This window comes from Melanotaenia boesemani, chromosome 7 (genome assembly GCF_017639745.1).
Source record: "Melanotaenia boesemani isolate fMelBoe1 chromosome 7, fMelBoe1.pri, whole genome shotgun sequence".
Taxonomy (NCBI): Eukaryota; Metazoa; Chordata; class Actinopteri; order Atheriniformes; family Melanotaeniidae; genus Melanotaenia; species Melanotaenia boesemani.
In genome coordinates this window covers 27,688,513-28,247,838 of record NC_055688.1, presented here as the reverse complement: position 1 = coordinate 28,247,838, position 559,326 = coordinate 27,688,513, and the positions used below count along the sequence as shown (strand labels likewise).

The following is a 559,326-nucleotide window of genomic DNA, read 5'->3' as shown; positions in this document are numbered from 1 at the left end:
CTCCATAGTAACAGAAAGGATATCTGCGTTTCTTAAAATACCTCTTCGACTTCCATCATCATTACAGATGTTTTTAAGAAAGAGTCAAATTAGCTTTCAGCTTTTCTCAGCACTACAAGTTAATAACACTTTCAAGCTGGAATAATTAAGTTTTTTTCAAGACTTTACTGTAAACAAAGAATTTAATATGTGACAGTCTCTTAAGCAATGCAAGTTCACTAGGAATGTATGTTCATTATCTTGGAAAGGTTGAATTAGAGAACCAGTCAGGGAAGATGGTTAGCATACAGCTTCTGTGAAATATGAGAAATTTGGTTTTGGATAATTCAGGTTAAAAGATTTCTCTTAACTTGTTTGTTTGTTGTTTTATTTATTTCTTTTTTGCATGAGATGTACAAAATAATACATGTTTTCTAACCTTCTGAGTTGTCTGTAACAGACTGGTTACCTCATGGCAGCATTGGGTTGTCTGTCTGATGATACTATAAATATAAGATGGACTTAGTATTTCATGAACAAAGATTAAGTTTTTTGCATGAAATCCTATTGGAGCCCAAGAGGGGGGTTGAATTCAGCATCTAATGCACTTTAAGATACGTCAACAATAACTTCACTTGTGAAAATCAAGTGATTACGTTAATATTTAATAATAAAGGGCTGCATTAGCACTATTCAATAAAACAACTGTGTCCCTAAAAGCAAAAGCTCCCTTTAAATTAAAATAACCATCTTCAAACGCAGAACAACACAAAATGAATAAAAAAAAATACAAATAATAATAATAATAATGTGCCATATATAGGCTACTAATGTAATTTAAATAAGGTATAAAGGTATAACAGTTTGTATTTCCATATTTTTTGAGGCTGCTTCAGTGTTGAGTTTTCATAAAGCAGAACACAAACAGCTGTCCATCACAGCTGGAAGTGCTCCAGGTTCAAATTCCTTTTACACAGATGCAAATTTGATTTATTATACAGTTTGCATTTCTGTGGTTTAATATGAGTTATGAGTGTGAGGATATGATTTTCATATGCTCATTGTTCCTCCTTTACTTCTTCATTGTAACTCAGTAGTTCTCATCAGCGTAAACACATACAGGAAATAAACTCAGTGGGTGTACTCAACCAGGTTCCTTTCCCGCCTTGAATCTTTTGTTAAATGCATTTGATGTAAGTACCAATTCTATTTCTTTATTATTATTTATGTGTTAATTGCTTTGACACCGCAAAAAGCCATTGAACTGAGCTGCAGTTTTGTGGTGTAGGTACAACTGTGACACAAACAAAAACTGATGAGCAGTTAATGCCAAGGTGAGGGTACTACATTAACAATATACTTCATTTCTAGTGAATGGTAGGTGCATTATTGGTAGTATTTAAATGTTCACATCACAGTCTTGGATCAAAATTTCCACAAAATTGAAGATGAAATCCACGGAAGCTAACTCTGGGGTTCAATCTATGGCTGTATTACAGCAGGAGCAGAATGTAAAATAGAGGAGTTATCGACTTTGACACTCAGTGGGTCTGACAGTCAGTGTGAAACTTCCAACAAGATTGTGGCAGTTGTAACCTGCATGAATTCATCCTTGTATTAACATCATTGTGCCTGACCAAACAGGCTGAAATTAGGTCATTTGGTCTGATATGTCAGCTCTGTGTGAGATAGATTGAGTTTGATTTAAATTATAGACCTGAACTACACATGGTAAGTTCACATGAAATCCAATTTAAAGTCTTGAAAACAAATGAATGACTGTGCACAGCCAGAGGGAGCATGTGTAGCAGGTACAGAATTTGCTTGGGATTTGGCTTTATTCACCAAATTCAGATTTAGATCTACCGTTTATTGAGAGGCTACCTGAATAAAATCTCTCCAAAATCAGAATGGAATAATCTGTACATCACTGAATTATTTAGTTTTTTGTTTAAACCAAAACTAGACTAATGACAACATATCAAATGCTGAAACTAATCTTTTCTTTTTTTTAAACTTTTTTTTCTATATTTTAACATTTGTACAATTTAATTTCGATGCCTGCAACACATTAAAGCTTGCAAATGGGCAAGGAAAGACCACAAAGGGAAAGAAATTCTTTGTGCACAAGAGTCTAAAAATTAATCATGAATTGGAATGATTTTTCTGTATTAGTTCTGCAGTGAAACCCAACCAAGATCCAGAAGCTCTGCCACTTTGTCTGTGCCTGAACTTGTTTGACATGGACTGAGATCAAGTCTTGGATTGTTAAGGCCCAAGCTGACAAATCCAACACCTTTTGGAATTTGTGGACATTGCAGCCAAAGAGGAGAAGAATATCCAGCTTGTTATCAGCTCACAGTTCAAAAGTCAGCTTCAAAGGTGGTGTGGAGGTACATTAGTAAAGTGCACCTCTGTGAACTCACCATTACTGGAAAACAATATTTGTAGATTTTGGAAAACATATACCACCATCCAGAATGCATCTTTTTCAGGGAAAGTTTTGCTTATTTCAGCACAGCAATGGAAAAAAGAAACATTTCAACATCATGACTCTATAGTGGTGCTGAACTCATTGACTGTAGTCAAGATCTATCATCCTTTTACAACATTTTGCACATCATAAAACACAAATATTTTCTATTATGACTATATCAATTTGTTGACTATGTCAAAGAGAGTGGCAAAGCTTCTCTGTCACATTTAAAGAAAAAAAATCTGGTGGTATCAAATTTGACATAAGGCTTCATGTTGCAAAACATGAGGGAAAAAAAGAAATCTCAATTACAGCCTCCAATCTGTTTTCTACACTTTCTACAAAATAACTCCATTGAACTGTTTACAGGTAACAGCATTCAGTCAACAAAGACCTTTTAGACATTACCTGAACTTTTTACAAAAAGAGAGAACTTTGTAGTATTGAACAAGCACTGATGATAATGTCATCCAGACCCAAACCCCTGAGATGCTGTAAAGATAGTGAGTAATGGAACAACTCCTGTGGGACTCTTTGACAGTAGCTGTACTCATTTTACTGGGACATTGGGATGCTCACTGATTCACAACCAGGAGAATTACACTGAAATTATCTGCAGATCCAGTCATTAATTTAGTGACAGTCAGTCTGATAACCTTCTAAACAATCCTTTAATACAGGAAATAATTCCTGTTGTAAAATCTCAAATTTTAGAGTAAGAAGGGACTGGTACGTGTAAATTAAACTTCTTTTTAAAATCCTACCATTTTTGTGTAGTTAACTATTTAAAGTACAATTTATTTGTTAAATATATTTACTTATTTATTTTACCGTTGATTTTCTATTGTACTTTGAACACTGGTATGAGCCCTTTTGAACCCTGAAAACCAGCCTTGCCCTTTCTCTTTTTCAGTCTGACAGCTGTGAAGGCTGGACACCTGAGCAACGCTCTTGTCAGCTAGCCATGACCACCCACTTGAAATGTTTTGCAAGGCATGTGCAACAGCTTTAGCTTGCAAAGCTGTGTGATGTATCAAAAGATTTGTTGAAAATGAACAAAGAACAAAATACAGCTTTAATGAGCCTGTGAAGTCCAATAAGTTACTTTCAAAAACAGAAATTATTTCACTTTGCTCAATTGGATATGTGAAAAAAACCTTTCTGATTAAAACGGCTGAAGACTTTGTTTATGAGGGTAAAACCCACTAAAATTCACAAACTCTGCTGTGAGTTTTTATGTTGCAAATGTGTGACCTGGATCATTAGGATGCTGCTCAGAGGTTGCATCAACTGCAGCATATTGAATGCAGAGATGGTAAGTCAGTTTTTTTTCCCCCATTTCTTTCTTATTCCTTTTTTTTTTTTTTTTCTTTTTTTTTTTTTGTCTATTGACTTTTCAAAGGACCAGCTGTGTTTGTGCAAGTGCATGCATGTGTGAATATTCATTCTTGTTTTGACCAGGAGCACTGCTAGCTATAGTACACAGGGATTACGTACATAAATTTACACTCCCACACAAAACGGTGGAAATAACTACATCTTCTCTGAGGCGCCGATGCATATTTATCAAGGCGTAGACGCCCTTGGCCACATGCTAGCTCCATTGTAGTGGGATGGAAGTGAGCTGACTGTCTGTTGCAGAAGGATCGCCCCGAGTCTCAGCCTGCTCTGCCTGTTATCATGATGAAAATAGGCACAGAGGACTTCAGCAACAGGCCAAGGAGAGGTCAGCAGGGATTTGACGTGTGTGGTTGAATCCCTCTTATCACCTGTGCACTCTTAACAGCTGTCATGGGACCAGAGATGCAGCTCTTTGGGCATGTTTGGGGCATCTACATATTAAATCCAGCACTGAATCACCATGCAAGATAATATGATACAGCCAAGTGCAGCCATGGAGAGTGGGTGCGACGAGACAACATTATCCCGTCTGTATATCTGCAACATGTTCTTTGAAACACTCTCCTTCAGCAGAAGGTCGTGATGCTGCTGCAGTCCATATTAAAGACATTATTAAAGGCCTTTGTGTCTAGCCTTTATTTTACGCTTGTAGACTGCTGCATGGTAAACAAGGGAATGGCTTCCTCATTACCTCCTCCAAACATGCAGACAGCCCACAACAGCACTAATCACATGCATGCCACACAGAACAATTAAGAGTCGATGAACAACAGATTTTGTGACTCAGTTTTAAACATAAATGGCCAGAAAGCAAAAAACCCTCCTTTGCAAACTGCTTAGTAACTTCAATACTTGCATGTTATGTCCTTGACACGCACAAATAGAAAAAGCAACATAGAAAAACAAGTGCTCTGTGTAATATGCAAGGCTCTTTCACAGAACCGGGGCAGATCATAGTGAGTTATGTTCACCGAATAATTAGCGAATAACCTGTTAGGGGCAACAGCCCAACGTTGCTGGGAGTCGCTAATGAATAGTGTTATAATCGCTTTCTAGGTTAGATTAGAAGAACGTCATTAACACCAGCTCATCTGCCTGGACATCTGACGCATGAAAGGAGACCCATCCAACCATAATCATCTTGTGGGTTTCTTTTTGAGCAGGGTTTTATCAAAGTCTACTTTCATCTATAATGTGTGACTTCCTCAGGAGGTGGTGGAAGGCTGCACAATGCAGCGCAGCAGGGCTTGGTCTGTCACGTTGTGTGAATGTTTTTGTTATTGTCGGTTTCAATTATAATCCCGCCAAAAGGCCTCACAAAAAGTGTTGTATGATGTCTTTGGTCCCAGAGGATCCAGAGAGCTGCAGGGGTTCTTGAAGGAGATCTAATGTCATTCTGTCCACCAGACAATGAACACAAAGACAGCGCGTTGGAGACACAGTTGTGTTAATAGCTTGATCGTTTCAGCCACTATGACAGATCTTATCCACATGTATTCAGTAGAAGAAAGATCAATAATCTGTTAAATACAAAGTCTCTAACAGTCTCTTTAACTGCTCTCATGGGTGACACTGAGTAAGCATCTAATGTTCAGTTAATAGCTAATCAAGAGATACACATGTCCTTGTGACAGTATTTCAGCACACTTAAAAAAAAGGAATCTGTGAATGTCACACAGCTGGCTATTAACTTTAAGAGTGTGCTGATAGTAGTACAGTTTAAATTAGTATTGCATTGCCATCTGATACACCCAAAAATAAATAAATAAAACAACAATGGCTCAGCCAAAGAAAATTGAAGTAAACTGTCACATGTAATATTTTAGCATTGACTTAATGTAAATCATTTAGTTCAACCTGAGTTTTTTAACTTCATGTAAACTCACTCAGTTTCTTTTTATTAAAGAATATGAATCACTGAGTCAGTTTCATGGAAAGTCTACTTAAAACATGTATGTTGTTCCAAATGAAATATTTGATTCATCCAAAAAATAATTTGATGTTATTAAAGTTTGAATATGAAATAATTTTTTGGATGAATCATTTGCGTCATGTTGCAGCAGATAACGCTGAAACATGATGGCAAAATTACACAAAATTCTGTCTTTGTTTCTACCAATTATACAACTCAAGGCCTGTAGTATTGATGGTGGAGGTGGGTGTGTCTCTCCCTACCATCCTTGCCAGCTTTAACATTCAAATAGAACAGAATATTCCAACAACATTGTTGAAATGAAAACATATCTCAGGTTTATAGGCTAGGCTAACTATCACAAAAGGTCCAATTTTCTGCTGAATATGAATTTTCTATGACTCTTTAGGGTCTTTGCACAACTTAAATCTTTTAAGGTAACATTTCACTAAACTGAGTCAGGGTGATTCGGACTCTTTGTCTGAAAGAAACAAAATCATTTGAATAAGTCTGACCGTCGAGTTGAACGAACTTCATAAATGAACTTGGATAAATTTAATTCAATCACATGTTACAAATGGAAGCAATTAGCTGAATCTGGTTCTGCAATTCTCTTGATTTAATTTAAAATTCAACAAAAAGTTATCACCGACCTCTGTGCAAAGCCTTACACCACTCAAAAGGGTTAATACACAGGTTCAAAGGACTGCATGTTTCTCTCTCTTGTGAAGTAATCACAGCTCTTTCAGTCATAGAGACACTCTGTGCTTCTGCTCTTCAGAAACTTCTTTCTCTTAACTTTTCATCCATCCAAAGAGCTGGTATTATGTTGTGATTATTAGACTTTAAAGATGGGTTCCTGAGAACTTACAATAGCAGCCTCAGGGTGAGTGTGAAGGGGAATATCCACATCATTTTATTGTGATAATGTGTTCTCAGGCTGAGACAGTCATGTTCAGATATTACTGACATACATTCAGTTATTGTTTTGTCCCAATTTGACTTTCGTCTGGTAACCTAAAACCATCAACCTCTTTGTGAAGTTCTGAGAAAACATCACTTCTCCCACGAAAAGACACTCCTCAAATAATTTCCAGCTCTAAACAAGATAATTATGCTGCTAGTTTTTTTTATAGAACTCTCAATCCAGCTATACTACTGAAGGTAAAAATGGACAGTTGTTTTTAAATTCCATTTTTCTATCTTACCTAAACCAGGTAATTATATGTGTCCCATTTGCACTCCAGTTTCAAAGCAGTCTGGTGTCTCTGAAAGTAGTTATTTTCTTAAGCACGACTGAATAAAACAAAACCTGAAACCACCTAGACTATAAAGAAATACACTCTTGGATTTGTGCTTGGTTTAAATTAGTTTTAGGACAGTCAGCTTAATAAAAAGAATGTTAATTAAGTTTTCTTTGGTTATAGATGCATAAGTTCTGTTCTACATCAGGGCTATTCAGTTTGGTCCTATGAGGGCCACAGTCCTGCAAGGTTTTCAATGTTTCCCTGCTCCAACACACCTAACTCAAATTAAATGGATCCAACAGCCTATGAAGTTCTGCACAATGATTCAGTGTTGGGTAGTAACGTGTTACTGAACACTATTACTTTTGTCAGTAACTCATACCCTAGTGGATTATTCTTTAAATAAAGTAACTCAGTTACTGCTACCGTATGGTACGTTTGTCCATTAGGGGCCAAATTAATACATTTTGGCCACCGGCTGTGTTAACAGCTGGGATGCAGCACAAACGGTGTTGCAAAGTCTGCTTGTTGGACTTGTTTTTCTGTGAAGCCGCTTGTAAATATCATCTATCGTGAGTTTTTGGGATTGTTTTCTTAAGGGTAGTTGCTTAATTTAGTTTCCTCTGCTCCCTTTGTACAGGACTCCTGATTCTCTCACAGCTGTCCACAGTTAAGCAATAACCCCTGGATGATGAACAGGAAACTTGGTTCCCACAAGCACCCGAAATGCCTCCACTCAAACACGTGCGCACAACTTTTCTTGACAGAGAGACAGTGACAATAATAAATAAATATAAATAAATATGTAAATAAAATAAATATAATAAAGAGTAGGAAAAAGATGCATTGGAGAGCTCAACACGCAGCATAGATTTCATTGTTTAAGCAGCTGTTATATTACAGCTTTCATATTTCGTGCAACACTGTAATTAAGTTATAAGGATATTAATGGAACATTTTTAAGCATGTTCTTTTACAAAAGTAACTAAGAAGTTACTTTTAATAGTAACACATTACATTTTACTTTTTGAATTAAGTAACCTGTAACTGTAACTAGTTACTTTTTTCAGTAACAACACTGGTTGGAGGTGCTAACGTGTTCATGTACATCACTTTTGGGCAGAACCACATACACGTCTGTAATGGGCTGCAATGTGCAAAAGATAAACATCACTTGTGCTGATTGTAATCAGACTCTTAAAGCAATTTCTTTTATAAAATTCTAATAAATCATTTTTACAGTCTCTTTATAACATCCTTATGATCAGTGTGCTGGTTTTTAGAGCAAGTAGATCCTCATGCAATTTACAAAATTGTGATCAGGAGCAACAAACCATCTGGTTGTCAGGTTAGTGTGTGAGTGGTCATTCTGAAAAAAATAAGAAAAGTAGTGAAATGAGTTTTTGGATCACAGGTTTTATTGACTACACTATGAAGGTTAGTGGATCTGATGTGACACACAAAGAGACCACCACTCTTTCTGATGTCCACTAAGCTTTTGGTTGTATTGCTTCGTTCATCATTTATTTACTGTTAGCAGATTTTTTTTTTTTTTTTTTTTTTTTGCCACAGCGTTTAATGTGACACAACCACAGCACATGTACTTTGCTCTGTTTTGTGAACAACAGTGTTGTGGGCACACAACATTTTATTTAGTGCACATGATCAGGTAGGTCACATGATCTAGCAAATTCTTTGAATAGCCAGATCAAAATACCAGATCATAAAGAGATGAACTGGCTGTAAATAAACATTTGTGTTTGGTTTCCAGTTTTAATATAGATTCAATACTGTCTCAAGTAAAACATGAAGGTCGACAAAGCAAACCAAAATTTTTCCCCTAGCATCCGAGCTGACATCACAGCTAGTCTGATAACCTTTGCTAACCAAACTAGCTAGGTAATGCTAGTCTTAGCAGATAAACTAACACCCTGAAGTAAGCCAGTAGATAGGCTACAGAATAAATGAAAAAAATAAACCTACCTCCTGTATCACGTCACAGATACAGAAAAACTAGTTGTTTCTTTAGCTGGCAATTGCTGCCATGCATTCTTTCTCTCTCTCTCTCTCTCTCTCTCCTTCTCTCTCTTTCTTAACTTTGTCCTGTCCAGCATTTTGGCCGGCAGAATGATGGTCTGGCTGCCATCTTGTGCGAAAGAAATTCACTTTGGCAAGGAGGAGCTTTGAAGGTATAAGGAAAATTAAGCTTAGCTGATATAAGACCTCCTTGATACTTAAGGATTACTTATTTATTTTTGGTTATTGCTTAATTACATATTAAGCAATAACAATTAGAGCAAAAAAAAAGGGGGGGGGGGTGAACAGAAAAGGAGAGAGTGAGAAAGCTGACAAAAGACAAAAAAATAGAAAACAATAGCAACAAATGTACAAAATGTACAAAAACCCAAAAAGAAAACGGAAAATTAACTACTACACCTACAGCTTAACAGAAAACATCCTCTGGCCCCTGTAAGGAAACAAACCAGATAATTATCAGGAGCACCTATAGGAAGACAAACTGATAAAAACATGAAAAACAACAACCACAACATCACCAACAAGTACATTAAAATATACCTGTAGCTACTGGTGATTAATCCTGCAGGTTAACACAGTAACTGTGGAAGCAAGTGTTAGTGAATAAGAGTGTGTATGTGAGTATGAGTGCAACATATCTGGAGTCATGTTTAATTAATTTCTACAATTGCAACCCCACTTCCTTCAAGGATCAGGAGCAGACTAAAGAGGGCCCCAAGACCTGGACGGCCAGTAGCCACAACAAAGCATGGAAGCCCACTGCAAGAGACAACCGTGCACCCCAGATGATGGCAGAGAAAGGTCCCAGCGAGAACCCCCATGGACATGAAGCATGGGTCCCCAGGGATCAGGCATCAGCCACCCAAATATGAGTTCATTACAGGACCCAGGACCTTGTGTATCTGGGAAACACTCACCACAGGCCACCTTGAACAACTACCCACTGTTAGCGCTGGCCTACAGTGGTCCATTCCTGACACCTGGGAGGAACGAGCCTCCCTGAACAGACACCTATGGGTCAGCGCCTGGCCCAGTGCCCCCCTAAACCGAGATGCCTCCAACCCAGACAAGCACCTGACCCCACCCATCAATCCCTTCACCCACTTTCCAAATTCAACTACCAACTTAACTCCCTTTTACCAAAATTGATAATATATTTTCCTTCTTTTTTTTTCTAAATGTGACTAATAAGAAATAATGATTTCTACTTTTTTAACTAATATGATACACCTGGGAAATAGCCACAGCTCCATTTGGGTTCCGCTCTGTTAATGTTCATTTTGCCTCTGAGTTCCTCTAAAAAAGGTTGAATTCTTACCACCTGGTAGCTTGATTATGTATTAATAGAATAAATTAACTCTGGCAAAAAGGAGAACACTCAGTTACTTCATCCAAACACCCCAAGACACATTTAATAATTCCACTTCTGCCAGCTGGACCAGTGCCATTAGTCTAAGGAAACATGCTCACATACATGTTTATATCTTTATTTTTATCTCAGTTGTTGCTGTTAGGAAGGTTAAGGTTTGGCGTAGAGGTGTCCAGATTAGACATATGTATGATATATGCTGGTTTTATAGATTTACATTAATTAACAGTGTTTGACCAAGGGCATCTAATATCAAACAATAACTTATGTAGTAGTAACCATTCCTATAGCTAGAAGCACATAGCAGTTTTCAGCATAACTTACCTTGGCTCTACTGCTCTGCAACATTATACAAGTTCTTCTGCTCCCAGAACACCTGACTTAAATAAATGGGCCAATTTGTTCACTTTTTAATGGGCTTTGATAAAACCCACATAATTTACCGAGTTGTGTTGGAGCGTGGAAATGTAAAGTATGCAAGTTTAGGGGTCTGACAACTAGAATCTAATAGGCGTTGAGAGAAACGCATCATGATACCACACATTGGTTTGTGATCTTTGAGCCCTTCAGTTTGGTAAAAATGCAGAGATCGGGGTTGAGACAACCCGCTGGAAAGAAGTCATGGTCTAATGCAGCAATGGAGAAATATGACCTGAATGAATGGTGTAAAAAATAGATATTGTAGGGTATTTATACCAATATTGTACAACCTTATTCAGAAAAGCAGTGTAGTCAAAAACCCACATTTATTAAACTGTCAGAAGTGAACTCACACGTCAACATAGTCCAGAATTACATGGCTTTAGTGTTTTTACAGCCGATATTTACTTTTCCATTTTAGATACAATAACATGGCAAAATTCCTAAGAAAATGTGCATATCACAGTCAAAATAGCCCTCAGAAAATTAGGACATACATGTGTTTACACATTTACATGCAAACTCCATATTTTGGTCATACAATCTAAAAAGCTGTCTAACTGCTGTTAAAACTTTTCAGATTAGTTTTAAAAAGACCAAGAAAGCAAACCAAGGCTTGATGTGTTTCAAAAGAAAAAAAGCAAATGCTTTAAGATGAGGTTCCTACTGTGGTGAGAACCATTCATGATTTATAAGGGTTCCTATATATTGTGTTTATTTTTATAATGCAAAATTGTGACATTGCGGTGTATGTCCAGTAAACACAGATCCAAACATTGCGATTCGTCTCTGATTTGAGTATCTATCCAAGGTTAGTAGGATAAAAACACAGACCATGGACACGACCAGTGTGTATTATAACTAAACTTCACAGGAGCATCTACTTGCTAAACCCATTGTGATCATCCTGTCAAACAGTTTCGTAATCCCCAATTTTAACTCTGATCCCCTAACTGCAGAATAAACGATATGTACACATCTTTAATTAAAAACGCAAACTATAGATCAGTTTATTTTTGGAATAATTTAAAAAAAATTAAGTTATAGTAAATTTTGTGTCAACATCAAGGCATATGTAAGTCATTACATGTTTAGAGTGCAATGGCAGATGTCAATAAACCCGATGCCAAAAATAAGGAAGAGGGGACAACCATGTTGACTAACAGATGTCTTAAACACACATATGTGATATACAAGGTCTCTTATGCTTTGCTTCAGCTGAGACAACTGGCATATAAGCTCTATCTCTGGCCACCAGCCAGTGCTAAATACACTTGCTCCCTGTTCTGCTCCTCCTCCTTCATTTTGGCGAGCACTGGCCTTTATTCACATGAGGAAGAGAGACAGTCACACTAATCGGGGGTTCGGCTGGAGTGGGTACTGGGGTTGTAACAACCCCTCCCTCCCCTCTCCGGTGCCGCACGGACCAGGGCTTCCAGCGTTGGCCATCTGTGAGGGATGAAGAAACATGGCGAAGGCAGCTTTTCTCAACAGGAGCAGTTCCCACAGCCCTTCACGCTGTTTAGGATCTCCTCCTGCAATTTTTTCCTCTCCTCCTCCTTTTGGGACAGCCGCTCAGCCGGCGGCTCAGTCGAGTTCTTGCTGTTGTTCAGGATTTTGCTGTTCTGAGCGTTCCACAGTTCTGCATATAAGCTGCCTGGGGTTTGGAGGAGGGTGTAGTGGTTGCCTCTCTCTGCCACTTTGCCCTGGCAGGGAAAAACAAAAAGGAAGGAGAAAATACACATTAGAACAAAAAAATAAAAAAAGAGAGGCTGAACATAACATAAAAATAAAGGGGCAATGAACATGGAGTCCTATAGTTAGCATCTCTTCATGACGACACCACACTGACCACACTCTGTGGAGAGTCAGCTCCCCCCCTTGAATCCTTGCCGCCTCCCCAACAACTGTTGCATTCCTCTCACACAAACACGGACTCGCAGACACACATGCTCATCTACACACAACATAACACACATCCCTCCTACGCAGTAAAACACAAATGAAGGCACCCCCTTCCCCCACCTCCCATGAGCATGCAGAGGTGTTGGCATCATCTTTATTGCACCCAGGATAAGCATGTGACTGCATCCGCTCATTATTTTAATGAGCACCCCAGGCAGTCCTCTGCTGGTTACACTAGCAAACGCTATGGTGGCATCACTCACAAACGTGCCTCCTCGCCACGACCCTCTGATCCCTGCCATCTGACACTAGAAACATGGAAGGAAGCATGTTCAACTCACCACAGTTCAAAGAACCCTCTTTTCATATTATCCTCTCACTCAAGCACTACTGGAATATGTCACCTCACCTGCTTCAAATTCTATATTAACTCTTACTTTCTAGATAATAACTGAATTTCCTTTTGTCTCCTTTGTGCTTTATAGTATTGCCAAGTCCAACCCATTACATTCTGTGGCTTTTTTTAAATTTGGATATTTCTGTAACACAGAAAACATTCACTTCTACCACAGTTAAGAAAAAAGCATGCCGTTTCCAGCTCACCTTTATTCTGACCAAAAAATGAAATAAATACACATAAATTCCCACTTAACATGTATAGTCTTGGATAAGGCCTCATCAGTGTCTGGGAAACCGGCCCATACATTATTAGTCACCAAGACAAACAAGACACGCCATCTGACCAAAACAGCTAGTCGAGTCTGACTGCTTTAATGAGCCCTTATGGAGAAAATAATACATTCTCTTCTACCAGCACAGTCCTGTTGTTGTTGAAGTTAATGAGAAAAGCTAAACAAAGAATGGTTTTCTCACATACATCGAGGAAAGGTGACTGAAAATAAATGAGAGCTAAAATAAGGCAACTTGCTAACCTCTCGTTTGTGGCAGATGTAGTGCACTGAAGGTTACAGAGTGCTGGCCATTGTTCATCCCTTCAATGGAAATTTATCTAATTGGACTTTCAATTAAAACTGTCCATTTTTACACTTGAAAACTCTAAACTGTGATTCAATGTGCTTTTCATAAAACTGACAACTGAAAGTAATGATAAGTGAAGGCATGTGATCGTGTTATAAACCAGTGCATGGGCTCTTACCTCATGAAGCACTAAAATCTCATCTGCATCTACGATTGTGGAAAGCCTGTGGGCAATGAACAATGAAGTCCTGTCTTTCACCATCTCCTTCATTGAATTCAGGATGTTCTACAAGCACACAAAGAGAAATATTATTTTCTTTTAAGGCTAACCAGAGAATCTCCTAATCTCACGCAATAATGACGGTGTGAGGATGGAAAAAAAAAGAGAGCATCACATGAATGACAGGATATATATGAAATATATTCTCAAACTTTGATTTGACAGAGAAATTAAATAAATACGTTGCTCAGCAACATCCACCTTCATATGCTTTTCTTTCCAGTGTTTGCATATAATAATTTAAAAACATTGTGTTGAGAAGCAAGAGAAAATCTCAGTTAACAACCACATCTATTGCCCTATTCTTTTCTTAAGTTCAGAGAGGGCGTGCTGAACTTTCTCATTAAATATAACATTTACAAAGACTGTGGTGTAAGCTGAGCTGGAGATTAAGTAGGAGAAAACAGTGGCAGGTGGCAAGGGAGAGCAATGAGTTGGTGTGTGTGCATGTGTGTGTGTGTGTGTGTGTGTGTGTGGGGAGAGTGTCACAGCAGGTATGTGACGCAGGAGTGACCTGAATTATTGTGTACCTACAGCAGGTGACTGAGTAGGTGTTTGTTCTGCTAAAATGAGTATGCAGACGTGATGAGGTGCCACCCTGTACACGCAGCACCGAGCAGGCATTTGTGGGTACATTATGCATGCATGCCGATGTCTGTCAGTGTGAATGTGTTCACGCGCTGTCAGACCAACCTCTTCAGTGATAGAGTCGAGGGACGATGTTGCTTCATCATACAGGAGGATGGGTGGATTCTTAAGTATAGCACGGGCAATGGCAACACGTTGCTTCTCTCCTCCTGAAACAAATTACAAGAGGAGGTTATGAATGTTAGACTGCAGCCAGTTTTTAAAATATGGGTAGTTACAGCAAGTTTTTTTCCTGGTCTTTCTAATCACATAACAGAAATGTGGGGGGATCATAAGGCAGGGTTCAATTAAGTTAAAAAAAAAAAAAAAGAAAGAAAGAAAGAAATCTTCTATTTAATTGTAAATAAAAGTCAGTTTGGCTCAAAGATTTCTCCTGCTGTGTGTGGTTTGGCCTGTATTACATATGAGCGGTGTGTGGCCTCTTGAAAGCAAGCGGCTTTCAGCGAGTGTAAACATTGCTGGCAGCACTGAAGCGAGATAGGAGCCTTGGAGCCCAGACTGCCCCCTTCCCCATCCCCGCCTTCTCCTCTCACTGGCAGCTGTCACGTATAGCAGTGGTAAAATTAATGAGAAGTTACTCGTGTCTTTATTTGTCCGTCCTCTCACTTGCTCAGTCACTCTACATAAAGAAATCTGTGCTGCTGGTAATTGCGTCTTGAATGCTGAGTGAAACAGCTCACAGTATTTATCTGGGCTAAATGAGTTGCAGTGATGCTAGGAAGCTAATTGTACAGACTTGTGCAGATCAAATGAGAATCTCTAACTCTAAGATATAATGCCATTAAACAAGCTCCTGCAATAAACTGAAGAAAATGATAAAAATGTTAATGCAGCAGAAGATTAAACAGTTTTAAGATGACTTAAAATATCATGTTTATGCAGAAACTGGTGTAATTTCCAGATGTACAAAGTCTTCAAAGTACTACTGTATGTGAATGCTTCAGACAATTTAATTGCAAACAATAATGAAATACAATCTTCAATGTGCTGAAGCTTGCAAGTGTAAGTTACCCTTAAAATAACCAAACCAAAATAATACAACAACCTAGTACTATTCACCAATAGGTTAAAAAAAACAGCTGTTTTAAAACAAAAAATGGCTGAAATATGACATAAATAATATATACTTGAATCAGGAAACAACATCATGTTCGTTAACAACATGGTCCATATTGTAATGAAAAAAATGTTCTTAAAGTATGGCTGATCAACGGCTAAAATATAAATATATCTTACATTTTATTAAATAATCCTTTTTCAATAGTTTAAATAATCAGATCACTGCTTATCCAACAGCAACTAAGTTTTACTTCTTTGTTGTACAGTTTTAAAGCATGCAAATCACTGGTTTGTACAATACATTTAAACAGAAGCAGCAAACCTGACAGCTTGAGGCCCCGCTCTCCAACCTGAGTGTCATAGCCATGGGGCATCCTGAGGATAGCATCATGAAGGCCTGCTAAACGTGCCACTTGGTACACCTCCTCTGGTGTAGCATTGATGTTTCCATATTTTAGGTTGTAGTAGATGGTGTTGTGAAACAGAACGGCATCCTGACAACAACACAGTTTGAGAGAAAAATGAGGATGCATAAGTGTTTTTACTGCAGCAGAGAGAGAAATAGAAGACAGCAGTTAGAAACGCCAGATAGGAGGGAGAAAGAGGAGGAGAGCAAATGACAAAAATATGTTCATATACCATCTGTTCCGATAAGCCTCTGAGCTCAATGAAATGAAAACTTAATCGTGTTCACCTTAGTTCTGAAGCAGCTGATAACAGTTAATCTTGCATTGTTCGGTGTTGCTCACTGTTGTGTATAATCACCAATAATAAGTAAAATATATAACATTTGCTATTCAAAGAAAGGTGAATTAAGATTCATTTGTGGTGGAGGAGGCCACGATGCATTTATGTCATAAAATAACATTGTTTTATTATGTTGGTGATTGTCATACCTGAGGTACAACACCCAAAGCCTTCCTCAGGCTGTCCAAGCTGACATCTCGGATATTCTGCCCCGATATGGAGATGTTTCCCTGCTGGGGCTCATAGAAGCGGAACAACAGCCGCACAATGGTGCTCTTCCTGCAAACAGATGTGGAACCAATCCTTAGCATCTCTTTCTCTATAAGCAGCTGACAGCCACAGCTCCCACTGTTGACTGTTGATACTGTGACTGCATGCAAATGGATGACACACCTGGCTGAATGCTTGACATTGAGTGAACTTAAAAGGTGCCCTACCCTGAGCCACTGCCACCGACTACAGCCACCTTCTTCCCAGCAGGCACTTCAAAAGACACTCCTTTTAAGACTTTCTGGCCCTCCAGGTATTCAAAATACACATCTTCAAAGCGGATGGTGGCATCCTGTGGTGTGATGGTTAGTGCTGGGGCAAGATCCTTCTCCTGGGTTAGATTAATAAAATGGGACTAAAAAAGGGGGACAGTGCAAACAACAGCCACCACAAAGACCAGCTGACACTGGTACAACATAACTCCAGCAACTTGAAAGTAGGCAGAATGCTGGAGCTTGTAGCTTGCATGAACTGCATTAAGCAGAGACATTCACAGCATATTTGAAATTCAGTTTAAAAAAAGACCATCTGATTATTTAATCTGTCCTTCATGGTGACTGACTGATGGATCAATAGGCATGAAAACCTTCGGTATATCCTGAGCTTAGCTGTCGAGTGGTGGGATGCAGCCAAGGTCAAAAGTGAATAAAACACTGTCCTCAGCCTGAGAATGTAAATCTGTTCTCCTCAATGTCTATACTGCCTACTGTACTAGCAACATAATCACCCACAATCCACCTCAGTCAATTAATACAAATAACTCTCAGGCCATTAGTGTATGCAGATGATAATTTTACACTCTCCAACAGGGGAGCAAAAATATTTATCTTTTATTTTGTGGCCCGGTTTCAAGTGAGGGGGAGTTTTAAATAATTTTACATCTACATAATAGGCCCATGTTTTCTACATAAAAACACAAAGCATTCACACAGTAATGGCTTGCTGTGCAGTACTATTCCACGGGGAACCACAATATAGGAATATTACTGATGAGTGAAAAATAACTGGACAGATTAATTTCTCCTGCTATAATTACAGACTGGAGATGGGAATGGTCTTCTTATTGTTAGGCAGCATGCACACATTTGCACTTAAGTGCACTCATATGGTGCAAATAAATAAATAAAAGGATAGGTGTGTCTGTCTATACCTAAATATCCCACAAAAAGAAGTGATGGCTATTAGAAGGACAACAAATAGGGTTTGTTTTCTTTTTTAAATCTAAATGTTGGGACAATTTTATAATAGTGATAAGTAATTAATAGCTTTAAATCTGACCTAAAATTCGTACATGTATTTAAAAGGTCAATTAAGGATTAAAGAAAACTGCTTCATTATTACTAACTCAGACGAGGTACAATGACCTCAAATAGGTCAACTAGGGTTGTTTAGAACTAGAATTGGGGAAAAAAGATCAAATTATTAAGTTGTACACAAGCAATAATAATTTAATACTTATAAAATTATCTCAGTTATTATTTTTTTTCAAATCCTGGCACATAGAAACAAAACAACACGACTTAAAAAGCTTATTAGCAGCAATTATTTTTACCCAAATGAAAGAAAAATGACTAAAACACTTGAGTGAAATTGAGCCAATTAAAAAAGAAAAGCTCTTATATGAATCAGCACATTACATGTATTGAACTAATGACTCTACTTGTTAAAATGAGCACTGGGTTGAATGATTCAGTAACTAAAATAGCTTGAAAATAAACAAGAAGTAGCCAGAGACTGTTCTCATAATATCAACATACAAATCAAACTAATGCCGCCAGGAATGGCAGGCACTACAGGTGGTGACAGATGAGAAAGCACCTGTGTCACATCAAGCATGTAATTACCATGTTTTACTACAACCTATCATTTTTCCACCACACACAGATAGGTTATCTGTGTCATCCAATTACATGGACAACTCAGTTCTGTAGTAAAACCCTTATACAACTTGCTCTTTGTTATTGCTAGGTAACAGAAATAAAAAGGCTTTAATTTTTTTTCTATTTAATCTTTCCTTTCAATTTTCAGACTGGACTCTACGCTGGACTGAACTTTCTATTTACGTAAAAGCTCTCCTGCACTTTTCCTAAAAGGATAAAAGAAAAACATGTAAAAATACAAAGGTATTTGATTTTTCACTGCCATGTTTGTGTCAGCCTGACAAGTTACCTTGATTTTTGTGTCGACATTGAGCAGAGTGAATAGAGTGTTCATGTCTATTAGAGCCTGCCTGGTCTCTCTGTACACTGTACCCAGGAAGTTGAGAGGAAGGGAGAGCTGGAAGAGCAGGCCATTCACCATCACCAGGTCTCCCACAGTCATGGTACCTACACGGTGGCAACACATCAACTTAATCCACATAATCAAGCTCTATGCAAGACCTAAATACAAACAGACTATCCTTTTTCCAGGTTGTTGTGAAAAGAGACAAGAGCATTTCCACCACCCTGTGATATTACTGCCTGCATCAAGACCATTTTACTTCCAATTAATACTACTTTTTCATGCTTTCTGTGCTTAGCTCTCATTTGGTATCCATTATTGAGCTCAGTACGGTTTATTTGTCCGTTTCATCTGTTCAGTTTTTTGTAAGCTCTCTTATTTCCAAATGTAACGTTTTCCTTACTGCCGTTATTGAGAGTCATGGACAAGCCGAGGTGAAATTCATGTCTTATTAGGTGCTTTTCACCCTTACACATGAATGCTGTTAAATTTTGTGATGGCTTACATCTTGAAAGAATGTTTTTCCAGGATCACTGGAAAAAGGATCAGGCTTAACCCCCCATTTCCACATCATCACCCAACAGCCCAAACTTCCTCACCTGCTGTGATGCCTTTGCTGGCCAGACACATGATGGCGGTGAGGCCGACACTGAAGATTGCACTCTGGCCAAAGTTGAGCATGGCGAGCGTGGACGTGGTTTTTAAAGAGGATGACTCATAGAGCTTCAGATATCCATCATACCTTTCAGCTTCATACTTCTCATTGTTGAAGTACTGCAGAAGAGATGAAAAACATGAAGAGAGGAAAGAAGGGAGCACAGGCCAGAGAGATGACGGACAGATTTACAAAAGGAAGAAGAATCTAAGCTTAGTGAAAAAGACAGACAGACACAAATATGGTAAAGGTTAAAGGTTAAGGAAACATGGAGAGCAGTGTCAGGCTGAGAGACACTTCCGCTCAGCCTGCCTTTAGGGTACATTTGTTCTTAGTGACCGCTCTGAGCATAGTCTGGGGTGCAATTGGCCTCTAAAGCACTTTTCATGTCTCCATCTTCATACTCTCCCAACAGATTTTTAGGCAGGGTGTATATCCAAATTCTCTGGCAGAGAGGAATGTGGTAATTCAACAGTACAAATATACAGTTATAAGTGGAAGGAAAGCCTAATTATCAGTTGTAAGTTAAACAAGAACTGTTGCAAAGTGTTTATTACTAAAAGTGAGGTCTCTTTAGTTACATCTGTAGCAGCTTACACAGATGCATTCATTACACATAGAGCACAGATAGCTCTGTTAAGTGTTACACAACACAAGCAGCACAAATTCTGATTAAGACAGCTATCATTAAGAGAAAAAAAGGACTCATGAATCAGCCACATGCACATCTCCTACATTAGCACATGATACAACAGCACAGCCACAACATTCCTCAACTCTGCTGCCAGTTACTTAATACTGTTGTTCTACTGCTGTTAAGTTTGCAATATTGTTTTCCCTCTTTTGGTTAAGTGAGCTTCAGCTAATTGCAGCGCTGCGGTGCAACTGTAGACTTGTAATTGATTTGCATATAAGGAAATATAGCAAATCTACAAAAGAAAACGAGAAAGTAGCACATGGAGGGACAAACAGAAGTAGTGCGTGGCACCACGTTCAGGTTCTCATCCAACCCTTTGTGAAAGTGGAACGGATTTCTGAGTAGGCGGAGATCTAATTACATATGCACACTCACAGCTCAGAGTGATGCTAAATGTGGCCGCATTGACACAGATGACACAAAATAACACTAAACAAAATGATGAAAAAAATAAATACATTTTATAATATATATACATGTATAAATAAATATATATATATATATACACACACACACACACATATATACATATATATACACACACACACATATATACATATATATACATACATAAATATATATATACACAGACAGACAGACAGACAGACAGACAGACAGACAGACAGATAGACAGATAGACAGATAGATAGATAGATAGATAGATAGATAGATAGATAGATAGATAGATAGATAGATAGATAGAGGTTTATTAACGTCAACACATTATCTGAGATCTAAACTTTAAGAATACTTAGAGTGACTCAGCATAATGAAAAGGTCTTCTTCAGGACATTTAAAAAGTTCAGCTTTTTTCTTTCCAGATGTTTTGCAACACAGCATTTCAGTTGTTTATGGAAAATTACTATGATGAGGTTTAAAATATAACAAGATTTCACAGCTGAGTGTATCTGTCACATGATGCTTAAATTATTTGGTCATGTGTCATATTCCCTCAGTATTTGTAGGTTACTTGTTACAGCTACAGAGTTCATGAATACATGATTCAGCAGAGCTGATTTTAAAGTTGTTGAGGAGCTAAACGAAAAGGGAGTATTACAGTTGCGCATGAGCTGGAAGAAAGGCGCAGAATAAGTGTGAGTGGGGCTGACCTTAACTGTCTCATAGTTGAGGAGGGAGTCAATAGCTGCATTGCCTGCTTCATTGTCCGCTTTGTTCATCTCTATGCGGAAACGAGTTCTGTGTGCAGAGACATGTGAGCAATGACATGAATGCTTTCATTAGTACATTTCAGCCAATGACAGAGCACCGCTGCATTCACCAATCCAGAAAAGAAATGACAATCCTAAGCTACAGACAGGAAAGAAAATAAGAAATCTTCACTCCTACCTCCACTGAGTGACAAGAATCGTGAAAAAGGTATATGCTGATAAGGTACCCAAGGCCACTGCTGCAAACTGCCCACCACACTTGTAATACTGCAGAAGAGAATAGCAGAGTATCTTTTACATGCTGCAGTTCAACTGCTTTGTGACAAAAAGTCTAGTGACCACAGTGTACCACCAGACTTAATGCTGGCATTACGTTGGCAAGACTGCACTGTTTTTAACCATTCCACTGTAAAATAGGGTGTCACAAATGTAAAGGAAACTATAAGTAGTAAACATGTTGATTATTTAGCTAATTGCAAATTGAGTCTGCCCTCATTATGGGCAACGTGACATTGTGGTCTAAAAAAAAAAAAAAAAGCTACAGTGTCACTGTTTATTCTGTGGGAGTCAAGAAAGGGGGCATTTGTTCAGGGGCATACTCTGTAGAAAGACAATAAGCTGCTACAAAGCTTTGGGATTTATCAGTGACACAAATGGACTGTGATTTCACCAAAAGTTCACAGACAAACTTTTCCATTTAATATGTAAATGAGACAATATCTCAGAAATTAATTTCCAGAATGTCATGGTGATGGAGGGTCCTGAGCTATTAAGAACTGAAACTACAAAGTAAATGAGACATAAAAGCCACATACTGTCAGCTGTGTTTCTAGGTTTATGCTGCAATAATAAAGCCTGTGATCCCCATAAACTTTGCACTGGGACTCACCAAAATAGCACTAACAAGGCCCATCTCGAAGACTGTGGGTCCAAGATTGAAGACGAGAGCACTCAGAACAAAGGAGATACCCCGTGTGCCACGGTCAATGGCCTTGGACAACGCCCCTGTCTGTCTGCTGAGATGAAAACCCAGATCCAGATTATGTAAGTGGAGAAAAACATTCCTGGCAATGCGTCGGATGGAGTTCTGGGCCACTTTGCCAAACACTGTGTTCCTGAGCTCGTTGAAGGCGGCTGCACAAGCCCGTGAAACACCATCTGGGATTGCAAAGGAGACAGAGTTTTAGGACACCTGCTGTGAAAAGCATGGGGTTTCAAATGGTAGGGCTATTGTGTGAGAATCTATGTTCATCCAAAACACAAAATGTTTATGAAGTAACCAACACCTTACTCTTTTTAATGGAATAAATCATACTGCATTAGCTGACGGCAGATGAGCTTTAGGCTTTTTGACTGTAATGAAGCTGTAGCACTGCAACAACTGCAGTGCTACAGCAGCAGCCCCCAGTCTGCAATTACAGACCAGGATGCTCTCTTACACCTCACTAAACTGAAGGAAGCAAAGGTACTTGAGTGCACATGAAAGAGTGTGAGGAGTGGGCTACTTGTGTGAACAGAATACAAGAGGAGGGGATGGATTTATAGAGCGTCATGAAATGATGCAATTACAAATTTTCAATGGACTGGCTTAATTTCTCCACAGTGTCAGCATTTTATTTATTTACTTTTTGTTTATTTTAAAGGAAGAGGATGGATGCAAGCAGCGCAGTATTTTAAATATTGCATTATACAGGATGGATTTTACTCCCTCCCACTTACTTTAGCTGAATGAAGTCAAAAGCCAAAAACTTAAAAAGGAAATTATTAGAGCTCACACTGCTCATAGATCGTTATACAATTACATGGCTAGCAAAACTAGCACAAATTGATAAGAGTTTGTGTTTGAATGATACATGGTCCTCCTGTGGCAATTTCACTGACTTGTGTGAATACACGACTCGTCTGCTGAGACCAAAGTCAGGATGATAATCGCTCTGTCTGCCAGTCTTCACGGTATTGTAATGTGGCGTTAAATAGGAAAGCTCGTCTAATGAACAATGTGTCCACATCTGACAAGGTAGGATGAGAACTGTGCAACCTTTGCAGCCAAATTACACCAGTTACTGTAGGCTCCAAATGAAGGGCTCTAAGTGTCCAAAAGAAGGAATAAAAGGAATACCATTCCCTCCTTCAAGAACATTTTCCACATTCTTCTTAAACATGCTGTACTAGTGTGCAACACCTAAGTACGCTACTCAAAATAAGATGTTGCAGTGTTGAGTGCATATTGCATCCAAGCTGACCTTTGTCGAGGCCAGAGTGGGTATCAGGTTCATAAAATTTATTCATGCTTCTTTTACCTCATCAGCAGCTAAGCAAAAAACTACACTAATCAGGGAGGAATTTCATATACAGAAATATCTTCTATGGTCTCTGCACAACATTAACATATATAAAAAAGAACAAGCTATTTACTCATCCCTGCTTTAGAAAAGTAGCCACTTTTGTTTGCCTTGAGAGCAGACACTACATGCAAAAGGGTGCGAAGATTAAAAGAGGAAAACTCAAATGTAGAACAAATCTCATAATGTAAATAATGGGAAGGAGATGTTGTGGAGCAGCATTGATATGAATGTGGTGCGAAAGGTCAGCCTGTAGATAACAAAGTCCCACAGTCCCCTCTGATGAGCATGGCACCTGTCAGCGTATTACAAGTCTGGGACTTACAGCCAATCAGTACAGTCGTTGCCATGGTAGCCACAGTGCTTGGCGCGTCATTCAGGTTCAGCATGTGCCCTGACATCTGGTTAAGTTCATCCACTGCATACTTAAACATGAAGGGCACCATCACATTGGTGAGCTGGGAAGGAAGAGAGAGTGGAAACATTCAGGAGGAGGAGGAGAAGAAAAAAATGGAGGAAAAAAAATCTTTAATGGTCTATTACACAGACATATGCTCAATAAAAAATTAAACATGATGCATAAAAAGCATGATTTCTTTTCGCAGTTCTTTTACAGAGAGAAAAAAGTATTATACACCCTGTACAATGAGCACTCAGCACTCCCTTTTGGGGAGCATCACAGCTTCAAAATTCCTTGTATCCAGCTTATCCCTAGATTCCACTGAGTTCAACCACAACACAGCCTCCAGGGGTGATCACAGTCTTGTATGACAAAATCATGGATTCCACAAAAATTGCTGCAGCACATTTCAGAAAACCACTGTGCTACATTTGGCATGCCAGAAACCGGAATGACAATTAATCATATCAATAAAAAACAAAACAGCCTGTGCAGAAAAAATATAAATCACAGCACAACATCCACAGAACCGGTGCAACACGTCTGATGACATTATTTTTGTCTATGAAAAGGGGGCCCTGCAGAAAAAGTTTGGGAACTACTGCTGTGACAGATGGAGACTGATTGACCAGAATGATGAACTGGAGCAACCTTTCTGTGGGCCATTCCCTTCAGTTTTGACATTGTCTGCTGGAAATTTTACCACTTTGCTGGAACGCTTCAGCAATTGTCTGATTCGCAACATTCTGTCTTCCCTTCTTAGCTGGACAACATTTTACCCCAGAAACCTTGGCTGTGCACACATTTCAAGTTGCCATCTTCCTTTTTTGTTTCCAGATTAAAATATATCCAAATCAGTGACATGCTAAAGTACCAAAGGTAGCTCATTCCCCATCTGACTTGTAGGTGTATGGTAACAAACTCTAAATTATTATTTATATACACGAGTTCTAATGAAATTATTTCATGAACTGATTCTGCTTCTAACTTATTTTGTTACTCTTAAACCTGAATAATACTTATAATTTGTAAACACAGGACGACGAAAGGAAACCAGTAGAATTCAGCCCGATACCTGATTCCTGAATCATGTCAACATAGAAGCATAATGTCGAAGCTTTGTGAAACTCTTTGGATGGACTGCATGGGCTGCTCTTTCACAGATTTTCTTCATTATATTGTCTTTTATCATGACGTCAGCTATTGCCCTAAAAAAGTTACTCCAAGATGACTTGATAAAATGATCTCAGGCCTGAAATCTTTAGGGTTCCCCTACTAAGCTCATTCTACAAAAACTTGTACAACATACTTTCCAAGATTGTTTCATGTAATTGTTAATGTAAACTCTTATATCTCTTGGATATCAGTCCATCATATACTCATTCATCCATATATACTTAGACATTTTTAACAAGGATGGTCAAATGTTTCCATCCTACTCTACTGTCCAGTGCCTTTTCCTAGCCCTCCATGTTGATTCCCCATGTATGCATACTCTATGTGTCCATAAAATTAGTTTTTTTAGTTATAGAAAATTACAACATTACTTATTCAGGTACATTACTAATGTACGAAGGCTATGTTGTACAGTGGATATGGAAAGTATTCAGAAGACAATTATATTTTTCATATTTTAGCCATTTGCTAAAATCATTTTAGTTTTTTTTGCCCTCAAATGTACACACAGCACCCTATTTTGACAGAAAAAAAACACAGAAATGTAGACATTTTTTAACATTTATTAAAGAACAAAAATTGCAATATCACATGGCCATAAGTATTCAGACCCTTTGCTGTGACAGTCGTATGTTTAACTCAGGTCCTGTCCATTTGTAAGGATAATTTTTGAGATGGTTCTACGCCTTTGCTGCAGTTTAGCTGTGTGTAATTAAATTGATTGGACTTGATTAGGAAAGATACACACCTGTTTATATAAGACCTTACAGCCCACAGTGCACGTCAGAGCAAATGAGAATCATGAGATCAAATGAACTGCCTAAAGAGCTCAGAGACAGAATTCTGGCAAGGCACAGATCAGGTCAAGGTTACAAAAAAAATTTCTGCTGCACCTAAGGTTCCTAAGAGGACAGTGGCCTCCATAATCCTTTAATGGAAAAAGTATGGGATGGCCAGAATTCTTCCTACAGCTGGCCATCTGGCCAAACTGAGCAACTGAGGGATAAAAGTCTCAGTGAGAGAGCTAAAGAAAAACCCAAAGATCACTGTGGCTGAGTTCCAGAGATGCAGTGGGAGATGGGATGAAAGTTCTAGAAAGCCAACCATTACTCCAACTGGAACTTTAAGGCAGAGTGGCCTGACAGAAGCTTCTCCTCAATGCAAAACACATGAAAGCCTGTATAGAGTTTGCCAAGAAACAAGTGAAGGACTCTCAAAGACTATGAAAAATAAGATTCTCTGGCCTAATGAGACCAAGAATGAACTTTTTTTTAGCATTAATTCTAAGAGGTATGTGTGGAGAAAACCAGGCACACCTCATCACCTGCCCAATATAATCCCAACAGTGAAGCTTGGTGGTGGCAGCATCATGCTGTGGGTGTGTTTTTCAGCTGCAGGGACAAGACGACTGGTTGCAATGAAAGGAAAGATGAATGTGGTCAAGTACAGAGATATCCTGGGAGAAAACCTTTTCCAGAATGCTAAGGACCTCACACTTGGCCGAAGGTATACCTTCCAACAAGTCCAACCCCACTGAGCATCTCTGGAGAGCCCTGAAAATGGCTGTCCATCAACGTTCGCCATCCAACCTGACAGAACTGGAGAAGATCTGCAAGGACAAATGGCAGAGGATCCCTAAATTTGGGTGTGAAGAACGTGTTGCATCATTCCCATAAAGAATCATGGCTTTATAAAAGTGTGCTTCTACTCATTATTGAGCAAAGGGTCTGAATACTTACGGCCATGTGATATTTCAGGTTTTGTTCTTTAATACATTTGCAAAAATGTTGACAATTCTATGTTCTTTTTGTCAAAATGGGGTGGTGTGTGTACACTGGGGGAAAAAACAAATTAAATGATTTTAGCAAATGGCTGCAAATTAACAAAGAGTGAAATATTTAAAGGGGTCTGAATACTTTTCATACCCACTGTATAAGTGCATGTACATGTATTTTGCTTGACTTGCTCTGCTAGTGCAGGAAGGAAGGCTGGCACTTCCTGCTAATGGAATTGAAATGGTTATTAGGGCTAATTAAAAGCACAGGGACAGCTGTGTGACTCAGGCTGGGCGGTCCGCTGCACATTAGAACAGACTGGGAAAACTGCATAACACAGCAAAGCATTCTCATTTGAACCTGTCCACCCCTAACATGGAAGAAAGGTTTTTTTGTTCTTTGTTTTATTAAGTTTTTAATGCAAATTTAAATAAAACTGTAACAATTATGTTAAAACTGGGAATAAAACAAGCCCCATGTCCACCCAAATGTAAAAGAAAACCTTTAAAGCACCATTTATACTGCAAAAAGGATACATCTCCAGGGTACCTGCTTTATACACTTGGGTATTACAGTCAGACAATAGAGGTCCTCTGAATCCCTCAAGATAAAAAAAAAACTATATCTGACACTTTGCTACCAAGACAACGGAAAATAACACAAAAATAGCCTGAACCTATTATCGCAGAACCAAAACATTTCCTCAATTTTACCACTAATACATGATAAGGTTGGATGGGTTGTTTTAATCCATCAACGGCCACCACTGGAGATTAAATCAACACTGTGTCAATCTGTACCTGGCAATATGTCATTTAATAATAGAGATTCTGTGTCAAGTAGCAGGAAAAGGTTTCCGGCTATGAAGAATTAGCTATATCTTACAGTATCACATACAGACTGGCAGAGAGACAAAGGGCTTCATTTGAGGCCAACTTGAATATAATCATTTATTTGAAATGAAAATGTCACTGATAATGTGGCTTGCAGAGGTGAGATGCACTGTAACCACATAATTATCCAGTTGATTTAAAAATTGCATTCACACAGTTGGCGGTTTCAGTTCAAACAGACAAACTGGTGAAATGGAGGTTAACTCCAGCCAAGCAGCAAAAGGAGTGGATTGGATTGTATGCGAGTGCTCTCTGCTCACACACTAGAGGGAACCGTGCTGGGTGGCAGCAGGACACACTTACTTAGGAGCTTTGAATTTGTGATTGTTTTCCAGGGTGTAAATTAGACACTATCAACAAAGGAAGAGGAAATACATCAGACACTGATTGATGCGTGCAATTAATTATTTAAAAATCTGTTTTGAATATACATTGTTTTTAGTATCATGCAGGTTCCTCACCAAGTGCAATCACTTATGTTGAGTGCTCATGTTGTTTGAGTAAAGGGAAAAGGTTATTTGATTAAGTACGGTAGAACTGCAAAGAATACACATAAAATACAAATAAAATTAGTTGGAAACAGGCTGCAATATATTTAAAAAAAAATCCTTTCATTTAGCTGTTTACAAGGAGTGCTTTTAAAAGTTGTGCTTAGAAATAAAATTGCAAGAGTGATTCTGAAAGTAAGCTCACTTCCTCCCAATCAGATACTTCTGTGTGCAGGAAAAAGCCAAAATATACTATCATTTAGACCCTGACCAACATGGACGTTTTGAGGCTGATGCTGATTCCGATATTTGACAAAATTAATTTAGCTACCAGCTGTACCAATAAATTTATCTTTAGATTTAGACCATAGGTGTATGCTATATATAAGCAATATAATGAGTGATAATACTGGCTAAACATTGTTTTTGCAGCCCTCTGATTGCCTTTAACGTTAAATCACATTTTCTCTATTCCATTTTTTTTGGCCATGAAGTCATGACTCATCTGAACCAAAATAAAAACCAGACGCATTTCTCAGATGTCAAATCCTGTCATCTTCAGCAGAGTTGAATTTTAAACATATAATGGTCACAAACAGTCTGGCACTTACGTTACTCCCCAACAACACACACAGTGAGTTGCTGTTACAGCTTGAGTCACGTTGTAGTATTTCCTGATAAAGTAAAACTAAGAGTGACACAACAACATGACAGGCCAAATTCGACCGATCTAATCAGCCAGCCGAACTATCGGTCAGCCTCTACTATCCACGTGAAAATTATGTGCAAATACATACAGAAAACAAACATTCATAATTATATTATAAACTGCCAAACTTAAAAGTGATGCATTAGCTTATTTGGTTCAAATGTCATTGTTTGCTCACTTTCCCTAGATAAATATGTTATGAACGCAGCTGCTGGACTTCACAGCACCTTACCAGGGCACGAATATATAATCACATGACCATGCTTTTCATACCAAGCCTGTATTCCAACAGCAGTGCCAAACAACGACGTGCTGCTGACAAATAAAAGCAGACATTACGTTTGCATGTGCCAGTGTCCTGTTAGCCTGCGGTATCTTAACTAAAGCAGCAATTCTGAAGTGTTATGTAGCATATTAAGCTTTCCCAAACCCTTGTAGTTTGACAAGTAGTATTTGTTTAAGTGTCTCTGACACTTTTTCAAAGTGATGTCTAATTTTTTATTTATTTATTTTCCCTTAAAACTTACATCTGCTATAGTCTGCTTAAGGATTTCATTGTATGGTCCAGAAAAAAGTGTTTATTCAGTAACTACTGAAAGGATTTTCTGCACATTCTGACACCCGACCATAAGATATACATCATGAAAAATTAATAATTACTATTTTCTATTTACCTATTCTCTTTCTTCTTTATCCCACTTAAAAAGAGGAACACATTAATATAAGCAGCAACAAGCAAGAATCTCTGAAACTGTACAGACTGGTGAAAACATAAGAAATTGCTTTGCAAGCAACCACAAAGTGAGTGTGAAAGTGTGCAGGCTCAATTCTATTCCACAGTGGTTTTCAGCTGTGGTTGGACAATATGCTGCTTGCAAATTATATTCACCATAAGCTGAACAAAAACAAACAATAATGCAGACACTCCTAAAAAGGTTTTTTAAAAAAATATCCTCTATTCTAATAAATTAGCAAAATGTCTTTCTCTCACAAGTTTCAAGTTGTTAATTTGTCACATGACGCACATACAACATGGCAGTAAAATGTAGTCGTACATGCTACCAAGGCTTTATACACCCATTTAACACCCAATGAAAGACAACACAGGAATAAACTAAAAGATATAATAAAGCTATTATTTTGCAGCTTTGTTTTGCTGCTGACTGCAGTGCGTACTCTGTTCAACACTGCTACTCCTCTAGTACAGTGTCACACTGCAGAACGGATAGTCTGGTCATCATTTTTGCAAACAGTAATCAAACACATGATATGCATTGGCCTATAATCAGACTATAACACAGATTCCACTGTGTTATAGACAGAGACAGTAATGAAACTTCATGGTCAACAATCTAAAGCTAATATGAATTTATATTAGGCAAAGAAAAAAACTCTGATGCATTAATGGTCACTTTTCATAACCTTTCCCATTCTAATTTCAATGTTCCTTTCATCCCTCAATGGATCTACCAGCTTTGTACTCTACATGGTAGCGCATTACAATTCTCCACTGCCCTGATTTTTAAGAACATGTGTGTGCACACATGCAGGTGAGCGCACTCCAACCAGAAGACGGGTAGAGAGGATGTGTTGAAAACTATGTGGTGTAAATACCATAACCAGGCTTCACAAACATCTCTAAAACTGACGTGTCGCAGCCTACGTTTACAGCTGTTCGGCATCACTGCTCTATCATATCAGTTTGTGGTCTAGTGTAGATCTAAACTGCAGCTGGATCTTAAAAGCACACATTTTGCAAGGCCAACTCAACTTTTAATGTGTTTAATTGAGAGCAAACTGTGTTCCTCTCACACCACTGGTAGATGTACTCAACGTGATGCTAGTCCACTTAGCAAACACATCAAGTTATTAAACTGTCTCTCTTTACTTTTCTTCCGTAAAAACTGTGCACAAAGCCTCAATACTTTAAGCCCTGTATATGTGAGTCACCAGCCAAGAGTGACGAACCAAGCATCAAGTTCTTTGTTTTGGTGAATTAACATATTAATATACCATATAACACCAAAGCCAGAGTGTCTGCCACTATGCACATTTTGATGGCACACTGACATTCATTATGCAGCAGACACTTCACAACTTTTGTAGCCTAGAACATCATGTGACAGTTGTTTTAATTCATGACACCGTGTCACACACCAGCAGCTGGATGTCAACACACTAACCATTTTGAACGTGCACCACGGCAAAGAAAAGTAAGAGGACACTATCAAAGAAATAAAGGAAAAAAAGACAGAACTTGACAGAGCAAGAAATAAGCCAAGTGTTGACATCAGACTGACTTATTAGCTGGAGAAAGCTCAGAGAAGAGACAGGATGCGAGACAGATGCTATATCAGCCTTCGTTACGCAGCACCACAGTGTGAAAATCTGCATAAGTTCAGTAGTGCCCCTTTGAAGTGGAAAAGGAAATAATATAAGAGGGTAGCAAGGCTCTAGAAAGTCACCATTTTGGTTGGGCATGCAACTAACTTTTTTTTTTTTTTGGTCGCACCAGTTCACCAAACATTTTGTGGTCTAAGTGAAGGACTTTTATTTTCTCTGAATATCTATCTGCGAAGACAGATGCGAATCTGTCGAGTTCAGAAGAATAAAACCGTGTTTAAAAAGCTAACAGAAGGGGTGGGTCTTCACCTCTGATTAGCTGTGAACGACAGACATTCAGCGCATTGTGTGTTGGTTTGAAACGACACAGACGACAGAACTGGATCAGTTGCAATATAGTGGAATTTGCTTGTTTGTGGTTATCTATTATCCTCACTAATCTAAGAGTTTTTCACTGTGCCTGAGCAAAATGAACCAGAAAAGCTGGATGAGAGTTGAATTAGTTTTGACTGCCACAGCCCCCCCTTCTCTGTGCCATCACCTCCACTGACCGGGACCAAGTCAATACTGACTGACAAATCTTGCCAGAAAACAAAAGCAGCTTCCATCAAACTCACTCCAAATCTTTGAGCTACACCTAGAGGTTGTCCTGGAGTAAACGTAAACATAAATCCATGGGAGGGAAATTAGCCAGCGGCAGCACAACCTCATGAGCCATTTCGAAGTCTGAAATGTTTCTTTAAGTTTATTTTTATAAAGATTATTTTATAAGAGAAAGACATTTTCTTTAACCTCATTATTGTTTTATAATAACTTAAATAACCATCAAAGTTTGAGTGTAATGATCAAAAACAATCCTTTGAGGGTGACGTAAAAATTGGGGTGCACCTTCATTTTTGGCTGGTTCACTAGTGCAACCAATGCTGTTCAGTTTTCTATCCGAGATTGGCTCAATGGTACAATGTCTTCTTCTTCCTGGTGTCTACTACCAGCAACTTAGACTGGTTTGCCCTGATCCACTTCTACCATTCAAGCCTTGTGTCATTCACCATTAGGGATAGCAGTGGTGTTGTTTTCTTTCAATTCTCAAACTTTCCATCTAAAGGTCAACAGGTTTTTTGGAATTTCTGTCCCGCTCTGGTCATAATCAGACATTACATAGATGAAATTACTTCTTGTTTTCTTGACTGCTGTCCTTCACAAGACTGTGAAACGCAGAAAGTAGTTTATTATAAGCATTTTATTATTTCCTGTTTTGTGTTGTAAGTGATACATGTTTAATTAATATTGATAAAGGTGTGGTATTTTGCTCAACTGGTTTAACAGTCATCTCATGTACAGAGGCTACAGCTCTTTGACGAGCTGCATGTCTGACTCTGACCCCCTTTACTGCCCACTTACCGGAAAATAAAGACCAATAGTTCCAAGAAAATCTACAAAGTATGATTTCTTATTATATAGCAGTGCGGACGGTGTTTAATGGCTACAATTAGTGATGTTACATCTGACACAAAAGCCCCAAAGCCTGCATCGAGTAAAGGGGGCGTGTCCAAATGAGGCCTGAAGCGAAGTCTGTGTTATTTTCCTGAACGTCACGTGACCAAAGACAAATGAGGCCCCGTTTTCCCTGATTCACGCGAATGTCACATGTGATTTGGGCTGTAGAAAAAGCTGCAGAAAATGCAAGAAATGCTCTGCGTAATTCCAGGTGACAGTGAGGTGATACAACACATGCAGCACGCACGGACGGACAGACAGACAGACAGACAGACAGACAGACAGACAGACAGACAGATAGACAGATAGATAGATAGATAGATAGATAGATAGATAGATAGATAGATAGATAGATAGATAGATAGATAGATAGATAGATAGATAGATAGATAGATAGATAATTACTTTATTCATATATTTTAAGATATTCATAGATTTACAATACAGTTGCATCATCACTGTGTTTACATTCCACCAATATGTAGTTTACATACTGACATCAAATGACCAGCAGATGTCAGTGCTACTAAATGAGCTGTTAAATGGGGCCTCGAGTAATGACACTTCTGGCGATGAAATTGGCCAGAAAGACTCAACACAGTCACGGGGCTTCATTACACCATTTCTAGCTACAATGGCTAAACAGTTTTATTATGAATGCCAATAGCTCCTGGAAGTTCAAAACATTTGAAGATTCAATCGACCATATCTAAGTTATTGTTATGGCTTTTATGTTTTTATGTTTTATAAATAACAGGATATGATATTGTGCAATAGCAGATGCTTTTCTCCAAAAACAAGGGTTGTAAAACTGAAAAAGCACACTCTCCCTGCAACCCTCGCAATTAAGTTTATTTTATTTTCTATAATTACTCAATATATTATATATTTTTTAATCCAATTATTTTATATTAAAATAAATTATATCATTATTTTTCTTATTTTAGAAAGTTATTTAAGGTCCACTTTCCTCTTGAATGGGTTTATATTTTGTCATTTTATTATAAAAACTAACCAGCCTGATGTTATTTATCCTATTCTCATGTTGACATGTAATTATGTCACAGACCACATACACACACAGGTGAGCTCCAGTCCCACCAGCAGACAGAGAGCACACGCTGGAAATTGTTGCATTAACAACCTGTAAAAAATATCTGGTTTAATAATAAGATCTGCTCTTATTTAATAATAAGAGCAGCTGGAGTTGGAGAAGCAGGTGGAGGAGTTTTCCTGCTCCACTGTACTAAGAACTGCATGTCCATCTGGAAACACACAGTCTCCTCATCATTGTGGTCATTTCTAAGGCATATTACGGTTTTAAACGGACATCTCACATTCATCTTCCATCTCTTAATGCTCATGAACTAGCTTGCTAGCTAGCTGCATACTCCTTGTGTTCATGCTTCTTTCCTGTATCTCCTCAAACAAAACTGCACATGTGCAAAAGAGAGTTTTCTTGATGGGCAAGGGCCTGAATTGTCTGTCTGCTATGAGCGAAAGAAGCTAAAGTAAGAAGAAAATCACATGTCGACAGCTTAAAATGCTGCTGTGACAGTTTGTACTCACCCTAATCTGCAGTTTAAAATTTGGTATAGACACTACGAGGGAATTCTTGGCCTGAGTCAAAACTGACCCAGGCCATACTATGTAGGAACAAAGTATAAACAGTATGTAAGGGTTGACACTGTTACGTTTTACCTAGCTACCAAGAGAACTAAAAGAACAGAAGCCGCTGTGGAACAAACAGTAAATTATGTTTCATCTCTGATTTAGTGTTTGGCCTGTGATTGACTGCAGCATCATTTTTCATATATTAAACTCTGAAGTACATTCACTTGCAACAACGGGGATGAGAAGCCAAGTTTAAATGCAGCCTGTATAAGCATTGACTGCTTAGTAAACATTTAATAAGGAGGTAAATAAAGGGTATGACACTAGATTCAATAAGACGGTATCATCTAAAAACTTACCTTGGCTCCAGCAAGCAGGGTGAGAGAGACTGCAACACGAGCCCGGAGGTCTGGTCTATCCTTTGGCCACACGTAAGACAGCATTGCAGACAGGATCTTGGCAGAATTTACCTCCTTCAGCTGTGGATAAGAAATAAACATTTCTTATTGGATCTTTGTCCCTTTCTTTTCAGTAAGTCTTGTGAAATGCAGGCGATGCATAAAATAGTGTTAACTAGAATTTTAAACTTATAGCTGCCAATATTTCCAACTAATATGCATTTTGCATTCAGTGTGACAATCACAGTAACTTTAAGATGGCACTATAGGCAGACACGTGGAACATCAAATGTCAACAGGAGTCCCCTGGGAAATCTGGCAGCAGCAACAATAGCAGAGTCTCCGGGTGGACTTGGGGATCCAGTCTGACACTACAAGTCCCAGGAGACACCTGGGCTGTCATCCCAGCTGAGGCTGAGAGCTAGCTTGTGCCAGCATGGCTGTTTACCCACGCTCCAACACACATCTGCCATAGGGACTCTCTGCAGGCCAAAGAATATGCAGTAATTCCCCTAATCCACTCAATATGGTGGCACCATGTTAGACCATGGCAGCACCTTCTAACAAATTACAGATAAAGTGTGCCCAACACCTGTCTTTAATCTAATACAATCAAGCAATGTGTGACATTGCAAAGGGAGGACAAAAAGATTTTTACATAACTGCAGGAGCACTTTTTTTTTTTTTTAATACGAAAAATGTAATTCAGATGCAAGAGCTAAAATGTGGAGATTATGTTGTCTTTTCTATTTTACTGCAGGTTTGTTTTAAAGCACTTATCATAAGTTTATACACTTAAGATCTAAACGGTATCATTTTCCAAACAAAATGGCACAGAGATTCCCTCTTTGATGCTTAGATGGCTCAGCAATTAAGCAATTATGGCACTGAATGCAACTTTTTAAATTATTATTCTTTTAGATTCTGGTAATTAAACAGTCATTAATCAGGTCAGTTGAAGTAAGAAAATGATCAAATAATATTTAAAAAAAGGCATAGAAGGTGTGATTGATCAGCTTCTCTTTGAAAGGATGTGGTTTGACATAAGATAAAAACCATTACAAATCTTGAACAGCGCCATCAGTACAAAGCAACACTAAACAAGACCACACCCAAATAACACTGGATTATTAGGCACTGATAAGTACAGTTACAATATTTGACACCACTAGAACCACATTTGCCGCTATTAATATACTACGATATCAAATAATAATAAGTTAAATCAACACAATATTATCACCACTGTATTTACAAATGCTTTGTAATTGCTATGCAGACAAAATTGATCTTCAAACAGAGAAAAAAATGTTGTCAAATAATGTAAAAAACAAGGTATAATTACCTACCACATTTTTTGGATCTGCACTTAGACCTCCACCTGCATGTCCATGCCAACATGTCCGTTTGTCTGTCACCTGCAAATGCTGTGAAAACATCACAATTATTCCCTGATTAACACATGTTACGTAATGTTATTCTATTCAAATAAACTTACTTTTGCTGCCTCTAAAATCTGACGACTGTTTTCTGTTCTGTTTGTGCTCCATGTGGCTGTTCGTTGGTGTGATGGGGAGCTTAACTGAAATACATGAGATTCTTCAGAAAATTATATTTCCATTTTCATTGTTATGACATTCAAAATATTTAAAAACATTAAATGAAAAGATCAAACATAACAGCATATACATTTCAATCCCATCCAAATGAGCGCCCAATTGATTTTTCTCTAATTATTTCCAGATGCTCACAATTCATTAAGCTCTCAGAGTTCCAGGGCTGTGCCAGAGTTAGAGATTAAGTGTGCATATATGTAGACAAAGATATTGATTAGGTTACGGACTGGCTTGAGAAACTTCCTTTAATATTTTTAAATGAGTATTTGTTTTTTCAACAGTCTATTTAATCAACATAAAAATCAATAGGTCCAGTAAAAGTTCAGAACGCCATGCAGCGTGCTAACAGATCATTTCAAAGCCTGTGGCTGCATATCCCCTTTTGTGAGCCAGTGGAAAACAAAATCTCAATTTAAGCACACTCAGTTTTCATAGGATGAAAACTACTAACACGCCTACAGGGGCTGAGTGTCTGATAATGCAAGATATATTGTGGGTGGTTTAAGACAGAAACACTGGACTTCATGTGAACTTATCCTGTTCTGTAGCTACAGTTGTACTAACAAAAATACTTATTTTTATTGGGGAAGTGAGTGGGCAAGAACTGGATATATTTATGTACCTGAAGACACAACATTTTCTTTTCAGTGATTTCCTTACCAAATATGCACTTTAATGTGTAGAAGAAGAGAAACATTTCTGATATTACTTGCAGAGTCAAGCAAATTCTAACAATAAAATAAATTAATAGTAAACACAATTCTTCATGTGTTGCTTTGATTCTCTTTAAACTAACATTGTGTAATTTGGTCAATTTAGCTGAAACTAATACTAACATAAATGGCAAGCCTGATGGCAAAATACCACATCACTATTTATAATGCACTTTAAAAACAACAATGCTGAACAAAGTCCTGCACAGTGAAACAATAGAATTAAAAAGAGGACAGGGTAAAATATAGCAAAAAACACTAAATAAATAGAGGTGCAAGAAGCAACAAGACAATCAAAATGAACATCTCAGTCTAGGTTAAAGTTCAGGGAGTTAAAGTGTGTTTTTAAATTAGATTTAAAAACAGTAAGTGAAGATTATATATTATATAACATTGGAAACCTGTGAACCTCCAATGAGTTTATGTTAAACTGTTTCAGTTTAGCTTTGTGACAGTACTCTAGTAGCCTGGGCTCAGCGTAAAAATGAAAGATATGGAAGCCAACTTGAAGTTTGCAAAAAACAAAACAATCAGTCAGTTTTAAGTAGGAAACGTCATGGTGGCCGCTGCAGCATAACGTATAGTGTTTATGTATTTTATTATCTGACAACATAATTAGGAAGGTTGGTAAGGATTGACGGAATACTAACTAAGGCGTGTTGATATCTTTTATGAAAATACCACCTCAGTGCTAAAAATGTTCATGTTCCTAAAGGGCAACGACCAGCAGCACACATCCAAGACAATGCTGGTCCAGCTTAGGGGCAATGACCCTGACCGACCCTGTCTGAAACTAGCAAGAGTAGTTATGGAGAGCCCTTAAAATGGATGTTCACAACCATCCTTGGCTAAGCTTGAGGGGGAAAATAATAAATAAACTAAATAACCAAAATAAATACATACTTTCATATATATATATATATATATATATATATATATATATACACACACACACACACATATATATATATACATATACAGATGTGCAAAGCTTGTGGCAGAATGCTACAGGTGTATCTAATACTGAGACAAATAGCAAAAATATGTTTTATGTTTGTTTTATCTTTAATATCTTTTATTAAACTAATTTGGCCTTTCATATCAGGGCACTGCGTTAGGGGAAACATTCATTTAAGAGCCGTTGTTATAGGTCAGCAACTTAATATTGTAAAAGTGAAAGGGTAGGAGTAATTTCGAAACTGAATGTGATAATGTGACGACCGAATTTAGCTGAGCAGTGAATGGATAACATAATCGGTTAATCCTTTGACATCATATAAACACCAGCAGGAAAGTTTGTTATCCAGGGTGGGACAGTCATGTCTTATCTAACTTGTCATTCTGCACTGAAGACACGTGACTAAGATCCAGCTCACCACCCATTGCATACCCACTGCTTTTATGAAAACGCGTTATCTTGAGCAACAACCCTTCTCTAGACTTGTGGCTTAACTAAAAAAACAGTGTACCATTTTCGTAACCATTCGACGAGATAGTCAATGGTGTGACACGACTATTGACACAAGTAACTCAATTGATGTTAAATTAGCCAACTAGCTGGTCGTAGAGTTAAGCGAAAACTTCAGACGATTGATTAATTAACAACATTTCTGCATGACGGAAAACGGGCTTTCAAAATCTCCAGAAAGGCCGACCAAACAATGTTATTAAGTTTGCCTCTAAAAAACTTAGTTAGAAGCACTTTTATTGCTGTCCTTGCGTGGTGACTGCCCGTCCAAAAACACCGTGTCCCCTTTGACCAGCCGCCTTGTCACTCACCAAGTATGTACTTTGGCGTATATGGTTCTTTCCATCTTCAATGCGACTTTTATTCCAAAAGTGATATGAGCTTGTTTGCCGAATGAGTAGTGCTAATTTTCGTCTTTGAAAGTGTAAGCCGCATTTTAGTGGTACCAACATCGGCGCCATGTTGACTAGGAAGGAAGGCGGTTAGTCAACACGCCGGCTACGTAATTTCCGGCCTTCATTAACGGTTAGAGCGTAAGCGCTAGCAAGGAGACAGCCCAGTTGAAAGCCACGTTTTGGGAAATAACAGCTCTTAAACTGTCTGTAACGGAGCGTGGATACAGATTTTTGTTAACTTGGTCGTAATGGATGTTGTCTGTACAATAACTGCGTAAATCGTAAAAGAAAGTGTTGAAGCCAAAAGAAGAGCACGTTGTCTCCGTTGTCAGACAGTGGGTTAGTTAAGTGTAGCGGTCGGAGTTGAAAAGCTAACTGGCTTTAGCACAGAAACCTTTTCATCTCGTACTCAGGATGCCATGCCACAACCAGCAGCTGAACAATGTCAGCAGTGGCCAGGAACACCCAATGAAGCAAGTACGGTTTGCAAACAGCAGCAGCAGTGTGCCCGCAGTATTGACCAACTCTGAATCAAGTGATGTCTCCGCACAAGCTGTCAACCAAGATAACCTGGGATCTCAACTTAAACTGCTTCCTCTGAACGACCAGATCCGTGAATTACAGACAATAATCAGAGACAAGTGAGTCCCCAATTTTCCACATTGACCAGAGAAAGAGATGGCACATTATTTGTGACTCAGTACCTCTAGTTCAAGATAAAACCTATCTAACATTAGTGTGGCCTATAAAACAGAAAAATTATCAGTAAATTTATTTGCTGCCAAAAAAACGACTGAATATTTAGCAGTGGAACAGGAAATTATCATTTATTTTAAGGACAATTTGCCATTTTAGAAATAAGTTGTCTCATTTGAAAAGTTTGTACGTTTTCAGTAACAACACTAATACAGTCTTGAGTTTAATGCTGAACTCACTGCTTTCAGCGCCATTGAAGCTGATGTAAGATGCTCTGTATGCTATAAGTAATATTGTCAGTATAGGGAAATAAGATGATTAAAGTTACTTTAGGAGAAATTTTATTGGACTGAGTATCAATCAGTAACCTAGATTGTTTTATTTTCAGGACAACCAGCAGAGGAGATTTTGTTTTCTGCGCAGACCGATTGGTAAGATAACAATATTGCTGCATACTATAATCATATATGTACACATTTATAGAATATTGATTTTTCTTTTTCCAAAAAAAGATCCGACTAGTAGTTGAAGAAGGCTTGAATCAGCTTCCCTACTCGGAGTGCACCGTGACCACTCCAACAGGCAAGAGTCTCTTTATTCATGTTAATGATCAGAGTTTGAAAAAGACATCTGATCAGTGTATATGCTGGGTTCCCTTAGTGGGCTTGTTCTGAGCAGATGTGTTTGTGATTGTTTCTGCTTCTTGTTTTTCTTCAGGGTACAAGTATGATGGTGTTAAATTTGAAAGAGGCAACTGTGGGGTTAGCATTATGAGGAGTGGTAAGTTACACCTGCCAAGTTAGTCTTTGCTTTTTTAAGGGCATTTAATAAGGCTTAATAAGGATCTACACGTATTCACTTGGTCAGGAATCTCCAACTCCAGGCTTCTTTGGCCAATGCCCTGCAGTTTTTCAATGTTTCACTGCTGCAATACACCTGGTTCAAATTAAATGGTTCTCCAGCAGCTTGTTTTCAAGTTCTGCACAAGCCTCTTAATGACCAATTATTTTATTCACGTGTGTTGCAGCAGGGAAACATTGAAAATCTGCAGGTCACTGGCTCAAGAGCTGGTGATCCCTGGATTAGGTTAGGCTATGGTCAGTGAGTTTTATCTTTCAGCTGAATACCAAATAAATACACTCAGATGAGGAATTTGATATAGAAATAAAGTTATATTCAGCAGGACACACAAAGAGGACCGTGACTATTCTTTATCCTTTTCTGCTATTATATTCTTACATAAAACTATATTATCATTTTGTAACAGTGACACTTGTAAGAAACAGAAAAATGTAGGCCTGTTAAACACATTTGATTCTTACAGGATGCTGCTTATGTAATGCTCATGCATTACATAAGCATGTAACACAAATCTAAATATCTCCTCACCTTGTTCTCTATACATGAAACATCTTTACATTTTGGTTAGTTGGCGTTCATCAAGTAAAAGTATTTTGCTGTCCAGATTAATTTTTTTCATACTAACATTTTACTTTTACTTGAGAAAAATGTATATTTCAGAAGGATTGTAGTTAAATCACTACTGATGAGAAACACCAACTCAAAGCATATACTGTATGTACAAATATGGACAACCTTTCAATCCAAGTTGTTCTCCATGTGTCCTCACACAGGTGAGGCTATGGAGCAAGGTCTCAGGGATTGCTGCCGCTCTATCCGCATCGGAAAGATCCTCATCCAAAGCGATGAGGAGACACAGAAAGCAAAGGTCTACTATGCTAAGTTCCCCCCTGATGTGTACAGAAGAAAAGTGCTGCTCATGTACCCCATACTAAGTAAGTTACAGTGAGTTTCTGTTGACTCCAGTTTACCACTTGGTGCTGCACTTAAATGTCAAGAGATATCTGATTCTGTGTTTGGAAAAACAGTTTTATGTATTTATTCATTCCGAGTAATCTCACTTGAATTGACCTTCAACACCAAGTCTGCATTTCCACATCATACAGGCCCATTCACACTGCTCTGATAATTATAGCTCTCTTGGGCGAAATTATACACTGCCTAGGCTATAGCCACCAGGCTGCTGAATAGCATAATGAGGGCCAGCAAAAATAGTATCTTAATAGTCCCGTTTTCCCAATGTCACAAAGCAGTATCCTCTCAGAAAAATGCGATGATGACCAAGCTTGGCTGAAAGTACATTTTATAATGTCAGAGTGATGGAACATATTTGGTTTAATTGATGCATGCGAACTAGAGAAATTAAAGCCTGCCAAGACTCACAAGCTGGTCACTCAGATCTCATCTCAGCACTTCTGGTGATGTATTTTAATTAGAAAAATAGAATATAATTGTTATACAAACTCACTCTGTTGTGAACATGACTCAGCAAGATTTAGATGAATATGTTATCATTATTTCTCTAAATAAAGTGGCAGGTGTGTAACAATGAGGTGAAACACGTCTAACCTTACATTTCCTGTCTCTGCAGGTACAGGGAACACTGTAATTGAAGCGGTGAGGGTGCTGATAGAGCATGGAGTCCAGCCCAGACATATTATACTTCTCAGCCTGTTCTCCACACCTCATGGTATAAAAGCCATAGCTCATATTCAGTCCTTTGGTTTATGCATCAGATCGCACAATCCCCAGTTTCATCTCCTGTTTAAATTTAATATTGGGAGTTAGTTGACAATCTGTGGACCAGTTTCCCCCCATTAACTGACCAGATTCCCATGACATTTAATATGGATATGCACACCTCAGTTATTCAGACTTCATGACCTTTCCTCTCTTAATGCTGCTACGTTAAAATTGTAACTTAAACACAAGATATATTTAAGTCTTAAAGGCATGTTGCTATAAAGTGCATCATTGGTTTAAAGTGGGTTAATCTCTTTTTTCACATGACATTTTCTGAAGATTATTTGCTAATTATGTTGCATTTATTTTGGAGTAGCAGTGATGAGGAGACAGGAAATAGGCAGAAACAGAAGAAGGAAATGGGATGAAACAAAAGGGTCAATATGCCATGAATCAAAACAGGGACTTGTTGCTTAGGGTGTATGCTACATCTATATGTGCCTTAACCTCTCACTCATTACATTGTCCCTCGGTGACGCCCTCGGCTGCTATTTCTAGCTGTTTTGTTCTAATATGTAATGCCTTCAATATTTCCTAGAGGGCACTTTAGTCTTACATTGCACTGAATGTTCATAATTTCATTATATCATATCTTCTGCCTGTTGCCTTTATTTCTATCCTTACTTGCAAGTGGTGATGAGTCTGCAGCTGCCCTCAGTTTAAGTGAGCTACAACGTTTGGTTTGATTTCACTACGTAGTCGTTTCAGCCATGTTAAAAACTCATGAGATGCAAAGTAGAAGTTAACGGGGGCATTGTGGAACAGAGAGAAAGAGAGATGAGTTTCTGTCAGGGTTTGACAGAAATAAATCGTTGCTAAAAGTGGAAACTAAATGAGTAATAGACATTTTGTTTTAGCTCAGTATAAATTAAGCCACCACTTGCTGCTTCAGTTTAACTCAGCATTGCCTACTCAACCTGCCTGAAACACAAACGCCCCTGTGATAAGTTTTCTCTATTTGTCAAGTCTTAGTTGTAGCCTGACTCACAACAAACAACTTCGATAAGTGGGTATTTACTTGTTTTTAAGCACTTATTTTAAAAGAAATAAAATGGTCAGTAGCTACTTTTTAATGTCAACCTCAATAATGAATTTTGATATTTTGATACCTTTTGTAAATATAATGTTTACCTCTTCCAGGAGCAAAATCTATCATCCAGGAGTTTCCAGATATCACTATCTTGACAACAGAGGTTCATCCAGTGGCTCCAACGCATTTTGGACAAAGGTATTTTGGCACAGACTAAACCGAGGACAACCTGAGGAACATGATCAGCAAAATGCTTTGGGTATATGGTTTTTTTTTTTGTATACTTTGTCTTGTATTTCATGTTCTCCTTGTTGTGCCAAATACTGCTACTTAACAAATTTCCTAAACTGTCAAAATTATTAATGTGATTGTTTATATTTATCGCTTTTCTGCTGTGTATGCTCATGTTGTAGAACAGAAACTGCAGAGTTAGACATGGATAATTTTATTTTGCATGTTACAACAACTGATGGATCAATAAAGAATTTATATTTGTTTACAGACAAAACAACAAATCAAAGTGTGTCAGTATTTTTGGTAAAAAAAAAAGGGGAAAAAATGGAGGTGGTCAATTACTCCAAAGATGGTTCAAAAAGGACTGTGCAATACGACTTTTGTACTTGATTCTGAACTTGTCTGGAACTGCATGTAAGCTATAGCTTGAGAAAAGAACATTTAGTGTCACAGGAGGGAGCAAAATATACAGAGACTGTCTGCAGCAGATCAACTCAATATACATGAGGAAAAAAACGATGATTATATCAATAAATACACAAGACTCTTTGAAACATTCAACATACATTGTGTACACACTTTAAAACATCTCAGAAAAAAAACTGTTTTAATTAAAGGAGTTTTTCCTCAGACACAAGCAGTGTTGAAGCAAATTAAGGTGTCCAGATAGAACTGTTGAGGTTGAGTGAAGGGCTAACCTTTCAGTCAGAAGTAAATGGAATTAATAACTTATAACTGACTAAACGTACAAGTCCTTAAACAGTCTCAATGATGAAAATCTGTTTCCGTGGTAATAAAAAAATTTAATACATAAACACACATTTTAAAAAAATTAAAGAATTACATTGCTGAAGATCAGTCCTTTACCAGCCAGTGGATGAGGATCAGCTGCTATAAATACGTACATTTATAACTGTTTAAAAAGATAAAATAAGGAAATAAAAGAGTAAATGTCCTCTCCCATGTATGGGTCTGTACGTACGATAAAAGCTGTTTTCACTTCACTTTATTCCCCTAAAACCACACTAGAGTGTTAGCTTACTATGATTTGCTGATGTGACAAAAAAATGTATAAACAGTCATAATACGTCTAATAAGCATTTCTCAGACTTAATACTCAAACTGATAACTGCATTTTTCTTTTAATCAGCAAAGTATCCAACAACATTGAGTAATGATATACAGTAAATTCAGGATATTACTTTGCTGAAAAATCAAGTTTGCCATGATACTCATGTTAAATGCTGTGACTTTGAGCTGCAAACTGCTGGGTTAGTTTTTCTGGTTACTGTCTCTTGTTTTATCAGGTAGGTACATGACAAACTGCAACAGAGATGCTAAAATACTCTATAAAATCAGAAGTATGATATATTCTTGCATAAATTTGTGCTCAAAGTGTTGGCACTGTGTACACACAGACAGGATGATAAATAGGATACATTCTTAGGGAAAAAAAACTGACCCTCAACAAAGAGGAATATGTAAGTAAGTAAGGCGCAGGTCAAGTAACATGTTCTGATATACTTGGGTTCAATGTGGAGAAAAAAAAAAAAAAGTAAGCTCTTATGTTAATACAATGAAAACCCACCAAGACAACCGAGTCACCACAAGAGAGCTCTGAAGCTTTCATGGTGTAGGCTCAGTTTCAATACCTACCCAGCAAAGACAAAGCCCTGAGGTGCAAACTGTAAACTCAACCCACCTCTGAAACAGAGGCATGCTGAAAAGCAAAGTACCAGACAGAAGCTTCCCACTCCACCAGCAACATTACAAACAACCCCACAGAGGCTGATGCCCTCAACCATGATATGACCCATTTTAAAATAAACTTTGTGTGTGTGTGTGAGGTAATACTTCACAAAATTTCTCCAAATAAAACTGAGGCAGTTGTCTATCCATCTGTGCAGGAGAAGTAACACTGCCACTGGTTATCCAGTGAGTTCCTTTGTTCATCATTATGAAAAACATCAGGGGAAGATTGGCAAAGATCATCCAAATTCAGGTTGTAATCCACTCACTTGGCCCCTTTCAATGTGTCCCAACATGCACATGATTTGGAATGCAGGTACCTCCATGGTCCAGTGTGTGTTACAAGTCTACATCCTCTGTATCAGTGTAAATTATTCCTCCATCTCTATGGTGACAGAGGGGTCGACGTCTGCAACTGGAACAAAAGAAAATACCATTTCAGTGTGCAAAAATCATACTATTTTCAATGGTTTTGATTTTACTGATGGAGCTCAAAGTTTATGTGTTCTATATGAGCACCAGGTGGTAGCAGAATATTGTGGTGGAAATCCAAACACAACAGCAGATATTTTAGATGAGACTGACACCTCCAGATCATTAGATTTGAACAAATATCGTGCGTACCTGCAGGCTGGGGCTACTGACGCAAATAACACTGTAAGAGTAACTAAGTTTTTTTTAATCAAAACTTACAAGTGTGTCCTAACTGCATATGCAATGTAGAATTAGGTAACTTTCCATTAGATATTAACCTGTCTTATATTTTGTTTTGATATTTAACCTTCAATGTTTGGATAACTGAGTCATGAATAATTTAGGGTCTGAGGTTGTATCTAGATTAGCTGTATGTGTTGATGCATTAGAAAGTGTACTTTAGCAAATTGTTTTCATAGAACTACAGCCTAAGCTTGATAAAATGCATTGCCTGGCCCAAAAACATGAATCATGACCTGGTTTTAACTAAACAAATAGGTAAGAGTCTTTCGGGGGTAGCATTATGATCTGGGGTTGCTTCCACTGGTCCGAATCAGCAATGTTATGTGCTCACTAAATGAGGTCAGATGACTGGCTGAAAATAATGACTAGATTTTTCCATTACTAGATCACACCCCTCCCTCGAAAACATGGGAAACTGTCAAGATGACAATTCCATGATTCATCTGACTGAAGTTGTGAGAGAGTGGGGAACAAGACATAATTTTCACACATGAATTGGTGACCATAAAAATCAAGACTTTTACCCCCACTGAGAAAGTTAGGAATGTGTTGGAGAAAACTAAGTACACCGATCTTCAACACAAGATCATGGTAAAAAAAACTTAATGCAACTCTGGATGAAAATTAATGTTGCGACTTTGTATGAACTTATCAGAAATATGTCACAGATAACGTACCGTAGTCAAAGCTAAAGGGGACTTTTTTTTGTCAAGGCAGTGATAACTAAGGTATTAGACCATGTGATTAAAATCGGAATTTACCTAAATCTTTCAGAGGAGAAAAAAAAAAGCGTGCACGGATTACTCATAAGACATATACACAGCAGCATGAAGATTTTAAGAAATCAGTAAAGATTAAACCACTCCTGAAGGAAATGGTTGTGACACTATAATATATTTATGAGGATTTGGCTCTAAAGTCTATTCTACAGAGAAATTTTGACTCAATTCATCAGCAGGAGCATTCACTGGATAAAAAGACAAAAATCTGAGTTTTTTTTTTTAAGTCAAGATATCCAGTTTCTTTATGAAAATTTCAACTCTTCAAATTTTGCAGAACAAACATGACAAATGTAAGCCAACTCACCCAAGCTTCCTTCTTCAGACTCATCATCTGACTCATCCCACATGTCCTCATTAGCTAATAAGGGGTTACGAGACTCAGAGTTGTGACTCTTTAAGGGGAAGTAGTGGCCGTTCCCCTGGCTGACACAAGAAGGTACAAAAGGAAATGAAGGTTAGTTAAAGATTCAAGACTGTTACCAGATTCCAGTTCCCAGTGCAACATTTTGATCTTTAGTTTCAATGCTGGTACATTTAAAACCACTTCGTATCCTGCAATCAGCTTCTTAATACCCATCAACTACCTGTCCACACACCCTTGTATTTTGACTTGGTACAGAGTTCTAATGGAAACCTCACTTATGTCTCCATTTCTGTCTCTTGTCAGCAATCTCACCTTGTGAAGATAGGAATGAGCCATAGCTTCCTATCCTTTCCAAACACCTGCTCCAGGTTTTTGCGTATGCTGACATTAAACCCATTTCTGTCTGGTCCACCAACAAAAACTGGACCTGAGAAGGCCTCTGGAAAAAGAAAAGAAACTGTGGGTCACAGTGTGTTTCAGTGCCATGTTTCACCACGTCCGCTTTCATAAGTTTAGTTGTGAAAGACAAATCAAACATTAGATTTATGACAATAAAGAGGAGAAGCTTCATAAAGTGCATCTTAAGAGTTTTCCAGCCAATATGTAAACTCATACCTAAAGTGGATCTGTTCTTGGCCACTAACCAACAGTGGTAGCCAAAGAGGAACATGAGGCTGACAAAGAACATGATTGCCACAAACATAAGGAAGAGCACATGAAACTTTGCAGGCCCATTTGGTAAGTCGCCCTGAGAAAGAAAACAACAGAACTAATGAAGTAAGAAAAGTGGTAGGTTGAGTAAAAGAAAAAAAAGTTATAACCTATAACTTCACTAATATCAGTGCAAACATGCAATATGACTACATTTACAGATGTTTGAATGATATAAAGGAACAATGGCACTCACCACCCAGAACTTGAGGAAATACTTAAATACAGTTGCTGCAATAAATATGCAGTACAACATAGAGTATGCAAGAAAAAGAAGAAAAAACTTGTAGTTGGAAAACCCAACACAGTTGTTCACCCTGTAAGAAAAACACATGCTGATGTCAGAGCACAGACAACACACTGATGCATTCTAACATTAAAAACGTTAATAAGCTATAACATACCAGGGACAGTGATGATCCATCTTCAAGACACACCTTTAAGGAAAACCATTGATTTTACTACATGATTCTGAGCATACGGCAACAAAGAACACAATAACTGAATACCATTTCTCACAAAGTAAAAATATAAATTTAAGTTAAACTTTTCTTATTACTTTTACACATGAATTCAGCTATCTGGTTTCTCTTTTTTCCAAAGAACTGCACTGATTGACCATTAGGATCATATTTCACATGAGATAGGATGCCAACAAACCAACATTCTCTAATTATCACAACAGTCCATCCCTGGCCAGCAAATATCTCCTTGCCTTGGGCACTCCGGCTAGATGAACATATTGGGGAGGAAAGAAAGGCTTACGTTTCACAAACGGAGCAGTGGTGACAGCGGTCAGGCTTCAGTACCTGGCAGCGGTCACAGAACCTGATAGCTGGAGACAAGAGGATGGCTAGGTGAATGGGTGACATTTGAGCTGAGCATCCCCTTCATATATTTCCTGCAGCCTAGAACTTACTCTTAGCAATCAGCACTAATGAAAGCGATACACTGGCCGATTACTCTAGATGGGGATGCTCAGGAGAGTGCACAGAGCAAATTGCCCTCACCTACTTTCTTTCAACAAACACAGATTATGTGTGAGATGATGGGTGGAAGCAAAAGCACCTGGCTATGTACCCCAGTGGTTGTGATATGTTTGATTATCTGACCAAAAAAACTTACCTCCAGATTGAGATCGAGTGAAAATGGGTAGCTTCTTTGCAATCTCAACCAGGATTTGCTTCTGGGCATCTGGCCTCTCTTCCATCTCATAACGTTGCTTATCTGAGTATGACAGCTGAAACTAAACCAAAAATCACCAGTTGCTTAATTTATTAGTATTATTACAGATCACAAATTTAGTGTACACAGTCATCAGGTACTTTTCAGGATACCTTTTTGCATGGCGTAGCAGGAGGACTAAATATGGACTTCCAGTAGGTCCAAGAGAACATCACAAAGCAGGCATGAAATACCAGTAGATAAGCCACTGTAATCACAAAACCATCCACAATAAGATACAAAAGCACCTTGGCATCTATACATCTATAAATCTATACTTTGACAATGCACTGGACCTACAGCATTAACGTACGGAGTAGCTTACCTTTTTCCAAAGTACTGGTCAGTGTAACTGCCAAAACAATAATATTAAAGCCATTAAAACACAAGCTAAATTAAAAAGCCAGCAATGATACTTAGAGAAATAATTCCAGGCTAACCAAACTAGCGAGATTTATAATTAGCTAAAAACAACAAAATAATCGTTTTTGAATGAAATCAGAGTTAGTGCTGTCGTCTTGGAGGCAAACAAATAAAAACTTAATTAAAAATTATATTAAATTACACAAACGTTGTATTTATGGTACGTTAGCCAAATAAAAGCTCAAACCGGCAGCTACTTCCGCCTACTTTGCTAGCTCGAGCCCGATCAATAACGCTATTTTGTCAACAATGCTGTGCGGTAATCTGTGGTGTTTCTGAGAAAACGGTAAAAAACAAAAATAAATCTATCATACTTACAAAGACACAACTCAAAGACGTAGGCATAATATGACCACAACACAACGGCAGTTATAATAAGAACAGGAATCCAGGAGAAAACCCTTTGACAGCATCTCAAACCTCTGGAGAGAGCCATATTCCATCAAACATCCGCACTGATCTGCGCTCGACTACTATTCCTGCGGCTTATCAATCAGTACCGTCGGGCAGCGATTCATTTCACTGAAGCTAGTAGATCAGTATCTGGGTACGTATAACCATTACTTTAGGCGTCAGCGATTTATTTAGTTATTATTGATATAAAATATATTAAAGGAATTTATTGACAGAAAATAACTTGTGTTTTATTAGCCAACCAAAACGAAGCAAATCAAAGCTTTATTTACACACTGCTCACTAATTAAATATGTGTGTTTGACAGCTATATAGTAAAAATTAATTTAATCATTTAGTTGGTTTAATTTCAAAGTCTAGTCACTAGAATGATATCAAGAAGTTGAGTGTTAGTAACACCTGTGAAGGAAGTCCATTTGTAATAATAAAGTATAAGTACAAAGGTCATTCAGTATGCAGTCACCTCTCTGTGTGATGGTGCCATCAGGCAGTATTTACCAGAAGCGGTCATATTTCTTTAATTAGCATTTCTTTGTATGCCATACACCCGCATATAGAAAATTGGACAGATTTGGAACTACAGGAAGCCCGAGTAAAATTTTCTATATTTCTCTCTCTCTCTCTCTCTCACTCTCTCTTTTTTTTTTTTTTTTTTTTTTTTTTTTTTTTGGAGTGGAGATTGAAGGAAGATTGGCATGCAAACCCCGCTGGACATATCCCAAGGAAGTTGTTAATTAACTACTTTGTGTGGTTCATTCGTCAGATACATAAGAGCAGTTTCTCTCTCTCTCTCTCTCTCTCTCTCTCTCTTTCTCTCTCTCTCTCTCTCTCTCTCTTTCTCTTCTCACAGTGTGTGCAGGCTGCACGCCTGTAGGCCACAATCAAGAAATCGCCTAATTGTTTCTTCCCAAAATCAAAGCTATGTAAGTTATGTTTCAGGGATTAAGCTCTGAATAGCGTTGCAATTAATTAGTTTTTAACATAAAGACTATTACCCACTTCACTTAATCATACTCAGTGAATTACATCATTTTAGGCTGCTTCTAATTAGTATAAAAATTCTGGGCTGACTTTCAGTGTATAAATCTTGTCTTTTTAGTGCATAATAACCTGGAGGCCTTCATGCTGCATGTTGAATTAATGTCTAATAAACTAAGACTGAACTGAGAAAGAAGGAACACTAGGACCTTATTTTCAAGGTGAAATTGGAACAGAATTACAATGCTATGGATGGTACATGTTTTCACAGTTTTGTGTTTGTTTTTTATTCCATTTCATTAAAATGTACACAGTGCATGATCAGCCATGTCTTCACCTTGAGTCTCTACAGAGACATGCTTTTGTAAAATGTGCTAAACACAGTTTGGCTTTGCCCTGCTGTAAACAATGCAGCATTTATAGCATCAAAACTGTTATTTAACATTAAGGTTATCGTGGGATGAGAACTTATCCACTCCCATAACATCATAAATACCCACTATATGCACCGATGGATTGTTCCTTTATCTCATTTCTTGTTTTCTTTACACCTGTAATGGCTGCATCTAAAGACACACAAGTGTGGTAACCTACATAAAAACATCAAATTCACAAAATACCGTGTTATACATAACACTACACTTATTTTTGTTTTCTTTCAATATAGTATTTAATTTACAAAGCATCACAAAATTATTATATTGGTTTGGAGTTAGTATATTTACATAATGACAACACTATTCCAAAATAAGGCCAGCCAAGTTTATTTGTATGGCACAATTCAACTATGGAGTAACACAAACTGACCTATTTTGTTAGGTCAGTTTGTTGAGTTAGAGCAGGGGAGCCCAAGTCCTGTCTTCGCGAACCACTACCCTGCAATTTTTAGATGCAACCCTTTTCCAGTATTATCAGGCTTCTGTGCAGCTGAATGACACGCAGATGAAGGAATTTAGACATTAAATTCAGGTGTGTTGAAGAAGGGATCCATCTAAAAGTTGCAGGATAGTAGTTCTCGAGGATCAGACTTGGGGTCCCCTGAGTTATAGTCTTGTTTTGTCACTAGCTATTTTGAGTAGAGTTTGGTTACTTTGACCTCTTTTATAGCTCCATTTTCTTGTTAATTTTTGTAAACGTTGAATTTGATTCTTTTTGGGTTACATAAAAACCTTTTATTAACTTTAACCTCTGCCTCACTGTCCTTTCACTGCTCCGTCCTCACAATGCCATTTATAGTTTTGTTTTCTCAGCATGGTTTAAATTTTAAGTTTCAACTTACATTATTCATGATGGTCTTCAAAAATATTAATGAACATCTTGTGATTTCCACGGCAGAATCATGATAGTTTCTAATGCAGTGCTGCCCAAGGCCTTGAAGACTGTGACCACTCCATTTTGATTCAAATGAAGCAGATATTTCTGTGAGTCCTCTGAATCTTTAAAAGGCACCATGTGTCACATATATGGAAATTGAGAAACTCTTTAAATAATGCTGAGAAATAATATTCCTAATTATTGAAACTTTTGTAAAATGTAGTTTTTCAGAGTGGTAAACGCCAGTTTTTATTTTTCATATTTAGTCATGTTATCCATCTGCTTCCAAATGACATAATTAATTACAAACATATATTCTGCTCCTAACATGTGACCTGGCATTTACAGGGGAAATGCTTTTTATGAATAATTAGAGAATAATTCAGAATTTTTTTCTTTTCCACAATCATTTTATTGTTGCTGTCGGGCAAAAACCTCCTATGTCCAAAATTCGTGATTTTTGTTTTCCTTCATAAATCTGTACTGTTGGTCACCCTTTATGTCTGTCTGTTGTTTTACAAATATTTAACCAAAGATATATGATGTAAAACACAATACCAAGTTTGATGACATTATGTCCAGTTATTACAAAACCATAGTTCTTTTCATTTTTTGAAAAATGACAGTTTTTGATAGGAGGTTTTTACCCAACAGCAGCGATATGTAAAAAAATATCTGCGATGATCATTTACTGTGATGAAATCCACAGTTTAGTTTAGTTTGTACAAGCTGCTCCAGCTCCCCCTGGTTGTCACAGTACGAGGCCTCTTGTTTAGAAAGCATCTTCCTGTCTCACCTACTAGGTATAAGCTGAAAGTTGTAGGTGTTTAATGGATCAGTTCCTCACAGAGTAGGTAAAAAGGAGTATGTCTTCAGGGTGTCATATTCAGCCTGATGACAGCTTAGTTCACTTGTTTGCTTCTCTTGTGTTGATGCAAATTTCTCTGTAAAATCAGTGCTAGTTGTGTTCAGAAAACAGTTTTATATAATTTCTCTTGCAGAGTACCACTGTGTTATTATTTGTCATCATTACTGATGAACACAGGAGTGGCTTGCTTCCAGCTCCTCACTCTGAATGGTGACAGATGTCTTGCTTTGCTTGAAATTTGCAGACATCTTCTTTATTTTACTTCTGCAGGTGATCCTCCTTTCCCTGATTGAAATTCCCAGGCAGATTCCAGCAATCACCTGAAAACAGAGTTGCATATATATTCATGGTCAACAGAGCATACAGTTAAATTTTCAATAGTGGGAGCATAATTGAACAGTCTATCTGCAGCCAAATATACTGCTATGTTCAATTTCTTTTGGCATTTTGTGGTATTGATTGCTTGTCACAAGACTTTAAAAGACACAGGAGACATGAAAATAAATGTGTCCAATTTCTGACATGAATTTAGGCATTTAATAGAAAGAAAATAAAACAAACACATCATGTAATTTTCACTAGTAACCAATTGGAGGCACTGTGAGACTATTTTAAAATCATAGACTTTAGCTTCCAGCCACAGATGCAATAATTCAGTTTGTGACTTACAACACACCTCACTCATTGCTCTTCATGCTCTTTAGTTCAGTATGAATGTAGACATCCTGGTCAGCAAGTTTGAGGTTTGAATCTAAAGATGAGTGTGTGAACAACAGGGATTAAAATTATACAAACTTGTAAAAACATAGATTTTTTTGGCTTGCAGTCATCTTTTCAACACTAAATAAAAAAAAGATAGCTTATGCCACCATTGTCATGTCATGATCTGTGTTTAAAAATGTATGACTATCATCTTTAATAAACCCATATCCTCAGCCTCTTCAGAGAAATGCTGTTTACTCCTTTTGTTCTCAGGATTTATAGCCTGCCGTCATCTTCTGACATGGCCGACGGACACAATGCGTAACTACCAGTGTAACTGTCTCCCCATTACTGAATGCTTTGAAACTTTTCATCATGTTATGGGACCTCAGGATTACTGGAGCATTTAACCGTGGACTTGCAGGCTGTGCACAAGCAGTAACACCTGCCTTCCCCTTTTACGTAATGTAGACTCTTTCCCTCTCTTAGAGCCTTTTGGGAGATGGGTGTGAGGTGAGCTGCACCCAACACTAACCTCTCTTCCCTCACACATGTTCTCCCCTCTCTTTTTTAAGGTCTATATCTTCTCCCACTTCAACACATTGTCCTTAGCTGGCTCTCCATCCAGTCCCCCCCCCCCCTCCCATCCCTCTCTTTCCTCCACCGCCCCGCCTTTCCCTCTCTTCAGGCAATGGTGTCGGCAGCCGGGTGATGACAGGTCCTCTCTCATTCAACCGCTCACTGGAGGCAGGGAGCGGCCATCCATCCATCAGCACCGCAGCAAACCCCTCCACTACAAAGTCATTGTGACTAGCAAAATAGTAACGGCCTTTTAATCAAAACATTTACCCCTATGTAGAAGTAAAACACAAACAGCTCACATCTACAGGTTGAGGCAAACTCCTAGTCTTGGAGATTTGTGTGAGCAGATCTTGTTGGAAGTGCATTCCTTGCCGCCCTGGTGGTAGTCTACATAAACAGACAGTAGGGGCTGGAGAAGAGCCCGTTTGGGAAGAAGTCATGCGTGGCTGCAAAAGAGTGCAAAGGGACCCTGGTTTACAATGAACCACCATGCAGGTTTATTAACTGGCGAGAGGTGGACAATGGCAGACGTAGTACAGTGTCATACGAGTTTACTCTTAAGTTGCTCCTCACCGTTATGCCTTGAAGATCAAGTGGCACTTAGAGTGTACATTTCATTTGACCCCTGAGACCCCATGTCATGCAGTTGAGCTCTGCAGCCACGGCTGATTCAGAGAATGCTGATGATGCTAAGCACTTGGGACGGTGATGAATATGGGAGGTGTGCGAGTGCGAGTGTGTGTCTGCACAACAGGAAAAGAAGAGGAATAGTGGTATTGTTTGTTTTGTGTGTTTGTAGACTTTATGTCTGTCTCTGTTTTTCTGCAACACCACAAGATGATGCAGTATTGAGTTTGATAGGATTTCCATTTCATTCTCTGCATGCTTCAGCGTCTGGACAGGGAATTCATCATGTGTGCATCCGTTTGAAGTCAACAGGGAGCACATATTGGAAAGTCTGCATTCATCTTAGTGTATTGTCATTGGTGTGTGTCCAGGTGATCAAAGTGCTGCTGTTTTGAGTTGCCCACATTTAGACAAAAGGTATGTGTGCAAAAATCAGACATGAGCACAGGAGTAATTAAATAAGCAGACCTTTACAAGAAAGCACAGCAATGACTTCACAGAACATGGTCGCACAAGTCATTTGCAATTTAGTTTAACACAACACAGAATGAGACTAAATCCATTCTAAATTCAACCTATTAACACCAATGCACAGCAGGGAGACATGTCTTATTTTGATGCATTATGCATGTATGAGTAAGTCAGGTTGTAATTATGAAGCATAATGCATCCCATTTCTGTATTTTCACGTCATTCAGCCACATGTTCTGACTCCGAGGACGACTGCAGATTCTCAAGGTCTGGTTCTCACTCCACCGATGGACACAGCGGACTACAGACGTCTGGAAAGCAGTTGAGTTGCCGTGACATCAGCAAACAGCACTCAGTGGAGCAGGGGAAGCCCTTAAAAGGGCTATTTTTCTGCTAATATTCACACTTAGCAGCAGAATAAACAATGACAGGCCAGGGAAGAATTGCAGACACCTCACCCAACATGTGTGAAAATAAATCCGCTCAAGGGTGGAGATGTGTTTGTGTCTTCAACAATCATGGAAATTTCAGTGGCCACGCCACATAGGAGGACTGTGTGCATTTTTAATAAAGGAATTATAATGTCAGACACTCATAGGCAATTTCTGTGTTTCCTTGAAGACGTCCATGGAGCTCTTTTCTTTGCTCTGATGCCATCAGGATTTAAGTTGAAAATGTATTTCATCAGTATCATTGTTAAGGTTCTGCACTTGTCATCAAACTGATGAGCTGCACTTTGCCAAGTGATAAAGTAACACATTATGTAAAACCCCATGATAATATTTAGAGGAAAACATCAAAGGGAAATTGTAGCAGCTTTGTCACTGTCAAGAGCCTTTTTGAAAGCTGAAATACTGCCGGTCTCTGTCTAAACTTAACTACCTCGTTGCCACTGGAAATGACTTATGGAAAATCTGATCTGGAAATATCCTCTTTTTCTCAAACAGCGTGAGAACAAAAGGGAATCATCTTCCTTAGGCCTTCCTTTCATCACCCTTGGTTGACTTTCCATTAATACAATTGATTGTATCAATGTGTGATATTTGGATGAGTGTAGGGGACGTGGTTGTTAAGTGCCACAAGTAAGATACAAACAGAGAGAAAACAGTGCTGCACTAGACACAGAGGGCAGCTGGGAAATCTATTATGTCTAAAGTTTAGATGCTGTTTGTTTTTGTATTGTATATCTGCCTCCAGTCTCCCTGAAGACACTGACTGTATCTGTGGCAGAGGACTCTTCCTATTAATCACAAGCACAATATACAACCCTGTTTGCCTAAAAATAATAATAAATACTAGTGGCAATATATCAAATGATGACACTGGGGAGAAAATGTTACACTAAAAAAAATGCACTTCCCTAAAATACAACAAAAATTTAAATCTGCCATTTGAAAGGGTAAAAATCAACATAAAGCACTTCCAGCAGTGGTTTAAGCACTAAGATTTTCCTAGTTTCCTTGAATTTTTTCACAGTGTTGCATAATTTAGAGGTTGAAAGACAATTATTTGTAATTTTGTACTGATCATGTTTTCTAAGTTTTAAAAGTATCTTTCTCTTACAGAGTTTGGCATATAGTTGTAAGCCATGACCCAACCTTGTTTGAATAGACTTGGAAAAAGTAAAGCTTTGGTGTTTTGTTGTTTTTTTTTTGTTTGTTTGTTTTTTTCCTTTCTTTTTTGCCAGATATATTTCTTTATCACTTTTAGATATATTGCTTTTATACCCAACCTTGACACCCTAACCTTTTAACAATGAATCCTATGATTGTAAAAGCAAGCAGAGCAGTGTAACTTGCACATTCTATAAAATGTTCTCTCCTTGCTCATCTTCCAACTCTCCTGGAGTGTGCTGCTAGCATCAAATTCCAGGAAATTATATCCTTGTGTCTGTTGAATGAAAAAATTAAGCATAGTATCAAATTATATTTTAGATATTGCATTTTAGAAAGCTTCCAGATTTTCTTTGTGATTTGCTGTTTTATACCAGTGAAAATTTTCTTTAAAATGGGCTGGAACACTATACTACCTGCACAGAAGAATAGATTACAACTCTCTGAATGTTTTGCATCTGCTATCAAATTCGGAGCAAGCAGTGGCAGCACATAACAGCAATTAACCAGAATAAATAACCATTATTTTTTTTTCCATGCTGCCTCAGAAAACAGATTAGTCATTGATGGTCCAGGAGGGAATAGACTGAGGTAGATGGTGGAAAGCCTCATTGGGTTCTGATTATCCAGTCTTGTTGACGTAAACATATGTCAGGTTCACTTGGGACCAAACCAGTCTTCTTCCACCAGTGGTATCTGTCACTCATCCTTATGAATAAACACTGCTCTGCCTATATACACATACAGAATTACCTCTATCATTCACTGTTGCTTTCAGGATAAATTATATGGAACTATTTGAGTGTAAACAAACTTTTTGGCCACTGTATGAAAAGCATTAATCAAGAATTAATCAAGAATCAAGGTTGTCAGTAATTAAAAAAATCTCATTTTTCACCTGCCATGTTGCAGAGTCCACACTTACCTAAAGGCCTGGCTGCAAGATGACGAAAAGAATAACTCAGCTATTAGCAGTCTAGTTCCAGATGTGCACGACTCTATCAGAGCTTGATCATGCAGCGAACTGAGAACTGACAGAGCAGTAATGTAGCATAAAGAAAATCTGGGTGACAACAGCTCATCTGTCTCCTGTAATAGCAGTGAACAAGTATTCATGAGCACCCCGTTTTGAACCACACACAAATGAATGCTCCAAGTTTACTTGCTCATAAATATTCAGATAAATGCCTTGAGTAAAGGGGTGAACCCGTTTACATTAGTAATTTACATTTTAAATAGATTGTTTTTCCCTTTCCTTGCTGAAAATTTGAGTTGGGGATGACAGTTTTCCCAGGTTTGCATGGAAAGGGTCTGGAGTTATCATTGTGTACAAGATTCCTGAGCAGGTACTTATGGGAATCTGTTTCCATGCAGCAATTTAACACACAGCAGCAGAGATGCAGAGCTCAAGAGTGGAAGGAACAGAAGAGAGATATGAATGTGGGAGGGAGAGAAAGATGGGGAAAAAGATGACTGGGAAGTAATGAGAGTGAAGAGCAGACAGGAGGGTAAACAAAGCATAGGTAAAAGAAGATTAAGAGGATGCATGAATGTGGGGGTGTTCACAAAGAAAGATCCAGGTACATGGAGCAAATCGAAAGCATATGGGGGTGGAAAGGGATTTATTGGTTTAGCAGTGCAGTCAGAGCTCCGAGCTACACGAGAGAAGGCAGCCAAAGGTGCCACATTTTCTGAGTTGTAAACGACATTAAGTAATCCTAATCTTTGCATTTTAAGGCCTCTCAATGTAGAGGCTAATATGTTTCATGCTTTAGGTTACCAAAACAAACAGGGTGACCGTGTTTTGCTCCTTTTTGTGAGGAATGTAACAGATGCAGTCTGGAGCCGCAGGGGGCTGGTAAGTAGTCATAGCACATGTTGTTGACCTTGTCTGCACCCCCAAGAAACCTGGACCAGTTCGCTGTATCTGATACATATATGCCTTTGAAGTGCAGACAGACAGACAGACAGACAGACAGACAGAAACGTGCACAATCAGGACACGTTTGCCATTTTAAATCACTGCCTGTGCCAACACGAACACTTCATTTGCTGACATTGCTTTTAAAAATAGAATTGATACATAAACCATGTGTCTTGCAAGTTGCTACTCATATTGCAAAGAAATTTGCTGTCAGTTTCTGCAATAGCACCTCATGAGGATTCATGCAGTGCAGTTATGAGGATAAAAATTTACACCAACTCAAGTTGCATATTGTAGAATGTATTTTGGGCATCCCCCTCTTAAAAAAAAGTGCACTCAGGCAAATTTAAATGTTTGACAGAAAGAAAGATGGAGAAAATAGACTGAGCTTTCAGCCAAGGTTGCAACCCTGTTAGATGACTGAAATGTATAAAGATGTGCATTTTTATTCTGGGTAAAGCAGTGCTTGAGATAAATGCTAATAAGTAATGCTGTGAACTAAACCTTATAAATAACCAAGCCATTAAGACATTCTGTGTGCCATGAATGTCTTTGCAAAACTAGTTGTCAATCCTATACCTGAGACACTTAAGTGTAAATAAAAGTAAAACATAAGCTACCATTCTTGAAGCCACACTGCCAATATAAATAAATTACTATTAGGTCTTGTATAAGACAGCTGCAATAAACATAAAAATAAGTTGATGAATCAATGCAACCTGAGTAAGAATTTCATTTTCATTGACTGTAACTGGGCAATTTGTATTTTGAAAACTTTGTGGGTTGCCCTCTGCCTCACTGTTATGTTGAACTGGCATTTTATACAGTAGCCCAGTAAGGAACAAACTAGGTACTGGCTCTAGATTGATGGCACCCATTCCAAATGTATGTTTACATTCACACTTGGAAAGAAGGTGAAATGCTACCACATCTTACACCAGCAAAGTCTCACAGAAGTTTGTGGAACTGGGACAAACTTTAATTTAGTGATTGGATTTCCCTTGTGGACATGAAAACAGCCTCATAGATTAAAAGGGTGTGAGTATTTTGATTCTACTATTGACAACAATATTTAACAGGTGCATTTGGGGTTCTGAGGGGTTTGGTGGTGAAAAATTGTGAGTGTCAAACAGGAGCTCTGGGTTAGTTTCCATTTGGATGCAGTACTTTCTAAACTAACGTTATTTTAAAATAAAACTTTTTTTCATTCACTTTTTATTTCTACTTTCAGCTATTGCTGGATTAGCTTAGAAAAACATTACACCATATACTAAAAAAGTACCCTTTTCTGGCGTACCACATGCAAAATCACAAACTCTTTGCAAAAGACACCAAATCTGCTGGACACACAAATAAAACCTTTCACTCTGAAATACATAACTGATACAAAAACAAACAAACAAACAAAAAAAAAAAAAAACAGCACAGTTTATGTGCATCAGGACAGATACATTGTGTGTACAGCTGCACAACCCAACTAAACATGAGAGATAACTGATGATGTACACTACGATGTAGCTTCTTTGTATATTTTCCATGTTACAACGTAGCATAATCCATTAAATATTGTTCAGCGTATGCAAGGATTCAAAACAATACATAGCGGTCATGATGCATGACTTACATCGTAGCTGTTTTCCGCTCAACAAAAAATTTTACACCCAAGCTTATCTCACCCCTACCCTGTCATAAATGTTTATTGACAGGAGTGTGAGTGTGTCATAGCTGTAAATATATATCATAAAATTTATTATACTTATAATTATAAAGGATATTTATGACTAGATAAACCAAATCAAACAGCAGTTGCACTGTAGCAGGTAACTCTTGGACACAGTTACTTCTTTTCTTTAATAAAAGATGATGCACGGTTTTTAAAGCTAAAGGAGATGATAAAGGAAGCTGAAACACTGAATTCTTACCTAAGCAGTGAGAATTTGAACAGCTCTCATCATGGATACTACTCATATTGTGATCATCTTACTCAATAAATGTCTTAAGCAAAAATAGGCCATCCAACGACTTTGTGTGACTTTTTGTTTCCTCAAATGATGTGAAAGCAAATCTCAATTAAGTATCTGGGACATAGGCTGATCTTTGATGATTGATGGGGAGAACTCCACGTGGTTCTATGGATACCATACAGGTGGCGTTGCTCCTGCTTGGCATGTCTATCTACCGCACCTCCAACGGTGCCCATTGGGTCAGCTGCAGAGTCATCAGCTGGAGCCACCATTCACAGATGTTTCACCCTCTACCCAGTACATCTCCTGGTGGGGGGGCAGTGACTGAAAGGTGATGTCTCCCCGCCACCCCCTGCAGCTGCCCTTACTGGGTGTTGGACCCCATACACTGTCCTTCCTCTGTAGCCACAGCCAATAAGTGGTTGTCTCTGCCTCCTCTGCCAGCACCTTGATGGCCTTCTGGTTTTCCCAGGTTGATCCAGCTACCTGGAGAAGCTGGACTGCTAATCTGCCGACGAACCCCTGTACCCTACCTCCACTGGATGGATGGTTGCAGCTCAATCTCGGTCCTTGCACTCTGCTGCCAAGTCAGAGTAGTTTGTCTGCTTGAGCTTGTGTGCTGCTGGCATCCCTTCCTCCCATGGGACAGTGAGCTCGATAATGAGGACCTTTTTGGCAGCTGTGGACCCCACCACCACATCCAGTCTTGACGGCCAGCTGTTTACCCAGGTCCACATGCATCCCCCATCCCTTCCCAAGAGCAAGCAGGGCTGCCGGTCTTCTAGCTGCTGGGTTGTGGCACTTTTCTCCTGGCCTTAGGAATGACACGGCCAGCCCAAGGGAATCTGCTGCCCTGTTAGCTTTCACTCGGCATCTCTCCAACAGCTCTGCTAGCTGTTGGAGAGATTATTGTGATTTCATGTAGTAGCATGAGGAGGCATTTTGTATAAGAAGTATATTTTTTTTTATATGAAATGATCAAATATGGTTCTTCACTCCATTAAAGGGTTAAACTTGCTTGCAGTGGTTCACCTTAAACACAATGTGATCATACAAACTTCCAGAAAAAACATCATGACTAATGATAGTTGAGAAATGAAGATAAGTTGGTTTTTATTCTATTATAAAATTGAAATAAATATAAATAAATCAAATTAAATTTGCAGGTTTAATGAGCTCAGTCAGCAATTTTTATGATTTTAAAAAGTTGATGACAGATCAATAAGGAATTTCATTTCTAAAGTTGTTATCTTTAAAGCTAATTTTGCTTTTGTCATTCAACCAGAGCTGACCCTAGAGTCTTTGAGGTTTACTAATGTAAGAAGTCACAGACAAGCTGGGTAGAGTATTTTGCAGTGGAAGATTACATTATTGGACATTTTTGGTATCTCTTTTCCAAATATTAAAAAAAAGTAATTAAACTGGTTAACCTGTTTACACTAAGTTTGTCATATTTCAAATATAAATTCGATATGCCTCACTCATACATTTCACTGCATATTTAAAAGTGCAGAATAGTGAATTAAAACAGATTTTTTCTATATTTGATACCCTATAAGGTCTAAAACAAAATGGACACTATGATGCCACTTCAAATAATCCAAATGAATGGGTGTGCTACATTTACAGTGTATGAAATGATGCATTACTAGTAAAAGTAAAGCACCGGTGGAGCTGCAATGGTAGCCCCACCACCCAAATCCACTTTTGCTAGAGGCCCCATTAAGGCTGGTGCATGTGAAGTGATAGCTCACCATGTTTAAAAAAATATTTGCCCTCATTGGCTGGAAGCATTCATCTTGTAGATTTTCATTTAATGCAAAAAATAATCAAGTGTTGCAGCTGCATTGCTGTCAGGAGCCACCATCCAGACCAACAGCTGCTTGAAGAGAGATTCTAGTAAGATGAAACATAACTTAGTTGTACTTCTTTTAGTCTCTGCATGAGTTCTCCTTCAGTTTCTGATGTCCAAAATATTACCATTGGAAACAAAGACATCCATTCCAGCAGACTGCATACTATGCCCACAGTAACCTCAATACCTACTTTGGCATGCCATTCCAAACTCTATTATAAATTTGACAACATAAGTAATTACTGTCAAAAGTGTGCAAACACAAATTCCTCGTCATGGGTATGTGTGATTCATTGATGGGAAACAGCAACTGAACGGGTAGAAACGTGTTTCTCTTGGATGGTCATGCAAGTTCAATATTATGAGCAAGTGTTGTACGTCTGGCTTGAACTGAATTCAGGCTACTAACAATGGCAATGCTGCTGTTATGATTCAATTAAACTTCAGTAACATTTTGTGTCGTGTTAAGGGACTGTATTAAATTCAATCTGTAAAATTTGTTTGGATATAAAATCAAGCTCCCAGTTAATATTGATGTTTCACAGCCAGAGATATGAATTGTACTGTATACATTGCAGTGTTTCCATCTCCATGGCAACAAATTCAACTTGCCCACATGTCATCAGGTGGCTGATAATGGACATGTAGTGATGATGTCACTACCTCCATTCAAAGGAGAGCCCCAGCATTAAATAGAGTGTGGAAGAGACTTCTCATTCGTAAAAGAGCTCTGTGTTGAGTTAGGGATTAGAGGGGAATTAGACTGCCAGTGTCACCTCCAAATAGTTCCCCCATCTTTTAAAGTCACATAAAAAGTTAAATCTATGCACTCGGGCAGCAGTGGGAATGATGTTACATTGTATTTTCCATTCAGGTTCAAAAGCCAAGAAAAATATGGCATAACCAGCAGTACTACATCAAAGTCAAGGATTGCAAAGGGTGCAGAGGGAAAGAGAAAGCGACTGAGAGAAAGGTGGGTTCAGTTTATGCTGGTTCTATTTAATTCTTCCAACTCTTTGGCAAGTTAACAGACATGCATTGCCTCAGTCCAGCAGTGATGAAGCTATGGGGACAGTAGACTGACTATGTTGCCTCTCCACACATAAACCTCTCAAACCTGACAAGTCTCCCTGCAGTCCATCAACGTATTAGCATAACAAACTTACTACTTGAAGAAGGTCTTATGTAACAAGTTCAGGATTTCTGAGGAATGGATTGACATAGTTGGGGCAACTTCTACAGCCCTTGTGCATCACAGGCAGGACAGTCAGTTTTATGGTCTTAAAGGGGTTAATAAAAATCCAGCCACTTTAGCAAATGCTTTTTCTAACCAGGTTCAGAACAGTGCTCAGTGAATCTTTTATTTTCATGCATTCTGTCTTTGTATACCAGCTTATTCCTTCTGGATTTATTTAACCAGAAAAATTACTGTTATTGTTTAAATTCATATTAAATCTGTTTTAAAGACACACATCAGAACTTTGGCACATTTTTTCCAGTGGCATGCCCCACAACAACAGCTTATTCGGCATCCATTCTACATCCTACCCGTGCTGCTGCTGCTCCAGAAATGTACATAATAAATGTCACTGTGCCATCAAACAAGTCAGGAATGAGTTTTAAGATCGTAAAGTTACATAGTGGATCTTTAACCAATATTCTGATATTTATTATGAATGACATGGCTTCTTGGATGTGACAAGAGTTGTTGTATGTAGAAATATTACAAAAATACACCTCCTTGATGCTTGGGTGCATCAATATGTTAGATTTTCAATATGTTATTTTCAATTTTCAACTGGGATTTTCTCTCTCTCGCTCTCTCTTTAAATCAGAGACAACAGTATACATTTAAACACACTTAGTAGTTTACTTCCCACATCTGCTCCTCAGACACAACCTTCTCCTCCTCTTTGAATCCTACTTCATGCACTGGGAACATTTGCAGTTCACTGAACATGACCTCCTCTCACCTACTCTTAAAGCTTTTAGTATCCCTGTTGTACCATCACTAGATACCCCATAAAGTATGTTTACTAACAACTCTGAACATCTTTAATGACTTCATGTACCTTGTACCTTAAGAAAATGTTTGAGAAAGCGTTAAAAAAAAATGGTTGTCCGCCAAGTGTTGAATGCCTGGAAAGATTGTTTTATAACATATAATGGGATTAGAACCATATTCATAATTCATAATATTCATAATAAAGAAAAATAAAAGCTCTAAGCTTCTGTTTAGTACTGTGGTTATGCTGACTGAGACTAATAGCACTATTCCATGGCTGTGATGACTCCATGGACTTTTCCCACAGATATAAGCTTGCCAGTTAAGAATAAAATCCTTTTTTTTTTTTTTTTTGTCAGCTGGCACAAATGTAATGTTTAAGGCTATGATATTAGTAAATGATGAAAGGCACTACTGGGACAGTTTTGCTACCATTAATCTTACTTAATTAATGTCAGCTGTCAGTGTGTCTAAATCATCAACATGCCTGTTAGACCTCTATCCAAACTAGACCACTTAAAGACGTTCTGCCTCTTTTCAACACCTCTATACTCAACCACATCAGCCTGTCATTATTAATTGGCTATGTACCAAAAGCCTTTAAGCTTGCTGTCATTAATCCACTGCTTAAAAAGCCCTCTCTTCATCCAAATGTTTTAGCCAATTACAGACCAATATACCTTCCTTTTGTCACTAGATGTTTTGTTGAAAACTTAATTTTAAAACAACTTTCCATCCATTTCTTTGAATAAAAAGTTTACTGTTTCAGACTGGTTTAAGTCATATTTGACTGATAAATTTAAATTTGTAGGTTCATAATAAGTCCTCTAAACATTTCAGAGTTGATAACGATGTTCCTCAGAGACCTAGACTTGGTCCTATTCTATTTTATTTGTGTTTGGTTCTGTTGCACTACTATTAGGAAATATGACACACATTTTCATTGTTATGTAGATGAAGCCAGTTCTCTTTGTTAATGAAGCTTGAGGAAGCTAATCAGTGGCTCTCAGGTTTCCTTGCCGATGGAACCAGCTCCAAGCTTGGCTAGAAAATGCTGACACGGTTTTTAAAACAAATCTTAAAGACAAATCTTTTAGGTTTTCTCACTTTTATTGCTATTTGAGTCATATTAGTGTTATATGCTAATTGCTTCTGTAAGTCTTTTTGTTGATCTTTCTTGAGGTTTTTGTAAGACGCTTTGTGTTTACTTGCAGGTTTAAAGATGCCACATAAATAAAGTGTTTCAGATTCTGGACATATGTTATCATTTTACATTAGAATTTTTAGTATAAGTTTACGTGTTCATGACACAGTAGAAACAAGTCTATATGTTAAGATTCTTGTGTTGGATTAAACTATTTTGTGTTTTACAAACATAACAATGTTCATTTAAACCAAAGGTTTTTCTGTTGCCTATCTAATTATTCTTTGTATATTCTTGGTGATGGACTTATTAGCTTATGTAAGTAAGGCCTGTAGTTATTAAAAACTTGGTCTTAATTTTATTGTGACTACACAATTACACAGTTTGCTCTTAAAGTGATCGTTGTTGATTAACCACTGTTTATTATGGTAACATTATGAATTTATATTAATATATTTGAATATATTTACACGTGTGAGCACATGGTATGCAAAATCAGCCTAATGAGCATGAGTGTTTTCTTCTGAATAATGGGAACACTCCTTTGATCTTGTCATCATACATTTCTAAATCTATGTATTGCAAAGAACAGCTTTTATGAGTCCCTGTTCAGTAAAATTAAACAGGAAATATACTTAGACCTGATTTAGCTCCCATTGATTGGACACATCTGGCTTAATCCTATAGTTTCCCACGCTATTCATACTTGCTAGTAGGTAATATCAGATCATGAAAATTTAATACTTTTTGTCCCCCTTTTTCTAAATTGAATTTTCTCCATGTACTTGTAGGACTTTTTTGAAGATGTGATTATGTTTTTAGAAATTTCAGAAAAAAAATATATGTTGATTGTGTATTTTAAATAAATAAATGCTGACATTGCTGTGTGTGTGCACGGATGTTTTCATGGAATGGCTGTCTGCAAACATGTCACCTTATCAAGCTAATGAGTCAAAATATGTTAGTGCATATCTCCATTTTACCCATATGGTCAAAAACATTAGTAAATGCAGGTTTTTGTGATGATATCCAAGTTCTTGTTGTGACTAAATGTCATCGCTTATCAAGTCCTGGCAGACATCAAATGAAAAAACAATGAAGAAAAAATGCAACACCCACAGCTGTCAGAACAGCCTTGCTCAGACACATGATTACTTGTGTTTAAAGTCTGATAGAAGCATATTTCATCACCTTTCAAAGCCTGAATTTCTGCTTTGTCAAAAACATCACACAACACACACACCTCCTTCTCATCCATATTACACGGAGCAGAGATTGCATGTTATGCCCCTTTGCCATGCAACTCCTCTCACTAACACCCTCAGCTATGCTGCTGCTGCACCTGCTGGTGTGTGTTGTGACATCTGTTACAACCTTGACAGATAGTGATGTGACTGTGGTTTTTGTGTCCTTATGGAGATGACGGTAGTTGCTGTGAACTCTGTTGCACACTCCACAGTGAACTTTCATGTTTGGTCATGCTGAGGACAGCTGGGGTCACAGCAAAGGCCAGATAATCCCCATCCCTGACGTCTGTATTCAGCCCGTAATAGAAAACAGACACCATTAATAGCAGATTCCTGTCTGTGATTAATGATATTGATTCAGTTTTCCAAGCCTGTGTTTTCTCCTTCACTCCCTCTGAAATATTTCATCAGTGTTGCCACGGCCAATTAGTATGATTGCTCTGCACTGGCATCAAAGCCAGCTGGGAGAACGAGCATGATGGGTCCTGGCCTTAGTATTCGACATGCACAAGGTCTGGAAAACAAGCCTTATGTCTCTTATTAGAATCTATCTCACATAATCAAACAAGACTGAGGCAAAATGTCAACTATTTCAGCTATGCCTTTACATCTGCTTGCATAAGTGATTATAAGGACTAAAATCTTCTCTAAATAGCCACTAGAGGGTTGAGATAGGTGAGGGCGCCATGAAGCAGAAACACGGAGTTACAGAGGTAGAAGAATAAGAGGATGACAGAACGGAGGCTGTCATGGACCTGACGCAAATTCAAATGTACTCTGGTTGACTGAGAGAGATTATCACAAAAGAGATTAAAGAAAAAAGCCGAAACCTTTTCATAAATAAATCTCTCATCAGGAAATGTCGCAGGGGATTTACAACTGCAGCACCCAAATGACAAGAGGAAACAATTTAAACTGAACCAGGAAAAGATAAAACATAAAAAAACCTACACTCCAGTGCTTCTTTTTCCGCCTTCCCATCCTGCTGAGCCACTGCCCTATTCAGGCCTGAGGACACCTGATAGAGGCAGACCCAGTTCAAAGTAAGTCAGAGACTCAAATGGAAAAATACTGATGTCTTGTGAGTTGGAAAGACACAAGAAAACTTGACAGTTGATTCAGTGCCTGACCATGAATTGGTTCAAACATTCTGCACTTGCTTGTGTAAAAGTAATTGTGTGACAATGCCGCTTTTTTTATACTCTGATGCCAAATGTACTATATCAACTCACTTGTAAAAATACTAGACCAATACCAGTTTAAATAATTCCCGTGGATCTAAGCAATTCCAGATAAACCTTGCCAATACAGAAAATGCAGCCAATAAGACGATAAGCAATAAAATAAATGTTGACAGTGGAATTTAACATTAGTAGAGGACCAAATTACTTCCAGTGGTGACAAGAGGTTGTTAGTGAACTACAGAGACTTATCTCAAGCTTTTGTCTTTGATGACAATTGTCATAATTTTATAAGCCAGTAGCCAAAGTAATGATGAAGTCTACATCTGGACATCAGCTGAGGGCATCTATCTTCGTGTCATGTGTGAAAGAACTGCATTGAAAGAATTCTCAGCCCAAATGTTGTCCCAAAACAAGTAAACTCATAGTTTAACCCTTTCACTACAGATGCCATTAGATTAGTTTTAGGCCGGTTGGAGCAATAAGATACTATAATACTGTCTCTGAAGTGTAAATAATTATCACTCCATCACTTTTGTCACCTGTATACACACCAAGACAGGACAGGGAGCAAGAGAGAGGGCGTCTACCACTAAAGTGAGATGTATTATACACACATTTTAGGAGTATTCAATGTTTAAGAAGAAAAAACATTAATTGGAATGATAAACATGCAAATAGATGCATATAAGCCAAATCAGCCTGACCCTCCCAAATCTGGGGTTTTAGTACTATAATAAAGTAATTTTATAGCTATAATGATGTTAACTTGTGCATTAGAGAAGGCACAGAGGTCCAGAGACAGTGAAGGGGAAGTAAATGTATTGTATCTAGAACGAGACCACCAGATCAATTAGAAGAAGCAAATTGCAAACAAGAACAGGAGCAAACAAAAACTGTTTACATCCCAGGAGAAGAGGTGGAGAGGGTAAGTAATACAAGTACCTCAGCGATCCGCTAGACAACAGACTGGACTGGAAATGCAACACAGAAGCCATCAAGCAGAAAGAACAGAGCAGATTCTACTTCTTAAGGAAGCTGAGATCATTTAATGTGAGCACTAAGATTTTGCATATTGTCTATAAGTACGGGGATCCATCTGTTGAGGCATCAGAGCCAAAGACATAAAAAGACTGAACAAACTGATCAGAAAGACTGGTTCTATGCTGGGGATAACTCTGGAGCTGCTAGAAATGATTGTCCAGGTCATTATGCTGCACAAGCTACTGAAAATAATGCATGGTTTTCCACATCCTCAACACAACACAGGGAAGAAACAACAGTGTTCAGTGTGAGGCTCCGTCAAGTCCACTGCAAGACAGAAAGATATCAGAGATCATTCCTGCCAGCAGCCGTCACCCCCCAGAACAAGGCAATATTTTCTTCTAATTAATTATTATTAAAAAAAATCCTTCTGGGAATAATAAAACTTTTTTTCATTTAAATAAATTTCTTTCATAAGTTTATATGAACAAATTTATAGAAAGTAAAACTACATAGAAAAATTGATGAGTCAATCTACAGTGCCGTGATGGGTGTAATTAACGTTCTTTAGAGCTGAAACAGGCTGCTCAGGGTTGTGGTGGTCAGCAACATATCCTCAGTGAAACAGGGTTCCTGGTTGAATCTTGCCTGGGTTCTTTTTATCTGGCCTTTGGGTGTTTTCCCTGTGCATGCATGATTTCCTCACAACATAAAAAGAGATGCGTAATTAGTCATTCGTTTTTTTTTATCCTAAAAGTGGGTATGAGTAATGTAGAGTAGGATAAAGCAGGTACAGAAAATGGATAGATGAATAGACCTGTGGTGGACAGGCAACCTCTCCTGGGTGTGCCCTGCTTCCTGCTTTATAGTTGCTGGGTTAGGCATGGATGGATGATGAATATACCTGCAATACAAACATACCTGTCAGGGACAGTGTAGTCATTCAAACCCCAATAAAAACATCGACAATTATGTATTTTTAATTTTGTGTAGTTGGAACTGTGTTAGTGGAATCTTAGTGCTATAAACACACAGACAGACTATACCAGTAGACTGATATGTTTTTTTGTGTGTTCCTGAAAGTGTTGGAGAGAAAAAGTAAGTGAGAGCCCTGTTAACTTGCAGCTTGGGTACATCTAGATTAACGCTGCACCCATTATACATAGCTGGACAAAAAATAGTTGCCACCTGGATTTAACTAAGCAACTAGGTACAAGCCTCCTATTGAATAATTACTGCATGGGCAATTATTTTTCAGCTGGCAACAAGTTATAACCCCCACTGATGCAATAAGTAGCTTCCTATTTTTTAAACAGCCATGTGGAAAGACACGTCCTGTGGTCGTGGAAAAGATGAGGTCAAATCATTGGCATGCATCAAGCAGAGACAACATCTAAGGAGATTGCAGAAACTACTAAAACTGGGTTAACGCATTATTGCCCAATGCATTATTAAAAACTGGAAGGATAGTGGGAAACCATCGTCTTCAAGAAAGAAATGTGGTGAGAAGAAATCCTGAATGATGGTGATCAGTGATCACTTAAATGTTTGGTGAAATCAAACAGAAGAAAAACAACAATAAAACTCAGGTTTATGTTTAATTGTGAAAGTGAGAACATTTTCGCACACACAAACACATGCGAAGGGAACTCAAGCGACTAGGACTGAGCAGCTGTGTTAAGAAAGAGAAACAGATTTTAATTTGCTAGGGAACATAAAGATTGGACTCTGGAGCAATGGAAGAAGGTTGTGTGGTCTGATGATTCCAGATTTACCCTCGAGTGATGGGTGCATCAGGGTAAGAAGAGAGGCAGATGAAGAGATGCAGCCATCATGCCTAGTGCTACTGTACAAGAGTGCAGGGGTAGTCTAGGATCTGGGGTTGCTGCAGTTGGTCAGGTCTAGGTTCAGCAACATTATGTGCCCAAAGAATAAGGTCTGCAACTTCCTGAATATACTGAAACAGCAGGTTATTCCATCAATGGATTTTTTTCTTCCCTGATGGCATGGGCAAGTTCCAAGATGACAATGCCAGGATTCTTGACATTGGCATTGAAAGAGTGATTCAGAGAGGATGAGACATCATTTTCACACATGGACTGGCCACCACAGAGTCCAGACCTGAAACCCAATGATAATCTTTGGGATGTGTTGTGCAGAGGTTGGACCCTCCCATCATCAGTGCAAGATGTTGGTGAAAAATTATGCAACACTGGATGGAAATAAATCTCGTGACATTGCAGAAGCTTACTGAAACAATGACACAGCAAATGCAAGGGAGAGTTTTCTCTTCCAGTTGGTCAAATTCCTGGAGGTTTATCGAGAAGGCAGGGAAGAGGAGGTTGGTGACTTATAAAAGTGCACTACTCCTATTGACAGTCAAGAAGGTAAAATTACACTTTTATGTCTCTGTTAGGTTAATGAACCCATTACTTGCAAAAGAACCTTACATATTATCATTCTTTGTTTCCTTATCAAAGATATACTTTTCTTTATCCTCCTATGTTAACAGGTAGATGATAATGCTCACATACTTCCCCACTTTTACCTGAGATTAAGTTGAAGATAGCTTTTCCTTGTACAAAATATGGCCACAGAGCAGTGAAGGTAAATGCAAATATAGGGTTCTTGTGTGCAGAAGTTTATGTTTCTCAGTAGCTGTAAAAGCAACAAATGGATATTCGGTTGTCCAGTGAACAGATGTGTTAATGCAAAGTATTGTTAGCACCCTTAGCTGTTTTTCTAACTCAGTGTACCCATAATGTTTCTACTAAAATGATCACCAGAGATATTCAGTAACTATGAAAATATACTGGTCATATTGCTAAAAAAATTAATAAATTCCTCAAACAGTGTGATATTTTCCACATACAAGTGCTTACACCATGTGTGAAGTTAGCATTGCTTTCGTACAGATGCTGGCCCTGTTGTCATTGAAAGTTGTCAATACAGCACAGTGTCACAAAAAGGAAAAATAAGTATTTGTACAACATACAAAAACAAGGCATCTGTTGTTTTCGATGATTTGAAGTGACCTCATAGAAACTTTCACCATAGATTTAGCTTCTGTAATGTGCAATCAATTAAAATGAATTACCTCAGAACACAATGTGCAGATCATTGCTCATGAGCTGTTTCTGTTGGCTTTGGTAAACGAGACACAAGACCATGTATGAACATATGAAGGAAAGGAAGGGAAAGGTTTATGCTCATGGTTCCTGAAGGCTTTTGCATCTCCATTTATTGTATTATATATTATTAACAGAACTTAAATATATTTGGTAACATGTTAAGCTTTCAAAGGAAAGTAAATGAAAACAAAGTTATTTTAAGGGGGTGGTCTCGCTTCTAAATCAGTACCAGTGAGGACCAAATCTTCTTTCTGCCAGTATGATCAATGCTTTATAGCCCAAATGGCAACTCAGAGCACTTTAATGATGCAAAAAATTTGTGCAACATGTGTTTCACAAGTTATACACTAGGAACAGGAGCGCAGAAGGGGGGGGAGGGGTAAAAAAATAAAGTAAAAACGGTGCACCGTCATGTTACAGTGGCTCAGTCTCAACATGGGAAATCCATCTCACATCTCTCAGAGAGCTGAGTGTTTGCTACACAACATGAGCTCTAGCATGCTAATTAAGCTTTATCGATTTTGTAATGACATTCTTGTCCACTCTATCTCCACAGGGTGCCCCACCCTAACTCGATCCAGATGAGCTCCATCATGTCATACTTGGAGAGGAACCAATCTTACATGACAGAAGTGGGTGGGTATTTCTATACTTCTGATAAAAATTGGGAGAGTAGGAAAAAGATTTCTTAAGGGACACTCTATTAAAGAAAAGGCATGAGGCCTTTTCCACAGCTGTTTTGCACATTGGCCTGAGTCAAAGAGCGCGGCTGGTAATGGAGTGATAGGCCATATGAAGGCTCGCTCCACTGAGGGCCATTTTTATTGTTTTCAGGGTGTTTAAGAAGAACACTAGCAGACCGCACACAATCATGGCTTTTCTTTTTGTTTCTCACACAAATGAAGACAAGCTCCAACCATAACACAATCAACTTAATGAACAAGAAATTAGGAGATCAAGTATCAAATTACAAACCATCAACAATATAAATGTTAAACCCAGATTAGCATTAGCTTAAAATTCATTCTTTAGATTAGGCAAACAGTAAATCACATTACTGGTGACTTCCTATTTCCCTTGATTGTTAAAAGGTCGTCTGCAATAAACACCCAGAATTTAACAGTATTGCGAGATTATGTTCAATTATCACATATTTTGTGTGATTTTTTTTTCTTTCATTTGTACCATGTTACATAGTCATGACCAGTTAGTATGGCATTGCTATACTAACGTGGCCAGACTGGTGACAAAAGCAAACTACCATTCACAAAACTCAATTAACGAAGTAAATAGCCAAATAAATAATGACGTGAAGAAACTTTAATTTACCATTAAAATAATGCACTCAGTCCTCAGAGAGCCAGTTATTGTGGGTATAATTTCACTTCAGAGATCAGAGACATTTTTCCATTGCTGTTGTAGCTCCAGTCTGTCCACACAGCAGCAGTTTGATCTGAATAGCAACAGATCTCAAACACCTCAGACTCTCTCTGTCCACCACTTCCCCCAATTTAACTGCCTGGCCTGTAAGAAAACTCATTCCACAACTGTGCACTTCAAAGTTCATTTGGATTTGCAAGCTTCACACGCACTGATTGCCTCACTCCTACATTAGAGTCAAGAGCAATACTAAAACAGGCTGTAAAATTACAATGTGACTGTAATGTTTAATGTAGTTTCTGGTGTTCGCTGTGCAGCACAAGACTTAATGTTTCCTTTCCCCACAGCCAAGACTTGTTTCAGTGCATGCTCTAGTAATCATTTTGCATTTACACTCAGCACCCCCTTAGGCACATAGTAAGGATCATCTGCATTGCATGTGGTTAGGAGCAGATGGAAACAAGACTATGCAAATTGTACCAAACGTAAAAGAAAAGAGAAAGGAGAGAATGGGAAAATCAGACAACAACAACATAAAAAGTGGTCTGGGTTAAAGAGGCAGAAAGTTGATGACTGCCCCCTGGATACCAGTAAACTTCTTCCTGGTACAAAGTTGGCAGCTTACACTACTCTAAATCAGTTAAAAGCTTTGCATGTCTCTATTTTACTATCTCTGTTCTTTCTTTTATTCAAAGGTTACTCTCTGCTTCTTTATTTCAACTAATCTTGTTTTCTTCAAAAGGATTAACAAGATATGTCAAATTGTTTGATGCAAAAAAAAAAGAAAAAAAAACACTTGGAAACCCAACAAAGGGCAACAGTCTCTAAAAATATTCAGTCGATGATTAGCTCAAACATCTGTTTCTCATCATTCATCACAAGCAAACTTAAACTGGTAAGGAGAGTACAAACTAGTTCATTAATTATAAAACGACAATTCATCACAAGTCATCTCTTTAACATAAACGAGTTCAACTGAAATCTGTTCAAATACAGTTCACCCCAACTCCACTAATCATAAAAAGCCATTTTACATGTATTCAAGCTAAAAAACACATCAACATATGACAAACAATTTTAAAAACTAAAACAATACAGAAAACACAGTGAGAAGCTATTAATACTACATGACAATTTAGGCTAAATAGCAGGAATAAAAAATATAAACAAAACATTAATAGTGAATAATAATATTAAAAGGCCCTACTTTTAGTTATAACTGCACCCACAAAGGAAGGATTTCATCCACATCTTGAAGATAGAGGAGTTCTCTGCAAAAACAAGCAGAAGAGTAGCTTAGTTGTTAATCTCACTGAAGCCAACATTTTTCTTCTGTGTCCATATGATAAATAACTATTTCTTTTCTACAGAACGTGATATTAATTTTGTCTCTGTGTTGGCCCTGTGTTGGACTGTTGACCTGTCCAAGGGTGTACTCTACCTCTTGTCTGATAGCTGCAGTGATGGGCTGCTGTGATGACCCTGCATTAGAATAAGTGGGTATAGATAATGGATGGATTATATTTATTCTACAAATTATGATCTTATCTATTTAATAAACAATAAAGCAGGGCATCCTTTGGAGTGTGGATACCTTGTGATTGACAGGTTGCTAGCACACTGTCATGTATAATTCCACAGTTCTTAATCAGAAGCTCATGTTATTTATCAGAGCTGCTAAAAAAAAAAGAAAGAAAACAAAGATGTGATATCAAAATGCTAAACATGAGGCAGTAAAAGAGTACTATACTGTCATGGTTCATGGCAGCAGCAGATGAGGAGTGGGGACCCAACCACAGACTCATGAGGACACAGGTGAATGCTGGTCTTTAGATATTTAATACAACAAAAGGTGCCGCAAAAGCAGGGAATTCCAGGACTAACCAAAAGGGATAAATTAAGACTGAAAGATAAATGGAGACTACTGGAAATGACAGGATGAACAGACTGAATGACTCAAGACTTACACAAGATAACATAAATACTGAGGGACTCACTACAAACGAGAATTATTTGTGACAATAAAGTACCAGAAAACAGTTAAGCAGGAAGTAAATTAGACAGAATACAAAAGGGGGTAGACTACAGAACAACAAGAAACACAGACAACCAAAAGACAAGACCAGAAACTAAAGGACAGCAGAAATCCACAAGAGTTGAACCAAAACCCACAGACCATGACACTCTATGTACTATGTGACTATGTGACTCTTAGGGAGCATTCACACCAGGACAGTCCAGGGGACTCTGTTCTATTTGGCATGGAATTCCAAAAAAATCTGCATCACCTGAACATCACCTGCTCGTTAGGGGTGATATTCCCCAAAATTACCACTGAACAAGAAGAAAGAAGAGGTAAATCTGGCTCATTGATTGACCAGGACAGAAAACAGTTCTTTCACTGCAAGTAAACAATGGAGCAGCAATAACTTTATGACGTTTTGGTGGTTTTTGTTTTTTTCTTTGGTGTTCAAACTTAATATGGTTGTCATTAGAATCTGTCCAGAATGAGTAGCAAAAGTATGTTGTGCTATGGCGTGCTTTCTCTTTTTGGATTTATTGGATGGTCTGTTTACATTTAAGCGTACTCACTACTCCAAATGAACCGCACTATCTGTGGCAGTGGACCAGGGTTTGTTTAAATCTCATCAAACAGAGCCAGTGTGAATGTGCCCTTACATTTACAATATGCTCTTAAATACCTGATGTTATGGCAGCATTACAAGCCTACACCTAAGACCCACCAGCAGGTGCTCGTAGGAGATCCTGAATGATCCCACCCAATGCTACATGGCCACAAGAGCAAAGTTAATAGTGTGATTGTTTTCTCATAAGACTGCAGTTGTCCCTCAAGGTTACACAACTTCACCAACACCTGGACTAAGAGATAAAACTCCTGTTCATGAACTCTTTATATTTCAAGTTTTGCAGCTTTGTCCTCTTACAAAGATCTATAAGGTTGGAAAAATACTAAAAGTCTCTAGTAAATCTGTGGCTATTATTCTATAAATCAGACTGTCAGACTTGAACATTTAAACTACATCCAGAGATCTGCCAACAGCTTAATTTTTCTGATACCATCCAGGCGTATTTCAGCAGTGACTGCACTGGCCATGTAAGTCTAATACAGCAACAAATCTATCTTTTTATCCAAATAAATTGGACTTACCTGGTGGGTATATTCAATGTTGAAAATGCTCCATGCCTCATTCTGATAAGAAGTCTTTTTATTAAATCTTTGCACATCATTTACTAAATGGAGAACATGGTTTATTTCTTTAAATAATTTCTACATTATTTCTCTCTTTCCCTGTCAGTAAAACAACCAGGCTCAAGCTCAGAAAAGTCCAGAAGGAAAGCAACTATCTGAGCTATTGCTGTCTTTGTATTTACCTTCTAATGGAGGACCAGTCCAGCTGTGGTTGCTTAATTTGACTTTATGGTAGCTGTGGGAGCACTTAAAGTCAATTAATATACTAAAGAATAAACAGCTTCACAGGTGAACTTAAAAGCCTCAGACAATATTCTTCATGTGTCCACCACTATAATATCTAAAGAATAAGTTTCATAAAGCAGTGCCTTCTAATGTGTAAAAGCAAAATAACTGTCAGTTAGCAGCCAAGGCTAAAATCCAAGGATTCACCTCCAGTTTTTTTTTTCTGCTGCCAAATACTAAGACTCTATTAGTTCACACCTTGTAGTGCTGTGAAACATGCTTGTGCTAGTTTTACAGGTTTTGGCCAGTGCTGCTCTGTGTCCACACTGACCAGTAAAAACATCAGAGAGCACAGTGGAAAGTCAAGGTAGTTGGCCTGTGTGTGCAATCAGACAAAGACAGTCAGGATGAGAGAGATACAGGCCCTCGCAGCACACACAATAATGTCACAGAGCGGAGCAATGAATCCATGGAAAAGACACATAATCCTCATTACAAAGGGTTTGGCGTCGCATTTTATGACACATGTGACTGGCGAACAATTATGCATTCTCTAATCCCATCAACCAGCCAGCAGTCGGCCTTTTGGAGGGTTTAACCTTTGAAGTTATAACAGATTCTCCCTGATCAAAACAAGAACATGTCAGTTTCCTCCTGCTCAAACTTACACACTTGATGTCATCATGATGTTACTTGACAAATTTGCTCAAACGTAGACCAATATGTCCTGATTGCACTTGAACAGGATAATAGTTGGGAAATACCTTGAAAGTGCTTGTTGTGCAGCTGCTTTTTATTATTTTCATGTTCCCATGGTTACAAATTATTTGATTTTTTTGCAAAAGGCACAAAGCTATCGAGCTTGGTTTTAGGGAAGAGAAGACACAGGAAACTGTTGTGTGAGTCTCTCTGCGCTAGATGCACCATCAAGTACAGTCGGCACTGCGATGCATGTGCTGGTGTGTGTTAGAATGGTAAGGGATGGGGTTCGCTCAGTGACCCCGTGTAGGGCTCCTCCAGCAGCTTGACAGGGTTGGCGGCTCCTTCCCTGGGACTACTGGCTCTCTTATCCAAATTGCAGTCAAGCTTCAAAAATAAAGAGCCCCTGAGACCCATTCGCCTGAGCAGGCAAACCCTGCACCGACAATGCGTCACAAACTCCACACTGACACTTTCATGGCTGATTCTTTTTTTCTTTGTACATTTTTCTCTCTCACACACACACACATGCACACACACACACATATATTTATATATATAAAAAAATATTCATATGAGTGCTTTGACCTTTAGAGTTTTCTCAATTGTTTCCTGCATCACTCCCTGTTTTCTTCTTTTACATTTCCCCCCATTATCATTTTTTCTCCTCCTTGTCTGTTGTGTTGTTTTTCTGTTTTTCACTCTTGATTTCTATGGTGACAGTGCACTTCCCAGGAATAATGGAGGCTGGGGGATTAGGAGGCGTGAAGGCGGATGGATGGCTTTCTCATAAATAGGTAGGAAACTCCAGGAGCTGGGTGGATGGGATCAGCAGATGTGTGACATAAGCTCAAGCTCTAATTGGAGACTTCTATCACTTTAAGGTACCAGGAGAACACTTGCATGGAAAAAAGACACCCACTTCATATTATCTCATTCAAACTGAAGGGGCTGCTCTGAATTACCACTTAACTCCAGTCTTAACTAAAAACAATGGAGAAAAAAAAAAACAGAAGAAAATGTGCACATGTGTAAAAAATACAGGTAATGACATCATCAGATATCACTTGTGGGTTTCATCACAGCAAGTCTCCATGCTTGACGTGACCCCATCCAGAACAGCCACACACACCACAAAAGCCTCAAGTCAAAACATATCAAACTGCTAAAGCACACAGGAGGGCAGCAGAACGGGAGGTCAAACAGAAACAAGCTCAGTATGTTTACAGTCTGATGTGACTTGTTTGGAACATGTGTGTGGGCTATTGGTGGGTTCATAACCATGTTTCACTGCATTTTGCAGTCATTCTTATACAGATTAATGAGGTAGTTGAATTTCGACAAGTGGTTATGTCAAAAGGAAATGCCATCCTCTGTGGTGCAGCATTCCTGGCCTTTAGAGGGCAGGAGAAAGAGAGTGTAGTTTCTGGCTCTGTCTGTATGTGTGTGTTTCTTTGAGAGCCTACAACATGCAGTGACTGCTGTACTCCATACTTTCCTGACCGCGGCGACCACAGGCGAGCCACAGCTAAGCCTCCAAAGCCAATTAAATTGTTATGAAGTGGAGTGTGCTTTATTTATTTATTTATTTATTTATTTGTTCTGGCTGGGAACAGCCACACAGTTATTGTAACTGCTTGAAACTGGCAGTGGGTGTCAAGTCTCCTCCTGCTGCTGAATGTGGGAAATCTGTGAGTGTTGGTCCCTCACAGACCTGGCAGGACAGACAAAACTTCCAGATTTTTGAGCAAGCCCTCTGACAGGCTGACAGCAAAGAGAAGAAGGCGTGTGAGTCTGGCTGCAAGATGCAGACATCAGACAGACTACAGGAGAGGTCCACTCTCTGCATACCGTAAATGTTGCACAGTGACGCACGCTGTTCTGACCACATGACCCTGTGTCGTCAGAGCGAAAGTCTGTAAACCCCTGCTTGTGTGTGTATTGTGCAGAAGGGGAATTGCCTCCCTTATAAAAACATCCTGCAGGCCCAGCTGAGCATACAATGCAGCCCCCAGCAGCCCTCGGCTCCATACATTGTGCCGCATGGCCAACACCCCACTTGTTTAAATCTCACACATCCCCAACCCTGACCCCATCTTTCACAAGGGAACTACAGCCATGCTTTTCCCAAAGTGTGCTTATATTTTGTGTCACGTGTGTTCTAGTACAAAAACAGCAGCAAAGCTTCAGAAATACTCCTTCTGCACATGCTGTTACAAGCGTGAGAGAACAAGCTTTATATTGCCTTGGCAACATGCTTATTTATTTGCTGTTTTATCCTCTGCCTCGACAAATTGCCTCTCCCTGTAGTTCACTGCATAAGTCCATGTACAACACCAACACCCTGCAGATGACAAGGCTTCACCTGAAGCAATACCCAAGTCCTGATGTAATCCACCTGGCCTCACTCTGCAGTACAAGTGTGTCCCTGCTCTTTTGTGTGTATTTGAGAAGGAAGTGCCATTCTTCTGGTATTGCCCTGTGGCTGATGTTGTGTGTGACAGTGTCTCCTGTCCTGCTATACGAGGGATTACAACTAATTGTGCCCACTGTCTTGTCTGGGGCAACTGCTGTGAAATGACTCCTTTGTCTTTCATGCACACACACACACAAACACACGCACAAACACACACACAAACGTGCGCACAAAATCCTTCAGGGCACTTCTGCCTCCTGATTGAGGAATGTTTTTCTCGCTCAGCCATCAGTATGAGGGGGAAATTGTTTGTGCATGCGCATGTACAGTCTCAACAGGGACAGTTTGTACTATATCTGTAAAGTTTGGTAAGGCAATATGTCATGTTGTAGCAGGGTGAGGAGACAAAGTACACAAGACAAGACAGCCCTTTCTGAGATCAGGTAGAAAGTTCTACTGCACACACATATATTTTTATAAATTTATCCCAATTTTGCCATGACAAAGGCTCAAATTTTTCATCTTTATATTCCCTTTGATAAGAAAGATGCATAGCATGGAAACATTATCTGCAAAACAAATGTCAGTTTAATGGAATTACACATAATAACAGGAAAATGAATGCTTCATCTGTTCAGTCACATATCAAATTGAGGTTTGTGGTAAACTAGGTTTTGCAGTTTTTTTAGGGTGGACAATTTGTCAAGATCAACAACAAAGGCGCCTGGATGAGGTTATGAGGAGGATGCTCTGAGAGGAATGAAGGAATTCAGATTGCATGCTCTAAAAGAGGGAGAAATCCAGTTTGAGCAAGATGCTCTGTCTGCTGCTGGATGAGGAATGATGTTAACGGAGCTCTTGTGGAATGATGAATATGTGAAGACTTGTGTCTTCAGAGTCCAAAAAGTGTGCAAGAAGTACTCTCCAGTGCTCTCTGCAGCACTTTCATATCATGACTTCCCTGCACCCTGGCAGGAACACTACCATTTAGCTTCCCCTTGTGAGGACTGAGGATATTTGTACCTGTCAGAATGTTTGAAAAATGAAAGCCACAAAGATTTTTTTTTCTTTCTCCCACAGATCTGAAATAAAGAACTAACATGAATAGTCTTTCAGGGGCTAAAACCATGGCATTGTGTGTCAATGAAGATGCAGCAATCCAAAAACAAACAACTCCTGATAAGTGTAAAAACATCTGGAAAGAGGGGAATATATTATTATGAGTTACATATAAAGCATGGTCATTTTCTTCAAATGCACCCATCAATGTGTTCTGGAGAAACTTTGTGCATAAATCATTCTGCTTGTCAATGGTCCTTTTTTAATTTAAAGTTCTTGGATATTTGCCCATTCATAAAGCAATGATATATACTGTAGGTGTCTGACATTAAAACTCTATGTTTATGAATGGTTTTGATGGCACACTGACATTCATTAAGCACATTCCCGGAGCCATTCTTGCCCTGAAGCCTCCCTAGGCTGAGAAACCACTCTTCACAACTTTGTGTTCCAGCCCAGAGCGTCACGTGACAGCTGTGTTTTGTTTTACAGCACTGTGTCACTCGCCAGCAACTGGATATCAACACATTGGTTTCTTTTGTGGCCACACCATGGCTGATTCATCAAAGACAAATGCAAGAGGATAATTTTAAGAGGAAGAAAGAACAAGAAAGAGAAAAAGTGACAGCACAAGACCCATCATCGTACTGTCTTTCACTGGCTGGAGAGAGCTCAGAGAAGGAAAAAGATGTAAGGCAGATGTCGAATTAACCTTCATTAGTGGGCAACAAAGTACAAAAAATTTGATAAGGTGAAATAATGTGCCTTTAAAAATGTAAATAGCTTTATAAAAAGATGTTATTAAAATCTTGCAGAATTTTGCATATATATTGGTTTAGCAATGATCTAAAAGCATAACATACATTTTCATATAGATACTAAATTGGACACAAATATTAAACATAATTATTTTAGATGATTTTAAAATACCTACATAGGTATAACAGATTACTTTCAGGTGCGGGTGTTGACCTGACCCGAGTTGAGGAACTTGACTTGGTCATTCTAAAAGATTAATTTTGTGTTTTTTTAACCATTCCTTTGAAGAACAGCCTGTGTGCTCATGGTGGCTGTTTTGCTGTGTGACTTACTGAGACTAGGGCATGGGCAGATATCAAGTCATAGCAGTGTTTCCCTCCAAATTCACAGGGATCATTCAGAATTCATAGTTACATCAATGATAGTAAGTCATCCTGAAGTTTGCAGCCACTTCATGCTGTTTTTCGTGATGGTAGCCTCATTAGCTGATGTGTACTTTAGTCATTAGTAACTGCATATTTGTGACACACCTTGTTGTTGGAGTGATCTTTCCTGGTCAACTACAGCTGTGGAAGTTAACAACAATCCCTAATTTTCAGCACTGATTTCCAAGCACTGCCCCATTTTGATGGCACCACCGAATCTACTCTACAAACCTGCATCTTTTTAGCCTGTAGCAAAGGCTACTGGTGGTAGATCCTTAGTGGCCTCTTTTCTCCCAAAATTTTTATTTAGCACAAGATGACAGCTAATGAGCAAGAAAGCTCAGAAGAGTACATTTTTTGTTTACCTTTGAAGCAATTCTGTAAGAATTGAACCCATGACGATAACAACCACAGTGTAAAGAGAGACACTGTAGCTCATTTTCTAACAAGGTAGTGACAAATATGGTTTAGTAAAATGTCATCAAATGTTACTCAAAAATGAAAAACCTGTTGTCATATGTTATTCTTGAATGAGTCATCAATATATGAATGACTGAAACTCTTTAAAAGCGAAATGTATGTTACAACAGTGGTTCCCAATCTGGGGTCTCTGATCCTCCAAGGGGGTCCCCCAAAGAGCACAGGGGGTCTTGGCAATAACTTTTGAAACCAGGTCCTAAAATTAATAATTAGGGGGTCCAAAATATGTTATACAACATTTTGAAGCATATATTGTTTGTCAAAAATTAAAAATAGAAAAAAAAAAAAAAAAAAAAACTGAGAAGGCCACCCCTTGTGCATCCAATCAGTTTTATTCTGTGTACTGTCTAATTTAGTGAGGTCAGTGAGCAAGTAGAGCGTTGTTACTGGAGTAATTCAGTAACTAATCTTTTAATTAAAAAACAAAAAGTAAGGCCATATGGTGGTAATTACCATAACTTTGGTTTTATCACAGGACTCAGCCAGAAAGAATCATAAATGAAAGCATAAACCCAAGCTGGGTTTCAGCATGGGTAAGGGGGTTCCATAGCTTTTTGGTAGCTGCATAAAGGGGGTCCTCAAGGAAAAGAGATAGGAACCACTGCTTTACAGGATGCCAATGTGGGTTGTATTTTGAGTATGAACAAATTTCCTATATTGTCATTTCAGTTGGAGGGTTTGTTAATACTTTTTTATCTATTTTATGTAAGTAAAGACAGATTCCCGTGTAAAGCACACAACAGTTTCTACTTCAAAAGGATTTTCCAATTGCAGGGGACAGGGATGGGTGTAATTTATTTCTCTGATGCATGCATACCATCTCATATCACATAACCTTTTCGATCTTCCTTTCTAAACATAGATTTTTTCCCCCTTTTCCTTTACCTGAAAAAACAAACAGTGGCATTCTTTCCAATCAAGTCTACTGTATGATCAGGCACGTATTTGTTTTCCTTTTTTGCTTCAATTCCAATCAACTCCTGATGGAATTACAACATTATTCCATGGAAACTGCCTAGCATGAGCAGGTGTTTTTGGCTCTCCAGCTGACTGCCAGACAGAGCAGACTGGGGTGCAGCTGACTGTTACAGTTAATGGGAAGTGACAGGACCTCTGAAGCTGGGAAAGAATAGAAGTTTATTCTACTTTCCAGAGCTGCTCTAAGAGTTATCAGGTTAGCCACAGGTTAAACACAAATCTGAGAAAATCTCCTGGATTCAACACTAATAATTTTTTTACTTGACAAGTTCAGCTGCAGTTGATTAAATGGCACAGTATCTCCTGCCTTATGCACCAATTTAACGCTTGATGATGAGGTAAATCAAACAAAGATAAAGGTTTAACATTCCTGGATGTTACTTCCATAATAAAGCAACAAGATGTATTAATATTTTCAGCTTTGACTACATTCAAGTGAATAATTTGTCAGGATAATACTTTTTAAAGGGCTTAAATTAACACTGAATGCTACAGTCTTCATGGCACACATTTATCTGCTTTATGAACATGAAAAAAAAAATCCATAAATCAAATGTCAAACAAAAGTCATCTTTCATTTTGCATGCTTTTCTTTTTCTTATTTTTCGGCTTGGCTTTCCTCTGCTCAGCAGTTTCACAGACATGAGAGCATCAGCTTTGATTTGACATCCACATCAATGCAGCAGGTGTTTTGAAAGGAGACACACATGCAATAAATCCTATGAAGAACATGTTCACAGGCAAACAAAATGTCATCAATCCAACCAACTACTAGGTTTTCAATCGAAAACAGAAACCAGCAGGAATCTTGCTCACATCTGTTTCTTGTGATACCGATGGACAAAAGTCATGAAATCACTCACTACAGCGAGGCCGGGAGGGAAAGAAGGAGGGAGAGAGTCGAGAGTCAATGTGTTTCCAATAAGAGAACTATAGATAAACCTTCATTTATCTGAGGCTTGGCCTTGAAGAACAAACGTTAAATTCACACCATTAGTGAACAGTCTTGTTTAATGAAAGCAGATTCCTCTATCAGTCCTGGACATCATCAGCTGCTGGCTGTTTTTACCCAGAAAACAACCATGCTGACACCATGAATGGTAAACACAGAGGAAGGCGCATGCAAGGCTCCAACCTGTACAGTCCAAGCTGAACCTCTGACACAATAACTGAACAACTGCCATAGCCATAGCAGCCTGGACAGGGAACAGAGAGAGCACCACATCTGTTAGGCTCATGACCAGACCGATCCACACTGGTTCTGAGCCCCTCTTCTGGAGTAGCAAACCAGAAGTCACAGCCACCTTCAGACTTCTTCCACACCTCGCCCCCTCATCCCTACACCGATTCCCAAAAACATGATATCCTCCAATAAAGAACATGCTGTATTTGAATCTCTGACCAATGGCACCTAATACTGTTCACAGAGCAGTCTGCTAAACGATAACAACACTGTTCAGTTTAACTTCTTGTTAGTGTTTTAATATTGCAAGGCAGAGGACATATGAGTGGAACCTTATGGGCCAGGTGCATCCGCAGAACAGTCATGAGAAGAGGCAGACAAAAGACGGGCATTGTGAGGACAATGAAAAAGCCATGTGTCTGTGGGTAGTTGCAGATCTCAAGGTCAGGGATGTAAAGTTTCATAATGCTGTGATCGCTCTGCAAAACCTAAACAAGCCTGCGATTTTAACGTTTCTGCTTTCCACCTTCTCTGGAAAATGGCTCATGTCTGGACCTCTGGAATGTGTTTATGGACAGCTGTCCACCTGACAAAACCATCGGCAGATATATGAACTACTGTCACAACTCACTTCAAAGATTATGCTCATATCTTCCGAAGAGGCTGCCGCTGTGTGTGTTCTGTCTCCACCATCCTGATATTAAATTTAACAGAAGGAAATGTATTTAGTACCACAAATAGAAACCACTAGACCCATTTCCTCTGTTTCACACAGCATTAGTACAAACAATTAGTACTTTGAACAAACCAAGACACAGTAGTTTATAAATGCTGCTGCACTTTACAATCACAAAGGATTCAGCTTCTTCAAGTGTCAATTCTTTGTAGTCTTTTTTCTTTAGTTAGGAGTCTTCTGGATATACCAGAGACAGCTCTAGCCTCACTGTTTTAACCATTGGTTAACTCATTGTAACTGGATATTTCAAAGATGGCACCTACTCAATTCATTTAAAATAGTTCACCTAATACACAAGCTATAATAGTTTCTATACCGTTAAGGTTGTGGGACCCACTGCACATGTGCTTAGTGTTTCCTCCCTTCATGCAGGTTCTCGTTTGGCCCCCAGACTTCACACTGGGATGATGTCATGAAAATAAAAGTCACTTTTCTAGGTGCCGGGGAGGCTTCACAAAACTGAAACCAACATATAAGCCACAAAAAATTATTCATGGTCTAAGTAGTGAAATACAACACTGTTTGAGGTTGGAGGTGTCCTGGCAACAATTTTATTGAGGTGTCTTTTACAGTTTTGGCCTATGGAGAAATTTTGGGACTTGTTACCCTAGTAAGCAACTTCAAGTTGAAAAGATTTTCACAATTAACTTAAAATTTACTTCATGTTGATAATAATTAGATACATTTCTTTGTGACATGTCAGTACAGGCGACCCATCCTGCTCCTCACCTGATAGCAGCTGGGATAGGCTCTAGCCTCCTTGGAACATTAAATGGAATGAGGTTTAGATATAGAAAATGGATGGATGAACATGTCACTGGTGTAAAAACTTTATAGATGGTCAAAAAGGAGGTGAAAATCTATTGTTACTGCAATTAAACTTTTATGTTTCAGACGTTACTAATTATTTATTGTGGTAACTGTTGCACAAACATAACACACACAGAGTGCAAACAAAAAGTTTTAAGCTCCTTGTTTGTTTCAGCCTTAAATTGATTATCTTTTTCACTCGACAGTTATGACACCCACAACTGTGCTTTGATGCTTCTTATTTCTACAGTATCAGTGATTCTTGAGATCCTGCTACTGCCTCCACCTCTGCACCAAATTAATTTATTAGACTTTTTCACACACCAGTCTATAGAAGGTCTCACAGCTGATATCGTATGTCTGAGGGAAGCCCACAAGGATGAGTGAATCGTCTGCACACCTTTCAAGGCATAGATCTGAAATTTCCACACTTTTTAAAGGGTAAGCTTTAGGGATTAAGTACAAAAAGACTTTGTGAATCTGGCTGCCCACCTAAATGAATGTTTTGCAATAAAGAGCCTTTGTTAGACAGAGAGAGGGTTAATGTACTCACTAAGGAATTAAGGTGTTGGAATGGTGAAAGCACCATAAACTGAAAATCTGTGCATTTTTGTATCCACTTGTCTGTAACTTTGAAACAACAATTCTGCTCTTCAAAAAAAAAAAAAAATAAATAAAACTCAGATATTCTGGTACAGAAATTTATCCACTGGAAGCAGTCCTCACAACAACAGTTAATTTGGAAACATCAGTTCACCAAACATGCATCTTTTGGAGTGTGGGAGGAAGCTGGATGACCTGAAGAAAGCTCATGTTGGCATTGGGATTACATGCACACAAAACAGCTTCGGCCAAGATTTGGTCTTGTTGCAAGGTGACAGTGAAAATAATCAAAAAATTGTGCAGCTCACATACCTATTAAGAATTGAACCTATTGGTCTGTGTATGCAGGTTATCAACACCTTACTTTTAAGTTATGAGTTGCTTACCTTTAAAATCAAGCAAAGGTTCAAAGTATTTACCTGAAGTGTAATTTCTGTACATGGTACTTTCCATAGAATGTGTAAACAGATCCACATTTGTGAGAATGGGGAAACCTTACAGAAGGAACCATCAGCGTAGCACTCCAATAATCAGCCCCTCATAGTGTAGCCAGACAGAAGCCATTCCTGATTAAGAAGTACTTGACAGAAGACTGAATTTGCAAGTGTGGCTGTTTTTTTCAGTGACAGAGACTGAGAGAATGGTCTGAGTAGGAAGAGAGACACATGCTAAAAGATATTAAGCAATACTGAGAGAAAACCCATTGCACAGTGCCCAGTGTCTAAGCTTGACCTGAAGCATGCACAGCTAAAACATGAGTCTGAAAACTTTCCATTTGTACTGTACCTATACATTGAGATTCATTTAGGCAATGTGCTATGTGTAATAAATCTTATAAGGATATATAGATATTATACAGATATTTAAAAAAAAAAACCCTATCAAATTTCATTTTGTACTTTTCTTTAGTCCCTTCAACTCTGATGAAAAGCCAGTTTGTGAAAACCACACCAGTATGAGGCACAAAGGTCTTTTCTGTTTGTCTTTTTATATGCAAGTCATTTATGAAATGCAGCTGCCTTAACAAGAGCTGAGAGACCATGATAATTAATAACCTCATTCCTCATTTGTGTTTCACATGCAAAAGGTGATACTAGCAAATACGAGAGTGTCAAAACACACACACAAACACACACGCACACACACACACACACACACACACACTGTCATGATAAAATAATCAATGGAGTTTATGTTTTTGTCTGCAAGCTCCAGCAGTCTATGTCTGGTGTGGTTGATTGTGAGTTATTTTTGCTGATGTCGTCTGTTCTTAATTGATCTTTTTAGTATATATATATATATATATATATATATATATATGTGTGTGTGTGTGTGTGTGTGTGTGTGTGTGTGGGCTATATGTTTTGCTAAGGGATTTTCCTGCTAAAAGCTGCACCTACTACCAGGGCTTTCAGAGGGCCCATTTATGATGCAGAAGACGAATGCGCAGATGGACAGTTTTGTCCATCTATGCGTTGGTGCATCAGTTACAGTCACGTGCATGCATTTATTAGTGCATGTAGCACAGTCAAAAATAGGGTTACTATCAAAACCCCTCTGCTACTACTTTATTAATCTTGTTTAATCAGAAACAGGGACAGAAAGTTCTTTTAGAAGCATACTTATTAGGTGGTTGCTGTATGGATGCTCACAGTGCACAACAAACACCGCTGCTGTCCACAGTGCTGAAGTAAACAGAACGGATTACTTGCTTCTTTCGAAAGACTTAATTAATTAAATTAAATAAACAAATAAACACACAATGCTGACAAATGAATGCTATTCTTTTCAGGAAACACCAGAAACCCTATTAAAAAATAAAGGTAAGCTGAAAGTGGACTATTTTTACAGCTCACCCTTAAAGTATCAGCTGAATGTCTTTAGGGGAGCTCCTTTGCCTTTCAGGGGAGCTGAGCTCCCCTTTGCTCCCCTGTAATTCAAACCCTGCCACCTTCTTTTGCAGCACTCCTCTACAAGCTCTGTATATTTTTCTTTCTTTTCTCTCTCCCCTTAATGTCCTCCTCTGTCTATTCCTTATGCAATTTGGAGTTGGGATGTTCACTGGCTCTCAAAAATATTATATTAAGCTAGGGAGGGTCATTTGCTTCAGTTGATGCTACAAATCATCTCAGTTATTACTTTTCAGCACTTGGTCATGTCATCAGTGGAAGCAGCCCACCCCAAGTGCTCTGGGGTAACCGCTCAGGGTATACTCTAGCGTATCTCTTCCTTGGTACAAAGAATATGAACATTCTTTAGCCTTGCTTCCACAGTAGAGGTTGGATTACCTGAGCAGAACAGTACACATGGACTAAATGAGGAATTTGATTTGGGTTTAACCTTCCACAACTCTGACCATGAGGGGCTACAGTCTAGCACTTACATTACAGTTATTTAGCAGATGCTTTTATCCAAAACAACTCACAGTGGTTAGGCAGTAGCATTAAGGGTCTTGCCTAAGGACCCAACTGGAAGGTGTTAATATTCATCCTCTGGGGGAATTGAACGCTGGTCTCCTGTATGGGAGACTGATGCTCTGGCAACTGAGCAACCCAGCTTCATCTTGTCCAAGCATCTTGATGTTGCATTCCCACCATCTGACTTACTGAATCCCTGCCCTCACCTGGTGCTGGATTTGGTCATTCTACTCATTGCCTTTAGCTTTGTATTAATGGGTTGATGGAAAACCTCTCCAGCACATACAAGCTCATGGACATGGAATCCACCAGTGCTCAGTGGAGCTGAATTTCCACCTGGTTCACTTCCTTAGAGTCCTGCAGCACCCGGTCTTGCCTGGGTGACCTTAAAGCACCTTGTATGTAATTATCTTCTCACTCAGACTGTCACATGAGAGCCTCATGTTTAACAGTACATTTTTTCCTTTCGAATAAGTGTGTAGCAAATGTGATGTCAAGGGACTTCTATTTCAGCATCAATGGGACTACTCCGAGTGTTGAAAACTGACACCAAAGTGTCCTGAGCAAGCATTTTTTGTGAGTAAAATTAGGCTGACCAGTATCTCATCATCAGTAAACATACTTTCTTTTAAATAATAATAAAGAAACATATTTATCTGGATTGTTTAACCTTGAAAGGGAGTGAATAAACTGAATAAACTATTCCTCACCTGGCTCCTTGTGTAACAGGCAGGTACTGATGTGTCAAAGCTGCATTAACTTTCAGATCATTATCTATGCAATCTTGTGATATTAAGTTCCCAAAATGAAGATTTCAACTGGAAAGAAAAAAGAAATAGGTTTGCAGAAGAAACTGTGATGATTGAAAAAATCACATTAAACACAAAAGTCCTTCTCAAGAAACCGTTTGTCCTCTCTGGGGTGCTGCTGTAGCAGCATGGCTATGTAACATGATTATATTACCAATCACCAAAACAAGAGATGCTGCATATCCTTTAAATTATGTCAAAAATGCACAACAATCTTTTAAATTTGCACACTGTTCGTCATTTTGCTTATTATTATTATTAAATTATGTAACTTTTTGTAAGGATTTTGTACATTAATGCACTGCATTACTTTTTTTTTTAATCTATTCAAATAGAATTAATTAACTCTTGAAAAATAAGAAAAACAGAGGATGTCAATAAGCTTAGTGACGTTTCACAGCTTGATCCCAAAATTCCATGAACAAATCTAACCTCCTTAACTACCGTCCAAACTGGAGGTGCCCCATAAAGACGCCGCTTAAAATGAAATGGAAAATCAGAACAAACCAAAGAGCCTTTGTTCCTCCACCGTGTGTCTGATAACTACTTTTATCTTTGCCCACATTTTTCCCCCTTCTAATCCCCTGCATGTCAACTCAAACAAGGAAATGAAAACTTCTATTTGATTCCATAAATCCATCTGGCACATAAACAAAGCCTCCTCTCAGTGTGTGATCCCAAGGAGAGGCAGCACCTCATCAAATTACCGCAGCTATTCATATCTGCCTCCGCTCTACTGGAAAGACTTAGGTAAAAACCAATCCCATCTTTCCTCAACAATTTTCAGCCTCTCTTAATTGTCCCCTGTTTAATGACTGGATTAAATAGCATCAGACATTTATCTCACAGTGAGACTGAGATGAGGCTCTCTTAATGTAAACTAACTTGACATAAATTGTAAAGATATTATAACAACTTACAGATTCATATTTCAACATTTTTACCACTTTGTCTTCATCACTCTGTGTTGCTTCTTAATTCTGCTAGCTGTTGTTGTATAAACGTGTTTACACCAGCTGTTTGGGAGGAGACTTTTTTTTTTTTTTACTGCAGTTCAATTGTTGATTAAAGCCTCCTTTTTATTTTACAAGATACCTGAAACTCACTGTTGCATTTGCAGTGTGCACGTGTGTCATTTATTTGAATCTAACTCAATCAAGCATGACTTCAATTTGTTCAGCCCAGAAATAAATATTTAATTATCAGCCTTCACATGCCAATAAAGTTCAGTAACCAGACCCCAAAATAGACATCCAGTCAGCCAGTGTTTACTGAAGATAATTAATCCAATTACTGCAAGTGTCTGCAACGGCAGCCAGAAAACATCCTCTCAACCTACCCTCTGACTCAAAAATAAATGCAGCACTTTGTCACAACTTCACAACAAAACATGAGGGGGAATGGTGATGTTCAATGCAAACAGAAGGGTTTGCTCAGTTCTGACACATTCCCAGCTCGTTCATCATGGACTACAAGGGCAGAGCAGCCTGAAAGTTTTCACAAAGCACATCCTGGTGTCCTGCAAGAACTCGTTTATTTATCAGCTTACTAAAGGCAGTTCATTGCTGCATCTTTTTCATGTCGCAACCAGACAGTTCATAGAAAATCAAATCCATCTAATAGCTTTACTTCAGGGCACAATGTTAAGAAATGTGCTTAATCAGTGTTTTGGTTTACAGATGCTTAAAATGGTCAAATGTTAAATATCTTTTTTTTTAATCAAGATTAATTTAAGAAATTTAATACAAGAGGGCATCTGTGTTTGTTTGGCTACAAACGCCTAGATTGATTAAGTCTTTGTGTGAGAGTCGAACAACAGGTGTCTTTGTGCGTACAAGGCTGCAGTGAGCAGTGAGCGTTCGGCGATTTGGGTTTCATTCTTTGAAAGTGATATGGGTGAGCTGCTTTTCTCAGGCCTAACCCCAGCTCTGCTGTTGATGGACAGACCACCCAACTCTCGGCTCTTACAGGCACACAGTGGGGCTGCTCGAACCAAAAGCAGTCCCCTTGTCATCCTCTTTTGGGAGGGAAATGGATGTCAGGGTCTCCTGCAAAATCAGACGCCCAGCATTACACAAATGGATACCACTGGAATACATTCATTGCTTTACAAACCCCTTTACATTACTCTCTGAAAAAGTGACAGCAGCAGTACCAGCAGGGAAAAAAAAACTTAATTCCTGCTTTTTGTTGACGTACAGAAAGATATCTCAAAGGGGAAAATAGGATAGTGTGATCAAGTCAACTCCCTAAAGATTAATGACATTTTTATTGTAATGTTTCCCCCTTCGCCTCTCCAGCACAACCCATAGTTTCTCTTTTTCACATTATTGTGGGACTTTATAGGAGGTTTCTGCCACGTATTCTGATCACAATAAAGATTCCCTCAAGACATCACCGTGCCAGAGCAGAGGATGCCAGAGCCATTGGTCAGAGGTGGAGAATAGGGTCTTAGCCTCTCTGAGCTGCTCAACTGTCAGCAAGTTGTGGCCAAAAGTGGACTAAGAATGAGGCTAAAGATTCACACCCATCTTGTCTCTCTGCAGAAAGATCTTCCTTTAAAACTGATCAGTCACTGTAGAGCAGAGAAAGCCAGCTAATGCATATTTTTACGTTTGGTTGCTAGCGTTTTTATTTTTTGGAACAAATTTTCCAAAAACAAAGAAATAAAAAGATGGAGATGCAAATCTAGCTCTTCTTTCCCCAACTAACAAGCATGAAAACATCCAAATGCTGCGTCAAATCTCGAGCTGCTCCACTTGTCCTGGCACATCAGACCTACTGTCATCTTGGACGCAGCTCCGCCATCTATCATCCGCCCAGACCTATTTATCTGTCAGAAGACATGTAGATAAATACATAGAAACACTACGCGCCCAGTTAGCAAAAGGATAAAAGTTGTGTTTGGCTGGTGAAGTGGGCAACCCTGCGAGTCCAAATCCTAAACATATGTTCCCCTCTTACTGGATGAGATCTGAGATACTGATAATTACTTTCATGGCTTTTTCTGGGGTGAGCTCTTATATGAAGGAGCCCTTTCCCAATTAAACTGGGGCCCCATGTGTCTCTCCAATGACTGGATTGAATAGTTCAGCCAACAAACAACACTATATGAGCCACACAAATTAAAACCTACCCTCACAAGGGAAAAAAATGACAGTTGGCCTCTGCTTAATGCGGTTTATGTCAACATAAGCATTTAATCCATATGCTTATGAAAGCGTGAAATGTTGACTTGAGCTTTGAATTAGTGTCTCTCCTGGAGTAATCCAGCATCCTCCCCTGATATAAATCAATCTATTGCCACATACATCATAATAGCATATTAAACAATGGGGCTGAGAAGAAATTAAGCCCGTGATTAATTTTTCTCTGGACATTTTTGTTAAAACGCTTACTTCATCCTGTACTTTACTCATTACTCAAACACATCTGGCTGACAGGTGCCCCATCTGCTAAATGTTGAGTAATTTCATTCCAGCAAAGAGGACCAAATGGAGAGCAGTGGAGGATAAGGTACTCTATCTTCTATCTGTGATGACATCAGGGCTCTGAGAGCTTGTTAGAGATGGAGCGCAACATCGGCGTTGCTTGGTTTCTATAGCCCACTGCTGTCAGTGCCCTTTCAAAGCGCTGATTACTCCATTTCCAAGGGCCTAATCTCTGTAAACAATCTCTGTTTTCATTATCTTTTAAACTGATTAGCCAGATGAATATAACTTTCCAGCACTGGGGCTCAGACAGAAAAAAGCCCTGCCATATTGATGCCAGCTGTAGCTGCGTGACCTTACAAGAGCGTCGATACAAACACAGATAGAGGCGTGGATTGCAGCGGAACATATGTGACTAAGACATGCTTAAGAACTTTGACAGACAGTTGATCAAAAGAAAAAATATATATATCTTTAACCTGTTTGTGGTTTTGCACAATTTGCAGCTGGATATTAAAGTCAAAATCTGGGAATAAACAGACTACCATTTTCTCTCAGACTAGACAGTTTTTTCCACAATCAATTCATGTCATCCTCAGACGTAATGCCTAGACATGCAAATTTAAAATTAAACAAGATTAATTACTCTCTTATCTATCGCCTTCCTCCTATCTTCGTGCCATTTAAAATTAAATCTCCCCTGTTTCTGGACAAAGTGAGGCAGCGTTTGCCAGCACTTGTCTCCATCTGTTAACAAACGCTTCCAATATGTTGAGAATAACATCTTGGCCCTCAGTCTCCTCCATCAGGATGTGATGATTGTGGTGCACCTGTCTCAGCCTCCAGCCTTGTTTCTGGCAGCAGAAAGGCTGTCTCAACCTAACAACTATTCATCCCGATAACATCAAAGACAGAGATGTTGAAGAACTTGGATGAGAACTGTGAGTTTCTCTGCTTTTGTTTCCATTTTAATTCCTAGATACAAATCGTCAACTCTGAACCTGCTGCCCATATTTGTTCTCTCTGTGTTTGCTCATTTGACCAAAATCAGTTTAGGTCAATTAAGAAAATCTCTGCTAAAGGAGCTGTTAAATGTCAATGAGTGGATCCTACTTATTATGCAGACTGTGCTTGTGCAGGAGCAGGCTCACACATTCGAGCCTAAACTGAAGAGTTACTTTAGCGGGTAAATTACCTCCACTAATAAACCAGATTATTGTGTTCACTTGAGTCAACAACCAACCCAACAACAGAAGGAAGAAAAACAAGAAAACTACGTCAAAAGCTGAAACAGCCTTGATTACAGAACCTGAGAAAGAATTCAACCAATCACGCCAGGAGAGTCAGAGTTGGACTCAGCTGTGCTTTTGCATCGTGACAGACAGGAATGTTTAAGAATAATTTTTATTTATTTTTTTTTTTTAGAGGGGGGATGACAACCTGCGTCACCCCGCTCTGAACTCCCCATTTTAATTAACTAATGTATCTCCATTTGTCATGGCGTGACATTGCATGATTCTGAGGCAATCTGAGATGTTGGCTGGGCTCTGAAAGGGGAAAACATCAGCACCCTCTACTGACGAGCCGGCCAGCTTCAGGGCCCCAACAGACTTTCATTTAATTTCCTTTCATTTACATGAAGTTGCTGGTCTAATTATAATCTTATGATAATGCTGCCACTGCGCTGCCTGCTAATGAGGACCTGATCCATCTGAGAGTGAGAAAACTTCTGCATCTCATTACTCACTGTGGTTGTTGCTTTAAAGATTATGAAGAGGACACTGATACAATTATATGTCACACAAGGGACACACACTTTGGAGTAAGTGTAAGTTATTGCTGTAGGGAGGGTAGTCTGATTTATGTTAACTTTCTCAACACAGATTTGTATTTTATTCTTTCCTTCACATCACAGCTGTCCCATTTTTTTTTTTTTTTTTTTTTTTTGAGGACTTAAACTGGTGTTAAGTCATATAGCAACACTCCTGTCAACAGATCTGGAACTGGGAGCAATCACAGGAAGTGATCTAAATCAGGGCTGACTGAATGTCATCACACTCTGTTTGGTTCTAACTGAAGACCTTATGTTGTGACCTCAGTTTGGGAAAGATAAAGACCTGCTTCAGTTGCAGCATCCAGTGCTCTTGGACTAATTTGAGGGTGTCATTCATAGTATTCAAGCTGAGTTATGTCTTCTGGCCTGCTGGATTTAGGCCAATTTGGGGCCAAACTACTTTGAGTATCAGAGGCAATATGTGATCATTCCTATTTTACTGATTGGCTTATAATTATGGTATTAATGCTAATGAGGCTCTTTCTTTTTTATAAAGACACAATAGTTGTTTTTGGTTTGTTTGTTTGTTTGTTTGCTTTTTGATTAATCACATAAGAGCTCTGAACTTAATAGATGAGTTTAATGAAATCAAAACTTACTTTATAAATTTTCTCTTGCTTTTCACACTTGATTGCCCACGCTGGCTAAACCCAAGGTGGAAGGCCTTTTATATCATCTCACAAGATTAGTGAGAAAGCAAATATAAACTCAAATTCCAGGAAAGGTTTTCATTATAAATCTTTCCCTCCCACATCTGCTTGGATTTGAGGGGACAATAAGTCAACGTAGCAGGTAGAGATTTTTGGAATATATTTGGATTTTCTGCAAAAAGGACTAAAAATAAAGAGTGCAGTGCAGGTTTGCGTCACCCTCGAGATATTCTGAGACATGGGATGCCTGGCCTTTTTCATCTCTGTGTAGCTGAACCTGTATCAGTATGTCACTGTCTCCCTGGCTAAACAAAATTAGTGTGTTTGATTGATCAAAGTTTACAAGAGAGCAGGGATTTGATTTCAAACGGTGAGGAGAGAAAACATATAGACACAGGCAAGAGGGAGAGGGCAGAAGCAAGGGAGGGGTGAAGGAAAGAGAGAGAAGAAGAAAAAGACTGAGCAGCTGGATTGCCATGTAAATAGCTGTGCAGATAGGTAGGGTTGGGCTCCATGCCAGAGGCTCTACAAAGGGCTTCTAACATCTGTTTGAGGGTAGATTCCTGCTTTGTGTTGTAGTAAGAATAATAGTCCCGCTCTGAGGGCCTGTTCCCTCATCAGACGGATCATGATCACGCATATACACTCTCAAACATCAGACCTGCAGAGCTGAGAAAAAGTCAAGCTGTCATTGCCATTGCCACACTAGTCAATCAGCTCAGCAGCGTGGACGGGCAGGTGGAACATCACTCAGATAACACATCAGTGAGGGATAAAGAGCAGACAAACTAGTGAGAATCATTAGTCAGAATCACTGCCAGCACAGGTCTTTTCACTGCTCAGTCTGTGGCTTTTACAGTGATGAAGTCAAGTAGTACTGAAGAACCATGAAGGGAAAGCTTTAAAAACCATGAAAGTAGAAAGTTTAAACCATGAAATACAGCTTGTAGTCTTCCATTCAGCTGTCTGATGAGAAGAGCAAAACCACAAGTTAGGAGTACGGATAATTAACTGCTAAACCAAAATGTTGGAGACAAAGTTAAAATATTCCAACCAAGGTTTTCTCTTCAAGTAGAAAAAGAAAATATAACAGGACATCTCTGTTGGTGTCATGACAAGGTTTTTTTTCCTCTCCTAAGAACATATGCAAGCAATTTGTACAACAAATGTTGGTTTTAGACTGTGTTCCTTGCATACTAGTGGCTTCTCTAAACCTGGAGGGCTCTATTCGTTAGTGCTTGAAAGCAAAGCAAACAAATTAATTAACACTATCTTTACATGGGGTGGCCAAGGAAAGCAGGCGCTGAAATGTTACACCATTACCTAAATTCACATGCATCTGTCTGTGTCTCCCCATGCACCCTCCCTCCCAACCCTGCCCCAGCGCACACAGCGCCCTTGAACAAGGCCGAAGGACCACCTGCGTGAAAGAGGAGACCCTCTCTGTTATGTCTCTGCTAGGGAATGAAATAACATGGAATCCAGCTCTGCAAATAACTCACAGTGGAGATCATTTTCCACATGCTGCTTGACAAAAGGTAAAATAAGAACAGATGATATCCTCTCTCTCTGACTGAGAGTTTGCAGCTCTGCTCTGCAGCTATCTGTCTTTACGCAAAGTCCTGCATCTCTACTAGCAGGCAGACATGGGTGGGGGGGCTCTGACCCCTTTAGTGGCCTTGTTAACCCGGTGGTAGCCACTGACACTAAGTCAGTCATTTTTTTTTATGCTTTCTTTTGGCTTAGGTTAAGAGGGGTTTGAGGAACCTGATCCCAGATCTGATGATCATGTGTGAGCCAACAGGAGAAGCAGGACCTTGTCTTCTTCTAAACTGCGCATCCATCACAGGAAAAACAGGCAGCAACTGATTCTGATAGCCAGTACAAGGATTGAAAATATGAAAAGCAACTGTGCCGCAGTCACTCAGGACTCCCCATCCGTTTTTTGTAAGTAAGTTTAAAATGAAATCAAAGTGGATTTTCCAAGATACTAAGGATAACTCCACCACTGGATTTACCTTATATAATATTAACCTTACTTTGTGTCTTTAAAGATTATTTTTTCAAAGATAAAAAAATGGCTGCTGTCCCAGCTAAACAGTAATAAGAGAAATGCACCTGTTGATGCATTCAATATTGCAGATCTGCCCCGTAAGAGGAATTAAGGGAATGACTGAATGTAAATTTCAGTTTTAAAGAAATAATAGTGACTAAAAACCTTTACGTGGACTTGCAGAGCTAAAATGAGGGCTGTAGCCCGTTCATCTTCCCATCTATTGGTTGGAAAGTATTGTTCCCAAACTGTTGAGGCCGTTTTTAAACTCAACAATGACTGGAAAATCCTGCATCATTGATAATTGAATCAAACTCAGTCTGTACTGGCTTTATTTGTCCAACTGGATCTTTGTTCACCCCTCTGAGGATGACACATATGAAGTTTGTCTAATCCAAATAAACAGGTGAGGCACTTATTAGCCTCCAGTTCCCAGTGCAAGTGTAACTTCATTTTCAATTTCGACTCACTCACAGTGACTCATAGGAGAATGACTTCAAAGCTGTGGCCATGCACTAGAGGTCATTATCTTCATTTCTATATCCTCTACAGGTTCTCAGCATATGGGAACATTTTAACTCTGGATTTTTTTTTTTTTTATCTGCAGCCATAAATCTGCCATGTCAACTGTAAAATATGACTGACCAGCAACAGATGTAGCTCTAATAGCTACCAAGATAACAAAGAAATCAAAATTTACCACCACTAGGTTTCTGCTCTAATGCTAGATGGATTTGAGTTTTGTTTAGAAGGGATGGACAGTGTGTGTGAAGGAAGAAAAGAGAACTGGGTGTTTCCTTTTATTTTCTGTTACTCTTTCACTTGCTCGATCCCTCTTTCCTCTCCTCTCTTTTCTTTAATCCTTCCACCCTTTAGCTGAGACGAATCCTCCTTTCATCCTCCTCAGCAGCGAGGGCCCTGGTGTCTTTTCGCACAAAGCCTGACCATCAGTGACTCCTCGTCAACCCCTTGGTCCAATTCATCAAGCAGAGGCCCATGGGCATTCATCACCCCCACCACCTTTCATATCCAGCACCAGCTGAAAGCCACCGTCCCTCCTCTGACTTCAATGCAGCCATGACACACCCATAAGATTTATAGTGGCATAATTAGTAGCAGTGAGAAAGGCCTGCATGCTTTAGAAGGTCCATCATGGCGTATTCCACTCTGAGGGACTCTCAAAGCCTTTAACATCTGCTTCAAAATAGATTGCACCACCACCACAAAAGTTGATAAATTAACCCCAAACAAGAAGTCAAGAAATTCATCAAAGCCTGACAGTGACATCAAAACAATCACATGTTTAAAGACACTATTTGTCACCATTCACTGGGAGCAAGATGCTGTCATAAATCCCATTTCTCTACAGGGAAGCAGCGGCAGCCTGCGATGAGCAGCTCTGAGGTGAGAACTCCCCCTCAGGAAGGGGGTTTCTGAAAACAGCTCGAAGGAGGTCTAAAATAACACACTTAATAGTTAAATGGTGTTATTGATGTAATCACGCCCTCCTTCCCCTCCCACACAACCCGCTGTCACTGATATCTCAGGAACAGTGAACTAATTAAAACACTCCTGGAGTTTGTTTTCATTTCGATCTTCACAGAAATAAAGTCCTCACTAAAACAGCTGTGTTTTCTTTCCTTTTTCTTTTTTTTCTGCACAGCCACAAGTTGGGACCTGTTGTCCCATTGTACACAGAAGAAGTGCAAAAATCCCCATTCAGTCATAAATTATTATTCAATAATCCTGTTGGGGGTTCCTCTGTGTTCTGTTTCATGTGCATGATGGCACAGATCAAATATTGTACTTTTCTCTACATGATTTATTTGACAGCTGCTCTATAGTTATTTGATACTTCTAGGATTTTTCATATTTAAAAAAATAGAAAAGGGAAATGAAAATGGGCACCATCACAACAGAAATATGCCATTTAGCACAAGCGCATGTACAGCAATACAGTTTTTCTTTTCCTGCAGGACCTGTAGTGTTTGTTAAAAAAATAATAATCTGGTTTTCCACCTCTGACCCTAATTCAGAAAGAACATATGCTCTGACTTTAGGTTTTGTGTTCCTTTTCCTCTGTGTGAGGTGCTTATCATCATGTTTCATTTGATTTTTTCTTAAGCTTATAGTCAATAATGGTTGAGTATTTAGAAAGTACTTACTTAAATGTATCTGTGATAACTCTAAATCTTCACATATCTGCATCAGATTAGGTCCTAAAGTAGACCCCCCCGCCCCCCCTCGCTAGTTGCAGGAGCTTAAGCTGCTGGTTTGCTGGAGCTCACTGCAGACGTTGTGCAGAAGGATAAGGAAGCACCTGCTTCCAACAAGGAGGTGGAGAAATGCTCTCATGAAAAGGTCCCAACTGCAGTGGTTGGCCCTGAATTTTGTGGAAGTTGGAGCACTGACAGTGTGCACAGGTTATTTTGATTGTTGGTGTAAATGTTGCTTCGCGGTTTTCCTTTCTTTTTCCTTCCAGGACTCTGCGGTGTGACCCAAAACCCAGTCAGTGTGCTGAATGGATTGCTTTTGTGTTTTTTTTATTTTATTTTTTTTAAGTAGTCAGAATTAGGGTTAGATAGCAACATTTTCTCGGCTTTGCGTGAGCTGCCATATGTGTTTTTAACAATGATGGTCTTTACTTCTGTATCTGTGCCGCTACCTGTTGCCTGCCACTGGATGGGCGATGCGGTTGTAACGGGCAGCCTCAAACCGCAAACAGAAGCAAAGCAGCTTTGCGAGGATACTTGTGGACTTGGATTCATGTGATCGGATGATAGATAACACTTTTCTAAGAGAGCAGTGACATACATTTTTACACAGCGGTACCGTCGGTGGTAAAAGTTGGATTGAAAGAGCGCATTAAGTAAAGCAAACTGATGCGCGTAAGAAGGGATGCCAGCCAGGCGTGGCTTGTGTCTGAACATCCAATGTGAGAATGCGTGGGGAGTATGTATATAATAGAGTCTTTCCATTTGATAAACACAGATATCAAACTCATGATTACAGCAAAGGACTATCAATAAACTGAGAGGACTCCGCTGATATTTGGAGGAGCACGGCGCGCTGGGGACGCAAGTTTTTGCGTGCATGGACCGGACTTGTGCAAACTTTTTTTTCTGTAACTCAATTTGTATACATCTTAAATGCCTTCGCTTAACTTGTCAGCCGTGCATACAATGGCAGAGGTCGGGAGTTTTCTGGGGTCGCTCGACTTGGATTTACAAAGCTTTCCTGCACTGGGGAATATGCCCTTGCCAGAGTCTCCAGCGGGGCTGAACGAGCAGCTGGGGCAGATAGAAGGCAGGCTGCAGGGGGGGTCACCGACAGATTTCGGGCACCTCAAAGGCATCCTGAGGCGGCGACAACTCTATTGCAGGACCGGCTTTCAGCTGGAGATATTCCCCAACGGCACTGTACACGGGACAAGACAGGACCACAGTCGATTTGGTGAGCTTTCTTTATACTTTAAATTGCGGGAAATCCTATATCGGTCGGATCTTTTAGAGTTTTATATAATTAGTGTCACAGCTGGCTAGTCTATATAAAAGCTCAGCCTATTCAATTCGTTTTATTTTCTCTGGGTGAAGTCTAAATGTTCAAAATTAAACAGCGGCCTGCTGAGATCCTGAGTCACGAGACGTTATCCATTTAATTCTATATTACAATTTTTTACTGAATGTGAGGACTTATGAGAATATTACTGATTCTAATAAACAAGTTAGAAACCTAAAGTTTGTTGCTATATACTCTAAAAACTGTGTAATAAGGCACTTTCTTGCTGCGCATCCCTGGTTAACAAGTGCGTGCGTCACAGTCACCTCGCTCACCTTTTTTTTTTTTTTTTTTTTTGCAATCCCCTGGAGCTGCGCGTGGGGCGCAGGTGTCGCTCCCGCCGCAAACAAGCGGCGCGTGCGCGTCCGGCGGCCAGCAAGGCAACAGGCTTGCACATGCGCGCGCGTCTCAGATTCTTTACTCAATCGGACGCCTTGCACAGATTAAGTTGTTTTTTAATGTTAGTGTTTAGCTACAGCTGTGCTTTTCGCTGTAAAAATGTCTTCAGTAAAAAAAATAAATAAATAAATTTAAAAAAGAAGAACAAACTCCGTGTCGTGGGGCGGGAGAGAATAAAGTTAAGCAAACGAGGTCAAAGGGCAAGTGTGCACATATCTCACGCTGCGTGCGCAGTCACGTCACAGGTGCAGACCGGGTCGCCTGCTACGGAGAGGAAAAAAAATAGAATAACTCAAAATTAAAGCGTGACCTCTGCGGAATTCAGAGGTTTAATGTTCACATATCTCAGCCAAAAACAAACCTGTTTACAGGCATGCGTGGTTCCGCTTGTTTGTCTCTGGCTTCACTTAACTTTAAAAATGCATGGTCTTTGTCAGGGCGGCAAAGAAAGACGGGACTTTGATTAGAGGGATATGAAACACGCTATTCACCCCACAAAAAATGAGAGGGATCGTCTCTGTCATTCTTTGGCATCTGATGAAGTCCGGGAGATGGGGACCAGGTGGCTGCAAGCTGGCCTCCACCAGTCAGCGCAGCCAGCTGGGTCCTCTCTGACTAACCTCTGCATCACAACAGCCAGTGGCTTTTAATTTTACCAGTTGTTTCCCTGCCTTTGAAGTAGATGTTCACTTTACTGTAACTTCCTGAAAGTTACCCACATCTCAACTTCATTAAAGTGTCTTTTCAAGCTGTGTTAGTAGCCAGTGGGGAACTCTGAGACTTTATGGACAACCACAAGCCATTATGGTAGACTAGAATGATGTTACTCATAGTGGGATTTAAAAACAAAGAGCGCACAGTCAGTGACAATATGAGTTATGTCATGGTTTTATGTCATTTTCAACTGAAGTATGGAGTATTTTTTCCAGAACTGAATCTGCTGTAAAGCAATAACTGAGGCCACCTGTATTTGTGCTGCAGGCTGATTCTCTCAGGGGTGTTTACAGTGTGTTTGCGAGCTTCCTTGACCAGTTTGTGTGCATTTGACCTCAGGTATCCTGGAGTTCATCAGCCTGGCTGTGGGTCTGGTCAGCATCAGGGGGGTGGACGCTGGACTTTACCTCGGCATGAATGAAAAAGGAGAGCTCTATGGGTCGGTGAGTCAAAAAACCCTCTTTTTGTTTGCAGCTCCGCCCCCACGGTGCAGGTCAAGGTCTTTTTCACAGCACGTCTGTCACTCCAGACATATTTGAAATGATCTTTTTGTAACTTCCTGAAAATTAAACATAGGTTGCTTTCATTTCTTTTTGCAATGATGGTAGTACTTGGCTGTAAAAGGAAAAAAAAAATGCTATCAAGGTTCTCTTATGTGGCAGGTGGGAAAACCACAGCAAGACAAAACAAGTGTGTTTCTTACTCTTCATACTTGTTTTCTTATTGGCAGGGATTCAGGAAAGGCAGCTATCAGACAGAAAGCCAACATTTTCATTTAGTTTATAGATGTGCAGATATTTACATATTTTCTCAAAGTGGAGACAGGAGGGGTTGGAGTCTCTTAGGATGTGAGCTGTGGCTGAATATTGTAAAACTTCTACTTTTCTGTCTGTTCAAGTTTGAACTACAAGCATTTTATGTCTTTTTAAAACATCTTGGCCAACTTTCTCACACGTGTGGTGGGTACTTGGAGACAGAAAGATAGGAAAGGGAAGAGATAAAGACAATGAAGGGGAAGTATGTAAGGGCAAACCTGTATCAGATGTCCCAGGGCATTACCTGTGGGCCTCTCGGGGGTTCAGGCTCAGAACATTTTGAACAGAGGCTACTTTTAGGCGGGCTATTATGTTAAAAGTGCAGATATTGTTACTGCATGCTATCAGACTCTGGCATCCTGAAGCTTTGACCCTGAGATGAGGGGGTGGGTGATGTGATGGTGGGAGGCAGTGATTTTGGGTTGTTGGGGAGGGGTAATTGCACACCTGACTGAGTCACCTGACTGACAGAGGGAGCGATGTAGACATGTCTGTCTGAATCTGAGAGGCCAGGAGGTGGGGAGGAAGGAGGATAACAGGTAAAGAGGTTGCTTCCGTCCCACAACCACCAGACCTTGACAAGCTTTTTGATCCAAGGAGGTTCATGTGTGTGTGTGTGTGTGTGTTAGGTTGGAGCTGGCTCAGTCATGTGCCCTCTGGGCTGTGTTTACAGAAAATAGCTTCCCTATACTGCCGCAGCCAAGCAGAGCCTGACAGCCAATCATCAAAATTTCTTCTGGAATCAAACAAAGCGCTCTTAAGTGTCTTCAAGGCAGAGACACATGCACATTTACTTTTTTTGTGGGTTTATGGCTGTTGTCTTTGACAAAGAAGTGAAATAGTGAGCAACAGGGAGGACAGCAGATGGGAACTGTATAGGACACCCCCTTGAAAGCATTTCAGGTTTTGGAAGATCAGTAGAGACTGAATACCATTGCAGGAAAGTTTTGCTGTCAGTAAATGCTGAGGCTTTAAGAGTGGCTCTGGTTCCTGTGTGAAGCAGAGGGAGGACTGTTGCATCACAGGAAGGGAAATAATTCTTCATGCACAACGAGAGGTCAGCAGGTCTGAGGAGTGAGTGTGGAGCGTAAAGTGTAAAGCCGCACGTAATGACTTCCCCCTTTTTTGTCATAATGAGCACCTGCCTAAATGAGTTTCTGCTGCTTCATTTCAGCTTTTCTGTACTGAGTGAAATAGTTAATGACAGACATAAACTCATCAGGAGGAGTGGGATCTGCATGCATCTCAGACTTAGCTGCATCTGAAGACTAACCCTCCTGCTCTGTCTTTTTTTCCCCCTGTTTTATTAACATAAAACATGTTGTTTTCTCTTGCAGAAGAAGCTGACAGCAGAATGCGTGTTCAGGGAGCAGTTTGAGGAGAACTGGTACAACACCTACGCTTCAACTCTGTACAAACATTCAGACACAGAACGTTTCTACTACGTGGCTTTAAACAAGGACGGCTCGCCCAGGGAGGGCGGCAGGACTAAAAAACACCAGAAACTCACCCACTTCTTACCCAGGCCAGTGGAGATTGAAAAGATCCCTCAGGCTTACAGGGACTTATTCCAGTACAGGTGACCATTGCTTACACTTGGGGAACTGGTTACATTCGGAGGCAGAGAAATAAACAAAGAGGAGCATCAGCAGCAGGAGCAGGGGGGGTGTTGTGGACATTCTGGACCTGGTGCAGAACTGTTTACCCTCAGCTCTCCTTGAGGTCACTGTGTGTGCCGTGTGACAGTGACAAACATTGTGCTTGTGCCTGGGTGTGTCTTTTTTGACACAGCGGTGGACTTGTGACCACAGCGAAGAGAGGCAGCTCTCTTGTTAAAACCACTGTGGACGAAGGAGGCCCTCATGACTGCCCAGCTGTGGGTCCATCAGGAAAATCTAATCAGATGCTATGTTTTTCTCATGTAGATACTGAAACAAAGGAGTACTGGTTCTTTGTGGGGGGTTTTTTAAGCAGCACTCTGATGAGGGAAACAATGACCATAAAGTGCCAGGAAGAGACACATTTCTGGTGACATGAAATGTAAAAGAGAGCACATTCCTCATTCGCAGTGATAGGTCAGGGTCAGAAATACACAATCTGTACTGACAGTTACAAGTCAAACTGGAGTGCAAGTTAAAGGGGTGTGGGGCAGGTAACATCTTTGTGATGACCGTTGGATCGATGAAGCACTTACTGCACATCCTGAGTCCTAGCTGCAGGCTGGTCTGACCCTAAACACCATAATTATCATGTTATAATATATCCAGCAGCATCTTGTGAGGGTTACATCTAAAAGAAGCCAATAAGCTCTGGATGAAAGCACTTCTCTGACTGTGGTCACAAAGAACAACTGGTAAGTTTTGTTCAAGGATGGTGACTTGTAATGTTCAGTGTTGGGAACATTATTAAAAAAAAAGCATCTGAGGTGTACATATGGTGTTCCTATTTATGAGATGTACAATATATTTATTTTCTACATACAAAGTATAAATGTAAATCTATATATTTATTTATTGCAAAGACTCTATTTTGTAATGAACTTGAAGTTATCTGGACTGCAGATTCTACTGAAATGAGGCCAAAAAAGCAAACAAAAAATGAAGAACTGCAACAAATATGACAATAAAATTGTCCTGCTATTAAGACTTTATTGTGAGAGACCATTTTGTTTGGATTTAAGTGTGATGTACCAATTAAAACCAGACATATATACATATATATACATAATGTAAGTGAATGGGTGCATGTGTTTCCTTCTATTTTTAATCCGTTATTATGCATTGCTGGTGGATGTGGCCATTCTCAGACCTTTTCTTTGTTACCAGTGAATGAGCAGGCCAACGTTAGCAGTTCCAAGTATAAAGAAATTTGTGATGCAACAGCACTGAAAGACATTTATTATGCAGTATGCTCAGTAAATTTAAAATACGTCAAAGAAAATGTCTTCAAAAGCCTCAAAGGTGTGGCGTTTTCTCAGGCGGTTAAAAAAAAAAGAAAACAAGGTAAAACCATGCAGTTGATTCTTTTCCAGAGGAGATCAGCCATACAATCTTCTTCCAATTTGCCCTCATAAACCCCTTAGCAAGTAAGGGTCACATTGTAAACTAGTGTGCACAGGCTCCCTCTGTCTCCATAAGGTCTTAGTCAGCCTACATCCACCGTACAAAATCAGATTCCTTATGCAATTGGATCCCAACAGGGTTTACTTAATTGGCTTTACACATCAGCATGGATTAAAAGCAGTGATTGGTTGTTCACTGCAGGGGCCCTGCAGACTCTATGGTGTAGGCTGCAGTGGGTCTTTTCAATGGACAGAAACAGCTGCCTGGTGCACCAAGAACCAGCGGGGATGTGCCACAGACCTGGAGTGGCGGTAATCTGGGGCTAAGAGGGGATGGGATCAACATTTCAACATCTGCAATAGTTGTAATGTTTCTCCACTGGCAGATATCTGTACACTGTGAGAGCAAGATCCCCTGGGGGGAGGGAATGGAAAAGTCAAAGACATGCAGGGGAAAACCCTGGCAGACTCAGAAATGAAAACAATACCGGGAGAGGGAAAAATAGATGAAGGATGGAAGGGAGGAGAGTGGGACAAAAGGCACTTAGAGCTGTGGGTGTGAAACACACAGATACGGTATCAGGACACATCAGCTGTTTTCCAATTAAAGAAACCATACTATGCTTATTCAGAGGTTCATGATTTCCCCCGAGTTCACACGCTTTAATATTCAACACACATAATCTTGTTTAGTGGCGCCTGCTGTCACCATCCAAAAACATCTAAGCTATCTCCTCCTTCAAGTCCCCCATTTGGCTCAGAATAATCAGCTAATATATAAAAAAAAAATGGCAGAGAGCAAAACAGCAGCTTACTCTGAGGTCTACATAGTAGATATCAGGCAGATGTTACATGTGCTGCATGGTGACATCTACAGGAAGCAAAGCCTGAACTACAAACAAGATATGTCTGACAGCTCAAGAAGTTTTCTGATGGAGCAAATGACTCATTAGCATGTTCATTAAAGCTATAATATCAAAAGAAAGTAAGAGGAAAAAAAGCATAATATGACCTCTGGAAGTGTGTTCTTCTACTTTCTTGCTAGAGATTAATGACACTTTCATATCACTTATATTAAGCTGAAACAAAGATGTAGTCAGTTTATCTCAGTTTAAAGGAAAAAATAAAAACAGTTAACTATTCAGCTAGCTCAGTATGAAGGGAAATTAAAACCTCTATCTGGAGGGAAAAAAAACCTCACTTTTTTATTTTAAATTGTGCAAAGATGCCAAGGCAGAGATGCACCACGCTGTGGTTTGGCATGGAGTTGTGTAGATTTTTGTCAGACTGGCTGCCTGGCAAACAATACAATAGTGTTTCCTTGTGAGAAAGACATGCAAACACTTTGTAATCATATAGCTGCTGGTCATTTTTTCATCTGAACAGAAGAGAGAATCCTTTCATTCGTGTCATGCCAAAGAGGGATTCAAAAGAAAATGGAGAACCAGCAGTCTGATCAGCGGTGAAAGAAAAATACAGATCCTAACACAAAGTCCTGTACAGAAAATGTCAGCAATGTAAAAGCAAAATGTACTTCATGTATGTAAATAAGTTCTGAAATGTTCCTGTTAGCTGATGTGAGAAATATGACTATCAGTGTGAATGTTCAGCATCTCACTGTTGAACCTGGATTGAACCACTTTGAACCAGGTTTATAGACATGAACACCAGACTAATCTGAAGGGAAGTACAAATATTAAAGAAGAAATATATTCTTTTAAAATAATTTTTTAAATATATTTTAGTGTTTTAAAAATATCCACTATTTCCTGTTGCCTGCCAAAGACAGAATGGATGTCTTATAGTTACATTCCTCCTTTATAAATCTGGAAATCACTGCTAAGAACTTCGTAAAAATGACTCACGCACACAAATGGATCATTCTTTTGGTCACTTTATTAAATGTTATATTAAATACTTATCAAGATAGTAGCAGGTCATAGTCATGGCAAAACATGTTGGTGTATTTACTAATGTAAGAACATTCTTAAAGAAGGGCAAAGAAACTTTCTCTACATTTATGAAATACACCTTGTGCAAACACAGGAGTCAACAGGCGGCTCTTTGTGAGAAATGTCCATATTCCTCTCATTTTAACAGCTACACCAGTTTAAGCATTTAGAAGCGAGAATGTGCCAAAGTAGAATACAAGTAGTCTGGGGGCCTGCCTGGTGAGACTACACTGTCCAGGAGAGCATTACTCACAAAGCACCGGACAAAAATCAGCCACGTATAATAACAATTCCAGTCTTTTACTCCTCCTGTCAACTCCATCTTGAAACTGATATTTCAAACTTTCAAGGACAGGTATGGAGTAAAAAGGTTTGGGCCTTGTGACACCCAGCTGGAGTGGCTGTACGTTGTGAGACTCAGTCACTCAGGCCTGGAAACAACACAAGTGAGACATAAACAATGAACAGGGCACACAGTGCTATGCTAGACAACACGTAACAATGAGAAGGATGTTACAAAAAAGTCTAGGAACCGGCAGGCAGTTTTGAACAACACAAGCATTCCAACTTCATGTTCAGCAACAGCTAATGTAAACACTTAAAACAATAATAGAAAAAGACTCAACAAATCTAAAATCTTTACAGATTATTTTTAAGGAAATTAAGATAAGGCCATAATCCATGAACTTTTTTTTTCCTTTTTATTTTTTATTTTTTTTATTTTTTCTGGGTAATCAGTTTCTTCTACCTCCCAATATGAACAGACTTTACAACACCAAGACCTGGCTACTTTGTTAGATAATTGATGGGGAATCTTGTGAGGCTTATACTAATGAAGAGTTTCACAGCATTGAGTCCTATCACCAATGATTCTGGTCCCACTCAGAAATTGTTAGGTATTTAAAAGAGTATAAAAAACTGATTAAATAATAAGACAACCCTTTTTGAAGAGGAAAATAATACAATGCTCAAAAGCATTGGGTTCAACTTGTCTTTAAATACATGAAAAGTGAAGATAGAGAACTTGAATGACATTAAGGCGATATTTACATTTTTTGTTGAAATTCTGAACAGATCTTTCACACAGTCATATATATACTATATTCCAACATCTCTTGGGGATCACAGACTACAGCCATAACAGTTTATCCAAAGTGAGACCCCAGTGGACAGCAATCTAATCTCAAAACTATTCCACCATCTGCTAAGTGCGATGGTTAGTTGTCAAGCTCCCAGAGTTCTCGCAGTGTGTTTGTTACAGAGAACCGTGGCCAGTGGGAGCCGACTAGTTGAGTTGGGAGGATTAGAGAGCATCCGTCTGACTTACAGGCCCTTCGAGGGGCCAGGATTCTTGCCCATGCCTTGATGTGTGCCCATGCCGTGGAGCTGCTGGTATAGGCCAATCAGGTCCATCTGGCTGAGCCCGCCACCTCCCATCATACCATTCTGCAGGGCTAGCTGGTTCAGGTATGTGGCCTGGTTAGCGAGGGCCATCTGCTGCTCCTGCACCTTCCTGTTCGTGATCAGCTTCTGCACGTACATCATTAGCTGGAGAGACAAAAACACAGAATATTTTTATGTCCTAGACATGATGTGAAGATGGGAGACAAGAAAACTGTATTCTGAGAAATCTAAATATTTTCAAGCAGCTAATACTTGAAAAGATTTCGGCTCTGTTCCCCACAGTATTCCTGAAACTAGGGCTGCTTGATTATGGGAAAAATGATAATCACGATTATTTTGATTGAAATTGAGATCTCGATTATTTAAGACAATCATAGATAAGAGGTTGGGGGGAGGGACATTTCGTTTTCAAGTTGAAATCAGCGTCAATAAAATGTGGCGTGACATTTCTGTACGGCTCTGGTGAGGCTTTACCACAGGTCCGTAGCTGTGGCGAAACATCGGACTGTCACCACGTCTTTCACACCACCCTCACTACACTTATCATACAGGGGAGAAAGAGACAGTCCACTAACATGGTGTTGAGATGGCAGTGATGCCGTTTGTCCAAAGTGTTGATGAGTTTCTTAAATCCCGGATTGTTCACTGTGTTAATTGAGAAAAAAGTTCAGTTTATAACGTTTGTCTCTCTGTGATTCTGGGAGCTGGTGGATTATTTAGTTGCGACTCACAAAAATTGAACATTTTTCTATTTTTTTGTGTTGCGTCGCAAGCCCCCGTGTGCACGTCTGCGTGCACAAACGCAACATTTTACATGCACGACTGTCGTCTGTCGCTTGGCTGGAGGAGGGCAGCGATTTTCGCTTCCTCGCGCAAGTTTACAGAGAAAATGATGGAGAAGGAGCGACGCCGCCTCCCGTGTGTCCAGGTGTCTGCAACTCGTTCTGAATAAAACTAAAGCGGTCGGGGCTGTGGGAGGAGTCTGCAGCAAAGCGCTGCAATGACAGCTGCGCTCGATTTGAAAACAGCACAAATCGAAGGACAAAAAATAATCGGACCATTTCATTTTTATGATCGTTGAAAATCCAGAGCGTAACTGCGATTAAAATTCGATTAATTGCCCAGCCCTACCTGAAACATGTCTTATATAAAATTAAGATCTAAAGGAATACTTCCTCTTATGTTTTTTCTCCTCTGTTTATCTGGATGCAGTTTCATGTCAACATTTATGGGTATACCTCCATATTCTAACCTCAATGCTGCCCCTGCACTGCAGGTGAGGTTTGCTGTGTCTCAGTGATAGAGTCACGGTTAAATCACAAGTGAAATCAGGTTTATTTATATGACACATTTAAAAACAAAGGGTGTTGACCAAAGCGCTTCACAAAATTTAAAAAATAAAGACAAAATAAACAGATAAAATATCTAAATGTAAAAAACATAAAAACAGGAACATATAAACCAGATCCATAGATCTCAGCTTGAGCTTCCTGATTTTACAACCTATAGGAAGAAAACACAGATATTGCTACTGCGCTTTGTAGCTTGGAATGGAGCTGGGTTAACATGAAATCATCATCTTGCCAAGGATCACGTTTTGTTTGTGACTGAAACACGTTTTTAAAAGGAGAACTATACATGGAGCTACAGTACAGATGCTGTTGGAAGAATCTGTTACTTCTGGATTATTGTTCTGATTAAAAGAACAGATTATTTTTTTTAAATGAATAAAAAATAAAGAGTTCTTTGGAAGCCAACTGGCTTTACTGGTACTACCGAAATGATCTGTTTGATTTTGATTCTCCAAACCGCTTGCTAAGTAAGTCTGTTTTTTTTTTTTAAAGTTATCACAAATGACTTCAGAGAAGCAGCAAACAAGCTGCAGTGTCAGCTTGTCACTCTTAAGCTTTTGTTTTAAACCAATCTGGCCCCCAATTTGAAGTTTACAACTTTGTGACTAATACTTTTAAACTGCTTATTTATCATTTTACACAAATGTTCCAGCGTATTCCTTTAACTGCTGCTGATAAAATACTAGAACTGCAAAGTACTGATATAACCAAAATGTACTAGTTTGGCCCAGTTCAAGCTGCAAAATGAAAGTTTTTAAAAACATGCATGTATGGTTAGAACAGATGTCTTATTTATCATGCACAGCGATCCGTTGACATAGAGCGCTCCTTACCGTCTGCTGCCTGGTGAGAACTTCCCTGTAGATGGCTTCTCTGCGTTTCAGCTCCATCTCTACGGCGGCTTGGCGTCCAGCGGCTAAAGACTGGACCTGGGTCTCTGTGAGCGCCGGGTTCTCCTTCCACTGCGGCGACAGTCCACGTGTTAACCATCATGAAAATGTTTACTTCTGATAAGTAGCATTTTGTGGTTTGGGAAGGTTCATCAAAAATTATTCTTAATAAAAAAGAATCATCAAAAAGCTGAGCTACCATTATCTGACACTTACCACAGTGGCAATTATATCTTCTAGTGACTCCCGAGGTAAAGTTTTCAAAGCATTTGTTGCTTCAATGACTTTCTGGCGTCCCTGGTTTATGAGGTCCTGAAAGAATTGTAAACAAGACATGAAACATTAACAAGAAAAAGGAGATTTTCCATAAATTCTCCAGCAGAAGTGAATACATGACTTTAGGTAAACATTGACATGGAGTAACATTTTAATCCATATTAATATTTTTTAAACTCAAGCTCTAGTAATGTCTGGGGGAAAAATGCATTTAATAGCATTTCAATTCAAAACAGTAAAAAACTGGCCAAAAATTAACAGACCTTAAGTTTAAGTGTCATTTTAAGCGCTTTACTTTTAACTTTTTAAATGCTTTCGTCCACTCTCTTCATTGATGGGCATTAATGTCTTCCTGTAAGCCAGGGCGGGATCAGCCAATGGCAACTTTGCTCGTTTCATTTTTAGTCTTATCATGGATCAGAGGTGAACATCTCCTGCAGTTGGGAGGTGGGAGTGCTTTTGGACAGCAGCAGCAGCAGCTGCTCATTGATTAGAGTAAACATGTGTGGTATCACGTCAGTCTTCAAAAGTCTCCAATAAAACCAGAAACCAGTCTCTAGATTTCTCACTTTTTTTTTTTTTTTTAATGAGTCGCTAGAGAGGTCTGAAAACTCGCTAAATATAGTGCCAGTGTGCCGCAGTTGATAAGTTGGTAATCCTGTGTTAGCCAAGCTCTGATGTGTGCATCAGTGTAATTGGTGTACTAGGAAATCATGCACTGATAAACGTTCCATGTCGTTTGGAACTAAAGATTTATTTGTCTGGCAAATGCAATGACTGCAAAAATTTAGGAAGGCATGCGTTATTTTTAAACTCCTAAATCTCTTATTAAAAAGCAAAAACAGCCCATTGGACCCTCTATCCCTCCCCTCAGTCACTGTGTATTAATAGCTGCTGCCCCAGACGTGCGGTATTATGAACCGTTAGGTGGAGGAGAGGGTAGAGCTCAGCTTGTCTGCTGCTAGGATGTTGTCACAATTAGCAATGGGGTCTGAGGAATGTGGGGATCTATGCCGTGGGGGACGGAGAGGGAGGAGTGTTAGGCAGGATGGGTGGGCATGTGAAGCTCATTACTTACCTCCAGCTGCTGGTTGGTCATGGAGGCCAGAGCTGCCATGTTGTACGAGACGTAGCTGGAGGTGCCCATGTCCATTTGAGCATATCCCGATGGGTAGTTGGTCCTCATGGACAGACCCTGAGAGATGAAAGACAATGAGAGCCAATTAGGCAGGTGTGAAGAACAACCAGGAACATGAGACAAATGGATTTAAAACACTAGTTGACCAGCGACAATGTTACCTTGCCATTTAATCTTCACAAAGTGTTTGGTCATTCATAAGATGTTTAGCCTAAAATCTGAACCGTTTTCTTTAACCTAATTATTTGCTACTAATCAGACTGGAATTGTGTGTCCAGACAAGATATCTACATGAGATGCTGGTAAAACAGAAGAGACATCGGGAACAGTCTATGTGAGGACTGTTCTTCATGGTGCTGGTAGCAGCATGATTGTTTTCAGCTCTGCTACTGCTCTGGATTTGACATTTATATTTGTCGCATTGTACATGGAGATTTTTATATTTGCCTCTGCAGAAATTTGATCTGAACTGCATTTCAAACAACCTCCACATAAAATTGTGATCTGATTTAGAAATATCAGATTTCAAGTAGTTTTTTTTTGAGCAGAGTTTTCTAAAATATGTGCACATAAAAAATAAATACAAATAAAGACAGATAGGAGCGTAGAATGAAAAAGATATAAGGTCTCTTGTATCAGTCAGGTCCTGTTGTTAAAATGTGTGTGCGTGAGCCTGGTGACCTGAAGTAAACAGTCTTCTCCCACTAAAGGCCAGCAGAATGCCGATGTTTGTATGTAATTGAGTCTCAGCTGCAGATGGTTTCTCCATGCCCTGTAATCTGGCCATCCGGTATGTAGGGGTGGGTGGGTGTGTGTGTGTTTGTGTGTGTGAGGGGCCAGCAGGGGTCTTTGGACCTGGTCAGAGACAGGTGTGCAAACCTAAACAGTACAAAACCTCAAAACAATCACAAGACTGCAACGCACGTCAGTCTACAGATACACACTCTTCACTTTTAACAAGCAGTCGCTCTCTCGGTTCAGCTGCATCCTCAGATGCTCTGCAGACCTCACATAACTTTAGAAAAACAGATCAAATGAAGACTTGACTTAATTCCTGAATTATAGTTTCTGATATTTAAATTCAAGGGAGCTCCTTGATAAGCTTTGTACCCAGCTGAAGTTGCTTCAGTGAGACAAAGGGCTTATAGGTTTGATTTCACTGAGGGAGCAGGATTACATTCTTAGTTTTTCCCATTTCTTCAAGTTCAAATCCGACATTCATACAAGTAGGTTTTATCTGGCCACCACCAGCCAAACTCTGAGGTTGTGAAGACATTAGTGGAGGTTGGGTTACACTCCAGTTGTTACTCCCACAAAGCCCAGAGTACACAACATAATACCGAGCAGCAAAAAAAAAAAAAAAAAAAAAAAAAAAAAAAGGGGGAGCATTTCAGCATCTTTACTGAAGGACAGATTGCAATCAAGTGTGCACAACTCAAATCCTCACATTTGACCTGGGTGTCACCGTTATTCTGGCAACTCAAACCCTCTGTTCTATTGAAAAGCAGAAGAGTTTGGAGGGAAAAGCTGCTTAAGACACGCAGGGCAGAGGAGGGAGAGTGTGTTGGAAAAATAATCATTAGGGTGAATTAGAATCTAGGATTACACAGGAGGAGAGGAGACTTGCTGCTGCTCCCTTACAAGATCACCTCCCCCCTCTAGACACCAAATAAACCCCACTAATTGCCCCACAACAAAAGAGAGGGACAAGGTGGGGAAAGTGTGTGGAGTCCCTAACCCTCTGTGAACCCACATACTTACGGTAAGTAGCATTGGCACTGCTTAGACAGCTGCAGTGATTTGTATAGCAGATCACTAGCTGAATGCTGGGCCAAAATGACCATCAGTGGAGAAAAGGGAGGTCTTGTCATCTGCTTACTCAAGGTGATGAAAGGATTATACAGATCTAACACTAACTGAGACAACAGGACAAACAAAAACGGGGCCCCACTCGGCTCACCTTGCACTTTGATGTCAATGTTTTGGAGATCGATGGACACAAGGGGCTATATGTCATTATGCCTATCTTTTGGTTCTGGAGCTGCCATTGCCTGGAAGTCAGGTCCTTCATGTGTGTTTTTCTCCTTGCCTACCTTTTTCTCTGCTTCATACTCGGCCCACGCAGCCTTACGGTCCTCCTCACTAAGGGCTTCCTCCTCTTTGTGGTCCAGCAGGGAGTCGTGTTCATGGTAACACACAATCTGGTCCTTACTGTTCTGCAGCATCTCTGCTAAGAAAGGATCCTGCAGGAGAGGACAAAAACAGAAAAGAGACCAGTGGGTTTCATGTCACAAGTAGTGAAGGAAAAATTGACTGTACAGGAACTGAAAGAGGATGTGATGACCTCATTTCCTTGATGAAATTTCATTGGTAGCTTTTTCAGTTAAGCTGATTCTCAAATTGTTCAATTTCCAGCCAAAAGTTCTGACACCCTCCTGTAAAATCAGAATGGGTCCAAACGTTTGACTGGTACTGCAACTGGAGACATGCGTCTCAATAATTTCTTGGGGACCATTGTCTTTATTGAATGGCCATCTGCAGAAATTATGGATCAAAATATGTACCTACAACCCCTGGCAAAAAGTATGGAATCACCAGTCTTGGAAGAGCGCTCATGCAGTTGTTTTGTTGTGTAGAACAAAATCAGAAGACAAAGCTGACACACAACTCTAGTCATTCCAAATGGCAACTTTCTGGCTTTAAGAAACAATAAAAGAAACAACGAAAAAACATTGTGGTACTCAGAAAAGGTTACTTTTACTGACCAAGCACAGGGAAAAAAATATGGAATCACTCAATTCTGAGGAAAAAAATATGGAATCAGTCTATTTTGGGAGGGGGGGGGAGGTGTTCACCCAGTCAATTTCCTTTCCCTAAATGAGCACTTGCTTCAGACTAGATCTGCTTGTTAGTCTGCAGTTAAAACCACACCTGTGGAGACCTGTTTCACCAAGGGGACTGGCATGAATCATGGCTCCCACACAGGAGATGTCGCTTGAAACAAAACAGAGGATAATAAAACTTCTGGAAGAAGGTAAATCTACATGCAATTTTGCCAAAGATGTGGGCTGTTCACAGTCAGCTGTGTCTAAGATATGGACCAAGTACAAGGAACATGGGAAGGTTGTTCAAGCTAAGTGCACTGGTAGACCAAGGAAGACATCCAAGCGTCAAGACAGAAAACTTAAGAAAATATGTCTTAAAAACAGAAAATGCACAACAAAACAAATGAAAAACAAATGGGAGGAAATTGGAGTCAATGTATGTGACCGCACTGTGAGGAATCGCCTAAAGGAAATGGGATTTTCATACAGGAAAGCAAAACGAAAACCATCATTGACACCTAAACAGAAAAGAACAAGACTACAATGGGCTATGGAGAAGCAGTCATGGACTGTGGAGGACTGGATAAAGGTTATCTTCAGTGATGAATCACGAATCTGCATTGGACAAGGTGATGATGCTGGAACTTTTGTTTGGTGCCGTTCCAATGAGATTTTTGAAGAGGACTGCTTGAAGAAAACATTAAAATTTCCACAGTCCTTGATGATATGGGGCTGCATGCCAGGTAAAGGCACCGGGAAATGACCGTTGTCACTTCCTCAATAAATGCACATGTTTACACTGACATTTTGGGCAGTTTTCTTATCCCATCAATTGAAAAGATGTTTGAGGATGATGATATCATTTTCCAGGATGACAATGCATCTTGCCATAGAGCAAAAACTGAAGGCATTCCTTGAAGAAAGACGCATAAAGTCAATGTCATGGCCTGCAAATAGTCCAGATCTCAATCCAATTGAGAATCTGTGGTGGAAGTTGAAAAAAATGGTCCATACCAAGGCTCCAACCTTCAAAGCTGATCTGACAGCAGCAATCAAAGAGAGTTGGAGCCAAATTGATGATGAATACTGTTTGTCACTCGTCAAATCCATGCCTCAGAGACTGAAAGCTGTTATCAAAGCCAGAGGTGGTGCAACTAAGTATTTATGGTGTTAGAATTTTGTTTTTGGTTGTGAAAATAGACTGATTCCATATTTTTTTCCTCAGAATTGAGTGATTCCATATTTTTTTTTCCCTGTGCTTGGTCAGTAAAAGTAACCTTTTCTGACTACCATAATGTTTTTCGTTGTTTCTTTTATTGTTTCTTAAAGCCAGAAAGTTGCCATTTGGAATGACTAGAGTTTTGGGTCATGTTTGTGATCTGATTTTGTTCTACACAACAAAACAACTGCATGAGCGCTCTTCCAAGACTGGTGATTCCATACTTTTTGCCAGGGGTTGTATTAGATCAACAAATGATCTTATAGGTCATTTTAAGCTTGTGTGTTTGCAACAAGCTGTCAAAGCGTCATTGAAACTATTTTTTGCTTCGTTTTTAACCAGCAATAGAAAAATACATCTTCAATCTACAGTTGTTTTACCTTTTCTGCATTCAAACTGGGAACCCATTAAAATATTAAATAACTCAAATTGGTTAATAATAAAGCTTAAACATGTGTAAAGTTAGTCCCAACAACAAAAACACCAAAAATAAATTACACTGTTTTTAAACTCTGGTTTCCATGCCTGCATTGTTACTGAAAACAATACCAGAGTAAAATTAAGAGCTGGGCCAGACATTCACAAACATGGTTTAAATTACTCTCTCTGCAGCACATTTGCTTTCCGTTGTCTCAACTCCGCTTTACATTAAACTGGAACTCTGCAATCTGGAAACACTGTCATATAGAAGTCGCCTCATTTACCTTAAAACTAGCCTGCCACAGAGGGGTTCTGCGTGCCCCCCTGCACTCTGTTTCACTGACCACTGACAATGTGTGTTAATGTAAAAAGATGCCACTGGCATTAAAAGGGGAAAAAATAAAACTGAAACATCAAACCATGAAATTAAGCAGTGATTGCAAACCTGTACTGAATAAACATAGAATAAACATCAGGCAAGATGGAGTGAAACTGGATCCATCAAGGGGAGGGGGAAAGTAATCTGTGTGGAAACTACACATGAGCTATCTTTTAGGGCTCCACAACTCTACAGTGTGATAGAAAAAATGAGACACAGCAGGTAGAAGCAGAGTTTCACACACACACACACACACACACACCACAGCCTCTTAGATTTTTGGATCCTGGACCTACTTGTGCTCCTCATTGACATATGTTTATGTTTCCTGGCCATCACTCTCAATCAGGACAAAACCAGGCCACCCCTGAACAACCAAACATTTTGAAACAGCGGCACAGCCAGCGATTTGACTGCTGCTTTACCCTCTAATTAGGACATAAAAGCACAGTGGAGTCTGCTGGCCTGACTTGGATAAAAGGCCCTCATCATGGTTTGTTCTACCAAAATAGGTGAGCACAAGGTCAAAAAAAAGCCAGGTTCAATGACAATACTGGGACTAAAGATGCCACAATATGTATGGTTTTAAAGATCTGGCTCAGTAGCCACAATAAAAACAGCTTGTGGTGTCGAGCAGCACTGTTGCAAAAGTGTTTGTATTTGTCTGCTATAATATCACAGAGTACCGTTTAATGAAAGAGGCCCAAGAGCTCCCTTTTTGGGGAGAGTGAACCAACACTAGAAGGGCATCAGTCTGAACCTCAAGTGCTAAGTGAAACTGTTTCAGATGTCTCTTGTGCTGGTATTAAGTGTATGAAAATAGTGCAAGCAGACCATATGCCTATATGCATGAAGTTACCTTCAAAATGCAAATCACTAACAACTGTTGCGCACTTGCATTACATTTACCAAACAAATACCCGCTATAATCTCTGTTGTGTTGCTCATCATGCTGTTCAGCTTTATATTCTAGCAAATACATGTACAGGTGGATGTGAAGGGTTATCATGCGGGAAAATGCGATCATATCAGGTCTACTTTAAAATGGGAACTTCTCTATATTCTCATCTGTAAGTCATTTTCACATTTTTGGTTACTAGTCCATTTCCCTTTACTACTGCAATTTCCACTGTTCATCATGTAGTGTGTTGTGTTTACAGCCAATGGTAAGAAAGATGAGTATTTTTGACAATCGGGAAGGTAATGGGTCAGCAGAGCTCCAGGTCAAATGATAGTACAGACACCCCCACCGGAAAACAGTGCAGTCTGGGATTCCCAAGTAATCCCCATCAGCGATGACTCTGGGGTGGTCCGGTCCATCTCCTTCCCTGGAGCCGTGTGTAAGAGTGTGTGTTCGTGTCCTGAGGCAGCACTAATGATTGTAGGTAACCTGACCTATGCTATTGTCATTCTTATGGATGTGCATGGTGAAGCCTATCAATCTACTGCTGGGGAAAAGACACTGGGTGGGCAGATGTTCAGAGAGAAGGCGCTAAATTATCCAAACTCAACGTGCATGGTTTTTCTCTTTAAGAAAAGGCGGGCGTGCATTTTTAAAAGATGACATTTGGCATCACAGAATGTGTGTTTGTCCAGACGTACTGATGCAGGTGGCAGACCAGGCCTGCAGACAGGACTGTCTACAGTTAAGAAAAGGATTTCAACAATCACATTACTTCATATATAGTATGTTTTGTGAGTAATAAAGAGAATGAAAGGCCTCAACTGGAGAGGTATAATTTAGTTAACTGTTGAAGAAAGCTAAGAAATGACCATTTTGGTGTTGAAATAAATACAATCCACACCACTGTATGAAAACCCCTCCATTCTTTCTGTAAAGAAAAAAATTTATGCCCTCTTTAAACCTAATTCTTGTACATGTACAGATCATGAACATGTCCATCATGCCAGTACCCCACAAAAGCAGTTTTCAAACACGGCAGCTCTCAAATCACAAAGATGAAAACTTGGGAGTAATCATAAATGGGCCTCATGTAGACTTTACTACTTGGCAAAAGTACCTACATGTAGATTTTAGGTGCCGCTTGACTGTAAAAGGTATGATGCAATAAAACACCCCTGGTAGGATTTTTAGTCCACATTATCAGATACTTTCACAAACTGAGAACAATCTAAACTACGCTAATCCAATTTCCTGCAGCCTAAATGACCATTTAATGTGTAGAGAATGCATTAATTTAATTTTATTTCTATCACTGCCACAACAGTAAACCTCCACTTATTAGAAAAAGCCCCACACAGCAGCCATTAAATAGGCATTATGAAAGTTCAGGTATGTAGAAAAACAGAAAGGGGAAAAACTGGCTATTAGATTCCAACATGAAAGACAAACACCGGAGTAAAGTAGGAAAAATAGACAAATTAAGAAGAAATCAACCTCAAGGCAGCAAAGTGGCAAATTCTCAGCTGTTCGAATAGAGCAACAATTTTTCTCAAGTTGCTTAGTAATGTTTGAATGTATTCAAATGGCTCCGTCTGCCAGAAACTGTTTTTGATGCACAGGTGCATTAACCATAGCAACTAAGGGGGCCAGGACAGGATCCGACAGCAGGAATGTGAGCGTCTGAGATATTTGTAATAGCTAAACATAGCCAGTCAAAACTCCCCATCCACCAGCTGCGCACCAATGATACACATAACTCTACTGACCTGCTATTAACAGTTTCTCAGCAGAAATGCACTGAAATACCAGCGCATTTCTCAGCATCAGAAGGGCACCCCTCCAGAACCACAATGTCTTTAGGGACTTTGTTCAAATCTGAGGGTTTACCTCGCAGTCAGTTAAAGAAACAAAATCATGCATGTCACAAATACTACATTCCTATACAAACAGGCAGCAGCTATTTCTGTAAGAGCTCACTCCCAAAACTTGGTGTAAAAGTGTCAAAAAAAAAGGAGGCGGCAACCATTTATCAGTTTTAGGTAGATAAAAGTGCATGGAGAGGGGGAAAGTTGCTCAGCTTAAACTCAGTCCATCATAAACCAGGTTTCAATCAGTGTCTTTGGATGCATATTATCAAGATGCACTTTAGAAAAACCTGATGGAAACTTATCAATTTAATACTTCCTCAGTATCTGAAGAAAATTTCTCCAATAATTTGCTTTTTTGTTTTTAAATAGATCTGAAGGACATAAGGGTACAGGGAAAAACTGATGGGTTCAAGCTTGGGCTTGGTGAGGATTACGTTCTGCACAATAGTTAAAAATGTCAAGTTCTGGCAGTCACAGGTACAGAAAGATAGACAAGAGCAGGAAAAAAAATGCTGTACAAACTAATTAGAGAAACAGTGCTGAAATTTTCTCATAAAAACATGAATAAAAAAAATCTGACAATTTAAATCCTGCTCCCTAGCCCCCTTAAAATAATTTATACTTTGTGATATATATATATATATATATATATATATACATATATATCATAAAGTGCAACTCAAATTACTTTAAAAGACTGCCAAAAATATTACATTTGTTTCGATATTTCTCTAAATTGGTGCCTCTTTTACAAAACCAGTTTTTCCTTCTAATGTGTTCAGAAAAAAGGCAAAAGCTCGTCATTTCTAAACATGTTACTTTAATACTTCAGTCCACTACGTTATCTGGTAGTGGATTTTATCATCATTAAATACCACCATAAAAATAAAAATTAATTAAGTTGTCTGTGTAAGTCACTCAGCAACAAATAGTCAAGGCTTCCCTGTGAAGTCATCAATCAGCGAGAGAAACACTTCCCATTAAAGTGGCAGCAACACCAGCATCTCCAGTGATAAATCTCTGGACCAGAACGCCACAAACAAGAGGTCAACAATGCCTCTTGCTTTTTCTCACCTGCAACAAGTCTGTTTCCCCCTGTTACTATCATTAGAGCTCCCTCCACCTGCAATCCAACAAGATCAGGCTTGTTTGCTGAGAGCTGGCAAAAGGCATTCAAGTATAAGAAACCATTTACCCATGTAGAAATCAACAGGACTAGTAGGGGGTGGGTACACTAAAGAAATAATTTACAATACTGCCATCACAAAATAACTCCTATAATCCACAGATCACTGACATATACTGCTTAAAGTGTATTTAAAGGAGGATTTTTCTTTAAGGTCAAAGTGACTTCCTACCCATAATGAGACAAGCATGGTGTGGTTTATTGCTCCAGTCTGCGCTGCTATTTGAGTGCACCCTGCCCAAAGCATTTAAGTGCTCCTGTCAGAGCCTAATGACCACTGCAGCCATCACCTGCTGAGAGCAAGTACACAGAAGCATGCTCTCAGCATACCAACATGACTGACAGTCTACAACACAGACATTCGCACAGAGCTTGACAAAGTTGTATAAAAATTCACCACCGTCTACCACTGGAACGTCTTGATGTGCATGTGGGAGCATGTCAGATGGTAAAGACAAGCATGACGAACAGGGTGTAGGTAAAAGTATCTCAGGGTAGGTGGGTAGGGATTGTCAAAATCTCAAGTCTGGGCTACATGGACCTTCTTTGTCATTAGGGGGAAGTGTGCCTGCTTCCTTTGTCTTCAATTAGATTTTCAGAAGAGCAGAGACATGTTTAAGAGGGGGGTTAAAATAATGACCCTTCATCATGTAGGGGAGGCCAGAGGGAGAGACAGAAAAAAAAAACCCTTACAAAGCTCACTTTGAACATTTTAAGGTAAAGTGCCGAGTCATAACAGATGCTGTTGAAGATGGCGGGAAAAGGATGCCGTGGGTAATGGCGTGGGCAAAAAAGAACATGTGTAAAGACGAGGAGGAAAGGTGTGTTAAAGTTTGGATATCAGGTGATTAAATAATCATAGAAGGAAAGCAGAGAAGAGGCTGGCATGAGAAAAAGATCAAGTGGGGATGTTTGAAAGAATTGTACCCTCTAGCAGAGAAAACTAAACTTCTCCAGTGTAAAGAGTTTAGAAAATAAGCACATAAGTCTGTCTGTTGTGGCTCAAATGCTTCTCTTCTTCTGTGCAGAGCTTTGTTGGCTAAATGTAATGGAGGGTGTCTGACTCATCTTCACATCATTCCAGACAGCAAATTCCTTCCATTATACTGCAGTCCTGCCGCCACATTATAGTTAACCCTCTGGCCTCAACAGGTCGGCCTGTTAAAAGGCTTGTCAGCTTCTACGTCTTTAATAACATGTCACATAAATGTCACTGGACTCACTAAAGATCATACACATCTCACAGGCCGCAGCTCAGTGAACACATCTTTCCTCTTCGAATCTCCAACTGTGTCCTCCTCCCTCAGTAGGCCACTCCCAGTTTAAAGAACGGGCAGGGACAGAAAATATATCAGTTTCTCATCAAGCAGATTCAGACAGTGATCATGATTTTCAGAATGGCTAACTTCAAACTTAAATAATTATTTTATGCATATTTGTGTTTATAATGTTTTCAAAATAATAATAGTTCTGGAGAACTCAAAGTATTTGCATGTGCTTCTATCCTATCTCTGCTCTTCTGATTGAATTCCTTGTAATCTCTGTGATATTAACATTTCTATATTCATAAGCAGATGCCATGGGACAGCCTTGCCTGGAACAATTTATTGCAATAAAGTTTACGTATTTTGTTATTTACAGAAAGTGTTTTTTTTTTTTTGTTTTTTTTTTTTGCTCTATCTTCAGAACATGATTGTGGTGAGTTTTAACAAAAAACTCATTGCTGGTATTGCTAGAGTCACCGAACATTACATTTTATGTAGATTAGGTTAATGGTTGCAAGAAACAGGGAGAACATGACACTTACATAGACATAAGTCCATCTAGTTCAGCTGAAGCATAAACAGCAACATCAAAATCTTCCAATAGGGTAAATTACCAGATTTCCCACAAAGGCGACTGGTCTTTCGTTGGACTGTCAAAAGAACTTTCAAACGGGCTGATATGGTGTTTCTTTTATCTATTTTGTTTACAGGTTTCCCTGTAAAGTAACCCAGGTTAAACCAAAACAAAAAAGTAAAACCATTTAGAAAACAGATCTCACTAAACTCAGAAGGGAAGTGAAGGAGAGGGACTGGATTGGAGTCATTCAAAGATCAACAGAGGTAGAAAACAGCAAGGAATGAATGAAGGAAGAAAAAAAAAGACTGCAGGTTTATAGCAGGGCAGCAGCAGTGTTGCAATGAGAACACTATTTAGTAAATAGCAGTAAACACACAGACCTACGCAGCTGTGTTGGGCTGAATGGCCCATGTAAGGGTTGTGTGTTCTCATTAAAACCCAGGGGGCCAAAATAGTGACACAGCACCTGCATTAAGACGAGAAGAGTCGAATGAAAGATTACGAAAGGAAACATAAAGAAACAAAGATCCCAGAAAGGCTGAGCAGGATACAAGCTGGCAGTGAGTCTGCATAACAGTTTACAACCTAAGTATAAAACTTCAAAAGAAGGAACAAGCTACTCGCTGCTAGTTTAGAAAAATAACCTCTGCATTTTGTATCATGTTTATTGATGTTTATTAATGAAGAAAAACAATTTTAAGTAAGGAAAAAAAGTCAAAGTTAATGGGTCATCAGAGCCAGATTACATGACTGATTTATTTCAAATGTGTTTTCCAAAGAGATGCTTGGCTCAGCAAATGTATGTGTGTTTACCTTTGGAAGCATGGGTGTGGCTCTCTTGCTCTTCTTTTCTGAGGGATCATCCAGCTGGTCTGGCTCAAAGGTGTAGAGTTCAGCCAGCTCGTTCATTGTAAAGTGCCTCTCAATCTGCTGCTGGTCCACAACACGGTATGACAGAGACTGCTTGGTGACCTGCCGTTCATAAATCTTCTCCTCCATTGTACCCTTAAAAAGGATAATAAAATTTAAGGAAAGGAAGACCGACAGAAGGTTTTTCTTTAACATGTGTCCTAGGATTTGACAATTACTTTTACATTTCGTATTTGAAAAATTGATCTGAATTTCAAATGCTTGGCACATTAAGAATTAATGAGAATTAATGAGGACTCAACTTTTTTGAGTTTCTTTCAATAAGTCGTTTCCAGACATCAAAGTTTTGCAACTCACATATATTAAATATTTACATGTTATTAGTGGAAACTCTTGGGGGGGCTTACCTGGGCGAGGAACCTGTACACATAGACAGGTTTGACCTGACCAAAGCGGTACACTCTGAAGATACTCTGGATGTCGTATGAAGGGTTCCAGGAGGCATCGAAGATGATGACCCTGTTGGCTGCTACCAAATTGATGCCAAGTGAACCCGCTCGTGTTGATATGAGAAACAAACGACCTCTGTGTAAGAACGTGGCAAAAGAAAACGTAAGTGTTATGCAGCTCAGGGTCCAGCTGCACCAAACATTTAAAGTTTTTGTCTTTAGTGGGACACAGGGGTGGGGACAGCATTTCCCTGGTACAAAACGTGATTCAAATGAAAAGGTTTTCCAATAACTTGTCAACTTCTGCACCAGCCTGTTAATGAGCCATTGATTTGAGTCAGGTGTGTTGCAGCAGGGAAACAGTAAAACCTGCAGGAAGGTAGATCTTGAGGACCAGAGTTGGTGATTGTTTGTCAGATTTGGTCTGGTAGTTCACCATTTTTTAAAGAGTGAAAGAACTGCACCTTATGTTGCTGGTGTCGTTAAAGTCCTCCGCCCACTTCTTCCTGTTGGTAGCGTTGGTGGAGCCATCCAGGCGATAATAATCAATGTTCCTGAACCACTTGCCTTCACCTTCACAAACACATTGGAGAGATAAAAATCCGCTTTGAAAACTCATCGCCATCTAAGCTCCATAAAATCTTTAAAAGCATGAGTCGACATCAACTCAGTCTTTTCCTTGTCAAAAGGACTTACGGGCATTAGCAGACAGCAGATAGATGGTTGTGTTGGTTAGAGGCCAGCCGTGTTTAGCCTTCAAGATGGCCAACTCCCCCACCAGCCTTCATAACCAACATTTGTGTATGTTTCCAATTACGGCACTGTGATCTTTTCATTACAAATTGCAAACCCTTGAGCAAACATTTTTTTGTAGAATAAAAAGTCAAGGTCTAATAATTTTCAAAATGAAAGCAAAAACAGCTGCTGAAGTTTAATTAGGAACATGACCTTACACCAGCGGCAATGTGTTTGTGCGCCTGTGTGTGTTTAAGGGTAATAAGCACACCAGCAAGAGGGAGAATATATGTTGTATGTGAGCAGTCTTCAAAGGTCTGAAACCTGCAACACAGAATTTCATTTCTTTTTTTAAATTACCTGTCTTCAAGGTTAGCATTAATGTTAATCTTTTATACAAGGCTTGGTGACCTTAAACAGTGCAGTTAAAATACTTGGCTCCTCAATCTCAGTGATGGGTTGGTTCATTATCCTAAATAATAGCTTTAGCCAATATTAACACAAATTGTTGACTTTGAAAGCATAACATTAATCTTTAGGGACGATCACTGAAGGTTAACAGGATTAACACATCATAAGACATAATTTGATTTAAAGACTTAAGATGGCAAAACATACCTTTGTATGGAGAGACTTTCTCTTCATCTTTTGCTCTACAAGAAAGCTCCAAGAAATCCTCGATCAGGTCAAGAGAAATGAGAGACTGACTGAACACCAACCTGTAGACAAAAAAACCCACAGTCCCTCAGCAACAGTTACATGTCAACAATTGTGACTAACCAAAAACCTTTCATAAGAAAGAAGTGTTTACTTGCACACAGTAGAAACACACTTACACTTTCTCTTCTACTTCCTCGGCCATGCGCAGGATCTCAAAGAGGAGTATCATCTTCCCAGAGTGGTCCAGGATCTCAGCGTCAGCCTCAGTGACAAACTCCTTATGCCAGTCTGCAGAGCAAGGACTCCCTGGTGCAGAGCTAGTGGCCCGAGCTGGTTGTGATACACACCATTAGAAATCAGTCTTCATGCAGCCAATACAGATTTCTCCAACATCAGGCTGACATGTTTGAAATACAGTCTTTTTAGAATGACTGATGAATACTGCGTATTTTTAAGCTACAAAATGATCTCATTTTTCAGTATAAATAAAGTAGTCAGTTTAGGTGAACTCTAATTTGGTATCCTAAATGTAGGAACCCCTAACAGGGTTAAACCTTATACAAAGCTACTATCATCTGGGATCAGTGAGATATATATATATATTGTTAAATATACATTTCAGGGTTTGTCTTAATAGAAAATCATGCGGAAACTATGGAGGACGCATGTTAGGCGAGCATGTGATAATTCTGCATCAGAAGAAATATTCTCATCAAGAGCTAATGGAAAGTGGTGAATGGTGTTTGTTCAGGCTCTCGTTTATGAGCCCACATACCACTGTCTATAAAATTCTTAAGTAGGCCTGTCACGATAACAAATTTAGCTGTACGATAAATTTTCTCAGAAATTATCGCGATAAACGATAATATTGCGCAAAGCGCTAATGTGTCATTTTGAGACCATTCTCAACTAATATAATAATAATAATGCAAGTACACATTTTCAAAGATCAATAAACTAAATAAATAAAAGCGCCTTTTTCACATAAGCCGGGACGCCGGCCCAAAAGTAATGCAGCCCACTGGGAATCCTCCCAAACCTCTCAATTAGCCGGCATTGCTCTTAATGTGTATTTTGTCAAATACGCTAGTGTTAACCATTCCCGCTTCTTATCCGCCGATAGTAGTCGGAGGACACGGGGGAGATCCGTCCTCTCCAGGGCCGAAGTGGAGTTGGCTTCGGGGTTAACTCCCAATTACTCTCTTCTCTCGCCGCTCACGGCGTGGAGCACCATAAAAAAAAGGAAACAGCGGTTGTGCTGAGAAACGGCTTTATTATAACGCACCGTTATTGTTTTTCCTGACTGTTCTGCCTAACCGCTCCGTCTCTTCTCTTCACACCTTTTCTTCTTCTGCTACTCTCGTTCCTCATAAGCTCTTCTTCTCCTCCCTCTGCGCTCACGCTCACTCTCACGCGCACTGAGCTGCTGGATCGCACACACAAAGTTAGACACATCGCACAACACTAGTATATAGGCTGACTCTATTTGCGTAATGTGCCTGCGGATTACAGGGGTTATTACGGTAGACCAGGAAGTGGGGGCTTTGTACTGACGTCGTAAGCTAGATGTGTGTGTTCTGCTTACATGTGGGGAGCAGCGAAATGATAAAAGAGGAGGTGCTTGCATCTATTATTTCTCCATTCGACTTATTTACATATTTCAGCATGAGAATCGGAGGTTTAGCGCGAGAGCGTGAGAAGCCACTTAAATGCGCAAGTCTCACGGCCATTGCGTGTTGGCAGCCCTGCAAAACAAATGCGGCTTACCGGCTCGTGCTGCAACATGCTGCAGTCAAGTATGACACCAGAGAGATCACTCCGCAAGAAACCAGAGCGTTGAGTCGAAATACGCCATAGTGAAACCTATTGTCATACACAGTTTATGGTAAAGGGGGGACTAATAAAAATTATCGCGGCCGGCAAACTTATCGTGCTCTTATTTTCTTATCGTTCAATTAATTGACTTATTGCTTATCGCGACAGGCCTATTCTTAAGTTTTTATAAAAGACATTTCGTGGGAACCCTCATCAAGATGGAGCTAGCTATTGAAATGCCCCTATAAGTATAAGAAACTTACGTTCTTCCACAGGCTCTGCTCTGTTTCGACCTTCTCCGTTCTTGCCACGAGAGCTGCTGTTCCACTCCTTAATAACTTCCACATCATCACTGTCCGAGTCATCCGAGTCCTTCTTTTTCCCTTTCCCTTGCTTCTTTTTCCTATCAGACGTGTAGAGTGTGGGAGAACAGAGGATTTAGGCAAAGTTTTAGATCAGGGAGAGAAGTGCTGTTAGATGCACCAATATCAGTATAACTGCATACAGAAAATCATGACGTGAATGTGACATTACTTTTTTGACTTCTCATCGTCAGATGTCAGACTCATTGAGGATTCTTCCGTTTCTGAAGCGATGAAGTCATCCATACTGTCTTCGTCAAAGAAACCCTGTAGGAGCACACAGCTGAGTGAGAATCATCTGTGTGCAGATAATAAAGCAACCAAACACAGGGCTGTAAAATGGGTGGTAAAAGTTCTGCTGCAGTGTAAATGTGCACAGTTCTCCCCGATGCTTGATCAGTCAGTGATACATTTTTATCATTTTCCTTCTTTCCTCCCTTAAACTCATGTAGTTCAATTTTTATATGAAGAGTTTAGTGTGGTTTAGTCTCTTCTTCCCAGCTGTACCCTGTTTTCTTTACTGATGTAGTCCAGCTGAAGGCACCAGGGATGGGTCCAGATTCTGCTGAGCATCTGGAAATCCTGGAAGAGTTTGGTTCCTGCACGACCTCGGCCCCCTTCCAAAGCATTCCCCACACCTGCATGCAACAGGAGTATAAGCAGGAAGATGGATGTGTGCTCAGATCATGTACAAAATGCACTCAGTTTATACACACAGATGATTTCTGGAAAATATGTTGTAACAAAACTTCGACCTCAGTGTGTAGGTCTAAAAGACAAGTGTGTCAGTCATTCTCACAGCAATGTGGAAACTAAATAAAAGCTATCAAGTAAACTATTGAATGTCTATTCTTTGTCTTTAAATCTGTTCAATCAGCAGCTTTCTAAAGTGAGTGGCAGTTGCCGAAATACTATGCTCAACAAATTGGCCCACACTGACCCTGGAAGGTCAAAAGTTGCTGTGGGTTTTACATAAGCAGCAGAAATAGAAGTAAACATTTATAGCCCATTCCCACTCTGCTGAATGAGTGGTCATCTTTGGTTTGAAGAAGCCACTGTGGAGGTCCACAGTCTGAGTGTCAAAATCAGCAGTGTGCACTGTGGACAACCCATCCTAATGAGCCACAGCACATACCACCAATCCCCCTACATACCAGCTCTCCTGTTCTTTGTTTTTGGTGTAAAACTTCTGGCCCCTACTCCCTCTAGATTTCTTTCCCTTTTCTTTATGCCCCCATATCTCCCTCCCTATTACCCCACACCCTCTGCTCCCTCTCCCAGAGCTCTTCATTAGGGAGAAACGTGGGAAACTGGGCTTAAAACCTGCCTGCGGCACAGTGCCAGCTGCCACTCTGACACACACACACACACACGTCATGGACCACATTCTGACAGGAAAGTCCACTAAACGACTTAACAAAGCACTTGAAAAAGTGAGATACCAGAAAGGCCTTCCATTTATCTGAAACCTCTGTCTGCATAAATGATATCCAGTAAAGAAACCAAACTTAAAAGAAAACTGATTTGGACTATTCTAGACTACTTTAACTTAAGACAAAGATAAACCTGTGCAATCAGATAATCATTGGAAAAGTTGTACTTAATGTCCCCAGAGTCCCAAAACACAAAAAGGAAAACCTTCTCACCTGTGAAATGCTCCAGGTAGTGTCTGTAAAGTTTACACTGGAGTGGAGTCACCCGGACAGACAACACATACTCATGTTTGGGAGGCAGAAACTTGGTGAGTGCTGAGTAATCTTTCCTCTGTGGAGGAGCAGAAATACATACTTATTTAAGGAGGCAAAAATTATGAGGTCAAAGGGAAGCTGAATGAGCAGTTTTACTAATCTTTTACCTGGACACAGCCAGCCAGCATCTCATAGAGAATGTGAGCCCTCTTCTTCATAATCCGGACATCTTGTAGAGTGGAGTCAGCGCACTGGCCGTTCTGAATGGGGTTAATGAAGCGATTCCTAAACTCCTTAACTGACCCAAGCAGGTTTTCCTTGATAAAATTCACCATGCAGTGGTCTATATGAAGGAGGAAAAGATCACATATTTTAATGCTGACACCCATACAAAATCTTAATGTATAACAGATAACAACCATCTGCATTTATCCAGAGCACTCAGAGTAACTGCAATATCTCACATTCAATAAGGTTGTTTTGTAGCGGTGTTCCAGTTAGCACAATCCTCCTCTTTGTCCTGATGGAGTTCATTGCTCTGGACACAGCAGATGCCTCATTCTTCAAGATATGTCCTTCATCACAGATCACCAAGTCTGGACCTAATATAAGTGAACAAGGACAATTTTACACAAGCAGCTTTAGAGAGGCAACGGCTAAAATATAACACCATCAATAACATCAGGTATCATCAACCACAAAATGTAAACATATCAGAGATTAGCATGACTTCAGGTGTCATTTGAGCAGGTCATTAGCAAAATATAAAAGTATACAGCAGAGGAGGTGTTTGCAAAATGCCAAGTAAAAACTATGCTTTTCTAACTTTTCCCCTTGATAATAGATTATTAAGTAAAAATCAGTAAAAATAATTTGTAAAAACCATTATTGTACAAAAGGGTGACAAAGTGAAACTCAAAAATACATGTGAAGCTTTTTGAAAAATTAAGCTTTAAGTATATTTGACCTCCTATATAACCTGACTAACCTATAAAACAAATCAATTCCATTTTTATAATATGGGAAAATTAGTCTTTGACAAACACAGTCCACTGGGTGATCAATAGATGTTTAATGCCCGTTGCTACTCCACTGGATACCTCCACAGTAGTGGCTGCATCTATCTTTTCAAAAGTCAAGCAATTTAAACATGTTGGGAACACAAAACTAAAATTCTAGTAGTCAAGGATTTTCAGCAACCACGGAAATACTGCCATTCCCTTCCTTTAAACTCTTTACCTGGATCTACAAGCGTCTTCTGAAAGGTCTCTTTGAGCTTCTTGCTCTTGATGTTCCTGCCCTGCGTCAGGTTTCTGTACATCTCGTAACCAATGATCATAACACCGCCCGACTCGTGCCATGTCTGCAGGGCGTATGCTCGCTCCTGTGGCTTCTTCACTGTGGCCAGCTCAGTCACCTGTTGAACGTCACAAGAAATGCTCAGCACCACTTTACTGTTAAAGCAAAAGGGCGTGAAAGATTATGATCTTACTTCTAAACTCTCATCATTTTTCAGTCCTTCTTGCCACTTCTCAAACTCATTAAGCCAGTTAAGGACAGTGTTCAGGGGGCAAACCACCAGTGCGGTGGTGAAATCAAGTTTCTCACAAAGCAGTAGCGTATGAATCAAGGTCACCACCTGCAGGGAGAAATTAGAACTACACTTAAACATGGTAAAATCATAGAACTTTTTCAGACCATTATTAGCTCATTGTGAGTACAAAAATTTACTGTACCTAGGAGAAAATTACCAAAAAAAAAAAAAAAAACTTACTTGCAAAGTTTTTCCAAGACCCATACAGTGGGCCAAAATGCAGCCAGAACCAGGAGACTTCTCAATCTTTTTCACAGACTCACAGCAGCAGTCCCACATAAATTGCACCCCTAAAACAAAATTCAAAGACAGACAGAGACCTCTCTTAGTCTGGAGTATATTAGGTTTGTTTGGCCCATTTTTTTGTTTTGGTTATAAATAAAGTGACTGATTTGACTTGCCATCAACCTGGTGAGGTTTGAGCTTTGTAACAAGGTTCTTGTGGACCTGGACCAGCGGCTCCTTTGTCTCTTCATTCTCATCTAATACCAGCTTGGTTGTGATGGGACAGACCACCTGGGAAGCCTCCTCCACAACAATAACCTGAGGGTGGATTTAAGGGGAGAAAAATATGTCAATTACATCTAAAAATTATTTTAATATTACTTAAAAATGCATAACTCATCATATACTGGAATGATCACGAATTAGCTTAACTCTTCTACTTGTTAGAAAGAGTTAGAACGATTTGTCCAGCTCTTTGGCACAACTCAGCACTGAATAAGCTGCGTGCACTTCCGCCCAAGATGATATTGTGTGAGGAAATTGTGATCTCGTAATTAAAGAAAAGCACTGTTGTAGGGAGGGGTAAAAAAAATATTGCACTGCCTCTATTACTACACGACAGCACCCGTGTCCAACTGGACTCACAGCAATCTGACTACAACTTAATTATGACGCCCCTCCTGTTTGATTTCTTACTTGTTATTCTTACTCCCAGATGTAAGTCGCTTTGGAGAAAAGCGTCTGCTAAATGACTGTAGAATAGAATATGAATGGTGATTAATAAAATTCTCCTCAATACTGTCATCAATTAGATAGCCTATTGTTTGCATTTATTTTATATTATTTTCATCATTAGCTGAGGTTTGCCAGGGACACAGCTGTAAAATCTGCAGGTCATATTACAGCCAGACGGATCAGGTTCAGATATCTTAAAACAAGATTAAACAAGGGGATGTCTTCTCTAAACCACTGGTGCTGAGCAGATGTTGGATAAGCAGGTTTACCATTTATGAATGTGACTAAAGAAATTGGTTGACAGGTAGTAGAAAGGATTTATACTTAACATATGCAGGGGCAGGTCTAGAAAACAACTCCCACCCCTACTAAGAACTAACAGTAAATACCTGCCATCTTATTTACTGGTGTTTAGTTCTGTTGATAGTTTTTATAAACAGCTAAACTCACAACAATATACCACAACTCATTAGGTCATATAATAAACTATTTCCTGGGGAAAATGGTTATCATGATGTTATCACAGAATAGAAAAAAGAAAAAAAAATCCTCCCGTGTGTCTAGTCAGCTCAGTCCATTTTCCAAAACCATTTCACACTTACCTCTCTGAGTTTCTCCCTGAGAGCCTCTCTCTCAGCGATACGTTTCCTCCTTTCTTCCTCTTCTTTCAGAGCATCTCTCGTTTCTGTGCGCAACTTGTCATCCTTCAAGATTTTGCGGATCTTCTTTCGGCCTTTACGTCCTTCTCCGTCTGAATCATCATCTTCCTCTCCACTCTGTGGAAATGAGTATTAAATTCAGCCCTCTGATCTGTAGCCTTTGGGTAAAAAAAAGCCACTTCCTGTGATGAGTAATAATCCTCAAAACAGACTTAAGGGTTAAGTTCAAATAACTTTTTTAGGCGTCATGCATGACTCGACTGGTAAATTTGATGGAGGTCCAACAACCTCCTGCACCAAGTAATCCAACCAAGAAATTAAAAAAAAAAAAGAAAAGCAACAGCTTTGGGACAGCTGGAGAGTGTGATGCATTTAAAACACCTTTTCATTGCTGGAGGAGCTATCCTGGACTTTGATCCTGCGTCGCTTCTTTTTCTGCTTGTAACTTCTCTTTTTCTCATCATCCTTCTTTTTAGAAGATCTATAGAGACAAAACAAAAGTTATTCATCTAAAAGCAGCACAGAATTTATCCCGATCTATCTGAAGAGAAATAAATTACTGCAATTGATGGGATGAAGCCCTTTCTCACCTTGTCTTTCGACGTTTATTGTCTTTATCTGATTCACTAACCTCCTCACTCATGTCTGACTCTGACCTGGACTGAGACTTTTCAAAGTCTGAGTCTTCAAAGTCATCACTGTCTACTGATGGACAAAAACAAGTCAATTAAAAGTCAAATCTGACAAATAAATAAATCCAGAAAGAGTAAAATAAATAAAATAATTTGCCTTTCTTCCCAGACTTCTTTTTGCCCCCCTTGTGCTTCTTTTCTTTAGAGTCAGTATTCTCCTCCCCTGATTCCCCCTCACTCAGAGAAAGTTTATGACGAAGCAGTTTGTGGCGTCTGCCACTTTTCTTCACTTCAATATCTGAACCGGAGTCTTCTGCTTCTTCTTCGTCTTAAAAGGAGAGGCACAAATAATCAGAGACTCTGAAACGTAAACTGGCTTATTTACACATATCTAATAGTTCTTTACCTTGTTCCTCCTCTGTCTGCTTTTTATTTTTAGATGTTTTGGAGGGCTTCTCTTCCTTCTCTGCTTCTTCATCATCAGAGGAGCTCTCTGCTCCCGAAGAGTAGCTGGATTTTATTTGGGCAAGAAGCATTTTCTTAGCGATCCTTTGGAAAACAAAAAACACAGGCAAAAATGGAGGGTTTCACATCAATCCCAAAGACGTAGTTAGTGAAAACAATTACGCTATTTTTAAATGGTACAAAACTTCACTACAAATATCAGCCTTTCAAACTTTACACACTACCATTTCTATTTGAACTAACAAAAACTACTTTGCACAACAGCTACAATAACTTCAAATCATCCATTTCAAACAGCAGATTAACAAAATTAAACGTTTCATTAAAAAAAAATTTATTGTTATGTAAATTTATTTTGATGTGTAAAAGCTTGTTTTATTTTTAATATGTATGAATTGAAAAATTCCTTTTTTTTTTAAATCATGAAACGCGCTTTGTTTGAAGTTTAAAGTTTTTGCGTAATCTTCCACTGTACACAGTTTTTCCTGATGTTATCCCACCACTGTTCATCCTGGGCCACCCAAGATCATGGCATTGTTTTGGTTTGAAGTGTATGAAAGTAGATGGCACTCCATGCCAATACCACTAATTTAAAAATTACCTGTTGAATAAAATTTAAGAAAAACTATAAATTATAATCGCTTGTGTAGTAATAATATATAACAGGTGAAACAAATTGCTCAAACACTATATTTATGATTTAGGGCCATCACTTTTCCTCTTTATTTTGTTTTAGGAGCAATTAATTTAATATAAAGGTACTTTCCTTTCAGTCAGCTGTTTTAATGCACATGTGCTGCTGATCTTTAATAAAAGTGTATTTAGCACTGAGGGCTGTAAATTAGAACTATCCCGTTGGTTACTTGACAAAATATATATATATATATATATATATATATATATATATATCTCGTATATAGCTGTGTAGTCAGACGCATCGCAACATTGAAAGTAGTGCACCCTATGATCCAGGATAAGATATTCTATTGCAACAACACATCATCAGTAGGGTAAAACTAACCTGTCTCACGACAGACTAAACCCATCTCATGTTCCCTATTAGTGGGTGGACAATCCAACGCTTGGTGTCACTAAGAAGCTTTTTACCAGCTCAGAAACATCAACAGAATTAAAAGTTTAGTCTCCCAGAAAGACCAAGAGAAACTCATCCATGCATTCATCTCCAGTAGACTGGATTACTGTAATGGTCTTTTAACAGGACTTCCTAAATAGAGCATTAAACATCTGCAGCTCATCCAGAACGCTGCTGCTAGAGTTTTAACCAGGACTAAGAGATCTGAACACATCACACCCGTTTTGAAATCTTTACACTGGCTTCCAGTCACAGAATAGATTTTAAAACCCTTCTGATTGTTTACAAACCCCAGAATGGTTTAAACCCAGAATACACCTGTGATATGTTCAGAGAATATAAACCTAGCAGAGCTCTTAGATCCAAAGACTCTGGTCAACTAGTCCAGACCAGAGTCCAGACTAAACATGGAGAAGCAGCATTTAGCTGTTATGCTGCAAACAAATGGAACAAACTGCCAGTGGAGATTAAACTTTCACCAAATGTAGACATTTTTAAATCCAGGTTAAAAACATTTCTTTTCTCATGCACCTATGCATGAAATCTACACGGTAACTTTTTAACTTATCTTCCTTTTAATCATTTTAATGTAATTTATTATTTTATTGTGATTATGTGTGTTACTATTTCTCCACACTGAAATTTTATTTCTTGCATTTTATTTCTTGCATTTTATCTGTTTTTATTTCATTAATTGCATTTCTTTTAATCTTTTTTTTTATTATTATTAATGCACTTGTATTGCTTTCTGCACCCTGTTGAAATGTTTTATGTAAAGCACTTTGAATTGTCTTGTACATGAAATTTGCTATACAAATAAATTTGCCTTGCCTTGCCTAGTGTCGGCTTGGATTAAGACATGCCCGTAACCTCGCTGTGAAAGAAGCTAATTTTCTATCTCTTCTACATTGTTTTTAAAACACCAAATAATTAGAAAGGTAGTCTTGAGAATTATTTCTTTCATTTTATAAATGGTAGCAATGAACAAAGATTAGAAGACTGGGTATAAAGCAGCTGTATTGGTTTATGAGGGGTGTCCAGCTCCGGTCCTGAAGGCCGCAATCCTGCAGGTTTTAGATGTCTGCCTGATCCAATCCCTCCTCAACAGCTTGTTGTCAAGTTCTGCAGATGCATGTTGACCCATCAATCTGATTCAGGTGTGCTGCAGCAGCAAACATTCAAAACCTGCAGGACAGCAGCCTTTAAGGACCGAATTTGGACACCCCTGGTCTATGATGACAAATTTATCTACTTGCTCCCTTGCTACCAACCCAAGTGAGGCAGTAGAGGTACCACATAACAAAGTAAGCATGCAACACAGTCAAATCAAATGTAGTAGAAAGTGGCAGCCCAACTCAGTAGTGCAGAAAAACATGACTGCATGTAGGGCTACTCTTCAGACCACTTACTAAAGGTTTTTAACATCTTTAAATTACTCAAAGGCTGCATGTAAAGTTCTTCACAATGACCAGTTATTTTCAGTATGGTGTGTACAAGCAGGGACCAGAATTAGTGATCCTGACTTAAAACAATGCTGTTCCTAGATGTTGCAAATGCAGACATGTTTTTTAAATGACAGCAAAGGTTACTTTAACATCGCAGAGCGGTCACAGGATAACGTTTGTAAATTTTCAATCAGCGCTGGAGACAGAAGGTCGGGATGGTTATCACAGACAAAAAGTCTGATTCAATTCAATTTTGATTAAATCCGATTTGATATTGATTCACTTACAGATAATAATGCAACACCAATTTCTCTTGAATATTAACGATATTCTCAAATAACTACTTTTATGAAACGATGAGTCTGTTAACATGACCATCAAAATGAGACATCTGGGAGTAATCAGATGATTGAAATAATCCGATAGGACACGTCTACATGCACTTCTGTAAAAACATTTAATAAAAAAAAAACACTTAGGACAGAAAAATTTTACTTTTTAAATGTCAGCAGAGCCGCTGTAAATATTCTGAAAGTTCAGATCTCTGCTAACATGCTGACATTAAAAAAAACTTACAAAAATTAATGGATCTATATTTAGCTCTAATACAGCTCAGAAATGACTACAAAGACGGTAGCTTCAGCCTGTTCAGCTGTGTGTGTTCCTGCAATGTACGTGACACTCTGCGTAACACCGGAGGAGGAGCAATACTCCGACTGCTCCGCACTGGAGCCAGAGCTTTTCCATCTTCACCTCCTTTGGAATTAAAAAAAAAAGAAGATATTTTTGTCTGATGTTCAGCTGGCTGACATGTATTCAGATGAGCGCGCTCTGTCCGCTGGTGTGTGCTCACCTGTGTGTGCAAGAACATGTCTATGTTTGTGGCATCAGGGCAGAACTGAGCCGTGTGCAGCTATGTCACACCGTCATGAAAAAAGGATAAATAACATCAGACTGTTTAGTTTTTTAAATAAAAGAACGAGGTGTAAATCTCTTTTAGAGGAAATGTGACTGACTACTGTGTGATTTGTGATTCAAATTAAATTTGAATCAAATGAAATCAATGGATATTTTTAAACAGCTCTAACAGGAGGCTCTGTTGATGTAGCTACTGTTTCACGTAAAAGATTCTCAGCGCTGCAGAAAGCCTTACTCGCTAACATGAGGTTACTTTTTTTTTTTTTACACGCCTGTGACTGATTTTAATCTAAATTCAATGGATGGACTGCTTACTAACTTTAGAAAGTGTGAAACCGTCTTCTCATTAACGATTTTGTAAAGAAAAAACTTTTTTACATTACATGAATTCAGGTAATGAATTCTGGCTTCTCCCAGAGATTTTTGATACTTGGTACCAATTTAAAATCAGTTCTTGACACTGATCACCAGATAGGAGCATCTTTGAAATTATGCCGTTTTCTAAATACCTATTTTCTGGATCGTCATCATCATCTTCAAAGACCCCACTGGCATTATCTTTATTGTCCACTTCATCTCCTGTGCAACAAAACAAGATGCATGCACACATTCAGTAAAACAAAGATCAATTGAGAACAATTCTACTGTACAGTGATTTCCAAACTGGGGTCCCAACCCACTCTCCCTTACGGTGCACACGACCGTTACCCCTTAGAGTTTTTAAAAATTAGATTTGCTTAAAATCATCTCCCATTAGATTATCAAAAGACTGTCAGGATAAAACACTGCTTCTCCACAATGAGGTGTGTTTTTGTTTCATGGAATAGCAAGAAATTATTTTTGATTAATGGATTTACAAATCAAACAGCTGATTGATGCCTTTTTGATTAGAAACTGTATGCATTGTAGTTTAAACGGAGGCACAGCTCTGAATTTGGGGGCATCTTTCCAAAGGCAGTGAGGTGCCTCCAGGAAAAAAGGTTGGAAACATCTACTCTAATAAAAACCTTCAGCTTACCAAGACATGTGAACTATCACACTAGCCTCCTTTCTTAACATGCAAAAATCATAAAATAGATTTTCTTCAGTGTTGAAGCTGATTGGATGCTGCCTCAAGAACTATGTGTGTGTAATTTTTCAATTTATTTATTTATCTACAGATCTGATCAATCTCACGACCTCATGAAACTTCTGATGAGCAGAAAAAAGCATGGATGTCCAAGTTAAACCACTTTACCTGAGGACTGATGGAAGGCTGTGCTGCCTCCCACTACATTTTCCTCCACAATGTGTTTGATCTTTTGCTCATCGCCGTCTTCTCCTGAGTCATCTTCAGCCTGCTGCTCCTCCTCGTCCTCACTTGAGGACTGCAGCTTGGAATCTCCTTTCATGCCCTTCCCCTTTCGTTTCTTTTCATAAGATCGTCTTCTGCTGGCGTTTTTTTCTGGTGAGCTTTTTCCCCCCTCTTTTGAGGCATCTAGTTTCTTCACACGGCTGGATCTCCTCTTTTCCGTACTTACTTTTCTCTTTGTTTCTTTCTCCTGATCATAGTCTGAGTCAGAAGAGTCTGAATCGTTCTGTTTATCATTTTTCTTCTTCTTTTTGGATGCCTTCTGGTTTTTAGTCTCCGCATCCGAGTCTGAGCTTTCAGACTTCCTTTTGCGTTTGACTAAACGCTTTTTGGCTGATGTGCTTTCCTGTTCCTCATCTGTGCTGTTGCCTTCTGCAGCTTTCTGCAGCAACGCGTGAGGAACTTCATCAGAGTCAGAGTCTTCAACTGTTTTGTCTGAAGCCTTAGTTTTTTTCTTGTCCCCTTTTTTGGTGTTCCTGGACTTTTTGGAGGATTTGGCCTTGTCCTTTTTGTCTTCCTCTGACTCTGACTCAGAGGACTCATTCTTGCTATTTTCTGTCTGCTTTCTCAAAGGAGTGGTTTTAACTCTACTAGAGCGACGGCTGGGAGGTGGACTTTCTGTCTTATTTACAGATTTTTTCTCATCCTTACATTCTCCCTTACCCTTTTTCTGCTGCTCTACAACTTTTTCTTTGTTTTGAGATCTAGATAACCTTGACCCACATGTTGTTACAACTGGTACAGGAGTCAGTTTGACTATCAGATTCTTAACTTTGGGATGGGGGTGCTGAGATTCTGTTGGGGGTTGGTTTGACTTTGTGTCAGCATCTGTAACTGAGTTGGTGTCCGTTTGTGAAAGCATAGACGAATCTGCCAGACTTTCAACCATCTGAAAAAGCTCCTCAGGAACTGAAGGAGGCACAGACATAATGTCATGATCTAAGGACATTTCACCAGTTGACACGGGCAGATCATCAGGGACTTCAGTTTTAATTATTTTTTTAGTCATTTCAGTCTCTGTTTGGTGGTCTATCATTGCAGTCTTACTGGGCATTTCATCATTGTCCATGTCCTCCTTGTTAGGCTGCTTCTCGTCCACCTCTTCAGTAGATTTAGCTTTGCAAACTGAATCTCTCTCATTTTCCAACTCTTTGTCCACTTTTTCAGTCGTCTCAGACTCACTACCAGAACCGTCTTCATTTTGCAACTCTTGGTCCGCTGTTGTCATTTTTTCGGTCTCACAAACTGAATCCATTTCATTTTGCAGCTCTTTGTCCTCTTCTTCAGCCATCTCAGACTCACCAACTGAGTCATCTTCATTTTGCAGCTCTTTGTCCTTATTTTTAGTCTCACAAGCCGAATCCTTTTCATTTTGCAGCTCTTTGTCCTTATTTTTAGTCTCACGAACCGAATCCTTTTCATTTTGCAGCTCTTTGTCCTCTTCTTCAGCCATCTCAGACTCACCAACAGAATCTTCATTTTGCAGCTCTTTGTCCATTTTTTCAGTCTCACAAACTGAATCGTCTTCATTTTGCAGCTCTTTGTCCATTTTTTCAGTCTCACAAACTGAATCATCTTCATTTTGCAGCTCCTTCTCTGACTCCTGCACTGTATCAGCCTCACACAATAAATCTGCAGAAGTATTCATGTGATCATTTTCTACAGGTTTCACAACATTAACGCTTTTTCTCTCAACAGGTTGCTCTTCATTACCATTCTGCAACTCCATGTTTCTGAACTCAGGCTCCAAAGCCTCCTCCAAAGCACTGTGAGCTTTTTTCAAATCAGAAAGCACCGCCTTGAAGGCTTTCAAATGTCGATACCTGATGGTCTTATCCCCCTGGTCTCCAGCTGCCTGCTGGATGAACTGGATGAATGTATTGTTCAGACCAGTTGTAGTCTCAACAAGCTTTTTAGTTTTCTTAATAAGTTCCTTGGGTACCTGGCGTTTTTTGGAGGCAAATGTAAAGGTCCCAGAGCCTTCACTGTGTTCTTTTCCATTGGCAACTGCTTTGTGCTCTTTGGCTGCTTTGCTCTTGTCCCGCTTGTTTTCACATACCTCCGTTTTATCAGGTTTTTTTTGTTTGAGTTCCGCGCATTCTTGTTTCTCCATGATGCGATGGCATTTGGAAACAAGATCCTGGAGGGGCTCTGGTCGGCACACATAGCAATGCCACTTTGAGTTCTCATCGGTAATGCCCGATAGCTCTTTCCTGCCCAGGTTGCGCAGAATACACTTCTTACAGAAGGCGTTGCTGCAGTAGTCACAGCAGATGAGCTTCCCACCTTCAGCGCACCACCTGGGGAGAGTTTTAAACAATGTTTGAGGGAAAACAGCCACAAAGTCTTGTCACTATTTATACAAAGATTTTGAAAATATTCACACAAATTTAAATATATAGAGAAAACTTTTTTTTTTTTTTAAACTACACTAAGAACGAGATATATGCAAAGGTCAGAGATTTGTTATTGCCTCTTAAAGTTATTAAAATGACTATTTTACAGAATATAATGTAAATTCCCAGACATTTAAACAACAATACCCAAGCTACAACGCTAAAAAGGATATCTTTGCAATGTTGCTGTACTTTCGTCATTTCAGTGTACCACATACACCAATTAGCCATAAAATTCTGAAAACAGACTAGAGAGTCACGCTGCCTAACAATTCAAAGGTCTGCTAAGGAAACTTCTGGTCTTAAGACGCACCTTTATTTCTCGGCTTTTAACATTGTGTGAGTTGTGTGGTCCTCAGTGTGTTATCTGTTTTTAAATTGTTTTGTGATGTGGTTTTATTTCATTTATTGTAGTATATTGATTTTATGTGCAGCACTTTGGAAACGTTTTGTTGTTTAAATGTGCTACTGATTGAGTGATTTATGGATTGACTGGATTGAATTGATTTTGTGTAAAATTGTTGTACCTGCATTGCTCATCCATCCCATCCGAATCCCTGCTGATGTCATCACTTGTGTAAAATTTGTAGCATGGCTAGAGGGAGAGGAAATAACATTGTCATCAATACGTAAAGAACTTTTTTTTTTAAACTGTAATTGTAAATTTTCACTGAGATACTAATAAAAATATGTGGGATGCGTAACTACGCTTTGCTACCTTGCAAATAAGTACTTTGAGCACTGGATGCTCGTACACAGAGTTGCGCTGAAACTGGTTTACTTGTTTTCCACAGGCAGTGCAACTGACCTTCTTCTGCAGGGCGTCATCTGGGTAAAAAAAAAAAAAAAACAAACATATTTTTATATATATATATATATATATATATATATATATATATATATATATATATATATATATATATATATATATATATATATATATATATATACACACATACATACACACACACACACAAAAAACATTCTGGTCAGTGCATGATTTCCGGTACACCTATTGGGAGACACGTCAGAGCTCGGCTAAATCAGTGTTGGCAATTTTTTTTTTTTTTTTCTGACCCATCTATTGACTATTTCATTGAAGTGATTAGCAAAATCTAGCCACTTTTTCTGGTGTTACTGGAGACTTTTTGAAACTGACGTGAAAGCATGTTTACTTCTCAATCAGCAGCATTTCCGCAGGCCCCTCCCCATCCGTTAGAACTCACAGCTGCAGTTACAGCTAACACAGCAGGAGGTGTTCGCCTCTGTTCCATAACCAGACAGAAAACCAAACACACAAAGCTGATACTGGGTGATCCCGTCCCGCCTTACCGTCAGATATTAATGTCTATTAATAAAACGTGTGGACAAAACATTTAAAAAGTATTGTAGGATGTTGTAGACTCCTTATTAGAAAACAATTCTACTTAAAATGACACTTCAACTTTAGGTCTGTTCATTTTGGGCTAGAGATATTTTCTATTTCTTTTTCTACTGTTTGGAATTGCAATTTCCAGACATTATTAGAGCTTGAGTTTACAATATTAATGTCTATCTTTTTATTCAGTCCTCCACTCAAATCCATTTAATTAAAAAATGTTGCTTTTTGGGGCAACAATTGTTATGCAATTAAAATGTGATTAATCAACATTAATTAATTACAAAGCTTGTATTATTTGTTTGTTTTTAATCATGTCCTACCCATAAACAAAATATATAATTATAGCTATCCATTAACTTTTTTCACACACATATTTATTATATTTATATATATATATATTTATTATATATATATATATATATATATATATATATATATATATATATATATATATATATATATATATATTTATTATATATATATATATATATATATATATATATATATATATATATATATATATATATATATATATTTATTATATATATATATATATATATATATATATATATATATTTATTATATATATATATATATATATATATATATATATATATAAGCAAGCTTACTTGTGAACATGTGTAATTTCTGAAGGAAAACATATGATTACCTGATTTTTTCTGTTTGAAATCCACTCTGAGTTTCATGGCGCCCTTATTTTCATTGCCACTTGCACTCATCACTAATGTGCCTAAAGGACAAAATAGCAGTAACAGAGATGTGCATACATTTCAGCAGCAGTAGTGTTTACATTAAATGCAACAAGAATTTTACAATTTATACCTTTAGCTCCATTGCCTGTATTACCATCAGAGGGATTGTCAGAAGCAGCACCATCATTTTCACTTTCAGCTGAAGAATCAGATTCCTTCTGTCCAGTGTGCTTAGGTGTAGAGGTGGGCTTCCTAAAACATGTTTTCATTTTAATATTTTGAACTGCATCTGTTTCAACATGTGACTACAGAATAAAACCAAAACTATAGACATTTAAGAACTCTGCTCCTCACCTCTTTTTGCGAGAAGACAAAGGCTTCATACTGTCTGTTGAGCTCCCAGGCTGGTAAGTGACCAAAATAAATTTTAAAAGCTTAGCATTTCAGAACAAATTTCAAACAAGGGTTGTCACCACATCAGCTGCCGATTAACTGGCACACTTACCTCCTCTTCTCTTTCTGACATTTGGTCTAGATGTGTTTCAGAAGCGGCCAGACTCATTTTACCTGAGAATGGATTTGACAGGTTTTACCTCCATGAAGTAAATATGTAAATATGTACATCTGCCAGAGTAATAAACTGCAATCAACAGCAAGATACCTGGCAAATCATTTGAAAATACTTTTTTTTTTGCTTGTTTGTTTTTCATGTACATCAGCTAAGACTATACGTGGCCCAATACCTACCATGACATCGGAGAAAAGAAATCAGAGCAGCTTAATTCTGTAACAGTGAGGAATAGTAGTAGTAATAAATAGTAATGTGTGATGTCCATGTGCTCTTGCATTGTATTGTAATGTTGTGAATTAATATTCCCAAGCATCAAAATGACCTACATCCTTATAATCCACGTGTATTACTACTTTGCAGCCTAATGCTCTTTCTTTCCCTCTGCAGATTGCTTATGGATGTCTGCTGATGGGAGTGACCTCCATTCAAAGAATAAAACATATAAAATGCATATATCATTTGGTGATCCAGGTCTCTATTTGCAGAATCCTGCCCACAGTGTTGTGTATGTAGTAACTGATAGGAAATTATCTCAACTTTGTTCATTGTGTAACTGTGTTATTGTAAATCTTTGGAAGTTGGTTAAGAAACGGCCTCCAGCATGATTAAATAAAACGTTAACAGCAGCCACATTTGTATAAACTGCGTTTACTGGTTAATACACGCAAAATATAAAATCGTTTTGTTATCATACAATCTATTTCTAACCTGGCTTCCCTTTTTGGAAGCACATGGTTGTCGAGACGCGGCAAATAGTGTTTATTTTGCGTCATCATAATGTGCTGATTAGATGGCTATGACCTGTGTTGAAGACACTCATTCCAGACATTACCAATAAATCGGATTAGAATTAAACTTCAGTCTAGCTCGCATTTCAGCACCGAGAGGTTTATTTATCCCCAATGAAGTCCGTCCGGGTTTTAGACAAGATCAGCTCATGACTTGCGGGGAAAGCTTGCTAATATTTCCAGGTTTTGGGGTTCGCTGACAGTCAACGCAGAAGTTAATTGTTTTAATGCTACCCTGACAACATTGCATCATTGACAATGCATACAAAATCCAGTTCATAGGCATGCACGGATGCATACACAGGCCTCCACACCTTTTTTCCCATTGCACAAACCCGCGAACTATCCGCAGCCTGGCACTGTCTTGTAGCACTGTAAGTAGCTATGCCATATTTGGCTAGGAACAATATTACATAAACACATGCATTTCCATTAATAATCCCTCTTTCGAATTTTTGCTGTGCTAACAAGCGGTTCCAAATGCTAAATGTGATGTGTAATGATTCGTTTATGTACACTTGGAAATTACCGGTTGCGCAGCTAATAGCTACCATTGAAGTAGCCTAACTTGCTAACTAGCATTAAGGCTCCCATGGCCCGGCTTGCGGCTAGCAAAGGTAGCACACTAATCAATGCAAAACTGACTTGTCTAAACAAACAGTATAAACAATGTTCCTACCTGCTTCCCGCCGTCGTCATTTCCTGACAGACAAAGAGGACCTTTGTTTTAGCTATAGAAAACTCCGTTCGACGCAAAGTGCAAATTTTCGATGGCGTGAAAGGAAAATTTAGGGATAAAACCTGAAACAACTCCGCTCAGGAGAGACAAAGCAAGGGACCATCTTGCTAGATGACTGTGGACGCAGTAAAATGGCGCATCCAGCATCAATGTTGTGTGTGTTCCTATTGGCTGGCCACGTCAGAGGATCTGCAGCTCTGATTGGTCAACGTGAATCGACGCGTATTTATTCGTCCGACTAAACGAGGGAAATATTTCCTATGGAAAGTAGAGCAGAGAGCGGCTTCTTATTCTAGTGGGTCTGCTCCATTTATTACCCATGAGACCGAGTGGCTTGCCGGATGGGCGGAGTTTTCACTCCAATTACAGTTTTTTTCCGTTATTTTGGCTAATTTCTTGAAACAGAAATTACATTTTTAAAACTATAAGCTCATTTGGCCAAACAGTCTTACAGTTCTGCTTAACATTACAGCTCACTATCAAAAGCTCATATCTCTCCCAAAACTGTTCATACATGCTTCAAAACTAGATCCCTTTCCCATATAAAGAGTCAGTACCATCATTATTGCAAAGATCCTTCTCAGTTGCTTTGGCTCATTTGCATTCACTTAGTGTTTTTGCCAAAATAATCTGGATGGTTCAGCACAACATCATGGATCACCTGCAAAAGCTCTTTCTTAAAACTGTTTACCCATATGTCAAAACTAAATTTTTTTCTCATATAAATAGTTAGTGCCCCCAAAACGCATCATCCCTTTGGCATTGTGTAAGCACTGCAAGTCAAAATGCCTGGAAGTTTTGTCACTATGCCAGAGGTCTAGCTAATAGAATTCAATTATGTATAAAAGTGGGAAAAAAACAAACAAACAAAGGATTTCACAGTAAGAGCAGCATCCAAAATTTGACATCACACACATTGCACTCATACTGCCAAGGAAATTGTAACCATTTTATTCACACACATAGAGTGTTTTTTATTTTGTGGAAGCAGGTGATGTGGAAAAATAGTTTGTTACTGCATTTTGTACTTTCTGTGATGAAGCAGGTGATGAGGTGACTCCATTGAGTTGTGACCCTCTTTCTGGGTTGTGATGCCATTTTGCTGTTTATTTTCCTTAACAACATTTTGTATTTTTGTGAAGCCGTCATATGGTTGACATCTTTTCCTATCTTCTTGGAACCATACTGTCATTTCCTCTTTTAGTGTCCTTGGTGTCTTAATAGTTGTTTCTGTGATATGATTACTTCATCATAGGAAGATCTTCTCCTCTGGATCATGCTATTTTGTAGTGAATAACATTAAGTGAGACAGACAGAAGTAACAGTGCCTGCCAAGGTCAGCAACCCGAGACACGTCCAAAACCAGCTTACCATCTGGTTTTTAGACCGGTGTCTGCGTCGCCAGAGCAACCAGCTTTATGAGAGAAAGATGTGGACAAACAAATATTCTAAAACACATCATTGGCGTTCACTCAAACCACAGGATAGTGTCACACATGCACATACCAACATAAACATATCAGATATTTATTATAAAATCTGCTTTTTCCTGTAATCTAGAAAAACAAATTATAAAATAACCAAATTGTACGACTGGATCCTGAAGTCGACTGCTCCGGTATCACCCCTGTGAAAGCAGTCATCATCAGCAGTATGGTAAGATGAATTAAACAGCACAAGCACATGTGTACACAGTGATAATTTTCTCCACCTGTAAAAGTTTATCCCAAAATGTCACAAGGGTCAATATCATGTTTGATTTTCAAAATGCACATACACATATTCAAAAGAGATTTAGTACAGACGTCTTTTCCTGTAGGCAGATCCACATCATCAGTCCTGCTTATCAAGAAAATAAAGGTGTTTCTGGTTAATGGCATTATAAAACACAGCAACCATCCCTGTGTGGAAGCAGAGTAGCGTCCTGGAGAAAATCCTGCTGGAAGGAAGAGGTCAAGCAAACGTCAGTCTGTTCGTTCAGGTCAGTCAGAGAACTTTGTCAGTAACGTCACTTGTTCTGCGCAGAAAAGCCAAATCAGAGCAGGTAGATTTTCCCTGCATGTAGGAGGATCCATAAAGGCCATTATGGCATCGTTTTGGAAAGACATGAAGTCTGCTGGAGTTTTCTTAATCAATTTATTAAACTCCAAGATGATATGGACATTAGGCCAATTTGAATTTCTGTTAATTATGTGTCCATCATCAGCCAAATTTTGCTCAAGCAGCTTATTCTCTTTTAGTCTTTTACAAATTCTTAATTTTTATTTTACAAGAGAATCAGTTAAAACATCCTTGGATATCAGATTATTATGAAATAGTTTGTATTTTCTCCCGGTACCTCTCTGTATTAATTCTTACAGTGCACTTTCCAGTGTTATTGCAAATAACAACAACAACCAAAAAAAAAAAAAACTATTTTATCTATGTTAATGTAGGTTTGTTGAACTAGTTTTTCAAGTTTCCTTTCTTTTATTTTAACTAATTTCCATCTGGTTATTTGCTGACCATTAAAAGAGGAGCTCCTTTAATTTGCTTTATTTTTTTTAACATTTATTAATCAACATTTTTTCTAAGTGCCAGGGATTTATTTTCCTCTAAGCAAACTGTTTATTAATCCATCCTCTTTTTTTTCTTCTTCTTCTTTCTGACAGATTTCAAATCCTTAGTTTGCTTGACTGAAATATAGATCAGGCCTTCAGTGTTGATTCTTAAAAGTAAAATAGCATGTATTTTTCTTCTTTTATATATGTTTGAGACCTTGATCTCAAAGAGCCATGTTATCCATTTTAATTTACCAATGAGCCATGACAGATCAATACCAAAGAAAATCATTCCAGTATATTTGGATGTGGCTGCTAATAACCCCTAAATGCAGCATGTTATGGTTCACACATGAGACCACTGGTCAAAGTTATTATGCAGCCTTTTTAAGAGCAAAATGGAAGCTGTTTCAGGTTTATTATAAATTATAGATACCAGGATATTCAAAACCTTAACTTAAACCAATTGTGAGCAAAAATAAAATAATCAGGACCCAGAGACACACAAGCAGTTTTTGTGCAAATCACGCACACACTTAAAGTTCTCAGCAAATCAGGGGACTTGCAGCTTGCATCACCACACAGAACCAAGCAGGGAAACTGCCGTTCGGTATTTATATAAATACACATAAGGATCAGTATGTTGGCATTTCCACCTCTGGCAGGAAGGTTTTACTCACTCTCACTGCTTCAGCTGTAAGAATGAAAGAGATACAATCTTATCAGATCCTGGGTCAGCGGTTAGACGGGTAATCTGGAGAAAATATAAATTCATGTGTCAGTGAGTCACCGTTAGGATGCATCTGGAGGGATCAAAAAAGAAAATATTATTTTCATCTCGTTTTACTCATTTCTCTTTCTTTTAAAAAAATGAGCCGATCAGTGTTTGATAACTGAGGAAAGGTTGTTGCCACCAGCTCGCTAAACATGTTCTCTGTTTTCAAAACAAGACAGGGTTAGTAGCTCATCGTGTCATGTGATGTTGTCATGTTGTCAGTAGCAAGCAGATACTTCATTGCAGTGAGTGTGCGTGTGTTTGTTCATCTAAATGTGTGTGTACATGTATGTGTCTCTTGTTCCAGCTGTGAACTCATCTTATGTGCAGACATACTCTAGAACTGAAGCTGTCTTTCATTTACTTTTAGCGTCTTCTCTTCATAAAAGATAAGATCTGTTAAACTTCAGTGTATTAACAGAGTTTTGTATTAAATCATGAACTATTTATGGTATGAAATCAGAACGGTCTCACCATCAGTGTCATGTGGTCACATGACTGCTTCCATCTCCGAGTCAGCTCTGCCGGGGATCAGATGACAAACCGCCTTTTGATTTTATGCCCAATGACCCTTCTCACCACATGGGTGTTCTCTCTCTGGTCAGCAGACCTGGATGGTTTTCCAACCTTTGGCCCCCACCACCCACCTCAGCCCAGTGGCCACGCCGCCACAGAACTGGGCCGGAAAGGTCACACAGTTTTCTTGTGACCTTTGGTCTTGTCTTCTGAATAAAACGCATGATCAGGAGCGTTGTGGAGGATGGTGTTCCACCATCCAAAAGCAAATGTTTACATGTCCATCAAACATCTGGTTTCAGTCTCTTTGAAACTCGAAGCAGAGGAACTCTCTGGTGGTAATTGCTGGAGATCTTGAATCCTATAGAGCATCAGGTGGAGCAGGTAGGGTTGGGTATCAGTCTCAGTTTGTAGGACATGGTGGTGATAGAATGTGTTTTTAGTTTTTGTTTTTTTATATCAATGGGTCTCTGCTGAAGGATCCCCTTACAGTCGTGAACATCTTCACGGACTCCGAGTAATAAGTTTACCCGGCCACTCTTACACGGTGGCCTTTTCCATCGGGGGACCTCTGCGGACACAGAGGGATTACCAGCTGCAGGCCTGTCTCCCGCAGCTAACACCACGTACGCCCACGGGGTCCAGACTCTCACAAGCCCAAACAGACCCCTCTGCCTTAATTAAACAAAGTACTTTTAACTTACCAGACTTATCTTTCAGACTATATTGTGAGTCCGTTGATTTCGGCGATGACTTCCAGAGAACCAAACGAGGGTCCCCCTTTCAAAAACAACGCCTGAAAATCAGGTTCAGGTAGGTCAGAGACCGTCGTTGGGTCCCCCTGGTCACTCGCGAAATCCTGCCCAACAACGCCAATTGTTGTAGAAAAATAACCAAGAGTCTGGAATGAGTAAAAGTATATAAGGTTTATTTACAGGAGAAGTATTGAATAAAGAATTACTTGCAAGTACAGAGAGTTGTCGTCCCGACTCGCATGAAGTCGAGAGAGAGTCTGAGGATTCATCAAAGAGAAACTGTTTTATTCAGCTGGTCCCCAGCTGAAGGTCAAACAGCAAAATAATAAATGAGGAATAGAAGACTGAGCAGCACCACTTTCTTCCAGTTTTCAGACAAAGCCCACATACCACAACAAGCTGATATCCCAAACAACTATTGCTATCTAGCAGGTCGAAAACCAGTCTCAACTCTGCCATATTAGAGCTCTGGGAAGAAAGTGGTCAGTCTGAGCTCACACACGCATACACAATAAAAACTGTATCTTCAGTACTCTGTACAATGAGAACACAACATGAAAATGTAAAAGTGAATGGATTAACAATATTAAATTAATAAAGAAAACGGAATATACATGTGATTATTATATGAGTATATATGAGTGATTACCATGTGCAGCTTAATGAGCCAAACCAACGGAGAAAAACTGTAAACTGGGCGATCAGCAGGATGTGTGTCCTTTATTTAAGTAGACAACCGCGTATTAAAATTATTCCTCAAAAAACTTGTGTCCATTATGATTTTTTTGCAGCTGCTCTAAAAGCTAAACGTATGTCCCAATCCAACTTCTTTATACTGCATTGTCCATATTTGTTCAGAGACCTCCAAAGGACACTGTTGCACTTCGCAGACTACAGTCTGAAACAAATGCACACAAGATGATCCTTTCAGGGTGGCTTTCTACCTGGAAACAGAAGTTGATATTTAAAACCAGAACCTGCTCTACCTGTTGGCCACTGATGCTGATGGGATGGGAAAGTGGTCTCTCCACCCACAGCACAGCTCCTTGGTCTTGGCAATTTTGAGCGCCAGAGAAATATCAAAGTTTGCACCAGAGTGCCAACTGTCTGATAGTATTCAAACGGAGCCTGTGTGTTGGTTAGGTGGGCCAACAGGGACATGTCATCTGCGCATTTAAAAAGTCTGTCTCCACCTCTGCTGCATGTCATGTTTTTGGTGTAGGCAGACAAGAGAGACAGAGACAAAACGGAGGGCTGAGGCAGTTTTGTGTTTAACCCATAGGAGCCTGATGACATATTTATTACATACAGTTTCTAAAACATTTTGCTTCAATTTATGGTATAAACTTTGCTCAAAATCCTGTTCAATACAATCTGATACTTGTCTTCTGTCCCCTAATAGATACCCAGAAGTAGACACCACATTCTAATAGTTTTATCGCATAGTAATAAATGTTAACTTTTTTGTTACATTTTGTTAAAGGGCCAAATAAAGACCTCATATTTAAAAAATGGACTTTTCTTGCCATTTTTTTCATGGGTCAGGCCTTAGAGGGTTAAAACTGATTTTCTGGATTTCAAAACCATTTAAAAGAACCTGTTCTTTAAAAAGCTCGCATTCCAAAATGGGTGGACATGTAAATCGGCCTCTAACAGTGTTAAAAGCGAAAGAGAAGTCCATAAATAAAATACTAGTGTGTGGATGTGCAGAGTCCAGTTGTTGGGTGACTCAGACTGAAAGTGTGAGACTAGAAGTCCCCAACGCTGGGGAAACACTTCTATTCTTAGTAAAGCAAAATACATTTTGGATCATAAATAACTTCATTTTCTCTGTTACTTACTGGTTTCTCTATACTTGAATTACAGTGACCATGAACAAGGAGAACCGTCTGTCTGTGGAATAAAGTTGTGGAATGGATTACGTGTCAGTGAGCAAGTATTTCATAGAACAGTACAAGAAATCAACTTTAGCAAAATACAAATTAGAAGAAGGAGCTTACACTGTACTATTCTTTTCTTTTTTATTTATTTGTTTGTTTATTTTATGTAATTATTTTTGGTTGTGCATATGTGATTACTTTTATGTCAATGTGGATATATCTGGAGGTTTTTTTTATATATGAGTTATGAGGTTGTATGCATATGATTGTAGATGTGAATTGTAAATAGGATCGGGTGTAAACAGGAAGCTAGTTTACAGATTAATTATTGGCTAATTGTGTAGAAATGGAGAAACTATAAGATTGAGTTCTTCATTTATACTAATCACAGAAAGAAAGAATGCAGATTTGTGAAGAAATATGTACACATTTGCTCTAATTTTAAGTGGCCTGTGATTGCCTATTCTTCATGTGCCATTATACCCCTTGACCATGCTCTGGGAAACTGAGAACATTATATTTTAGATTAACTGCATCTTTAAACTACTTGTTTTTATCTTAAAATGCAACTTTTTACTTCCCAAATAGCTCAGAGATTTTCATTCTGTTGTATGTGTGTTAATTGTTCCTGCACCGCAGCGAAAAGCATCCAGGAAATGATCAAACGGCCCTCATTTTTATATATTTTTATATACACAGTGCAGTGCTAAAGTCTTGAGTCCTCATTCATTTTGTTACACATTGTTATTTACTGAAGTGTGCAGACATAAGTGGAAACAAGGCAAAAACCAAATTTACGCAATTCTAACAAGCATAAAATTTGGAATTTGGAATGTGTACCTTTGTCCTTTAACATAGCCTGAAGCAAGCTTTCCTAAAAGACATCCCTCTTTGGATGTTGGTTGCCCATTGTTCTGTTGTCTTTCAAGATGAGGTCAGTCTGTGGGGAGGATTCATCACTTTGTTAGACCCATTGCCAGTGATTTCTAATCCAGTCCTTGTGAAATTTTTCATACAGCCTTTTCTCCTTATTTCCTTTCTTTTCTATTCTACTGCTTCCACTTCGGTTTTTGTCCTCCACTTTAACAGCTTCCTTAAACCTTTTAAAGACATAAACCATGTTGAGATATGCCAAGTTTTCAGCTTTATTTTATTTATTTATTTATTTATTTAATAGGCTCCAAGGAAGTGCTTAAAGATCCAAAGATTAAAAAGTATCCGTTGTCTGCTATGTGTAAACATAATCCTGGGTCATCCTTTGAGTTAGTTTTTTTTTTTTTTTTTTTCATAATAATGCACAGGTCACTGTTAAATGACTTAAGAAACAAATTAACCAATTTCTCTGAAAATGATCATTTACAAGGCCTGGACTGAATTGAGTGTCCAAAGGAAAGCTATGACTATTGGTCAATTTTAAAGGATTACAAAAGATAAACCAAGAGCAACAAGTCAGCAGATGGACTGTTAATGAATGTGTAAACTTCTATATATTTGCATAATTTCCATTGATCACGGTGTGTTTCCTTTATTTATTGAACAACTTAGAACAAATGAAGATGTAGCAGAATGAAACTCCTATTACTTATAAAATGCCGGGTCAAAAAAAGAAATTGTTACCTGGATAAAGGAAATAGATACGAGCCTCTTACTGAAGTTATTTAACCCCTAATGATGTATGAGTAGCTTCTAATGCCTTAAACAACCACATTGAAAGACACATCCTGTGGTCATGGAAAAGATGTTAGTCTGTTTAAGAAGGGTCAAATCATTGGCATGCATCAAGAAGCAGATCAAGTGATGCTGTGGGGCAGGGCTTTGATCTGGAGTTGTTGCAGTTGGTCAGGTCGAGGGTAAAGCAACATTATGTGCCTAAAGAAAGAGGTTAGTTGACTAGCTGATATAGCAAATGAGTAGGTTATTCCATCAATGGATTTTTTTCCCTTAATGGTACGGGCATATTCCAAGACAATGCCAGGATTCATCGGGCTCAAATTGTGAAAGATTGGTTCAGGGTGCTGGAAAATACTTTGCGCAGAGGTCAGACTCTCCCATCATCAATACAAGATCTGAAGATGGTAAAAAATTAATACCACTATGGATAGAAATAAATCTTGTGATATTGCAGAAGTTCAATCAAAACAATGTCACAGCAAATGCTGCCGACAATTTTTCTTTTTTCTTTTTTGGGCCAAGTGGTGTACATTTTAAGATAACATGTCAGCAGCATGTCCAGGGTGTACCCTGCCTCTCTCCTGCTAAACGCTGGGTTAGGCTCCAGCATTTTTTTTTAGAACAAGGTTAAGAGGAAAAACGTCACACATAATCGTCAGTCAACTATCACACATATCTGCCTAGATGGTTCACCTTGATAAAACTACAGCTGTGCAAATGGATCCATTTTTTCCTCCTAAAGTTTGCATTTAAACAGAAAACTTTGCCACAGTTGATATTGCATAGATTACTTGCTTTTTTTTTTTTACTCCAGAAATCAGCAGTTAGTAAAGTTTAGGGCATTAAATAAAACCCCTAAGTTGTGGGGGTATTTTACGTCCCCTAATCAAGAGCATCATTATTTGATTTTGAGAAAATACCAAGATTTGATTGAATTAGATAGAATTATGTGGAAACAAGAGCAAAAACATAGTCAGTTGTTAAATTTCATGAAAAAAAATGTCCAGTCTTGTGGGAGTAAAGAAAACTTAAAAAGCACCGGTAACCCCGGTACACCCACCAATCAACCACCCAACCAACCTATGTCATATTTATGTTTGTTTGGGTGATCAGTGTTGGCAAGTGATCTCCAGAAACCAGATGTTCAGGGAGCGAAGCAATACTTTTTAAAATGACAGGTTTGATGTGCAGCAGAACTTATTTACACACAAGCAGAGACTTTTTTGATTGAGAGTTGAGTTTTTTTAAGAAAACAATACAATATTTAAGCATGAAAAAATTCACACATACTCTTAAAAAAAAACAAAAAAACAATTAATCTCTTGATTAAAGACAGTAAAATTCCCTCATATAAAGCTGCATACAACCATGGAAAGTTTTCATATAAAGATCACAGGAAAATGTTTTTTGAGCTCTGTTGTAATTCCATGTCACAAGAGCAGGATGTCAGCAGTGAGTTTTCAGAAAACACTCACCTCTTTGAATGAGGTGGCGCAGTTTAACAAGTGGATTGCTGAATGTCTCAGTGACATTCAGCATTATGATCCCTTGTCCTCAGGTCCCGTTTCCTGAACTGATCATGTCCCTTCTAAGGACTTCTTTGTTTAAGCTTTGTCCTTGTTATAGAGCTCAGTGACATTCAGCAGTCCACCAGTGATGACAACACTTCTTCCCACTACGATCCAGTGGTTCAGTCCACACCACCAGTTGCTATAAAAAGAGCTATAAAATAATGGTTTAATAAAGAAGTGTTTCTTTGTTCTCTCTGAAATATTTTGACCAAAGCTTATCAAAGACATTTTCTCTCTCTCTCTCTCTCTCTATATATATATATATATCGCTCCTGTATCGCTCTATATATCGCTCCTTCAATCAGAAAATGTAGTCTAAAGCATGTTCCATAATTCAGGCTATTAATGAGATATTAATCAATCTTTCCATATAGTCAAACTATAAGGTTTGAACTTTTTGTGTATGTAAATTTGCTTAAGTGAGGATTTATGACCTAGACTAGGAAAAAAAGATCCCTTAAAATATCAGTAAGAGACTGGTTTTGATAGCAAAACTTTGCCTATTTTCTGTTAATAAAACATTTCACTTATATACATCACTATATTATGCTATAACTATTGTGAATAATTTCACAAATTCTTAATGTTTTCAACTCTGAAATTAATCTTTGTTGTTTCTTTGAAATATTAGTTTATTTTATGTCTCATGACTGTTTGATGGGAGGACTCAGGCAAAAAAAAAAAAAAAAAAAAAAAAAAGCTGCCTATTACAAAAGAGCTCTATAACAAGGGCAAAGCTTAAACAAGGAAGTCCTTAGAAAGGCACAAGGTCAGTTCAGAAAACGGGACCTGAGGACAAGAGATTATAATTAGATTTTGGTGCAAGAGAGGAATAACTCACACAACATGAGTGGGATTAATATCAACTCCCACCCATATCAATTCCACAAACTGTGGCTGGAGAAACCAGGCTTTAAGTTGGAAAGCTTGCGGTGGTGATAGACAGCAGCTGTGCAGCATCGGTTTGAGCCATTAGCACAGCTATGGATGGAGAGAGCGAACAGGGCGAGCGAGGCATCAAGAAAACAAAAAACTGCAGAAAGGAAGGAGTGTGTGGGCAAGGAATGAGGTGGCACTGTCCCATGACAAAACGCCTGTCACACACTTTTCTATAAATTTGTATTAACCTTTTTATATCTATAACTGCACTGATAAATTAACATGAATTCTTCACACATATCAGCATGTCCTTTAATAATGCTCAATAAATATTGATGCTCAATAGTTTGAATGCAAACCTGACCTCAAGATAGGACTCATCTTCCAAACTGAAGATTTTGTAAGGTGGTGGTGCAAATGTGCACGTATAGCCGATTACATAGGAAATTGTCACATCAGTGTAATAGATTATACAAAGATATAAGCTCTACTTCAACTCTGGCTTTCAATGTGTCAAAAAAAAAAAAAAAAACTTGAGTCAAACAGTCACTGCTCTGTTCTTCATGTCAGCCAATTCAGACCAAGCTTGATAAACAACATCTCAGAAAATTGAACAAGTAGCTGCAGTTACAGTTAAGTGTCTGATCTGCACTAAAACCACTGGCGCTGGTCATTAATATTTTTTTAGTTAATTTGAGATCATAAATTTATATTCATATGTATTACTTCTTAGCTTTCATAAGTTCTTTAAGAATAATCTACATTATCTGTACTTTCTAAGAACAGGAAGTGGGTGGGCAATTTATGAAATCAGCTGTTCAGGGGTCCACAATGAAGATAGCAGTAATTTTTCCTCTTTTGTCACATTTTCCACTTCTGTATGTGATATGGCACTAAAGCATGACTGCTAATATTTCCCCTGTGCCTACACACCACAGTAATTTTGACATGTCAGACTGGAAAGGCCTATGTGCTATTATAGTAGTCCAAATTCTAATAATATCACTTACTTTAGCTAAGGTGCTAACTGGGTTTTTTCATAGTTTAATTTGATCAGTTTTTATTGTGTGCATTTTGGCTTTGATAAGTCAGCCAGTGTTATTAAAAAAAAGGAGGGTGGAGAGGGGTTTTGCTGATTCTTAATAATGTAACTAAAAGTCTTTCTATAGTGGAAATTGTGATGATAAAAAAAGATAAGACTACACTCATCCTGTCTTAATTTGGTGATTTCCACTACTGACGTATGCATTGTGGCTAGGGTGAAAGTGATGCCTATATAAGAGGCAACATTAGAAGACCGTGTAGTAAACTCAACTTTTCTGCTCAACCTGACAGCGCCCGTTCAAGCTCTGTTTCAGACATGAAGGTTTTTTTTTTTCAGCATTTTACACTGATGATCATGTTCGTGTTTGCGTATGGAGCGGCAATACATGGTCAAGATGGGATTAAAAAACACTTCTTAAAGAACATTCAAGAAGAAGCCAAAAGTGTGCATGTGGTGAGAAAATTACAATATTACATGTTGTTTTCTTTGTTTATTTGAAAATATATTAACTTATTTGTCATTTTAGAACTCTTCTGTGCTGGTGCCAAAGATATGGCCAAATCACAAAAATTGTGTGGTAAGTTGGAGAAGTTGCATATTTTACTGTGAGCTTCGACAGCTGTCAGATTAATCCATTCAAACTTGATGCAATGTGTGCATGTTGTTGCCTTTTAAGCCTATGACAAAAACTTTGAAAACATATAGTTAAATACAAAAACCAAAGTCACTCATCACAATATAAGTGGTGTGCTCAAGCCCTAAAAACATTAGGTCTCCAATCTCGTAAAAGGCTGAGAAATTTGGAAGAAAACTCCTGTATTTCAGAAGCTATTTTTGAAGGATGCCTGAAGTCTGAATGGGTTAAAAGATGTTTCCAATAAGATTTCTGTCTGTTAAACTTTAGTTCTAAGTTATTACATATTGGATGCACTTTTAACCTTGCTTTTCCCCTCACAGTTGAAATTCTTCTGTTTGGCTGAGAAGGCTCTGAAGGACTTCAAAGGGCTATCAAAACTCACCCGTGTTTTGACGCAATACAACAACGAAGTAAGTACAATTTACTTGTATTTTGACAAGCCATTACTCATCCATAATCAAATTTATCAAAGGGCTTGCAGTTACTCAAAAAGTCATTTGTCATAACAATCAATGACATCTTTTCTTTATAATGTTTTTGTTTTTTTTATGTTTGTTAAGTGTAGCGAGGAATTAAAATATAATTGTCAAACTAATTTTGTTTCAGACTGGGGACACCAATTGCCACTTGCCCATCAACGGCAGTAGGATTACACTACAAAGGCTTCTGAAAGCTGTGGTGGAATGTGCGAACCTAACCATGAATAATTAAGCCTAATAAAAATGCCAAAGGACTGGCCTTAAATACATCAAATACATTCTATTTATTATAATATTTATATGTTCAGCAGCTTTTGTATTTATAAATAAATAAATCTATTTAAGTAATCTGTTTCTAGTCTTTCTTTCCCCCTAGTGTTAGCCTCTAATCTAACAACAGCCATTTATCTTTATTTCATTAAAGCTGACATTTACTCTGAAGAAGTCCTAAATGTGTGGCGCTGGTGGGACAGCTCTGGGCCACAATTATCATCTGCAGCAAACAGAAAAAACAAGCAACATTATAGATTTATTTCATGAGATAAAGAAGAAAAACAAACCAAGATAACACATTTAAAATAATTTAATAAATAAAATCCAGGGTTTTGTTGGTGTAAACATTTGACAAACATGATTAAAAAAATTAAAAGTCAGTGTGCGTCCACTACAGAATATCAGAAAAGTAAAGTCAAATAAACTTCACAAAAACTTTTCTACTAGTGTTTTATACTAAGCAGTACAGTATGTAAGGTGTAAAGTGTCATATAACATCCTGAAATAAAAAGACGACTCGTTTAGGCTAGCAAATGGCACAAACATAAGAGCTGGTTGGCATGCATGCCCCTATGCTTCTGACCTAAAGGAAAGCATATTACACACACTTTTCATTTGCTAAGTTAACTGACATACTTTATTTGTTTCATATTGAACTCAGCTGGACAATAAGGCTTTAGTATGTTTTAAGAACAGAATAATTTGCTTTTGATTAGAATTTAATTACATTGTCAAATCCATTGGTTACATTGCAGGAAATCAGCAAAGCATTAGTTAAGACTTAACCTTTGAGGCGCTACAGAGTCAGAATACACACAGCAAACTTCAATATAAACTCTTTGAAGTTTGTAGGCCATGACCACAATAAACTTTTTACATCCTGACTAATGACTTCCTACAGATCGTTGGTTGCTGTGAAGATGTCACAATCTGTTGCTTTTCAAATAATCATTAAGATATTATACCGCAGGCATCTTCCTCAAAGTGTGCTCGCTCCTTTGTACACAAGTGGTATTTTTCTTGCCACAGATGCAGCGCTTTCACATTTAAAACTTCACCAACTATACAGTGTATGCAGAAAATGTTATACTGTTCACCTATAGCAACTTCTTAGTAATATGAAAGTTGCAGTGAAATGTTGACCTTCTCTACGCCATCATCACTGCAGAAGGGATTCGATCACAGCGTCTGGCTTTGCAGATCTTTTCCTGTAAAGAGATGGCTTTGTGGTTAATGTTATCAACTTAAGGGAGATAACAACATTTCTCAGAACAGCAGCATATCACAAAAAGAGCAAATGCTATCATTCCGAGTGTCAGCATGTTTCAATCAAAAGTTGATTAGAAAATGCTGCTAATTACTGTGCATGAACAACAATACTTATTTATTTGCATTTACTATTATTATTATTATGCAGCAGGAGAGTCATTTTAAAACTAATTTAAAACTTAAGTTGCACAGGTTATAATCTATGTAGCTTATGTGCAGAACAGATGAATCCAGACTAATTTTTTATCTTTTCAGAAAACCCTTGACTAAAGTCAAAATTGGTGTGTGTGCGTGTGTGTGATTTGTGTTTTGTACAAATCAGATAAAGATCCAGTATTAAAAATTGTATTTCAGTAGAATTGCAACTAAGAATTATCAGAGACAGAATGGACTTTTGTAACCACCTACTAAAGAAAAAATGTATCCTTGAGAAGACGAAAGTAAGGATTACTCGAGTGTAAATAAGCCTAAGTCGGGAAATAAAGAGGAAGAAGACATTTTTATACATTTTATTTTTATTAGATTATTCAACATGATCATGGCAGATAAACTGAAACTAGCCATCTGAAAATTATTACAGGATGTCAATATTTTGTTTAAATATAGCACTCGGTGTAATTTTATATTATATTAGGATATTACATAAATATTACATGTAATCAAGGTGTAATCCACATGTGCCTTTATTCACTTTATTGCTATTAGCTACAATGCCACACTGTGTCAGCTGCAGTCTCTCTGCTGTGTTTTAAAAGTACTTACCTTCGTCCGGTCTTGGGTCGGCCACTTTTGCTACTTTTGGAAGTTTTGGGCCTCTCTAGTTTCATCAGTGACTGGCGCATACTCTCCTCTGTATATGCAAGGTACACATGAGATAAATCCACCTCGAATGGCTACAGGAATAAAAAAAGGAAGAAAGAAAGGGGACAATTTTACACTTTGAATCAAGTAAAATAATTAGGCATCAAGAAAGTCGGTCACTAAGCAAAAACAATTTTCTACAACTCACATCTTTTTCCTTTTTATCTGGAGCAGGGGTTTGCTTTCTCATGTTGTTGCCTGTGTAAGCCACACATTTCTGAAAGACACAAATTAAGTCAATGCAGACTTGTAGCTATCGAGTGCACAATAATGTGTAGATCAGCTGTGAGCTCACCAGCTGCCACTCTCCAATGTCTTCATTCCAGTGCACATAATTTTCTATCATCTCCTGCAAAGAAAACATGAAAAAATTAAGGACAGGCAGTCAGCCTGTTTTTCGCTCCATACAATGAGTGCACTGCACATGCTATGTGTGCTTTTGAATCAACAATTTTTATCATTTCAGATGCATGCACAAGTGTGTTATTATCACATAATATCCAGAGTCTAATTGCCAGATAGACATGCATTACCACGATAATTCATCAACAATGTGTTTTGATACAATTGCGTGACAAAAATATTAAAATAATTTAAAATATATATCGCATATTAACAAAATCTTCCAAATTGGGCATATGGTGTGTTGCTATATGCCGTCTTCTTTTTTAAGTGTCCAGTGGTGTTTGCACAATATCTGTGGTGCAATTTTTTGGAAATGCTAGATATGAGATTATGAGAGATGTACAAGCCTGATCATTTGGGTTCTTTATCAGACACTAACAAGATCTAGAAATTGATATTAGAACATAACACCTCCTTTACACTAACTGTTGAGAAACCAGCTGCTAGTGTTACATTATTATTGCTAGTGTCATTATTCCACTGAGTAAATACCACAGATGTGTCACCCAAACACCAAAACTGAGAAAAAAAAAATTAGATTATCATCAAAGTACTTCCTTATTTAGCCAGCATGCAAAATGTGGGGAAAAAATAATTGCTATTATGTAGAGAAAAAAAAATCTGTAAAGCAACAGAATGGAGATATAACAGGCCAATACCAAAAGTCAGTCAGTGTTTCTGGGTCTATATCAGTGGATTGCTTTTGGCTAAAATGAAGCTGTTTTAAAAATCAACAATTCCCTCAGATTTCTCATTTTGCTGTCCTGCTCTCCTCAGCAACAGCTAGATTCTACAATGCAACCAATTTAATGAACAGCTGAAAATCAGAGAAAATGTGAAAAACTTTTTAGCTACAACAAGATCAGCGCTACCACTGAGGCAGCAGTTAGTCATTCTAATCAGTAGGGATGTAAATCACCAGTTGGCTCACAATATGATATTATAGTGATTTGAAGTTTGCCAATATCTGAAATTCATTCACAATCTGATTTTGATTTGATTTAGGATCTACCGACTGATTTGAAAAGACATCACAGGTAATTAAACACAGTCATTTCCATTCATATCAAAATCACAAAAAGCAACTAGAGAATCATTTAACATTTTTATTCCTGAGCTCAGGTATTTAAATAACCAATTAAAATAAAAAAACAAAAACTATCTATTCTTATTACAAAAATAGACTAGTAATAAATGGAAAACAATGTGCCAGAAGAACTCAGAATACAGCCATTTTCAAAATAAAAGTGCATTTGATAAATGGTTATTGAATCAACTTTTGAAGGATGGTTGCATTTTGGACTGATGTCATTGGTTCACTGACCATGTGATCGATGTATCAATGTAGATCAATGTATTGTTACACCCCTACTAATCAGGGCTGCTAGTCACCTTTAGAGTAGAGACCTGCACGGGACGCCTCCCTGTGCGTTCCTGCCCACTTCCTTCTCCTGACTGCACAAGAGATACCCACATGTCACACCAGGTCCCAAGATTTTTAATGCAAGTTCTGAAGACGATCTTCTCATAACAATTTATGGGGGATTTTTCCAGAGCGTAGAGTACTGAGTGAGGTTTTGGTTGACGGCCCACACACAAGCCACCCTGGGTCATGTGACCTGTGCTACTAGTAACATCGGGCTGACATGCATACAGCACAGAAGTTTAAGAAGAAGGCTTTTTGCCACCTTCGTCAACAATTTGGAAGCACCTTTAAATGTCTGACTCCCACTTTAGTTAGCTTGCACTTTGTATGTGCAATCTCTTATTTTACTTTCAACCGACTTGACCTTGCCCTCCAACTCTTCCTTACCACTCATCATCTGCTTCTCTCTGACTCACACACTGTTGTCTGAGAGTCAATCAGGACATGTGTAGGAGGTGGGACGCGACCCGTTTTGGTCTGACCGCCCGCTTCCGCCCAAGTGTGTGTAAATCCAGCCTGATTCGGGAGAACTGTGGTGGGTCCTGTGGGACCCGCAGGCATTCCCGTTCATTGCAGGTCTCTACTTTAGAGTTAATAATCACGAATTAAGTCAGAAACAGGTCAAATCAGATGTTATGTAATGGTCATTTCATATGTCACAGAAGTACAATTAAGAATCAGATCAAACTTGAAATGAGGGTTAGAGGACTTAAACTATGATAGAAAACACAGACAGACCTGGTATTCCTGAGGAATGAAGTTATCTATGATGAGCATCTGAAGCCGGAGCTCTCGGCTCAGTTGGCGGATGTTCTCCAGGAGGCCCTCGATTTCTCGGTTGTGCTCTTGTTGTAGGTCTGCCATCTAACAAATCAAACACAAGTACATCAATAAGTGGATATCTGGTAATTCCTGATCAGACAAATCTAAACTTAAACAGTGAATTTACTAATTTCAGTTCTAATTAAGGAAATTTTTAATTCAGTTCTACACAGAATACAGAATACATTGTGTTTTTAACTGGAACTTAAATCATTCAGCATAATATATGGAAAAGACATCTGGGCATCATTGAAACCATCTCACCGCTACGATCAATATAGCCACATGGGTACAGGAGTACATTGGAAAACTATTTTTTTTTCTGCATCCAGAAATGTAACTTGAAGCTGTATTATGCAAGGAGAAAACCATTTATCAACTGTGCAGAAATACCACATAGTTATCTGAGCACAAGGTCACCTAAGATGGCAAGACAGTGGACATGTATTTAGTGGTCAGATGAGACTACTTTTCAGCAGCTGTTGGTGAAAAAACTGAGGCCTGGTTTTACATGCCAAGGATGAAAAAGACCTCAGGCTGGGGGAACATCAGTGTCCATGGCAATAGTAACTTACATAAATGTGAAGATACCGTTGCTACAGAGGTGTTTATTGGAATTTTGGAGACAAATAGTACCATAAGACAACATTTTTTCCCAGCGATCTTTAGTTATTTTAGAAAGACAGTGCCAAACCTCACTCTGCATGTGGCTTCAGGGACACAGTGTCTATGTGACTGATTATCTGTTCCCTATGAAAAATCCATGGCCCATCATGAGAAGGAGAATCAACAACCACCGACTGTTGAGCAGAAGAAATCTTATATACAGCAAGAATGGACACAAGATTCCTCTTAAAAATCTGCAACTTTCATTATTCTCAGGTCCCATATGATTAAAACGTGCAATCAAAAGTGAAGGTGATGTAACACAATTGTAAACATACCTCTTTCCCAACACTGTCTTGAATGTGTTGTTGGTAGGAAAGGGCCGATACCGATACTAGCATTGGAAACACTCTCCGATCCTAACAAAAGTAAGGGGATTGGTATCGGCGAGTATTTCTGCCTAAACACCATCCGATACCATGGAAACGGAATTATAATTCTTTGTTTGCTGCCCAACACAACCACACACAGACACAGGATGTCACGCAGTCTTGCGTGACTGTTGTTTTGAGTTGGTAGGTGGAGAAGCAGCTGCACATGAGTCACAGTTGTGCTAACATTTAGCATTAATAGTATGTTAGTAATTTGGAGTCATTACTCATTAGAAAATCCTGTTAGCAAACCAGCAACATGCCTAATATGCAGGACTGAAGTTTCCAGGGGCAACATGAATGCTGCCAAATTTACCACCAGCAACCTTATAAAGCATTTTGGTTGAAATCACATGAAAGAGTATGAGTTTGTTGCCTTAAAGGAAATGCACAACGAACCACAGCAACAACAAACAAATGGCAAATGCTTAATTAAAAAAACATGAGGAATTTGCATTAGAAAGGCACCGTAATAACCGACGTCTTAGAATTTATTGTCCTGGATTAACAGCCCCTGTTCTTTGTGGAAAACGTTTACTGTATGTCCAATTTCAAGATAGTTTTTAATAGAAATTATTTGATCCGAGTTTATTTACTCAATAATTAAAACAGTTCTGTGACCATCATGGATTTCACATGTTAATAAAATATGAATTATACAAATAAATTTTAAGGCTGTCAAAAATGTTCTACACCTCCTCTCTTTCCTGTTGTTGCGTGACTGGCTGTCGGTGATCAGCTGATCGGCTTCTCTGGTGCTAGCTGTCTTGTTGCGCTTGTTTATTATTCATCTGACAAGGAGGAAACTATTGGTTTATTGTTCATCTTATATTTAACCCAAAGTATTGTTAGTGGACCCACTAGCAATAGCAAAAATTTATCAGTCTCGTGTCAAGCAGATCCATGTCACTATCACGTGAAGATGAAGAATGAAATACAATTTATAGACCTTTTTAAAATATAACCCTGGTATCGTATCTCGGTATCGGCAGATACCTAAACCCCAGGTTTTGGAATCAGTATCGGACAGAAATAAATGGCATTGGAACATCCCTAGTTGCACCAAATTCAATAGTATTTTTCTATTCATAACATTTTCTAAACACAATGGTCAATAAAAAATAAATAAATAAAAACTTAAACAATTCATTTGGACTTCTGTCCTTTAAAGGTTAAAACAAATTAACAACGACAGATTTAACTGTTTACTGGATTTTAGTAAACTTCCCAACTTTTCACATAATGAGGTTTGTACCAGCTTACAGGGACACTCAAACATGTCAGTAATCAGTCAGTTATGCTTACTTCTGATTTGGCAGCCATTAGCATGGTCCAAACTTTCTTCAGCTTCTTGGTCTTTCCTTGAGCCTCCTCCTGAAGGCTAGTGTACTTTTCTTCTATGTCTAGACGCTCTTGCTGTTTTAAGAGGAAAAAGGTAATTGGTTATAACATAAATAATAATTATATATATCATCATCATCAACAACAAAAATAATAACAATAATAATAATAAAAAGAAGAAGAAGAAAAAGAAGAATGAAATAAGGACATCATTTTAAACTTGAACATCTTTCAGTGATGAGTAGACAAAGTAAGAGGACTATGAGACTTTAACCATAATTCCAACCACAATGACTTATAGTAGCAGCTTTTACTGATTTGAGCAATTTGGTCTTTAGCAGCAGGTTCCCCTGTCATCGACCCTACCAATCTGACTCAGTCACAGACAGCTGACGTCTGATAGAGTATGGCAATATTTTAAAATCAGGAAAGGACTTTTGCCTATACAAATTAATCTTTTTTTTTTTTTTTGGACTTTAAATGTAGCATTAACTCGAGGAATATTGGTACTTTATTTCATTACAAGGTTCCTTTAAGCTACAGCATGACAAAAGTTCATACATATTTCACTCATTAATTAATGTCATCATTCACTTTGTTTAACAGGTGAATAAATAGCATTAGGGGCTAATTAGTTAGCACACTCGGTGGAGGCAGTAAGAGCTGGATTGTTAGCTAGTCTTTATCTTCATACCTCTTTCTCCTCAAGCTCCTTACGCAGCTGCTCTGCTCTCCTGCGACGTTCTTCAAGTTCATTGTTCGACTCCTCTAAGAGCTTCTCTTGCTCCTCAGCTTTGGCCAGGAGATCCACCCCACCCACAATCACCTTCTTCTCCAAGGCTGACAATTTCTCCAGTAGGAGGTGATGCTCCTGTCTAGGAGGACAAGGTTACTTTGGTTATCTAATGACTAGTTGCACATTTTGATATAACTAAAATCAATTACAATATTTTAAAAGTGATCAGATTTTTTGTTCTTCCTTTTTACATGAACTCACTGGGCTTTAAGAAGGTCCTTCTCCCTCCTCTCCAGCTCTGCTCTCGCCTTATTCCTCTCCTCTTCCTCCATGTCCAGCTTGGCCTCCAAAGCCTTTCTTTCTTCTTCAATCTTTGCCTGCATCTCCACCATCTTGTCTGGCGAAACCTTCTTCCTTCCTTAAAAATAGAGACACAGGATACCGAAATGTCAGAAACATGTTTCTCATCATATTTTCAAGTACAGATATATTCATATTTTACTAAAGCTGTAATATTGTTTAATATATGCATCTTCAATTAATAAATTTCATAAAAAATTTAATACATCTAAATGAGCAACTGTGTCTTTTAAGGAGCTTCAGTTCTTAACAATGAAAACCAATGAGATCCAACTGCCGTTATGTCCTAATTCAAAACTTCTTGTTGGTGTAAGAGAAACTATATTAAATGCAAACTCTAAACATAATGAATGACAATGACCTTTTAAAATGTATATAACTGTTTGTCAGTCTGACACTGACAAACAAAGCAATGCTAACAGCAATGATCTGCAAATATGACAGACAGCAATAGCTACAAAACAGGCTGTGACCATCATGATAGTTTATGCGATCAGACACCGCTGTACATGATACCAAGATCATGTATTTTCTTACACCAACCTCTTTCTTCTTCAATTAAGAGGTGTATAGCAAGTCAGACAGGCATCATTTGCACCATGAGGATGAAGAGAGAGAGAAAGAGCAACACATTACAGAGTAATCTCAAAAGTCTATCAACTTTACACAGTGGAACACCAAGTACAGGAGTGGGAGTGGGAAAAAGAAAATGACTTTCATGTTTTCAGTAGAACTAACTTGAGGCAAAGAAAAAGAAAGTACATGGTTTTATTTAATAACTATGCTGTGGGTGGATGTCTGTGGTTAAGAGTTTATAAACACCACAATATAGAAGATCAGAGTTGCAGGCTGACCTGTGTGAAATTGTCATGCTGAAACAGTTTGTTATGTTAAAGTGGGATAAATTAGCTAAAATTTGAAAACAATATACTCCTCAGACAGTAACAATGCTTCAAAAAGGATCAGTTCAATAGGGAAGATACACTGAACTTAGGTACTACTGCACAATCTGAGGAATCTTAATTAAACCTAAAATAAATAAATAAATAAATAAATAAAAATAAATAAATAAACTGGAATAATTTTCATGTAAATCTTTGATATTTTAGCCATGAAAATACCAGAGGGTGGTCAATAGCAATAGAGGGAATTGTGCTGTGAGGCTACAGGAGTGACCAAGACACAAGGAAAGCAGAGCCCCTTTCACACATGAATTCAAACCCTGAATAATCTGGAAAAAAAGAATCACTCAGCCAAATTGTCTTCTCAGGATCTTTGACAGTTTACACAAGCTGTAACCTAGACATCATCAAGAACTAGACATCAAATAATTAGGAAACCCCCTCTATGAAACCACTGACATACACAACACAAAAAACAGAGCTGTTGAAAGAATATGAATAAAAACTTTACCAAACAGTTTAAGGAACTGATACTACTATGATATGATGTCATCCTATATTTCTCAATCGAGCATTGACCACCATGAGATTAATAAAGCAACAGACAACAATGACTCAGCTCCCATATTATTAATTGAAGGAAAGGTCATAATGAACTGAAAAAAAATATATTATATTGGATCAATTGGATTTAAATGTCTGAAATTTGTAGCTTCCATGTGTGAAAAGGGCCAAAATTGTTAGGCAGTTGGGCTGGTAAGCAGGGTGCTGCTCCAACTCACTATCCTGAGGTTTGTCCTCAGTGGGGTTTGGCACTGAAGAAATGCAGGTAAACTCTGAACTATTAGTGCTGCTGTTACTGCCACTATCTGGAAAAGAAGCAAAGGAAGCACCGATACTGACAAAGACCACATATAGGAATGACAAAAGTGAAATGTTCAGAGTAAGATGGCTTTAAGTTTAGCATAATATATAGATGCTAACCATGAATCTGACTAACGGTTGTGTGGTTGCAGACAAGCAAACTATAAATACTCACAAAGTCTGGCTGATTTTAGAATAGAAATAGAATAGAAATACTTTATTAATCCCTTCAGAGAGCCCTCAGGGAAATTTGGGTATATAAATTTGTTATCATTAAAGCAGATTAGGCTAATACTATAGTGAAATAACATCAATGACAAGTGAAAGAGGGAAAGATGTCATTTTAAAACTCCAAAAAAACGTAGGCCCTGTGGAGAATATGTCAGTGCTGCAAGAAATGTAATGACTAATGAATAATTTGCATTCAGCTTCGAAACTTTCCATATTAGTTAAGAATAAAAGGTGTGAAAAGGGGAATTCTTAAAGCTTTAGAGAACAACCCAGATAGTTACATTAAATAACTTCAGATAGGTAAAAGTCCAAAGAACTGAATTTGACAGTATTATAATCTATAAACACATAAATAATTCAAATTAGATAATTATTCATTAATTATTATATATTAGATAGCAAGCAAATTATACAGATGGTTATCGGGCTTTAAACCAAAGCGGTAAACTGAGCTGCAATAAATATCAAAGTCATGAAAATCACTTCACACAATCTCTGCAAATTAGCACTAATTCTTACCCCTCCTTCTCCTGCGGCCTTCCCCTGCCTCTCCTGCTTCATCATCACCTTCATCCATCTCCTCCGATCCACTACCCTCTGAGCCGGAGATCTCTTCACCTTGAATTGCAAACAAAAGCAGAAATTTTAAGAAAGAACGAACAAAGTAACTTGCAAGTGTTATGGTTACTTGTTTGTTTGGCTTCTTACCCTCTTCTAATTTCTTTTTCAGCTCCTCAATCTCTTTCTGAAACTGGCGAAGCAGGGCATCCTTGGGATCCTCATTGATTCTGGCTTTGTTCTTGATGTTTTTAGCCCTATTAGCGTAGCGCAGGGTACTGATGGTCTCATCATAGTTGTAGTCTGCTGGGCCTATATTTGCACACTGGAGGGGAGAAACACATTCATTTAAATATGAGTAAAAACAGCAGCATGAACCTTATGTATGTCAAAATGTCAGTCTTTGCCCTTCAGAACAGTTTTATGTCATTCAACTTAACTTTGATCAGTCCATTTGTGACAATGAACCAGTTTAAACCCAATCAAACAAACCAAATGCAATACATTTTGAGAGTAGATCTAATATTTTAGCAACAATTCAGAGCTGAGCTATGAATAAATCTGCTTTTATTAGCAGCTCAGGCAACAGTCTTGTAAACAATCAATGTTAAGGTCTGTACTGCACAATGAAAAATGCTTCTGGTGCTTCTTCCAAACTTCCACTGTACCATCATGGTCTTGGAGTTTCCTCCGAGCGAATCTTGCAGCAGACGGGTCAGTTTTGAATTCCTGTAGGGAACATGCGTGCTCTTGCCATCCACCAGTGCAGAAATGACGTTACCCAGTGTGGAGAGAGAGAGGTTGATCTTTGTTGCTTCCTTCAAACGCTGACCTGTGGCTCCAGTCTTACCCTGTCTTTCTGAACCCTGTGGCATTGAGAGTTGCAGAATAATTAACAAAGACCAGATACATACTAATTGCATCAGTGTCATCTTATTTTCAAGGAAGTAGCTTCTTCTTCCAAATCTTGAAAAACAAAAGTACACACATTAGAATAGATGCTCCACAGTATATCTAATGAATTGCCACCTCACATTCATCATGATGTCCCAGGTAGAAATAATCCAAGTGGTATGACTCATGCAGAGTTTTGTCCAGAAAGTGGACTTTATACTAAGGATTTGCATGCTTTTTAAAATAACATTCTGGTGCTTTATTTTTACTCATACATACTGCCAGATCAACAAGATGCAGTTTTCCCATCCGGACATGCTGGTTTCCGTCCACACCCTTTTCACTGCACTCGATGGTAATAGTGAAGATAGCATGAGAACGGGAGCTGTGCTCATTCATGTTTGTAGCACCGACAGACCCTAAACATAACAAAATGACATTATTAGACAATATTATTGATTTTGTTGACTTTAATTTAGAATGCTAAATCTTTAAGACTCCCTAAAATTAAAAGTTTTGTTATTGTCAATATAAGTTTTATCTTTATTTATTGATTTATTTGTATTTCATTCTGTATTCTGTCTGGTGTTGTGCTTACGGTTTTTGTGTCCTAGTGTCATAATTCTGTCCATATCATCAGCATTGTTCACGACGTAACCAGAAAGATCTTTGATGTATACTCCTACATCTGGTCTTTCTTTCACCTGTCCCCCAAAAAAAGTGAGATATTTATCAAAGAGAACTGCAAGTCATAGGGAACATATGACAATGTTCACACCAGACCTTATGTTAGATTTCCAGCTAACAAAAGTGACTAAATACTTTAAAGTTGACTCATCACAGACAGTTTTATTTGTCACTAACAAAAACAAAGTATCCTGTTACCTCTAGCCTTTGCATCTGGTCCTTGCCTAATAAGTCCCGCACTTCTTCATTGTAAATTTCCAGATATGAAACACGAACTAAGAATCTGTTGAAAATGAATGTGCAGATTAAATTACATGGGTGGTGAGATATGGGATTTCAGACTGCAAATCTTTTATTCATGACATTTGTACCCCTTGCAAGAGCTTTTACTCTTGTACTCTTATGTGCTCTAACACAAAAAATAACTGTTTTATGAGAGCTATCTAACCAGAATAAAAATTATATGCAAGAAATTACATTCCCTAATTTGCCTCTGCAGAAGTTTAAGAAAATCTTTGGTTTTCTGAAAAACCTAACAGGACTTGACTAGTACATGAATATAACAGTTAACCTGTAAGATGTAGCTCTTACAATTTTTAGTAGCCTTACAGTATGTATGGTGCGTACTCCTGGAGTAGTTATGGTCCTGTCAAATAACCCAGTGTTAAAGTGTAAAGCAAAACCACAGAATGTATTTTTTGTTTTCACTGGTAATTTTTGTGATTGTGGCATTGGTCAATAATGTGTTGCATGTGTCAGTGTACCTGTACTACTTCCCATGACAGTGCTTGTTGACTAATGTATTAACATGTTACCTGGTATCACCCTCTGCCTTGGCAATGTGACCAAAAATATGAGCAAAGGAATTTGGGATAATCCCTCTGAGTTCCGGCACTGCTCTCACACCTTCCATGGTGAATGTTTTTCCTGTGCCGGTTTGCCCGTATGCAAAAATTGTGCCTATATTAAAAACAGCAAACAAAGCCCCATCAACAGTAACATGGGTCATGAAGACAGAAAAAGACAAGCTAGAATTAAATACAAGCTAACTTTAAGAGTGCAACTAAGCGCATTGTAAATTTCTTAATGGCAATGTCTGAAGCAGTTAATATAGTCATTAATTTGGTAAAGCACATTTTCTGTTGATGGCTTATTAATTAAAAAGGTCACACAAATTGTACCATTGTATCCTTCCAATACTGAGTCAATAATAGGGCGAGCTGTGAGATTGTAAACATCGAGTTGTTTGCTGTCAGGTCCAAACACAGTGTCAAACGTGAAGGTTTTAGGGGGCTCCTGGGGTGTCTCCAGCTTGTTGACCGTTATTGTGCCACGAATCTCGTCCACTATGACGGCCTGTTTGTGGCCCATCATTTTCTCTTTCTGGTTGAGGGGACGACATCTCACCACAACCTTGACGTTGTCGCTGACCTCATGTTTGTCAACCTTATTGCTCTGAAACAAATAAAATGCATAAACAAATAGTTATAATAATTCTAATAAGAGATCATTATGGCGACATTATTGTCGTGTAAGCAGACTTGTCCTGATCACCAAATATAATAATAATAATAATAATAATAATAATAATAATAATAACAATATAAGAACTTAAGATTTTTAAAGATAATTCCACAGGGCAAAACGTTTCAGAGGTTAGTCAATGTTATGTTCTTAGTTGTCCACCGCATTTTGTTGGGTTGTTGCTAGGCAGGCATGACGATAGCGTTGAGTGACAGGAAACCACAGGCGGAAAGTTAACTATGATGACAGATAAAGCCTAGCTTTGAGTATGGTTACAATTCACTTCTACGAAACCGATAAGCAGTAAGCTATTAGTGCTAACCGGCGGTTAGCATCACAGCCAACGAAGGGAGGAACCCTTCTTCCACACAAAATAAAAACGCTTGCAGACGTCGCGACTTACCGGCATAATGAGAACACAGAAAGCCGATGATAGAGTATGTATTATCACAATTAAATGTTTGAAAAGCGTTGTTCATTTGACTAAAGGTTATACGATTAAATAATACACCAGCGCTATGTATTCCATCAACGGTTCACATCCGATAGCTTGTTGTTAGGGCTGTCTGTGTGCGCATGCGCACGGGCAGAAGGCGTGACGACGCAGTAAACAGCATAATCGGTTTTATAAATTAAATACAGTATAAAGGTAAACATCTATGAACATGCGTTTACTGTAGCTGATTCATTGCAGTGCAGTAGGCTTACATGGAAAGAACACAATTTACCAATTTACCTATAATAACAAAAAAGAAGAATAAAAATACAGAAATATTGTGTTTGGTTTAATTTTTCTGTTTTCTTGGGAGAAGGGAGGGGAGTGTGTACATTTTTTTTATTGTGAAGTATGAAATTTGAGTTGTGAAATAGAGTTAGAGTGTTAGTGTATTGTAGAAATGGGGTAGGGCATTATAAGTTTATACTTCTGCCTACTCCTTTTCAGACATGAAATGGAAAAATGTTGATATTGTAAATGAAAGAGCATGTTTAAAATAAACCTTGAAACTTGAACTTGAAAAATAAGAATAAGAACAAATTGCAAAGCTGACTGCCATAATCTGCTCAAGCTGCAAATAAGTTACTGAGAAATATTTACAGGGCCTCTAATTTTAATGCCTCTCACACTGTACATTGTGTGCAACATTCCTATTAAAGAGCAATTGCACTTTGGATTTGATGCATGCTAGTTTCATTCGAGATCTTACATTGTTTTTGGAACAGCCTAAAAAGTCAGCAATATATTCATTGCTATGTTGTATCACCATTGTGTAAGCATTTGGGACCCAAGTAGGCCAAACATGAGGATTTGAAAATGGATTGTTATTTTATTCGAGCTCGACATGATTTTAGTTGCTCAACACTGATGGGCCTATAGTTGCATTATATGTATCATTTGTTGAATGTTTGCACAGCATGAAATACCTAGTCTGCAGGCAGTCTAGTAGCGCACTCTTGACTGTGTTAATTATGAAACCATGTTGTTGTAATACACGAAGACTGTGGTTTGTAAATGCCCAGATGAAATGAGTAAAGCATTTCTTCCTTCTTTCTTATTGTGTCACACTTGTTGTATTTTATGTAAAAAAATGCTGCAATGTGTAATAATAATAATAGTAACTTTTATCAAGGTCACACACCGTACATGATTTCCAAGAAGTAGATAATTATAGCACAGGAGTTTTCCACTTCCACCTTAGTTCATATGAAATGAGTTATGGCTCATAGGAAGTGGTGGTGTTTCCAGATCTTATTAGCATATGTATTGTTTTTTCTTTGCATAGTGGAGTTTTAATTTACATTTGTCTTTGTAGCGATGGTTATGTTACGAGCCTATGCAGTGATTTCCAGATTAAGATATTTTTTTATGCCATGGGGGCCAAAAGATAACACCCATTACCTAATGGTTTTCAGCCTTGTCCTGTGCAAGCAAATTAGATTTTACATTTTCTAAGTTTAATTATTTTTGTCCCTTGCAGGCTGTCACAGTGAGGGGTACTCTGTGATTACTTAATGCTACGGCTCCTTTACTAGTTAACCAAATTAGTTATAATATTCCTATTCCTAAAAGTTCCTATTTTTTTTCTTTTTTTTAACTTAAATTTCTTTTGCCATAAATTTGAATATGTGTATAGATTTGTAAATAAAAAGTTAAAGATGGGGTTTCAGTAATTTTATTAACATTGGTTGTAAAATAATAAAAACTCCTACTGGATTCTTTTTTTATGACTCTCAGTTTTAATTTTTTTTATTGTGTTTTATTTACTTGACTTTTATTTTTTGTTTTAAGTTGTTATACTCATTGTATGTTTTATTATTGTGAAACATTTGCTCTAGAAAAGTGCTACAGTAAATACAACTATTTACTTAACTGCTAAAAATTGGTAAGATAATTTCATTTAACACACATTTAACTTACGTGTCCCAAGAGCATTGTAGATAATCTTCAGTCTTTCAAAAGGTGTAGTCACATGTTACAAAGTGAGGCTAACATGTTTTTGTTAGTTAGAAGGAAGACATCAAACTACCCATGATGTGGAAGTATGTATTCTTTAACACTTAAGCAGCACAGATATATTAGCTTATAATTTCTCTAAATATACTCAAATATATGAATTTATATTTTTGGTGGATTTTCACAAAGGCACTCACCATTACATGTATCATGGGTATGAACAAGGAACAGTCATGACATTAGTTTTAGTGCAAAAATCTTACAACAGTTAAGTGTCACAAACATGCGCACACATCAAAGAACTAAGTATATCTCCAGGAATCACACTCTCATATGCACTCAGGACCTAAATTAACAACTTTCATTGGATTGTCATCTAGCTAAATTAAACTTTGGACCTTAAAATGCCTCTTTTTATATTTCATTTGGCAGTTTAAACACACAGAATATAGAAATATAATTACAATAGAAATACACAGTCAGCTGAGCCTCTCAAGGGCTTGAAGGACATTGCTGTGGAATAAGCCTGTCTGCCCACTGTTTTCCTGAGTAACAAGAACCCGTCCATCAGGTCGAGGTCTGTGGACGAGGACCAACTCCCCTTGAAGCAGACTGAGCTCTGAGTCTGTCTGGGCTAAATGTGTTGTAGTCACTCTGTGTCTGAAAGAAAGTAAAGGAAATGATTTCAGTCTGTCAAACAAATAGTTTTTCAGGTCTTTTATCTGACAACCAATCGCTGCTCAATATACACAAGAGAAAACACATAAACTCTGCATACCTGCTGGGGCTGAACTGAGCTGAAAGGGCTGACAGTGATGGCTGTGAAGGTGGGGGTTTCTGTGGGTAAGAATTTAGATCTGAAGTGGCTGTTTCAAGACCCTTTCTGAGAACAGGACCTCTTCCTTCTTTGAGAACGATCCCAGGGCCATCTCTGCCTAGGGTGAGTGAAGGGGCCCACACTTCTAAAGGAAGGGGTCCAGGACGATAGATAGGGGTAACCTGAGTTCCTGATGACCAGGAAGAGGTTCGATGTCTTAAAGGAGGAGATTCTTCACTTGTGAGGAACCGAACTGATTTTGGAGGCTGCAGGATTGCAACATTTACTGTTAATCATGTGAACAGTTTCAGAACACAGGATACTGAACAATGCTCAAAACAAAACAGATTTATGACTCTCACAAGTCTGACATTACCTTGTCTGTGCTGTTCTTGTGTGCATCAGGTTTGACCAGAATTGATTGAGGTGCGCTTGTGAGATGTCTGTGATGCTGAAATAATGCTTCATGTGAGGCAGCGAAGTCCCTGTCCTTCAGGGCTGCAGCAGCAGAGGGCGCTGCTGGCTCAGTCATCCAGCCGGGTAGTTTGGTAGAGTTGGACCGAACATTAATGTTTTTCTTCCTCTGCAGAGCTGGTGAGTAGCCTGATGCCTGAACTTGTGCAAAGTGTTGCGAGCTGGACGGGATGTTGTAAGTGGACATATGGGAGGAGCGGTTTGAGCCTGAAAAAGGATTTTTATTCTTTTTTAAACCCATTCATTAAATCTGTAATGGAATAGGTAATGAGACAAAAAGTTGATTCATACTGACCTCGATGTGGGTTAAAAATACGCCTAACAGTGTCCCAACCTTGAGAACTCCCATAGAAGGATGGCTTTGCAGTGCCAGTGGATGACACTGCATGCTGTGCTCCATTTGGCACAGACGGCACTTTTCCTGTTGAGTATGGCATTCCATCACCATTCACCTTATCAAGGACCACAGCAGGATTCTTTGCAGATGTGGGTTTCCTTCCAGCAACTGTGCTGTGCTGTGAGGATGCATTTGCTGCTTTGGTCTCCAAAAGTCTGGCTGAGGTTCTGTAGTTTAATAAACAGACGTGTAAATGTAAATCAAACATGTACCAGCTACATAACACCAAGAACCTAAAAGAACATTTTTGCCCTATTTTTGTTTCTAATTATCTTAAACTGAAAGCCATTGATATTTATTCATGCATCTTTAAATTCTGTGCATGACCCCATGCCACCTTGCCCCCATCGGATTGCAAATGTATTTCCCTCCCACTTTGTACACCCAACGATCACAGCCTCTTACCTAAGCACAGGTGTGATGTAGTTGCTGGGAAGTATTCCCACTTTGCCCGTTCTAAGTGACAACCCACGCAGCCAGCCCTCTTTGAACTTTCCATACACTCCTACCATCTCTCCTTTCCTTAGCTCTAGTTCCTCTGGTCGTCGAGGTTTGTAGGAGTAGAGAACAGCACAGCTGAGGAGTCACATAGCAAGTCATTACCAAATTTCTATAATGCATTACCAGATTATCAGCACCTTATAATGGGTATATAATTGTACGTTTCTTATATGACATGTAGGACATATGATCCTACATTATCATACCACTAATACTGTATAATGTTTAAGACTGTGACTCACACACTGATGGAGAGCTGCTGAGTGGAGGAGTTCCTACTGTCTGAAGCTGCAGAGGGCATCTGGGGGTTCACCAGAGCCATAGAAATGGTGGGTGGAGGCTCACTGGTCATCTCCTTCTCACTCTAAGAGGCAACAGATTATTTTTCAGTTATTAGCTGCAACTCACAGGATGATGCATGGAATATTATGTAAGCATAACTGTAAAAAAAAAGACATACATCCAGCCTGGTGATCACATTTGTTTTTGAGGTCTTAAGTCAAGATGCAATACTGACCAGATAATGGGTGAAAATTATGTCATTGGCATTCATCCTACAAGCATAGTGGCCCACACAAAGTTTAAACGTGGTATAATTTATTTGTATAAATATTTCTTGAAATAGAAATTATCATATCTGTTATCTCATTCGACACAAACCATTTTTCTATTGGTTATGAGGGGGGAATTTCGTTTTTGAGCATGTACTGCATTCTGAATGAGCTTTATGACCAGTTAAATGAGTCATTGTTAAAAGTTCAGAAAAACTAATTACAAGGCACAAATATTATACTGTGGAAACCATCAAGTAAACAGAACAAACACCCTATTGAGAACCTCAGTGTCCTAAGACCCTCAACGAAAGTCTCTGGTTAGGATTGAATTCATTCACAATGAGATGGAAGAAAGGACTTCCACATTTTACAAAAAATGATCAATCTTGGAGTGTGTTGCACAGGTTAGAAAGCCCAGAAGGATGTGTTTCACTATTATCCTGTACTGTCAGATACTTTTAGGGCTTTAATAGAAATCCAGCAGAGGAATATATTGTATATTGAGCATACGTCAGAACATTTAAGTCTTCAGGAGCGTAGATCACTCATGCCTTTTTCAATATTTTCTGTAACACAGAGTGGGCCGTAAGCTGTATGTAAGACTACCAGTATTTATTTTTGCACTGAACACATACTTAAGATCTCGCAATCTTAAACTTGGAAAGACAGGTTAGGTGAAAAATGGCCTCAGAAAGTTTTTGTTGAAATGCCATAGTGGCGTCAAATAGTTTTTCTTAAAAAATCTTTCCCAAATGTTTGTCCACATTTCTTAGAAAAAAAAAAAAAAAACATTTCAGAGTATCAGACAGCACTAATGAGTAAAAAAATAAAATAGAGATTTTTTTTGATCACAGAGACCTCAAAATCAGTTAGTTGTTTTTTTTTGTTTGTTTGTTTTTTTTTTCGATCTTACATCTCCTCTCTCGCTCTCTTTCTTTTTTCTTTCTTTTTTTTTTTTTTTTTTTTTATATTTTGGCAATATAATTCCTAATCTGAAATAAGTGGTCCACCAAACATTACCTTTTGAATTCCAAATAGAAAGCATTGATCTAAAATGCCTAATATAAAATCAGGATAGCTAATTAACAGATAGCTAAGACAAACCTCTGTTTATTGCTACTGCAATAAGTTTTAGCTGATTTCATGCTCTCTAAAATATGAATAAAAAATAAATTTAATAGAGACTATTCAGACAGCGATGCGTAATATCAAGGCTGATGGAGGATGCATTGTTTTTAGCCCAATCACTAACACAAAACAGCACTAAGCTGATATTTTCTGAGATTAGGGAGGTCCGGTCTCCCCTCATACCTGATACAAATGATGTCTCCCTTCTCATAAAGATGCAAGGTTAACGTCCTAATGTCTTCCAGACAAAAGAGTTAAACAAACCCTCCCCTTTCCTAATCTGGTTTTGAGTAAATTAGACTGCTCTAAATTATTTGTAACATAAGTCTCAGCTCTTTCTGCTCCACCTCGTTGCCTTTAGCAGTGACAGTGACATACTAACAACTTGCATGTCTGGCTTTGTCTGTCAGAAAAATATTTAGTTGAAAACAATGGATGTTACTTTGCTTCCACCCCCATAACTATACTGTTGTGTAAAAGGATTGCTTTACTCTCCTGGGGTCTCATTTATAAAACATTGCACAGAATCTATACTAAAAGTGTGCGTATGCTGAAAAGCTGAAAATGGCGTATATCAAATAAAAATCCAGACTTATAAAACCATATGTTCACACACCTGCAAGCAGTGTCCCCTTTATAAATCACAGACTACTTGGAAATGTGCTCACCTGAATCTGCTTCATAACTCGCCCTGAACGAGCCCAAAACAAGCCCAAAACAGCTATACATGGTCAGTGCAAAGAAGGACATGAATATTGTTGAAAAAAATAAGAAAAGAAACTTTTTCGACACAGTAATTGAAGTGCTCGTTGGTGAGGTGGAGGCAAGAAAATAAATTTTGTTTGGTAGCCACAGCAACGAAGTCACAATTAAAAGAAAACGCGTTGATGTGTAGGGCAGTCTGTCGGTGTGACTGACAGAACTTTGGCAGAAATAAACTAGAAGCACCCAGAGTGTGCAGACCTCTGCCAAAACATTGTGATCATCTTTATTCTTTTTTGTTTTGTCAAATGATTGTGGGTAATATTTTTGAGTTAGAAGCTGTAATGGGTAAATTATCCCCACCTCCCCATAGTAAAGAATCCTTTAAAAAATCTGTGGATCCAGAGGGTGATCCTGATCGCCCCCAAAATCTCAATGTGAAGGCAAGAAAAATAAAAAAAAGAGACTTTCCTTCCACCATCAGAGTGTGTCTTCAAGCGGAGGGGGAAGATCACACCCAAGCTCAAACACTGGACCAGAAAATGGAGGAGGGAGACTGACTTGGGAGAGACAGATGAACCCAGTAAAGCTCTGTTACATGTTTTACAACATGGCTATGTAAACTATTTTATACACATGTAGAGAAAACATCAGTCTGATGTGCTGTATCCTTCAGTTCTTCCAGTTGGTGGTGAGGACGAAGAGGTCCCAACCCGACGAGAAAAATGTGGTTTCGGGGCTCCGGCTTTTTCTAGCACAAGTGTGTCTGGTGCGCATGGCGCATCTGGAAGATTTACTCCAAACACAAGGTTCACCACCATTAATGTCATAGCTGATTAACTTAAAGAAATTAGAGCTAAGATGTGCAAGACAGTGACAGTTATATGTGACATATCTAACACATTAAAAGATCTTTAAAAATTAACTTTTGAATTGTTATCTCAAACGCTGCATTACATCCTCACAGATTACAGTGCCATGAATATGTATTTGCCCCCTTCCTGATTTCTGTGTTTTTTGCATATTTATCACTCACAGAGGTTTCAGATCATCAAACCAATTTTAGTATCACACAGAGACAACCCAAGGAAACACAAAATGCAGTTTTGAAATGTTGATTCCATTTATTAAGGCACAAAAAAAAAACAAAACTTATCTAACACTATGTGAAAAAGTAATTGCCCCCTGAACCTAATAGGGAGTTGGGCCACCTTTGGCAGCGATAACTGAAATCAAACGTTTGCGATAATTTGTGATGAGTCTTTCACAACGCTGTGGAGGGATTTTGGCCCACTCCTCTTTGCAAAATCTTTTCAAGTCAGCCATATTGGAGGGTCGTCTTGCATGAACCGCGCGCTTAAGGTCAGACCACAGCATTTCAATTGGATTTAAATCTGGACTCTGACTTGGCCACTCCAAAACCTTCATTTTGTTTTTCTTGAGCCATTCAGAGGTGGACTTGCTGGTGTGCTTTGGATCGTTGTCCTGCTGCATGATCCAAGAGCGCTTGAGCTTGAGGGCACGAACTGATGGCCTGACATTGTCCTTCAGAATTTCCTGGTAAACACCAGAATTCATTATGCCATCAATCACAGTAAGTTGTCCTGGTCCTGAGGCAGCAAAGCAACCCCAGACCATCACACTGCCACCACCATGCTTTACTGTGGGCATAATGTTCTTTTTGTCAAATGCTGTGCCATTTGTGCGCCAGATGTAGCGGGCTGTGCATCTTCCAAAAAGGTCAATTTTTGACTCATCAGTCCATAAAATGTTTCTCCAAAAGTCTTGAGGATAATCGAGATACCTTTTGGCAAATGTGAGACGGTCCTTTGTGTTCTTTTTTGACAGCAGTGGTTTTCGCCTGGGTACTCTGCCATGGATGCCACCTTTGGCCAGTACCTTTCTTATGGTGGAGTCATGCACACTGACCTTAACTGAGGCCAGCGAGGCCTGCAGTTCCTTTGATGTTTTGTGAGGGTCTTTTGTAACCTCCTGGATTACCCGCCGTCGCACTCTTGGAGTAATTTTAGGTGGTCGACCACTCCTGGGAAGGTTTGCCACTGTTCCCAGCTTTCTCCATTTGTGGATAATGGCTCTGACAGTGGTTCGCTGGATCCCCACAGCCTTGGAAATGGCTTTGTAGCCTTTTCCAGACTGATGGATCTCGATTACTTTTTTTCTTAATTCTTCTGGAATTTCTTTGGATCGTGGCATGTTCTTGAGATCTTGTAGCCTACTTCACTTTGTCTAACAGATCCAATTTAAGTGATTTCTTGATTTGAACCCAGGTGGTGGCAATCAGGTTTGGGTGTGGCTTGTAGAATTGAACTCAGCTTTCCCAAAAACTGTTGTTAATCACAGTTACTTTGAGTTTTAGCAAGGGGGGCAATTACTTTTTCACATAGGGCCAGATACGTTTTGATTTTTTTTTGTGCCCTAATACATGGAATCAACATTTCAAAACTACATTTTGTATTTCCTTGGGTTGTCTCTGTGTGATATTAAAATTGGTTTGATGATCTGAAACCTCCGTGAGTGATAAATATGCAAAAAACACAGAAATCAGGAAGGGGGCAAATACATATTCATGGCACTGTAGATCCTCTTGCTCCTGTGTGAAGCCTCTTTGTCGGGGAGGGGGCTGTGGGTAGCGGTCCTCATACTAGGTGGGGGTAGGCCAAGGTGAAGACTGTTTGCTTCTCATCTTGGCAAAATGATTGAGTCAACCAGTGGTTTAAGCTACAATCATGATGATAACTTTACCTGTTAGCTGCCACACAAACTGGCCCTTTTCTCTGCTCCAGAGTTTGAGATTTGATTTGTTTTATATATTTTTATATTCAAAGATGTTTATGGAATGATTATGGCACACTACAGGCGCAGTACAGATAACATTGCTGGTTTGAATGTTTATGATGTGGAACTATTATTGATGTTTGGTGTGAAGTAAAATTTAAAATGTGTGAGATGACTAAGATGCAGTCTGACTGCAATTCACCACTTGCATCGTCGGTTTTCCCTGTCTCCAAAATGTCCATACTCATAGATCTGAGTTTACATACAGGTGTGCACATTTTCCCATCACGTTTGTTTCTATAAATCACAACTTGTGAAGTGGTGTACGCCACTTTCAGGCCTCATTTTGTGCGTATGCCACATTTATAAATGAGACCCTGGTCCGTTGCTGTCCCTCACTTACGCTTACATGACATGAAGAGAAATTACACTCCAACTCAGACTTAAAAGCTGCAGGAGCATGCACATGGAATTCTTGTTTGTTTAAGTTGTTTAAGGTATTTTTTTATTATTTAGCAACATTTATAAATCAGACTTTTTAGAAGTGAGCACAAGACTGAATGAGTTAAGCGATGGCAACAACATCTAAATGTTTGAGGTCTTAATGGGTTAATGCTGGTATGAGCAGAAGGACTGATTAAAAAAATAAAAATTTACTCGTAGTGCCAGAAAAATAAAATCTAACCATATATTTCCTATTTAAACCCTGTGATGGACTGGTGACCTATCTAGCTCCCTCACAATCCTGCACTGAATTAAGCTGGTATGGGAAATGAATAAATGGATGGATTCCTATATTTAGTGTTTTGATGATGGTAGTGTTATTATGTAGTTTATGTCACCTGGCAAAATCATATTTGTATGAGCACACAGTAATCTGTGCTCCTCAAAGGCTTTCATGTACTATTTTCTCAGTATTAAAAAGACAGAGATGTAACATTCCCATGCCCATTACTTTGTCACTGCCATTCATAGACATTTGCTGCTATTCATAGCACCACCACTCAAGGACTACTTCAAGCTTTAATGCAGGCCTGTGGGCACAGGGTTCCCTATAAGCAGCAAACGCCTGGATCCTGAAGCATTACGCTGCACTGCATTGACACTATAGTTTAAAAGCACAAAGACAGCAGTAATTTAGATATATCCAGTGATTTAACCATAGCATCACTTGTCAAATGCTGTACTGTGAAGATTAATATATGTCCAGCAGACAGATCACCAATTCATTATTCAGGAGAGTGGGAGGATGTGTATCACGGCCATGTTTTCTGTTCATGTCTTTACAGGCATACATCTAACTTTTATCCCAAAGCATAAAGTGTAAGATAGTAAGAGCACCTTACACTTTATGAGGTTTATATATCACTTCTAGAGTACAGAAACTACAGTGAAAAAAGGTAAAAATTTTACATTCAATCAATCATTTTTTAAAAAGCAAATTTCTGCCATTTCTCTGAAAATGTACTTCTTTATTTGTGTTCTGTTATTTTTATTTTTTTTTCAAACTCTGCATCCTTTCTCTTTTAAATCTTTGCAAATACAGAGAGCTTGTCATGTAGTGGCCAGGTGCTTTTACTCGGCAGTAGAAATGAAATTCTGATATCAGTCAGAGAGAATTCAAAGTATTTCTATGCTTGAATGGTCCTGTAATCGTAAAAAAACATAATCACAACTAACGGAATCACCTCACCCACATTTACACTTCACCAGGGAGCATGACATGGATGTCCACTCTCTCCATCACTATGTTAATAGAACCACTTGCACAAACAATAAGACGGAATAGCACAATCCAAGGAATATCTGTTAGTAATATACAAAATAAAATTAGTTTATATGGCGATTATATTTTATTACATTTACAGAACCCAAAAAACTAATTTCAGGAAACATTTGAACAGACTACAGCAAGAACTGGAACAAATCCACTGTCATCCTTCTCTCAGACAATGCCTAGGATTCTGCAGCACAAACCTCACTCCCCACACTAAGGATTGGTAATATTGATATATTGGTTAGTATTTGGAAATCAACATTTCTGTCAGAGGCATTTTCACTTAATTACTCTCCAATTTAAAAAGCGTGCAAGATAATCTTAAACTCTGATCAAATCTTCCACTTTCACTCATAGGACATATAGCAACAGTCAAATTGAACATTTTCCCCACAAATAACTATATTTTTTTTCAATACTACCAATCATACCAAGAGGAAAATGTTTTCAGATGCTCAACTATTCACTATCACAGTTTTATTTGAAAAATTAAAAAAACAAAAATCAAATACTCCACTTTACAAAGAAATAAATCTCAAGGCAGAATGGAAGCACCACATTTTCTCTTTTACTTCTTAGCGAATCAACAACAGAACTTATTCAAATGGATCAATCAAAGCAATAGCAATATCTCGTGTATACAGTTAGAACAAGCATACTGCAAAAATCTCAAATTATCAGATTAACTACAACTATTTTATTTCTTTCAAAACTCACAATTAGGGAAGTGCATGACTAATTGACTAATCAATGAGTTGAAATGACGCACAAAGCTGACAGCTGTTTATAAAAGTCTATTTATGTTTGGGTGAGAGTTATGTTTCATTGTGCAGAGACGTGGTGCTGCGTTAAAAGAACAGCATGCCGCCTCTAAGGTCGAGCTAGAGAGGGGGAGAGAGAAAGAGAAAGACGCACAACACCTAGTACAGCAGCCGCCATATAAAGCCAGCCCAGGTTCAATCCCAACGTCTCCCTGACCAGCTGAACAATAAAGAACAATAGAGCCCATAGAATGTTAAAAATAGCACAAAAAACAAACAAACAAACAAGTCATTGATGGAACACACACATTAAACAAGTAACACATTTTTTACAATTTCCCTTTGGAGACTGTATTTTTTAAATTTCATTATTATTAATCAACTAACTGATTTTGAAAGGCTTGACTAGTCGACTTCAAAAATCACCTAAAATGCCCAATTCCTAATATATATGTATGTATTAGATTAGCATAAGTATAATCATGAGCTTAAATAAACTAATTCACCCAAAATTAATGTCAATGTTTTCATGCCCTGTTGCAGTGCTGGAAAAGACATAGAGCCGCACGTGTCTGCTAACTGCTAACATTAGTCCTGTTAAAAATGAGCCAGTGGCACATCGAGTCAAGTGTGTGACATTTTGACTTCTGTCAAGCTTGATTTGGACTCAATTTGACATCACGCTGACATCATCAACAATAAACTCACGGTGGCTGCAGTTTTCTGCTGTTGTTAACAGCTGTCTGCAAGCCATCAAGGCATGATGGGAAAGTGCCCAGCTGTCCCCTGATCTAGTTACTCATTGGTAGAGATGAGTCAGCTAGGCAATTAGGTAATTTAGACAGTTCTTATATGCTTTTCAATTGTAAATAATTTGAAGATTTATGTTTATGAGTCGAATTAGTCTGAATAAAAATAATAACAAAAATATCCCACGGGTATCATGTGGACAGGTTGAAACACCGGCTTTGAGTCAAAGGGGGATCAGACTGTAGGAAGTATGGACAGAACTAATGAGCTGAACATGTTCCTCAAAAGGTCCAGGTCAACTTCTGCCTCCAGCCCAACATACCACACACCCTCCATGAGCCTACAGCTCGTCACACCTTCTTGTCACACCTTTACACTGTCACCCTGCAGCTCAGTCATGGACCTTAAAACAGCCTCATCTCCCTCAAAACCAGGACATAGTGAGACCTCCTCTGCCTCCACCTCTAGCCCATCTGTCTTCTGAAGTCAGGTGAAGAAACATCTGGAGAAACTGAATGGGAAAAAAGTTTTACGTCAAGACAGTGTCAGCCCCAACCTGCTCAGAACAACTATGTTGGATTCTTCAGCACCTTTTCTACACCAGCCTGAGTCAGCAAAGAGTTCTTGTACTGTGGAAATCATCCTGCCTTGTTCCAGTACTTAAAAAATCCCAACCATCTGAACCAAATGATTACAATTGCTCTAACGTCTCACCTCATGAAAGTCCTTGAGAGACTGTTATTGGTTCACCTTAATAAGCAAGTCTAAACCTTTCAGGACACATTACAGTTTGCATATCTTAATAGGCTTGGAGTTGAAGACGCCATCACCTACCTGCTTCAGAGAGCCCACTCTGATCTGAATAAGTCAGGCAGCACTTTGAGGATCATGTTCTTTGGTTTTTCAAGTGCTTTTAATACAATTTAGCCCTCTTCGTTATGTGAGAAGCTCCATAAATTCCAGGTGGATTCTTCCACAACCACCTGGATTTATGACTCGTAACAAATAGACTACAGTTTGTGAGACTGAAAAGTTGTGTCTGAAATGGTGGTCAGCAGCACTGGTGAACCACCAATTACTGTACTGTCACCATTTCTCTTCACAATGGACTCTTCAGACTTCCATTACAACTCTGAGCCCTGTTATCTGCATAAATAAGCTCATGACAGACACTGCAGTTGTGGGATCTATCAGAGATGGACAAGGAGCTGAGTACAGAGAACTGGTCAGTCCATTTGAAAGATGGTGTAGAAACGATTAGCTTATCTTGAACACAAACAAAAGAGATGATTCAGAAAGAACAGGAGTAAACAAAACAATATCTACTTCCTGGGAGAAGAGGTGGAGGTGGTGGATGAACACAAGTACGTTTGAGTTCAGGAGGACAACAGACTGGACTGGAGTTGCAGAAAATAACACAAAAGCCTAAATGTCAAAACTCTATCTGATTTAAAAGCCATGGAATTGAAATGGTCTTATAAATGAGTTTTGAAAATCTCCACTGTTGGTGAGATCCTGATGTGTTTGGGGCCAACAACTGAAAAAGATCTGTCACTCCAGTGTTTTAACCTGGACCTCGGGACAACCAAAAGCATCTAATGAGTAGATATCAACTTCTGGAAGGTGTGGGTAGTGTTTAAAGGTTGGAAAAATAAGATGGGGCTGGCCAAACAAATAAAAACAAAGAAAATCTTAAAATACACTCTAAAACGGACTGGGAGTCAGTGAACAGAAGCTAAAATTTGTGTGATATGATCATGTTTACATGTCCCTGTTAAAAGTCAAGCAGTTGTATTTTGAACAATCTGCAGGCAACTCCACAGTGACTGACTTGTACCTGAATAAAGACTATTACAGCAGTCTAGTCTCGAATATATAGAAGCATGTACCACTTTTTCAAGGTCAGAAAAAAAGGGCAATGGTTTGACTTTCAAAAGGATTCTTAACTAAAAGAAGCTGGCTCTGATTAATTTATCTGTTTATTAAATAAAAACATATTACCAAAAATCACCCCTAAGTTTTTAACTAATGTTCTTTTATATGGTACCAAGGGTCCAAAGTGGATGCACTGATTGGAACCTTTTTTGGCTTTTTAATAAAAAGCTAAACAACTGCAGATTTTGAATTAATATGGACAGTTCTAGACACAGGACAGGGGTTAATCATAGCCAGGACACTTGGACCAACAACAACATCAAAAATGTCTTTCAGCAGACAAGAGGAAACAGTGTCCAAACCACACCTTGAATGCTTCAGCTGGTGGACTATTAGATAGAAAGGAAAGGGGCACTGGTTCAAACTGATCGAAAACAGATGAGCACATAGAAGGATCAGAAGGATCAAAGGCAGAAAGCCTAATTTGTAATCTGATACGATCAATTTTTTCAATAAAAAAACTTAAGGAAGTTCTTACAGACTACTGGAGATCCTGCAGGACAAGAAGAAACAGATTGGTTGATCACCTCATTTATAGTATGACATAAAACACAAGGTCTCTGATAATTTACTGAGACAAGATTTAAAAAATATTTTGCTTTGGTTGTCTTAACAGCTTTCTAATAGGCCTGAGACAGAATCTCCCTGCCTGAACACTTCCAGGTAAGAGTGGGGGAGATTTCAGTCAGGCATGTACTGGGCAAACACAGGCGTAAAGATATGTATTTAATGGATGGATGTAAGACAAGCCTTAACAATATATCAAAGTTTGTGAAAAAGTCAAAAAGATTTTTCTGAGTTTTACAGAGGTTTGCTGAGTTTTCTTGTTTTATCTAACAACCTAGCACACCATTTGACCAGAAACACAGTTCATGGTGGAAAATGAAAGAATGAAAAGCCTATAGGAGCCAAAGATTTTACAGCAAAAGTAAAAGAAAAGCTTCACATGGTCAAATTTAGGAAGCTGCAACAAAGTTTTTTTTTAATTACTAAAAGCACACTTTGCTTTCCATCTCATATATTGTACCATAATTATTTCCCCTTTCCTCTCTAACAAAAGCTCCTTAATACTGCTGTTAAATTTTTGACCTGTTTCCCTAAAACCTATCATGTGTAACCAACCATGAGTTTATGGCTTCCCATAAAAATATGAATATAGTCAAGGGTTCTTGAAACAGTTTCAGAGTTTTTCATGGTCAAAAACAAGACAAACTAGATGCAACCATATTGTAAATATGTTAACTAAATAAGGTGTGAGGCTGTTGTTTCTATGGACGCATTAAACTGGTATAACTAAATCGAAAAAACTGGTTCAGCTCTTTTATGTGGTCGTTCTCGGGGTAAGTCTTTACTGATTAGTTGATGTCAGACATCAGCTGAAATGTTGAAGAATGGTCTGGGATTTAATTTGCTGTAACTTTTGATGCATTTCTATCCTAAATTTTGCCCTTGCATAACTATGCCAGTATTCACTCTAATACACATTATTTCATCAGGGTGGGAGGGAAGCTGCAGCTCGCTGTCAAACAGCCAGCAGTGCCAGAGGTGAGAGCCGATGGTTCGCAGCACTAAGAATAGCACACATGCTGACTTGGTCATCAGTGAGGTTCAGCCTTGGCTTTAGGGACACGGAGCCCCGTTCTTTTAAAAAGGGGAGTGCATGACTTGTCTGCCTTTACTGGCCCACTGATGTGAAAGTGTTACCTGCTTAGTGAAGAGGAAGGAGTTCGAAGGCTGGGAATGGCAGGGTCCGTTATGTAACCAACTTCACAAGTGACTCATCATCATAAGCATAAGAGAGATAAGCAGACACACTGAGGGACTCTTCAAGCCTCCCACTCTCTACATCTATCTCTCATTTGTCCTCCTCCTTCTTTCTCCCGCTTGTGCTTAGCCTTTTTGCAGTTTGCAAATTTTGTGTTATTTTTCTTTTCCCAGCTCATTTTTTCCCTCAGTATTTCCTCTCACATGTTTTCCTCTTTCCCACCTTATCACTAACATTTCCTCCTTTCTTATCAAACTGTTAGGTCCCCTTCGTCTCCCTTCCTCTCCTGATTTTTTGCCAGCCTGAATGAAGGTTTGCATTTTTATGTTTTGACATGTAGAACTACAGAGGAAACCTGAGAGATTTGAACTAAATCAAAGGAAATTATTATCTCAAGGGGCGGGGTAGCCTTGCATAAGAATTGGCTAAGAGTTAACGCCATGCTCATAATATTCTGTTACATTTTTTTCCCAGTTGAATCAATGTCAGCATGTCTTCCTTTGGACATGCAACTGTTAATTTGAAATCATCTGTATAACCAACTAAATCTTTAAGCTACTTATGATACTTAGTTATAATTATTTATTCACACAGTTTGGTCTGTCTTTTTGATTTTCATGACCACCAAAAATAAGGTGATGTAGTCTCACAATGCCCTTGTCTGCTTCAAGAAGATGGAAACTCTTTTCAAAATGCCCTGTCCTTGCCCTATTTTACAGTGATACATTTTCATTATAAAATATGCAGCACATATCACGTTGGTCAAATAAAAAGAATGTAGCAACACATCTAAAAAGATTAGATGTTCAAATTCCTAATAAGGCTTTGTGTAACTGAAATAACCTTGAGGTTGTGTTGTGGTGTTAAGGTAGTAATTCGTTTAACTAACATGATAACAGTAAAAATTTGAAGTTTTGGGGGGGGGGGGGGGGCATTTTCACTGCTTTACATTAAAAGAAGTACTTAAAAAGTCTCTATGTCTCTGTAAGTAAACATTTTCTCTCCTGATTTCTTGAATTTCTTTTTGAGAATAAGACACTGCTTGAGATGAAGACAGAAAAAGGACACACACCCTGTTGGACAATAATTCATCTCTGTAGAGAAACCCTGGCTTCTCTCCCAAGATTCAAGATTAAAAGACTTTTTCAAGGGTACAGTACAGTCATCTACAAGGCTCACATCCCCCTAGCCTAATTCTTTTCCACATCTGTGTTTTTTTAAATAACATACTCTTAATCACACCAACTGCTGCCAACACAAGATCCATCCCTCATTTTCAATCATTCCTTTAGAATAACATCATGACTCCTTTCCTCCAGGCTTGAAAGTGACTTTATTATTTATTACTTTACTATAACTATAACTATTGCCTTATTATTATTTTTATGAGTCCTTTATTTTACTAAAATCAGTATGCCATTTGCCAAGCACATGTTTTCTGTTAAACAAAAATTACTGCCAAGTAAACAAAGCAAAACATGTTTTAACTCAAAGTTGATGAGAAGAGAACAGAAAAGGACAGCTAGGATAAGGAGAAGAGCATGTGACTCACCTGTAACAGGTGTCTGTGAGCGTCAGAGTACCGGTTAATTCGACGGAAATTCACTCTGGAAGGGTAAGAATGGCTACGCACAGCAGAGGGCACAGAGAAACGCTTCGCCTGACCCTGACCGTTAAAACTGCCGGAGGTGTTGATGTTGGTGGATGCCTGATAAAAGTTACGGTTTCCAGCTGTAGGCTGTTTCCGCTGGTTGGAGAGAGGCAAAGCATTGATGACCGGAGTCGTTGCTGGGACTCCGTAATGGCTAGTCCTGTTGGATACGTCAGTGGCCTTGTCTGTGCCCCCGCTCCCTGCTTGGTGGTGAGATTCTGCTGAGTCACCCCGCTTCCGACTCTTTCCCTTAAGCAGTTTGGCAGCGATCGAGTTTGGCTGAAATAGATTAATACATAGAAAGAAGCAAAAGTGAAAATCAGGATATATCCAAACACACCATGCACAATCCTTAGCGAACTCCAACTTGCTCCTACCTGTTACCAGTGTCTGTCAACCTCAGCTCCTGCTGATCAGGAAAACAGCTGCCTAAACACACCCATTTACTGCTACCCAGCTCACCCCTACAACTTGTTGGACAAGCAGGCGTGTAGGCAGGAGCACCAGCCAATAAGCCAGAAAGGGTTGACTGGTTCTGAGAAAGGAGTTGCACAAACGGGCAGGAACACAGACAGGCATGGCAGGGTTAATGCTTTCACTCTGCAAAGTGATGTGCTGTTATGCCACCCAAGCAGAGAAAGCATTACTGTGTATTCACGCCTGGCTGCACGGCATGTGGAGAGACAGCCTTGGAAAGGAGAGGAGGAAAGTGGACAGAGAGAGAAAAGACTGCAGAGGTAGGGACAGATAAAGAGCATCACTGAGGCAAAGCATTAGGAAAAGACACAGAGACAAAAGCAGGTGCAAAAGGAGAAGATGGCTTATAAGAGGAGGTTATATTAAGAAAAACTACCAAACCGATGACAACTAGAGAAGTTAACAAGAACTGAATAAGGAAGCACAATGGCCCCTTTGTAGGAAAAAATACTTTTCTCTTCAGCATGGATGAAGTTAATTCCTTGAGGCAGAAAATACAGGGGAAAACAAATGACATCCAGCTAGCTAAGCAAACCCTGAAAACCTGAGTAAGCCACATAGTCACACACTAATGAGCAGCTGTGGACACAGCAGGGCTTCACAGATGAGCTCTCTGCCTCAGTGCTTTGCAGCATAGGAATGACTTTTAGTGATGAATCAAAGATTTGAATGAAAGTAAATGTAACTTCTAGGCGGGGACCTAGAATCAGTGACATGCAGCTACTACATCTACGGTTCAACTGTCTATTATGTTAGACGGAAGTGCTACAACAGAAGGTGTCAAAGTGCACAACCTATATTCAAACAATGAGGGGAGGAAGACATAAATAAAACAGTACAAACCTCTGTTAACTGTTGAGGACAAATTCCAACTTTTTCCCCTAACTTGGCTTCAATCCAGGTCTCATCTACCCGTCTGATGACAGTCAGGATGTCTCCCTGCAAAGCAGAAACAAGCAACAGATATACAGAAAACACCAACAATAAATGGACACCAGATGGTTTTAACAGAGTAGGCTCGCCTGAGAAACTGAGCACTCAGCTCAAAAGCTCTCCGAGTCCAGTGTTTCTGCTGTAGCATATGACATCAGCTCCCTTTGTATCTGCAGGCCCAGTGCTTTCTGCAGCCAGCCTCTAAAAACCATTTGACCACCTGCATTAAAAGAAAGGCAAGCTCAAGTGTGCGTGAATAGAGAGCACACATGAACTGAAGCCCTTATATAACAGCCTCAGAGATCCTTCAGGGTAAGTAACAACCACTGCAGCAGACGTTTGAGACTTCAGCTCCACAAGTCTCAGTTTTCACTCTGAAAACTGAACAAAAAGAAATGGCCACTTTGTATAAATATTACTGGGAATTATATGTGCTATACATCACTACAAAATACTACAACTTCACATCTGAAAAAGCTGAAGCAGTGATGCTGTATGGTGGGTTAGGCATCATTCCATCATTCAAAGTCTCTTATGTCACTATTTATGGAGCAGAGAAGCTAAATGGTGAATGCTGAAAAAACACAGAAAGAAACTATTATTTACACAGTTGTCAGGCTGTATCGTCTTTCAAGTAAAGCAATGCATTATTCATTATTCAGGTTACAGCTCTGATTTATGATGTATGTAAAGAGGCATGCAAGTCCCATCGATGTAAAAGAAAAAGATAAATAGAAGAAAAAATGGCCTCCAAAAGACTAAATTAAAATAAAAAGAGAAACTGTTTTAGAGGTATTTGGGGGGTTGTTCAGACAATTGCATTGTGTTTCTTTGCTTTCATAATTTTTAGAGTTGTTTTAAAGTTTTTAAATGAAAGAAATGCCATGCAACTTTTGTGACACCCCAAGGGATCTTTTACTAGTTTATTACCATCAAATAATCGTTTTATTCCAAAATTTAAAGCTTTATAAGAACCCTGTCTTCTAATTGTCCCTGCTATCAGCCGCTTGACCTCCTTTAAAATAACACTTGATATAACTGTGTGAATTCTACAAGTATGCGCTTCTGACTTGTTTTTGAAGTACACTTACATTTATTATTTACACTTCCAAGCCTGAAACTACCCTAGAGGGCCAGGAGGGCTGAGATGCTGCAGTTCATGGCTTTAGTTTTCAGCCTCGAGCCACATTGCTTCAGTCTACAATAATACATCACACATCTACAACTACTTAACATATTATGCCCTATATAAAGTTGGGGATAAATTGAAAACAGCATCCTTGTTGCTACTGGCAAATATTGATAAATTATCTCTTTTCTTCAGTGTTCTGTCCTATTTGGTTTGCTTGTATCTGTTGGTAAATTTACAAATGTGCAGGTTTGAAATCATGACATGAATACATCATGACCATTTCTGCCTTTGGTCTGCACTGACTGTAGATCAGATGTTTTCCTCTCACAAAACATTTTATATGTTATATAGTCCAGATATGTGTTATGGCTAACAAGAAATAAACATTACAACAGCAATGTGTTCATCAGTGCTTTATCAGACTGAAAAGTAAGACTTTATCGATATAATTTCTACCTCATAGATTAATCCTCAGATAGCCATCCCACTCCCGTTTTAGACTTGCATCCAATCAAGGTCTTCTCAAGTAAGAATACTGCAAGTCACATGCCAAAGCCAGACATTCGCAGCCTTTAAAAAGCTTCTCTGCTAACTTGTGATTTGTATTACTGTAACTATGGGAATTGTTTTGTACATTTATAGAGTTCACACACTCATTACATTCTAGTGCTTCCAAAATGTGACTCAGAAAAAGACCTTACTGTCACGATCATGGGCTGTGTGGGGGTCATGTTCGTCATTTTCTGGTTGTAGTTTTGGGTTGTGGTTCTGGTTTTTGTCAGTAGTTTCTGTTTTGAGATCATGGTTTGGGTTTTTGGTTTTTGTTAGTTTTTTCCTTGTGTGCTCTGTGGTTTCTGTTTCTGCCTCGTTAGAACACCTGGTCTAATTACTCATCCACTTCACCTGTTCCCCATTACTCCCTCTATGTATATATGTCCTTGGTTTTCGGTCACTCCTGGTCAGATCCTCTTATGTGGTCATATGTGGTACGTATTGTGTGGCTTATCCCTGTCTTGTGTGGTTCCCTGTCTTGAGTTTTGGGAAATAAACCTTTCACCTGCACCGATTCTGCCTCCCGGCTGCCTGCAATTGGGTCCTCACCTCCACCGCAATCCGTGACACTTACCCTTAATGAGACACGACCATTACCACATAAACAGCATTTTCTGACAGCTATATTCTAAATAGCATCCTGTTTTGAGTTTTACTCACATTATGTAGACATGTAAACACCTTGATCATGTTATTACACCTAAATTAAGTTTTTACAGCATCTGACAGCAGTCACTGCTTTATGCAACTCGTTTTTGTCTATACAGTTGCCAGGTCTGCTTGTTTTAAGTGATTTTAGGCTTCTATTTTAGGAACCAAGTTGTTTTCGTAGATTGGCTAGCTCACTTTCGTCACAGAAACACCAGTTCAGCGTTACAGAGTCAGTGCAGAACAGTAAAATTAGGGGTAAAAGGGAGACACACACTGCTATGGTGAGGAAGAAACCCAAAAAAATCTTAGTATTTGAAGAGATAAGTAAAAATATAACATGAATACACATCACAGCAGCATATAGCGAAATGTAATGTACACATATGAGATCCTAAACATGCAAGCAGGAATATAATTAAATTATCCAAAACATAGCTAATGCCAACACTATAATCCAAATGAGAGAAGGTAGGGTTTGAGATAAAGGGTGCAAAATCTTTAAAAAACAGAATCACCCATCGACTGTTCAATTATAGGGATGAACTGATTACATGGGCTTGTGTTGTCGTCAGTAACACTGGAAACATTTCTGTATCTGAGGGAGGAATAGTTTAGTGACAAAAACAGCTAAAGAAGAGGATTGTTGTTTTTTTTTACAGCAGAACAAAAGTCATTAACTTTAGCCATAGAAATGTAAAGAATTAATAGCCTCACCTTGTAAACAGTCCAATAAAGGTAAAATGTAGCATTGTCATAAAAGTAATTAAATTGTGCCAGTCTAAATATTTCTTAATGTATTAATTTTGTATGATGGTTGTGAGGCAGTTGATTTAGCCTTTTAAATGTATTAAAGAATAAAACGCTAAAAATGAGCTTTTCCTGCTGTTACCTTGCAAAAGCTGAGACAATATTTTCTGTCTTCAATATTCATCTCTTCTGGGTCAAAGTCGCACAGCGCCTTGCAGAGAGGTGGTGGCTGGGCCTGCTCGGGAGGTTGCAGCTGAGGCATCTGGCTGGCTGCCTGCAGAGTGCTGACAGATGTTCTGCTACTGTCACTGGTGTTTTCATGGTACCAGTTGTCTTCCACTTTGTGGTTTGGGGTGATGCTGTTAGCAGGTGCAAAGACCGGCTCTCCATACATATCACTTCGTTTGTTATACAATGAGGTTCTAAGAGCGCCCTGAGGAGCACAGAAGAGCAGATATATGTTGAAGACATTGAATTTGTTGTGCTTATACTCTATTCCACTACCTCATTTAAAAAGCAATATATCATCCATTAAAGCGCCACTAACAGAGCAGGATGACAGACTTTGCATGTTTTTAACAGTATTTGTGCTGCTCAGACACAGATGCTCTTATTTATATACGCTAAGTAGTACCTATAACACATTTTTTTCTTTAAAGATATCAGTTATCACCTCAGATTTTGGTGTAAATGCTTATTGTTTTCAGAAGCAACACAACACTGCCCAGAGATCCTACCCTTGTGAACCCGACTGAGCTTTTTGAACTCTGACTGAACTCAAGGCATGAATTTGGATTAAACTTTTGACCTCTCAAAAGAGTTCTCAAACACACAGTACTTCAGACAAGAGAGAGAATAAAACTTTAGTGAAAAATGTGTCACAATGTACAAAATGTGCAGTAACTCCACAGTCCTCACAGAATTACTGGTTTAAGTTAAGTGACAAGGCTAGATACTGTTTTTACTTACTATTAATCTGATCTCAGTCCTCTCATTTTTTGTAATTTGTTATGGATTCAAATAATTACATTTCTCGCTTCATATTTCATTCACCAAAATTATAGTACCTACAAACTCACTGCATACAAAATATAATTTATGCTGTAAGGAGAACCATAACATCATTTTAAACATCACAAGATTAAAAATTTAAAAACCTAACCAGGGCCAAAAAGGGACAAAATGATCAAATATATCATTTACAAACAGACATATTTGCCACAAATGTTTAAAATTTGCTTGAATTTGAATAGTGAAACTGGCTCTTCATGATTTGGATTATTTTGGCTGCTGAATCCAAGCACTGGGAGAAGCCTATTTTTTTCCTATTCAGCATGAGCATTGGGGATATAGGCGAGAAATAAGTCTTAAAAGAACCTTTAACCTTTAAAGTAGGCTTAAAGGAGTTCTCAATTAGATATCATGTCTAAAGGCATTACTCAGGAGGATTGGGGCTAAGTTCCTTATCCTGTTGGAAGCAAATCATCAGCTAACTTACACTTGTAGAACAATCTGTATAAATCTTTGAAACATCTTTAAGCCCACAGGAACACCGACTTACGTTCAATAAGTCAAATCACACACCCAGCTCCTCTGAGCAACTCTTCTTATTAGATGGCATATCCTAAAATCTTCTGTGAGCATACATTATAAGGAAAGTAGTTCTAGTCTATTATGTACAGTTCTTAAGATGCTCAAAAGATCTAGTGTCTATCATTAACAGATGATTGGGGTCTTAGTGTGACATTCAGAGGCCAGGGTCGTGCACTGACCTCACTGTGTTCTTGTTTTTCTCTGTGTTGACTCTCCTGCTGCTGATGTTCCTTAACTCTTAAGCTGCCTCTGGAGAATGGCACTGCATAGCGCGCTCTCTGCGTGTTTCTGTCGGGTACCGAGAGGCCATGGAGCCCCTCTAAAAGCCGCACCAGCAGCAAGTTCTCAGGAAGCACGTCCACCGTCCTGGCCGGTACAGAAGCGTGACACTCTGGGCAGAACAGCTGGGGGTGGGCTTCTTCTTGCTTCTGCAAGCAGGACACACAGAAAGTGTGCTGACAGGGCAGGACCTTGGCTGAGGCATCCAGCTGCTCCGAACACAGGGGGCATTCTAGCACGGCCATTAGAGCCAGTTCCTCCATTTTAAAAGGGCCGCTGGTCTTCGGGACAAGGATTCCTGGTACATCTGATATAATGCAATCCACCATGCTGAGAGAGAAAGTGGTGAAAGCTCATTCAGTGACAAACGTTACCACAATGGCTGAGTTCTGCTCACATTACTTACCAAAGTCTTGTCTATAACAGGGCTTAATGTTCGACTATATAAAAACATAAAAATTCGATAAAATGGGATCACTAGAACAAACACTTTACTGTAACTTCGTACAGTCTGTTTACAGGTATCCTGTCGGTTCACCTGTCTGCACAGGTAAGTAAACAACAGGAAATACCCGGATATATTTACCCGAACAACAATGTACAGTGTTTTATGACTACTTACACGTTTTTTCTGCTGCCTGTCAGAACGGGTTTCCATTAACTCCGAAGTTAGGACATGCGTAAGTAATTTGTCGTTGTCGCCATGACGCAGTGTGCCCCCGGAGGTGGATACGGGGACAGCGACCCCTTAGGGGCGCGTGAGCTTCACATTAACGCCAACCACTAAACTCGTGCCTAAATTTTATAACGACGCGAAACCCACCTGTGTAAGATTGTACTTGAAACAAAGCTGGCCAAAAGGTATCGACCACAGCTCCGTGGCTTATTCATCAGGAACTGTATCGGATTTCAGAGTCATGACGAACTTGTTTTAACCCTTAACTGCTCCACGGGTTGATTGCAACATCACTGTGTTAGCTACTAGCACTAAGTTATGAACATTTCTGTCATCCTGTAAGAATGTCTGAATTAAGATTTAGCCTATTCGAACAAGTTTGGCAGTATTTTATGCCCTTTGTTAATTTAGAAAATTATTTAAGTCCATTTTGATAATAGTTTTCGTTTTTATGCTATATTTATTAGGCTTTTTTATTTATCTATCTAAATACTTCTGTTTATCTTTCCAGATTTAAAGATGTAGACAGAAAAAAGGGAGAGAATCAATATTTTCAACGCAGACATGTAGCATGGTCTCCCCCTGCTGGTGCATTCACTGACCTGCTCTGCAGCTTTTTCCTATTGAAGCCCACATAGTTCACACCAACACTACTGGAAATCAAAACTGAGCTTTATAAGCACATTCTTGTCATCCATCTCATTGTTGCTTATTTCTGAGAGTAAGTTAGCATTTTTGGACATCAAAGCAATTATCAGAAAATAGTGTGGGCATAAGATGTAATCATTTGTCTTTATCCCGTGGCTTTAATAGTTTGAAATTTCAGCCGCACACCCATAACCCCAAATTCCCAGTCTTGCATCTCAAGGTTAAATAATTTAACTATACCAGCTATGCACTGTAAGTTCGGGACATCAGTCTGAATTTTTTAAACAAACATGAATCTTTCATGTCTTTCTTCACGTCAGCAGAACTAGGGGATTTTTAAAAATGTGCATATGGCTTTTACAGAGAGCAACAGCAAAGGCCATGACTTATTTAAATGTTCACATCAATGCTGATGTCGGCCTCTTCCCTCCAGCCTGTCACAGTGACTCTGGCAGCAGAGTGGTGTCTAAACAGGACTTGATTTTTTTGTTTAAGATGTTTTTTCCTGACTGACATTTAAACACCTGATAAGTGCCATGCTTTCATATGTAGGTGATTGATCCTCCATCATCCTTTCAAAGATAAAGAGTAGAGAAAGGAAGTCAGCACCTAAGTGGTTATCAGCGCCTCACAGACCAACAGTAAGTCTGGCTTCCATGACGGAGCCTCTGTGTTGTTGGGTGAGAGACCATGTTTGATGGTTCTGATATGCAGTCTATCTGATGCAAAGGGAAGGGCCTCCCCAGGGATGCCTCTGAGCTGGCTATGCAGTCTCTCAGAATATCATTGCTTGCCAAAAGTTTCTGTATATAGAGGAGCGCCTTCTTCTCCGGCTTTCATGTTTTATTTAAAGTGCTGTCTTATTGAGAATGCTGCTAACTCACTGAATGTGATCTGTCTCAGCATTGGCTTAGCATCTTTTTTGGGGGGGAATCTTTCTGCCCCCTCTGTCTGCTGCCTTGTTTGATCATTTGACTGTGGTATGTGTGCCTAAGTGCTTCATCGTGAATGAAGTAATGTTTCAGCAGTTTAATTTGAACAAGGTGTCAGTCAAAATGTTTAATCCTTGTGCTGCAGTTCGGCAAGGATTAGCTACAAATGGAACGGCACATTAGGTGCGTCAAAGCCGCATAATTAACTTCTCTCTTTCGGAGGGGACTAATCCTCCACCTAAAATTTAGTGGCTGTCACAGTTGCAGCAGTTCCCAGGTGACTCATTTATGTTGTTTTTCTTTCTTTTTATAGATATATTGAGTAGCTTCAATAGAAGATGGCTTTCTTTCACAAAGTAAATGTTTGAGAGGAGGCTAAAGCTTGTGTTTGAAGGAAAAACACAACACTCAAGTCTAACTGGCTCAACTGGAACATCTGCAGTTTCCTAAGACTACCCACACTAATTAAGTGTGTATATAGACACCTCACTTCATACTCAGGTGATTTTCCCACATTTACCATCCAACAAAGTCTGTCTGACAACAATGGGATATGCTAATGACCCACACCGTGCTGTCACGAAGTCCACTGACTCAGTCATGCCTGTAAGCCTAAAAATGTAATTTAGGACTAAAATATATACAGAGCAGAAGGAAGCCTTCATCAAATGCTTTCTTTTTACATCCACATGAAGCAACTTTACCATTTTTCCACCCACAGTTTGTTCTGCCTGGTCCTCGTCTGCCAGCAGATTGAATCCTGTAAATATTTTATATTTGATAAATAAATGAAAGAACCTCTTTTCTTAGATCTGGGTAGCTCACTAAGATACTCCCCTACCTACGTATGCCAGAACTTATTATCGCAGCTCTGACATTGTTTTGGCTGGAGACTAAATGAGGCTCTGCTCAGGGACATTTTCATTTATTTTTTAAAATAGCATCAAATGCATCCATTGTCCTGGAAGCACCAGAAATATATGTTTTTAAAAAGATGTTGCTACTGTTCAGTCTGGAGTCACAATGTAGTTGGATTTTTTTAAGATTTCCTTGAGCGCTTCATGAATTAAATATTTGATTACCATAAAAGAATTTTAAAAAATCATAGTGTTGATGTATAAAAGCAGTGAATCAACTGGTAATGAGGAAAGATGCATTGCATTCCTGCCCTTCCAGAGGATGCCACAGTGACATCTGAGCCCTGCATGTCATTAATGACCTACTTTGACTGCTCTCCCTTGCTGTCGTGCCCCCCTATACATTACTCACATAGGGCGGACATAGGCTATTTACAGCTATCTTGCTTGTCAGGCTGCAGGCTGTGTGCATCAGTCTGTGCCATGTGACTTGTGTTTGTGTTCATGTATAAAAGAGACTCAGCCTCAGTGAAAACACAACCTAAGAGGAACCTGGGCCGAGGGGTGGGACTTAAGCTTTAAGCCAATGACAGCTGAAGCACCTGGGTCTGACTGGAATTGAAGTTTTCCTGTTGCTTGGATTTTTGTCTGCAGAGTAAGTGGGCTGAAGTTTTTTTTATTTTTTATTTATTTATTTATTTTTTTTGGTGTTACAACTCTCCGGCAGCTGTTTGAGCTGTAGATGTGCATGAGGGAAACTAAAAATAGGGCACACACACCTCTGAGCCAGCTGCCTCTTCACTGCCTTTGGGACTGCCTTTGCATCTCCCTTCTCTCTGCTTTCTTTCTATCATCCTTCTTTATCCATTTTTTCTTATATATATTTTTTTTTAAATCACTGAATCAGACCTTTTGTGGCTGACCAGTCCCATGCTGACATTAAAGACCTGAAATGGGACACTGCTTCTCATCGGTGCGATTCATTATACAGACTGAAAAAAAACTAAAACACTATGACTGAAAATATAAAGTGTCTCTCACATTCTGGATCCAACTTTTTGAGAAGAACAAAGCAGCTTATATCTATCCAAAAAAAAGACACTTTGTAAGTAAAGCTTATTTTAGTATGTGTAACATCTTTGTTGCAGACTACACTGCTGATGGATCTAGATCTTTATAGTTTTTTCCTGTTTAAGGATGAGCACGCTTTTAATTCACAAACTTCTCAAATAAAGTAATCTTTAGTTCACATTTAAATTAACCAAGGTTGAACAAAGTGCTTCATAGATTTGATATAAAGAGGAAAGATAATTTAAGAACAGCCATCAGAAAAGCTTTTGATTTTTGCTTGCTTCTAGACTCATGGAGAAGCAGTTACTTCTATACTTACTAATGGTCTGTACGTATCTAGCTGGGTATGAGCATGCAAAAGGTTAACTAAGTAAATCCTGTTTTAATGCAGGACTTGTAAGTATAACAGAGTCCCCTTTTTTGCCCCTTGGGAGGCAAGTGGCTGCATTTTGAAATAATGGATGGATGATCTAAGCTCACACAAAAAGAGTTACAGTAATTAAGACAAGTAATTATAAAGGCATGAATTACCTTCTTCAAATCTTTAGGGTTAATAAAGTGATTTACCTTTGCTATAAATCTGAACATCTCATCAAATAACAATTTTTTTATATTTAATCATTTTTCTGTAAATTATATATATTTTTTATTTTAACTGTCAATTATTTTCCCCTTTCATGAGAATATTTCCAGTTTTCTACATATTCAGTTTAAAGTGTCATGTAGAAAATGAGGAACTCTCCACGTCCAAAGGTATTTTAAACCAGCTAAATTATTATCAAAGTAGTTGTGGCTGCAGTATGTTAAGGTTTGGGGATCCCCAGTCAATCATAATGTTTCTGCAGCCAGTTAAGAGTGTAGACAATTTACTGATACAATTATCTTCAAAAGAGAGAAACCCCTTTTTTTAAAGTTTACTTAAGATTAGTATATTATTGTAGTTTCAGTCATATTAAAGTGAAAAATGGAGGGAAGGAGTACCAAATAATTTGGTCAACCTGAGAAATCTGAGTTCTTATTTAACTTCTGTAAAGTCAAAACTTCGGTCTCAGACTGAAAAAAGCTTGCTAGGGGACTGACTTGCTCATTATAATTGTTTGGAAAGGTCAGGTGACAGATTTAATGGCCACTTAAAATCTCTGAGTCTTCAAACTTTATTCAGTCAGTAGCCATGGGCTTCTCTGAGCAGCACTCTGAGAAATCAAATGATTGTTGCCCATAAAGCATCTTCAGGTAGCCATTTCCTTAGATCATAATGTAATAATGAAGCAACAGTTAAAGCCAAGGTCTGGAATACTTTCTGAGAGAAACACTGAAATACCCAAAAAGTAAATGAGCCTGTGATAATGACTGAAGGTAAATATATATTTTTTATGAGCAATTAGTGAAAATATGTTTGGTGATTTAACTGTGCAGAATTTTATTTAAAAAAGATTTGCACCTATGTTACAGTCAGAGGCAACGGCACCACTTTATAGCAGAGAGAATTAATATCTGCAAATTCTGGAGGTCATCATCGGCTGAGTTTCCACCCAATAGAGAAGAGAATTTGAGCAAACCTTTAAAAATTTGGCTTAATAGAAAATAGAGTCTAACATGTTTCCATTATCTGGTCTGGAGTGAATAAAAAAAGGCTGTGTAGCATGTTAACAGATGAAGGTGTACATTACACATGGAAGCAACAAACAACGCAGTAGATTCAGACAAAAATCACTGATGGAGAAAAAAAAAGACTTCAGGAATATTTTAAAGTGGTCCATTCTTTCATGTCAGCGACTTTGGACCATGTTTATACTGTAGAAGCAAACACAGATGACTGCTCACTTGATCAGTCATGTGAGAAGCATTTTCATTATGTCACAACAGTCACGGTAGACTTTTCCATCGCCACTTATTCACATCAACTCTTTTTTAGAAAAAGGAAAATAAAGTAATTAATTAAAAATGTAAGAAATCTTGAAAATTGAGGATTTTTTAAAATTGCTGCAGTTTCCATTAACCTTTTAGTGGACAAGTGATTGATGACAGAAACCTGACTGTTTGTTAGGAAGCTAACATGTACCAGGATCCTAAGCATACCTAAAAAATCCACAACATACCACCTTGAGAAGAGCAAGAGCCGTCACACTTCCCCCACGTAAACTGTGAATAGTCATGAAGATAACAACTGTTTTTTATAACTCACATTTTCTTTTCTTTATAATCTCATTTTTGAAGATTGGCGACTTAAATGCTTGGCAGATCACAAATAACACTTTCCATCCATTCAGGCCATTATGACAGGAAGGGCAGACTGATAACTGCTTTGTTACTGAATGCAGATCTAATTTGCAGGAATACTACTTACGGTATGCTTTGATGTGCAATCTACTGTATATTTATCCAGACTAAGTGATGTCTGCTGAAAGCTGCAGTTCCCAGCTATTTTAGGGAATGGCATTTTACATCATCCACCTGAACTAATGGCTTCATCCTGAGACAATGAAGAAAAGTTGGAAGGTACTGAGACTGGGTTTTACCTCTTCATGGTATTTGTTGTGAATGATAAAACAGAACAGCAGTTTTATCCTTTAAGCAGAGCAGTACACCCAGAGGCTTTTGTGCTTGTACGCTATAGAGCAAAAGTGAAGCAACATGACACACAGATTTTGCTTTTCTCCATTAAGGACAAAAAATCCTGCTGGTCAGTGTGCATGTATGTTCCACTACCTATGAATAAGAAAAACAATGGCCTCTGTTTATCGTCCCGAGAACAGGAAAATTCTTTTTCGCAAAGTAAACCCAATAATATGATTATTATGGCCTGCTGTCTGTGTGTGGATGATGAAAGTAATTCACATCTGAAATGACTGGCTGAGTTTCTTTCACTCATCTCATGTGGAACAAACCGCCTCAATCACACCCTTTGATGTGCTTTTGTGTGTGTCTCATTCCCATTCAGTGGGCAGATACACATGTCATACAGTTTGCTTGGTATCAATTTTGGAGAAAGACTCAGAGCATTTAAAATAGGTTATGCAACCTCCTTCTCTTTCTCTTTTGGTACCTCATCATTATTCATGCAAATTCATTCCAAACATACATCTGTGTACAGAGCTCAAATTAAATTATTGTTCAGGAAATTACCAGTTGCACCAACAAGCAGTGCATGATAAGCAAAATAATGGTAGATGATTGCAGAAAAAGTGAGGTTGTGCCAAAAAAATGCTGAAAATCAGGTTAATAGCATTAACGTAGATATCAGAGCTCACTGTCCTGTGACATTCTTTGAAAAGTGCTGGATGTTGTTAAGTCAGTGATGAAAAGTGTGTCAGCAGTGATTAAGGTGACACTGAATCCCATCTACAGGCCAGATCATGAGTCTTGTTAAACCATGGATATAATTTGTGTGGTGCACAAAACCGAGAAATGTCACCAGTCCCCTAGAGGGGTTTCAGCAGTACTCAAGGCTCTCTCTCTCTTTGTCTGTCTCTCTCTTTCTTTCTCTGTCTTTCTCTCTCTCTTTTTCTCTCTATCACTCACTCACTCCCTCACACACACACACACACACACACACACAGACAAACACACACACTTAGCACCAGCTGAATACTGTTATGTCATACTCATTTTCTGTCACGGTTAGGGTGTTTTTCACCCTACTTTAGTGACAATCCTAAATAGTGTCTGTAACACAAAACTGAATCACAGATTTCTAAACACTCAAAGTGTTTTATTTTTTAAAGAAAAACACCAACATTTTACTGTTACTTCAGAGTACATGTGTCATGTATGAATATTACTGTAAGCTGGGTCACATATAATAGGATGAAAACTGTAGTTTTTGTGTTTTTTTCCCCTTTTCAAAGACCATGCTACCTTTTATTTGCAGTAGGTGATGTATGTTTGCTACCTTTGCACATTTTTTTCATAAATCCCCACAATGAACGCCACTAATCCAACCTGAACAGGAGGTGTCTAGCACAGCTAAATTCAGAACAAGAAGAAAGGAAGTTTAAATCAATTCTTCCCCTGAGCATCATGGGGAATATGAGATCCATGGCAAGAGGACAAGCTTGGACGGCTTGTGAGGACACGGTGAGAACATCAGTAATGCAGTATGATGGGTACCAGCAAGACAGGAGTGAAGGAGCATTTTCCAGACTCAAGCATCTCTCTTGAACTAGATGGCTAGAAAGAGATTGCAGACAGAGAAGTAAAAATAAAAGATGAGGTTAAGCAGTGCTTGTTAATGACAAATGGTGTAATCCAAGAAATGTTACTGTGTGGGATCATTTCTGCACTTAAAATATTGAACTCTTTGATGTAAGCAGAAAATCTACCTGTGTTACTTACTGATGCTGTATAATGTCATCAGCCCAGTTGTTGCCAGGATACCAGGATTTTCTTTTTTCTCTTTTTTTATTATTTTGTTTTTTTCCCCAGTAATGAATACTGCAATAATGTCATTTCCTTTTTGGGATTGTTAAAGTATTCATTTTACTTTTATTAATTACATTTTTATATTCAGTATCATTAAGTTATCGACAATGGCAATCATCCCTGAAGGCTACGTCATAAAGTCAATGTAAAGTAAATTCCCTTAGTTTTGGTCACACTCGGTTTCTGCTTCTCAGGTCAACGTTCTTCAGATACATTTGAGGAACACAACAATCATCTGTTTATCAGTATCATCACTGCTTTATCAGGAATTTAAAGCAGCCTCAGCAACTGAACTACATAATATAACAAAGTGCTCGGCATAAGTCTTAAGCCGAGCCATTATGCTCTTATATATTTCCAGGAAAACAGTGAAAAGGTACAAAGATTTACTATAACATGCAAACATAAATGGAAATACCATATGTATTAAAGAAAAAAAAAACAAAAACAAAAAAAAAACAATAGTTTGTTGCTTCTGACAAGATTAAAAAATATTTGGTATGAGCCAATAATCTACTGTTCAACCATCTTGCACAAGCTTTTTAGCAATGTATTTACTGTAAGTAGTGTTCAGGAATAGTTCTACAGGCCTCTTGGAAGACATTTTAAAGCTTTTCTTTAGATGATGGCTAGCTTTTGTTTTTAACTTTATCAAGATGGTCTGACACTGATCCTAAAATGTTATGGTCTGGGCTCTGAGGAAGATTTGTGACTTCATTCTTTGCTGTTTTTTTCTTTTCTTAAGCAAATCACTTAGATACTGTTAATTTGCTACAGCATTGTTTTCTTTTTAGTCCTGACATATTTTCTTTTGTCTGCTTATGTAATTTCTTCATATTTCTTAAAGTAGCACCATGTAACTTTCTGACCTGAAAAATATGTCTTTCTGACTCATTTTGCTGGCACATTGACATTTATTATACATTCGTGGAGCTGTCATGTCCCAGCACCATCAAAAAGGTAAGAAATCCCACTTTTTTTTCTGGAACACTTTACAGCTGAGTTTTGCTTTACTGCACTGCATCACCAGCAACTGGATATCAACACAACAGCCACTTGAATGTGCACTATGGCTGATTCAGCAAAGAAACACAAGAGGACATAATCAGAGGAAGAAAGAAAAAGAAAGGGAAAGAGCAAGAGATGAGAGAAAAGTCAACATCAGACTGACTTTGTCAAATTTGTCGTTGTTTAGGAGCGCCTCGTTGAGAAAATCTGTAGTGCTTCTTGAAGCCAAGTTTTTAGCTAACAGCTCTTGCAACTTGTTATTGCAAAAATATCATCCTATGTCTGTGAAACTATGTTATCTTGGGCATTATTTGTATATGTGATTAAAGAAATGGGAACAAATTGTGAGTCTTTGCAATGGACTGCCAGGAATAAAGTCCTAAAAGTAAAATTTATAATTGGGTGTTTGCAACATAATTTCAGCCCTTAAGCTAAATGTCTTTTTATGCTTAAATACTTTACTTGAGACTAATAATGACTCAAGAAACAAACACAGCAACACATTCTCCCTGAAAGGGGTCAGGTGTGGTGCCAGGACTGGCCTGGAAATGAGAGAAAAATCTAAAAGACCTTTAGAAAGTCTTGAGAACAATGGTTACAAACCATTTTAAAGGTTACAAGAAAGTCTGGCTCCCTGGAAACAAAAAACAAAGAAATGTGGGCGGGTTCAGGACTGGTGCACAGAAGTGCACCATAAGCTGTTTTTATTACAAAGATAAACTTCTCTCGATGGACTACTACAGAAAAACAGGTTTGTTGTTGGTTAACCCATCCCTCATCCCCCTCCATGTCCATGGGTGTGTGAGCTTCTAGACATAGAAAATGTAGTTTTATGCATAAATTACATTTTTTGCTGACTGGTTAACTTTTGTGCAAGTGACAACTGTTAAGCTGTAATTTACTGTTAATACAAATTACAGTGATATTATCTGAACTACTGTATAACTTTACATTAATTCATTGCTGTATTTGGTTTTCCTCATTTGTATGTACGTCTTATCTCTCTCTATTTCCCCAAGGAGGTCAGATCCTGCTTCAGCCAGGTCTGCACTTTGCTTTATCTCAAGTTAATCAAAGAGCAGACCTATCCAGCATGTAAACTGAGGACAAACACACACTCACACACAGTGTCACCCACAGCCTTCAGTCATCCTTTAACACGTGTATCTTTTTTCCCCTGTCCATATCACTTTTTCAAACTGGACTTTAATTTATAAGTTAAATACTGACATTTCAGTTACAAAAAACAAAGCAGATGATTGACAGCACTGTTGTTTGGATTTAATCAGCGTTCCTTTTGAGGCCAAGCCATGGTTCAGCTCTGTAAGAAGCTTGCAGGTTGAAACCAGCAGTAAGCTCTTTGATTGTGGACTTTGATAGTTTGCCGGCAGGCCATCTTCATGTGGGTGACTAATTATCTGCACCCTTGTTTGGAAATCAGTCATTCTTTGGAGCAGAAGCACGACTGCGATTTAAAACCACAATCAAAATCAGACCCAATTACCCAGGCTTTCAGATTCTGCAGGATTATTTTTCAGTTTGTTACCATGGCAATCAAGTTCATCCCACAGTGGTGTTTCCAGAGTGCGGTGAAGGATTAGATGGTGATGTCAGACATCTGTGTCAAATCCTTCTCCAGCTCGTTTGAGCCGTTTGTCATGAACTGGGATGACAGATGACAGCCTGAACTCAGAGGAAGTCAGTGCTCTGAAGCCCAATGATGAGCTTCAAACCCACGTCCATAACCCTCCTCTTTTTCCCATCCTAGGGCGTTCTTGCTTCTCATCCCTCCACAATGAGGTAATATGGCCTTTGAGGTAAATACCATTTATTTTGTGGCTTTCCTATGATGGCTGAATAATGGGCTGGAGTATGTGGCTAAATGAGAGTCTGAGGCCAGGGATGGGAGTAATCTCGCCTTTTTCTTTGCACTGACATAGGCCAATAGAGATTAATGAGAGTGTGAGGGTCTTAACACTTTCACTGCTTTAAGAGCAAAAGCATCTGCTCCGCTTTGTTGTGTTTACACTTTTACAGCCACCAGCAGCCATTTTCTGGGCCAGTACAGGAAATAACCAGGATTATAGGTTGAGATCACAAAGTTCTAGCTCCTCACTGAAGATGAAAATCAGAAACTTAAGTTAAATGCTTTTTTAAATATTCTTTTATGGTTAAGGTTGAGAAATCCAAAACCAGCTCTTTTTATGTGGATATTTTTTGTCCCTAAATGTAAATGTATTAAATCTAAAAGTGCAATCAGCCCATTATACCTAAGTGTTTCACGTCTGGAAATTTCCTAAAAAAGAAAACAAAAGATATTTCATCATTCCTGTCAAGGTCATTCATTAACAAACTGTAGACGTTACTGTACAAGGTCAAAGATTTAGAACTATAGTGTGTTGCCACTTAAAGAGTTGATGTAATTAGCCCTGAAACAGCTCTTATAATGATATGACGCTTCAAAAAGAAATTTGAATTGAGCTGAATTTATCAGATTTTGCTAACTATCACTCTTTTGTTTACTGGTACATTTAAGTGTGAGCATCACTTTGAACTGGCCTATGAAGTAAAAATAATAGGATGGAGGTGAAAATCTTAGTAACAAATAAGTGTGATTTAATTACAGTGTTTCAATCAACACTGATGTCATTCAAATCAGTAATCCATCATTATATAGCAAACGTTCAAATTAAACAAATAAATATGCATTCTGCTCTATTTAATTTTAAATCAGATAGGTTAGAGTTCCTTTGGAGATGTGTTTCCATAGATTTTTTCAATATGGAATAGGATTCATATGCACCCTTTTCAGACATTAAATTAAATTAGATTAAATTAAATTAAATAAAAGAAAAAACTTTAAATATCATTTAAAGGTGTTTATTATTTTCTTGAAGGGAATTGATCAGCAAAAAGCTTGACAAGTAAACTGAGAGGCTAGTGCTTCATTATAGTTATACAATAATAATACATGTGGTGATTAATGCATTTCTATGCGTAGTAATGTCATATGAAAATATAGTTATATGACCCATAAAATGCAAGAAAAAAGAAAACTGAAACATGTTTTACTTTAAAAATGTTTAAAGTCGTTGCAATCAGAGGGGGAAACAACCTAGCTTTTTAACCAGGATTTATTGACATTTATGAATTTTCTAAAAAACATTTTTAAATATTTTTATTGTTACATCTACTTACTACTATGTTGGCATGAAGGGTGAAGTACCAAATATTTATGTAATAAACAGTGTGATTTTACAGCTCTGTCTGGAAATCTTCCACTCAGCTTTGAGCTAAGTTTTACTGCTAACCACAACAAATTGATCATTTGAGTTTAATGGTTTACTTTAGCATTTAAATTCACTGACTGTTTGCAGCAGTGTTAGTTTTTCATTTGAAACCAAAGGTATTATTTTCATCTTGAGAGGAGACACAAATGTTTCAATCAGATGAGCTATTTTTCATGAAGTGAGAAGTAGAAGTCAATACATTTGCTAGGATACATATGAGACCTCTGTCAACCTTGTATGGTTATTTACATTATATTCTCAAAGGTATTTCTTCTTATCCACTGGAACTGACAAATAAAAAGAGAACAAGTATTGCACTGCATCAGTACTGTTCATTTCCATTGTTATCTTTTCTCAGAGTTATTATCTGACCTCAATATCTATTTTAGCATAACAACATTAAAAAAAATTCATGTGAAAAATGCATTCCCTGAATTTCATATTTTCAAGCCTAATGTGCTTTGCAGTGATCTGTGCAGATACGTTTAGTGCGCTGTTGATAATCATAGAACAATTGTAGCAGGTCAGCTGATGTGGACGCAACATGCCCACCATCTGTGTGGAACGTTTAATCCATGGCAGGATTAATCTGGTACTCTGTGGGTAATATGAGTGGTTTCGTACATGCATAATACATTCCAATTTGGAGAAATGGTGCATAATACTAACCCACATCCCCAAAAAACAACAACAAAACAAAAAGAAATACACATGCTGCAGGCCTCCAATGAAAAGTTGAAATGAGATAACAATTGTTCTAATGAAAATGGTGCAAAGTAATTAATACAGGATTGAAATAGTTGTTAAAAAAAAAAAAACATTTCTCACGGTCGGTTGGGTTCCCACATAATTTCTACTTTCTAGCTCTGATTATTTATCATATGTGTATGTATTATATGTAAATTTGCTCAAATATAAAACTAAATTTTTGAATTACTTAGACATTTAGCTGATTCTGCATAATGATCAGTTGACCAACTTTTTTTGTTTTTATCTCATAAGCCATGCAAAGGATTTGCTTTAATTAAAACTGAACCCTTTCCATCACCTTAGAGTGAAATACTGATTTTTTTCTTTCTTATAGGGTAATAGCTTTGTAATGAATTCAGAGAGGAGCTTCTCCCTAGGCCCTCGTTAAAAAGCATTATCATGCTTGATACACTAAAAAGGGGAACACATCAGGAAAAGTGCTCTGAAGCTATTTGAGGGTGTTTTATAAAGCAACAACACCTCAAGATATGGTTGGGGTATGCAATTTTAATTGCATAGTACTGGGAAAATGCTGGTTGGAATGAAGACAATGTTCCCACCGCTGATTATTTAATTGGCTGATACTTAAGCTGAGTGCAGCACATTTTGACTGTGCAAAATCTGGTTAAAAAGATAAGCGTTTCATAACCTCCTGCCAAAACAGTATGAAAATGTCCTGCCATTTTATTTAATGATTCCTAACAGATTTGCTCTATATGTAAGGAGAGTAAGTCCTTCTCTATTCCCTCATAACATCATAACTGTTTATCTGTCCTGCTGTGTTCATTGTCTGACATCACACCTTGCAGCCAATTGGGGATTTTCTAGATTTATGATACCATGTGCCCTATGGTATTTTATCCCCTGCAATGCACCCTCTTTTGCTTTATAATAACCCCTGCCTTGCAGCACACACCACGGTTTGCTGCTCTGCACTGTGATACGGTAGCAGTGCTGATCAGTAGCCCTTGGAGGTAATTTATGAGCAATAGCATTTCCGGTCAGAACATCTTAATTGAGCCTGTATATTCTCCAGGGCAGTCCTTGAGAAAGGGATAAGTTAATGAGGGGGAAAAATGACAAGTAGAAGACACTTTGGCTGTAAATCAGCCTCCTTGTATCTGCCAACAGGAGATGTTTTTAAAAAAAACACCTTGTGCACCTTCGCCAACGCTGTGGAGCTTCAAGAGCATTTGACTGACCTCATAACCAGCAGTGAGGTGGCTTCTCTTTTTGTTTTTTCTGCCATTCCTTACACACTGGTGAATTCTTTGATACAGACAGAGAAAATTCTGAGTACTTGGATTGCTCTTTGCTCTGCTACCTTTCACCTAGGACCACTGGATATTTAGCCTGATTAGGACCTTTGCAGCTGGACTCAGAACATCGTTTTCTGCAGTGCAAGGCACTGACTGGATCCCACAGGGCAGGAGTGGAAAAAATATCAAGTCTGTAGAGCTACACGGATAATATAGATAACAGCTGTAATGCTGACAGCAGGTGTCTAAAGAGGTGAATGATCATGTGTACGCTGTTAGACCTTCTTCCTGGCGCCACAGCAAAGAGCCTTGGGAGGAAACAAGGCGCCAAAGTAGTGCACAACCAGACTCACTGTGGCTGCTGAAGTCAGCACTATTGACTGACACCTGTCACTGCAGCATATGTGCATGCAGCACTGATGGCAACACATACCAGCTCAAAGGCCTAATCTGACAAGACCCTGAAATGTGCATCCACCAAAAGAGTAACACACCAAACTGCCACATTTGCACTAAATCTTGCCTTCCTGAATGTCATTTTATTGTTTCTTACACTTAATTTACCCTAACTCATATAGATGGTGGACACAGTTTTAAAGAGTATATGATGCTCATTTGTCAGGTCACTCAGGATTGATCTTTTCATGGAAAAAAATAATGAAAGAAAGGGAAAATAACAATAATAATAATGATAATAATAATAATAACAATAATAATAATAATAATAATGATAATAATAATAATAATAATAATAATAATAATAATAATAATAATAATAATAAATTATTGATGCACTTCTTGTCCTCGTGTAATAACTCTGTTTCAGCTCCTACCTCTTTAAGACTCCCTTCCCTACTGGGAGGCATAGTCTGCTCTGATTGGTTATGCAGTGTAATTAGTACTGACTGAGTGTGAAGCAGCTGCTCATCATTTGACATTATGCAAACATTATGCACATGTATGTTATGATGAGTTCATAAAGTAAAGGATAAAAAGCCTTCACTGCAAATGAGATCTTCCTGCAAGCGCAGCACTTTCCTGTTAGAAAGCGTATAGCTCCACCTGTTGTGATGTGTGAGCTTTGTTATACATGCACAAAAATATATATTCTCTAATGTTAGAAAACACAAGAATCTTTGTATTTCTGCCTCAAAGACAGCTTTCAAACTAAAAACATATGTCCATGTATTTAATTAGTCAAAAGTTTGACCACACCTACTTTTTCTGAATTAACTTTGAGTCTGTTCAGACTTTTCTCTTGTAGTTAAATCAAGACCTTTCTCTATCAGTTTAATTTTAAAACCTTAATTACAGATTTTATTGCAGATTTTGCAGTGATTTAAATGGGTCATCTGTTTTTTGTTTTTGTTTTCTTTTACAAATAATGGGGTCATACTTACTGTCTTATCTGCAGTCGACAGCGATCAGAGCGCTCAGTTGGAGTCTCAGGAAGGAATGCTGTCAGGAAATTAAACAGAGCCGATAAAGGATAATTCGTCCCCAAAAACACGAGCTATGTCAGGGATGTTGAATGTAGAGGGGTTTTCTGGGTTTTGTAATAATTTTTTTGTGTCTTGTAGCTGGTATTTTGGGATTACACCGCAAATTTGTCATTCACAGCTGTGGGATACACACAGAAACAGTGTATGCAATGACATGTTATGACATGGAATATATGTATGGAGAGGTGATTCAGTTGAGAAAACAGCCAACAACTGTAAATAACTGTCTGATACAAAAGTGACACAGAATTATAGCATTATAGTGCTAAAAACACTATAAAAACTGAGTGGATTCAAATGGTGAAAATGTGCTCTTCTGTAGCTCCACATCACAATTTGTCCCTGATCCAACAATTTGATAGCACTCTAACTGCTATTTAGCTACTGCAGGTACTGACAGTTCACATGCACTTCAAACAGCTCCACTAAAAACAAGAAGAAACATCCCTACATCCCTCTAATAACCTGGTAAGGGTAGTCTTAAATAGACTGTACTTATCACACTTTACCACATAACATTCACCCATTCACACAGCACATCTGAGTATATACTAGGGGTTTTATCTATCACACACACATTTAATGAGCCCTGATGAACACATCAGAGGCTAAATGGGATTCACTGTCTTGTGTAAAGACACTTCAGCTGGTGAATCAATTCACTCACCTGACACCTGCAAGATGACTGCTCTTTGTCCTGAGCTACAACACTTTCACACATATCTGTGTTGTTCTCTAGTTGCTATGATTACTTTACAAGTTTGAAGATGGCTGTTACCATTGTGGTACTTTAAAAGAGGCAACTGCAGTAAAAACAGTCTGTTATTAAAGTCATTCCTATCTTAATTAACATCTTGTTTAACAACAAGGTTTAAAAAAATCATGTTCACAACAGAGGTGATCTGGTAATCTGTTGGTTTTCCAGACTAATATATACATTGTCTATAGTCTGCATTTTTACACCATTTTCAAAGTGATTTGCCTCATATTCAAACAGACAGTGTAAAGGGAAGATAAATGGGCGTTAAACGTGGTTTGTTTGTGTCCCACTTTCTGTGTTTTCATTCTTGCACAGATGCACTACTGTTCAGAATTATCCCTCTCATGTTTTACTGGGGTGAAAACACAACACAGTCTCACTCTAGATGCAAAATAGTTACACAGATACATACGTCCACATGGCAAACAGTACACTCAAAATGGCCAAACTGGTACATTTTCTGGGCTTAAAGAATTGTTATGTGCTTACATTTGCCTTGCAACATTAGAACATACTCACATTTTGCAACACAACTAACATGAACGCAAAAATTCCGTGACTCCAAATCCCCTGTGTTGTGTTTGCAAAGTTTTTATTTAGGAAACTTTCACATAGTTGAAATTGCAGCTATTAGATGTTCTGCAGCACTAATAGAGAGTTAGAAGGGAATGGTTGCGGTACACTGAGAGCTGTCCTGTCACAGCACCAAGTTTGGGTCCTAGCTGATCCATTATTGTCTATCAACTTGTGTATTTATACATTTTTAACATGTGGACAAAAGGTTTCTTGTCAAAGTGAGCTGGTTATAGTGGTGAAACGAGCCTTCATTTTGTCACTTCTTCACCTGGATTAATTGAGATGTGCGCTAGTTGTGCTTCCACACGTTACTTGGCAGAATGAGGCCAGACTGATACTCCAAATATACTCCAAAGCTGTCAATCAGTGTGTATTTCTCTTATTATATTTCTCTTGGTTACCATAAATGTACACACTGTATAATGCTGCTTGAAAAGGTCTATTGATCATATTAACAGTAAAGTAACAAATAATAAATTCAATTACATAAATGGGAAAATGGGACTCCAGATTGATAATACTAGAATATTTAGAGCGGCAGAGACTGGAGTAATCTCTGTGTTTTAAAAATAGAGATTATTTATTACGTATCTTCTGGGCACAACAGTTTGAGCAGCTGCAAGATTTCCAGATAGAATAAGAGCATCTGATCATTATCTCTCTTTTCATGAAAGTTTATAGCTCTGTGGCACAATCTTGGGAATACCCTTCTCCTGCCATCATGGTGGAGAGATATGCAAATGACAAGGATATAAACTTTAGAATAAAGATCTGAAATACAGCAATCATATGGAAACATTTTCATCCTACTTTCCAAGTGTTTCTGAAACTCTGAGACGTCAATCATCTAAAAATAGATGAGTGAGCAGTCATGTTGGTCCTGGATATTTATGGAAATGCACAGCATGCAACAAGACCCCTCCCAGTGCTCAAGCACTTCAAAAGAAAGAGTTAAATTGCATAATTCATCTCTCTATTCTAGATGTCAGACCATCGTCCACCTGCCTTACTATATAGTTCAAGCCATCCTCCATGTTGCACCAATTCGATCACTTGTTTCTTTGGATTTACAGCATAACAGGAAAGTGAATTGTAGTCTCTTCCAAACCTCGTGCAATACAGAGCCTTAGCCATACTGTCATGGCATTAAAAATTAAATCCTGTTTCCCTGGTTTTACATCATGCTTCTAATATTTCTTGTCTGAATAACAGCCTTTTCGTGTTGCCTAATATCAGATAATTGGGGTAATTCTCTCACTCTTGAATCCACACAGGCTTTGCGTTAATTTTCTAATGCGAGGGCTGTAATCATAATGTCAGACCTGTCTTGTTCTAAAGAAAACCGCTGTGTGTAATGCAAGGCCTGCAAGCAACCCTGCCAGATAATTGAGGGCAGTGAAAAGTGGCAGTGATGCTTTCTGATTGAAGATTTAATGTTACTTTCCATCCTTAAGGAGGATGTCAGTTATCGACCATCTGTGAAGACTACAGGATCCGGGCCAGGATCCGAGGCTATTGATCTGAAAGTAAAGCAGAGCAGTAAAATGGACGTGTTCAGGTGCTACTGTGGAGTGGGTGAGCAAGGTCATCTGGGCAAGGCCATGCCAGGCCCAGTTGTGCTGTGGTTTTGCGTATATTTGATATGCAAAAACAGATTGATTGATTTTCAGCTGAGGTATTAGGATTCAGAGTGTGTGAGGCAAAATGTCATTCAAAGCGAATCTGGTTTTCAAAGACATGAGAAAGGGGGATTGGATTTCGAACTGAGAGTTTTCGTGCTGTATGGCAGTCGGATGGGGGCTGAAAGAAAGAGATATGTGCCCAGGTGCAGAGCGGAGAAGAGGCAGAAGGTCTTTGATATCCTTAACAAATTAATTTCCTTACAATCCATTCTTCTAGCTTTCAGTAATCTTATTCTTTGCTTGAGAATTAAGGAGATAATGTATTTTTTTATGACTCTGGTAGCCAATTCACATCCTTAAAAAATTATTCAGTAAACAGAAGTTTGAAAAGCCCTTAGATTTTCTTTTTGTTGTTGTTCTGTTTTTAATGTGTGGCAGATGTTCTTTTTGACCAGAATTGTAAGTTTCAGATTGCAGATATGCCATAGCTGACAAAAGAAGAGGAGCTAGAAGGGATGTACCATATGTCTTACACTTATAATCTTGTTAGTCTTACTTGCATTTCTGTGCATAGAAAAAAAATCACCAAGTTCTGACACAGCTTTTTCCTTGGAACTTATGCTGGAGGACACTTGCTGCCCCAAGAGAGAAGCAGGTCTTCATCTATCATCACATGAGCTGTTTTTGGGGTTGCAGTGATACAGTGCCCGATCGGAGCTCCTTACGGATGCAACATAGGAACACTGCAGAAATCTGTTAGCTAAAAATAGTGATCGCTGCGCTATGGTTCTCTTCCCCTTTCCTTGAGATCCTCTCAAGAGGATGTAGCACATATTAAAATGTCAACAAGAGGGGATCTATTTCACTTCTTAAAGAGGTTGAGGGGGTGGGTCGGTGATGGGTGCAGGCAACCAGGTTTAAATTAAAGCTCAGTCGAGCATCTGTGTGTGGAGTATGAGACACCTCCAATTCAAGAAGCATGGAAATATTGAACTGTCAGGAAATTTTGCATTAATGACTTTATCAAAAACTTATACTTTTTAGCATTAGACAAAAGTGAGAACTTTGTAAAAGGATGCTGTTTTGGACAGCTGCATATGTAGCATTTCCAGCTAAAGATATAGATTGTTTCATATTTTCAAACTTTTTTGCAGCTTTAAAATTATTTAACTCTGTACAGGCTTAAACAATTAAATTTAATCAAGAACTGAAGGGGGGGAAAACATACATAATAACACGTTGATCAAACAAAATCCCTCAGTGAAAAAGACACATTTGTGTAGAGGAAATAAAATTGAATGTGGGATAGTTACACAAAAAAGATTAGATTTTATCGACGGCAAGAGAAAGCATGGACGCCATGTGTTCATCTTCTATCACCCACAAAAAAAATGTGAGGCAGGCAGGTCCTCCTGAACACATTGTCAAAACAAAAAGAAAAGAAAACAAGTAAAACTGAAGACTAGAGGCATTGGACTGCCAAGGAAAGAGTCAACAGTTGACAAAAAACACACATTTTAATGTTATTATGTGAGCTAAGTCTCAGTAGCAGAGATGCTTTGAACTTATAAGCTGAAAATTACAACATTCAAACTTAAAAGAAGACATGTCGCAGCAGAGACGCAGGAGGATGGTAAAATGATTCAAGTGAATCAAGCTGGTCTCAGAAATGTGCAACTACTTGCTTTTCTTCAGGAAGTCTGTTCAGAACTAGCTGTCTTTTCAAAGCTGAGAAGCACAAGCAGATTCCTGTTAATTTACACTTGTTTGACAAGGACTCCAAACAGACAGCAGAAGAAGTCATTAAAGTCATCTTCGGACATAAAGAAGTGGTTGTGCAGCAGAAGATTTTGCCCCCACAGGGCCATGAAGGGCTCAACTTCACTAAGCTGACTTGAGATTAAAGAAAGCAACAGAAGAAACAGAGACGATTTAGGTGGTTTTCCACATGCTGATTTATTTGGAAATGTTTTACTCTTGTGTATACCAGTGAGATTAACATCCAAACTTTTTGTTGTTTTCTGACAAATTGTTCTTGTGCTATTTATCAAGTTTTCTCGTGGTGCTTATTTTTTCTATTCCAGTGTTTACAGTTTGGTTTTTCTTATTTTTAGTTTTTAATGTGTAGTTAATGTTTTTAAGACTGTCTCTGGATATTTCCCTTTTCTTATTGTTTGTTCTGCTGACTACTTCCTTGTGTTTTAGCCTTGCTTTTCATTGCAGGTTAAGGGTTATGGATCATTCTGAGTTCTCTGCATAGAACAACCTGAAAACTCAACACAGCGGGCAGCAAACAGAACCAACTAACTACCTTTTCCACATATAACATGTGAAGGTATTTGCACATGTAGCTGACTACTTGCTTTCAGTACTGCTTAGTTTTTTATTACAGCTGTAAGCTAAGCTAGATATGCTAACTTCTACATGATTGGAGATACTAAAAGCAAGAATCCCACCTTCAAGAGTATTATCTCAAAATCATTTCATATATTTTACCGTGAAGACTAATACATTTTAAATAACATGGAATTCAAATGTCAAACCTTGTTACCCAGCATAGCATATAATGGAACAGATCTTGAGACTGGAACCACTGGGAAACTAAACCTGCTTCAAAACAATAAATAAAACTGAATCAAGTATGTATGTCGTTCTCTTTTTACATGTTTTTGCTGTCATTTTGTTGTTTTGATTTCAATATATTCTGTGCCTTGTTATGGCCAGCTCACACCACCTTTCATATATAAAATTTAAATAACTTTGAGTGTTTAACAAATCCAAAAGAAACTAATTAATTTAAACAGAGGACACCAGGCCCTGCCTAGAAGGTAGATGGAGGGGCTCCACCCCAGAAGAGCTTAATCCTATATATTCCAGTACTCCAGTGCAGGTATTGGATGTTTCCTTACTGCAACACCTGATTTAAATAAAATGGATCTCAAACAGCTTATTGTCAAGTTGTGCACAAGTCTGTTAATTAACACATTCATTTGAATCAGGTATGTTTCTGCAGGGAAACACCCAAAACCTGCAGGAGGACTGGAGTTGGGGATTCCTACTGTGTAGACCAGGAATCCCCAGTCTTCAAGGCTCACTGTCCTACAGACATTTGATGTTCCCCTGAACACAACTGACTGAAATTAATGGCTTATTAACAGATTTGTGCATCTTGTCAGAGAACCAATTTGATTCAGGTGTGTTGCAGCAGGGAGACATCTAAGACCTACAGGCTAGTGGGCTTTGTGGACCACAGTTGGGGATAACTGATGAAGAATATGGAGAACGTGGCCAGCTGCCAAACTCAACATCAGCATTGTTCAATCTAAGACCTGCAACACAAAACACACATACACAACAAAAGAATCCAAAGAGGCCTGGGGCAGCTCGAGTTTTCTGTAAATGTTTCATGTTTTGTTCATTTTGCTTTTTGTTCTTCCAGTTTGCTAATTACCACACTTGTCCTGTGTTTGTCAAAACCTAAACCTCTATTTGGAGTTAATGCCACAAAGGCCTCCTTTTTGTGTTAATTTGTTAGCTCAGGCTTTCCACTTGTGGCTCTTTGCCGCTTGCAATAACGAAACATTTTACACATTGTTTGGCACTTATTCCCAAAAGATAACCTGAATCTTCATCCAGAGAAAGTGTAGGCTGAATGAATGAGGAGGAGAGAAAAATATAACACCATTATAGAAAAAAAAACACACAGTTACTGCAATTCAGGCAGGGATAATGTCAGCTGTGCAAATTAACTGTGATTTCTGCCTGCTGTTGAAGTCATGACTGTTGCACATAAGAAGTACTGCTCTGACAGTGATCCATAATACCATGTTATTTACATGAGTCATTGACTAAATCAAACACATTTTTATTGATGGAATTTTCTCTGTTTATATATGCCCAAAAAATGTTCTAATCAGGGATTTTTTAGATTGAAATTGGTGACAAATTAGGACAAGATATACACATATATATAAGCCTAAGCTTTGTTAGGCTGTGGCTGACAACTAACACTGTGAGTTGTTCATTTAACAATGAGTTTTGGTCACAAAGGCTGTGTTTTGTGTGTGTGTGTGTTTTTATATATATATATTGAAATCCACAGTCTGTCAAATATTCTATAGATTAATAGCTGAAAGGACAACTGAATTAATATTGTATGATGGTTAAATATGCTCATTTAAAATCCCAAAATTTGAGCAACATCTGAATGTACTACACATTTAATGATCTAACCAAACTGCAACAATACAATCTTCTCTGAGGCTCACTAAGTCAGTATTCCCACGTTAAAATACACCTCCTGTTCCCTTTGTTTATTTGTGTTTAAATTAAATCAAGCTTTTTCTGGCAATCTCTTATCATGAATTCCCTGCCTGTGCAGCACCTTTTGCTGTATATGATAAGGTTTATTGTTTTTTTTTCTTCCTTAACTGCCCACCTACCAAGGCTGAGCCTGTCCTTTCCACCACTTCTACACAGAAACAACCGACAATTTTAGCTACATGGAGAGCTAAACTATAGAGTACAGGCACTTTATGATGCCTGCCAGGAGACTCAACTTGGCGATACCTTAAAACCCAACAAAATAAAACCACTTTACCTGGATTTGAACCTAAATTTTATTTAAATTTTAGACTGTAGTTTTTGTACTTTATAAAAATTCCAGTTGGTTTACTTTCACATGGTCACTCGTTCAATCCCTACAAATAAATAATCTGTATCAGGTTTAGGGTGAATTCACATTGATTAGTCACTCCCTGTGAAATGGATCTTACTGTAGAGTAAGTCTTGGTTAAAAGTATGGTTAGTGTTAGGTGTTAGTTGTGTCAATCTTTTTGCATGTGTTCTGTGGTTTGTATCATTGCAGACACATCATTATTAGTCCAATGGCTTGTGCACCACAGTAAAAAAAAACCTGTTCTTGAAGCATTCACATCACTCCTGCCCTGACTTGCCAGTGGAGAGATGCTTGAGACATCAGTTTTAAATGTCACAAGAAGGTCAAAAGTCATTAATAGAATTCTAACCCTTTTATTTACTTTTTTCCCACACTTACAATCAAGAATTAGATCAATATCGATTGGCATTATATACTCTAGCTACACAAAATTGTCTAACCAACACATAATGACAACATTAGATGAAAAGTTCTACAATGGCAAACAGATTTAGGCAGTGCTTCACTCGATACATTTGTCTCACTCATGACATTTTTAGCCATCAGACCAGTGAATTAAAACTTTGTTTGATATTGCATAATTAGGCTAAGGGTGAAATGACATGCAGTGCTGTTTCCAAAGCATATTTAACATATATGTGTTTTCAGTGAATTGATATTTTGTAGTGATATTTTGTTGCTAACTTACAGCACCATCTGGGTATATCCATTTTAAAAACAGTTATTGTGGGCAACTGCACATACAGCATGTGAAAGGTTGGTGAACTAAAATGGTGGTTCCCCTGAGGTTGCTTTGTTGTCAGTGATGTTATAACCTGTAGTATGCCTGGCTAAGCTCTCCAAAGTGAGAGCAATGAAGGAGCCGTAAGCCTCAGCCTCATTTACACATGTGCATATTGTACACAACACTGTGCAAACTTTACAAATCACTACTGCTTTATACAGTGTGTGCTTCATTATTCATCCTGGCAGGACAGTTTTTTTTCTGGTACAGTATGTGTCCTAGAGGGTGCAGCTATATTCTTTACTGATTATGACAAGATACTACAGTACCATCTCTTTTTCTGCTATTTCTATATTCTCTTCTTCACATTAATACCTATAGACGATACTTTCGTAGGAGCTCTGATTGCCACATGTACTTCCTTTCTGGGAAGCGATCGGGAATCCTAATGCGCCGGAAGTCCTGGATACATTTCTCTAACTCCTGCTCTGGAGTCATCTTCTCCTTGTTTGCTTTCCTCTTTGCAGCCTCTCGGTCACGCACCCCGAAGGTTCTCACACGGAGCATGTCTGTCTTGCGACGCATCTCTGCCTGCTGCAGCATATGGACTGGCCCTTTGGGCACGGGACGGTCCAGGGTCTGGATGTTGGATCGTCGGCTCACAGGACCACAGATCACGGTTCCTTGAGGGGAACTGGCCTCTGACTGGGACTCAGAGCAGGAAGTAGAGAGGTCATTGAAGGAAGTGCCACTTTCTCCCTCACGCTCACTTTTGTGGCTTTTGCAGCAGCAGTCACAGTGAGAGGACGACCACCGGGAGGGCCCACCTAGAAACAACACACACAAATATATTTGTCAGCCCTCCATACGCAGCAAGATTTCAGTTACAGCACTTTCATGCAGAAAATTGCTGACATATAATGTCCCAGCTGTAACAGTGATAGATTACTGTGTTAATCAAAAGAAACAGTTCTAGTGATCAAGCAAATGCTGACAAATGCATCCATGGCAATTTCAATGTCATATAAGTACATTGTAATCAATATCAGATGTTTGCATATGTATTTAAAGGGTTCTGCTGTAAGAACATGTGAATCCTTTGACATTTAATTACTAATCCAAAAGATCTGATGGGCCGTGCATATTGCTTCCTCTTATAAAGTGAAGCCCAGAGCTCGATGAAGCTATACAGCTCACTGAAAGACCTTTCCCTTTTCCCAAGACACAACTCGTCTCAGACCCACAGCAATCTGCTTTGCTGTCACTGTTTCTAATTAAACCTGTAACCTGACTGCCAAGAGGGTGGTGTATTAGTTTTTTGTTTTGGATCAGCGAGTCGATTTAGCCAGGGAATATGCTTTATATATTTAGGGAGGCAACAAGAAAGCAGGTAAACCAAAAGCATTATTTACATTGGCTAGGGAGGGAACTGTATGAGTGAATGCGTGCACCTGCAGTCTTTGAGGGTGTCCTGTTTTCCTGTATTATAGTTTGAATGAGTACGTACCAGAAGATCTTTGCAGTCCTTTTTCACTACCCCTGCACCTTCTTCTTGTCTCATCTCACTTCCTCCTACACAGCTAATTATGGACTAGAAATGGTGAACAGTACTGCCTGCTGGCTTGTGAAGTGTTCAAGTAAAGATACATGTAGTGCCATTTCCAAAAATAGCTGTGATCTATGATCTCATTTAGATTTGCAAAGAGGTAGAAATATGCACTGTTAAAACAGCGGTCTTCGCTGTATGTAAACAGAAGTATTGAAGAAATAAAATGGACACAGACTCTAAAAACCCCATAATGTTTTTTTTTTCAAATGTGATGAGATGTCATACAGACACAATAGCATGGATGTTTCAAGAGGTGGGGGGCAATCATTTGTCCACTGCCACCCTCCAGCACATGCACCAATTTAAGCTGAACAAAGTTCAGCTGGGATTTTAACCTCTCTGTGCAGACTATAATAATGACCTTATCTCTGGTGTGATGATTGCATTGAGCTGATAGTGAGAGAGTGGCTAACAGCTTTTTAATGGCTAATCCATGAGTAAAGAGGCCAATCAGCACACCAATTTCCCCCACAGAAAATGAATCTCGCTGAATCCAACAGACAGCAATGGGCAAATGGATGCAGGCGTATTAGTGAGCAGCATCAAGAGGAAGGAGGCTGGGTATTGTTCCCAAATGGATGGATGCTGTAGTTCAGAGGGGCAACTTGATTAGAAAACTAGCCAATACCAACTAATAGCAATATAAATATATTATAGCATAGTATAAAGCAGATGACAAACTGAGAAGTACCTGAGTTTTTATTTAGTCTTAGCTGATCTTAACAGAGCAGAGATATATTTGTTTTGTTTTTTTTTGTTTTTTTTTTGTTTGTTTTGTTGTTGTTGTTGTTGTTGTTTTTTGTTTTTTTGCAGTTTCAGAAAAAAAGAAGTAAGAAGAATTATTCAAATGCTTTATTTCCCCGGGAGAACAATATTTTCTTTCTTTTTATAATAATTTTTAACTTTAATGAGCTTTTTAGGACTGTAAGTATCTTGATTAAGTAGTGATGAAGAAAGGCTATTTGAAGCTATCTTCAAACCTTGTTCAGTATTCTAATAACTCAAACTTCTTTCCAAATAATCAGCAGCTCAGGACAATGAAAATTAGAATAAATATTGCCCAGAAAGAATTAAAAATAATTTTGGAGGCTATTTTGAGTTCTGAACAACCAAGAATATTCTGAAAAAAATTGCTTGTACAATAAACTGTCACCTGCACCATAGAAGTCAGCTAAACTATACTGTGGACTGATGAAATTAATATTGAGCATCTCCACCTGGGAGGGATCAATCAGGCTTTGGCTAGGTCGACTGAAAGCCAAATCGACTGAGTTCTCTGACAAACTCCAATGGGTAGGGCGTATTTCATTAGCGGAAGGAAGAATGGCTTCAATTAAATACAAGAAAACTCTGAAAGCAAACATCAATCTGTTTGCAGAAGTGCTGAAGATGAAAAGAGAAAGGCTTTTACAGCAAGATAGTGATCTAAAGCACACACGCTTTTAAACTCACTAGACTCAAGAGGGACAAGCTGGAAATTCTGAGTTCTCCAAACTAAATACCATTAAAAAAATAATAAATAAATAAAGGCTGTTGAACTGGAAGAAAATCCACTAACAAGAACTGAAAGATTCTTAGTTTGCTTTGGAAAGAGTTTACACAAAGAAGTAGTCATGGTGCTGAGACTGAACAAAGGTGCCCAAATTTTTGCTATGCATAATGAATCTAATATTGTTAAGATTTGATGTCGCCTTCGGATCCAAGACTGGAAAAAAAAAAAAAAACCAAGAGCATGATCAGGAAGCACAGTCATTCTCTGCTACATTTAAACAAGTGGGTGTGATACACTTTAGTATCTTTTCAGGGAAGCTATTGATTGTAATGTGTTTTTCTCTGCTCTGTACAGCCTGTCTAAGAGATCATATTTCCTCCACATTAACAGACTAGGGCTGGTCCTCACTCCAAACTTAGGCTGTGTCTGCACTTCTCATAAATAACACAGAGTTGAGCTCTGCATGGAGGCATGCAAGCACGTCTCACGGGGTATTCTCAAACTCCTCTCCATCTCAAACTACAGCGGAAATGTTTGTCCTTGTGCCTGAGAGCAATCAGTTTGGTGGAGATTTGCTTGCAGATTTTAAAAACTCTAAATGGCAGGAAAAATAGGACATGATGGGGACTGAAGGCAGAGTTCTCTGGCAAGCTCAGATGTAAAATGTCAGTGAGTTTCTTACCCAACATTATTAGGGTTTTTCTTTTTCTTCTTTTTTGCTTCTAAACTGACTCATCAGAGGTGTCTGAGGACGACTGCTTTCACGGCAGAGCAGTACAGCACTGCGGTCATGCAATTCATGTAATTTCAGAAAGGCTCTGCACCATTATGTGCTAGAAGTTGAGCAGCAAGGAAAAAAATAAATCTTTCATTTCAAAATCAGACTTCAGTGACCCAAAGTTGTTTGCTTTTCACATCTGAAGCAGTTATATGAACCATGCCCTCAGTCGAAATAAATAAAAAATAACATTTGATCTCAAAACAGTCTGAGTATGACAAAAAAAAAGACTTGAATTTCTGAAATAAACATTTCTCATTTGTTCATTTTACCCAAATGCAACCTAACTCTGTGAGACTGAGCAGTTTGAATGATCTTGAAAGTGCTTCAGGTACAGTAACATTTTCTGGGCAAAGCTTTGGTTTTATAAAACAAACAAAAAAGGGAGAAACAGCTATATTATGTTTCAGACAGAAACAATAAAAAAAATCTGCCTGTATAGAGGAAAACAGGTTGATCGTTAATATTCGTGCAGACGATCAGGGAGGGAGAGCTCATATGAGTGTGGCAATGTTCGGATCTTAGACACTCTCCAGGTCGAATATCCAGCTACGCAAATATGTTTTAGTCTTTCACTGCCTCGGGAGCAGCATAGTTTACATGCTTGTTAGCTCACAAATTAGGCCAGTGTGTCCTTGCAGCAGAAAAGGGGCTTGTCTTGCAAAGGCAGGGACTGTCCTTATAGAGAGAGAGAAATCCATTTCAACAAGATGGTCTTATTTGCTGCAAAATTATTGCTTCAGCAGTTTGTTTCCGGCCGTGTAAAGTAACATCTGTAACATCTGCATATAGTTGAATTTGTCTATTGCAATTTTCTACACCCTGACACCTTGATCCGCTCTCCCAAAACAACTCTCATCAGACTCTCATCATCTCATTGATGAGAGTCTAAGAAAAATTTGTCATAGTAACATGTGGACTCGCAGCAAGAATTACATGACCTAGTTCAAGGTTACAGAGCACGTAGGCTCTCATAGACAGGCCTGGCCCACATTAGCTGCCATCCATGAGGAGAGTGACAGCTTCACTGACTGATTGTTAATGACAAGTGGGCGCAGTCCCCTCCCAAGTCAGAGGGTGGCTGTCCACTAAGTGTCACCCTGACAGAGAGACAAGCAAGCAACACAAACAGATTGAAATGTCTGTCAGCCTCTCCCCTGACCCAGAGCCACACCTTTCCTCTGCACAAGGCCTGATTAAGCAAGATGGAGCTGGGAATAGAAAACAAGGGTTCGGAAGTCTTTGAATAGTTCCTTGTCATCTCCAATGATGCCTCAAGAGACTGAAGAAGAAAAGAGAAGCAATTTGGATCCCTCGCCCCATTGTTAAACAGAGACTTATTAGTCCATGTAAGTGTAAGTATCAGATGCTATGTCTTAGAGACAAACTATTAACTCAATCACACATACACACAGTTCCATGCATCAAAACAAATCATTAAAAAAGTCATAATTTGCAATGGTCATGCCCTGCATTCCAACTCAGGGAATCCCCACATCCTCAGAAAACACTTAGCTGCCTGCAGAGTGAGGAAATTCACACCGAAGAAGCCATTAAGTGTCTCTGGAGGGATCATTAAGGTGTTAGATGTCAGACCCAAGAAGAGCTGTTGTACCTGCTCTCCAACAGCTTCAGGGTGCAGAAATAGCAGAACCAGGGACAAAAATAACTAGTGGTGTTTAATTAATGGCCAAACTGCTCCATTATTTTAATGTGTCTCCTATTTTCCGTAAGGAAAAAATTAGGTTTTCAATTAGTTTTTTGTTTAGACTTTGCTTTAACCTTCAGTTTTCTTTGATGTCAGTGTAAACCCTAAACAAACGCATTTTTACTGAAATTAAATCAAAGGAATTGTGTCTAGAAAGCTTGAATAAGCCAGAATGATGTTCAAAGAATGATTTTTTTCTGCCCAGGTACTCTTAAAGATATGAATGAGATATTCATGGAAACTACATCCGTCGCCAGTCCAAACTCCAACCAGGCTGTGTGGGAGCTCAGTGACAGCACAATCTCTGCCTCCATTGCTCCCGAACAATTGATTACTTTCCCTTGTCTCTCCCTGCTGCTTTGTGGTTATTGTTCAGAAGCTGTTATGGACACACATTATCTCATTCCTAGCTAAACTGATGGCTGTGCAGTTTTATTAACAGGCATAGCTGAAAAGTATTATCATTCTGTCTTTACTGTACACATTTTGACTGGACGCTGCTCTGACAGAGCAAAGATGTAATTGCCTCTGGTGTTTCCAGTCCCAGAGTTCAGTGTTGATTTCCTCTGCCAGTTTGATGTGGAAGCTTGTATATTTAAAGCAGGTTATTTCATCCAAGATGACAGCTAGTTGTAAACCAGTAAACCAAATTAAAGTTTTCTTGCTGTACAGTTTGACTTACAGCTTTAGACTGTCTTGAAAATAGATTGCAGTCTATGTGTCATGTCAGTGGATGCACAGAGACAAGGAGAATTTGGGAGTCTCAGATTGCAGTCAAATTAGCCAACATTATCCCCAGAAATAATTAGCAAAAAGGAGAGTGGCCCCTAGTAGCAACTGGAAGGTTGCAGTTGTTAATCACAAATAATGTTTTCACAGCCAACAAAATACCAACCATTGTGCTATTCTTACTGAATTCCTGATAAATAACTTACTATGACTTTTGGGTATCCTGGTTGTGTGCTGTGGAAGTGAACATCTTTATATTCTTTCAGTAAAGTATTGATTAGGAAAAACCTGGATTAACCACCTGAAATTTTCTAGTTGCAACAAGGATACTGTGACACACATGAAGATTTTCTCCTCGTTTAGATCATTTTGGCTGTAATAAAAGAAAATTGACACAAAGGCCTGGATACTTCAAATGGCTTCATATAGAAGGATATATGTAACCAAGGTGAATGTTACATGAAAGCGAGACCCAAAACATTTCAAATATGATCAAAGCTAGGATGAGACTTTACACCTGGATTCTAATGTTAATTCAAAGTTGAAATCAGATGTTTATTATGGAAATGAACTCCACAGCAATCGTTATTTTTCAGCTGTTTCTTCTCAGAGGGAAAGTTTGTACATCACAAACGCAAACGTTAAACTTAACTTGGAACTTGTATTGGGTTTGCTAAAATTTGTTGGATATTTTCACTTGACAGACTTGTAGAGTTAAATTAGATTTTGGGGGGGGACTCAGCATTTAAGTGCGTACATTGGGCAACTGTAGTTAAGATAATAGAGAGGTCATTCTTTAGTTGGGAGGTTGCTGGTTTGATTCCTGACTTCCCCAGGCTACATATGGAAGTATCCTTGGCTGAGGACATGAATATGGTGCCTTTGCTGCTGTTTAGCAAAATATGGAACAAATCAGCTCTGCATGTTAGGCAGGTTTCAACATGTCCTGTTTTTAGCTTCTATAAATACACTTTTATTCCTTGGCCTTTAATCCGCTCCACCAGGGCAGAGGTTATATTTTCAGTCTTCAACACTACTTTAAACCAGTAAAAATAAAAGGTTGCTAACGTGACAACATTGGATTTTCAGCACCAATCCTCATAGATTTTTGTTTGATTTTCATAGTAGTTCCTTTAAATATACTGAAAAGTTGTGGTTGGCTTCCATTAACATAGTTCACCACAGACAACAAGAGATTGTTCTTTGAACTACAGGAAAGACACAAAGGTCCAAAAAGATGTGATAACTGCCTACTGGCTATCAAGTGTGTTAATGCTGACAAACCTGGAGTCCTTTGAAATATTCAACAATTTGTTCAGATCATTTTGTGACTGGTGAGTAAAACATTTCTTATGATATTACTGTTTAAAACTTATGGTTGTTTTTGTATAGATGTCAGTAATACAATAAAATGGCTGGTTACAGTAACAATAACAAACGTCTGTTGGTGGTTTTTGTGAAGTTCCCATTATTTCTTTTTAGCAGCTCCTTCACAATGGGACCGCAGACTGACATAAGGGCATTTGTTCTGTCCTACTGCCGCTAACGTCGACTCGGTTATTTTTCTAGCCTTGACACTGAGGGTATCAATATAACTGTAGGACATTATCCATAATTTTCTATCAAAAATCAATGGAGAAAACATAAAAAGTTGCACACTTCAACACTGACACTGGTATGATGCAGGGTTTGGTTTCATCGGTAAGCTGATGAGGGAATGAATTTCCTGATATTTAGTGAGGATGATACCACAAAACAAAATATTATGACTATTCACTGTGAGCATTTTTGGAACTGTCCACAATGATGACAATAATCAGTGAAGCTGTAAAAAACAAGTGATGCATTTAAAAGGATAACTGTCATGACTGATGTTCAGGAACTGACAGGCTGGAAGAAAGTCACTCAGTTTGTTTACTGCTCTTTTTACACTCTCAACTAACCATTCTCATTCCATTGAGCTGGTGTTTTTTATGGGTAAATGGATTAAAAAGAAAGCAGTGAAATGTTCTGTTGAAGATGACAACAAGAAGGCACACCATCTGTCAACACACACTCTAAAACATCCATTTGTCTACCTGTTCTAGGCCAGCTGTCCCACATTCAGAACCAGGTTACAGTATTAGTTTTGAAGGTGGATTCCTGTGCTGCTGTGAAACAGGGGCTCTCGTGCCTGTCTGCTTTCAACGTGTCTATCCATCATCCTGACAAGACCTTCTCCCCTCATGTTTGGGATCTATACGGATCTCTTTTCATCCTTACATCATCTGCTCTAATGAAAAGCCAGTCTCTCCGTCTGCTTCCATGTCTTATCACCCCAAATCCACCCCCCTCCTTCGCTTCCTCATACTCATGAACTTCCCTGTCTGATCCTTACTTTAATCTATTTCTGCTCCTGCTCTCTTCTGCTTCTTTCTGCCTCAGTTCTTTCTCCCCATGGCCAGGTCTCATGTAACTTTTACTCCCCCATCCCCTTCTCCTCAGCAGCTCTCTCTCCTCCATCTGCTTGTCTTCATTTCTTTTCACTCTCTCTGTGCTCCTCACATGCATGCAGCTTCTTTTCCTTCATAATGAATACTTTACTATATAACTTCCTCATTTTCTCATCCACCTCCTATATTGTGCAGTGCCCCGGGGATGGGAATAGGGAAGGAGGTGAACACCTCCACCATATGCTGTGCTAAAGGAACATCCAACATAGCTAGGTGGTTTTTGGGGTCAAGGCAAACTTTTGTGATAATTATTCTTTTTTAATGACAATATTAGATAATCATTAGCAAACCATATGTTTTTTCTTCTCAGTCCATCTTATTGCAATTTCACTTTTCACCCACCAACTGGGCTCTCCTCAGCTTTTCTGATGGGGGCTATTAAGAATGATGAACAAAGTGCTTTAATTGGCCATATGGCCCAGATCCTCCTTCCCTCCCTCCCTCCTCCCTCTGCAAAGGAATGAGCCATATTTGCTGCTAATTAAGTTATTTTCTGATTAACCTTTTTGTCTTAAAGTGAAACTGAATCAAGGGAAGGCAGAAATTTCCCTATGATCTTTTAATTTATTTATTTTAACTGCCCACTGGTGTTATATTATTCATAACTCAACGACTGGCATAATCTGAGCAATAAGCCGTGTTTACGCATGACGCATGTGCACTTGAAGTGTAGCAGCATTGTGACTCAACTCCCCTGGGGCTTGTGGGCAAGTCTGCATCTCATCTCGGACCCTTAACATAGGTCTGAAGTCAGCCACTGAAAGGGATGAAAAGATTTAGAGGGAAGAGGCAGGGAGGGGGACTTGCTTCTTTCCCCTCCCTTTCCTTTCATTAGTTTGCATTATATGTTTGTGTTTATTGCTGTGTGAATTATATTTGCTCCTGAAATACCTCCTACTTGTATAGAGTGAGAAATATACTTCACTCACGGTAGAAGATGTACTGTGCGTAATTGGACCAGACCCTGTCATCCGTATAATGACCCATGGAGGACGCAGTCAGGGACGTATTGCAGGCCACAATGTGAAAACCGCACTCTGACAGCATATCGAAAGCTCTCTCCAGGTGTTTGAACTTGAGGTAAAACCTGCATGTGTATCGGTCCGGCGGTCTGTCCGTGTCCCTGTTCTCGTTCAGTGCGTCTCCAAATACTTCTTTGGCCAAGCCGATCCTGCTACTGATGAAAATTCTGGGTAACTTTTTGGCCTTGGAATCAGTGTGACTCTCTCTTCCTCCAGCAGCGCAAGCGCCTCTAAAAGTAACCGTGATATAGCCATATCTCCTGTCCATGGAGAATGACGGGTAAAATCTGTGGTCGCTGCCCTGCGACGCATCATCCAAATCGCTGTAAAACAAGTCATCTGGAAAGAGTTTTGACTCCTCTGCTGACAAAAGTTTGGACAGCTCTGGTAGTTGGAAGTATTCCGCCTCTCTTTTTAACCTTCCTCTCTCTGGAAAGTGGTCAGGCAGGACAACCTGCTTGTCTCTGAGGTAATCCAGCACATAACGAAACAAAAACCCATCTCTGTCAATAAAATAACGTCCTCTGAGGTCCCGGGACAAGTCGTTTGAAGACTCCTTCTTGTTAGAGAACAGCTTCCCAAGTAAGGAATTTGGAAAGCTTGTCAAGGTGGTATAACGAGTGTAATACACCTGCCCACCCACGTTTAACTCGACAACGTCCGATGGAGGATTTTGCACCGAGCCCTGCTCTTTAGCGGGTTGCGTTTTGCAGTTTTCGCTCAGTGCCATTGTTTTTCAAGCTCCTGTTCAAAATCTGAGTCTGCGATCACGGAGTGCAATCATCCCAGAAGTTCATGATGTGCGGCGAAGACACTGCATGGTGCTGATGCGCTCAGAGCCAAAGTGCAGTCTTGATTCAAGCAGAAGTGCTTGCATCCAGCGTCTCATGACAGAACAATCCCAAGGCGCGTCTACAATATCACCCTTAAATCCATGCATAAACAAGCCTGCCCACGATGTATCCTTTTTTAATTGAATCGATTATCAAAACCAGCATCATGTTACACACATTCACTGTAATGGGTCGTTTGTGTGACTTCGAAGAAGTAGGCTATATAATACTCATTTAATTCTGCCACTTCCCACAAAAAAAGAAGAAAAAAAAAACTACAGTTAAAAACAAGTTTGGAAAGATTTGCGCCCGTGCTCTAATTAGTCCACACAAGTCCAAGATAAACTAAAGAATAGTGAAAGTATCTTATCGTTCTGCTACTAAGCGTCGCTCCTGGCTGCTGGGATGCTGAAACATGCTCCGAGGATGCTCACAGGGAGGATGGAAACGGGACTCCGCTGCGCTCCCATTTCTCCAAACTGCTGAGTGCGGAAACGGCTAAACCGGCAGAAGGTTTAAGACAATATTGCTCCAAGCTGTGCCACAGAGAGAGAGGGAGAGAGAAAAACCATCCCGCGAAGTAATGTCTGACATCACCTTAAAGGAAAATGTCATTTTTGGCATACTGATGGGAAGTGCAACGATGCAATCTTTTCCATGATATTCTGCTCTGGCCACGGGCGGTGTACAGCTGGCGATGAGGATTCAGGGCTAATGGAGTTTTAACATTCTAGCGCCGCAGATTTTAATCCCTCCCTCTGATTCCTCGCAGAAGCTTTGCGCGTTCATATTTAACGCTTTTAGCTGACGCGCTTATCCCCCGAGACGGGTGAAAGGTTAGGAGTCAGTGTCTCGCTCAAAAAACTCATCTTCTTTGATAACACGCCACCACAGCTGGTGAACGCCTAAACTGCTCTTCCATCTAGTATCACATTAAAAAATCAATAAAGAAAGCAAAAATTAAACAGGCAGTTTAGCTCCTCTTGAACCTTGAGACACCAGTGACTTCTTTTACCCTGCAACTTGGATATGAAAAACGATCCCTTCCACATCGATTTTATTTAAACGAGTGGATTCTTATTTCAGCACTGCGGACATAAAACTGCTTCATTTACTCTGATAAAAACTTCAATATAAGACACTATTGGTTTACTCATTCTGCATCAAATGCATACTGACTATAGGTTTCTGTGCACTTTTATAATGAACTCACTCACTAGTGGATTATCTTATATGAATATATAGGGGGGAGCAGGGATTTGGGACTAATGTCTATAGGGCCTGCTCAGTAAATTTGTCATAGAGTCAGCAGCATAGACAAGTGTGAAACCAAGTGCAGTAAGGTGGAAAATCCACTTTGGATAAAGTGAGATGCAAGGCTGAAGTCAAGGAATGACAATCCCTGTCATCACTTGCAGTGTTGTGTATGCAGTTGTTGTGTATGCAGTTTTATGTGGTGCACAAACTAGGATATAATGTGATGTGGCAACAAAACTGAAGTTGGACTTATTTGTTCTATAATTCTACTTCCCACATCCCATGGAGCTGCCAGCTTGACACCTGTCCATGTTTCAAGTTCTCTTTTGTCAGCTGTGCAGTTGGTTTGATTTTTGTCTGTGTGTTTTGGAGATATTTTATAATAAATCAGGGCCTTTATTGCTATGTTGCTGAGAGAATTTGTCGATGAACGGAGAGTACCCTTGACTCATGGTTTTTTGAGGAGGCATCGGTCACGCTTTACCCTGTAAATTCAGAGTGTATTGTGTTGTAGAGGGGTTGCTAAGCAGCCGCAGGGGACTGAGTGGGATTCAAACAGTGGGGATTTAGTGCTACGGCTAGCTCACTGGTCTCTTCTTTTTCTGCATTGCAAGGTTTGTGCTGCTTACATTATGAATGGTAATGTTTTGTGGACTGTGTGACCATAACATGAAAGTGCATGAAAGTTACCTCCATTAAACCACACCACTAATCACAAATTCACATTCCCTTGTTGTTGGACTTGAATAACTGCAGGATTTGCTTGGGAATGATTCTCTTCACCAGAGTGCTATAAAGTCCATTTCTTATTCATCTCATTCGTCTTCCCATTAGAGACAATTTCCCTGCCTCCTGTCGTCACTTTATTTGCTGCTCATGCGCAACTCCCAGGTTAGTTTCTATCTTTTGGAAGGGGTTGAATTTCATGCAACTTCAGCATGAATAATGTAAGACAATATGACTCCCAGCTGAGCGTGAATGAAGAAATCTGTATGTGCTGGAACATTAAATTGTCTGCTGTGGTTTTGCAAGCTCTCGAATTATGACCTGTGGTATAGCTTGAGTAAAAGACATCTTGAAACTGCCCTTTTTAAATATTACATGCAAAATATATCTTTATTAGAAGCATAAAAATTAGTTTTTGGTAATCATGCTGATGAAATGTTCACCAGTGCTTTTACAAATCCATTATCCAAACATTTTTGTTTGTTTTTGGAAACATACAGTCAACTGAATGCATGTTTTTCACATCCAAAACTAAATAATGCAGCTGCTGTGCAGCACTGAAAAAAACAAATATGACAGACCTCTTTGCAGAGTGACTATCTCTACATGCAGCCTGCTTTGTCCTGTTTCTGCTTCTCCCACTCACTTTTCATGCATTCATATTTCCGGATAAATGAGGCAGAAATGTGAATTTCCATGTTTTGAGAAAAAGCTACTGTGTATTTTGCAGTTTTTGCCCAACAAGCTACAGTTTTGGTTGAATATCTAGATTTAGTTTATTTAAATTACTCATTGGAGATGTCCTATGATAACAGAAAACGGAATAATCCAATAACAATATGTTATTTATCAATATATTTATTTGTGGGACAGTGACTATTCTCTTGAGCTCCTGGGGAACAAGGCACTATGTAGATGAACAAGGAAATTGTTTCTCAACATATTAGTTATTCATTTTAATGAGTTTGTCTAGTAAGAAAATGCATATTTGATAAAATATGCTCAATAGAATTTCATTACATCAAACAAATAAAGAAATAATTTAATTAAATAACAGATTTTTTACTGAATAAAGCTGAATTTTAAAAATGCTTGAGTTTTGTGAAATGCAATATTTTCTGATTGTTGTGTTTCCGTTATTGCATGTGGTTTTTTTTATGTTTTCTATTTATGCAACGTCACCATATTTTCAGTTTTGTTTCTTTTTGTTTCATTTTTCGGTGCAGTCGAATTTAGCCAAATAGAATAATAATCTAAAAACACACACTCCCACACATACAAATACATACATACACACACCCCTTAGGAAAACGTGTAGTTACTAGGAGTGCCCAGCAGGCGGCAGCGCTGCTTGTTGTAAACAGGTCAGCCATGGGGCTACCTTGCCTTGATCTCCATTTTGTGTGTTTTCCTTGAGGTTAGTGTCTACTTTCCTAATGGCTAGCAACGTAGCTTCAGCAGTGTGACATTTTGCATTTCTACTGACAGCAAAGTCGAACTGGAAGACCGAAAAGAGATAGAACACACTCACAGTTATGTTTTCTTATTTTATTTCTTTTAATCTAGCCATGTAGCGACCACACGACAAAGGAGAAATAAGGTTAACAGGATCAGTCAGCGTGTTGTGAACTGCCACTTTCAACCAAAACAATGTTGAATGATGACCTGTGGACACATATCATCAGCCAGCCATTTCAAGGGTAAATATGCGAATTTATTTATACTTGTTATCTGGGGTCAGATGCATAAAATCACTGATGGCAAAATATGCATTTGCAATTGCTGTGTTAGCCAAGGGGCTAATGACAGTGTCAACGACATTCGAGCGAAACGTAGCTACTTTAACTCTTAGCTACATTGCCCCCTAGCATGCTAGCAGTTAGAAAAAAGCTAACGATAGGTTGCATAGGACATATTTAGACAACCTTTATTAATATTTGCGTGCGATTTGTGGTCAAATCAGTGTAATGTGTTTTGATTTTAATCTGTGTGTAACGTTTAAGCATGGCTGTCGGGAGCGCTGGTGTGGGTATTTTGCAAGCAAGCTAATGTCAGCTAGCCATGTTCAGCTTCGTTAACTGTCAAGCGTGCTGGGCGGGGGTTGTCTTTAATTCACTATTCAGCCATGGTCGTGGAGGGACCACTGAACGTGCTTAGCTAGTGGGCAGAAACCTGGGGTCCAAAAGGATCTAGAGGCCCCTGGCTTTGCGCCTGTTTCATAGGATTGTTAATACTATTCGCTGGAAAGTCAGTCAGAGAAACAAAAACAAAAGAGATGCATAACTTAAAGCTAACTTTAAAAATATACGAAATGGTTTGTGGATTGTGTCGAAGTAGCAAAATGAGTCACAATATTTTAAAGGAAAAATACTCTATAATCAAAACACAACTTTACCCCTTTAAAACCTGCCATAGAAAAATTCCGCCAGAGCATATTTTTTACATTTTGCATTTTTTAGTGTCGTTTTTGTTAGCATACATCAATACAACCCTTATATTCCATATCTGTATGAATTAAGTACATACTAACTAAATAAATTGCAGTAAACAAAAAAAAAGGCAGTTTATTTTACACAGTTTTCCAAAATGGAGAGGTGCCAAAGCTTTATCCCTCAAAATTGTAAGCATAAAAAAGTTGGACAGTCTTTACAAACCACACAAAATTTATTTTAAGTTTTTTCATGACCTAGTTTTTACAAACAGTATTATAAACAAAATAAAAAGCACAATTTGCAGCTCAACAGCTTGTACATCACAATAAGTTATTTACAGAAGTCTAATCAAATCTCTAAGTGATCCTTACTGACATATATATCTTTGTATAAGACTAAATTCATCCATAAAAAAAAAAAAAAAAAACAGTTGTTATGACTGTATTGAAACTTTAGAACAGATTGCCCCAAAATTTAAATTCTATATATGTATAAACTATTTTTAAAATAAATTACATATCAAATCAGCCATAAATAATACAGTAAGTAAATACAGAAAGACACAACTGGAAATGAGGTAAGTGGAAGAGGTCAGTTGTCAGGTTCATCTTTACCTTTCTGGCTGACATTACAATGCTGGAACTGTGGGACTCAATGCTGCAGCTTTTGTTTGATGGAAGCCAACTTCTTCTCCCTCTGCATTCCTCCAGGGTACAGGGGGCTTTAGGGAAGCAGGAGACCTCCATTTTCTCCTTAACAACATCTTCATCACTGCACACAGGAAAATGCACAAAATACCGCTAATTATTATCTTAATGTCATGCTGATGCTGTGTTAGATGTTGTCAGCATGACATTGAGATAATAATTAGTGGTATTTTTTGCATTTTCCTAGCTTTTCTGTAACTAAAAAACAAAATATTACTTGATGAATATATAGGCCTACAACAGATCAGATGAAGTCGTCTTTAACTCCACTGTTGGCAGAATTTGGATCCGATCAGACCCGGTCTTCATCCGACACTGTAATCAGCTGATAGCTCTGCACTAGGTGTAAGACTGTTTGGTGGGTCCAGGTATTTACTGGTGTGGAAGTGTGTAAAGAGTGTGTGGTAAGTGTCTGGTATGTATGGGCTGTGTGTTTTTGTAAAATAATTAAAAATCCAACAAGAGAGTGAATGCCAGGCCGACCTCAAACTAAAGTAACTTTTGCTATCCAAGGCTCTATCCATGAAGCCACTATATCGAAATCCTTCTGTTAGTTTAGGTGCCAGCACCCTGCATTGGTTCAACTTGAAACCCTTGTAAACTGGCTCACAGTTTGGTGTTCAGAGTCCTGCATGTCTGATTATCTACCTTTTAGTGTGTTTAAATAAGTCTTTCTTTAATCATTTTCTTTTCTCCCCAAAATAAAAAGATGGATCAAGGTGGAGTGAAGAAGATAACATACAGAAGAGATGACCATCTAAGCAAACTGGTCTACACCGAAAGTCCTGAAGAGGGAGGTCTGTTGAAAGTGGCTCCTCACATTGCCGTCTCTGTCACATCTGCCACTTCTACTGTTCTTCCATCCAGCCCATTAATGCAGCCCGGACAGGTGACTAACGGCCTCAGCAACAGCCCACTTCCAGAGGAGCTCACCTCGACTCCTGCCTTCGTAGGCTCTTTGGTAGACAGTTCAGAGCCCAGGGGTCCAACCAAAGATCAGCAGCAGCAGTTTCTTCAGACACAGACTTCCAGTGCTTTTGGGCGTCAAAATTTGCCACAGTTGGACGCCAGTATTGCAGACCTTACACAATCCTCCATGGATTCACTTATTGGGGGGTCAGATCCTAACTTCTTTGCCATGAAAACAGAGGATTTCTCCATGGATAAAGGAGAGCAGGACCCCATTGATCTTGGCTTTGAACATATTGGTAAAGATGTGGACATGAACCAGAAACTGTTTAATGACACCACTCTGGACCTGCTTCATGACTTTGACATTACTGGGTCCCCTTCAGATTTTTATGTAGGGGATGATGCTTTTCTGTCAACTCTGGCGGATGATTCTTTGCTTGTAGACGGGGACACGAGAGGGGCATCTGAGCGGGATATGAAATCTTCTGTGGTTGAGAGCAGTAACACCATTGGGGCAGTCTCTGTTGCTCCAAATGGCAGCAATGTGACAAGTCCAGATCAATCCAGCTCAAGCTCAGCCACAACAGCATCTTTAACACCTTCAACCACTTTGTCTACAGTGGTGAAAAAAGAGAAAGAAGATGGCTTCATTCAACTCTGCACTCCAGGTGTGATCAAACAGGAGAAGACATCTGCAGGTCACAGTTATTGCCAAATGAGTGGCACATCATCCTCAGACATGCCAGGCACACGCCCTATCTCCATCTGTGGTGTTGCCACTTCAGGAGGGCAGAGCTTCCACTTTGGGGTCAACCCCAGAAACAATGAAGCTCAGCAGCAGAAGGATCAGAAGCCAGTGTCCAGTCTGTACCTCCCAGTAGCAGCCATTGGTGGGGCCTGGAACAGAAGCCAGAGTGCTGGGGACAACTCTGCAATCCACAGGGCCAGTGACACCTTTTCGAGCTCTCCTTCCTACTCCATCAACTTTGCCAGGTGAGTAACTTAAGCAGTAGCCAGCTGGTGTGACCTTTCATTTCACTCACACTCACTTTAATGGATGGAATAAGTTGGTTGACATTTTTGACAACAGCTATTTTATAATCTCCTACATCATCAGGCATCTGTTGTCATATTGCTACTTCTAATTTTTGACAGATACATGTTGCCTCTAGAATATTTTAATTTATTCTTTTCTTGAGTTTGATACCCAGACATAAACTAATGTCTTAAAAGAAATAGTTATTTTTAAATCAGTGAGGTGTTTGGCAGAAGTTAATTTATTAAAAGATAAATGGTTGAGTTGATGCAATAGTCCTTTATATCTCTTGGTAAGATGAAGAAAAGTCATCTCAATAAAGTTTATTGCAATGTTGTTGCCCCAGATGAACTCCTGTTACTGGTAGTAAATTGAGAGATGTCACTGTGAAATGACAACCGCACTAGTCATTGGAGAGTGCTCACCAACAGTTGATGTATTTAAACTGTTGGCTGCTGTTTGTATAGCTTTATCGTTCAGCTTCTCATAACCTCATGCATGGAAATGTTTCAGCGTTAGAATTTAGGAGTCTTTAAATGCACATGTTGCCTGTTTGCAGTAAAATAAGAATCAGAAATGAAAGTTGTGAGCATCTTTTTTGTATTTTATTTTTTGTTTTGTTTTGTTTTTTTTTCTTTTCATTTTTTATTCACCAAATTATTATTCATTCCTGAAAATAATAGTTGGTTTCAGTTCAGTTTTTGTTTATAGTAAAGCTCAGACAGGCTTTGTTATCTTGTTTCATAAAAGGGACATTGGTGACTTTGGTTAACCGGTCTCACGAAGGTGGTTATCGGCTGTTGGCTGAATTTCCAGTTTATGAGTTCTTACAGAAACAGCCAGTCTCTTCTAGTGTCATCAGATAAAATACATGATAGCACATTGTTGAAATGTTGTGTATGTGTGCACATATCCCAGAGGCATTATGTTGGAGTAAAGAAAAGTGTGCGTGTCTGCGTTTTGGGGGTGGGGGGAATTCTGTGGGAACTGTGACAATCATGGTTGATGTTTTTTGTTTGTTTTTACACCTGTTTCTTGCAGCTTTGGCTTATGACCTTACAGCCTAGGGCAAAATAAAGCCATTCTAACGATAGAAAAATACCTGAGTTAACCATTAGTAAAGCAGCTTCATGAGACAGACGTACTGACTTCTAAGCACTAAGATCTAGTGAAAAGTTGTGCTGTTAAAAAGGGGATTTCCACCTGTATCCAAGTCCGTCAGATGACTTTGGCCTGAGCCCAAGGATTATCTGGAAGCTTATGGTATGCCCCTATTCCGTGATCAACAGCTTTCACTTTAATTTATTATTCCTATCCAGAGCAATTATCTCTCTTGCTTTTAAATTTAACAGTCTATTAGCACTGCTTTGCTTCTCAGTAGGGGTTTATGAAGTTGTCTTAGGCATATCATCCAGCTGTGCCATACCAAAAATAAAGCTGAGATCTGCACTGTTGTCCTTTTCAAGTAGTTGCATCCACAGGAAGCAGCAGATGCACATCATTCAACAACAAAAATAAATGAATTAAGGCTTTAACGCATTGCTCATTTCTGTACTGTAAGTTATCAGTTTTGGTGTTTGTGGGTTGGTGAAAATGTCTCATTGTTCTATTTCTCTTTTAGTAATTTGAATCTTAATTTCTGCCTTGAACTCTACTGAGTGTCACAGTGTTTACATGGCACATGGTCCAACAAAGTTTCTTTTGTATTGTTATTGCTTTGCTGTCTTGTGAAGTGTTATGCGCTCCGTTGTGAATGTGGCTCTAAGGCCCATTCATAAATGGTGGTATGACAGAATCAAACTTCATAGAGACACTCTTGTTTGTGTTTCACGCCTGTCTGATTTAGTATCTAATAGACAGTGATCAGCTCAGGGACTGGCACGCAGGAGTGCATCATGTCAACAAGGGCAATGTTTTGGTGGTGTTTGCATTGCTTGTGCAAATTATCTTCAGTTCCACCTTCTAAACCATCAGACATTTGTCCCTTTGCTTTGTGACCAGGAACAGATGGGTTGTGACACGAGATACACCTCATCTTCATTTCACACGCAGCTCTAATCACCCTGTCTTTGTGTTTTGAAGAGGTGTGTGTGTTTAAGCTTAGGATTATGTCTTTGCATTTGGTGTGAGGGCAAATTATTTTGCGTAGTTGTCTGGTTGTTTGGTCTGCCAAGCTTATCAGGGTGTAAGCTTAGCATTTCTCTGTGTGTATATGTGTGTACAACCAGAGGGAGTTTGTTTTCATGCAGTTCTTGTTCAGCTCATCCTGTGTGACATTTAGTGGCTTGAAATTGGCTCAGCACTGGGCTGTGGTTCTGTGGGCGTTAAACGGTTTCCATCAGGCCGTCTCTTCAATTTCTCACGCAACGGTGCCACTACAGCTTCCTGCTAATACTTTTGCACCGAGCACCTTGCATGGCACTGAATAGTTGACCTGCCATAACCCCAGAGTTTGCTGCAGGTATTTGTGCAGTGACCTCCACGATCTGCAAGGGCTAATGATCTTAGACCATGTGTGTTTTAAAGGTCCATAATGTACTAGTCATGGACATTTAAAACAGTCCGTTTTACAGTCACACCTGGTCTCACAGTCTGACTCGGATACAGCTTGTTGACACATAAAGAAAAATGCTTCACCTTCAGAAATGTCAGCCTTGTTGCTATTTTGGGAAATACACACCCTCATCTTGTGATAACTGGTTTGACCATGTGAGATGAGATGACCACCTAAGTATATTAGATAAAGGAAACTCACAGAATCATGCTTTTTATAAGGCATATTTGTTATTTTTATTTTATTTTTTTCTATTTTTATTGGAGCACTTGTTGGGATGTGTATGGAAAACCATGCAAAACTGTTAACCTGTGTAAGAGTAATTTGTACCAAATTTTAAGCTCCAGGACAAACTGTGGTGCAGGGAGTTTTTGCGTTACGCATATTCACTGTAATGACCCGCTGATGATAATGATGCTGCCAGTGTCAGCTGCCAATTTACATTCTGCTCTTCATTCATGATCCATCTCTCCGCAGTGAGGACTTGAGTCCCTTACCACTTTTAAGCTGCCGTTGCCCATTCACAAATGAAGCCACTTTATCCCTCACCGATGTGTCCTTTCACAAATCATTATGGCACTGTGGAATCAGAGGTGTGGCATTAACTCTGCATTGTTTGTGTGTAGTGACATATAAAATGTGTGTTATTTCCCTAACCAGTTAACTTAGCCATAAGTAGCACAGGGTGACATGCACAATGAGCACATGATGTAAAAATATTTAGACTTATTGCATTGTAGTGTGTACGATTCAGTGCTAATTGTTTGTGCTTTTAAATTCTCCTGCCTAGTAGTTGCATACATCATGTGTCATCATCACAACTTCACATTCTCATAGTGCTGCCTTCATGCATGAAAACACAAATGAGGTGGGCACGTTCTGCTCCTGTGCCAGATCAGAGATGGGTCAACATTGGAAATTATTCTGCAGATGTTGTAAGTTACCTAGCCGCTATACCCTTCTCACATATCCGACAGATATTTTTAATTAGTATCCATAGATAACTAGTCAAATTCATCACAGAGACTATATTACAAACTAGGAACAATAGCTTGGCGGGGTAACTTAAGGTTCAGCCCTGGGTTTCCAGTACCACAAAGCTGGCTCAGTTCTTAATGGATTTTGTCACCGTGGCAACTTATGCTGGAAAAATAACCAACTCTGTAGCAGGTTTAGTTCTAAGATAAGGGATGAATACAGGTGAAAGAACCCCTTTGTGACCAGTCTGTTCTCTTCGAAAATGGAAAAAAAAAAGCAGAAGTGCTTTGATAATGAGTTTTTTCAAACTCTGACTAGATTCAGAGGCCAACTGCACTGTTTGTCTTGCACTTATCTTGATCATTATGAGATATAGGTCATCAGAAGGGAATGATTGTCTCATAAAGTAGATGCTGATTACTATAAAGTTTGTTCCCGCAGACGTTTTAAGATCTGCAGATAACAATAATTTCGTTCAGCAGTCTCTGAGTTATACAAGATTTTCACCTGTGTTTTCCTGCAGTGTGTCTGTGGAGTGTAACAAACTCACCACATTGCATCAAAATACATGTTTTCAGAATTAGTTCAAATTACCGAACAGCTTCAATCCTTTTTATTTGATTTTCTTAAATAGTCTTAGTGGCAGAAACAAACTTGGAAATTTGCAATAAATCCACAGACTGGTTTGAATCACTTTTAAGTTTGTTGACAATGTGCAAAGATGATTTAAAACAGACAATGTTGCACCTGACAGAATTAAGCCTGATGAAACTTTGTCATGCTTTTCACACTCATTTAATAGTAACACATTACTGAAAGATTTTCATCTTATCTTCTTATCTCAATGATATGTTTTTTTCTTCTATTCAGACAATAGGATGTTTTAACATACCTAACTTGTTTTGGCTGTCACCTGCAGCCTTTCTCAGAAATGTCCGCTGATGCATTGCTGACGCGTTTACTGATGTGTTGCTGACGTGTTATCACGAGGGGCATACATGCTCTCACACACCTGAGACCACCACATGGTGGAGGGCGTGGCCTTCCCAGCAGATCTGACAGGTTGCTGGGACGGTCACACCGCTGGAAAATAGCTGAAAACGCATCAGCAACACGTCAGCATACATTTCAACCGAAACATGTCAGGTATGTTACAACATCCTACTATTATTGTCTGAATAGAAGAAAAATCCCTTATAACATTCAAAAAATTTTTGATTTACTCACTTTAATGATGTGACAGTGATATTGCAAAGTTTCCATATGTAAATGATTGTGGCGCACTGCACGGTCCATATGAACACAAAGTCTAAAGGTGTGTCCCAATTCTGGGTCTGCACACTTCGAAGTGCGGATTCGTCACCTACATACGTCATCGTGATGCTTCAAGCACTGTCCCAATTCAGAGTATTTATCGATTTGAATCAATTCAGATGAAATAAATTCAATAGTGATTCCTAAAACTTTGAGATCGTTTTTTGTTGTTGTTGTTGTTGTTTTTTTTTTGTTTGTTTGTTTGTTTGTTTTTTATGTCCTCATTTCAGTAATGTGACCCTACTGTCACGTGACTTACCGAGGCTTGTCGAGATGAATAGACCTGGTCTTCATATCTAGCAGGGCGGAGTTCGTGTCTTCAAATGCCAAACCTGATGTATATATTTTCATACTTTCTCAGCACCTTGATCAGCTGTTCATTAAATAAGTCTCATAAAAAGACTAGTGGGGGAGAGAAAAGTGAAGGCAGAGTAATAGAGTGTGGAAGGAGAGAGCAGCAGGGAAACTGTCCAACTTTCTGTTCAGCAAAACCTAGAGCTCTTCAGAGTCAGACGTACTTTATTAATCCCAGACTGGGAAATTTCAGTGTTGCAGTAGCATTTTTAAATGACAGAGGAAAAAAAACTAATAAAATTAAACTTTAAGATGCAAAAATACTCTAAACTTGAAACAATGTACAGATAGAAATAGAAAAGATAAGAGATGCAAAAGAAAAAAAATTATAAAAAGAACAGTGTTGAATGACGAAAAAAAAAAAACCAAACAAGAGATATCAAGTGCTCTCAGCCCTCTGCAAACTGTGCCATTTGATTAAACTACATTACATGTTTGCCTTAAATATCATGCCTGAAATAAGGCATCATATTTGATATTTTTAGAGAGAGAGGGGGGTGGGGGGCAAAGCCTGCCCCCACGGTTTAAAAATGTCCTGGTGGAAACTCTGTATTGATCAGCTTATTAATTCAGCAGACTATGTAAATAATTCATTTACATGGTCTTCGCTTTTTGTCTTCTTTCCCTTCTTTGATTGCAGCAGCTGTGGCTTTTCAGCCTTTCAGGAATATATGATTGTGATTGGCCATGCTTTCAGCTCCACCCGTTTTACATGAATGTGCACATACCCAGAGTCAGAAAACCTGAGTAGGTAACCAGCAGCATAGTACCTCTTAGTGAGATCTCCATTGTTTGGGTTTGTTAAGCCAGATCACTTAAAGTTACCCTCGACATGTTGAACCTGCTTCGTTGTATTTCCCCCAGGTCTGTTTGTCTGTGTGATTACAGTTACACCCTGCGTGTCTGTATTCTTAGCACAATAGAGGCTGGAGCTACAGATAGCGCTTACAAGCTGAGCATGTGAGGTTTTCAATTTGTGAGAACTGCTCAACTAATTGTCAGTTCACATGGTCAGAAAAGTGTTGTGATTAATGGCGTAAATGCAGATCTGAGGTCAGTACATTAAAACTGGTGATAACAGTGAATTAACATGGAGCGGCAAGTGTAGCTGAGATCATGCCAAGAAGTTCACAAGTACAGTGTGATCTGCTTTAGTAGTGCTGCACACGGTTTTTTATTTATTTATTTATTTATTTTTTGTTCTAATGTAATGAAATTATTGAGCAAATGACAAAATTTTATCAAAACAAATTGCAACCTGATTATAGTGGTTTATTACGGTATAAATTGTTCAATTATTTACACCATGTCTACGTAATTTCTTTTGAATTGTGGAGCTAGTTTAAGTATTGAAATAGATACGTGGCCTATGATACAGATAAAGATTGATACAGATAGGCAGTGTTGGGAAAGTTCAGATTGTACATGAACTAGTTCAAAGTTCAGTTCGCACATTTTCAAATGAACTAGTTTAGTTCATAGTTCATAATTCAAAATTTATAACTAAGTTCACAGTTCTAAAAATGAACTAGTTCATAGTTTTTTCCCCAATATGTTGCTGCGAGCTTTTACCCTCAGAATATTGGCATTTTCCTATTTTTGCCATGTGCATATTTGCAAGTAATGTCCAGGTTTTCACTCTAATAAATGATCATTCATTCAATTTTTAAGTCATTTTGACCAAGGTGGATTCCTTACCGCAGAGATTCAAGTTTTGAGGTGGATCTGGTTGGCTATCTTAGTAGAGGAAAAAAGAAGTATCTTATCCCAAAACAGAACAAACTGAGGCAGTTTCACAGATTTTTTTGTTATGCAAATTGGAGCTCTTCCAACAGTCTTCTTCAAAAACTGTCTTTCATGGATACTGCTTCTGTACCAAATCAAATCAAACTTTATTTATAAAGCACTTTTCATGCTGAAGGCAGCACAAAGTGCTTTGCATGATTAAAAAAAACAGCAGTTCATGCATATTAAAAATAAAACAAGCCTTTACACACATCAAAATAGATTACATAATAAAAAAAAAACACATTAATAACTTTGACACAGTCGCACGCACACACAAAGCAGACCACCCCCCATCCACCACCACCATTTTGCACAAACATGACTCCCTAATTTCTATCTCTAAACTGAATACAGGTATAAAATACTAAAAGTGATAAACATCTGGCTTGATGCTGCTGTAAGGAAACAATATCATGGGGATCCGTCCACACCAGGTGCCAGTCCACCCATGTCCACAGAGGCCGCCTCCACAGCAACCACCCCAATCAGGGCAGACTGGGGACCCACACCACAGCCATAAAGCTGCTGTGCAGGACCCCAGCCACCCAGACAAGGGCGATCACCGCAGCAACAACCCCCAGACCGAGCAGGCAAAACCCCCAGTGTGGAGGATCCTCATGAGGAAAACACTGGAGTTAAAACAAAGATTAAATAACCTTAAGTAACATTAAGAACAACTAAGAATGAATGAATAAATAAATAAATAAATAAAAGTAATACAGTTGAGTAAAATGAAAATAAAACACATTTAAAAAAAAATTATGTAAAATAAATTAATATCAAACAAAATAAAAATAAAATAAATGCTAAGCTAAAAAGGTAGATCTTAAGCCTCTTTTTAATTTGGTAAGGTACCAAATCATGATGACAGTCACGTCCTGAATGTTATAAAAACAAATGAAGTGGACAAGAAGTTATTTTGGGTTCATACTGTTAGCAATAAAATAAAAATTTAAGTACCTAATATTTTACAGCTTGCATTGTAGCAGCAAGAGATGGATTCAGAATCCCCATCCTAAACTGGTCCCAGGGCAAAATCGATAAAGCACCCAAGTATCATCTGGCTTGATCCTGGTTTTGCTTCCTGTACTGGTGAAATTGAAAACAGCCGTCCTCTGAATCATTTGCTAGATATTGTAACTCAGTTTCGCCTATGACATCAATCTTTGGGAGCATTGTTGTTACTCACTGGAGTTTATGATACAAATGCTTGCATGCACATTATTAATTCAACCTATGAAACTACATCATTTACTAGAGAAGTTTTCTTTGCCCAGCTCATGGTATGTTTGTTATGTATGCTAACAACCTACAGCCCATATAGACAAACATCAAATAATGATTAAAAGTAAATATTTAGTCAGCTGTTTGTTTAACTGTGAGTGCATTCCTAAATATGTTTTATAATAGTCAAGAGTATCATGTCAGCTGTTAATCCAAAACAAACAACTTTAGTTTCAGTGCAGGGAGAATTTAATAATATTGGGGCTGCAGGCTTATGTTGTTTTGCTTTATTTTTAACCTTCTGTCTAACTTAATGTAGGTCACAGTACTAGTAGATGTCATCCTTATAACCTTTGTCTTAAATAAAACTATAAATAACTACAAAGAGAAAAAAAATATCTAAAGAAAAAAACAGGTATTCTACATTACTGTATCCCAACAGTTGGAGAAATCAGATAGAAGGTATTTTAGTCATTTAGGTTTGCACTCTTTTACCAAACTTTACCACTTTGGACTGTTTTAAGACAGCTTTTTCTTTTTTTTTTCTTTTTTTTTTTTTGCTTTGTTTTGATCAGCTGTGACATTAGTAGCAGCAGAGCTGCTGGTGATCTTGCTGGGGCAGGCTTCCCTGATTCAGATTACTCAAACTTTCAGCTGTTAGGTAACGTTTTGTTAAAATTTCCTTTTAACAGGCTCATCTAAAATTGCAACCAATGGTTAAAGAGGTAGTGCACCCAAAATTTTTTGTTTTTTTTTTAAGCTGTAAACAATACAGGATTACTTAATTGTGATGAAAACCACCTATATGTTGATAAAAAAAAAATATTTATTTATTTAAAAACAGGATTTTGTGGTTAAAAAATGGCTCACAACTACAGGTTTTGTTTCTTGTGATTTCTATGTCACGATAAAATGTTAAAAACCTCACAGCCCTCTCCCTCCAGGTGCAGATAGGCAGGTCCTCAACTTGCAGGCATAGAAAACCATGCACACCAATGCATATGAATGGTGAAATGGTGGAGATTTGCTAGTCTCAGACTTCTATTTTTTCACAGAGTTTCTCTTTGAATATTCCTGCAATGGGACGGATTTGTGCTTTTGAGGGGTGTAAAAGTAACACTAGACTTTTTTTCTTTACCTCCTGATCCTCATCTGGCGACAGACAGCAGCTCAAATTGTAGCAGAGGCACATCCGACAGCTGCCACAACCTGCTCCGAGTAGTCACAGTTTTCAGGGCCTGCCAGAGCTGTTGACAGGCTAGCGCAGCGCCGCTAACAGCTCAGACTGATACAGTTCAGGACCACCAAGTCTTCCACCTCAAAGACCGCTCTGTGGGGAAGGTGCTTTGTGAATCTCACTTTCCATCTATCTAGTGGCTGCTGAGCTGCTGTCAATCATTTCTGCCTATGTAGCCCAACCCACCCACTCTCCACTGCCTGATCACCCCACATCTCCCACCACAACCCTTGCAGTTTCAGGCATTTTTTAAATTTGGCAGTGGGTGGAGTTACTCAAGAATTAGGGGGTGTGGTTATACTTTAATACATTACGATATCTATTCAACTTGTCAAATCTGAAGCAACTTACCAGCAGCTACCTGTACTCAACATGTAATAAGCTTGTCGGATGCTTTTGAAGTTTGTCTTGCCTGTAGGCTTAACTAATGAAGTTTAATTAGGCCCCACCTTTCTCCCTGTTGTCGCATGCTAACCGTATAGCTGTGGCGGCCCGCCATGGCTGGGTCAACGTAATGGAAACACTGCTTATGTTCCACAGTGTAATATTGCACCAGAATACAGAAGCCAAACTTATAGTGACACCTATTATTATTTAAGTATAAAATAGCAGCACAACCAACCAGATTACCAAGAGACTCATTCTATGTATAAGTTAAATTATTAAATTAATAAAGTGCTATGAAAATAAAGTTGGATTGGGTTGGCATATAAAATAGACTTTAAAAAACACATTTTTCATTTGTAAAAGTGGGGCTCCCAGCTACAGCACAAAAAGAATATTTTATTATTAGAAGTTTGCATCATTTTTAGCAAATTTTTGTTTTTTTTTTATAGTTTGTAGAGTTGTAGTAAAATAAACACTGAAATTGTTTTTAGACAAGCCTGTTTATTCATCAAAATTAAATTTAAATCAAGTCCCAGAGACAACTGAAGACAATTGTTTGTTGGTTATAATGCCCTTTTATTCTTAGTGCAAAGCTGCATTCCTAGTCTTAAAATCTATTTGTCCTTATAGTGGCCTTACTTCTTTTTATCATTCATGTTAGCACAGACTTACAATAAACTACATTGTTTACAAGACAAGGTAAATGGTTTATTGTTTTATCCAATTAAAACATTTTTTTCCTCTTAATTTTATGAGAGGATTAATTCTGCGTGACAGTAAATCAAATATTTTGTGCTGGTCATATAAAGCAACCAACTTAAAAATGTCCCTGCAGGCTTTAATAAATTATGCCATTTTCAAGTTATTTTTGACATTTTGTTGACCAAACAATAAAAAAAAAAGTAAAGGGCAAATTAATCACAAATGAAAACTAGTTAGTTTTAGCTATTAAATGAACTGACAGTAATGCAAGCGGCGTTCAGTAGTAACGCTGACCTGTTGACTTAGTGCCTGCTCTACAGTCTGTACTGGGCTGAGTGAAGCCTGCACAAGTCAGTGATCTCACTGGGGTGGGAAAATTTAAGGGAATTTCACATGTAGGAAAACTGAGTCTGCTTTGGAAACTGACTAACTCACTACTGAATAAATCTCAATGGAGAAACAACTCAAAACTCAAATCCAGCCCAGTGCTAAATTAAAACAGATTTGATAAATTGTGATAAAAGTAACTTTTTTTCAGCTTGAGAGCATATTTTCCAACAATCGATGTGACTGCCAACTCAAAAGACTCATGTAAAAAAAAAAAAATGCAGGGCAAATATCTTTCTGTGAACTGTCCAGATTTGCCGGGTTATGTCACAGTCCCAGCTAAGAGTAGACTCATCTAGCCTAATGTTTACAGCAACTTTTCTGCTTGCACCTATAACGGAAGCAACAGGCCCCAGCAGACAATAGCGAGAGCAACAAAACAAAGTGTGGCAGTATTATACTCAACTGAACATCGAGGTCATATGTGGGCTGAAGCTAGCTTACCATGGTTCTACCAGTGTGATGAGGACTCGCTCACTAAAACGTTACAAAAAATGTGGCACTTAAGGAGCAAAAAAGACTACACTGAAAGACAATAAAAATTAAAAATGTTTTGTTGCTAACATCTTGAGCAGTGCCTTTTAGCTCACTTGGTAAAGCAGCCACCCCAGGGAATTAAAAAAAAAAAAAAAAACACTAATCAATTTGGTTTTTGATAGTCTCAGCTCTGTTTGCAGTTGGTTTTATGTGAGCTCCTTAAAATAGGTTCCTTATCAGCTTCTATAAAATCTTAATATCTTTTAAGGGTTTGAATGGTCACACGGGCTTCACTAAAGATAAAAAAAAAAAACAAACAAAAAGACATATCCCAAGCCAAGTCTCAGCCTGTGCACTAAAACTGGATGTTATGAACAGAGGTGTAAAGATATAGCTAAAACAGGGAGCATTTTTTACTGTCTCTGTGGTATTTTGACCAAAGCAATGTCACAAGCATTTTATAAAGACCTCGAGAAATTGTGTCACCTTATTCAAAATAAAAGATGTATCTCCTTAAAGCTTTGTTTCCTTCTGTGCTATTTCTTCAAAAACTGCAGAAGGTAAACAAATAACATTCTAAAGAACCCACTTGCATAACTACCTGTGTGAACGTCTTAGACAGTACTCTTTTCCATCTGTTTTTGGTATGATTCTTTGCCTTGGGGCTCTATTTGGCAGCTTCAGTGGTAGCAGGATATTGTAGAGACTTGTTGAATGTGTGTGTGTTTTAATAACTAACTGAGCTTAAAAGTGACCGTTTTTTACTTGGTAATTATTCTGTCTCTGCCTAAAATATAGAGCAGCATCAAACTATTGCAGTGAATGATAGGCCTGAACTAAAAGCCTGATTTGAGCAGTGGAGTAAAAATTGAGCCAGATGTTTCAGTTGTATTTTGGTCCCCGGCTGGAATGGACTGTTTATGTCCTGTAGTCCATCTATATGTAGCTGTATGTAAAGTGTAGGTGTATTCAGAGGTCTTAGTCTCAGCTGTATGTATAGGTATAGGGAGTAATATTTGGTCAGCATATCAGTGTTGGCACACGCCTCACCTCACTCACCCTTGCACTTTCTTTCATTTGCTCTCCTACTCTATCCCTCTCTCCATCTGTCCTCTGTTTTGCTACTTGCAACCTTGATTGTCAGCAGAAGCTTTGAGCTGCTGTAAATCACCTTTGTGCTTCTGCTCGTGCACGTATCTGGCTTTGTTCATTATGTATTCATTAGTGTATAGGTGTGCAAATGTGTGTGCGTGTGTAGGTGTGTCATAAGTGTTGTTGCAGACAGGAAGGCGGACCACAGAGCACTGGCATGAAGCTCTCACTCTTCTGACCTACTTTCTCTCCCGCCTCCCCACATCTGGCGCCGAATGAATGCACCAGATCAAATGCCAGCCATTCCAGCCGCTTTCACATTATTGCTGCATTCCCCTGTAACCACAGTTTTGCTTTTTCTGTTTACTTTTTATTATTTTTTAACATCAACTAGGCTTATAGAAATTCCCTGTATTGAGGCTAAGAGGATACAGCTAAGCCTGCTCATTGTTGATGCTTTTCTTTCTTTTTAGTGTAGTTGTCAAGTCAGCAGAGTCAAACTTTGGGAGTGGGGTCCTCACAGATACAGCTAAATTAATTAAGGTTATGCACACAGTAGCAGCAGCTCAGCCTCCTATTCATTTTACAGTCCGGGAAGCAACCTCCCACTTACACAGTTACTAACAGCTCCCATTATGGAAAGTAATATGGAAACTCTAATCCTTTGGGGTTGTTTTTCATGTGCTCCGTCAACAGCTTGGTTTAGTTTCCTCATGTGGTTTTGAAGCCAAGCAGTAGCTACTGCTTTGGACTTCAAAATATCTTTATTTGTCAGTTAAACATAAAGAAATAGACAATGGCTCTTTACGGACAATGATGCTTTGGGACTGTCCTGGGTGTCACATGTATCTCGCTTAATGGCCTGTATAATTGACCAATGCAATGGTTGTAAAAAACATTTGACGTGGTAGGAATACTCCAAAGGGTGCTCTGTCTCTTTTGTGTTAATCTGCTGTCAATCTCTCCTGCTTTTGTGTGAACATCTTGCACAAATACGGAGTTTCTTTAGCCAGATTTTTTTTTATTGTTTGAGTGCACGCAAGGCATGTTTTTAGAGTCCAGACCAGTAAAACCCTGTCTCCTCACTACCCTTATAGAAGCTGTGTTGTTGTTCTGCATGTGAGAATAGTTCAGAGCTTGCAGACTAGTTCCCTTTTCTATTTTGGTTCCATTGACCTCGGGGAAGGAGCACATCATTATGCTCTTCTCCTGCTTTCCTCTTCTTGTTTGCAAGTTTTGAGGAAGAGATGCTTGTGCAGTTGTGGTATAGACAACCACTGCTGCAAAACATATCAGGTTTTAGGCCTGTGCTAGAGGCCGGTTGTCTTTGAACTAGGTCAAGTAGATCAATACAGGCTAATATGTAGAATAAAAGTGCAAACTGTTATATAACTTAAAAAGATTCGTTACTGGGTAACGATGGAGCATCTAAAATGACAAAGACTTGGGTATACACAGGAGGGGCCGGGCAAGTCACTCGTGATGTTCACAGCTCAAAGGGGATTATGAATTGTTAAGCAGGGCACTGGGACACGGGCATTATTGTTGGTGTGTGACACAGCTTTCCTCATTTAAAAGCTGGACTGATTGATAGCACTCCTAGAAACCTAAGTAGTCAAGTTCTCAACACAGTTCTTGTTGAAGTCGAGGCCCATCTCAGGGTGTCTGTGCTTTTGTGCTGTTGCTTAGCTCTGACCAATAGTAAACTCTCAGGGAATGTAAGAACTTCCTGTTGACAGCGAATACTCCCTTACACAGATGGGTTTCAGAAAGAGGAAATTTCATCCCCATGCTGCTGTGCAATTTTGAGTAGTTTTGTGTCTTACAGCCCACAAAGGCAGATTTGTTGCATGTCGTATGGTGTAGTAGGATATGATCAGCTGAATTTTAATTAGGTTGTTCAGGATCTGGACAGAAGGGACTTCATTTAATTCAAACTACTTGTTACTGGAGATCGTATTGTGGTTGCAGTAATAGGATTTGAACCAGCAGCCTAAAAGCCCCCAAGTAAAGCTCCTGACATCATGCCAGTGAGATAGAGAAGGACAAACTGGTTACCCCTTTTTTCTTGACATCAGCACTCTGGATACGTGAGCGTCCTCCTGGGCTGTCTGGGCTTTTGTGTTTCTGTTGCACTTGAGAGATTTTGATTCTCATCTGTCCTGTATGATCAGGCGTCTGTTTGATTTCATATTAATTTAATAGCATGATAGTAATTTCAGATAGTGTTAACAAGGACAGTGGCAGTAAAACTGCAAAGACTGTCATTGCCTGCCTCTACATGTTTGCATTGACCAAAGCAGAAGTGGGGCTGTGCGTGTGTGCTAATGACATGCCACTGATGTCTAGTGCTGCGTCTTTGTCAGCAAATGTTTCCTTGTACACAGATGTTGATTTAGCTCTAACTAACCAGAACCTTGATGCACAATGAAGGGGCAACAGTTGTGGCATAAACATGCCGTGTGAAATTGGCTTAAGGACTATTTTAAGCAGCAAAAAGAAAAAAGATTATTGTGAAAAAGATTGAGGTATAGGATTGTGTTTAATTGTAGGGCTGGTTTAAAAAAATCGGTTAATCGATTTTAATCGATTCAAATTAAATAAATCCAATATTGATTCATAAAACTTGGAGATCAATTCTTTAAAATGTCCTCATTTCTGCTGATGTGATCCTACTCTCTCGTGACTTACCGAGGCTCTTAGCTTATATACAGACAGCTGCTTTGCTCCGTCCAAAATCGGCATCTCTTGCCAAGATGTCAAGTTCAGGTGTTTTCATTCATCAGTGTGGATTACATTCACCTATAAAGTCTTTTGCAGTATATTATTGATCACATTAGCAACTAACACTAAGACTGCGGCATTCATTTTAGCAGCTAATGCTAACGGGTGTCGTCACGGTCAACAACAGGAAGTGATGTCACCACGCACGTAGTTTAAAATAAATCTGATATGGTCATTTAAAGTCAAATTTCCTTTAGAACAGGTTTACACTTCGTCCTTTTATTAAACACCAAACAGTCTGATGCTGTTTATCTGATTTACATGACGGCATGTCATAGATGCTCTCTGTGTCCACAGTTTCCGTCAGAGGACAGAGTGCACGCATCGGAAAACACGTCAACCAGCTGAAAATCCACACAAAAATATGAGAGTTTTCTAAATTCTCTTAGGCAGCTTAAGGTGGAAGCGTCTTGCTTGAGTAGATGGAGTATTTCTCCTGCTCAGTGCTACGCTGATGGCGACACTGTCGTCATGGCAACGCACAGAGCTGAACTAGCTGGATCTACCTCATTGTAGGAATTTCTGAGTCGTATTACGGCTTTAAATGGATCCAGTATTCTTTGTAGGTTTTATTAACATGAACACGTTATCTGAAATCTGAACTTTAAGAATATTTAGAGTGAAATTCTAAATGAATGAAACGGTTTCATCAGCACATTTAAAAAGTTTAACTTTTTTTCTGTCTTGTGGGATTTTTATTTTATTTTTTTTCTGGCTCTGAATCTGGGTAAACGCTGTATTGTCGAATTGAATCAGATTTAATCGAAATCTTATCGAAATCGGTTGTTGTAAATCAAATCAATTTAGGAAATTAGTATCGTTACATTTTTTTGGACAACTATTTCTGCCAGCCTTATTGTCACTGCTGAGCTGGGGGAGATGTGAGCCCAGTCAGTATAACATCATTCAACTCTCCTCTAGCTTTTCATGTTAGTTTGTCTCTGATACTGTAAAAAACTTTGGATGATGACAGATCACACCCACATATGAGCAAATTCCACTATATTCCATGTTTTACAGTTAATTCCAGTTTCGTGGTCAACCTCTGCTAACCCGTCCATGTTTCACACATTGCAGAAATCGTTGGCCTGGGTATCTCAGAGTCATGGCAACTATCATGACTGGAATCAGCAACATGTGGATTTGCCAGAAATGTTTGGTCTTAATGAAAAAACTTTCAATAGGCCAATTTTTTAATAATCTTTAAATGATATTTGACTCATCTGTCATTCTCAACCATACTAGATGTCTAATATGCACCATTCGCAATTACAATTACAATTCAATTACTTATTTTCTGGTAGTACTCTAAAGCCCAGATGCTACAAACAGCTAACATGTGCTGCTAGAAATAGTGAAAAGAGAAATCAGATTGTGACTAAAATATGCTTAAACATCAGTTGGACTGATGCGGTATCCTGGTCCTTATGTGAGTTATTACAAAACTCTTGCACTAAGGCTAGCTCATTTGTTTGATTTGAGTATGTGAATGTTAGTTTTTAATCTTTCCTGGTTCTGTTTATAAAAACATTTCAGTTAATTATTTTATTGCAAGTACAACTGTTTAGGTTGTTCTGGGCTCTTTGTCCATTTCAGTCATAAAATACTGCATTTTTATTATGCAGTTTGGCTGTTTACTATCTGTAAACAATATGACATTGTTCCTAAAACCTACATTTTTCAGCATAGTTTACTTATTATATGTTGGTTTACTGGATTAATTGCGTATTTATTCTCTGCATTTTTAGTTGCATCAATTCCAGGTTTAACCTTTTAAAGTTTCTACAGCAGTAAAATGTTTAATAAGCACCTCACTACCAAGCCAAACCGAGATTTTTATCATTTTAAGGTTTTAGTTGGAGCTGTACAAATAACGTAAAGAACAAATGCACTGCTTTGTCTTGAGAGCTTTTATATATTATGTGGCCAAGATTATTGGCCACATGTGCGTACAGTAGAGTTTAGAAAATTTATTTAGTTATTTATTCATCATCTGGCTGCTTCTGGACTCAGAGTTTTGCTTAGGTTTTGCTACACAAGCTGACGGCTGGAGCCCCTGCCTACTTTAATGCCAATAGTCATTCTGTATAACTTAAAGTTAACCTAGGTCCCAGGCTAAAATCTGCATAAGTGTGTTAGTGTGTACGGCTTGTTGAGAGCAGCACTTATCAGATAAAACTGTTTTCATTGCAGTGGCATTTGTGTACACACATGGACACACAGACACAGTTTTCTTTCATGTCTCAGGCTCAGTAGCCACTCAGTGTGGGCGTTGTTTTTGCTATGGCCACTGAGTTAGAAAGGGGGTGTGGACGTTTGGTGCATGGATGCAGCAAAGCCTGACAACATCTAGTGGTAGTTTTAAAAACTGCATCTATAACCAGTGCAGACTGGATCTGGGAATGCTTGTTTCCACTAAAGGAAGAAGCACTGTTTCATGAAAACCATTGACTCTACTGGGTGACCACATACCATTTTATATTTTAGGCCAAACAGATACAATGGAACATTCTCTGCCTTCATCTTGTTGGTATGGAAATGCACTAAAATTAGGATATTTAAAATGTTTTTTTTTTCTTTTTCTTTTTTTAAGTTTGTTTTTACAGAAACACAAGTTCTAAACTGTGTTTTCAAACAATTAATCTTGCTTCTTCTCTTTTCCTTCTAGTTCTACCTCCAGGCCGGAAGGAGGCACCGCTTCATCCACAGCACAGGGAAAGAGTGGGACTCATAAAATCTGCCTTGTGTGCTCTGATGAGGCTTCAGGCTGTCATTATGGAGTTCTCACATGTGGCAGCTGCAAGGTCTTCTTCAAGAGAGCAGTGGAAGGTGCAGAGACAAAAGACATCATTGTTGGCTCATTAATTATTAGTTGCACACATTGACTGAAATGCTGTAGTAAATAAAATTTAATGGTAAATAACAAATGGATCTTCCTTGTATGTGTGCTTCAGGCCAGCATAACTATCTGTGTGCTGGGAGGAATGACTGCATTATAGACAAGATCCGGCGGAAGAACTGTCCAGCCTGCCGCTTCCGGAAGTGTCTAATGGCAGGGATGAACCTGGAAGGTACAACATTGGAAATGCAATACAGCCCTGAGATGTTTCGATTAGCAGTCTCTTGTTTTTGTCTCTGTTGTATGATTGCCTCTGATTTTCATTCGTGTTTTCTCCTTTGAAGCTCGCAAAACCAAGAAGTTGAATCGCTTAAAGGGCGTCCAAAACAGTAACCCCCCTGAGCTGGTACCATCCCCGCCAATTGAGACCCGCTCCCTGGTACCCAAGTGCATGCCGCAACTCGTCCCCACTATGCTTTCCCTGCTGAAAGCCATAGAGCCAGACACCATCTATGCCGGTTATGACAGCACCCTGCCTGATACCTCCACTCGCCTCATGACCACCCTCAACAGGCTTGGAGGGCGGCAGGTCATCTCTGCTGTGAAGTGGGCCAAGAGTCTGCCAGGTTAGTGTTAAAAACTAATCATCTGATGGTGAGTGAGGAATATGTTGCAACACAGAGTTAATAGCAGCAAATGATTAGTAAAGTATTTAGATTGAAAACTTGTGTAAAAAACAGCTGCTGCATGTGCACACATTTAGGAAACCAAGTGGAATCTGACTTTGGTCCAAAATGTAAAAATGCACTCAAGTGTATCTGTGATGTTCTGCTCATACAGGATGCATGTTGTATTTTTAAAAAGCTTCATGCCATGCTACACATCTACTGAACTGTCACTTTGACCACCACACCTCTCACTCATACAGACTGAACTTGTGGTCTGTTGAGTTGTTAACCATTGTTGCTTCTCCTCAGGTTTCAGGAATCTACACCTGGATGATCAGATGACTCTGCTGCAGTGCTCCTGGCTTTTTCTCATGACCTTTGGTTTGGGCTGGAGATCTTACCAACAGTGCAATGGCAACATGCTCTGCTTCGCACCAGACCTTGTCATCAATGAGTATGCACTCTTCAGTTTATGGTCCTTCATTCATTCATTTTCTATACCACCCCTCTGCAGTATAGGGTCACAGGGGGCTGGAGCCTGTCCCAGCAATTAGCAGGCCAGAGGCATGGTACACCCTGGAGGGGTCACCAGTCTATCGCAGGGCCAACATAGAAAGACAAACATTTACACTCACTCTCACTCCTAGGGAGAATTTAAAGCGACCAATTAACCTAATGTCTTTGAATGGTGGGAGGAAGCCAGAGTACCCGGAGAAAACCCACAAATACGCGGGGAGAACATGCAAACTCCACACAAAAAGGCCACTGTTCGAACCTTCCCAGTGTCCCACCAGTGTATAGTCTCGCTCCTAATTTAATTTCATGCCAGGACCAGACAAGTTTGAGACTGGGTTAATTGAGCATTTATTTGATGGTTCCCAGTTTCTATGTTTTCCCCCACAATTTGCCAACATTTACAAAGAGCTCTATCAGCGCAGGTCTGTCAGCCGTCATCAGCGATCAGTGTTTTATCCTTCACATAAACTTGATTATTTCACTGAGAGTGCAGTGAGTTGCCAGCACAGAGTCTGCTTCCGGCTATAATAAACTCATAAATTGCTTTTTGCGTCTTTTTTCATTATCACAGCGGAAAGTTAACTAGATCATAATTAATATCTGATGTGAAGTTCTGTTCACTGTTTATCAGTCAGCCTTCAAGCAACAATCATTTCTTTTTTATCCAAGAGTTATTTGCAGTTAAGTATGTCAAATAGTTTGGAAAATGTTATTGCTCGTACTGTAAAGAGGGAGCAGGAAGCTTCCCCCTGTGGCTTTGTAATGTTAAATGGCTGTTTTTTTTTCTTCACTTTGACTCAAGAAAAAAGCCTGACTTAAACCATCTACCTTTTGAACCAGAAATGCTTAACTGTAACAAGCTTGTGTCTTTTGGATATTGTCTGTTTTGGCACAGCAGAGAGCGGATGAAGCTGCCAGACATGGCCGACCAGTTTGAGCAAATGCTGAAGATTTCCAGCGAGTTCGTCCGGCTACAGGTTTCCCATGATGAGTACCTGTGCATGAAGGTCCTGCTACTGCTCAGCACAGGTCAGACTTTTTGTTTACAGCATCTCGTCTGCCTCCATCTGAGCTCTGTGAGCCATTAAACAAACCTTGTACTGTCAACAGTTACTAGAAGCTAATGTGAATGGCTGCACAAGACAGTTCATCACATCACTTTTCCATCTCATTACTGGACATTGGTAGAAGTCATTTACAGATTAAAGACAGTACAGGAATCTGGTGCAGGAAAACAAGACTTCACATTTATATGTATCAGTTGCTGTTTTTGTTCCTCCTGTTTTGTTCTTGAGCGATACTTAATTTTGTCTTGGGTGTTTAAAATGCGTGTCTCCTCTCACACAGTGCCAAAGGACGGCCTGAAGAGCCAGGCGGTGTTTGATGAGATTCGGATGTCATACATTAAGGAGCTGGGGAAAGCCATAGTGAAGCGTCAGGAGAACTCCAGCCAGAACTGGCAGCGTTTCTACCAGCTCACCAAGTTGTTGGACTCCATGCATGAAGTACGTAGATCCATCAACTTGAACTACTTATATAACAATAATAAAAATGTCTTGAGTCATTCAGTCACCTTTCCTTTATTGTTCATCATAGCTGTGAAAGTGCAAGCAAGAATTTAGGTCAGTTTTCTCACAATATGTCACCATAAAGATTCATATTAGCATACCTAGCAAACAGCAACAGTGAATGAAAGCAGGGAAGATCTCACTTTTCTACATGTTCAGATTTATTCAACAGTGACTATTACATTCATCAGGGTTTAATTACAGCAACAAAAACACAAGAAAAATGTGTTTACACAGAAACGCATATGAAGCTAGTACATATAATTTGTATTAAAGCTGTGGATGGGAGCTGTTAAACACGTGGATTTAAAATCAGACGAGAAGAAGCTTCTGATGCAGCACAAATCTTTTTAACTGCAGTTTTCTTTTGTTCATGGGAATCGAATGCTGATAAAAAACTAGTCGCTTCTGCAGATAATTATAGCTGGAAGAACAGGGTAGGAGAGTTGTGACAAAGCTATTTATCGAATAGCAAGATCTGCTGGATTCCTCTGAACAGCTGATCATAATGTAAAATTAAATTAACCCATCCCTGCTGTGTGGATCTGTCTGGTAATGTGACTGCTTCAGTCCAGACATGGGCCACGTTAGAAGTAATGAGTATATTTTACTGATCTTATCAGAGTGGTTGCATTAGTATGACTGATGGATTTTAAGTTACAGTTGTGGATGATTATAGTTGAAAACCATGCAGCACTTTATAGGACATGCATGTTTCATGTTTAATGCGCTTTCCCTTTGTGTGTCTTGCAGATGGTCGGTGGATTGCTCAGCTTCTGCTTCTATACTTTTATGAATAAATCCCTAAGTGTGGAGTTCCCCGAGATGCTGGCAGAAATCATCAGCAACCAGTTACCAAAATTCAAGGCCGGAAGCGTAAAGCCTCTCCTCTTCCACCAGAGATGACTGTTTCCTGTATCAGACATAATGCCTTAAGATCCCACCACATCATCTCACCAGCCCAATGCAACGCACCCAAGCCCCACCACACACACACACACACACACACACACAAACACATACCCGCCCCAAGGAGCAACAATGAAAGGACTTACCATATAAAGCTAGGAGAGATAGAGCAACGTTTTCAGGAGCGAGAATCGACTTTGTGAAGTGGGCTTACGGGCCTGGTGAGCGAGATGTATGTCGAAACCAGACCGTGAGCACAAGAGGTTTTGTCTTGTTGAATTGAGATGTAGTGTCTAACCAAGAGTAGGAAATGTTTGTTTAAATGAGAAAAAAGAAAAAAAATCGCAAATAGAAAATAGGCTAACATCAATGTCGTCTCAGGTGTCTTACCTTCAGAGTCAGAACGATATCTAAAATAGATAGAACAAATATCTATGTACAGGTTCTGATAGTATTTTCTACATTTTCACATGATAACAGTTTATACAATTTTCCAGGTCACTGTTACCTGAGAGGGTAACCAAGCTTAATAACATGCTCTTAAGTAGGCTTTTATGTTCCACTTTTAGTTTTTATAGGTTGTAACTAAATGTTTTTCTGTCACATGAAAAAAAAAAAAACATTTTGTAGTGATTTAAAAAGCATATTTCTTTGCTTTGATTAAGTAACTTTGGACATTAGCAGTTCTGTGGGCCTGTTACCTGACGTCCACCATTCAAAGAATGATTTCTCCCGCAAGCTGACCTCTTCCAGGTTTACACACGTTGATTACAAAAGGGAAAAAGATGTGCCTTTTTTGCTTCAAATATCATCTTAGCCATTTTCTTCCGACTGTACTTCAACCTGTCATCGTCTACCTTCATTATAAGTTGATTGTACTTTTTATACGACACGCTGATGCAGCTTTCCTTTGTTTTTTCTATGGCTGTTTATCTTTAGAAGTGGCAGCTCAGTCCATTCTTCGTGAGTAGAAACTATCCTTAAACATTCAGCCTGCTTCCTTTCATTAGGTCTCCTGCACACACTGCTGCACAGGTGCAAGTTGAGCACTTTGTACTCTGTGAAAGGCTTTAAGACTGTGAAGAAAGACTGTTATCCTGTGTCAGTCTTTCACGTAAGACTTTAGATGGAAGTTAGAAGTCTTTGTTTGATAACAGCCCACACTCCTGCCCCAACAGTCTGTAAGTAGAAAGCGATGGATACCTGCGACTACCAATCACAAGTGAGACGGCGTGTTATTGTGTTGGAAAGTTTGTTTTTTATTAAGAGTACTAATTTCTCTGGTTTTTAACATGGCTCAAAGTGGCTAAACAATGACCGTCCTCCAGGTTTTTGTAAAAGACTCTTTTGGTTAATTAAAACGAAAGAAAAAGTCATAATTCCACTGATTACCCAACCCTTAGCAGTGTATCTTTACTTAGTGTCTGCTTTGGATAATGTTTTTATTGTCAGCCTGTGTATGGTTTTAGTTGTATTTGTTGATGGAATAGTTGAATATTTTGGGAAATATGATCATTCAGTGTTTTGCCAGGAGCTGGAGGGGGATGATTGACATGTGTGTGCTCTCAACTTGAAGCTTGAGTTAAGTTTAAAGAGCCAGCTCTGTCTGGAGGGAACAAAGCTTCTGGTGGATTGTGAAACAACTTGACCAAGGAAGAAGTTGCATCCTGGAGCTTCTCCTGTTTGTCTAGCAGCTGATCCCTGGAAATAGTCCCACATGTAACCCACAATGAGAGGGTAACGTGTTGTTTTTTTTACTCTTTATGTTCAAACTAAGAATCAAACTAACATTTAAAATGCTTTCCCCCAGATTTAGAGGTGCTGGTAATGAGAGCCATCTGTTTCCTCGTGTCTCATCTTTAAGCTGAAAATGAAGCTAGTTGGCTGCAGCTTCATATTTATTGCAGAGGCATGTTAATCTCAACTTACTCTCAGCAAGACAGTGTATAGGAGTATTTCCCCAGATGTCCGTGTATTCTTTTTAAAAACAGTTTATATGATAGACAGCTTGTGTATACAGCTCTTTGGATCAGGCATTGGCAGATTCATTATCCTGTAAACCTCCTACCGCTGCTGATAACCATGAACCCCTCCTCTGCTTCTTCAGCACCCTGTATGCAACTTATCCTAATGTTTGTCTTTAGTACTTCTGCATGTGTATTTGATTGTCTGCTTACGTAGTCAGGCCCCAGCATTGAAAGTGCTTTCACATCAGTAACCTCATACAGACTTGTCATGACAAAAGTGTACCATTACCGACTGGGGAAGCAGACTAAATGCATCCTTTAATCTCTGGGAACTATTTCAGTGCCAAAACTCTTGTTTTGTCTGTTCAGTGATGCTGGAAGTTGGTCAGTATTTGTATCAAAAGAGGAAACAAATCTAAGCATTGATGTGTATACATTTGTCAGATGAGTAGAGGCAGAACGTTTGAGCTGTCTGAGCTTCAGCCCCACACATTAAGGTCTGACAGTATCTGAGATGTGTTGCAGCATTTTCATCTGCTCTGCGTAGCTTGTCTTGAGTGCGTTTCATAACCCCAACATGTTTTTGTTAAAAACACAGTTTTAATATGAATGTGATTCTTACAGAGCTGTTCAGTTAATTGCAATGAAATATTGTTGGCAGATGAAAGGTAGAAAGCTGTCAGGAATAGATAAATACGTCAAGTGAATAAGAGTAAAGTGCTCACTTTTTATATTTAAATATGAAATATGGCAAAATGTACTGTTTCTAATGTCTGTCTCTACACAATAGAAAAAGCACCCATTATATTTTCCACTACTCCCGAGCTCAGGTTATTAAGAAAATGGTCTGATTCACACAGTGTGATATTGTCCACATTCACTTCTGACATGAAAAACCAAAAAAAGCAGTTGGACAGTTTGCAAATATCAAATGTGTCGGTTTCTGTGTTTTATGGTGTTTTTATGTGTCAGGAAAAAAACTTACAGATAACTTACAGATACTAAACAGATACAGCAAAGTTTTAAGGAGTCGGCCGCCGCCGCCATCATTCAAAGCATCTTTAGGCTCAGACGAAGGATCGTTTTCGTTTGAGGTTTAATCAGAATATCTGCAAACCATCCTCATTACCTATATAGGGTTACTTTCACATTCAGTATATCCAAATCTCTGCTGCTGCTCATTTATACAGGTATATAAATATATATATATAATAAGAGAGAAATATATATATATATATATATATATATATATGAAATCGCACACTTGCCTCTTTTTGCTCAAAAATGTATTCTGTTTACTTTCTTGGACATTTTTGAGGAGGATTCTGAATATGCAATAGAACTGATAATCTATCACCATCACATAATGTGCTCACTTCCTTTTGTTTTTTTTGTTTTTGTTTTTTTTGTTTGTTTTTTTTTTTTTGTTGTTGTTTTTTTAACAATATAAGCTAAGTGCATAGAGGAGATTTATTTCTACCTTTATCTCTGCAGGTCAGATTTTCAGGAAATCGTAAACAGTCTACCCGGACTTTACGCAAACAGCCTATTTGTTGTTTGACTACAAGGTGACCAAAGCAAGTACAGATTTAACATAGTCAGTTTTAACTGTGGAACTCAGATGACATATGTACAGGACTTTTGTTTTTGAACACTTTTTCTTTTTGGTTTGTTTTTTACTCTTTATGTGATGGCTTTGGTCATATTGTGTAATACTGTGAATAGAATAGGACTCGATCTTTTTCATACACAAACTGTTTGTGAAAGTAATCAACCAGCTTGAATCTAAAAAGATTTGCACTACCCAAATATTGTTTTAAAATCTATTTTGTATGAAACTTATGCAGACATTAACTTTGAGAATTACAAAGGGCGGATCATGTTTCACTGGTATATGCTTTCTCTATAAAGCTTTTTGTTTTGCTTAAAACAAGTTTAATATATACATATAATCATTGTAAAGAAAATGTGGTGTATTTGTCTTCATATAATAGTTTTTTTCAGTACCTACCCTCTGTATTATTTCTTCTCCATAGTGTGACTCTTGTTGATCTTTTCCTCCATTGATAAAAGGTTGAACCGTATGTTTGTGTGGTACTTCTCAATACAAGGAACTGTATGCTGATGTTTGCCCCGATACTAATGCGGTGATTCTGAACAATGGACACGGTAAGCTCGTTGTAAGCCTCTTTTCCTGATTACAACACTTGTTCATCAAATAAATATGTTTCTCCATTCTGACAGCTGGTTTATTGACTTCTGAAAATTAACCAGAGTTTAGCTCCTCAAAGAAAGCATGTGAGGTTTTGATTGGATCTCCTGTTGATAAACAAGGCATTTAATCACATGACTAATGAGAGCCAATAAGAATCAAGTAAACCTGAAACTAACTCAGATGGTAGTTTATTAAATATATGGTGTAACAAACTTATTGTACAGACTACTTAAAATTGAATATCAACAGATTATTTTTAAAGTCCCATCACCATTGTGAAGATGTTTCAATTCAATTCCCCAAATCAATTTCCCTTAAAACAAATAATTTAATTTCTAAGGGCCTCGTCTCATTTTAAGTGTCAGCTTTGTGCAAAGAATGGTAGGGCAAAATGCAACCACTCATTTGTTTTAAACGTTTATTAATTTATCTCAAACTCTGCTGTTAGTGTTCTCATTACGCTGAATAGTTGAAGTCCTATCGCTTTTTAATTACAGTTTAATACAATTATTTTTTATATAAAAAAAAAAAATAGAAACAGAAGAAAATTTAACCACAATCTCAACTACACTAAATAAGTATAACTGCTGAAACTATATTCAAAGGGAAATGTATTCATGTTCTGATAGCAGTTTAATATCTTACCCAGCTACTTATAAATTACTGGACTACAGTTAGAATGTCCAAGAGAAAAGAAACAAAAACTCTGGATATAATCATTTCTAATATCCCAAACACCAAGCTAATTAATTGAAATTAAGCTTACTACAATTTGTTAAGCGGTCTTACACATGAAATAGAAATGATCTGCATGGAAGATAGTTTCTCTGGATCTTAAATTAGCCAAATAGAAACAGTTCAGTATGTTACCCAGATAATTTGTCTAATGTTTGAGTCATTTCTTGAGTCTAAGTGTTATAAACAGATAAAAATGACAAATGGCTTCTTCGTGTGTTTTAACCGCGCCTGGAGTTGTTTACCCCACGAATATGCAGCAAAGACTTGTGCGCCACCATGGACCGTGATCTCCATCATAACCTCACTCAAGGTGCGCTTTATAGCAGGAGTCGGGGGCGCGCATGCTGCCTGCGTGTGGTCTCCCATTTCGGTCACCATCATAAACACACCACTGCAGGGAACAAACCCGCCGATTGTCTCCTAAAACTATCTCCCTCTGCTAAACCCACCTGCTGTGAAAGAGAGGATGGCGGATGGGGGGATGTTCGCACTGGGGGAACAGGCTGCGGACGGCCTGCAGCTGCTGGACTACCGGCGACTGACTCGACTCTACTGCATGAATGGCGGACATCACCTTCAGATCCTTCCCGATGGGACGGTACAGGGCCTGAAGGATGACCAGGATGTTCACAGTAAGGTTGCACGCGAAGCACAGCACGTCTGACAGGCCTGCGACATGATGCGTTCAATGCAGGAGTGTCAAGTTCAAAACGACATGTGTCTGATAAATTCTGTTAAACAAACTATGGAAGCTTGTTGCTGACATATTGGAGGTTAAAATGCAGCACAATCCACTACTTCTTTTGCGACGCTAATATTTTAATTGAAAGTGTCTGCGTGAGGGAATTATATTAAAAAAAGAGACTTTTGAAATGCTAAAAAGATGCACACATTAGCTTGGGTCACACTTTTTTTCCTTTGGGTATAAAGAAAACAAGTCAAAGTGATAGGAAAGGCACTTTTAATATCAATTTTAGAATGCTTGTTTGTTCCGTATTTTCCTGCAAGTTTTCACATAACATTGGTCACAAATTGGTGAATGCCTGTGGGTTTTCCTTCAAATTACATACACAAAACCTGAAATTCTCCTGTAAAGTGTTGTGATATAATTAGGAGATTATTTTTTCTTCCCTGACTGCAGAGCAGCTTTAAGCCATGATACACCCTCCACTGTCACAGTGAGGATGTTTAATTGTTTTTTCCCCCCTATCTGTCTTTTTTTTTTTTTTTTTTTTTGTCTTTAGAAATGCTTTTCCAGCCTTTTGCACCTCTTTAATGTTTAATCTAAGATCCTGTAAAGTTGCTGTGGTGGAAGTATGGTTCATGTTTAGATAAACAACCACAGTGATCATAGTAAGGGGCACCTAACTCCACGCTTAAAATATGTTACTAATTTTCAGATCTAACACCCCCCCCCCCCTCCCCCCCTCTTTTCAGCTGTTTTAAAGATTAAGGCGGTGGACAGAGGTGTTGTCATCGTCCAAGGAACAGAGGCCAAGCGATATTTGGCCATGAGTGATGAAGGTCATTTGTACAGCTCAGTGAGTATCCATAGCTGATATATGGGCTCTGTTTATGATACAGCTTCATATGACTAGATCATCTACGATACTTTCTGTAAATGCTCACAGCTGTTCAAACAGCAACCTCAAGACTACATTTTTTTAACATTTAATCTCTACTGGCTAAAGTCCATTAAATCCATCATTTGCTACTGGCTTATTTTATGTTTCTCTCTAGTCCACAGTTACTGATGAATGTTATTTCCTGGAGAAACTTGAAGAAAACCACTACAACACATATATGCCACAGAAATACCAGGACAACAACTGGTACGTAGCCTTGAAAAAGAATGGAAAACCTAAACTTGGTCCAAGAACCCATATTGGACAGAAGGCAGTCTTCTTTCTTCCCAGAAAGCTGGAGGACTCCTGCAACTGAAGACAACTAAATGCATAACAGTATCTGCTGCATGAAGAGAGATGGAGACATAAACAAGACCTGAGAGCACGGAGGTGATACTGATGCACGTTCATCTGTTAGTCTTCATAATAAAGAGTAAAGCTACTCAAATGAAAATACATCAGATCGAAACTAATAATGATAAATGCACCCTTTATTAAACTAACATTATGTTTGCACAAACAAGTAATCAAAAGACACAACTGAGCATCCTGCTTTTTAATGTAAATTTTACTAACTCTTTTGGCAAGGCTGTGTAATAATTATTTCAGTCCATCAAGATTTTGCAAAAACTACCATCTCAAACCACATGAAACTTGGTGCAGAGCTGGAGCATGTGCAAAAGAAGAATCTAGTAAATTGTGGTAGGAAAACATTTGGTAATGATCAGCATGATGATGCAGTTTGTTATTTTAGTTATGGATCCAGGTTTGGTTGCAGGATTGTGACCTAAAAAGAAAAGGTATAAAAAACACACACACAAACGTTTAATCTGACAGTATTGCTGGCCTGGTGAAGTCTAACTACCCTGTAATGTCTGTTAGATAATCAATGAGACGCAATGACTGCAGATAAATCCCAAATAAACATCCTAAAAATGTGACTGAGGCACAAAGTTGTTAAGAGCTTTAACAGGTTTGTAGGTGGAGTTTAACTTTGCTGCCACTAGGAGCTGCTAAGATAATGTGCCAAGAAAACAGCTTGACCTACATATCAATATTTTTCTGTTGTAATCCTCAGCAACAGACTTCAGTTTTTTAGTCGTAATTACTCCTTTAATAAATCTTACTCCAAGACTTTAGAAATTAGTGTGATGCTGCATATCATCCCAGCAAACAATCATGAATGGTGGTACTACAACCAACAATAAAAAAATAAAACAGAAGAAGCATTGAAGGTGACATTTATTTAACAATAAACATTATCTGTACAGTTTCATAACAACAAAACCCCAAAGTTGCAGCTCTACATCACATAGAAACAAGCATAATTGGTCTGTAATCAAAGCCATGGCAGAAATATGAAGTTAACTGGTGATTCAAACAGTTCAGTGTGCTACATCCTACACAACCTTCTTTTTTAATAAGCATGACATCATGAAATGGTTTTAATCGGTCATGCTTCTAAAAGTTCACCTGCAAACAACATTCTTTGATATAACCAATACCTATGGGTTTGCCAAATTTACTGCATGTGGAAAGGTCTTACAACCAACAAAAGAAATATAATCCCCCAAATTTTAATTAAATCTTAGGGCAAAACCCCACCTGGTGGTGAAATTGGGGTTATTTTTAAGCACAAATAATTTCATGCAGCTGTCTGCATGAAATCAGTAACATCTGAAGTACAGACAGTAAGTATATTAGCTGCACAGAGCATTCCCACTGACCATCAGTTGGATACTGTAAGGAGCTTTAAGGACAAGGACCAGAAAATTAGTTCATACGCTCTTTAAAATGAGCATGTCTAAAATTGCTGCATCTGTTTGTCGTCAGCTCTGAGGTTTGTCTGTAGACATTTAGGGTCTTATTATTACTGGTTGCAGGTCAAGATGGAAAAAAAAGCAGGCTAGATCTTGTAAAAATGATTTCTGTAACTTCAGTAATAATTTTAACATTCTTCAGACTCTACAAATCATTTAAGAAAATTGTAACCGCTGACATACACTGGTAATTCAGTATGTCTGTATTCCACTGACATCTGTTTGAATGGCAATGATCTATTTACTCAATGCTCTAATGAACAGCTCCTAATGGTTCACTGCAAGCAACGCTGCCCCCTTGTGGCTACACAGAAGGCAGCACTTCTTAAAGCCAACAGGTGAGTGAAATATTTATGTGGAAATTCCATGTTCCTGGTATCTAAAAACAGCCTAATATAACCATTAAGTGACATTAGTGCGGATTACAAAGTGTGTGGCATGCTATGGCAAATCTACAGAGCTGCACTAATTAATACCTGTTAGCTTCGAGTGTTGCCAACATCAGACTCTCCTAGTGATTAACCTCATGGGCAGAAGCATGCTCATATGCTACCATCAAATGATATAAGGCATTACTCAAACATTACAGACAGATGTAAATAGCACTTAACATTCGCCACTAATGAGTACATTAAGGGACTATTACTGTTAACCATATTCCATTAATAAAAGCTCAAAACAAAAGAAAACGTGACATAATTCCTGAATTTTTTACTGTTTTCAGTCTTCATCTGGAGCTCTTCTGCTGATTTCTGGTGAAGTCTCTTGAAAACTTCGTTTCACACACTTTCACATCCTGAGTTTGTTTCATAGAGAGATACACAAATAAGATTTGAATTAACATGTCAATCCACTTAACATGCATTTTTACTTGTTCTGTGATTACACTGGATTTGCTCATTCAAGTTAATTTATTAGATAAAAGTAATTTAATGTCTGCTGTTGCATTTGAATTCTAAATGTGATGCCATCCAAATGCAAATGAAGTGATTTGAGTGGCATGCCCTGATTTCTGTGCTGCACATTTAAAGTTTAAATCCAGCCAACAAGCTGCAAAATCACAAGTCTAATATCAGAGATTCTTAACACTGAGGACAGACTTTTTTCACTCCAGAAATTTTTACAAGTCATTTCAGAAAATGTATGAGTGCATTGGTGATGGATGCAATTAATTTAGGAAAGGTCCTGCTACCGTATGTATATACTCGAGCGGCATCTGCGTCAGGTCGGTTACGCCATCACCACCATAGGCTCTGCAACGGTCTGCAGAGGCTCGACACATCCCTCTCCCGTACAATCTGGCTTACATGAACATGGCGATGCGGAAGTAATCAGTCTGCGATGACACGTTTCTAAATTTTTAGATCTTCTCACTGAACAACTGTGGAAACCACCATTTTTAAAAACAACTTACAATGGACCAGAGAGATGACCGTCGGCTACGCAAACCCGACCTGACACAGATACTACGCATGTGTAACTCCAGCTTAAGAGTTCATTATAAAGTTTTACTAAGGTGTTAAAAATAACTCAACCGTTGTTAGTGTCATCCATTACACCTGTGCTTTTCATCCTGTGAAAAATGGCCAGGTTTTCCAATTCTAATCTGATTCATATTTATAAGAATGAATTTAATTTAATTGAAAGGGTATATGAGAACGAAAAAAAAAAACAAAGTTTCCACAAATGTGCAATCATGTTTGACCTGCTTTTTTGTCTGCTATGAACTTTATGAAGACAAGATGCCCATTATGGAAAAAGCAAATAACTTTGCAAATTGTATCTGACTTGCAAAAGAATAAAGTAATGTGACTCACTAGTTGTTTCGGGTCTGAACTGGCAAACAATAAACTTATGACTGATGTGTGAAAGAACTTCTTATTCAAGAACATTGAAATTATATAGTGTCAAGGGTGTCCAGAACAGTTTTTGTTGCTTCTCCTCAGGCTTGGCTTGCAGGTGGGGCAACAACTTTTATTTATAGTCTCAAGCAAAACAGGCTTTACCACCAAATCCAGGGCTACAGTGGTACTAGGCACTGATGTCAAACCAATCATGACAATGTGTCTGATTCACATTTATTTATTTTTTTACAGTTTTTAAAAAGCTCGTTCAGATTTGCTTTGGTAGTAAATTGAAACTTGACTCATTTCTGCTGTGAAAAAGGTCTTTTACGCAGACTGATTTACTTGTTAAACATTGGGATAAGCAAGATAAAACATTTTCTTCTGCTAACTTCTTAAACAGTTTAGTTCCATCACTGTCCTGATCACTGAATAATCTAAAAATGACATGACTGTTATAACCAAATTAATGCAACTTACCCCTAATAGATAAAAAGCACCCTTGTTCTGGGAAGAGTGGCGTAGGTTGGATCAACTAATTTACGCACTCTGGAGTAGTTCACAAAGCCTCTGATAAACAGCATGAAACCTGGAGTGACAAATAAGATCAATATTATTTCTGGACTTAACATAATTTTTAAACAAAACAAGCTGCTTTTTATTATTTACTTTTTTTTGTTGCACCAGTGAATTTTATTTAAAAAAAACAGTCTGTTTATTAAACATCAGCCTTTCAGCAGTTAATAATAAAAAGATTAGATATATATTGCACTTTTTTTTTCCCAAGTCACTCAAAGGACTTTACATTATATCCATTACTCATTCACCCCTCATTCATACTTGGTGATGGTAAGCCACATGTGTAGCCACACTGGAGGCAAGGAGGGTGAAGGACACAAAGACAGATTGACTGAGAGAGCGGAATTTGAACAGCCAACCTTACAGTCATTGGATAACCTACTCTAACACCTGAGCCACTGCCGCTCAATGATTTTAGCTAACATTACAGTGCTATGCTTCATATAAAATAAGGTCTGTTACTTACCCAGAGCCAGGAACACCCACCACAACCAGTACTGCCCATCAAAGGAAACAGGGAAATAGGTAGAAAACTGCAAAAATAAAGATAATGCCTGTAAGAAGCTGCCCACAGATTAGAACTAAGTAAACTGTAACTCATGATACTGTGAAATTATCTGAGCTCGATTTCAGAGCTTTATTCTTCCTGTTACATGATATTGCATTTACACAGCTGCTTAACTGGTTTGTGCAACGTATTAAGTAAATAGATCTTACCCTGACAATAAGAACCCATTTGATAAGGGACAGGCCGAAGCCAGAGATGGCTCCATAGCGACCAGCAGCCGATGTGGTCAAACAGAACGACAAAAAGAAGCCAATCCAGTTGAAGAGAAATGCCACTGGTGACACAAATAAAGGTCATTAAAAAGCAAACAAAAACAACTAAAAAGAAATTTATGCAATGGTTGTAATGTCAAACAGCCGTTCTCTGAGTCGCAATTATCAGATGGTTTTCAGTCTCTTTAGACAAGATGGTCCTCAGTATTTGTGAAAGTGTTACTTGTGTTAGAGAAATATAGACAAAATTGAGAAAAGATTGTGTGACATGTAGTTGCTTGCTTTCAGTAGTCACGGCTGCCTCTTTTCTTTTGCACTAATCTGTTACATTCAACAGTTAATCAGCGTAAGCTCTTTTATGGCCAGTTCAGACGCAGATCCTACAAGTGGAATTGGCTAAAAAAATTGTTAAGGTTCGACAATGCTGACTGAATTACACGCTGAAAATGCACTCCCTTTAAAGAAAATAGATGTCTGCTGTGCTGTATCTAGCTAGAATCAAAAACTGATGATCTCTACCATTATACCTGACAAGCACATCAGACCCATCCAATCAAAACTTTAGTTCACACCTGCCAGAAAATTTCTGATCCTAATTTTTCCCCTGCTGGAAAAAAAAATCCCTAACATGTTTTTAGCTTCTCATATAGATCTCAGAATTATGCAAGTACCCAAACCAGTTTAGTGTTTATAACACTAAGTACGGAAATGTTGGACTATTGGTGCATTCACACCAAGACAGTCCACTAGACTTGGTACGATGGGGACTCGGTTCAGTTGTGTGAGTTCATGTTTCACTACTACAATTGGACTATTTAAATAACATATTCCACTCCTCATCTGAAGCAACGCTGCACCAAGAAATACTAAAGGAGAAGACAAGACACAAGGAAGAAAACTCGCTCATCTATTGGTTAATGCAGGACAACTTCTGTTTCTACCACGGCAAAACATGCATCAGATCCTAGTGGTCTTGGGTTGATCATATTTCTATCAGAACTTTTACCATGTTCTTCTACGGCTGGCCGCGAGCTATTTCTCTCGTCCAAAGCTGTGGATCGTCCCACATGTGTATATGGTTTGGTTGTGTTCAACCACAATGCCGTGCTCTAAACCCAGAACGCGCTTTGCTTTGTAGTCCACTTTGTGTATTGCAGTCTGCTTCGTGAGTCAGCTTCTTTGATCCCAATCAGAGTTTGTTTGCGCGTTCACACTTCCCCAAACGAAGGGGCCTTTCCAAGCAAAAAGACTAGGATTCGAATCAAAAAAAGCTGGTGTGAATGCGCCTGTCTTACTGAAGAAAGTGAGCATGAAGATGCCGTCATTTCCTATTCGCAGCTGGTCAGCATCATCAAAGTCATCTCTGGCCACAAAATCTTCCTCCTGCAACAACAGAAAGAAATAAAATAGTTTCAGTTTATATCTGTTACCTTTTAATATTAGATGGACAACAGAGAAAACCAAATGTCTGAGAACGAGAGAAGTACCGAGATTCTTCCAGTGACCAGGGGGATGGCAGCCTCTGTTTTGCTTCTCTCAGCTTCATCGTAGGAAGGTAAAGTGGTGGCAACACTGTATGATGGAGGATTAGGGAATCTTCCTCCATCTTCCTTGTACTCAAAGAAAGCTATGGATGAGATAAGCAAATTAAATTAACTCCTTTAGTTGTAATAAGAAGAACATTGGTCACAACTGAGATTCCATAAAAAAAAGTCATTGACTTTATTTACGTAGAGTTTTGATGAGAAAAAAAAAAGTTAAATGGAAATAGAAAAGGATACAGAAAGGAATGATGTGTAGCACTGGGCAACAGATCAGGTCTTACTGTATAACTTTAATGTGTTTTTTTTCTAGATGATGGACTACATGTGTTTTCCTATGAATAAAATCCAAGTTTTTTAACCATTTTTTTAAATGCTTGTGTTTAAAAATACATTTATCACATTTTCAGGCTTACTGTAAACCAAATTACTGTTTATCCATTCCCTACAAAACAGAGGGAATGTTTAGATTCAAGAGGTAAATTAAAAGACTGTTTCTAGAAAATGTCAGCAGCAGAACCGAAAACCAACAGGGGTTGACTGATTAACCAGCTGCATAGCAGGTTTGACTGCTGACATACAAAAATCTTCTTTCACTTCCTTTAAAAAACAGAAAGCAACAGCTGAGAATTTGAAAACCAGATCAGGGTGACATGGTTTACGACAGGAAGACAGACATTAGTGCAATAACTGTCCATTACTGAATATGCTCTTTGCATAAAAGCAAAAGACCTTTATCTGGGTTATTTGGCAGTCCTCCAGGAATCCTCCCTTTGTGTTGTTCAAACACTTACAGCACTGAGTCAGATCAATAAACTCATCCAAGAAGAGCTCTAAGCCACACTGTCTGATTCAACATGTTAACCTATGCCCTGTTAAGAAGTGCGATTAGCAACATGAGACTCGACTTGCACCCAGGCTACTCAGCTCAGGCTGCAGCTTGAATGATTTATAACCAAAAGAATTTCAAAAACTATGAACAAAAATCTTACTCATAGTTCTGTTATGAGACATCAGTGAGAAATATTTTACTATTATTTTAGAAAATTCCTCTGATGATTTGTGTTGTTTTTTTTTTTTTTTTAAAGATTTTTAAGGATACCATTTTAGACCCAAACCTCAAGATGTACTCATAAAAGCGGAAGCACAGTTAAAGGTTAAAAGTCTTAGGCAACATAGGCTGAACTCAACATAAAAATCCTCTTTACAGGTTGAGTCTTCGTTCCATATCAAATGTAACACAAAGACATCAGATGTGATTTGCATATTTTGCTAAAATAATGACACTGTGAAAGGAGGTGCTGTTCAAAACCATTACTTTTGGTTTTTATTTCTATATACTTACTGATTTTTAATACAATAAAGTCCCATATATTTACATGCTGAATCAGCATGTGGTGACACTGCTGCCTATGGACTTAGATATTTTAGAATTAAGTTATATGACAGCGTAAGAGAAAGTAGTGACCTTCCTAACCTGCATTTCCTGGCGAAATGCTGCTGTAGGGTGGTGGTGCATCTTGGGCAGGACTCTCTGGGGAAGGCTCAGCAGGCTCTTCCTCATTCACCAGCTGAAGAAATATTCACGAATGAAAACACAATGTGGGTTAAACTTAAATTATGTTCTCCTGGAAAACTCAATCACTTTGAAAATGATTGAAAACCAAAGGTGTAGAGTTTGAAAAAGAAAGCAATAGTGTGCTGCCACAACTCGGCTAATCCATGACTTGATAATGTTTACTCAGACAGTTATTTGTCTGCTGTTGTAATATTGATGACCTTGTGATAGTAACTGTGAGAAGACTTCTTGTTGTTTTTGGCTATTACAAAAGAATGCAACAAATTAGAAAGGATAGCTTTCTAAAAGTGCTGCACTTATCCAGTGCTCCAGTGAAATAATACTCCCCAAATAACCTGCAATGTCAAGTTATTCAAATGAACTCAAAACACTTCATCTTACAATTCTGCCAGGTGTTTGATAGTTAAAAAAATATATATATATTACAGCATATGTTGTTTTTGTATATATATACAAAAACAACATATGCTTTTATCCTTCATGGCTAGTTTAAAAGAAAAATCAAACTAATATAAAACAATTTACACAGACTTGTTTTTTGCAGGCAAAACAGAGTTTGTTGCTAGTTATGACAGCAAAATGAGCAAAACTGGAAGAACTGATCACAAACAAGGAAATGATATGATGATCGCATGGAAATATATCTACAACACAAATGATGAGGTCAGCCAAAAACAGGCATCTGATGGGTAGCATCTTGCCTGAGTAAAGATCATATTTTTAAATTACTGACTTCTATTACAACACAAGGCTGTGTATATGTATCTGTAACAGCAAAGCTTTGTGAAAACGATCATGGCATTTTTAGATGAATAGCTTTAGCGTGGAATGATTTCAAAATAGTATCATGAAATCATGGTAGACCAACCTTATTTTAGATAAGTTACAACACTCAAGTGTTTTTGTGTTCATATAACTAAAGCACATATGTGGTAAACTAAGTCACTCGTACAAAAATCGATAGTTATACCAAAGTGGGTCGTACTTCCTAAATGTAATTGTTATGTTCACATCGCTATATATACTACATTAAAATCAAATACAATGTCTGCCGCCGCCTTACTAATTGTGAATGAGTAGACCGTATTTTTCCATTAGTGTTTTGATGCTGATGTGTTTCTGGAGTTTAGTTGACTGACAATCAGGACTGCTCTCACGTTAGGGCCAGCAGATGTTACGAGCAACCAACTAGCTTCGGTTTAAAAACAACTCACATCCGCTTCAAGTTTACATGTAACGAATCTATTCTTACATCGATCAACAGTCTGAGTGCGAGTTTTTTGTTTTTTTATATATACACAATTACAACGAATATCGCCTCGCTGGGCCGTAATGGGCCCGAAAATAAATGTCGGATGAGCTCGTTGTTCTTCAGTGACAGGCTAATGTTGACTACTGTTAGCTCGCTAGGCTGTATTTTATCGCGAGCTAGCAACCTGTTACCTACCTCTTGATATCTGACGTTACTATTTTGTTCGGCCATTGTGGAAGAGGAAATAGATGTTTAAAACGTCCTCTTCCGACTTCAGCAGAGAAAATGTCTTCAATAAATGAAATTTTGCCACCGAAGTTCACAGAGGTAACGCTGCCTCCTAGTCGGCCATCTCCTTCTTCATATCTCTTGACTTTAGTATGGCAGCCTCTCGGGTGCTGCATTCAGTGGTCATCGGTAACTTCGGCTGTGATATTATTCGTAAGGGAAAGCGTAAGCAAAGTGGCATACTACTGTTAATTTGGACCTATCAGTATGCTGAAAATGCAACAAAAACAACGTTGATTCAAAAATAATTAAATATAACATGATCACCCCTTTTATGTAAATGAATAAATTTACCCCCACTACATTAACCATTACTGATAACTAATAATGTGTGGGCCGATTGAGGAGTAAGTCCAGCAACATGTTTTTTATATCATAAGAGAATAATAAATTAGATATTTATTTGAAATATCATAGACTTGCTACTCTTGTGAAAAACTAGTAACTTAAGTCTTTGCTTGTACACTTGAAAATTAGCTACTTCCTTCATTAAAAGCTAATCTCTGAAGTTTCCAAGGAGCACCTAAAGGCAACATATGTTGTCGTCATATGGTTTGAAATACAAATCGAAAGAAGCACATAAAAATCAAAATTACTTTATTACAAAGAACAAAACAGAAGAAAATCTGTAAGAACAGTAACCTGATAATTTGCACTATGCCAGCACCTAATTATCTCTTTAAGGATTAGCAGTCAATATCTCCACCAGAAGATAAATGAATCATTGGAGTGTATATTGTAGATAAATTCCTCAGGATCCAACAAGACTTAAAGAGATCTCATCAGTTCTGCTTGGGCTCTGAGAGAGGCTGTTCCACCAGCTTGTTGTGCACATGCATCATCCCTGCAGACAGAGCAGCATTAACAAAGTTTTCTGTGATCAATATTTTTTTTCCATACAAACTAGATAATAATTTGTGATGAATGAAATGCACACATCTTATAAATGGTAAGTTAAGTATGCTCTGTGATTTTGTCCTACCTTTAAAGTATTTCACAGTCTTGACCCGCAACTCCAGGGTGGCATCTTCATCACAAACAAAAACAGTCTGTGGGTGTTGCTGGAATGCAGATACTGTCCACATGTGATTCACACCCTCCTCGATAGCTTTGTATAGAGCAAATGCCTTGTGTGCTCCGGTGATCAGGATCATGACCTGCAAAGAAAATGGAAATGTGACTATGTGACTGAACTCCACCAAAGCAGTTACAGATCAATACACTGCTTTGCAACTCAGCAAAATGTTGACAGAAATTGATCTCTCCTCACAAATGAGCAATTGAATCATTTGGAGAACCACAAAGAAGCCAATAAAAAAAAGAAAACATACACATACAAAAAAAAATATAAAACATGACACAAGACTGAGATTCATGCAGGATCCTAACCTCTTTTGCATCCATGACAGTGCCCACTCCCACAGTCAGGGCCATGGTGGGCACCTTTGAGAGATCTCCATCGAAGAATCTGGCGTTAGCCATGATAGTGTCCTTTGCCAGGGTCTTTACTCTGGTTCTGGAAGCCAAGCTTGAACCTGGCTCATTAAAGGCAATGTGGCCATCAGGTCCAATACCTGAAATATCACACAAAGGTTAGTTTTAATCTATCTTCAATTATTCAAAAACCTGTGCTTCACTGATTACAGTATTTTTACTCTTATCACAGTGCCCTCCTGACCTCCAACAAAGAGCTCAATCCCCCCAGCAGCTGATATCTTCTCCTCAAAGGCTTCACACTCTGCTTGCAGGTCAGCCGCATTACCATCCAGGATGTGGGTGTTCTCTGCTTTTATGTCTATGTGCTTGAATAAGTTATTCCACATAAAGGAGTGGTAGCTCTCAGGGTGATCTCTGGGAAGTCCTGAAAATGAGTTTAAAACATCTTCTTACACAAGAGCAAACCTTTTAGGAATTCCTACATGTGTAGTTTTAATAGAGGAACATACCTACATATTCGTCCATGTTGAATGTTTTCACATACTGGAACGAGATTTCTCCATTTTTGTAGTACTCAATTAGCTTCTTGTAACAACCTAAGGGTGTACTTCCTGAGGAGACAAAAAAATATATACTGTGAATGCTTTGAGACGTTATTTGATCCTCAACATTTCATTAGATGATAATTTTACTCTGCAATATTTATGTGTTGTGTGGACTGACGTGGATTTACCTCTAAACTAGGTCTGCATTCAATAAACAGATTCAAGAGCAAAAATGTAGACTTCACACTCACAAATGTTTTACTGTGAGTCAAATAAAATTTTAATAATAAGCTCAAAGCTGTTGTTTGTGAATTTGAAAGTGTTTTTGGTCACATTTGAGCTAAACCTAAAAGAGTGGACATACACTAACAAAGACTATAGTCATATATTAGTTACTCTACAAGAACTCCATGTTTAACAAAATTAATGTTTACATTTGCAGATTTTATTTTTAATTCACAAAAACAAACTGATTCTTTTCCCATTGCCTGAAGTAACATGGCTACCATCAGTGCTATGATACTCACATTACCATAATTGCTTTAAAACCTGCAGAGTTCTGGGTCTATCCAACAGGCTGTGATGGATAACTAATTATAATAAAAATGGATTTTTGTGAGTAAGCTTTACTACAAGCTTTGATACGCTTTAACACAAGCTTTTAAGATTTATTTTTGGGGTTGTGCTCACAATGTGTTATTCCCTGTTGATCACTTAGAGCAAATAAATACCTGTGACTTCTTCAGAGTTGTCAAACCTAGGATAGAATAGTAGTACCCTTTTTCACTAGAGGCTTGAGCCAGATGTTAGTGGGTCTTTGCAGGGTTATATGTCCAGTGGAAAATGGCCTTAATTTGGATGTTACCAAGCTGTTAATCACGCTGTCACTGTAATCAAGACTGGCCAAGAACTCTTTCATTTGCAACAGAAAACAAAATGGCTGGATTCACAAACTACCTTGTTTTCACTCATGCATGCTTTGATCACCAATTGGTGTTAACATAAGAAATTTAGGTCATGCTAATTTTCTTTATTGCCACAATTTGTCTGTTTGATAGTACAGGATACAACTGCACAGAGATGCAGTTTTTGTCTTACCTGTCGGAAGCCCCAGAGTGAAGTATTTGTTGGGGCCAGGTTTAAACAGTAAAATCTTGTTTCTAATGTACTTTGCAGCCCACTCGCTTGCGTGGTCGTAGTCGTTCAGGATGATTAGCTTCATTGTCCTGGAGGAAACGAGCACAAAGACGGACGGTTTTCATGTATGAATCACTAAGAAGCAATTCTGGACAAAGCACGCCTAAATCAGACTTTAGACTCATCGAGATAACTACATCACTCAGCAACAGTACAGCACTGTCACCATTTAATCACTTTATACGACTGCTAAACACGCCGTCAGATAACTGACAACTTTAACCTACCGTTTTAAGCTAAACTTGTAGTTCTGTCCTGAGAAAACACAAAAAGATACTTAACTACTAAAGATTTACCCCTGCTTTTGACTATCTGCAGCTTTATGTCGGAAAAAGGCAGGATCTGGTGGGATCATGTGACTTTTCCTGTTAGAGGATGCAAACAGCGCTCACCGCGGAAGCCACGTTAACTCAGTCATGAGGCTAACCGATGGAGCTAGCTAGTAGCTCGCATTTTAACTCTTAGTCTTTATCAGAATCACAAAACTTTATTAACCCCAGAAGAAGTCGCTGTATTACAATGTTCTTTAAAAGGTTAAATATAGTGAAATACATAAAAAGTAATACGAATAAGAAAAGTAATAAGAAGAACTGAACAAAAAATGGAAAATAAATTAGACTAGATAGCCTACAATATGTACAATGCGGTTAATATTGAAGACCGACTCTACAGTGCTGAGTTATGATAAATGATTTCCTGTGCTATTTTGTATTGCAGCGTGGTGGAAACCATAGACAAAATTACGTATATTATGTCTATGGTGGAAACAGTGTGAGGTTTCCCATCATGATGTGTGTCCAGTATATTATTAAGTTGGAAGTGTTCTGGGCATGGCACAGATTGGGAAAATGGTGGCATATATATAAATGAAGTATGAACCTTTAAATGAAATAAACTGATTTTAAGAAATTATTAACTGTTTATTACAACTAAAGTAGTCATCTCATGTAAAAAGTAAGGATAAATAAATAAAAGTAAACAGTCATTGTGACCTGGTTAATTACAACAACCATTTTTTCACATTAGCTTCGGGATTTTAACAACTCTAGTAATGTCAGATTTTATAGATCTATTTGTGTATAATAATATTCAATATCATTACGTTATACACTCAAATCAAACTTAACATTTTACTTAACCACATATTTATTTTCATTTTTAAGCTGAAATGACACTTCCCACCCTGACAAGAGAAATACATTTTCTTTAAGTATATTATGTGCTGCGTTCACTTGTAGTTTGATATCTAAGGTTTATCCAAGTAAAGGTCAATTTCCACCCCTCCCTGCACCAGGTTACCCCTCTGGCTCCATCCTTAAATATCGAAAGTGTATCTTCAGTGATTTTCTTTTATATGCCATATTTTCCCCACTTCATACTTCATCCACAAGGCAGCTGTTAAACAAATATATAGTATTTCATTTTCAAATTTTGTTGAAAGGGACATTATATTAGAAAGGATGAGAGTACTGTTGCGATGATAAAGGAGTTATAGCTATGGTTAATATACAAACCTTGTCCCTCGTAAAGTAATAATAGTTATACAATTTAAAACACCACATGTTTTTTTTTTTTTTTTTTTTTTTTTTTTTTTTTTTTTAACCTGTCTTGTCCAGCATCGTTGCAAACAGAATGATTGTCTGGCTGCCGTCTGATGCTGGGCAATTTTACTCTATCAAGCAGGGATTTATACTACATGTATAAAGTCCCTCTTGATGACATGAAAAACTTTATTAAATCAGACTCTTAATGCTGGACTCGACCGGAGGGGACAGAGAGAGAGAGAGAGACAAGAAAGTAGAGAGAAGAGGGAGGGGAGAGAGAGGGACAGAAAGGGTGTGGGGAGTGCGGGTGGGGACTTGAAACATCATACAGAAGACCATGTAATCCATACTACTTACAACATATATAGCTAAGATCATCCTAGCCAGTAGGTCATTACACAGCTAGTTGGTAATAGTAACAATAATAATAATAAGAGTAAGAGTAATAATAATAATAAGAACAGAAATAATAAAAAAAAAAAAAAAAAGGAAAAAAAGATATGATAACACCACATGTTAAAGTCATACATTTTTATTGGCAAAGTATAGGAGGATCCAATCAGAAGAAGAAGAAGCTTTATTGTCATTGTACAAGAATACAATGAAATTGGCAGTATCTGTCTCTATAGCAGCTACAAATTCACAATGTTAAATGTTAATAAAAACTAAAACTATAAGTAATAAACATTAAGTGCAGTTAAACTGTTACATATAAAAGAATGGTCTATATTAAAAGAGCAAAAAAAAAGATCAAATATGAGTATGAAATATTACAATGCAAAGCATTATTTGAGAAATGTTGCTGACGCATTTATACATAAATTACACATTGTTACCACTAGCTGTTACTAATAGCTGCTGTTGCTCATTTTGCAGTGTCAGGATTATTTAAATTGTTCACTATATTTCCATTCTTATAGCCAAATTTTGCAGTGGCGTAGCCATCGGATAAGTGAGACGTTAAAAGAACAGTATTTTCCTCTGAAGCAGTTCTAAGCCACATCTTGACTTTATATGTACCTTATAAATGTATATAAAGAATAATGAGTAAAAGTTTATAAGAATTAGTAAAATTACACACAATAGCAAGGAACTGAGAACAAGACTGGCAAATTTAAATAATTTAACCACCCCCCTACAACTACAAAATGACTACAGTGGAAGCTGACTCCCCTCCATGCAATAAACACACACATATTCCCAGAAAAAAATTTATGATATTTCTTGTGTTAATAGCAGCTACTGAACTGCTGGACAATAACGATAACAATAGTGCAAGAGATTTTCAATCACTTTATTAAAACCATACTGTGACACAGACCAGAACACTTACAGAGCACACAACAGAAATAAATACCATCATGTGTACAGCGCTCATTGTCAAACAGAGTTATTGCAGCTGGCTTTTTGATTTAAGTCATCCAGAAAGAGAGAGGGCATGCTATGTCATCAGACAGAAGTACCACCACAAGATTGGCTCAGTGTGCTCAACACTCTGCCTGCTTTTTATTGTGAGGTACAGTTCCTTAAACACTTCACCAACTCTGATATGCAGCCAGGCTGCATCTCAGTCTGACTCATTCAGCTCCTGTTCAGCTTTGCTTCAGGACGCAATGGGCTGCTTTAATCAAGGTCCATATCAGGCTTGCTCTCTGTAGTGTCTGAAGTTGGATTGCCTGTGTTGTCCGTCGCCCCTTTGTCTGCAGTTTCTTCCTGGGGTTTCTCTTGACCGTTGACGGGACCGTTCTGCTCTGCTGGAGTCTCCTCCTTGGGAAGCTCCACCTTTGGCTTAGGCTTGGTCACAATGGGGTTGCAAGCTGAGAACAGCTCCTGGAAATTCACACACACAAAAAAATTATTCCATAACATAATTAGGGTGAAGGCATAAAAGTTATTGATGCATCGACACAAATTAACACTGCACTCAAGTCAGACACCTGCTTTGTTATTTTATTAATTTATTAACGTATAGCAGCTTCATGGGTATTTATTTAGTGTTGCAAGAACACCTGTTGGGGTATTACAGGAAATGTGCATGAGAGTGAAGAATTATTGTCTGATCTGATATCTTTGGACAATTCTGAATTGATGCACATATTTTATTCATTCATATATATATATATATATATATATATATATATATATATATATATATATATATATATATATATATATATATATATATATATATATATATATATATATATATATATATTCTAATATATTAATAATATATACTAATATATTCTTTAGCTGCTAATTCTCTAGCAACACAATGTTAAGGAACACAATAGGCGAAACTTGAAAATGTGCAGCTCACGGACCGTCTGTGGCGGGCACAAAACAAACAAGATGGCTGAGTGTGAAATCTGACTGTCATCCTCTGCATTTAAAGCTAGCGTATGGAAGTACTTCTGTGGTTGCTTTGTTTGCTCGGGAAGTCTGCTACATTTGGCGAGGTGTGGATGAACAAACAAACTGACGCTCATGAAAGAAGCAAACTCTGGTCCACCTACAAACTTAGCTCTCAGTCGCCTCAAGTGAAACAACTACAGGAAGCGGACTACAACAAAAAGGTCGTTGTGGGTTCAACACAGGGCATTATGGGTAAACAACACCAAAAGAAAACACATGTCAACAAACAGAAGTTGTCCTGCATTAACCAATAGACGAAGGAGTTTTATTCTTTGTCGCTTGTCACAACAAATACGAGAAACCATGTTACACATTTCTACTCGGAAAGCTGGTAAGTAGTAGTAATGAAGTAGTCACACGGAAAAAAGATGCATCAAGATCTATCAGTAACCGTTTTATATTCAGTAATTCCCATTTCCTACCAGCTGTCCAACAACAAACTAAAGTGCATTTGCAGCCAAACCTAACTAAATTATTATATGACTTATGATATTTTCCTGTATAGGAATCTTCCTTATTACATTTATTGGATTTTTACTATTTAGCACAGTGTTTAGTACACAATGAAGCATCCAGGAAAACATTCTCACCTTTGTTTTTGCTCTGATGTCTTTGACTTTGACAGGTGGATCCACTGTGAGGCTCTGCTTGCTTTGCTGGTTCATGGTGCTGTTCATCCAGATCATTGCATCGTTGGTCTGTCTGTCCACTTTGGCAACATCTGCTTCATCTAAATGGTCATATTGCTCCTCCTGGAAAAACAAAAGCAAGTATTGAAAGTAGTATGAAAACATGCGGTTTAGGACCATGTGCCTCCAGTTTTTCAGGTTAGTTTTCCTCACCTTCATCTTATAGGCCTCAACAAACTTCATGTACTGCTGAATTTGTTTCCCCAGCTCCTCAAAAGCTTTGGGTCTCTCCTCAGCCTCCATAAACCTGTCCTGGATGGGTTGGCCAAGTTTCTGTAGCATAAAAGACACACAGCAGTTTAAGAAACAAAAACCTCAAGAAAATCATGGAGAGGAAAAATTAAGGTGATTACAGTAATATTACCTTTAACTCTGCCAACTTGTCAATGTACACCTGTTTGGGTTGGTCCTCTCCATCTTCATAAAGCCAGTTTTCGGTGTCCTCCAGTTTTAATGACAAAACATCCCGGTCCTGAAAGAAAATCAGTCATTTTTACGTTTTGTGTTAAATATTTTTGCATGGGGATTCTACAATTATTCAAAAAGTGATCACATCTCCTGACTTGAAAATTAATCAGAAGTAGCCTTTTACTCACAGAGTCACCGACAAACTTCTCCAGCATCCCGTGCAGTTTGTCCCTCATGTCGTACACATACTCCTCTACATTATTCTTGGCATCATTCCTCTCCTTTTCCAGCTTGTCTTGCATGATCATCTTGCCCTACAAAGAATTTCAAAAGCAAGTGTTACAAGGCGGCAGTCTGAAGTAGGGTTGTCTTATGTGTAATAGTTGAAATTGTAGTTACCTCATTTTCTACAAAAAGGTTGAGCATGTCATTCGCTAGCTGCCACTGTGGACTGTTTTCAATGGGAAGCTCCAGCACTTTTGTTTTGACTTTGGCCTTTTTGGCTTGTGGGGGCTGGTCGGACTTCTTCTCCCCTTTGCTCTCCTCTGTACTCGTCTACAAACAAAACAAAATAGGATTCAACAAAAAGATTCAAAACATAAAAAACTTAAATAAATTGGAAAACATGCTATGTCACCTCCCTTTGTTGTTCAACATATATTAAATGAAATATGAAGATTAAATTTATTTGTATGGTAATGAGCTGTGGGTAGTGGCCGAAAGAACGGGATCGTGAATACAAGGGATAGGGTGAGAAGCTCAGTGATCCAGGAGGGGCTCAGAGTAAAGTTGCTGCTCATCCGCATCGAGAGGAGCCAGATGAAGTGGCTCGGGCATATGGTCAGGATGCTTCCTGGCAAGGTGAGGTGTTCCGGGCACGCCCCACTGGAAGGAGACCCTGGGGAAGACCCAGGACACGCTGGAGGGACTACATCTCTCAGCTGGTCTGGTAGCACCCCGGGATCCCTTTGTTGAGCTGGCAAATGTGGCCGAGAAGAGGGAAGGCTGGGTTTCCCTGCTACGGCAGCTGCCCCCATGACCCGACCCCAGATAAACGGAAGAAAACGAACTGACGGACGGATGGATTTATTTCTAAGATGTAAGACAGAAGCTTATTCACTGTTTCATACATTAAAAATTGGACTGTGAACTTGTTCATTTGCTCTGAAGTGCTCTACAAAAGATGTTTTGTTGTGAACTTGCACCATATCATGTCAAATAAACTTAATTCATTTAATGTTTTAGGCTATATTTAGTTGTCTGTATTAGACTGTAACAAAAAACAACAGCACCAGCTGCTCTGACAGTGTGTGTCCTAATAAACCAATTTTTAGACATTTTACACAAGCACAGCATCTTACCTCCATCTCTTCATTCTCATTTGGTGTCTTCTCCTCTGTTTCTTTCTGAGCATCTGCCTGAGCTTGCTGTCCATCCTGATCAGTTTGCATCTTGGTCTGTCAAGGAGCAAAAATGTGATTTTTCTCTGATGACATTAGTATGACAGACAGTTTAGATATAAACAAAACATCAATCAAAACAATACATTTATATGAGTTTGAGACTGTGTTGGATTACCCACTCCATCTGTTATGTTTCGCTAGTGTTTACATTTTTCTGTGTACTGTCTGTGAAGCCCCTACTTTAACTTTGTGTATGTAAGCTAACCCAAAATAACCATGAATGTTCTCAAAGCCTGATGACTTCTTCGTCCATGGCACTTCTGTCTGCAGTGCATTCAGTTGATTGCACAACTGTGAGCTGGACTTATAAAAAGGCTATTTAAAAAAAGTTTACGTGTTAGCAAATACTTAGTCAAAAATATAAACACACACACACACACACATATACACACATTATATATAAAATATATATAATACAAATCATTCAGAGAAAATGCTGAGACACATAATATCTATCATTACATGGTCTAAAAGTACAGATATAAGGATTATAGTCCATATCATCAAGCTCTGAAGGCAGCTCACACACATCTTATGTGCAGTGAAAATCTAAGAACCACTGCTTTATAAGGGTGCTTATTTGGCTGTGTTACCTCTCCATCTTTGTCAGCAGTCTGTTCAGTTTCCATTGGTTCCTCTGTCTCATCAGACTTTTGGACTTCGACCAGGGAGGCGCTGGATACGCTGAAGATACCATGAATGTTCACCCGCACCTTGACTTTCACCTTTGAGCTTTCACCAGATGCTTGTGGGACAACCTTCTGGATCAGAAACTGACCTAATGGGAAGGTAAAAATAAGTAGGGAAAACAGAATTAATGTCTCTTCTGGTGCTCTTTACAATAGTAGGTGAATACATGTATCCAACTGTGCTCATAATTACAAATTAAATGTTTTTTAGGCATATATGAAACAAACTAGTGTTCAAAACATGACAGGATGCTGATCTTGCATTGTTTTTTTTTCTCCAGATCATTAGGAAGCTCTGATTTCTTACCAATAGTGGGATCAGGATAAGGCAGCTCATTTGGACTACTGTAGTAGGCCTCCAAAGAGAAAGGCTCTTTCCGGTAGAAGGTCAGCACTTTGGAGAACGGTGCTGCATGGTTCTTAGGAAATACCTCACAATCACTGAAACAACGAACAATCATAATTACAATAGTGTGAAACTATTTCAGTATAACTTTTTTTTTAAAGAGGATTGTTTTATAAATATACCTTAAACCTTCCTCTGCAGCAGAATGCCACTTCAAAGAGACTGGATATGGAACAACATCTGTGATGGAGAATTCACGGACTTTGAAGGCAGGAGACAGTATAGCACACTGTGGAAAGAATCATGTTTCTAATCAATTATTTCACACAGCAATAGATGCTAAAGTTCCTCAGATGCCAACAACTGATCATTTTGTTATGAGATATGGGAGGGCTGTAATTAAGATGTAAAGCCAGAGTGTGTTGTACCTGCAGGGCACATCCTCTAGCCACAGCTTCATCAGCATTCAGTGTGGTGCTCAACTCCTTCCCAAAGAATTTGCTGATTCTCTCTTTGACAGCGGGAATCCTGGAAGCCCCACCAACTATCTCAACTGCATAGATGTCTTCCTTTTTCAGCTCTTTTGACAGGATAAATAAAAATTAATTATTTACGGTTTAAATAAGTAACACGCGAAAAGCCTATATTTCTGGACTGATTCAACAAGGTAAGGGTAAATTTGAACTACAAAAAAATAAAACTTTCAGCTAAATTATACTCACTGGCATGTTCCAACAGGCTATGCAGAGGAGGCTCTACCCGGGCCAAAATATCCACACACATCTCTTCAAACTGACCCCTTGTGCATAAGAAAACATGAATCTGAGTTATTTTTAGGAGGAAAACCTACATTACTTTTAAATGAGCAGATATAAATGACGCATACAAGCAGCAAAATAGTATGTAATTTATTTTACCTGTTCATTTTCCCAGTGACGTCAATGTCATTCATAAAGCACTCAATGTTCAGTGGCAGGTCGGAGGAGTTAGCGCTCATCAGTTTTTTCAGTTTTTCACACTCTTGGTAGAGCCTGACCAGAGCCCTGGGCTTAGACTTGACATCAAGCTTGTACTTCTTGCCAAATTCTTCACAGAAATAGTTGACGAGTACCCCATCTAAGTCTTTTCCTCCCAACTGTGGGTCACAGGCTGTAGCAAGGACCTGACAGGCAGGGAAAGAGGTGACAAGATGGTTGTGAATATATAACAAAGTCAATTATGCATCAATAAAGCATGCACTGCAGGTTGATTTTAGCTACACACCTTGAGTTTGCCCTTATTAAAGGCACACACCGATGTCTGGTATCCAGAGTGACCCAGGTCCACAAATACCACATTCCTGGCTTTCTCCTCAGGAGCAGGGAGATCCTGTTTATAAATTCCATATGCCAATGCAACTGTAAGGAAAATGGTTTAATTATTAATCAATGGGAGCTAGAATTGTTGTTGAAATGCACCCTGACTCCATGTTAATACAAGCGGAGTCTGACAACAACAGCAACATTCTTGCCCAAAAAGCTGGTATGTACCTGCAGTTGTTTCATTCATAAGTCTCAGGCAGTTGAGTCCAGCAATCTGAGCAGCATCTACCACTGATCTCCTCTCTGCATCAGTGTAGTAGCAAGGGACCTGGTTTACAACCAACAAAGCAAGGGTTAGTGAGAGGCAGAGATGGGGACTCAAGTCTAGGACTTAGATTGTACTTTCTGGAAAGTCGTATTTCCAGTGGCTCGAGACTCAACTTGGACTCATGATGTGAGACATTAAACTTTTTTTTTTTGTTTTTTCCTTGATCTTCTCAGACACAACTGCACGTGAAATCAATCAAAACAAAGGCAGTACCGGTAAACACATCTGTAGCTGCAGCAAACGTCTGTGGTAATAAATAAAAAATACAGGATGGATCCACAGCATCCACCTTCATCCACCTTAAAACACTTGAAGAGATTAGTCACTGTAATATCAAAGCTTAACGTTAGTATCTACGCTAGCAATGAGCAAAGAGCCACAGCGGTATGAACATCATCTTGTTACTACCATGGTTAATGTTGTTAACTCCATCACATTGGCTCCACTGAATGTGTTCAGAAAAAGAATGAGACATTTACTGAACACAGTTTCCATAAACTGACTTTGCCTTGATGATGTTAACCTGGGACAAACTGGAATCAGACCTACTGTGAGATCTCTGTTATTTCAAGCCCTTTAAAAACATATTAAGATTTTTCTGATGCACTAGCACAGGGATCACCAACTGTGGACCTGTTCAGCCACTGTACTGCAGGTTTTTACACGTTTGCCTGCTGCAATACATCTGAGTCAATTTATTAATGGGTCATAAAGAGGCTTGACAACAAGCCGTCATGTGGATCAGATGCATTGCAGTAGGGAAATGTCTAAAAGCTGCAGGACAGTTGGTGAGCCTGCACCAAATTGTAGCATATTGACCCTCCACTCTACATTCAGGAAAAGAAAATGAACTGCGTAAATTTCTATGGGTCCAGAGGGAGTGATGAAGAAATGTCTAGAGAAGGACAGAGCATTTTCCAGTTTAAGCTAAAGATCAGTGCTGTTGCAAAATGCTGGTGGATAAAGGATGAGAACTGAATTTAAATTCCTTGGATATTATAATGCAGAATTCTAAGCAGAGCAGATGACAAGTGAAAGTGACTTGCAACTTGACTTGAATTTGAACCCATTAGACTTGAGACTTGACTTGAGGTCAAAAACTTAATACTTGACTTGAACCTGCAAAAAAGGACGTGTGAACATCTCTGCTGGGAAAATACAGTCAAGTTACCAAATCTTGACAATTTAAAACACAAAGGCTATGTCCACCAGTCTCTACCATTTTTTTTTAATCCTGTCAGACTTCATTTGCTATTCTGTTAATTTGATGCAGGAAATCCCAACTCTGGACAAGTCTGATCAAGAGAAAACACCTGTGCTGGAGAGGCAGGGGTGTGTCAGAGCTTTTGGCTTTGTTAAGGCTGCATACTTACAGACACAACACAGTCGGCCACAGGCTTCTTTAGTGCATTCTCTGCCGTCTCCTTCAGTTTGGTCAGCAGCATGGCAGTGACCTGCTCAATGCTGAACACCTTTTCCTCCTCCATGTATGTCACCTTTAGTAAATTAATGTAAAACATGAGTTAGTTCAACATTAGTATTCTGTGATCATGAGTGACATTGGTCCTATAACACAAAATCAGTCACAAGGCATGGCAAAATAGTCATGTAATCTCATTTTTACATCCAGCAATAAATCAGGTTGTCATGCATACACAGTCTGACTTATTATGGTCACATTATATCACCAGCTGGATAGCTCCGTTGGTAGAGCATCCGTCTCCCATGCAGGAGATTAGGGTTCGAGTCCATAGAGGGTGAGCCCACAGGGGTTGAATAATAACACACCCCCTGTTGGGTCCTTAGGCAAGACCCTGCCTAACAACTGCAAGTTGCATTGGATAAAAGTGTCTGCTAATTGACTGTAATATAATGTAACATTACCAAAATAAGAAACATTTTAGGTAACAAATCTTCCAATCCCAATCAATTTTTAGAACATACTCCTTTTACTTTCACTGTATCACTTCCTCTGTTCAAACTTTATCAACGTTCAGCTTGCAGTGAAAAGATAGATCTTTATTTTCATTGTCACTTAAAAAAAGGAACAAAATTGAAGGTGCAGCCAACTCAAGGTACTGAACAAATACTGTGTAAAAAGAAAATACAGTGCAAATAAGTGATAAACAAATTAAAAACAAGTTTTTAACCATAAATGAGGTGAACAGCCATCTAATCAATCAAATTTGAACAATAAGTGGAATCACTTGTATTACAGACCACTCTGAGATAGTAGGGTGGAAATTTAATGCTCTATGCAAAATACTGTGCTGTACTGTGTCTGAGCAACAATCAAATGACTAAAAGTTTAATCTGAAGTTAAACACGGAGGCCTCTTTCTTTTTTCTTACCTTGATGCCTGTTGTTCCTGTGGGCATTTGTGCAATATCGTAGACCAAGCTGTTTTTAAGGGATTGCACAGACGGATCTGAAAATGCTCTGCCATGAAACCTCTTGAACCCTTGGACTGTATTCTTACAGTTAGTGACAACCTGTTCCAAGAAAAACAGAAATGCAATTCTCTTTTGGACTCACATACACAGCCAAACCAAATTGTGAGTTTATATCTAGCATACTTATTCTATGCTGATAATGGACTGAGTGTAAGCTGTACCTATGTCTGGTACTGTTCACACACATAATGCACAATAACCCTAACCCACCAATCATTGATCATGTACCCAGTGGGACCCAGCTTCTGGAGCAAACATACCTGGCTTTTTGCAGCAGCACCAATTGACCGATTCCGTGGTCCAAATGAAACACATGCTCTAAAAACACGAAACACAATCACATCAGTTTTCTCATAACATTTTATCTTCTTTAATCTCACAATAATTCTGCAATGAAATGTGATCGAAAAAGTAATAAAATTACTAATTTTAATAATAATAATAGTCATTTTGGTTTTAGTAAAATAATAATATAGTTGTTCCAAGGATAAAAAAAAACTAAACATTTAAACAGAAAAGCATTTCACAAAGCACAACAAAAACTGAAACATCAAATCAACCATTTCAGAAACAATAAAAAAGGTTTTGAAAAGTCAAACATTTATTTTAGAAAATAAAAGTAGTATAATTAATTTCACTGTCTTTTGTAAGTCTTTGTAAATAATGGTATGTTAAATTAGGTGCTATAGAGCTTCTGTTTTTCTAATGTTTTGTGACATTTTGTTGCGCTCTTAAGTTTCTCTCTCTCTCTCTCTTTGTATTGTTTCTACTAAATTGTAAACTATGCGTCTTACAATCAAGTACAATGGATTGATAAACCGTTATTACAGCCTGGAAGCAGCCGGCCTCTACAAATCATGTGCACGTTCTTGACATCAATCACCTGACTGGACTGCTCACAACATTAGTGCCTAGAATACCTGTTATAGTTACTATCTACAAGAAGCAACTATCAATATGACGTTGTGAAACACGCCTTCTCTATTCAAATAATTACGATTAAGCTAAGATAGCTTTAGCCGTGGCACTCATGCCGTTTCCTGTTGTGAAATTTGTTAGCATGCTAACTAGCTAGGTAGCAATGTTAGCCTCTACTGATTTTATGATTAACTTGAAAGGAGAATGCATTCACATTTAATACCTGTTATCAATACAGACAATATGAAACAAATCATACACTAAGATGTTATAAATCGTACTTACGGTGTACACCGATCGCTGTATTCATTGGCGACAGTTTCAATCCCTCCGGCTCTGGCTACCGCTACATAGCAGTTCAGAAACCCGACGTCAAAACCTACAACTGACATCTTCACTAGCTAACTAATCAAAGCAGAGTTATAAGGAAGAACAAAAAAATAGTCAAACGCTAAAAGCGACAACAGCAACTACGGTGGGATTCAGTCAACGAACGGTGATCCACCCTTGTTCTTGTTCCATTAAACTGAGCAGCAGCATGCGGTGCGCCGGTGAGATGCGTGAGAGCGTTCAGGAATTTTCTGACAGCCCTTCGACCAATAGCATCACGCCGCAGGAACGCTCGAGACCCCACTAATATACCCCACCTACAGGTCAGAAACGAAATAGCAAGGTAGTCGGTATTCTGTACTTCATCTGCCCGTGTGTTATATACTTGTTGTTGTTCATTATAAAACTTGAATGGAACGGGAACGATAGAAACGTACAGAAATGTAGAAATAGGTGACAGAAGATGTGTTGAAGTGTTCCCATTCATCTATCCATCCATCCATCCACCCGGGAAAGCTGGAGCCTATCCAAACAAGTTGCAGGCGAGAGGCAGGGTACACCGCGGACTGTATGCCAGTCCATCGCAGTGTTGAAGTGTTTTATAGTCTCAATAGCTTTGTAATTTAAACTAAATTTTAAGGTATCTTCAGTATGAATGTTTGTTATCCTGATATCATTTACTGTAACTTAGGTTTTTAATACAAAACCCACCAACTGAGGATATTGTCAAAATTGTAAACAAATATTGAACAGGGTGCATGTACTGTGTATCCATTTGTTGGAAAGTATCTGATAGTAGAAAGAATGTAGCAACAGCTAAACAGTATGTTCATACATAATATACTGCCTAAAATTTGCCTTCAGTCAGATATTTCTTTGAAGCTTAATCTTTAGGTCATTTCTGCCCACTGCAATAACCTTTTCCAATAACTGCCTCTTTCTTTTTCCTCCCTTTAGCTTCATGGAACATTTTCTTGTTAGAATATCCCTTTGGGGATAGATAAAATCAACTTTTCTTTTTTTCAAATTCTTGGAAAAATTAATTTTCCACATTCAACTTTAAAAACGTTTTGAAGTGGTTAATTATCAAATCAGTTGTATAAAAATACAAAATTTAATATATTCTATAATACTAATTTAATGATCTATGTAGGACATTTCTTTTCAAATCAGGTCAGTATTACATTTGTAACGTAAAAGAAGAAAAGTAATTTGATAGCTACAATGAATAAAAATTAATTCAACTCAAAAGAGAAAAGTAAAAACACCAATGATTTCACATAAATATTGTTCATCTTTATTGGTTAAATGTAGGGTTGGAAATAACAGACAGCAGGTTTCTGATAGGTGGCAGAAGTTCATTCATCATTCTCATAGTCAGCAGCATCCTTCCTCTTGCTCTGCTGATGGACATGGTTGCCCCAAGTGTAGGTCAAATACATGAGGGTCATAGCTGCAAAGACATCAGAAAACAAATTACCAGGAGTTCATCACTTCAGGGAATTTTATGTAAGCAAACACTGGTGTGCAAATCAAATTAAAGTTCAATTCATGGTACTAAATCCGTTATGTTAGTTATTTGCCTTTTTTCTTTTATAATCTTTATTAATTTGGAATATAAGTGGCAATAAACAATTTGGCCGCAAATCAGGGCAGACCATGAAATGTATGTCTTTTGTTCTTCTAACTAACTGCACGTCATCTCCTATGGAATACCATATGCATAGTTTACACTACTGTAACTATACTTCTTTATTTGGTGCCATTCCTAACATTTAGCTCATATTATATTCACGCCATCAACGTTATTTTGGCCTTGGTTCTCATACATGATATACCTGTGGCATGGCTGGACTACAGAACGAGATTTATGGATTACCAAAAGATATGGCACTTGCAGCTTCTGTTGATTATGAGTCTCTTAACTTAGCTAAATCACTAAGCTAACTCCTAAAAAAAAACTCTATAAAAAAGCAAATCCTGAGATCTTATGCACAAAGCTTTCCATGTTCTTTTGTTGTAATATTTTTTAGGATATTAAAAATCTGCTGAATTAATGAGCTACCTTAACAGATTATTTTATTCCAATTAATCAAATGTATATTTTGTACCAGCTTTAAATGCAAAACATCACATATCAAAACAAATGTGACAACTTACGAGGTGCAACTTTGAAGAAAGAAGCTGTGAATCTTCTCCACACATTGGGAATTCCTTTTGAGAAATAGTTGGCGAAAGCCCTCTGCTCAAAGGGTGATATGCTGTATGTTATTATATGCCTGACCTTGGCCAAATTTCCAAAGTGGCGGCCCATGTTCACCAGGGAGCTGATCTGAAACATGACAAATACACAACAAATCACTGAAACAAGTAAAAAATTATTCATGGCCTGAAATTAATGGAACTGGTTGAAATGAAAATATGACATGCATTTTTGGGAACTTGTTTATTAAATGTCGCATTATTTTAGCCATTAAGTGTTGAAGATAATTAGTTATTTAAGAAATCATAAATGGGGAAGATTATTTTCCCTAAACCATTTTAACTGGCCTACTGTTAGTGAAAATCTAAATTTAGATTTAGTTAAGTTTTCTTTAGCTGTTTAACAGCTTCATATTTTACTAAATATATTTAGCTTAATACTATATATATCCTTTTTGAACATCAAATGACCAAAAACCTTAGTGCCATTTGGCGATGGAAATAGATAACGTAAACTAACTTATGTAACCTATTCACTTTTCATGGAGCTTGCCTGTGGACTATATACACAACATAACTGAAAACATACTAACTTTTTTCATAATCTATTTATGGCCAGTAAGTGAAAACTAAAGATGCAAGATATTAAAAAACAATCACAGCCAGCCTGAGTTAGCATAATCGACAAGCGCTATCAAGCTAACGGCTAAAATGCAGAAACTTGTTTAAAATGTTTACTTAGCAAGCGCAAAAAAACGTGGATGTCTGAAGAAGGGCAACGTAACCTAGTCCAGGAGTTTTATAAAGTCCTACTATATGAAAAAAAATCGTTGAAATAAGCACATCAAATCTTAATTGCGAACACACATTTGTGACATTGAGACTCACCGTCCTGTTTAGTCGTGTTTCTTGAGACACTTCCGGACGGTGTTCTTCTATTTTGAGCCGTCGTCGTTATTCGTTAACATTTAGGACATTAGCGCCACTTGGCGGATCGGAGTTCAACGTTCGACGATGTTCAAGAAGTTAATTTACCTTTTTTTTATTCATATTTAAAAAAAAAAAGCTATTATAGGCTATTTAACTGCTTTAAATAAATAAATAAAGACCTCATGTGGGGAAAAAAGGACATTACCATTTTTTCATGAGTAAACACCTTGGCAAAATGTCATGCAGTGTGTTTTATATTTTATCAGATTGTACTGACTAAACATTCATAGAAAGACAGCATATATTATGTCCAATATCGTTTTAATTTTCCAACTTTTCAGAGAAGGCCTTTATCCAATTCTTTTACACGTTCTTAAGCTGAGCATAGACAGTGAATTCATCCAACTTGCTTAAACAGACATGCCTTTAGTCACACTACACCAATACAAATATAGGCATATGGTCAGTTAACATGTATATTGTCACTTAGCAACCATAAGTAATAAATACACACTGAAACCTTGACAAATTTCATTCTGAAAGTTATAAAGACAGCAGCCACAGAGAAAGCCGTCTGTAATCCCTCGGAATAAAACATTATATAAAAGGCTTATGAGATTGTATTCATGTCCAGAACAGGGCTACTTAAAATATGGTAATTGTGTTAATGAAAAATGACAGATCCATCCACACAAAATAAATTAACACAAGAAACTTAGAAAAAAAAAACCCAAACAACCATCCCACATTTTTTCCCGTCTTAAGTGCGTTTGTCTTATCACAAACAATAACCTGAATAGGATGCATTTGGACCCTTTCCTGTCTAAACAAAAACAGAACATATCCCATGCTGCCATGTTATGATAAAAATTCTTTTGGTTTAAGTAAACACTCCTGCTCCAAGTTGATCTTCCTATAGGTACATCATTCTTTTTAAATACATGAAATCACTGAATCTGGTCTGTACATTTGGTATGTGGAAAAAATTCAACAGCTATGACTTCTCTCAGACTTCTTTGGATGATGACTTAACGACATGTGCACCTAGTGGCAACCATTTCAATGTCCTTCATGTGCAGGGAGCCATCCTTACTCGATATAATGACACTGAGGGGCCTGTAGTGGGAAGGGACACATGAGGGTCTGGGCACAGAGGAATCTATGTTCTCAAAGATGTAGCTTTGCACCATGGCATGTCGAGGTGAACCATAGATGTAGCCCATGGTGGTCGTGCAAATGCCCCTGCAGTACCTGGGGTTGTACTTTGGTGGATGAACAATTACGTGATCAAGATCAAGCTGACTGAATTTCACCCTGAAATCATACAAGGCACATTCGCTTGTTGGGATTTCAGAATTCAACAGAATCTCAGGCAGCTTGACATCAAGATTTTTATGGCCTCCTTTACTCTTTGGAGATTCCCTCTTCCATCTCCTTGTTTCACCACGCCTTTGAAATCTGTTTGGTGGCCTTTGGTCCTCGTTGGCACTGACTGGCGACCTCTGGTGGGTGATTTTGCTTGTGTCATTGAGATAAAGAATGAGAGGAGGGGATCTCAGAGAGAACTCCAACAGATCTCTGCGACCATTGCTCCTTGTTCTTTGCTCCTCTGGGCAGGAGATGTTGACGAGCAGGTGTACATTCTTCTTCTGAAACGTTGTGAGTGGCTGAAGAAATGAGGTAATGTCAACCTCAACCCAGGTCCTCCTCCTGTCTGCTTTGGTTGTGAAGTTCATGGCGTGGTAGACTCCGGGACACAGCTGGCACTGGTTTGACTGCTCGCGCTCGTGGATACTCAGGTAGCACACAGAGTTAATGGGTGCTGAGTGGGCACTGTCAAACCTATACAGCAAAGCCGACTTAAGAAGATGTTCTTTCCCTTTTATTTGTTCGAGGTTGTAGGACAAATCCTGTGTAAAACTTTCTGAAAGATGACAAGTAAAAAAAACAAACAAGAAAGACAAAAAGTGCATTAATAGTATCCTGATATCAGCACTAAAATTTCAACAATATCTTGAAATATTTATTCATAATAAAGCTATAGAATTTTAAAATGCTGCTTCTTTCTTTCTTTGGTTTGTGAGACAAACAGTTTTTGGACAAACCACAGATTACACATTGCAACCTTATTATACAGCAAAAGCTCCACAAGTTCCCTTTGTGTATCACCGTGTTCCCACTTAAACCTCTTATTTTTTCCTATCTCCTGTCCGAAATGACAAATAAATTAAGTTTATCTTCACAACTACAATTAGCCATGATTGACATCTCTATCAATGGTAAGTCAGGAGAATGGATGGATAGCCCCCAAATTCACCTTAGAAACACTATGTGGACCCAAACATATGTGAACCCCTGGATAGTATATCATTGGAAGAGTGAATATTTCACTATAAAATCCCCTTCATCTTCAGAGAAACTATAAAGACTTTCATGATTAAATTGAAACAAAGGCAGTGTAATAGGAGAACAGAGTTTTTGAGTTGGAATAAAAAAATAAAACAAAAAAAATTACCATTAAAACAGTAAAAGTAAGACATGACATTTGATTTTGAGAATTTGTTTGCTTCTCTGGCTGCAGTTTTTGCCATAAGATGAGACATATTTTTGTAATCAGCATCATTCTCACCCCTTTAAAGCTTGTTAAAAGTTACAAAGCTTTATTTATGTACAATGTTGGATAAAACAGTCCAAAAACAAGCCAAAACTTTGAAAGGTTTGGTATGTGATCCAATGAAAGAACCTCTGGACATATTTCATACAATTCTTAACAATTACTGTTTACCATTGGCCTACTTACTGAGGATATTAGATATATTCGGGGCACTTTCAATGTTCAGTCATGAAATGTCAACGTGTCTGCTTGCTCACCTGTATCGCTTTGCTCAAGACATTCATCCTGTGGCTTAATCAGTCGGATGGTGTTGTAGACTCTATCTCCGTCAACCTTTCTCTGCGATCTGGGAGACTTCTTGTAGACATCCGTCAAATATTTGATGTATCTGTGCTCGGGTTTAATTCTCTTCCTTAGGCCTGGGTCCCACCTCGTTTCCCCGTGCTCTGACAGGGCTTTGAGCAATGGAGAGAAAATGCTGCTGTAGGGATGGGTGAGTCCTCCCAGGTTATGCAGCGCATTAGAAGCGGCCGGAGAAGATCTAACCGGTGGGGAGCTGCAGGTGACCAATAGCAGCAACAAAAGAGCTCGAAAACAATGGACGGTAGTTGACTGGAGCATTTGTTTCTCCATCAAAAAGTAGTAGAAGAAGAAAAAAATAACAACCAAAAGTTAGAGAGAGACTGCTGACAGCCGCCTGGTCGAGAAGATCGCGAACGTAACGCCACCTATCAACGCGCGCAGGTGTTGCCAATCAGCAAAAAAAAAAAAAAAAAAAAAGCCAGCTGCATCAATCACAGCCTTTTCCTTTTTCAAGCGATGCCAGCATGTCTCTTTGTTCGGTTAGAGAACAGATATGATAAAAAAAAAAGAGTAGGATATCTATTAACTGACATTTCGGCAGTTTTTTTTTTGTTTTTCGTGTATTTGAAATACATTGATCTGTTTTGTATCTCGTTTTCTCATAGTTTTTTGTTTTGTTTTTTGTAGTTTGTCTTTTGTGTGTGTGTGTGTTTTTTCAACAGCAGATGTAAAATTTAGACTATTTCACATCTTGTTAATTTCCATTTCTTTGTTGCAAGTATAACAGCTAAATCTAATCAAATAAATCTAATAAAACTTTAGAAAACTATTTAAATGCATAATGCAATTTGCTTTACATAATAAAAATAACAACTTTCGTATCTTAAACACAGGCAATCCCATATCCAAGATTATGACATAAATCAAAGCACTTATACACACACACACACCATCACACAAACTAAATGGATATAGACCCCCACCCCTTAACCCCACTCTAAAACAAACAGTCTGTAACTAAAATAAAAACTAACTGTAAACAGACAGATGTCTTGGTAACTTTTTTTTAACTTATCTTGCTTTTAATCATTTTAATGTAATTTATTATTTTATTGTGATTATGTGTTGATTATGTGTTGATGCCTTTTACTATTCTAAATATCTGTAATGTCTTTGTTTTATGTAAAGCACTTTGAATGGTCCTGTACATGAAATGTGCTATACAAATAAACTGCCTTGCCTTGCCTTGCCTTGCCTTGCCTTGGCACCGATGAACCAGGTGAGTAAAAAATGTTGAAATGGCCTAGGGGTCCATCCACATCAATTGCCACCCCACCCATGACCAAAGAGGTCATCACTATGTCTGGGCAGAGCAGGTCCACACCACAACCATAGGGCTGTAGTGCAGGGCCCCAACTACCCAGACAAGGACAATCACTACTGCAACGACCACACAGATCAGGCATTGCTGCAGATGTGGAGGACCAACCTGAGGAAAGCACTGGAAAAAATAAATAAAAACAATCATCTAATCAATCTAAAAGCAGTAGCAACTAATAAGGCCAACATGTATAAAAATATACATGAAGGAGTTTATATAAACTATGCACTATGTAAATGGTAAAAATGGATTTGTTTAAATGTAAAGAAAGAAAAACTAAGAATTAATCCTAAGGTAAGCTAAAAGGTATGTCTTGAACCTCTTTTTAAAACATCAACAATCTCTACAGCCCTGAAGCCCTCAGGTTATTCCAGAGGTGGGCTGTCACGATGAACTATGGGGACAACCAATAGGCCAGTACCAGAGGTCCTCAGGATCCACAAGGGATCATGATTTAAAAGCAGGTCCAATAAATAACAAGGTCCAAGACCATTAATACATTTAAAAACCACTAAAAGAATCTTAAAATCAATCCTGAAACGGGGAGGATATGCAGTGATTCTAAAACAGGTGTGATGTGTTCCCACCTCCTGGTCCTCGTCAGCACACGGCCAGCTGAATTCTAGAGAAACTGTAAACTTAAAATACTCTTTTTAGGATAAACAGAGAGCAGGAAATTATAGTAATCTTTTTTTTTTTTTTTTTTTCTCCTGGAGATAAACGCATGCATCAACACCTCTGTGCTGCCAAAAGATAGAAATGGGCAGACTCTGGCTATGTTTTTTAAATGATAAAATCCTATTTTTGTTACATTTTCAATGTATGGAGTAAATCCAGTTCAGAGTCAAAAAAAGACACTCAAGTTTCTCACACAATGAAAATGTATAAAATTCTGCAGTTTTGGTAAAATGATACTAAAACTTTATTTTTATTAAACTTCAATTAAAATTAAGTTTTAATGGTCATACAATTAAAACTTCTGCTGTGTCTCTGTTGGTTTGTAAGAAGTTCTTGACCATCCTTGACTTCACATCTAGAATATAGTTTAAAATGATGTTCGCTGGCTCCAGATCCTCAGAAGACAGGGTGAATCTGTCATGTTTCAGATGCGTGGACTCAAAAGATACTCAGTTTCCCAGGGATAGGTACAAGATCTTTATTGTACAGAGTGGAATAATGTGATTGTGCAATCCGGTCTTTCTCCGCTCAGAGGTCTGTGGACACACAAGAAGGAAGTTAGGAGGCAGGCAGCTGATGAGTACTCTGAGAGGGATTGAGAGTCCACGTACCAGCAGTGGGTATCCAACGGAGCGCAGAGTGTTGAAACCAGTGACTGGAGAAGGGCCGCCAGGAGGAAGACTGCGGGAGGAGAGCTGCTAAACAGAGGAGAGGTTAATGGGGGAATATAGGTGGCTGGCAGGAGCGCCTGAATGAGGGGGCCGCAGAAGCAGGATTTGAATGATCCTTGAAGGGGCAGATAAATAAGTCCGTGATCCGAAATCCAATCCTGTTAGACAAGCCAGGGGTCAGAAAGCCAAGTAATCCAAATAAACAACCAAAGCAGAGTACCAGACGGGGAGCAGGCAGAATCAGAATCCAGGTCCAAAGTCAGATCAGCGTCAGGCGGGCGGGCAGGCAGGATAATACAGGCGGGATACGTGCAGGGAAGAACCAAGACGATCTGGCATTGGAGGAATGTTGCAGGGCTGTATAAATAGGGCTTGGGACAGGTGAAGCGCATCAGCCCTAATCAAGAGCTGGTGGAGCTGAGGCGTTCAGGGCGGCTGGAAAAACTGAGCCACACACCACAGATCATGACAGAAATAGAATGGTGTGTCATCAGCATAGCTGTGAAAATGAATGCTGTGCCTCATGTTGACATCCCCAAGAGGCAACATGCACAAATTAAAAATTGTTGGGCCTAAAATTGATCCTTGGAGAACCCCACATTTTAATTTATGGGTCCTTGAGGAGCATATATCCATAAGATAGGAGTGAAAAAAAACATTTTAAAACAGAGGCCCATCAGACTTCTTGTCTGCTGTATCAAAGGTGGTGTTTCGATCCAGTAGCACAAGAACTGAAAGTTTCTGTACATCCAAATTACACCTGAGGTCATTAATCCTTTAAGTCCTACTGCATCACCAGCAACGCAAATGACCAATAGTATGAACAAGAACAAGGTAACAACACATTACATGCTTCATTCATTTGTTCTGGGACATCTGAGGTTTACTCTTGTGTAAATTAAATATTTATTACAGTTTTATTGTTTATCCGTGGGGTGGCACACGTCAATTACACCTTTATTTAGAAGTGAATGACAGGTGCAACAAGGAACCAACAGTCTTGAAAATTTACATTATGGAGTTGCTGTTCTGAGGGAAACATGGTGATGGAGCTTTCTGGAAGGGTTTTTAGGATCTGCCGGCTTTTTGGGCTGTCAAGTTCCCAGTGCTGTCCCAGTCAGGAACGTCATCATTTGGTAGCTCCGGGTCTGGGGTCTTCTCTGCTGGGGGCGGATCCGGGTCTGGGGTCTTCTCTGCTGGCGGCGGATTCAGGTCTGGGGTCTTCTCAGCTGGTGGTGACTCTGAGTATGGAGTCTTCTCTGCTGGGGATGCTGTACTACAGGTTTCCAGGACCTGTCGTCCTTGGGGAGCACCTTGCAGGAGGCCCGTCAGATGAGCCTCGGTGACGCCTGGAGCAACAACAACAACCAGGTGTTGCAGGTTATCCTAATTATGCAGTTTCCTACGTCGTCCACTATAACAGCGGCTACCAGCGAGCAAGGGACGGACATACTGATCAGAAATATGTTGATGATATCTCTGGCCACATTTACTTACCTGAAATCCACCTGGGACAAAAGGGTAGAAGTGGCTCTAAAGGTCAGCAGGTCCAGAGACGCCGAACATTGACCAGAGAACATGTGAAACTGAATAAAGCTTACTTGGTTAACAAAAAAAAAAGAAAAGAAAATTCACATTATTTTTTTTATAAATTAGTTAGATAGCTCGGTCGTCTTGTAACCCGAGGGTTGCCGGTTCGATCCTCGGCCAAGTAGAGTTCATGTCGAGGTGTCTTTGGGCAAGACACCAAACCTCTAATTGCTCCTGATGGGTCGTGGTTGAGCGTCTTGCATGGCAGCTTCCGCCATCAGTATGTGAATGTGTGTGTGAATGGGTGAATATGATGTATGATGTAAAGAGCTTTGGGTATCGTTCCAGGTACAGTAAAGCGCTTTATAAATACGGACCATTTACCATAATTTGCACAATCACACATTATAAAGTTTTACATAAAACAGGCAACAAATATTATTTCAAGGGTACGCTCAACAGGAGTGCTAAGAGTTACTGCCCACCAGAGGGCAGAAACCTCTTTCCAAAACAAACCATATATTCTTGTGGATGACAAACAACGTGGACCAATATAACACGATTGCAATGTCTTGTTTGTTCCTCTCCAAGTTTCTGAGAAGCATGTCAGTATGTCTTTGGTTCAGCTCATTTGATCATCAGTAAATTTATCAGATGCTCCCAGTTAAATTTAATAGTTACTTGAAATTTTGTAGTGTGCGTAAGTGTGGTATTTACAGCCCCCTTAAAAAAACTCATCACTGAAGAGTAATTTTATGTTTACTTTGTTTGCACTTCTCATTGGTGGACTTGGGATCCTTGGAACACCAGAGAAATGTTTTTAGTACTGAATGTCTTAGACATGCTGTAATACAGTTTGCCCTCCTGTCTTTGGTTGTCTGTAGCATACACTCAGTACTGTGATGTTCTGCACAATGCTGTCTGAGGTTTGTTGGAAGGACAACCACTTGTAAAGGTCATGAAAATATTGTCACATCCTAACCTTGGAAAGTCTTGAACAAGAACTGCTGCTAGGAAGGAGGACATGTCTCAGTCCTCTGTCTTCATTAAAGATAAATGCAAGTTGAAGTGCAATCTATTTGGTAAAGTTTTCCTCAAATGTCTACAACTGTACAACATTAATTTTCCAAGGAGGTTTTGATGTAATTATGGAAGCTGAGGTCTTTGTTACTGTTTGAAAATACATGCAATCAATTGCCATATTGTGGCCACTGATTATAGAGTTTTGGCACAGATTAGAGGATGTCAGTTAATTATAAATTTGCACTTTAAATCATGCACATTATAACTGACCTGCAAATGACAACAGATGTAAATTAGCTGTAATGCTAACTCTGCTTACATTTAAATTTATTTCTTTTTTTTTACTTTTTAATGTACAATATACCCCACTTTTAAATATAAATAAAATACTTTGGCTCACTGTGCTTTAAAGCACTGCAAACGTAAAGCTCAAAGTTCCTATGATGTCATGGTGTCTTTATACAGTTTTTTATTGTGTGAATGTCAGGGATAAATTTTCTAGCAACTCAGTTGATTTTAAGTAATTTGGTTACTTTATTATTCTATACCCCATACTGTTTAATATTTATTCTAATGATTTACTTTCAATTTATAATTTTATTTTATAGTGAGTAGACTCGCAGAAATGAACGTAGCTCAGCTTTTCACTAACAGGAACTGACACAGGGCTCAGACCACACCTCACTACTGTTGTAGAGACTTTGATGTTTATGCATTTTGCACGAATTGTGGGACATACAAAGCCGCTTTAGAGGGTGGATCATTTATGTCATCATTATGGTAGTATCAAACAAAAGACTGAAGTGAGATTTATGACTTTTGTCAAACTGTATTCTTTAAGTTTGAAGATATTGAAAACATGATCACATCCCAACCTTTGTAAGCCTTAAACATAAACTGCTGTTAAGTGTTTAATTTGATCAAGTTACTCAAGTGATAATCACTTGTCTGATATGTTAAAGGCTTCTGTGATTGCAGCTAACCTTCATTATTATGCAAGCAGCATCTTTCTCAGATAGCAAAAAAAAGGTCATTGTTCTGGGACAGCTTTGGTTGCGGCTGCATTGTTTGAGCTTCAGGTCTTTTTATGTCATGGGGCATTGTTGTTCCTCTGGGTCAGTAAAGGAGGAAAACAGTGTTTTTGTTCTGCACAAAAAAAAAGAAGCTGCTTTGCATATGCCTGTTCTGGAAGTAGTTTGTTCATTCATGAGAACAAGTTTAAAAATAAGTTCTTTACCAACAAATGATATATATTGTTATGTGGTGTTATGTGTTAAATTTCATTAAATGATAGTGTTCATCATTTATTACTTTAACATTTTTAACAAAGGAATTTGTCTTCTGACATTCTTTGAGAGCATTATCAGAGTGATTGATTACCCTGTGGCCTTTAGCCCGTGCCTGCTGTCTTTTTCATCATATACATGCAGAAATGGAGCCTAAGTTGCTCCACAACATGAGATCTTCCTTGTGGGATTTAAACCTCAAGTTTAGTCTTGGGGGGGGGGAAAAGTAAATAAATTACAATAATCTGGTTAGTTATCTTCCTGCTCTGAAGTACTGAAGTACCATTCTACAACACTAAATATTTTGTCTTACTTAAAAGAAAACAAACTTATCTGATTAGTATTAAATACACAATATGAAGTACACCAAAGCAACAAGTACAAATACATAAGCAATTCAATGACAACACACAGCCATGGATCACAAGGTGTGGTCTTTGATTTCCCAGTATTACGAAGTTAAGAATTCAGAGGTTACATGTACAGATTTATTACACATTATATAATGAAAACATATTTGACTAATACAGATTAATGTTAAAATAGTAAGAAAATTAATGTATACATGTTAAAAATAACTCAATTTCCTACTATACATTGTACAATTCTTGCGCAAACTTCATTGTTGTCTTATGTTTCTTCCCTATGTGAGGCTGGAACAGTTTACTGATCGTGTTGAGTCCTTTTGTCTGCTCTTTGCATTCCTCATCCTCTGTCTTCTCCTTGCTTTGTAGCAGTCCACCCAAAAGTCCCCTGACCTCAGTTGACACACCTTTCCCCAGGTAGTGGAGGGCTTTCTTGCCATCGTTATCTCTTTCATTTGCATTGGCTCCATACTTCTGGACAAGCAAAACCATAACTTTAGTGTGGCCATGCATGGCTGCAATGTGCAAAGGTGTGTATCCTCCATGTGCTTTGCAGTTGACATTCACATAAGCGCCTTTTTTTCTGGAAATATCTATGAGTTTTTGTATCATGTCATTGTTGCCATCCTTGGCAGCCCAGTGGAGTGCTGTGAAACCTGAAATGAAGTCTTTCCTCTGAACTAAACGTGTGTCTCTCAGCAGCAAAGCATATATTTGTCCCCATAGTCCAGCAGCACACTTTACCAGCCACTCATGAGCTAATGGCTCCAAAGGTACGGATTCAGAGTACCTGGCATCATCAACTTGTCTAGTGGTCTTGTTTTGGGGCCTCACCAGGGGAGAGCCAGGTGGCTGCATGTCCTCGGTCTGCCTGGTTTTCCAACTGTGGGATTCTTTTAATGAGTCCCTCTTGCAAGCTGAGAAGTTTGAAGTTAGAGCTGGCTGTAGAGAAACTTGGGTGACTGGTTTGTTTGAACTTTCATGTTCAAGGACCTGGGAGTGTAAATCATCGTGTGCTGCTGGTGCAGAATCTCTTGGTGGCGATTTTACTGCTATAACAGCAAACACAGCTCCTGATTTGCCCGATCCGCACGTCTGATCCCCGGAGACATTTAGGACTTTGACAGTGGTTAAATCTCCACTCGACAACGGCCTCTTTTTCAGCACGTTCTCCACATGCGTGCGTTTAGCATCACTGTAATATTGGGCGATGCTTAATGGAGAGCTGGCAGAATTGTTTTCATTATCCGTGTAAACTATCCTGGCTGACTCTGCCCGGCGGGGAGATGTGTAAGAAAACCTCGTAACCTGGCTTGAGAAAGAATCATCCAGCTGCGTTTTCTGAGAAACATCTTGCACTTCTTTGACAAAGTCCTGGTATCTTTTCTTTACAACCACAAACTTCACATCGTCGATCTGTTTGACCACAGCGACGCTGTTTACCAGCTTCTTGAAAAGGTCTCTATTGTGTTGCTTTTCCGCGGGATCGCTGCAGTTGATGAGACTCCTGAAATTGTTCAGCAGCTCAGAGTTCTTCACTTTGCCTCCGTGCTCTAGTAGAAACGACAAAAGAGATTCTTGAGTCAAAGCCATGCTTTCCTGGCGGGGTGATACCATTGAAAATGTGTAGCAAAATGCACAAGGGTCGGGATATCTCCGCATTTGCGTCCCCCCTTGCTCTTCGTCCTGCACCAACCTGCTGCTTCCGGCGCCTCTCCACATGAATGCATTCGTTTTTTTATGACCGTTGAGGGGGGCGCAGACTGTCCTGTGATCAGAGGATTATTTTAAATTTGAATCAGAGATTAAAGAGCCATTGTTACGAAAACATTTAGCTATGCTGGTGTGAAAATGTACAAGCTATAATCAGGGGCGGAGCCAGACCTGTAAAACACCCGGGGCTTAGACCAGAATGGCCGAAGGGGTTAGGGTAAAAAAAAACAGACTGAAAAAAGTACAGTTGCAGAGTACAATTTTAGATTTATTGCCAGCACAATCTACTCTAGAAAAAAAATATCACATTTGTATCACATAAATAATAATAATAATAATAACAATAAGAAGGAGAATGATAATCAATACAAAAGATGCTGAACATTTTTCAAAATGTATGTAACTTTTAACATTTACACAGTAAGTACTTCAATCCAGGATAAAACCACTGAACTGGCATTAAACAACAATGCAGAACTACAAAAAAAGCAAACAAACAAACAAAATAGGGCTGTATCAGGGCAAATTTTGCACTACACCAGGACTAAATCAAGATTCATCCATACTGCACCAGGACTAACTCAGGATTTATGCAGCACTACACTACATCAGGACTAAACCAGGATTTATCCATACTACACCATGACTAAACCAGTACAAAATTTCCTATAAAACAGAACAAAAACCAGGTCCAAAACCCAGACTGATACAGGATTAAACCAGATATAAACCAGAACCAAAACAGTTTAAAATCAGGACAATTGAGGACTAAACCAAGACAAAACCAGAATAAAAACAATACAATAGTAGCACTGAACATCATCATAGATCTTGACCTGCACTACACTGACAAAACCATTTACTTTGGCAATATAAGACTGTATCTTCGAGGCTTGAGTGTTGCGAACCTATCAATGACATTTTCAGGTTCAATGTTATTAAGGTATTCCTTTTCAATAGATAATATGGCCAAATCATTCAGCCTCTCTTGTCCCATGGTTCTCCTTAGCCATGTGTGGAGACGACGCAGGGCACTAAAAGAACGCTCACAGCTGCAGCTACTGACAGGAATGGTTAACGCAATTCTAAAGATGGCCTTCAGAGTTGGAAACATGTCCTCATCCAGCAAGTGGAAGGCTGTTGTAATGTTGTGAATGTCCTCTTTTTCCATTTTTCTTTTTATGAAGTTTTTTGCCACAAGGAGTTCTTCGGGCTTTATGGTCACATGGTAGTGGGCTGCAATGGGTTTTAAGGCATCTTCAGAGAGGAATGTTGGGGAAGATGGATTGCAGGCCTGAATCCCCTCCATTATTTTCTGTCCTGCCCCTGAAAATCTGTCTGCTAGTTCCTTCAACATTCGGTCAAGACAAGGAAAGAATATCTCACACCTAAACTCTGCTGAGCTTGTGAGACTTGGTGTTGCGCCACAGCTGGACTCCACCACAAAGCCATCGAGTCTCCTCTGCTTGTGCCGCGGTCCCTGAGGAATCTGGATGTTGCAGTCCCTGCAAACATCCATGGCCTTCTTGAATATTTCCTCAGCAGCAGCCTCTGTGCGCAGATTTGTGAGTGTATCAACTACTGACATCTTGTACTCCACAGCTTTGCCCATGTCTAGCCTTTCTCCCTGCAGGTAGCGGTGCAGGCCTTCAGTGACGCCAAGTACCTGTGAGAACATAATCAACATATACACAGTCTTGGGCTTTGACAGTTTGGACAAGATCCCTTTTGCAATAGGGGTATTTGTGGCCTCGAGAGTCGCTAAAACAGCAGAAATGTTGTTAAGAAGGGCTGTAACTGATTTTACTTGGCAGGCCCATCTTGTGTTAGAAAGCTGAACAAGCTCAGAAGGAACCAGTCCAAGGTCCTTTTGCAATTCTTTAAACCTTGTGTGGTTTACCAGAGAGGTGTTGAAAAATGTGTACACATTTTCCAAAAGTCCAAAGAAGTCAGAAGCAGCAGGGATAGCTTTACATGTATGGCAAAGGACAAGGTTAAGCTCATGTGCATAGCAGTGAATGTATACTGCTTCAGGGTGTCGCTGTCTAAAACGGGCCTGCACACCGCCCACCGCGCCACTCATGACAGATGCCCCGTCATAAGATTGAGCAACACAAAGTAAGTCATTGAGTGTGTAATACTGCAATAGCTCCTCAATTGTGTCTGTAATGCACTGTGCATCAAACCTTTCAAGTTTCCGTAAACCAAGAAAACACTCTTTGATATGGCCTTCACCTGACACAAAGCGTACACAAACAGCTAGCTGTTCTGTGTGCCCATCTCTAGCCTCATCAGCCATAACAGAATATATCTTTGCTTCCTTCATCTCTTTAACTATGTTTCCTGTTATTTCATGTGAAATACTAGTGATCATCTCATCTTGTGCAAAATGAGAAAGATAAGTGGTATGTGAGGGAGGTGTGTGATTTTGCAAAAAAGGATCAAATTTTTTTAGGAGCTTCATGCACTCAAGGAAGTTTCCCTGATTATGGCTGGACTCCTGCTCAACATGGCCACGGAATGGTATTCCTTGTTTGCCAAGGAAGCTTGTTACAGCTAAGATCCTGTGGAGGTACTGGCGTCTGTCTGAGATCTCTGCTGCATTTGCTGATCTAAGCTGCTCAAGCACATCACCTTGTTTTTTGGTGGTTTTGAAGCTATGCCAGCATATCATTGATGATGCATGGGTGGAACTTGTTTCGTGCTCCCTAAATGTATCCAAAGCCCTTTTCCAGTTAGAGAACCCTGAACGACTGAGGCCATCTTTTTTTATAGTGTTCTGCTTCCCAAAAAGACGACATGAAAAGCAGAAAGCCAAGTTCCTTGCTACAGAATACTCTAGCCATTTAAATTGTTGGAACCAATTGCTATTAAAAGCTCTCTGTTGGCCTCCAAACTGGCTGAGTGGATACTGTTGGAGTAGAGTTTGTCTTGGACCACTTTCTGCAGTTCCTAAGTCATTTCCTGCTATTCCACCTGCTGCTCCTTGCAGTAATTCCTGTTCTTCCCTTGTCTCATTTTGTACCCTTTCAGCTGTCCCTGGATAACTTCCTGTCATTCGACCTGCTGCTTCTTGCTGTAATGCTGCTGTGTTTTGGTGTTCTCTCTCTCCCCTGACTTCTCCTGACCTATCTAAATGATCAGAAAGAGAGTCATTAGATACGTATCTCTATATTGATCTCTCTAATTACTAGTTGGTATTAAACCATAAATCTAGAATTAGCGTAAAATTATAAATCTAAAAGGACACACTAGTCTAACGTGCTAATGAGATTTTGGCAAAGAACTGTCTCGACTAACATTGTCTTTCTCACCTGGATCTTGTTCCGTCTCTGTGCTGCTGTTCTCATTCTGCTCACTCTCTTTGTCTCCCTCTATGTTCCTCTCTCTTTGTGCTAGCAGTCAAACCAAACATCAAGAACATCAATATAAATCTACTGTTGTAATGAAATTTCACTTATTTCACCTACTACTACAAATATAACGAACTACACATAAAGCTTGATTAATATAATAACATTTACCTGTGTTTTTTCTTTGAAAGAAAACCCTGATGTCCATGGTTGGTTGTTTTCATATCAGTACAGAACTAAAACAGATGGTACTTAATTTAGCCATGGCAGGTAGCAACTAAAAATATACAATCTATTTAGTAACACGACAATGATTTTATTAGTATATTAATTGTTTATTAACTCCAATTTCATAGACAACACACATGTAAGCTAGAAAACACAGCATCGTTGATGATTAGCCCCGGCAGAGCTAGCAAAGACTTATACAAGTAACGTAATACGTGTCCGGTAAGGTGAGCAGCGTGACATCAATCTCAACACAACTTTGTGATTCCTCATCATATTTGCGTAATACCCACCCGCTGTACTGTAGTAGTACTTTGGAAGTAGAGCGCTCCTCTATCCGACTCATTCAGCAGGTCACCGGTTTGTTTGTTTAAGCAGCGTCTCTGCCCTACGTGCGCGCGCCGTGCACAAACACTCAAGTGGCGCGCCCGGATTCGGATCATACCAAAATTAGGGGTTAGTTAGGGGTAAGGGGTAAGTTACAACTGTGCACTGTGTGCGTTGTGTCGAGTATGGTGTGTAGTTGGTTTTGTTTTATGCAGTTTGTAAGGCATCTAACTAAAAAAAAAATATCCGGGGCTTTTGAAAAAACTACCCGGGCTTAAGCCCCCAAAGCCACCCCCCCGCTCCGCCAATGGCTATAATCTACACTCTATTGAATTCATGTAACGATCTAGTTTTGCAGTAAGACTTATAACATATAGCCTATGTCGTTATATTGACTTATATAAAGTCTAAACCTATTGTACAACAGACCCATCTCAAATTTGAAACCATTATGGCTTTTTTAAACAAAGCTATTTTGCGTAAATCCATTAAAGATCACATTGTTTAAACATAAAAAACTAGAATAGGCTAATTGTAGCCTATAATTTAGTGTGCTTCACTAGTTTGCTTTTGATGCTTGTCATAATGCAGTGATAATTTAATCATGAATGTTATATACACAAATACATACTCAGGCCACTTTATTAGGTTCATAAAATTGCTTGTTAACAACCTATGGCAGCAAAATGCATTTAGAGATGTAGACATGGTCAAGATGACTTGAAGTTCAATCTGAGCATCAGAATGGAGAAGAAAGAGGATTTAAGTGACTTTGAATGTGGTATGGTTGTTGGTGCCAGATGGGCTGATCTGAGTAGACTCTTTAACTACTGATCTACTGGGATTTTCATGCACAACCATCTTAGTTTACAGATAATTTTCCAAAAAAGAGAAAATATTCAGTAAGATGCAGTTGTTCTAAATGGTTTGTTGATGTTTCAGGTCAGAGGAGACTGGGCAGACTGGTTGGAGACGATAGAAAGGCAACAGTTATTTAAACCATATACACGCTGTGGAGAATACAATATCTAAATTCACAACAAGACAAATCTTGAAACAGGTGGAGTACAGCAGCATTATACCACACAGGGTCCCTCTCCTGTCAGCAGGAAATTGAGGCTTATTTTACACAGACTTACCAAAATTGGACAAAAGACAACTGGAAAAACATTGCCTAGTCTGATGAGTCTCAATTTCAACGGTGGCATTCAGATAGCAGGGTCAGAATTTGGCAAAAACAAAATAAAAACATGGATCCGTCTTGCCTTGTATCAATGGTTCAGGCTATGGTGGTGTAATTTGGGAGATATGCTCTTTTCACAATGTGGGTCCCTTAGTATCTGAGCATTGTTTAAACACCATAGTCTACCTTAGTTTTTTTGGCCTTCCATTTATTACAGTGTATTTATAACATAACATAACATAACATAACATAACATAACATAACATAACTTTTTCACAGCAGACATTTTGAAACACTAGAACAAACACAAGCATTTTAATGAGTGTTGTATTTCACTCTACTGTTGCTAACATTTCACAGCTAACCAACATGAACAGATGCAGAAGTGGAATACAGCCCTTGTTAATACACCTGAGCTTGTCGTCAGTAAAATAAGTTTCATGTGAAAACAGCCCATGGATGATACTGCACACCCTCTACATAAAAGTGAATAAACAGTCAAGTGTGTTCAGTCAGAGGCTTCTTCAACTCCAACAAAAAAACTTCACAAGACCATTCCTGTCTTGTTTTACAGCTGAATTTACACATTGTAGTTTTTTTTTTACAATCAAGGATTAGAACTGATTATTGATAATCATATCCTGCAAAAAATAACTTCCAATTTTGGGATTAATACAACATGATTCTATTCTATTCTATTCTGTTCTATTCTATTCTATCTCAGAAAACCAGGTGCTCACAGTGGACTATGTGGCTCAGGCTAAAGCTTCACAGCAACCTGCTTCATGGTTGAAAAGCATTATTTAGTTGAGCTTGCCGTTTCCCACGGCAGAGAACAGTTAACAAGATCATTCAGCAACAACAAAACTCCATCAGAGTAGTTGTTGTAATGTCGCCCTCCAGCACCGAGGGGGTGTTGCCTTGAAGTAGCCATACTGAAAGTACCAGTGTGAGGAGAGCAGATCTGGTTGAAGACAGATCATTCCACTCAGCCACTTGCGACGATGGCGGCCAGTGAGGTAGACATTTACGCAGTAAGTATGATGAGCTACTGTCTGCACTGACTCATGTTTTTACTGTACTGAACGCAAAAATAGGAATTAAACGGGTAAACACATTTAATTGAAGTGTAGGAGAGCGAGTGATGGGAACGAGGTGTATGTCGGGAATGCAGCAGCAGGATGGCGATGCTGCTGAGAAGGCTCGTTATGTTTAATGAATCGGGATGACGACGTAGATCTGCACTTGATTCAGGTGAGGGGGGAGGTGAAATGCCTCGTCGCACCGTTTTGATGAGAAGTCTCCGGAGGCATGGAGATCAGCTTGCTTCAGCATCCAGGCACGCTGCTTGGCATGAACCAGCACGGAGCCTGGTGCGTCAGTACTTGACTGTTTAACATGTCAGCTTCTCTGACAGGTGTGCAGAATTTTAATTTGTCTCGTGTTTCATTCAGCAAGGGAGTAGGAGCCTAGGTTAAGAGGATAAAGGTAAGTGATGTCAGCTACCACCTCGTCAATAATCATAGCATTGCTCAGAAAAAAGTGCAGCTAAACATGTCATTTGTATGGCAGTGTTACATAACATTTGAAGTGGCTTAGAAACGCATTCCTGCTATTTAGATTTCCTAATAATTTACTCTGAGAGGAATGTAAGAATGCAAGTTGGTAGGCTATGTGTTGTCCAACTGTGATGGGGTGTTAAGGGTACCAGGGCAGCCAACAGCTTGGATATCCTCCCACCCTGTGAAATAACACCCAGATAAAGAGCTCTTTGTGTGTGAGAGAGAGGAAGAGAGGCAAAAACGGATGATTGTTGAATTGAGCACATCATGTTGAGCCTTTAGTACGATGCCAGGATCCCTGTGTGAATCATGTTTAGGAAGAGCAACCTCTCAACATTCCAGCTGCTAAGTCCCAAGTAGCATTTTGAGAAAGTTTCCACAGACTCTAATGCTTTGATTTATTCTTAGCATTACATTAATAAATAAACAAGAAAACGTACCTAACTGGAAACTTAACTGTGATATTTTTACACTTTCTGCACTTCAACAAATAATTAGTCATTCTAATCAATGAATGAAAAAATTATTTGTTTAAAGTTATAATTGCAGTTCATATTCTGCAGTGTTGATGTGTAAAATCATTTTACATGTAGCCACTGTCTTAAAACTTCTCAGTACACCCATAAAACACTTAATGTGATTCAGTGCTGCCTAATTGAAGCAATTCTCTTGCGTGTCTTTAGTCGATGAATTTAGATAGGCACTCTGAACCTTTTTATAGATCAGACCATTAAATATGTTCAGTGATAAAAGGAGATGGCCTCATTTGTGAGGAATTCTTTTAAGCTCATAAAATGTGGGAATGGGATGTGTCAGAATGCTTTAAGCACACCATTTTTCATAACTTGTTTAGTTTTTCTTTTGATATTTGTCTTAAATACTACGATGATGTATTAAAGATTTAAGCAATGTTCTTTTGTCCTCCCTGTTTCCATATGCTGCACCTCAGAACGAAGAAAAGCGAAGCCTGGAGCTTGGTGGCCATGTTGGCTTCGACAGTCTTCCAGACCAGCTGGTCAGCAAATCAGTTGCTCAGGGTTTCTGCTTCAACATCCTCTGTGTAGGTATGTCTGAACGCAGCAGTAGGTCATAATCCGTCATCTGCATTACTTTGAAGCAGCAATACATCTTGTAGTCTTTATGCTTCTTGTGTCATCCTCCCCACACACACAGGTGAGACGGGGATAGGCAAGTCAACACTGATGAACACTCTTTTCAACACAACATTTGAAAACGAAGAAGCTAACCACTATGAACAAGAAGTAAAGATATGCTCACAGACCTACGACCTGCGAGAGAGCAATGTCAACCTCAAGCTGACCATTGTGCACACAGTAGGGTTTGGAGATCAAATCAACAAAGAAGAAAGGTACGAACCTTGTTAGATTCAGTGCTATCCAGATTATAAAAGTAATCAACTAGATGGCACAGAGTGAACTTATCTTGTGTGACAATGTCCATTGACCTTGTAAGGAAAAAGTAGCATCTGCATTTGCAGCCAATTTAAATTGGTTTTTACTTTGACAATGCTCTACTTTTTAACTGTACTTAAATTAAAGAAAAAATCCAGTGGTGGGATTGAGAATGGGGGGAAAAAAGACCTTTTGCCATGGCGAGTGGGAGGGAAGAATTACAGAATGAATGGAAGAAGATATGCACAATCAATAGTTGTTTGAGAGGCCCAGCAGCAGGAAGTATAAAAATCAGACAGTTTTGGCTGAGTCCAACAGACAGGATACTAACACAGTTCTCATGCAGCAAGGAAAGCATTGTAAAGTTAAATGTTCATAAACATGGGAAAAAAATCACCATGCCCATGTTCTCCAACTTTTTCTATGCAGCTACAAACCCATCACTGATTATATTGATGAACAGTTTGAGAAATATCTTGAAGAGGAGCTCAAAATAAAGCGTTCCCTGTGGAACTATCATGACACCAGAATCCACATCTGCCTGTATTTTATTGCTCCCAACGGACATTCACTGAAATCCCTCGATCTCGTGACGATGAAGAAACTGGACAGCAAGGTGAGGAAGGATTCACAGCCTGTGTATTTCATTAAGATTGTGATAGCTGTTCCTTACGTCTACCAATGTTATTATTATCCATGCAGGTCAACATCATCCCTGTTATTGCGAAGGCAGACTCTGTATCCAGGAGTGAACTGGATAAATTAAAAATCAAGATCATAAGTGAGCTGGTCAGCAATGGAGTGCAAATATATCAGTTTCCTACAGAGGATGAGGCCGTTGCAGAGATCAACTCTTCCATGAACGTGAGTCTTAGACACACCAACATACATTTATAATATGTATTTTGTTGCAAACAACATAAAGAGTGATGCTTTTGGCTAATTCAGCTCAGGATGTCCAAATTTATACCACTAGGTTGACTAACATCAGCCTCAGTATCACAATTTATTTTATGATTTACAAGTGAGGTATATAAATTTTAAATACAATAAAATCTTTTCCAGTGGCATTTTATTTCAAGGGGTTAAACAAAAGCATTATAATATCAGTGTCATAATCAGACACTTTCTTTCATGGTAAGTACATTTTTCACTGTCTCAAAATATAACAAGACCTAAAAGACAGTTACGAATGAAAGGAGAAAAACACAGAAGGCTGTAATACCAACAAACAAGCAGCAACTCTGAAGGCAGCTGGGGTAAAGTCCTTGCAAAGTATCTTTAAAACAGAAAACCACGCATTTGGTGTTGCTTTAAGGATTTGCATGCAAAGAGTAAATATTTTATTTGCAGGTATGTATGTACATTATGGAAGAACCATGAAAAAACACTTGTGATTCCTTGACAGTTAATCATTTAGCTAACTCCCCATGAAAATAGCTAAAAGTTGACCCTTGAATAACATATTTTATTGTTTCATCATATATCTAAAAATAAAAAAATGTATCAATGTCCAAATACCAGTTAACCTAACTGTAAACACAGATGGGAGATATATATTCTACATTATATATAATGAGATGCTAGAAACTGTATTAACAACTATGTACAAGGATTCTCACAATATTTGTACTCTGTGTTCCAGACTCTTCTTCCTTTTGCTGTGGTTGGAAGCACAGAGGATGTTAAAGTTGGGAATAAGATGGTGAAAGCAAGGCTGTACCCCTGGGGATCAGTACAGGGTAATTCAGCTGAACTTGTCCGCCAAGCAGGGCAGCCATTCAGTCAAATGGCTGCAGTTAAACTGCTATTAGTTTTACAATTGATATATAAATGAAAAGGATGTGAATTATTTTCTGGTTTTATGAGCACACTAAGCACAAATCTGAGAGGTGAAGTAATCAAAAAATATTTCTTTTTCAGTCGAAAATGAAAATCATTGTGACTTCGTGAAGCTGAGGGAGATGTTGCTGCGTGTTAATATGGAGGATCTCCGGGAGCAAACACACGCTCATCACTATGAGTTGTATCGTCGCTGCAAGCTGGAAGAGATGGGCTTCAAGGACAAAGGCCCAGACAGCCAGCCATTCAGGTGAAATTAGGGACACTCTTGATGTAATGCAACTGAGCAGTTAAAATTAATTAGATCAGTCAGAAAACAACCCTTGGTTTCTTATGATGCTGTACCTTGCTTGTCCGTTTAATCAGATGAAGCTGTGGTTTAAGCAGTGGTGGACACTGTTAAATACATTTTAACCACATGGTTTCTACTGATTCACAGCTTAATAGAATCGAATTAGAATGTAATCACTCAGCTTACCTTGTGTCTTTTCATGTGACCTTTGCTGACTGGTTTTTTATATCTTACTTCTTGCAATCATACAGAAGAGATTATGGTAGACTGTACAACAGGTCTGTGGTAGAGTCAGGATGGCAGTGGCAGTTCTCTGCTAGTCAACATTTTAAATCTTTACCAAAGCAAAAGTATGAAAACAACTAGAGATATTTGCACCATTTAATCAAACAAATACAGAAAATAAATAGCATATTATGCAAGGTTCTCTTTTCATTTTGTTTGGGGCCACTTAGATCTGAAAATATGCCTCAATCTGACATCATAGCGGTAGCTCAGATTCAAACTCTCTGACCTCAACATATTTGTCTTAAAGTGGTCTTAAACAATGGACTTTTTCCACTTGTTTTTTGCTTTAATCATTTTCAGAGGAATGTTTTTTTTTTTTTTTTTTTTTTATTTGTGAGTTAAGCCTCTTAACATTGAAAAAACCCAACTCAAGGACTAAACCAACATTGTGTCTACACATAACAGACAATCTACAAGGTGATTTCCTGAACAGCTATTTGCTAAAAATGTCTCTGGTGTGCAGTGTGAATTTGACATTTACTCTTTAAGCTGCCTTTCAGAGGAAGGATGCAAAAGGTTATCAAATCTTACCAAAATTCGTAAATAGTAAATACAACTTCTGGTGACCTTTTCTTTAATTATTTGCATTTGAAAATGGGAAATTTTGTGTTCCCAATTTAAAATGCTGTCTTTACTGGGCTAGACGCATAAAGCAAGCTTTGCATGCGAGTTGCTCTTTTAGGTGTAAATGGTAGCACCCATGGCTACATCAACCCCAGAGGATATAAGAGTCAAGTGGAGAGAAGGCAGTGTTACAGCAACAAGTAGCAAAAACCTGAGCCTGCATGCCAACCACTTGTACGACTAATTGGAGCACATAACTTGTAACATCTCATTTATGACTAATTCCTAAGTCTTAGCTACAGTTTTAGGTAGTATTGTATAGACCAACTTTTAAATCTCCCCCAGTGTGCATTACATTCACAGCTGAAAGTCATAAGACGAGGGCAGGACTTGTGGCCTTCACTGAATAGGTCATGCAGGTTCAGATATTAAAAACAGTTAGTTAGGGAAAGCCAGTCACAGGCAGAGTATAGGGCAGGGCAGATCCCTTTTCAATTAATCTACAGCTTACCTCTCCTATTATTTGCCTTCAAATAACAATAATCCAACAATATATGGCCGTTGGATTGCCTTAAATTAAATTAGTAAAATAAAATATGTAAGCCACCCAAACATAAACTTGTTTGCAGGATTATAAATTGCCTCAAGATGTTGCGCTACAGCTATCAGCCATTTTAAGTGACAAAAGAGAGTATTGTCATACACAGGTTAGAATATAGTTTTCCTATTTGTATTTAAGTGACTTTGAAAAGAAGGATATATACATATAAAGACAGGAGCATGAAGGACATGTGCATTACACTTATTTTCAGACTCTTATAATTTAACTAACTTTGGGTTACCTATACATTACAAATCTAATTTTAATTCAGAATTCAGAATCTACCCAGTTAATATTATTTTAAAACACATTTATCTACTCAGTAAGTGGGTCAAGTAAGCTAAATTTGAAGTAGCACTCGGCTGCTGATGCTAAATCTTGTCCTTAATAGGTGAGGTTAAACTGTGTCAGAGCTCTCTGGGTCTCAGCTTCAGTACATACACCGTCTCATTATGGGATGTTAAAATTTACATATGTTCAAAGATGCATATTTTAACACTTTTCTTTTAGGCTTAATGGAATGCGAAGCCACAATTTTCCATAACTGCTTGCAAATTCAGCGCTTCTGAAACTCTCATAGCTCAAGCACTCAATGCAAGTCACAGATCACAAGTTAAAACCTTTTTTTTGCTGTTGATGGAAAACGTTTCCATTTATATTTCTTTAAATTGTTATTCTCTCCTTTAGTGGCAACACGATTGAGATACAGAAACACAAAACTTTGCACTTACAGAAAGATTTTTATTATTGGCCAGATTAACCTAGAACGGACTCTGTCACCTTGTTTTTATTTAAAGTTTGTTAAATGTCCAATTTTGTAATGAATGGACATCCATTGCAACAACAGAGCACCTTTTATGTAACAAATCCAGATTTAAACCCTGCAAATAGGGAAGTAAATTGTCTTTGCTCTGATCTTTAGCCTTCAGGAAACATATGAAGCCAAGAGGAAGGAGTTCCTCATAGAGCTGCAGCACAAAGAAGAAGCCATGAGGCACATGTTTGTCAACAAGGTCAAGGAGACAGAAGCTGAGCTAAAAGAAAAAGAAAAAGAGGTGACTATTAAGCACATGGTCCTCACTGATAGTATCATTTGTTTGGTAAATGTCACATTCTGTCCTGTGTTACTTTTATTACCACTAGCTTCACGAGAGGTTTGAGCAGCTTAAGCGCATGCACCAGGAAGAAAAGAAAAATCTGGAGGAGAAAAGGCGAGAACTGGAAGAAGAGATGAATGCCTTCAATAGAAGAAAGGTGGCGGCTGAAACACTGATGGGACAGGCCCTCCAAGGATGCTCACAACAGCCATTCAAAAAGGACAAGGACAAGAAGAAGTAAGTATGATTTCCTCTTTATATTTATTTTGTATTACGGTTGAGGCAGTTCCTTTTGTACATTGGCTCTCAGCACAGCTGTAAATGCCACTAGGCAAGAATAGCACTACAATCTCTCAAACTATTCAATGACATTTTGTTTAATGTCACATATATTTACAAGACGTGTAGTGTATTAGCTTGTCTGTGAAGACTAGACTGGATCGGGAGGTGATTAATGAGAAAATGTTGTCCTCCTAGAGGCCATTTTGGCTCAGAAAGTGATACAGGGACAGATTCATACTGACACTGTGTGCCCAGACACCGTAGGAGGGGTCACAGCTTGCACGACAAAGCCTCATGGTTATGTCTCTGCAGGCTGACCTGCCAGACTGTATCTCAGGCAGGGGCACTGCTGTTTACATCAACTCTCACCGATGCTCACGCACTACGCAACGCAGATGATACTCAGACATCCCACATAGATCTGTAATCCTTTTTGCAGGTGGAAACATTACATGTCAAAATGAATTATACATGTTCAAAACTCACCTGCACAGATTGAAGCTAGGATTAGTTGTAAAAAATACCAAGTAACAAAGATTTTGAGAGAAACGAATGTGAAGAAATGAGAAGCCAAATCCACTCAAAGAATTTGTGCAGGCCTAAATATCCCATCAGTTTGTTGAATATTTAAGGCAATAAATCAAAAGTTTATTGTTTTTGTTTCTTTCTAAATGTAGCCAGTCATGGTGAGGTAGCTATGGTCCAGATATGATGGTGGCACTGTGGTTTGTTTTTTATTTTCTAAACTCAGAAAGAAATGTTTCTATAGATGATTTTGATACTCTGTTGGGAAATTTATCATAGTTTTTTTTTCTTACATATTTTATTTAAATGCTAAAATGCAAAATACTGAAGTTAAGCTGCCATCTTGACTCCAGACATAGTGAAACAGTATATGTCAGTTAAGTACATGGATGCTGAAATATGTTATAGCCCACACACTGTTGTATTTCAGTTTCATGCATTTTTTATTTCTACCATACTTCAGACCCTTCCTGTTTTTCTTTTGCCATATGTTGTCTTTTTTTCTTTTCCATTTTCAGTTAATTTAGGGATCAAAACATCCAAGGAAACCAGGAATGTGTCTGCCGTCAGCATTGGAATAATAGACTGACATGTCTGATGTTACTTACTGACACTGTATGTGTGGACTGAAAAAATATGAGTCTGAGTAATGTGACAGCTACAAGCCATTGTTTACTTATGGATCAAAAAGGTAGCTTTGCGCAGTGTATTTAATTTGTCCATAATGCTGACTGTGCTTGACACGTGACAACAAATCCATGGACTGTTTTCATAACATGTAGCTTGTGTTATTGTAGTTCCTTATCATGGATGTGTGTGTTCATCTCCAGTTGTAAGTAATAAGTCTTTGGTTCTCAGTGAGACACTAACTGGACTTATGGAAATTGGTCATTTACTGACTAAAGTCATGGTTGTGAGTTTTTCTAATTTAATATGAAATTAAAATTAATTGTTTTTGTACTTATTAATGCAGGTATTCCCACAGTTATATTGTAACAAAAATAATACTTTTTCTTATTGTTTGAATGTTTGAATATAATTTCATTGTTTAAAATGCATCTTATGCAAAGTCTATTGAGTAAAAATATATTTACATGGAGTCTGAAACTGAAATTGAGAAAAATATGTGGCCTTTATTTACATTTAAATAAAGGATGGCTTTAGAAAAAACGGAATACATCATCAGTTCATCTATCACCCGCATCCATCATTCTCAGAACTCAATTCTGGAGTTTCCATCACATCAGCCTTTTAGAAGAAAGAAAACATTTCAGTTTGCATTTATTGACATTAACAAACACATTTAGCAGGTTCCTGTAAAAGCCCTGTAATTTTGATTTAGAGCTTCAGTCTTGTTTTTGCCCTTAATCAGTTACAGTAAACAGGGTGCATAACAGAAAGCTTTTACTGAAATTTGCACTGATTATTAGTATTTCATGCGTTTTAAGGTTTGTCTTAACAGCTGCTGCTTTTACAGATATGTGACCTGCTTTTTCTTTCCTTTCCTAGCTTCTTTAGTCTACCATCTGCGTGCTCCTTAACCTCCGGAAGAAATTTGAATTAGAGGACTTTCTGCCACATCAAATCATCCCAGACTAACAAATGTTAATTTTTTTACTATGTTTAATAAAGATTTTATAGAAATTTAATGCCACTGGAGGTGGGTTAGGTTGAAGTATTCTGTGTCAACTAAACTTTATTCTTTTAAGCAGCGCTTTGTACCATGGACTCTGCATGACTCCTAATCCTCATTCCTACCAGTATTAAAAAATCTCTGTTGCCAAAATCTGCTTCTGTAGTAAATATACTATCTGTCTGCATTTGCCATGTCATGCTTGTAGTTTTTGCCTGATAAAAATTTGCACTGTGACATATACAATATAACCTGATGTGTTTATATGCAGTTTATACTAATTTTACTGTTAACTTATAGTTATCATTTAGAAGCACTTTAACCCAATAATAGTACATATGCTATCTTAAATTATATTTAGAGTATAAATGATGTTGTCATGCTAACATTTGAGTTATATTATTTTTTAAAGAAGTACATTGTAGTTTAAACTGAAGAAAGAAGAAGAAGAAGAAGAAGAAGAAGAAGAAGAAAAAAGAATTGTATATAAAATCAGGATAACTCTTATTGTCCATAAATCTATATGGTGGGTTTCTGTTGGCCTGGTTGCAGATTTGTAAAACCTGATGTAATAAAGAGTGACTTTATTCAAATGTACTTTGTTCTCTGCATCACTGGACTTTTTGACAGAAAAGACCACAATGACTGGCAGAAAACTGTTGTGGTAACCTGTGGCCCTGCAGGTTCAGGAGTCTTCTGGATTGTTCTAGAAACCTGCCTGTGTGACCAAACTTGGATAAAGAGGCAGCACTGTGGGCTAATGCTTGGACTTAAAAAATATTTAGTTATTCGGGCATATCTCTTTAAAAAAAAAAAAAAAAAAAAAAAAAAAAGATAAGAAGGAAAAAAAATCTATACTATTTAATTAATTGACTAATTTGCATTTGTTTTGCTTTAACTTTACTTTACTAAAGCTAAAATAATTCATAAAACGCTACAGTATCAATGGATAATTATATGTTAATTACCAATGTTGTCTTTTTTATTATTTACTTTTTTGGAAAGTATCTTTGGAAGCCCAAAGAGAGCAGTAGGTCGACTTTTGCGTAACGATGTCGTTCCTCATCCACGATTGGTTCATCGGTCCAGGAAGTGCGGGATCTCCGTGTAAACGGATAGGATTATAGCCAATGAAAATTTAGAACTAGGGTACGTCATCAGTTGTCGGCCAATGGTAGCTCAGACAGGCTTTTTAATGCTGTCTTATTTACCTTAACTGTCCTTTTCCCCATCGCCTTTTGCCAAGGGTAGGGGGTGTGCATAGGCAGAAGTAAACCTATGCTTAAAACTTTCTTTTGTGAAAGTACATACTTACACTCATTTTCTTTTTTAAGTCTTTTTTTCACTCGCTGATTAGAAGCGCGTGAAGGATTTATTCTTTCATATTAGAGGAAAAATAGCTTACAATTAAAGGTAAGTGAGCTTTTTTCTATATAATATTAAATAAGCAAAAGACGACACGAGATATCCCTAAATCTAAAAATCATTATGCGTTTTGCTGTGGCTGTCAGTCAATGACTGAAAAAGGGAAAGCAAACTTGGTAAATTATAGCTAGCATTAGCGGTTGTAGCTAACAGCCATTTATGTAAGATAACAGTTAAGCATAGTCATTTGGCCTTTATTAAGCATGTCCTTGCAATGACAGACATGCTAACAGAGCTATTTATTGCAGTTTTATCCGCAGTTTTTGAATGGTTTTGCTGTGTTACCACCAGTTTGTTGTCATGAGGCTCAACGTTAGCGCTCCACTGTTGTGTATGGCAGGGACATGTCCCGACATGACGCAGGACATGCCCTAACATGGCCCGCTCCTTCAGGCGCTGTCCAAGCTATCAAAATATGATTAAAACGATCGATATATATATATTTATTATATATATATATATATATATTTATTTAGTAAAGGTGTGGAAACTGTAATACGTTACATCTTTAAGAACATGATCAGGAATGTTGTGAGATATATCAGTGATCCTCCTGTCAGGTCCTGTTGAGTCCAGTTCTGCGACAGCTGCTTATGGAAAAGTTGTTGCTGGATAACTTAACAAACATGGAAGTACTCACCTTATTTAGACTCTCTCGAGCACAATGTAACTCTAATCCGTTTTAATGTCATTAAGTACTTTGAGTTATGTCCTTAATTAATTAAAATCCCCCATTTTTATGTCGTTTCAAAGTGTTTTTAAATAAGATGTCATCTGCTGAACGTTGAAACCAAGTGAAATGCCTCTCCATCTTTAGCTTCCTTCTCCACAAGTTATATTTGATTTTTATTTATTTTTCCCTTCTGAGAGAGAGCAATTGGCCAACACAATGCTTTTTCAATTCAATTGGTTTGGGATTAAAGGAATTGAATGTCATTAGTTGAGCACCATGCTGGTATAGCCAAGCTTACAAACTATTCACTTAATAGTTTGTAAGTTTGTGAGCTCTTACAACAGTTTTTGTTACACATACTGCTAATTAATTAGATAAAGACAAAAAAAATTCTAGTGATAATTAAGGGATGATTTAGCTCAATTTTGCTATATATTTTTTTTAGATGATTGACACAGTGCCAGGACCTGCAGTGCAGCCCTTTGCCGCTCAGCTGAAGACCTTGACAGATTTGGAGGGTCGATACCAACCAAAGCTTAGCGGCTTGCGGCTCATTGAGACTGCCCAGGATAATGGTCTCAGGATGACAACCAAACTTAGAGAACTGGAGGTGAAGGACCTCCTTTCTCTCTCCAGGTTCTTTGGTTTTAGCTCAGAAACCTTTTCACTGGCCATCAGCTTGCTGGATAGATTCCTCTCTGCAATGAAGGTTTGTTAATACACAAGTACCACCTTGCTGACTGTTTCGTAAGATTCTTTTAAATTGTTCTAATTAAAGTTTTCCATCAGATTCAGCCAAAACACCTGTCCTGCGTTGGCCTGTGCTGCTTCTACATTGCTATTAAGTCTTCTGAGGAGGAGAAGAATGTGCCGCTGGCCAGTGATCTGATCCGCATTAGTCAGAATCGCTTCACTGTGTCTGACATGATGAGAATGGAGAAGATCATCATGGAGAAGCTCTACTGGAAGGTGAAGGCCCCCACAGCCCTCCACTTTCTCCGTTTGTTTCACAGTTACATCCAGGAACAAGTTGATGCTGAGAGGTAAGTAAAATAACGGTCACACCAGCCTGCAGGGCTTTGCCAAGAGTCAAAAAAATAATGTTTTCTCTACTTAGCCTTGTACTTGACCTAAAACTGTCAAATATATTTTTGGACCAAAAATTTGTTTCTATTGGAAGTTATAATTTTCATTTATTTGATGGCGCATTAGAAGACCAACATGAAATCCCTCTATTCATTCTGTAATTGTAGTAGGTTTTTAATAAAACAGAAATCATATGGGGGCTGAAATAATCTTCAAATGACCTGAGACCACCGGTGATCTCGTGATTTCATCTGGAATTTCACCATTTTTTTTTTCTTTTCTACAGCAGGAAGATACTGAGCCTTGAAAGACTGGAGGCACAGCTCAAAGCCTGTCACTGCTCATTTATCTTCTCTAAAATAAAGGTAGGTCAACATAACTGTAATTTTCTGGTCTTGAATTATTCATGATATGGGTGCCATCCAGTAGTTCTAAGTTATACCAGTTTCACAGCTTCCATGTTAATCCTCAACACTTTTAGGTGAGTCCTGTGGTCTCCTCTAGTAGTCAGATTATGAAGTAACAGAGTTTAACAAAAATATAAGAAACTCTTTTTCTGTTTTAAAAATGGATGCAGCTTAAACTCATGGTGACTGGGTATCTGACTCAGGGCTCATAACCATATTGCCATTCTCTGCTGGTCAGACACTGTTGTTTGTTTAAGAAGAAAAGTGTGATTTTTTTTATTTTTTAGTAAAGTCCCATTCACACCAGCCTTTTTGATTCGAATCCTTTGCTCGGAAAGTGTGCTTTGTTTGTGGTATTGTAAATCTCAGGTCTCAGTCAGCTTTAAACGGACCAAATACAGGTCGCGGCCTACAAAACAAAGTGCATTGTGGGTTCAGCACACAACATCCTGGGTAAATGCAACAAAACAAACGTGTGAGGGATGAAAGGGGCCTCTGGATGGGAGAAATGTCTCGTGGTTGGCCATGTAATAATTCAGGAAAGGTTTTGATAGAAAAATGATTAACCAAAGACCGCTAGGATCTGATGCAGCTCCATATTTAGCTTCTATGAACCAGAAACCAAAGTTGTTCTATATTAACCAATAGATGAACGGGTTTTCTTCTTCTTTGTGTGTCTCGTCTTCTCCTTCAATAACTCTTGGTGCAGCACTGCCTCTCGCAGAAAGTAGAACACATTATTTAAAAGGTCCGATTTCTTTGAGTTGTGCTGTGTGAATGCAATCTCAGTCCAGATCCCCCGGATCAACTGAGTCCCCAATTGGACCAATTCTAGCAGACCATCTTGGCTTGAATGTGCCCTTAAACCTCATCTTAATTCTATGATAATATCTTGACAGTACCTAGCCTACACTGCTACTTTAACTGCTATTTATGATAAACCAGCTTCACCTCAGCTTTGTATTATCTCATCTGTGTTTCTACTTAATATTTACTTTATTTCTTCCACTGTGAGCACTAAACAGGAAGCTTGCCCTCATATTGTCAACAGATGAGTCTGCCACAATTCAGTTTGACAGAAGTAGTGCAGAGAGAGGTCAGTGAGTGACACAGTCTGTCAGACGGTACTACAATGAATATCAGTCTTGTACAGAAATGCCTACTATATTATTAACCCAGTTCCAGGTCTGTGTAAGGTTAAACTAGGGACAGTTTTCAGTAGGACCAATATCGTGGTTCGCTCAGTTTTTAGGGCAACGATCAGCCCCACAGAGCTTCTGTATAATCTACTGTCACCCATGAGACAGACTGTTAACAGACTGTTTCAGCTTCACTGCTATCTCATTATTGCTATTATTACCATTAACATTTAGTATCTGGCTGATCTGCTCCCACAAATGGACTTTTCTAATAACTTCTGCTTCATATCATCGGGATGCTGAAACAGCAGGAAGTTCATTTTCCATTTTTCTGGATACTGGGGGGTGATTTGAAATTCCAATTTACTATTAAGCTGGTCTGTCATTGATAATGCGTTTCAGTTGGTCTTCAGTTTGATCACTTTGCTGATGGCCATGATGAAAGAGTTGCTTGTTTTGGTAGATAAAGATGACAAATGAGAATCTTATGTGCCATCTTAGCTTGTCTTTCTTTCTTTCTTTCCTCACTTTTCCTCCCTGCATTCCTACACAACACTGAATAGGCAGTATTCTTTGCTACTGACAAATCGAACAAAATCAGTATGGTTTGGTTTTGCTGGAGGCACCAAAACAAGGATGTCTGACGCCTCTGACAAGCACCTTGATGTATCACAGCCGTGCCTATGAATCTATAAATCAGAGCTGCAAACAAATGACTTCAAGTTGCAACTTATTTACAGTAAATATTTTAGAAGACTCTTTTCTCATACGGGCACACGTTCTAGTCTTTGGGACTAATCTCCATAGGAAATCAAGAGCAATCATTCCAGGTATTTGTATTTTCACGTGAAGTCCCTCTGGAACACTTCAGGGCTTTATTTGTGAAAACTGCTTCTTCTGAAATGAGTTGATCAATTTCAAGTGAATTGTGTAACTATTTGTTCCCACTTTCTGGAATAGATATAAATGACATGCACTGAATAATTTTGCTGTTAAAAACAGAAAATTTAAAGCAGTTTTCTTAAACAAACCAATTTGCTGCATGTTCTCGTTAACAAGGTGTCCTACTTTTGTCTGTGTTGCTGCAGCCATCTCTACTTGCTATGGCTCTTCTGTGTTTTGAGGCCCAGGATCAACATGACCCAGAGCACATTGATGTAATCTCAGAGGCCCTGCAAAATCTCCAGCAGCTGCTCAACGTAAGTCCCAATTATTAAATATGTGCTGTACCACAGTAGTAAGAAGTAATGTGTTATATTACTTTTGTTGATGGTAATATTCCTTGTCTAGATTTAAAAATGGTGATGTGTTACATGTACCTCATTTCTGTTCTCTGCAGGTGAGAGATGGAGACCTGGTGAGTGTGAGAGAGCTAGTTGGGAAATGCCTGGCTGAGTACGCCACCACCAAGTGCTCCAAACCTAACAGCCAGAGGCTTCGCTGGATTATCTCTGGAAGAACTGCACGTCAGCTGAAGCACAGCTACTACAAGTTTGCTCATCTCCCCACCATACCTGAATCAGCTTTTTAAAAACAGGGCTTACAGATGGTTGACCTTAACATACAGGGAGGGATTACAACTTTCCCCACTGTTACTTCTGTGATCAATCAGTGTAACTTTTGGGTGATTTTCTAGTAGTACGGTCACCAATTAAGCTCCAAATATTTTCCTTACAGATCTTCATTTATGATGATGGACTTCTTTAAGGAAAAGCTAAAAATGTTTTCATTAAGTTTGTTAATTATCAGGCACACTGTATCTTTTCTGTCCCAAATGACAAGGAGTAATGCTTAGTAAGAAAGGCTAGTCTATTGCCACCCTGCAAAGTTTTACTTCCCTGATTGAGTTGTTTGCACAGGTGTACAGTATGTTCTCGTTTTAATCCGTACCAAGGTGTTTGGTATTTCCTGGTACGGGTTGGTAGTTTTAAGCTAATAAGTATAGAACCACCTAGGTCCTCAGTCCACCATGTGGAAGAGGAGGGAGAAGGATTTTGTGAATATCGAAAATGGAACCAAGAAATCGGGCCCAAAATCCTTCACTCCCACCCTAGGTTGCTAAACTGTCCTGAATGCACACTCCTACCCAAGGTGATGATTTTTTTTTCTTTTGAGATGGCGAGGGAGCTCTGGTTTTGACCAGTGATGTGAGGTAGTGATGATCCAGTTGTGTGGCTAACACCACCGAACTGAAACGTCATCAGCAGTTACAGACGAGATGTCACCGATTAAAGTCTTGACAAACTAAGCCACCATATAATTTTGATTTAAGTTGTTATGCAGAGAACACTTAAAAGTGGCTGTTGCAGTGGAAATATGAGTTGGGATTAGTATTGCTTTACCAGTTTCCCTTTGTAGTACATTTTGTTAGTTGCAGAATGTGTTCTCAAGTTGAAAATGGTCAATGGAATACATACACCATCTGATGAAGCTATGTACTTGTACCTTTCAATAAAATTTTATTGAAAAGCTATAATTGTGTACATTTTCATTATCAAAAGACAGCACATCCCAGAGACTTCTTCCACACAGAAAGAGCAGTTCCTCTCACATTATTGTGTTATGAGCCTCATAACTTACCAAACCAGGCTTGAACAAAACAAGTCCTATGTGGCAGAGATAATCCAACAAACGGAGTTGCTGTGAAAATAATAGTTTTAAATAAAGGTAAATGTCAGGCTTTCCAACGCCACATCTTCATCCTGGCTGTGAAGACCTGGTAAATTAACTCCTCTTGTGTCCCACAGGAGAGAGGCAGTAGTAATACTTCCAGCATGTACCAAGTTTCAGCATCATGGTGGTAGTCACTTCTGTAAGCTGGAGAAGTCAGGACCTCCACCAGCAAAGTTCCCAGAGATCTCTGCACCACTGAAGTCAAACCCAGGGTTCTTAAAAAAGAAAAAGAAAAGAAATTACAAAAAAAAAAAAAAGAAAAAAAGGCAATTTGTCTCTAGGATACTCTTTACTGATGGTCTGAGAAGCATGGTTAAAAACACAAGACTGCTTTAGTATTGTAAATTAATATGAAAGCAATTTGTAAGAATGGTCCCTGATCTGTTTCCGCTTATCGACAGACAATGTGTACACGTTATTTTCTTTAACTTGATAAAACTAGTGCCTCTGAAGACGACCGGGAATTAAATTTAAACAAAACTCCATACTGATGGCTCAAAACTTTGTCACAAACAACCATGATGACACAAAAAAAACACAAACTGAACTTGTAACTAAAAAAAAAAAAAAAACTATTTAGAAACCACTACAAACAGTAGTTACAACTGATACTGTGCCTGATACTTATTTGGCCATCAGAACTGAACTGATGTTGCTAGAATTAAAAGGAATTTAATGTAAACTGCAGCTAGGGGTGTCACTGCTTTGGCACTGAACAGCATGTGGTGAAGGTTGCACCAATTCAAACCTTGGAACAGCATGTGGCCAAGGTTGCAGCAATTAAAACTAACCTCTCGCTGGAACCTCTCCAGGGTGAGTTTTCTCTGCATCTGGTCCTGGACCCAAGCATTGGCACAGTACTCCCCCTCCAAGAGCGAGGACCAGCAGTTCCCTGCTTCTCTGTTGGTCTTCATCAAAATGATCCGGATGAGACATTTATCCTCTGAGACAAAAAAAAAAAAGTATACACACAGTAAATGTATCTCTCTATATATTAATATTCAAGTTAATGAAAAATTTTCTTAAGGGTGTCTGACTCACCCAGTGTCCATGTAGCCTCGTCAGACACAGTTGTGTCAAACAACTTTCCCTGGCGAAAACAAAAAGACGTTCATATGTTTGTGTGTAAATGTAAAATTTTAATGATTTTTCTGTTATTTACACTATGTAAAAACACCACAAATTCAAATGATTGCTTCTATTTATTTGGATTTATTTGCATAAATAAAATATAATCTTTCCTATCTATCTGTCTGTCTGTCTGCCCCCAGGTTCACTTGTGCAATCTGCTACTAAATGCCACCAAATCTTCTTTAAAACAATACTTATAAATCGCTTGGTTTAACATATTCTAGATTAGAGCTTACATTCAGCTGCTGCTAAAGAGTATTAAATGTTTACTTAGATACTATGATGCACTGGGCTTTCTTTTTATTTAGTCTTAAAATATGAATATGAGTTAGGAGCTCACATTACCACTGAATATTTTCTGATGATAGAATTTTTTTCCCAACAGACAAAAAACAAAAAAAAAAAAAAAAAAAAAAAATAAGGGTTTATCAATGAAAAGCATGTTTAACATACAGAAACACATGAATGCCATGGTCAATCGAAGGTAAGAAAAACAAAACCGAAGGCTGTAAATTGTACAGTTCACATAAATTCTCAGGTTTTATGTTTTCTCTGTGAATTAACTGTAATTAGTGCATTGAACCGTAATACTGGAAGAACAAAGGAAGTCTAACTGAATTAAATTTGACCATACTTGAACGTGTAAAAAGACCTAAACATGAACAAAAAATACAACTGAAACAAATGAGCTTTTAAAGTATGGGGTTTATATAGTAATTTGAAATAAACTTTTAGTTGTGTAAATTTTAAAGGCGTCACATAGTTTCCAAACTAGGGAGAACAGGGAATCATGCTCTTCTGTGTTGATTCGGCAGGGCTAATATCAAATGCTTTAAGTCTATCGACATGGAGGACAAAGCCTCAATGAAACCCTTTCTGTGCTTCATATTGCTTTCAAGTCGTTTCAATCTCCGTGTGAAAGTAAAGATGTCAAAAGAAACGACTGGATTCCACGCCCTATTTCACTCTGAATTAAAATTAAACGGAGGGACTCTGGGTTTACCTTGAAGACTTCCTTCCCTTTAACATGCAGCTCGATGTCTCTGGTTCCCAAATGGCACTTGATCTCTTTAGCAGTAGTCCCAAGAGGCACGTTGACTTCGATGAAGACCTCTTCCATGGTTTGGTACCAAGAACCCCATGGTGTCTTGCATGGGACGACCCCGCTTCTCTCCTCGAAGTGTACCGACATGCTGCACCTTTACACCGGCTGACAGATGGGCTAACGCCAGCTTTCTTATAACAGATAAGTAATGATAAGTATTTAAAATTAAACAAATACTAATAACTGCTTAATTACCAATAATGTAAAAGGTATGGTGATAATTACATTTTAATTACACCGTATTTCAATGTTTAACGGTAATATTATCCCTCACCGTGATATTTTGCCTCCCACTCTCTCCGAACTTCTTCTTCTTCTCTGTTTGTCTCATTTCCGGCCAGGAACATCATTGTGACTGCAGCGCCATCTTGTGTCTGATAGGGCGAACAACAATATGAAATTCTATTTTCACAAGGCACAAAATTGACAGCCACATACTTAAAAACTAAAAATCACAAACTTTATTTTATTTTTATTTGATACATTTCACAGATTTCACGTCTGTTCTCATTTACATTATTTTAAGTAAGCTAATGTAGTTACAACAGAAACCAAGTGAATACAGTTTGTCTAAAAGTAGAGTGGATTTACTAATCTGTTAATTAGATTACTGTTCCTGCCTTGGTGCAACAGTGTCCTTATGCAGTCAATGTGATGCCCATAAAAAGGAAACTTGATCTATTTGTCTTATGTGACTCATGCTATTTTTACATGAATTTCTGACAAAGGTGACCGAAATTTCAGACATCAGCTGCCAAGAATGGCCGTAGCCTCTTTAACTTCAATTGTTTTTTTCTGCTGGATTAGGTGAGTTTTTACTCTGCAGCTGTTAAACACATTTAAAAATGCAATAAGCCCAGGAGTTAACATTTTTTTTTGTTTTGCTGCAGCTTAGGTAATGTATATGGAGATGAAAAGGTATACTCTGACAATATTACGCGCATTTTGGACAGACTTTTGGATGGTTATGACAACAGATTGCGACCTGGTTCTGGAGGTAATTAAAACTTTATATATAAAGTCTTGCTCCGAAAGTACTGTACGACCCCAATTTAAAAATTTTATGCAGTGAGAAATGCAAATAAAGCCAGAATGTAATCATTTGCAAATAAAATAAAGATTTTACTCACAATAGAAGGTAGAAAACAAACCAATATTGAAAGTGAAACATGCTTAGCTTTTCTTTGCATTGTAGAGTTTTAATATGTATTTATAAATAGCACAGTAAACTGGGTTCACAGATAATGAGTTCTGGTAGTGCGCCGGAGCACTTGCAATGCTTTTCATGACAGAATCATACCTATTTTTAATGCAGTGTTGTCAGAGGGTGCAAAGATCATTGGTCTTAAGTGTTCATTTTTAGCTGTGTCCCTTGTGCACAAAGATGTTTCTAGACTCTCTGATTTTTTAAATATAACATACTGTAGACAATGGAATATTAAAAGTGTTTCTATACCCAATCATATTACTAACCTGTAACCAATTAACGAAATTATTTGCAATATGTTACAGCCTTTTCTTTTTTATACTTTACAATTCCCCATCCCAACTTTTTAGATATGTTCCTACCATCAAATTAAGATGAGTGAATATTATTTATTAAATACTTTCAACATTTGATATTTTATATATTCCATTTAGAATAAAATATTGACTTATTAGAGGAGTGAACAATTACATTCTGCTTTTATTTATGTTTTACACAGTGTGCCAGCTATTTTGGAATTGGTGCACTGAACACAAACTACAGGAATCCTGCTTTTTTGACGTATGATTCATAGTAAAATTGTTCACTTCTGTGTTGCAGGTGGTGTTACAGAGGTGAAAACAGACATATTTGTCACCAGCTTTGGACCTGTTTCAGATGTTGAAATGGTAAAATATTCCTCCTGTTAGATGTACATATGCTGACTGTGAGTGATGACAGTGCTTCAGTGATCAGCCTGTCTGCCATGAAAGTATCTAATGAGCTTTAATCCGTCTGACCAGCCCCATAACTCCATTATTGTTGGCCTCTAAATCAATATGACAACTTGTCAGACAATGGGAATGGCTAAATGGATTGATTCATGACTATATGCAATGACTGGCATCCATCACAACTCATTATATCTCCTGACCTTTCATTGCGTAACTAAGTGCGTCATGAGAATCACACCATTCATCCACATCTGGCATTGCGGTTCATAGCAAATCAGTTTTGTATTAAATATTTTTGTGTTCACGCATTAGGAGTACACAATGGATATGTTCTTCCGTCAAATGTGGGTTGATGAGCGGCTAAAATTTGAGGGGCCCATTGAAATCCTGCGTCTGAATAATCGCATGGTGGATAAGATCTGGACGCCAGACACTTTCTTTAGAAACTCCAAGAAATCCATTTCCCACAATATGACCACACCCAACAAGCTCTTCCGCATTATGCAGAATGGGACTGTCCTCTACACCATGAGGTGATGTTAGGTATTGTTTTGTTAGAGACGTTTTTAAAGATTAGGGTCACTGAGATAAAGCATGTATCTAAAACTGATTCCCATGTGTTCTCTTTTAGACTGACAATTAGTGCAGAGTGTCCAATGAGGCTGATGGATTTCCCCATGGATGGTCATTCTTGTCCTCTTAGGTTTGGTAGTTGTGAGTATTAAAATTTGCTAAAAAAAAAAAAAAAAAAACACAGAAAATTACTGACATCATCAAATATGATGACAAAACTTTGTGCTTGTTTAAATCTTTTCTTGAATGCATTTCTTTTCTAGATGCGTACACCAGCAGTGAAATTATTTTCACTTGGAAGAAGGGGCTAATAGCTTCCGTTGAGTGCCCCAAAGAATCAATGAGTCTTCTTCAGTATGATCTAGTGGGACAGACTTTATCAAGTGAGATATTAAAGTCAAACACAGGTAATGCTCACAATTAACCATTAGATTATACTTCTTTTAAGGTTGCAATCACATAATCATATTCACACATAGAAGTTTGATTAAAGATTCTCCTAAATTGATGACTGTTTGAATTAGAGGCTAAATTAGTATTTTTAAACTCTTTTTTTGTCCATGACTCCTCCACAGCAAGCAGGCATAAAATCAAATGCTTCTTTGAACAGGCATTTAAGGTGCCAAAGTCAATGTGTACAATATACCTAAAAAAAAGAACGACAGGGTTTAAAGTGGAGACACAGACAGACTGGAAGGTTTATATTGAGAAGAGAACTGAACACGTTCCTGCAAGAGAGAGGAAAGGATGAGGCAGGGTCCAAAATGTGGAGATGACACACATTCAATAAAAAAATCATAGCATGAGAAAGAACCTCTCAGTGTATGTGTTTGTGCATGACTCAGCATGTTTCAGGCAGTGCATTTTTGCATCTGTGTGTTCAGAACAAGCAAGTAAGAGTTTTGCACTGGAAAACTGCATGTTGTCCCTCTATTCCCCACCTCAGTCTTTCCTTCATTTCTCTTCTTGATTATATCCTTGTTTCAAATTCCTGCTCCACATCCTCCTCCCTCTCCTCTCCTTTTTGTTTCATTATCTTCCCTCCTCTCTTCCTGACTCTCACATTGTACCTCACAGTGCAGGCCACTTCCCTTTTGATAGCATCAGTATGTCTATATGTTTATGTCAGTTATTCAGTTTCAAGGGCAGACAAGAGCATCCAGTCTATTACCCTTTTCTTTCCACTTGGGTTGCTTTCTTCATATGTGTTGTTTATCTTATAGGTCACTACTCCACGCAGGTGGTCCATTTCCATCTCCAGAGAAAGCTCGGTTACTACCTCATACAGACTTATATCCCTCTTATAATGGTTGTTGTATTGTCACAAGTCTCATTTTGGATCAACAAAGAATCTGTTCCCGCTCGCACAGTTGCTGGTATGCTCATCTCCCCAGTGTCATAACACAACTAACATGTGTTAATCAGTATGACGTTATAATCTGTATGCATGTGCTTTTCTTTAGGCATCACCACAGTGCTGACCATGACCACTTTAAGCATGAGCGCACGACAGTCTTTGCCCAAAGTAGCCTATGCAACGGCCATGGATTGGTTTATTGCTGTGTGTTTTGCCTTTGTTGCATCGGCTCTAGTTGAATTTGCAGCAGTAAACTACTTCGCTACCTTGCAGGCCAACCGTCTGAAGAAACTGAGAGCCAGACAAGACAGGCTGGAGGTATTGGCTGCTGGTAGCGAGGATGATGACACGATTTCGGTAAGGAGCTGCACCATTGGTAATAGCAAAAGAAAACTGAATACAGTATTATTGGGTTCATTGAGACATGGATACAGATGTCTGAATCCCCATTAATTTAAGATGCATTTTTATACAATCATAATCGCAATTAATATATTTTCTAGGGTTAAATTTCCATACAAAAATCAGCATTTTCATTTGTTTATAAATGTATGTTTTTATGCACATACATTCGAGTAAAATACATATTTTTTGAGGGGAATCCCACAGACTTTTACTTATAAGACTGAGTTTACAGGTCTACTGCATATATAACGAAGTTGTATAAAGCCTTTTGTTGTTTAAAGCCAGAAGAGTTGATGAATTAATGATGATTCAGTAACGTTCGGGGATAAGAAGTACCAGGTGAAAACAAAAATAAAAAAACCTGGGAAATTTAGCTGTTTCATAAGCCCTCAGTCAGTTGCAAAACTATCATGCAGGTGTACACACACTGACTGAAGCACAGGTGAATTGAACTTAAAGAAATAGTCATGAAATTTTAACTATTAATTTGTTAACTTAGGCAGACATACAGAAAACATGACATGTAGTTGTAGTGGAATAACACAACTGGCTTTTAGTATTGGCATTATTATTAGTATTTAGTAACTATTTTTTTTCAGAAGTGAATTTTATGAAAATCTGCTTTATTTTGTTTTCATACCTTACAGTGAGCCTTTTCTAGCTGTAGATGTATTAGAGCCTTCTCTTTGCTGTTCACCACATTACACCACTGTCTCCATCCAGCAGACCAGACCAGACAAACAAGACATTGCCTTTATTTTACTTTTCATATGTGTAGAATAGACAGACATGTTTTATGAGTAGTTAGATTTAGTGTATTTAATTAAACAATCACATTCACCCTGGTCTGTAATACCATGACCTTGTTTGATTTGTCTTCCTATAATACATACAATTTGAGTTATTTATTTATTATTACTTTTGTTAGAAGTCATTTCTGTGACCATTGTGAGTTTTTCTTTCATTAACGAAAAGGTACCAACAATATTATTCATGTCTATATATATATATATATATATGTATAGAACATCTTTATTTATTTGATGTTTCTTTAATTATTATTTATATATTAATATTTACTATAACAGCATTCTGTGTAGTCCCCCTGTATAGCCCCATTTTCTAGTCCCATTTACCAAAGAAAGTACATTTCAAATACATTTGATTACGTGTTCATTTAATAGAAGCAGTATATAGTTCTTTGCTGTAAAAAGATAAAGGATTTAATATAATCTTGGAAAACTTGAATAACATGTTTCTTTACTTTTTCTTTTAACTTGCAGTGGTGAGATATGCTTCCAATTTTGCTATGTCAGTTAGAAATGGACTGGGGTGTTATTTTAGAGGCCAGTCTTACAGTGTGTGAATATCACCATCCTGAAGGCAAGTGATCCCTGCATACAAAAAAAACCAACCTCAGTGCTAGCATGAGTCTTATAATATGGCAAATAACCAAACCTCGTTACTCACAACTCAGTGCCAATGCCATGTTGATGGTTTTTTTTATTGTTGTTAATTATGTTATTTTAAAATTGTTTACTTATTGAATCTACAGTTGATCGGTCTATCTTTACTGAACTCTTGAACATAGTCTTTTTACATTTTAAAATGGATTTACATAGCAAATACTGGTGATGGAGGAGCAGACACTCTTTATGCAGTTATGTTAATGTTGAACAGAGACATGACAGCTTCAGACTAAAATGCAGTAGAAAAAAACCATGCCACACATTGGTCTTTTTCTTTTTAATGTATTTCCAAGTAGACGCTCTGCCTCCTCCTTCTTCACATCAAGGGGAAACCACATATTAAATAGTAATATCTGGAGTTGTACTGCTCTTTCTCAAGCTATAGGCTTTATGCTAATACAGTAAGCCACCATAGCGTCCTCCTGGGATCTGTCTCACGTGTAGAGCTCATGGTTAGATGTTTTAAAAATAGCTTCAGTGTGAGAACAACTCCAACACTGCTCTCTGCATAATCTCCCCACCATCCTATAGGCTCCCAGAAACCTACCTGCTGTGCTCTATAGTGATGCTGAAATATTATTATTGTATATAAATACAAATTTTTACATTACATTATACCCTGGAGGAACTATTTGACCCTTTTTTTCTTTCCTTTACATCTTTCTTGCCTAACCCCGTCTCTTCTCTCACTGCATTTCCTCCAAATCATCCCACCCCCCTCCCACCAGTCGGACAGCAGCCCACAGGAAGGCCTGAAAAGGAGAAACCACTCAGTGAGCTGCAGTGAGCCAGGAGATATTCCGCCTATGTCGAATTTCCTCCAGCAAGGTTCAGCTTTTCCACAAATCCCACAGCTGGCTGGGACCAGTCCCATTGACATGTATGCCCGCATCCTCTTCCCTCTGACATTCGCTCTTTTCAACCTTGTCTATTGGTACATCTACCTGGTCAAGGACACCATGGAGAGGGCCAGGTAAACATCCTGTAACAATACTTAGTTACAACTCTTGGTGATTATCACAGATTGAAAACACATGTTATAACTAGCTAAAAACTAATCACTGGGTGATTTTTGTTCCTCATTGTTGCTACAGCCATTTAGTTAATAGAGCTTGTTCAACTGTCTTGCATTATTTTTGTTGTTTTATGATCGTTTTACATCTATTCACAAATTTTTGGTTATATGGTTGGTCATAGCAAAACTTTCAACTGTGTTGGTTGCAGTTTATGAGGTGACCATGAACTTCTGCACACTTTTTTTTTCACTAAGTATCTTTGCTTACTGTAGGCACAATTCAGTCTGCTTGACTGTTTCTTATTTGTGTAGATATGGCTGCAAAGTATTAAAGTGCCCCACTACTCCAACTTGTTCCAAAAATTTTGAGGGCATTTTATAGTCAAACTGTGACTTTGATTTGCTTTGCTAACAATCGTACAAACTATTCTCTCAAGGTTTTTATGGTGAACACCTAACTTGACCTCTGACTATCAGATGTCCAACTACTCTTCTTTCTTGGGTGCTGGACATTACTAGTTAGTCTTATCAGTTTTACCTTGAAAATGTTTACCAGCTTAGCCAATGTTTTTCTTTCAACTCATATTGACAGGGTAAAATTTGAAACAAAAGGGGTAAAAAACACCATATGTTGTATTTTTCAAAGTTTTCTTTCCCCATGCGAACCTCTTAATAGTCATAACCTTCAACCTGTTAAATATTGTGTATCAAGGTAGTTGATCTAGAAAGCCTCTTGTGAATAATAGTGCAAATGGCAGAGGAAGATTGGAGAGCATTCGGCATTCATCAGATGAAAAAAGGAGAAAAATAACCCAAAAATGAACGAAGGGTGTATTTGTATCTCAAAGAGCTGCAATCCTCTCTCTTAAGATAGCTTCAGTGAAGCAATAACTACCCACAGTTTTTGTCAAAGACTTTCATCTTGGCAGTAAAGACATCAATAATTTCTAATGCTGAAACAGCCCCAGGAGTTGTAGGCAAAAAAAAAAAAAAAAAAGATAGAGAGAATGATGTTAGGTGGTGTTGTTGCTGCATTGGCGCCAGCACTCTGGCTTTTATCATCATCTTAGTATTACAATACAGAAAGGGAGCTGAGTGTTCAGTTAATTTGAGTAGGAAGGAATGCATAAAGTTTTCTCATCTTTCTTATAATGTTTACCTGCAGGCTGGCAAAACCCCCATTTTTAATAACATTCTCTCTCTGTGGGGAATAAGACCAACCAGAGCTTGTGCTATATGTTAACTACTTGAATAAGTGACTTTCAGTTTTCTGCTTATGAGTGAGCCACTTAGAGAGCATACAGCTCCATGTCCAAGAAGGAGAATAAGATAGCCTGGAAAAAAAGACTGCAAGAGGGAGAGAGAGAGACCAGTTATGTAACACTGAGGAGTGCAAATCTGCTCATCATGCTTCTCATGTTTCTGTCAGAGAATTTTTATAGTTGTTTTGTTTATAGCATTTTGCTGGATAATGAGAGATAACATGGAAAGCAGCTGCTTCATATCTCCATAATATTCTATCTCTCTGGTGCTACTTTTTAAAGATGGAGACAACTGAAAGCAGTGTTGGCTGCACTGCAGATAAAGCGTCTCTGAATGTGGAAGCAGAGATGTTTCTGTGTGCTCTGCTCACATTTTTGCTCCGTTGCATTCTGGTCTTGCAGGGATTTGGATCTTGAAAACTAAGAAGACTTGGAGAGGGGGCACGTGCAGCCTGAGAGAGCAGCCAGCCTCACCTCACACTCCCTTCTCCATGAGCAAGCTCTCATCATTCACTGTGCTCTCATCTGACAGAGGAAATGAATCAGAAACTCATTTATTCTCCGGCTGCCTATCTATTCAATTCACAGGCTGTGACCACTGCCCACTTGTGTTCTGATCAGTTACTGACAAGCTGCTCTTCACAAGGCCTCATCCACTTTAAACTACACCACATAAAATAATAACTTCTTACGCTGAGACAGTCACCACACACAAGCAGGATGCTCAGACACACAAACTAGAAAACACATCAAAAAGATGGGGATGATATAATCTATGATGGCTGTAACTGCTGGTGATGCAACAGTGAACCAATGCTTTTAGAAGCCTGCCCTCTACAGAAGCACAGCTCCCACTACAACAAGATCAAAGACAGTTTAGAAGAGGCTTGCATCCCTCTTTGCAGCTTCAAAAATTTGTTCAAACCTAAGAAAATGAATTGTAGGACTGTATTTTCCATCCCACCTTTCTGCTCTGTGCTCCCCTTGCAGTTTCTGGTGTATTGCAGGTAATCTGGAAACAGTGGAGGGAAGAGTGGAATATGATACCCATGAATGTTGATTTGTATTTATGTTCTATTTTTGTGATGTTAGTGCATAATTGTTGGAAAAAGATGCTTGAGTATGAAAAGTGTTCTTTTATTAGGGTTTTAAATTTTTTTTAGTTACTTCACATATTGAGTAAAACCAAAACAGATGAAAGAAACTTGCTCTTAACTTAAGGTTAAAACGAGCCATGCATCCCATTGTTTGACCTTGTCAGGATATATTCAAAATTCATCATGTAATAAACACAAAGAATAAAACAAGCTTAAAATGAAAGACATAGTTGTGTTTTCACTCACTACATAAATGTGTGTTTCTTCATTACTCACAATCACTTGTCCCTTTAATATTTTTCTCTGCAATGGAAACTGCTCATCCACCATCATCAGTCTCCACTCTTTGATCTTGGGTCGGCTGCACGCATGCGCCCCTCATTGGATCCTCTGCACTGTTTGGAGTAAGTTGGATGTGCGCTCTCCTCACTCGCATCCAGAAGCCACCTCAAAAACTGTTGCGATGGGGAGGATCAGGAAAAACCACTTTGGGATTTTGACTTTTTCCTTACTGGTGACTTTCGTCTGGGCTCAAAGGTAATCCCGATTGTGTTTTTTTGTGCCATCTTGCATGTCATGTTGTCTCTGTTAAAAGCACACCTAGTGCAATCAGCTATTTTACCATGCACCTTTTTCTTCTTCCTCAGTGTCAAGGATATCAATGATCCGAGCAATATGCCTCTGGTAAAAGAGACAGTGGACAGGCTGATGAAGGGATACGACATTCGGTTGAGGCCAGATTTCGGAGGTAACGAGCAAATGAAAACGGAATGTCATGTTTTCACGCCCTCCTGACGCGTGATACACGTTTAATGAATCGCAAAATCTGCTTTAATTTACATAATCACCCCTTCACAGTCAAATAGGCCTTACCAATTAGGCTAAGATAAATGATGTGCATATTCCGTTTGATGAGAGGCTTTTAACGTGATCGATACCGCTCATCAATGTTTGATTATTCCGCTAAATAAATGAAATTAACTATATTTAAGCTAATGCGGATGTCAGATATGAAGGTTTTTGCCATACAGATGTTGCTCACGTCTCCTGTAGGTGCTCAAATCAGAGAAGTACCTGTGCTCGCATCACGGGTTTGTTAAATTCATATGAGAGAAGTATTCATATAGTCTTGTATTAATGTCTCCTCTCCTTCGCAGGTGCGCCGGTAGCAGTTGGAATGAACATAGACATTGCCAGCATAGATATGGTTTCTGAAGTCAATATGGTAGGTGAATCTTTATAATCCTAACCCCGCTCAATGTTGCCAAAATTACCTGGCACAGCTTGCAGTAGCCTGCCTCTGAAGTGGGCTACTTATCTCAGCTCAGTGTGTGAGATTGCATGCGAGTTATTTTGTGAGAGGGCTACATTTGACTATTTTCTCAAACACATCACCGCCATCCCCTTCTCATTCTCCGCATTTGCAGCTCTGGTGTGTTGCTGCATTTGAATTCAAAACACACACTCACTGGCGCACTCGGACGCACAGCGCCGGCAGCGCGCACGGAGAGCTGCCAATGTTAAGTGTGTGCGTATATGAGCGTGCAAAACTGCCTCAAGGATCGGTCGTGTAATTTTATTGACACGTACACACGCGCGGTCGCACACACATGTACAACATCCTAAACCTCCACGCAGATACCTAAAAAAATTAATATCTATTCGCCAATCGGGCATCACTTGGCCCCTTTAACTAGCAACCAATCACATCATCAGCGTCTACGTAAATGTTCTTCCTCCTACTAATCAGATGACGTAAGCAGTTTGTTAGCAGCCTAATAAATTTCTGATCACACAGCTAAGCAAAGCAGAAAAAAAGGGGTTGCATATAGATGAACTTCATGCGCGTCTTGGAGAGGACAGGGGGAAAAGTTCATCAGCTCATGCTAGAGCACCACCTATTGATCCATGTGAGACCAACCGACCACAACTCAGATGAAACTGACTGCAGGTTCAAGCGTGACCACGATGCATTAAAAAATCATTTAGGTGTAAACTTGTGGATTTTGATAGATTAAAAAAATTAATAAACAAAATAAAAGAATAAAAAATGTGAGGAAATCTCTTTAAACATCGTCTGCATTAGCAACATATTAGAAATGATACACAAGAGCATGGAAGAGAAGATGTTCCTGTTATTAAAGTTATGTTAGAGTTTTTATTATAATAATTATTCTGATTGTGTAGCTTGTGAAAATAGTCTGCCATATGGTCATTTTCAGTTGCACTGAATCGGTTTTAAGCAGAAAAATACAGCAGAGTATATGAGTTTGCTTTAAGTGAGAAAAAGCACTGAGTGGTCAGAGCTTCTCCTTTGATGGAAATGATTTATTTTGGTGGAGGATGCTGCCAGAATGGAAGTGCCCAGGGGGTCCACGGAGAGTTGAAATAGAGCCCCTCTCTTTCTCTCTCTCTCTCTCTCTCTCTCTGTCTCTCTCTCTTTTTCCCCCTGTCTCTCTCTTTCTCTCATATCACTATCCTTCCCTCCCACCACTTTGACTGGATCCCTGGCTGTGACTCTGGGCTCAGCAGCCATGTAATCCACCTCTGCCTAGCTCCAAAGGGTTATCTCACTGAAGAACTAGGCATCTAGGCAAGCATTCATCTGGAAAAAAACACTGCTTCATACATCCGTGTGTGTCTGCAACAAAACACAAAAGTGTGCACAAACAATGAATGGTGACTGACGTCACACAGCCTCCCGTGGCTATGAGAGAGCATTCGTCTCTCTCATTTCTCAGAAAAGCTCTTCCTGCCAGATCCGTACAGGCGTCACTCTGATAAAATAAATTTAGACAAAAAAGTAAAAAAAAAAGAAGAAAAAAAAATAATAAAGAAAACACCAAACCTTCAGCTCCTTGTGGACTTGTGTTCCACATGTTGTTACCTTGTGAAAAATCCTCCCTGTAACTTACATAACCGGTTGAAATCTCCTCCTCCTCTTCCTCCTTCTCCTTCCTTCACGTCCAGCTCCCTTTTGGCGCAATAGAGGATAACAGCATTTGACGAGATAGATCCCAGAGAAATCAATAGCATCACCGTGCACCATGACCAGGAGGATGGAGCTGGTGACCTGTACTGGGTGCAGCGCTGCTTTGATCTACCTCATCAGGGACAGCTGCATTTAAGATTAAAGTGCTGAGGAGATAAACAACCGAAAAAGACAAGGATTAAACTGGTGAAGGCATTGGTTGGAGGAGAGGTGAAGGTTATTGTGATCACTTTTTTTACCGTAGTCTTCAACGTTTTCATGCACTGATGGAAGCTGAGGAGCAGTTGCTGTGGATCTTTGTTAAAATCTGCAGTCTGAGCAACTTTAACCCTTCAACATAATTCCAGTTTTTTGAAGACTATTGTTCTAAACTTCCAGTGTGAAATATTTCAGGTGATCTATTGTAAAAAAAAAAATAAATGACTAAGATGATAGAAGACTAATCATGGCTTTGTTATCTTAAAGTTAACAATTAATCTAAAAACAGTGCAGATTTTCTTTGCCCTTTTAAGTGTTGCAATGCCTGTTCTAATACCAATCAGACAAAGATTCCTGTGTAAAAATGTCTACAATCTGCAAACAAAAGACAAAGTTTTTGGTACATAAAGTTATTTAGTTCCCATTTGCAGTAGCTGTAATGACCAATGAGGTGTTAATCTCAATGGATACTAAATTTATAAAACTCATCTCTGCTTATACAAAGGCATGGGACAGGAAGTCTTATCCTAGATACAAGTGATTCATGATCGAGATCTCTGATGGTCACAAAAGAAAACCCCAAAATGTGGGCACCCACAAAGGTGTAGTCATTAGGTTCCCAGATTATTTATAATGTTGTCTAATTTGTCCTTTTCCAATCACAGCCCCCAAACCAAGACAGTTACATTTGCTGTCATAGGGGACGAAGAGCTCTATTAAAGGACAAAAAAAAAGCAAGCTAATTGTGAGTGGTTGTAGTAAGTAGCAGGAACGTAAATATGGCCTTGATGGTAAAAAGCTGATCCCAGAAGGAAAAAATTCTTCAAGCAGGTAATGAAGTCATGTTATAATAAAATAAATAGTTCTATACAAAGCCTGTATTTTTGTCATAATACAGAATAGTTTCAATCTCATAGGTTGTTTTAATATATTTTTCTGATCAGAGTGCTTTCTAAAGCTACGTTTCACATTGATAATGTCTTTCAAATCTGTCGTAGTTATGCCTGGTTTCAAATTAACACAGTCTAAGAATGTGAAAGAAAATGGAGGACTTTGCTGGATGGAGTGGAAAGTATATGAGTGGATTTGCAATCAGTGTGGGTGTGTGCAGGTCTGGCATCGTGTTGGTGAGCAGAAATGGGTTGCAGACAGCTGCTCAATCTCTAATTAAAGACGAAAGTGCCTGTGGTGAAGAATGAACTCTACGTTTTGGTCGAAACTGAGTGAAGCCATTGTGGCATTTTTGTTCTCTGCTGACACGAAGGGCATCATGTTTGTTAAAGATTCCTGTTGCACTTTCTGTGTAATGCTCATGTAACAGCCTTTGTGTGTGTGTGTGTGTGTGTGTGTGTGTGTGTGTGTGTGTGTGTGTGTGTGTGTGTGTCTGTGTGTGTGTGTGTGTGTGTGTGTGTGATCCACAACATTGGCCCATTGAGGCTCAAAGGTCAGCCATGTTGTCAGGCAATAAAAATGTGCAGGTCAGTCAGCACCGTGGCAGCAGCCTCGCCTGCATGACATTACAAATGTGCTATTCTGAGAGGGAAGTGTCCTCCGAGTACGAGGTGTGACCACACATCCTCTCTGGGTGGACAGTGCTGACTCACTGGGGTTAGTGCAAAACACAGCACAGATATGATATCATGACTGAGACCCTCGTTCCATCATTTGATTTTGTCTGTCTGTCTGTTCAGCTCTGGCAACTCGCTCCATCACTCATCTCCTTTACTCAGCAGCTGAAGTTTGATTTGCATAATGCTGTTTGTTTTTGCTGAAACCACACATCCACAAACCAGACCCCAGTTACGGTGCATTAAAAAGTGTTCTGCACACAGCCAGTGGAGCTGATTAAATACAAGTCAAGTCTGTTGTCTCAGCAATGCATCAGTGCTGCATAACAATGCCTCCTGCATGCAGTCCATATGTTGAGTATAGCTGCAACATTCACTGCGAGGCAAGAATAAGAAGTGAGCTAAATGAACATTTTCTCTCCTCATCTTTTCTTCCTCCTGCTTGTTAATTACATGTAAAGTACCTGAGGTTGGTGGTTGTTAAGAGGCACTGCCTGTACTAAAATACTGTTCTCTGAATGTTAATTAGCTCAATGTGAATTATAAGATTTAAACAAACCAGCTGTGGTGGCTTCTGGAATGGAGGAATTAGTGGGGCGTGAGTGTTTCTTTTATTAAGATCATTATCCTGACAAGCGCTGGTTTGTCTCTGCGAGTAAAGGGGTCTGGCCATCGGATAACGGCAGCCGATGGGCAGAGGGAGGGAAACACGGGCCCTGACGTTTCAGCACAGCTTCTCTGAATTAGCAACCATTTTGATCTTGTTTGTCCAAACTGATCCTGTTCCATTTTATTTTCAGCTTGTGGAAAATAAGCTGTTATTTTTACTCAGTGTTGCCATGACAACACAGTCCTTTTTTTTTCTTTCTTTTTTATTTATTTATTTATTTTTTTTCTTTGGTGGATCTGGAGAAGTCAAGGAAAAGAAAATGAGACCTCCTTTTTCACGGATTTTTTAAAAGGTTTTAATAACTGGTGGTCCACGTGAAGGTTGATATTGTTATTGTAGGTGCAAGAGCTTTATTTATTTATTGTTTTTTGCTTAGATCCCAAGCTGAAGTCCCAAGCTTTTACCAGAATTTCAATGATTAGCGCTAAAATGGGGATACAATAGCCAACTTTAATTTTCTTATTAACATTTATTCAATATTAATTAGAGTTTAGTCTGACAGTTTTACTACAATCACATCCAATTTATTTAGTAGAGCCTTTATTTTGCAAGTAGCAAATACTCAGTTTTTTAAGCTGTATCCAGAAAATATTCAGGATTTTTGTGTGATAAATTTTCTACAAGTCAATTAGTGGTGTGGCTTTCTAAATAGGTGTTGATCAAAACTACATAGATGTATGTTTATATGCAGATAGATACTGACATTTTTAACATTTATCATAAAGGATTTTTGTTTTTCATCCATTGCTGCTTTGACTTGCTGTTTGTCTTAAAAAAAAGTTTAAGACATAAAGCAGGTTGTCCAGAACAGTGCCATCAGTTATGCTGAGTGGATGCACAGAGAAACTGAATAATATATTCTGCAGCATAATTACAGCATAAGAACAACAGTTAATCCTTAAGCTTTCTTACTTGCATGCTGTTAAGACTTAAAATGACAAATCAGCAGTTTTCTTGTTGGTTTCTGTGGTTATCAACAGTTAATGTCATTAATATCAGTCACAATCTTTTTTTCATTATGCTACTTAGAAAAAAAGGGGCGTGTGTCTTAAAACAAGACATTTGTTAGCCCACCCCTATAGAAGTCTTTCATTTTGATGACTCCCTTAATGATTCTGTTAGGCACTTTGTCCACTGAAGCTAAATAGCTGAAAAATGACCCATTGGAAAGAGTGCCACAAAAGCATCCATGTAACTCCCTTGAGGACGTGTGTGGCTTACAGCTCATTCAGAGCACTCAAACTACGCCTCCTGACCCCTAATGTTTAAGATGACACCCGTACTTAAGCAGATGCACGGAGACCACAACAAATGAGTAAATTCAGCTTCATATTTTGTCATGCTATGTACAAGGACCGTGCTCCAGCACACACGAGACTGAAATGTATACAGAAAAGCTTGTTGACATGTTTCTTTTCTGAGTTAGTTTACCTGCTTATTAGTACAGAAGTTTTATGTTTTATCCAGGTTTTGATTATATTACAAAAAAAAGTCTTGAAATGGAACAAAATAAATCTGGTATCATTTAAGTGTCCAGGTTTTTGACCATATTTTCTATAAAAAAAATTATAATTTGCTTTTCAATAAAATATCCAGGTTTCTCAAAACTAGAATGAGACCAGATTAAGATGTTTAAATTAGGAATAAACAGAAATCAGGATACTAGTAAGCATGTAAACACAGGGTTTGTCATTATCAACTGTTTTTGTCCCCTTCTGCTGCCAGATAGGTCTGCAGCAGGGCACATGAACATGTTGACAATATGCTGTATGTCTGTGTGCTCATGGGAAGCTGTAGAGAGATGAGGGAAAAAAGCTCAGAACAGCAGTTCATGGATCTGTTATTTTAGCCCTTCCTGGATGTTTTTCTTCCCTGCTGTGTACTTACTATGACAGTGCAAGGAGGATGACCATCACAAAAATGACCATAAATCAGCATTTTTGAACAACTTATGAACAACTTAATTTTTCATTTATAATTATCTAAATATTGTATTGAGATACTTTGAAATAAATTTCTTTATATTTCTTTCATAATGCAATAGCATAATGTTGCACATGTACAATCAGGTCAAAGATAGGCTAACAAGCTTACTGGACATCAGCAATTACAATGCATTTTTATTTATGCTTACAATTAACTTCTATTCTATTTAATTTAGTGTAACAGCTGAGACTATGTTGGTGAATACACTTATAATTCTGAGGGATTAAAACTGTGAAATATAATAAACAAATATATAAGAAAAATAATAAAAAATAAACATGTAAATGAGTTTTTGTAATTTCAGTTTCTCCAGATTTAAATGTACAAACCAAGCAGAAGACGATGTGTTAAGCTCATCTATGTGCAGCTTCTTTCCATGTCACTTCTGACAACTGATGTAGATGTAATGGAGGACTTGTAACAACTATAGTCTGACAGATTTCACAGGGAAACACAAATGTACTCCTTGTCACTCTGTCAGGTTTTTAACAGCAGTTTGTTAGCTGAGAAACACATCTGCAGTGAGACACTGTCTCTGAGCACCCAGCCTTGATGTTTTTTTACATTAGCACAGCTTTGTTTAAACCTCCATTTATATCTTCAGTGCTGTCAGGCTTTTTATTTTTTATTTTTTCTAAATGTTGGTGCTCTCCACAAGATGTCTCCTTACTGATGTTCACTGGGCATCTGTGGGATGGTAATGGAGTTTCTTAGAAGTGCTTGTGACAGGGAGACTGCAGGTCGCCTTGGAGACCAGTGCTCCAGCAGGGGATGGACCGACTGATAGTTATCTGCTGCTAATCTTTTTTGGGATGCAGCAAAATCCTCTTACCTGGTTTTCATTGTCTTTTTGTCTGCAGCAAAAGCCTGAACTGCTACTTATTTGCAGGAGTCCTTTTCAGTCCAGGAGAGATGAATCAAGGAGGATTTTCTCTTCTGCAGTATACAGTACATTTTACAGTGACTTAATATTGATGACATGTTATTTTTCACACACTGAATATCAAATATACAGAAGAAAATATAATAGCTTAACAAAACACACAAAAAACTTGTAATGTAACACAAAATGTATTTCCAGTGTAGCAGTCTTCATCCCAGATCTAACTGTCTGAACAATTACTCTGACTGTACAGAGATGAGAGGCAGCTTTATTTTATGTCCCTTTCTAAGTTCAAGTGATGTCCTATTGAAAGTAAGCAGCACCATCTGTGAGGCCATAATTATGCTGCCATTTTACAGCACAGCCAGGAGGCATGCAGGCCCAGGTGTTTTCAGTGCATATCTATACGGTGAAAGCCTCAAACTTACACAAGGCACTGCACACATGACAGGCCAAACACTAAAATGAGGACAAACATCTCGAGTCCGAGCTTGAAAAACTTAACACATCACATTTCAAAATGTGCTCAGCAGGTCTTTTTCACGGAGCAGATTTTCAGACGCCACAGTATGAAAAAGAGCACAACAGAATTAATGAAAACCGAGCTCCATGTAACTGCTTCACTTTCAGGGTCCTGGATCACTGTCGTGCTGTCACAGCTCAGCGGGATTCTTGAATAGGCTTCGTTAATGTTATTAATAACACCTGTGACTCTCCTCCTGCTGTGAAGCATTCTGGTTTTGTTAAAATCATCAGTCACTTAACCAATTAGTGAACTGAAGGAAAATTAATAACCAAACTATTGGATAATTAAACAGTCTTGTAAGCGAAATATTAAAAAGAAGCATGACAAACTGTTATTTCCAGCTAGTCAGAGGTGGGTGTTTCTTACTTTTGTCTGTTATTTTATTTAGAAGTTACATGTTTGGATTCTTACTCACTGGCTTAACTTAAGCCATTTAAATTAATCTTGTACTCACCTTTTTTCTTAAAAAAAAGGTATTTAAACCCATATTAAGCTATGGAATCTTATTTACATTGTAGTTGAGTGAAAAGACAGAAAAAGAGCTCATTTAGGGGCTTAGGTCTGTGCCTGAAGTCATTGGGTGACATTGGAGTGCACCCGGGACATGTTTCCAATCCATCACAGGGCCAGGGCGCAATCAATGAACCAGTAAAGATAAGTTGGAGCAGTTAATATAAAGTTAATCTTCTAGTCGATCACACTCAGCACACCTGCCCTGTGATGGTGTTGGCAGGGGTACCAGTAGCAAAGTGAAGCTGGTCCCTGCAATAAACAGAGCTGGTATATTTATTGACCACCCTATAGCTTTTATACTGTCTTCTTTAAACCAGACCTTTTAGCCAAAAACAATGATTTTACTTAACAGCTGACTGAAGCTGCTTAAAAAATGTCTGATGCTAGGTTTCGTTACATGAACAACGTGTCCTGATCAACTGTGTCCACTAGGAGGATGAATCAGACTAGTTTTTATATTTTGCTGTTAGGCACTTCTTTTGATTTAACAGATAGTACATGTTTGTGCTTTTCCGGGCTTTTTACTTGTTTTTACCGTCTCATATTTGATATTTTGTGATCAGAGTGGTGAAATTGTGAGTCAAAACTAATTAGTGGCAGGACACATTGCTCAGCCACTCATATGTGATGATGCGCAGCAACACAGATTGTTAATGGCTGGGAAAATTGTGACAAAGTAAATGACTGATTTAAAAGTGATGTGGTGTAAAATCCACTACACACAGGATTTACATATTATTTACTGCACTTTCATTATTTATTTAGAAAAGATTACAGTATTCCATCAAAATGGCAAAAGGTGGTGCAAACCAGTGTGATATACTACAGGGGATGCTGCTTCAGTGGATGATGTACACCAAGCCTACAGGCAGCAGCTAACGATCCCAGAGGTGGTAGAGATATCTGATCGACGGCCTGATAGTGAGACAGAGGGGAACAAGTGTGAGAAGAGGGTTCAGTGGGTACTTGTGTAAAAACAGGATAAGGATGCAACTATCCTCGTTTGACTTTTCATTCCTAAAAAAATAAAGCTCAACATGGCAGCAGCTTGTGTATTTTTAGATGCCCTTTTTACACAATGTTTTGGTCACTGCATGCAATGTACGATAAGAGTTTAGGAGTGAAAACGGCAATTGCTTTGCAGTGTCACGCAAATGTGTTGAGATAGAAATAAAAGAAACACAGTGATAAGTAATGATGATGGAGTAAATGCTCAAGGGCCTTGTTTCAAGGACTGCATTTTTTAAAAAATTGTTTTCCCACTTACTGATTGCGTTGCAACACACTGTAAGCAAGCAGATCTGACTGCAGTGCTGTGTTTTACTGTGGCTGTGTGGGTGTAAGTCTTTTTTTAAGACTGAGAAGCAGTGAAAAGAGACTGAGAAAGAGAGGAGGAGGTACAGTTTACTGCCACATCTCTGAGCATGTGTAAAAACAAACCGTACAGTATAAATACATTTTTTCCTGCTAAGGTTAAATTGGGGAAATTCTCCTGAATCTCTGTAGCTTGGGTTGTTTATTATGCAAAACCAGGCAGCAAAAGAAGGAAGCCCCAGCTGCAGCTTGCACTTTGTATTAGGAGGGGTATCTGTAGAACAAATAGTGGCTTAATTTGTTTAAGTAGAAGCTGTTTCTTTCTTTCTTTCTTTCTTTTCCCAACTCAACCGTCAGCCAGCTGAGGACGTTTCCCTCTGGTTATTCAAAATTATGCATGGATTGTTGAATATTAACTTTCTGACTCCCTGCCACCATACAGTCTGTGGCCTTTAGAACATTTCAATGGTAAAATTACAAGCATTATTGATGTCATTGCTCCCACCAAAGTGAAAGTGATCATTGCCCAAAAGAGAGCTCTGTGGGAAAATGCCACTGTTGAGAGCTGAAAAACAAGAACGCTGAAAAGCAAAGTTGCAGGTTCACTGTGAGATCTATAAACAGAGACAGGATTTATATCCTGGAGCTGAGAAATGCAAGACAATCATTCTTTTCTGACATTATTGCTAAGAACAGCAATAGTACTCATGCCTTGTTCATTACTGTTGGCTGACTAACTTATCTTTCTATGTCAGTAACCCCAGAACTTCTATCCAACTGGGCCTGCAATGAGTTTGCGTCTTTACTGACAAAATTCAGAAAATCAGGCAGTATTCATTGCTTCCATTCCAGGGGCAGGACATATGTCATCACTGTGTCCACTCAGAGGAGACATAAACTCCATGACACACTTTTTTCCAATTGATCCTAAAAACCTGGATGAGATCATTTGCCACTTGAAACCCTACACTTCCTGTCTTAACACTCTGTCAACAGAGTTTTTCAACAATGTCTCAGGATGCATGACCTCAGATATTTTACAGATTGTAAACACATCTCTGGCTTCAAGTGTCTTCCCTCAGACCCTAAAAATAGCAGTCATCAAGCCACTCCTGAAAAAGAAAAACTACAGGCCGATATCAAACCTCCTCTTTATTTGTAAGATTATGTAAAAAGCTGTCTTTCAACAGCTACACAACTTTCTGACACCACATAACTGCTTTGACATCTACTAGTCATGTTTTCAGCCACACCACAGGACTGAGACTGCTCTAGTTAAGGTCTTCAATGACATCCACTTGAGCACAGATAGTGGCAACTTTTCAGTCCTAGTACTACTGGATCTCAGTGGTGCATTTGAGTAATCATGGACTGAGACCTGAATTTTAGCAATTACATTGAAACAGGTGTGAAGTCAGCCTATCACTTACAGAATATATCAAGCATGAAAAGGGCTGATGTTTCAGCAGGACTTAGAAAAACAGGTTTATGGATTTATCTTCAGTAGACCAGACTACAGATGCTGTCCTTTGCAGGTCTGCCTAAAACATCCACCAAACAGCTGCAGTTAGTCCAGAACCTCTAGCCCTCAGGCCTTTACAATAGCTTCCTGTCTATCAAAGAATTGACTTAAAAATTCTGCTGTTAATTTTCAAAGCACTGAATGGTCTATGGTCAAAATACATTCTGGATCTTGTGGTTTGTTATGAACCAACCAGATCCCTCAGGTCACCAGGATCAAGTCTACTTTCTGTTCCAAGATTCAAAACTGAAAATGAAGAGGCAGTTGTCAGTTTTTATGCTCCTCACATGTGGAACCAAGTCCCAGAAAACTGTAAGTCTGTCAAAACTCAGCAGTTTTAGATCAAGGTTAAAATTTTTACCTATCCGCCTTTTAGCAAAATTCAAATTTTTTTTTCACAGTATAACTTTAATTTCTTTCATTTTATTTTATTTTTACCCCTTTTCTATCTTTATTTAGTGTCTTTAATTTTTAATTTTTTTTAATATACTTTTAAATGCTTCCTGCTGTATTGCTTTTAATGTTTTATGTAAAGCACTACATAAAATGTGTTATACAAATTAATTTGCCTTGCCTCCATCCTCTTTTGTCTGACCTTCTTCCTATGCATAGTCCACTCCATGCCATGACACGTGTATTGAGAAATGTAAGCAAACATGCTACTGGTGTTTGATGTAGCTTAGATGGTGGTGAAAATAAAGGATTAATTGATACTGGAAATATGTAGCCAATCAATGTAATACAAAGGTGTTTTAGAGCTACAGCATCATCATTGTTATGACTTTTAACTGTACTCTTGGCTTTAAATTCCTTCACTAACACTTAGTAAATGCCCCCCTGTCCCTCTTACTTCTAGGACTACACCTTGACCATGTACTTCCAACAAGCATGGCGGGACAAGCGTCTCTCCTACTCTGAGATTGCCTACAACCTGACTCTAGATAACCGAGTGGCTGACCAGCTGTGGGTCCCTGACACCTACTTCCTCAATGACAAGAAGTCCTTCGTTCACGGCGTCACGGTCAAGAACAGGATGATCCGTCTACACCCTGATGGGACGGTGCTTTATGGACTCCGGTAAGCCATTTATTCCTTCCCTTATAGTGTCATGATTAGTGAATCGATTATGCAACTTATCAGGTGGAGCCATTTTTAAGCTTCATCTTTGTGCCTCATAATTTCTCTTTGCAAATGTTCTTATTATTAATAAAAACAAATTATAAATAAACTATCCTAAACAAATTAACTGTCTTAGCCACAGTGAATAAAATGACTTTTGAATCCAACCTTGAGTTTTACTCCATTTGCAATATTAAAGCTGTGTGTGAGCAAATATGCCCCCCTCCTCGCTGCCAGGATTGCATTTTGAGTTTATTAGCAAGATTGAAAGGGAGCCGAGACAGCATGACCAGGAGAGGAGGGGGGGTTGATCGTATGGCACCTTTTAGCAATAAGGTTAATCAAAGTGTTTTACAACAGGAATTTATTGAAACAAGACAGGAAACAAACATTGATTAATTTAAAAAACAAACATAAAACAGGATTTGCAACCTGTAACTGAATATAATACGTTATTGAGGAAAATTAAAAATTTGTATGTACCTCATTAATAAGCAGTTTATAATTAGCAAGTCACAGTGGAAGTTGATCTCACCTTAGAAGAAAATGCACTTTGATTAAAGGCACTCCAGACCTGTCAATGTGTGGGGTCATGAGGGAAATTTAATTGGTTGTAAAAACCTATTGTGTACCCTAATTTACACAACTAGTCACAATCCTTCTGTTCATCTGAATGCATTCATACCTCATGTGCTTTTATCAAAGTGATTGAAATAAAGCTCAAGATGTCCTGAAGCAGAATTGTATTCTACCAGCTGTGTATAAAAGGAGCTGCATGTCTTCATATTGTAGCCTTTCATATCTCCTGATGATCATCAATGTCAATATTTGATTAGTGGTGATCAATAATGAAGCAGGGTGGTGCAAACTGAGTCTGATTGTGTACAGTGGTTCAGCCCATCTAAAAGACGTAGTCTTTGTGGTGCTGGACTGTGATGAGTCTTAGGAGGCTGTCATCCATAATTGATAACTCATAATCAATAATGTAGCAGTTCAATACAAACACTGAATGTGTATTTGTACTGATGCTGTGCATTTGCCTGCACAGGCTAACATAACCCGTCCATCGCTTTGCGACTGCCTTCTCTGATCTGTCACCAGCTTTTCATTTGTTTATGCGTGTGTGCATGTGATATTAGTTTGTGTGTGTGTGTGGTTGTGTGTGTGTAAAAGCTAAGGTTATTGTTGCTAATTGAAGATGTTGCAGTGTTCAGTCATTCTCTCTCTAGACTCAGAGGCCCTTCTTGCGCAAAGACTGTTTAAAATTTTAAGTATCTGCACTGCACCAGATTATTCATCGGTACATTTGTTTCAACAGTCGAGAAATGTAATTTAAACACTTTCACTCAATTACATAACCCTAACACACACTTTTGCATAACAGCTGAAAAGTGGCCTAAGCATGGAGGGTTGTAAAAGTGTTGTAAAATGTGACGGCATGCATGCAGCAGAGATGCAGTTGTTACCTCAGATGTGTTGTCCTTGTCAGTGCTGCTCCCTCCCGGCTTCTCTGTTATTTGGTTTGTGGGTTTAGTGTGGGTTTTATTTGATGCTAGCAAGTCCAGACACAAGCTGCTGTCAGAGTCAGCCTGACCAGATGCCTGTGCGCTCTGAGGACACTGACACGTACCTGTAGAGACGGGCCGGCTGGTTGCAGCAGCAGAGCTTTAGTGGATGTGGAGGAGATGGCTAACTGAGAGAAGATGCAGTGACTCTGATAAGGAAACAGGATGTATGTGAACACGTGTCCTGTCACTGTGTTGTGATCTGCTGGATATGAATTTATTCAGGCCAGAGTCATCAGAGTGAAGATAAGCAGTGCTGGAAGAGGTAAAAATATTTAAAATATGAGGAAAAAGCAAGGAATAAACAGATTAAACACAGGTTAATCTGCAGTGTAGATTTATTTGTTTATTATTGTTGATGCATTAATATGAAAGCTGCCTTTATAAATAAATAGGACACATAAAAAATTTTTTAAAAAAAATTAAAAACTTTTATACTAACTAAAGAAATATAGATGTGTCCATTAATATAACAACTGATGATTTTTCAAAACTAGACTTTATAATAAATATTAAAAATGAATATGAGAAGCTAAAATGTTGCAATTCCTGGCTTAAGAGGAGATTGGGAAGAATAAATATAACACAATACATGACGCTAGAAAGAAAATTCAATGATTGTGCAAATCTGCCCAAAACCAAACCTTTAAAATGCATACAAACATGTTAGTCAGACCAAAATTGTACAAAGTTGAAACGCTTAAAACCAGACTAATACATCCTGATAATGCAGGTGGAGGTCAAATAAAATTACAACCAGATGCAGATCAGCCCAGGCTTGCTACATATACTCCAAAGTTGAAGCTTAGTTGTATATTAATACAGGAGACTTCCCAATAAATCTACTCTCATTCACATATTTCTCTGTGTTTTTGTCAGATGGTAAAACGTGTCAGAAGAGTGACTAAAAGCGACCCATTGAGAGAAGATGTCAACTAGCATAAAGAATTTTCAGACTTTTGTTTCGCTCTACTAAAACCCTGATTTCATAACTGCAGAGACACCTGACAAAATAAAAAAAAATGAAGCAACCAAATGACAATGTCTGCAGTGAAGTGAACTATACTGACATTTACAATGATCTCCAACAGAGGAAGTTAGAGGTGACACAATGTCTTGAATGTTTCAGTCCACTGAGCCACGGTGTCAAGCACACTTTGGTGAAGAACTCAATTATCCCCGTGTGTGTGTATACCGGGACAATTAAAAAGTGCAGGTCAAGCTAAAATTGCTAATAAACTCAACAGCGCATGTAGCGACACTGACAAAAAATTTGTTTTAAGTCGCTGGATCTCAAACAAAAGCAAACTCCATTCACTGATTCTGAATTACAATATGTAACAATTAAGACTGATTCTTTAATTAGCATTTGGTAGATAATAGCGTCTTTACTAATAAGATTCAACAAACAACTTCAGCTAACATAGTTATCATATAGCACCTTTTTTAACATATAATTGTGTAATACTGTAGTAAAATATGTTTACAATCTGGCAAAAATGTATTTAAAGTTTCTAATACACTTACCATACAGGCAATTGATCATTAAATCAAATTTTGATGCATTTATAGGAGTCGCTCATGCAACATGCGGTTTCAGAAATGTTTGTTTGTACTGGGGAAAATGCTACAGTTTTCCACTGTGTAAAAACAATTTAGCTATGAGAACTCTTTTCTTTATTTAGGCTGTGTCATCCAAGATCTCAGTGCAATATTAATCCATTTGATATGTGTTTTGCAGCATAAACAATATACTATCTGTCAGCAACACAAAAAAAAAAACTGATGTCATTTTTTTTTAAATTACACATAACATTTCAAATAGGAAACATTCTTCTGCATCATTTTCCAACAAGCTCACTCGTGTGTAAAGTTCTACTAATTTCTCATGCTATACATATTATAAAATCTCTGCATAATAAACATTATAAGCATCACTGGACTCAGAGGTGAACGTCTATTTGTGCTGAACCAACTGAACATTGTACCTAGGGAACACCAGTAGATTAAATTGTGTTTAGTTTGCAGGAGACGCTGGATTTTGGATGTGTGCTTGTGTGTGTGGTATTTTTGCTTATCTACGGGTGGGTGTTTGTGAGTGGGTGAATGTTATTTTTGGGGTGCATGCAGAGGAGGAAGGGCGAGGGTGTTGTTTACTCCTTATTCTCAGGGTATATTGTGTATCCCAATCCTGCCTAATCCTGGTCTTCAATTACCAGGAGGAGCAGAAAATTACAACAGTGCTCCCAACTGTCACTTTAGAGCTCGGTTTGACTCTCAGAGAGAGGCAGTCTGATCTAATTACCCAGCCCCTGAAAAAGGCTTTGCCAATATCACAGATACCGCCCAAGCTGAGAGAGAAACACACACACACATAACTGCAAAACACAAACTACTTTAAGCTTTTTATTTTATGCAGGGAGGGAGCAAAAAAGTAAAGACATTCAGTGCATGAATCCTGATGTGTGTTACTGTAAATTCACAGAGAAAGAAAGAGACTGAGGAAAGAGAGAGAGCTAAAAAGAAATACAGAGATGTGAAGGTCAGACTTCATTCAAAATGGAGAAATTATTAGGATTCTCCCCCCTCCCTCTCTCTTCTCTCAGTGAATATTGTAACTCCTTTTGTGAGAGGACATATCCTTGTGCTGTGGAGACTGACGTTGCCTTTTGTCAGGCGAAGAGTGTTCCACTCTGCAGCTCAATAGATCATATCCCATGGCCAGGAGGAGAAAGCTGCCCTCTTTTTATGTCAATACTATCAATAGGATCACCTTCAAAGTTATCCATCTAGCTCTTAAGCTACCCATTAAGCAGGATGTTTTTAATGCCCCATATGTGTTTGGAGTTGGTTTTATTCTTGAACGAAGAAACCTCTTCTTTGATTGGACATACTAAGACAAAGACTGGAACTTTTTTTGTTTGTTTACAGACATTTTATTTTTAAATCTGGCAGAAATGGCTGAGCCCAGAGAGCATTTCTTTATCCCAACATGGGCTCTATACCCAAAATGGAGGAGGCTATTTTATTTTAATTTAACTTCTTAAAGTATAATTTTATTCTCTTGTATGTGTACTAAAAGGTCAGTCTAGTTAAAGCTGCACAGGTCTGCAACCTGCAAAAATCCCCCTCTGCACTCTCACTCTGGCGTGATGCTCCCTTGAAATGAGATTCTGTCTGGGAATTTGCGGTGGTTGTGTTGTGTCCGTAAACAAGGTCATTTGGAATAAAGGTGCACAGGCTGCCTTAGGGGGGGTCCACACACACTCACGCACACAGTAACACACACATGAGAAGAGAGCCTGGGATGAACAGTGAGAGAACATGCATAAAAAAAGACAGCCTTTTTTAGAACTCCATGTCCTGTTAGCTCCGACACAGAGCAAATGTAGCGTGTTTGAATTGCATGAGCTGCAAAAGCATGGCCTCTCTGGGATGAGAAGAAGAGACACCAGCCCTGATGTTGACAAAGCGCAAACAAGCTTGTGCTTCATGATCACTGCAGACTCGCTGCAGTGGAGATGACGAAGAGAGGAGGAGGAGAAGCAAAAACGTGGAGGGAATCCTGCAAAGAACCCCTCATCCACTTCTCCGCCTCACTCATTATTAGCATCTTATTAAAGGTTAGCATGCACTTCGGACATGCCAGGGAATGCAGAAGAAGCCTCAGATTTTAAAAAGCCTTGAGACTTCTGCCGATGATGTAGGTGGGCTATAAATAGGCTGATATTTTTACCCCTGCCATTTTGGCCTCATTTCCGCTTCTCCCTTGTGTTTCTTCTGTGCCACCGTGATGATTTAGTAGTGATGGTGATGGTGATAATGGTGAGTGATGAGTGCCTTGCTGGTGAGTTCAACTTCCTAGTAACTTGCGTCCATCAAAGGGGTAAACTAGGACAGAAATGGCAGTCCTGTGTTAATCCCTTAGCGCACCATGGCCCTGCTAACTGGCTCTTATATAAGAGACATGAGAGCAAGAAAAAGGAAGAATGACAGAGCCTGAGAGTATGAGAGAAAGGCTCAAGTCCTCAAAAAATAAAATCCCAAACTTGCCAGGCATGGCCCAGTGGAGCTGTACGTTTTATGTAGAGATTTCAAATAAACCTTTCTCCTCAATTATTAAAGACAAAGCACTCTTCAAACAATAAAGTCCCAGTTGATGAAACTGCCACAAAACAAAATTTTGATTTGTGTTCTAGGACACTGCCTTCTCTCTCTTCTTTTTTCATTCTCATGTAATGGACACTAGAAAACCCAAATGAGCCAAATAAACCATTAAATTTATTCAAAGCTCAAGTTCCACAAAGATCACAGTTGCTGAAAAAATGACAATATATATGGAAAATTTTAAATTATTATTATACTTTCAGTACTTTCAAAACTTTTAATGGATCTTCTGGCCTTAACCCTGTCAAATTAATTATACCCAAAATATGAGTGAGGGAAGCTATACATATTTATGTAAATGTAAAGAAAGAAAAATTGGTAATCTTATATAGGCACTTTCCTTAATATATATTTTTAATAATATACAGTAATAATTACAATAATCACCTGGTATGATTTATATATATATATGTATACAGATATAGATAGATAGATAGATAGATAGATAGATAGATAGATAGATAGATAGATAGATAGATAGATAGATAGATAGATAGATAGATAGATAGATAAAGTGGCTTCTTCAACAATTCCCACTGTCATATAATTATAAAAGGAAAATTAAAGCCATAAACTGATGAAATGGGAATAACCATTTTTGACAGAGAACCCGTGGTTATGACTAAAACTTCAATCTATACTGGGAATTCTCCCACAGGCTCTTATTATTATTAACGGCTGCGTGATCCTATCGTGTTTTATATCCATCTGTGTGTTTGACAGTGTGTGTGGGTTTGACTTACAAGTCTGAGTATGGTAGATTTAGTCTCTGTTAAACTGTGTGTCCGGTCTCTCAGACAGTCTCGGGGGCTTGGCACGGCCGGGTGCCAGCCCATCTCAGCTCTGGCCACTTGTCATGTTTAGCAGGAAGTGCATTGCTCTAAGCAAATCTACCGGACAGAGCAGCCTTTTATTACAGGATTGTGTGACCAGAGGTTGAGTCCCTTTTTGTTTTTATCTCTTTATGGAATTAAATAAAACCAGTACCTAGTACATTACTACACACAATGTCGTTTATGTGATTTGCACCAGTAAATTTATCTGTTATTTGGTAAATTATGCAAGACAGCCATTGTAAATCTTTTAAGGTTAAATGTCCATTTTCTTTTAGCATTGTTTGGCAATCACATCAATCTCGTACTGTATGAAAAAGATTTCTAGTAGGCTTGTGATTTTGTTTACTTCATACTGTGAATACTGTTTTCAATGACCTGCTTAAGGATGGGGCACTGTAACTTGTATGGAATTTAAACAAAGCACAAGTGCTTAAAAAGCTTAACTTGCTGTTAATTTACTGTCTGTTTTCATGGTTAACAAAGTCCTTCTCAGCAGTTGATTATGCTAATCTTTTAAGTTATATACAGTGATCAATTATGTGCCTGTTTATACAAGAAAATAAATTAAAGCAACAACAAAGAGACATACCAACAACTTTGTGACACTGCGTCCCCTGGGCCTCCATCTTGCATCCTGCCTGGACCGTGGACTTTCTCCAGCTCGCAAAAGTCAGTCTGATGTTGGCCTGTGTTTTATCTTTTGCCATGTACATTTCTCACTTTCTCCGGTGCATAAAGTTAAACTTAGCTGTAGCGTCATGCGGTACAGGTAGGTGCAATATCGATACAAAAAACCCGGCATGGGTACAGCACAGTTTATGACAAATGGCAGGAAAACACTGAGCCCCACAAAAAGTCCCATCAATCCTCCCAGCCAATCAACCTGCAGCCAAAAAAGATAAAATAAAAATGAATGAATAAGAAAATAAAGAAGAAAAAGATGGCGTCATTAAATTCTGATGCGTTTTTACTATAATTGTTTCTAATTTTCATTTGACCTCAGGAAAGGCTGCCATGTAACATTTAAATAAATTTTGAGATGGAGCCTAGAAGAGTGCATGTTATCTTCTCTAGATTAAGATGTTACATTTTTTTCTGTAACCCATTATGAAAATGTAGACACGAGGGTTTTCTGAGGTATGTTTTCCACTTGAATAGTATAAGTATCCTGGCTAGCAGGGTGCAGAAAGCAAGCATATTACATCTAGAATTACTCATAGGTTTATCCTATGACACCATGATACCAAATAAAGCTGTAAGAGGGGACAGGTCAACAGGTTTCTTTACTACTTTAGAGAAGGTAAGGAAAATGTGATTGCCAGAAATAGTGTATTACAGAGCAAGTCCAGAACATGGGGTTAAGATCTGGTCTAAATCTGGATAGTTTGGTTTTGTACCAGTGGAGCCGGTGTACTGCTTTCAAGTGGGTAACATCATGTCTTTGACATATGGATGAAGAATTAATTCTTAGAATAATCATCATCCAGGCTACAAGAGAGATATGTCGTCCTCCCACTTTTTCTTGAGCAGTTCCAGACTGATTGAGCTGTGCTGCATAAGGAGGATATACAACTTGCCAATGAAAATGGCACCTAAAACAAATCCATTTATTTTAATGGAAGTTTTGGTCATTGAGTGAAAAGGAAATAATGTAACCACTTGCAGTTAGTCTTACAACTCTAAACTAAAATTCATAAGTTTAAACTTACCTGTAACCATTAAGATGTACCTGCTCCTTCATCAGCCCAATGATGTTGTACACCCCACCTCAAAATAAGCAATTAACTTAAACTTTCATAAGTTTTCTGGTCTGAAATTAAAGTAATAATTTGAGTTATGCATCCATTTTACTCTTACTAGCAGCCTGACTGGTATCCTAACATCAGTCATTATAATGTGCTACCTAGCAAATTCTCTCAACTGACTTTTTAGTTCTGACATTTTAATCATTTTAAGAGGTTGACAAAACCCATGATGTCTCTTTGTTGAAGCTGACTATACACTATATGTCTATGAATTGCAAGATGTTTGACTTCTGTTTTGACTTGAACATGAATCATTTCAACTGTGCAGTGTTGACTTTAGGTTGATCCCCGTGATGGGTTAGCCAGCCCAGGTAGCTGACTGTACCCTTCATATCACTGAATAATATATGTCCACTACCATAACGTTGTGATCACAGAAGGCAAAGCACATGCACTACTAGACTCTGAATTGTCTTGTGCTCTGTTGAATCTCTTCCTCTAATTCCTTCAAAACGCACTCAAACAACACATTGGTGCATGCACACACTGTGAAAACATGGTAAAAGAAATTGTAACAGAAACTTTGTCACTCGTCTTTTGGGAAATGAGAGATGAAATCCTTTGTAGAGCTGCAAAATTACAAAAGGACACAAATTGCAAAGCTTTTGTCCATTTTTCAAATAATTAGAGTCTCTGACAGTTACAAAAAACTTTCCTCATAGGATGACCCTCTTAGATTTGCAAACAGCATTGCAAACAGTATTTAGTCTTTATACTTGATAATAAATATTACTTGGTTTAGGAAGAATGTTTGAGGCCCTTTGACATTACACAGGTTTGGCATCATCCTGCTGTGGTGTGTACATCGTACTCTGTGGTGAAGGTCATATGAAATTAGCCCAAGCACTCATGGCTGCCTGGACAAGCTCTATGAATAATACTATATTTCTTACCACTCTCTGCTTATAGGATCACCACAACTGCAGCCTGCATGATGGACCTGCGCCGCTACCCTCTTGATGAGCAAAACTGCACCTTGGAGATTGAAAGCTGTAAGTACTGTTGTCCCTGACAACCAGCACTCACACCTACATGCAGATGTAGAATTAAACAGATCCCACATACAAATATAGCTCTACTTTCCCAGTGGCACTAAGGTAGAACTAAGGTTGATAAGACTGGATGTTAAATGCTGAGAATGACTGATGAGATGTTCAGAGATATGCATCAAGAAGAGGAACATCACTAATGGCTCAGTGACTGATAACATCCAGTCTAATTAATTCAACTCCAACTGCAGTGACTTCTTAAAGCGTAGAGAAGCTTGATTAGGTTCAGTTTTTCAGGGTTGTGCTGATAGTGTATGTCCTGTGCAGCTTTCTCCTGAAACTGCCTCTCCATGTTTTACAGTACAAAGAGCTCATTTCACATAGAGTTTGTAATTGTACATGATGCAGTGCTCTCGAGTGTGGGGACGGGGGGAACATGAGAGGGAACGACAAGGTCCTCTATGTGTTTTATCTGGATCCCAGAGGAGGTTTATTGGGCTGGGATGCGGTGTAGGGCTCAGTCTTTCTGGGTTTGATCACTCTATTGCCAACAGCACGGGTCAGAACTGCCCTTCTCTGCTTCACTCCCATTATGTTCGCACGCTCTCTCCTCATCGCTCCCTCTTTCCGTTTCTCATCTCCTTTCTTTGCACAATCTCATCCTCTTCTTTTTTTCTCCCATCCTTTTTATCTCTCTCCCCATCACTCATATGCTCTTTTTTCTCCTCCTCTCTCAGGCAGCTCTACAAAATGCACACACTCACTCGCACACACACACACACACATGCATTCTCACACTCACAGCTCCAGTTTTGATCACCAGGCAGTATCTGCTCTCATATGGATTAACTGGCAACGGTTTTAACGTTGGAATCTCTGCATGCCAGAGCATGCTATTTTATTCAGACTAATGAGCCCAGAGAACTCTCACTTCCCTTGATAAACTTGATGCATTTTTAACAGACACAAGTCTTAAAACTCAAGATCCTCCAATACAGCAGCAGCTCACTACAGCAGCTCAGGTCACTAGTCTCACATGCTGGGCTGCAAAGGGAGGTAATTAATTTCCACCCCTCCATTACTAAATAGCCATTTCACACACTAACACATGTATGCAAATCTTTGCAAGGGTGCAGTGATGTAACAAACTTTCCAACAAATGACTCTAACTAATAGACCTCAGAACTGATCAAACTTTTATTTACAAGCTATAAACTGTTCCCTGACACCCCCCTGATCCTGCGCCGTCATGGCTAACATCAAACCATCAGCATACTGCCCTAATTGGGGATAATGCAGGCTTGCATAAGGCTGGAGGGAGAGTTTACTGCATCTGCTGGTGAGCAGTTTTAGCATTAGACATACTCTGCTCCACAGTGTTCCAATTGTGTTTTGTATTTCAACCTGGTGAGAAGTGCAGCAATTTTTAACAAAGGAAAAGATCAAAACCAGCAAAGAATTGTTTCTGGTAAAATGATGCTTCAGATAAAAACACAGCAGTAAGCCACACTCCTGCACCAGTTGACGTGTTCCTTTATTATCATGAATGCGGTGGTTTATTTTGAGTCTATCCCACATACACTGTCCTGCCGCTGAGAATACTCACTTGAACGCTAAATGTGTTGCGCAGCTGCAAACCTCAACAAATGCATAATTTACCTCTGTTTGAGTAATGCTGGCCACGAGCTACAGGGCCTAGCTGTTTGGGAGCCTGTTTTGTATAATAAAAACTATATATTTGTGCTTCATTATTACAACTGTGTGTGATGCAAAATCAGACCAACACAGGACACAGAAACCGCGCTAAGATATATCATTGCAGATAAAAGACAGGAATAAATAATGCATAAAATGAATAGCCCCTGCTATTGTGCATGCAAGTTCCTGCAGACAAAAGCCACTGCTGATATTATTAGTAACACCTGTGCTTCTCCTGCTATGACAAATCAAAATGTCTGCTGTGAAAACGGCCTGTGGGTGAAGCTGGCTGCCTGTCTAAACAATAACAACCCAACATGAACACCATGACTAACTTCACCTTGAATGTCAGCACATTAGCAACAAAAAATTTTGTGTTAATTTTTAAAAAATCAAAGCCTTGGCGTTTAATTATTCATCACATCTGAATAGGTCACCGCCTCTATTTTGAGTGTGAGGCAGGCGAAGTAGAAATCGGAGCAGGAATATGGCTCCTCACTGTGTGTGGTTGTGACGCTGTTTATGTCAGAGACTTGTGTTGACTGCAGTTGCATTGCTTTCTACCAATTTACAACAAAAAGACAAGTTCCTGATTCAAACATGCATCCAAATAAAAATACATCCATCCTTTCAGTTATTATTATTATTTTTTATTGTCTGCAGTAGATCATTATAAATAACAGATTTTTTATAGCGCCAAAACTTAATGGCTGTTATAAGAGAGTGCTTTTTAAACAATTGTTTCCCTGTAAGAATTAAAGTCATTATTCAACAGCTATGAAACCAGCGATCTATCACAATGAACATGCAGCCACATTTTATGGTGAATCTTGTCATAGAGCTGCTGTCTTGGTTTGTTCAAGGATGTAAAAAAGTTGTGCAGCAGTGGTAAGATTCCAGGGAGCAAGAATGAGTTTTTTTAAGTTTCTTCCCTGCAAGGCATTATTGTGTATTTATAGTTTTAGAATATTAATTTTAAACATGTGTATAGAGTGGTTTGTTAAGCATTAAACTACAACATCTCTTTAAAGTTAAAAATTTTTCCTCTTAACTTCAAGCACTAAATAAAAACTAAGTGTCTGGATAGTTTTAGTTAACTGAAATGCCATAACTATAGTATTTCTCAAGCAAACATGACAGAATTTTTCATTTCCTTTTTTCCCCAAACTTCTTATTTATCTTCTGTTCACTCAGATTTAATCTGAGTGTTCGATAAAATGGTGGGAATAATTGTAGAGAGTCGGCCAACAAAGACAAAACCACAGAAGTTGACATTTACCATTACACTGTGCTATGATGTATTACACCCATTATTGGATGATAATAATGAGTGTCCTGCTTCTCTTCTCTGTAGATGGGTACACCACTGATGATATTGAGTTTTACTGGAGAGGTGGAGATGGTGCTGTTTCTGGAGTTGACAGGATAGAGTTACCACAGTTCTCCATTGTCGACTACAAGCTCATCTCCAAGAATGTTGTCTTCTCCACAGGTACAAAATACAGCAGTTAATATTATAAATCTTTTGGGTTTGTAGTATGAGAATTGTATCTGCTTTGGTTGCTATGTTATTTTTTAAATATAAATTTACAGAAAAAATATCTGTCTCATAGATATTTATCAGGCTCCTTAGTGTACAAAAATAGCTGACACCACTGAGAAAATTCTATTTCATTCCCTGTGCCTTCTTCAGGTTCCTACCCCCGCCTGTCTCTCAGCTTCAAACTGAAGAGGAACATCGGTTACTTCATCCTGCAGACATACATGCCTTCCATCCTGATTACCATCCTCTCCTGGGTCTCCTTCTGGATCAACTACGATGCATCAGCTGCTAGAGTGGCCCTGGGTAGGATCGCCTTGCCTCTGCCTAACAGTGACCCAAAGCCAAATGATAACAGACCATGAAAAAAAACGTTTAACATAAATTAAGCCTTTTCTACTTCAACATGCTAAATCTTTGCATTATTGTGTTTCTAATGAGCCTGACGTGTTGACTCTTTTTTTTCCCCTAGCATTTACTTTTTCTCTATTAGCTCTAAGCATGTGAATGATAGCAGTGTGCGATAGGCTGCCTGGCTAAATGTCTGTTTTTCAGAGATGACTATATGCATGACTCATGCAGAGCGAGTAGCGCTGCAGCCTGACCTTGAAGTGCGTTGTCTTTCCCTCTGCCTGTCTGTCTGACAGAGCCACTCAGTGGCCGAAAATCCCCACTTATCAGCCACATCACTGCTAGATAGAAGGTGGCATCAATTGGTTAAATGGAACTTAATGTTTTTATACCAGCACAAGCAGGTTGGAGACTGAGACGTGGCTGCTGGGAGGGATTTTAAAGCCTGCGTGTTCTCAGCGTCCTGAGAATGTGCAGCCAATGAGTGCAGCTGCAGTGAAAGCTGAGGCACCATGCTACAGTCCTGCTGCTGGCTACTGGGTTATTTATAATACGTGTGAATCTGACCAAATGCAGATTGTGCAGGCAGATGAGTAATGTATCAAACACAATATGTGTGTATAAAAAAAATAAAAAAAGGAAAGAAAGCAGGTGAATTGTTCTGTGACTAAAGGCAGATGTTTACAGTGGCATGTGAAGCTCTTCATATAGATGTGTCCATATGGATACATGGTTGCTCATAATCTGTTTAACTCGTCTTACCTAACTATGTTATCAAACACACACAAGTTTTGATGGGCATTTTTATCCATATGCGGCCACATTGTTTCAGATGTGTCTGTTTAAAATGATTAGATTCTTATAATGTAGATGATGCATATGAATGCTCATACACAAGCACATGCATGAGTCCATTGTAGGTTTTCACTTTATCTCAGTAATTTTGTTTTTGTGCACATTACTGTAGCAAGACAACTGTATTCACTCATTTTAATTCCCATGCACTCATCGCTGACTTGAATAGAGTCAAATTCAATAAATGTTAATTTCTCGCACAAATTACTAATTCAATACATTTTTCATACAAATAATTGCGTGTTTATTAGCTAGAGAAGGGTGTTTATCATTCTGAAATTAAACTAATAAATCAATATTCCATGTCAAAGATACACACTTTTAGCTTTTGATTATCCAGCTTTAGCTTCACCCTCTCCACAAATATGGTCACTTCTGAGGTTGAAATATCGCAGTGGCCAAATAAATAATGTTCCTTCAAAGGCACGCTTTCAGACCAAGATTTAGATTAAGCAAGTGTAGAAAATGAATGGATATATGGAAAAATCTGCTTGTGGAATCTAGGAGGAATAGTTACAAGCTCATAAAACTTGGGAGAATTAATTGTCTGAAGACCTTTCACATCATGAGCATTATTGGTGAGATTGTTTCAGTCTTAATAAACCTGATGGGCAGACAGACCATTTCATTTCTAGATTTGTGATTTTAGTTGTGCAAAAAAAACTTTGTCTCTAAACGTGTTACTCCACTGATCTCCAGGGATCACCACGGTGCTGACCATGACCACAATCAACACCCATTTGCGAGAGACACTCCCTAAGATCCCCTACGTGAAGGCTATTGACATGTACCTGATGGGCTGCTTTGTGTTCGTCTTCCTGGCCCTGCTGGAGTATGCTTTCGTCAACTACATCTTCTTTGGCCAGGGTCCCCAGCGCCAGAAGAAGGCAGCTGAGAAAGCAGCCACGGCCAATAACGAAAAGCTGAGACCCGACCCCAACAAGGTACATGCACCAGAAAACCTCTTCTAAGTGTATTTGTGCTGTCTGTTAATATGTGTGTTTGTTTCTGTGGGTGCAGTTGACTTCCTCTCCTCAAGGCCAATGTGTTGCTGTGGTCAATGCTTGATGTCCTGTACCAGCACTCTTTACTCCTGCTCTAGCTTTCCATTTTTCACTGGTTTAGCCTTGTGTGTCAACTCTATTACCCAGACTAAGATCGGAAAGAGTGAACGCAGAAGCAATGACTGGTTTTTAAATACTTTATCCTCACATTTCTGTGTCTCCCAAAGGACAAAGCGCCTTGGAAAATCAGTGGCCGTGGTACCAAAGCCTTCTCCTCAAATTTAATTCAGCTGCTAAAGTTAGAAAGAACAACAGCAGCGTTAAAACAAAAGGATAATGAATAAAACACCCTTTCCTTCTGAGTGTGGCAAGCTACGATTTCCCCTAAGTAACAGTGCTGATTTTGTATGCTTGCAGTGGCTGGTGGGAAATGTAGTTCAGAGAGATGATGCTCTGTATGCCAGAATGAAACAGAGGGAAATTGACGCATATGACTCGATGTGGGATCCCATCTTTGTGGACGATGCCGCATTAGGACTAGGCGATCAAAGAAATAAGGTACTGGAGGTTTTGAAAGTCAAAACTAACAATGTCATCAATCTGAATCAATCCAGATCAGAGGAAAATGCTGTAATCCTTGTGCATTTCTTTGATTTTTATAGATTTTTAAGACAACCTTGATCATCACTCCCACCATTGTGTTTTTTCCCTCTCTTGGTTTGCTCTTCATGCATTTTCCTGACAAACATGGCTTAGCAGCTTCATTTCTGCAGGCACTGATTTAATCTTAGCTCTAGTTGTACGTCTGAATTGATGGGAAATGACAAACACTCATAGCTTCTCTTAAGATAATATAATTAAGATACAAATACTGTACAATCTCTGAGGGAATTGATAAATCTCTTAAAACTAAGTGAAGCAAAAGAAAAAAGAAAGAGAAGAATCATCGTCAGATTAGAGAAAGAAATAATTTGCAGTTTGATGAATAGCTCCAAATGAGTGGCTACGATTCAAAGTGACTTACAAAGAAGAAGTAAAGAAAGAAAAACAAAAGAGAAAAAAATACATCAAGCTGATTTATGCAGCAGGATGGGATTGGATTTTAGGGATGTTTTTTTTTTCTCAGAAGTCAGGCTATGGATGAAGAAATGTTGATCTGAATTCACTTCCCACAACGTCTCTCCTGATCTGCCTTGAACCTTTTAGCCACTCCTCCATCTTTGCAAAGTCCTTACTATTTCTCTCAACCTTCTCCTGTCACATTTTTTGTTCTACCTTTGCTTTCTCTTTATTTTTTATTGAGTTTGTCTTGTGAATCAGCAGAATTTTAACCACACTGGTTGAAATTCTGAGATGACAATGAAGGTTTCTCCATGAGAATTAGTTAGTGGAGTGCCTTATGCTCCTCCAGGAATGTTATCTCATAGTCTTGTGGCTGTATTATCACTCAGAAAACCTGACAGATGATCAATAATTTGTTCATTGCTTTGAAAGTGCTTAGAATTTTTTCTTCACTGTAAGTAACAGTTTTTGATTCATTTACATTACTCATTTTAGCACATCATCAGTATTTTACTTGCTGAATTGCTTAATTATCATTACAGCTAATTTAGCTTTTAATAATAATTTTGCCAGATTTAGCTTCAAACACATTCTGTTTGGCAGTAACTTTTCATGGATCCACCTGTTTTTACACCTTCATGCAGATGACCCCCGATGACAACATCCTGTTCAGTGCGATGGAGATGAAGAATGAGATGGGCGGTGCTGGGGATCTGTCCCGGGGCCTGGGAGCACCTGGAGACCCCCGCAACACCATGTTGGCCTATGATAGCTCAACACTGCAGTACCGTAGGGCAGCCATGGCCCGCCAGAACTATGGCCACAGCGCCTTGGAGCGCCACGCCCAGAAGAAGTCTCGCCTACGGAGAAGGGCCTCACAGCTCAAGGTGAACATCCCAGACCTGTCTGATGTGAACTCTATCGATAAGTGGTCCAGGATGATCTTCCCCACTGTCTTCTCCTTCTTCAACGTGGTCTACTGGCTCTACTACGTCCATTAAACCTGACGGAGTCCAGTGGCCGGCTTGCATCGGGCGTGTGAAGAAGGAAATGGGGGTGGGGGGAAGCGGGGGGTGGTAGGGTGGGGAGGGAGAGAGGGAATTTTAGGGGGGAGAAATCAAGAAAGAAAGATGTGTGAGAGAGAATGTGAGATGAAAACCTTGCGCTGACTTTTTTAGGTGGTTCGTTTTAGACAATGGGAGGAGAATGCAAAGACTTTTAGATGGACTGCAGCAGCACCCACTTCAGTCAGCAGTGACTCTTTTAGGATTTGGGAAACACCTTAAAACGACTGACAAGCACTCAAAAAAAAAAAAAAAAAAAGAAAAAAAAAAGAAGAGTGAGTTTTAAACAGACAGTTATGGTGCCTGTTCCAGAATTTCAATATATCACTAATATTTGTCATTCGTAGCTTACTCTCTGTGGATCAAATATTTATGCTTGTGTTTGCATATATTTTAAGGATTTCTTTTGTTTAGTATCTATTTACTTCGTAGCTGAGCTGTCTGCATCCAGGAAAGCTTTATAAATGATTTTAAAGGAATCATCTTGATAGTCTATTTTCCTATAATTACTGTATATCAAAAACATCCTTTAAAAGCATGCTTATTTTTTATTTCATTTGCACCTCGGTCCTGATGATGATGATGAGCATTTTAGTTTTACTAGTTGAGGTTTTTCTGTCAGTTCAAGCTTGCAGCTTTGGCTTGAGCATGGAGCACCTGGCTGGATGGACTGAGCATCACTGGAAGGCAACAGGCGAACAGCAGGAAGTGCACTCTTTTCTGAACAGCAGTGTGGGATTTTAATGATGCCATTTCTGAAAAGAAAACATGTCCCCCTCATATCAATGGTCACATATTATTTGGTGAAAGAGCAGAACTGTGGATGCTGATGCTTTTGCTGAGTTTATGATTTGCTTTTGCTGTGCTGACAGAATCAAGTCCATTTATCCATGTGTACTTTTTCTTTGTTTAAAAGGACATTTAACTCTGTACTTTTTACCATCATGTAAGGAGCTTCAGAGCCGGAGAATGACTTTGATGAAACAGAGCTGGTGTAAGAACTTTCCTGATGAACTGAGTTTCATTGCAACCAGAGTTGCTGCATAAATATGGCAATCCACAATCATCATTATCAGTAGAATTGAATGATAGAAGTATGATGCGTTACATTGTGATTAGGTTTCTGTTTTGAAAAACTGTAGATAAACATAAATCATGTTCAAAGCAAAACAGATTATTCATTTTTATAAATCAATACTCACACTATCGTGTATATACTATGGATTTATTCTATTTAAATGGGTCTTTGTTGTTGTTTTTGCAGTTTAATTACAGCTCAAATGCTCCATTCAATCAAGAAAAAAAGAAAAGAAGAAAAAAGAAAAGGGCAATTTAACTTAAATAAATAGTAATAAAAAAATTAAACACAATTCTCAACCTTGCTGACTGTACATTTGGGACTTTTCTCTGTTTTTTTTTTTCTTGTTTTTTTTCCTTTTTTTTTTTTATGGACTCTGAAAGCATCTACTTCCTGAAACTAAAGCACTTACAGACACCAGTGACTTTTGGGTCAATGTTTTTCTCTCCAGGAACAACTTAACAAGGACCCCACTATCCAGGCATTGAAGTCAGGCATATTTTGTACAAAGTTTCTGTAAATTCCAATTGTAATATTTCATAATGACTGTAAATATATTGTGTAATGATTGTCAGCAATTATGAAGATGTATCTAAATTAAATTAAAACTCAATTCAGTCTATCACTTCAATAACAGAGTACACGGGTGACAGTTTTATGTGTCCTGCATGAATGTGAGGCTGATTGCTGACTGGCGAACTGATGGCTGATTGAGTGTTTGAATGAGTGAGCGAACAACTAACCTCAACACAGGGAATGAGTAGGCAAGCGAAAGAGGAAAATGTAAGGGTGAGCAGAGATGTAAGCGCTGCAGCTGGGGACTATTGGCTGCATAATGGATGGAGAGGCAGAGGAGCTGGAGCGAAAGGCAGCAGTGGTGGTCTGGACTGACTGCAATGGGCTCGGCTGGGATTTTAGCAGTGCTAAGCTCAACCCCTGGCCTCAGGGGACATTAACTCAAAGAGCCAGAGATATGGAGGCACTTTTTGGACTCAACTGTGGCCCTCTGGCTGCAGGGGCCAGAGCCCCTGTTACAAAGACAAACAAAAAAAAAAAAAAAAAAAAAAAAAAGAAAAGAAAAAGGGAGTGAAGGAAACAAAGAAGAATCCATCCATGCATCCATCCATGTCTCAACCTCTAACTGCATCCTCCCTTCACTCTGCAAACTGACTGCACTCTACACTATGCTACACTTCCTGACCTGACCACATAAATGGATGCTAGTGAATATTTGATGGCATAAAACACAGAATATTTAATATTTAAAAGGTGATTTTGTTCTTGCAGAAACTAATGTGGAGCCAATGTTTGATTTTCAGCAGAGGGGACAAAAAACACAATGACATACCAACTGCAAAAATACCTGACAACTATATCAACTGAAAATAAAGGATCCACACAGGATATTTGGATTTAGTGTGTTTCAAGGCTCAAATCAAAACACATGATCTTCAATATACAGAGGATGACGTTGCAGGAACATGCAGATTAAAGAGACTGCTCATGTCTGAATGTTTTAAAGGTGCAGTTTGTTGACTGTGCCTGTGTGTGCATATGTGTGTTTGTGCGATGCTTCTGGGAGTAAAAAGTCTGAATGCAAAACTACCTAAAAAGGCAAATTGGTGTAAAAACTGATGTAACGTGACATGTAACCTTGTTCTTCCATGCACTGGTTAAAATCAGCTCTGCATCACTACATAACAGATTACCTCACTACAGTAGACAGATGGTTTGGGCTAAATTGGCCTTTTTTCTTTCTCTTTGACTCATCTCAAAAGGGGCATTAGTGTTGACATATAAAAAGGGGAGGGGAGGCAGATGCTTCCTGCTTTGTAGTGTTTCCGTGTCACTGGCGTAATTAGCAATGCACAGACCTCTGCTCTGTGGAGTCATGTGTATGCACGTGTTTAAGTTTAAGTGTGTGTGTGTGTGTGTGGAGTCACAGCTGTGCCACTATGAAGTTGGCAATCAAGCTAAGCCAAGCCCAGCTAGAGCTGACTGGGATGGGTGAGAGGGTGAGTCTGACACACTTGCATCGTGCCACTCCCTATGCGCATGTGTGATGGAAAAACACATTTAGCTGTACAGGAGAGAGGAACCCTATTGTGTCATCTGTTCAATGATAAAACAGTAAATCCTACAATTTTCTAATGATGATCAAAAAATCAGTCATTTGTTCATGCATCTCCTTCACAGAAAGAGAGGAAAAGGTTGAACCATGTTTGTATTCTGCCGGGTGTATATAGTTTTAATGCTATCATGACAAAAATGTCAGAGTCTTTGATTTAAGCACAGCAAATGGATGATCTGGTAGGAACTGGACCTTTTTAAACAGGTTTGGCTGCCTGCTTTGGAAAAGACAGCATATGTCAACATGAGGAAGTGGAAAGCATCCTACATGCATGCCATCTGTGCAAGAAGCTGCTTTGTTGAAGTTCATCAAACAGTCTTGCACACATGCATGAAAACATTTTCATTCACCCAGTTTTGCATAATTAGCGTGATTAAATGCTCAGCTCTCAACATGAAGTCAATGCTGATCTCTGGCTTTCCTTTAACATAAAAGAGGGAAACAGGATTTTCTTGCACGTAAAAATTAAGTAAAGACCTTAATTATTGTTCTTTTTAGTTTTTGTGGCAACGAATTGGATGGCAAAGTATTTAAAAGGTGGGGCCTGTATTCTTCACTGTTTGCACATACGCATATTTGCCCTGAGCAGATTGTTAGGTGTTTTGTTGTCACTTAATATTAAGGGCTTTTTCATGTATGTAAAAAATAAAATAAGAAGAAAATTAAAAATAAAATGAAATTTATTTTACAGGAGTACAAACTTCTGATTCACTATGACATCAGCACTTTCAGTCATTTTTGCATTCATCATTACATTTCTAAATGTAATTCCTTGGCTTATTTCCTTTAATAGTTCCAGAGCAAGGAATGCAAACACACCTGTCAATGGAAGGGGCGGACTCAGAAGAGGTGTGCTGTCACTTGCTTTAACACAGGCCTCACACACTCACAGACAATCACATTTGGAGAGAATGTTCGAGAGGAGAGTCTATTTAACTTTTGTGAGGATGGAAGGTTGGTAAGAAAAAGGAAAAGAAAACAGACAGGAGCCATGACGTGGAGGAGTCCTCTGGCCCTGGTCAGGGAGGCTTTGCAAGGTCAGAGGGCACGGGAGAGGGAACTCCGCAGCTTGGAGTCCAATCTGCCTCACGAAGGACTGGAGAAGGAGAAACAACCCAATCGCTTTTTTTCATCAAATGCCATCAAAACTACCAAATACACGTTTCTGTTGTTCATCCCTATGAACCTTTTTGAGCAGTTTCACCGTCTGGCCAATGTTTATTTCGTGGGCTTGGCTATCCTGAACTTCATCCCCGTAGTGAATGCCTTCCAGCCTGAGGTGGCTCTGATTCCCATCTGTGTCATCTTGTGTCTGACGGCCCTGAAGGATGCCTGGGAGGACTTCAGGAGGTACCAGTCGGACAAGAAGCTCAACAACACTCCATGTTTTATCTACAGCAGGTATTTGACCTGGAGACTTTCCTATTCTGAGTATAGATGTAGTGTTATGCTGCTCATGCATGATGTGACAGGTGTCAACCATAATGGTTAACAGCACCTCAACATCTGTTTATGATTCTTATCTTTCTGCTGTGTGTGTAGATCTGTGTGATGCACTACAGGTGTGTGTTTGTGTTTGACCTCATCTGCCTTTCAGCACTCTGGGAATTTTTGACTTTGAAACAGCAAATGTGTGGGAAGCGATTTATCATTTAAGAGCTTCACAACAATATCGCCCACAATCACATTGCGCACACTTGATGAAATCCTCATCTGGATATTGCGTCAGCAAAGACAGTAAGGTTACCAGTTACCTATTTTTGAATTACTGGTGCAAAATGAATAATTCACAAAGGAGGATAAACACTGTCATTTTCTGCCCTTTTACTGTACAGTGGGACAGGAAGGAGGGGATGTGGATTTTCAGTGGATGTGAGAAAGAAGACAGCACCTATTCTATTCTATTCTATTCTACAGTCATTTAGCAGATGCTTACTGGAAGGTTCACCCCATTGTAGTATGTCACCTATGTCCCTTGTGGGATTCGTCAACTGAGCTATCCAGCCGCAGCACCTACAATTATAAATCTTCAACCTCTGGGGGTTTGTCATTAACCAGTAACTCAACAGGGCTCAGATGAGTGTAAAAGCCAGGAGCGTATGTGTGTTTATAAATTACTGTGTGCTTATGTTTTAGATGAGTTGCAATAGGGTCCAGGTGGCCAGAAGTCTGGACTCTCATTGCAGCATTTTGAACACTTCTGAGAGCATGTTAGCCCTCTGGGCCTGTTAGCAGACACTAGTCGCTTCAGCCTCACGCAATCACATATTCAACGGTCACATATTCCTGTGGGGTTCTTAGTTCTTGCTTGGTTGGGATGCTAAACCTTCACTGTAAGGATTATAATAGAATTAAAAGGCTAGAATTTCTTTGAAGCACACAATTGGTTCCTGAAGAAGCTCTGGAATAAATTTTAGGTCTGCACTGTTCTTTTCTATCTTGACGCTCATCTCTCTGACAGCAGTAGGGAAAGCAGTTTCAACCCAGATGGAGAAAAAAATCTGTTAAAACTGTCAGGCAGTCTTGCATGTAAAGACCCATGTGGAAGGCAGTCAGATGAGAGTGATTTAGCATCAATTCATCAAACCTTCTCAGGTGCACATCTGTATTTCCCGTCACCTTTTGTTTTCACAAAGGTGTGAAGTGTCTGTTAAGCATGACAGGCCTTATCTTTTGGGACATTCTTGTTATCTTGTCTTCATATCAAACACATGTCAATCCATTTAGGCTCAAACACACCAGTGGTCAAATTGTGCCATTTAAATGACAGCACTGTTCTTGTTCTGTCAAACTTGTGAAGTTTTAGTTTATCCTTGTTGTATTGTTTGAAAAAACAAAATCATTTCCTCATTACATGAATTACTCATCTAAACTCACTGTCAACGTAAATGGTCCCTTCATCTCTTGGGAATTTTGGTTAAAATAATTTCTTGCACAGTTTAATCACGCAGACACCATTTAGTAAAAATGTACCAAAACATCAGCTCATGGGAAATTAGATGAACATGAATTTTAAATATTAGTTGTTTTTTTTTTGTTTGTTTTTTGTTTGTTTTTTATTTATTTATTCTTTTTTTTTTTTTTTTTGCTCAGACTGACTTAAAACCTTGAAATAAACACTTCGACACAGTCCAGACAAACAGTTTTTTTCTTTTCTAGAGACAAAGGAAATGTAAAAGCTGAATGTTCGGATCACCGCCTGGATCCAGGACTTTTTTGAAGGATTGGTTTATTGGCTTGCAAATGGATTGGAGGAGGCCTGCACTCTCTGAGTGCTTCTAGTTTGACTTTGGCATTAGCTTGAAATTTAGTTTTCAGAGTATAAAGTGGTAGCAGATTTCTCCTGGTTCTCCTATGAAAAGGAAATTAACATTTGATTAAAAAATGAATTATTTGAAAACTATTTGTGTCAATAAGATTATGTGTATAAATAAAAAGGGTTTAAATTAATTCAAAAAGCACCATAATAATATCAGTGTTGGAACGCATTTTGTACAAGGCGAGAACACGCCACACCTTTGAGAGGTAGAGCTTTAATGAATAGAATAAGACTGTCTGGCCCACAGAAAATATGTATGAATAAGAACATATGTGTTATTTAAAACTTACTATAAATACGTAAACGTCCCTTCCTGGCTTTGTTTGGAGGGAGGTGTGGTGTTAAGCAGCAACTACCAGATCAGGTCCTACATGCAGGACAGCATACCTGCAGCTTTCTGTCACTGATGGTTAGCCAGTTTGACATGCAGGTTATCATACTGCACAAAGCTCTCTGAGAAGTCAGGGAACAGCCTCAGCTCAAAGAATGCAGCATGTTTTCTTCTCCTTTGAAAGAGTCTTCATTCTAAAGCAAGAACACCCATTTGGGCTGCTATTCAAAAACAACAGCACTTATTTATTTTAAGCATGTGTTGTTCATTTCTGAACTAATGCAGGAACTGTGATTGTTTTTTCCTTAACAATTATGAAGTGAATCAGTTACATTTCATAAGCATGGCAACCATTAAGCAAATGTTGAAGTTAGTAAGTGTGATTACACTCATTTAAAAATCGTACAGGAGTGTGATTGTTGTTGTCTGGTTGCAGGAAGGAGAAACAGTTCATGGAGAGACATTGGAAAGACGTGCGAGTGGGAGATTTTGTGAAGGTAGTTTGGAATGAGATTGTCCCTGCAGACCTTCTCCTCCTCTACACATCAGATCCTAAAGGCGTGTGCCATATAGAGACGGCCAACCTGGATGGCGAGACCAACCTAAAGCAGAGAAGGGTTGTGTCTGGACTCTGTGTATCGGTGAGGGATTGAGGACAGTTTATAACTGGTTTTTTCTGTTCTCTTAATAGGTTTCTATCTTCTTCCCCTATGTCCTACCTCACCTCTCTCTTCCTTCTTCTCCTCCTCCCCCACCTGTGTTTGAAGTTTAATTCTTTTTGACCGAACACAGCTAATATGTCTTTCGTAACTTACTGTAAGTGCAGGTTATTATTATCTGTCAAAGTGAACAATGAAAGGTGGGAAAACCTGTTGATCTACATTCTTCAATGTACATATCTGGATTGAAGTTGTCCTTCCTGAGAGCAGAAATTGTTAGGTCATCCTTGAAGTACAGGTTAAGTTGCATGTAAAAAGTTTGCATTTATACAGTAATGATGTCGGGTCTCTTCTCATTTACCAGGAACCTGAATTTGAACCAGAGAGCTTCAAAAGCATTGTGGTGTGTGAAAAGCCCAACAACAACCTGAACCATTTCAAATGCTACATGTGAGTATCAAAGCTCAAATGGATCCCCCAAAACAATTTCTCAGAGCCTATCGGAGCAGCCGAGGAAAACTAATTCCAAGCCACTCGCTGGACTTTCCAATGTTAGCAGACGCATTATTGAGCTGTAATAGACAATTATTGATTTTTTCAGGTACCACAGCTCTAACAGAGTCTGCCCTTGCAGTCCGGCTATGGTCATAAAGCAGGGAAATGCTAATGGATATGTGTAAGCAATATTGAATATCTAACAAGATCTGACAGTAAAGGTTTCTAACTTTATCCTGCTACAGAGAGAAACCCAATAAGGAGAAGGTGGGAGCTGGGATTGAGAGTCTGCTCCTGCGAGGCTGCACAGTGAGAAACACAGACCATGCTGTTGGCTTTGTGGTGTATGCAGGTATTTACTCAGCTGGTTCACTGCTTTAACCTTGAGCCTTGAAAGAGTGCCTTATTTATAGTCCAGGATCTTCTATCTTCACTTATTTACATCACTATTTGACATGTATGGACATAATATTTGCGTATCTGCATAAACAAACCTTATACAAAGACTGGCCAGTCAAAACAGAAATTACCTTTTGGGGGAGTTAAAACTTAGGTGTTGCTGCCACGTACAGTAAAAATAGCTTTCTTTGGATATTAAGACATACAAATCTCTTCTATTTTACCCACAAAACATAATTCACAACTTTCAAAAATATACTATATGCTTTTTAATTTTTTGCTCAAGACTTTAACCTGGATTTGTTTTTTGTTGTTTTTTTTATTTTATTATTATTTTTTTTTCATGAGCCCTCATTTTCAACCTACTATCAACCAAACTGTAGAATAAACATTTCACTGAGTTATAAGGACATAATTTTACATTTTTAAAATAATAATTTAATTATAGTTGTTGTTTCTTTCATGCTCATCGTACTCTAAGAAATATTGTAACTTTTACATTTAGGCTCTATACCTATCTATTTATGCACTTTTACCTCAGAAATGTTTACCTCAAAGCAGTGGAGTTTTATGGAAAATTTCAAACATGCTAAAAGCATTAGCAGCTAATGTTAGTACGCTAACAAGCTAACTGGATGATAGTGCTGACTGGATAATTTGTCAGGTTTTTTTTTATGATCAGTCAAAGACACAAAACCTCTGGTGTAAGCAGATTTTTATTAAGTTGGCAATAAATGTTCCAGATAATTGGAAGATTAAATGTCAGTATTTCCAATCTTTCAATTTAGTTTTTTTAAGCTACATGGGAAAGGTGAAGAGTAGCTAATAATAGTCCATTTTAAAAACTTCTATATGAATTATTACACGTTAATTCTTGTTAATGCCATGATAAATCAGAAATCTCCAGAAAAGTGAGTGGAGACGTGACCTGTTTTTTTTTTCTGCTTGTATTAAATGACCTAGCATTAGACTGTTCTTTAAGGTGTGATATTGATTTCCTTTGCTGTTCACTGACTCCCTTCTCCTCTAAACTTTAAGGTCATGAAACCAAGTCCATGCTCAACAATAACGGGCCAAGATACAAGCGCAGCAAAATAGAACGGAAGCTGAACACTGACGTCATTTACTGCATCATTCTCCTCTTCATCATGTGCCTCATCGGAGCACTGGGTTAGTAATGAATTGCATCACTTCACTATTGAGTCGCAACACAGACTCATTTCCATTCATGTGGGAACATAAAATTTTCTATTTGCAATAAGACTCACTTTGGCCACAGGCCCACACACTTATTAAAGGAGAAGTGAGGAGACAGGGATAGGTGTGGGCCAAAAATAGTTTTAATGTCTGGTTTACTGTCAATGTGATTAATCCTGCTGTCTTCACACATGCAGGCCATTTCTTTTGGCTGGAGGCGCTGCCCGATGTGCATCCCTACCTGGTCCCAGACAGCAATGGTCACTTGGAGAGTCCTAGTCTGAGTAGCTTCTACATGTTTTTCACCATGATCATCCTGCTGCAGGTGTCTGACAGAGAGTATTATGACTGTTTAAAGGGTGTTATTCATGTTGAAGTCATTGAACTAATCTCCTCCTTTCTATCCTCTTTTCTCATTTCTGTCTGTTACATTTCACCTTCCTCCCTCTTTTCTCTTTATTATTTTCTTTCCAACATCTCTGCTGAACTCAAATTTTTACTTCTCTCTAGATCCTTATTCCTATCTCTCTCTACGTATCCATTGAGATGGTTAAGATTGGTCAGATCTTCTTCATCACAAATGACATTGACCTGTACGATGAGGACACAGACAGCCGCATGCAGTGCAAGGCTCTGAACATCACAGAGGACCTAGGACAGATTCAATACATCTTCTCAGACAAGACAGGAACCCTCACTGAGAACAAGATGGTTTTTCGGCGATGCTCTATCATGGGTATTGAGTATCCACACAAAGAGAATGGTAAGCTTTTACAATGACATATTTTATAAACAGCAGTGCAAGCAGTTGCTGTACCTTTCACTGTTTTTGATACTTACCCTTTATATTGTATGGCATACAATACAATATGGTTAACACATCTGGCCAAAACAAAAGTTGCCACCAACAAATAGAAACAAGTCTGTTATTGAATAATTATTGCGTGGATGATTATCTTTCAGTTGGCAACAAATTATTTAACCCCGATTTAATTTCTTAAACAACTATGTCAAAAAACACATCCCGTGGTCTTGGTAAAGATCATAGTCAGTTTAAGAAGGATCAAATCATTGGCATGCATCAAACAGAGACAACATCTAAGGAGATTGCAAAAAAAAAGGTTAAGAAATGTTCAATGCATTGTTAAAAACTGGAAGGATAGTGGGGAACAATCGTCTCTGAGGAAAAAATTTAGTCAAAGAAAAAATCCTGACTGATGACCTCCTAAACATTTGGTGAAATCAAATCGAAGAAAAAACAACAGTAGAACTCTGGTTTATGTTTCATAGTGAAAGTAAGAACATTTCCATAAGCAAAATGTAAAGGGAACTCAAGGGATTGGGACTGAATAGCTGTGTAGCCATAAGAAAACCACTTACCAGTAAGGCTAACTAGAGGAAAAAAGCTATGGAGCACAAATTGGACTCTGAAGCAATGGAAGATGTGACTGATGGGTGCATCAGGGTAAGAAGAGAAGCAGATGAAGAGATGCAGCCATCAGGCCTAGTGCCTATTGCACAAGCCTGTGGGGACAGTCTATGATCTAGGATTGCTGCAGTTGGTCAGGTATAGGTTCAGCAACATTGTGTGTCCAAAGAATTAGATCAGCTGCTACCTGAATATATTGAATTAGCAGGTTATTCCATTAGTGGATTTTTTCTTTCTCTGATGGCACTGCATATTCCGAGATCACAATGCCAGGATTCATCAGGTTCAAATTGTGATAGAGTGGTTCAAGGAACAGGAAACATCATTTTCACACATAGACTGGCCACGAGAGTCCAGACCTGAACCCCACTGAAAATCTTTGGGATGTGCTGGAGAAGGCTTAGCACAGTGGTCAGGCTCTCCCATCATCAATACAATATCTTGGTGAAAATTTAATGCAACATTGAGTTTTTTTGGCTATGAAGTGTAGTTAATGAGTATGTCTGGATAAATCAGACCATAGTAGATAATAATGAATTAGAATGATTAGATCAATCAGGTCTGTCAGTTTACATGCTGATCACTTTCTTCATTAGTAGTTTTTGATTAACACTGGACCAGCTGCTGAGCGGCACTAAACTAGTGATGACTCATTAATAATTCATCACTCAATCATTAGTTACACGTTTCTGTGCAATCAAAAAAAGTCACACATAATACTTAGCAGTTATTGTGCAGTCCCCCATAAGTTCGTAATTGCCAGAGCTATATTCCATTTTTGTGCCCCTATCCCTCATTTATTACAAAGCATTACAATAATAGATATGAACTAAAATATTCACTCCCCAGTTTACTGCCATCTTCATCACCATTGTTGCTCCAGTGATCCAAATGTGAGTCTGCTTAACAATTTATCACTTTAATTTTAATTGAATGCATATATGTTTTCTTATCCATGGTGTTGTGGGGTACTGAGCTAAAAAAAAAAACAAAATAATAAAGGATAATATGAAAGCAAACTGCAACCATAATTAAACTAGAACACACAAAACACTGCTTCAGAAACATGATAACATGTTTTTCCACTCATTTCTAGAGTAAATGTCCACTGTGAAAAAGGTTTATTTGTCACATGTCCTGATAGGCACTGAATGAACTTTACAGTATTTCAACTGGTGCTGTTTGAGGTCCAGCTCAGGTTCGTTTCTATATTAGCATATCTTTTTCAATAGATCTAATATGTGTTTAAATAAAATAGTGAAAGGAGACATTATTATACTTCCACCTGAACTTGATCTGACACAGAGCACACACAATATATAAGCTATGTAAGTGTTTTTTGGGGATGATTTGCAGCTATCCGCCTAGCTGTTCTTGATGAGCCAGAAACAGAGGAAGAGGTCATCTTCAATCAGCCTCCACAACCCCTGCAGGCCAGCTGGTCCCTGGAAGCTGAGAACAGTAACCATGTAGACATGCAACACCATGGCAGCCGTCGGAGAAGCAAGGTGGCGGCAACTGCCCAGAGCAACGTGGCCTTCAGCAGTCCCCTGGTATGTGATCACTCAGTCAGGAAGAAATATACCTAGTTAAGAATGGGAATGTCTGCATATGAGGAACACACATAAATGACTAAATCAAATATTGTAGTAATGTTGCAGCCCAAACAAAATGGGGGATGGGCGTTATAGTTTCTTGTCTCACTACTAATCACAGTCTACTTCATCATCTGTTCCAACCAAACATGCACTGGGAATAAGGCAGGACACAACCTAAAATGACTGCCAGTCTATCCTAGTACTAGAAACCTTTGACAAAATCCATCTAAAGCTGATTTTGGTTGGAACATCTATAAGGGCCTTTCTGTATGCTATCACCTCTACTTTTGAATGTTTGAAATTCTGAAATGTTTGACTTCTGATCAGTTTCTGAGTAAGTATATTCCTCCTTAAACATATTTCAGATCTGAATCTACACTAAGTAAACCTTAAACTAGCCTTTTATCTGAACCTGACCCATCCTTAAGTCAAAGGCTTCATGGTCACTGTCCCTGCTGCAGATGGCCGAGCTGCTAGGTTTCAGTGATGAGCACATTAATTTTGGCTCAGAGTTGCTACTGTGTCTGTGACAGGACATATGGTCACACTGAGTACTATTTGGCATGGACCAGACATTACATAGACTGTAAACGTGCACTATAGATTAGTCATTGCTGTTTTGATATACTGTACAGTATCTCTGGGCCTATTTTTGTCTACAGGGCAAAAAGCAGGAGCCTGGAGAAACAGGCTGAGACAGAAAAAGTCAGCACTGTTTCCATTTTGACTCCTCCTCATGCTGTGTCTCCAGCAGAGCAGAAAACCTGCATGAAAGTAAACTTCCTCCTTCATCCTGTCCTTCCTGTAATCCTTCCTCATATACAGACAAGTAAAACTGGATAGAAAGTTTAAAAGTCAAAAACTTGCTTTAATCCCCTTAAATCAAATTAGGAAAGACTGATGTAAATGAGACACTTTATCAACACACATTCCATATTTAATTAACACACTGATTAATTTTTGCTGCACCAGGAAACTGAGGTGATTCCAGACAACAAGCTGCTTCAGCAGATTAGCAGGGCACAGAGCAGCAGCAGCAACCGAAAGATAGATCCTTACCAGGACTTCTTTTTAGCTCTCGCCATTTGCAACACTGTGGTGGTTTCCATGGCAACAGCTCAGAGACGGAGGGTAAGTTTACTATGACGGTGAATGTAAAAGATGGAGGAAAGGAAAAAATTGTGTGAATAATTTGTGCTCTTTAAATTCCAGTTTTCAGAATCTTAAATATGAAGAAAATATTATTGATTCATTTTCTCAAGCATTTTTGTTTTAGGATTTACATTACTCTGTAAACCTGCCCAGCAGTTATTTGGCTGTAATACTGAAAGAAAACTCAACAGATAGGTCCAATATGGATATATGAATATATACATAAAAGTTTGAACTCTTCCTATTGTTCTCACAGTTAGCTGATAGTTGTTACCCTAAACACTTTTTCTTTATCATTTTATTGAATTTGTCACATAATAAAGGCATTTTAGGGGCCATTGGAGTAGGTTTTAATTTAAGCTTTTGCTGTGTCCGATTGTGTTGTCTTAAGGCCTGGCAGATAGCAGAAATCAGCTGTCCTCATTGAGTTTTACATTAAAGCTACATACATAAATATACAAATAGATTGTAAAGTAATAAATGAGGGATTTGGCGCATGATGAAATATGAAAGATTTTTCATTAATTAAGCATTACACTTATTTAAATTTTTTCAGGTTAGTGTGTCACCACGCTCCTGCCAGACAAATAACCCTTTGGACTCTTTGTCCAATCTGGTAAAGAAAGCTGATTCTTTCTTTGCTTCCTGCCGGCGCAAGCCCAAGAGGGACCGTACTTTCTCAGAGGACTTAGTTAGAGAGTCTGTGAAAATGGAGGCAACTGTAAAGACCAACGACCCCCAAACATGCTCACTCCATCCTCTGCCCCAGTGTGGCGGGCAAGCAACAGTGCTGGATGATCTGTGCTATGAGGCAGAGAGTCCAGACGAGGCAGCCTTGGTGTACGCAGCCAGAGCATATGGCTTCACCCTGCTGGCTCGTACCCCTGACAGCGTGACGGTGAGACTCCCGTCTGGGGAGGATTTGGTGTTTGAGGTGCTGGACACCTTGAACTTTGACTTCAACAGGAAGAGGATGTCAGTTTTGGTGCGACACCCAGTCACCAAGGAGTGTGTTCTGTACACTAAAGGTGCCGATTTTGCCATCATGGAACTACTTGGAACCCCATATGCAGGTAAACCAGGTGAAACAGCATCTAGACAGATACCGAGAAAATATGGGCCATTTTATAATTCATACTGTATAAATATGTGTATTGATTTATTAACAGAGCATCTCAGCAGGATTCAGAAAAACATAGCAGCTGATACTCAATATCAGCTTGACTGCTATGCTAAAGAGGGTCTTCGTACACTGTGCATTACAAAGAAGGTACAAAGTAATCTAGTGATAAACACAAGCATTATCTTCTTATTAAACAAGAGCCCTTTGGTTTGATTTATTCTTTCCTCATGTGTCGCAGGTCGTAAGTGACAAAGAGTATGAAAGATGGTTAGTGGACAGAAAGAGAGCTCTGGCTGCTATAGACAACAGAGAGAAACTAATCATGGACACTGCTGTGCAGATGGAGTCAAACCTCACCCTTCTCGGTAACATACCTCAGCCCAGTCCTTCATAATGTTTGACAGACATATCTGTATGATACTATATACTATATGTGTGTGAATGATGCCTGTCTGAGGATCCATGTCCATCTACAGGGGCAACAGGCATTGAGGACCGTCTGCAGGAGAATGTCCCAGACACCATTGTGGCACTGAGGGAGGCAGGGATCCAGGTGTGGGTGCTGACAGGTGACAAGCCAGAGACAGCTGTCAACATTGGCTATGCCTGCAGGCTACTGGAGGAGGAAGACCTGGTGATTAACATGAGCTGCAAAAACAAGGTGAGGAAGCTGCTGGCTTCTGAATTAAAGCAATATTTGAGAAGATGAAGATGTAAAAATACATACAAACACAAGATCCCCAAGCTTATGGGGGAAAAACATAGTTAATGATAGCATTGATGACACATGAACAGAAGTGTGGAAGTTAACACTGACACATCACAGCAAGAAGGTTTCTGTGTGGAGTTTGCACTTTCTCCTTGTGCATATGGGGGTTCTCTCCAGGTACCTGTCTGGGGTGTACTATGCCTCTCACCTGATAGAAGTTGGGATAGCCCCTTCTGCTTGGAATAAGCAGGTATAGCAGATGGATGGATACGGTCAACGGGTAGTATCTTCCTTCAAAATAGTTCAGTTGTATTTACATAACTGTATTTTACAGTTATCAAAAGGCCCCTATAAAAATTCAGTCCAATTCACTGAAACCTGATTATATTCCATTTACATCAATTTAATTATAAACTACATGAGACTAATTAATTTTAACTGTTTATTTAAAAGCAAATCATAAAACATTGCCTAGCTCAAAAAAAAAATCAATGGATCAAATCAAATCTTCTCTTTGATTTATTTCCCTATCCTTAGCATGTACAAGGTGACAGTGGAGAAGAAAACTACCACTTTAACTAAAATAAAGAGATGAGTTCAGTGCATGATGGGATGCAAATGTGCATAAACTATTAAACAGGTAGTTGAACCTAGTTACAAGCCTATTTGACAAAAGAAAAAGAGCAGGGCCCAGAATAAGCGTCTCCATAACACACTCCTTGCACCATCAGAAACAAATATAAGACCCTTCTTCAAAACTACAAAAGAAACAATGATAAAAGACAAATAAATACAAAAATACACTCATTTGAGAAATGAGACATTTGAGGACATGACCAATACTGTATTTATTTGCCATTATATCTTCACGTTGATTCTTTTTTTTTCAATTGCTAATTTATTCTAATAATCCTTTATCAATTTAAATTTTTGGTGGCTCCAACATCATTCCAGACTAGCATACAATAAAACTAGATATTGGCCTTTTTAAACATATTAAAACAACATGCAGTTTGTATTTACCACATACAGCTTGTTTCAGAGGATGGCACAAACTCCTCTAATGGTCAGAACTAGCCATGTGTTTCCTGAGTGGTATCCTCAGGAGGTTTCATCTACCAACTTGTCTCCCTTCTAATTTAAATGACTGAACCCTTTGACCACTTTTACATTTCCACTAAAGGTCAAACCCTCACATTTCCATCTGAGAAGGATAAGTTGTTCAGTGAGGGGTCTGCCTCTCTGAGGTCATTAAAGATTTGGCAGCATAGAGAAAAACTCTTTATAACAACTTGACTCTGGCTTCTCATACTGGCCTCAGATTGAAATTGTCTGTCAGCTCCACAGGATACACGTGGAACTTTCTGAACAGAAGGGGCTGCTGCCCCCATCCCAGACTCATTAGTGACTGATGATGGATGGCATGAGACACCACAAACACAATAACTAATGCTTTCATATCTAATTACCAGTCTAATATTCAACTGTCATGGGAAATACCCTTTAATGAACATTGTTTTTCAACACCTGTAACTGGATGACCACTTGAGAGATGCACTCCCACAATCACTGTCCTGAAAAGACTAATGAAATTCAGTTTTCAGCTTTCTTTCTTTCTTTCTTTCTTTCTTTCTTTCTTTCTTTCTTTCTTTCTTTCTTTCTTTTTTAATTAAAACATAGATATGATTTTCCCCCTCTATTCCATTATGACAATCTCCTTTTGGCTAAATTTGAAGCTATTTAAACACAACAATTATGAGTCTAACTGGTCTACAGCCTGACTCAGCAGCAGTGTAATATTCTTTTATTTGCTGACTCATACACTAATCTGTACCCTCTTAAAGAGCAATAGCCCCAGAATTTCTTCCAGTTGGTTCTTTTTGTAATCAACTGCCTAAAAACCTAAGTTATTTTGTTTACTGTAATGTAAAAAAAAAATCTGAATATCTTTACTGCCGAAGGACCGAATTAAGCAAAAAAAAAGCAAAAAAAAAAAAGAAAAGTAAAAACAAACAAAAAAATTTAGAGCAAACTGTTTCAATTACAGTTTGAAAATCTTTACATCAAAAGTGGTAATCATGACATCATCCTCAAACAAGCAGCTGTTGTTTTCCAGCTCACATGCACATCCATCCTGGACTGCACTCTGGAAGAAGTCAGACGGTACAACAAGGACCCTCGTAATGTGGACACCACCCTGAATATCTCTCTGGTGATTGATGGAAACACTCTGGCTATAGCTCTGTCACCAGACCTGCAGGATCGGTTCATAGACCTGGCAAAACGTTGCCGCTCAGTGCTCTGCTGTAGAGTCACTCCCTTGCAGAAGAGCAGAGTAGTGAACCTGATGAGGGAAAAACTTAAGGTCATGACACTGGCTGTTGGTAAGAAAGTTCAATAAATGTCCAATAAAAAATGTTTGATCCATCTGCCTAATTTCTCTGTTGTGTTTTAGATTAAATTATTTACAGAACATCAAAATTAAATTAATTCTTTAGAATGCTAAAATTATAAAAGACTTGAATGCATGTTTGTTTGTTGTTGAATGAGGCTTTAATTGTCAAAAACAGTAAGAAGAATTTACAACAGCTCCAAATGTATGTTGTTTTTAAACCTTCTTGAGCAGTTGATGATTAAAAAAGGTAAGAAAAATCATTTTAAAAAATAATAATAGGTTTTTGCTTTTTTTGTAGTGGCACAGATACCAAAATTGTGAAATCTAACAGAAGCACATGTAGCATGCACCTGCCTCTTTTAACAAAATGATGAAGAATAATTTTGTTTTGTATCAGAATCAGAATCAAAATCAGGTTTATTGCCAAGTAGGTTAACACGTACAAGGAATTTGTTTGGTGCGTGGGTGCCAGTTTCAGTGCCCAGTGTCCCAAAAGAATAAAGAAAAATGGAAATGCACTGAAAATGATCATGAGTTAAACTTAACAGTTACAGTTTTGTGTTTGTGATGAAGTTCTTGCTCATGCTGTACTTTAAGGTGACGGTGCAAATGATGTCAATATGATCCAAGCAGCTGATGTTGGCATTGGGATATCCGGCCAGGAAGGGATGCAGGTTGAAATTAATTTCTGTACAGCAAAAATGGATTTTTCCAGACTTATATCACAACCTTGAATGCATCACAACTCCCGTCTCTGATCTGCAGGCAGTCATGGCGAGTGATTTTGCTGTGTCTCGCTTCAAGCACCTGAAAAAACTTCTGCTGGTCCACGGACATTGGTGCTATACTCGACTGGCCAACATGATCATATATTTCTTCTACAAGAATGTGGTGAGCTCTCTTTCCAAAACAAAGTTTGCTAATCTGTACATGAACCTTCTGCTCTGATTTATAATTTTATTATCAATGATTTGATGTGCTTCTCAGGCCTATGTGAACCTGCTGTTCTGGTATCAGTTTTTCTGTGGATTCTCTGGAACTGCAATGATTGACTACTGGCTGATGATTTTCTTCAACCTTTTCTTCACCTCTGCGCCCCCCATTTTGTTTGGAATCATGGACAAAGATATTTCTGCAGAGGTGCTGCTGGGGGTTCCTGAGCTGTACAGAAGTGGACAGGGTACAGGGGTCAGTAACAGAAAAAGATAATTACTTTACAGACTCTGTAAATATTACTTAAAATTGTTACTGTATTTTTTTATTTTTCTTCTTCTCTTCTTGCTTTATGTCGTTTCTTTAGGTATACAACTTTTTAACTTTCTGGATTTCCATACTGGATGCCTTTTACCAGAGTCTGGTGTGCTTCTTTATTCCATATTTGGTAAGAAACAGTTTTGATAACTCATCTGTAATAACAAATTACACAGTGACATGCTATCCCACCATAAGAAAATTTGATATTATTCTGCCTCATTTCTTGTGCGCTAATTAAACATTGATACAGACGTGTGAGTGAAATTCAAGAGTGGGAAAAACTCTTTAACTTGCTGCAGCACTCACAGTTTACACAGTTTACAGGCAGCATTTACTACTTGACTACTTGACTCTCTCAGCTACACTATTACACTTTTTTGCAGGAGGTCTAAATTACAGAAAACAACCAACTTCCTTGCAGACTCCAATATGAAAAGAAAGAAGGAATTTTACCAAAACCCAAATTTACTCATTTTATAACTCACCTGTATGTTCACCGTTTTTAAAATAAGGCACACAAATGTCACACTGATATGTATAAAGGCTTTCTAGTGGCCAGCGTTGTAAAGCAATGTCGTCGGGAGTTACCATTTTCTCAAAAATAACAGCTGTTCATTTCAAAATTTTTGTAGATTTTCAGTCACTTAACATTATCATGCCAGTGTCACCTGCCACTTAGAGATGAGGAACATTTGGTAATCAGCATTTTCCTTTAACATTGCTCCATTTACACACAGTTCAGAAAACAAGAGAGGATAATCTCCTATCTCCAGAAATTACATAATGTAGTTTCTGGTTTACTACTTTCTACTCCAAATTTGAAACACACACACACACGTGAAATCCTATTATATTTTATATATATATATATATATATATATATATATATATATATATATATATGTATATACATACACACACACACACACACACACACACACACACGCATTCATTTCAATATTTATTTATTTATTTATTTATTTACAGGCTTACCAGGATTCAGACATTGATATTTTCACTTTTGGAACTCCACTGAACACAGTTTCATTGTTCACCATCCTAATCCATCTGTCCATAGAGATCAAATCCTGGGTGAGTGCTGGACTGATGCATATGAGTTTGTACATTTCACCACAATACACATTTAGTACGTCAAAGTTTTAGGTGCTAAGGAGTTAAACTCTGTATCATATTTAAATATAAATTACTTAATTAGAATATACACAAATTCTTGTCAAACTACATTATTACCAATATGTACAACTGCTGTTTTTGTGATTGTTTTCAGACTGTTGTCCACTGGGTCATCATGTTGGGCAGTGTGGCATTGTATTTCATTGTGACGCTTGCCTACGGCGCCATCTGTGTCACCTGTAGTTCTCCAGCCAATCCATACTGGAGCCTTCAGAGCCAGATGGCTGACCCCATGTTCTACCTTGTCTGCATCATCTCCACTGTGGTGGCTCTGCTGCCTAGGTATCATCCACCTCCTCCTCCCTGTGTCTGTCATTTCTAAAGCCCAGCAGGACACAATAATCTAATGTCTTCTTGTAGTCACAGTAACAATAATTTTTTTCTTATTTTTTTAGAAGATAACTGTTGCATATTATTCCCTCCCCACATTTTTATATCCCATTGTAGTGTACATTCATTATTATTGCATGTAAACTACTGAAACTTCCTTTCCTTCCAGGTGAACATAGGAAAGCCAAAACAGTCTGCAGATATGTTTTCTGCTTTATTGGTTTATGTTGTATAATTTTGAGAAAACAAACACTAACAAAGCCAAATGTCCTCTAAAATCATTTCAAATAGCACTTGAACTAAATAATATAGTTGAAAATTAATGTTGAAAATGTAACTAAAAGTTAGCAGTTAACTATCACATGAGCACAGCTTTCCTGTTATTTATTTTTCCTGATATTGGATTATACTAGCCTGAAAAAAAGGACTTGGAAAGTGATAAAAAAAAAAAATTATAAAAAAAAATATAAATAAATAAATACAAAACAAACAAACAAACAAAAAAAAGAGGCAGATCATTTCTATGTTGGCAGTGTGTATCAGTGATGAGTAGAAACAAGTCTGACTGGTCAGAAACTACTGTTCTAGTCTGTTGCCAATACATGCAACCCATATCAAACTATTATCTGTATTTTGGATTGCATGTTGACTTGTGCATCATTAACTGCTTTGACATTGTTCAGTTGTTCTTGTGCACCGTAGGCTGATTTGTAATTAGACTATATTAATTGTCAGGGTCTGGACTGTCTGCTACTCATCTTCCGCTCAGTTTCTGATGCTTTCTGAAAGTGCTGATATTTAGAGAGAATGCTCTGATTTACATCAAAGGGCCGCATATTTTTCACTGGCCTACTTTCTCACCGCAACACTCTCTCCCTCAGGTACACGTTTCATGTGCTGAGGAACTCTATCGCCCCCTCCCCGCTCATACACGCCAGGCATCTGGACAGAATGGACCCTTCTACAAGGGATCAGTGGATCAAGGAGTGGAGGAGCTTCAGGGGTGGAGGGCAGGTCAAACTCTCTAAGCTCGATGCCCCACCCTCCCCCACTTTGGACACCCCTACAGATTTTTATTCTGAGTCTCTAACTGCTACTGATATCATAGGAGATGATTTTTCACCGAATGCCACCACAGAGAACTGTCAGATATCTGTGCACATATGAAGGAAAAACACGCTGAAGATGATTATTTATTATTGTAAATATCTGACCTGGCTCCTAGTTGATACAGGAGTAATGTCTTATTTTAGAAATATAATCAAGGAGAAGTACTCCTCCCTTACTAGAGTTAATTTTGCAATAAACTACTCGACAAATGGATGTAGGCCTTTTCTTCTCCCAAAGTAACACATAAGCCTGTTACTTTCGTGGTGGGTTTTTAGCACACAGTGGTAACCTAATTAGTCATGTCACCCACCCTTTCAAAAAGCCACACTTTAGCAGGGAAAATGCTTAGCTGCTTTGATATATTACTTTCACCTATATAACCCAAACAGTCAGAGCCAAATCATGTGTGGTTTCCAGATTTCCTATTTAAATTTCTAGCCTGTGAGTAAGTTTATATACATCATGTAGAACTGTAAAAATACTCATGGAAATACATGTGAATCCATTGCTTTTCCCAAATGTAAGTGTGTCTGTGTGTGTTGATGGAGAACTGACATCAAACAAACAAAAAAGGTAAATTTGAGAGAATCAGAGGAAGAAGCTTCTAAGCAGCAAATTCTGGTGCTTTTTTATTTTTTTATGTAAATGGAGTGTGCACAAGCAAATCCACTTGTAAAAAGGGCTGAGTTATCATGGGCATACTTCATTATACAGCTGCAGTCCTGCTTATATAACATCCTGCTGTCTGCAGTTAGATCACTGCTGCCCTCTAGAGCTGGAAATATGGAGCAACAGAAAGGTCACACGGGACAAAGTCAGAAAAACTGACATTCTTAGATCTGACTTCTAGAGCCATTAAATACATATAAAGACCATTTTCCCTCCTTTTTTGAAATAAAGAATTAAATACAGCATATGTAAAAGAAACAGTGGCTTCAAAGAAGCAAACCTAGCTCGTAATGGCTGAACATGAAAAACATAAACATAATGTGTAATAAGTAGTTTGATTTAAACTGACAAACAAAACAAATATTTACTGCTAATGTATCATACAGTATGATGCATAAGCTTGTAATAACAAATGTTTTGCATGGTAAATTTGTATCCTTTTGCTAACAAAGATAAATATCAGTAAATCAGTATCAGCTGTACAGCACAAATTCCCCATCTTAAATATGGCAAACTTTTGTCTAAGTGCTTTAATACAAAAGAGATTTCAATATATTATCTGAGCTCTAAAAAAATATATATATATATTTTAATTATTTTAACATTGTTTTTATATAAATATGTTCAGGTGATATTAATTATTCCACAGATTTAAATTGAATTTGATTGTGCTAATATCACTGCGATACAGCAAAAATGAATTCTTACCAACTTCAAACATATTATAACATTAAGTGTAAAAAAGAGAAGGGACATAACACCAGCAGTGAGAAAACAAGAGCAGTGAGTCTGGTTTCAAGTTTAAGTACAAGAAGATGTCAACACTTTTAGACATCTCGCTGAGTTCCTACTCTACATGTCAGTTTGAAGCCTTTAAACAAAATCTTTGAGCTTAACTGATACTGAAATATGCAACTAAAATGTTGCAGCACAGGCTGAAATATTTAAAATTCTCACAAAAGCTAAAACACGGAGTCAAGAAGAGCACAAAAGACCCATTGTGTTTCCCATAAAGGTGTGACTCCTCTCCTCCAACTGGAAACTCTTGTTCTCCACTGCTAAAATTATGCAAATCGCTCTTGGCTTGAATCCAGGTGTGATGTATGCTGGGAAAACTGATAACTTAAGCCAAAACTTTAGTAGCAGAATATTAAATTATTCTCAAGAAACACGTTTGCTGAACTGTGATTCACTTAAAATCAACAACCAGCAGATGGCAGACCCACACTCTTCACAGGTGGCTGAAACCTTCCTTTGACAGAAAAATTAGTTCAACATTCACTGACTGAAAGAATCTAGCCGACATACAAATATTCACATTGCAATATCAGCGCACAAAGGGCAAGCAGATGCACGGTAGAAGAAAATCTGTCAGTTTTTTCACAAGGCAAAACATTTTCAGAGAAGAAAAACAATACTGGTGCTCAGAAGTCATCCCTCTTCCACTAAGAAGACCAACAACAATTGCTAAAATGTCAAATTGAACAGGCCTTACTCTTGTAATGCTTGTTCAGTGTCCAAAGAGGTCGAGCACTTATAAACAGCCCTCCACTCTGGAATCGTTTCAATCTACCAGGTCGGCATCATATCAGGGAACCACATGCGTCCCAGGTGCTTCGACACTTCACTGTGAATCTGCTCCATGTTGTAGCTGCTGTCTGGGATTAGCACCTCCTCCATGATGGACAGCTGAGTCAACCTGCCCCCACACATCTTCACAAACTCCACAAAGCCACTGCAGGTCACCTCACACTCACCCAGCCCGATGGCGGTCAAGCTTTTGCAACGCTCTGCAATGCGAAACAGCTCCTCGTCCAGTGGCTCAAGACCATTGGCGCACACCACCAGCTCCACCAGGCGAGGGCAGTTCAGTCCGATGCGACCCAACATCTCCTTGCTAACTGCCCGACCAAAGTACAAGTGGGTAACTGGGGTCTCCTCACAGAAAAAGGGTTCAAACTCCTCCTCATAGAGAAAAAAATACATGACGATGTTGACCTTAGGGGAGTGCTGAACCAAAGCCTCCCAGCTGCTCCTCTTGATGGTGTGAAAGTGAGTCTGGCCAGGGTTTTCGCTTACCACATCAATGCGCAGATGTTCCAAGTGGACGTGTTTTTCAGAGGAAAGGGCAAGAAGGAGCTCATCACTGAGGAGATGATAGTTCAGTGCTAGTTCCCTGAGGCCATGGCACTGATCTGCCACACATAGGATACCTAAAGAAAGAAAGATAAGAACATCTAAACCTTACAAATCACTGTATACACACACACACATATATACATTATATATATATATACTTATATATATATATATATATATATATATACATACATATATATATATATATATATATAAAGTTCTGACCTGCTGGGGAGACGTGGGGACAGCTGCTCATCTTCAACAACTTAAGGGTGTCACTGTTATTTGCCACCAAAACCTTCAGGGATGGATCATCCACTGGGGTGTCATCAATCTTAATAGAGGACAGGGACTTAGAGTTCACAAACACCACTGTCAGCGCTGACACAAAGTGGGCCTGAGGAGGGGAAAACAGTGTTTAAACCAGGACTTTTTTGCTATTTTGCTCAGAAAGTTGTACATGAGGATACATTAACACCTTCTCATGGAGGAGGGAGGTAAGGTGGAAACCTCAACTTGATGTTCAAACAGATGAGAAACACAGGCTCACCTGAGACACGTCCATGAAGCTTGGCCGTGCTGTAGAAATCAGCCCCAAGGTTTTGATGGTACAGTTCACCAGCTGGGAGAGAATGTCACAAGCTGCCTCTGCAGATTCTGTACAGCTGTCCACCTGATTCACCCGCAATGATTCACCATTTAGGTAAAAAAATGACAGATAAACACATGAAAATGAGGAATGGAAAGACTAAGGTGTAAAACTCATCTCAGCTTATTCAGCCCACTAATGCCAAAACAGCTGAGGGTGTCATGATACAGCAGATGGTTTGGAGAAAAGAGGGCATATTTTGTTTTTTTATTTTTTACAGCAGTGTTGTAAAAATTATGGAAAGGATGGATGAAAACAGAGGAAATGTAAGAGCAGAAGAAATGGGCAGACGTAGGGAAGGTTCTTACTTTGAAGCTAACATACTGCAGGTGTTGGGCATGCTTTTTGATGATCTGCTGAATGAGGTCTGGGTGAGTGGAGCGGAGGTAAGAAGTGGCTGGCTGATTGAGCTCAAACTCAAACCGCCTCCAGAGATCAGGCGTGTGAAACACGTCATTCCAGCACCGACACACAGACGAGGCCCGGGCCCGGTCAACCAGAGACAAATTCTGGAAGATCTGCAGGACAACGTGGTGGGGCAGGTTACCCCAGTCCTGTGTCGGAGATGAGAACCTGGACATCAGCCATTTCTGCTTCTTAGCTGGTTCTTCATGGGAGAGGAAGGTGTGGGACTTGGATTTCAGACCTGACCTTCCTCGTTTCATTCTGAATCAAATTACCCCACTGTGGAAACATAAGAATTTGAATGAGTACAAAAAGATCAATGCCACATTTAATCAGTTTTTAGTAGATATCCTGTTACAATCCCTGCCTTCCGGTACAATGTAAACTTTGAGATTGTGACTCAAAGCAAATACAATCACTGCTTCCGAATATCTCCTACAACTAATCTAAGGATAAAAACCTCAGGCCTCAAAATGTGTTGTTCAAAGTTTTATCAACTTGCATAAAATTATTTTTCAAAATGTAGCTTTTTACATTTGTTTTGACCTTTTATCATTTTGGCATCTTTTTAAGAATGGGTCCTTTCAGCATGAAGATTTATTGAACTTTTGCATTACTGATGTGCAGAGAGGGAAAATTCAGTTTTTATCTTATTTTTCACACTGTTATCACCTTTGTTTACAAGTCAATGGCAGATTGAAGCAAGATTATGTTGGTTTTAACTGCTTCATAATGCAACCGACCCATGGCACAGAGCCTGGTTGGACCTATTTAAACTTCAGGTTTGCAAACACAATGCTTGTTGCTGCAGAATTATTAGAGAATTTGTCATTGTTGAGGACATAGTTGTTGTCCTAAATGAGCTGCTTTGCCTGCACCTTAATTGTTCTGTTAATTAAGAGTCCTTAGTATATAGTAAACAAAACTTGCAGTATAAAGATTCTCCATCTATCTTTCATTTAAACAAAAACAAATGATGATCTGACAGATCTATAAGCTAGAAGTGCTGTAAAATGGAGAGTAATAAGAGTAAAAACTTACCCAAAAATTTCTCAAAACACTTCACATTGCTGCTAATGCAGCCTTGGAGAATTAAACCTGCTTTCACTGCCTGCAAACATTGTAATCCACAGGTGAGAATAAAGCACCGGTCAAAGATCTCTCTTAACTCCGTAGGTTCATAACTAGGAGATCTTTTTTCACGACATGTGGTAGCTGCATGTGAATATTTAAGAATCATCTCTGTCTTTAAGAAGGTCAAAACAAAGTCTCATTTTATGGTCATCACTTCCCACAGAGCAAAATTTCTCTGAGGCTCCTTCAACTACAAGATCCAACAGTATGTGTCACTGCTATATCTGCAGAGTCTAAAAATAACAATTTACATCACTTTTAGGGTTAATTACAGCTTTGGATTATCATAGTGGAGATCCATGACTGACATAAGTCATTACTATTCTTTAGTTCATGTATATCGCGCATCATAAAGGGTGTTGATTTTACAAGAAAACACTTGTGTCGACTTTCACAGCTGTCCACACCAAAGCAAGGTTATATAGTTTTTTTCTCAAGTGGTTTGATAACTGCATAAAATTGAACAAAATCTAAAAAGCCATAAAACTCCGAATAACTTACATGAAACTGGATTAAAAACAGCTATCCCTCGAGTGTGTGCCCTGCGGGTTGAGAAAGCAGCGTTCACTTGGAGCCATGGCCGGAGATGACTGAAGAAGGGCTGGCTAGAGCTGATATAGGACAGCAGGAGCAGCTCCCATAATAAGCCCTTTTCGCTTTAGCGACAGCTTGACGAGCGCTGCAGAGCAGCTGTACACGTGAGCTCAGGAAAACATGGATTTGCTTCTCGGACTATCATACACGCATAAGATGATATCAGTAAATGCACATCAACAGCAAGCAAGCGTGTTTATATTTGCTCTCATAAAGAAAAATGACCCAGTCTTTGAGTGATTTTTACACCTGTGTGTGTAGTTAGTGAAGTGTACCACTAAAGCTGTTGTCCTGATCCGTGAGCAGTGAGCAGAAGTTGGTTTGTGCACGAGTAGACCTGTTGAGAAAGTAGGTCAGTGTGTCAGAGTGTGTCCATCGGTGTGGGAGTGATCGTGTAAAATAGATTCAAACTATATGGATGCAAGACATTAAAGATTGTTGGTTGTAATAATTAATGCTTGATTCTTTATTTACACCATAACACGTAAATAATTTATTTGTAAATCAACTCTGACAAGTTGTTGATGACATTTGAAATCTTGAATCTGGTGAGCTTACACAGTTGGAATGAATCATAAATTAAAGCAGATGGATTTTAGATATTATTGAGTGATTACTCTTTCTCTTTAGACATCTCATTTACCAAACTTAAAATAGTATCCAGTTTCCCTCTCAGCTAAGTTCTGTGCAAGGCAATGAAATTCTCAAGTTTTAAAGTCAGACTTAAAACACATCTATGTGAGAGAACTTTCCTCTAATCTATGTCTTTTGGCCTTTCTGGTAGTTCTGATCTCATGTATCCTTGCTTTTATTATGAGCTGTTTTAGTATCCTTTATTATTTTAATGTGATTTTATTCTTGTCATTCTCAAATGTTTTCACTGTTTTATTAAGCTAATATTCTATCTATCTATCTATCTATCTATCTATCTATCTATCTATCTATCTATCTATCTATCTATCTATCTATCTATCTATCTATCTATCTATCTATCTATCTCCATGCATAATATTAATGTATATTAAAATAAAATAAGCCTTCACACACCTAACTAGACAACATAGCAATTTACAAACACACTCATTATAGTCTCTTTCACACAGTCACATGCACATGCATACACACACAAACAAAGCCGTTTTCAGACGCCTCTTTTATGAAACCAGCTGCTGGTTTGTGTGCAGGACATAGAAACTGTCTTGAGTTTTGATGTCAGGCTGAAAACACATCTTTTGAGAGAGCTTTCCTCCAACCTATGTCTACTGGCCTTTCTAATAGTTTTGATCTCATGTATCCTTGCTTTTATCATGATCTATTTTATTATCCTGTATTAGCATAATGTGCTTATTTGTCAAATCAAATCATTATTATTGTTATTATTATTGTTGTTGTTATTGTTATTGTTTAATCTAATTGTTTTCATTGTTTTATTGAACTAATATTTTTATTTGTTTTATTTTATTGTTACATTCTTATATCGCTTTTATTTTGTGATGCATTTTGGGTTGCTCTTATGTGCTTGATAAAGTGTTATATAAATAAAGATGAGTTGAGCTTGTGTATTACTTCAAGCACAAAACATTTGCAGTCATCAGTTTGGAGCACTAAAGCTAAAAAAATGTACTGCAGTTGACACAGAGAAGGAAAATGTACTTTAAAAAGTTAAAAATGGTCCCCTTAAAATATTTAAATGTGTTCACACTTTATATAGAATATTCTCAGTGTTCACTATCAAATGGCATATTCATTTGCATTTTGTTTTGCGTGTGGATGGAAATTCAGTGTTTAACACGTTTTCTGGCAACAGATGAGTCCCACAGTGAAATAAAAGTTAAGTGACATTATTATACCACCAGCTCATGTGCTCCGAACAGTAGACTTGCCCTGTATTGAAAATGCTGGTGACAAGTAATTAAAATTTTCTAGATGTGTCCCTTCAATAATACAAAGCATCCAGTGCTGTTCCCAGTGACGACTCTCCTAGTCTGCGAACTGTTCCTGAAAGGGGCGTGGTCAGTAGAGGGTTCCGTCAGATTTAAAGTTACAGGCACTTCACCGGTATGAGTTTACAGCACTGTTAAACGGAACGAATTACAGATAGCACTATTTCTGTGGCATTTTCACCTGAAATTCGAAAAATAGGTTTGAGGAAACTTAAGATGTTACATAAGACCTTTATTAACCTTCTCCAAATAGGGGCCTTTTAAGCTGGGACAATGTGAGGCCCTTTGTTTCTCAGACTGCATTATGTAGTTGTGGTTATATATTTCTGAACGGTGATGTTAGGTGTATATTACAGAGAAGAGGGCAAGACAGGGAGAACGAGAACTGTTTAAAAACGACCTTAATGCAGCATTATTGTCCCTGGGCTTTGTCTGGTAGGCTCACACATACGCACAAAACAACACACAAACTATGCCCTTGACAAACAAGTGTCAAATCTGCCACTGTAAATGTCTAATCTATAAAGTAAAGTCTAAACATATTTGAATATAGTCTATATAGAATATAGTTAATGCAATAGCTTGGCATTGTATGAAGAAAAGGTTGCCTTTAAGGTAAATTAGGGGTAGAATTATCGGTTTCTCAGCTGCGGCTCCACCCCTTGGCACCGACGCACCAGAGTGCATTCGCCAGTCACGTCAGCTTGATAAAAAGAAACAAAAAACATTTGAGTGAAAGCAGGGAAAAAAAAACAATCTTTATTCAGTGTTGTTACTTTTCACGCACATATGGGACGATGTCCCCTCTTAGCAGCTTGATCGAGTATATCTTAGGGCAATGTAATTAAAGGATGCAAACTACCTTCCTAGCTTAGGTTAGCCACGCAATCTCACAGCCAACGTCTATAGCCTGTAGCTAACTGATTGCTTCAAATTCACAAGTAAGGTAAGATTATAATTTTTAAATCAATTTTCATATAATATTTATTTAACAAGCAGTGTGCTTGGTCTGTAACGTTAACTAAAGCTGTAAAGTGGAAATTTCAACTCACTTTACGAATGTTCTGTTTTTTTTTTTTTTTTTTTCTAGAATATCTACAAGTGAGGGACAGCTAACATTTAAAGCAAATGCCACCATTAGTTTAACTTTTTGCTATGTTAATTCAGCTTTGTTTTGTTGCGACTGCCAAATAAGTAATAAAACAGTTGTAGAAGAAGCACCCTTGATAGATGAGTATGAGCTTATGCAGCTTTCTGTAATCAATGTGCGAACGTAGATACATGAGTTTGCACAATTTACTCACATAGAAAGAAGAAGAAGAAGGGGGGGGGGGGGGGGGGGGGGGAACATAGCAAGTACATTTTCTAATGGCTTCGGCTAAACATATATATTGCATGACTTGCCCTAAAAAGTAAGCACGTCTACTCACCTTTGCAGTGTTATATTAAAAGTCACTGAACTGCTGTCTATTTGTTAGTGTTTTATGTGATGTCTTTAATCTTCACCCAGGTCTTTCTGGGGTTTTTTTTTTTTCTTCTTTTCATATCAGTCTTTTCAGATGTGAGCAGGTGTCAGATCGTTGCAGTGTTTGACCCTAAATACAACAGTTTAGTTTTAAATGACTCCATTTAAAACAAGATGGCTTCTGTTCATGTGACTAATACTGAAAACCTGCTCTGCAATGGTGTTAAAAGTGGCACTTGAACTTCAAGGGAGACTGACAGCATATTTTAGGTAAACAATGAGCTCATAGTAAAGAGACAGCTGGGTTGGCATCCAGCCATGATTCATTAACAAAAATAATGTTTTGTCTATCTGTTATCTCTGCATTTTTTGTTGTGCAGATAACACACAGATTGTTGTGTTAAAGCTAATCAAATTTCATAATTTCAAGCTTTAATGTTAGCATTAAGGATCAAATAACCAAAATTATTTGCTGAAAGAAATGGACAAGAAGAAGAAAAATCCTTGTCAAATTAATGTAAAGGTTGCAGGAATTGGGCATGTTTGTCTATAGATGTTTAAAGATAAATATTTAATTGTTTGTTATTTATATGATTTTCCCCATCATGTTTAAACCTTACAATAGCATTGTATTTTTTGTTTATTTTTTTGTTTTCCCATAACTCAAGAGAAGACCTGTTTTGCCAACATTAGCTCTGATTTTATTTTTTCACTGTTATTGTTATAAAGTTTGATCTACGCTCTCCTTTTGTGCGTTTAGGAAGCAGTCATGACAATCAATCTGTGCTCAATTTCCCTCAAAGTGGAGGGTATGACATGCGGCTCCTGTGTCCAGTCCATAGAGCGGCAGATTGGGTCTCTCCATGGTGTAATTCATATTAAGGTAAATGTAGCCAAACATATTATTCAAATATTCACTGTCATCCTACAGTTTTTGTTCTATTTTTCTTTTTTGGTGACTTAAAATTTCTTGCTTTGCACTTCCACTTTAAGAACAGGATCTGAAAGGACTGTCTTCAGTGTGGTGGCAGGGTAGACTGGATTTCAAAATGGTCAATTTTGAGTCATGTTGTCAAGACAGATGTACATTTACTTTATTATATTAACAAAATGTTTCTGCCAATCGTAAAGTTCGATTGATCTTGTAGTCATACTCCCTCAGGCCTAGTTAGTGTGATTTACTGCTAAGTTACATCAATGTAGCCATGAGAGAAGGTTTAATTGCAACAGCAGTGGTCTGCTGTTTTCCTTATTGTGTGTTTACCCCTCAGGCTGAGGCTAAATGGGAAGATAATGTAATAGTTTGTTCCAGATAGTGCTCTGCCCTTTGCAGGACTGTGACAGCAGGTCGATATATTCGTTCCCCCTTACAAGAAATGTATCTTAAAAGAATTTACTAACTGGATAATTTTGTCAGTCTGTGTGGAAATGATGTGCAGTGAGTGAATTGTTTTGTTTTTTCCTTCTTGGTAGAGCGCTCATTGTTTCCTTCTTTGTCTTTTAATTCTCCAAAAAAAAAAAAAAACAAACAAAGAGAGAGAGAGAGAAAGTTAATCCTACAGGCAGCTACAAACTTTCTCACTACTTAACTCCTCCATCGTGTGTGATTTTTTTTTTTAAACTTATGGCAAAGTCAGGTGATGCCTTCAGTGTGTCACATGTTTTTTCTTGCTCAAGAGGGGAAGCTAAGGGTCATCATGCTGACAGAACATGCTAGAAGCTTACCAAGGCTATGACACAGCTTTGCAGTAAGGCAGTAAAATGCTATTAAAATTTAAATAAAATATGAGCTAGCTGGTATAGTCACATGTGGCTATAACCATTTCTTTTGAACATTGTTTTAATAATATCTGTGCTAACTTCACAATAAGTCCGTTGTAAGCATGTTTATGAGAATAATCAACTGAATTTCGAACTTCACCAAAGACAAACAGACCAGTATTAAGGACTCATTGTCATTTTTGAAGCTGACAAGCTACCTGCTGTATCTTTATTTAATGGGGTTTGTTGCTTGATCATTAGTAGAATCAAAGGCTCCGCTTAAATGTTAATATTGATTTCTGATTTAATTTAGCTTGGCTTGATCTTTACATTGTGTTTGCTTAAATTTTTAACTTCGCTCTCATTTTATAGGTGTCTTTAGAGGATAAGAATGCCACCATCATATTTGACCACAATCAACAGAGCCCGGAGTCTTTGTCAGGGGCCATCGAGGACATGGGCTTTGAATCAAATGTGCCAGACAGCAGCACAGCCACACCAGTCTCTACAGATACCCAGCTCATCCCCACCTCAGGTCTGACACCTGCAGCCCAACAAGAAGCTTTGGAGAAGCTGTTGCGTATTCGGGGAGTGCTGGATGTCCGAGAGAACCTACCACAGATGGGTTTCACTGTAACTTTTGTTCCAGCCCTGACTTCCACACAGCAATTTAACGAGGTAGTGGAGAGTGTAACGCCACTGGAAACCCAAACTCCCAGCAGTCCTTTGCAAAGAGGCCTAAATTTGTCTCCATCTGACACTGTGGGAGGCGGGGTAGCACTTCTGAAGTTACGAATCGAAGGAATGACATGTCACTCTTGCACAACCACTATTGAAGGGAAGATAGGAAAACTGAAAGGGATTGAAAAGATCAAAGGTGATGTCCTTGAACTGTTTGCAAGTTTGTAGTCAAATATAACTGCACTGTCTGAGCTATAAGAGATGTTGTAACACAGTTGCTGCATTGCACGTCTTAAAGTTCACTGCTGTCATGTCATTGCACATATTCAGGCTGTGTAGGTTCACCTTTGAGAGATTGCAAAGTGGGATTTGACAGTGACTCATAAAATCCTTTCACCAGTGTTGGAAGGAGTGACACATAGACATACAGGATTATGCTTGCTGTATAAAGGTGTGATTGTGTTTACATCACAGCTAGTTTTTATTTGTAGTATTTTTACTTGCAAACTAACTAAAAAAATCACCATGGCACGGTCTAAAAATAATTTCCTTTGATTAAAATGAATGTAATCAAATATATTTGATAAAAGTTTATTCTGTTGCACAAAAGAAGTTAGACATTACTAAGCAATATTTGATATTTTTTAATGTCATTAGGTATTAAAATGGCAAAAACCTTCAATTATATCTAAGCTATAGAAGTTACCATTAGACTAATCATTTGGCATAAGCAACCTCCGTGCAGAATAAAAAGAAAATTCTTGGTGTAAACTTTAAAAAAAAACAGAATGTAGATACATTTTTAAAATCTATTTTTCTTAAATACACTGAATCCAAAGGAATAATGACTCAGACATAACTACTGTTGTTGCTTATTATGTCCTGTGTTGTAAAGTGAGTGATGGTCTTTGATGTGTTATGTTTTTTTCTCTCTCTCCACAGTTGTTTTAGAGTCTAAGGAAGCAACAGTTGTCTACTTGCCTTACCTCATCACTGTCCAGACCATCATTGACCAGATTGCTGTGGCAGGGTTCAAGGCTTTTGTCAAATCCAAGCCTCGCCCCCTGCAGCTGTCCTCCAGAGATATTGAACGTTTTGTTGATTCTCAAAAACCAATAGTTTCTTCACCATCAGAAGAGACATCTGAGGAGACAGAAATCTTCATAGACACTACACTTGTCACGCTCAGGGTAAAAGGCATGCACTGCCGTTCCTGCGTAGTGAACATTCAAGACAATATCGCCATGCTGCCTGGTGTTTCCTCTGTGGAAGTGTCTCTGGAGATGGAGAAGGCCTCTATCTGCTATGATCCTCTAAATATCACAGTAACTCAACTGCAGCAGGCCATTGAAGCTTTGCCTCCAGGAAACTTTAAGACTGAGCCATGGGACTCCTCTTGCCCCCTCCGTCCTGTATCCACATCACCTGTGCCTGGTGTATCACCATCACAGCATGCAAAAGCAGCACAGGCCAAACCCGCTGCTTCGCAGCCTTGTTTTACTCAGCCTCTGGCATCAGTAGTTAATATTCACATTGAAGGCATGACATGCAACTCCTGTGTGCAGTCCATTGAAGGTATGATCTCCCAAAAGAAGGGGGTAATGTCGGCAAAAGTCTCTCTGGCTGATCACCAAGGTGTCTTTGAATATGATCCTCTTCTGACCACACCTGAGGAGCTGAGGGAGGCTGTAGATGACATGGGCTTTGATGCATTCCTACCTGGTAAGAAGCTAGATTCTGTGGTAGATTAGGTACGGATAAAATGGTCATAGCAGCTTAATTCTTCTGATAATTGCTTCTGATTGTAGAATCACTTGCTGTTTAACTAGCTGTTTAACAAAAGCAGTTTTTGTTGCCTCAGCACAGCCATGGGAAGTATTTTAACTGTAAGGTAGAAATATCTCAGCATCTTGCAAGTAACCTGTGTTTTCTATTAACAGAAACCAATTCTCTGCTGCCTGTGCCAGAACCCATTTTGTCAAAATCTCCAAGTAATCTCCAAGGGAAGGATTTGGACGTTGACTCTCACAATGAAACTTCCCCAGGATGCACTGGAGACACACACTCTAAATGCTATATTCAGATTGGAGGAATGACGTGTGCTTCCTGTGTGTCAAACATTGAGCGAAACCTGAAAAATGAGCCTGGTTTGTTCATATTAAAGATTTTATTTATTTACTCAGTCTGTTCGCTGTTATCGGATCCTAAAAATAAAATCTGAACTCTTGTGCAGGTATCTACTCTGTTCTGGTAGCACTAATGGCTAGCAAAGCAGAGGTTCGCTATAACCCTGAAGTCATTGACCCTTTGAAGATAGCTGAGTGTGTAAAAGAGCTGGGCTTCACTGCTTCCGTCATGGAGAACTATGAAGGCTCAGATGGAAATCTAGAGCTAGTGGTGAGTCGGTGTGTAAAGTTAACTAAATACATGCAGCCCTGCTATTTTTTTTTCCACAATATAAAAACTAATAAATAAATATGAAATTCTCTTACAAGTTAGGAATCTATATGCATACAAGTAACAACCTTTTCCATGAATGAATCATGCTTGTTCCTCGCTTCATATTTTCATATGTTTATATATTTTTGTCTCTATAGCTAATTGACTGCTTCTTTTCACCTTCTTTCAGGTCAGGGGGATGACATGTGCCTCTTGTGTTCACAAAATTGAGTCCAACCTAATGAAAGAAAAGGGAATTATATATGCCTCTGTTGCCTTGGCAACCAACAAAGCACATGTTAAGTACGACTCGGAAATTGTAGGGCCACGAGACATTATTAAGCTGATTGAGGTACTGCTCGAGGTTATTTTTTTTTGTTTTTGCTTTTGTTAAGTCATTTTGTTAATGGTCCTTTTATTACTCTAAATAATTATAATACAGATTAGTGGATTAGAGAAATCATTACATTGACAAATCAGAGATACCTGAGATTTGATCAGCGGTCTGTTGTTTTGTAGAACTTGGGATTTGAAGCATCTTTGGTAAAGCGAGACCGCACTGCCAGTCATCTAGACCACAGCAAGGAGATACAACAGTGAGTGGCACTTTCCTTTTTTTACACGATTATGCTTCTTTGTCGGTTTAAACTTAATGTGATATCTACTGTATGTGTCTTGAAAACTGTTCTGATTTTAGTTCTGTCTAAAAAATGCTTGTAGAAAGTCAGTGGCATCCTCATGTTTCTGATTCGTTCCTTTTATCGTTGCAACTCAATACTGTGCGGACCATTAGCACCAGTACAACGAAGATCTGATAACACTCTGTCACTTTTAGTGGGGATGCTTGTTTGGGATTGATATATGTAGCTATATTTTGCAATTCGGTGCTGAATGACTTGAGTGGTGTCTTGTAAAGAGTCTGAATGACTTGATTATTGGTGTTTTGTTATTAAAACACTATACAAAGGCATGCTGGTAAGCATGTTTTTAAGTTTAAACAGGCTTGTTCTGTCAGACATATGCATTGTTTAAGCTTGATGCTTTATGCAATCCTTATTACTGTGTGCATGCATTTACTTTCCTCCCCTATGAAACCTATTCACAAGTTACATGTTTCCAGTCTGTAACTCACAAATGTCTCCCTCACATCCAAAGGTGGAGAAAATCCTTCCTTGTGAGCTTGATTTTCTGTGTGCCTGTGATGGGCATGATGATCTACATGATTATAATGGACCACCAGATGAATGTTTCCCATTATCACAATGCTACGCTAGAGGACCGCAACCATTACCACTCCACCATGTTCCTGGAGAAACAGCTGCGTCCGGGTCTCTCCATCATGAACCTTCTCTCCTTCATTTTTTGTGTGCCCGTTCAGGTAAATTGCAGGAATGAACTCATAGGAAGCATGATATGGATTTTTTTATTATGGCATTTTGATTGCTTGTATTAAAAAAAAAAAACATTAATTCTGACAGAAGTAGAGCTTCGTAGATGTCTTTGGCCCAGTGACTCTCATCTTCTTTGTTTTTCCTTTGTAGTTTATCGGTGGCCACTACTTTTACATTCAAGCCTACAAAGCACTAAAACACAGGTCTGCCAACATGGATGTGCTGATAGTTCTGGCTACCTCTATAGCTTTCAGCTACTCATGCATTGTCCTAATGGTGGCAATGGTGGAGAAAGCCAAAGTCAACCCTATAACTTTCTTCGACACACCTCCGATGCTTTTTGTCTTCATCTCACTGGGACGTTGGCTGGAACAGATTGCTAAGGTTTAGCTCATTGATATGTGTCACATTTCAAGTTTACATTTTAAATTTCCAGCACTTTGATTGCATGTGTTGTGTTGAGTAAAGTGTTTCTTGTGCCGCCTTGCAGAGCAAAACATCTGAAGCATTGTCAAAGCTGATGTCTTTACAAGCTACTGAGGCCACAGTGGTCACTCTCGGCCTTGACAATTCTGTTATCAGGTACATTTTGTTCCCCACACCTAGACTGTTACAGAAATCTTTTATATGCTCACTCTTTTATCATATTACAACATATAATAACATTAAAACCAAAAGATACATCATATGACAGAGGACGTGTAAACAACTACATTTCCATTGTGAGAATAGAATTTCTTTCATGGCAACATTGAAAGCAAAGTTTTTTCAATTTTCATCACAGTTGTTTTTACCCAAAGGACACAAATTGCAATACAGTACATCTTTGACCCATATCTTATACTAACACATCCATTATTTGTTTCTCATGTGTGGTCAAGTGAGGAGCAGGTGGATGTTGAGCTGGTGCAGAGAGGTGATGTGGTGAAAGTCGTACCTGGAGGGAAGTTTCCAGTCGATGGGAGGGTAATCGAAGGACATTCAATGGCTGATGAGTCTCTCATCACAGGTTGGTTACAATTGATAAATTATATCAGTACTGGCAGTGATGATATGATAAATTAAAAAAAGCACTCTGGTGTTCAGTTTCATTAGCCCTAAATGGTGCCCTTCAACAGCAGTGTTGATACAGTTAACTACAGCCATTATGGGCTTTAATAATTAGCATTTTGTAAATGGAGCAGAGTGGTCAAGTTATGTAAGATGCCAATAATGTGTTGTTTATTTCTTTTTTTGTGTGTGTAAAATTGTAACATTTAATTTAATTAACACTTCTTTATTTGTGTTGTGTATTTGGTTAAGTAGATTTTCTTTTGTACGCTACAATTAAAAATGGTACCACAGCAGCCACATTGACAAGCCGGCCTGCACATCCAGCTTTTAGATATAACTTGAGCTCATGTTTCAGTATTTGCTTGTAGGGAGACAATCTTGTTTTTTTTTTTTTTTTTTTTTGTTTGTTTTTTTTTGTTTTTTTTTGCCTTTTCTGCTTGTTGTTTCAGATTAATTATTGTTTTGTGATTCCAGGTGAGGCCATGCCTGTGACAAAAAAGCCCGGGAGCTCAGTGATTGCAGGGTCCATAAACCAGAATGGCTCTCTGCTCGTCAGTGCTACTCATGTCGGCATGGACACCACACTGTCTCAGATTGTTAAACTCGTGGAGGAGGCTCAGACTTCAAAGGTGATTCATGTGCTTTGTGATCAGCATTTTATTGTCTACTGGCTTCAAAAGAACTATTCTGTATGTCCTAAATTTGCACATCTTTTTTTTTTTCAAGGCACCCATCCAGCAATATGCTGATAAGATCAGTGGCTACTTTGTGCCCTTCATTGTTGGCATATCTCTACTCACACTGATCGCCTGGATCATCATTGGGTTTTTGGACTTCTCTCTTGTGGAGATGTACTTTCCTGTGAGTTCTTCTCTGTGTTTATGTCTTTCATTGCGAGGTTTCTTAGTATAACAGGAAAACGGGAAACACATAATGTCACAGCTTTGTCATTCCCTGTAATCTTACTAACCACTACTATTTAAGGTGAAAGTAGCTAATTCTAAGAAGAATGAAAACGTCTCTTTTTATTCCTTGCAGGGTTACGACAAAAGCATTTCCAGAGCCGAGGCAGTGATTCGATTTGCCTTCCAGGCCTCCATAACGGTGTTATGCATAGCTTGTCCCTGTTCTCTTGGCTTAGCAACCCCAACAGCTGTGATGGTGGGTACAGGTGTTGGAGCCCAAAATGGCATCTTGATAAAGGGAGGGGAGCCCCTGGAGATGGCCCACAAGGTGTGTAGGGATGATACTATTGTGAATGGTTGTGGTGTGTTATGTTGTGGAATAGATCAGTCTAGATTTAGGGTAGGCAAGTTTGATCCTTAAGAGCCACAGTTCTGCAGGTTTTAGATGTTTCTGCTCTAACACACCTGATTTTAATTAAATGGATCCAACAGCTTATCAGGTTCTGCTCAGTGACTCATTCATTTGAATCAGTTGTACTGATTCAGGGAAATATCTTAAACTTGCAGGACTGCAGCTCTTGTGTACAGAACATGCTTATTTTAGATGTTACTGTGATTAAGTTTCACAAAAAGAACTAAATTCAGCCAAACAACCAGATATTTTGTAATTAAAATCCTCTAATACATGCAGGTCCAGTCAGTGGTTTTCGACAAGACTGGGACTATCACATATGGTGCTCCTAAGGTTGTCCAAGTCAAGATGGTTGTGGAGGGGAATAAGATGCCTCACTCTCGCCTTTTGGCCATTGTGGGTACAGCTGAAAACAACAGTGAACACCCTCTGGGAGCAGCTATTACTAAATACTGCAAACAGGTCGGTCTCTGCATCCGAGTCATGCCACACACAAAGCGAAAAGTGCCAATCAACTGACATGTTTCACAACTGTATAAATCTGTTACTACTTTCTTTCTAGGAGCTCGGTACAGAGTCTCTTGGGACATGCACAGACTTTCAGGCAGTGCCTGGATGTGGCATCCGATGTCAGGTAAGCAACACGGAGAATCTGTTAAAGCAGGCTGACAGTGACAGTGATGACAACAACCAGCGCAACAGCGTCCTCATTCAAATCAGCGACACCTGCATATCCACTAGCTCCCATCCACTCATCATGGACCCACAGCCATTAAGTAAGTAGGAAAGTAAAATCCTAACTTGTTACAGGTCCAGTTAAGCCGTGATTTCTTAACATTTATGTGTTCTGTCTGTTGTGAACAGGTCTAGTTCAGACAGCCACCTATGTTGTCCTGATTGGCAATAGGGAATGGATGAAAAGGAACTGTTTGCAAATCCAACCAGGTGTTGATGAAGCCATGGTGGAGCATGAACGCAGGGGACGCACTGCTGTACTTGTTGCTGTAGATGGTGGGTAGTTATGGTCAACATTAAATGTATTAATTTAAGCCAAGTTCTTATTGTTACGCTTATTGTTAAAATGCTTTTTTGTGCATAGATGTGCTGTGTGCAATGATTGCTATAGCTGACACAGTGAAACCTGAGGCTGAGCTGGCCGTCCACACCCTGACCAACATGGGCCTGGAAGTTGTCCTGATGACTGGAGACAATAGCAAGACAGCTCGGGCCATTGCTGCTCAGGTAAAAAAAAAAAAAAGTGCTGTAAAAAAATTAAATAAAAAGATCAGGCTGTTCCTTTGTTTAAATTAAACAACAATGCAACTAAGACACCTCGCCAATATCTACTTTCAAACTTTAAATAAGCCAAAACTTTTCATATTACTCAACTGTAAATGGAAATCCATATTTGAAAATATTTAGTCTGTTTCTGAACTTACCTTCTTCTGGTTGTATTCCATCAGGTGGGCATCAGGAAAGTTTTTGCTGAGGTGCTGCCATCCCACAAAGTGGCCAAAGTGGAGCAGCTGCAGCAGTCCGGAAAGAGAGTTGCCATGGTGGGTGATGGCGTTAACGACTCGCCTGCTCTGGCCATGGCTGACGTGGGCATCGCCATAGGAACCGGGACAGATGTGGCCATAGAAGCAGCAGATGTGGTGTTGATCAGGGTAATGTTTTCAATTTGAAGGCCTTTTGTAAATTCAGATTACTATTTCATAACAGGACAGCATCAGACTTGGTTTATTACAGGGACACAGATGAATCACACAGTCAGATAAACCAATGCTATCATGTGCCATCACGTCTCTCCTTCTCCTCCTGCCTGTTACCTAGAAACGATCTGACACTGGCTTCTTGAAATATGCCTCAATTCCCAAAATGCATTAGGAGGAGAGATGCGGATAAGTCTATTTAGTACTAAAGACAGATGATGTCGTGTTGAAATAAAGGTAAATACATAAGTTGTCAGGAACACTGTCACGCTTGCCTGACAGAGATCTTAAAAATATTCGACCCAGCTGTGCCATGTGTCACAACTGAGGTGATGATTGTTTAGAATGACAGCTTCAAAGCAAAGATGCCTCATTTTGTTAGATGAGGATGAGGATGAACAAAAAGAGAAATGAGAAAAGATGACAGTATCTTCACATATAAGTGTAACAAACAATAATTGTGTAATGTTAAATAAATTTAAATAAAACCAGTTTTCATCATTAACTCCTAAAACTTGAATAAAGTTGCTTCCTCATTATCTTAAGATGATTCAACATTTTGCAAGAGAGAATGTACTTTGAATGTGACTTAGATACATTTTAAGTGTAATAATAATCAAATTGCTCCTCTTCTGTGTGCAGAACGACCTACTGGATGTTGTTGGTAGTATTGATCTCTCTAAAAAGACCGTCAAAAGGATCAGGATCAACTTTATTTTTGCTCTTATCTACAACCTGGTTGGAATTCCTATTGCTGCCGGTGGGTAAAGTGACGTATATTTCAAGTTTTAATCATTATAACATCCCAGATTGACAGCAGTCTGGTAAGTATAAGCACTGTGTTATTAAGAGGTTCTTTTTTTCACAGGTGTATTCCTTCCCATCGGCCTGGTGTTACAGCCCTGGATGGGATCTGCTGCAATGGCGCTCTCTTCCGTCTCTGTGGTTTTGTCCTCTCTTCTACTAAAATGGTAATGAAATATTTCAAGTTTTGTTGTTGTTCCCCTTTCTAGTGTATTAATGCCTTTTTGTCATTCTTTACTTTCTCCTTCTGTCTTTTTGTAGTTACAGTAAGCCCAGTGCTGAGAAGCTGGAGGCTAGGCTTGGTAATAACAGAAGGCAGGGCAGCCTGTCTGATGTCAGCGTTCACATTGGCATGGGTGAAATGCGTCGTCCCTCCCCCAAACTCAGCTTGCTGGATCGCATTGTCAACTACAGCCGAGCCTCGATCAACTCCCTGCGCTCTGACAAGCACTCACTCAACAGCTTAGTGCTCAGTGAGCCTGACAAACACTCACTACTGGTGGGGGAGGCACTGTGTGAGGAGGAGTTCTGTTGAGTGTGCGGAGCTCACATTTCCAGCGAAGACTTTTGTATTCTGAGATGGACAGTAACTGCATTTATTCAAGGCTGGGCCAAGCTGAGATGAAAGGGTCCCATCCATCTGCTCTAGGTGCCTCAGGGCAGCACCGTTTACTTGAAGAAAGCTTATATATATATGCCTGTTGTTCTCTTTTAGCTCAGCCAACTGATCACATGCACTTCAGCTGCAGACTGTCCTTTGTTGAGGCGACTGCCTCCAGGGACACTCTCTGACCAACCCTTTGACACTCTGCTCAGCGGCATGAAGCCTCCTCAGAGCCTCGAAGCAGGTGTCCACACCAAGGAAGCAGTTTTAATCCTCTCTGCTGCTGCAGATGTTTCCCTTTACAATCTTCAACATCAATCCAAAGACATTTAAACAGCAGTGCCCCTTGTAAGAGCGGACACTGCAGAGGTTTGTTTTACCAGTTTTCCTTAAAAGGAAAATTACATACACTTTTGTGAAATTATACTCCACACTATTTATATTGTCATTATTTATCTTTTTTTCATTATATCCTATATGAAGAAGTGAAAATATATGAAGATTTTATTCTTGAATCCAATCCAAATGTCAATTATTATTTTCCCAAAATGTGTAATTATTTAGCAAAGAGTTAAAACTCGATCTAGGAAGCCTTGTAACAAGCAGCAAACTTATTGTTTGCTAAACATAATGGACTGAACTGTAGATGTTGATTACCCAAGTGCCAATACGAAATGCCACCTCGGCAAAGTCCAACACATTCCAAAGATAGCACCAAACTTAAGTTATTGGACTGAATGTGCATATAGTGCGAACAAAGGTCAATGATTTAACAAAAAAAAAAAAGATCTTTCTGCACCTTTGGTCATTGAATGTGAACATTATTCACTCTTGCATTTAAGCAGAAGTTGTTACATTGATGGACTACATTGTCCTTCGATTACTTTACCTGCTGCAAATAGTTTTTGCTATAAAAATGTCAAACTGTAAATGCATTCATGTCCTGTTTATAGTTACAGTTGGTAAGATGGTGTTACTGTTCCTAAGATTTTAAGTGTTGCAAATGTATTAGTTTCACAGCTTTTTAAATAGGATTAATGCTAATGCCAAACAAGTTCCTGAGCATCAAACACTGAAGTAGATTGTTTAATAAATTCACATTATACATATTAACTGAGATTACTATCATAGATTGCCATACTTTATTTTACGTGATCAAATAGGCAGAAAGTCCAGTTTACCAATCGAATGTTTGCGTGCAATGCTTTGTGAAAATGTCCACGGGGCTTCAGATATATGTGCAGTCCATGTTTGACCTTCCATAGTTCTTCTGAACATTGTGTGCCTTGGAATAAAATGCTTTTATAACACAACCCTGCCATGTCCACTTTTGGCCAGAAGATGGCACCATGGAGACGTACGCTCATTACCACACAGACACCAGCACACCAGTATCAACTTTATTTTATCCAGTTAGTTCGAGCATTACATCACCCCCAGAGTACTGCACAGCAATCAAATACAGTTTTTTCACATCATTTTAAAACTTAATTTAAAATTAATGCAATGACTTCTTCCTTTTGAGTCCCTTTTGCATCTATTTGACTGCAGCGAAATGCGATTTGTTGTGGTAGGGTCGAGCTTGTGAGTGTGTTCATTATTAGGTAGTTAAATTTTTAACATAAAACAAATGAGCTCTCAACTGCAATTAAATGTTAAATGATAGTTTCATATTTCTTCCCATTTTTCCTCCCTCACAAGAATGCAGTACAAAATGATTGTGGCCATGAAACTGAGCAGATGTAAGATTTAAAAATATGCAGCATTTGACGTGTTACAATATTGTGCTTTTCTAGACTAACACACCGTAAACACCTGGAACTGGAAAATGCTACATTCAGTTACCTTGAACACGAGAATAACAAACTTTAAATCGGCAAGGAGCAGCTCCGATTCGTCTTTCTGTAAGAACACTGAGAACCAAAAGTAAAGTTACTTATACAGCAATACACGTGGGGAAATTACAGCATTTTAAACATTTAACAACTTCCAGAAATTACACCACAATGAGGAAAGGATGCAGTGGAACTAAATCAATCTTCACAAGTTTGTCATATTTCAATTAAAAAAAATGTAAACATTTGCATTAAATGGAGCACATAATCCTGTTACACATTTGGTCCTTAAACATACATTTAAAATTCATAATATGAATTAGTTGTTTTTAGATTTTGTGGCTTTAAGTCCATCTTTTTTTATTCTCATCCCTGAATTGAAAATATATAACTGATGTAATGTCACAGTTTTGTGCACTAGCAGAATAGAAGACAGGAGTCCACCAGTAGAGAGTTCACACCACCAGCTGTGTCCAAACACAGCTGATTGTCAAGAATATTAACTGCTGCAGTACAAAGAATGGGTGGGGGGGGAGCAGTGTTACATCAGCCTGCACCTGCTTTATCAGCCCACCATGCTTGAACTCTGTCATAGTGTGCTCACATAACTGTAAGCAAATTTTTTAACCAATACTGTGAAATACGATGAAGCACGAGGCAGGAGACTGTTGCTGCAGATTCCTAGCTGAGAGTTTCTACATTCCTCATGCTCACCAGGCTGAAATGTTTCACAGAAATGTAAAAAAAAAAACAAAAAAAAAAAACAGAATTCATGACGGGGAAAGGTCTGATAAAGTCAGAGTGTTTAGGGCATTTTCCCTAACAACTTACACTACTCCAAATATATCTAGAAATGTGCTTTAAAACTTCAAAATCAATATGATTGAACTTCTACAGAATTTCAAAATGTGCCACCTTGTGCAGTACCTACGTAAGTCATTGAATTTACATCATCACATCGTCTTTGAGATTTGGCATCTTAGAAGTAAGAGTGAACATAGTGCCTGTGTGTTAAGTAATAACCTGTGAGAGAGCGCATGGTTACGTCCAATGATGCTCAGGTGAGGAGTGGTTTGTTCATAACATGTCTGGCAAGTAGAATAAATATGTGAAAGACTGATTATTAAGACAAATAGCACCATGTTGGCCCATCAATGGCTGCCACCATCATTACATCAAATGTTACATGGCAGATTCCTTGAGTATTGTTTTTATGATACGTGGTTAGACGTAAGGAGACTCGTTTCATGTTACTGTTTTGGCAATTAAACTCAATTCAAGTAAGATAAATTACTCTTTGAAATAAATGTAGGAGTTTGTAGATATCTAAAAAAAATGTGAGTAAAGATTTGGCAAATGTGACAACCGCAAAACTGATTATAATCAGGTAAAAAGCAGGTAAATAATAAACTGGCCTCCAGCCTTAAGTAGGAAAGTATGACAAAGGGTTTGTGGCAATATATGATCAACAAGTCACCACTTTAAAAAAAAGTCCACTTTAAACAATCTAACAAGGGCCACAATACATTTGTTTTGAGAAATGTTAAACTTTTTAATCTGGTCCAGCTAGAGAAAACCTTCCCTAGCACTTCCTATAAATTCAACAATCACACTGACAAAAGTGAACATCTCATTACAAAGAGGCTAACTGAGAGAGGGAGTCTTCAAATGTCCATCTGAATGGTGGAAATGAGACAAAAACTTAACTTTGGCACACTGAATGAGGAGAGCTGGCAGAGAGGTGAGGGCCGAGGCTGTAGCTGTGTCACGGCAAAGTTTGGATGAGGGGCTACACACTCATAGCCCTTTGTTGAAGTACACCCTCTCCACTTCTGGGTGGCTGGCCCGGATTTTCTCCTGCAGCTCTGGCTCCAGGCGGCTGACTGACATAGAGCTGGATAGGGTGGGGGAGTGAAACACATTCAGAGTAGGCATGTAATGTGACCTCTGAGGCAGAAAAGAATCCTGCACACTGCAATTATTCAGCTTGAGGAAGATGAGACTTACTGTTATCTCTGGGTCAAGTTTAGAAATTCACTCACCTCTTCTGAGGGAACAATGCGCAGCACAGAGGAGTAGCAAACACCAGGCTAAAGAAAAAAAAAACAACATGCATGAAAGATGCAGGCATATGAGCCACTCTGGCATCATTAGAAGACATAATTAGAGGGCAAATGTGGTTGATTGTCAAGCAAAATGTAAATTCAGTACACCCCTACACACAACCATATGCACCACAGCAGGTCTGGACTGATGTTTGAGCCATTTGGCAGGATGTACTGCTAATCACTGTCATGTCATTTGAAGCAAAGGAAAGCTGCACATGATATTAAATGGTCACGCTAAGCTTGATCAGAGGGGAGGAGGATGCATCAGTGAAACGTTGGGATGATGTGTGTGTGTGTGTGTGAAAAATCTTTCATAGGAAGAAAGAATGGGATCTGTGAAAACAAGAGATTAGATCTATCACCAACACAATTAGCTCTTATAAGCGCATTTTCATCAGACTTACCACACAGAAACTTCAATGGCCAAATTTAAAATGATGCCATATATGTATATATATATATATATATATATAAATAAATAAATTTTCTTTTTGTGTTATATAGCAGTTGTAAGAAACTCGGCTAAAATTTCAAAGGTATCCCCCATGAGAGCTTATCAGGTGGGCCATCTTTGACAACTCACCAGAATCCCACCAGGCTGACTTGAATAGGTGCACTCATCCATGGGAACTTCTGAAAAGACCAGGCAGAAAAACCAATGAGGGACACAAAAGCAGCGATGAACTCCAGTACCAGTGTGGCATCAGCAGTTTTTGCTCCTCTAATGAGTGATTAGTTAAAAAAAAATCTCACCATTTTAGCTTCCTTGTATTTCTAAATCATTATTTACTCCGTTCCTCAATTTGTGCCTTAAAGGGAGCAACTAATTTAGAAAAGTCTTACCTTCAGAAATGCCTTCTTTTCCAGATGATTCATTAAAAATGGGGGAATAGCTGAAAAGACACAGATGAAATATGAATTAATGCAGGATAACCCTGAAGTATCTAAACTGAAATGACAGATGTTTGATTTACCCATTCCTGGAGAGGCCATGAGGATCCTGGAGACCACAACCTGAGAGATTGCCTGCTGTGCAGCTTTTGTTGATTCTCCTAACCTGTTGTCGTTTTCATCTGTTATGGGAATGCCATGTTGGAGCTCCCTGCAGACAAAGAAAAATTTTTATTAGAATAGGCTTTATTGACAATATGCAGTTTCATGTACAATGAAGTTCTGAGGGGGCTACTAAAGCTGAACTGGACGCAGGTCCTCCTGAAAAAGTGAACACACTGCAAAGCATTTGTGAAAATGCTATAAGATGAGATTCACAAGGAAGTGATAGTCAGGGGTTTTCAATAAACAGGATAATGATCATGTGATTGGATTTTATTTAAAGAATGGGAAGAATGATGGTCTACATAATGTCTGTGTTAAGACGCCATTGAAGGAGATTTCTGAGGACCTCAGGAAAGAAAAAAAGTTGTTGATCCTTATTACGATGGAAAGGATTATAAATCAATTTAGATCCCACCTACAGTCAGATAAACTGGACCTTCAAGGTATTAATCTTCAGTAAGTTCACAAAGGATCTCAGGGTAACTTGAACAAACAAACGGGCTAATCTCAGAGGTTAATGTTAATATTCTTGAGTCAACCATCAGGGCACAGCTACAAGGACACAGACGCTGCTCTCCAAAGGGAACATTGTGTCAGACTGCAGTTTGCCAGAGACCATGTGGACCAGCCAGAGCAACACAGGAAATGTTTTGTGCACAGATGAGACTAAAATAGAACTTTCTTAATTTAATTAAAAGAGATTTGCTTGAAAGAAGGAATACACTCCTACACAAGAACCTTATCCTATCTGTAAAACATGGCGGTAGTATCATGGTTTGGGTCTGTTTTGCACAATCTGGGCCATGATGGCAAGTCATGACTGACAAATCAATGACTTCTGAATCATTCATGTCCCGATATTTTCCTTTAGAATTAGCAAGAATGATTAAGAATATGTTACATCTGCATTATTTTGTATTTTTTTTATGGTGGTGCTTGAATATTTGTACATTTTAGGAAGTTTTTGTATTTACATTAAAAAAAAAGTTTTGACCTTGAAGCCATTATGTGTGAGGAAATCATCAGTCAGCTAAAGAAAAACTAAGTGTACTGTTTCATTTACTCCTTACCTTTGTCTCATTAGTGGGATGTTGATACAGTTAGCGGCAGCTACAGCAGCAAATGGAACAAACCGTCCAATCAGAGGTGAAATATGCTACGACAGGAGAACATGCAGACAAACATGAGGAAAAAAATTAATCAACGTAAACAGCAAGTTTAACTTTTCAGACTGGAAGTCTGTTAAATTTCACATGTTGGAGATGAAGGCTTTTTTTCTACCATACAGGAGGATGTTCAACACAAATAAAAAAAAAAATAATAATAACTGGCACATCGACTGATTACTGAGCAGTACCCTGCAAATAACATTCCTCCTCTATGACAAACATGCTTCCATCTTCATGCCAGCACATCAATGAGTCTGAGATCAATAAATTAAAATGAGATGCAGAATGGGGTTAGATGAACTGATACCTTTGTTAGTGCATTTAATCCTAGAGCGGTGGCAACTGCCCCTGTGGTGGCAGACACATAAGCTGTGCCAAGCTGACTGTAAACACAAGAATCACCAGTCACATCAAAGAAAAAACTGTTCATTCAACAACGGTTGAATTAAAGGGTCTATGTGCCAGTCTTAACGCTACCTGCCAGCTTCCTACCTGACTGTGATTGGAGCATCGCCACTCCTGTTCGTATAGTTGACTATTGCATTAAAGGACTGATTGATCCACTGCCAGAACAACACAGCAGGAGTTGTCCTGCAAGATTGTCAGAAGTAGTTAAGAATGATGCTTTTCTGGGTTTTAAACTTATATTTCCTTGCAAATATTATTCAGTAAAAAATTAAAAAGCAGATCTTACTTATAAAACGTCATCATGCATCCGGTGATCGTCATGTTCATAGGAACCTGTGCCGACATGCGACCGATCAAAATCATCTTCTCTCCGGTGTCAGGGTGAAAAGCTGAGTCAAAGACATATTTGGCTCTCCACAGTTCATCCTCTGTCAGCTCTGGAGACACTATACCTTTCCTGCAAGACCAGCCGGATAACAGCTTAAACCAACTCCACTTTTTACCCAGTATTAGCACCAACCTGACATTCTGTCAAGTGAAGTGCTGAGTTAATTTACCTGTAGTCAGTGATGATTTTGTGTGCATGTGCTAGTTGTTCATTGGTCAGGAGAACATTCCTGGGATCTGTGACAGTGAAGAAATGCTTGGCTCGTCCTATGAAAGTGCTCTGATCCCACCGGGGCTCCTTGATGTTTATGGAAGTTGATAGCTCTGATGCCATGTCTATCTGAGAAAAGAAAATCTTACAATAAGCATATCAGGTTGCTGTCAGTGCACAGTGTGACAAAATACATGGAAACAGTGATGCCAACCTAAAAACCCCCACTGCAGATAAGAAAAACTAACTATTGTGTTCATGTGTGTATTGTCTTCACTCTGATACTTTTACGGGAATCTGATGCCCTCTTCCTCCTGCACTCCATGCCTACTTTCAGCCAATATTTCTTTTGAAGTGACAAGTCAGACGAGGAGGACTCGTGGAATGCAAAGCTCTTTTCTTCACTGCTATGCTGCTAATTCAGCATATTGTTGCTATAGTGATGGCGTGACCTGACACAAGGGTTGTCAAGCGCTAAATTGCAAAGCCCAGCTACACACCAACCCTCAAATTGTATCTGAATAGCAGTTTATGGAAAGTGACAAAAGCCCACTGCATGCCTCTGCTGAAAATTACTAGAAAGCTACCATTTCTATCAGAAGCCAATATTGTTGTGTAAGCAATAATGTGCATTTCATTCAAACTTTTCTTTCCTATTCTGAACCCATATGAGATCAGCTTGGACTGAACAGCACAATCAGAAGTATTATCATTGGAGATGTGTATGCAGCATACTCATTCTTCCCTGTGTGTGAGTCCATGTAACCCAGTCTGATCTGGTTTTTAACTATTTGTTCTTTGGACCAGATAATCCACTGTGTGGGGGGCAAGCACACCACAGTGGAGCAGTAGGTCTATGCATGGAACATGGAGCTGCAAGAATCTGAAATTGCACCAAAGATGGCTGCTGGATTGACAACAAAATAGAAAATCTGTCTTCTATTATGGACGTAGAGCGGTACATAGGGCATACTGTCTCTTTAAATTGAATTAAACTCAATGGGGTTCTCACGAGATGGGCACAAGACACCCCCTTCTTTGAACAACAAAACACCAAATTACCGGTATGTACCAAGGTTGCAAGGCATTTCCTGTCGCCAGAGTCCAAGTTAATAGCATTAATGCTATAATAAATCACATATTACTGTGGTATGAGAGGAATGAACTTTGGAGAGAGTCGTCCTTTGATCCATAAACCTTGAGCTGCTTCTACCCTTACTCTCAACCAATCAACGGCAGCCTGCGTGGCCACATATTAACCTGCAATTTACAACAACTCCACAATTGTATGCATCATTTAAATACTACCATCATGCAGCGTGATGGCAGTTCTTATTTAATCGTTTTTTCTTGAAAAAGAAAAAGAAGAAGATTGGAAAAAAAGACTAGTCTTAGGCTGAGAAGCGCAGACTTCTGTCTGTGGTCGCAGGGTAAACATGCTCTGAGACTGGTAACGCTTTATTGTTCAACCCGACGTAGACCAGTCAAATCTGGACTCTTAACTGGAGGTGTTTCCACATCTGGAGAAAAAAAGAAAAGGAAAAAAAGGAGACACCGAAATCTCCTTCAAACGATTCAAATCTAAATGTTATCATTTTCGTGGGCTAATAAGGAACGACATCTGTCTGTCTCGATAATTGTCCAGCTGTGAACCCCAGATTCAACTAGTATCAGCAGGCTTTCTGAAGGAGCCAAACTGTCTAATCATGTATGCTCCCGATCTGAGACAGACTACGGTCGATACTTTCCTCTCTGTGGATTCATTGGAGAAAAACGCACGGGTTACTTACTGCACTGTGGGGCTCCAGGAGTCCGCAGAAGGTGTCCCTGACAAGCTGCAGCCAGCTAATTTTTCATGCAACAGCGTCAGCAGCACAGCCACAGAGAACACAGAGCCACATCCCTCCCAGTACCCGGAAACACCCCGAGAAAATAAAACTCTTACCTTTATGTTCACGTCGGGAAAATAATAAGGGTAGGATTAATATTTCACGAAATAGCCTTTTTTAAGAGAAATACATGCTGATACTACAATGAGTTGTGAAATAGCATGGTCAAAGATAAACATTTGAAGGCACAAAGCGTTAGTTTTTTAAAACCATGCCTTTATTATGAAGTGAACCAGGTGCTACATCCGTTAACGCTCGATGCATTTCTGTAAACTTGATTCAAGGGCAGTAAATTATTAATATACGTTAAAACTTTGGATAATTTCCACACACGCGACTGTATATACAACAGACTGGCATTAATAGGCGATACCAACGTCTTATGAAAAGATAAATGGTCCGAAAAAATAAAGAAAGAAAGCATTTCGTTCATAAATGTACATTAAAAGAAACATACAATGTAAACAAAATATGAGTAAACAAATGTTTGAAATAACGGCGTGGAAACTAGTAATATAATATCTTTCTTATTTAAAAAAAAAAAAACTAAACAACATTACCAAATTAATTGTAAAAAATAAACGTAAAATCACTATTTTCTACACCTACTGATTATCACTCCGCTGCCTCGTAACATATTTTAGGTTTCTGTCTCCATCTAGTGGTCACTAATAATAACAACAGGTAGTAATCTCAATCTGCTTTTGGAAATAATGACGAAGCAATTTTAGCTTTTTATTCTAGGATGTTAGAGGCTGTAAAACAATTGAGTCATTTTAAGTCATTTAGTCCCTTGTGCCACTATTGCAGATTTAAATTAATTGCATTAACGTCCATGAGGGACAAAAGAATAATAGCTACTTATTTAATAGAGTATAAATTGAGCACAATCTGTCAGTGCCATGTGATAAAACATAAATACAAAAGTGCAAAGAGAACAAAATCTACATCTTACTTCACAAAAAAACTGTTGAGCATCATTACAAAGACAAAAGAGTTCACATGATATGTACTGCAGCCTTTGATCTGAGGTCATGCCAAATAAAAGATGCAGCTTAGAAACTTTATATTGCAAACATATTAAGAACAAAACACGAAAATTAAACCTAATCATTATTATCAGCCTTAAGTCATTAATTTTTCCTGACAAAACCAGCAGGTATTACAACAGCAGTGTTAAGAGCAACAACCATTTTTAGCAGTTATAACATCATGCACAGAGTTATAAATTGAAAAGGTGGTAGTATGTAGCTAGGTGTGAAAGTTTCCATTGAGCATTGATAATGGCACGAAATTTGTGTCAGACTGAACGCTTCTTTTCTGCTGCCTCTGTGCAGCCTGTTACCATTCTCTCCAGTGATCTTTACAGGAAGTAGTCCGGCGTACGCCGTGTCACATGAGGCTCTCCTCTGCGCGGCGCTGGGTCAAACTGTAGGCTAAAATAAACCCACATCAATATTTACAAATCAAATGTTTTTTGCAAACATTAGGATTACATTTGTGGAAGAAACACTCATGTATTTTCAGGTTCATGTAACTTTACTTACAAGGAGTATTTCAATGTGTCATCAAGTTCCATGATTGCTGCCTGGTTTCCACAACGGTAGCAATAGTTTGGCGCGCTGAAGATTGTCACAACATTGCGATCGTGGCACCAGTTATACCCCTAAATCATGGGATTAGTTGCATGTTAATAATTTATAAATGCACAACACAAAATGTTTAAAAAACATATAGTATAGTTCTGAAGCACTTTTGCTTTGGCAACACTAAGCGTTATGGAACTGATGGAGGACGAGTGCTGCTGTTTGTGAAGTGAAAGGTTTCTCAGTTCTTGCTGGATCCTTATTTTCATCTTGAATAACCTTGAGTCCACAAAAGCTTTCAAAATTTCTGATCTTTTTTTATTAATTTTACGGTGGCCAACTCCTCTGAATATTTACCTCTGTAAAAGACACTTTCTGTGAGCTTTCCTTTTTCTTGTTATTTTCTTGATTTCTGCCTTTATTAAGATACCAGAGTTTTTTCAATACAAAACTTTGCAAATGATTTATTGCTCCATGTGAAACGCGGTGTTTTAAATGAGGTGCTATCCTCAAATTTAAAAAAGTAGATATTTCTTTAAAAAAAAACTAAAAATTAAATAAAACAGATGTGCTGTTTCTATACTATTTTCAGTTAAAGGGACCATATGATTTGCAAACTTTCTTGGAAAGAGTGTCATACATCAGTATATTCATAATTATTTTCAGTAAATAAAGTCAGATTACCTCCATCACCAGCTGATGGGCTCTTGAAACCAAAGTTAAGCCATTTGCGTGATTGAAGGTCTCAGATATGTCCTGCCCAAATGTGTAGCCTGCACCACGGGGAGAGATCCCCCAGCCACCACGGTCATCTGGATCTGACCATAACAAGTCACACATGGGACCCTAAAAATGGACAGAACATTAGAATATCTACTGCACATGCAATGTAAAGCACTATTAAAAATTAAAAGACTTAAGTTTTAGCAAACTGAATATTAAATAAAGACTTTTTGAAACAATATTATTGAATATGTTGGTGCAGATTTTCAGTCATCCAGGTCAGGTTAATCAAAAAAAGCTTGAATAAAGTTGACTGGACTTCTATTTCTTGGTTCTTAAAAACATTTCTGAGAAGTGAAACGCCCTCAAGAACCAAGAAACAGAAGTCCAGTTGACTATATTAAAACTCATACAATGTGCCCATTTTACAGAATAAATATGATGATGGCCAATGTTGATATAACCCTGTAATTATATAGCTCTCACCAAAGTGCTTAAACAGAAAATCTCTAGTAACTAATTTCTAAAAAAAAAAAAGTTATCACTGTGTGTTTATTGGGGAAAAAAGTCTGATATCTGATAAAATCTGATAAAAGTAAAATTCATAAGCACAGTGTACCTCATGAGGAACTTCCTGCAAGCGATCCAGCGCTCGAATGTGTTCCAGTGTGTCTATTGAAGGTGATAATCCTCCATGGAGGCAGAAAATCTAAGACGAGAGAGAAAATAAATTAAAGAATCTCCAAATCGGTGCTTTGTGTTACAATGAATGCCACATGTGGAAACACAACCTTACCTGGTTATCTACTAGTGCTGTAAGAGGCAGATAATCAAACAGGTCTGTGAAGTACTTCCAAACATTGGCATTTCCATATTTTCTTAGGCATTCGTCATAAAAACCGTACACTTGTGTGATCTGTCTGCTCTCATGATTCCCTCTGAGAATTGTGATTCGTTCACGAAACCTTACCTGTAAAAGCAACAAAAACTAAGCATTTAGAGGCAACACACAATAATATTGCCACTCTGCAAAAACAAAGCAAAGTCTCTCTCTCTTTTATTTTATTTTATTGTTTTTATTATTTTATTTTTTTTTTTTTACCTTTAGAGAAACCAGAAGTGTGACTGTCTCCACAGAGTAATAACCTCTGTCAACATAGTCTCCCATAAAGAGATAGTTGGTATCTGGGGACTTCCCTCCAATCTTAAAGAGCTCCATAAGGTCATGAAACTGTCCATGAACGTCTCCACAGACAGTTACCGGACATCTCACCTCCTGTACATTTGACTCCTTTGTCAAAATCTCCTTGGCCTTTAATAGACACAAAAGAGGAAGATGTCAGTGAACGGGTAACACACAACACACTGCGGTGAGGAGACAGTGGTAGTGCATCGGATGGACGGATTGAGTCTTATTTTAACCAAACAATTACCATGAATCATTTTCAGATCGTGCGGCATGCAAGAGACTATTTCAGTTTGTTGTGGTCCAATGCTGAAGAGGTACCATCAGTGGGCGTAGCAAAGGGAAAACATATTGCAGACATCCTCCTCCATGTTCTAGGCTAGCGTTTTTCCCTAGACATGAACTGCATGCAGCAGCTGTCATATGCTGTTCTTCAAAGCAATGCCATATGCTGGAACTACTGTTTTTCACAAATAAATAAATAAATAAAATTATTACTAATATTGGAGATTTAGGAGCTGTAACAGCTAACGGTCCCCTAGCACCGAGGAAAGCTAATGTGTGTGTGTGTGCGGGGGTATTATTCTTAAGTAGCCTGTAACTATGCGCAAACCATACCTTTTCACAGAGGACTTTGACCTGGTTCTCTGATAGCTGTTTACACTCATTCAGTTGTTCAATCCATCCGTCCAACTCCTTGGTGAATGACTTGTCGTCCATGCTTAATTTGCAGTCAGCCAGTGATCCGACCAGTTTTAAAATTCCTTGTCCTGAGCTACGCAACGTTAGCAAGCTTTCTAATCATCCGCTGGGTGCTGCAGTTTATTGGCGATAAAAGTCTTCTGTTCATATGATACAAGGATAATGTAGTCGTCTTTGCGCTATATTCGTACAGTTATCCATTTGCATCCTTAGGACTATGGAAGTATGTCAACCTTGCTCATCCTGTCCAAAGCGGGGCTGATTAGGTGATCAACACTACGTCACGTCACTGTACCCAGAGTAGGCGTTTTTTTTTGTTTTTTTTTTTTAAGTTAGCTGTTTACAAAGGTTATGTACTTAATAAAGGTTTTCTGATCATCAAAAATTTGCTTCTAGATTTCTGAATAGCGGTGACTCATAAGTTGAATTTCTCACTGTCCTACCTCCCCCCTGCTGGATGAAACCGGAAACAGGACCAATGGTTAACACAAGACTAGCAAGTTAGTTGCTGAGTTGCTGGAATTAGTCTATTCATCATCAGATAATGCTATCTCAAACAGTAACAAAGAATCTAACTAAACATTGCTCAGTATACTACAACATTTAGCATAAAACTTGCAAAAAATGTTTGCGTCCTTATTTAGTATGAAACAATACTGGTGCTGGTAAATATAGCTAATTTGGTTAACAGATGATTCACCAATGAAAACAGGCCTTATGTTATCTATTTGGCTATCAAGAAGCTATCACAAAGGTGCTAGTTTACAATATATTTTTTAGGGCTGGTTTTTAGCCATTTACCTTCATCATCTATACCAGGCAGCCATATCTGTTATAAAAAAAAACACTGGTTAAATCATAGCCAGCCTGCATTACCTTATTAAATATATTCAGTTAACAAAAATTCAAGTGGTAACCACCACTGTTACACAAACTATCTCTCTCTCTCTCTCTCTCTCTCTCTCTCTCTCTCTCTTTCTCTTGTCCACTAGCACACCGAAAGAGTCAATCTATACAGACACAATAACGACATATGAAAAAATATTAGGCTACACAATGAACCTGCTGAGAGGGCACAGACATTTTGAAATGTCACATGTATTGTTAATAACTAAAGTGCACTTTGTTAATAACTAAAGACAGCCAGAAATTACACTTAGGACATTTATAAGTTGACTGAAGGGTTATAACATGAACTTTCGCGCATTTTAAAATATGTACTCCACAGTGGTTGACATTTCTGCACTTGTCAGAAGGACCCAGCGCCGCGCACATGAAAAACTACATTACCCACGGCAAGAGGGATTTTTCTCAAAAGCGCATGCGTAGTCTATTGCTCTGCTCTGGACAGCTGTAGGAGAAAATGGCAGCGTTCATGCTAGGACAGCAGGTAAGACATTCGGGTGGTTTTGGTAATTTAAATGCTCTAATTCCTGTCAAAGCCGTTGTTTTTTTGTATCCTAAGAATATGTGGTAATCACTGTATTTATGCGGGTGATCAGAAGGTAACTCTAAACGTATAACAGATGTACACGAGGCATTGCACTTGAATGACTGCTAACGTGTTAGCCTACTAGCTAACAGCTTCTAACGTAAAAGGTACCAAGCGCGTCAACAGTTTATCATCTCAAGTTTTGCCTTGTTTTTTTTCTTTTTTTTCCTTCTTAATATATAAATATATATTCTTTTAATTTCATAGGCCCGCCAGTTTAGCTCGTCTGTGATCAGACCTGCAGCAAAACTGGTTAAGGTAAAGAACGTCAAACTATGCCGATTATAATCCTCATCTATCAGTGGTTCTTAAAATGTGTTTACGCAATTTTATTAAATATATTTTGTATGCATATCCCATTAGCCTCCCATAACGGTGTATGGAGTGGAGGGTCGTTATGCCACGGCTCTGTTCTCAGCTGCCAGTAAGCAGAACAAACTTGACCAAGTGGAGCAGGAGTTGGGGAAAGTCTCTGTGAGTTATTTATTAATTTGGTCATTGTAAATTTCAGTTGCTAATGCCATGGAATAATGAAATGATTATTTTCCTAAATATTTCATTGATCTTTTTACCATTTTGTTTAGGCCCTGATCAAGGACCCCAAGCTGTCAAATATTGTAATGAACCCTCATGTCAAGCGCAGCATCAAGCAGAAAACCTTCAACGATGCTCTTACAAAGGCCAAACTTTCACCCATCACTGTCAACCTCATCAGTGAGTGTTCTTTGAAGATGGTTCAACTCTCCTCTTGTTGCTATGTGTTTGACCTCCGTGGTTACTGGATGTTATTGTAATTGCAGAGCAGACAATGTAAATATTAGTAATTTCATTTAGTTTTTTGTAATATTAATATATATCACGGTGGATGTGGAGTAAATCAAAATATACTTTCCCTAGTTAATATTTCTTAGGTTTATTACCAGCTGGAATGCTTTTATGCATTTTAAAAGTATTCATAGGATTGAATATGGGAGTCTTACATTTTTTGTATTTTGAAATACATAGTTTGAAAATGTATTTAATTTCAATATAATATAAGTTTGGCTTACAAACATTCAAAGATTTATTTGAATGATTTGTGCCTGATTGAGTTAATTGTAACAGAATGGTAGCTCAAAGCCTCGTGCTGCTCAAGACAGGAGATGTACAGTTGTGTATTGTAACAAAGAAATAATTTTACTTTTACTTTCCTTGGTTAAGATTCAGTGATGACCTAATGATGACATAGCAATGCATGTTGACTTTTTTCTTTTTTGGAATCCTGAAATTGTAATGCTATTTGTACTAACTTTACAAAAACAAACAAAAAAGAAAACCTAATAGGTACGTCTGTTTCAAGCATTGTCATATGTTGCCATCCTTCATTTTTCTGTGCGTCTTTTACATTGGTAAAAGACGCATGGTTATGAAGATAATCCATGCACTAATGGGCAGTGCTGAGTTCAGAGTTTCCTCCCGTGTTCTAACATGGGTTTTGGCCAGTAATGCACCACTATAATGTTGTTTGCAACCACCCAACACCATCACACAGACTTTGTTTAAAAGCTCCCCCCATCTATACAGTTGTTGTCCTTGTTGTCATCGTCTTTTTTTTCCTTGTGTTCCTCTATACTGCTCAACACTGAACCCCACGGTTTCTGGTGGTATTGCTCCGTTTGCTACATCTAACCACAGATCCTCAAGGCCCCTGAAAACACGCCACGCGTGTAAACGATGCAGGAGATGGACAAACCTGTCTGCTTATCCATCTTCTGTGTCAAGCATTAATTGGGCCTTAAGTCAGCAAACGAAACCTGCATCAATCACCAGTTTTAGTAACTTCTATTTAACTTAACGTATGACCTGTTGGGGGAAAAAATGCAATACACTCTTGTCCCCAATCCAAAACTTTCAGGATTTGATACAAAGAAACAAAAGTGTTGAATATTGTTTAAACCTATCTTTTTGTGTTTTCCTTTTGTTTACATTTTTTTTAATCAGATGTTTTAGCAGATAATGGTCGTCTTACTCTAACTGGTGATGTTATCGGCGCGTTTGGCAAGATGATGAGTGCCCACCGTGGAGAGGTTCTTTGCTCTGTCACTACAGCTCAGGTATAACCTGGAAGGACATGCAAGATATGTCGATATTGAAAATGGTTAAACCACACAAATATCCATTTACTATATGGATTAGTCAAATAATTATTTTAAAACTGCATCTCAAGTAGAAAATACTGCCCTCACCAATGACTCTGTTTATTCATTTCAGCCCTTGGATGCGGCTAATGTTGCTGAGCTGAAAGTGGCACTGAACGGCTTTCTTCAAAAGGGTGAGACCATCAAGCTGGAAACTAAGGTACAGTTCAAAGGGATGGCCCCAGAAACATACAACCACTGATCAGATAAATTCTTAACATGATTAAAACTAGTATTGTGCCAGTTCACTGTATTACTGTTAATATTTTTGTGACCTGTTATTCCAACTATTTTCTCCTTGCAGTCAGATCCCTTAATCCTGGGTGGCATGATTGTCAGTATTGGAGACAAGTATGTGGACATGTCCACCAAAACAAAGATCCAGAAGCTGACTAAGCTCATCAGGGAGACTTAAGTCCTGTGGACTAAATTTTTCGAAAGGCGACCATCAGAGGAAAGCTGATAAATTTATATTGCTACTTGTTCTTGCACTGTGGTTGCTCCATAAACCCAGATAAACTGTCTGTGCTTAAGTTCATAATAACTGTTAATAAAAACTAAGAAAAAATGGAGACTGATCTTTGTCTTTGTCCCAGTTTAAAACAGATTCTAGTGAAGAGATAAAACACAAATCCAAGTGTATCATTACTAATAATTATTCGAAAATAACTAGTAATGACATGGTGAAAGAGTGAAAGTTGAACGTTTGCTTAAATATAGTAATTTTTCTCTTATTTCCATCTGAGATCTAAACGCTATAAATAAACGTCTTTGTTCAATATGATCTAAAACGTTGCATCACATATTTCCTGGAAGCTGTTTTGAGCATGCGCAGTAAGCTTTTACTTTTTTTTTTTTTTTTTTTTTTTTAACATTTTTTCCGTACGAAAATGGCTGCCACTAATCTAAACCTCTCCATAACGGATTAACTGTAGAAAACACCGTGCTGCTTATAGACAATAGTCTGAGACGGCAGAGCGCAGTTTGTGCAGCGCCTTTATGAAGATGTGGCTGTCAAAGAAGGGGAAGCATATACGAATGGAAATTAACCCTTTTCGGCCCAGTAATCAACAACAAATGAGGTACGACCTGATCATTTTACATTCTTGTAATTAATTATTTTCAGCAGTAGCCATTTACATCTGTCTTCGGGCATGTGCTTTCTGCAAACTAAAAATTTCGACACCACTGATTCTTGACGGAGCTTATGCTCTATGTGGCAGCGCTAAAAAGGCCTCCATCAAAAGTAAGCTAATGTGAAATTATCTTTGGATCTGTGTTTGTCACTGTACACGTGGCTTGTGTCGTAAATATGTATATTTCTCTGCACCCCAACAGAAAATGATGCATCAAGTGAGCAGCAGCAGCGGTGACTACTGTATGAGTGGACTGGCAGAGGACTGTCATCCAGCCAGCCACTTTGATTTATGTAGCACACAATCCAACAAATTCTACACCTCACCAACGACCCCTGGTTTGCAGCTGTCCCTTGCTGGCCTTGCCCCTTTACCACCAGGAGTGCACAAAGCCATGGCATGTCATTTGCAAGAGACCCAGAATGACTTCCAGCCACAGACTATGAGAATCAGGGCCAGTGAGGCTCTGGGACCTGATGGAACTAAGAAAAAGAAGGGCATTGTGAAATCAGGGCGGAGAGGGAGGCCGTCAGGGACCACTAAGTCAGCTGGATACCGTACAAGTACTGGGCGCCCACCTGGGACAACCAGAGCAGCTGGATTCAAAACCAGCCCAGGAAGGCCCCTGGGGACCACCAAGGCAGCTGGATATAAAGTCAGCCCTGGAAGGCCCCCTGGTAGTATCAAGAGTTTAGCTCGTCTCAAGAAGCTAGAGTTCGGTTGTGAGAGCGCCAAAGCTTTTGACTTTAGCAACTGCAGTGTTCCCAAGAAACTGGACTTCACTACCTGTGAAGTTCCAGCTTTTCCGTACACCACAATGGAGAAAACAGACCTCTGTGAGCCCAGCGGCAAAGTGGACGAAACCAACAAATAGTTCAGCTGTTATCTCCAACATTGCATGAGCATAAAGATGCCTCGGAAAACAATTCTAATATGCTGGCAGAATTTCTTTTCCCCTCGTTTTTACTATTTAGAATAGTTTTCACTGTACAATCTTTGACATACTCACCACTCTTTCATAAGAGATGACTGAATAATAGGATTTAGCACCAATGTGCCACACATGCATGTATTAACTGACAAGACTGTCATCAGTATAGGAAAAAAATGTATATCAGTTTGTGGTCCTTTTTATTATTTTTTTCCCAAGCCGTAGCCACAATCTTGTGACTTTTTTTTCTTCTTTTTTTTTTTTACTTTTTACTCTCATTGACAGTTAAACAAACCAACTTTTTCTTCAACATATGTATATAAATATGTAGTTGTCCTTTATGTGTGGTCAAGTATGTGTTTCCTCTTTCTTTTATAATCCAACACCATAACCGAAATTTATAATAATATTTTAATACCTTGAGCTTGTAAAACTTCTTTTCACCACAGTACTTGTTCTATTCAAATTTTGTAAATATAGTTTTCTTCACGTGTTGTAACAGCTTGTTTTCATCCTGAAACTCAATTGATCGTCACCCACATGTATCTGTTGTTATATTGATTATTAGGTTATAAATATCATAAAACATAAATATGTACCTGTTGTGGATTGTGTAATAAATACTAATGAGCTGTATGTAAAACCATAAAAACAGAAGTCGTCCTTTTCACAATTCCCCGTCCAGCTGAAAATAAGTAATTCTCCCTTGCAGACACAAGAGGGCTCGTGTCTCCAGACAGTAGTATTCACCTTGCAATAATAAATTAATTGACGCCTAGAACTGAATTATAACTTGTAGTAACACTTTTTTGGGGTATTTTCTTTCAAAGATGTGCGACAGAGGAGGAGGTTAAGAGAATAACGGCTTTGTTTATTTTAACTTCTCATTTCTATCTGATCTTTTCATGCAGGCGTTCACAAATAATGTTTTAAAAACTAATCGCACAGATCTGATGGCCTAAAACTACATTGTGCTGCAAAGTCAGCGCGTTCAGCTGGATGGTCTTTGAAACATTAGGACTGGCCCAGTACAGCGAATCCACCCTGTGTCATCTCCCATTTACGCGTTTGTGGATGTGTTTCGGTTTAATTTGCGGAGAATAGATTATGTGAACGCACGCCGACATACGGCTGCTGGCGTTTTATAATCATGTTTAAAAACAGCTTTCTGTAAAATCGTCGCCCCAGCGACTCATTGTCTTTATCTTATTTTCTTGAGCGCCTAGCGGCCTGTTTCCTCATGTCAGAGCTCTATGTGGAAGGCAACATGGCGCACCGATTTAGGTTTGACCGGAGAGGCCGTGTGGTTACACCCGCACTGAAAGCGTTTTGTTTAGCCGATCTCCCCCTCTGCCAGTAACAAAAAAAGAAATATACTCAGGCCTCAGTCTTGATATTTAAACAATGGCGCGGACGCGCAGAAACTGAACCCGTTTTTTTAAAACGCGCTGCCAGTCATTTGTGATTATTACTGTTTTATATCAATATGACCGCAAGAAACTTCACCTGGATGTCCACGCGCGTGCGTGTAAATGTATGTCTGCGTGCGTGCTTGCAAGTGTACGTGCGTGTGAGTAGAGGGTGAGTGTCACGGCCCTCTGCAGACGGGGGGTTGGGTAGCAGTGCCGATTGGTTGCTGCTCACCAACACAGTCAGTCTGGGCTTGTTTTAACATAACCGAGGGCACTTCGACAGCAGACACAAATCATGTAGTAAATAAGCTGCTGTGGCTGATAGGGGACCGGTTGTGGCACTTTGAGTTTCGCCGCTGTGAGATGTGGCAGCGTAATGGAGATTTTGTTGTTATTTAGTATTTAAGGTGACAGTTTTAAGAGGGCCGCCGCTGATGAGGCGATGAAGTGCCGAGAATGAGAGCTGTGCCTTGGCCTACTACTAGTGCTGCTGCAGCTGGGATTGTGCAGATCTGCCTTCACAAATCGAGAAAAGCACTCGCTTTGTGTCACGTTATCAAACATCCGCTGTTGGTTTTGCGCAGACCGACCTCGAAATGGTGAGTTTTTCACGTTTTTCCACGTGTTGACAGTGTGGTGAACTTAGAGTCGATCAGCCCTCTTTTTTGTGAGTCAGTAGTAGCTTCCTACGTCGGTGTGCGGCTGTAGCTTGTTTCTGTGAGCCGCTCACTGTTTCTGTGATGGCTCAGTGTCACCACCTTCTCTACAGCCTCAGAGCTCCTTCAGATTAGTCAGCGGTCGCCATGACCCACAATCACCAAACAAAGAGGCGATATTTTTTTAATAATCTGTGAATGAAATGTGTGAACGGAGCGGTTGTGTTCAGTGTTTTGTCTTGTGCCGTCCGGTTGGCCTTTAGAATGGAGGCCATGCTATGTCGGCTTTAATGGTGTTGGTGTGTTTGCACAGTCTGCCTTACAACTTTCTCTCGGACTGGATATGAGTGCCACTTTTATTTAATTTCTAAAATGTATCGATTCACCTATTAGTGTGATTTATTGTGTTCTGAACAGGTCTCATGTAGTGGTGAACTAACAGGCACAGCTCTCTTGTCTAACCCTCTCTCTCTCTCTCTCTTTTTTAATCTGACAGGATATAGGCATGACAACATGAATCAGTCGTACAGAGCGGGTCATAGGGTAGGCTCAGTGTTTGGTTCAAGCCAGGCAGAGCTGAGGCCCTGCAATGGCTCTGTGAGCACTTCCTATGGAAACCAATGTGGCATTGTGAAGCGAGGATCCGGCCACTCATCATCTGTGCAACTGCCACCTTCTAGCCTCAAACAACCTGCTTTTCTGGGCTTCAGTCAGCCAGAGCGACCACGCTGCTACAGCCCACAGAGGAGGCCAGAGCACCTGAACACTACACTCAACAGATCTGACTTAGATAGGGATGCCCATCCTCGAAACACCTTGCACTGTCCAAGCCCAATCAGTGATGATGATGAGTTCGAGGCGCCATCAGTCCAGCTGCCTCTGTCCCCAGGTAATGACGACATGGAGCTTTTCCATACTCTGCAGGATGGCAGCAGAAATGGCTTTTCTCCTCACAGTCCTGACAGCTTTGAGCGCTGTTCTCCCATCCCCAATGGGTACCTGCATTTTGAGTCAACACTGTTTGACAGCAGTGACATTAAGGAGGAGGATGAAGAGGGCGAGCACGATGGCAGTGAGGACCTCGCGCCTTTTCACCCCCCTACAAACTCAAGCCAGGACCGAACTGTTACTGAGAGTAAAACCACAAGCAAATCAGGGGTGGACGAAAGAACATACAAGCCTACAGTCTTTAATCTAATGTCCAAAACTATTTCTGAACTGAACCCTACACTAAGCCCCAGCGCACTGCCAGAAATCACTATGAGAGATGGGTGGAGTTTGGGCGGTGAATCAGACAGTGATATTGAACTTACGTCTCCTGTTGACCCTGGACTTATCTCACCAGCTGGCACCAACTCTAACGTGAGTTTAAAAAACTAAATGTTTGTTTTGCAACTTTTGTACAGCCAAAACTGCTCCAGTCAGACTGGGTTATGTGTTATACTGGAAAAAGATCTCAAATATGAAATGCACTTTGGATAGTCTATGAAGCTTTAAAATTTTATACACCAAACAGCAGACAGTCCATCAATTATAACCTAAAATGTCAATTTTAGAAATGTTTTTAGTTGATATGCAGGTTAGTTTTAGTATAGAGCAACGTTGTCTTTTACATAAAATATTAACTTTTTTTTTTAATTTGCGCTGATTAGTCCAACAGTCCAAAGAAAAAGCTTCCATCTGCAGTAAAATTCTTGGAAGGGGACTTGGTGTGGGCCAAATTCAACAGACGGCCCTGGTGGCCCTGCCAAGTCACCTGTGACCCAGACCAAGGGATTCACACTAAGATGAAAGGTGAGGTTTGATGTGATTATCACCTGTGATAGCATGGCTGCTGTTGTTTACACCTTGCAAGTCTATCTGTGAAACATTTTTATCAGCACTGCAGCATCACAACCCTGCAAGGATACAGTAACAAAGTTAGAAATGTGGAAAAGAGATTGATATGAACGAGGAGCCTGAACCATATTGTGCCGTGATGCACCAGTACATATGTGTGTGTGTATATATGTATATATGTATATATATATATATATATATATATATATATATATATATATATATATATAAAACACCATATGTAATGATGTTATAATGACTGAGGTTGGAGCTTCAGTGTGTTGATGGGCATTGATGCTGATGGGATCTTATCCCATAATTGTCTTTGATTTTTACCGCCAAATAGTTTCCCATAACTTGACGGACCACCTGACAGATTAATACCAACCAAACTAGTTTTATAATGTGACCTTTTTAATTTTGCTGCAGTTCCAAGTCCCCGTCCTTGTCGGATGTATTACCTGGAGACGATTGGGGAGGTTGTAGAGCGAGCCTGGGTCTTGGGGAGTGTCATTCTTCCTTTTGAAGGAGGCCATCAGTTTGAAGAGCTTCCTGTGCTTCGACGGAGAGGGAAACAGAAGGAAAAAGACTACAAGTACACGGTAAATAAGGAAAGAACCATAAAATGTTTTATTTATTTGCTGTGAGCAGTGATCTGAAAGTGAGTTTGGTTCTTGGCAGATTCCAAAAAGTTTGCTGACTGCATGGAAAGTCAGTGTGGCAGAGGCTGAGTATCTGCTCCCTGGTCGACAGAAGAATCGTGAAAATGCTCTTTCAGCATCCATCAATGGAGAGGATCGTATACCCAGCCCTCTTCCCACTGAAAAGGCAGTGGAGGCCCCTTCTGTCTCCACTGACCACGTTCAACCCCCATCACTTGCCCCCAATAGAAATGAGCACCATCTAATAAAAAACTCTACAGTTAAAGCCAACAAGAGCAAAGCTTTCACAAAGAAAAAGAAACGTTTGTCAGAAATATTTGGTCATATCATTGGTGGATCTAAGGATTCCTCTGCTGTCACAAACATGGTGGGCCAACTTCATAAAGCAACACGTGCACTCAAAGAAGAGCCAAAGGACTCACCGTACGCTGATCTGGATTCAGTTCCAATGCTGCATCGGCCTAAACGCATAGCAGTTTCTCCAGTACAGGATATAAACACATTAGTTAGCCAGGAATGTGGTTCAGTAAGAGCTAAAAAATCTACAGAAAAAGTCAGCCGATGTCCTGATTCCACTGATTCCTCCAGCTTTTTGAAAAACAAATCTAAAGACAAAAACTGTGTCGAGCTGTCATTCAGTTCAAACGAAAAGCACTCTGTGGCTCTTCTTGCCAGCAGCGGACTGATGACAAGAGCTCTAAAAGCAGAGGAAGAGACTGATCTCAAAGATGCACTGGCCACACGCCAAAGCTCAACAGAAGCGCCGACTGATGATTCTTCTGTTAATACACTTATTAATGCTACCATGGAAACTGAAACATCTCCTAATTTGGAGTCCACCAGGAACATGTCATCACCTCTAAACCGCTGCTCTCCAAAAAGACGCACAAGGAAGCTTGATAAGAAACTCATTCGTAATGGATCATTGATTAAATCAAAGCTTGAGGGCTTAAGTGAATTGATCATGGAACCTGTTCAAATTAAAATGGAAAACATTGTCCCAGATCCATCACCTACCTCACCATCACTGGATACCTTTCATGATGGTAAGGAGCTCATGTTTAAATCTCTTGTGAAGGACGAAAGCAGTGACTCTGAGCTGACTGTATTTAGACCTGATTCCAACTATAAATTCAGTACTTTCCTGATGCTTTTGAAAGATATACATGATACCAGAGAAAAAGAAGGTAAACCTCTGTTGGTCCCGCCATCGCCTGTTCTTATCAAGGAGGAACCCCTGGTGATCCCCACTTCAACGCAAGGTAACCCATTAAACAGTTCCTGTGATGGCTTAGCTCTTGGAATCAAACTAGAAAACGGGAAGTCTGAAATGCCTCAAAATACTCCAACAAAAACCAAGATAAAGAATAAAGAAACTGTAATGGCTGACACCTATCATTGTGAAGTTCTTCCTGTTCAGTCTCAGGCTGGGAGCTCAGACAAGCAGCGTAGAAAACAAAAACTTCCTGCCAAACTAAAAGTTAGAATACCGGGTCTGTCTCTGGATCTGGCTGACATGGCTTATGGCAGGGAGTTTGTCAGTGGCCACGCTGACTTGGCTGACCTTAGATCCGATTCTCTTGCTGCTACTGATCCCCCCGCCAGCTACCTCGGTAAAAACTCAGAAGCGACAGTAGCTCCAAAGAAACGCTGGCAGGTGGTTGAGGAAGCTGCCGAGATTAAGGGAGAAGTAGTAAACGAGGCATCTGATGAAAAGAAGGGCTCTTACACGCCGAGAGCATCACCTGATCTTGATCTGGGAATTGAGAAACCCACAGAGAATGACTCGCATTCCTCAGACACGAGCAGCACGGCAGGTAAGATTCAAGAAAGTGCCCTTTAGTTGTTGACAAAGATGAGAAAATACCTTTTTAAAAATTGTATCTGTGTCATTTATTTCCATATAGGGAACTCGGAGAATAAACGCCTCCGGAAACCAACTAAAAGACTCTTGGAGTCAACTGAAGAGTATGAACAAATATTTTCCACAAAAAAGAGATCAAAGAAACACACCTCAGAATCTCCCAAAATGGTGAGAGGTTTACGATTTCATTTATGTGTAGTATAAATAAAAGAACACAGCAAACATTGATTAAAAATGGTGATTTCATTTAAATAAACTGTCATGAATTCTTAGTGTATTTTTATCCCTACAATCTCAGATCTCTTTATTAGTAACACCTGTGTAATAGAATCAGAGAATCCTCTGCTATTAATTTTACTTTTCAGAGCCTGATATTTTAATAAAAAACAGTCTTCCTCCTAGTTAAATGTGATATCTGCATGTATTGTTCTCCCTAAGAGTTACCCTTATTATTTTATTCAGGGGAAGTGGTAGCCTAGTGGTTAGAGTGGTGGACTTTGGTCTGGAAGACCCGGGTTCATGTTCCCAGACTGGCAAAAGAAGTAAACCACTGTGGGCCCCTGAGCAAAGTCCTAAACCCTCCCAACCGCTACTCACTGCTGTAGTTAATCAACTAAAGATGGGTAAAATGCAGAGCTCAATTTCCCCTTTGGGATTAATTAGGTAAAATAAATAAATAACAATATTATTTTACGTAGATGGGTATGAATACAACACCTAGACAAAGCAAGGCAGGTTTATTTATGGAACATATTTCATGTACAAGATTATTCAGAGTGCTTTACATAAAACATTAAAAGCATTACAGTGAGATGCAGATGAAGCAATAAAAAGTAAAAGTAAAAACAAACTTTTAAAAAACAAAGAAATTAAATAAAAGATTGGAAGTGTGAGGAATTAACAGTTGTGTTGATAAAAGGCAGCAGTAAATGGAAATGTTTTAACCTTGATAAAAAAATAAGAAGCTGAACATTTTAGCAGACCTGTTAAGACTAATAATGGAGGGGGCCTAGGTAGGTGAGGCTTCCTGCTCTACTTCCTGCACCCATTGATTGATTTCAATAATAAACCTGAATTATATGAAATAATACAGCCATCTTTTTAACGTTTTCTTTGTTTTTTTAACAAATCTGAAAATGATGGTGATGCCAGTCGTTTGGAAGTCAGGTGTGAATTGTCATTTAATTACATGGTAGGTTAAAATTGCAAAATATACAAATATATTAGAAACAGGTTAAAAAGTAAAGACTGAAAATACACAGATGTATAATAAGAATATACTAAATAATATAATTATTCTAGAAATATAAACTAAAAATTAACCTAAGCAACATAAATCTAGTAAGTAGACAAACAATACCCAACAGAAAATGGAGACAAAGCGGTAATTTGGCACTGTGATAATAAAAGTGGAAAAGTTGACATATGAAAGTGATATAGTGCAATTATGGCAACCAGAAGGGACAGCGTGACTCGAGATGTAAAGCAGAAGGAAATGGTGAATTGTCCAGAGCTAGTACAGATGGCGAGTCATGGTCTGATTGAGAAGCTTTATACTCTGAGGATAAAAACCAGACTAAAGAGAGGAGTCATGGAAAGAGACTGCCCCTTTCTCTTCAACCAAGTGAGCACAACAGAATAATTACTAGGGACTACTTATCGCTGCTGTCGGGTGCAAACCTCCTATCTCCAAAACTGTCATTTTTCAAAAAATTAAAAAAAACTGTATGGTTTTGTAATAACTGGACATAATATCAAGTTTTGTATTGTGTTTTAATCATATATCTTTGGTTAAATATTTGTAAAGCAACAGACAGACATAGAGGGTGACCAATAGTACTGATTTATGAAGGAAAACAAAAATCACGAATTTTGGACAAAGGAGGTTTTTGTCGCAGTTTACAGCAGCGTTATGTAATAAAAATACTCACACAGAGACCTGATAAAAATCCATCAGGTGAGCCAAACGTTAAGTCTGGTTTAAAAAAAAAAAGAATTGTGTGACACTGCAATTTAACAGCCTGAAAAGCACATAGTCTAAGTTCATCTCTACACAGAAAACACTGAGATGGATTTGAGTCTTCTTACCTCTTACAGTCCAGAAACATCTTGAACACATAGCATCTGTTAGGGTTCATACAAAGACTCCATGCGTGTTTTATGCTGCTTACTCAGTTTTCCAGTTTCCAGCTCAAAAGCGTTTTTGAGAATATTATATGGGACCTAAAATATTTCATATCTGATTCACCATCTTTTTATTCAAAACTGATCATGTTCATTTGCTTTAACATAAAACCATTATTACACCATTATTTCAGATTTTCTCGATTAATATTATCAATAATATTAAAATATAATTGAAACCCAGTACAACTTGGCAAGTGTTAAGCACTTCAGTATAACATTTACTTAGATGACAAAACTTTACCACAACATATGCCTTGTGTTACGCAGTGTTGCTCATTTCATGTACTTTGGTGTTTTGGTGTTGTGTGTGTGTGTGTGTGTGTGTGTGTGTTCATGTTCAGGAGACTTCAGGGATAACAGAGTTCCATGAACTTGGCATCACAGCAGGGACTGATACCTCAACCTTGTCATCGGTAGAGAGCACTGAGGCTCAAGGACAGCTGGAACAGAGTCCAACTCGGGATGAGCTTTCACCTGTAGCACCATCAGTATGTCCTGTCACACCACAACCCTCCTCTGACACAGAAACAGCAGAGAAAACTGATCTACCTCTTGCACCTGGTAAGTGACTCTAAGACAGGGGTGCCCAAAGTATGATCCATGGCCAAATTTGCCCGTTATATCTGGCTTTCCAATTAGATATCAAAACTATTTCAAGTATGTCACACTTGAAAGATTGATTCACACCTCAATGACATAATATGCTTATTTATTTTTTCAGACACAGAATCAAAAGTTCAAGAAAGAAAAAAGCCAAGGAAACAGTCGCACAAGGCGCTGGATTGTACCACAGAGGAAGTGTCTGTTGTTCCTGCAAAGAAGAGGGTATGTTCAATGTTGCCACATTTGCAGATGCGTCACCTGATTTAGATCCTTTTCAGACCTTCTTAGCAATTGCTATCAAATCCAGTGACTTTAAGGACAACCCTTAGCCATTGCATAGAGAGGATAATTGCCAGTAATACTTTTGGAGGTAGGATGTACCCGTCTATAAAAGCACTACTGACAGCAGGCAGGTTTACCATCTCATGTTTGTGCAGCCAGTGTCACGGCATAGAAAGCAAAGCTGCAGCCACCTTACAGCATCTGACAAACATCTACCACCTAAAAAACTTGGAACATTTTGCCATTTCTAACATTCCTTGAGTAGTCATCATACATGTAAATACAACTGAAATCACTGCACAGATGCATTTCACTGGAGTGGATGATGACTTTGCCAAAATGATGCTGTGCTTCTAAAATTATGATTTTATTAAAGCAAAGCAAAAGTCTCAAAATGCTTTCAAAAGGACCACAGTTGTCTCACAGCTGATATGTTTGCATGGGGCATTTTTATCCTGACTGGACGTTCAGTCCCATCAAAAGCGCTCCATGTAAAGTCAGCTGAGTTAAAAAAAATCTAAAAGTTTCTAAAAGGCTTATAATATTTTTGTTTTTGATGTGCCATAAAACCAGATGTTACCTCAAAAGAACAGTGTTTGAAACTCAGTTAAATGTCTTTGATGTTTAAAAAAACAGGTTTTTATTGACATTAAAACTAGCCTGTTAGTAAGCTAAACTAATGCTGGTTTGGATAGCTTAGTAGTGGAACTGTTAAGTGTTAGCTTTCAATGCTAAAGTTACTACAGCAGCACAAACATATCTCATGTGTTTGGCGGACCAGAGTACTGCTCAGAGAGGTGATGTTGCAGGTCTTGTAAATGGACATTTCTTTAGCTGGTATTTGCTGAGCAGACAGTAGGACTTAGAAAAATTATATACATTGTGAAATAAAACACAGATGGATAAAAGCTAAAAGTGTTCCACTTGGCATTATGTTCTAGGTAAAAAAAAAAAAAAACCTTCACAATATTTTTGTTTTTCTTGTTGTCTAGGAACAGAAGCGGCACATAAGCATTACATCAGAGGTGAAGGTGTTGGTCAAGAAAACTCAGGTACTAAACAAAAAGCTCAAATACCTTTGTCTGTATCTTTATATCCTACTAAACAGTAAGATTCTAAATTTCTTTCAAACCATATCATACTGGACAGTTTACATCTCTCAAGAAAGAGAAGCCTGCTCCCAGCCCTTGCTCAGGCCCTGCTGCTGCCTCTAAGCACTCAGAGAGCAGGTCTCCAAGTCCACAACAATGCAAGACACCCAATCAGGAGGTGGAGATGGAGCCCTGCAACACTGAAGAGAGGAACAATGCACACACTGGAACACTAACTCCCAAACCAGAGGTTTGCAAGTTGTGTTGTTAAGTCATCAATCCTGTATCAGAAAGGAAAACAATCAGCAGCTCTTAATTTGTTTGTATGTTGTTTGAGTAACAATAGATTACATCCATCTCTCTAGGTGCTGTTGGTTAGTTTAAATGATAATCTCTCCTCCCAAGTGGATGTGAAGGGGAAAATAGGAGCTACATCTTTGAAGGAGAGCGTCTGCCAGGTGAGATCACATTTATCTGGTTTCTGTTGCTTGGTTTGTGACACATCATCTGTTTATTGTAGGAAAATAATCAGCAGTTATCTAACTGTGTATGTTTTTACAGGTGTGTGAGAGGACAGGAGACCTGCTTGTGTGTGATGGTCACTGTTATGGAGCCTTCCACCTGCAGTGCATCGGCCTGTCAGTAGCTCCCAAGGGAAAATTCCTCTGTCAGGAATGCAACACTGGTGGGTTCACTTTGTGCTTTTAAAGGGGCTTAAAAGCTCTTACTGACTGTTAAAATGTATAGTCTGACACATAGGAGTTTAAAAAGAATTTGTTATTATTCATTCATTTCCATTTTTAGGTGTTTACACATGCTTTGTGTGCAAGAAGTCTGGTAACGGGCTGAAGCGCTGCATAATACCACTGTGTGGAAAGTTCTACCATACTGACTGTATACTGGCCTACTCAGCCACACAGTCGCATAACAAAGGCTTCCGCTGCCCCCTGCATGTGTGTCTGTCCTGCCACAACAGCAACCCTCTCAACATCTACAGCTCCAAAGGTAAGCTTCATTAAATCTGTGTTGATGTCAACCATTCAGTTAATGACTGTTCCATATTAGGATTTATCCACATGCATGCAAAACTACTTTGTGATTTCTAAAGCTGTGCGTATGCATTCTGTTGTAGCAAAGTAAACGTACTTGAGATAAAATCAATATTGTGTTTCTTAGAAACCTTAAAATGGTACTTTAGACTTCTAAATCTACTTGGAAAATACTCAAGTCATGATTTAGACCTACTTTTTAAACTTGCTTACAGATCGGTTCACATGTGGCATTATCTTTACATGTCTGAGGTTATTTCTGTACACGTCAATACACACATTGCTTTAAATTACAGGATCATTTGATCATTAGATTTCACTTTCCACCGCTTTGTGCATTTTTTTCTTTAGAAAGATTTCAGTCTGCTATTTTGTAATAAATGTGGTGAGACAAAAGCAACAGAAACAAAATACATTCAAGTTTTTTTGTGGTGTTGGAGAACTTTTTGAATCAGCACGTCTGATGATTCAAGACATAAAAAGCAGCTTTTTAAGACTCTGCAGTTTTTTTGACAGAAATGACAAGACAATTGAAAACTATTCCAACCAATATAGAATGTGACCCAATTGACTGTAAATGTCTTGTGTATTTTTGCAGCAATTCTCTGTCACCCTGATGCTCCACATGAAGTTTGTTTTATTATTAAAACACCATTTTCTAGGTGCATATATCTGCACAGCTCTCTAAACATTTAGGACAATGAATATAATGCAGCACACAGGACCCACAATCCAACCCGAAGCTGTGGCACTGTGTTTTCATTCAGAGGGTTGTCATTTGAGCCAAATCATATCAGCAAGAAAAATTCCCAGAGGAAACCCACTGCTCTCATGGAGGGATCTCAGCTGAGTAGGTTGGCTGGTAGCTCAAGAGATCTTTATATACAGTCAGGGAATGTTGCCATGTGAGACCAAGACCATGTTAGGAGGTGCGTTCACACTGGCACAAAGATCCGTCTGCTAATAACTGATTTACCAAGGATTCATGCTAATGCCAGGTGTAAACAAGGCCTAGGCTATGGTCTTTTCTGTGACAGTTATTAGTGTTTATGAAAATGTTAACATTTGCAAGTAATTGTGTGTTTTAGTTAATTTGAATCTGTTTTGACTCCTGATTTGGAGTGTAGTAAAGGCTTCCGGAGTCTTATTTGAAACCATCGATTTTTTTTTAATGAATGTCTGCACTGGGTGAGAATGGTACTTGTAATTGGAAGTAATAACTCAGGGATCTTTGCTCATGTGTCATCAGACGCAAAGCCTTTTATCTCACTGGCTTACTTAAAACCTACTTAAAACTTCCCTTGTTACAAACAGCATTTGTTCTTTTAGATTTCAGCAGTTTGATGCGACACCATAAAACAATAGCTTTACAAGGTTTTGGTAGAATTAGATGTAATTTTAAACAAAACCTGCCACATTTTAATGATTTATTTATTCCTGTAAATTTGCATGTATCCCTGAAAAAAATATTTTAAAGTACACCAGGAACAATGTAAAAGCATTGTCTATACTGTTAATGTTACAATGCTTGAGTATGCGTGGATTAAACTGTCTGCTCTGCTATGTATATGTGTCTCAGGTCGGCTGGCTCGGTGTGTGCGTTGTCCTGTGGCCTATCACACCAATGATAACTGCATGGCAGCTGGCAGCCTGGTGCTGGCCAACAACAGTTTCCTCTGTCCAAACCACTTCACTCCCCGCAAAGGATGCAAGAACCACGAACACATAAATGTTAGCTGGTGCTTTGTCTGCTCTGAAGGTGAGTGTGATCTCATGTCTTGGTGATATTTATATCAGACATATTTCCTAACTGAACTCACAGCTGCAGTTTCATTGTTCTCACTCAATGTTTGAAAAGCTAATAAAACACGAACAAGGCTGGTTTGGGTTAAAGATCTGGGTTTTATTCTTTAAGACAACATAATATGGTCAATCATTTGTTCCATATTTTACTCTTCAGAAATTCCACTTTGCTAATCTCTTCATAAATAAAGCAGGTTTTTTTTTTTTTTTTTTTTTAAATCTCTTCTTGCAAATTTGACTCTGAAATTCTGCAACTACAAAGAAATATCTGAGGAAAGTACCAAAACAAATGTCATTAATATTGATATTAAAGTTTTCACAGCAGTATTCACCAGCTAAATAAAGTCCAAGAGGAGAAACATAATCCCCCAAAAATGGCTCTGGTCAGAGGTTGTGCTTCTGAGATTACCAAGCGTCTTTAGGATGGGGGATGAAGCACTGAACACTTTAGATTGGTTGAGCATTCCTGACATTTTGACCTTTTTGTCTCAAGTATCTTATATTAGACCACCATAATAGCTTGTAAAATTAGGTACCTTTAAGTTCTACTGCAGCTTGTAAAGGCAAAGGCAAATTTATTTGTATAGCACATTTCATGTACAAGACAATTCAAAGTGCTTTACATAAATCATTACAGCAGGGTGCAGAAAGCAATACAAGTGCATTAAAAAAAGACATACTTAAGAAACATAAAAAAAAAGCTTCCTGGTTTGACTTTTCTGTTTTCTGCCATGTGACCAATGTAACGGCCTGCCCCACACTCCAATGAGAAACATTGTTGATGCTTAAACAGACTTATTTTGCAGTATTTACTGTAAACAGCAGTGGAAATACAATCGACATTAGGGTAGGAGTCATCTAAACCTCAGGGCCTTTTAAGTTCCAGGTGCTTTTGGTCAAAATCTGCTTTGATTTCCTGCTAGTCCCAAATTAAGTTTCCCCCAACACTGTTTTGAGGAACACTGCAGTAACATTTATGTGATTATTTAAAAAATTTTAAATAAAACTTTTAAAAAAAAAGCCTTCTTAAATGGTGATGTGTAGCCACACTGTCATGTTTCATTCTGTAAACCAAGTTATTAAAAACAAAAAACACCACAAATACAAATCTATAAACTTGTGTGTTTTTTTTTTCTTTTCATTTCATAGGGGGAAGCCTGCTGTGCTGTGAAGCCTGTCCTGCTGCTTTCCACCGGGAATGTTTAAATATGGATATGCCTCAGGGTAGCTGGTTCTGCAATGACTGCAAAGCTGGAAAGAAGCCACGTATAAAGGACATACTGTGGGTGAAATGGGGTCGTTACAGGTAAGTGCCCAAAATTCCCTTCCCATACACTCCGCTGCACTACACAACAGCTGATATACCTATCTATGTGTTTCTGAAACCCAACTGAACGCTTCAGATGGTGGCCTGCTGAAGTCTGTCTGACCAAAGACGTCCCTAATAACATCTTGAGGATGAAACATGAGGTGGGAGAGTTCCCAGTCCAATTCTTTGGCTCCAAAGATTTTGTGTGGACGTACCAGGCCAGAGTCTTCCCTTACATGGAGGGTGATACTCACAACATAGAAAAAATGGGCAAAGGTGCAGATGCAGTGTACAAGATGGGTATGTGTTCAACTGTAAATACCCTCTTGAGCATCTTGTTTGTAGTCCTTGTGCAAGGTGCATTTTTAATGATCTTAAACAAGCTCATTTTTCTCTTTATAGCCCTGGCTGAGGCAGCAGAGCGGTTCAAAGAGCTCCAGGCAGAAAAAGAAATGAAGCAGCTTCAGGAAGACAGAAAGAATGAAAAGAAACCTCCACCTTACAGACACATTAGGGTATGCTGTGTGTTGCAATGTCTTTCCAGTCTGATGCAGTTCAAGCTAAATTAAATGTTCTGAATATTGATGCCCCTGGTTTTGTTTTCAAGGTAAATCGGCCTATTGGGAAGGTGCAGATAATCACAGCTGACTTGTCAGAGATCCCACGTTGTAACTGTAAGGCATCTGATGAAAACCCATGCGGCATCGACTCAGAGTGCATTAATCGCATGCTGATGTATGAGTGCCACCCTCAGGTGTGCGCAGCAGGGGAACGATGTCAGAACCAGGCTTTCACAAAGCGCCAGTATGCACCTGTGGAGATTTTCAGGACGATGTCCCGTGGCTGGGGTTTACGTAGTGTGCTGGATATCAAGAAGGTAAGCTGATTGAAATATGAAGCCCATGGTTTTCAAGTAGGAGCAATATTTAACCTATTCCTCTGACTTTTCCTCTGTCATCATTGTCTTCCCCCATCAGGGAGCTTTTGTGAGTGAATATGTGGGAGAGGTGATAGATGAAGAAGAATGTCGAGCCAGGATAAGACACGCTCAGGAGAATGACATCTGTAACTTCTACATGCTTACACTGGATAAGGTGAACCTGAGATAGATACCCACAAACACACTCCTTTATTGGCAAGGATTACCACTACACACATTTTGTGGTGGAGATGGAACAATTCCTGCAAACCAAACTTGTTTTTCTATTTATTCCAGGATCGGATCATTGATGCTGGCCCCAAAGGAAACCAGGCTCGCTTCATGAACCACAGTTGTCAACCAAACTGTGAGACCCAGAAGTGGACAGTAAATGGGGACACTAGAGTGGGGCTGTTTGCTCTGCAAGACGTCCCAAAAGGTTAGAATGATGCAGTTCATCTTATTTGGCTTTTTTAGCATGATCCAAAATGTAGAATATTTAGCTTAATAATTACGTACACATCTAATCTAATGCATTTTGTGCTTTAGGTGTGGAGCTCACTTTCAACTACAACTTGGAATGTCTTGGCAACGGAAAAACTGTCTGTAAATGTGGAGCACCCAACTGTAGCGGTTTCCTGGGTGTCCGACCAAAGGTAAGCCTTTTTGGTCAATATATCTAGGCCTTGTGCACAATTTCACCACAGATCAAATGCTCATTGGTTCCTTGTTTGTTTTTTTTTTGTTTTTTTTTTTAAGAACCAACCACCAACTGAAAAAATTAAACTGAAGGAAGGGAAAAGGAAGGGAACCATAAAGAAAAAGACCAAGCAACAAGTGACAAAGGAAAGGGAAGATGAGTGCTTCAGCTGTGGAGATGGAGGGCAGATGGTGTCCTGTAAGAAGCCGGGCTGCCCGAAGGTTTATCATGCTGACTGCCTCAACCTGGCCAAAAGGCCTGCAGGTAAATAGAAACTCATGGTTTTTTTTTTCTTTTTTTCTACAGTTGAGACATTAAATATCTTTGACCACAGACAGTGTGATTACAGTTACAAATAAAATGACAGTATACTTGGAAAAGTAAAGACATAAAAAAGAAACTTCTCCAGCAAGCTCTGAATGAGCTATATATTCTGAATATGAAATCTCTGTAGAGTCATTTCAATTTACCAGCGATAGCTTGGTTGCACCTGGAAAAAAAAAGGCAAAATTTTTAGCCTCTCTGTTTTATGAAAGGCCAGATTTATGAAAGAAAAGTTTATTTCATTTTGGATGTATGCCCCTCTAAACACACAGCTACTTGAATAGAACAATTGTTGGTCCAAAATTGCAGAAAAGTCATCTGAAACACAAGCTGTATTATTTGTCCAGATCACTTATTCTGATCTTGTCTGCAGGGCGGTGGGAGTGTCCATGGCACCAGTGTGATGAATGTGGAAAAGAGGCAGCTTCATTCTGTGAGATGTGTCCCAGTTCGTACTGTAAGGAGCATCGAGACGGAATGCTCTTCATCTCCAAGTTGGATGGCAAGTTGTCCTGCAGTGAGCATGACCCTTGTGGGCCCAACCCCCTGGAGCCGGGGGAGATACGTGAATATGATCCCAACAGGGCTTCCATGAGGCCCGGGGCCATGGCTGTGCCCCTCACTCCCTTGCTGGTGCCAGACACCAGATCAGCCACTTCTTCTTCCTCTTCTATCTCTTCACTTGCCAGTCAGGCAGCTCCATCCAGGCGAGACCCTCCTCCTCGTCTCTACATCAACACAAAAACTGCTACCTCCAGCTTCATCCCCTCCAGCAGGTCCTACTTCGCAAGCAGAACTGAAGTGAAACCTGTCTCCAAGTTTGCCTCATCCAAGGATGAGAGAGAAGATGGAGAGGTGGAGGATGGGGAGGTATGTGGGTTAGATGTGGAGGAGGTGGAAGATGATGATGATGATGATGATGACGATGATGATGAGGACGATGAGGAAGAAGCGGAGGAGGAGAATGAAATGGAGGAGATGGAGATAGTGGAAGATGAGGAGGATGAGCCACTTTATGGAGACAGCCTGCTGGAAGAAGACGATGATGAAGACAATGAGGAGGGAGGGGATGAGTATGACACTTGGGGTGACTCTTTGGCTGAAGATGGCGATGATGGGGAGGAATCAGAGGAATGGGGGAGGGTAGAGGATGATGAAAAGTGACTGCTTCATTGATACTCAGCAAGAACTCTTGGTAGACAATGACTGAAGTAAAGGAGTTAATATTTTGGTACCTACTTGAATGCAACACTGCCTTCACTTTGGTACAACATTGCCTTCTCATCTCCAGACAGGAGTGGGGATGTGTGCTGGTGCTAAGGCTGAACAGTTGTTTCACTCAGTCTCTTTATATGTCTGTTGACATGTTTATTTGTGTCTGGTGCTGTTTAGTTATGTTATTTCTCTTAACACTGTTTACATTTTTGGCCTTTTTTTATGTTTTGAAAAATAAGAAAAAGGTGAGAAGTTTCAGCTGACCAAACTGTCATCATAAGGGCATCTTATGTTGTTGTTACTGTCTTAACATTGTCTTTCTATTTACAGGAATGATTGAAATAGTGTTCTCACTGGTTTGTGTTACAGTAAGGCACAATAGTACCTACTTGGTGCTTGTGAGGAGTGCAAAAATAAACCCACTGGAATAATGGTTAGAGGATACTTCTCATGAAAGAAACTGTCTTGTTTTTTTTATTAAAAACTAAATTAAATATTTTTTTCTGCTCCAGACAGGTAAGTCTGAGATACAGGGAAATAAAAAATAATTAATAATTTTACACAACATAAAAATGCCATAAGGACAAACTAAAATTTGGGTTAACATCCATCACTGCTCCCGTGGCAACTAAATTAGAATAAAATGGTAAATTATTCAGTCACTATCCAGTGTTTTTAATAAGACACTGGATAATCACATGCATATGACATATTAATTAAAAAATAATCTACAGCCTTCATACATGTGAAGGGAGGGTTATTTATGTTTGTGGGACAACATCTGTATTTAATCAGGATGTTTAACGAGCAAAGACGAGTTGCTGGTCTCTATTAGGCCCCAGGTCTTATAGTACTTACATTTATCATGTAAAATTTCAAATGTACAATTAAAGCATAGAACTGAATACATCTTGACTCAGGTGCCCTCTCCAAGGCTAGGAGTCAAGATCATACCAGGATCCTTCTTGCAGTTAGTGCTTTTCTTCTGGAAATTCCTCTTTTTAAAAAAAAAAAAAAAAAAAAAAAAAAAAAGATTTAAACACAGGAAGCTTGGATCATGCATGACTTTTGGAGTTTGTGACCTTAAAAATCAGACTCTACATTAGGGGCACAACAGAACAAAATCACACTCTCGTTGAACATAACTGTTAAATGTAAGCACAAAATATTTTAAAAGAGAGTCAGCTGAGGGATTATTGCCAACAGGAAGAATTGATGCTTCATGTTTCTAGGAGAAGAAGAGGAGCTAGAACAGAAACTACAATGGGAAGAGGCTGCCCTTCGATTTGAGGGTTTCTGATTTAAAGCCCCACTACTGAACTTTGGCAGATTTGCACACTTAAAAACAAAAAAAAAAGCTAATTCTGCATCTGTCTTGCATATTGTCTATTCACTGAGCTCTCTCCAGCCAGCAAATTCTAGTCTGATGTTGACTCATTTCTTATCTCTTGTTCTTGTACTTTATCTATTTTCTTTTACTTGCTTTCTCCGATAATGACCTCTGCCATTTCTTTACTGAATCAGCCATGGTGCTCGTCCAAACAACCAGTATGTTGGTATCAACTTGCTGGCTTGTAATGTGGTGCCCTGGGATGGGGAAAATAAAATGGGGAATTGTGGTTTCTCAGCCTCAGGGTGCTGCAGGACAATGGCATCTTGAGGAATGTACATAATTAATGTCTGCCATCAAACAAATCATAAGCACAGAGAGAATTCAATGTCTTAGTTTGGGTCCCTAGAAGGTCATCCAGTAGGGCTTTTGTAATTAAAAACTAAGAATATCTTTGTCTATTTTCAGCTCATACATAGATTAAGGGTTCAACAAAACTGTATGTAAGCACAAAACGTGAGAGACAACTGAGGGATTAATGTCAACAGGACAAATTGATGCTTCAGGGACCAAGATGGGTATTTTTTGTAGAAGTGTTAAGTAGAGAACAGGGTTAAATTGGGTGAGCGCCGCTAGATGTCACTGCTTCCGGAAGTAACTCCACCACCCAAAAAGAAAGGAAGTGACGTAGCTGTTGCTAAAGTAAGATGGCGTCGACAGCGTTTTAATCAAAACACAACCATCAACCATAAAGAAGGCACGATACTTAGCATTTTTTAGCGTCTGAAGAAGAAAATACCAGCCGTTATATAGTCCGTTTGATCTTGTCAAGGTAACCACTGAGTGAATTCAATTTATAAGAAATTTAGAAAATTTCAGGTGGTGAGCAGGTTTGCTAACATTCCTAATAAAAACCGAGTATGTTATTTAAGTTTTTGTACGATGTAAGACATTTTCAGTAAAATGTAATCACATTTCAGTGAACTGAAGTCGTAGCACAGTATGAATATATCCTGGAGAGGATTTTTCTCTCCCTCTCCTGAGCATGTCCGTATGTGTTGAAAGTATTGATGTATTATTGAGGTACTTGTCAGATGGCAGATCCCGCCTTGACCGAGCCGACCAGCACTGGCTCAGAGGGGATCGTGGGTCTGGACGAGCCCAAAAAGATGACAAGGGAGGATTGGAGGAAGAAGAAGGAGCTGGAAGAGCAGAGGAAACTGGGAAACGCTCCAGCTGAGGTGGACGAGGAGGGAAAGTAAGTTCATATTGACATGGTGCCTCCACCGTACACACTACGCTGAGTTGAATGTTGTCAGCTGTACACTTAGTTTTAACAGTCGTTGTTGTGTTTCTTTTCAGGGACATTAACCCTCATATCCCACAGTATATTTCATCAGTGCCATGGTACATTGATCCATCTAAAAAACCAACACTAAAGCATCAGAGGCCACAGTCTGAAAAAGAGGCACAGTACTCAGCCATTGGGGACTGGTACAAGAGAGGAGTGCAAGAGGCAAGGATGAATCATATTGTATTTCATATGGTCCTGATAAATTAATGTGGAAGTTTAAAGCTTAACTTTTGTCTCCATTTAGAATTCAGTTATTACTAAATACCGTAAAGGAGCTTGTGAAAACTGTGGGGCCATGACACACAAAAAGAAAGACTGTTTGGAGGTAATATAATTTATGTAATCGTTCTCCTTGCAGTCAAGTTTACATTTCACATTTTTCTACCATTTAGATAATGAATGTACTATTATATAAACTATGCTACATCTGATTTTCACTTTTTGTTCTGTTAGCGACCCAGAAAAGTTGGGGCAAAATTCACAGGAACAGGCATAGCTCCAGATGAACATAGTCAGATACAGCTTGCATTGGACTATGATGGAAAACGCGATCGTTGGAATGGATATGACCCTGAGGAGCATCAGCGCATTGTTGAGGAGTATGCCAAAGTAGATCTGGTAAGTAATCCACTAGTGGATAGAGCTGGTTGAACTGTTTGTTTTAAAATGAGGAAAAAATAGAAATCTGTTGGCTTTTTTTTTAAGCATTGCTATTCAGTATGCACTGGAACACCTTGCGGCTAGTTTAAAACAGTACTCCTTCTGGGTCAGGGATTAGTCTTTGCCTCAAGCAGAGAAGTTTGGGTATCTTGGGACCTTGATCACGAGGTTTGGTGAGTTGGAGCAAAAGCTGGAGAGATGTGATTTGCTCAACTTCAGCAATGGGCCAAAGATCCCAGGATTCTGTGGGTGGGGACTTGTAGAAGAGCTTCCTCTCTGCAACGAAAAGAGTCAGCTGAGGTAGTTTTCGCGTCTGATCAGGATGCCTCCTGGTTGCCTCTCTTTGGAGGTTTTTCAGTCACATCCAATTGGGAGTTGACTGCAAGCAGTACCAGATCACCAGTAGGGATTATAAATCCCTTTTTTGTTTGGGGAATGCCTTGATGGCATTGATTGAATGGATGGATGGATGGGAAAATTAATTAGTTATCTTGTACACCCTCTTTATGTACAGATATTAACTTTAAATGTTTATCTGGCAAAGTAAAATCCTTAATTCTTTCAAAGTCATGGCTAACAAACTGAAGTGTGGACAACATGTAGACAGAACAGATGTTGATTTTTTTTTTAAACTTCATATGAAAATAGTGAAAATATACCGAGAGATCACTTGCTAAGAAACAGGTATTTCCTAGTATCTTAAAAGGCTGTATTATTTAGGTCCAAACATGGTCTAGTTTATTGCATGACTGATTATTATGTATGTCTGTCTATCTATTCATTTATTAACCCATCTATTTTTTATTTATTTTTTTTATTCCCAGGCCAAAAGGACTCTGAAAGCCCAGAAACTTCAAGATGAATTGGCCTCAGGGAAACTAGACCCAACTGTAAGTTTCAATGATACAATGAATGAGAGCTGCATTATTATCTAATTGCAGAGACATGTTCATGACCATAATGGAATTAATTTGATAATTTCTTAGCAGGAGCGGGAACACAACAGTGAGGATGAAGATGAAGACAAATACGCAGATGACATTGACATGCCTGGTCAGAACTTTGACTCTAAGAGACGAATCACTGTCAGGAATCTGCGTATCAGAGAAGACACAGCAAAAGTACGAAGCAGAACTAATAATAAGCAGTTGTGTTAATCTTGGTTTAACTTTTATTGATAATGGCTGGGTGTTTGTAGAGTAAAACAAATGCAGTAGATATGTTTGTATGTCTGCTGTTGATGTTGATCCCATGACCCCTGAAGTGAGATGTTAGGGACTGTTAAAAACTGAAACATTAAGAACATTTTGTTTCTGTTTGTCACAGTATCTGAGAAATCTGGATCCAAATTCAGCTTACTATGATCCGAAAACCCGAGCTATGAGAGAGAACCCATATTCCAACACTGGCATGAACCCTGATGAGTAAGCTGCTGTTATTCCTTATTGTTTTCTTTTTTGAATAAATCTTCTCTCTCTGGTTTAAACCAAAGTCATTTAAACTGCTTTGTCACAGAGTGGGGTATGCTGGAGACAACTTTGTGCGCTATTCTGGGGACACAATCACCATGGCACAAACACAGTGTAAGTTGCTAATATTTCTCTTCAGAACCTGACCACCTCCTTATAGTTTTGGACACAGCGATTTGTAGATATTAAAAATGGGATCATGTGTTTTATTTTTTTTATTTATTTTTTTTTTCTTCTACATATTAAATTGTATGTTGGTGCTTTAAAAATACCACATGCTCTGGGGTTCAGTTTAAGAGCTGTGTGACAATAACTGAATAAGCAACAGTTGCACCCATATTAAATGATGAAGGGGTGTATTTCATGAAAGAAATTATGCTCACTTATCACTCTTTAACAGTAATTACTACAGTTAGAGATAAAAATCCTTCTGCCTTGGCTAGTTATCACCTAGACTTCAAATTATTGCTGGAATGTATTAGACAAGTCATTGATCATAAGTTTGTAGTTGTTTGTCTTATTTCACATCATAAGTAGGAACACAAAAATTATATTTGCTGTCAGACGTGGAGAAAGGGAGCACACAATGAGTGTAAATCTGTATGTGAGTGTGACGGCATAGTTGAATAGGTAGAAGGCAGCCATTAGAATAAACACAGCTATGTAAGAAATGTATAAATGGTTATTTAGACATATTGGGGTTTTGTCAGCTAAAATGTTTTAATTTGACAGGCTTATAGGAAGTTTAATGTTAACAGCAGAAACTTAAGGGGGGATGAGTCAGCTTCATATGGAGGTGCTTTAGCTTTTTCAGCTCTGGAGGCCACACATTTGAAGAAATACAGTAAATGCGCACCATTAACTGTATGTTTGTCATGATCTTGTTACAGTGTTTGCCTGGGAGGCTTATGAGAGGGGCTCTGAGGTCCATCTTCAGGCCGACCCCACCAAGCTTGAGCTGCTTCACCGCTCCTTCAAAGTCAAGAAGGAGGACTTTAAAGAGGAACAGAGGGAAGGGATCTTGGAGAAGGTACATAGCTGACATTTTCAACAAGATGAGGTCCCTGAGTGTTTTATTCTTCTATTAAGTTTTTTGTGTTTGGCCAAAAAGACTGTGTTTCCCTGCACTTTCTCATGTCTCATTTCAGTTTCTTTATAGATAATTGCTTGCATATTTTATGAATTTTTGAGATATCTTGATTTGTTTGTGAGTCACACAGCAATCAATGAGAAGTATTTTAGAGTAACTGTATTACACTTCTCACTGTTTGTACCTCAAAGTTCTGTAATTTTTAAAGCTTAATTTAATTTAACCTAAATCAGGAACCTTAAATAGTCTTACTCGCTTGTTAGTTTACTGTCTTGAGTTTTTGCTTTTCCTGTGGCAATCAGTATGGAGGTCAAGAGCACCTGGATGCACCACCACGGGAGTTGCTGTTGGCTCAGACGGAGGATTACGTGGAGTATTCTCGTCATGGTGCTGTACTGAAAGGACTTGACAAGGCTGTCGCCCGCTCCAAGTATGAGGAAGATGTGCTTATCAATAACCACACTGTAAGTACAACTTAGAAATAGCTTCTGTGAATGTTTTATTCTGTGTTTATCTTCATTTGTTATACTTGCTCTTCTATAGTGTATATGGGGCTCCTACTGGAAGGATGGCTTCTGGGGATACAAGTGTTGTCACTCCATGGTGAAGAAGAGTTACTGCACAGGAGAGGCTGGAATTAAAATTGTAAGTACATGTTCTGGGATTGTTTAAAGGACTTGTTTAATACACAGAGTGAAAGTTTCCTCTATAAAGCTTTTTAACCCACACTGCTTTCTACTGTTCTGCAGAACAACACAGACTGTGTTCCATTTGAAGAAGGACTAAAAGAGCCAGAAGAACAAGAAGAACAGCCCAAGTCTCTGCTGGAAGTAAGTGATACTAAGTAGACTTAACAGCAGCTATTGAAAGTCAGTATAATGGGTAGAGGTTCATTATATAACTGTTTTGAATCTCCAGATGCATAGAGATAAGATGAAAGACAAGAAGAAGAAAAAGAAGAACAAAAAGAACAAGAAGCACAACTCAGACAGCAGTGACTCAGAGGATGAAGAGAAGAAGAAAGAGAAGCTGAAGAAGGTAAAAGTTTATATTTATTTATTTTTTTTATAAATAAAGCTGGTTCACATTCTCTGACTGACCTCTTATATACTTACATGCAGGCTCTTGAAGCAGAGGACAAGTGGGTGAAGCATGTAGAAGCAATAATGCAGTTAGATGAGAGAAAGAGGCCTTACAACAGCCTGCAGGAAGTAAAGGCACCCACTGAAGAGGAGCTGGAAGCCTTCCGTATGAAACGCACCAGGCCAGATGATCCCATGGCTTCCTTCCTGGGGCAGTGACCCCGTCTTAATCTCTGATGATTCCTTTCATCTCCCTGCATGAACTCGACTAGAGCAGCTGCTCGGTTTGGAAAAAAAAAATCTTGACACATAAAACTCAGTTTTGATCTTGTAAACTTATACCAGTGCTGTGTTTTGTGTACAAATGTTAGAGAAGCAATATACAGCATTTTGCAAAGATTTTCTTTGCAAAGTGATTCTTGTTTTGTTTTGCTCTTATTTGCAGTTTCCTCTGTTCCCTCTTCACAGTAATTCCTTTCACTGCTACTACTGTAGTGATGTATGCATTTTTACAATAAACTTTGTCTGAATTCATTGTGGAAAAATAATCTTTTCCAAAAAACATCACAGCAGTTAGGGCTATGCACAGTCCCTTCCTGGTTATGATAAGCCAGCCTCATCACTTCCGGCTCACAAATGTCACAACACAGTCTGTTGTTCCTGAAGCACACAGCAAGTTAACAGGCACGGGAGCAAGGCACAGTGCAGTGAGTACACAGTACACGATACCAAACTAACAAGCAGTGTGAACAGCTTAAGAATAAATATTCTACTCTTAAGTGTGGCAGGTCAGGTTACTGTATCTTTTTCACAAAGCCTTAGTTTGATGCTCTAATCCAGGGCTACTCAATTCGGCCCTATGAGGGCCGCAATCCAGCAGGTTTTCCATGTATCCCTGCACCAACACACCTGAGTCAAATTAATGAGTCATTGTATAGAACCTGATTGGCTGTTAGAGCCACCTAATTTGACTCAGGTGTGTTGGTGCAGGGATACATGGAAAACCTGCTGGATTGTGGCCCTCATAGGACCGAATTGAGTAACCCTGCTCTAATCCCTTGCTGTTGTCCACGTGTCACTTGTAACAAAAAACTAAAAGATCTTTCAGATTTAGAAAACGTTGGTACATTAGTTCTCCGGAGTATAAAAAATAAAACATAATTCTAAGAAATTCAGTGTGAGAAAGAGTTTAAAAAAAAATATGTGGCTGTCCTCCATACATGCAAGCCTGACTGTCCTTAGAAGTAATAAAGCATTTAAAAGTTTTCTTAATTTTTAGCTCAAATTAAACATCCATTTGTTAAATAATCTGAAAACATGCATCAAATCTTTACCATAATAACTTTAACCAGAACTTGCATATGGGCTCCCACAGTTATGATACAAAATACTCAACTCTCAGCTTATAAAAGTCAATGACCCAAGAGTTAAACCTGCATTTGGACTGGTAGAGGTGAAGTGTCCTAATGTCAGAAGCTATGTTGACTGCACTTAAACTCACAGTCTCCAATGACATGCTCCAGTTAAAAAATCACACGCCTGCTATTGGCAGGTGCAGCGGCAGCTTTTATTAGGCAGATCTGAATGGTGCGACTTGGTAGTCTAGGCTGAGGATGACCTGTTCATTTACATAATTTATAGGGATGATGGCGTTTTAAGAGAAATCAAAGAAAAGCCTGATCAATTTTACATTTATCTGCTCATGCTTTGGTATGAAAATTTTATGACTCTTACACTGCTTAAAAAAACCCCACAAATCTATTAAAATTCCACTGTTTTTGTGTCCCAGACGAAGGCTGTGACACAACCTTTATTTTACTGCATCAACATTGTTTAGAAAAGCAATAACAATATCACACCAATGACTGTAATTATACTACAGTAATTACTTGTCAGAGTTGATCGTTCTACTTTGCCCAAGCTTTAACCTGGGGGTGATTTTCATAATTCAAGAGGAGACATGCAACAATGTACAGTTGATTGATATTACTAAACATATTCAAAGGGATGACTGTTTCGAATAACTTGTGTTCTTTCAATCTTTTAATTACACGCTTCACATGCACCCTGAGGTGTGCGATTGTCTGTGTTTCCTTAACCTCGTTTTCAGGCATCTGAGGTCTTCCCGACAGAAATGCAGGTCTATACACCTTGCAGGGAACACAGTTGTCAATCAGGAAGCTTCTGTCGACCATGATCGCAGAGTCTGGACGGAGAAGCCTGGAAAGTCCCGATTCCACAAACAGCTGCTTGTCACTGATTGAACCAGCATAGAGGGGGGAAACAAAGGTCACTGGACCATGGGGTGCTATGCCAATCATTCCTTTCAGGGTACAGTGGGACTTGTTTGAGTAGACCTCACTCTGTAGTAAGGGAGAAGAGGGGGTTTGGCACCTCAGCTCTGTGCAGTCCAGGATCACAGTGGTGTCAGCATAGTCTCTGAACTCTAAAGGTAGGTACTCTCTTATCTTCTCTGGTGTCATCCAGATTCTCTGTGCACCCAGGACAGAAAGCAAAAAATTACTCCACACGAGAATTATTCTGCTCACAGTAGACTGGTGGATTTGATAGCGGTCAGCCAGGTCTGTCTGCTTCAGTCCAAGGGCAAGGTAATTCAGGAACAGGAACATTTCATCTATTGGTTGTAGAGCCTGTCCCTGTGAAACACAAGATTAGTTAAATGGGTTGGCTGTAGCCACATACTCTGTTTTGGAAATCACATAATTGCAAATATAATGAGCCTACCATAGGAGTACTCTGTCCTGCAGCGTCATCAGTGGTTGACCTGGTCACTTGGATCATGTACTTCAGTGATGGCTGAATGACCTGCCAAAACCGCATCAGGTGGTCATAAGATGCAAACCTGGAAAAAAAAAAAAAAATAGATTTCACAAATGCCTCCCCATGCTGTGTAAATCTGTAATTTCTATTGTGCTTGATGAACTACACCCACACCTGCATATCTGAAGTATAAACCCTTTCTCCCACCTGTTACACGGGGGTCCTGTATTTATTTGTATTTCAGAATATGTTAATTTTCACATTCATGGTCTCTAAAAGGTGAACCTGCCTATTCAGAGATTATTAGACGACAACCCTTTGTTTTCTCCTTACTCAGCAGATAACTGAATCTAATCCATCTGTTTCATGACCAGCAGGTTCTTCAGCTGAAGATCCAGCAAACTTCAAGTTATGTCACGAAATAAATGCAAACAAACTATCTAATTGAAACAGGCATCTATTGTTTAGCGTTAACATCCTGCTAGTTTCCTCTTTCTCAGGCGAACTGAATCATAAACAAACAAGAGATGGAACTCGCGACAGGAAAGCCAATAACAAAACAATCGGTTATCTTTTTTCCACTAGAGGGGCTCCATATATATTCATGGTTTAAAAGAATAAAATAGCTAGCAAATGCACATACCTGGTGAAAAACCGAATGTCCACGTCGGAACCAACAAATCGCTGTATCCCAAAACGTGAGAGGGACTTTTGCTCCAGATGCTGCCTCAGCTGAGCGACTTCCTCTCGCAGTCTCTGGTTTTCCTCCAGTACATTGTCCACAAAGGCAGGCTCCGGACCGACACAGTAGTCGTGATCGTGGGCACAAACTGCTTCCCCAGTTTCCATATTGTCCTCTCTAGCTACACGTTCCCATACACCAAGTCTTCTTTCATCGAGATAATAGTTGTTCCAATGAAATAAAACCGGAACGGCACCGGGTTTCAGCCTCCTCCTCCGTCCTTCCTCAGTCGGCTCTTTGACGTCCTGAGCTGTAAAGTGTCGACTGCAGACACGTGTGTGGTGAGAGATGATGAAGTTTTCCCTCCTAATGTTCACAACCCATCTCTTTCTGAGTTGATCATCCGAGGGAAATGTGTGAAAACTTACTGTCGAATTATATTTAGCTGACGAGGTACACAAAGGAACACAGCAGTGTTCAGCTGTCGAACCTTCACGCCGCTGAAACTTGTAAGACGGTTTCATCTCATACTATACTATACTATACTATCTGCCGTCTCGATTATAAGCAATATCTCATTCCTTTGTTTACCTCAGTGTAGCAATATACCACCACAACGCCACCCATTGACGTAACCGGAAACGCTCTTACTGGTGTAGCGTTGCGAGTGGTACGGGGCTTCTAAAGTTACTCTTTTATGGACAAAAACCCGGGAACATACACTATTTTGGAGCTGGACAACACACTCCGTTTATTCCCCAGCAATCACCAACAACAAAAAAACGTCGCAACCTTAAGACGTCACACTCGCGCCCGCACTCTTACATGCGTCCCCCCTTGCATAAGGAAATGTCCCCATTTCACAACACACAAGGAAGCACAACTCATGGGGAGAAAAAAAAGAAAAAAAAGATGTGCATGTAAAACACAACACATACAGCCTAAACATGGCACAAGGCAATCAAACAATAAACTGCAAAACACAGCCTAGGTAACACATAACCAAAGAAGTGCAAACATAAATACCCCCCCCTTACATAACACACAGGGAGTCAACGAACATGTACAGTCACTCCATGATATAGTCCTTAAAGCGGCCAGGGGGCCGTGAGGACCTACCAACCCGGGAGAACTGCGGCAGGGCAACAGCCTGCTCAGGGGAATCACTAACACCTGAACCAGGACGAGCATCACAGTCCATGCACTCGCCAAAGGGAAAAACACCCACAGGGCTACTGGGCATGGCAGAATGCCCCTGTAGAGCAGCAGGCGGGGAAGGGGAGAGGGGGCTACCAGACAGGCCCCCCAAAGGAAAAGAGACAGGCAGATTGTAGCGCCGCTGCCTATCATAATGGACGGTCTGAAGAGGGGCCTCCTCCCCAAATGGGCAACTAATCTGATAAGTGACCCCAACCTCATCATCCCTGTCCAGCCGTTGTTGCACCAAGTAAGGTCCCTTCCAGTGGGGAGCCAGTTTACAATGGCTCTCTGTGGGATCATTTAACCACACAAGGTCCCCGACCTCATAAGGTTCGTGCCTCAACTTGGTGTCACAGTAAGCCTTTTGCTGTCTGCCTGCCCCAAGGTTGTTGTCTCTTGTCTGCCAGAAAGCAGTGTCTAGGCGCCTGAGGAGGGAACAAGCAAAATCCTCAGGGGACCCATCCACAGGCCTGCCATGCACCAGAGGCCCCAGCACCACATCCACCGGTGTCCGGGCCTCCCTGCTATGTGTGAGGAAGTATGGTGTGAACCCAGTGCTGGAGTGCACACTGGTGTTGTAGGCAAAAGCAACCTGTGACAGGAAAGAGTCCCACTCCCCCTCACATGACAAAAGTGTTTTAGCCAACTGGTCAATAAGTGTTCTATTAAACCTTTCCACCATACCATCAGACTTAGGGTTGTATGGTGTGGTATGAGTCTTTTTCACACCCAGCTTCCCACACAAACATTTCACCACATCTGATTCAAACTGTCTGCCCATATCCGTGTGCAGCGTCTCCATCACACCATGCTCCAGGATGTATTTCTGAAAGAGACACTCAGCAACTGTGGTGGCTTTTTGGTCAGTGATGGCATACAGGTTAACAAACTTTGTGAAATACCTGTTGCCCTTAGAAGTGACCGGCAACTCAAGTATGTCGGCTGCAACACGTTGGAAGGGCATCTCTGCCTGCGAGGTCCTCATAGGGGCATGATGTCGAGGCACCGGGGACTTCCTCCGTTGACAGGCATAACACCGATCACACCAAGCTTTGACATCACTGTACATGGTCGGCCAATAACACACGCCCCTTGCACGAGCCAAGACTCGTTCAAAAGCAAGATGAGCTGTCAAAGGTGTGCCATGCAGATGTCTGAGGACCTCAGGAACCAGGACAGCAGGAACCACAACTTGTGTAGTTCGCCCCCCATCAGACAGCCACACAACCCTGCACAACAGTCCGTCAATGAAGACCAGCCGGGGAAACTCATGCCAAAGTCTCCTCAAACCCCGACCAGCATCCCTTAACCTCCACCTTGGGGGTTTCTGACCCTCCTCCAGCCAGGCCAACACCTGTCCAATGTCAGTGTCACTCTGCTGGAGTTCCCTGACACTGAAGCCATTGTGTGACAGAGTGTAGATTAAGGCCCGGTCTACACAAGCTTGGGGGCCGGGGCCTGAACTCGGATCCGCTGTAGGGGCTGGGGTGGGGGTGGGAGTCTCTATGGCGCACACGGTGCTGGGGCAACTGTCTATACCTGTTTGGGTACCTGTGTGCACAAGAGCATGAGCAGCAGCAGGGGCATGATCGTCCACCAACTCCGCTCCGAGGTCGGGTCTGTGTGAAAGAGCATCCGCGTTAGTGTGTTGACTCCCACTCTTGTGCACAATCACCCAGTCATAAGGGTCCAGTTTCAGGGCCCAGCGGCTGCGGCTGCGGCGCCCCGTTCTGTCATTGTCAATGGGAAGCCGTCGTAGGCCCAACAACGGCCGGTGATCAGTAACAATGGTGAATGGGCAAAGACCCAAATAGTGTCTGAAATGACGAACAGTCCACACTATCGCCCACAGCTCCCTGTCATATGTAGACCATCGTCGTTCAGCTGCTGTGAGGGAATGACTGGCATAAGCCACCACCCTTTCTAGGGTGGGTGAAGTCTGGGTGACTCATAATGGGTTTTGCACAGAGGGCATCCCGCAGGAACTCAAACGCCCCCTGGCAATCTGCAGTCCACTGAAATGGAACGTCCTTGCCTGTGAGGTAACTGAGGGGGGCTGCTCGCTGGGCAAAACTCCTTACAAACCTTCTATAGTAGGAACAGAGACCCAGGAAGGCACGCACCTCAGTAGCAGACCTTGGCACAGGCCATGACTTGACCTTGCTTGTGTTTTTGGGGTCCGGGCGAAGTCCCTCAGCAGAGATGATGTGCCCAAGGAACACCACATGGTCTCGGGCCAGGTGGCACTTCCTGGCATTCAGCCGCAGCCCCGCTGCTCCAATTCGGGGGAAGACCTCCCCCAGAGCCGAAAGATGGTCCCCGAATGACCTGCTGTAAATCAATATATCGTCAAGATATACCATGCAGATGTGCCACGGCAGCCCCTTTAACACCAGCTCCATAACCCGCTGGAATGTTGCCGGCGCATTTGTGAGCCCCATGGGCATGGATCTGAACTGGTAGAGGCCCTGCCCAGTGGTGAAAGCAGTCTTTTCGCGGTCCTCCGGAGCCACCTCCACCTGCCAGTAACCATTGGAAAAGTCCAGGGTGCTGAACCAGGTGGCCCCTGCTAGGGCGTCCAGTGTATCATCAACCCGCGGCAGCGGGTGGGAGTCCTTTATTGTCACAGCATTAAGACCCCTATAGTCCACACAAAATCTCCATGTATTATCCTTCTTCCTCACAAGAACCACAGGAGAGGACCAAGGGCTGCAGCTCTCCTCAATGATGCCATCCTCCAAAAGGTGGTGGACCTGCCTGTTTATTTCCCTCCGCTTGTCGGGGGAAGTGCAGTAGGTCCGTTGCTTTATTGGGGGATGTCCACCAGTTTGAATGCGGTGTTTGATCAGAGCAGGGTTGCCTGTTCCACCCCACACTGGGCTGAACACCCCCTGATGCTTCCCCAGCAAGGCTTGCAGCTGCTGCCTCTGATCATCAGACAGCGGACAATCAGTCACATCAGGTGAGGGGGCATCCACCTGTGAAGGGCCAAAAGTCTCAGCAGGGGTGAGTATGTCACATTCATTCACATGATGAAATACACCCAGGTGAGAGCCCGGGCGCAGTCGCAGCTCCTGGTTGGTTGGGTTGAGCAGCCGTGCCACAGTGCATCCATTCCTCACTGGTGCCACGGTGCGTGCAACCACCAGGCCCATGCTGTCACGCACTTCAGGCTCTAAATAGCCCAGGTAAGAGTCATAATTGGGCCTGCACTATGGGAGGGGCTCCACCTGAACAGGGACAATCATTTCACTGGAGGGCGGAACAGTAGCATCAGTAGACATAGAGATGTTACAACATTTTGGAATAAAATCTGTAACCTGCAAGAGAGGAATGTTAACATTACCAATGCAGAGGAGCACACGACCCACATCCAAAAACTGCATGAGTCTGCCGCATGAAATAAAACCTAGCAAAATAGTCTGTGTGGCCCCCGCACAACATGTACAGTTTGTTCATAAGACCTGCCCCCCAACTGTATTGGAAGGACCACAGTACCTAACATGTCCAGTAACTGTCCATTCACTGCACGTGCATACATATACTGTGTATTCAAAACACGTTTACGCAAAGCTGGAACATTCTGAACTCCTCAGAAATCAAAGAAACATTAGAGCTAGAGTCAATCAACACAGTCACATCAATGCTCTCTACCAGTCCTTTAACATAGGCTGTGGCCTGGGACTCACCCACCGAACAGTCCCTCTGTGGGTTTTGAGTCACCGCAGAGTTGTCATTGTGACCCTGTGGTGGAGACACTGGCATCCGGGTCTCGATGCCAGCTACTGGAAGTTTTCCCCGTTCCTGTCTGTGTGGGATGGTGATGGGGATCGGCGTGAGGGAGATAGAAACACTCACTCCCCACCGTGGCTGACGTTCCTCCTCAAAGTATGGCCCCCTAGGATCCTCGCCATCCAGCTGGCGTGGCGAGAAGCCAGCAACGGTGTCGCGGGGTCCCCCAGCTCTCGTGGAGACCATTCTGCGTCACCGTATCCGCCCTGAAGCCTGCGTTGTGGGGACCGGCCTCTCGCGTGGACATCCGTCCGGAAGTCTCTGGAGGCGGACCTGCATCCAAACCCACCACAATCGCAGTGACAGGCACGCCGTTGCTCTCTGCGCTTCCCCGGGCTCCGCTGATGAGTCCCAGGAAAAGGGGAGCCACGACCACCACACTCAGTCCCACGGGCTTGTGCTCTCAAATCCCTCACCTCTGTTTGTAAATTGTCCATCCGTGAGGTGAGTCTCTCCACAGCGTGAACAAGCTTCTCCGTGGCGTCAGCATTACAGTCCACGACACTAGGCGGTGCTGGATTGAGGGCGGCCACAACAGCAGGATGTGGGTTGGGGAAGGGCAACCCAGCCTTCAGAGCCTGCCTGGCCCATTCACAGCGGCCTGCTATAGTCAATGCCTCCTCCACGTCAGTCGCCCCCTGCTCGTGGCACTTAGCCTGGAGGGCAGGGTCGAGCCCAGCAAGAAAACGTCTAAAAGTCTCACATCCCTGGCAGCTCTGTCATAGTCAGGAAAAGCCTCAGCCACGAGCCTGGAGATGTCAGCTGCATAGACCTCCAAACTCTTTTTTGGCTGACGGGGACGTGCAGAGATGCATGTCTGGAAGTATAAGAGGAACTGTTTTTGTCCAAAGGCGTCCTTCAACCTCTCTTTCACTCGTTCATAGTCACATTGGACATCCGGCGGCAGACTGTCCCACAACAGGAAAGCCGCGCCATCCAGCCTCGTAGGTAGCAGATTCCCCAAGACAGCAGCTTACTTCCCACCTCTAGTCCCCCTCGTCTGGGCACAGACCGCGGCCTCAAATTGCTTCACTCGCGTAGCAAACGGTTTCTCACCTTCTCCACGAAACGGTGGCGGGAGCTCAACTCTCAGACCACTCACGCCATCAGTCCATGTAGCAGTACGTCCGAAATAATCCTCATCCATGTCCCAGTCCGTACTGTCGCGCTTCACTCTAAACATGCCGCTCCAATTTACACATGTATAGCTAGCCGGCTAGCAGGACCGACTAGAAAGTTCAGTAATTGTCAAAAGAGAAAACTGCTCCAAAAGCCAGGACTCACTCCAGTTACCGCTGCCACCAACAGTGTTGGGGGTAACGCGTTACAAAGGTAACTCGTTACTCTAATATACTACGTTTGGCAGTAACGAAGTAATACAACGCGTTACTAACTATATTTTGGTAATATTATTACAGTAAATGAGTCCGGTAATGCGTTACAATCCCAACTGTCAGTATAAACATCAGACAAATAAATAATAAAACAACCATCGCGCAACAGCCGAAAATAAATATGAAGTAGAAGAAGAAGAAGAAGAGGAAGAAGAAGAAGACGAGGGCGGCGGCTTTAAATTAACAGAAGAAGAAGAAGAAAAGGACGAGGAATGATGGCAACTTTTCAGTGTAGGAGGACTTGTGCTCACCCCAAAGCGAAACCGTCTGGGTGATGAACGCTTTCAGAAGCTTGTCCTGTTGCGCTATAACAAATACTTTAGTAGTAAGGAATAGTTCTATAGAGCCTTATGCTAAGGTCAAGGCTAAATGCCTTCAGTTGTTGTTTTCTTAATTATCAGCTTTTGTTTGGCTGTATATTTAGTCTGTTAAGGCTTTGTTGTTGTATTAATCGGCTCTTATAAAATGTTCTTTGAAAAGTCTTTGTGGGACAGAAATGAGCCTCATTTTGAAATGTTTAAAGTGATTTGTTATTTATGCTGTTGTAATGCTCTTTTTCATTACTGCTATTTCAGGGCAGGATATTGCTCAGGTTTTAAAATACTTAATTAGAAAACATATCCTGTCTGGTGACTGTTAGACCTCAATCTTGAAGTGCACTTTATTTTTGGAATAGATTCAACTATTAAGATATTTCATTTCATGGAAATGTAATTTTTTTGTTAAATCTTTGTTGGCCGCACTTCATAATGCCAAGCAAATAAATGAGGTGTAGAACAAGAGTTTGTATCACATCATGTCGTTTAATTCTTCCATATCATTACATTATTGTAATTCAGCAGTTCATATTAACAACTACTTTCTGATGCAACCTCATTAGACTTTGTTGCCACACACATACTATAATAATGAGGAACTACATTTAAATGAGAACTATTCACCATGACAAAATATTGCGCACCTTCATTGCGTAATGCCTTGTCCCTAAATGCTTATTTTGGTGAAAAGTAACTGAAAAGTAATATGTTACTTATTACTTTATACAGAGAGTAATATTGTAAAGAAATGTATTACTTAAAATTGAAAGTAACTGGTAATGTGAAATATATTACACTTGGGAAGTAACTTTCCCAACACTGGCCACCAATGTAGCGTTGCGAGTGGTACGGGGCTTCTAAAGTTACCCTGCTATGGACAAAAACCCGGGAACATACACTAATTTGGAGTTGGACAACACACTCCGTTTATTCCCCAGCAATCACCAACAACAAAAAAACGTCGCAACCTTAAGACGTCACACTCGCGCCCGCACTCTTACGCTGGCTCACTGGAAACCGGAAGTTCTATATAACGTTCCGTACATAAACACCATTGGAAAGGAAGGGCCATAAAATCTTTGAATGGAAAAATGGTTGATTTACAGTTTGAAATTATTTGAAATATTAAATGAATAGGAGTTTGTTCTAAATAAAGGGAGCATACTTTTGAATGCTGTTGTGCATACTCAGATTTCACGTGAAAGTAAAACCTAATTATTAGAAGGTACACGACAAAAAAGGAAAATAATTTTCCTAATTCTTTTTTAACAGTTATTTCAAAGTATGAAGTAACTGGATGACAGATAAAAGAAGCATATGATAGACAAGTATTTTGTCAGTATTCCTGGCATATTTTCTCTTGATATAATTACTAAGGAAGCTAGATGTTTGTGTCCATTCTGAGCTGGAATTGCTTCACGAATTAACATGCAGTGCTGTCACTGGCTAATGTTGACCTTATTGATATATATGCATGTTACATGATTTCAAATTTAATAATAATATTAAATATGAATAAACAGTATTCTGAGAATACAGATGCAAAATAATAGCCTATGATATAATTTCTGTTCCTGGTAAAGGGGATCACAGTCGTTTTATAAACACAAGTCACCACCTCAAGCAACAGCTGCAATGTGTTTATTGGGCTCACGGTCATAAACACTAACATTTGGTAACATTCATTATACTTTTTATACACTGCTACAGACCACATGTTGATTTTGTACATGTAGCTTCCAAAATGTAACTTGTAGAGTTTTATTTAACACATCTGGTATTTAATCTTAGCATTTCATGGTCTGTGTGTCTGAATACACTGTGTGCAGAATTATTAGGCAAATGAGTATTTTGACCACATCATCCTCTTTATGCATGTTGTCCTACTCCAACCGGTACAGGCTTGAAAGCCTACTACCAGTTAAGCATATCAGGTGATGTGCATCTCTGTAATGAGAAGGGGTGTGGTCTAATGACATCAACACCCTATATCAGGTGTGCATAATTATTAGGCAACTTCCATTCCTTTGGCAAAATGGGTCAGAAGAGAGATTTGACTCTGAAAAGTCAAAAATAGTGAGATGTCTTGCAGAGGGATACAGCACTCTTAAAATTGCCAAGCTTTTGAGGCGTGATCATCGAACAATCAAACGTTTCATTCAAAATAGTCAACAGGGTCGCAAGAAGCGTGTTGAAAAAACAAGGCGCAAAATAACTGCCCATGAACTGAGGAAAATCAAGCGTGAAGCTGCCAAGATGCCATTGGCCACCAGTTTTGCCATATTTCAGAGCTGCAACATCACTGGAGTGCCAAGAAGCACAAAGTGTGCAATACTCAGAGACATGGCCAAGGTAAGGAAGGCTGAAAAACGACCACCACTGAACAAGACACACAAGATAAAACGTCAAGACTGGGCCAAGAAATATCATAAGACGGATTTTCTAAGGTTTTATGGACTGATGAAATGAGAGTGAGTCTTGATGGACCAGATGGATGGGCCCGTGGCTGGATCAGTACAGGGCAGAGAGCTCCACTCCGACTCAGATGCCAGCAAGGTGGAGGTGGGGTACTGGTATGGGCTGGTATCATCAAAGATGAGCTTGTGGGACCTTTTCGGGTTGAGGATGGAGTCAAGCTCAACTCCCAGTCCTACTGCCAATTTCTGGAAGACACCTTCTTCAAGCAGTGGTACAGGAAGAAGTCAGCATCATTCAAGAAAAACATGATTTTCATGCAGGACAGTGCTCCATCACACGCATCCAAGTACTCCACTGCGTGGCTGGCCAGAAAAGGTCTAAAAGAAGAAAAAAACAATGACATGGCCTCCTTGTTCACCTGATCTTAACCCCATAGAGAACCTGTGGTCCCTCATCAAATGTGAGATCTACAGGGAGGGAAAACAGTACACCTCTCTGAACAGTGTCTGGGAGGCTGTGGTTGCTGCTGCAAGCAATGTTGATCGTGAACAGATCAAGACACTGACGGAATCTATGGATGGCAGGCTTTTGAGTGTCCTTCCAAAGAAAGGTGGTTATATTGGTCACTGATTTCTTTTTGTTTTGTTTTTGAATGCCAGAAATGTATATTTGTAAATTTTGAGTTGTTATATTGGTTTCCCTGGTGAAATAAATAAGTGAAATGGGTATATATTTGGTTTTTGTTAAGTTGCCTAATAATTATGCACAGTAATAGTCACCTGCACACATAGATATCCTCCTAAGATACTAAAACTAAAAAGTGCCCCACTCCAACTTCCAAAAATATTCAGCTTTGATATTTATGAGTCTTTTGTGTTCATTGCGAACATAGTTGTTGTTCAATAATAAAATTAATCCTCAAAAATACAACTTGCCTAATAATTCTGCACACCCTGTATGTGTCACTGTTTCAGCTGTACTGTTGAACTGACTTGAATTTGATGACATCATGGTAAAAACATTTTTTAGCCCAGCAGCTGCATAAATGGGGCGGATGTTTAGGAGTGTCATTCTTAGGGCTGTGCATTTCTTCGCAAAGCTGGTCTTGAATATTGTCTCACTCGTTTTCTGGAAAAACATGTAGGGAAGTTTGTGCACAGCTTCATGCAGAATAAAGAGCACAGACAGAACAGAAAAACACCCAGCAGTAAACTATTCTCAACTGGTGAGTTGTTTCTTTGCATTTTATAGCCACTGATTAACTCCATTTGTTAAACTTTGATTTGACCTTTTAATGGTAAATGCACTGTATTTCTCATAAAGCACTGGTTTAAAACATTAATAGTGACCAGAAGGTTTTAGGTAGCCGCCTTAGTTTCATGTTATTCCAGGGGTAAATGCATGTAAGTGTGCATTCTACCCCCATTCTCTGTTTCTGGAACATCTATGGCAGATTTATCTTCTTGTTTTGCGTCGTCTTATAATGCAGTAGCCAAATGATACGTCATATACTGAACAAATACTTTGTCTTCTTTTGTTACACTTTTGCAGCTTCCACCATGCACCAGGTGTGTCTGATAGTTTGTTTGTTGTCAACTGTTGTTGCTGAGTCAACAAATCCTTCAATCAAGAGAGCTCGTAATTTTACCATCCACTCTTCCCAGTTGGTCTGTAGTCTGCCGGGGCCAGAGGGGCCTGCAGGGATCCCAGGAGTCCCTGGACCACCTGGGACCATGGGACCAATGGGTCCCCCAGGGTTGGATGGTCCAGATGGAAAAGATGGAGAAAAGGGAGAAAAAGGAGATAGAGGTATCTGTTTGTTTTTATATAATATATAAAATTTAATATTGCTTTTGATATATAAGTTGATATTTCATGACTTTGAATTTTTCTAGGTTTTCAAATTTTCCACTAGAGATGGGATTTATGGCTCTTTGAAGGGAGCCGGATCTTGAGGAGCCGTTCCTTTTAAAGAGCCATTCAAAAGACTGGCTCGTTCTCACAATATCTTACAAAATTTCACAATATATAAGAAGGACAAACAATGAAAATATGTACCTATATGAAATCTACTATACAAGTGTAAAAAATTATAGGAAAAATATAGATATAAAGGATAAACCTGAGCAATCAGTGCAAATTCTAGTAAATGTTTTGGATAGAACTCACAGTATTTGTTTCCAAACAATACTCTCTGCCCATAGATGCTTCACATGAATGGAGCGTGTTGGACATCAGGCGTCTATGATGTCACATGTTATTTATTTTATTTTCATTTGACTCAACTGTGCTACTGTGAGTGTTTTTATTCTTATGTTTTTAATCATGTAAAGAACTTTGTGCTGCCTATGACATGAAAGCGCTTTATAAATAAAGTTTGATTTGATTTGATGAAGGCAGTGTCAAAAATTTGTATAAATAAAGAATGGCTCGCAAATGAACGGCTCACAGCTGTGAATCGATTCCCATCGTTCATTTAAAAGAGCCGTTCAAAAGAATCGATTCTTTCATGAATGTCACATCTCTATTTTCCACAGAAGGCAGAACATCACTTCTCTTGACTCTCACAGACTCAGTATGGTTTTCGTACAAGGATTTTCATTATGTTCTTTACTGATCACATTGGGGGTGTCCTGTAGTGGGTAGTACAGGGACAGAGGCTGTTGATCCTTTTGGTGAGTTGCGAGGCTGCTGCCTTTGTGGATCATTTTCATTCTGATGTGTATGATGGATGCTTGAACAGCCTGGGGTCTGGAGATGTTGGAAGCAGGAATGCACCAGGCTCCATCATCTTTCCGTAGCTTTTCCTGAACACATTTTGTATTGCAGGGGGGCATATTTTTTCTAAATCCAAGGTTTATATGCAGAGGAATTCATTTGCACAGATTTATCTTGACACAGTACTATAAAACACAACTCTTGAAGTCAACTGACATGGTGGAAAATTGTCCGTCCTTTAATACTAAGTTATCTCTCTTTTTTTAAATTGAACTAAAACATAGAGAAAGGTTAATTATTGTTTAATGAAAAGGAAGTCAGTTCTTAGTAACCTTCCCTAAAGTAAAATCACAACTTTCAAACTCTTTCTGCTACTTTGGCATCTTTAAATTTCACCCACTCTTCAATTCAGTTCAACTCACAATAAGTTCTGAGACTTTCTTAGGCTTAGGCTTTATTGCATGCACAGAATGTTAACAATTTGCCCACAGGTTGTGAGTTGAAATGTTTCATTTTTAAATAAGAAGACTGTAAGCACATGTTCTTAAAGGCTGCAGCTTGTATTTCCACATGTATGAAACTTCTGTAGTTTATGATTTGGGTTATGATTTGGGTATTTAAAACAACTTACTTTTAGTTTAATTTTTCAGGCTAACTACATGACATTTGCATGGAGGTGTTGCTGATATTTAGTGGCGAGTGTTCTTTTTGTTATCTGCGCAGTGTTTCCTGTGCAAAAAAAAAAAAAAGAAAAAAAAAAAGAACATGATTTCGCCATGTGCTTACCAGTAAGTATGCTGTTCTTTTTATCAAATGCTCTCCTTTTTTAATTCAAAGCTCAGTTTAATGCAATCTCTTTTATTTCTTAACTCTCTCTGGTCTTGTCTTCCTTATGTTTACCCCTACTCTTCCTGATCTTGTCTTGACTTCCAAAGTCAAATTTACACAGGTATTTCTTAATGATATTGCAAATGGTGGGATTTGTACACCAACAGAGCTATGATCTCTTTTAAAAATTTCTTCCCACTTGTAGGCATCAGTTAACTAAATTCTTACATGTTCTGTGAGCTGTATTGAGAAGCCTGTGGTTGCTGAGCATTACCACAAGTTTAAAGAGTCAAAAAAAGTTCTTATGTTTTTGTAGTTCTGTCAGTTGATTCCAATCATCATTATTAAATAAGACCAGGTTTGTTGAGTTTTACATTTGCCAAGGTGCCAAAACATCTGCGTTTAAAAACAACAAGTGCCCAAACTTTTGCATGGAATGTTATCCATCCACTTGTCCTGTCTGTTTAGGTTTTTACATCACCTTGACTTTACATTTATGTGTGTGTCCTAGGTGATCCAGGGAGACCTGGGAACCCAGGCAAATCTGGTGTGAAGGGCAGAGAAGGTGTTATAGGGAAGGCAGGACCTCGGGGTCTGAGGGGCCTACGTGGACCACAAGGTGTGGCTGGAAAAAAGGGGCAAAAAGGAGAACTGGGTGACAACGGCCAGCAGGGAGCTCCTGGTGGCTGTAACTGTGGCAGCACAGCCCGATCAGCCTTCTCTGTGGCTGTGACAAAGAGTTATCCAAAAGAGCGATTGCCCATCCGCTTCAGCCGGATCTTGCTAAATGAAGGGGATCACTACAATGCCAGCAGTGGGAAGTTTGTCTGTGCAATTCCTGGGGTCTATTACTTCACCTATGATATCACACTGGCCAATAAGCACTTGGCCATTGGGCTGGTGCACAATGGACAGTATAAGATCAAGACCTTTGATGCCAACACAGGGAACCATGATGTAGCTTCTGGTTCCACTGTTCTTCACCTGAAGCAGTCAGATCAGGTCTGGCTGCAGATTTTCTACTCTGAACAGAATGGACTCTTCTTTGACCCATTCTGGACAGACAGCACCTTTACTGGTTTTCTTATTTACGCTGACCAGGAGTTTCTCAATGAGGAGGATAGAAAAGCAAACACTCAGTCTGACAGTTAATATTCTACACCTGTATTCTTAACTGACTTTATTACGCATGAAGATGAGAGCTCCACAATGCTGGGCATGAATGAATTCTAGTTGTTATACAGATTTTGACACCAGGGGGCGCATAGAGAAAGAAAATAAGAGGGAAATCACGCCATAAAGCTTTCATACTAAACAAAGGTGTTGTGGCTGCAGTTTTGTCCTTACTTTTATAATATAATAAATATAATATTTAAATACTAACTTAAAAAGTAGCTGCATTAATCATATTTGTTTTTTTCAATGATGTTAATGAGATCAGCACAATGCCATCTTCTATGTTTTAAAGTATTTTGTTTGTTTTCTAAGAGATGCAAACTTTTAACTAAAATCAATGAAATGTATGATTTTTTTTATTCATGAGGGTTTATGTGAGACATTTAAATTTGTACAGAAGAAAAATGCTTAAGTATGATCAGATCAGCAAGATTAGTATCAGTGAAGGTGGAGTAAATTTGATCTTTTTTATGCTATATGTTTTTCAAATTCATTAGTTCTGAAATGTTGGGTTTTATTTATAATATAATATAATATAATATAATATAATATAATATAATATAATATAATATAATATAATATAATATAATATAATATAATATAATATAATATAGATAGAAATAAAAAGTATGCCATTGTTGGCTCTTTTCTCTTCGTTGCTGTTTGTAGTTCTTACACAGACCCCATAAAACTACAACTCCCAGGCTGGAGGAGGGCCTTCAGCGTCTAGCGCACGAGCCTCGCTGCTCAGCAGCAGCAGCTGGTGCAGCCGAAGAGGCTACTTTGTTACAGCGAAGCAACCGGGGAGAAAACGGCACCGCAGATTTCCTCGGAAAAAAAGTGTGGATAGTTTCGGGGAAACTGAACGTCTGTCGGTGGAATTTGGCGGTGGCAGCTGTTTGATGGTCTTGTCGGCGGATGTGAAGTTTGTGTTTTCGGCGTCTAAAGAGGTCTCTCTCAAAGTTGAGCCGAAGAGGAGTTCTATCATTCAGGATGTCGGACTGAGACAAAGGGGTCTGGGGGGCATTCCCGTCGGAGCGGTGAGTGGCACATGTAAAAACCACCGACATGAAAAGTACACCAGGTTGTTACTTGTCAAGAATAATAAGCAGTGTTTGTGACGAAGGGTTTTGTTTTATGGCAGCGTGCTGGTTTTGTTTTTAAACGAGGTTATGAGCGCGGCGGGCAGATAACTTGTGTAGCCTCACTGTTGAACCGTTGTTTCTTGGACTACTAACCCCTTCAATCATAACTTAAATGTGGGCTATGTCTACTTTGTTGTTATATTTCTAACCATGCCAAAAGTGGGATATCTGGAAGGGTTTTCACATTATCTATCCTACGGCGTGGTCGAGCGGGCATTTAACTGAGCCATTTAAATGCCCGAGTAGAGGAAGTGGCCTGTCCAGACATAGGGACCTCTTCTGTTGTTAAATTGACCTAAACGTTTGTTAAAATCACTGTACTTTTCTAAGTAATATGTCTTTATGAAATGTTCGTGCTTTTGTTACACACATGTCTTGTTGAATAAATATAATTTATTGTAGAACTTTGACAGAGAGATTTGAGCCTAATTCCTCTTTCTGTATGATGTTTTTACTTTGTATTTAGTGAAGGGGGGGAAAAACATGTTTGATTACTAAATGTTGTAATCACTGTCACCCTCAGGCCATTATGCTGCTGTCTGACGTATTTAAAGTTTGTCTCCTGTTGGTTATGTTTGAGCAGGTAAAACTTGATTGTAGGAGCCTCTTCTGAATGGGAAAGATGGAGAGGGAGTTGCAGTGGTGGAAAGGACAGCTAGCTTCAGATATCCATCAATCCTTGCGAATAAAGGTGAGTTTGACTTCAGTAAGGACAACTTTATTAGTTAGGTTAGGGTTTTGTTAATGGTTTGAGCCAACCCTGCTTGAATGGTATGTTTAAAAAAACAATTTGTCCTGCTTTTCTGTCATCTTGGAGAAAACACTGTATGTTGTCACAACAGGTAGGTTACTCTGCCTCAAAAACGTGATGTTAATCAACAAGGATTTTTACTATTTATTTAAACTATTATATCACTTCATTTTGGATTGTTTTCAAAAATAAAATAAAACAAAAAAAAAAACAAAAAAAAACACAGTGGGGCAAATTTTTATTGTAACTTTGAGACATTGTGATTACTTGCGACTATAATTTATTTTTCAGAGCAGGTTTAATTTTAAATGATTGCTCTTGATGCCTACCAGAGATTCTGAATATGAAAGTATGAGTGGTAATAATTCACAGCAGGGTCTTAACGTATTATTTCCAACACAATGTAAAGATGGGGAAAGAATTTAATTACACAGCCCTGTTGCCTATTTAAACCCGATTTAAATTAGATTACATGGAAGATTTAAGGCTCATTAATTAAGGATGTCTCAATTAATCTCAAAGCATGGTCATACTTCTTCCTACGTGTCACTTTAATGGAGACATCTGTCACTTGACTGGCATTTTTTAGCCAGAATTCCCCTGGCATCTCCTAACTAACAGCGATAAAGGCAGTTCAGGTTGTGAATATCAGTTGTCTTGTCATAGATTGTGTGCATGAGTGGAACGAGGACTGTGGTGTATCAGCTTGTGAATCACTTGCTTGTGACTCATTTTCTCTGTCACTGTTTGAGTAATTTTACTCACGGTAAAGTCAGATTCAAATTTAACTGTCAATTAGACTGAAAAACCTGTGTGCAGAGCTAAAAACTAACAACACACCCACGTCTTTCTCATATCCTATAATGAGAGAGTCTTACTGTCAGTCTAATGTTAGGTTTGATTGTCCTATATCAGCATTTTTGGTGACATCTCAAGCAACCGTTTCACCACCTTGTAGCACACTGAGTAGAACAAGCCCTGATTATAAACTGAGCATTGCAGGACTCTTAAATTTAAGTAAAGCATTTTATTTTGGGGCAGCATGATGTCCATTTTTTTTTCTTACAACCTACTGTAAAACCTGGCTGTCTTTTAGCTTTCACAGAGTTTTTTTTTTTCATGTTCTAAATACCTTTTGATGATGTAACCTATGATGTGTTAAGATGCTGTTTGAGTTTTCTAAAACAATATGCTTTTTTTTTCTTTGATACATTGCCAAAACCTGATTTTCATTGGCGTGATGGCAGGTCTCTTGGAGCTCTAGACATTAAAATGTGTTAAACTGGCAAATAATATAAATTGTTCTCAGTGAGATATTTGGGGAAAGTAAGGAAGATTTGTTTTACTGGCCTTTTTCAGCAAGAAAATCAGCTTATCTAATACATAAAGTGAGAGAAGGTATAAAAACTGTGCTGGGTAAAATATAATTGTGCTAAAAATAGTACAGTAAATGGTATACCTCAACAGATGCAAATGTAAAATTAAAATTACTACCTAGTTATTTATTTTGAATGTGCTAAATGGTTGAGACAGATTTGAGTTGGAGTTTTCTAGGAGTTTGTTCCAAGAAAAAGCTTATCATATAATCAGATTATATTTACATCATTGACAATAAAAATACAAAATGTTCATTACATATAAATATTTAGAAATAGCCACATTTTATAATTATAAATGGCTCACCTCTGGACTTTGGTAATTTTATCAAGCAAAAAATATATTTTTGGCTCTGGTTCAACATTTTTTGATGAATAGAAAATTGTGTAAATATCAAATGGAGTATTTATATCATGAAATAACTTTTAATTTGTAAGTGTAATGATTGTTTTAGTGGAAAAGAATGGTGAAGTCAGTATCAGAGCCTCAGACAGTGTTCAGATCTCCTCCATGTCGCCTACACCCCCTCTGTCTCATCCAGCCTTAATGACGCTTGCTGCAGTGATAATGCCCTGATGTGGAAGATAGCAGTGGTGTGGAGCATGTGGCAAATTATCAGACATGCAAATCAGTAGGCAGCTGTGGAATCCTTAATTATGGTGCGGATCCCCCACAAAGGCACCTCTCCACCCCACACAGGCCCCCTGGAGCCCCTCTAACTCTAGCAAGCCTCCTCCCTTCAAACCCCCCACCTTACCTCCCCTTCCTCCTGCTGCCGTTGCACCCCCAGACAGACAGATGGACCAAAGGCAGAGGCAGTAGGAGGAGAGGAGAGTTTGGGGAGGATTGGTTGATATGGTAGGTTGTGGCACTGGGGGTTGTGTTGCTCTACGTTGATGTGAGAAGGGGTTCTGTTTGTTTTTGGATTCTATGAAGTGTCATTTTGAGTATCACTGCTGTTATAGCTGTACTTAAAATAAATCCTTGACAGTTTGTGTAACCTCGTCAGTTTGCCCCCAACAGCAAGTTGTATTGACTATAAACTGCACCTTTTATGAGCTGGTCTTAAAAGCTTTTTTTAGGTTGCAACTAACAACAATTCTCGATTATTGATTTTTTGTTTTTCACCCCTAAGCCACAGTTCCACTCCCAAATTTTATTCACCAGTTCGACCCTTGAGAATCCATATGGGTGGGATTCTTGGCTTAAAATACCATAACAGTTGTTAGGCAAAAAACTTGTAGATTCATTTTTGGGACTTAAATTTGCAGAGCTATTAAAAGTCAGATTGGGACAAGACAGTGTTCTGAGATTTTCCTCAACAGACCTGACATGATGCATAGTTATCTAGTTTGTACAATGTCTTTTATGTTTAGGACGTAGGCCGTAAGGAGATTAATCCTCTATCTCTTGTCAAATTCAAAATCCCCTGTTTTTACACAGAATTATAGAGAACAAAAATATTTTTGAGAAATTCTGAGCATAAGCAGCTTAAACACAGTGGAATTAACCGTTGTGTGAATTTGTAAATGCAGTTCTGAATGTGTTTTGCTTCTGAAGCAGATATTAAAGCTGAAGCCTTGTGTTCTTCATGTTTTGTAGTAGATTTGAGAAGATACCCATGCTAATGCCCCCAAGTCTTCTTTCCACTTTGAAACACATGCCGCTAATTGAACATGAATAGGAGATGTGTTAGGGGTGAAACTTAATCCTATCTCCTGCTGAACCCGACTTAAGGAAGACCACCCCCCTCCAAACTCCACACACACAAACCCATACCCCATTGTTCAAAGACCCCTGCAATGACCCAAATTAGCTTCAGTTCTCTGGAGCCATAGTGAATCCAATAAACTGATATAAGGCTGAATCATGCTGAAGACATATATGTGTTAACTAAAGGATCTCTCATTTTTTAAGTATTTTATTCTCTCATTTGCTCACTTGACAGCAGTTAAACTCAGTCAGCTAGAGATAAGCATGGCTCACTATTATTATGCATATTCATTACAACCCCCACACTTCTTCATAAATGCTTCCTGCCCACCCTGCTCATTTCACCCCCCTCCCCAACTTTTCTTTCTTCTACAGGAGCTGAAGCTACCGGTCTACCGGGCCCACTCTCCACAGATTGGCATGCGGCGGTACTTTGCAGACTTGTTGGCCATCCTGAGTAATCGTTACCAGCTATGTCCTACTGCACGCCATCTAGCCGTCTACCTGCTGGACCTTTTCATGGACCACTATGATGTGGCTGTTAAACAGCTTTATGTCATTGCACTCTCCTGTTTGCTGCTAGCTAGTAAGTCCAGAAATAGCTTTTTCAACTTCCTCTTTACAAACTAACTACTGGACCATATGTCTATGTCTGCAGAATTTAATCTCTACCTTTTTGTCCTGGGTGTAATGTGATCTCTTTGGCTGCCACTTCTGTTTAGACAGTTGGAGATAAATAAGTGAAGTCAAAATGTCCTTAAAATCAAAGAGGTGATTACACTTATCCATACTGTGATTATTATAAACAAATGATTCATTGAATGTGGCAGGAAGTCCACAATACCAATGCAGATCAGTTAACTGAAGGTAAAGCGGGATTCTTCAATGCGGTTTTCCTGCTGGGATCAACCTGTTTTCAATCAATGTTGAGAAAGTCTAAATTTTCAAACTGTTGGCATGTTTACAAAGATAATAATCAAAGATCCTGACACAAACAAGTTTTACAACTTAAATTATTACTATGTACTACAGAGCTCTTTTTTATGTTGCCAAAACACACAAGAAACAAAAAACAAGACTAACAACATAAAACAAGTTTGCGCTGATCCAAAAATTATTGAATTAGGTTTCTTCTCAAGTCAGAATTGCTTCTGAGCACAAGTTCAAAGTACAGTTTGATTAGAAACTATTGTGCCTGTCTGCTTTAAAATCTTGGTTTTTCTTTGTTTTGTGTAAAGCAGGTGTATTAATCATTCTTCCTCTGCTGATGCACGGTGCAGGTTGTGTGGAAGTTATTAGCGTCTCCATGTCTGTCTGGTGATTAACAGACTGTGAGGTTTTCCATGCTTTAATGTAGCCTTTGGCATCATGGATAATTAGACTAATGATGCTGTCAAAGTAAGAATCTGGAACAGAGCCTGTTCACTTGGAAAAGCAGTGTATAAATGTGTGTCTGTGTGAAGTCACATACAGGCTTCTACAATAAGTCAGAAGTCTCTGTGGTGAGATGTGAGAGCTGAGAGGTGTTTTTTATGAAGGCAATCTCTTGGCTCTTGGGAGTCCAAGAATAGCTTTTAGAATTAGCTCATTCAGTAAAGTACAATAAGTAGTATTATCTCAACCTGGGCAAAGATTATTCTTTGAATCTCTTCAGATTTTTTATCGACTCTTGATAGTAGCTTTCAATTAGTGGGGGCTCTCTTCTCTGTTCTCCTGCATCTGGCTCCTCTAGGACTCGGGGGAGTCTCTGCCATGATTGATGAAGACTTGAAAGGGCATTTGATTCAAAGTTGACTTGGGTTTTCATCCGTCTTGAGGTGCTTTGGAATCCGGCCTAGTTATTGAACAACCTCTCTAGATCTCACCGCTTCCCTTTGACACACACAATTGTCTTTAAACTTTCCTGGTTTCCGCACTCTGTTAATTACTCTGTACCTCTTTTGTGCCTCTCAGCAGTCACTGCTTAATCCTGTTACTCCATTGTGTATGTGTTTTAGTGGGCACTTGTGTGTGCATGTGTTTGCTCATGGAAGAGCTGCTCTTTCTTTACAGGAGTGAGATTATGGTCTCTCTTTCTTTTTTTTTTTTTTTTTTTTTTTTTTTTTTTTTTTTTTTTTAACTGAATGGATTGTTATTGACTTATTTAGAGATGATACATTGATCTAGTGAGCCTATCTAATTAGAGAAACCAGAATCCTCGGAAGTTGTGTGCATTTCAGGAGATTGCCATTTGAAAGTCAGTCCATAACCACAAAGTTACTATTGTGTGACATTCCATGAAGTCCTGCAGTGATCACATCAGTCTTAATGACAATTTCGAGTCCACAAAGTAAAAGGTCTGCATGCTGCTGCTATTTGTTAATATAAATGACATCATTAATGTCTCTCCACTGCCAGCCAGTACAAAAATGTTATGGATTACCTGCTTTTGTATGCTTTCATATTATATGAAGCTTGTTTTTGTGCTCCTCTGATTATGACAGGTGAACACTTGCCTTGATATATTTTGTGGCCTCTCTGTGTTATGTTATCGCTGAAGCTGAATTTAGTATGTTTTGTTTAGAGACCATGATTCAATGAAGGGTCTCCAGCAACAAAAGCCAAATAAAAAAGGGCATCCTGCTGAAACGATTAAGCATATGAAGCTCAGTTATGTTGACTACAGAGTTCACATACATGGGTCTTGGAACCCGGGGGTGGGGAAGAACAGTGTGCTGAGGGGCACCTGCCATATGCTCTTCGAGTCAAGCCTCAAACAAAAGCCAGTCACTGCAAGCAGGACGGCCAGCAAGATAGACCCATAGAGGGGGAGGGGAGCGCACTCTAAGGCAGGGAGGCTGTTGTGTGAGCAGACTTGTGTTTGCATGTGTCTGTATGGCAGAGATTCACCATGAGCCATCATTGCTATGAGGACATGGTTGCCATGACAACCGCGTGATAAACCTATGGATTTTTTTTTTCTTTGCAGTCACCTCATTAAGATCCACCTTGAAGTCTAATCCAGTGGAGAATTTCCAACAGAACGAGTACCACCACATAGCTATCCAAGTGACTGGGTTCTGGTGGTGTCCTTTTACCTATTACTGCTGGCTCTATGTCTTCCTTGTTCTCTCACCTTGTCAGAGTCAGACACCACGAGCCAGTCCTGGGACAGGGCGGCCTTTAAAAGCAGGCTCACACCCTTGGGGGTTGGGAAATGAGTGGAGCAGTACTTCAAAGGCAGGTTGGCTGCTGATGTTAAACAGGGTAGAGAGGGAGGAAGAGGTGGTGGCCTTGAAAATGTAAAATGCTGGAACTGAACCACCCAGCAGGGTGCCCTGAAATGTTGATTATTGGGGAAACAACTTCTCCCTTCATCTCAGTCTTTGAGGTTTGACAGTAATTCTGATGGAACTGTTCTCATGTGGGATGTTCACAATTAAATTGCTCATGTGCGGATGTATGGATTGGTTTAAAAGTCCATTTTATTAATTGTTACCAGTACTTTTATTGGTTTGCATTGGTTTTTTTGAAAACCGCAGCACATCTCAGTTTCACTGTTAAATGAAATTTTATATTTTCATGAGTAATGTCTGAAAACCTGTTTGCCGTCACACTCCTGTGTCACACCCGTAGGGCGAGACACTGTGCGCCCTCGGTCAATGAATTGCCCCCCAAAGTCTGACACACATATATGCTCGGGGCTTCAAGAATTCTCCCTGGTTACTCAAGCATTCAGCATCGTGGGTCAGAGGTCAGCTCCGGCCTTCATCATGAGAACTGCCAGTATCAGGGGTGGCAACACAGAGATTTTGGAATGGAGCTGTGACCAATTTCCCACTTTCAATGAAGGATGAACAGCCTAGGGAAAATTACTTCATAGTTGTCAAGTCATCGTAAAAGCACCAGAGAATTAAGTAGAAAATAAAAATGACTTTAAAAATGTTTTTGTTTACCTATATCTGTATGTGTGTGACAGTAGTTAAGCGATGAGAAGAAAAGTAACCTGTTTTGGGAAATTAATTCACATTTATGTTTTGTTATGTTGATGGATAATATGGGGTGTTTCTTTGTTGCAGGCTTAGGATTATAATGTCACTTTTGCCATATACACCTTCTCCAGTTGAAGATATGTTTGATATGTACTTTTCCACTATAATTTCAGCATTTCTTTAGTAATAACAAACCATTGCTCTGCAGTTCTCCCCCCCCCCCCCCAATTCCTCCTTAGTTATTTTGTTTTACCGTGTTTTGAAGAACAGGTGTAAAGAGAGCTTTACATCTAATTATTCAGAACACATCAAACAAATGGTGGGAGAACCTCTTTCTGATGTGTGATAAGAGGTATTTGTGTTGGCCATTATGTGGAAATTTCCTAAACTGGCCATCTTATATTTACACTTACTTCATGCTGTGACTGGCCAGCTGTGCAGAGGTGAAAGAGAAGCCAGGTGGGGCATTATTGTTCTGGCTTTTTTGTTTTCATTTAATTAATAACTTATTCTGACAGTCTATTGCTAAGGTTTTACTTTAAGCCTGGAAGGGTGCTGTAGTTTTTGGTAGACTGTAGCTTTTGGTTATCTTTTTTTTATTTTTATTTGCTACTTACTCTCAAAAGAGCACACCTGGGAGGACACCCGGCTTCCTGGTCTTATCTCTTCCTAACCCTTTTGACCTCTAACAGATGAGATCTGTTTGCTTGACCCAATCTCACCACCATCACCTGTGGGTGCTGTGAGGAAAAAATAAGGTTCTTGTGGTTGTTGTCTATGGAGAAGTGGTTGGTGTAGAAGAAAAGGAAGTTTTTTTTTTTTTAAAATAAACCCTTCAACTGTGTGTCTACCCTGCAAGCTGATATTAGATAGGATCATCTAGCTGCCTGCATTCCAGGTAGGCTGAACTCACAAGAGAGGAATGCATGGTCTCTCTCAGGCTGCATTCAGACTGACAACAGAAGACCGATAGGAGCTGCTGTGGTTTAGACTTGTTGCAACAGCGAGGAGATGAAATGCGCATCACTAAGCAAACACTGAGATGCATATTTGTTAGGTAAATAGCTAAATGGTGCACCTTTATGCCATTTACCAAAGCTGTATCCCGCAGAGCAGGACAAACCAAGTGCATCAGTGGAAACGTGTCTACGATTTGTGGCTGTAAAGCTGAGCTGGCATGATGAAACGTTTTCACAATAGTTTCTAAAACTGATGTTTTTTTTTTGTTTTTTTTTATGCAAGGGTCCAAATTACAGGTAAAAATTGCTTATTTTCTTGGTCCTCTAAAGAAAATTTAAAACATTAGGATATTTGACTGCTGGTTTGGCTAAACAAGCATTGTGACAACATTTTGGGCTTTCAAATTGGCATTTTTTTACAACTTTGTCATCCTTGGCCCCTAAGACCCCCCTTAATGGCTCATGTTTTCTAGACGTCCCTGTTTTTCTTTTATTTTTGAAAACATGAGATATGTTTGAGAGGCTGACAATAGGGTTTTAGTGACAGCTGACAATTCTTCCAAGTGTCTTTTTTTTTACGTGGTTTGTTTAACCCAAAAATGTATTATTTTTTATACCATTCAGTTTCTGAGACCTTATCTTTTGCACTTCAATAATTTTGACATAACAATATGAATGGAAATGGTAAATATACAAAAATACTTTTTTTTTTTTTTTTTTTTTCCAGGGTCAAATAAAGACTTCACGTTAAAAAATTAGAATTTTCTCCCCAGTTTTTCTTTGGATGGGCTTTAAAGGGTTAATTGCCGTCTTATTACCACCTTGTGGGTTTTTTTTTCTTCTGCATAGTTTGTACCTCTGCTGTGCCCCCTCAATGAAATGAATGTGGCCACTGTTTTGTCAAGCAGGCTATTCTCATCACAACTTAGAACAAACATGTACAGAATAAAGCAATAAGGACAAGACAAAGTGTCCAAAAAGGAGTAGGTAGAAGTGAAGAAATGTATTTTTCCTACATCCTTTTTGAAAAAAATTACATATAAACTCAAACGATACATTGTATCATTAAAAAGCATTTTAGCATCCATGTTGCTCGGATGTCTGGTCACCCCCAGCTGTAAACCGAAGGAATAATGACAAAGATCAAAGAGTCTGATGGTGTGCTAAGATTCAGGGCATTGATGGCTTTTTATGGCTGCGTCTGTGTGGACATAGCAGTCTAGCAGCAGACAGAGCACTGATGCAGAGGATATGAGGGGTAGAGAATGGGGCAAGTGTGGACGGGGTCATGGAACAAGTGCTGATGGTTATAAACAGCCCTGTTTCTCATTGTGTTTCCTGTTTTGCTGGAGAGACGCCATTACTGCCTCTCTGCTAATTACTCCCTAACCCCCACCTCCGGGTATGTTGGGCTGCAGATCCCCGCCTTCTCGCCTCCTTTCCTCCTCTCCCCTTCTTTGCTTAATGATAGGTCGCAACATCAGTGATAGAACTTGCACTTTGTAGGAAGACGCTCCAATAGACATGGGCATAAAGGGATAAATGAAGTCCATCATCAGCAGTGACAATAGCAAAAGCTATTGCATGTCAGACAATTGTTGTCAGGAGTGCTCACTTCTAACTGTAGCTAGGTAATGTCAATAAAGCCCCTATTTTGAGTGTTTGGTTGCCATGGTTTCAGATGAGAAGATTAACCCAGCACAGGGTTTTTGTTGTTCCCAGCTTGATGCCTAACTTTTTAATCCTGGCAAGGGGATATAATGCCAAGTAATTCTACACAGAGTAACGCTGAAACTATAGGCTGCAATATGTTTGTGTGCTGTTGTACTAACCGCCCCATTTAGCTTGTACCAGTGTACATTTATGGCCAGTTTTCTATTCTTTCAGAGGTAGCTGTTGGCTTTTATGAAATTTGACTGACTACTGTGCTTTCAATGCGGTAGAAGTTAAAAACAAGGATGTTTAAAAAGCTTGTTCCATAATAGTTTTAATGGAAACTGTGACTATTCCTTTCTAAGACACTTTCAAAATTATGCTAACTAAAAGTACATTTTTACCTTTTCAAAAAACTTGCAGTTTTATGTCTGTTTATCGTTATTTTATTCTCAGTTGTGAATATTAGCCATAGACTTCTGTGCTGGTTAACAAATGATTTTTAAGAGCCAGTTGGTTGCATTATATGTCCCCGCTAAAACCTATGTAGATCAAGGCACAGGCTTTATGGGGAAGTCTGCATCAGAGAAACCTGACACCCTCCTCACCCTCATTCTTAATGTTTGAGAGGAGGCCTCCTGGACCCCTGGATTAAAGGCAGAAACACCCCTCTTCATTGGTCACATGGACCCGTGAGGCCTCAGGGCTGTTGCTATGGAAAATGAGTATGTCTTTGGATGGGGAGTGGGGGGCTCACCATAATGACATTGCTCGGATGTTTGTAAGGCAGAGTCACTAAAATATCATAGATTGAGCTGACTGGGTTTTCACAGAAAGTGTATGGCTTTTTTTAATCCACTGAAAGAGGCCCGCACTTAGCCTATAGGGATGCCTTCATCAGCTTATTAGTGTAATAGCTTTGCTTTATGGCCAGATGTTCAGAAGTAGTCCACTTAATTGCTAATGCTTAGAAGGCATTTGTTAGGTTTTTTAAAGTGGGAGTAAGCCGATTTGGAGCTGATTGTAGACCTGTTGCATATGATGAAAAGCACACTGAATTAAAAATAGTGTATTCTTTTTCTAAGTGTGTTAGTATAACTCAATATTAAAAATCTATTCATTTTAATGATCCATACCTTAAAATCCAACATTGAACAGAATATCTAGAGCTAGATAGCTAGATAGCTCTAGATATTATGATAAAAGCATTTTAATCACCAGTAGATTTATTCATTTTTACTAATCACTTAAAATCTGTAAATGGTAAACAAAAAAAAAAGTAGTGATCTTATCTTTAATTGTCATTTGGCAAAAAAGTCTAACTTCGTTTTTATTTCTTAGACATAAAAGTATTATCTGGAAAAAATTCCTTTCATTAATCATGACTATCGATGCTGTGCTATTTTCTGCTTGCTTGTTGTATTTTTCCCAATTAACTAATAGTTAATAATAGTTTTTTTTATAGCATATAGAATAGAATAATTTCATTGTCATTTCACTGAATAATACAATGCAATAAAACAAAAAAAGCTCTTCACTATACACTCACTACCACCCACACATGTGCACAGGCAGACATCTTCAACTATACAATAAATACAGTGTAAAAAAAGTTTAATAAAAAAAAAAGTTGTATCAGTGACGAAAACAAGTCCATAGGCAATTCAGATGGTGGAGGTCAGGGCTTGTGGGATGCTTGTTGTACGGCATGTTGTAAGTTATGAGATGGTGTGTATACCCCAAAATCTTGATTGACAGGATAAAGAATAAAGTAAAATCCAATTTTAAAAATGAGTGCAGCTTGTGTTAATGCAATTTTATTTATTTTTCACAACTTGAAATCTCTGTTCACTGCAGACATTTAACAGTCAACAATAGCTTTCTATTGTATTCAAGATATGTAAGACATTTGGAAGTAGTTGTTCAATGGAAGTAATTGTTCAACGTATTCTTGTATTTATTTTTCTTTCCAGGTAAATTTGAAGAGAAGGAGGACCGGGTTCCCAAACTGGAGCAACTGAACTCCCTTGGCTTTATGTGCAGCCTGAACCTTGTTCTAAACAAGAGGGAACTGATCAAAATGGAGCTTCTGCTGCTGGAGACTTTTGGCTGGAATCTGTGCATGCCCACACCCGCCCACTTTATTGACTACTACCTTCATGCCGCAGTGCAGGAGGGTGACCTTTACAATGGCTGGCCCCTGTCCTCTCTGTCCAAGACCAAGGCTTTCATGGAGAAATACACTCACTACTTCCTGGAAGTATCACTGCAGGGTGAGTTCAGAGCTGTAATAGTGAATTGGTCTTCACTTTGTCACGTCTCAGATGTCAAGTGGAAAGTGATTAGCATGTTGTGTATGTTTATCAAATTCCATTGAACTGTTTTCTTCTTGTAGACCATGCCTTCCTGAGTTTCAGACCATCCCAGGTTGCAGCTGCATGTGTGGCAGCGTCTCGTATCTGCCTTCAGATTTCCCCAAGCTGGACAACCGCTCTACATCTGCTAACTGGCTACACCTGGGACCACCTCACCCAGTGCATTGAACTCATGCTGCTGTAAGTACACACCAAAAAACTCAAAAGCAGAGAACCAAAGGTCTAGCAGAGAGTGATGCTTGCAGATGAGCTCCGTAGTTGTAAAATTGGAAGTCAAAGTAGATGGCATTGAAGCAGAGTTGTGGTGCTTTTTGATAAAGTCCCAGAATGTATGCACATGCATGTGCGTACACTAACCATCTCTTTTCTTCTTTCCAAAGTTATGTAAGTACTGTGTCTATGCTGCCATTTTTTTAGATATGAATCAAGTTACATATGTTTATCACCACAGTCATATGCTTCTAGTCCTTTTTTGTCCTGAGCACACCCCCTCTTACATTTAATGCATCTTTGTTGCACATCATGTCATGTATGAAAGTGCAGAGGCAGTATGGAGGTTTGAGGCTGATCTGCAACTGATACACCCTTTGAGTTGGCAATAGAGATAATATAGACCTTCCTCATGCCCTTACACACATTAGGTCAGCAACTTTCCACTCTTAACCAACAGTCCTGTCCTTACTCAGCTTATTCTGTGACACCACCTAGGTGTGTGATAGAGGACCAAGCTGCCTCTCTTTTGCATGTGTGAATCACAAGGAGATACAAGAGAATATCTTTTTTTTTCTTTAAATCAACAAGGTGTAACTGATTGGTAAAAGGGTGAATTGACAGTTGCTGTTGAAGCCCCGTACCATCACAAAGCACCACCACCATCTGATGGCAACATATTGCAATAACCAGAGGGGGGTGGGGGGTGGGGGGGCACTGTTTCAGTGCAGATATATTTGTGGATTTCAGCCGTAAAGGAATTTTTGTCACCTGGACAAAAAATTGGTGGAGTAATGCTATAGTGAATTTAGGCCTCTGTCTGTTTGCCAAGATTGAGGATTTTAAGATTACTGTTGCTATAATCAGTAGAGGCTTTTTACATTCTGTGAATCATCTGACGAGGCCAGTCTGTAATGTAATTGTTGATGGCCAAGCAGCTGAGTATTTAAACAACTATAATTAAGATGCCATTTTTTTATGTAGTGAGTGGCAATGTCCTTGTTTGTTAAATTGTTTACATATGGTTAGATTTAATTGTGCGAGACTTGAGTGTTTTTGGCGCATCCATTATTTTTTGTATAAATCTTTTACTCAAGCATTGACATACTTCACTTGCTTTACTCACTAACTCACTACAAAACAATATTGCTTTCTTACATGATGTATTTCCTTTTTTTTTTTGTTTGTTTTGATGACAGAGCTCATGACAACGATGTGAAGGAGGCCAATAAAACCAAATCCACCCCTCCTCACCGGCCGTCCTCTCTGCAGTCCCAGCCCCAGACTTCTCACCTCTCTCCAGTGTCAGCCATCCAGAGACCAGCCTCTTCCACCTCTTCCACACCACAGTTGATCTTTCAGCCAGACGGCTACCAACACCTTTCCCAGCATTCCCCATCCCTATCCCAGCTGCAAGTATTGGCTGACTCCCAGGCTTTGGGCCCTGTGGTGAGTATGTCTCAGGACTTCCTTCAGAGCCACAGGATAGGTCTACTAGCAGGGGCTCCCTCCATTACTCCTGGAGGAGCCTTCTCTTCCTACTCAAACCTAGCCTCGAGTCTTCATCCAGGGGCTCGCGGGTTGCCTCTCCAAGGCCCAATCTCTGTGCAGATGACCCTTGCTGGAGAACCACGACATTGTCTGAGCATGGCCTACAGTGGGGGCTACCTGGGGGCACATCACACATTCACAGCTGGCTGCTTTGATAGGTGACGCCAGGAGACGGAGAGGGAACACAAACCCCTACGGGAGTCCACTGCAATGCTTTCGTCCCAACTCCCCACCCCAAAATATCCACTTACAGACCTCCTCTCTCTCTCCGTCGGCACTGCAACACCTTCAGTTTGTCCAGCTCCCCCGTCCCTCTCACAGAGACGCCTCAAACGCAAGCAGAGGTCCAAAGGCAAGACAGACCCGGTGGAAGTCATCACACTGACGTGACACATGCTCCACTGCCTCATGAAATACTGAGGCACTGCAGAGATGTTACAGAGATGCTATTTTCTGAACTGGATTTATAAATGTGTCTTATTATGAGACTGTCATCACTGTGAATGAGATGAAAGCAGCAGTGTGATCTAACACCCACCTCATTCAGTGCCTCTTCTCAGTTGTGTGTCATAGCTGAGCCAATTTTAGAAGTGCACAGAACATGGAAACAAAGTATCTGTGATAAGCATGTTTTGCTGCTTGACATTTTTTTTAAATCCCCCAAAAATGTATACATTGGTTGGGAAATTTGGCCAGTAATGTATTTTTTTCTTTTAGCTTTCACTTAAAGATTGAAGAGAAAATAGGCGTTTGTTGACTTGCAGGGCACAAAAGACTGCGTATATCATTGGAATTTTTTGTTGTGTCTCTTGAAGTTCGGCAAATATTTGATGTCATGAGCTGAAGGGCTCCTCTGGGAATTCCTTGCAACACAAGACCTTAGGAGACCAAGAATCCATTGTTTTGTGCACAGCAGGTGAGGTCCACAGCTCAAAAGGGCCGACATTTCTCAGATCTCTTCTTCTCTCTTATCATATTTCTCTTCCATTTCCAAAGTTGAGTCTTGTGGGAGAGTCTTCACTCATGCAGGTGAAAATTTGGCTCTCGTAGAAGAACAGACTTTACATACTAAAGTTTTAATTTCTCCAGCACCACTCAAAGAGGTAAACACATACAGATGTGACTGGACCAGCATGGTGAAGGAGATGTGGACATTGGTTGTGTGTTGTACATATGAATTGCTGCTGCCTTCTTAAAAACTGTTTGTTCTGTGTCTATGTTAATGACTCCAATGTTTACATGAACCACTTTCAGGGACTTTATCAAGATTACTTGAATATGATGCCATTGAAACATGCCATAGCTTTTATTTATGATGACTTTTTGTTCTTGTTTTTATGTTGTAATTCATTTTATTTGATATAGCGTAGCTTATGTCAACCTAGAAATCCACTATCAATTAAGTGTAGTTTTTTTTTTTTTTACCTTTTCAAACTCCAGGCTCAGGTTTTAAGGCTGAAGCTAACAGCCTTCCACTCATTATTCTGTGCTATTGTGCTTTAAAGTGAATGCTAACGTAGCATCTGTGGGGGCTGTTAAAATTTTCCTCTTCATCACTGGACCCTACTTTATGTGCATCTCGATAATTGAATACATGAAACTTCTTTTGATATGTAGTGGAACAAACCTACAGTCATTGGCTTCACAAATAAACATCTGCAGCCATTCATCTGTAATTGCTTCCAAGATTTCTAAAGCTGCCATCCCCAATTTTTAACTTCCTGTTAAAGTATAAACACATGCCGATTCTCTGTGGTGATTGCAAGGGTTGCCTACAGGTCATTATCAGGTCGTACTTTAAATGTGTAGAACCCAAGTTTTTTTTGGGCGTTGTAAGCAACATTGTGGCTAAATTAAGGCAGTCATTATTGATTAATTGCTTGGTTATTACCTATTTCTGAGATTTCAACTTGATAAACTTTACCTTTCATCCTTCAGTCTTTGGAAAGTGCAAATGGTTAGTTTGCTGTCACAGATGGCAAATAAATAAAACTTTAGTGCATATCAATTTGTTTAAGAGGGAATTAAAAACTTTGTAATGTGCGTTCAGGTTCTTAAAATTGCCTGTAGTTTAAATGTGGTTTTAAAGGATAAGTTGTTCTATTGTGGACACTGGACATCCTGTCATGTTCATGCCTTGCCCACAGCAGTTGTCAGGCTTTACATGGAGACCACAAGATAGATGTTTAGAGACAATGTGAAGCCTTCTGAAACTGCAACACTCACATTATTATATCTACAAATTGCCAAACTGATAACAGCCAGAGATGTTTTGTTTTTCACTACTGAGGACATGCATATGCTCTCCAGTGAAATTATTATACTATTCCTTTTGTTTTTCTAATTGTGTACCATTTTACATTTTTTTTTGTATATTCTACATTCCTATTGTTCTCATTATATTTTAGTTTGATATTTTTCCATGATGGATGCTGTTGGTGTGAACTAGATTTTATCTAATTTTTTAAGAGTTTGCTCTTTTCCTCACAATTCTTGGGCAACTTTTCATAGAGGTGTCAAGGTGCAATAAGTTGTTTTTATGTTTAAACTGACCACAGCCATCACTGTCTTGTGTGTACCACTGGTTTATCTTTTGTAACTTATTATTTTTATTATTATAGTGTGATATGACTTGATCTCCTTTAGAGGGCAGTGTGCTCTGGACACAATGAGTATGTTGCATATTGCAGCCACACACTTTGAGTAATAGCTATAACTGAATGCTTTTGTCTTCTAGCTAGTTTTACTGTTCATTTCTTGACCATGAAAGGTGCTGATGCCTCTCGCACCAAACAATGGCTGTTCTATGTGATAGTGATAAAATGACACCACAAACTTCTAATTTTATTTTTTTATTCTTTTGTAACAACCTGTAGTCTTGGTTTATGTCACACTGAATGATAGTGTCTTATAAATTGCGCTGAAAAAAATAAACACTCAAGTGAGCTAAGTTTCTAAGAGGTGTTTTTTTGTTTTTTGTTTTTTTTTGAGTGAGGTTCCTGCAGCTTTTGGAGACATGATGCTTTCTACTCCATTGTTCCTGTAGGTTTAAAGGAAAGACCATGTCTTATCTCCTGCAGACTTTACACAAAGACCTTCAGTTTAGATGACATGCTGTGAAGGCAACAGACCATGCATCAAACCTGCCTTTGACTCAAATAAAGCAAGTATAGTTTAAGTGAAGCCATTTTGTGTGTTGTGTTACAGAGACCACCCAGGCCTTCTTCCTGTTTCATACAAGAATTTTCTTGTATATATTTTCAGACTGCAGGAAAACAGAGAGGAAATTGAGAAAAACTAAATTAACATTAATTTAAAAATGTTTTAGGAACAACTCCAAATCTACAATAAAACAGGGCAGGCAAGAACAAGTATGATTTTTACCTAAGGCAACACTGGAGAGTTTTGGCCTAGTTGATGCAAAGGTGCTTGGTTGAGTTTTCTCCCAACTAAAGCCAACTATCTGCATTTTAGATCCAATTACTACATAATCATTTTATGGTTTATTTGATCGTGTGCTTTTAGTCTTAATAAATTACTCTCTTTAGTGTTTTTCTATCTGTCTTTAAATTGGCAGTGGTGAGGCCCCTTCGGAAGAAAAGTAATTTAGATTCTTATATTCTTGATAACAACTGACTTGTATCCAACTTACCGTTTTTAAGTATAATGATTGAAAAAGTTTAGTTTTTAAAATTTATTTTTATCCATTTACACAAAGTTTTAAATAAAAAATATTTAGATGCCAATCTGGTTTCAGGACAAACTACAGTATCTAGACAACCCTTTTAAATATTGTTAATGACATTGTGTAACTTGGACTTCTCAGTCTTGGTCTTACTGGGTCTTAATGCTGTCTTTGATACAGTAGACCCCCACATTTTATAAGATAGATAGATAGATGGATACTTCCCAAAGCTGAAAAATTAAGGGCTGCAGCAGCACGCATGGACACAAACAGCGACTCAAATTAACAAACAAAATAAAGCGGCAAAACTAACAAATCTATACACCAGATAATAAACAAAATATACAAATCTATGTACAACATATACAACATATAAAATCAACAGAGCAAGAGAGAACAAGTATGCAGAAAAGGATATAGAAGTATATAGATTCAAATAATGTGCAAAAACAAATAAATGTAAGAAAAACAAACCAAAATAGAATTTAAAAAGTTCAATAAAAAAGCAACATCAGCAGGTAAAGCCTAACCAGACTCTTCTTTGTCTGCTACAGGTAACTTATTGAACAGAGTGATGGAAAGTGCTTGGAAAGATTTCTTTTGTCTGCTCATACAAAGTGGAGCTGTCTCAGTCTGTTAGAGAAGGAGCTACATTGTCTGACCAGTGTGTGGTGGAGAGGATGGTTGGGGTTATCCATGATGGAAACCAGTTTGTTCAGGGACCTCCTCTCCACCAGTTTTAAAATAGTCCAGTTTGCACCAGATGACAGAGCCAGCCTTCCTTCATACGTTTGTTCAGTCTATTCAGACTGAGAAGTCTGGTGGGCATCTCTGGTACTGTTCTTAAATGGTTTTACTTATATCTCACAGATCAACAATTTCCTGTAAGGATGGATACATGATCCTCAAGAATCCATTAAATCATGTGTGGGGTTCCCATTAAAAGATCAGTTTTAGGCCCTATTCTTTTTAATCTGTACATGTTGCCACTTGGAGATGTCATCAGGATTTTCACAGCTATGCTGATGACGAATAGCTTTACATCACTGTGTCTCTTGATGACCCAGAGCCAGTTAATGCCCTTTTAAACTGTATTGTAGATATAAAGTCATAGATGTACATAGTGTACATGCACATTGTTTTTGTGTGTATGTACTTTTCTTGACTACTTTTTGGAGAATATGGATAATCACAGTTTGTTCACCTTCGACCAAAGCCAACTACATCTAAGGTTAGATCTGAAACTAATAATTTAATCTCTCCCTCTTGCACAATCATAGGTGGAATAATAAATCCAAGAGCTGTAGCACTTATGAGACCACTGACAGGGTTACAATATTAACTTTTATAAAAGATGCTCAGCTTCTCATCTGCTCCTTAATTCCGCCTCCACAGCTCAGTCAGAGCATTCTGTGTTATAAGGCGCTTTGCTCTATTCAGCAGTCTAACACACAAGACATTATACTCCAATGTAACGTTAACAAATAGGCCATCCTCCTCATCTTGGACACAGAATGATCCCATTGAAACTACTGAACCCTAGCTTTGTTTCCCTTCAACACAGTGGACTATTTTCAGTGACATGCATGAGTTTAAAAACCTTTGTGAACAAGTTGGAGAGGCATTCTTCTGCCCTTCACTTTCTTCCTATAGCTTTCTCTGCTTTGTGTGGATCAGTCCTTTTTATTTTCCCCATAGCTGATATCAAACTAAATTAAGAGAGCAATTTTGTTGGGATTATTGGGAACATTGATTAATCTTTAACTTCATACTGCTTGTTCTGTCACTCAAAAGCAACTTTAGACCAGGGTGCTCAAACTTTTGCACATTACTGTGTGTGTTGATTATAGAATTTGGAACCCAATCTGGCTGGGACATCTGATCATGTCAGTTTGCACATATTTGATCAGTTAAAAGTACTAAGGGGCATTTCTCAGTTCCCAGTGTTCAGTGGACCATCTGTAAAGGTGGAGGGGCTCCAGGCTATCCTACTGTAAGCTTTTGTATAAAGAGGTGAAGACTCAGGCCACTAGTTTTCCTTGAATACGTCCTGGAGGAAGAATTTGGAAAAGCACAGCATGGGATGGAGGGAGGGCTGCTTAACTTACGTCACCACATGTACTTCAAACCCACAGCACAGAACACAATCATAATAATAACAGAGTTTATACTTAATGACTGGATGTATTTTCTGAGCACACTTTATGTAGCATTAACTCATAATGTTGACATATTAAAGACCTAGTTAAAAGCTGCTTTATCTGCTCTTCATTTAGAATCTTTAATAAAGTGCATTTGGAAAAGAATTCACAATTTTTTTTCTCCTAATTTGTTGCATTGCAACCTGTCATTTATTATTGTGATGGATCTACATAAAAATAGTTCAAATTAGTGAAGTGAAATTAAAGGGAGAAGAAACTATTTCATTTGATTTGAATCCCTAAATTATGATCTGCTTCAGCCAGCTTGCTTCAGAAGTCAGATAGGTTAGTGTCAAATGACCATGCATGTACCTGTTGTGGAAGGCTCTTGAAACAAGTAACACACCAAAAACGGAGTGTGCTTGGAGCAATATTAAATTCAGCTTTAGATAATGGAAGTGTATGACACCACAACAAATCTGCACTGATTTTTTTTTTTTTTGTGGACAAAAAGAACCACATTTGCATAATTTTATCCCATTGAACTCAGTCATATTCTTGATTAAAACAGTTTGTTTATAGGGTAGTTTGGCTGAACATGTCTGCAGTTATTTTGTAAAAAAAAAAACAAAAAAAAAAAACAAAACAGATTTTCTCATGTTCAATGTAAAACCTTTTAATTTCATTCAGTATACAACTTAAAGGCAAACTCCCTCTGGTGTTATTTCTTTTTCTTTGATGGGGGAAGGCGCCTCTTTGTGGCAACTTTTGAGAAATGCACCTTTTTGGATGCTGGCTTTTCTGTGTTGAAAGCAGATTTATTGGGCAATGTTTCTTCATGTCTTCATTTCTTGTCTTTTTACATTAATCCGTTTATTAATGTGCTCATTCATTAACCATCTTTTTGTCCTTTCATTACCCTTCTATGTTTTTAAAAATGTATTGCTGGCATCAAATCCAACTGAGCATGTTAAATAAAAAAGAAAAAGAAATGATAGGATTTTTTTTCACTTGCATATATATATATATATATATATATATATATATAGTTACAATATTAAGTATATTTATTATTAAGTATCTTTTATGTGTCAATTATTTGTTAATGAGACTTTTTTTAAACTTAAGCTATTCATTTGGGGAAAACCTTTCTAAATAAAATTATAAACTTGTCAGCAGATGCTAAACAACACAAACATCCCACCACCAAAAAAAAACTTATAACCAAAAAAACCTATAACCAAACACCAGTTATAGTTTGAGCAACACAAACGGTCTGATTCAGTTAAACTGGTTGAACCAAAATAATCTAGGAGATATACAGATATCATATTCTGTTAAACTGGTAAATAAGAGGAACATTTCTTTTGTTGACACATAAAGGTGATCATCCTTAGACTTTAATCAGAAACTGGATGGGCATATTATGTGTAAAAGTTTCACAGAAAAAAAAAAGTTCTAACATAATATAATGAATTTAAAGCAAGATTTATCCTGGTTATCATTTGGCAAACAGAATTTATCTGAGTGGTTTCTGTTGAATCAAGCATTTAATTTATTACTGTTGAACACGCATACAAAAAAAATACAGTACAAAGTGTTATCTGACCACTTCTGCAAAGGGATGAAACCAACCAGATTCAGTCTTGTTGATGCCAAGAGATGTTCCTCTTCCACCTCAGTTTAGATGGTCACAATATTCCTCCTGTTTCAGTAACAGTACTAAGCATTGTCACTACTTTCCACAGAAGCATGTTGAGTCTCGCAGCATTAGATCCTTTTGTTAACTCTCTTGAAAGTCACACCCTTCTCTCCTGGAGTTACACAAGTCTACACAATACATAAAAAGATAAGTAAAGATGACCTGGGATCATAAAATGAGTCACATTTAGCTTATGATAGTTTGTCTCATTAAAAAAGCAGTCTGATCATAAAATGATTACTCTTACCATGACCAGCTTATCATCAATGATCTCTGCTATGAAATGGTACTGAGGAAACTGTATTGAAATCTTCCCGTCTTCCATAGCTACAGGGGCCTAAGAGTCACATGTAGAATGGGTGTTAAATATCAAGGAAAATCTTCATTTTTGTGTTCAGTGCATGTTATTAGCTCACCTTGAATTTGGTGCCTGTCATTGTCAGCAGCTCACATTCCTCACCAACAGTGAACTTATTTGACCAGCTCCAGTTTGGGATTGTTTGTGTCCAGGTGAAGTCATTCCCCTCCTGAACCACCTCTGTCACCACTTTGAAGTCAGTCTTAGCATTGATGAGCCCTGTGACAGAGAAAGTAAAGTTCCAAATAAATTAAGGTTGAATCACATTTGTCCATAAATTACCTATATAACCACTAAAATATTAATACCTATGACTTCCAAAAACTCTGCATAGTTCTCTTGACTCTCAAGCTCATATTTCCCAGCAAACGCCATGATGCTGACAGAGAAGTGATGAAATAAGGAAGGAGTTTATGAGTCAAGAGGAGTGGCCTCTTATATGATCCTTCCTCTCCTCTTCCTCACATTTCGTCATGTGACACCCCCACACGTGTGAAAAATGTTAGTGGCATTTTCCAACTCTCAACAGCATGAGTTGCTCCTGTCAGAATCTAGTTTTTCAAGAACTTCTGTGATGTGACGGAAACTTGGTTTGCGAGTTGAAACTTGTGTGGGGTTGTAAAATATTCAGGACTTAAAATACCTGTGTCTTGCTTTTGCTCTTTTTGAGTGGGTAAGTGATCCACACATCTGAAAAAAAAAACTGTCCTTTCATTTATCTCTTCCATTATATTAGTTTTTATTCCCCTTCCTGTCACAAAGAGTGGAATGATGTCTCTTTCACTTTAAGAGCTTGACGAAAACTAACCGATGGTAAATGGACTTGTACTTATATAGCGCTTTTCCAGACAGTTTGACCACTCAAAGCGCTTTACACTACTTATCACATTCACCCATTCACACCCCTATAGGCACATCAGGAGGCAACGTGGGGTTAAGTGTCTTGCCCAAGGACATGTTGTCAGTGGAAGCCTGGAATCGATCCGCCTACCTTCTGGTCAAAAGACGACTGCTCTTCCTCCTGAGCCACAGCCCCCCCCACTGATGACTGAGCATCTCGGTTATGATAAAAATGCGATAAAAATGCTTGTTTAGTGTGTGCAGTGCTGCTGTGACTGTCAGATAAAGAGAACAACCACAATCCAATAATGTAACTGTTACCTCAATCTGTCTGAGAATTACAAGTATGTGGTGAATTGTTATCAGTAAGCTTTGATCTTTGCATGAATTCAATAAATGAGGTATTTATCTTTAATTCAATGATCTGATAAAGTACCTGTAGGCAGATATTATTACCTTTAGAGAGAGGCAGGCTAACTGTCCCATCTTAATACTGAGTTAGGATGAGGTTCAGTGTACAGGCAGGATCATACATATACTATTTATACATTTTTTATACATCCCTCTCTCTCTCTCTCTCTCTCTCTCTCTCTCTCTCTCTCTCTCTCTCTCTCTCTATCTATCTATCTATCTATCTATCTATCTATCTATCTATCTATCACATGTTGTGGTGTTTTCTCATGTTCATACATATGTGGTTTGGTGTGTGGAATATGGTATAGGGAATGGTCTCCACATCATGTATTTCCACATAATTGTGACTACACTGCTTAGTCAGTTTTTCTCTACTTTCAGACCTGGTTAAACCAACTCACCTTGCATCCTGCCAGATTCTTACACGGCATGTACTTGCCTGATTACCTCATCAGAATGAGACTGTCTTCAGCCCAAATGCATCTCATAATCATTTGATCATGCATGCTTAGACAATCTATGATTATGTGAACAAGAAACCAGCCAGAAAAATGGCAACCATACAGGTGACAGCGGTGTTGTAAAATGTATTTATTTAAACCCTGATAATCACAAAAGTGTTTAAATAAAGTGTTGTTATTGACTGAAGGTAACTCCAAAGTGATAAAACTGTTGTATATGTTGGTCGTGAGCACATGAATGATTGACTTCCACATCCTTCATGCTATTCCTTCCACGTTCTTACTTGCAGTTTGTTAATTTCTTCCTGTTTTTGCTCCAGCTTGTCTTTGGAAAACTCCTCTTGTTTGTTTGCCAGTGTTGCTCTGCAACCTTGTATTTAAAATCTGTTTTCAATTCAGGCTAAATCTCACAAGAAATAAACAATGTTCAAAACCTGGTTGTGCTGTGATCCATGGATAAAAACTATAATATTGCAACATATTATCCCAAGGCTGTTGTTTTCTGTCTGGTAGTGCTCACGCGGTATGGTAAGAATGCAAAGCCATGAAATAAGTAAGGAAGTAGAAAAGTAAAGGGAAGTAGAAACATGCAGTGACTGTGGAAAATGTTGTGAGAGACTTTTCTCAAACATGGCTTTTGAGTCATTAACCTGACTGGTGACAACTGCATCTACAAATCCAGAAGCACTTCCATTTCATGTCAAAGAATTCATACTTGTACTCACTCATGGGCTCACAGTGGTTGACCTCTGCTGGCGCTCTGGGGACTTTAACCTGGGCCCTTTAGACCCTAGCCCATCTCTGTAATTATTAGACTTGTTCACCAGTCAAAGTGCTTTAACACTACAAGTCACATTCACCCGTTCACACACACAATCAAATAACTCATCTTAGTCTACATACACTTCTACAGGCTACATAGTCCTTGAGAATTTTCTATGACAAGTGCTGTACAGATGATTTTGTAGTAGCTGTGGGTTGTTTTTCGTTATATCATCATATATTGTCTATGTTGAGTGAGTGCATAGGGTAGTAGCTGTCCTCCTCATACCTTCTTGAGCTCAACTGTAAGAAACTCTTGAGTTAAAGGTACCCACGTCAGGACCGGGTCAAGATCCAGGCTGGCGGAATTCCCAAATTCTTCTGTCTGTCTGAATATATTGGCTATAAACTTCATGTATTAAGCGACTCAGCTGATAGTTTTGTGTTTTGACTTATACGGATGATACTGTAGCAGCTGATGAATGCACTGGTGGACCTGCACTCTAAGGGAACCTTTTTACCAGGACATCAAGCTACGCAACGTCCTTCTGGAATCTGTCACTGATGAAATGAGAGGGGGACCGACTGACATCAGCTGTGGTGACTTTTCCACTGACATGCGCTTTGACAATTTATGTGGCATGATATCTGGCCTTTCATGTTGGAAACAAAACGCTTTCTCATCTTTGTTCTTTGTTCTTCTTTCTTCATCTCTCTGCCTAACTCTGCTATTGCTCTGCAGTTGTGTGTGGCAGGGACCCTCATGTCCCTGACCTTTGTTGACAAGGAGACATATTAGGCCTGTCCCACAACCTTTTGGCAGATGAAGGGGATGTTTTACTCATTGCTGGGAGGACATGAGAAGTTCACCACCAGTGGCTTTGTTCATTACATATATCAGATCAACCTATTGTTATCCAGAGTTAAGAAATTCATTTTTTATTTGGGTGTTTATTTTTACTCAGTGGATGCTGTACACTTTCAATAAATAATAATAATAATAATAAATTTTATTTCAAGGAGCCTTTCAAGACCCAAGGTCACCTCACAAAAGACAATTAAAATCAGTTAAAACATAAGACAAAACATCAAAACAAACATCATGCAGTAGACAGTTAAAAACATTAAGGTGAGAAGGCCAGTTTAAACAGATGAGTTTTAAGTTGTGATTTGAATGATGGAAGTGAGTTGATGTTACGGAGTTCAATATAACTTTAAACTCTAAAGGAACTAAAGAGTTTTTCTGTTCTCATATAAATCAGTAATCAAACCTCCCGCTCCACATAACCTGAATGGATTTTGGGGATTTGTAGTGGTCATTTTTGAGAATGAAGTCATCTTCTTCTGGATCAGCATCTCCTGACATGGGATAAAACAGGTTAAACAATGGAACAATTAATACAACAATTAATGTATAACTTTTAAAATACATTAAATGGCACCTAATTTTTGTTGTTTGCTTCTGGTGGGAGTTATATGTATATCTTACCATAACTTTGAGTTTCTTCCTTCTCATCACAGGTTTCCCAGGCCTATTGTAATGTCTCCTCTGTGTCTTATAACTGCTTGAAGCAGAGCTGAGCTGTTATTCTTGTTGAAAGGAAGTGTTTCCTCCCCACTGTTGCCACATGCATGCTCAGGAAGAAAGATTTAAATGAAATGAAGATTTGATGCAATCTACTGACTAACTTTGCTAGGCCACTTTTTATGAATTGTCATATGAATACTTTTATGGGCTGAATTGGATTGAATTGTTAAAGTTATGACAAATTAATTTGAATTGAAATGTAAGTTTTATAGAATTGTATTTAGTTTTTGTCAAACAAACCCTATGTTTATATTTGTAACTGTTTTGTTTTTCTCTAAAATAAACTACTCTCAGCAAAACAGGCACAAAAACAAAAAATTTCCTTACAAGAAACTGTAACACACTACCAGTCAAGATAAAAGAAAAATACCAGCAAAACTATAGAAAGTAACAAACTATTTGTTATTACTAGATGAAATCACCATGATTTTAGCCTTCAGTGCAGCCACAAAAGTTTACCTGTGGCCCGACCTCAGACATGTGGCAGAGGATAGATAGATAGTTTGGAAATAAAATCCCAAAAAAAAGGTTTGAATGTGAACTTTTACTATCAACTAAAATGAAATGTATCTCAATCTCTACTGCATCAGAAAAATAATTTTAACAAATCAGTGGGATAGATGGACTGTTTGACATGATTACATGGCATGTAGTATAAGTGAGCCATGGCTTAAATAAAGAGGTATCTTATGTAAATCAGATGTCTTGTTACATATCTGTGATTGAAGTTATTTCTTTAGATAAGTTTTACTCAGAATAAAACAAATAACAGTCATTGTTATATCAAATGCTGGTATTTCCACTTAAACTGAAAAAGAAAATAATCTACCATCTAACAGCAGTTGAGCAAAGTTTTTATTTATCCATCACATTTCTACAAACTGACCAACAAGATTAAATCTGATGAATTGTGAGCACACCAAAACCCCCCACCCCCACAAAGAAACATAACAGGTAATACCATTTTTTTCTTTTTCACAATATACCATGTAGATATCAAGTGACTGCAACAGAACGGTAATCCTTTGTCTTATCACACTTTGTACAGGAGTCAAGCTCTTCGTCATATTCAGTCTATTTTAAAAGAAGGAAATGTAGAAATGTAGACTTTCAGATGAAAGATGTGAAGGGAAGTCTGTGATGAAGTTACATCTTTTCCTCTTTCAGGTTTCATTGTATTTAAATCAAAATGCATGCAGGTTTCTCTCCAGGCCACAGAAGGCACAAGCAGTTATTTTGATGACCTGTCTTTAGCTTTTAACTGCTCACTGAAAGAAAACTCTGTCTTTGTCAATCACAGATGCAGAAAATGTAGAGCAAAAATACCTGTGATACAGCAGCATACTTAGTTATCTTCACTTCACATTGATCACAGATAACAATCCACTGACAAATATAAATGATCATGGATCATGTACAGTGAAACTTGTGAAATCCTAAATCCAAGCTGTGGCTGCAATCCCTATAAGGAATTAATCAAACTGCAGTTAAATGCAGCATTCACACCTTGTCATCAGGCATGGCGCTGTCTTTGTTGAGTCCTCCCTTGTCTTTATTGTTTCCAAAGGAAAAAGAGAAAACACCCCCAACAGTCTCCTGAGCTGCTTCACCCCCTATCATCTCCCGTTTCAGAGCTCCCTGCTGGCAGCCCTGTGGATTGCCAGGCAACAGGTTTGGTGTGGAGAGAGTTGGGGTGGTGGTGCCCCAGATGTATAAAGTTTCCCCCTCAGGGCAAGGAGGGAGGCCCTTGCTTAGGTAGCTGGGGCTTGGACTTGCCGAAGATGGCAGAGTGCGCTGGCTTCCATTTAACCAGCTGGAGTTGTGATCTGTAGAGCTTTTGCGTGAGTTTCCAGAGGAGCTGAAGTTAGAGGAACGGTAGTTGTAAGCTCTCCATCCAGGACGTTTTTGCTGGTGACACTGGCATCTTAGGATCCGAATGAAGGCCAGCTTGAACTCACGGCTGTAGCAGGGATAGATTATAGGGTTCAGGCAGCTGTTGAAATAGCCGAGCCAGAAGATTACTTTGAAGAGGACCTCAGGTGGGCGCAGGTTCACATTAAAAGACCCTGTTGACAGAAGATAGGAAGATAGATAAGTGGAAAAATTTGTATAAAGTTGCTTTGGGGAGAAATGTTCCACTTAAAGGGTCCCTTTCTTTGTTTCCTTCGACAGCATCTTACAATGAAAATAAAATTTAGTTATTTTACATACAAAATCTTTGTGTGCGTGTGTTTATTTGAACATGATTAAAGTGAAGCCATGTCTGTGCATTAATGTCAGTTTAGTGATAATATATGGGGCTGTTGATTGTTGGCACCAATCTTATCTAACCACTCAAGCAGATTTACATGTTTTTGGTTGTTAAACTATTTAAAAAATTATTAATGACATTCATTAAAATATATATTTTGTTTTCTTGTTTTCCTATTTATTTATTTATTTATTTATATTACTGTTTTTTCCAATATAAAAATAAAAGAATATATAATTTCAAACTAAAGTTGGAGAACTTAAAATGTGGAATTATGGTTGTCTGCATTTCGTCAATACTTTGAACTAAAGATCAATTCTTGTCATGTCTGTGTTTAAGACAAAGCAGTAAGCTTGCATAAAGACCAACAGTAGCTGGAACAGAGCTACTCAAATTCACTGGTTATATTACAAAGCTTAATTTATCTAACATTAGGACTTATAATTTCGGGTGGTTGGAGCTAAATTGTTCTGAAAAGAGTCACCTGACAACCAGTATGATATGGTTGAGCCTTATTTCTCCCAATCTTAATTTTCAAGCTAAGCTAAGCTACGCTAAGCTAAGCTAAGCTAAGCTAACCATACCATGTCTTTTTTCCCCCCTGCACTCTTAAAACCTCCTGAAAATGACATAGAGCCTCTTATCAAAGTATTAGTAAGAGGTCAAACAAGTGTAATAAACAGTCTAATAGATAAAAGAATTTAAATAAACAAGCCCTTACAAATACATTGTCAAATTGTAGGCCTAGTTTCCTCCCTAGTTAAAAAGGTTAAAACAACTAGTTAGTGACACAAAGAACTATTTTCCATTTCCTTTTTTGTTTCCCTTTAAATATCACTATGTATAGATCAAACATAATCTGCTGTTATGAAATATCACGTGAATTGCATCAGTACATAAAATGAAAACTGGCTGTTACTCTTTTTATGGGACTGCACGTTTCATTACATCCAGTAGATGGCAGCACTGATTAAAACTAAAACTGGTATTAACTGTCAGACTTTACAGGTCACTGCAATAATTCAGTTCCACACATTATTCCACACATTAGTTGTATTTTAAGTGAGACATTATATTGAGGACATTTTTTAAGCTGGTGACACAGTGTCTTAAAAAAGTCAATATAAACTTTATTGCTGTTTATTTTAATTGGAGAACTTAAACATGAAGTAAGAAAGTGGGGTAAACTGGAATTCCATTTCAAGTAAAGACATTGAGGGAGTTGTGTTCCTTTGAGTGAAAAAAGCAGGCATTTTAAAATTAGTGGCACCTTATTCAATGAGAGATTATGAAGGTTTCATTAACACAACAGACATTCCCATCATCACACATGCGGACAGGATCAGAAGACATTTGTTGTATCAAACTCTCGCATAAGTCGAAGCTGTGTTTAGGTTCCAAACAAACTTATTAACTTGAAGGACAGTGCTTGAGATGGAAACATGATGATCCCAAACAGCATGCTTATCATGGATGAAAATAAAAGAGTTTTACACAGACTTGTTTGCATTAATCTACACTTGTAATGTTTTTGCCCAGATGTTCCAGAGCTTTGATATAAGAGAGATATCTTCTATGCTAATCCGATGAGAGACGGAAGCCTGCGAACAAAAACAGGTCATTAATACGCACAGCAAGACAGAAATTAGTGTGAGACAAAGAAAGACAATGTGTGTTTACATGCAAGCAGATCTGAACACTTCTTAAATTGAACCAACCCACGTTCTTATATTTTTATCACAGTCCTGGAGAGCGAGAGATGCACTGTAATCTTAAGCTTTGAAGTGTGAAATTAGCTCTATTAATGTATGACAGATAGAGAGTCACCTCCACATAAATATTGGACTGTCAGCTTGAACAATTTCTTAAAGACATACAAGGCATACAGTATATAAATGAAGGGTAAATTGATGCAAATAAAAAGTAAAGACAGGTGAAAAAGGAAAAACAAACAAGCAATGGTCCTGTTAATCTCTTAATCTGGATAAAACTGACTAGGCCACAATGCAGAAATGCAGTATAAAATTTTCAGATTTCATTTGACTCAGTAGTTCTGAGTACTTATGTAAGTGGTGTGTGCTTGTCTGTGAGCGTGAGTGGCTGCCAGACTGGCAATGAAACTAGAGAAAGCTCTCTGAATGTGTCTTGGCCTTCTGAGCTGCCAATGAATGGCCTTTTTCTAAGTAGCTGGTAATTTCACTTGATATTTTCCATTCTGGAAAACCACTTAAATGTGACTTCATAACCGTATAAGTTATGAGCATGACTGGGATGCAGTGCAGAGGGAGTTGGAATACATTTTTGGACAGTTTTTCATTCCTCTCCCAGTCTCTGTATATATATCTTCATGTGTCAGTCTGTTTCTGTTTGTGGTTTGCAAATCATGATTAAATATGACTCTAATAACTGCATTCATCACAAGTCCTAAAAGCTTAAGTATAGATGGCAACCTGACCTCCTTTTTATTATATTTATTTTTATTTTTTCACGTCTAATCCAAAGGGCCTCCTCAGTTTTGATCATTTTCTGTGGGGTCATGTCACTTAACCTCTTGTCTGCCTGCCTGGGTGGGAAACACTCAACATATGACCTTAACCATCCGTAATGACCCATATGATGGCCGAGTAAGGCCAAGGCACACACAGAATCTTCAGAATACCTCAACCCCCCTATTAAGCAATGACAACTGACTTGAGCCTCTTCAAAAATAAAAAAAACAAAACAAACTAAATTCAGGCTGCCTTCTACTGCTTTTACAATATTAATTTGTAAGAGCTTCTTCTGTTTTTTTTTCTTATCTCTCCGATGACAGACAAAAAATTTTAATTTAGATTTGCAACTGTTTGTCATGACAAAATTGAGCTCTGATACAACAACTTGACAGGAGTCCATCTGTGCCAAATTTAATTAACTGGATTATATTTAGAGACACATCTGTTTACATGAGGTCTTCGTTGATAAAGCACATCAGATTAAAAAATCTAGTGATAAAGACTGTGCCAAGGTGCAGATCTGGGCAGGATTATTTCTGCAGCATTTTAAAGCCTCAAAAGCCAAGTCATCTGTCATCCTGTAATGGAAGAACTTTGGAGTCACCAACAGTCTTCATAAATCTGACAACGGCAGAAAAGTGTGCACAATGAAGACTTTCAAAGTTTGTGGAAATGGGAGAAGCTTGAAGAAGCGCAAGCATCTGAGGAGCTCTTCATCAGTTAGTGCCATTTGTCAATTACTACAATTCCTGCAGTCAAACAGTAGTCAATAAGCAACTAGCAGTTTTAGTTGTAAAAGACGTATAAGGAAAATATAGTGCAAACTTGTATGAAAATTTTTTCCATAGTGCCCGGGTGTCAGACTGCATCAGGACAACTCTGACATTTCAACAAGACAACAAGTTAAAGCGAATGCCAAGAAAACACAGAAGTGTCTTCATGAAATTTCTGTTAAAGTGCTAAAGTGGCACAGACAGAGTCTGGATTTGGATCAAGTAGAACATCTCTGGAAAAACCTGATGGACTGCACGTAGACACTCCTAATCCAGCCTGAGCATTTAAACAGAGAAGGATGAGAGATCCTCCCAAACTTGAATGGCACCAAAAGGACTTAAAGCTTTCATTCCTCTAGCCAAGTCCCGAGTTACAGCTCCTTACACAAACTGAATTGTGTCGTTTATTTTCAATAAATTAAAAGGAAAAAATCTTAAAACTTCAACATATATTTTTTTCAATCACTTTACAGTGTTGTATAAGATGACCCTAAAAAAACATAAAGCTAATCAAATAAAAATGAGAAAAAACTGTTTTTGAGAAATTACTGAGACACGAATGAGTCAGAATTCACACAGACATCATCATGTCTGTTTTGTCATAAACTGACTGCAAATTAAGACAAACAACAGAAACAACATAAACAAGAATGTGTTATATTTTTCTTTGAATAAAATGTCCAAATAATTATTGCATATAACTCCATATAATCTGATAACAAGAGGTAAATAGCAGCTCTAATGACGATACTCTCAATTAGAGACTGTGTGTCTTTGCAATATTTCTCTTTCAATATCTCTGTGGTCTGTGCTGGGACAGCAATCACTGAGACCATTTATACTCTACAAAATAATCTTTACAATCCCATACAACTGAAAAAGTAAATCTAATTCAGAATCGGCTGTCATGATTGGTTAAATCAACAACTATGAATCTTCATTTCGTTGAAACGGGTTAAGACAATGGCGTGTGCATAAACATACACATATGGTTCTGTCTTCTTCCCAGAAAGGGCTGATAAACATCCAAAGCTAATACAAAGACCACAAGGTGGGCCAAGGCCGCAGTGATCGTGTGTCTCCTCCACACAAGAAAAAGATTAAAGTGTAGGAAACACAGGCCACACCCTCTAGTAGCCAGATTTGGTACATGTTTATGTGCTTTAGTTCAATGTGAATGTAGTCCATTTTTGTAAATGTTTATGCTGTAGACTATAGTATAAAAGGATGCAAGGAACTTGACAGTAAGACTGTTGTATAGATAACCATGGGAGGGTTGTTGTTGGTGGTGGCCTCACCCCTTCTGTTAAGACGACTGCTCGCACCTCCTTCCTGAGGACAGGCACACACACATCTCACTATGAAACACAGGAACATCTTAACAAAACAAGGCATCCTGTTATTCTCACTAATTGGAAGAAGAGATGCCTATTCTGTGCCATAGAGAGTGCGCCAGTGCGCACACACACACACACACACACACACACACACACACACACACACACACACACACACACACACACACACACACACACACACACACACACACACACACACACACACATTCTGTTTCATAAGACCAATAAACATGATTAATGTCATGATCTGAAAGTAGAGAAGTGTTATTACCCTCACACATAGCTTTCAATGAAACCACATTGTGAAGCTATTTTTGGTAAATTGGGTTGACATCCAAGAGACCCCACACCTTCACCCTCCTCTCTGCCCTGTGGCCCCTCCTGCTCAACTCTGCCATCTCCTTTCTCCTCCATTGCTTTAACATGTAGCACCTTCATTATTTTCAAAAACCATTTCAATTACCCCTGGAGCACAGGGTCCCTGCCAGCTCAATGGGACATGAAAACACCACTGATTCACACAGAGAATAGCAGAGAAAAATATCTCTTCAAAAATATGTCCAGAAATATACCATTTCTTACATTTAAAAATGTTGGTTTCTTTCACATTTGAACACATTGCTTGTGCCACTTGGCTTACAGAGCCTTCACAGGATGTGACTGCCTGCTCCGGGTGTTAAGGAGCTGCGGGAAAATATGTGCAATGAAATAACACATGCAGCCCACTAATGATTTCTTTGTCTGAGCTGAGAGATGAGACAGAAACAAAACCGCTTATGTGTGAAATGTAGATGAGTCCATCCACTTGTTCTTTATCATTCCTCACTCCACGAAGGTCATGTCTGCAATGCATTTGCTGCTTTTCAATAATTATCCATAAAACCCTTTATAAATGACTGTAAACACTTATGACAGCTATTAGCACAGTGTGGGGTACAAAGCAGTGGATGATAAGTTTAGTATTCCTAATTCTTTACATCTCCTTATTTAAGTGAGGGCAGTTCCACGTCTATATAGTTTATTATAAATTGTTTCTTAAAAAAAGCCACTGATACATCAACTATAGGTTTGTGAAGTACTGTTTTGGACTGTTTTGGAGTCAAAGCTGCTGTACAAGGGATGATCTGATGGAGAATCAGATAAGATTTGATCTTTTGAATATACAACTTTGTTTACAAGTTGTCATGAAAGAGCAAATCAACAATAGCGATTGCATGTTTGTTTTTACCACCTTGTGAACATGATTATTTCTGATTTAAAGTAGGTGGATGAGTGAGATTTGATCATAAACATTTATAGATTTTTACTGATGCTTAGTACTTCATATTGTTTTCAGACTCAAGTAATGATGCAATACAGCCATTACATTCACATATATCTGATATTCTTCATTTTTCTCAGTTAGAGACTGTGTATCTTTGCAATATTTCTCTCTTAATATTTCTGTGGTCTGTCCTCACATATAGACCAAAATATATTTTAAGTTAAACAAATAGGCCATTTTGCCAACCTCTCCTAAAATACAGTATTTACACATTAAGTTTAATAAAAAAAAATTGTGTAATAATTCAGTCAAATTGAAAGGAAATTATTGGCAATTTAGTATTACTGTTAGTATTTTTTTTTTTAAATTTAGTAATGCTGGACAGGAAGCATTCATTAAATATAACATTAAACTATTTAGAAAACTAATAAAACTACTAAGCATTTAAACAGGAGAACAAGATAGTTTCATAATAATTTAACTGAGCATCAAATGACAAACTTTTCATGGTAAAAATAATCATTAGGAAGACATGTTTTTTTAGCCATGGAAGTGAATTAAATGAAGAGTATTCACTGTAATGAGTGAGACCTTTTCACTGAAATCTACCTTGATGCAAAAACAAAATGTACACATTTATGAAACTGCGTTGCATCAATAAATATTCATTAAACAAAAATTTTGATTCAGTTTTATTAAAACCAGGTTTAAAATAAGTAAAAAATACATCAAAAACTACTCTCTATTTTATATGACTAAGACTGAATAATTAAAAACTATTGAGACTATTGTAAACCCAAATCAAATCAAATAAATATGTAAATACATTTTTGAAAGAACTTGATAAATCTTTTTTATATATATATCGAAGTTTTCAGGAGTTGGAGCATGCAGCTGCATTTCTTTTACAATTTTTGACAATTAGTCCAATTGTACTGGGGGTCCTTGAGGCTTTGACTGGCCAGAACCAGTGTGATTTAAATTAAGACGCATCCACACAGAAACAAGTTGAGGTGTATTCTGTTAAGTTTTCTTCATGATTTGTGTTTCATTCACATAGAACCAGTGTTTTGGGAGCCTGAAAACATTGTACCATTTCATTAATGAGACATGTCTGAGAAATGCCAAAGTACAGATGATTTGGAATTTTGGAACAAAAAAGTAAGGCTATATGTTGAAAATTACCCTAACTTTGGTTTAATCAAAGGAGTCAGCCAGAATGCACATTTATAGTGAGAAGCAGCTAATGAAAGCATAAAGCAACTGAGCCAACTTGTTTAGTATAAAAACTAAATTAAACCAGAAGCTTCAGGGCATTCTTTTAAATTCTTAAATAGTTTTAATTTTCAGTGCAGCATAATTTCAGGTTAAAACATTATCTAATCTGATAAACTGATTAATCTTTGCAACCTCAGTTTTCATTGTAAAATCTGTGTTAGTTAAAGAAAGGAAGGGAAACACCCCTTTCAGGCAGCAAACCTGCAAAGCAAGCTGGTTAAATACAGCCAATAGATTTTAAATTTACATGTCCTAAATCCAGTCATTTTGATGACTAGATTTGATAGAAATATCAATTACCGTATTATTATTTTAAAAAACTAAGTTCTGTACCTTAGCTTACAACATGTTAGAGGAATTTTGGAAACACAATATTTCAAAATGTGGGAAGTTTGTCTCAAACTGTGAGTACAGTTGCCTGCTTAAAATTTATGTGCAAATAACAAAAACAAGGTATTTACAGAATTTGACCTAGATAGGTGAGATCAGCTGTGTGGAGGAGGGTTCACATATTTTGTCAAGTTGAATGCAGAGGTTGAGACCCTGTGGATCTGAGGTCACAGCAGCCCTGTCAGGCAGCGTGCAGCCTTTCTTTCATCTTTGGCTTGCAGTTGTTTAAAAATCTGCAGTGATAGATGAGAGAGAAGCATCTGCAGCCTCACTGACAAAATCACTCAAGAAACACATGAGCATACCTGCGCGCAGCACACAAAATTCACATGCCGTGCAATGCAGGCCAGCATGCACACACACTACCAGCCATATCAGTGGCTGCATGCATTGGAAGGTGCTGGGTTAATAAGTGTGAAGCAGGAAATCCCACTCTGAAGTTGGAGGCTAATGAATACTGAGGGAGCAACACGAGCGGAGAGATGCCATCATCATACTTAAAAAAACTTTAGCTCAGATCAAACTCACACCAGACTCGCAAAAAAAATTAAATAACTTAAAATAAAATAAAACAAACAAACAAAAAAGGAATAAAAAGAAAATAAAATTTTTGGAAAGAGGTGAGTTCCATTACCTACTTTGAAATAGAGTATATTGCAATTTAATTCAGTAGACTTCTCCATCAGGAGGTTGTTGAACTTGAGAGTATTTTCTCTTGTGTCTTTGACGTTGTTTTAAAATGCGCATAAATTAAACTAGTATAATGTTTTGTCTGAGTGCATCAGTATGCTGCACTGGAGATTACACAAACAAGCGTACCATCAGGGGGGATTTCTTGGCAGTTTGCTGTGTTGTGTTATATAAAGAGTCCCTTCCTGAAGCCCTCCTCCCACTTTAAATCTACTCTTTGAACTCTCTGAAGTCTGCAAATTAGAACTTCAAAAAATGATGTTTGACATCTCTCAGAGAATGCCTTGCAGCTAAATAATCCCTGCTTTGTGACACTGCCACAGGAACTAATGTTTGCATGGCTGTATGAGGATGTGGCGAGCTGCAGCTTGAAGCCAGGGGCATAAACATACTCCCATATGAGCACAATAAATGAATGCTCCCAGGCACATATACAAACACACACAAAGATATTCAGCAGTAGTCTACTGTCCCCTAAAAGATGAGAGAATCAGACAAGTGATCATTATAACAGGGATCCCCAACTCCGGTCCTCAAGGCCTACTGTTCTGCAGACTTTCAGTGTTTTCCTACTTCAATACGCCTGACTCAAATGAATGGCTCAATAGCAGATTTGTTCAGAACTCGTCAGACATCCATTTAATTTGACCCAGGTGTGTTGCAGCAGGGAGACATCGAGTACCTGCAGGATAGTGGGCCTTGAGAACTGATCTATAACACAATGCAAGTTCAATGAGGCCTTCTGTTTTGCCTCCATCACTATATAAAAACTTGTTTTGTTAGCCTCCTCACTATGACACAGACCCGTGGGATGGGCATTTCACTGCAAGATATTCTTTAATTTCCTCTGCAGCTTTTGTAACAGGCATGACAGTGTCTGCGGAATCGTCTGGACCAACAAAACTCTGATAGCACTGTTGGGATCAGAGAGGGGCCACCTACAGTATAAATGAGAACAGAGCAGCTGATCCCAGCTGCAAAAAAATGGGCTCACAATAAATCATAATCACAACATATCTAAAGTTACCAATTCTACAGCCTTCTAAACGTTGAAGTGCGATCCAGTGTTTTTGACTATTTAAGACCAGGAAGACACAGACAGCTGTGGGCCACAAAAAGCAAACAAACAAAATAAAAAAAAGCTCTGCAATTGGCCGCTAACAGCTGTAACATCAGCCCATACTGCCTCACTGCCGCCCTCTTTTCCACATACGGAAACAATGAAGAGACCCCCCCCCCAACTTCCAGCCAATCAGAGACTTTAAATGAGATGCGTCATCCTTCACTGCATTGATTGAGCTTCTGACGTGCAGTTACACTCAGCTAGTGTCACTACTACAGTTACAGAATGTAGTTTTTTTTAAATCTCAGCTGAACGGACTTGGTAACAGTCTTAACATGACAGTTACATAATATGAAATATGTCACTGTTCAAACTTTTTTTTGGGGGGTGGGTAATTTTAGTAATAGTAATTTTATCCTTATTTTTATTTATCTAATAATCTTTGGTAGCATTGTTCGTGCAAAAATAGCCTTGTTATTTTATTAGGATTTTATTTTCTCATCTTATAGTTCCCTTGTGTGATTTGTGAAACTGGTGCTACTGGTCTTGTGCATCTGGAACTTTACTTTGAGAGTACAAAGAAAACATTAAACTATGCATCACTGTGGACATTTTTGTCCATTTAGGCTAATTTTTCCACTAAATCTGTCTGTTTAATTAATTGTGTTAGTGCATCTTACAGTTTTTGTGAGAAATTCTCTCTTCATAAATTTTAGAATATTTTTTTTTTCTAATAGCATTTTATGCATAGGCCTGGGGTTGATTTTAGTGGTGAATAGTAAAAATGCTTAAAAACATCACAGAATACATAGCTTTATTTGATTATATTTATTAGTTTAAATAAATAAGGGGGGCACCAAAAAGCAGGGCACCCAAATTGCTAGCAGCAGCCCTGATTATGAAACCCAGGGAATACTGCAAAGATAACAGTAATTGTTTGGATAAGCTTGCAAGGAATTTCCTCCTAAAATTCCTAAAAATGTTGTATCTTTTATTATGAGCCATGAATTTGGAGACTACAATTCAGTAATACTTCAGCTTTATAGAGTAAATAGCACAACTGATTACATTTAATCAAAATATAAAAGAGGAAGCAAACTAACTTCATTATGAAAATGAACGCCAGAGTAACAGAAATTAGTTAAATCCATTGTGTCATATTTAAACCTGGAATTATATATTTAATTAAGCATTTAAAAATGGCCATTACTATATCAAAGCCCACACACAGATTTGGTGGCATTTCACAACAATAAATGCTTCCAGGGAGAAGTTTCCTGTGCCAGCTATAGATGATTTACAATCACTGCAGCAGCAAACTTCCCACAGACACTTTCACAAATGATCTCCTGCAAGTCTCATTAAGTAGTTGAATGTCATGAAGTTTTAAAAACAAAGGGGCTTTTAGTGGGAAGGGTGTGTGTGTATTTTTCATAAACGCCTAATATAAGTGTTTATTATGCCATATGTAAAATTTGATCCACTGAACCTACCTATGGGTAAGGCCAAAAAGAAGGGCAGCCAGCAAAGAATAAACATGCCGACTACAACCCCCAATGTTTTAGCTGCTTTCTTCTCCCGGGAGAATTTCAGAAGTTTCACAGTGAGGGAACTTCTCGCCTGGTGCGCACGGCCCTTGCTGGTGCCTGGATCCTCCTGCACCTGAGATCCCTTGTGGATCCTGAGGGTCAGCTCGCTGGTGTTCATCCGCTCGCGCATCACACCTGCTTCCAGGTTCTTAGTGGTCCTTTTAGCGACAATGTACACGCGGCAGTACATCGCTAGTATAACGGCGAGCGGGATGTAGAAGGAACCGAGGGAGGAGAAGAGTGCGTAAAACGGTTCCTCGGTGATGAGACACACCGTGTCGTCCGGCGAAGGCGGCTGCTTCCATCCGAGCAGAGGTCCGATGGAAATTACCACGGACAACACCCAGACTCCGAGCATGGCCAGCAGAGCCCGCTTCTCTGTCACGATACCCGGGTACTGCAGCGGGTGGCTCACTCCAATGTAGCGGTCAATGGATATTACGCACAGACTCATGATGGACGCGGTGCAACATAACACATCCACTGCAGCCCAGATGTCACAGAAGATCCTGCCGAACACCCAGCAGTCTAGGATCTCCAGAGTGGCGGACACCGGTAGTACTGTGGTGCCCAGCAGCAAGTCGGCGATGGCCAGGTTAATGATGAAGTAATTCGTCGGGGTCCGTAGGTGCCTGTTGCACACCACAGAGAGAATGACGAGAATATTACCCGCGATGGCAAACACGATGAAAGCCCCCAGGACCAAGCCAAGTGGGATGGCTCGGGTGAGGTCCACCTCGCTGGGCTCCGTGCGGTTTCCTCCAGAGCTGTTGGTGAAGTTGACCTGCAGAGACTCGAGCTCCGAAGAACCATTTTTCCACAAGTTTGTAACATTGTCAGTGCTTAGACTCATTTTGACTTACGACGTCCTCCATAGCAGGCTTCCGATCACTTGTAACAGCAACTAAAAAAGGAGCTTAACTGGGTACAAAAAACCCCAAACTTGCCTATGTCCGCATGGTTGAGCTGATTGCCAGTTCTTTTCGAATAAGTGCTGATTACTTAATCAAAACTGATTAGTTAATCAGTTCATTCTACAGTTCATTCTACAGCCCTGCAATCTCGTGCAGTCCCCCTCTCTCCACTCTCCTGAGGGCTCAGAGTAGAAGTGAGGGGGATAGCAGTCATCTCCTGCCTCCTCTCTCCCACCCACAGCTTTGACAGAAACTGTCCAGACGTCCCCAAACACAAGCCGATGAAATGCGCATGACACGCCGCACGAAGAAACGTGACTACACAAAAATTGCAGGCCGTGTTTTTGTACCATTTTACGCAAACTTGGCAGTCGTAGCGGAGAACTGCGCGTTTTGGAGGAAACACTTTATCAGTGTGTTGTATTTGTTTTGCCAGCTAGATCTCACAGAAATGCGTGTAATCTCCACGACCTCTTCAAAACATCAGTTTTCGTGCTGGTGGCACCCATGAGACCACCCGTTTTTTTCCACCAAGAAAGATGCTTAACAATTAAAAATGTTGTGACTAAACCATTTGTTCTCCCACTTCAAGGTGCTTTTTGGTTTAATTTTACTTTGGTTGGAATCATGCCTTGACGACAGTTCAGACTAAGAAAATATACACTTAAATCCTTTCTAATAAGTAAACTTTGCAACATGTCTAAATGTACATAAATATTGAGATGAGATGTAATCAGTTTTTATTAAGAGTTTTCAGCCAGTAACCTTAAAAGGTTAAGCCAGTAAACTCATGTAGATTAAGCTGAAAAATCTTAGGTATTTCTCATGAATCACATTCCTATTTTGGTCAAATGCAGGAGTCCCTCTAAGTAATCTCATTCTAGATGTGCACTCACTCAGTGAAGAATGACTGATTTAATGGGCTGAGTTCCAAGGGCTTTGGTTTGGTCTGAAGAATGGTATAGCCATCTCATATGACCTCTTCTCCATTATCATACATGAGCGGATTTATTGAGTGAACAGACTCTTATGAAACTATCTCACTCTGATGTAAGAGTTCTTTTTTCTTTTCTAAATTAAACGCATGACCAGATATGGTGACCTTTCAAAGTTTTGACTGCCTTAATGTTAATTCTGCTGCTTCTATAATTCCAAACTATAACTCATTATTAGTAACTCACCTGATACATTCAAGAAACAACTTTTCTGCTTCTGTGGCTCTTATAATTTTATAAAGAGGATGTATATTGCTTTTTGGACTGTAAATCTTTCTTAAGGTTTCAATTTCAGTAAACGGTAATTGGTTCTTACCAAAATGACATATTCTCTCCCACAGAAGAGTCTTCTTCTGAAAAACACCTGAAATGAGACTAAGTTTTTCTTAATTAATTTTTTTTCATCATAGTGTAATTAATTTATTTAATGTTATTAGTGGCTAGTTTGAAACACCTCAAACAAAGAATGACCAGCTGCCTCAACCTCCATTATTTTTAAATGATCAGGTGACTAATCAGAGCAGACTTGACCTTTTCAAAGAAGGGCCATGTGGAAACAGGAGCTAAAATGTTTTTCATTCAAACCCAGGAATTTCAGACTTGTTGTTTGTGGATATTCCATTTCAGAGGGTTTAGAGGGAATAACCAGAAAATTTTTCAAGAGCAAAATTTGAGAAGAATAGTGATGCTTCAACAGTTTTATTATCATTCAGTGTGATCCTGTTCTACGTGCTGTCATTTAAAGTCTTGTGTTTTATCCTTAACTCCAATTTTTTGATCTCGGTCATTGAATCTGAAGTGTCTCGTTTACAATAGATGTGTTTAGCAATTTCCCTCTATTATTATTATTTCATATTATCTTTTTACAACAACAAACAATACTTTACAAAGTATTTTTCATTTTCCATAGCAAGAACTACCAAACACAGTATCCTGCACAAAAGTAAGACTGCTCTTTAAATATTTTTTTATATATAATTCCAGATGTCAGAGGACTTTGTATTTCATAACAGATTAAAGATCAACAAATATAACTGAGACTTAGTCTCTCTGGCTGTCCTTGTGTGTCTGAGCCCAGCTCCGTTGTGTCTGTGTTGCTTTTTCCTGGTGACACAATTGTAAAACATTTTCATAAGAAATTCACTCATTTCTTTTGTAGACTTTGTCAAACTACAGTGGCTCATAAGTGTTTACCCTCTAGGTTTTCCTATTTCTTTGCAGTACATCCTGCAATTCAAATGGCTTTTTAGGGGACTCTCTCTCTCTCTCTCTCTCTCTCTCTCTCTCTCTCTCTCTCTCTATATATATATATATATATATATATATATAAATCCAAACTGATGAAATGAAAACAAAAATCTAATTTGAAAAAAAGTGGAGGGTACATATTTATTTACATATTTATAAAGCCATGTTTTTACTATGAAGACCACAAGTAAGATTTGGTGCTACCAAATCATTTCAGAAGTCACAAACTGTACTTAGTTAAATAAGGTCCACCTGCAATCTAAATGTCTCATGACGTCAGTACATCCGCCTCTTCTAAAAGGCTCCAGAGGAATCATCAAAAAAGTGGCACTATTAAGGCCTATGAGCTAGCCAGGGGCAAATTTGTAGACAAGTAAAAACCAGGAATGGGTTATTAAAAACAAAACAAAACAACAACAACAGAAAAATGTAAGCTTTAAAAATGCCACAGAGCACCGGTAAATCCATCCTCACAAAATGAGAAGAATATGACATCTCAATACATCTGCCAAGGGCTGTTTACCAAAACTCACAGAGTAGGGCATTAACCAAAGAGGAAACGAAGAGACTAAAGATAACTCTGAAAGAGCTGGAAAGCTCCACAGCAGAGACTGGTATGTCTGGCAGCAGTACAGCTAAAAGCTGTTCACTCCACAGAGCTAGGCTTCACAGAAGAGTGGCCAGAAAAAACATTGCTTACAAAAAGTTAACCAAAAGGCAGTTAGAAGAACATAAAGCAGCGGGTCCTCTGAGACTGAAATTAATTTGGTAGTCATCAAGGAAAACGCTATGTTATTCTCCCCAGGAACACCATCTCCAAAGTGAAGCATGGTGGTGGCAGCATCATGTTGTCAAAATGTTTTTCATTGGCAGGACCTGGAAAGTTGATCAGATGTCAAAACAGGGAAATTCTTCTGGAAAACTTGCCTTGGTCTGTCCGAGGTTTGAGACTGGGGCCTTAAGTATATTACTAAAGCAACACATGAGGAGAAACATTTAAATGTGTTGAAATGGTAGTCCAAGACTCTTAAACTCTTGTCCTCTGTTCTGGCCACTGTTCCGTAGATTTAAGATGCTTCCTTGCTCCAGCACATGATTCGGATGAAAGAGATCCAACAGTTTGTCATTAAGTTCTGCACAATACCAGTAGGACAGTGACCCTCAAGGATTTGAGTTGAAGAGCCCTGGTTTAGTCAAAGCCTAGAGCTTAATTCAAATGTGAATCTGTGGCATAACTTAAAGATTGCTGCATACCAGCCAAACCCGTCCAGCTTGAATGAGCTGGAGGAGTTTTGCTTTGAAGAATGAGCGAGAATCCTGAAGGTGGGTTGTGTCAAGCTCACAGAGACATACCCTAAGAGACTGGCAGCTGTAATTGCTGATTCAATGAGATTCATGTTATTATCTTAAACTTGGTATGCTAAAATTGTGGGCCAATTAAGAACTATTCATTTAAAATCAACATGTTTAATGGGTTTATTGTCTATTTTGAGGTTGTACTTTACTGAACCTTTCATTAGAGACCGCTTGGCTGATGTGCAGAGCTGGAGAAATGTTCTTTTAGATGCATTTGATGATGATTGGTAGCGTACCTAATAAAAGCTGCATTTGCATAAAATTGAACATTAACAGGTTCATCACAGCTTCAACCTTAATATTAAGCAGATTTAATGGCATGCATTTTCTCAGAAACAAAATGCAAATGAATAATAAAGGGAAAGTTATGTGTTTTTTTAACTAACCTTACAGCTGATGACTCTTTAGGACATGAATCCTCAAAATATATTTCAAACTATGGGTAAACTATTAGTTTTTGTCAGGTCCTAAAAATGCTGTTGATGATTGCATCAATTTGTTTATTAACTGAACCAGATAGGAGTTATCCTAATAGAACTTCCTGTATATTTTTGCAAACCACTTGGTTTTGTTGTTTAAAGCTTAGCAGATGATCACTTTAAGATATCTGATAGAAATAATTATCTCAGTTAATAAATCAACAACCAGGAGTCATGTAGTCACTTTTTCACTCTCCAGAGATCCCAACAGCAAAATAAAGAAATGAAAATTTACCTATTAGGGATGACATTCATTCAGAGGAGATTCGAAACCAGATGCTCAAGCCACTGTTATGACCACCTTTCTTTAAAGATAAATCACCAGGAATGACCTACTGGTAATTTCACATCTATGACTGGATTTAATTGTGGGGATAAAGTGTATTTTACTGTCCATTGCACTTGATTGAATGCACTGAGCTTTTCAAATAACATAAAAGTTAGAATGCGGCAAAGTACTCCAGGTGGGAGAAAACTTTCATGTCTTTCACTGGAAACTCAACTTCACCAGGCGCATCCTCCATCGCTCTGTGTGCTTTTGTAAAGGGATTTGCTTCAAGTTCAAGAGCATCAACTTCTAATTTTTTGAAGGGCAAACAATGTAAGTCTTGAATTATATAAAGCTCAGAGCTGTTTGAATTATTTTTCCAGACATGACCCCTTATGTTGTGCAGTAATTTGTCATTATTTTAATCAGTTTATCGCTAATCAAATAAGCTCTGAACTCCTAGATGTTTTTTCTATGGGACGTTTCAAAGTTTAGAGTACTTTTGTTTTCTTAATGTCAAAGATATATTTCTCCCTTCAGCTATTTCTCATACATAACATATTATCTTAAGTATATTTTAAGTATATTCTGTACAACTAAAGTGAACGGAGGAAACTTTGTTTCAGTCTGATGCGATATTATTTAAGTTTTTTCAAAATATCCAGATATTATCCTTGATATACTTTTATCTGTCTTAAGTTCACATTTTACTATTGTACAGAGTGAAGAGGTGATAGGTTAGGGTTTTCTTCTGCTTAGATCTGCCCCTAAACAACATAAGTTCAATACTATGTGATTTAATTAGAGAAACTAATACAAACTGAGACACACTCAACGCACGGCAATCATTTAGGAGTAGAGGAGTCTGACCTGCGACAAAGTTGCACACACAGGCTAAGGAGGAGGGAGGAGGGAGGCTAAGGACAATTACAGGAGAAAGCTGGAGTGGAAACTCCAACTAAACAACATGAGAGAGAGGAGGAACTAAGGGAATGGACCCCTTTCAGTTCGCATACCAGCCTCGTCTTGGAGTTGAGGACACCCTCATCTACCTGCTCAAACATACACCCACCTGGACCAGCCAGTGAGCACTGTGAGGGTTATGTTTTTTTTACTTTTTCAGTGCATTCAGTACCATCAGGACGACCCTCCTGGGTGAGAAGCTGACAGCGATGCAGGTAGATGATTCTCTTGGGTCCTGGATTGTGGACTATCTGACCGAAAGACCACAGTATGTGCACCTGCAGCACTGTGTGTCGGACACGGTGGTCGGCAACACTGGAGCACCACAAGGGACTGTCCTCTCTCCCTTTCTTTTCACTCTCTACACAGCTGACTTCAGCTACTGCGCAGAGACCTGCTACCCTCAGATGTTTTCTGATGACTGCTGTAGTTGGATGTATCAGTGGAGGAGTTGAGGTGGAATATCAAGCTGCTGTGGACTTTGTCACATGGTGTGGGTAGAATCATCTGCAGCTTCTATGACGAAGACTAAGGAACTGATTGTGGATTTTAGGAGATCTAAAACACCAGCGACACCTGTTTCAATACAGGGCGTCAATGTGGAAGTGGTGAAAGATTACAAATACCTTGGAGTGCATATTGACAATAAACTGGACTGGGTTAAGAACACTAATGCACTTTACCAGAAGGGCCAGAGCTGTCTCTATTTTTAAGGTGGTTAAGGTATTTTAACATCTGCCAAACACTGATTAGGATGTTTTATGAGTCTGTTGTGGCCAGTGCTATCCTCTATGCTGCTGCATGCTGAGGCAGCAGGCTGAGGGTTGCAGACAAACAAACTGAACAAACTGATCTGCAAGGCCAGTAATGTTGTGGGGATGAGGTTGCACTCTCTGATGGTGGTTTTGGAGAGGAGAATGTTGTCCATAATAAAGACAATACTGAACAATACTTCCCACCCACTTCACAACGTGCTGATCAGTCACAAGAGTACGTTCAGTCAGAGACTGATACCACCTAAATGCTCCACTGAATGACACAGGAAATCATTCCTACCTGTGACCATCAAACTGTACAACTACTCCATATAGCAACAGCATCCACTGTTACACATTTGCACTTTGCACTACATTTACATTTTACTGTTTATCATATTGATAATACTGTACATATTACTGGCAAGATTTATTCTGTACCTGTTTATATAGATATTGTAACTGTAATTTGTAATTGTTCTTATTGAGATTTTTATCTTTATCTTATCCTTTCTTTATTTGGTATGGAGCTACTTTGCACACAATTTCCGCCAGGATTAATAAAGTATTCTGATGATTCACGCACATACTGTACATACACACTCATATACATAGTATTAACTTTCTGATGCTGCCTTTGAGCCAGGTGGCAGCTTGTGTATTCTCAGTGTTTATGTAACATAAAGTCATGAAGCTTTTAGGGAACACTCCTCTAATAGTTTCTGTGGATGTTTTTATCCCACAGATTGGCAGATAGATGGAAGTAAAGCCCACACATAAACTTAATCTACAACAGCCCACCATGATGAGTGGGCTTCAATCGTTCGGTTGTGTAGTCTCTCCCAGACCAAATATGGCTGATGTTGTATAATATGAAGAGACCCAGAAAATACTTTCTGTTTCATAACTGTTTTGAGATCACTACTGTGATTTAGTACTGGGTTTTTGGAACTATGGAATTGTTTGAACATCCAAATTACATAGATGTTGGTGAAAATAAAACAAGCAAAAAAAAAAAAACAAACTTAATTTTATTTTAACACGCACACATACACAACAGACATCCTAACACACATTACAAAATAGTTGAGATGGAGGCATGTTCCCCATAATTTTCAGGGTTCTAAATTAACACCAACCTGCCAAATGCAGGTAGAACCAAACACTTACGGCCCAGTTTTCACATCCATTGACGGCACTTTAGCGTGTATGGTGTTGTTCATGTGCGACTGCCTGCCTGAACAAAGTACAGCTGAATGAAGAGGGAAATTCAAATTTGCTGCTAGCAGAATCTTCCAGAATGGTGTTACTGTATGTTTTATGAACATTTATGTCTTTATTTATTTTTGCCGACTCAAAATTCACATGTTTGTCTTTTATAAATACAGTGAAACTAGTTAGGGAGGACAACAAAAAAAAAGTATGACTTTTGTGGTTACATCATGGATCATGCAAACTTAAATTGCATTCTGGTTAGCTTCATCTTAATGTAAGGCAAAAGCAGAGATTTTAAATAGATGAAGGGTTTTAAAATTGAAAACACTCATCATTAGCGTTGTCGAGCTTCCCATTATCAGGGAATAAAGAGCTAAGATTAGAAAGTTTTCAGTTGGCTAATATATTTTATCTGAGTAGAGAGACATGTGGGAGGGAAAATGGGAAAAGCAGAAAGAAGAACGACAACAAAGATCCTTTAGCACACAAACCCATTCAGCAGCACACTCATGAAATGATGGAGGCTGCACAGATCCATCAAGCTGAACTGGTGGCTGGAGACTGATGAGTGGATCAGTTTGAGTTTAGTTACATGGCTCATTTAAGGGAGTGATGTGTCCGAAGCGTGACATGTGAATGAGAGCTGGGTTAGAATAAATAAAAACTTTTTTATGTTATAGATATCAGCAACTAATTTTATGTGTTATTAAATATTGTGTGTGTTGGTCCTGCGATGGACTGGTGGCCTGTCCAGGGTGTACACTGCCTTTCACCTGTTAATGCTGGGATAGGTTCCAGCTAACCCGCGACCCTTAATGGACCAAGCAGTACTGAGAATAAATGAATGAATAAATATTGTGTAAAAAACAGTTGTCTGTTGTGATAAACATTACTGTCTCTGGAGTTCCCCTCTGTCTGTGGCACTTTGGAGTCTGTCTGCCCATTATTTCAATTCCACAGCTGGTACTTTCCATTCATTGCATAAAGCTTTCCACATGCATCATACTTAAAGTGAGCAAAAATGTTCTCTTGTAACAAATTACTTTCCCTTGGAAAAATAAGGATGTTACCATCTGGATTTCTTCAAGAGGATTCACACCTCGGCTTACAGATGAGACAGGCACAACCACCCGGTAGCATATTTCCCAGGAACCAGAACATAGCTAGACCCAAGCTAGCAGTCCCCTGGCAACACACATCTGGGCATGCACGTGAATATTTTATTTAAACTAACATGAAATATTTTGGACAAAAAGTCCATGTAGCTGTCCAAGTCTTCAAAGACTGTCACACCAAATGGGAAACAGAGATAAAGTGCCTTATGCAAATTTGTTGGGTATTTATTTGATTAGGTATTAATTAATGTTAGGCAAAAAAAGGAAAATACTGCAACTCTGAAAATTCCTCTGGAAAAAAACAAACAAACAAACCAAAAACTAAACCCTGACGAATTAACAAACCTGATTTATTTCTTGTGTCTTTGCCTTTAAACAAAAAAATTCAACAACCTGTTCATGTGGCCCAGGTCCAAAGCACTGGACCGGTAATTGGAGTGCTAAGTGGGAGTGAAGGAACCCTGATGCTTGTCAGCTGAAAATGAGAAGGAGATTAAACAAATCAATTTCCTTCCTCACCCAATGAGTCAAACTGCTGATTTTAGTTGTTTGCTAATATTTTATAAATGCTGCTCTGCTCACTCTGCTTTGCAAACACTTTCTGCTTTAAACAGACCTGCAGAGATGCTGGATAGACAGGCATGACCGGCTACAATATCATTTAATATGAATACTTCACATATTTCTTCCCCAGCTTCCTTATCTGTAATATTAGCATTTATGAGAGAAGAGCAACTGAACATTTTTTTCTGACTTTTATCACGGTTAAGGGATCAGGTGTGCAAACATCTCTTGCACTTCTTCTCATTTTCATGTGTTTGGATTTTTTCCTCCATTTTCTTTGGGCTGTGCTGCATCAAAACAACCATGTTATGTTTGCATTAACCATATGATCAAGATAGCTATATATTACCTGTGCTTCCACTCAAAGCATGCCAAAGATTTCCTTTTAAGGAACACATGAGGATTCAACAATTCAGTCCACTTACATATGTAAAAGAAAAAACAAACAAAAAAACAAACAAACAAACAAATAAAAACACAAAACCAAATTGTATTCTCTGTTCTCTTTGAGCTCATGTAACCTGGCTATTTATTGGGACTTACAGTATACATGTAAAGGAGAGTAACTGAGTCATTAAAGTGACACTGCAGTGTTGTGGATAGTGTGAAAAAACAAAGACATTCTGCTGTTTTTGACTTTGTTAGAGATAATAACCCATTTTCTGGAATGACCGCCCCCGTGTTTTTAAAAGATACATGAATATTTATAAGATGACACTGCAAATAAATAATCAAGATTTTGGCAAATTTCTTTTTTGCTATGTTATGGTATTTATTTTGTTTGCTACAGCAAGAAGGTCGCTGGTTCGAGCCTTGGCTGGGGGAAGGTCTGAACCTAGAGGGGGCGGTGGCCTTTCTGTGTGGAGTTTGAATGGTTTCCCCGTATATGTGTGGGTTCTCTTCAGTTTCTCGGCTTCCTCCCACTGTCCAAAGACATGCATGTAAGGTTAACTGGTCACTCTAAATTCTCCTCAGGGTAAATGGTTGTTTGTTTCTTTCTGTGTTGGCCCTGCGATGGACTGGTGACCTGTCCAGGGTGTACCCTGCCTCTCACCTGCTAAAATGCTGGGATAGGCTCCAGCTTACCCCCAACCCATAATGGACAAGTGGTAGAGAATGAATGGGATGTCAAACTCTGGCCCTCAAGGCTGACTGTCCTGCAGGTTTTACATGTTACTTTAACACACCAGACTCAAATTACCGGGTCACTGTGCAGAACTTGACAACAAGCTGTTGCATCCATTTCACTTGGATTAGGTGTGTATGAGCATGGAAAGCATCTATTACCTACAGGAAAGTGACCCTAGAGGACTGGACTTTGACATCGCTGCACATGATCATGAGTTTACACTGAGTCTTTATGGGTTGCTTTTCAATCACAATTTCTGATGCATCAGACAGGGCTACAGGAAAGCACAGATTCAGTCCAACACTCACATGGTTAACATTTTTGTCACAGTTTCATGCCACATGTCCATTAATGAATTCATAAACCTAATAATATGATTGTGAGATTAGAGTAGAGCAGCCCAGTGAATCAGTAGCAAATCCTCAGATCAGTCAGCTGGGGAGCAATAAATATCTACAAAGCTGTAATAGTGTAATTTGTCCCCTGCATGGTGCGCATAGAGATCTACTGTAGTCACATATCCCTGCCTGCTCTCCCCTGCAGTGACGGTGAGTTACTATGGTAATGTTGTCTATCACTGTGAAATTTTCTCACTTTGTCCCAGCTTAATACTTTCAATTTTCTTTATTACAGTTTTTGAATTTGTGATTACTGCGATTAGGTTTTTCAAATATTATATCTAATACTGTATACACAGGTTTTGTTACCCCAGTAGTATCATGATGTGTTGTTTCATTATGTGTAATAGCTACCTTGGTCTACAGCACAAAGCGATGCAGTTTTCTAATAAAAGCTCAAACAGGCTTGTACAATGACTATTTCCCCACAGAGACACAGCTTCTGTCTCACTGTGTTTTGATGTGATTGTTCAGTGTCACATTTCATAAAGGTGTGGCTGATAAAACATTTCACAGTGTCCATAAATATTTTGCTAGTTGAGGTTGTGCACGCCCAGAGTGATGTGGCCGCAAATGAAGGAAGGTGGGGTAATTGGAGGTGTTATTTGCCACCTCCCATCCATCCTAAATCCTTTTCCTAGTCCTTTTACTTTTTGAATTTCACTCTCACAAATTTATGTCCATAGTTTGGTTTAGGTGTTACTAAATACACGGTAATGGTTACAAAGACATACATGGCAACAGGTTGGACATGTTACTATTCATGGCTCTTCATTCCTGTTATGTTGCATTTACACTACCCCTCATAAAACAGTAGTAAATGCAGGCTTAAGGAGGCGGGAGGCAGACCGGTGCAGGTAAAAGGTTTTAATAAACAACAAACTTGCAAAACAAAAGGCTATGAAACATGGCAGAAAGACTATGAACTGAACATCACATGAACACATCACAAACAGCAAACAATGAACTGGCAAAGAAGAACAGAAACCAATGGTCTTCAATGCACGGAACTAGACACTGGTAAGGGGAATGAGCTAATCAACCCAGGTGAACTGATGAGCAGGAAACTGAAAGCAACACAGGACTAACATCACACTAAATACAAGAAACCAAGAACATTAACCATGAACATAACAAAAACCAAGAACATGAAGTAAGAACATAAACCTTGATCATGACAGAGATTAAGACAAATGTACATGTTAAGTGTTTTCTGGTAAGATCAAATGCTTGCAATATAAAATCATTTTAAACTACATGAGCTAAATATTTCTTGAAAAGTGAAATTTTTAGTCTTTTCTAGTCATATTACACCTAATTATGTACAGCTCTTGTACGCCCCCCCCCCCCCCTTATTTCCTGCGCTCGAATCTTTGTGTGCTTAACATCTGTTTAAAGTTAAAGTATAGATTCTAGATAACGCTCTGTTCAGAGTCCTCTATCTGAACTAAAAGCTGAGACTGAATTCATTATTATTATTAGTTAAAATTCAAAACAGTTGAGGAAATAAATTCATGTTAATTCTGCTTACACCACTTTGTTAAACAGTGTTGTTGGGAAGTGGTGGCGTTCACCTGTGTGTGTGCCAGTCTGTGATCTGGGATTTCAGATTTAATGCCAGTGTATTTGGAGAAAAACATTCTTTAAAAACATAACAAACAGATTATGCTTTGTAAACAATTCCAATTGGTTTCCACCAAGTCTTTATAGATGCAATAAAATCAAGTGAAAAAATAATCCCAGAGGTAAATAATTAGAGTAATTATATATTGTTATTATTTGTCATAATCATGAATAATTATAATATGCTGAATGTCCTCGCAACACAGGGCATAAATAACATCTGTGTTTGTATCTCAGTTTTATCAAATTTTTTTGGTGTTGGTCTGTTATTGCCTCGTGTTATTGATTACATTCTTATGTAAACCTCTGCAAAGGAATTGCTCATACTTGGCACTATATCTAAACTTGAGACTCTTTGCCCACTACCGTTTATCTGTCCGATCAGATTGTTTAATTTGTTTTAATCTAATCTGAATTCAAGTTGTTTAATCTGTTTGAAAATGACTCATATGTCTATATTTGTGGATCTTGGATAAAAGCCATGCAGTTATTTAAGGACAACAGATCTCTGGTAACATCTAAGCTTTTAGATGCTTCAGCTGCAGCCATCACTCAGTAAAGATTAATGAAAATGTTGCTTAGCTACCAGTGTCCCACAAAAAAAACAAAAAAAACAAAAACTGTTTTGGCTGCAGATGAAAAGGTTTTCTTCTGCTTATAAAAAGCCCAGAGCATCTTTGAGGTGATCTGGTAAAAGATATCTTGAAACACCATCTCTTAGTGTTGCTCAGCTTGTCTGTAGCATTCACTTTATCTGCTCCCACCTCTTTTTACCTCCCTGTCAACATTAATGGCCACTTGCGATAAGTTATCATATCTGCCCACACAGTCACTGTGACTGGCCATAGGGTTATATACTGCATGCAATGAGACATTTATTGCTGTGCATCGATATGGTGTACACTCCGCTGGAAATGAACAGCTGGCAAGTTTCCTCCCTAAGTAGAAAAACTGCATGTCTGGCATTTTCTTAAGTAGTATCTATATTGGAAAAAAAAAGAACCAATGAAGGTAAAAAATAAAAAAACACTTAAATCTGATTAAGGCCTGATTGAGTTCCCGGTTGATCCTATCTGAAATGCTTATGGGTGCAAAATCAGTGTGTTAATGCACATTTTTGACAAAGACAAAAACAGGAGAAGGGCAAAGGGGTGTGTGTTTGAGGCGAATGGACTGTGCTGTTGTTACAGAAGGTTCTTTCATCAGAAGGGATTCTTGGCTGATGAAGCTTAAGGCTGAAAAAGACTTGGCAGGAGCCCAGGCTGTACATGCACAGTGTTGCTGAGTGGACACTTTGGCAGTGCGGTGAGCAACCAACCATTACATGATTGCCTCTGAGGTTTTAGGAGGAATGGTGAGACCTGTCTTCAAAATTTCTTATACAGGATCACAATAATGGGTTATTTGATTCACTGCAGCCTAAAACACAGGAAGTTTATACATTTGCATTCTGCATGCTTTTGAATCTAAGTAGGTTGTGTACCTTGCTCTCTGGTGATTGTTTGGTTTATGATATGTAAATGAAATGGCAGTTTTTCTTCCCTATAACAACGGTTTCCAGTTAAAGAGCATGCCATTTCATCTCCATCAAATAGCCTGTTTACTGGCAGCATCAGGCTCCACATCACCCAAAAATGTGTATTGTTGTAATTTGCTCCACAAAAGGCCTCCGAGCTGCACATTATCATCATTCCATTCAAATGCCAGCAATCTTTTTTGACGCCCCTTCATCCACCTGGAAGTATGAAGCAATCTGTGCTTGCAGAAATGCTTTTTTTCAAGATTTGAAAAGAAAGTGTGTGTTCATATATGTGTGTGTCTGTGTCATTGTCATTTATGACTGTCTGTCACTTTAGCACAAGTTATGATTTGAAAGTGTTCAGACTGTCAGTGTTATCCTATGTACATGTGAACATCTACATTTCTGTCAGAAGCATTTGAGGAACAAATGCAGCTGACAAACTAATATTGACACGTTAATGAGAGCAGATCAGATAAATTATAGTGTTCCAGCCTTCTTTGTCCATGCTCCTTTGACAGCAGACGTGTTGCTGATGGGATTGGAGTCAACGTTAAAACAAATTTAGATCTTCAAAATGAGTAATACAGTCACATTCAGTTCTCATGCTTACATTGGTTCCAGGGTGTGACTCAGCCTGTAAAGGATGACGCTGAAAAAAAAAAAAAAAAAAAAAAAAGAGGAAATGGAGACCTTTGTTAATTTGTCGTGAATGATAAGCACATCTCTTATGTTAATCCGCATTGTGCTGCAAACTAAATATAAAGTCAGCACTGAGCCATTTGATTCACGAATCATGGTCAGCAAAAACTACTCATTAAATTATGCACTCACTGCTAATTCTGTGAATGTTTATGTTTGCTTGTCTTGTTTAGATGAAGTAAGAAATCTGGGGTTGAGAAAGAGAGAAGAACATAGAACTAGGACTCTATTAGTTAAACATTTACCTAAATTTAGGACAAAAAGTAAGAACATTTGTGTTTGATAAATTGTTACTTCCCTTTATCAATCTTAACTGGTATTGTATTGTACATCATTGGAAAGCCTGGTTAGTCAACTTTACAACAAGGTATAACTTATAAGAATTATAAATCTGTGGAATGATCAACAGTTAAACGTGTGGGTGGTGCCCCCAAAAATGTGTTAAAATCCCCTGCAGTATTCCTCTGTTGGTATTCATTCTTATTTTGAGCTTGAAGTGCTGCAAGGTGTGTGTTAGTATGACTGGCACCCAATTAACACCCAACTGAGAGACATATCAGAGTAAGAAGCAGTGAAACAGGTGATTCCATATCAATCTGGGATCTAACTCCATCCTCCAGGATGAGAATGCTGTCCTCCCACAGAGCCAGGGTCATCACTGAGTATCTCCAGAATTTGGAAGTGGAGAGGATGGAATGACATGCTGAGTCCAGACCTCAGCCCAACTGAAGACAAGTGGGATCAGCTTGGCCGTACTGTTTGTGGTAAAGTAACCAATACAAACACACCGGTTGACCTTCAATTACTGCTGGTTGAGGAATGGGATGCCGTCCCTCAGTAATATGTGACCAGTTTGTTGACCAGTGTGAAAGACCGAGCTGGTGAAGGACAAGGAAACAGTTGGTTTAAAAAGGAACGGGTTTTATTTACCCAAAAAATACTCACAAAACAGTTTTGGGCCATTAAAAGAGGTAAATTGAACAAAACCAAACAAAGGTATAACAATAACTCAGAAAACTTTAAACTGTTTAACATGTAACTCAAAAGAAACCAAACTAACACAAGAACCAAACTGACCTTACAAACATGAAAGAAAGGGGCACTTAAATTCTGTCTGATCAGACCAGTCTAACACACATGAGGGGTTAACAAATACTAACAAATACATTAAACAATGAGACCAAACCTAAACAGTTAGTTCACTTTTTACTTTACAAAAGAAATTACAAAAAATGAAACAAGGAATCAAACTAATCAAAATCCCAACAACAAATCTAAATGTTTAAAGATATGGAGGCAATTGATCTCCCCTCTGGAAGGAGCTGGCTTGGTCTAGGCCCATGGCACTTCCTGCTCCTTGGCATCTACCAGTTGAGCTCACTTCTGCCCCCCCCAAGTGTTCATATGACTCCCCCAGCACCATTAAGAGAAAAGAATAAATGTTAAATACACAGAACTTAAACAGAATTAAAAATAAGCAAGGCAAGGCAAGGCAGTTTATTTGTATAGCACATTTCATGTACAGGACAATTCAAAGTGCTTTACATAAAACAAAGATATTACAGATATTTAGAATAGTAAAAGGCATCAACACATAATCACAATAAAATAATAAATTACATTAAAATGGTACAATGGTGCTCTAATGTGCGCGCTAACAAAAGAGAACTAAAGCATTTCAACCTAATTCAAACTAAATATGAACAATAGTGTCATCTCAAACTAACACAACTGAAATGTGTTGGTGTAGTGGGGGTTACTGCCTTTAAATGTGTGGCTGTAGGTACGGCCATCACAACCAGCAAGAGGAGAAGGTACCAAACCGTATGGATCTTCCACATGCCACTGAAGTCCCTGACAATGTAAAATGAATAATGAATGAATTAATCAGATTCATTCACTTAAACAGTAACAAGCATGAAAAACATTGGAGCAGAGTTTGATGGCGTGGGAAGACAGAGGAAATAAAGGTTAGTACAAAGAAAAGTCCAAGCACCAAGGAATAGATCTATGGGGAGAGATCTTACTACTTGAACTCATACATAGGCTTCATTTAAATTTAATTTGTACACATAAAAAAGTTTTAGTTCAGCTGGCTTTATCGTAATGGATATGTCTGCTCCAAGGAGTTAATAGGGGAGAGGTCAGGAATTTGCTTAGATCCTGTGCTGCTCCTGCTCATTACCAGACTCTAAACATGTGCTAACAGTTCTGAAAATGATACAATGAATTGTGATGTTGTGCCTTTTCTATTTTAATGATGAACATGCAGTACCTGTTAAAAGTTTGATCCCATTTTCCCATTAAATTGGAAAATGTGTCCAAACTTTTGACTGGTAGAGTACATTAGTAGGAAATACATCTACTGTGCATCCGGATCCTGAGTGTGATTGTCTTGAATCTCAATAACGACTGCTGGACTGTAAAACAAAAACAGTCACATTGTCCAAAGGTTGCTAACACGAGAGGGGTCACAACAGCTTCCTGTATCAAGATTGAGGGTCATGTTTTATCTTCGTGGACTAAAACTTTTAGGTGCTTATTGATGCAGCGGCAGTAAAGTTTCTCCCAAAGTACACTGCTTTTAAAACATCGCTTCTGGAAAACAAAACTTAAATGTTAGGTACAGATAGTGAGCTGACTTTTTGAGAGTAAAAACAATTTGGACCTCAAGCTTTTAGTGAAACCTATCCAGAGTCGTGCTGTCACAGAGTTGGTTCCCATCAAGAGGAGCAACTGCAGCCCCTGATAAGGGCTGTATACAGGGTTTTAGATATACTGAGGTCCACTACACATTATCCCAAAGACCCAGAGAGACCAAAATAAAGTCCAAAAGTTATTTATAATTGAAGCAACTCATATTTTACACAAAACACTCCCTCTCTCATGTCCTCTTGCCTCTGTTCTCCCACCTATTCAGTCTTCTTCCTCTTCATTTCTCTGTCCTCTTCTTTTAGCTTGTTTCTTCTTTTTGTACTTACTGTCCTCCTCATCTCTCTCCTGTGTGCATATAAATTGTATATAAATAAGTGTATATAAAATATGTAGAGTTATGTACACCTTCCTTAATTTGTCTCAATGTCTAAATTAATTTTAGATTTGACCCACTGAAATATTTTTCTACAAGTATACAAATAAACAAAGCATGCTGTAATTCTGCTTTGCCTTCTTCGTTGTTAAATTGTGCCTACAGACAACGAGACTGTTGTCATAATTTAACTGCACCAGTGTATCGATTTATCATGACAGCTAGTCAAGAAATTTAATAAAAGAAATAAAACTTTTGTTGACAACTTGTCAGTCTGTCTAAATGGATGGAAATACTAACAAGTTAACTAACTCTTGAAACCGAAACCTCACTGTCACCTCAGGCGCTGCTCTCAAAACAGGACATACAACATACATACACTGTAATCAAACAGAAACAGTAACTCAAGTTAAACTCAACAGATGGTGTCATGACGGATAAACATTGTAAGATCCAAGTACCGAGTACCAACTGTTATTTGGAGAAGAATGGAACTGAAGTACAATATTTATGGCTAGTTATCTGTGTTACATTTGTGTCAGCTACACTCTTCTTTGTGCACATTTAGTTTGGCTAGCACTCTTGCAGCCTCCCACTATAATCTGGTGGGACTAATTTAGTCTACTCAGATAACCACATTGTTCAAAAGCATTGATCTTCTGAGTTTTATTCATACACAGAGGCAAATTACCAAGGTGTGCACCTCAGTGTCCTCAGTGGTAGGTATGCCATGCACATCTGTTCTTTCTGTGGCAGCCTTTGTATCCGCATGGTGAGTGACTGTAAGGTGTGGGAGTCATACACTCAACTAGGCCACCCTAATTCATATACTTCACACATATGCTTACATGCAAGTGCACACGCACACACACACACACACACACACACACACACACACACACACACACACACACACACACACACACACACACACACACACACACACACACACTAATTAATCATGCTTTTCTCTCTCCTACTCTCATCAAAAGTCTGAATATAACAGTCACAACAGGATTCCATTATTCATTATATGAAATTGTGTTAATTAGGAACAACATGATTATGTCATTGTGTCAGCACATAATTTAGATGCTGGTTTACCATAAATATAATTTCTTAACATCAATATTCACTGCAATAATAAAACAAGAAGTGGTTAACAGTAACCTCACCTGACTCAAGATCTTTATTGTCATTATGCAAGCTTAATGAAATTTTGAGCAGCGTCTTTGCTTTAGCACACATAAATTAGAAATAAAGATAGAAAATATATAAAAGATATAAGAACACCTCTATTTACAGAAAATGAGGAAAAATTCACAGCTGACAGTGATATTTACATGGTGGATAAAGTGTATCCTAGTGCAAATATGGAGGTCTGTGTGTGTCTGAGAAGGTGTGAATCTTCAGTGTGTGTGGCTGTGGATGGTTGGATGTGTGCGGGTACTGTTGGAAGGGTGGTGGGATGCAAGTGTTGAACTACAGGGGGGCTTTTGCTTTCACAGCTCTGGGAAAGCTTAGTATTGAAATATTCACCTTTCACTTTAACGCAGCACATAAAATGAACTAATATGTTATCTATGATACCAGGAAATCTCATATGAACCCACTGTATAACCAAGACTGGAATAACCAGTAGCTTTTATGTTTGGGCTGATGAGAGATGTTACCGTGGAAACATTAACAATAGAATGAAGTTTAGACAACAAATAGTACCAAGATCACTATTGCAGCAAGTAGTACCAGGGTCATTATGTGTAAGTTTTTACCCCCTCAAAGTTGCAGAATGCCGACATCCACCGAGGTATAGCACCAGAAAAAGGGAAAAAACACATTCAATCCAATCTTGACTGAGCTCTGGGTTTTTACTTGCATCTCACAAACATCCAGCATTCCTCTTCTCATCATTTATTTTTTATTTTTTTACAAAGCATATAAAGACTATGGCCAAAACTATTCATTAGAAACACAGGGGTGTATATACAATTTTGAACTATAAAAACATTAACTGCAAATTAGCTTCAATCACCATCCCATAAAATACAAATTTAAATCCCACTTTAACCATTTACTGAAACCATCAAAACAACTTAAACTAATAAAGCACAAAAGAAAACTAATTACGTCTTTCCCAATATCCCCCCTCTTCTCCTGCCACTTGGTTAGTGCCATCCAAGCTAATTAAGCACACCAGGCCCTTGTTAGCAACACTCATGGGCGTGCCTCCATGATGGTGCTGATCTTCAAAATCACCTCAGAGAGAGAGAGAGAGATTAGAGACAAACTAACACATATACTGAAAATAAACCAAATTAATGTATTAACCAATCAAATAGGATCCATCTTTAGTGGATCAATACATTAACAAAAACCAAAGAAACACAAATAAATGGCGTCAAGGTGCATATAGTGTATGTGTATGTATATAACCACATACTGAGCATCTGCTTAGTGAGGGGGTGTCTGCAGTTCCCTCACATTATGATGCTGATATGCAAAGGCCATGGAGAACCTCAAGTAGTGCTCATCATGTTATGTTTAGATAAAAGTTTGTAGCTTGTAACACACCAGGCATCTCTCCTCTTTCACTCAGGTGATGTAGCTGCTGTTGCTGATTTAAAAAATATCCAAAAGTTTTCTGAAGCTTGCCCGCCTCCTTCTCAACTGTCTTTCCCCTTTCATCTTTTTATTCCAAGTCCATTTCACCACCATGTTTCTCTGCAGCTCACCTGTTCTGCCTTTGCGAGCTTTGCTCATGTTGATCATTTAAAAAATATATTTTGACTACTCGCCATTATTAACTGATGATTTAATCTATGCACAGGTGTCAGTGCCAGGCAGACCAATCAGCCACACCGATGTAATGCACCGTGTTTTTTTTATTTATTTACTAATTTTTGACAAGCTGGCCATTTTCGGGTCCAGGCCACCCGGAATTGTTCTCTCGTGGGCCAGTCCAGGCCCATGTGGTGATGTTTCTTTGAACCAATAAAGATTCAACAAGATTCTTAACCAGTATGCAAAGTACTTATTTGCATACTCACTAAGCCATAACTAGAGTATTTACACATTTGTGAGTCTTAGAACAAATTTGATTTATTTTCAACTAATTGGATTTTTAAAAATGGTAATTTGTACTACCGAGATTGGAGATGATTTATGTTTCTGTTTAAGAACATTTGTTATGGTTGGGAATGTACTCCTTGTACAGCCAATTAAGCCATATCTATCAATCTGCTCTCTTTAATAACTGCCATGAATCTCGTTAGTATTTTAGCTGAAGCCTATCTGGATTTGGTTAAAATAAAATCTCTCTGCCATGTACTCGAATGGCTTTACTTTTCTAAACTTGTTTATTTTAAAGGCTGTGATGAGTCTTTGTTGATTTGAGTTTAAAGTAATCAATAATCACTTAACAGATAATAAAACGCTTTATTTGTTTTACTTATTATTTTTATTTATTTGTATATTTACTTTAAACTAAGTCTTAAAATCCTCTTAAAATTGGACTGTAAAATATTGTCAGGCACAAACATTTTGGGAGTCTGATTCATACTAGGGAGATCTCTGACAATTACTAAACTGCTCTTTTTGAAATATTATGGGGTTTGAGGCTTGTAAAAATGCTTGTATTTGCAACTGATGGACTGGGAATACTGGGAACTTTCAACTGAAATCTTTGAACTCTCTGAAGAAAGTGAACAGTTGTAGGAAAACAATAGTGTAAACACAAGAGAGAGCAAAGGACTGCTCTAGTGAGATATTTTACTCAGCTGAAGGGCAACAAACAAAAGCTGCTTTGTGCTCAGTTGACCAAACTATAAAGACATGGTCACACTTAAACTGTGGTTAGCTGTGCAACAAATACATGTAAATGTTCCTGTCTATGCACTGCACCTTGCAGGTCATTGTACTTTGTACATTGTACTGGCTAGCAGACTTTTTGAATTTTATTTTATCAGCTAAAGTTCTGTTTTTTTCTTCAGAAGTTAAAGAACTCTGAGAGTTAAGTTTGTATCGTTAGACATTATGTATTGGTGAAATACATTAACACAAGTCTATATCAGGTGATATCACAATATCACAGGCGGTCACAAATACTCTTCATTCTGCTTAATTTAAGGCAAACATTTTGAACCCACTTTGCTCCTCTATTTTACAGCGTTGACTCAGTGACCTCACTTTGCAAAGGAGTGATCACCAGCAGCAGGACTTTCATATGCAACATGCTTACTATTGTTGCAGAGATTCCTGGTCATTGCTTTTTATACTATGTTGTAGCAGTCTGCAGAATTGTCGCTTACTGGCCTGGAATAGGGTAATTTAATCTCAGATCTTTAGATAAAAGAGGTACAGACAAACAACAACCTTGATAAGCATTCAGGTTCTTTAGATTGATTCATTAAAACATGAACCAGGATGTTGTGCATTATCCATAATGATTTAGAAAATATTCATGTTTTAACTTAATCAAAATGGTCCAATTTTCCTCTTGATTAATTCATACAAACAAACTGCCACTGCAGAGTTTTATGTGCAGTTCAAAGAATACACAAAAATGAACTCAAAAACTGTCAGAAAGGAGCTTGTGTACTGAATATTAGCTGCTGAAGATTTTACTGGTTTGGCAGAGTAAAGAGAACATAGTAATTTTGGGTCATTGATCTAAAGGAACACAGTGCCATTATAGGTCACATCAACTCACCCCTGAAACCTTAAACAAAGCTATTTAGTTTGTGTTAACTGATGGTGAGTCAGCCAGCATCATTGACCCTGGTTTCTCAGAACATCTTATGAAAGCTATAGCGAGCACATCCCTTTGCCCAAGGGGTTGTGCAATACGTAACTAAACAAACATAGTAGACAAATGTAACAAGTAGTCCTCTGACCACAGGCGAAAAGGTTAAGACAGATTAAGAATGACCCACTGAGCAGTCTGATGAAATCGATTTCCTTCACTGAAGATAAGGGACATGTTGTCCTCCTTCAGGTCTAGCTGCACTCAGCTCATCACATTTTTTTTTTTAACTCATCACAGTTCATGTGAGCTGTTATGACTCATCATAGGTTTCCTGCTCTATTTCTTAGCAGAAACAAGATCTACAAAAAGCCATTTATGAAAAGAAAACATTCAAATGATGATATTTTTGTATGGGAAGGGAGAACTTTTCTCCATGTGTTTGGTTAGCTTCAGCATGTGACACTGAAAGAGGTCTTTCTGATAACAGCAAGACATTGCTGAGGATCTGACCTCAGCCCTGGACCCACTGTAGTCTCACTGGGGCTCCTGGGGGGAAAGAAAAACTGTCAGTATATAAAACTTGTGTTCTCTCATGATGTGATGTGCTTCTAATTCCCTACTGCCTTAAGTGTATTAAAAAATATCCAGGCCCAACACAGCTGTGGTTTGGCTGGTATGTGCTTATAATGAAGGTCATTACCTTTGCAGCATTTTTTCATCACATCCCAACAAACATTAAGTGTAAGAACTCCTCAGCAGACTGTTGAAAATTGTGCATTTCCATAAAGAACAGTTTTGATATATGCAAAATTCCGTTGCTAATATTAAAAAAGACAGTAAATTTTCTGTTAATTTAGCATGTCCCATAAGTGATTCCCAAACTTTTTGAGCCACAACCCCCAAGATAACATAAATTAGTGTTTACAAAGGTTTTTTGTGGATTTGGTTCACTGCTGCAACAAAGCACCTTCATGCCCAACATCAGCTTCTCTCGCAGAGATAATGCCAAATTCAGATTTTGACTAATAACTTTGTCATTTATCCACGAGTGCTTTAAAAATTATGTATTAATTCCATAGATTTATGTCTTTGAGCATTCATTTTGATGTCCTAATAAAAAGAAAATCTCAAATTCATAAGATAAATGTAGGATATTTTCAATTATTTATTTACAATAACCTGGCAACCCCTGGAATTATCCTGGGATCCCCATGTGGGTGGGGCCCCATCTGTTTGGGAAAGGCTGTTTTAAATTATTCATACAAAAGTTTTAATAAGTGATTGTTTTGGCCACATGAAAGCAGCAGAAATAAGATGTGGAGACAACACTGACATATAATCAATGTTAGTATAACACAAAGCGTATGAACAACATTAGCAATGAATTGGAGCACTGTTTCTGGTAAAGTTTTCAACATAAGTATAGGTTTCGGTCTCCTAGTCAACTTTAGCCTCTGCCAGGACCTGACTATTTGCTGCTAGGCAACTCAGTCTAGAACATTTTCTTTATCTTTTTGTGTAGCCATGCGCTGGAAGAACCTGCAGGCTCAAGAATTGGTTTTGGCAGCGTTATGACTAGAAATTGTCATTCGATCCATTGATTATAGAGAAATACTGTTTAAATGATATCTGCATTACTCCTAAAATACCTTATATATTAAGGATTGTCATTTAAGGTGATTTTTTAAGTCAACCAGTTAGGCCTTTAAAATCAATTAGTAATGAAGTCATAATGACATAATAATAATAATAATAATAATAGTAATAATGATAATATCTCCCAAGAGAATTTTTAAAATGTGTGTAAGATGTTATTTTTCTAATGTGTGTGTTCCATAAACAAGTATTATTATTATATTATTTACGGTGTAGTGATACTGGTGATCTATACATACTTGAAAAGACATTTCTATCTTCCTTATCCAATATCCTGTCAATCATCTGAGGTGGCACCTGGGGTGTTCAGTCAGATTTCAGACTTGGCCAGTGCCCTCGTGGCCCCCCCTCTAGCTCTGCCCCTGCTTCTCCCTACCTATAAAAGACTACAACATTCCTATCATCTACAAATGTTTTCAATTTTTGCAAGACAGTAGAACCTTACAAACATGTAATACAGAATTAAACACTCATGTATTCTGTAGCTTTAAAAATGATTGTCCATTCTCTGAAATTCATATACAGTACAGAGATCGGTCATCAACGGTTCACCCTCTGCAAGCTTTATTTGTGGCTACAAAGAGGCTGCAAAGAGGCTGCACTGTTCTCTGAGCACCAGCAGGAAGACTTCATCACAAACTCTGAAAAGAGAAATGGCTTTCTTGCTGGACAGAATTATAAATTAGATGGTATATTTATAGGATCTTTTTGCAGCCTTCGTAAATCTTGGCTCTCATGATTCTTTGTAATATATGGCCATCAAGGGCATGCTCATAGTGGAATCTAGCAGCTGATGATATGGATTTGCAACTGAGAGTCATCACAAGCTAATGCAACAATCTAGGATCATATAATTTAAAAAAATTCTGGTTTCTTTACATAATATACAAAACATATGTGACAACACAACATGAATGTTACTGTGATAATCCAAGTCTTGTTGGAGGACTTGCCAAGAGGGAAAAATAACATGAGTCTAAATAAACTTCACATGGAAGTTTGTAAATAAGTCCCAAAATAATGCCTAACAGATAGCTCTCTTGACACTGACCATGGCCAAACCTCTGTGAGGAGGGAGATATTTCCATCTGGAGAATTGTTGTGCACCATGAGATCCTTGAGCAGTAAAGACAACCAGGGACTTTTTGTAGATGGTTGAAAAATAGTTCTGGACCCATTCAAAGCCACTGAGAGGAAGATGGATTATCAGAGCTTGCTGAAATCCAAATGAGACGTGCAGGGAAGCTTCCAAGTTCAGCTCCCACTGGAAACTAATTTCAGGTGCTTTTCCTCGCCAGTGATCAAACACAGATATCAAAACCACTTCTGGTTAGTGTCATTCATTACTTTGGTAAATTAAGCCATGTCTTCAAGAGTAAATGGAGAACGAAAATACTTTGGCTTCATGAAAATATTCTTCATTCCCAATTTAGGAGTTGTCTCTTTCTACAAATCAGTATGTTTTCCCTTTGAGAACATTATCAACAGCATAACCCAATAAAAACAAGTTTCAGCTTAGTTTTCTTTTTTTTTTGTTTTATAATTTATTTCTTTAAAGTCATTAAGCTGTGAATAGAGCTGCTTGAAGAACATAAATATTTAGAAAAAGTGCAGATTGTTCCATGTTGGAAACACATGGTTGTAGTTACGCTGAGAAAGATACTAAACATGCATGATGACAAATGTGTTTGTATGTCTTTGGTATATATATTTGAGCTTAAGTGCATCCATTGCATATGTGTGTGGCATGTGTATGTGTGCAAGAGTGAGCATTTAAACATCAGTTAAATCCAGCTAAGAAACAGTCCAGAGCATAAGTTGCTGAAAATGCAGTCTGTTTTCACATTCAGACTTTTGTTTGCATTCAACAAACCAGATACAAGTGGTAATTACTGAGCTGAAGAGGTGGTTGTAGGCAGATTATTTTAACTCCGGACAGCTCTCTCTTTCTTTTTCCACTCTTCAGAGTGAGATAAGCTGATAGTTTGCTGGCCGTACAATGTTCCTTTCCACTGAAACTTTTCGAAGAATTTACACCATTTTCTGAAAGCATGAACAATAAAGCTGTAATGATTCCAGAGTCTGCTTTTTATCAATGAATTGTTTCTAAAATATTTAATCTTTAACACAAATTTTAGAATAAAATTAATGTGATTAAGAAAACAGCCTTAACTGATGCTACCTTTTCATAGACTGAATTTCATTTCAAGACTTCACACATCAAGCTTTATTCCCTGCAAGCTTTTAATTTTACACTGACTGACAGCATCTTTTATACCATTAAAAAGGCTTTGGGGGCTGTTTTATGCAGAAAAACCAATACATGTGATCTGCTTGACCAGCATCAAATGAAGAGCATAAGAGTGCTTTTAGAAACTTCCATTTTCTTTATTCAGCTGCTCATTCTATAACTCTCACAACGCATCTGTCTGTTTTCTGTTCTGTGTTTCCACCCTTTGGCACGTGTGCTTACAAAGCTTTTTTCTTAATTAGAGTGAAAAGGTGCCTTCAATTTCAGCTCAGCAAATGGATCAATGCCCTGCACGATAAGGAATGAGAAACAGCTCGTTTCAAGGAACATTGAGCTGGTGGTGTGCAGGTGAATAACTGATGATTAATTTTCATTAGCAACACGTTGGTGATGACTATTTGACCGAAAAGGTATTAATCAAATCGGACTCACTCTGATCTAAATAAAATACTTGAAATATATATTGAAAAGATTGAAAAACAACTGGAAAAATACAAGACAAATATATTTAAATAATGGCAAACATACACCTAAGATACTTGTTTTAAAGCTGATCCTTAAAAATACATTCTTATTATATATTTATATCGATAGATAGATAGATAGATAGATACACACACACACACACACACACACACACACACACACACACACACACACACACACACACCCACACACACACACATATATATATATCTCAACAGCCTCCATTTCACAGTTAACTATTCCCTATCCATCCAGCAGCTTTTAACATCTTCCACTTAGTTTTCTGACTCCAGTTTTGACCCACAGACTTGTTCTCCCTCTTTCCCATCCTTTTTGGGCTTTTTCATTGACTGCTTTGCCCTTTTACTCTTATCGTCTGTTCTGAAAACCTGCCATTCCAAATTACAGCTCAGCAAATGCTGTTTATTTTAGTCCACTGCCTCTTATACTCTCATTCTTAAAAGGGGTCGTGGTCTAAAGGACCGCTTTAGGCCCTTCTCAGCATGACACATCTTGACAAGTCATAGTAGAAATATAAATAATAAGTGCTTCACTGTCCAAAGCCTGGTATAAGACACTGCCATGTTGTCAAGCCTCTGACAGGTGAATATAATTTTATTGGTAACAACTGTTCTCTTACTACTATGACCAGTCCAATGTCTGCTGTGAAAAAGCATCAACTTAACACTAAATTCACTAAAATGTTTTACCTGAAAATAAAATCCACCTGTTTTCAGGCCTAATGACTATTTTCCGTCAGCATAAGTTACTCTCTCCGACATACTGTAGTTGTAATTAAAAACATTAAAATAAAACAAAAAAGTGGTTTATAAAAAGAAGGAAGGCTTTCACACAGGTGAAGTCACTAAATGGTTAAATAATGAAATTGATGTGAATCATATGCTCTAGCCCAGGGGTACCCAAGTCCAGTCCTCGAAACCTACTATCCTGGAACTTTTAGATTCTTCGACACACCTGAATCAAATGGCTGGATTCCCTCATCTGCATGCCATTCAGTTCGGCAGAGGTCCAGTAACGAGCCATTTGTTTGATTCAGGTGTGTTTGAGAAGGAACACATCTAAAAATAGCAGGATAAAAGATTTCTTCGTCAAAAGAATTGGGCACCCCAGCACACCGTATTCAGTACATTTGAAACTTGTTGAAAGTTTGGTTTATTTTTATAAGCTTATTTTATAATCTATTAAAGCTTGTTTTATCCCCATTAAACCCAGAAGTGTTAATTGGTTCAGGAGTGCCAGTCAGGCTTAATCTCTGTGTGCTTCAAACAATGGCAACTTCAAACAAAAGATGTAAGGAACTCAACTGTTCACAAAAGTCCCTTTTACTGAAATCTCTATAATGCAAAAATAAAGAAGGGAGACACAGGAGGAGCTGTGTACAATAACTGAACCAGCTGAGGCTGTATTGAACTAGCATAATTAGTAAATACCACATTACTTTGGGGGCACATGTTGTGTTAACATTATGTTCCTGCATAAAAGAAAGTAACAAGGTTCTCAGTTATTGTCCAAACATGACTTCATCTTAGACCAGCCTGCTCTGTTACCAAGGTGACGGGTCTAGCTCCAAGTGACGATGACCACCATGGCTTCTGTAAAAGAGTCAGTGAATGATTATTTCTACTTTTTCTGAATTAAAGTTCCACCGTTTGTATAATGTTAAACTGCTAGAATAGACATTTTTTCTAAAGTTAGTCAAGTATTTTTATGCTTGAACCAATTTTAATGCTTAAACAATATTTTAATGGTTTTATTTGTTTTGTTGTTCTTACTATTTGTTTTATTCCCATTGTTTTGCTGTTTTATTATTATACAGCACTTTGATCAACCAAGGTTGTTGTAAATGTGCTTTATGAACTTGAAATATCAATGATGCGATCTCAACGATATAACACAGAACAGACTCTTGATGTCATGAGTTAGCAAGCTCGAAGTGTTCACTGCATACTTATATTATTTAGATGAATAAGAGCCAATACAAATAAGTATTTTATAACTTCAACAATAGAGAAAAGTTAATTCATGTTTAAATATTGAAATGTGCATAATTGATCATTCATTCATTCCTAGTACTGTTTTATCCATTATGGGTCGCGGGTAAGCTGGAGCCTATCCCAGCATTTGAGCAGGTGAGAGGCAGGGTACACCCTGGACAGGTCACCAGTCCATTGCAAGGCCAACACAGATGGAGACAAACAACCACTCACACACGCACTCACTCCTGGAGAGAATTTAGAGTGACCAATTAACCTAACATGCATGTCTTTGGACATGCATGCACATTCATGTTTTTGTGCATAATTATATTCAGTTTTATTATTTGCTGAAAACAGGGACAACATCCAATCAAGCCTATTTACACTAAACCCAATGTGGTGTGGAAATGAAGATTGTGAGTTGGGAAGAGATCTACCCAGAGTTAATCTCCATGTGTGGTCCAGATGAAGGCAGTAGATTTGATCTACCAGGAAGACTGTACGATTAGTTCCAGTGTACTTTAATGAAACAACTGGGACAAAATGTCAACACCTGGGAGAAAAAGGAGTTGGCATATGGGCTGTCCTGATGCCAAGGGTGCTTTTGCAAGACTGCAAACTCAATGGTGCCACAGCTGTGTTACTAATCAGGAAAATAATCAATTTATCTGAGATGGCAGTCATCAGCTGACTGGCACATTTTATGAATTTAAATAGGTGTTAAAAAAAGAAGAAGAAAAAAAAGACAATCCTAGTCTGTCCCAGATGAAAAATGATGACTATGGAGGAATTGTGGATATATCTCACACAGTTGATAAAAACAGTGTCGATTCATAATTTATAATACAAAATATTCCATTCAGAGATTGACAGTAAAATTTATTTATTAATTATTGTTATTATTATTATTTTACTATTAATATTATTACTAAACTAAATGCAGGAAAGATTTACATCATAATATATGGCTGCAATTTTATACCCAATTCTACGCCCATGGTCCCATATCCGAAAGAGAGAGAGAGAGAGATTTAAAGACTGCAGTTGCCATGGTCTTGTGATGAAAGGTAACTCGAGACAAACGTCTGACATAATGATAATCCTGCTATAATCTACATCTTCTGACCAATAAATATGAATACAACAAGCAATGATGTGTTGATCAACACAACACTGAGGCCGTTGTGTAAAAACCAAATGAGTATAGATGGAAATCAACTGAACCAAATATAACTTGTAGAATTTAAACAAAGAAGCACATCTGGTTTAGTTGTGGCAGCAGAAACTTCTTTATGATGTATCCTCCAGCTCAAATCACAACTGTGTGAAAGAGGCAGCATGAAAAGCACAGTCTAGCTGTCTAGTGACTAGCAAACCACACAACACTTTAAGTACTTTTCTTTAGTTTGTCAGCTTATAAAATGTACTTTACATTAAGGAGTCACTCAGGGTCTGTGTTCATTGCCAGTAAAGCCTACAGCTGAACGTTCATCATCATTGCCAGCATGCACAGTAAACATGTCATAGTAAAACTCATCAGATGCTGGTTGTACAGCATGGCTTGCAATGATGGCTTGCAAAATTGAACCTTCTGTAGCTAGAACATATAAGTGAGCTCCCATCATATAACATAAATACAGCAAATTAATCTCTAGTGGGCAATCTTTGTGTTTGCCACAACCTGAAGAAGTGCAAAAAAAAAAAAAAAAAGATTCAAACTTCGTTGGCATCTGTGATGCTAACATGTTATTTCAACACATTATGTGCCACCACCATGTAATGAAATGTTAAAAAGTTTAAGTTAATTTTTTACATTTCTGAGAGACCAAGTTGATTATCTGCTGTATCACACACAGTGAAACTCCAGCAGATTGAATGTTGGTGCATACTGTTAGAGATGATCCAAATTACTCACTAAGACACAAAATGTTGCAATCTAATTTAAAATAATATTAGAATTAAATAAATTAGTTCATAATCACACTTAATCTGCATCTTTCTTCTTTTCTGGACTAAAGTGTGGTTGTAATTTCAGTGTCACTGTGAGCCAGCAGTAATTGCTCCCAGCCCCTGAGGTTGACTGAACTCACCAGACAGCTGCTGCACTGCTGCATGTTGTTTAGCTTTTTCTTCTTCTGCTTGTCTGAGTGAAGTTTGATAAATTTGGCCAGCTTGATTATAATCAGCCATGAATTTGGCCTTGATCCTTCAGAAGAAGCTTTTATCACACTTTTCTTTCAACTATTTTACAGCAATCATTACTGTTGTCTTGTAAGATCTTGGGTGTTTTTTTTTTTTTTTTTTTTTTCAGAATTTAAATCTTCCTGGTTGGTGGTGAAAAAAACATACAATCCTCTGGGATATATTAGCTCAGTGTCCCTTCGGAGCAAAAAAGATACTGAAATAGCATCCGGCCCTGAAACTATGGAAATTCTTCTGTTTGTTAAGCATCTGTGTTCATGACATGAAACTGATTTCTTTTAACAACTAGAAGGGGCTGGGATGATTGTGCTCAAGTTTCTCACAATGTCTTTCTTTTGCGTAAATCAACAAAAACATGCACTCTAAAATAACCTCTATGCAACTTCATCTTGGAGAAGGAATGATTTCCTGAACTCTATCAGATGCTCTTTTCTAAACTCAGTCTATTCATAAAACATGTTGCTTTACAAGGGGAGGATCTCACTTTGTCCTTGATGCTAGAAGAGATAAGTTTACTACTGCACAAGTCTGCTCAACCCCTCCCAACCCACAAGCATGTTTATTTTAGCAACAAAGTCACTCAACAGCATTTTAAAACTCCACAGGCAGCTTAAACTCACTTGGTAGTGGTTACAAATGTACCATAAGGCTCTAAAGTTGTATTTCACCTGCAGAGAGTTTGTGTTCACAGAGGCACAGATGTCACATTATTTGGACATTTCTTTACATCTACAACCGCAGTCCATGACCCAGGGGGCATCAGACCACTTGCCCTGAGGGTAATCCAAGCATGAACATGGACAGTCTGGTATGCACAAGGCCACATAAACAGCTTCTGTTCTCATTTGTGGCTTCCTGTCTCTCCCTGTCTTCCTCATCAGTCCCAACCAGAGTCTGTTGTGACCAACTTCCCATGTGAACACTGACCAGGCCAGCCAAGAAGGCCACAGCTGTGCCCCAACCATCTACTGCTGTCTGAGTCTGCCACATACTTTGGATGAAAAGTCACCATTTCTCTACTTTAACAGACACATTTATAACAGTGTTTTTCTTTCTTTTTTTTTTTTTTTTATAAATATTTAATAAGAGCCAATAAAAATCACTGTTGTTCCTAACCTCTTACTGGTTAGGCAGAGTAAGAGGTGCCTGGTCGTCTTAGTTACTTTGGATGAAACTGTCCTGATAAAAGTGAGCTGGTCTTTGCCTCTGCTTGTGATCATGTTTAATAACTTTGTAACATTTTTATATACTTTCAGGAAACAACTGATCCAAAGAACACAAAGACTGTATTTTACTTAAGTGCACCAATTGTTGTAGTCCACATAAACAAATAATAAATTCTATATGAGGAATATTTGCCTACCAATCATTACCTAGTAGAAAGGACCAAACAAAAGAAATCAAACCCCCCCAAAAAAGGTGGCTCATCAGAAATTAGAGCACCTGACTCCTGCCAGGTTTTCCCCTTCAAGCATCGACACTAGTTGTGTGAAATCAGAACAAAGTACAGCAGGAGACTTTGTTTCTTCCTTGCCCTCTCCTCATTTTGTCCAACAATGTAAGGTCGTTCGAGGCTCATAATGGACGTAAAAGGTGATTAATGTGCACCTTAAAGCCACAGCAACTTACAACCTGTATAAACAGTGTAAAGAGAATGCAGCATTTACTCATCAGATCCACACTGCAGCAATTGGAAAGGAAAACTTTGTTTTGGAACATGCAGTCTGTCATTCATCACAAATTTCTTTGACTTTCTGTATGCACCATTACAGTGTTAAGAGTTGAAATAGAACGCAGAGTCAATTGCAGAGCTTCTGAGAACCATGATAATTGCTTTGCTTCACAACATTATGGTAAATTTGAATGGCTCTTTTTTGGGCAGGGGTTAAGGTGCAATGTTCAGATAACTCTTTTATGAGTTTCACATTCATAAAAAAATATTTCCTCACAGTATATTACCCAGAAGAGAAAGCCAGAAACCCCTATATACCCCAATAAAGTTGAAATGGAATTCACATTAGACTGTGATCTACCATTAAGAGTTGACAGCTTTATATTTTGCACTACGATCACTTGAATTCAAACTGTGAAATCTTGAATTTCATTATTTTCTCTTGTGTACAAACAATCTCTCTACAGCATTGTTTAATTTGTTCAAGATGCAACAAGAGCTCACTGCATCTTTGTTCTCCAAGGACAGAGCTTTGTGTATGAACTGAAACAACCTAACCTTATCATTATGAATATAGCTAAAGCGTCATCTCTGCATGACTTTAGTGTTGATGCAATCTATCTTAACATATCTGGTCATAGATCATTATGTGATGTAGCTATTCCAACCAAATAATTTGCATACCTTTTTTAGAAAGTGCAATAAATAATTTTCCGCCTCAGGCCTGACCTCCCGAATATTTTACATTAAGTGCTATTTTGCCATGCTGATATCTTAGATTTTGTAGGTGGTTGTATTTGCCTACATCCATTTTCAATTTCTCCTTTACAGAAGTGAGTGAAATTCCAGTTTTGGTGCTCAGACCCTTAAAATAATGATATTTATAGAAATCAACAGGATGTGACTCGCAGTTACTTGATACAATCAACAGCTATAAGGATAAGATCTTTGACAGAAGTAGGTCTCTTCACAGAGAGATCAGGAATGACACGAGTAATGAATCTAGATAGAAAAAATGTTTCAACTAATTTTTCCTTTGATCTTTAAAATCTCAGTAAAGCAGGAAAAAATAATAGTCTACAATCTCAGTTTGTCTACATCAAAGACAAATGTGCTATAAACCACTCAGCTAAACGTCCATCCATCCATTTTCCATACCCTCTTAATCCAGTGCAGGGTTATAGGGGGTTGGAACCTATCCCAGCTGCTATCAGGCAAGAGGCAGGGTACACCCTGGACAGTCTGCCAGTCCATCACAGGGCCAACACAGAGACAAATGAGACAACTATTTATGCTCACACTCACTCCTAGGGTGAATTTAAAACCACTTATTAGCATAACAAGCCTGTTTTTTAAGCCAGAGCGCCTGGAGAGAACCCACACATCCACATGGAGACCACGCAAACTCCACACAAATAGGCCCCAGCAGAGATTTGAACCACAAACCTTGTTTTTGTGAGGCACTGACTTAATGACCTCAGATCAGATCAAATGAAAAATCAAACAGAGCTTGTTTAATCAAAGCAAACTGCTGTTAAGTCATAAAAACACAGAATTTATTAAATAGTGTATGTTGGTATCTTTCCAGCTTTGGTGTTTGTTATCGAAAGTTTATTATACAGTTTTAGACAAAAATCTGTGTTTAAAGAGGTTACTTAAATGCAAATTTGCACTGTTCATGGATTAATCGGTTAAAATGTGAGCACACAAGCACTGGAGGGAATGATTTGTCAGGAGAAGAAGTTTGTCCTATTCTGTAGATCCCAGCAGTAAAAACTGTGAAACTGTCTGGTGAAAAACATTATGTGGGCAGTGAGTGACCCCATCATGACATCAAATCAATCCACTGAAGATCCACTTTCTGTCATCACAGAACTTTTCTCTGGTTCTCAGAGTGTGCACACCTCAAAAGTGTGATATAACTCCAATAAATACGTGTACTTACAGTCCGGAACCAGCGTGGTACAACATTAACTTGTCCTCCAGTCCAGAGAATACAGATCTTCACTAAGCTGGTGTACTGTCATGTCTATGGTGGTCCTGTATTTCAGTTTGACAAAATGAACCCCGTTTTCTTGTTCTTATCATTTCTTTGCAGTTTAAGTAGACAGCCTAGTTCACAAATTCTGGTATCCGTGGACGATGGATTTCTTTGATCAACATAAATCAGTTATCTAGCTAGCTGCTAATTCAAGGCTAATGCATTGTTTTAGGTCTATTTTAAATGTCAGTGTTAGGGGGTGAGGCTTTTGCTTGTCTTGGGTCATTTTCACACCAAACAGTCCTCTAGACTCTGTATGATTGGCGACTTGGTTCAGGTACAATGGGAGGTTGGGATATTTAGTCGGTCCGAGTTTGCGTTCAACTGCATTTAAACAAACCTAACCTTTTGAATAACATATTCTCCATGCCTGAGATGGTGCTGCATCAGGAATTACTAAAGGAGAAGACAAGGCAAATGGCAAACAAGAAAAGTTGCTAATCTATTGACTAATGCAGGTCAACTTCCTCCACTCGAGTTTTAGTTTGCTCTCTGGATTTGGTTCACTTTTTAAATTTAATTTAGTAATTTATTCTACTTTATTTAATCTCAGTTGGGAAATTCTTTCTCTGCATTTAACCCATTCAAGTTGCTAGGAGCAGTGGGCTGCCAGATTCCAGCGCCCAAGGAATAGTTGGGGGTTAAAGGCTAAATAATTAGGATTTTTTTCTGTAAAAATAATTTTAAATGTTTTCATTTGTTGCGAGGGATAAATGGAAGCTTCCCCATAAACAATCTGTCTTTTAACATTGACAATGTTTGGTCAAGCTTTTGTCCTTTCAAAATAAGACTTTTGTGACGGAGTAACTTCGGTGCACTGTGCTGCTCTTTCCTACTTCCTGTTTCCTCAACCAATCATATGCGACTCCCCACAGTTGCTAAACAGCCAGCATTTGGTATTTTATGTCAGCAAAAGAGCAGCAGCGTGCAGGTATGGAAGCTAGTAAAAGAAGCAGACCAGAAATAGTTTCAGAAACTTGTTTGACAACACAGTGACATTTATAATGCACATTTCTGGAGCCGTTACTGCTCAGCACCATCCCAAGGCTGAGGAACCACACTTCACAATTTTTCTTCTGGGATGTAGCTGAGTTTTGCTTTATGCACCATGTCACATGCTAGCAAGCGGATGTCAACCCACCGGCCAAAAGTTTTGTAGTGCGTCTTTTTGCAAATATTGTCTAACATGTAAAACATGTTTATATATAAAATTTAAAATTGGCATTGCTTTGACTTTTGACTTTTTCCAATACTGTCATTCAGGGAAGATGCATTTGTGTGATGAGGGCATAACAGTTTAAAGCTCCTGTGTTTGGAAAATGCTGACATTTAACAACGTAATGGTTAAATATCAAGTTCTCTTTGCTCTCAGATTAAATTGTCCTGTCCACATTAATACATGACAAAGGTCAATACCACCTCTCTCAATCAGACTGAAATTTCTTTCTGCTCAAGGCCGATTGTATGAGCTGAGGTGTTTACATTTTTTTCCAATTGGATGTTCATTTGGATCAAAAGTGCTCCATAAAAACTCATCTAATGTCTTCATGGTCAGTCAGTCAGGTCTTAGTGATAAAAAAACTACTTCCTACTTTGCTTAAGTGGGTCCACGACTTACTTTAGAAGAGAGAAAATGACATTAGTAGGTTTGCAAACAAGTTTTTTTTCTGATTGTCTTAAATAGATTGCAGTTGTGACATATAAGAGGCAGAAATACAGGTACATACCTGGATAATAGAACATTTTTAGATTGCAATCTTAAGCTTGGCAGCTTTAATGTTTGTTCCGTGGATTATTTTTTTTGAGTCAACAGGCGTTGTCAAGCAAAAGCTTGCAGAGGGTAAATCCCTTGTGTAAAATGTATGGTGCCCATCACCACTGAATCTGTTCAAAACAGACACAGTCCAGCAAAACTTTTATAAGTTTTGTTAGTTTGATTATGAGGCTCAGCAGAGTATGGGAGTTTCTCACGTATCAAAATTTGTAGAAAGTGAAGTTGTCAAAATATAACTGATCAGGAAGTTGGTGCCTCAACAGTGTACATTCTTTATAGACAAACAAAGAACTTGGTGTATTTATTTTTCCGTTTACAACTCTGGAATGCATTTTTATGTCTGCAGTTTTTAATCCCCAAACTAACTTACACAATCACAGTTAAAAACAAGCGTTTGCTCTTCCTACTCCAGCAGGATCCTGTGTTTTGGTTGTCATGTTGCGTACAAAAGAGGAGATGATGACTCCACGTGCCTATGTAACATGCTCTCCCCCCAAGAGGGGTATATTTTTAGACGTTATCTCCCCAAATATACTGAACAAGAATGCGCCTCTAGATTTTGGCAATCAGTGAACAAAATGTTTTCCACAGCTGTCTCAGTTAATTTGTCTCAAACATCTTGTTTGGCTGCATAGCTACCATTTCTATAAACAGGCGACACTGGCACGGTATGCCTGTCATTTTTTGTAGAATTGAGGGTTTATGCAGGAACATAATTTTGATGTTTATTCAATTTCCTGACCAAATCCTACAAGGTCTACTTAATGAGGTTTTCAGAATGTTCATCCATGTCATGTCACCATCAGCATGAGTTTATGAAAAAAATCTGTGCTGTCCAGGTAATGCATTTCAGAGCTGGATAGTCATCCACTGCTCACAAGACTCAAACCTCTATGAAACGCTGTCTCTTTGCTTTCTAGAAATTAATTTCCTATAGTAATTGCTTTTCCAATTATGTTTACGTTTAGGTGCAATGCAATCACTTGCTCCAGTACACTCACCGGTATTTCAGAATGGCTTATAAAGTGCATATTGGCTAAGGCAGTGGTAGGCAAGTTTGACACTCAAGGACTGCGGCCTTTCAGGTTTTAGATGTTTCTCTGCTCTAACACACCTGGATCGAACAGTTGATCAAGTTCTACTCAGTGACTCATTCATTTGAATCATGTTCAAAAATTGAAACATCTAAAACTTGCAGGACTGCGGCTCAAGAGGACTGAACTTGCCTACCTCTGTGTTAAGGTAGAGAAAAGACTAGTATAAAAGTACATGAAAATCTCATGTTTAAAATAATATGGAACTTTTTCTGCTCTGAGTCAGTCTGCATTTTTACCTTTTAATCTGTGCATTACAATCTAAAATGTTTACCTTATAAAAGTTAAATAATCCTTGAAGTGAAGTAATCCTGTGATTTGGAATTTTTGTGGGAATACAACACATATTTATTGTTGTTTTTTTTTATTGTATAGTTGCCAAATATTTCCAAATTTTGCAAAGAGAAAATGTATTCTAGCTGGAACTGCGTTTTCCTAAAAATGTATTTCTTGTTTTAATTTTTTTGTACACAATTTCTAGGACAAAGAGTGAATCATGGACTTCTTTTAAGAAACCCTTTCTTACATTTGTAATGTGATGCAATCAACAGTTTGTTTATAATATTTTGCCATGACAAATACATCAAATTAAAATCAATAAAACACTAAGAAGAAAAGCATTGCACAGTTTCATACATGATGATGTTAACTGATGCTTTTCTGCAATATCTTGAGATGGACACCTGACTATAGGTTAGACTTTGTAACACACACATCACTAAAAACATGGCCTGTGTGAACTTGAACTCACGTACAGACTTTTCCATGGTTTTATCTACAGTAATTAATTGCAGCTCTGTATTGTTTTCTATTCAGTAGCTGAACCAAATGAATGAAAAAGAAGAGGCTGAACAGTAGCTGAAGCTCTCTATCTGATCTATGAATATTTCAACTGTTCCCATCCGCAAATGTCTTGTTCAACACAGAGGTCCATGTTTATTAACTTAAAGTGAAATGTTTTGGCAAAATGACATGTTGGTATGAGAAAATAGTTTTTGTGTTTCAGTTTATCTTCTGACAAACCGCAGCTATGTGTGGGTGAGGTTTCTGCAGCTGACGGAAAAAACAAATCATGTTTCCTTGAGTTAATAACAACCTCACCATTACTGCAGAATGGTTAAACCTTCACTAGTACAACACCGTTAGGAGGCACTAGCTCCCTCTTGAGCTTTATGTTACCGCTTGTGTAGGAAGGTGAATTATGGGCACCCATCATCCAGTGTTTGTTCTCTAATTTGGGTCATTTCAATCATTCCCAAATGTTTCTGAGGAGGAATTTGTTCAATGAGGACACCTGCTTACTATGTAGTTCCCTTGCAGAGTGTGTTTTATTTATGAACTGTATAATTGAGTGGGAAATGTTTCAATTAACATGTTCTGTTAATGATCCTGTTGACTTATTTTTTCATAAGTCTGCTGTGATAGGCCTGTTTGAATTGAGAAGGTGGTGCCTCAGAGTATACATGGGAGGTGCTGCCAAGCAGACTGGTTGGACTGCACAGAAAGAAGTTGGAAATTTTGTTGTGCTGAATGTCAAATAAATGGAACAATGTTTTTTTTTTGTTACCCAAAGCTTGCAAATGATCTTATTCTTCCTTTGCTCATTCATCGTGTTGCCACAAACACTAACTCTTCTACAAGCTAAAACTTGTAGAAAGTAATATTTTTAGCTGCTTTCATCATCTGAAGTTATTTCGTTTTACAAATCACAGCATGATTGACATGCTAATAAAAGTTGCAATGATGATGTGGTATGCTGCTGTCATAACTAACTCTATGAAGTCTACCATATTAAATTGT

At 38.7% G+C, this 559,326-nt stretch overlaps 36 protein-coding genes and 3 long non-coding RNA genes across 58 annotated transcripts; 18 read left to right on the top strand and 21 right to left on the bottom strand.

Annotated features, from left to right (window-relative positions):
- Window positions 1–11,153: 11,153 nt before the first annotated feature.
- abcb7 (ATP-binding cassette, sub-family B (MDR/TAP), member 7) lies at window positions 11,154–39,405 on the bottom strand. Its single transcript, XM_041989533.1, has 16 exons — window positions 39,216–39,405; window positions 36,606–36,689; window positions 36,457–36,534; window positions 35,069–35,188; window positions 24,140–24,272; window positions 22,362–22,630; window positions 21,651–21,739; window positions 21,413–21,500; window positions 19,551–19,725; window positions 18,898–19,055; window positions 16,896–17,059; window positions 16,608–16,737; window positions 16,034–16,205; window positions 14,698–14,801; window positions 13,903–14,010; window positions 11,154–12,547 (listed from the first exon to the last, which is right to left on the bottom strand). Exons 1-16 carry the CDS (start codon window positions 39,363–39,365, stop codon window positions 12,329–12,331), a joined length of 2,241 nt encoding a protein of 746 aa, XP_041845467.1. The 5' UTR covers window positions 39,366–39,405; the 3' UTR covers window positions 11,154–12,328.
- Window positions 38,852–44,178, top strand: uprt (uracil phosphoribosyltransferase (FUR1) homolog (S. cerevisiae)). Of its 2 annotated transcripts, XM_041989536.1 has the most exons (8): window positions 38,852–38,961; window positions 39,713–39,940; window positions 40,384–40,426; window positions 40,508–40,577; window positions 40,713–40,775; window positions 41,630–41,791; window positions 42,448–42,546; window positions 43,740–44,082. In XM_041989536.1, the coding sequence occupies exons 2-8, from the start codon at window positions 39,714–39,716 to the stop codon at window positions 43,844–43,846; spliced, it is 771 nt and encodes a 256-aa protein (XP_041845470.1). In that variant the 5' UTR covers window positions 38,852–38,961; window position 39,713; the 3' UTR covers window positions 43,847–44,082. The 2 variants fall into 2 exon arrangements, with proteins under 2 accessions (XP_041845470.1, XP_041845469.1); XM_041989535.1 differs by lacking the exon at window positions 38,852–38,961 and having other exon boundaries at window positions 39,394–39,940; window positions 43,740–44,178.
- On the bottom strand, window positions 44,062–50,306 carry zdhhc15b (zinc finger DHHC-type palmitoyltransferase 15b). The gene is made up of 11 exons (XM_041989534.1): window positions 50,152–50,306; window positions 49,736–49,762; window positions 49,524–49,618; window positions 49,312–49,432; window positions 48,952–49,021; window positions 48,591–48,623; window positions 48,383–48,503; window positions 48,091–48,223; window positions 47,788–47,914; window positions 47,416–47,534; window positions 44,062–46,027 (listed from the first exon to the last, which is right to left on the bottom strand). Exons 1-11 carry the CDS (start codon window positions 50,267–50,269, stop codon window positions 45,984–45,986), a joined length of 1,008 nt encoding a protein of 335 aa, XP_041845468.1. The 5' UTR covers window positions 50,270–50,306; the 3' UTR covers window positions 44,062–45,983.
- A 48,027-nt stretch (window positions 50,307–98,333) lies between these two features.
- LOC121643348 lies at window positions 98,334–100,583 on the top strand. Its single transcript, XR_006011104.1, has 3 exons — window positions 98,334–98,480; window positions 98,689–98,889; window positions 99,872–100,583. It is a non-coding gene; the product is annotated as an uncharacterized LOC121643348 (long non-coding RNA).
- Window positions 100,584–101,577: 994 nt separating this feature from the next.
- fgf16 (fibroblast growth factor 16) lies at window positions 101,578–107,096 on the top strand. The gene is made up of 3 exons (XM_041990413.1): window positions 101,578–102,448; window positions 104,006–104,109; window positions 105,819–107,096. The coding sequence occupies exons 1-3, from the start codon at window positions 102,145–102,147 to the stop codon at window positions 106,062–106,064; spliced, it is 654 nt and encodes a 217-aa protein (XP_041846347.1). The 5' UTR covers window positions 101,578–102,144; the 3' UTR covers window positions 106,065–107,096.
- A 2,324-nt stretch (window positions 107,097–109,420) lies between these two features.
- On the bottom strand, window positions 109,421–147,616 carry atrx (ATRX chromatin remodeler). 3 transcript variants are annotated; one of them, XM_041989491.1, is made up of 36 exons: window positions 147,422–147,616; window positions 145,889–145,950; window positions 145,738–145,787; window positions 145,514–145,635; window positions 145,341–145,421; window positions 144,008–144,117; window positions 143,817–143,884; window positions 142,332–143,193; window positions 140,780–142,280; window positions 140,052–140,121; window positions 136,028–136,170; window positions 135,779–135,949; window positions 135,580–135,694; window positions 135,371–135,470; window positions 134,933–135,106; window positions 133,772–133,913; window positions 133,551–133,660; window positions 133,269–133,415; window positions 133,016–133,193; window positions 132,241–132,378; window positions 131,944–132,119; window positions 131,735–131,852; window positions 130,596–130,726; window positions 130,261–130,355; window positions 129,990–130,129; window positions 128,088–128,241; window positions 127,870–127,970; window positions 126,981–127,089; window positions 126,475–126,652; window positions 126,011–126,202; window positions 116,648–116,797; window positions 114,495–114,611; window positions 113,357–113,452; window positions 113,084–113,212; window positions 110,822–111,042; window positions 109,421–109,925 (listed from the first exon to the last, which is right to left on the bottom strand). In XM_041989491.1, the coding sequence occupies exons 2-36, from the start codon at window positions 145,943–145,945 to the stop codon at window positions 109,916–109,918; spliced, it is 6,456 nt and encodes a 2,151-aa protein (XP_041845425.1). In that variant the 5' UTR covers window positions 145,946–145,950; window positions 147,422–147,616; the 3' UTR covers window positions 109,421–109,915. The 3 variants fall into 3 exon arrangements, with proteins under 3 accessions (XP_041845425.1, XP_041845423.1, XP_041845424.1); XM_041989489.1 differs by having other exon boundaries at window positions 140,780–143,193; XM_041989490.1 differs by having other exon boundaries at window positions 135,580–135,691; window positions 140,780–143,193.
- An 11,783-nt stretch (window positions 147,617–159,399) lies between these two features.
- Window positions 159,400–160,571, top strand: LOC121643653. The gene is made up of 4 exons (XR_006011146.1): window positions 159,400–159,566; window positions 159,640–159,690; window positions 160,071–160,160; window positions 160,357–160,571. It is a non-coding gene; the product is annotated as an uncharacterized LOC121643653 (long non-coding RNA).
- Window positions 160,572–160,797: 226 nt separating this feature from the next.
- On the bottom strand, window positions 160,798–175,002 carry kif3a (kinesin family member 3A). 3 transcript variants are annotated; one of them, XM_041991185.1, is made up of 19 exons: window positions 174,823–175,002; window positions 174,077–174,350; window positions 173,711–173,855; window positions 173,094–173,178; window positions 172,807–172,912; window positions 172,488–172,627; window positions 171,983–172,180; window positions 171,465–171,639; window positions 171,276–171,374; window positions 170,444–170,530; window positions 169,303–169,311; window positions 168,661–168,817; window positions 168,358–168,538; window positions 167,628–167,738; window positions 165,202–165,327; window positions 162,928–162,981; window positions 162,781–162,849; window positions 162,534–162,664; window positions 160,798–161,710 (listed from the first exon to the last, which is right to left on the bottom strand). In XM_041991185.1, the coding sequence occupies exons 1-19, from the start codon at window positions 174,826–174,828 to the stop codon at window positions 161,662–161,664; spliced, it is 2,202 nt and encodes a 733-aa protein (XP_041847119.1). In that variant the 5' UTR covers window positions 174,829–175,002; the 3' UTR covers window positions 160,798–161,661. The 3 variants fall into 3 exon arrangements, with proteins under 3 accessions (XP_041847119.1, XP_041847117.1, XP_041847118.1); XM_041991183.1 differs by lacking the exon at window positions 170,444–170,530; XM_041991184.1 differs by lacking the exons at window positions 169,303–169,311; window positions 170,444–170,530 and having other exon boundaries at window positions 174,823–175,001.
- Window positions 175,003–176,727: 1,725 nt separating this feature from the next.
- sh3rf2 (SH3 domain containing ring finger 2) lies at window positions 176,728–200,155 on the bottom strand. The gene is made up of 11 exons (XM_041991182.1): window positions 199,866–200,155; window positions 199,144–199,573; window positions 197,514–197,804; window positions 194,200–194,295; window positions 192,781–193,158; window positions 179,303–179,424; window positions 178,965–179,135; window positions 178,458–178,726; window positions 178,065–178,369; window positions 177,650–177,954; window positions 176,728–177,531 (listed from the first exon to the last, which is right to left on the bottom strand). Exons 2-11 carry the CDS (start codon window positions 199,570–199,572, stop codon window positions 177,351–177,353), a joined length of 2,547 nt encoding a protein of 848 aa, XP_041847116.1. The 5' UTR covers window position 199,573; window positions 199,866–200,155; the 3' UTR covers window positions 176,728–177,350.
- A 23,489-nt stretch (window positions 200,156–223,644) lies between these two features.
- On the bottom strand, window positions 223,645–235,358 carry LOC121642595 (BTB/POZ domain-containing protein KCTD16-like). Its single transcript, XM_041989353.1, has 2 exons — window positions 233,756–235,358; window positions 223,645–224,845 (listed from the first exon to the last, which is right to left on the bottom strand). Exons 1-2 carry the CDS (start codon window positions 234,576–234,578, stop codon window positions 224,394–224,396), a joined length of 1,275 nt encoding a protein of 424 aa, XP_041845287.1. The 5' UTR covers window positions 234,579–235,358; the 3' UTR covers window positions 223,645–224,393.
- A 2,706-nt stretch (window positions 235,359–238,064) lies between these two features.
- nr3c1 (nuclear receptor subfamily 3, group C, member 1 (glucocorticoid receptor)) lies at window positions 238,065–267,731 on the top strand. Of its 2 annotated transcripts, none has more exons than XM_041990225.1 (9): window positions 238,065–238,364; window positions 240,513–241,708; window positions 259,698–259,858; window positions 259,984–260,100; window positions 260,213–260,494; window positions 260,846–260,990; window positions 261,948–262,081; window positions 262,400–262,557; window positions 263,374–267,731. In XM_041990225.1, exons 2-9 carry the CDS (start codon window positions 240,513–240,515, stop codon window positions 263,524–263,526), a joined length of 2,346 nt encoding a protein of 781 aa, XP_041846159.1. In that variant the 5' UTR covers window positions 238,065–238,364; the 3' UTR covers window positions 263,527–267,731. The 2 variants fall into 2 exon arrangements, with proteins under 2 accessions (XP_041846159.1, XP_041846161.1); XM_041990227.1 differs by having other exon boundaries at window positions 238,066–238,364; window positions 261,951–262,081.
- Window positions 267,732–268,539: 808 nt separating this feature from the next.
- On the top strand, window positions 268,540–270,390 carry fgf1a (fibroblast growth factor 1a). Its single transcript, XM_041990231.1, has 3 exons — window positions 268,540–269,081; window positions 269,887–269,990; window positions 270,190–270,390. The coding sequence occupies exons 1-3, from the start codon at window positions 268,916–268,918 to the stop codon at window positions 270,388–270,390; spliced, it is 471 nt and encodes a 156-aa protein (XP_041846165.1). The 5' UTR covers window positions 268,540–268,915.
- Window positions 270,391–271,298: 908 nt separating this feature from the next.
- LOC121643044 (NEDD4 family-interacting protein 1-like) lies at window positions 271,299–279,852 on the bottom strand. Its single transcript, XM_041990230.1, has 8 exons — window positions 279,665–279,852; window positions 278,116–278,209; window positions 276,585–276,724; window positions 276,393–276,480; window positions 275,035–275,159; window positions 274,784–274,850; window positions 274,219–274,327; window positions 271,299–272,690 (listed from the first exon to the last, which is right to left on the bottom strand). Exons 1-7 carry the CDS (start codon window positions 279,698–279,700, stop codon window positions 274,221–274,223), a joined length of 657 nt encoding a protein of 218 aa, XP_041846164.1. The 5' UTR covers window positions 279,701–279,852; the 3' UTR covers window positions 271,299–272,690; window positions 274,219–274,220.
- Window positions 279,853–280,337: 485 nt separating this feature from the next.
- Window positions 280,338–283,359, bottom strand: gnpda1 (glucosamine-6-phosphate deaminase 1). Of its 2 annotated transcripts, none has more exons than XM_041990228.1 (7): window positions 283,233–283,359; window positions 282,838–282,965; window positions 281,704–281,805; window positions 281,436–281,618; window positions 281,147–281,331; window positions 280,740–280,914; window positions 280,338–280,601 (listed from the first exon to the last, which is right to left on the bottom strand). In XM_041990228.1, the coding sequence occupies exons 1-7, from the start codon at window positions 283,289–283,291 to the stop codon at window positions 280,540–280,542; spliced, it is 894 nt and encodes a 297-aa protein (XP_041846162.1). In that variant the 5' UTR covers window positions 283,292–283,359; the 3' UTR covers window positions 280,338–280,539. The 2 variants fall into 2 exon arrangements, with proteins under 2 accessions (XP_041846162.1, XP_041846163.1); XM_041990229.1 differs by having other exon boundaries at window positions 283,164–283,320.
- Window positions 283,360–285,760: 2,401 nt separating this feature from the next.
- Window positions 285,761–296,096, bottom strand: hspa4b (heat shock protein 4b). Its single transcript, XM_041990224.1, has 19 exons — window positions 295,776–296,096; window positions 294,833–294,890; window positions 294,471–294,611; window positions 293,493–293,615; window positions 292,020–292,119; window positions 291,754–291,887; window positions 291,408–291,652; window positions 291,213–291,289; window positions 290,919–291,070; window positions 290,673–290,779; window positions 290,452–290,585; window positions 290,049–290,233; window positions 289,354–289,449; window positions 288,392–288,547; window positions 288,181–288,306; window positions 287,949–288,056; window positions 287,738–287,857; window positions 287,486–287,647; window positions 285,761–286,310 (listed from the first exon to the last, which is right to left on the bottom strand). Exons 1-19 carry the CDS (start codon window positions 295,880–295,882, stop codon window positions 286,104–286,106), a joined length of 2,538 nt encoding a protein of 845 aa, XP_041846158.1. The 5' UTR covers window positions 295,883–296,096; the 3' UTR covers window positions 285,761–286,103.
- Window positions 296,097–297,094: 998 nt separating this feature from the next.
- LOC121642577 (cytochrome b-c1 complex subunit 8) lies at window positions 297,095–299,003 on the bottom strand. The gene is made up of 3 exons (XM_041989331.1): window positions 298,911–299,003; window positions 297,981–298,152; window positions 297,095–297,273 (listed from the first exon to the last, which is right to left on the bottom strand). Exons 2-3 carry the CDS (start codon window positions 298,132–298,134, stop codon window positions 297,179–297,181), a joined length of 249 nt encoding a protein of 82 aa, XP_041845265.1. The 5' UTR covers window positions 298,135–298,152; window positions 298,911–299,003; the 3' UTR covers window positions 297,095–297,178.
- An 879-nt stretch (window positions 299,004–299,882) lies between these two features.
- gdf9 (growth differentiation factor 9) lies at window positions 299,883–302,340 on the bottom strand. The gene is made up of 2 exons (XM_041989401.1): window positions 301,824–302,340; window positions 299,883–300,876 (listed from the first exon to the last, which is right to left on the bottom strand). Exons 1-2 carry the CDS (start codon window positions 302,197–302,199, stop codon window positions 299,981–299,983), a joined length of 1,272 nt encoding a protein of 423 aa, XP_041845335.1. The 5' UTR covers window positions 302,200–302,340; the 3' UTR covers window positions 299,883–299,980.
- Window positions 302,341–308,908: 6,568 nt separating this feature from the next.
- Window positions 308,909–310,479, bottom strand: sowahab (sosondowah ankyrin repeat domain family member Ab). Its single transcript, XM_041990495.1, has one exon. The coding sequence runs from the start codon at window positions 310,463–310,465 to the stop codon at window positions 309,029–309,031; it is 1,437 nt and encodes a 478-aa protein (XP_041846429.1). The 5' UTR covers window positions 310,466–310,479; the 3' UTR covers window positions 308,909–309,028.
- Window positions 310,480–311,375: 896 nt separating this feature from the next.
- On the bottom strand, window positions 311,376–314,717 carry LOC121642792 (zinc finger MYM-type protein 1-like). Its single transcript, XM_041989742.1, has 3 exons — window positions 314,391–314,717; window positions 313,831–314,105; window positions 311,376–312,182 (listed from the first exon to the last, which is right to left on the bottom strand). The coding sequence occupies exons 2-3, from the start codon at window positions 313,864–313,866 to the stop codon at window positions 311,376–311,378; spliced, it is 843 nt and encodes a 280-aa protein (XP_041845676.1). The 5' UTR covers window positions 313,867–314,105; window positions 314,391–314,717.
- A 1,755-nt stretch (window positions 314,718–316,472) lies between these two features.
- On the top strand, window positions 316,473–326,302 carry LOC121643394 (septin-8-A-like). 3 transcript variants are annotated; one of them, XM_041990791.1, is made up of 10 exons: window positions 316,473–316,641; window positions 318,119–318,233; window positions 318,343–318,538; window positions 319,011–319,197; window positions 319,284–319,445; window positions 320,227–320,323; window positions 320,505–320,673; window positions 323,091–323,223; window positions 323,312–323,502; window positions 325,582–326,302. In XM_041990791.1, the coding sequence occupies exons 1-10, from the start codon at window positions 316,612–316,614 to the stop codon at window positions 325,634–325,636; spliced, it is 1,335 nt and encodes a 444-aa protein (XP_041846725.1). In that variant the 5' UTR covers window positions 316,473–316,611; the 3' UTR covers window positions 325,637–326,302. The 3 variants fall into 3 exon arrangements, with proteins under 3 accessions (XP_041846725.1, XP_041846724.1, XP_041846723.1); XM_041990790.1 differs by lacking the exon at window positions 316,473–316,641 and adding an exon at window positions 316,743–316,980 and having other exon boundaries at window positions 324,591–325,671; XM_041990789.1 differs by lacking the exon at window positions 316,473–316,641 and adding an exon at window positions 316,749–316,980.
- Window positions 326,303–326,921: 619 nt separating this feature from the next.
- ccng1 (cyclin G1) lies at window positions 326,922–332,908 on the top strand. The gene is made up of 6 exons (XM_041990793.1): window positions 326,922–327,118; window positions 328,249–328,512; window positions 328,593–328,846; window positions 329,176–329,254; window positions 331,524–331,634; window positions 331,775–332,908. Exons 2-6 carry the CDS (start codon window positions 328,249–328,251, stop codon window positions 331,964–331,966), a joined length of 900 nt encoding a protein of 299 aa, XP_041846727.1. The 5' UTR covers window positions 326,922–327,118; the 3' UTR covers window positions 331,967–332,908.
- nudcd2 (NudC domain containing 2) lies at window positions 332,464–335,431 on the bottom strand. Its single transcript, XM_041990794.1, has 4 exons — window positions 335,243–335,431; window positions 334,150–334,198; window positions 333,900–334,051; window positions 332,464–333,323 (listed from the first exon to the last, which is right to left on the bottom strand). The coding sequence occupies exons 1-4, from the start codon at window positions 335,429–335,431 to the stop codon at window positions 333,240–333,242; spliced, it is 474 nt and encodes a 157-aa protein (XP_041846728.1). The 3' UTR covers window positions 332,464–333,239.
- On the top strand, window positions 335,404–344,615 carry gabra6a (gamma-aminobutyric acid type A receptor subunit alpha6a). The gene is made up of 11 exons (XM_041990792.1): window positions 335,404–335,489; window positions 336,073–336,151; window positions 336,235–336,341; window positions 337,152–337,219; window positions 337,577–337,797; window positions 337,896–337,978; window positions 338,101–338,244; window positions 339,061–339,213; window positions 339,301–339,551; window positions 341,797–342,041; window positions 343,748–344,615. The coding sequence occupies exons 2-11, from the start codon at window positions 336,105–336,107 to the stop codon at window positions 343,767–343,769; spliced, it is 1,341 nt and encodes a 446-aa protein (XP_041846726.1). The 5' UTR covers window positions 335,404–335,489; window positions 336,073–336,104; the 3' UTR covers window positions 343,770–344,615.
- Window positions 344,616–344,806: 191 nt separating this feature from the next.
- On the top strand, window positions 344,807–376,369 carry gabrb2a (gamma-aminobutyric acid type A receptor subunit beta2a). 2 transcript variants are annotated; one of them, XM_041990787.1, is made up of 10 exons: window positions 344,808–344,979; window positions 345,090–345,190; window positions 345,600–345,667; window positions 357,471–357,691; window positions 367,016–367,098; window positions 370,148–370,285; window positions 370,487–370,639; window positions 372,239–372,483; window positions 372,961–373,101; window positions 374,250–376,369. In XM_041990787.1, exons 1-10 carry the CDS (start codon window positions 344,906–344,908, stop codon window positions 374,604–374,606), a joined length of 1,581 nt encoding a protein of 526 aa, XP_041846721.1. In that variant the 5' UTR covers window positions 344,808–344,905; the 3' UTR covers window positions 374,607–376,369. The 2 variants fall into 2 exon arrangements, with proteins under 2 accessions (XP_041846722.1, XP_041846721.1); XM_041990788.1 differs by lacking the exon at window positions 372,961–373,101 and having other exon boundaries at window positions 344,807–344,979.
- A 2,385-nt stretch (window positions 376,370–378,754) lies between these two features.
- atp10b (ATPase phospholipid transporting 10B) lies at window positions 378,755–397,425 on the top strand. The gene is made up of 21 exons (XM_041990976.1): window positions 378,755–379,279; window positions 381,965–382,169; window positions 382,552–382,637; window positions 382,928–383,034; window positions 384,120–384,251; window positions 384,476–384,603; window positions 384,789–385,041; window positions 387,064–387,260; window positions 388,278–388,436; window positions 389,014–389,530; window positions 389,627–389,727; window positions 389,819–389,945; window positions 390,057–390,241; window positions 392,406–392,673; window positions 393,282–393,358; window positions 393,450–393,575; window positions 393,672–393,872; window positions 393,985–394,065; window positions 394,926–395,030; window positions 395,227–395,414; window positions 396,344–397,425. The coding sequence occupies exons 1-21, from the start codon at window positions 378,870–378,872 to the stop codon at window positions 396,627–396,629; spliced, it is 3,939 nt and encodes a 1,312-aa protein (XP_041846910.1). The 5' UTR covers window positions 378,755–378,869; the 3' UTR covers window positions 396,630–397,425.
- An 8-nt stretch (window positions 397,426–397,433) lies between these two features.
- fbxl3l (F-box and leucine-rich repeat protein 3, like) lies at window positions 397,434–402,498 on the bottom strand. Of its 4 annotated transcripts, none has more exons than XM_041990980.1 (7): window positions 402,070–402,498; window positions 401,476–401,545; window positions 400,338–400,713; window positions 399,931–400,053; window positions 399,606–399,777; window positions 399,321–399,454; window positions 397,434–399,206 (listed from the first exon to the last, which is right to left on the bottom strand). In XM_041990980.1, exons 3-7 carry the CDS (start codon window positions 400,692–400,694, stop codon window positions 398,811–398,813), a joined length of 1,182 nt encoding a protein of 393 aa, XP_041846914.1. In that variant the 5' UTR covers window positions 400,695–400,713; window positions 401,476–401,545; window positions 402,070–402,498; the 3' UTR covers window positions 397,434–398,810. The 4 variants fall into 4 exon arrangements, with proteins under 4 accessions (XP_041846914.1, XP_041846915.1, XP_041846911.1 ...); XM_041990981.1 differs by having other exon boundaries at window positions 397,434–399,203; XM_041990977.1 differs by having other exon boundaries at window positions 397,434–399,454.
- A 2,271-nt stretch (window positions 402,499–404,769) lies between these two features.
- Window positions 404,770–418,645, top strand: atp7a (ATPase copper transporting alpha). Of its 2 annotated transcripts, none has more exons than XM_041989515.1 (23): window positions 404,770–405,046; window positions 406,331–406,453; window positions 407,704–408,208; window positions 408,955–409,734; window positions 409,953–410,159; window positions 410,246–410,409; window positions 410,642–410,803; window positions 410,971–411,047; window positions 411,607–411,829; window positions 411,993–412,226; window positions 412,333–412,424; window positions 412,724–412,851; window positions 413,370–413,524; window positions 413,622–413,756; window positions 413,934–414,128; window positions 414,492–414,674; window positions 414,775–414,988; window positions 415,077–415,223; window positions 415,312–415,454; window positions 415,676–415,879; window positions 416,567–416,684; window positions 416,793–416,895; window positions 416,990–418,645. In XM_041989515.1, the coding sequence occupies exons 2-23, from the start codon at window positions 406,340–406,342 to the stop codon at window positions 417,261–417,263; spliced, it is 4,557 nt and encodes a 1,518-aa protein (XP_041845449.1). In that variant the 5' UTR covers window positions 404,770–405,046; window positions 406,331–406,339; the 3' UTR covers window positions 417,264–418,645. The 2 variants fall into 2 exon arrangements, with proteins under 2 accessions (XP_041845449.1, XP_041845448.1); XM_041989514.1 differs by having other exon boundaries at window positions 404,770–405,051.
- A 73-nt stretch (window positions 418,646–418,718) lies between these two features.
- On the bottom strand, window positions 418,719–426,378 carry sfxn1 (sideroflexin 1). Of its 2 annotated transcripts, none has more exons than XM_041989518.1 (11): window positions 426,297–426,378; window positions 424,466–424,635; window positions 424,195–424,365; window positions 423,993–424,091; window positions 423,808–423,883; window positions 423,402–423,487; window positions 422,250–422,377; window positions 422,119–422,168; window positions 421,859–421,908; window positions 421,210–421,257; window positions 418,719–421,061 (listed from the first exon to the last, which is right to left on the bottom strand). In XM_041989518.1, the coding sequence occupies exons 2-11, from the start codon at window positions 424,627–424,629 to the stop codon at window positions 420,965–420,967; spliced, it is 969 nt and encodes a 322-aa protein (XP_041845452.1). In that variant the 5' UTR covers window positions 424,630–424,635; window positions 426,297–426,378; the 3' UTR covers window positions 418,719–420,964. The 2 variants fall into 2 exon arrangements, with proteins under 2 accessions (XP_041845452.1, XP_041845450.1); XM_041989516.1 differs by having other exon boundaries at window positions 424,466–424,631; window positions 426,297–426,370.
- Window positions 426,379–426,600: 222 nt separating this feature from the next.
- On the bottom strand, window positions 426,601–430,704 carry LOC121643552 (serine/threonine-protein phosphatase 2A catalytic subunit alpha isoform-like). Its single transcript, XM_041991022.1, has 7 exons — window positions 430,509–430,704; window positions 429,807–430,016; window positions 429,501–429,674; window positions 429,324–429,413; window positions 428,666–428,827; window positions 427,943–428,061; window positions 426,601–427,831 (listed from the first exon to the last, which is right to left on the bottom strand). Exons 1-7 carry the CDS (start codon window positions 430,608–430,610, stop codon window positions 427,759–427,761), a joined length of 930 nt encoding a protein of 309 aa, XP_041846956.1. The 5' UTR covers window positions 430,611–430,704; the 3' UTR covers window positions 426,601–427,758.
- A 1,193-nt stretch (window positions 430,705–431,897) lies between these two features.
- On the top strand, window positions 431,898–434,830 carry atp5po (ATP synthase peripheral stalk subunit OSCP). The gene is made up of 7 exons (XM_041991113.1): window positions 431,898–431,982; window positions 432,292–432,342; window positions 432,448–432,558; window positions 432,669–432,798; window positions 434,065–434,177; window positions 434,335–434,421; window positions 434,566–434,830. The coding sequence occupies exons 1-7, from the start codon at window positions 431,956–431,958 to the stop codon at window positions 434,674–434,676; spliced, it is 630 nt and encodes a 209-aa protein (XP_041847047.1). The 5' UTR covers window positions 431,898–431,955; the 3' UTR covers window positions 434,677–434,830.
- Window positions 434,831–435,122: 292 nt separating this feature from the next.
- si:ch1073-44g3.1 (UPF0461 protein C5orf24 homolog) lies at window positions 435,123–436,497 on the top strand. 2 transcript variants are annotated; one of them, XM_041991228.1, is made up of 2 exons: window positions 435,123–435,343; window positions 435,600–436,497. In XM_041991228.1, the coding sequence occupies exon 2, from the start codon at window positions 435,603–435,605 to the stop codon at window positions 436,269–436,271; it is 669 nt and encodes a 222-aa protein (XP_041847162.1). In that variant the 5' UTR covers window positions 435,123–435,343; window positions 435,600–435,602; the 3' UTR covers window positions 436,272–436,497. The 2 variants fall into 2 exon arrangements, with proteins under 2 accessions (XP_041847162.1, XP_041847161.1); XM_041991227.1 differs by lacking the exon at window positions 435,123–435,343 and adding an exon at window positions 435,360–435,507.
- A 1,097-nt stretch (window positions 436,498–437,594) lies between these two features.
- nsd1a (nuclear receptor binding SET domain protein 1a) lies at window positions 437,595–455,582 on the top strand. Its single transcript, XM_041989784.1, has 23 exons — window positions 437,595–438,339; window positions 438,893–439,758; window positions 440,049–440,190; window positions 440,665–440,837; window positions 440,917–442,714; window positions 442,805–442,929; window positions 445,290–445,509; window positions 445,670–445,773; window positions 446,826–446,885; window positions 446,983–447,174; window positions 447,290–447,382; window positions 447,486–447,609; window positions 447,729–447,929; window positions 449,553–449,732; window positions 450,926–451,082; window positions 451,180–451,385; window positions 451,488–451,600; window positions 451,693–451,962; window positions 452,063–452,179; window positions 452,302–452,443; window positions 452,554–452,660; window positions 452,764–452,968; window positions 453,402–455,582. The coding sequence occupies exons 2-23, from the start codon at window positions 438,910–438,912 to the stop codon at window positions 454,190–454,192; spliced, it is 6,369 nt and encodes a 2,122-aa protein (XP_041845718.1). The 5' UTR covers window positions 437,595–438,339; window positions 438,893–438,909; the 3' UTR covers window positions 454,193–455,582.
- Window positions 455,583–456,251: 669 nt separating this feature from the next.
- slu7 (SLU7 homolog, splicing factor) lies at window positions 456,252–461,762 on the top strand. 2 transcript variants are annotated; one of them, XM_041989786.1, is made up of 15 exons: window positions 456,252–456,405; window positions 456,668–456,831; window positions 456,936–457,089; window positions 457,172–457,252; window positions 457,381–457,545; window positions 458,412–458,477; window positions 458,577–458,708; window positions 458,914–459,011; window positions 459,103–459,170; window positions 459,947–460,086; window positions 460,449–460,610; window positions 460,690–460,791; window positions 460,896–460,976; window positions 461,065–461,184; window positions 461,268–461,762. In XM_041989786.1, exons 2-15 carry the CDS (start codon window positions 456,668–456,670, stop codon window positions 461,445–461,447), a joined length of 1,713 nt encoding a protein of 570 aa, XP_041845720.1. In that variant the 5' UTR covers window positions 456,252–456,405; the 3' UTR covers window positions 461,448–461,762. The 2 variants fall into 2 exon arrangements, with proteins under 2 accessions (XP_041845720.1, XP_041845719.1); XM_041989785.1 differs by having other exon boundaries at window positions 458,574–458,708.
- Window positions 461,763–462,788: 1,026 nt separating this feature from the next.
- LOC121642613 lies at window positions 462,789–465,465 on the bottom strand. Of its 2 annotated transcripts, none has more exons than XM_041989378.1 (4): window positions 465,335–465,465; window positions 464,653–465,240; window positions 463,974–464,091; window positions 462,789–463,885 (listed from the first exon to the last, which is right to left on the bottom strand). In XM_041989378.1, the coding sequence occupies exons 2-4, from the start codon at window positions 465,213–465,215 to the stop codon at window positions 463,136–463,138; spliced, it is 1,431 nt and encodes a 476-aa protein (XP_041845312.1). In that variant the 5' UTR covers window positions 465,216–465,240; window positions 465,335–465,465; the 3' UTR covers window positions 462,789–463,135. The 2 variants fall into 2 exon arrangements, with proteins under 2 accessions (XP_041845312.1, XP_041845313.1); XM_041989379.1 differs by having other exon boundaries at window positions 465,343–465,465.
- A 9,438-nt stretch (window positions 465,466–474,903) lies between these two features.
- c1qtnf2 (C1q and TNF related 2) lies at window positions 474,904–478,838 on the top strand. Of its 2 annotated transcripts, XM_041990487.1 has the most exons (4): window positions 474,904–475,037; window positions 475,364–475,380; window positions 475,477–475,621; window positions 477,870–478,838. In XM_041990487.1, the coding sequence occupies exons 1-4, from the start codon at window positions 474,977–474,979 to the stop codon at window positions 478,508–478,510; spliced, it is 864 nt and encodes a 287-aa protein (XP_041846421.1). In that variant the 5' UTR covers window positions 474,904–474,976; the 3' UTR covers window positions 478,511–478,838. The 2 variants fall into 2 exon arrangements, with proteins under 2 accessions (XP_041846421.1, XP_041846420.1); XM_041990486.1 differs by having other exon boundaries at window positions 475,364–475,621; window positions 477,870–478,835.
- Window positions 478,839–479,270: 432 nt separating this feature from the next.
- On the top strand, window positions 479,271–497,185 carry ccnjl (cyclin J-like). Its single transcript, XM_041990678.1, has 6 exons — window positions 479,271–479,574; window positions 480,263–480,370; window positions 483,896–484,106; window positions 492,077–492,376; window positions 492,499–492,658; window positions 493,888–497,185. Exons 2-6 carry the CDS (start codon window positions 480,293–480,295, stop codon window positions 494,399–494,401), a joined length of 1,263 nt encoding a protein of 420 aa, XP_041846612.1. The 5' UTR covers window positions 479,271–479,574; window positions 480,263–480,292; the 3' UTR covers window positions 494,402–497,185.
- A 3,540-nt stretch (window positions 497,186–500,725) lies between these two features.
- Window positions 500,726–502,532, bottom strand: LOC121643314 (gastrotropin-like). The gene is made up of 4 exons (XM_041990679.1): window positions 502,434–502,532; window positions 502,184–502,344; window positions 502,015–502,104; window positions 500,726–501,895 (listed from the first exon to the last, which is right to left on the bottom strand). The coding sequence occupies exons 1-4, from the start codon at window positions 502,498–502,500 to the stop codon at window positions 501,836–501,838; spliced, it is 378 nt and encodes a 125-aa protein (XP_041846613.1). The 5' UTR covers window positions 502,501–502,532; the 3' UTR covers window positions 500,726–501,835.
- Window positions 502,533–507,027: 4,495 nt separating this feature from the next.
- On the bottom strand, window positions 507,028–520,699 carry LOC121643614 (alpha-1A adrenergic receptor-like). Its single transcript, XM_041991111.1, has 2 exons — window positions 519,243–520,699; window positions 507,028–508,256 (listed from the first exon to the last, which is right to left on the bottom strand). The coding sequence occupies exons 1-2, from the start codon at window positions 520,189–520,191 to the stop codon at window positions 507,691–507,693; spliced, it is 1,515 nt and encodes a 504-aa protein (XP_041847045.1). The 5' UTR covers window positions 520,192–520,699; the 3' UTR covers window positions 507,028–507,690.
- Window positions 509,560–511,039, bottom strand: LOC121643615. Its single transcript, XR_006011141.1, has 2 exons — window positions 509,845–511,039; window positions 509,560–509,809 (listed from the first exon to the last, which is right to left on the bottom strand). It is a non-coding gene; the product is annotated as an uncharacterized LOC121643615 (long non-coding RNA).
- Window positions 520,700–559,326: the final 38,627 nt, after the last annotated feature.

What these genes read in the sequence shown, in the direction of transcription:
- abcb7 (XM_041989533.1), bottom strand. Translation starts at nt 39,365, where the DNA reads ATGGCGCCGATGTTGGTACCACTAAAATGCGGCTTACACTTTCAAAGA. An exon ending in GCGGGGCCTCAAGCTGTCAG is followed by an intron (nt 14,802 to 16,033) that starts GTTTGCTGCTTC and finishes AATTTGTTTCAG; the next exon opens with GAGGAGAGAAGCAACGTGTT. An exon ending in TCGACTCTATCACTGAAGAG is followed by an intron (nt 14,011 to 14,697) that starts GTTGGTCTGACA and finishes GTGTGCTTGTAG; the next exon opens with AACATCCTGAATTCAATGAA.
- uprt (XM_041989535.1), top strand. Translation starts at nt 39,714, where the DNA reads ATGCCATGCCACAACCAGCAGCTGAACAATGTCAGCAGTGGCCAGGAA. An exon ending in CAGACAATAATCAGAGACAA is followed by an intron (nt 39,941 to 40,383) that starts GTGAGTCCCCAA and finishes TTTTATTTTCAG; the next exon opens with GACAACCAGCAGAGGAGATT. An exon ending in TTTTCTGCGCAGACCGATTG is followed by an intron (nt 40,427 to 40,507) that starts GTAAGATAACAA and finishes TTCCAAAAAAAG; the next exon opens with ATCCGACTAGTAGTTGAAGA.
- zdhhc15b (XM_041989534.1), bottom strand. Translation starts at nt 50,269, where the DNA reads ATGGCTCTCTCCAGAGGTTTGAGATGCTGTCAAAGGGTTTTCTCCTGG. An exon ending in CACTCGATCTCAATCTGGAG is followed by an intron (nt 49,022 to 49,311) that starts GTAAGTTTTTTT and finishes TCTTGTCTCCAG; the next exon opens with CTATCAGGTTCTGTGACCGC. An exon ending in GTCTGAAGAAGGAAGCTTGG is followed by an intron (nt 46,028 to 47,415) that starts GTGAGTTGGCTT and finishes CTTTTGTTCCAG; the next exon opens with TTGCAGACGTCGACCCCTCT.
- fgf16 (XM_041990413.1), top strand. Translation starts at nt 102,145, where the DNA reads ATGCCTTCGCTTAACTTGTCAGCCGTGCATACAATGGCAGAGGTCGGG. An exon ending in ACAGGACCACAGTCGATTTG is followed by an intron (nt 102,449 to 104,005) that starts GTGAGCTTTCTT and finishes ATTTGACCTCAG; the next exon opens with GTATCCTGGAGTTCATCAGC. An exon ending in AAGGAGAGCTCTATGGGTCG is followed by an intron (nt 104,110 to 105,818) that starts GTGAGTCAAAAA and finishes TTTCTCTTGCAG; the next exon opens with AAGAAGCTGACAGCAGAATG.
- atrx (XM_041989489.1), bottom strand. Translation starts at nt 145,945, where the DNA reads ATGAGTCTGGCCGCTTCTGAAACACATCTAGACCAAATGTCAGAAAGA. An exon ending in GCAGACAGAGGAGGAACAAG is followed by an intron (nt 135,950 to 136,027) that starts GTAAAGAACTAT and finishes TCTCCTTTTAAG; the next exon opens with ACGAAGAAGAAGCAGAAGAC. An exon ending in ACAAAACAACCTTATTGAAT is followed by an intron (nt 132,120 to 132,240) that starts GTGAGATATTGC and finishes TCCTTCATATAG; the next exon opens with ACCACTGCATGGTGAATTTT.
- kif3a (XM_041991185.1), bottom strand. An exon ending in AGGCCGCAGGAGAAGGAGGG is followed by an intron (nt 170,531 to 171,275) that starts GTAAGAATTAGT and finishes CTTCTTTTCCAG; the next exon opens with ATAGTGGCAGTAACAGCAGC. An exon ending in TCATTCCTCAGGAATACCAG is followed by an intron (nt 162,982 to 165,201) that starts GTCTGTCTGTGT and finishes TTTTCTTTGCAG; the next exon opens with GAGATGATAGAAAATTATGT.
- sh3rf2 (XM_041991182.1), bottom strand. Translation starts at nt 199,572, where the DNA reads ATGGTGGATTGCATTATATCAGATGTACCAGGAATCCTTGTCCCGAAG. An exon ending in CAGCAGCTCTCCATCAGTGT is followed by an intron (nt 179,136 to 179,302) that starts GTGAGTCACAGT and finishes GTGACTCCTCAG; the next exon opens with CTGTGCTGTTCTCTACTCCT. An exon ending in GCTCAGTTCAGCCCCAGCAG is followed by an intron (nt 177,532 to 177,649) that starts GTATGCAGAGTT and finishes ACTTTCTTTCAG; the next exon opens with ACACAGAGTGACTACAACAC.
- LOC121642595 (XM_041989353.1), bottom strand. Translation starts at nt 234,578, where the DNA reads ATGGCACTGAGCGAAAACTGCAAAACGCAACCCGCTAAAGAGCAGGGC. An exon ending in CGCACAGTACATCTTCTACC is followed by an intron (nt 224,846 to 233,755) that starts GTGAGTGAAGTA and finishes TGTTGTTTCTAG; the next exon opens with GTGGGCCCTCCCGGTGGTCG.
- nr3c1 (XM_041990225.1), top strand. Translation starts at nt 240,513, where the DNA reads ATGGATCAAGGTGGAGTGAAGAAGATAACATACAGAAGAGATGACCAT. An exon ending in TACTCCATCAACTTTGCCAG is followed by an intron (nt 241,709 to 259,697) that starts GTGAGTAACTTA and finishes TTTTCCTTCTAG; the next exon opens with TTCTACCTCCAGGCCGGAAG. An exon ending in CCTGCTACTGCTCAGCACAG is followed by an intron (nt 262,082 to 262,399) that starts GTCAGACTTTTT and finishes CCTCTCACACAG; the next exon opens with TGCCAAAGGACGGCCTGAAG.
- fgf1a (XM_041990231.1), top strand. Translation starts at nt 268,916, where the DNA reads ATGGCGGATGGGGGGATGTTCGCACTGGGGGAACAGGCTGCGGACGGC. An exon ending in GGATGACCAGGATGTTCACA is followed by an intron (nt 269,082 to 269,886) that starts GTAAGGTTGCAC and finishes CCCTCTTTTCAG; the next exon opens with CTGTTTTAAAGATTAAGGCG. An exon ending in AAGGTCATTTGTACAGCTCA is followed by an intron (nt 269,991 to 270,189) that starts GTGAGTATCCAT and finishes GTTTCTCTCTAG; the next exon opens with TCCACAGTTACTGATGAATG.
- LOC121643044 (XM_041990230.1), bottom strand. Translation starts at nt 279,700, where the DNA reads ATGGCCGAACAAAATAGTAACGTCAGATATCAAGAG. An exon ending in CTTCATGCTCACTTTCTTCA is followed by an intron (nt 275,160 to 276,392) that starts GTAAGACAGGCG and finishes TTGTGTCACCAG; the next exon opens with TGGCATTTCTCTTCAACTGG. An exon ending in GTGGGTGTTCCTGGCTCTGG is followed by an intron (nt 274,328 to 274,783) that starts GTAAGTAACAGA and finishes TTGTCACTCCAG; the next exon opens with GTTTCATGCTGTTTATCAGA.
- gnpda1 (XM_041990228.1), bottom strand. Translation starts at nt 283,291, where the DNA reads ATGATCCCACCAGATCCTGCCTTTTTCCGACATAAAGCTGCAGATAGT. An exon ending in CTGTCATGGATGCAAAAGAG is followed by an intron (nt 280,915 to 281,146) that starts GTTAGGATCCTG and finishes TTTTCTTTGCAG; the next exon opens with GTCATGATCCTGATCACCGG. An exon ending in GACTGTGAAATACTTTAAAG is followed by an intron (nt 280,602 to 280,739) that starts GTAGGACAAAAT and finishes CTCTGTCTGCAG; the next exon opens with GGATGATGCATGTGCACAAC.
- hspa4b (XM_041990224.1), bottom strand. Translation starts at nt 295,882, where the DNA reads ATGTCAGTTGTAGGTTTTGACGTCGGGTTTCTGAACTGCTATGTAGCG. An exon ending in ATGAGAATGAAGAGATGGAG is followed by an intron (nt 288,548 to 289,353) that starts GTAAGATGCTGT and finishes TTTTGTTTGTAG; the next exon opens with ACGAGTACAGAGGAGAGCAA. An exon ending in ACAAGTTGGCAGAGTTAAAG is followed by an intron (nt 287,858 to 287,948) that starts GTAATATTACTG and finishes TTTATGCTACAG; the next exon opens with AAACTTGGCCAACCCATCCA.
- LOC121642577 (XM_041989331.1), bottom strand. Translation starts at nt 298,134, where the DNA reads ATGGGCCGCCACTTTGGAAATTTGGCCAAGGTCAGGCATATAATAACA. An exon ending in TTTCTTCAAAGTTGCACCTC is followed by an intron (nt 297,274 to 297,980) that starts GTAAGTTGTCAC and finishes ATGTCTTTGCAG; the next exon opens with CTATGACCCTCATGTATTTG.
- gdf9 (XM_041989401.1), bottom strand. Translation starts at nt 302,199, where the DNA reads ATGGAGAAACAAATGCTCCAGTCAACTACCGTCCATTGTTTTCGAGCT. An exon ending in TCTTGAGCAAAGCGATACAG is followed by an intron (nt 300,877 to 301,823) that starts GTGAGCAAGCAG and finishes GTCATCTTTCAG; the next exon opens with AAAGTTTTACACAGGATTTG.
- sowahab (XM_041990495.1), bottom strand. Translation starts at nt 310,465, where the DNA reads ATGCGGAGATATCCCGACCCTTGTGCATTTTGCTACACATTTTCAATG.
- LOC121642792 (XM_041989742.1), bottom strand. Translation starts at nt 313,866, where the DNA reads ATGAGAACAGCAGCACAGAGACGGAACAAGATCCAG. An exon ending in AGAGACGGAACAAGATCCAG is followed by an intron (nt 312,183 to 313,830) that starts GTGAGAAAGACA and finishes ATGTTCTCACAG; the next exon opens with GTACTTGGCGTCACTGAAGG.
- LOC121643394 (XM_041990789.1), top strand. Translation starts at nt 316,879, where the DNA reads ATGCCTCGTCGCACCGTTTTGATGAGAAGTCTCCGGAGGCATGGAGAT. An exon ending in CCCCTGGGGATCAGTACAGG is followed by an intron (nt 320,324 to 320,504) that starts GTAATTCAGCTG and finishes TTTCTTTTTCAG; the next exon opens with TCGAAAATGAAAATCATTGT. An exon ending in AAGGACAAGGACAAGAAGAA is followed by an intron (nt 323,503 to 325,581) that starts GTAAGTATGATT and finishes TTCCTTTCCTAG; the next exon opens with CTTCTTTAGTCTACCATCTG.
- ccng1 (XM_041990793.1), top strand. Translation starts at nt 328,249, where the DNA reads ATGATTGACACAGTGCCAGGACCTGCAGTGCAGCCCTTTGCCGCTCAG. An exon ending in GAACAAGTTGATGCTGAGAG is followed by an intron (nt 328,847 to 329,175) that starts GTAAGTAAAATA and finishes TCTTTTCTACAG; the next exon opens with CAGGAAGATACTGAGCCTTG. An exon ending in ATCTCCAGCAGCTGCTCAAC is followed by an intron (nt 331,635 to 331,774) that starts GTAAGTCCCAAT and finishes TGTTCTCTGCAG; the next exon opens with GTGAGAGATGGAGACCTGGT.
- nudcd2 (XM_041990794.1), bottom strand. Translation starts at nt 335,431, where the DNA reads ATGTCGGTACACTTCGAGGAGAGAAGCGGGGTCGTCCCATGCAAGACA. An exon ending in AAGGGAAGGAAGTCTTCAAG is followed by an intron (nt 334,199 to 335,242) that starts GTAAACCCAGAG and finishes TGTTTTCGCCAG; the next exon opens with GGAAAGTTGTTTGACACAAC. An exon ending in TGGAGAGGTTCCAGCGAGAG is followed by an intron (nt 333,324 to 333,899) that starts GTTAGTTTTAAT and finishes TTCTTTTTTAAG; the next exon opens with AACCCTGGGTTTGACTTCAG.
- gabra6a (XM_041990792.1), top strand. Translation starts at nt 336,105, where the DNA reads ATGGCCGTAGCCTCTTTAACTTCAATTGTTTTTTTCTGCTGGATTAG. An exon ending in CTGTTTCAGATGTTGAAATG is followed by an intron (nt 337,220 to 337,576) that starts GTAAAATATTCC and finishes TTCACGCATTAG; the next exon opens with GAGTACACAATGGATATGTT. An exon ending in GACACCATGGAGAGGGCCAG is followed by an intron (nt 342,042 to 343,747) that starts GTAAACATCCTG and finishes CTGGTCTTGCAG; the next exon opens with GGATTTGGATCTTGAAAACT.
- gabrb2a (XM_041990787.1), top strand. Translation starts at nt 344,906, where the DNA reads ATGGGGAGGATCAGGAAAAACCACTTTGGGATTTTGACTTTTTCCTTA. An exon ending in GAATGTTGTCTTCTCCACAG is followed by an intron (nt 370,286 to 370,486) that starts GTACAAAATACA and finishes TGCCTTCTTCAG; the next exon opens with GTTCCTACCCCCGCCTGTCT. An exon ending in TAGGCGATCAAAGAAATAAG is followed by an intron (nt 373,102 to 374,249) that starts GTACTGGAGGTT and finishes ACCTTCATGCAG; the next exon opens with ATGACCCCCGATGACAACAT.
- atp10b (XM_041990976.1), top strand. Translation starts at nt 378,870, where the DNA reads ATGACGTGGAGGAGTCCTCTGGCCCTGGTCAGGGAGGCTTTGCAAGGT. An exon ending in CCATGTTTTATCTACAGCAG is followed by an intron (nt 379,280 to 381,964) that starts GTATTTGACCTG and finishes GTCTGGTTGCAG; the next exon opens with GAAGGAGAAACAGTTCATGG. An exon ending in GTGGTGGCTCTGCTGCCTAG is followed by an intron (nt 395,415 to 396,343) that starts GTATCATCCACC and finishes TCTCTCCCTCAG; the next exon opens with GTACACGTTTCATGTGCTGA.
- fbxl3l (XM_041990977.1), bottom strand. Translation starts at nt 400,694, where the DNA reads ATGAAACGAGGAAGGTCAGGTCTGAAATCCAAGTCCCACACCTTCCTC. An exon ending in GCTTCATGGACGTGTCTCAG is followed by an intron (nt 399,778 to 399,930) that starts GTGAGCCTGTGT and finishes TCCCCTCCTCAG; the next exon opens with GCCCACTTTGTGTCAGCGCT. An exon ending in TCCCCACGTCTCCCCAGCAG is followed by an intron (nt 399,455 to 399,605) that starts GTCAGAACTTTA and finishes TTCTTTCTTTAG; the next exon opens with GTATCCTATGTGTGGCAGAT.
- atp7a (XM_041989515.1), top strand. Translation starts at nt 406,340, where the DNA reads ATGACAATCAATCTGTGCTCAATTTCCCTCAAAGTGGAGGGTATGACA. An exon ending in CTTTGATGCATTCCTACCTG is followed by an intron (nt 409,735 to 409,952) that starts GTAAGAAGCTAG and finishes TTCTATTAACAG; the next exon opens with AAACCAATTCTCTGCTGCCT. An exon ending in GGCTGGAACAGATTGCTAAG is followed by an intron (nt 412,227 to 412,332) that starts GTTTAGCTCATT and finishes GCCGCCTTGCAG; the next exon opens with AGCAAAACATCTGAAGCATT.
- sfxn1 (XM_041989518.1), bottom strand. Translation starts at nt 424,629, where the DNA reads ATGGCATCAGAGCTATCAACTTCCATAAACATCAAGGAGCCCCGGTGG. An exon ending in GTCAGCCTGGTGGGATTCTG is followed by an intron (nt 421,258 to 421,858) that starts GTGAGTTGTCAA and finishes TTTTTTCTTTAG; the next exon opens with CCTGGTGTTTGCTACTCCTC. An exon ending in GCATTGTTCCCTCAGAAGAG is followed by an intron (nt 421,062 to 421,209) that starts GTGAGTGAATTT and finishes CACCCTATCCAG; the next exon opens with CTCTATGTCAGTCAGCCGCC.
- LOC121643552 (XM_041991022.1), bottom strand. Translation starts at nt 430,610, where the DNA reads ATGGACGACAAGTCATTCACCAAGGAGTTGGACGGATGGATTGAACAA. An exon ending in CAGCACTAGTAGATAACCAG is followed by an intron (nt 429,414 to 429,500) that starts GTAAGGTTGTGT and finishes CTCTCGTCTTAG; the next exon opens with ATTTTCTGCCTCCATGGAGG. An exon ending in TGCAGGAAGTTCCTCATGAG is followed by an intron (nt 428,828 to 429,323) that starts GTACACTGTGCT and finishes GTCCATTTTTAG; the next exon opens with GGTCCCATGTGTGACTTGTT.
- atp5po (XM_041991113.1), top strand. Translation starts at nt 431,956, where the DNA reads ATGGCAGCGTTCATGCTAGGACAGCAG. An exon ending in CATCACTGTCAACCTCATCA is followed by an intron (nt 432,799 to 434,064) that starts GTGAGTGTTCTT and finishes TTTTTTAATCAG; the next exon opens with ATGTTTTAGCAGATAATGGT. An exon ending in GCTCTGTCACTACAGCTCAG is followed by an intron (nt 434,178 to 434,334) that starts GTATAACCTGGA and finishes TATTCATTTCAG; the next exon opens with CCCTTGGATGCGGCTAATGT.
- si:ch1073-44g3.1 (XM_041991227.1), top strand. Translation starts at nt 435,469, where the DNA reads ATGCTCTATGTGGCAGCGCTAAAAAGGCCTCCATCAAAA. An exon ending in TAAAAAGGCCTCCATCAAAA is followed by an intron (nt 435,508 to 435,599) that starts GTAAGCTAATGT and finishes GCACCCCAACAG; the next exon opens with AAAATGATGCATCAAGTGAG.
- nsd1a (XM_041989784.1), top strand. Translation starts at nt 438,910, where the DNA reads ATGAATCAGTCGTACAGAGCGGGTCATAGGGTAGGCTCAGTGTTTGGT. An exon ending in AGACACGAGCAGCACGGCAG is followed by an intron (nt 442,715 to 442,804) that starts GTAAGATTCAAG and finishes ATTTCCATATAG; the next exon opens with GGAACTCGGAGAATAAACGC. An exon ending in TGTTGGTCAAGAAAACTCAG is followed by an intron (nt 446,886 to 446,982) that starts GTACTAAACAAA and finishes CATACTGGACAG; the next exon opens with TTTACATCTCTCAAGAAAGA.
- slu7 (XM_041989785.1), top strand. Translation starts at nt 456,668, where the DNA reads ATGGCAGATCCCGCCTTGACCGAGCCGACCAGCACTGGCTCAGAGGGG. An exon ending in AAAAGAAAGACTGTTTGGAG is followed by an intron (nt 457,253 to 457,380) that starts GTAATATAATTT and finishes TTGTTCTGTTAG; the next exon opens with CGACCCAGAAAAGTTGGGGC. An exon ending in CAGGGAAACTAGACCCAACT is followed by an intron (nt 458,478 to 458,573) that starts GTAAGTTTCAAT and finishes ATAATTTCTTAG; the next exon opens with CAGGAGCGGGAACACAACAG.
- LOC121642613 (XM_041989378.1), bottom strand. Translation starts at nt 465,215, where the DNA reads ATGAAACCGTCTTACAAGTTTCAGCGGCGTGAAGGTTCGACAGCTGAA. An exon ending in GACATTCGGTTTTTCACCAG is followed by an intron (nt 464,092 to 464,652) that starts GTATGTGCATTT and finishes TTTTTTTTCCAG; the next exon opens with GTTTGCATCTTATGACCACC. An exon ending in CAGGACAGAGTACTCCTATG is followed by an intron (nt 463,886 to 463,973) that starts GTAGGCTCATTA and finishes TGTGTTTCACAG; the next exon opens with GGACAGGCTCTACAACCAAT.
- c1qtnf2 (XM_041990486.1), top strand. Translation starts at nt 474,977, where the DNA reads ATGCAGAATAAAGAGCACAGACAGAACAGAAAAACACCCAGCAGTAAA. An exon ending in CAGTAAACTATTCTCAACTG is followed by an intron (nt 475,038 to 475,363) that starts GTGAGTTGTTTC and finishes ACACTTTTGCAG; the next exon opens with CTTCCACCATGCACCAGGTG. An exon ending in GGGAGAAAAAGGAGATAGAG is followed by an intron (nt 475,622 to 477,869) that starts GTATCTGTTTGT and finishes TGTGTGTCCTAG; the next exon opens with GTGATCCAGGGAGACCTGGG.
- ccnjl (XM_041990678.1), top strand. Translation starts at nt 480,293, where the DNA reads ATGGGAAAGATGGAGAGGGAGTTGCAGTGGTGGAAAGGACAGCTAGCT. An exon ending in ATCAATCCTTGCGAATAAAG is followed by an intron (nt 480,371 to 483,895) that starts GTGAGTTTGACT and finishes TTTCTTCTACAG; the next exon opens with GAGCTGAAGCTACCGGTCTA. An exon ending in TGCATTGAACTCATGCTGCT is followed by an intron (nt 492,659 to 493,887) that starts GTAAGTACACAC and finishes TTTTGATGACAG; the next exon opens with AGCTCATGACAACGATGTGA.
- LOC121643314 (XM_041990679.1), bottom strand. Translation starts at nt 502,500, where the DNA reads ATGGCGTTTGCTGGGAAATATGAGCTTGAGAGTCAAGAGAACTATGCA. An exon ending in AGAGTTTTTGGAAGTCATAG is followed by an intron (nt 502,345 to 502,433) that starts GTATTAATATTT and finishes TCTCTGTCACAG; the next exon opens with GGCTCATCAATGCTAAGACT. An exon ending in TGACAGGCACCAAATTCAAG is followed by an intron (nt 502,105 to 502,183) that starts GTGAGCTAATAA and finishes TGTGACTCTTAG; the next exon opens with GCCCCTGTAGCTATGGAAGA.
- LOC121643614 (XM_041991111.1), bottom strand. Translation starts at nt 520,191, where the DNA reads ATGAGTCTAAGCACTGACAATGTTACAAACTTGTGGAAAAATGGTTCT. An exon ending in CTTTTTGGCCTTACCCATAG is followed by an intron (nt 508,257 to 519,242) that starts GTAGGTTCAGTG and finishes TTCTGTCAACAG; the next exon opens with GGTCTTTTAATGTGAACCTG.